This window comes from Nilaparvata lugens, chromosome 10 (genome assembly GCF_014356525.2).
Source record: "Nilaparvata lugens isolate BPH chromosome 10, ASM1435652v1, whole genome shotgun sequence".
NCBI classification, from domain to species: domain Eukaryota; kingdom Metazoa; phylum Arthropoda; class Insecta; order Hemiptera; family Delphacidae; genus Nilaparvata; species Nilaparvata lugens.
The window spans coordinates 8,720,033-9,263,084 of record NC_052513.1 but is presented as its reverse complement, the minus strand read 5'-3'; the positions used below and the strand labels follow the sequence as shown (position 1 = coordinate 9,263,084).

The 543,052-nt window shown below is 34.0% G+C and overlaps 3 protein-coding genes and 1 non-coding gene across 13 annotated transcripts; 3 read left to right on the top strand and 1 right to left on the bottom strand.

Moving 5' to 3' along the window:
• Positions 1–45,342: 45,342 nt before the first annotated feature.
• Trnay-gua lies at positions 45,343–45,432 on the top strand. The gene is given in 2 exon segments: positions 45,343–45,379; positions 45,397–45,432. It is a non-coding gene; the product is annotated as a tRNA-Tyr (tRNA).
• A 72,315-nt stretch (positions 45,433–117,747) lies between these two features.
• Positions 117,748–403,116, top strand: LOC111045952 (thymocyte selection-associated high mobility group box protein TOX). Of its 7 annotated transcripts, XM_039436228.1 has the most exons (13): positions 267,368–267,678; positions 349,685–349,756; positions 363,853–363,924; positions 377,241–377,351; positions 378,089–378,276; positions 379,858–380,206; positions 380,781–380,896; positions 384,280–384,415; positions 386,130–386,210; positions 386,750–386,950; positions 394,702–394,842; positions 397,528–397,694; positions 401,035–402,733. In XM_039436228.1, the coding sequence occupies exons 2-13, from the start codon at positions 349,724–349,726 to the stop codon at positions 401,114–401,116; spliced, it is 1,677 nt and encodes a 558-aa protein (XP_039292162.1). In that variant the 5' UTR covers positions 267,368–267,678; positions 349,685–349,723; the 3' UTR covers positions 401,117–402,733. The 7 variants fall into 7 exon arrangements, 5 of the variants coding, with proteins under 5 accessions (XP_039292161.1, XP_039292164.1, XP_039292162.1 ...); XR_005572250.1 differs by lacking the exons at positions 267,368–267,678; positions 349,685–349,756 and adding an exon at positions 117,748–118,194 and having other exon boundaries at positions 397,511–397,694; XM_039436227.1 differs by lacking the exons at positions 267,368–267,678; positions 349,685–349,756 and adding an exon at positions 117,748–118,194.
• An 11,292-nt stretch (positions 403,117–414,408) lies between these two features.
• Positions 414,409–531,880, bottom strand: LOC111056823 (mediator of RNA polymerase II transcription subunit 13). 4 transcript variants are annotated; one of them, XM_039436223.1, is made up of 29 exons: positions 531,682–531,880; positions 498,719–499,079; positions 466,591–466,675; positions 465,823–465,903; positions 464,039–464,193; positions 461,553–461,711; positions 459,962–460,081; positions 458,148–458,367; positions 457,082–457,189; positions 454,713–454,989; positions 453,552–453,793; positions 452,911–453,187; positions 450,707–450,835; positions 449,598–449,744; positions 448,037–448,741; positions 446,884–447,196; positions 444,488–444,747; positions 443,253–443,511; positions 441,756–441,979; positions 439,652–439,816; positions 437,683–437,857; positions 435,671–435,960; positions 434,006–434,197; positions 432,514–432,767; positions 430,530–430,672; positions 427,638–427,915; positions 425,162–425,416; positions 423,247–423,512; positions 414,409–419,996 (listed from the first exon to the last, which is right to left on the bottom strand). In XM_039436223.1, exons 1-29 carry the CDS (start codon positions 531,748–531,750, stop codon positions 419,864–419,866), a joined length of 6,342 nt encoding a protein of 2,113 aa, XP_039292157.1. In that variant the 5' UTR covers positions 531,751–531,880; the 3' UTR covers positions 414,409–419,863. The 4 variants fall into 4 exon arrangements, with proteins under 4 accessions (XP_039292157.1, XP_039292158.1, XP_039292160.1 ...); XM_039436224.1 differs by having other exon boundaries at positions 419,864–419,996; positions 448,037–448,735; XM_039436226.1 differs by lacking the exon at positions 450,707–450,835 and having other exon boundaries at positions 419,864–419,996.
• On the top strand, positions 531,682–542,478 carry LOC111046819. Its single transcript, XM_022332460.2, has 5 exons — positions 531,682–532,001; positions 533,278–533,357; positions 536,460–536,671; positions 538,020–538,142; positions 542,303–542,478. The coding sequence occupies exons 1-5, from the start codon at positions 531,867–531,869 to the stop codon at positions 542,428–542,430; spliced, it is 678 nt and encodes a 225-aa protein (XP_022188152.2). The 5' UTR covers positions 531,682–531,866; the 3' UTR covers positions 542,431–542,478.
• The last annotated feature ends 574 nt before the right edge of the window (positions 542,479–543,052 follow it).

The window sequence follows — 543,052 nt, the reverse complement described above, 5'->3', positions numbered from 1 at the left end:
TATGATTAAAACCTATTGAACATGGTGACAGTGGAGCTTTTCCTGAGTGTGGCAAGCTTTTTTTTCAGACTCTCAGATTACAAACGTTCTATAAATAGGTGAACTCCCAGAACGTCTTCCTTTTAGTCTTGTAGAACAGAGAACCTTGTATATCCACTATCCAACCCAATTCTGTCTCAAAACTCGAATTGAATGTTTGTCAACCTAGTTCATTCAAGTTTTTCTTTCGTTCAAACATGATATGATAATTGAAAAAGAATAAATGTTTGTGAATCAAAGTAGTAAAGTGATTTGAAATTATATGATCCAATTCCATACTGAAAATCACTGTCATCAGAGAACTTATTTTAGAGAACTCTTTCTCCCCATAGTGTTTGCCATAGGTCTCGTCAGACCTGGCAATGTAAGACGAATTAAATAAATATCAAATATCTTCCTAGTTGTAGCATGGGGAAAAGATAGTATAGCTTATGCTACCTTCTCTCTATGGTTGTAGTGATTCTCTTTCAAGAGTTAGGCATCTGTGCAAAAAGTAAATCACGTACTATCTATACTCTTTTGATCCCTCCCATTTGGGTTATAGCATGAAAAAGACATATTCTTTTTTTCCTGTATGGGTTATAGCATAGAGAAACAATAGCATAAGTATAGATATCCGATGGTATAGGGCGTTTATGTCGCAACTTTCACTGTTATCTCAAGCTGATAGTCCACGTAGTTCTTTCCTGTGAAGCTTTATGACGCTGGTAGTCTCTCATATTGTGCCGTTCATACACTCTTACCCGCTCAAAATAGTTAAAATCGACAATAATCGACAGTAATCGGCTTGAGATTACAGTAAAAGTTGCGACATAAACGCCCTATAGCATGGGGTATCCACTTACGCTATTGTTTCTCTTTGGTTATAGTCTATTGTGAGACTTCAAACGTTTAGCATTGGTTGAATGAGGAGTACTGATGCTGTTTTGCTGAAAGTCTGAGATGAATCTTATTAAATTACCAATCCGGGTATTACAATAGTAGGCTATTTGTATCAATTATCACACATTTTCCGTGTTAATTTGCTGAATAGTCTCCATGTCATTGATACCCAACGTTTGTAGTTAGAATCTAACGTCGTCTCACATTCCAGTCATAGAATGTGACTCTCCTTACCTGGCCTGATCGTTTCTTCGCCAATACAGGAGTGAGAACTAATATTGTTTCTTAATTAACAATTATTATATGAAAATATCACTGATTTATTCCAAGAATTGAATAAAAACAGTTGAACAGTATTCAGAAACCGGATTGAAAGAATTGTTGATAAATCAATTTCATATTCCAATATTATGAAATATGATAAATCAATATAAAATAATCTTTCATTTTATATTAAGAACTTTTCGAAAGAAAGGGTACTATGATGCTATCTTATATATAGAAATAAGTAGCCCTGAATACATAAATTTTAAGTTCATATTTCACATATTTACTAATTTCATCCTCACGTTTTCGTTGACTTTTTAAATGGCTCCAGATCATCCGGATCTCAAAATTCAAATTTGAAGGGGATGGATAAAAGAAAATCGCAAATAGAAATTCATGTAATTTGCATTCTATTTTCATAATAATGATACTTTCTGCTATTTTTCACCAGTAGGATACTGTGAGTTTCACTGTAGTATATTGGAGTTCTTTCACTCAATAATAATTCTAAAAAAAGAAATTAGCTAAATTTAATTCAGAAATGGATCAACAAAATCTGAATTGAATTTTGTTCTGTGGAGAATGAGCAAATGATGTGAATCTTCCATACTCAAATGCGATGCACATCATTATTCTATGAAACTTCGCTCAATAATAATTCTAAAAAAATAAATTAACCAAATTGAATTCAGAAATGGATTCACAAAATCTGAATTGAATTTTGTTCTGTGGAGAATAAGCGAATGATGTAAATCTTCCATACTCAAATGCGATGCACATCATTATGCTATGGAACAAGTGAGCAAAATTTGGCAGGTTGGAAATAGATCAAACTGGAGGAAGAAATGCAACGGAAGTGGTATGTGCGCTGAAGCTCCTATGCTATTTCTAACAAGAGATGCAACACTGAAACACTGAACAGCTATTAAAGTGCATCCTTTTGACCGACATCGAGTGCCATGTTGTTTCGAATATAAACTGCAAGCTTTATTGGAGATCCATGTTGTTTGTTAGATCTAGTCAGTTTTGGCGATTTCGATTTTGAAGGCAGTGTCAAGAGTGCTTCCACTTCTGAACACGATGGAATTCCATAAGCACGTCCTATCGATAATATGTATATTAACAGTTCACCTTCCACCTGTACCATTATCCAAGGATGGGCCTGTTCACATGCTGTCATTCGCTACAGGATGACACATCATGTTATGAAAGGCCTGATTATAGAACAGTTTCAGCTGTGCAAAGACTAGGTTTCCGTCAAAGGATACTAACCCTTAATTGGTGAGGTGGGGTCTGGCAAACCCCAAGGAATTTTCGTTTTTGAATATTGGCAATACTAGTAACCAGAAAACCTTCAGATGCACAGTAGCTTCCAGTCAGACAGTTGCAAGCACTCCTATTTTACATGGATGTGTTTTCCATCATTCAAATTGTTTTTATTATAAGTTAAAGTTGCTCTGGGGTATGTCAGACCCCATCTTACCGTTTATGGTTTTTGTTTGAGTTTCCATTGATTGAGAAAAATGACTTCCAGAAACAAACAATTCCGTGTTAATGACCCAGACAGATTCTGTAGATAATATTAGAAATATATTCAATGAACCTAGAAAGTGATTCAGAAGTCGATGATACGTCATTGGAGAAAACGTATCAATAATGAAGTTCTTCCAAGACAGCTACGCTCAATGATTGCTGGACTTTTTGGAGAAATTGTGCCTCAAAATAATGTGCAGGTCGAAGATGTCAGGTTTGCTCAAGGGAACGTGACAGAAAAACAAAATTCAAATGCAGAAATGTCTGGGCTGCAGAGCTGATCTTTGCTGTAATTGTGAATGAAATTGAAAAAACTATAATCATGAGTATGTGAACAAGTGCAGAAATTTACTATTCTCTTTTACAGCACAACTAAACATTTCCTAGTATTCTTTAATACATTATCAAACGATATCTGTATGGAAAAAGTGGAAAAAAATCTTTTTTATTTTTTTCCAATGATAAAGGAAGCATCTACATATCTAGTACTTTTTTTAAAGTGTGAACTGAAAAATAATTTGTTTTACAATAATATATTATCTTTTCCATTTCTAACACCATTTTCTGGTTCTATACAAATCCAGGTATTGGTTATAGCAGTTATTTGCAACTAAAATTGATGTATTCAAACGTGAAGTTGTATTTTTTTAAATGCTTCTGAATATAAAATATAATAATTAATAAACGGAATTCCAAATATTCACAGTAGCACAAGTTCTTGGGGTGGTTCATAGATATCTCCGCGGCGGTATTTTTATTAGTAAGCATTTTATTCACAAAGTGATTAAGCTTTTAATGATATTATAATGTGATAGTGATTGAGGCTGTAAGTTGGGTTTGTTGAGCATTAGATATAGGCATAGGCCTTGCTTTGCTTTGGCTTTGGTTGGGTTAGGCATTGAGGCTCGCCGCACAATCAATAGTTGGGTTGGTTGAATTTGTGAGTGCCGGCGCGTGCCAGTGCGGGCATCAAATCAAAATTAAACAAACCCTTCTGATTTACATCGTCATCCTAGATCCAATCTGTCTGTCTCACTCGTTCACTCAAGTCCCTTCTCTCTTCCAATCCTGAGTGCGGTGGTTTGTAGTCGGCTCTCATCCCTTCCACTAAATTGTTCTATCTCTAGTTATTATTCATCATTTACCACTGTGAGTTTTTTTTGAAAGCTTTCCCACTATCAATTTGGGTGAATAAAATTTCTCAATTTTCATAAAAAATTCAATGTTCAATGAAATTTCGAGAGTGGAATTTTTCCAAGCCTTCTGTGTTCAAGCCTTTTCATGATTTAGGGCCATATGCTAACACCAGGTTTATAGCTAAACCACGTTTACTTGTAGATATGGTTGCATTTATGATAATGTGTTTCATACTGAGTTTAAACTAACAGCTGACATTTCTCGGTTTAAACTGAGTATCTGCATAATGGCCCAAGTGGATAAATTAAGTGTCATCGATGAATAAATTAATAAAAAAACTTCTCTCTCACAAGTAGTAGAACAAATATTGTTGTTGGGAAAATAGTATGTCAATCAGTTTTTGATAAACTTCATTCCACCTCTTCTCATCACTGTAGATGCAAATGTATTGATGAATCAATATAAATACTGAGTAGGTCTAAGTTTTTCAAGAGTTTACTCACAGAAAATATATTGCTAAGGGAAAACTGCGTGGAATATGACGAGTTGAGGAATACTCACATTGGATACGTTTACTATTCTGTCGTAGTCAGACGATTGAAGATTTACAAGTTGAAATAAGAGCCATACAAGGCTAGAAATAACAATAACTATATTTGATGAATAAGAACGATCAAAATTAAAGCTTTAACAGCACACATTGAGACAAACAGTACTTTTTTTTAAAGGATAAGTAATTTACTCAACTGAACTTATTTTACTGGACCTACTTCAATAGACTAACTCAACTGTTAGATCTGTGCTACTACTTACTACTCTCAACCTATTAAACATATTTTTTTGACTGACTTTGCAAAGCATTACTGACCCGTGTATAATAGTCGAAATACCGGGGACCGAGCTTCGCTCTGGAGTACAAAAGCATAAAAAAATTATTACGAAAGAAGAAATTATAATAACATTCATACAGAAATGTTCTATCTAATCACAGTAGATTAATTAAGCCGGTTAAATTTTAATCCTGATTAACCTCACGTGAACCAAATCAGAGAAGACCATTTCAAAAAGATGGATCTACTGGATTTAAACAGGATTGAAAATAACCCGGCTTTTTTGCAACCGGCACTTAGTACCTGATTGAATGATTACAAAAGTTCAATAGCTGAGTCATAATTTTGACACAGTCCCACACACATGAACTCGCTCACTCACTTCCATCACCAACAGACGACGAAATAATTATTATTATCATCTGTTTTTCCAAGGATGAATAATATTTATCCTTTCAATGTCCTTCAGCGAGTTTTCTCAGGGATGAGACCTAGTGCAATCGAATCTTTATATTATAAACCTACTATGTTCTGAATTTAGTAAGAATCGTTAGAGCCGTTTTCGAGATCCGGTGGAATACAAATATATAAACATCAGCACATCTAAACATCTAAACATAATTTATAAACTGAAGTTGCTCGTTTAATAGTATAGCATATATTATACTATATACTATCCATATGATAAAAGCACATCAAATTCTATTCATGTATACTGAATATTTGCATGGAAAAAGTATTGTTGATTTATTGTAAAGTACCATAAACCTTGCATCTCACTCACACAGAGAAGCCTCATTTCGCATGTCTGACCTTTCTCCCGGATATTCCTTTCGGTAACAATTGAATTCCAACATTATACAACGTTGTAGCAGCATAATATTATCTCAAAGATACATTTTGTGAGGATGTGGAGAGGAGGATAATAAAGCAACGATATTATAATCCTTGTGTGTACAATGCACAACAGACAAGTCGGACATTACAAATTGAACGTCATCACGAAATTCCGATATCGAATAATAACGCATCGCCAAACAGAGAATGCATTTTGGCTTTGGTGGCTGGATAGGGCTCCCTCCACTAACCCCCCTTGTACCCTCACAAAACCCCATATCCATCTACTTTACCAAACACTGAACCCCCCCACCACAACAATATTACCCCCTACCACGAGCTCTCCTGACAGCCTCATATAACATCCTACAACACAAATCACTTAATATCCTCGCTTTAAACATTTTATCTGATAGTAGCGTTTGAAATTGAGTGTTCTAAGTGATCGTAAATCAGATACAAGTGAATATTTTGATCGGAATGTCTGAATCAAGTAGAACACAATGACAGAATCGAGTGCATCTGTTACTGTTGAACTAACATTGATGCATAGAATCGAATTTTGGCTTTGAACACTACAAGATCTTCTAACCATTGAATTTTGTTGACGTTCTGGTATTGTTTTTGACAAACCTTTTTTTCATTAAGAGAGAAAAATTAATAAAATAAATAAAAACGAAAAGTGCTTCAAGATTTTTATATTGTTTTTATTACTTAAAAAAGTAGCCCATGTGAATAAAGTATTTTCATGAGACAACAATATATTCCATCTGATGCTCTAGTGATCCTAAAGTACCTTCTAATTGAATCTGAAACAGTTCGCACAGTTACAGTTCCAACGAATTTCCAGTTGGAACTGCATTAGTCTGCTGTTAGTAATAATGTGGTTGATTTTGAGATTGAACGACCAAATTCATTTTAAGCATTCACTGTGAAAACGGCATCAAATCAAACTAAATATGTACTTGGATGAAACTGGTCATGTAATAAGATTGAAGAAATGATTCCATGCGATATAATGCATTGCGATATATCGTATACAATCCTCTAATACAAAACTCGATGGTGTAATTCAATTTACCCATCAAGTTTTGTATTATGGGATATTAAAAATCCAAGATTTACTGCTGTATTTTTGTACGTTTTTGAACCTATTTAATAGAGAAGATAGTTTTCATAGTGAAACGTTTCACTTTGTTCGATAGTTTTAAATAACTGCTTCAATACTAGACAATAATTATCGTTAAGTTTTCCTATTCAGTTTCAGTGATCAAACTATTTTCGTCTTATGAGGTGAACAAAACTCGAGTTGAGCATATAGTTATAATTTGAAAAAGAGATGGCAAGCTCAATTTAAAGTTTGAGTTCAATTCTCCGGCAACTGAATGGAATAATAGTCGAGATTGAATCTGGCTGAAGATTCTTGCAATTGTCTGCCTGTCTGCCAGTTATGTCGACTCAGCAAGTTCGAAAACTTGCGAAACTTGTTGAAATTTGTACGTGATGAGGGAACAAGCTGTACTACAGCTACTATAGTACAAGACAAAGTTTTAATTCAACCTATTTCAGTAGTTGAAAACGAATTTAAAATGTTGTATTAGATGGTGTCTAGTTGCATTTGAAACCTGAATCAGTTTTACAAAAGCGATTCGATTATCATTAGGTTTTTTATCTCCCAGAATGAATTTTCCATATAAGGGAAGAAGACTGGTTTATTAATAATGTAAAGTCTTTATATAGTAGACGTTGTTCTCGCTTGGGCTACCTCATTGCTTTTGTCATCACAGGACATATTCATGTTATTATGTGAATATTCGTACATCTTCACCTCTCAATTTATCCATTCTTGCTCTATATCTATACTGATAATATCTTTTATCACTATTGGTTTGGAATCCAGAGATGAAAAATTTGAGAACATTCCGTTGAAGTTTTAACTCATAAAGAGTGTGAAAAATGTGGTTGGATGTATTCAGTTTATTCAGAGATTAGATCAATATTTTTTTATTTTTAACCATAACATTTAATAAGCTATCTGCTATGTCTGTGCCATGCATAATGGAAAATAGAATACAGTATAAGGCTATTCGTTCTTTTCAATCATAATTCCATACTCTTCCTGTACTGAAATTGACCTAAAAAGACACACTTGTAACCTGAAACATCAAATTTTCAGTATTACTTGATGATTTAATTATTTTATTTTATTTGGTTTCCAACTTATCTAAATTCTGAATTTTTAGTTTAGGATTTATATTTTGGATCCAAAATTGGACAAAACTTATGGAGTGATAAACATAACCTATTTTTGGACAATTTCTATCTGAATTTAAGAAAGGAACAGTTTTGGGCTTTAAGCCTGTTGTTCCTTCCCCAATCATTCATAGTTGAGAATTATATTGTATCTATCAATAAAATTAATAAATAATACTTCATCTATATTGTTAGTTGATAAGGTTAGGTTTATGAATAAATTCATATTTAAGTGAAGTCCACCCAGTGAGCAGTATTTCTAATATGAATGAATGGCGAAGGTGATAAAATTGAAGACCGATTCACAGAAAATTGCAAGTGTTGCTGATCATTGAAAACTAAATCAACGATTTTGAATTGCTGCTCGCTCTATTCTGCTTCCAGGTTGCAGTGATGCTGCTGCTGCTTTTATGATTGAGTGCCATTCACAGTCTGAGAGATTTCTGAAAACCTAATCAGCACAAAAGAGGATGAATAATGAAGGCGCAGAACCCTACACACGTACTTCAAAAGTAGGTTGGATTCGACCTGTGGGTGGGGGTGTTGAGAAAGGGCAAAAGAGGAGGGCGAACTGAGGAGGAAGGAATAAATAATGAGCACAGTTGATGGCGAAGGAGGTGGAAGCACAAAACGTAGCAGAAGTGAAGAAAGTTTGATCGTATGGAAGTAATCGGAAGCATTTTCTCTATCTGGACGCAAAGTTTAAGCATGCTAAGTTCTAATACATCGCAGCAATGTATTATGACTTATAAAGAAGGGTCTTCACTCTTCACCACCCCTCATCCACTATGAGCTTTCGATTTGAAAAGTTTTCTGCCTTATTTGAAAAACTCTTGAAAAATAAAATAAAAACTTCGCTCTGGGAATCATATCAAAAGTTGTTGTTCGAGGGAAAAGTTGGCAATAATTATTATCTTTTTTCTTTCAGAGAGAAAACTTTTCCTCCACTTCTTTTGTAGGATTTTGTGGAGGGGCGAAGGGGATGGAATGCATAACTACGTCGTTTATTCATTCATGATTCATGTGAACTGATAAAGTGGATCACAATTACGTTTGTTGCAAGTTTATTACTCCTGACAATGTCAAGAACTCTCATACTTCGAATGATGAACGATCATGAATTATTTATTTGAAAGTCTTATAAAGAGATTAATCTTGTGATTTTTTCTTGGTTTAGTGGGAGGAGAATAATTTGAAAAAAATAAAATTGTCGTGTTTGTGAAGTTTGAATAATACATATGATTGTTCTAAGAACAATTCAAATGCATTATAACATCTCATCTTTTTTATATGAATCGATTCAATGTGATTATTATGAACTCGTGATAAGACTGACAGACAGTTCCATGATTTTTCTACTGACTCGTATGTTCTATAGCGTGTATAATCCATTTTCCAATCACTCCCTTGGGAGAGTCCACAATGGCAAAAAATGTCATGCTAATCAAATGTGATTGATAGAATAGTTTGAATCGAAAATGAAATACCAGTTAGATAACAATTCTATCATCGTACTGACGATAATAACTCTATCATATTAGGGTGAGCAATAGTATTATTTTGACACCACCATACGTCGTATTACCAGTTTGGGTGGGATTTTCATAACCAGGCACTTAGGTGAGTTGGGATCATACAGGGCTGCTTAAATTATTCATTTGTGACCCTGTTTTCATGTGTGATACAGGTAGACAGTATGTGACTGGATAGACATATACACGCGCAATGAGTCCTAGGGTTTGTATTTGTATCTTGACAGCCGGCCGAGATTTGCATATTTTAATGTGATGGGGTGGTTTGGTATCTTACAATTATTCAGTTGAATTTCGGCTGGGTGAAGGGTGGTTGCATTCATGAGTGAAGGGTTATGACGTGTGGTGAAGTCTGTCATGTCTATGCTTGATTTTCTTGGAGGATGGGAGGAGAGTATTTCAATTTTCAATATTGTATTCCTAATCTCTTTCGAAATTATAACTGTTATAGAAGCGAATAGTGCGATAACGAGTGGAATCCAATGCTGGGGTTCTTGGGAGATTTATTGAAGTGTGCTTCATCTAGACTCAACATACTGTTCACTCAACATGGACGCTTATTTCATTTTCCTTGAGAGTTTTTATCTATCATAGTTAGATATCGTTCATCGATTCCGGTTCCCCTCAAATAATTCTACGCTCGACTCTTTTTAATTCTACAAGTATCGAAAATCTACCCTGATTGATTGTTTTCCGACTAGCTGTTTTTTTCTGGAAATTAGTATCGCGTTTGAGGTTAATATTTTAGAAGGAGTTAGGAAATAAGAGATCTCACATATTATTGAAAACTTGAAAATTGAAATCCTAGGAATTATAATTCATAGTTTATGAGACAATATTCTCGCCATATAGGGTATCGTTGGGTATACTATTTCAAATAATATTACCACGAAGTTTCCAATGTATGTCCCAAACTCACTTAATATTGTCACACTCTATTTTAAACATTAATGCCCCGTTTCACCAACCTTGGTCAAGGCATTTGAACATGGTTAAAGTCTATCAGCTGATTAAATCAGAAATAATTCGTTCCACCAACACCAGTTACGTTTGACCACTGTCAATCCGATGGTTAAGTTTGACTGCAGCCGAACGGGCGATCAAATTATCTGAACATGGTCAAAAGAATGGTTCGATCAATTCCCTTGCTTGTTTTTAGGTTACCATATGTTTTTGACTCAATGAAAAATTTCAAAGTTTTCAGTGCGATTGAATTTAGTTCTAGTAAGTTATTTTTTAGGTTTGTTCTCGGAATCTTTTAATTAGTAATTATTATAGTATAGAAAATTAAAGAAGATTTTGAAAAAGATTTGCTTTACTCTCTTATTATACAGTAGTCCTCTATTACTCAATCCTTAGATTGCTGCTTCAATGTATCTCATTTTAATTGGAATGTTCTTTTGTTCATCAAAAAAAATTGTCAAAAATGATGGTGATTTGTAAATTCTTTGTACGAAAGTATTCAATTCAAATTTGACATATTATTATAAATTAATGTAAATGTGTGACTATACAAAACTTCTGTGCCAGGGGCGTATATAAGAAGGGGGCCCAGGGGTCCTGCCCCGAAATGATAAATATAAATCGGAATAGTAATTACAGAAAAAAGTACAGTAATCTGAATTTTTGACGGCCTGACGGTAAAGTAAAAAGAGCATTCAGCGCAAATTACCCTCTGAATATGAGCAGCGGAAGTGATATTGAGTATCATGGAGTGTTACTATATTTACTATATTACAGAATTTAATTTGGATTTAGGTTTAATAATAATTATTAATTCATAAGCATTTGAAAAATTGCAATATCTCAGTAATTTCTATCCATAAAAATCAGATGTAGCCAATAGCAAGCCAGCAAACATGTTGGCCAACTTCAGAAAAGTACAGCTACAAGAGTTGACCATGTTCAAATTTGACCGACGGAGTTTTGACTTTTGATCAATCCCGAGGTTGGTAGAACAGTTGTATGTTTGAACGAGTGATCAAATTTTGACCATGGTCTAATTGACCATGGCTAGGCTATATTTGATCGTGGTTGGTGAAACCGGGCGTAAGTCTCATATCCTATCTTAGCTTTACCTCTAGTTATTTGCCCCTTCATGAAAAAATTCTTAAATTCTAGTCTCATAGATTCATCCATTCCTTCTTGTTCTGGGCTATCCTCATTTATGTTTCATTCTATCCAAGGTGAGGTGTAATTTGAAAACAGATAAACTGAATTTGAATTTGTTTCCATCGATACCTTCAGAGTTTCACAACTAAGTCGTCTTGGGAATCAATATTGCTCATCAGCTCACAATGTTGAACCACTCCAATATGGATGAATCCTCTCAGATGTCACTCCATACAATATTTCGACATGATGAATGCACTCTACGAACATTTTTCAACCCAATTTCGCACACATTCATTCTCCTTGTGCTTTCCATACGAAGACGTTTCCGAAGTAACATGAGAAATTTAACAGCGTAGCTCTACTTTCTTGGATAATATCATTTATAAGGTAGCAACGAATAACGTACGACTCTCTATCTTTCTCTTTCAAAGTTTTCCCACTTCTCCTCTATTGCCATGTTTCCTCTCTCTCGTGTTTTAACCACTTTTCCTCTTTTCCTTTCTTCCACTTCTTCAAATTTTCTCTCTGCCTATCTCAAAATTGAAACAGTTTCTCTGTTGCACACAGGTGGAACATTCTAGGCACGTATAGCTTTCAGAGATGTTAGTAATGTAGGCACCTCTCTTCTGCTCTATGAGGCTTACAATTCTCATTCCAAAGGTATTCTGTACTTTCTTCTGCGCAAGTTATCTTTCCTTATTCTATACCATTCCCCACAATTCCTTCTCAACTCAGCTTATATCATGAGAAGAATATGCGGAAGCAAAGATTGATGAATGATGTGGAATTGGAAATTCATAAGGAAGGAGAGAAGGAGGATGAGGAGGAGGAGGAGGAGGAGGAGGAGGAGGAGGAGGAGAGAGGAGGAGGAGGAGAGGAAGAGGAGGAGGAGGAGGAGGAGGAGGAGGAGTAGAATGAGAAGGGGTGGAGGAGGTTGAGAAGGGGGGAAGGAGGAGGAGGAGGAGGAGGAGGAGGAGGATGAGAAGGGGGAAGGGGGAGGAGGAGGAGGAGGAGGAGAGGAGGAGGAGGAGAAGAAGAAGAAGAAGAAGAAGAAGAAGAAAAGAAGAAGAAGAAAAGAAGAAGAAGAAGAAGAAGAACATGGGCGAGAATAAGAATAGAGAATGATTGTGAAGTACTTCAACTACATACATTTCATACATTTTAGCAAAGGACGTTCAAGTATTATTCACACATCGTACATTATTCTCATCTCAATCTTCTTCTCCCAAACATTTTCACCAACCCCTCCCCCGACAAATCCTTCCTATGAAATGCAGTAGACCCGTGGGAAGTTAGTATCCAGATGAAATTCAGTACATTTCCCCTGTGCTATTCACTGCATTCACATCCAATCCGGCTTTGATCAATATGAATAAGAGCATTTGGGCGCATGAATGCTGTATGGCAAAGCTATGCTCTAATCTTTGTAACTCATCTTGGAAATAAAGCACACGTTCGTATTCAATATCGCGCAGCTTATTCAATGGCTATATTACAGGTAGATTACTTGATTAGAATATAAATAGTGATAGGATTGAAAAATTTGAAGACCAAACCCAGAAATTTTGTATAGGGGTTAAATAGGGTAAATATAGCTTGATAAGGCTACATAATGATAAAATTCCAAATTATTTCATTATATATTTTTTGTTTAGTTGAGAAGTTGATATTGTGGTAATAAATTATTCATATCAAATAAAAAGACTAAGAAATTGTCAAAAATCACAGATTTATTGATAGTTAGAAAGACCGGTTTTGGTCTCTCCAACTATAGAGTTCTAGACTATAGACTTTCTTTATACTTCTAGAAAGAAACCGGTCTTTCTGACTATCAATAAATCTGTGGTTTTGACAATTTTTTAGTCTTTTTATTTAATATTTCATTATATGATCATTTGAATAATATTTGAGATCAAATGATCGATTTGGACTTCAATTCTAAGAGCACCCGTTGAATAAACTCATATTGGGTAGATAGAACTTTTTATTAATTTTCATTTCAGAGGACCTGCTGTACATATTTCAAGCTACTCATTCCCAATATAGCCCAGTCAACGGAGTGTTATAGAGGGAAAAGTTGAATCTGCTATAACAATAGAAGGAAAACATTAAGTAGTAATATAATACATCAAATTGAAGAGAAAACAAAGCTCTACAAATCTACGGTGAGCATTCATTTTTACGATGCATTGTTGGAGAGTTTTTAGGCCCTGAAACATCAAAAAACAGGATTAAAAGCGGTTATTCCAACAATTTTACACTTTTAAGAGCGTATATCTCGAAAACTGTTGGAGATATCACAAATCATCACAAAACAAATATTGTAGAGAATTTATCAAGCTTCATTTCTGGATAGTTAGTTTTGTCGGTTGAAGGAATTTTTCTCAAGATATGAGCCTGTAAGCAAAACATTGGAAAATGCAACTTTTGAACCACCCTCATCCCTTTAGCACAAGGGGTAGGGATGGGGACTTTTGATATGTTCACCCCCTAACTGGTCCCAACAAAGCTGCGAAGTCAAAAATTGTGTTCAAAACATTCTCTCCAATTTCATTGTCAATTGGTCTATTTTTGCATAACTGAAGATCTCACACTCAACACTGAAGCTGCTGCAACAGTCGAGGGGATGTGCGTAAACTTGTGATATTATACATGAAATTGAAGAGAATTTGATGGTTTATAAGCTCATGATCAGCATAGATTTTTCCCATCAATATTCGAAAATTTATAAGAGCAAAAATAGCAAAAAATTGAAGGAAAATGTGTTTTTTCAAAAATTTCACATCTTTTAGAGTGTATATCTCGAAAAGTGAAACAGATATAGGAAAAGTTGTTAGATCAATATTGTAGGAATTTATGTAAGCTTTAATTTCTTATAGAATAGTGATGTCTGTAAAATGCATAATTTTCCAGTTATATGCGAGAAACCAAAAAATGGTACCTTTGAATCACCCCCACCCCCTTAGCACAGAGGGTAGGGGTGGGGACTTTTAATATGTTCACCTCCTCACTATCCTAAATAGAACTGCGGGGTCAAAAATTGTCTTCCATACTTTTCCCTCTATACCCTTTTTTGTGCATTCATTGGCTGGACTAATAGCACAAGTTGAGAAGTTCAAATTTGATCACTCCTCGTGTCTTAAACAACAGTTTCCACATTACAAACTTCAAAAAGTTCAGCAATAATGATGAATTTTGTCATGACTTCTCTACACTGACGAATTTGCTACCAATAAATTATAAAAATCCAAAAATCACTTTGAACCAAAGTAACGCTGTGTTAGCTGAATCCATTCTATTGCTATTCTATTGAACTTCTTGGCTACAAGAATGATTTTATTGCGCCATCTATAGCAATTCTATAAATTAATAAAAAAGGTGAAGTTTCATAATAATCTCCAGTTTAGTTAAATATAGTTTTTCTCTAAAAATGGATTCCACTGTGAGGTCAGAATAGCGTTTATCTATGATTGAAGGGGATATTATGACTAGAATGTTCCCACAGTTTAATTATCATACAATATTTCAACTGGGTTCAGTTGTATATTGGGTTCAATATTTCAGTGGGTTCAGTTGTATATTGGGTTCAATATTTCAGTGGGTTCAAATGTGATAATTGAGTTAATAAAATACAAAAGGGATGGAATTCATGTTCAAATAGCATATTAAAGTCATTTATAAAGGCCAGACAATCATGCTACGCTGGCTCACCGTGAATAATAACGTTTGTTTTTCATTGAGATTATAATAATTATGCTTTAATCATTGAGCTTACCTTGATCTACCCCAAAACTACGAGAATCAGCCAATCCGATAGAGACAAAATTTCTTCATCCCACGAGATTTCAGTTTACAATGAAAATTGATAGATACGTTCATGGAAACTATGATATTTTCTGAATTGTATAAATAGTCGGCCTTCGTTATATTACTGATCGCACTATATATTGCATGGCCAGACGCTAAATACGGAAGCAACTCTGCCTAATAACATTCCTGGGGCCTCATAGCACAGTACAAATCTCAATTAAACTCGGACGATCGTGGAACAGAATGATGAGTGGAAACTAAGGGGATATGACTGTAGAATTCCCATTTCGTTCACCGATATCACCGCTCCAAATTGTTTCCACGAATTCTGCTCTTCTGGATCGCATTGCTTACGAATTTCAGAAACAGAGTTGGCATTTCCACATTATTCTAGGTTGGGTTGGGTTTGAACAGAAAATCCGAACATAGATACTTCACCTTGAGCTAAATTTCCAACTCATACCCTTTTCCTGAACCTTGGAACAATGTCTTTATATCTTGCATTGTACACATCATTAAAAGAGCTTTGCCAGTATAAACCGACCGCAAAACGGGCAGCCATCAACATTGGTCTGTGGTCAGGACAATTGCATATTGCGGGCTTCAATTGCAGAATGATTTTATTGCGCCATCTATAGCAATTCTATAAATTAATAAAAAAGGTGAAGTTTCATAATAATCTCCAGTTTAGTTAAATATAGTTTTTCTCTAAAAATGGATTCCACTGTGAGGTCAGAATAGCGTTTATCTATGATTGAAGGGGATATTATGACTAGAATGTTCCCACAGTTTAATTATCATACAATATTTCAACTGGGTTCAGTTGTATATTGGGTTCAATATTTCAGTGGGTTCAGTTGTATATTGGGTTCAATATTTCAGTGGGTTCAAATGTGATAATTGAGTTAATAAAATACAAAAGGGATGGAATTCATGTTCAAATAGCATATTAAAGTCATTTATAAAGGCCAGACAATCATGCTACGCTGGCTCACCGTGAATAATAACGTTTGTTTTTCATTGAGATTATAATAATTATGCTTTAATCATTGAGCTTACCTTGATCTACCCCAAAACTACGAGAATCAGCCAATCCGATAGAGACAAAATTTCTTCATCCCACGAGATTTCAGTTTACAATGAAAATAGATAGATACGTTCATGAAAACTATGCTATTTTCTGAATTGTATAAATAGTCGGCCTTCGTTATATTACTGATCGCACTATATATTGCATGGCCAGACGCTAAATACGGAAGCAACTCTGCCTAATAACATTCCTGGGGCCTCATAGCACAGTACAAATCTCAATTAAACTCGGACGATCGTGGAACAGAATGATGAGGGGAAACTAAGGGGATATGACTGTAGAATTCCCATTTCGTTCACCGATATCACCGCTCCAAATTGTTTCCACGAATTCTGCTCTTCTGGATCGCATTGCTTACGAATTTCAGAAGCAGAGTTGGCATTTCCACATTATTATAGGTTGGGTTGGGTTTGAACAGAAAATCCGAACATAGATACTTCACCTTGAGCTAAATTTCCAACTCATACCCTTTTCCTGAACCTTGGAACAATGTCTTTATATCTTGCATTGTACACATCATTAAAAGAGCTTTGCCAGTATAAACCGACCGCAAAACGGGCAGCCATCAACATTGGTCTGTGGTCAGGACAATTGCATATTTGCGGGCTTCAATTGCAGAATAATTTTATGGTCAGATGTGAATTAAGGATGATTCACATTAAAAGTCCATGGTAGAAACTACAGTGAGTGTAGTGGTCACTAAAATGATAGGATGCAATTGAGGTTTTTTACTATCAATTCAAAGTCAAGGTCCACATTTTTCTACTGAACATCTTCTTGCAGGCTTTGTATTGTGTTGAATCTATCTGATAGCATCGCTAGAAGGAGAATTATATCATCGAATCGTTTTTCTTTTCCCTTCATTGCTTGTCTTTCTACTTTATCATTATGCATGATCCCTTTACTTCTTATTTCGTTATTTTATTCATCCTCCTTTTTCCTTAACAATCGCACACTCATCATCCTTAGGTCTTGTTCATCATAGTTGTTTCCTGATAGTTTTCCTTTTCTGCTGATTTATCTCTGCTCTTTTCTATATCTACTCGTGTTATCTAAGTATTTCTCAAATCCATCATTGCTTTTTTAACAATTACTTTCAAATTTTATCTCTATCTCTGTCATTCTACCATTCTCATTCCCATTATCCATCATAATATATGATCTCTCCAATCTTCTTCTGTTCCATTCAATTTTTCTTTTCCTTCTTCTCTATTTTCCTTGCCTCTAAACTACTTCACTCCGTCACCACCCACTTCCATTATTATAATTTATCATTATTTTTCTTTCATTCTTGTTTACTCCATCCTTCTCTTCGAGACTTTCGTTTTCCATCACCTCCTTCTCTCACTCTCTTAATATCTCCAGTCTATTTTCTAACATTGTGATCCTCTTTCTCTCTCCATCTTCATCAGTCTTCTTTTGGTCATTCTCTCATTCTCAATTACTTCATCTCTTCAGTTAATTCATTGAATGGTTCTTGTAATTATTCTTGTATCAGCTCACTCATCTCTCTCACTCTTGCTTTTTCTCTATCTCGTGCTCACTCTCACCCTTCTTCCCTCTCTTATTGCCCATTCACTCTTTTCAGAGCAGAAAACGATCTGGTACAGAGAACCGCCAGCAACGTTCCAAATGAAACGTTTTTCTCATTAGGCAAAATTGCTTTTCCTTACTTTTATGAGTTATAAAATTCCTTCAGAACAGCTTTCTCCTCACTCTCCAGTGCCCCTCCAAGCCCCACCCTCCTCATTCCTTATCCAACACATCTCTTTACTCTCAGACGGGAAACTTTGATTGTGATTCTGAATCTATTTAAGAGATTCAATCCAATAACAAGAAAAGTTGGTTGGCAGAAAAGAGAGATATTGTAATAAGGGACGGAACTGTTTCTAAACTTATATCGAACTTGCAAGTTCTAACAAGTGGGAAATTTTATGCTATGATTGAATTCTGTCTTCGAGACTCTGTTGCCTGCCATCTTGAAAGCACGCCCCACTCACTCTCCCCTTACAACGACATTGCTTAACCATTTATTTCACGCAAAAATGTTCCTTGATCCACTTGTGATAAATTGATAGAGTTTCGTTTGTTTGATGTTTAATTTGACTTTGTCGTGGTGAGAATTTCTCATATTTAATCTCTATGTATGAAAATGAATGTCTGTTTGTGTTAGTTTGTTAGTTAGTTTGTTTGTTCCCTATGGACTCGAAAACTACTTGACAGAACGGTATGGAACTTTGGTAATATGTTGTTTAAATATTGGGGATGGTTTCTGACCAGAAATTCTAATAAGGGTTAGGTATAATAATTATAAATAATTCCATTTCACAGACCTATGTTTTCGAAATTGTCGGCCGAGCGGCTAATGTAGAACGGAAAGATCATCATGATTCAAGATCAAGTTGTGATAATATGATTTAGCATCTGAACTTACCAGCTGTAATAAACACATCACTCATTTTTACTGGTATTAAAACGGTAGTTTTAAGTACATAAGAAGTCCGTATTGAGATGTAAATGAAAATATTGATTGTAAATAGATAAATTTCATGATTCACCAAATAAAGTCGTGTGACATGAGATACATTGACTTTTGGCGGTACGAAGTTCGCCGGGTAAGCTAGTTCAAAATATAATCACAGAGATTGAAAATAACTGTTTCTCTATTCCCTTTCACTATCACAGATTTTTTCCTATCATGCATCAAATCCAATGAAAAAAGAACTCTTCTGTTTCTGTTGATACTCATGAGACTATTGCCGAAAAGCCGGTTAAATTTCAACCGTGATTAATTTCACGAGAACCAATCAGAGAAGGCCTTTACGATAAGACGGCTTCTCTGATTGGTTCTCGTGGAATTGATTACGATTAAAATTCAACCGGCTTCTGTACAACCGGCACTATGAGTTGAGCCTATAGTGAGGTCTACGTTATAATGGCAGTGTTTGATTAGCAAAGGTATTGCTATCCTTGTCTATCATTCAACAGAAACTCTCTTTTTCTGGATGAAAAATTTTGGATCTCTAGGATAAGACAATGTTTTTCTATTACCTTCCACTATAACATTCACAATCATTTTGTATATAATAGAGAAGCTGAAAATGCATCAAATCCAATAAAATAGGAACTCTTCGGCTCCTGTTGATACGTGTAATATAATAATAAGAGATGCATGTACAATTTTGGATCTCCAGGATAAGACAATGACTACTATTGATTGATTAGAATGGAAGGGAGATTACATCAACGTTCCATGATATTCATGCATTAAAATTAAATAAACAGAAAATATTGAGATTTTAACACATGGAAAGCGAACGAACCGGAATTACCGGAGTGTATTAGATACACTTTTTTATGTTTTTTACACGACATGCAGTCAATTATTTCATGTAAATAAGCAAATATGTATGTTATTTTGTTGAATGCCACTGTTGAATGCTAGCCGTTCGATGTATGTTACACGACATGCAGTCAATTATTCCAAGTAAATGAGCAAATTTGAATGTTTGTACACTAACTAACTGGGGTACCTTCGAACGGCCAGCATTCAACAGTCACTGTCACAAATGTTAGCCGTTCGAAAGTACTCCAGTCAGTAAGTGAACAAATATTTTCAATTCAATTCAATTTATTAATGTCAACAAAAAAATTAATATACAATTCATACTTACATATTTTAAGAATAGAGTTGAGATTTACAAACAGATTTGAAAAATAAATCAAAATAAGTCTTCATTTTGTCTCCCTAATAAGTAGTGTCGAAGATACTGTCTAAAAGTTTTGAAAGTGAAAGAATAATAACAAATTGGTATACATTGGGATGCTCCAGAAATTTCAAGCAACAGACGGTTTAAAAGTCTAGGACCTGATATACGAATTTTCTTATTCACTTGAAAAAATTAACTGCATTTCGTGTAAAATACATCAAAAATGTTTGTTAATAGATTGCAGCTTGGAATGGGTCGAGAAACCATCATCTTTAACCTGTTAATAAAATGTGTTGTCAAATAGTATCTAATAGAATAAAGGATTACAACAATAATTGGTTGTGAACTTTGTACCATTTGGTAAATGATTCACAATGCGGCCATGTATGCATGTATGTGTACATAAGTTGATGTATGCAAGTGTGCCCGTGTTGAATAAAAACTTGCGAAGCATGATAAACTTGCAGTACGTGTCGCTAAATGCTAATATAACGCCAGCTTTCCGGCTTTCTAATCTATATGCAAATGCATGCATGTTGAACCCACTAGCAGATAACGAACATCACAAATGAAATTAATAAGTTGTTATAATTATAGCAGGCACAATGTTTGTCCTGGAAAATTGAATTTATTTGACAGCGGATTAGCGCTGACTGAAAAATACGTCCAATAGAAGTTGTGCTCATGGAATGACATCCATGATTATTGAATTCACACGCAGTGTTATTTTTGTAGGAGGAAGCCACTTTCATAGGAGCAATTCATTCGACTGTTTTTTGGATTCTTGAGTTATTTCTTAAAAGGTTTAGAAAAAGTTATTACTGGAAATTTTAAGAAGAGGTAATTCCTTAAAATGTTAATAAATTAGAAACAACGAGTTTAGTAGTGAGGTGATGTATTGTAATCAACAAATTGTAAATTTGAAATTACACATATTCTCTTATGTCAATATTCATATCACATTTCATGTGACTTTATATCACATGAAAATTTATGAATTTATAGAATTAAATTTATTTATTAAATTCATATGAATTTATATCACACTTATCGTTCACCAAATAAGGTTGTGATGCAGTTTTGCATGTAAGGCGATTCAACATTCAGTTCACAATGCCCTAAAAATGGTGAAATCTGTCCAGCAGTTGAAAGTCAATCCCTCATCAGATTTTTAGTTATTGCAGGATTTTCTTCCAAGTAGAAGAAAATGAAGAAGTTTAGCTCCTAATGGATACAAAAAATACAGTTATTAAAGTACGTAACAGATCAACTTCTTCTGAACAGCAAAGTGAAATTTGTGTAATGACGTTCTCATTAATGAATTTATTAATTTATCTTCAAATTGATTGATATCCTTCTTTTTTATATCAAGATAATCATGCAATATACATTATCTGGCTCGGTTTTGATAGGCCATTGATCTGTATTGTGACAATGGATGCAGACCAAACAAGCAGAGAAATCAATCAAAATTGGTACTGGCGAGCCTAATGGTGACGTGGTGTATTGTTTGTTTGCAATGCCTTGCAAAGTAGGAGCCGGTACAGAGGACAGAAAAGGAGGGAAGACAAGGATGAGAGAAAGAGAAAGGAAAAGGGAAAGAGAAGGGACACGAATTGATAGGGAGTAGTTGGGTGGCAGTGCTATAGAGCCTTCATTCCATTCCATTTGCATTTAGAATGCTATCAAATCCATTCTTATTTATTATGCAGTCGCGAGATTCGCGTCCTTCCAAGGCAGGGGGGGGGGGTTGTTAAGGGTTGTGGGGGAGGGGTGCCTACTCCCTTTCTGTTGTTAAACATAGGCGCGATCAATAGTGTACAATGTTCTGTTAACTTAATAGGCTACATTGATTGGATACCATTTCGCGATAATAACAAAATATTGATTTTGGTCTTAGCCAGCCGCGTTTCTCCTGCAGCTTCATCCTCTCACATGCATGGCCGACCCTTTTCCCCGAACTAACACGGCCTCCGTGTAGAATTTGATCAGTCCATGCATGTGGTGTCATGCATGAGATTGATAGAAGTTTTTTTTTATAGAAAAATGACCCTGATAGAATTGACCATCATGATGGAGGAAAGCTGAGCTCCATTATCAAAAACATAAAACAATGTAGATTATCAAAATTGTTCAAATATTGCTTATCCTTAATATTTTATATCCGTTTATTTGTTAATGTAATCATTTAGCATTTATTCATTCAAGAATGTACTATGGAAACAGTTCTTGTCAAGAACGTTATTGTTGTTTAGTAACGAATAACAGGAACCAATCAGAACGATTTCTATTGCTGAGTCCTGATAAACCAGATAATGTTCTTATAAGACTTTAATAGGTTATTGAACTATGATAACTTGAAAAACCTACATTCATAACCTCCGCAATTGAGAATTCACAAAATACCAATTATTTAAATCCATTAATACCAATAATCCGTCCTGTATCTATTGAGTTGAACGTCAATACATATTCTCCAAGAATACTTTCACACTTTTTTAACCCTCTCAAAACTCAACTTCTCTCGCGTACAAACTCACCCTCTCCTCCTTCTCCATCATCGCCCCTCCTCTATTCTTCATCTTCTTCTTCTTCCACTTTGCACTTACATTAAAACTCCACAAACGCGTTCTTCTATTGTTCTCTCTGTCTACAACTCCAAACAGGAGAAAAGTTTTCGCCAACTTGGTAATGTTTGTTGGCAAAAGTTTATTAAGATGAAGGAAATGATAAGCTATCGGCAGCGAAATAATGTGCAAGTTTCTTCTCGCTCAGTCCACCAAGGTGATTATAACATAATGGATACGCCAGCTCTCATTTTCACAACTGATTTCGTCGAGCATCGCTCTCAGATTGCTACATTTGAAGATTGATAGCAGCAGATAGTGATTATCATGTGGCTTGATATATTTGCAACAGAAAGGATGAAACAATTCTATGAGAAACCTACCACATCTCAGAGATAAGTATTTCATAAAATTGAATGATAGTTCCATTGTTCATTATGAAACAAATCAAAGTACAATATTCCTGTGAAAATTATGAACATTGAAAATATCCAAATAACAATAAGATGAAATCAATATTTCAGATTTCTTGTGTTGAATCCACTATATCTTGGAAAATACTAATAATCAAGGAAAGGAAAATTAAAAAACATTTTATAATAAAACCCATTTTTTATCATAGATGTTTGGTAGATGGAGTCTACCAAAACATTGGTAAATAAGTCTTCAGAGGATCTCACTTTTAATCACCAAATTTTTTACTTCAATTGTAAATATACTGCTAGTTCCTTTGACTAGTTTGCTAAATATACTGCTATTGCTCTAAGAAATGATACTAGCCGAGTTCTTTGGTTTAGCCTTGCCTAGCAGATGAACATTTTGCATACAAAAATAGTAATCATGTATCAAACTCATGGCTAAAGAACCTTCGGGATTGGTTTGGATGCAGCAATAATGACCTATTTCGATCTGCGGTCTCAAAAGTAAAAATCGCCTTGATGATTGCCAACCTTCGAAACGGAGACGGCACCTAAAGAAGAATCATGTATCTGTTCAAATATTACAAAAATTCTATGGAAGATAACTAGGATTTTCATTTTCAAATTGCAAGTCTATGGAAAAATCCAGCGCTGTCTCCCAAAAATGTGGGGATATTATGTCTGAAACAGATTCCGCGAAATAACAGTTTACTAAGGTGTTCTTTCTAATGTAAAGTAAATATGTTCCTAGTTGAAGCGGAAAAATAAAGGCTTGGAAAGTAGCGGTCTTGTTAAATGAAATATGGCAACTGAAAAAGCGCCTTGGAAGCTGCTGCTTCCTCACTGAGTTATAATTTCATTCATGACATTCAATTCTTCGCTCAGTGCATCTGTTTGTATAAACAGCCCTGAACGTTTGCAATATTTACAGTCGTGCATAGAATAAATGTTGTTGGAAGTCTCTGTGAATAAATCTAGCTTTAAAATTTCCTGCAAATGTGAGGCATTACAATGTGTTAACGGAAATTATTCATGAACTGTATAGAAATCTGCAGTGTTATAATGTTCCGCTTATTGATGGATTGATGTTTGACAAGTCGAGGTGTGTAGTCGCTCAGTACGGAACATAGAAAATCGAAAAATATGGGATGATTTACTTACAACTGTAGTTATCACTTACTTCTGGAAGATCTAAAGATTTGCTGGGTTTCCTTTGTGATAGAGATCAAATTCATATTAGTCCATGATTCAATGACTTATTATTCAAAAATTGTGGAGAAGTTCCATAACATTTCTGAAGACATTGTAAATCTAAGACTTATCATTCAATCGATAATATCCAGAGCTGCAATAATATTGTTATTTATGTTCTCACTCAGGCTTCTCAATCTGGAATAATTGACTACGCTTGTTTAAAATACATTTTGAGACTTGGCCCTCCATCCGAAGAAATCACGTGGTTGCCAATTCGTGTAAAATTGCAACTTTCTCAAATTTCCAATTCAACGTCAGAATTGAATGTAGAATATCATCCCCGATATCCTAGAAGTGCTAGAAAAAATCCAGGTTTGGAGGATTGAAAGGTAATTTAACTTTTATGGTAAAATTGGAAACATCGCGAAAATTTGTTTTTCTTTACGTTATTCCGAGTCCGTTAATACGTTGTTCCGAGTACGTTTGACAATTATTGGAGAAATGATTTCAATTATTTCTGAGAAACTTCCTCGCTTTCACCACTCACTTATCTTCTGAAACGAAAAAGTTTCTACCATGTCGAAAATTAAATGTTTTCTGCTCGAAATGTCTCGACATTGACGAACATAAACATTAATTAAAAAATAACTATAGGTCGTATAAAAATTTTATCCAGACACCAATAGAAAGGAGACATTCTCCCCATTAATCTCCATATCTATAAAAGGCTAAGCCCCAACAGACTGAAATCACACCACAGCCCAAACTACTGAGCCTGAGAACTTGAAACTTTGCTCAATTGTTTATGATAGCCTCAAAACATCCACTAAAAAAGGATTTTTAGAAATTTGCCCCCCTGAGGGAGCTGGGGCCCCCCAAAAATGTACTTTTCAACCGCTCATTCCACAGCAAAGTCATGAGGAACTTTTTTGTTCAGCTACAAAAAATCTATGCAGAAAAATTCCGATCAGAAGCACACGGGTGTTCAGGAGAGGGCTTTTTTTCGAAAATGTTCATGTGAAATCACACTACAGCTAAAACTGATTGGCCTACAGACTTAAAACTTTGCACAAATATTCTTCAAACATGCTAGACTTGCACTAGGAACGGATTTTGAGATATTTTGCCTCTAAGGATTTCAAAGGATGAAAAAGGATCCAATTAAGTAAGGTTATGAACATAGTAAGGTGAACGCCATATGAAACTGAGATAATTGACACATGATATTCTAACATATGTTGTAATTTTTGGAAAGCCTAAAATAATTTAAAATAAGCTTAATAATTTGTAGAGATTTGAGTGGCGTATTTTGTTTTTAATTTTTTATTAAATATCAAAATTTAATATTTTTATTTTAGTCATAGTTTTGAAGTGAAAATTGGACTTTTGAAGTAAAAAATGAAATCTTAACCTTATTCTTTTTTGAAACTTCTATTTGTAAAAGTTTGGGAGAAGACAGTTTTGGGCCATGCCTGTTGTCTTCTCCCAATCATATTATAATATATTATTCTTATGATTTGTGATTGTCAATGAAAAAAAAAATAATCTTATCAATCAGCTGATCGAATTAATTTTTTGTAAATCGAGAGCGCGAGCTTGCCACGTGTGTGTTTCATTGTTGTATTCTTGGCCAGTTCGGTTTGCGCCTTCTATCAGCTGTATATGGAGTCTCATACATTCCAGAAGCACAGAGCACAAGCACGAACAGAGCACAGAGATTTTCTTCGGTTAGGAGTTTGTTGATAATTCTTTTTTTCAAATTCAAATTTTATTGCCTTAAAAATCACATTGAAAACTTTCTCAATAGACAACAAGATTACAAAAACAACATGTCGAACATATTATACCTACATTTATTTGTAGCACGACCAGAAAAAGACAAACTTGAGTACTAGCCGTGAGTTCATTCAATGTAACTTATATTTTTGTGTTAATATTAATTTTGTGAACAAAAAATATTTTTTGTGGATAAAAGTACGAGTTTATGAAAGATGTGAGTAATTCCTTATATTTGATCCAAATGGTTATTCATATTGTAGTAGTCGGGATCACTGCAATCAGACGCTTTTTATTCTGTAGCTAATACGTATTGATTGTCCATATTGTATCCAGTGTCCATAATGGAATTGATTGAACTACTAAAAATTAATGGCTTACTGGTCCCTCATAGAATTTATAGTATTCCTGGTGATTGAGCCTGTCTTTTTTCAGCGTTGACTATTAATAATAAAGCTTTATTTACAACTAGATTACCCGGCGAACTTCGTACCGTCAAAAAGTTAATGTATCTCATGTCACACTTGACTTCATTTGGTGAATCATGAAATTTATCTGACAATCAATATTTTCATTTACATCTCAATAAGGACTTCCTATGTGCTTAGTCATGTAGCATTCATTATTCCGAAAACATATGCTTCTCAATCAATTGGTAGTAAAATCTGTCAGGAAAGTGTTCAATTAAAAAAAAATAGTTAGGTTGAATCAGTGTTTCAACGATTAATTCAAAGTTTTCATAGTTGTTGATTGTCAATAGATGGTCCAGGAAATATGCGATGTATGATGAATCAGACAGAATTCCATATTCTTTCCATCTTCCAATTTGGGATGAATATAAACTAAGCTAAATTCAAAAAAAATTGTAAATTATTCTGTCATTCTTCAGTAATTAATAAATGCAATATGAACAAGTCTCTTTCATGAGGTGGATAATTTTTTTTCAACATTTTCCAGTTTCTCAATGATAGAGGATTGATAATTATTTCTATAGGTCTTTTAAAGAACCATTCTCTACACCTGGTACCAATCAACTACATTTCAACTCCTAACTACCGTTTCAATTAAACTACCAAAACCATTTAATACCAAATTAAACTACTAAACTACCATCAATACCATTTAATACCATGGTATTTTATTATGATGTATTTTCTCAATTTTTGAGAATGAACTGCTTGCTTTTAAAACACTAGTTGGGTCATTATAAATAAGACTGATTCTCAAATCCACTGAATTTTTCTTAACCACATTCGTGTGTCAGAAACTGGAAGTTGATAACACTGATATTAAAGTACAATCAATCATCTGAAATCTACAATTAATCTACCTACTCCTGCTTCATTATTACTGTCGTGAATGTTGTTAAATGTTGATACAGCTATTTCACTTGGGAATCCGAAAATAATGACATCTTCATCTATGTAAGAAGGGGCTTCAGAAATATCAAACAATCAACTGAAATGGGTAATGAAAGCTAATCCTGGATTTCGGTTAGAGAAGGGGAATAAGGGACAAGTACAGTGGGATAAGGATTTGTGAGGGGGATGATAGTCCAGCAGTAAATGAAGAGATTGGCGATGAGTAGGGGTGAGAGAACTGAAGATGGGCCCAAATCTACCCCAAGTTGAGGGGTTGGAAAGGTCTTTGAAGAAGGAGAAGCTTTCTACTTTGCTTTCTTTTCCAAAGAAGATTGAGACATTGTAGCCTATTATTTGAGGATCATGTAGGTAATTCATTTCCTTCTAATGGTATCGGATTAGTATTATCCATCATTTACAATCCTATTGTCTACTATATTGAATGCTATCATTGGATGCTATGAAAGGGAACTCGTGCTGTCTTGCATCTTGCACATGTGACTAGATGCATATTATTCCAGTTTCAAGAGGTTTCAACTATCGATAAAGCTTAGAATCATTTGTGAATCTAGGGACTCATGTGGTATTTGATGCAAGAAAGGATTCTGATCCCATGATCCACAACGTTTCCTCTTCACCTACAAGAATATTTTGAACAATTCTAATAAGTATATCAACTCCATCTTCATGTAATCTTCTGGCCTTAGAAGAGTGATTTCCATCTATTCCCAACTATATTAGCATCATTACAATCAAAGTAAACAGTTTAATGGGAATTTATATTGAGGAATTTCTCCATAATTGAAAAAAACACAGTTTTTCTTGTCACATCCAAATATGACATAAATATGGATGTCCAATATCTTGTCATAAATGGATGTGACAAAAATTGTTTCTCCAATTTAGTGGATAGTAGTGTTATCCTATGTGGACAAGATTTCCATTTTTCTGAATATATTTCAATCACAGTTCATTTTCTCCAATCATTACTTATTCTGCAATTCTCCTCTGAGAATCCATAATAAATCATTTGAATGACTCAATAGCTTTTCATTAGACAATTTGTTAGATTCTTGTTTAATACCATCAACTTACTACAAAAGTACATAGGTCTAATCTTGAATTATTATCACGAGAACAGAAGAAGGAAATATTCTATTTTCCCTCATGCAACAATATTATGATATTTATTGATCCATTTCCTCATATTCCCAAGCAAACAGCATTACAAGATAGATTCATTCGAAATGAGAATAGAATAAAACATGAGAGTGAAATCATACTGTAAGAATATTTTCTTCATTTCCTCATCTTATTACTCATTTACCAATACAAAAGTGAATGATGATGATAATTTTTCTACATTCGAGGATTAACTAGAAAGCAAATTATATTGAAGAGGACATTTTGAAATAATCTTCATCAATGTTCAATTCAATTTCTCTCCTTCCTACTCCTTTCTAAATTCTACTCCCAATCCTCCCCTATCCTTATTCCTTTAAATGACTTGTGTTGGGATAATAATCCACGATTACTTGGAGAGACGAGCGCTGTTGCCAGTTTTTGCTGTTATCGGATTAGCGAAGTTGGCTTGGTTTTGGCGTGAAAATCGAATCATTTCCGAAATTGTAATCTGCAATTCCGCTTCAATCTACGAAAAGTGATGCTGGACAAATGATTGCGGCATCTCTGTAGTCTGAGTGTTTCATGCAAATAGTTTTATTTGTAATTAATCTATTTTATACCATCAGAATATCAACTTAAGAAATAAGAAAAGACATTTGGGAATAGTATTAGTTAGTTGCATAAAGTTAATGTAGTTTTCTACGCAATCACATGCGCATTATTGTGATATTTGAACCATTTAAATCGGTATAGTTGAACGAACCTTACAATTAAAAGTTTGAATTATAAAAAAATATGTTCGATGGAGAGCATATTTTTAACATTTTTAATGGTTAATACATTAATACCCATTTATTCTCCAGAATAATGTATTCCATGTTGTATAGCATGTAATGACATAGAAAAAGAACATGAATACAAGTAATAAAGTATCAAGGAAGTGACTATTAACAAGGAAGTATTTCTATCAACTCAAGTCTCCAATTAAAGCAATTCAAACTGCTAGGACTTCTCTAATTGAAAATAGTAAATTATCAGTGGGTGACTATTAGTCGTTTGTAATCAAGACGAATAAACGAGGCCCCAATAATATCGGAGACACGACGAAAGGAAGAAAATTTCTTCCGGTGATTGGGTATGGAGGTAATGAGAGAGTTCACGATGGAGGTGGAATTTGTAACTGACAATAGGTATCATTTGGAAGCGAAGAGAAACCATTAGAGTGAATCACATTTGACACAAAGACGATCTGATTACTGGTCTAACACAAAGTAGAACGTTCAAAAAGCAAAGTACAATTAAATTTGATCTTCAATGTACCTTATCTGATGCTTTCAATCTATTTTCGTTTCTCCAGGGATTTCTCTTTCTCCTTCATTTCGTTCCCCTCCCAGTCCTCTTTCCTTATTCCATATCACTGAATTTCGAGTCAATCCTTTCCAATACAAAGACACACTCTGAAATTTCATTCAGTTTGTTCCTTTTTCAAAGTTGACGTTGAATTATTCCATTTCTCATCTTCGATCCAATCTTTCAGCCTCTGTGCCTCTGTACCACTTCCTTTTCCACATTAGAGCAAAACGGGTTGACACTAAGCTTCGTGAGGAATGGCCCACGTTTGTGGGTCATATATGAGGAATCCTGGAAAGATAGTCTCTTATAGGAATGGGAATGAATCATAAATTGCATTTGTTCAAATAATGATTTTTAATCAAGGAATTCATTTAATAATTAGGACTTTCGTTCAATGATATTTTTCCTTATAGAAACACGTACTTGAAGACTATGGAATAAAACTGCTTCTTCGAAATGTTTGATTAATCATTACTAAAATTTCATTTCCATCAGGGTGTGAATGCTTGAATAAGTTCAATAATGTTTTTCATTCAAGGATTTAATCCAACATGAAAGATTAATTGAATGTTCTTATTTACAATGATTTAAATAAATTAATCAATTCACTATATGTTACTCAGGATAAACTTATTCGGTTGAGCGTCCGTTTGGAACATATGTCGTCGCCTGGCCGAGTGGAGGTCGGTGATGTCCTCAATGGCGGAGTTGGTCCAGCTTTGTTTTTGCAGCGTTTCCAGCGCCGCTCCGAATCGGCAGCGGTCCTCTCTGTTGTGTGGTGCGCTCGTCGTCTGTCTCAGGATTTGTCGCCTCTCAGTCCACCACACTGCAAAGTTTTTTGAGCAGCTTCACTGTGACAGTTATCATAAACATATTGATAAACACTTCTTGAGTTATGATGGCCATGTAGTAATATTCATTAGCAAGGTTATTCGATAATAACGTAGTGTGGATTCGAAATGAATTATCTGAGCTTTCGGTAATAAATCAGTTCAGTGAAGTATGATTTTATCAGTTTAAATCCCGGCCTAGACAAGATATTCTTCTCGGTCATGTTACTCGTCGATCCCGGCTGCCTGAAAACCTAGGTCATGTCAGAGGCCCTGAAATTGACCAGTTGCGACCTGAAAACTTTGACACCAGTCCTATACCAGCCTTATTAATATCAGCTTAACACTAATGTTCTCAGTTCACATAAATCAGTAAAGATTATCTATGTCAAAATTTCAAATTTCTCTGATATCTGATTAGTTAGGTATTACTGGATGAATTTAAACTATAATATTTTCGAATCAATCTCCATGAGAAAGTGTTCCTCACAATTATCCTGTTCAGATTGAAAAACTTACTTCGAACAAAATTTTAAATTTTATCAGTGGTTCCGATCTAATATAATCGAGACGACTCACCGGATATTCATTGTCTCACAGACAACAGTTCCTGTGTCTGTATATGAATTATCTGGAGACTCAGAATTTTGACTGTAGACTGTCTCATGGTGAACTCTACACAATTATTCATACAGTCATCTATAAAGTTGACTAGTTTTTTGAGTTGATGAACATTTATTAGGTTCTGAATCTCCATCTATGAATCGGTTCACTATATTGAATTTAATGTTACATTTGATTATCACCACAGAAACAAAGAGCGGATAATTATTTCTGATAAAAGGATGTGCGGACTGCTTGAGTCAAGCTCAAGTCAACATGTTTCGAACACAAAAAAACTACAAAATTAATTTACTTTGAAGCTTTGGAATTCGAAAAGGTAAATTATTTCATAATACTATCTTTTATGTCTGGTTTTGCATCAACAAATATCGGTATTTGAATTGATTGAGACCTTTCCCACGAGTTCTAAAAGTCTTCATAATGGATTTAAGGTATTTCTGATGTAAAAAAACAGTTTAATGAGCTTGATCGCATTAAAAAACAGTAATTCCTATTATTATCATAGGAATAGAAGTTGTACAATGATAAATTAATTTTCCAAAGAGGCATGTTGGTGTTAAAGGGTGGGCTTTTACATTGCATAGCAAAGAACTCTTTGCTAAAATGGATTAGTAAGATTATTTTAGTTCTCAAATTACAGTAATTTACACAACTTGCTCTTGACATGATATTTAATCTTCTACGGCATTAAATGATTCACAAAGATTTTCCAAGATTTCCACTGTTGTGGTAGGTTTCATGCTCTCTGTGGTAGGTTTCTTGTAGTGCGCTATCCATTTCGGACGTTGGCGACCAGCAGGGCAAGTCTAACTCTGTTGACAGCAATTCGGAAAAGTTCAACAGATGTCTTCCCGGTACATTCCCTAAGATTGTGAAACCAGGATATCCTTCGTCTTCCTGGTCCTCTCCTTCCATCCATCTTCCCCTGCATGATGAGCTGCAACAGAGAGTATCTGGACTCATTCCTCATTAAGTGTCCTAAGTATTGAAGCTTACGGATCTTAATGGTGTTCAGAATTTCTTCAGATTTCTTCATCCGTCTCAGAATTTAAGACTAGCTCTTTCAGGCTATTTTTCCTTTATTTTGAATTTTTTTTCAAAATCATAGTTTTCTAGAGAATCTAGGCTTGACAGCTTGAAAGCCAGTCAATCAAAACAGCGACAATTTATTCATTAAAATCCTCCTTCATCAGACATCTCCATACTGAATTATATAATATGAAGACGGATTGATTCGAATCAATTGATTGTCATCAATTCTAAGTTACTTCCAATGCAATTTTTCAAGATTGAACAAACGCACTCAATTTAAAAAAAAATGGTACTGCAAAGATGCGTTATTATAGTATAGTGTAGTGTAGTGAACAGGGACAGTCTTGGGCATTAACCTGTTGTATATTTTCATCGAAGTATGATTCTACAACATAGAATAAATGAATTTTGTTGGAGTTTAACCCTGCGCATGCGTATCTGACAGATTGTCTAGATTATTGCAAGGACTATGCATATTGTTCCCGGACACAAACACCCTGAATGAATCCATTGCAATTACCTTAACCCTGCATTAGCAAAAGCTTCTTCAGAGCCTATTCGTGCATCTCTCTCCCTCACACTCATCCATTCACTGTCTCTGTTGCACTCTTCTGAATATTCCATTATTATTCAAATCGAGACACATGCTTCTCTATATGAATGAGTAATAACCGTGCGGCATTTTAATGAGGTTGCTTGCATTACGGAGACATACACAGCATGAGTTTGCGCCAAACGCAGGTAATTTGGCGAGGTGCACTACTGACAGGGACCCAGCCGAAACTAGGCTCCACTTAGTAGCTCTATCAGTTTTAGTTAGCATAATATGACAGTAGCAGGCTGCAACTTTGTCGCTCCATCTTGTGGTAGGCACTGCCTGAGTCTCGTTTACATTTAAACGTTTCAACTAATATATCAGCCGAGGAATCAAACTGGTACTTTTTCTGTGCTCTTGTTGGGATCCAATCAATATAATAATTGAGGAAATATTATTCTATTCACATCTGGATAACATTTTAGGAATCTCATCACAGATTAACGTATTCCATCAATATTGTAGGCAGAACCTTCAGTTGATAGTGACTGGTTTATCAAATTGAAGAACCTTATTCTGGAATTTGCTTTTGAGAGTTCAGATTAAAGCCCCATTTCTACACGATTTGCTTCCGAAAACTCTTTTCAATTCTCATTTCAATTAAACTACTAAACTTATAGAGTAAGTTCATTCAAATCTCCACTCTCACTTTTACAATGGAAATATTGGAATATTGCTTCCGAGTACTCCTTTTCATTCTCATTTTAATTAGACTAGTAAACTTATAAAATAAGCTCATTCAAATCTCCACTTTCACTTTGACATTGGAAATATTGGAATGTTTATTATCTCTCACTATCCAGAAATGTGTATTATCTCTCACTATTCATCTGGTTGCTACAATTGCAATGTCATTAGAAGTTTATTCATCTCATTGAACCCCAAATTTTCAATTCCCTTCCAAGTAGATGTTCTTATCAGAATCTATTTGTTATCAGAATCTATTGAATCTATCAATTTTTGTTATTCTTCATCATTGTAGATCAATTTTCGATTATGCTTACAGGAAATAAGGATTTCGTAGGTGAGTCATGTTATCGTTGTAATCTCCACCATGTCTGATAACGTCATTAAGTTCTCATTCATATTAATCATGACTAAACACACTCTATTCACTCATAATAATTGAAACTGATGAATGAAACTGAATCGCCGTTAATTTATCCCAGCAATTATATTTTTTGAAAAGGAATAATGGGTGTGGTCCCTGAATAGGAGGGTGAAGGAGAGGAGACTGCTTTGAACGCTTTTGAAGAGAGTACTGGTTAGGGGTCGGGGGTGGTTGATGGAGTGAGGGTTGGGGGAGATTATTGTCGGGTTGGTAAATCTGTATGTGACATGCGATTTAGAACTTCATATAGAGTCCAATCAGCTCCTGTCTGTCATAAAATTGAATGTTCGTTTGAGAGTGTTTAGTTGCCAATAGCTGCTACAATGCTACAAAATCGTTTCCACAATAAATATAATGTTACCGTTTAAGGAACCGCGGCACCAGGATTTATAATCGGAATAAATTGACAAGTACAAAATGAAACAGGCATTGTCCCATCTTACAAGGACCATCAAAAGCAGCGGATGAAGAATTCGCATAAAAAAATGAGATAAACATCCGTTGAAAAGGTATCAGATAAATTCGGCGGTCACATTAACGAATCCAAATAACTTTTGGACCAGTTGTTTGAGTCCTGTCGCGCTGAAGAAAGGAAAAGTTCTAAGAAAACGTTCCAAATGCGAGAGAACCTGTTTGAAGTTCATAAGTGATCATACCGCCTCTTGTTTCACAAACGTCATCAATATATCGTTTTATTTATGGCTTTATAAAGTAGAACAATTTTTACATGAGGTGTAATAAATAAGAGTCTTTCTTCAACGTGTGTGTTTTTGCAGAGACCATTTTTAAGGAGGCAGCATTCCCTTGAAGAATATGAGTCGAATAATTGGTTGTACCAACGATTTCTTCTCAATGTTGTGTCTGTGTTTTTTGTTTTAGCAAATTTTCATTTCCAAAAATTCAAGAGAGAATTCCAATTTCAACATATTCCACCTTATCCAAGAATGATATTGGAACCTGCAGCTCTTAAAAAATATTATAGTGATGTGTGCTATGCTATATTTAATAAAAATGAAACTTCCATATAAGGATCTGGGAGATCATACATGAAAACATTCATCCCAATCTTATACTCATATATCAATTCGGAAAAAAAATATTTGAAAATGTGTACAACATTGTATTGTATTTCGAAAAATACACCAACTCGTGATCAACTCCATCAAAATTGCAAAAATGCTGTTTGTAAAAGGTGTAAATAGGAGCAATAACTGGTAGCTTACCTACCAGATTCCAAGTATTACAGAGTAATGTAGGCTGGTTTTCACAGACTAACTTGATCAATTTTAAATCTGATTCCATTGTCATGACTGTATCTGTATAAACTTTGTTGAAATTTCAAAATATTTTGAAAATGATGCTGCGTATCTTCAAAATTTAAACCACAGTGAAAATGATTGTTTTCGCTATTTAAACAACAATGTTTCATCGAATGGGTAACTGTTATTACGTTAAAATTGATCGAATTCTGTGTTGAGCATCTGTTTTGGTAGATTAATCGACGTTTTCAGACCCTAACCTGCTTTACGGACCGCGAATCTGATCGTGTGTAAACACTGTTCTGACAGTTACCCAAGAGATAAGAGTAAATAAAAGTGGAAGAAGTATTGCGATTTGAGCCGGCTTGGGAAAAGTGCAGGCAGGGGAAACAGCGAACGAGAAATAAAAGAAGAAAAATAAGGAGAAGAAGTGTTACTAGCAAAACTGTTTCTAGCTTAAACCATCCATGTTTTTTCCAGTTGCCAGTAGGAGAAATTTCGATTTCCTGAAATGGCCTCGTAAAAAAGCTGTATACAGCCCTCCAGTCCATGTTTGTATGGAGGGAAAGAATTGTACTGGTATGTTTTTGAAGAGGAGATTTCAAGGTGGACAAGGGGTTTGAATGTTTGAGGGTGAAAAGTGGTAGAAGAAAGAGAATGAGTGAGAGGGGTGGAAGTGAGAAAGGAGAGGAGCATGTCAGGGACGTGAAAAACAACTCTTCTCTTGATAGGGGGGTTAATATGTAGATAGGAAGCGGGTTTAAATAAAATATTACCCTGGAATGAAATTTTTGGAAGGGCTGTATTATCCTCTCTTCAAATAAGCGGATATTGTTTATGCGCTTCAGATGCTCGATTATAATCTAAACTCATGCATTTCCGGATCGTAGCTGAACGAAAATGGCTGAGTTCGCAAGTGCGCATGTTTTCTAAAGTATGCGAATTTGGTATGAACTAGATATTACTAGGAGTCCAATTGTGTACTTTTGTTCCAGACCAAGATACTTTTCAGATTTCCTAGTTTATGAATTATCTATTTCCTTCAAGTGTAGACTGCACCTCAGCTATGTAAGGCTAATAAATAATTAATTATTTATTAATATCAGAACTTAGTCTTGAGCTTCTAATCTTTTTCATTTAATGCTCATGATCATAATGGAAGTCAGATTAGTTATTTGTGCAACTAGTGCGCAAAGTGACAGTTTGCTGCACCGAAAGAAACGTTTAGGAATGGTTTCTTGAGTGCAGCAGAGGAACTTTGCGCACATATTTCACATTTAATTTTTCCTACAGTTACCATTGAATATAAAAAGTGGGTAATTATGAGTAAAATTGCCTGAAATGCATCAAATGTTTTTCTGTGTAATTTTATTATTGATAAAAACCTTAATCCTAAAATCCTAAAGTCCTCGTTGTCCTTGGTTATAATATATAATGAATAAATAATTAGCGCGTTGTGCTTCGTTGCACCTCTGCTCACTATAGCAGCCACAGCAGTCACTGTTACCAACTTCATTTTCATTTTGCTGCACTGTTGCTCCATATAACCTACTAAGTATTTTGCGTTGTCATGTTGAAAATCTGGAGTGCAGAAAAATTTTTCCCGCACTAGAGCGGAAAAGTGATTCTTTGCGTTCTGTAATCAGTGCAGCAATAGCCACTTTTCTACGTAACTGTAGGAAAAATATTTTTCTACCTCATATCATGATTGTGATCCAGTGATTGTCAGATAACATTTCTCTCCCTTTGCCAATTTGTTGATAGTGGAAAATGAACGGATCTGGAGTACTCGGTGGGATTCGATCCACCAGGACTCTTTCTTCTGAACCAAAACTTATTTATATCATACTCTATCTTGAAATTCTACGCCATCATTAACGCAAGAGTCGCAAGTTTATTCAGACATGAATAATATCGTTCATGTATTGTCGTCATAATAACCGTTAACGAATTAAACGTTCTGTATACAAATAATATGATATAAATAAATGAAAAATCTTCAATAATAGTGATACTGATAATGTACTATAATGATCAAATATTGTGATTTATTTAATTATGCGATGAATGAACTGCATTCATTGATCAATAATTATCACTGTATTGTATTTATGTCTGTTTGCTACTGGTAGTCTGATCAATAAAAATCATGAAATGGAAATGATATGCTATTCCTTGTATTCGTCAACACAAACATAAAAATGAGATTTACATTATTACAAATGAGAGATTTCCTTGAAAATGTTGTCTCTATGGCTCCTGTGAGATAATAATGACAATGATATTATTCATCAATAACGTATGACAGCATCTCGGTATTAAAAGGCTGTGCATAGGGTAAAAATAAACTTTCTACTGGTGATACTTTTCAAAGTTTTACGATTTGTATAATCATTGATCAAAATTCAACATTTGAGAGAGTCAAGAAAAATAAAAATATATTCTTCAAAATAATAATATGAAAATCGGGAAGAAACCATTATTGTCACAAAGTACAGAATTACAAAATATTGGTATAGAATTAAATTTAGAGTTCATGCATTTAGGAAGTAGCGCTACCCCATTAATATTTCACTCGATGTTTAGAAAGATTTCCAAGCTACCAATTTGCGAAGAGAATATGTAGATGAAGAAAATGTAGAAATTTGATGATGCAGCTTACCGGAATTTAGAAGAGGTATTTACTTTATTTTGCTGTGTCTTCATGATGTTTAGTCCTGTTTACTTAAATTCCATGGTCCAGTAGTTAGATTCGTTGTACAAGCAGGTTGTGTTTCAAGATATCTTCAATTAAATCATATTTTTCATAAATAAAAAAACCTGTATGGACAAATAACAATCTCATAATTCTACATACAAAATTATTACTTGTTAGAACAAGATAGCTTTGTTGAGATTTGTAAATTCAGTAACAAATAAAGAAAAGGTACATATTGAATTGATAATGAGATTTCCAGAAAATTAAATAAATGTAGAGACATTATGAAAATAAGAAAGAACAGATGTAAAATAATAAAAATTGAATAGTTAAGAATTAGGTCATTGGACGGTAGAACAGGTTCGGTCTAGTCAGAAAGTAGAAAAATTATAACATTTCATAAATTTAACTTCAGTTAATGAGAATAAAAGATATTCAATGAATTCGGTATAATGATCAGAATATGAAGAAACATTACAAGATTTTAGAAATAATATAGATGAATTTTCCAGAACATGAGAAAGTAATAAAAGGTCTACAAGCCAATTCAATATCTACAAATTTAGAAAAAGGCTTTAAGCTTACCCAACTGGGTTTTAAAAAAAAAAGACTCAATCAAAATATTAAAAGTAAAGAAGGCCAAAGCCTATTTTGGCAAAATTGATTCATGTTGGAGGATAATCAAATACTGAACGAAAAGAAGAAACCATTTCTTAAATTTTGAGTCAGACAATGTCAAAATCCAATGAATTAGTGATTGACAAAGCTTTCAGTAGAGAATACAGCGTAACAGTTCAGCTGTTCAACAGCAGGTTTGCCAACTTGCAAAACAAAATACAAAAGTATCAATCTTTTATGAATTACTAGCAAGAACCCGTGCTTCGCAAGGATCTATTTTAAAACTTGTCAAAATGAAAACTTGACATAATGAAATTTTGAAGAATTGAGAAAAGGCCTATAACCATCCTTGGTTAATTAACAATCTATAAGCAAAATTTCAAGTTGATTAGTCCAGTAGTTCAGACGTGATGATGCGTCAAACATAATTTTCCTATCCCTTACGTGCATAAGCCAGCTCTTTACTTTATTTATAATTATTATAGAGATATAGTTAACAACTGCAAGAGATAGGACTGTGGAACAGAATAGTGGTGAAACTATGATAACGCCAGAAGTGTCTCAAACACAATAGTAGGTACTACATGAACTTTTTGAAAGTGATTTGAAAAATGTTAAAACAACAGAACTGAATCCTTATCATTCTACCTTCATTTAGAGAGGCTTTTGTTTGAGCCGAATGGAAATCTATTTATAAAAAATGAATGTCTGTTTGTTTGTATGTTTGTTTGTTCCCTGTAGACTTGAAAACTACTTGACCTAACGGCATGAAACTTTGGGAATATGTTGTGTGAATATTGGGGATGGTTTCTGAACAGAAATTTTAATAGGGGGGCTAATAGTTATTATTTATTAATCCATTTTACAGACATATGTTTTCGAAATTTTCGGCCGAGCGGCTACTGAAAAACGAAAAGATGATCATGATTCAAGATCATATTGTGATAATATGATTTAGCATCTAAAGTTACCAGCTGTAATAAACACATCACCCTGTGATAAATCATTGTGTACTGGTATTAAAACGGTAGTTTGGAGTTGAAGTGTAGTTGATTGGTACCAGCTGTTGATTATGGTTCCTTAGAAGACCTATACAAATAATTATCACTCCCCTATCATTGAGAAACTGGAAAATGTTGCAAAAATTATTCACCTTATGAAAGAGAGTATATATATATATATTATATATATATATTATATATATATATATATAATATATATATATATATATATATATATTATATATATATATATATATATATATATATTATATATATATATATTACATTTGAGTGTTTCGCGGATGGATATATTATATGTAAAAGAATTAACCGGGTACATCCGTTTGTTTTGACTTACTTGAGTCTGACGTTTCGTCGCCATCGCAGACGACATCTTCTGAGGGTGGCGTCGAGATCCACACTGAGTCCTAGGTATTCTTTCTGGGTCGAAGAGCATATCTCCTACCCCCTCCCTCCACTTGCTTGTGCTGGCGCTGTTGGGTGAGTGAAATTCCAGGAAAGTTGTCTTGTTTTGGTGACAATGGTGCTGTAGCGGGTTTCATTGTACCAGGTACTGGCGTTTGGTATTCAAATTAACTTCCATAAGGGAGACACGTTGAGGCTGTCGTCTCTTTTATTTAGAGAGCCTTGCTTTTCGATTTCCAACGCCTCTCTCACAATCCTGACTTGAAAATCTCGAATGCTGGCTATTTGTTTGGAATTCACGAAATTTATTGTATGACCAGTATTTTTCACATGGTTATATAGGGCTGAGGTTGATTGTTGATTTTTTATGCTTAATTTATGTTCATCTATTCTAGCAGAGATTCTCCTATTTGTTTGGCCTACATATTGCTTGTCACTTGTCCCCTGCCTGAACTGTGACAAGCAATATGTAGGCCAAACAAATAGGAGAATCTCTGCTAGAATAGATGAACATAAATTAAGCATAAAAAATCAACAATCAACCTCAGCCCTATATAACCATGTGAAAAATACTGGTCATACAATAAATTTCGTGAATTCCAAACAAATAGCCAGCATTCGAGATTTTCAAGTCAGGATTGTGAGAGAGGCGTTGGAAATCGAAAAGCAAGGCTCTCTAAATAAAAGAGACGACAGCCTCAACGTGTCTCCCTTATGGAAGTTAATTTTGAATACCAACGCCCAGTACCTGGTACAATGAAACCCGCTACAGCACCATTGTCACCAAAACAAGACAACTTTCCTGGAATTTCACTCACCCAACAGCGCCAGCACAAGCAAGTGGAGGGAGGGGTAGGAGATATGCTCTTCGACCCAGAAAGAATACCTAGGACTCAGTGTGGATCTCGACGCCACCCTCAGAAGATGTCGTCTGCGATGGCGACGAAACGTCAGACTCAAGTAAGTCAAAACAAACGGATGTACCCGGTTAATTCTTTTACATATATATATATATATATATATATTATATTATATATATATATATATATTGTATAGTATTTATGTATAGTATTCATATTGCATTCATTAATTACTGGAGAATGAAAGAATAATTTACAATTTTTTGAATTTAGCTTAGCTTATATTCATCCTAAAATGGAAAGAATGTGGAATTCTGTGGGTTCATCGTACATCGCATATTTCCTGGACCATATATCGACAATCTACAGCTATGAAAACATTGAATATTTTTCTTTGAAACACTGATATTACCTTTTTTTTAATTGAAAACTTTACTGATAGATATTACTACCAATTGATTGAGAAGAATAATATGTTTTCGGAATAATGAATGCTGCATGACTAAGCACATAGGAAGTCCGTATTGAGATGTAAATGAACATGTTGATTGTCAGATGAATTTCATGATTCACCAAATAAAGTTAAGTGTAACATGAGATACATTGGCGGTACGAAGTTCGCTGGGTAAGCTAGTTGTAAATTAAGCTTTATTATTAATAGACAACGCTGAAAAATACAGGCTCAATCACCAGGAATACTATAAATCTATGAGGGACCAGTAAGCCATTAATTTTGAGTAGTTCAATTACTTCCATTATGGACACTGGATACATTATGGACAATCAATACGTATGAAATTTATTAGCTACCGTACAGAATAAAACATTTTTGATTGCAGTGACCCCAACTACTGTATTATGAATAAGCATTCGGATCAAATATAAGGAATTACTCGCATCTCTCATCAACTCGTGATTTTTATTCACAGAATATTAACAAAAAAAAATATATATATATTAAGTTATATTTAATAAACTCACGGCTAGTACTCAAGTTTGTCTTTTTCTGGCCGTGCTACAAATAAATGTAGGTATATGTTTGACATTTTGTTTCTGTAATCTTGTTGTCTATTAAGAAAGTTTTCAATGTGATTTTTGATGGCAATAAAATTTGAATTTGAAAAAAGAATTATCAACAAACTCCTAACCAAAGAAAACCTTCGTGCTCTGTTCTAATAGGAGTATTTATGAGACTCCATATACAGCTGATAGAAGGCGCAAACCGAACTGGCCAAGCATACAACGATGGAACAAACACGTGGTAAGCTCGCGCTCTCAATCAACGCAAAATCAATTCGATCAGCTAATTGACGAAATTGTTTTAAGCTTTCCAATGATTACAACATATGTTAGAATATCATGTGTCAATTATCTCAGTTCCATATGGAGTTCACCTTACCATAAGCTTACTTAATAGGATCCTTTTTCATCCTTTGAAATCCTTAGAGGCAAAATATCTCAAAATCCGTTCTTAGTGCGCATCTAGCATGTTTGAAGAATATTTGTGCAAAGTTTTAAGTCTGTAGGCCAATTAGTTTGAGCAGTAGTGTGATTTTACATCAAAATTTTCGAAAAGTGCCCTCTCCTCAACCCCCCTGTGCTCCTGATTGGAATTTTTCTGCATAGATCTGATTTTTTTCGTACCTAAACGAAAAAGTTCCTCATGACTTTGATGTGCAATGAACGGTTAAAAAGTGAACATTTTGGGGGGGGGGCCAGCTCCCTCAGGGGAGGGGGCAAATATCTGAAAATCCTTTTGTAGTGGATGTTTTGAGGCTACAATAAACAATTGTGCGAGATTTCAAGTTTTTAGGCTTAGTAGTTTGGGCTGTGGTGTGATTTCAGTTTGTCGGGGCTTAGACTTTTAGATATAGTAGGAGAAGAAGAAGAAGAAGAAGAAGAAGAAGAAGAAGAAGAAGAAGAAGAAGAAGAAGAAGAAGAAGAAGAAGAAGAAGAAGAAGAAGAAGAAGAAGAAGAAGAAGAAGAAGAAGAAGAAGAAGAAGAAGAAGAAGAAGAGAAGAAGAAGAAGAAGAAGAAGAAGAAGAAGAAGAAGAAGAAGAGAAGAAGATAGATTATTATGTTGCTTTGGCCTGTATAAATGTCGAAATAAAAAATGATAGATTATTATGTTTCTTTGGCCTGTATAAATATCTGTATAAATGTCCTGTAACAACTAGAGGTGCGTCCACACATGCCGAACCGAACCTCGAACCGCGCAGCAAACCGTGCATTCCTCCGAACATCTTGCCTTTCATCGAACATGACCATATGTTTCATAATGTTAAAAATCAGCTGTTAATCATTCGCCGTACCGTACTCCGAACCATTCGCCGTGCCGCTTGCCTCTGTTCTAACTGCTCGCCTCACCTAACTCCGAACGCTGAACTTTTCAGCCAATCAGAGCCCTCGATTACAATTATTATTCGCCGTGCAGCTCGCTCCACAATATTTTGGCTATCCATCACAAGTGGAAAACATGCGAACATGAATACATAAGTATGGGCAATTTTTTATTTGATCAAATTCATGTTTTGAAGAATTCATTGTTACGAATGATAAATTGATAGGAGCTTATAAATATTTTCTAATCCAAATGAAATAATTTCTAAAAAAAATAATGATTGGATAAATACCAATATTGAATATTATTGTTGACCAAGAACTCAGTACATCGACAATTCATTCAACTAATTCTGTATTGATAAAATTATAATCATTTTCTCTTTTGATAATCAATTTCATCAACTAACTGAAAAAAGTACTTCAATTTCCATGAATTTATTAATAGAATTATATAAATCTAAAGTGTAGGTCATATCTAAATTCACAAAGAGTTCGATTCTTGTTGGCAAGATAGATGTTATTCAATGCAGAAATCATTGTTATTTTACTAAGGATAAAATGAATACATAGTTCTCTTTCAGGGGGAGTTTTAACAACCCACAAAACTCATTTTTCATTTGAAGAAATAATCTCAAAAAGGTGCATAGGACCTTACTTTTTTGTTCAGCTTGCCAAAATACCCCTCATTTCAATATTAAAATTTTCGACTGACTGTACAGTGAGTCTATCAAGGCTTGAATAATTTTGAAATTTTAATTAAATAAAAAATGGTAGAGAATAATTATCATGTAAATATCAACACCATTATTTAAAGAAATATTAACTGCATGCGTTTTCATATTGCCGATACAGCATTGATAAAACTGTAGACGTTTATTTAGCAGTCTCAAAAAACTGATCTAGCTGAAATAGTTATTTGTGCAACTAGTGCGCAAAGTAACAGAGGCAAAATATCACAAAATCCGTTCTTAGTGCGCGTCTAGCATGTTTGAAGAATATTTGTGCAAAGTTTCAAGTCTGTAGGACAATTAGTTTGAGCTGTAGTGTGATTTTACATCAAAATTTTCGAAAAATGCCCTCTCCTGGATCCCCTTGTGCTCCTGATCCAAATTTTTCTGTATAGATCTAATTTTTTTCGTAGCTGAACAAAAAAGTTTCTCATGACTTTGCTGTGCAATGAGCGGTTAAAAAGTACAACATTTTTGTGTGGCCCCAGCTCCCTCAGGGGGGCAAATTTCTGAAAATCCTTTCTTAGTGGATGTTTTCAGGCTACCATAAACAGTCGTGCAAAATTTCAAGTTTTTAGGCTCAGTAGTTTGGGCTGTGGTGTGATTTCAGTCTGTCGGGGCTTAGCCTTTTATAAGTATAGAGATTAAAAACCAAAAAATTCGATTATAACTATTCAAATTACGGAATTAAAATTATAGTCAACTATTGAGAATTTAATTTTGGTACATCATCAAGCTATCAAAATCAAAAAGTTTTTCCAGGAAATCATTTTTTTCTGATCATTACTTTTTGAGATAGGCTATGAGTGCCTTAAGTTGAAATTTTTGGGACAGAACATTTCAAATTCGGTAAGAAATATATCCATGAGATTTAGAGGATAAATTCTTCATGGTATTGTTAATTGAATGATACCAAAATTTTTCGAAAATATCAAATTTAAGAAAGTTATTCAATTTACCAAAAATAACTTGACCCAAATTTATTTTTGGTCAATTTAAGTAAATTGATTTACTTCATCAGAAATTTTGATTTATTCAATCAACAATACCATGAAGAATTCATCATGTAAATCTCATGGATTTATCTCTTACCAAATATGAAATGTTCTGTCCCAAAAATTTGAACTTGAGGCACTCATATCTCAAAAAGTAATGATTGGAAAAAAAATTTCCGTGATAAAACTTTTTTATTTTGATAGCTTGATGATATTCAAATAGAAAAAAATCTTTGAAAAATATCACCAGTAAAAAGTTGTTTATTTTTAGCCTTTGCACAGCCTTTGAAAAGCAAGTTCTGATCTTGCATTGGACATGTACCTGTGGTAGATTTTCACAAACCGTTCTCTTCTCTTTCAACTTTGTCATCATAACAACTTTCACTATCAATCCTCTGATAGCTCAGTTGGTAGAGCGGTGGACTGTAGTTGGTTTGTTATCAGTAATCCATAGGTCGCTGGTTCAAATCCGGCTCGGAGGAAAATATTTTTGACACTTTTTTCAATTCAAATATTGTAGAATTTTCCAAAAAAAATATTTTCAACTATTCACAATATTTACAACATAGCCAAGTAGGAAAATGAGAATTTGCCATTGTTTGGGATAGCGGAGTGGATGTTGAGATGAGGTCATGAGTCACGTTTGAAACTCTCAATTATTCTACTGATCATAGTCTGAAATTCCTGTCAACTTTGAAAAAGCATGCTAATAAATTCCGGGAAGAAACTAACCTCATAGTTTGTTTTGCTGAATGATGTCCAATGCATCATAGCTACGAATTACATACATCATACATACAGAGTGGGTGAAAAGTCCGAGAACGGCTTAATATCTAATACACAAAGGTAATTTGACTGTAGGTGTGATCGGGGATCCTACTAAAATTGAAAATACTACTCTACTATGACTTCAAAAATCTGGTCCGCCATATTGAATGCAACTTTGTTTTTTAAATAGGAAGGTGGTCATGCGATACATGATTTCGATACGGAATTCCATGAAAAAATGAATGGCGAAAACTGCATATCAATATCTCAAACCGTTTCGTAGATATTCACATTATTAATACTATTCAAAGCGGAAAGGGAGGAAAACAGTATGAGAACGGCTTAGTATCACATGGAAAAAATGAGATTTCAAGGTGGGTGTGATTGGGGATCCCACTCAAATTGAAAATACTACTTTACTTTGTACGCCATCTTGGATCCATAATTTTGAATGCAACTTTATTTTTTTTTAAAGGAAGGTAGTCATGCGATGTATGATTTCAATACGGAATTTCAAGACAAAATGAATGACGAAAACCGCACATCGTTATCTCAAACCGTCTCCGAGATATTCACATTATTAATCAATATCACTTATCTATTTCATTGCTGATTTGCATAATATCGATTTATAATGTGAATATCTTCCAAACGGTTTAAGGTATGGATGTACGGTTTTTGCCATTAATTTTGCCTTGAAATTCCGTATTGAAATCATGTTTCGCATGACCACCTTCCTATTGAAAAAACAAAGTTGCATTCAAAATGTCGGATTCACGATGGTGGACCAGATTTTTGAAGTCATGGTAAAGTAGTGTTTCCAATATGAGTAGGATCCCCAATCACATCCATCTTGAAATCACATTTTTTATGAGATACTAAGCCGTTCTCATACTTTTTTCTTTCTTTTCTGCCTTGAATAGTATTGATTGATAATGTCGATATCTTCGAAACGTTTTGAGACATCGATATGCGGATTCCGCCATTCTTTTTTCTTGAAATCCGTATCGAAATCATGTATCGCATAACACCTTCCTATTTGGAAAATCAAAGTTGCATTCAATAAGGCGGATCCAAGATGACGGACCAGATTTTTTAAGTCATAGTGAAGTAGTATTTTCAATAATTTTAGTGGGATCCCCAATCACACCCACCATCAAATCACCTTTGTGTATGAGATATTAAGCCGTTCTCGGACTTTTCACCCACTCAGTATATCTGCATTACTAAATACATATTATATGCATTACATAAATATGCCTTACACACTGTAACATATTAAAATTTGATAGGCAAGCAAAATCCCTATTTGGAAGAATTTTATAGGTCTGAAGTAAAACAGCTATTCTATTATCGCCAAATGCGATAACAACAATTGAAAGATTGGATAATATCGGGTACCATGGATAAAATTAGAACAGCCAAATAGAAGAGAATTTTATTTGCTACTTATTATATTATATAAAGTATTGGAAAATTTGAGGTTAGGCTTAAAATACCTACTGATCGGCGACCTAATAATTGATCAAGTCGCATAATGTGAAATCTAACCAGACACCTTGGCAAAAATTTTATTGTAAACAAATGGTATTCAACTAGAGGACTTTGGAAAGCACATGGCTAATTGTTGTAGAGGGAGAAACAACTTATAAATTCTAAAAAAATCTATTATCTGTAATGAATATACATAAACCACCAAATAAAAATAAATTAGAATATTAAGGAAGTAGGATATTCCTAGGCGCATGGATACATTAATGAATTTGCATGAACCAATCAAATTTCAGTAATCGATGGGCGGCAATAGAGAGCCGATTCAAAATGTATATATAGATATTTCTATAAATGATAAGAATTTATAAATTATCACTACTCAGTTTATGTATCGGATATGGTCCGAGAAAGTATAAAATATTATACCTAAGATATAGGTAATAATTTAGTAGATTGGCACAGACTATTTTTTGATCTTCTTAATGGCGTAGTAGTGAATTATTTAAATATATGTAAATTTGTAAGTTGGAAATGAAATTGTAGAAAATAAGGGTAGAACCTGCCCACTTGCCTGCCAGACGCCACTATGGAATGACACTAAATTTTGTAGAGCACAAGACCCTTTGTTAAATTGTACTTTTGAAAGACTTAAAGTTTAAATTCATTAAATAATTTTTTATAAGACTTAGTGATGCTGCATTAAAGCAAAAGTCATTTAAATATTCATTTATTCCCTTGGAGAAGACGACTTCGGCCACCAAAAATCCAGGACGACCAGGAAATTCGGATCGCCGCCAACATCTTTTAAAAATTCAGCACGTGAGTGATAAATTATCGAAATATATAAAGTTAGGGCGCCCTCAGTGCTTTGAGTGAAACAAATATGAAAAGCTAGCTCGTCGGAAAGTTATAAATATTAAAAATTATTATAAAACTTGTGCAAGTCTTAAGAAGGTACAAGAAATATATTTTATTGGATAAGAGTTGTATCAAATTTACATATCCAAAGGTGCACAGATTAAAGGAATATTTAATTTGAATCTTATAATATACATATGCTCACTCAATCATTGATTTTATTTAACAATTTGTAAAGATATAATGTAGCTCTTGTTCTCTGGATAAATTGATTTATCTACTTCCATCAGAGGCCGAACCTTAAGCCCTGAGATATATACATCATATTAAGAAATATACTGAGATCTATAGATTCAATATATTTATAATTTATGATTTATCAATTGATTATTATTATGATTTTTGGAAAGAAGATATACAGTGAGATTTTTCAAATCGACAAGCAGCAGCAAGTCGATACCTAAGCTGCATGAAAATAAATGCATATTATTAATGAATTGAAAGCACATGGTAACGTTTCGTGCTGAAGAGCTAAAAAGTAGTGAGCCAATCTGTGATATTTTATTTTTTGATTTATTTGTTCTTATATTTATTTTGTGTGCTTGTTGCTCTATATGTTTCCACATTTATTTGGTTTTTGATATTTATTTGTACAATATATGTATCAAATTTTTTATGGTGTATCCTTTATCTGATTTCCCAATTCCATGCATGACAAATCTCATATTTATTTATCGAATTATCAGTATTGAATTATCAAGAAAGTTACCATCCGATTTTATTATTAATAGAATAAGCTGGTTCACTAAGCAATATATTGCATTGATAATTAAATCTCTGGAAATAATACGTTCCAAAGATTTATATAAATTGTCTAAGAGCAGTAAACTGTGGGAGCTCCTGAGCGAGCTTATAAGAATTTTATCTAAGTTGTATTCTAAGAACCACAACCAGAGTTATATATTTTTGCACCCATGCTTTACCGACTACAGCCAAGCCAGGCAAATCGTTATTCATAAAAATAACGTCAGAACACCTAGCAGGGAAGCCGACAAACATACGAACCTTGTTTAAAAACTAGAATTAGTTATAAAAATAATTAGTTTGAAAAGTTATAAAAAATTGTTTAAAAACAATAATTCTTAATCCGTGGATATAAGTAATGTGAAAAATTGGAAGTAAGAATATTTATATAGATTTTGAATTTCAGCAACTTAATATTGTCAAAACCACTAATTTATTAAAACAATTGAAGATACTAATTCCTCTTCTTACATCTTTTATCAATCTCTGCTTGCAATCAGAGAGTATTCAGTTTAGGATGAAGATGACTGGATATTGCTAATCTGTTAATCTCCACTAAACTTGATAGCCTTAATTTGGTAGCTATTGATAATGGAGTTATAACTGAAGCTAGTATCTCGAATTGTTCCAATTAATTAGAGGCTTTGACAATATAAATTGGCTTCCATCCAATATGGAGTTTATATCGACCACAAAACATGACCTTCTCAACAAAACATTGTCACGTTATTCTTTATATTTAAATAACGATTAGCCTCCTGCTTGGCATCAGTCGGTAAAGCATGAGATTTGATATAATTAGGTCGTGGTTTTCTAATAGTATTCAGTCTTAAAAAAAATCTTGATAGGCCTAGATATGGGCTTCTCCAATAAATCTTGTAATTCAATAAATAATAAATATATATATAAATGATACTTATACTATAGTGTTGAGGAATAAAAAATAAATTGCACACCATGAAAGTTTCATACATATATTACACAAATAATGCAAAGATCAATCGAGGCAAAAAATATATATAGAGCGATAAAAAATATAATATAAAAAATAGAACAATAATTTTATATCAGCAAAATATCACAGGCTAAACTTTATATTCTAGATTTATGGCACGAATCATTACCATGTGCCTTTATCTTAAAATCATATGCATTCCTTTGCATGTAGCTGCGACATGCACTTGCTAATACTTGTCGACTTGGATAATCCAATCAAAAATATGTGCTCTAAGATCAGCTTGATAAATTAGCCACTAATAATCCAAATATATATATATATTAAAATCTCTAGTATTTAGTAGATTTATTTGTATCGAATATATATTTTCATCTCAGGGTGCAAGATTCGGCACCTGACGGAATAGGTAGAGCCATTCATCTAGTGAATTAGAACTATGATAAATTATCGCAAATTGTATTGCAAAAAATTAAATATTATATGCATATGTTTTAATAGCCTAGATTTCGTACTTCTTTGATTAAATAGAAATTCCTAAAAATATTGATCTATATATTTTTCTTTCAATTAAATACCTTTAATACTAATTTTTACTTGCGCAAGTATTACTCTTATTAATTTCTCAATTTATAATAACCCTTTCGGCGAGCTAGCTTTGATCATCAGATTAATTCGAAGCACTAGGGCGCCCATCACTAAATTCAAATTTAATCACTCACGTGTCGAAAATCTTCTTGTAAGCCGCCGATGTCGATCCAACTCCATGTGGTCCGGGAATATGGTAGCCGGAATCGTCTCCTCCAAGGGGTTATAAATTTAATTAAAATGAAAAATGACTTCTGCTTCACAATAGCATCACGAAGTCTTTTAAGAAATTTAATAATTGACTTTAACTTTAATTTTTACAAAATTATTAATAAGGTACTTCGCTCTAAAATATTTGGGGTCCTCTTATGGTGGCATCTGGCTGGCGAGTACTGGTTCTTCCTTTTCAAGTTTTACAGATCCTCTTTCCGACTTTCAAATTAGCATAAAATTTAAATATCTTAATCCTCCGCCATTAAGTTCAAATAGATCTTACAAAAAATACCAAAATATTGCTTAGATTATATGATTAATAATTTCTTTGCATTCGAGCCATATCGATAACATAGATTACACAAATTTTTAACACAAATCTAGTACATTTATATAAATATTTTTGAATTGGCCTACAGTTGCCGCCTATTAACTGCCGTTTTACTATTGGTGCATGCAAATTTTATTCGGTATTCATGCGCCTGGTAACTCTTATTTCCTGAATACATTAAATTATTTTTATTTGGTTTTTTATTTATGCTCTTTGCATGCTAGTTAATATTCTATACATTAATATTAATTCCATGCTACCTAATAATTAGCCACGTGGACGGGTGTTTTTTCATATTGCACACCATCCGATTGCAATAAAGCTCTGCCAAGGGGTTTTGGTCAGATTCTACGTTCTTCGGTTTGATCGATCTCTAGGTCACCGATCCGTGAATACATGTACATAACCTCAATCTTCAAATATTTTATATAATAATCTATTTATGAGCAATAAACTTCCTTCAAATCCTTTTTAGGTTCTTGTACCATTTAGCCAGAACAAGCTGATGCTATCTAATCTTGGTTATTATCTGCTTGGCGATATTAGCCAATTACTTTATTTTTAGACCTATTACTATTTCTGTTAGGGCTTTTTATCTACCCAGATTTAATATGTTACACGCGCCCCTGGGTTTGAATTCAAAATATTTGAGAATCACAATGTTTTTAATGAAAACCCACCCTTCAATACATCGATATACACTATACTTTATTTATAAATTATACTCTCATACTTCTATCACAGATCGCAGACATATTTGCTGCATCTCCTTTATACCTTTATCAAATACAATAACAAATTCTCCTCCTCAACACACATAAAATATCATAAATATAAACTTCGAAACGTACTCCTCCTGACAACACTTAAAACATAGTAATTTTTAAATTCGCCGCTTGCAGGGCCGCCAACTTAACTACACACATTTCATAATTCTCATAAATGATTCCTTTTAGACAATAATTTCGATTCATAAACTTCTGGGCTTATATCTTATAGTATTTCTTAGGTCTTAATATAAATAATTTTCTATACATCAGGTACAATACTTTCTTTTGCTAATGGCTCTTTGGTTTTGGTAGCTGGTATTCACTTTAAGTCTTTTCAGGTAACAAACGTGGCATAATTAAAAGTAATAAATATAAAAACATATAAATAAATATACCGACATCAATAAATATAATAAATAACAATAATAAATAACTCTTTGGGTACAGTACTTCTTTTTATAAACATATGTTCAACAGACATTACATTCATTTGATTTGGGTGGCTTTGGTCAGCTGGTCGCTGTTCTACAATTCATAGTGCTACATGTTACATCAGAATTTGCTATCGACTTTCATAACTAACCTAACTGCTCAATTTTTTCTCTTAAAAAGGTAATTAACAAATTTTAATTTTATTATCCCCGCTTGTGTCCTTTTTTATCTGATGTATATAATTTAATTACATATTTAAAAATTGTTCTTTTCCTTATTGCAGGCTTCTAACGGCTGGAAGGAATTAAAACATTGGATTGTTGCCACGAGGTCCTATACCAATATTAAATTTATTAAGGAAGGTTAGTAATCGGTTTGATAATAATGTTTTCCTTGATTTTCTTATCATATTTATTTCAAATTTGACGATATAGCATGTAGAAATCCCGTGGTTTACTTGCATCTTCTTGCATTCTATTTGTAGATGTTGTAGGCTGGTGAGGTTATCTGCTGTTGATTTGTGAGGCTGTCCTATTGATAATTTATCTTTATGAATTTAAAGCCCTTGTATCTGGTGTATCTTTTAAAACAATTCCTTGATCTGGTTCTGTTTTCTTCCTTATGATTTCTATTTATTCCGTTGAGTCTCGATATTTTCATTTTAGTGGCATTTTTTATAATTCTAGTTACACCAATAAACGACTTTATAATATAAAGCTTCCAATCAACTTCATCCGATACTTTCCACTTAAATTCATTATTAGGCTTCATCATCATAATAAACAATTCAATAATATACCACTTCCAATCAACACTAATAAATTCTTTCAACAATAACACGGTCTTAATTATAGCATCACTTTTCGATATTATCACAGCCAAGGTAATCCACACAATACAATAAATCAAAGCACTAATTAGTTCTTTAATAATATAATCTTTCCACATATAATAGCCCGGTACTTCCATTTTATTGACATTATTCCTTACTCCTTTCACTCTTCTTAGACACTTTCCATTCTTCATTAGCTCCCACAAGTAATCCAATTTATTGTCCGCGCATGAATCGATAGTAGTCCTTCTAATAGCTTCGGTTCTATCCCATTTATTTGATCCGTTTTTATCCCGTTTCCTTAGCCCATTCTTCCGGTCACATCGCTCAATATCTCTCTTGAAGCGTATGTGCCGCGGATGCAGGTTGTCGGCTTCCTGTCTTCCTCGGTGCCGGTCCGGTGTCCTCCTCGGGCGTTTAAATCGTGCATGCGGCCTCCATCGGCGCGCGCGGTTCCTCCGTTTCTTCCGCCTCCGGGCCTTGCGGTGCATGCTCTTCTCCCGAATGTCGTCCTCCTCGTCCTGATGTCGGCCGTCCGGTGTCCTCGGGCGCTTCCGTCTCCGGGCCTTGCGGTGGTCGCTCCTCTTGTCCTGTAGTCCGTCCTCCCTGGTGTCATCCTCTTGGTCCTCTATCCTGGGTTCCTTGGGGTGCCTTGGTGGGGTCGAATGATGCACGGGTGCGGTGGCGGTCTCTTGATGCGCGAGTGTGACTTTCAAAGCGGGTAGTATGGTGGCGGTCTCTTGATGGGCGGGCTGCTCTACCTGCGGTGATGGATCGTCGGCGGGGAATATAAGGCTCAAGAGGGGTTGATGTTTTCGGGTTGTTTTAATTGCATGTTGAGCGACGGTTTTTGGTGGTGATTTATCTTGTATTAACATCTGTTTTTCTAATATTTTCGGTTCTTCTAATAATGTTTTCGGTAAATCACTTCTGAATGTGGTGTATGACGTTGAAATATCCTGCTTTTCTTGGTTTGTTTCATTTGAGCTTGTGCTTGTTATATCGGGGGTATCATATAGTCCTGGTTTATTAGCTGTAGTTTTCTGTATATCTGGTGGCGGGTCGTTGGGCACTGGGTTCTGGGTTTTTTGTTGATTCAATCCTATTGCATGTGCTAATGTATAATTTGTGCTTACTTGTTGAGGTGGCGGTTTATAATTTCTGTTGTAATTGTTCTGAGTGTGATTATTATTTGAGTTTAATCGATCACGGCCATAATAATACTTTCTTTCATAGGTTTGCTGTGGATAATGGTTTGTTTGACGATTCTGAAAACTTCTATTATTCCAGCTGTTAATTTGATTATGATTATAGCGGCGTTTAAATTGAGGGGTAGATCGTGAGCGATCATATGGTACTGATTCATAGGCTTGGCTGGTGTACTGATTAATTTTTGAATTAGGTTGATTCTGTGCATACATTTGATCTGACCGGTGATTTGATATTGCCATCATAGATTGTATATTGTATAAATAATCTATCAGCTGTTTGCAACTAGTTATGGCTGTGTAGCCAATGCTGTTCTGACTTGGAAAGGTAGCTTTTTTACGATTATATTTGCTAAAACTGAATCACACATTGGCTCATCTAATTGAGCATTTTTCAGTTTAAGGGTATTAACAAAATTGATGGATGTGTCGTCTGTCCTAGAATTAAACTCACAAGCAATGATATTGGCTAGTGCATCCATTTGTCTATTTTTACTCCAATATTGTTCCAGGAAAGCTGCACTGAACTCGTCTAACGTCCTGAATTCGTGATTATGGATCTGGAAGAATATCAGAGGTTCACCGCTTAACAAACTGGATAATCGAAGACGCCAAAAATTCCAAGAGGTGGGTGTTAATGATTGAACTAGTTTTATCTGATCTATAAATTCTTTAGGTTGGAGATAGCGGTCTGTATTGTCAAAACGGCCTAATTCATTGAAACTGTGTAGTGAATCAAACGTTGCTATGGGAGTAGGCTCTATATTCTCGTGCGGAAATTGATGTATTTGATTTTCAAGTTGTATTAACTTCTCTTGGGCCTGTTTCCAATGACTAGAAGCTTCTGTTTCATTATCTACTACTTCGGCATTTAATTCAGATGAAAATAATTGCTGTTCTCCAACGGCTGTCTCCAATGAATTAAGTTGTACTATGTTTTGGTTTATATCAGAATTTGGGTGAGCTATTTCATGAATTTGCGAAGTGTTTTGTGCTGGTAGGTTATCTATTCTTTCGTTTAACTCACAAGTGACAGTATCTATTTTTGCTGTTAAATCGGTTGTAATTAGTTCTTGATTTTCAGCGGTAGATGCTGATATTGTGTCCGCAGTTTCCTTACCCGTTCTTACCGATGTATCCTTCAATGATTCCCGCATTTCCTTCATTTCCGCCTTCAAGTCCTTCATTGCCATGGTCATTGTTTTTTCTAAACTATTAGAAAATGACTTGATCATCCCCTCTACTATAACCCTTCTTATTGCTTCTTGGGAGACATTTAACGGTTTATTACTGTTCACAGGATTCTTGGCGGTGATTGAAGAGATCTGGGCGTTGGACTCCATCGCGCCCCCCTCAGCGTCGATCTCCGCTACTATCGCCGTCTGCAGTGTGTCTGCTACCTTACTTTGCGTGGACGAAAAGAGACTCATATTTTAAAAATGGATTAAGTGTCAAGTGTTTGTTAAAAAAGTGAAAGTTTTGGCCAACAAGGCATTAATAAGGACACAAATGAGGATAGGCCTATGGACATTACAAGCCAGGTAACCTATTTATTACTTAAGCTCTTATAATATAATAATACTATTCATTGATTTCTGACTAGCAGTTTAGGCCCATAAAATATAATAGCTCTCTCTATAAAAATGTATTTTTTTACAGTAATAATATAAAATTTTCTTTAAAACATATAATTTCTTTTTATTTAAAGCTATTGATTCCCCAAAAAGAAATACAAATTTCCCTTCGCCAGTTTTCCTCAAAACTCGTATAAGTTATCTATAATTTTCAATATGGTTATTGACTTAATTTCAAATAATTATTCAATGAGCTTGGCTCTCATCATCAGTCCCACGTTGGTACGGCATGTCTTTATGTCACGTTATTCTTTATATTTAAATAACGATTAGCCTCCTGCTTGGCATCAGTCGGTAAAGCATGAGATTTGATATAATTAGGTCGTGGTTTTCTAATAGTATTCAGTCTTAAAAAATCTTGATAGGCCTAGATATGGGCTTCTCCAATAACTCTTGTAATTCAATAAATAATAAATATATATATATAAATGATACTTATACTATAGTGTTGAGGAATAAAAAATAAATTGCACACCATGAAAGTTTCATACATATATTACACAAATAATGCAAAGATCAATCGAGGCAAAAAATATATATAGAGCGATAAAAAATATAATATAAAAAATAGAACAATAATTTTATATCAGCAAAATATCACAGGCTAAACTTTATATTCTAGATTTATGGCACGAATCATTACCATGTGCCTTTATCTTAAAATCATATGCATTCCTTTGCATGTAGCTGCGACATGCACTTGCTAATACTTGTCGACTTGGATAATCCAATCAAAAATATGTGCTCTAAGATCAGCTTGATAAATTAGCCACTAATAATCCAAATATATATATATATTAAAATCTCTAGTATTTAGTAGATTTATTTGTATCGAATATATATTTTCATCTCAGGGTGCAAGATTCGGCACCTGACGGAATAGGTAGAGCCATTCATCTAGTGAATTAGAACTATGATAAATTATCGCAAATTGTATTGCAAAAAATTAAATATTATATGCATATGTTTTAATAGCCTAGATTTCGTACTTCTTTGATTAAATAGAAATTTCTAAAAATATTGATCTATATATTTCTTTCAATTAAATACCTTTAATACTAATTTTTACTTGCGCAAGTATTACTCTTATTAATTTCTCAATTTATAATAACCCTTTCGGCGAGCTAGCTTTGATCATCAGATTAATTCGAAGCACTAGGGCGCCCATCACTAAATTCAAATTTAATCACTCACGTGTCGAAAATCTTCTTGTAAGCCGCCGATGTCGATCCAACTCCATGTGGTCCGGGAATATGGTAGCCGGAATCGTCTCCTCCAAGGGGTTATAAATTTAATTAAAATGAAAAATGACTTCTGCTTCACAATAGCATCACGAAGTCTTTTAAGAAATTTAATAATTTACTTTAAATTTAATTTTTACAAAATTATTAATAAGGTACTTCGCTCTAAAATATTTGGGGTCCTCTTATGGTGGCATCTGGCTGGCGAGTACTGGTTCTTCCTTTTCAAGTTTTACAGATCCTCTTTCCGACTTTCAAATTAGCATAAAATTTAAATATCTTAATCCTCCGCCATTAAGTTCAAATAGATCTTACAAAAAATACCAAAATATTGCTTAGATTATATGATTAATAATTTCTTTGCATTCGAGCCATATCGATAACATAGATTACACAAATTTTTAACACAAATCTAGTACATTTATATAAATATATATAAATATTTTTGAATTGGCCTACAGTTGCCGCCTATTAACTGCCGTTTTACTATTGGTGCATGCAAATTTTATTCGGTATTCATGCGCCTGGTAACTCTTATTTCCTGAATACATTAAATTATTTTTATTTGGTTTTTTATTTATGCTCTTTGCATGCTAGTTAATATTCTATACATTAATATTAATTCCATGCTACCTAATAATTAGCCACGTGGACGGGTGTTTTTTCATATTGCACACCATCCGATTGCAATAAAGCTCTGCCAAGGGGTTTTGGTCAGATTCTACGTTCTTCGGTTTGATCGATCTCTAGGTCACCGATCCGTGAATACATGTACATAACCTCAATCTTCAAATATTTTATATAATAATCTATTTATGAGCAATAAACTTCCTTCAAATCCTTTTTAGGTTCTTGTACCATTTAGCCAGAACAAGCTGATGCTATCTAATCTTGGTTATTATCTGCTTGGCGATATTAGCCAATTACTTTATTTTTAGACCTATTACTATTTCTGTTAGGGCTTTTTATCTACCCAGATTTAATATGTTACAACATATAGTTGGAATACATCGTCTTCAAAATTTAAACTTATACTGTTTTCCATAATATTTCAAAAATTTATCTTTTCAAAGAAGGTAATATATTATTATATTGATGGGAACTTCACACGAATCAAACTCATTCATGTTAATGAATTGATTTGAAATCACATTCAAACACTAAAATCATAATCAATAATGCAATCATACAGTAACAAAGGAATGTCTTCCAATTCCAGAATTTGAGCATACCATTTGAGCGAAATTGCATTCGCTGTATTACATTCGACCTGATTGAAACGTCATTGCCATTCAGTTCATTATACAATTCACTGTCTTCTCAATACCTGGAAATGAAATGAAATGTTGGCTATGTAACGAGAATTGATGTTTCAAGCATTTTCAATTTAAATCTAATAACAACGTTCAAAAGCAAGCAAAATTTTGTTCAAGTCAATGCTGCAATAAGTAATAAATAACTCATTACGCAATTTCTCATTTCGATTTTTCTTGTTGAGTTCATTGCGATGAAATTATTAGGAGGGCTTTTCCATTTCAATTTCAGGGTACTCTCATACTTCTCCCCCCTTCCATCTCATTACAGAATAGGCCCTGCTTTCCATTTAATTTCCTTGTAGTGATACTTATCTGAAAGGAATTGTGAGGAAGAGAAGGAGAAGAATAGATGAGAGAAGAGAAGAGTATCAGAAGGGGAAGGAGGAGGAGGTGGAAGGGAGAAGGCTTGTGCCTCACAAAGAATAATATATCTTCCCTTCATCATTCCTCATCCCTCCATTTCCATACGAAGGGAATTTGGTTTAGATCAAAGGAGGGATTCTATTGTGAATATAAATAACGATCGGTCTTTTGAAATTATCTCCTTGTCAGTGGCTTAACTTGTGTTCGAATCACTTTGTGTGTTTAATAGGCATCGTAAATGCTGCTCGTGATAAAGGTTCATATCAGTTAGATGAAGGAAATTTTCATAATGTGTGAAGCACTAAATACATTCAGACGAACTTTGAGATTATTACGGAATGAAAGTTAATGACGCTCTCTTCATTTTGTCGAAGGGTACTTTTCAGATAGTCCGTCATCATCTGCAATAATGGATTTTCATTTATATTTAATAAGTAAAGCCAGTTTCAAATTTGTATCCTTGAGACTGTCATCATAGTTGATGAATCAAGTAGTGACAAAGGCTTCCAGAGTCAACAAAAATCTCCAATTAGACTTCCTATGGAATATTTTTAAGCTTTTTTGACATTATTTTAGAACTCCAATAATGTGTGAGGTATGAACTTTAAGCTTCAATATTTCTTATTAGCTCTGATGTGATTTCCAATTTATTTCGTTTGTCAAGAAAGTTTTAATCCAGGAGCAGGGAATGCGATAACACGTTTGGAAAATTGATTACAAATGAAATATTTGTGTATAATAACCAACAATATTCCCACTTTAAGTTGGAAATATATTCATTCATTCAGTCCCTGATGGAAAAACTATTCTACTTTTCATCACAGATTCAATAGAATAATTACGACATAATTCTATTCTGTCGAACTTAGTCTATCCTTCTATAAATGTATCATGTCATCATGTCATGAAAAATCTACAGTATTATGCTGAGTATTCCCCACAGATGTGCTCACTTTGCTATATATCAATACTAGCCGTCAGGCTCGCTTCGCTCGCCATATCCGTCTAGCCAGGGGGCTCCGCCCCCTGGACCCCCGACAGGATCGTCCAAGAATGAGATCAGCAGGCTCGCTTCGCTCGCCTGCATTTTCATTTGGGCATTTTTATCATATGTTAGGACAATCCAGTCGGGGGTCCAGACTAAACAGCGAAGCGAAGCGAGACTGACTGCTAGTAACATAATATTCCCAGGATTGAAGTAGCAGTGCCCAATCAATTTTTCCGCGATAAATGCATTTAAATCTTCAACTTGGTTCCAACCTAACAAAGTCAACTCAACTTAATGCCAACCTGACAAAATTATTAATTTAGTTACCAGTTAACAACTGTTTCGAAGAGGTACTCTATCTAGATTATAGTTCTATAGTAACATGTAACATATGATATGGAAATTTCAATTATAATTAAGAGATTGGGAGAAGAAGAATATACATGCTAAAAGACGAACTTTAAACCCTTAAAAACAACCCTTAGAGTTAAAATATTGCCAAAAGATTTCTTAGTGCGCCTCTAAAGGGCCAACTGAACATACCTACCAAATTTGAACGTTTTTGGTCCGGTAGATTTTTAGTTATGCGAGTGAGTGAGTGAGTGAGTGAGTGAGTGAGTGAGTGAGTGAGTCAGTCAGTGAGTGAGTGCCATTTCGCTTTTATATATATAGATAGAAGATAGATAGAGACCACACAAAGCATTTTCACTTTTCAGTCCATGCTAGAAGAGAGTGATCTGCTGCCACAAAATTCAATACTGATCAGATTTCTAGATTATTATTCATAATTTATAATTGGGATTTCCATAATAGAGATGAAAAGACAGTCAACATACCCAGTTTATCTAGGTATGATTATTATTTTCATTAGTCATCGAAAATTATAATAGGTACTCATCGTTTAGTATTAAAATATTTCCAAGATGGTTGGCATTAAAATCAGTATGTTTTTTTCCAATGATAACTATTTGTGGGTCTATACTAAACGTCTGCACTATGACTATGGAGTGTGAATAGAAATGTGAACATCACTTGAAACACCCGAAAAATGTTGGTGGAAGGTGATGGCTAAGTGTAATCTTTCCTACAATTGAAAGTAGTTTCTGATGAAAATCAAGAACAATATAACGGGTATTATCAAAATACCATTTTATTTTATCATATACTTGGTAAAAAATGAATTATACTCAAGATGAATTCAAAAATACATAACACTACAAGGAACATGTAAATGTGCTCAAGTCAATAATTGAAGCCTCTTTTCGTATTTGACTTGGAAGAGGAGATAGGGAAAAAGTATTTGAGTGCTATTGTAACGTGTTCAATCAAAAGCACATAATTAATTCCATGGCAGTTCATTCTTCAAGAATTCATGATAATCGTTCAAAAACGTTCTTTTCTTAGAAGGGCCCTTGGATGTAATAATTGAGTGTTACTGTCCGACAGTAGAATTTTCATCAAGTCGTTTCACCAAGAAAACAATCTTGAGCGCAAGCGGAGAGGAATAAAGGAAAGAATGAGAAAGAAAAGTATAAATACGATAGTAATTCGAAGAGAATTAACTGAGAAAAGGAGTCAGTAAATTGAAGATCTAATCTAATTTGAAATTTCTTTTTATTTTTACTGTTTCCATTGTGCTGTGTGCGCCAAGCCGTAACCAATCTGCACTGCTTTGTGCTTCTGCAAAATCCATTGTCTGCTCCAGATTTTGCTTCACAATTCATTAATTTTTGAACCCGTTCTCTCTCCCAAAAGGATCACTTGATGAATGGTATAACTTTCTGCACATTGCTGAGCTGGGAGCTCCGTAGCTCCGGAGGGATGATGCGGAGGGTGCATTGGATATGAATTGCCCTTTCAAATACTTTCGTGTTCGAATCCATATACTGATAGTATTGATTCAATTGTGAGCACATATTTCCAATCATGGTTCACGAAAAACTGGAGAGTATTTGACATTTTTGAGCAGACTCTTCCTTCAGAGAATTGATAAAATAAGTGTTTTTTTAAATATACTTGAGAAATCCAGAAAATAAGAGATTTTTATTATTGTTTGATTTGAAACAAAATACTACGTAAACATAAACATAAAGGTACGTGCAGATATACGCGCCACGAACACACTCCGATCATGAACATTACGCGAGACTTTACGCGAGAGGTTCACAATATGTTCGCGCGCTTGTCTTATTGTTGAATTCAATAATATGCTACAGCCTGACCTCACCAATGTGAAACGTTGAATCCAGTTGATTGGGTGACAAAACTAAATAAAGTATTCTGACCTGAATTGCTTGGTAGCCTAATTAAACATCATGTTTATTTATTATTATGTTTATATAATTTATATTATATTTATTGCATTTGGGTTAATGTTTTATTACACAAGGTTATGTCTGTCAATGTTTCAAAAGGTGAAAGGCTTGGCTGGGAGTTTTCCTTTGAAATGCTAATATGTTGGTATTATTGAACATGTTTTTATAATTTTATACTATTTAATTTTTATAATGCATTATTCAATTCATAATTTCTTATCATAACACATATTTCTTAACTGATCCAACAAAAACGTTAACTGCACATGCGCATATATTGGTTAACTCACCCTAGAAACATGTCAAGCTCGCGCTCTATTCGCGATCTGTTCTTGTGCGACCTGCGATCATGTTGCGAACTACTCGCGTAACGAACATTTGCGGAGCAGAGCGTAGGCCTAAGTCTGTACGCACCTTAAGATATCACAAAAGATAAAACTCTTGCTTAATATTTCGACAAATAATATTCGTATTGCTTCAATTCACTAGAATTAATGCGATATTATTGAGGAATAGGCAGGATTCAGACCCCGGCTACTCTACAACTGATCATTTACAGGCTGCGAATCAGATTATTGAGAAGTGCACAGAATATAGTATACCGATATACCTGGGTCTAATCGATTTCCATAAAGCGTTTGACAGTCTTAATCATTGTAGGATGTGGGATGCACTAAGAGAAACGGGAATAGATAGAGAATATATAAATGTTATTAGAAGTTTATACGAGAACACGGAGGTATATGTCGAGCTTGAGAGAAGAGGGAGAAATATTAAAATAGAGAAAGGACTCAAGCAGGGTTGTCCACTGTCCCCGGTTATATTCAATTGTTGTTTGGAGTATATATTTCGCAGATTGGAGTGGGAAGGCAGAGGGCTTCGGATTAACGGCCAATAGCTCACGAATCTCCGATTTGCAGATGATGTTATGATCATAGCAAGCAGCGCTATAGAGATGAAGGGAATGATAGAGGAATTAGTTGGTGCTAGTGAAGCGATGGGTCTCCATCTAAATGCACAGAAGACAAGAATAATGACCAATGCAGAAAGAATAAGTGTGCAAGTAGGCTGCGGAAGTATTGAGTATGTGGAGGAATATGAGTATCTGGGTCAGATTCTATCATTCACGAATAGAGCGGCAAAGGAAGTGAAACACAGGATTGACAAAGGATGGAAAAAGTATTGGGCTTTGTAAAGAATATTTAAGGGAAACTATTCCAACAATCTAAAAGCGAGAACTCTATCAATGTGCGTATACCCTGCAATACTATATGGAGCGCAGACCTGGGCACTCACAGAAAATCAAGATAAGAAGCTGGAGACGACGCAAACTAAAATGCTGAGAAGTATTCTTGGCCTGAAGCAAGTACAAAGAGTTACAAACAGGGATATATTAAGGAAAGTAAAGGTGAAGTACTTGCAAAAAGAGGCTCATGTAATGAAATGGAAGTGGGCCGGACACGTAGCGAGACTGCCTGAAGATCGATGGACAAGGATTTGCACGGAGTGGGTACCGATGGACAGGACCAGGAGACGAGGACGGCCACCGACCAGATGGAGGGACGAGTTGTGCCAGAGAGTGGGCCATGCATGGGCGACTACGGCCAGAAATAGGCAATTATGGGCTAAAATAATAAGAAATTATGATTGTGAATATATTTTGTAAACAGATTTTTATGATTGTAATTAATTAATCAAGGACTGTCAACCTCAAATACCTCGTTAAGAGAGGCTTTTGTTCATGTAATGAATGTAAATAAAGCTTTATTATTATTATTATTATTGAGGAATAATCCCAATTTCTATTCATACCTCAAGATAATCTTGAGAGACCGGAATATCATTTATCTAGTTGTTGCTGTAAACATCCTGTAGGCTATATATCAGCTACTCTCATAATTTGAATTATATAATATTGCAATATTGTTACTTGAGGCATCCATGAACTTATTATCTTTTCATCTTTATTATTTGCCTACAGTTCAAAGGCATGCATAGCTGTTTCAATGTTATTCATTACTTTTGATAAGAATGTAGAGGAGGAATGTGGATCAACAAAACTGATCTCTATGAATGTGATTCTTAAAGTATTGGGTGAATAGGAACCCAGGTTCAGAATCCTCCCCTTCTTATTATGAATCCCATTCCAAAGGAATCTTCCAATCTAATGCATTGAATCATATTATGATAGGAACTCGTTTATAATGCACTTATAATATAATAGAATTGGTATTTTTTAGTGATGAGGAGAATAGAACAGGTCAATAGAATGGTGGAAATATTCAAGGTTCACAACCTGATTGAAGTTTTGACAATGAACTTCAAAATCGTCATCTTTTCTGTCAAAAATAGAATATGAGAAAAAATGGGAAGGGAATTTAGTGAAAAAGTTACAAAAGTTTGTATGGACAATAACGAAAAGATGACAAGCTGGTAATGACTTACAGAGGCAATGTCTGCCGAAAACTGAGCTTGAAAAGTGGCTGTTATTGTGGAGGGTTGGAGTTGCTTCGAGAGAGGGGTGCTGGGATTTTTCATCGAGGTGGAGATCAGAGAGATCCTCAGTTTTTAATTACATTGTAAAGCGCACTTAATTATTCACTTTCCTCAGAAATAGTTATTAGTGAGAAGGGATAAGAGAGGGACAGAGAGAGAGTGAGAGAGAGTGATGATAAGAAGAGACACTGGAGAAGAAAGAGAGCTAAGGAGAGGATTGTATGGTACGATGAGTGGGTGGGGGAACGACGAAAGGCAAAACTTTTAATTAAGAATCGAGAAATTAAGAGCAGAGACTGAGATGGAAGATGAGAACGAATGCTGAGAATTGTTGAATGTTTGCGGATGAGGAGCGGTGGAGGGGGATTTGGAAAGTGGGGTATGAATTGGTTTCAAATGACGGTTGAGGGGGGGGGAAGAAATTCAAACATGGAGAACGTTATCAAAAGTTGCTCTAAATTGCTTTACATATTTCAACAAAACGTTTCTTTCCCATTTAGAACTCTCGGAGAGAAAAATAGAGAGATGGAAAGTTTTGATAATAGAATCATGTCGGTTAATTGTTAAAGTTAATGAACTTATAAGCACTTTTGAAAAGAAAAGTTTCACGTTAACTTCTATACTATACAAGGTTTTATTGAATTGTTCAATCACTACTTTTCTCGTTTCTTCCTTTTTATTTCGTCGTTCTTCTACTTATTTTCTTCCTATCAATTCTCTTACTTCTCCCTGGAATCAACTTCTTTTCCACCCCATCACCCCATTGCACCAATGTCCTGCTATCTCAGAGACCATGCACACTTTATAGAGCTGAGAAGTAAAGTTTAATGACTTTTGTGAGACGAATGGAAACATTCGCCGCCGAAGAATCGGTCTCACTCTTAAATCTCATTTCTTCGAGTTTTGTTATTTCATACAATTTGTTTTTCAAGTATCAAAACGTCTGATAATTAATCTAATAATTTCTCTGATTTCCGGTTTTCAGGAGTTTGACATATTCCAGAAACTTTGTGGATGACGAATTCATCTCTGTAATTGGTTCAGATTAGTTCATTTTCCGAACCAATAGAGTCAGCGACTCTAAATTTGACCACTCAATTTTTTTAAATTGATTGGAAGTTTCAAATAACTTAATAATCAAATGGTTGCGTATATATTTTTGCTGTGATTACATGGAGAATGCATGAAAGTATATTTACATAAGTGGTATTTCCAATTCAATACTATTAATATACTTTCTTAATGAATAAATATGAAAATCCCGTCATATTTCAAAATTTGTTCCTTACATTATAACATCTAGGCTTTCAACAGAATACCGAACTGTTTCCAGAATACAACTGTTTTGTCTCCTTCTGGAGCTCTATCCATGCTCTATCTATAGGTAATTGAGGTGATTGAGGAGTACAATATAAAACGACTATCGTATTAATTTGAATGAACGTTGTTCAGTCATTACTTTCAAGACAATAATAGTCTTGTTTTGTCTTGTCTTATTATTCTAATAATCTACCCTGAAGTTTGATTTGGATGGAAATCAATACTTTTCCTACCCATTTTACCCGTACATTAGAGCATTTTTCATTCGATAATTTCTTCAACATAATATTTATTCATTTACAAAAATATGGGAGCACATGGGAAAATCCCAAAAATTGCTCCCAAATCAAAAAAATTACAATGATCAACATAAAAAGAAATTGAAAATTGAGAGAAAGAACTACAAGGAAAAAACTGTTTTATATCAGTGAAGAAAAAGAAATGCTATGAAAAACTAAATATACTGAATAAATAATAGAAAGAAAAATGAAAAATTTCAGTACCCTTTTTGAATTATTTAATCACAACATGTTCCAACATTGATGCCATTTTCAAGTGATAATCATTACAAGTAGCCCTATACAGAAAAGAGATGAATAAACAATATTCAATATTCTAATTCCTCTTCGGGGAATGCTTCAATCCAGTAGAAGGAACGTTGAATGGTGATGCTTTTGATATTTAAAAACACCAGCTCATTGAAGACAGTGAATTATCTCGAATTATTTCAGCACGCTTCAATTATGATACTTGTTCAAAAGTTTTCCACTATATCAGACTTGCTTGTGACGTGTACTTATGAGCTATATCTCTTGCATAAACTACCCAATAGTCTTCCCATAGAGAGAAAGGTTGAATAACATTGAACGTTATACAAGATATTACATTCCGTGCAAGCTCTGAGCATATACATATACAGTAACTTCGAAATGAGTTTTCTCGTTATTAGTTTTGAAATTTCCTTCCACATCCTGAGAGAAATTGAATGGGGTCGGAAAACGGAATAGAAATTTCATCTTGGAAATAACTTTCATACAGTTCTTCTTTGTCCCAGAAAAAAAATGAATAAACTTACGCAGAGAGCACGCTTTTCTAGGAAAAGATGAATGCTTATATGATTCTGTGCATTGATTCGAATTCTACCAAGATATTGGATGCTACTGGTATGCAGTGCAATACGCTACATGAGATGCATTATAAATAGGTTCAACAATAATGAAAGTATATTTGAAATATAATTATTAATGGTTATATTGATGTTTGAAGAATAATCTTCTGGCAACTCTTCATTAGAAAATTATATAGAATACAGAGTATAGAATATAATGGCAATAATTACATTTTATACTGGTCAAGTAGTGTTCCTGTTTCCCCGGTAATTGTAATATATTCTAATGTGCAGTATCCCAATTGCCAGGCCTATATTTTTGTTACATGAATATTTAGACTGATAGTGATATACAAGGCATCCATTTATACTAGGTTCACAGTAATGTATGTTCATGATCAATTCTATAGAAAAAATCAGTGAAACGGGACAATTGGCCCCGTTATCTTGAACTTCACTTAAAAAATGTGACAAATTAGTAATGTATTAAAAAATTAGTTGTTCATGTTTTATGGTTTCAAGTATTATTTCAACCACTTCAATCGCTTTATTTATGTGAAGCTTTCTGATTACTGCATCATTCATTCAAATTGTAGGCAACAACTGAACAACTGAACGAATCATAAAGCAAACAATAAATTTATCATTAATTACAGATGGAATTAAATAGAGAATGCATTTATTCAAATGCTGATGAATATATAATTATTATTTAACGGAAATCCTAAATAAATGCTGTAAATCACCCCGAAGACTTCTGCTACTGCAGACATTGACAACAGGGTTGACAGCTAGATGGAAATGCGATGAGAACTACTATCCAAAAATTAGTTGCCAGCCCGGGAATCGAACCCAGTACCTCCCAATTGCTAGTCAGGAATGCTTACCGTTACACCAAACTGACAAGCTCTGGATAGCAGCGCTCATTGTATACGAAGCCATAGCGGCCATCCTGGAGAGCGCTGCTATCCAGAGATTGTCAGTTTGGTGTAAGGGTAAGCATTCCTGACTAACAATTGGGAGGTACCGGGTTCGATTCCCGGGCTGGCAACTAATTTTTGGATGGTAGTTCTCATCGAATTTCCATCTAGCAGTCAACCCTGTTGTCAATGTCTGCAGTAGTAGAAGTCTTCGGGTGATTTACAGCATTTATTCAGGATTTTCGTTAAATAATAATTATCATTAATTATTCCATCAAGTCAATATCAAAGTGATCGAATCCTATTATATTGAGCGAGCAATTCCTGTATTTATGAATCTGGCTATTTTTATATCTAGCTATTTCTATATCTGGTTATTTTTATATCTGGCTATTTATGTTTTACGGATCTCGAAAACGGCTCTAACGATTTCCACGAAATTTGGAACATAGTAGATTTATGATATAAAGATTCGATTGCACTAGGTTTCATTCCTTGGAAAACTCGCTGAACGACATTAAAAGGATAATTCATCCTTGGAAAACAGATGATAATTTCGTCATCTCTCGGTAACAGAAGATGTGTGTGCCTGTGTGGGAGAGAGACAGAATTATTTCCAGATGTGTAATCATAATCAATTAGCGAGAAATTTTATCTAGCTAGGCAATTTAATTGATTTGATCAACATAATCTGATTTGTTGACATGGCATGATAATCCACCTAAACTAGAGTATATCATAATATTTTCAAAGTTGATCATTATTTGACAATTTCAAGTGATTAGTAAGTGTAATTTTGTTATTAAATTTGGTTTGTATATAATCTAAATTATATTTTTTTTGTTTTCTAATGTTTGAAGAGAAAATTGAACCTGAATTCAAGTGTATGGAACATAACCTACTTTCTGGACTATTTATAGTGTATAAATCAAAATTCGGGAAACGTTCAGTTTTGGGCTGTTGCTGTTCTGTACTTCCCCAATCATTTTAAAGAATTTTTGTTCGGTTTATCAAAAGTCAATAAATAAATAACAAACAAAGCTCGGTGCCCCGATATTATTATATTATGTGTGATGTAGAACAATAGCAATTTCAATTTTTCAATTTCAATTTCATTTCAATTCATTTCAATTTCAATACACATATCATTAAATACAAAATTCAAATATATTTTAATCCCTCTTGCTTCAAGCTATTTGAGGGATATTAAAAAAATACAATTCCCATTTACTATGTTGCAATGACTTACATAATGAACAAATATAAATATATAATACATTGAATGAATGTTATTAGCGAAGCAAATTATAAATTCATAAATAATAACTTATAATAAAATGTAAAACCTTCCCATATAACTATTAAATGATCACTAGTCTGACGAAACTATTGTGAGCTTGCATTTTTACTGTAAATCAAACCATATGTCATATGTCAATCATCAATTATTGTAATGAAAAATAATTTCAATTTTGTTTGAACTTCACATTTTCTTTGTAAATTTCGCAATTCCAGAGGCAATGAGTTCAGAAGATATGGAATTCTGCACTCTGGAGTTCTTTTACCATAATTATTGTTGAATCTCTGGGGTCTTTACATTCTGTTTCTCAATCCATAGTTAATTTCATTTATTTATCTAAATTGGTTTATGAAATAATTCCGTGTCAAATCAGTATAATTGGCTAGGGCCCCCATGGACATAATTCCCAATAGCTGGCGATAAATACCATTAAAAAGAGTTCTCATTATAGTTTTTACAATATTCTGTAATGGCTGTTTTATATATTTCGGAGCTAAACTGTATATTGAGATACCATAGTACAGGGTACTCTGTATCATTGTATAGTAAATAATTCTTTTAGTGCCAACAGGAAAATAGCTACTAATTATAGAACACTTATAAAGTGCTGCTCTCATTATGTTTTTTAGTGAATCGTTGTGTGATTTGAATCTCATATCAGAATCGAAAGTTATTCCTAGGTGTCTTATACTTTTACTGTAATCAAGTTTTTGGCAATTGCAATCATTCATTCTTTGGTTTCTCAGGCATTAATTCTCTGATCCTTAAACACTATCGCCTTTGTCTTTTGGGCATTAATTTTTATACTTTTAATAAAGAAGTACTTAGTTGCCAAATCAAGATCCTGTTGTATGAGTCGCAAACCAGTTTCCAAGTCTTTGTGTATTACATAGAATATATATTATTGCCATCAGCATATTGCAGAATTTCACTTTTAAAATTTAAACTAGCAAAATCATTCACATATATGTTGAATAGGGTAGGTGACAAGATACTGCCTTGAACTAATCCACATGTCTGCTCATAGCTGCTACTAATATAGCTACCTATACCTGCATGCAAAGTTCTATCCATGGAATAATTCTCTAATAATCTTCGTAATTCACCTCCAATACCTATTTCACTTAATTTGCGAAGCATGATTTGATAATTCACAAGGTCAAATGCCATAGTCAAATCAGTTGCCACTGCCATTACAAACATATTATCATTCAGAGATCTATTAATGTCACCTGTCATAGTTTCTAATAAATCAATAGTTGATTTTCCGGGAATGGAGCCATGTTGAGTCTTGTTTATTATACTATGTCTGGAAAGATACTGTTCCAGAAGTGTTCCAGAATTTTCATAACAACTGATATCGATCCTACTGGTCTGTAACACCCCAGATTTTTCTTTGATCCTTTTTTAAAGATGGGTCTAAGATAAGTTACATTGGTTGTGGTATATTACCAGTTTTAACAATTCTGTTAATCAAATGATTCAATATTAGTCTCAGGTATAATATATTGCTTATTACATCTCCTGGTCTAATCCTATCTGGTCCTGAGGATGACTTACTATTCAGTTTATTGATAGCTAAATACAGAGAATGCAAATTCATGCTCTTGAAGTTCATGCTTAATTTATTGCCTATTGAATGATTTCCCATTTTAAATGCTGAGATAAGTCAAAGTGTTGCCCATTCATCCCACCATTAACCTCTTCAATTGTCAATTTGAATCTTTCTTTGAATTTCTCGGTTAAGTCATGCATATGATTTTCTTCAGTTACTTTGAAATTATTTTTGATTGATTCCATTATGGTTGGTCTACGTTTTTTATTGATAAATTGATTAATAGTTACCCAAGTCTTCTTGTATTATTAAAATTATCGGAAAATTGAGAGTAAACTGAAAAGAGAAGAAAATTTGATCGATAATAAACTAACGGTAATAATCAATCAGACGTTGTGAGAATCATGTGAATTGAAGAATAGCAACATTATCAGTTAGACCTAATATAAAATAGTTATTATTATCATCAGCTGATAATCAAGTGATTATCATCACTCCACGTACCAAATTGTGAGATCCTCCAATAACTATTGTAATAACAATTGGAGCTGTATATCAATTACATCACTATGCCTGAACTGAATAGGTATTGAAAAAATGCTATCATTCAACTTGTTATTTCACACACATACAATATAACCATTAACTCACATACAAGACACTACAGTGGAGTTCAAAGCACTTATCGATAATAATCTGCATGAGTCAGAACAATTTTTCCTGCATATAATAATAATCAATTCTCCACTGTTGACAGAAAACTGTTAGCAGTCTGTAATTTGCAAATTTGTCTTCGAAATAGTAGTATAGTCATTCCATATCCAGAGACTATGGACTATGTGTAACCTTATATAAATTTGGGAGAGGAATAGCACAAGGTTAACTTATTTTTTCTCTCCCTATAATTTTTATGATGTACTTTTTGTATGAATTAATAAAGAATAAAGAGAATCGTTTGAAGTGCGTTGACTGGAAAGTGAAGTTTCTCGTAGGTGCTTCGTCATTGCAAAGAATCTTCAATTGTATGATAATCTTTGAAAATTATGATGATAACATAGTACTCATAGTATGTTAGATAGAAACAATATAAAAACATTAGCCCCCTTTTTATTTAAAACATGTTTTTATTAATTTTAATGAAGTAGCTCATACAAGTGAAGTAATTTTATGTTAGTTCTATCAATAAGAGTGTTGAATTGAAGACTATGAATTATTTAATTTTCAAGTTCACAGGATGGTTATAATTATTAATTCTAGTGATAATTTCCTGGTGTTCTTTCCAGGACGGATTGAAGATTTGTGAGGCCCTAGGCAGATGACAGATTTGTGTTGCTAGCACCTTTTTGAAGCGTATCAAGAATAATTCATTTCCTTGTGGGAGAAAACATCACAATTATTGATATGCAACACTCAACCCCCTTTCTTGATGAAACGCAATTATTCCATAGAGATAACAGAAAAAACCTACTAATTATAAATACATAAATATACCAAAAACATGCATAATTCTGCATTGTTATGGTATAATGCTCTCGTTTCAGTTTTGGAACCCAATCTACCTACAGTGAGGTCCACGTTATAATGGCAGTGGAGAAAGATAGGGTAACAACGTTGCCAATCCTCTGTTTTGTCAATGCCTTCTATAGACGGTAGCTGCTGATACAGGTTTATTGATGTAATATCAACTGTTCATTGTTGTTGAAATAATCAATTATATTTTATTAAGGCTGAAATTTTATTTTTATTTTTTAATTTTATTAAATTTCATTTTACTACTTGTCTAAAATAATCAATTATATTTTATTAAGGCTGAAATTTTATTTTTCAATAATTTCATAATGAATTTTCATAATCAAGATAGAATATTTTGTTAATAATTCATCAATTCTATATTGTTAAAAAGCGATCTGGCAACAGAGCAAAGTGAGAAACGGATATCGCTATCCGCTTTGATGGATGATAGACAAGGATAGCAATAACATTGCTAATCAAACACTGCCATTATAACGTGGACCTCACTAAACCAGGGTTGACACCCCCTTCCAAGGACGCATCCTCTAAATATTCCAGATCTAGTATCTATCTATTCACCCCATAAATAAGTAGACACCCTTATGGAAAGGCGCCCCCTATATGAGCACGCTGTAATTGTTTGGGTCCTCACACTTGATCGTGAGGAAAACATATAGATTACTCTATTTTCGAAGATTCTCATTTTAACCTATATCATACTGATGATAGACTGGACTATATAGGCCTATTTAAGAACTTTTCACAATATTAATATTAATCACTGAAGTTTTTCAGTTATCACTTTAACAACATCAAAAAATCCACCTCACCACAAATCCTCTGAAATGTATCCAACTTGCTACCCATACTTGTATCAAAGACCGTCGATGACTTCCACGCATATGAAAACTTTGCACACAAGAGGAACGCGAATTCAATTTGAACTTTCAATTGGGAAGAGAACAAATTCATGAAAGACAACTCGTGGCGCGCTCTGTCAGTAATCGGCTGTACTCAAAGCAAAAGTCTTTCAGCTCGCTAACGAAGGCGTATTGTGCCAAAACCTAACCTAACCCCACACACACCCAACCTAACACACGAAACACACTAGATTCTAGATTAGCAATTTATCTTTCTTGTAGACTCGCAGATGAGAAAGGTTGCTGAGAGTAGAAATGCTCGTTGCAACAACTTGGGCGTTTGAAGTTGAATTAGGAAACTGAAAATATGATTGGTGTGCGCAAGTTCACTCTCCTGTAAAGTTGAACGCGAGTTAAATAACCTGAGGGACGCTTCATGGTAATTTCATTGTGAATGTGGATCACATGTGGATTACAATGAAACGATTATCTTTCTGCTGGTGCTGGGTGCTCATCGTCATGATGAGTAGCCTAATGATGCCGCAAGCAATGGCTGCTTCTTGCAGTTCTGGCATGGTGGTTCAGTCTACTGGTTCTAATTTTGGAAAGATTTGATCCATTGATCAACTTGGTTGCACCCAAGGAGAAAAATGAATAAGGTTAATTTCGAGACCAGTTCAACCAGTTGTGACTACTTGTATATTTCCCGATAACAATAATCCTAATACCGTATGTGTTGGGAACATTGTACTTAATGTATGATGTTCAGAGACTGTGCTTAAAATCTATCTTATACTATATAGTTTTTCCTTCATGTGATAATAAAACACTTAAATATTTCATGCTCACATTATTTGAAATTCAATTCAATCAACCACAACCAGAGATTCTACAATGGAATTGACTCGTTTTAAAGTCAGTGAATTCCACAAGAGAGCATTGTTGTCACGTATCCTATTCCACCATGTTCTTTTATACAAGCTAATATGTAGTAAAAGTTGTGATTCAAATCAAGAAGTCATCCAGGTGTGAAGTATTTCTGGTTTTAATATATTGTTGATTCTTGATAATGATCAATTTTATCTTAGATCATTATTTCTTTCATCAGGAAGATATACCTATCGTTTCATGACGGAGTTGGAAAAGGATCGGTTTTGTCTAATTTTATTACGGTACAGGAAGGAGTAACAATCAAATAATCAAATCACATGGTGACTATGAAACGTGAATCCCACTGTCAGAAATAGAGATAGTTGATCAATATTTACGTGGGTAAAACAGAACTATTATTTTAAAATTGAGACAACTCAATGGCTAAATCAACAATTTTTGGCAATATTATTTGTGTCAAAATTATTAAAACTTGACAATTTTTATATTATTTTTCTGTGTATCTTAATTTTTTCTATCAAGTACTTGACTATTGATAAAATTCAACATCCATAGATTATCATCCATCAACAGAATTCTATCAATTGTACTGCTGTTATTAGATTAAAAAATGTATTTCTTATTTTTAGAACTCGTAACTGGAGCTCAAGGTTTCTTTTTCCAGTCACGTAAAAAACTCTTGTAATTTGATAATTATTTTTGTTTGTAGAAATATTTCTTGTATATGGCAATAAATTCATTATTCATTCATTCATAATATAATATATTGTGTTATATCCCCGAAGACGGTAAGTTGTTGACTAAGACAGAATCTGAATTTCGCTTCCATTTTCTCCAATAATGTAGTGTAAAACTCTGGGAAAGGTAAAAATCAACGGTCTCCTCATCTGAGTTCTCGAATTTATTTTTTCTACAGTTACCTTGAAAAGTGACCATTCCTGCACTGATTACAGAACGCAAAGAATCACTTTTCCGCTCTAGTGCGCAAAGTATTACTTTGCATACTCTTAATACTTTGCAGCCATCACTGCATCGCGATAAATACTTCGTATTATCTTGCAGCCATCCCAATCAGCTGTTTGTTCTATCTATATATTTTCTGATTTTCAAATATATAGAAATGAGAACTCATGAAATTATACATTTTGAATATTATTTACTAATTATTCATTATTTCAAATTATATTTTTTCCGTTCATGAATTAATTGGTTGAGAAATTATTTATAAATTAAGATTTACTCAAAATTATTCAAATTTTCAAATTGATTGGATTAATTCAATTTCTAATTTGAATAAATCATCGATTATTAATTTTCAATTGGATTATCAAGTTTGAAATGAATTAAAGTTGTTATTAATAACAAAATTATACAGACAAACATTTAATGGATTTCTGTCATCATCTTACCCATTATCAACCATATCCCATATTCAATGGTAGCTGTAGGAAAAATTTTATGTGAAATACGTGAGCAAAGTTCCTCTGCTGCACTCAAGAAACCATTCCGCCCTCGCCTACGGCCCGTGCGTAAACGTTTTTTTCGGTGCAGCAAACTGTCACTTTGCGCAATAGTTGCACAAATCATCGTTGCATAATCCTCACTCATCGGATTACGGGTTTTAGATGTTTATGGATGAAGGTTAGGATGTGCTCCACCATTTAGGGTGTGGAGGGTTAATGAGCTCAACTGTGTATAAGAAATCTATAAGAAAGTAATTTCTCGTTTCAATATAAAAACAGAAGGCTCAATTGAAGTTGTGATTCATGGCAAGTATTTAAAAATAAATTAGTGCAATACTGTAATAAGTATAAAATTAGTGGTTCTATTTTAATGGGAGGCTTTCATAATTTCTTACAAATAATTATTAATACAGTATAGTAGTTCGCTTTCGGTTAATGATTGGGGATGCGTCAATCTGCTATGATTTCAAGTAATTATTGTGAATTGATCTCCAATTTTCCAAACTTTAATCAGAATTCTCCAAAACAATGCTAGTTATTGTTCCAGCGTTCTAGTCCGTGAACTATTCTACAAATGCGGGAGATGGGGGAATATGGGGTGGAGGACTTGAGTGAATATCATCCTATGAAGAGCAGAGTAAAAAAATCGTGGTAAAGGAGGGGTATGTTTATCCGAGATGGAAAACATTGGCAACAGAATGGCATTAGCATTCTCTGATAGAAAGAAATGACAATAAAATGCTGACATAACTGTAGAGAATTCGCGAAAGTTGTGGAATGGGGTGGATGGGTGGAAAAGGGGAACACCAGTTGCCATGGTAACCAATTTCACAGCACAGATATTGGAATATTCAACTTCCTATCTACGTCTCAGTCTCTCTAGTGCTTTCTCGATCAATCTACCGTCTCTTTCTCACTTATACGTGAAGGGTACATATCTTCCCCTACTTTGTGTGAGGGGTGCACCGCAATAACCCCACACCAGTGCTTACCCCCACCAACGGCCTCTTTGCCGGATCTTTTCCGATCATGTATCTTGCTCCATCTTATTCCAACTCTTCACAACCATTCCATATTTTCTCGGATCCCTCTCCCGCCAACCCTTTCACAACTTTTGTCCCACTTCCACACAACTTTTCTCATTGATCTTCCTCATCCCCAGCTCAACTCTTCCCTCTCCTTCACCAACATTTCTTCTCCTTCTTCTTCTCATTTCCCTCCTTCTTCTCCTTTCCCTTCTCCTTCTTGTTCTTTTTCTTCTTCCACTTCTTATTTTTCTTCTTCCTCTTTTTCTTCTTTTTCTTCCTCTACTCATTCTTCTTTTTCCTCATCATCCTTTCCTTGATACTCCCTTATTATTACTCTCACTTTCCCACTGCAGATCTCGTTTCTTTTCAATAATTTTCCTTCTTCCGTTTCTCAATCTCCTTTTCTCGTATATATCAGTCACTGGCTTTTCTAATCTAATCTCGCTTCACTTCCACGTCGATCGATCACCTTTAGCAGTCAGTTGCTTCTCCTCCACCTCTCCTCCTCCTCCTCCTCCTCCTCCTCCAACACTCCTAATCCTCCCTCTCTCTACACCAATGATGATTATCGAGATGAAAACTGAAATTGATAGAGCTCATTCTGCCTGTGTTGTGTCAGGATTTGATAACACAAACTTTTGTTAATGAAAGTAGTACTCTTTCAGTTCCAGAGATTCGGTTGAGTGATCACTCCTTCAATAACCTCCAAGATAATCAGAAAAGAACAAGTAAAATATCAATCATTCAAGTTTGACAAGTGGAAATTATTGAATGAATGCAATCTACTTGATTTGAATGAGTAGTGGTTCATGCTTAAAACATTCAAGGTGTGTATTTTCTTTAATCCTAATTGTAGAAAAATGTTATTCGATGGGGAACAGTAGGCCTTGTGATATATTCAACGGTATAAAAATATCAAGAATATTTAATCATTCAATAGTGTAAACATTGCAATACTGATACAGAGAAACGTTGCTCTCCAACACTTCTAATACGTCTCGTGAATTGTAGAAGCTTCACACTGAATAAGAATAGATGAAGGAGTGGTTTATTGCAAATCTTTCCAAAGCAGAATGTCTGAATTCAGGAAATAATGATCCAATCTTGCTACTCTAAAATTTATTATTCTATTGTACTCTAGGTAGTACTCCAGCTTCCTCCTAGCCATGGTAGCAAACACCATCCATAACTCTAAAAAAATTAGCACAGTCGTGGAAAAAGACATTCCATTGAGAGCGATAATCATCCAGTGGTTCAGTTAATTGTGAAACAAGCTGAAAAGTTCCAATTCCATGAGCTATTCTTTCCATCTATTCCATTCTCAAGAGGAATCAATTGTGAACAGTAAATATAGGTGAGACAAGATGATTTGTGAGGGAGAACATGCACCTCAATCTCTGTGAATTGAAGAAATATTGACATCAATCGTACCTGAATGCACATGGATGTAACTAACTGAATAATAGTTTATTCTCAATTGGATGATCAACTAAGGAGATCAATTTAAAGATGCTCCAAATAGAGATAACATAGCAGAGGAGAATATTGGAGACTCATGATAAGACGTTCACATTGAAACTCGATATTAAAAAATATCAGGAATTGCGAATTTCTGGGATTTTTTTATCTTTAAATTGTGCTTTCGTACCAACTGATTATTATTATTATTGAGTATAATGTAGAATGAGTGTTTCAAATAATCATAATTGGATGAAATTTTAGTGATACAGCTCTTCTATCAGAAGAAAATACAAACTTGTTTTTAGATCACACATCGTCTTAAATGATCAATATACTTACTTACAAATAAATCTGAAACATGAAATAATTAACATTCATACAATCTCTCCTAAATATTGATACGGTGTAGTTTATCATAAGAAATAACATGTACCAATCTGATTTTCTTCATCAAGTCAGAACTAGGGTTAACAATCACGTTCCTCTCCACCATAAAATGTATTTGTGGAAGAGGATTCCCAAGGAAACTACCTTTAATGATTAGTGTCAGAGAATGAATGGAACAACCAACAAAAATCATATAACTCTATCAACTCAATTTCTTTTGATGGTTAACAGATCCATACTTGAAAACCATTTTGAAATGTTATACCAATAGTTGATTGAACTCTTAGATGGAAATGTTACTACTTTTGAAATATCATTTGGAAATAGTAAAAATTGAAGCTAATCAATTCAGAATATCAGAATTCAAGTCACGTATGAGGATGCAGATGGTCTCAATCATAATTTCAACTGCATGATACTCGTACAAAAGACATTTTTGCATATTATTCAGGTTTTGGCATCTTAATTTGATTCCTACTTGTTCATTCTCTACTGGACTACCAGATACTGGAAAAATTTCATACTCAATTAGTATCATGCAGTAGTGCTCTCAATAAACTTTACTGTTCCTTCATTAGTATCCATATTCAATTAGCAAGCTCCATAGTCCATGTTTTCCATCCATCAGAATGGAAGGTGTCCAATTCACATAGCAATAATCTTCTCTCCCATCAGCACCCAAGTTTTCTGGTTCAATTGAAAGACTAATGACGGTTCTCTGCTCACATAATTTGATTCAACATTAATCAACAATAATCAATCATTCATTATCAATTCCAGGTTAATTTCATGATAATAATCATTGTATCGGATTGTAACAGATGAGTCATGCAAACCGCAAATGAGTTCAGTTGAGATGTATTTGAATTCAATTATTACTCGTTCATTGGGTGGAAAAGTCTAGGCTCCTGATTATTATTATGAAAACACTGGGATGTTGTCAGAAATATCACTAATTCATTCTAAAATTACATACATCTTTCAACATGTCATCTTATAACCGCGATACTTTTTACTGCCTGAATCTTCACTACTACTCTAATATTTTCAAAAACTATTAAGATTCGCATTGGAAGAAACTCGTCTTTTACAATACGGTAGTTAGACATAAATTATTCATCATACAATATCAGTATCATAATATAGATTTACTTGATTTGCAAATGACTTTTGACGTTTACATGTGGAAATTTGTCTATTGAGAGTAGTACGTTACTATAAGTTGTCAAATTTGGAATATTCCAAAATAATTTTGGAAGTCTTATTTCTCTTTCTTCCAGGGATTAGGCATCTCTGACTTTTCCAGACCTCATATTATGCATTCATCTGCATCTTGTAAAAATTAATAAGTTTTTCATATGACATTATGAATCCACTTCTATTATGCATTCGTTTCATCCGCATCCTTCTCAAGAGTTATTCAAGATATAATTCGTACAATTCGATTTATATCGGATGCATTTGCACAAACCACAAATGACTGGAGTCGGTTATTTGATGTGGTAGCACACAGCAAAGGAGCTGAGGCTTATCAAAGCGTTAAAAACGTTTCCGGATGAGGTGGGCGAGACGTGGTGGTGTGAAACAATTGGCGAACCGTTTAAAGGAGGACTGAAGTCAAGTGGGATGTTGAGGAGGCGGTTGTAAATAGGCGGGAAAGGGGAAGGGGGAAGGGGGAAAAGCGTGTGCCGGGAAAGCCGACAAAAAGAGTATCGATGAGGGGAAGAGGTGTAGACGCCTGAGGCGTGGTGGCGATGTTAAAGAGGAAACAGAGTCAAGTCGTCGGCACAGGGACCAGGGACAGGGGTCGGGGTGCTAGGGACCAAGCTGGCGTTTCGTTTTGGTCCCCCAAGGCCGTGAACACAGACTGCCGGCATACTGACCCCCTTTCTCCTGTCGTCGTCCTATCCTTTTGCTCTTCTCAAGGTCGAAACCCTCGTCAACGCCGGCAACCCCGTCGGGAGGATACACTTCCGCCTTCCTACCCGACCCGACACGATCCTACAACTAACCGCGATACTTTTTTCCGCCCCCCTCTCCACTACTTCTCTACTACTGACTGCTGTTTCGAAATCATCAAAGAGTAGCCTTCATACTTCAAAAGCCTGTTCCACAAACTGAATAATAGTTTATTCTCAATTGGATGATCAACTAAGGAGATCAATTTAAAGATGCTCCAAATAGAGATAACATAGCAGAGGAGAATATTGGAGACTCATGATAAGACGTTCACATTGAAACTCGATATTAAAAAATATCAGGAATTGCGAATTTCTGGGATTTTTTTATCTTTAAATTGTGCTTTCGTACCAACTGATTATTATTATTATTGAGTATAATGTAGAATGAGTGTTTCAAATAATCATAATTGGATGAAATTTTAGTGATACAGCTCTTCTATCAGAAGAAAATACAAACTTGTTTTTAGATCACACATCGTCTTAAATGATCAATATACTTACTTACAAATAAATCTGAAACATGAAATAATTAACATTCATACAATCTCTCCTAAATATTGATACGGTGTAGTTTATCATAAGAAATAACATGTACCAATCTGATTTTCTTCATCAAGTCAGAACTAGGGTTAACAATCACGTTCCTCTCCACCATAAAATGTATTTGTGGAAGAGGATTCCCAAGGAAACTACCTTTAATGATTAGTGTCAGAGAATGAATGGAACAACCAACAAAAATCATATAACTCTATCAACTCAATTTCTTTTGATGGTTAACAGATCCATACTTGAAAACCATTTTGAAATGTTATACCAATAGTTGATTGAATTCTTAGATGGAAATGTTACTACTTTTGAAATCTCATTTGGAAATAGTAAAAATTGAAGCTAATCAATTCAGAATATCAGAATTCAAGTCACGTATGAGGATGCAGATGATCTCAAATATTTTCAATCATAATTTCAACTGCATGATACTCGTACAAAAGACATTTTTGCATATTATTCAGGTTTTGGCATCTTAATTTGATTTCTACTTGTTCATTCTCTGCTAGACTACCAGATACTGGAAAAATTTCATACTCAATTTAGTATCATGCAGTAGTGCTCTCAATAAACTTTACTGTTCCTTCATTAGTAATCCATATTCAATTAGCAAGCTCCATAGTCCATGTTTTCCATCCATCAGAATGGAAGGTGTCCAATTCACATAGCAATAATCTTCTCTCCCATCAGCACCCAAGTTTTCTGGTTCAATTGAAAGACTAATGACGGTTCTCTGCTCACATAATTTGATTCAACATTAATCAACAATAATCAATCATTCATTATCAATTCCAGGTTAATTTCATGATAATAATCATTGTATCGGATTGTAACAGATGAGTCATGCAAACCGCAAATGAGTTCAGTTGAGATGTATTTGAATTCAATTATTACTCGTTCATTGGGTGGAAAAGTCTAGGCTCCTGATTATTATTATGAAAACACTGGGATGTTGTCAGAAATATCACTAATTCATTCTAAAATTACATACATCTTTCAACATGTCATCTTATAACCGCGATACTTTTTACTGCCTGAATCTTCACTACTACTCTAATATTTTCAAAAACTATTAAGATTCGCATTGGAAGAAAACTCGTCTTTTACAATACGGTAGTTAGACATAAATTATTCATCATACAATATCAGTATCATAATATAGATTTACTTGATTTGCAAATGACTTTTGACGTTTACATGTGGAAATTTGTCTATTGAGAGTAGTACGTTACTATAAGTTGTCAAATTTGGAATATTCCAAAATAATTTTGGAAGTCTTATTTCTCTTTCTTCCAGGGATTAGGCATCTCTGACTTTTCCAGACCTCATATTATGCATTCATCTGCATCTTGTAAAAATTAATAAGTTTTTCATATGACATTATGAATCCACTTCTATTATGCATTCGTTTCATCCGCATCCTTCTCAAGAGTTATTCAAGATATAATTCGTACAATTCGATTTATATCGGATGCATTTGCACAAACCACAAATGACTGGAGTCGGTTATTTGATGTGGTAGCACACAGCAAAGGAGCTGAGGCTTATCAAAGCGTTAAAAACGTTTCCGGATGAGGTGGGCGAGACGTGGTGGTGTGAAACAATTGGCGAACCGTTTAAAGGAGGACTGAAGTCAAGTGGGATGTTGAGGAGGCGGTTGTAAATAGGCGGGAAAGGGGAAGGGGGAAGGGGGAAAAGCGTGTGCCGGGAAAGCCGACAAAAAGAGTATCGATGAGGGGAAGAGGTGTAGACGCCTGAGGCGTGGTGGCGATGTTAAAGAGGAAACAGAGTCAAGTCGTCGGCACAGGGACCAGGGACAGGGGTCGGGGTGCTAGGGACCAAGCTGGCGTTTCGTTTTGGTCCCCCAAGGCCGTGAACACAGACTGCCGGCATACTGACCCCCTTTCTCCTGTCGTCGTCCTATCCTTTTGCTCTTCTCAAGGTCGAAACCCTCGTCAACGCCGGCAACCCCGTCGGGAGGATACACTTCCGCCTTCCTACCCGACCCGACACGATCCTACAACTAACCGCGATACTTTTTTCCGCCCCCCTCTCCACTACTTCTCTACTACTGACTGCTGTTTCGAGTACTACGAGTCGGCATTGCTGAATGAACGTGCCAAACCATGAATGAACACAGTTGCCGCTATCGATCTGTGTGTGTTAACAGCCGCCACTGACACTTGTAGTGGACATTGTGCACTCGTCCGCCATTTAACATTGACTATCTGCTAGTACGCTATTTTTGTTTGATTGTGGTCACAACGATAGGTGATAAACCTTACTACTCCTCTACGCTTTTGCTGCTTCCACAGCACAATGTGAGCATTTATATTGTAGCATATTTCATTTGTAGGTTTAAAATAGGCAAATCGTGTACAAGCAGTTCATGAAAAATATAGAATGTGAGCGGCTTCTCATGGATACTAGAATATTCAAATATCGAGATTCCAATATCCCATCAAAACATCATTAACTGAGACATCATTAACTATAGAACCAAACAATGTTTATAGCCTTAAGTCTCTTATTGAGATGGGATTATAACTAGAAAATTTGATTAGTGCTGCAATCCATTCAAACACATAGATACAAGCAGATAACAGAGCATTAACGCATAATGAATTGGAAGAGCTGAGCTAAAATTTTGAGACTTCAATCAAGGCTTTATTCAAATCTGCAACCGATTTCCAATGAGTAGTTTACTTTCCAAGTAGTACCCCACATGAGTAGGCCTACTCTTCGCAAGAGTAGTAGTTACAAAAGCTTGCTGCAAAAGCTGCTGGTAATAGAGCATAAATGTCGCGCACATGTGAATGTGCTTATTGAACGTATTGATGTGCGCAAATTTTCGATCTCTCTGTATGGATAAAGCTCCCGCTATCATGGAACATGATGACACCAGTCGTGCTCAGAGAACTCCACAATTACTTGAAATGAAATTCAAGCACTGAGGATGAGTGGCAAGGTACATCTCCACCAGTTAGGAGATGAAGAGAAAAATTGGATGCTTAATTGAAGCAAAGACACCTAGAAAGGTTACCAATATCGTACAGAACCAGAATCAAAGTATATCAGTCTTCATAAAGCAGAATATTGAAACAAAATTATATTTTATGAAAATGAGATAACCCATATCTTAGCTCGAAATGAGGACTTTTCTTCACAAGGTCTTCGTTTGTGTTTCTTTCATGAACATATAATATGGATGGAAGATTCTGTTACTCTCTCACTGGAGAAAAGAAACAAGATTGACTACTGTTCATAGAAAGCTGTTATTCTCTTCTTCAGAGAGATAAGAATGTAATGTTATATTCTATCCTCTCTGCTCTTCTTTGAGGAATGTGGAGGCACTCAATAATTTTTTCTTGAATTCTCAATGAAACATGTAGAACCTAGGCTCTTCAAGAGCCTGGAGCTTCTATAGTTCTTGGTTTGCTAATGAGATTTTCAAATTTTCACCCATAATTCTCTCTCACTCTTTCATAATTTAGACTGTCCTCAACATTATTGTCATTGGATACAATTCTTCTACGATGTGTGATTTGGGAGCTGCTCGGATTAATCAAATTCAATAGAGGGTGATGAACTAATGAGTTCCATTATCAAAGATTTATGATATTACTGTGAACAAAGAATCAAGATCCTATTATGACTTAAAATTTAAAAAATCATTTCAAATAGTACCCTCCCGTGAAAAGGAGTGGCTTATTCGAATGGAATTCTTATAAGGGATTCGCTGCTGAGAGGATTGTTGAAATAATTGGAAAGAGTTCTGAATCATAACTTTGGCGCGACGGTTCAAAGTTGTGCAATAAAAGTGTAAGAAGATAGATTCAGTAATGGCGCTTCTTTCGAAGTCGAAATTATTATTATTGCAATTTTCGAACGACGAGAAAAGATATATCAGAGTACTTGAAATTCAGCTCCAAGTGAATGTGAAATATACGTTTCGACTGGGGTGGGAAGGAGAGGTACAATGTCAGAGCCATATCTGACAGTATTTATCATCAAATTTATGTACAAAGAGGTGGAGACTCTCAAGAGTGGATGGTTACCATGGCAACCGCTTGATTTGTTTATCTCCCTTGCGTTACGGCGGTATTATAATAAGTTCTATGATGTGAAACAGCCATTACTCCTTTTGAAGTTTCCAGTCGGGAAAAGAAGGGAACGGGAAATTCCGTTTTTCCCTATCAGCGAGCAGGGGAGGAGTGATTCGAGTTATACGACACGATAAATTGAAATTATTATCTTGTTCACGATGTTGGATTTAAAACCTGATGGGTTCCATTATTAGAATATTGAAGGGTGCTTCCAATCAGACACAGTATTTCCCTCATCAACCTCCAAAATCATATTATTCAATATTCTTCTGTTTTGTGGAAAAATTACTATAATTTATCATTTTTGTTGGTATTGTTGTCTCAACCATACTTCATGACTCTCATATTGAGGGGAGGGGAGCAAATCAATAACCACAAAGGAATACTAGAAACATGAGAATGCCAGGAGGAAAAGGAATACAAAGTTCGGTTATAGTATTTTGTGATTATTTAATTTCTCGAAATCTTCTGACAAGGGGGTCAGGATTTCCAATCGTCAGTGTAGTTAGAAGCATTTTTTTCTGGATTTATCACTTTTTTCAAATTTGATCGAATAACAACATAGAAGGCTTTTGGACAAGATGAGCTTCTAGAACTATGCTGACGATCTGTATATTGGTGATAATGAATGTGAAGCAGGAATTTCCACTATTTTCTGCAATAAGTATTAGAATTTTATATGAGAGATGTATCGTGTCTCATTTTAGTTTTCATTTCAATTTTTAGTAGTCAAGTACTCACCTGACAAAGCACTATAACAAAATCTCAATGAAAATTGATAATATACAGCGTATTATAATTTATTATGTAGGCATTTGAGGGTTTGAACTTTATAGTATGTGTTGTGTGTGTAATATAATATAACACGCTTGATAAATGTTAACTTTCAGTAGTATTCAGTGTTTAATCGTGTCTATTATTGTTTTCATCAGTTTTCATCAGTATATCATCAAACCTCTTTGGAATGATGTATTGTAAAAGTTTGAAAGTGTTGACTGTTGTAACACTATAGTCGGTGTCAAGAGTCATTCACAATCAAGATTATTCTATTTCGATCTCGACGGTAATGTTTTATTTTTCTATAGATTGAAAATGTTCTCGAGGAGAGCCGAAGAATCGTATAAGTTGGAAAAACCACGATGATTATAAAGTTTATCACTTTGAAAGTATCGGTATCATTTGGAATATTATCCAAAACTAAATAATATTAGGCCAATTCATGACTACTACAATAATAATGTGAAATCTTGAACGAATGATGAAAATGAATAAAGCTGATAAAGATAATTGAATATTTTGGAGGAAGCTTTTGCAACTGGATTTGTTGGAAACAAACTACGTCTAAGTAGATTGTGAGTTGTAAATCCACCCGCGCTCCAATAACATGGAGTAATGGCCGGGAGCCGTTCTTGTTTCAAGAGTGAAAGTCGGACTTAGTTAAGTCGTATCAGATAAATATCGGAGTTGCGCCATTCTAAATACGTTAAGTAACCTTTTGCAACTATTTCAGTAGACGTTATTTATTATCGTCGAGTGTTGTTCTGAACAGTTAGAACCCAGCAATAATTTATACTCCGTAATTATTCCGATATCAAATAGATTATGCATAATTATTACACCTGACATGTTCAAATTGATCACTCGGGTCGGTTGCTAAACTTTGAATAGTCTCGATATTGAAATATTCAAAACTGATTATTATCGCGGCTAATGGGAATGAGTGTGTTGTAATGGGGATCAGAATTTTGATCAATAGATATATGAAAATAGAGATTCAATTAATTTTTGGGAGACTATTGGTTATTTTATGAAAATAGCACTATTTTTTCACACCCTGTAACACATTTGAACATTCGTCAAAAACACATAGACAATTATCAATAATATTATGAAAGAAATGAGAGAAATTAACAAAATTATTACTTGATTTTAAGATAATTAACATTGACATGTCCCAATAGTAATCATTATCAGCAATATTCTATAGAAAAAATGTGTAAAATTTGTTTCTAGTTGTGAATATATCAATAAATTGATGGTTTCAGTTATTATTCCTTAGAGTCTGACTCTAAATGAGACGAAAATAATTGTATAGAATAATAAGTAATGACAATAATATTATAAAGTATATGTTTTGATGGCGGATAGTGGATTTTGGAAAAAAAATTAGAAACATCATATACTGTATTCGAAATAAAAAATGGAATCATGATTGATCACATTTTTGTGGGTAACCTTCAAATGAGCTTATCACTCTTTTCTTATTTCCATACTGTTCGTGGATGTTCTACTGTTATTCAGAGAAACTTCATGGAAGAATGTTCATGGACAGAGTATCCATGGATTATACAGAGTTGAAGAACAGAGTTTGTCCTTCCCTCTAGTGAAAAGTGCATTATAGTATTTTAGAAAATTCAGTATAATGAAGGAAATTCAACCTAATTCAAAGTGAATTAACGGAAACAGTTGTAATATTATTTCAGCTTTCGAGAGATGCAAATTATTGGATTATATGAATAATAAAAATGTACATTTATTTATCCTTAGTTATAATAATTAATTGGAGGGTGGAAATTGAACTTTTTGATCAAATTTATGATCTCGTGCCGTATAACGAATAACATGGAATGAGTGAGAAAATGGTTTTTTGCTCTCGTGATCGATAAAATATTCAACAAGCGCTGTTTGAGAATCTTTTGAACTTTACAAAATAATCGCAGCAAAAATTCTTTTCAACCGGTATTTGTTTTTCTAGTTGGATACGATGCTCTCCATCCAACTCTAGTCATTATTCTCCCGAATTTCATTCCTGCATCCCATTCCATTCCACGTTTAACTACACCATTACTCTTCCTGCACCACTTCACCAAATCTCTCTCTTTCATTTTCTCATTCTCTTCTCTCAAATCTCTCTCACACTTTTCTCCTTCCTCTGACGCTCGATTCTGGGTCAAAACAATCATTTTTCATAGTCCGATCCGGCACTTCCACTCTTATAAAGCATAAAATATTTATTCTTTATCTGTAATATCGTTGTCATTTTTCATTACTGCTCCATCGAAGTTTCAGTAGCAGTGATCCACGAGTAATTTAATCCAATTCTGTTCCACTCTGCATGAAGTTAGACTTTTAAACTCGTTCTGGTAATAATTTATCATCTTGATCGATTAAAATGTCATCCGTAGTTGACAATTTGCCGAGCACTATACACGAATCGATATTAATCTGGCAGAAAGGTGGGAATAACATTTTTAATAACGTCGTGTATTGATTGTTCATGTAATTCCTCGTTGCCTCTAAATCCTCCAATGATATGAGATGGAGTCAGTAAATTGGATCATATCTTTAAGCTCATCCATCTTCCAAAGAGCTGAATTTAGATCAATATTACAAGTGCTCTATAACCCAGCTTAATACGTGTTGAGCTATATGTCTACATGCTAATTTAATTTTTCGATGAAAACATGGTTAAAAAGTTGACTATCGATTATTTCCATCCAAATACGTATAAGTACAGAAATTTTATGAAAATGTTTTGAAATAATACACTAATGCGATACTCAAAGAGCTTGTTCGCGTGTGGATGCATGAATGCACTAGAAAGAAATCTTCTCAAAAATGATACATGAATAACACGATAATTAAATATAAAATAATTTTATCATCTAAGTTCAACACTAGAATACATTTATATAGATATGGTCGAATTTTAAGTAATCTATTGAGTTCCGAGTGACAATAGATGGATCTAGATCCTTTAGTTCTTTATTAAACTGAGATGATGCATACAGTCCTATCTAGTGGTAATAATGTTTCTTCGATAACACTCGTAAATGTTATCATAATATTCTAGTCCAAACTAACCTACACTGAACAAGTAAATAGGTAACTCTTTTTTCCCTCGAATATTTACTTTCACAATATATATCTCAAACTCCTTCGATGACAAATAATATTAGTCTATGGACTAGAATAATATTATTGTATGTTTCCAATATATGTTTTAAGAGAATCTGAGAAGTTTGTGTGTCAAATATTATCACTGTATTCTCTGATTTAACTCACTGATCTGTTGATTTTCTGTTCTCTATAGACCTATCTCTCTCATAATTGAAAGGACCTGTACAAAAAAATAATATCAAATGAGCCAGTTCCGAGAATTCGAGAGCAAATGAAGCTCGAATTCCGAGAAAATAAAAGTGAAAATTTTCTTATCATAGGAGGTAGAATAAGAGTAGTATGTGAGATTGCATTTTCAATTCCAAGAATCAGTTTTCATCATAATCTTCTCATCATCAGCTCCCATCATCCACTTTTTTAAAGTGAATACTTCATACAATGAAAGATTGAGCTAACGCGAATTGGAACTGATATTTTAATAGTAGGATAGTAGAATGTGGTTTCATAATGGATTGATCACAAGAAATTGAAAGCATGAAGTCTGTGGAAGTGATTAAGATGAACGTCCTCGAATTCTGCACAAATAAAACTGATACTACAGTAATTCTATAACTCATAAACTTTGTGTTTCTTGAGAGGAATCTTTCGAAACAAATATCTCTAAAATATTCTAATATCTATCTAAAATTTCTCTAAATTTACAAATTTAAATAATTTTTCTCACTAGGTATTGAAAATGATGGATTTTTTTCATCACATCTAAACAGCTGTCACTTCTTGTCACATCATCCCTGTTTCCCTGTTTTTGATGTGAAACTCTATAGTCAACTACTAGAGAGTACAGTCCTTGTCAAGTAGCTCATCTGCTGGCACGGTCAAAAAATCACCCTTTGATATCCCTCTTTATAGAATTAGTGAGTTTTCTGAAATGAGTGGCTGTGAGGGTTACAATGTTGAACATATTGGGGAATAACCTTTGGGATAATCTTTGGGATGTATTGTACTTATTTGTTTATGCTGCATGCATACATTAAATTGGACATAATATAAGATATATTGGAAATAGAAGTAGACATATTATATGAATAGACATCAGTCATGGTGAAAAAAGTCATTTCATAAAGACAATTATAAATCCCGAGCTCAGAAACCGGCCCTTAATTAATGTTCGACTACTGTAACATTGTATTTTGTATTTTGTATATTTATAATGAATTTTGTGTTTGACCTGGCTCATGTAGTGATATACTCTGGCTCAAATAAATATCATTGAATCATTGAATCTCAAATTCCCTTATTTTAGAAAAATATCCCACATGATCCGAAATCATCACACATACCAGTGCATCATGCTGGAGGAATCTCCCCCACGTTTCAAGACCATCGAATCAAATAATTTCCAATTTCTTCTAGATGGTGAACTTGTATTTTTGAAATTAATTGGTAAAGGGAGAACGTCGAGTGCCAACCAATCATGCGCAGTATTGTGATAATGAAATTAAGGCTTAGCGACTATGAAAAGACTGGAGTGCTCTCCAAGTGGAAGAACGACCCCTGTTTTATTATAGCTCACTGGCTGCTCATTATATCATGCATAGTGTAGGGTTTACATGGACATGGGGCCGGGTTTACATGTGGCACCCTGTAATTAACGCTTCAGATGCCAGTCAGTCAACTTGTTAACGCCTGCTGATCTTCTGGATAATAGAAGCGCGTTCTTTATCTTGGCAACCCCACTGCAGACTTGGCATTATACTCTACAAATCCAACAAGATTACAAGTCTTGAGTTATCAATCCTCCCTGGTCTGGTGGATAGATTGCTAGAGATCACGGTTCAAACCCACTCATAGCCAAAGATTTTTGAGCAGTTCACTCCCGTGTTATCAGATGGGCATGTTAAATGATCGGTCCCGGCTGAAGTATGACAGTCATAAGGCTCATTGACGGCTTAAATGATTTATTATGGCGAGGTGGAACTTCCGTCAGGGACTCCCCACCAATAAAAGCCATACGAATATTATTATTAATCCTCTTCCAGCCCAAGATTCACAGAAATGCATGGAGTTGAGAAAGGGTACGAACAGAACGGTCAGGTCGATATTGCGCTTTCAGATTAAGTCGCGATCATGGACCTTTATATAACACTGATGTCTCCAAAATGACCTCCTACGGTTTGCCTCAGGGAACGGTACTATCACCAATCCTCTTTATATTATATGTCAATGACTTATTAAAGCTGAAATTAAAAAACGCCACAACTATATCATTCGCAGATGACACTGCAGCTATTTTCCATGGGGAATCTTGGACTGGGGTACATGAAATTGCAGAACAGAACTGTTTGCTCATAAAAAATTGGTTGGACAGAAACACCCTGAGCCTGAACATTGAAAAAACCAATTACATCACCTTCGCATTCAATACAACTGGTAAACCTGATGAGAATTTAAATCTGAAACTCCACTCAAACTGCAACAATAACTGCACCTGCCCTACTATAAAAAGAGTCAAAAGTACCAAATATCTAGGTGTCCAAATAGATGAAAATTTGAAGTGGGACATACACATAAAATTTATTTGCAGAAGAATGAGATATCTATCCTATAAATTCTACGAAGCAAAAAAAATTCTGAACTCAAAACATCTAAAAATGGTTTACTTTGCACTGGTCCAGTCCATAATTCAGTATGGTATATCCGTATGGGGGGGCTGTTATAATTCTCACTTAGAAGAGCTTTTCATAATTCAAAAATCAATAATCAAAACAATTTTAAATAAACCCAGACTTTACCCAACCGACTTGACTTTCAAAGAGTTTAATGTGTTAGCAGTTAGGCAGTTGTACGTAATAAATGTAGCGAAATATATAATCAAACATAAAGCTAATTTTCCTTGCACAAATAACACAATCAATAACCTGTACAATCTGAGACCCTCCTCAAATAAGTATCTTATGTACAATACAAACATTGAAACCATCAGAAGACAACTTATATATTTAAGCACTAAATTGATAAATAAAATTCCTGAAGAATATATCTGCTGCGGTTATGTTTCTTCCACTTTATAAAATTGTGTCCAACTTTCATCAATACAATCATTTACAAACAGGATATTTATATGTCTCTTTTCTGTATAGGACTACTTGTAATATGTTGTGATAAAATTTTTCAAAAAAAGGTAGGCTTACTGAGATTTTTATTTTCTTTATATTTAGGATATTTATAATTAAACAATCTATTGTTTGACTATTTTTAATTGATGCAAAATAGAATAAATAATCGTGAAACTCAAGAAGATTTTGCTCAAAAAATCTAAAAAAATAAAACATGAAATTAATATTTGGATTAAAACGAACTATTTTTTCTACCTGCAAATTAAACAAAGTAAAAAAGGAACTTAGTTTTTTTTGTGTGCTCACTTACCAATCTAGTGTGGACCTTTTTATTTATTTTTCTTTATTAAATTAACTATCCTATCATCCCACCTCACCTTTTTTCCCAATCCTTTATTTTCCCTCTCAAGGATTGAAAGCGTTCCTAGTACATGGGTAACCATAGTTGGAAGAGCTTCAATCCCACCCTTTTTTTTTTACACCAAATTCTGAATTAGCATCTTGTACGGACATTTTTGTTTTTTTTGTACTAATTTTGCTAGTTGTTTATTCTTGTTGTAATTTAATATTACTTGTATTTTATGTATGTGTGTAAAGGAAAATAAATTGAAATTGAAATTGAAAATTGAACACAAAATACATTGTAAAGCATGTGTTATTGTAACACATCTGAGCCAATAATTGCAGAATACAATGTCTGCAGAAATACTTCAGTACATTCTTCAAGTACATATTGTATAAATGAATAAAGAATAAAGATAGAAACTGATTTGACATCCAGGACAACCGAAAGAGTAAGTTAGATTTTAATAGTATTGATTGGATTGAGGAGTTAGTTGAAAGATATTATCATTGATATGAGACCATTATGATAATATGGTAAAAATAGAACCGATTCCATTATTCACATGGTCAGCAACAAACTACTCAGTGAACTTGAGTAGTTTACTGGATACCGTTAGTCTCAAATACGGTATATTATTGCAGGTTGGCACGCAAATTGAGAGCATAGTCATGAAAGATATTATATTCTGCTTTGCGTATGCTCAACAATAATCTAGTCTCTATCAACTTTTGTTGACAAACAGCTTGTCTAACTCATGATATTATTCCTGGAAGTTCAATAATAATATGATAGTATTGATAGACGTCTTCAGATTCTATAATTTTCCTCGCAGAACTCCACGCACCTGATTCCTCTGTTAGAGAAGGGGAATGTCTGAAAGTTAGATGCTATCTCCCACTCATTACAGCTTCCAATCGCGATAAACTAGTAATTTCCCATTCTTATCAAGATAGGAAAGTACAATATACCATTAATCCTGTGTCTCCTGGCGCATTTGACACATTAAATTGTCTAGTTAATGTACCATAAAGCCAGCAGCTTATGAGTTAGCATTCCGGCTTTATGTGGTCTGTACACAGACAGTACACAGCAGCACTATGTAACAAGTAATTCGATCAGATCACGTGATTATGGTCTTAATAGTGGTTGGCGGCAGAGGGGAGGAGACAAGCTTCAACTATAACTATAACACCCACAGTACTATAACTAACCTGATAACTATAGTTGATCTACTTCAGTTGTTGCAATTTGCAGTGTAACAGTTGTAAGAAGCGGCTTCCGTCATGTTGATTCACGTAACTGATTCATACGACGCCATATTGGAATTGTTCCGCCTCATTTCACACCTTCTAACTCCATGTTTTTACACTATTAGTAATTTACGGTATTGACCTATCATGATCTTGAAAATGAGAGAGCAGTCCAATAAGGGATAGATACTACAAGAGTGGTATTTTTGTTCAGTTGCCAACTCTCACCTCCGATCAAAATCACTCTCCAACGAAATTTTCATTTATGGAGAGTTCGTCATTGATGCAGTGATGAAAAATATTGGAAAATATCCATCGATTCCTGTAATATTTTGACACAGAGTTCCTGGGAACTTCCACTGAACAGTTATTTTTCATTGATTCCTAAGATATTATTTAAATTATCTATACTATAATAAAGTAAATAACTGGCTTATACAGGTAAGGGATAGGAAATTCGCGAATGACGCATCATCATGTTTAAACTACTTGACTGGTTAACTTGGAATTTTGCATATAGATTCTTAATCAATCAAGGATGGTTATAGGCCTATTTCCAATTCTTCAAAATTTTATTACGTCAAGTTTCGCGTTATCCGCTAGTCTCTAATAAAATTAAGACGTAACATCAACCCATTATACAAATCAGCCTACTCTTACCAGTTCCAGATTTCTGAAATATTTACTTAAAAAAAACAGTTCTTGAAAACTTCTATCAAGGAACTATTTCGTATTGATTCCTGGAACTTTAGAGAGAGTCTGATTACTAACCGATGATACGAAATATTCTTACCAGATCCACGAGATCTGTGATTAATATTATTTATTGAAGCCAAATACTGAGTGACGTGAATGCGACCAGATGATGGCTTCCTACTGTACGGAACTTGGATGAGTGGATCAATCCGATGAGCCCAAAAGATATCCAAGTAATTTGAAAATCCAAGTCCTTTGTGAATTAACAAAGTATTTGAAGAGGATTGGAGGTGATTTTGAGTACTGTAGCCACCTGTATTATCAGCTACGCTTGTAACGAGCCTACATCATTAATAAGGTATCGATTTCAAGGAGCCTTTTATCGTGAATGAATTTCTATCTATTATCATCATCATTAATATTATTGTAGAGCAGTCCACTTGTGGCTCCTAAACATATTATTCATTCAGCTTCAGTCAACATTTTTAAAATTCGAATTCACACGATTTCAATGTTGGATTGTGGAGAGAGCTCCATATTTATCTTCTACTTTATGAATAGAACATATTTCCATGCTGAAAACGAGGAATTCTTGTTCGTCCTCGCCATATGCATTGTTGGAAAAGTAAAATTGAACTCGGTTATATATGTATTATTCATATGCAAATAGTATGTCTGCTGGAAAATTGAATAAGGTTTGGAATATGGAGATGGAAATCTCACGACAGATAAAAGTTAAGGGAATGCTGGAATTGGGGGAAAAGTAGAAAAAGAAAATACCGAATCAAGATGCGAATAAGAGAGGGATAGAGTGGTAGAGGGGGTGAGGAACACTACAGAATGTGATAAAAGCAGACATGCCGGGAGATTCTTCTGTAACAATCTAAGTTTTATAGAAAATTCTCCAACCCCGCGTTTTGGATTCTCTCTATAGTTACACATGATGTCGCAGTACAAAGCATTATATTAGAATTCCATTTCGAATCAGAAAGTCTATTCAAAACCGTATTGCTCAATTTATTGTAACGAAGTATCTGAAAGTAATAAGATGCAAGAATATTGGCAATTCAGGTCGCAAGTTCAGAATGAAAAGATATCATAGTCTTGAAAAGGCCTTATTTCTATCAGAATGATTATATAAGATAGAATATATTGTCAATTTATATTGTTCAATTCAATTCTGGAGGAATACCACTACATCGTATACCATACAATCAAATTATTATAAATACATTCCAATGGCAACGCGATCTACAGTTAACCGTTCAGTTCACTGCCATCGGAGTGCCATGCCACCAACGCCTCACAATAAGGTGTTACAAGAAGGTTGATCGCGAGCGCGACCTGAACTTAAAGCTAAACATTGACCTGACCGATAGTCCTCCATCTTACATTGTGCTCTATTATTACATCTTACACCTTGAGAGCGCTCGGCTAACAAGTTTCTAAAAAAATTTCAAACTACCCAGTAGAGATCACAATGATGAATAGGCCTACTGTATAAATGGAATTGATCTCATCTTTTTACAATATAACTGACACATTGGATATATGTATAGTAATATAATTGGATATTATTGGGAAAAAATTGGAAAATTAATTATAGTCATGGTCCGACAAATTGTGAATACATTACATTTAGAGCCATGTTTAGTAGTTACACCATTTTCAATTCGACAATGATTGAGAATGACTCAGCAATTGATTATTATGAGCTTGCTTCAATAATTTCTATTATTGAGGTATCAATCTTCAATCTACAGTCAGGCTATTTATCATTCTTCTGAACATATCACACATGAACCGTTTTATGTTATTACATTAATTTGTCACTTAACCTCACTTATACTCACTTAATTATCAATAGTTATTTGTGCAACTAGTGCGCAAAGTGACAGTTTGCTGCACCGAAAGAAACGTTTACGCCCGAGCCGTAGGCGAGGGCGGAATGGTTTCTTGAGTGCAGCAGAGGAACTTTGCGCACGTATTTCACATTAAGTTTTTCCTACAGTTACCATTGAATATGAAAAGTGGGTAATTATGGGTAAAATTGCCTGAAATGCATCAAATGTTTTTCTGTGTAATTTTATTATTGATAAAAACCTTAATCCTAGAATCCTAAATCCTCGTTGTCCTTGGTTATAATATATAATGAATAATAATTAGCGCGTTGTGCTTCGTTGCACCTCTGCTCACTATAGCAGCCACAGCAGTCACTGTTACCAACTTCATTTTGATTTTGCTGCACTGTTGCTCCATATAACCTACTAAGTATTTGGCGTTGCCATGTTGCAAATCTGGAGTGCAGAAAAATTTTTCCCGCACTAGAGCGGAAAAGTGATTCTTTGCGTTCTGTAATCAGTGCAGCAATGGCCACTTTTCAACGTAACTGTAGGAAAACTCATTTGCTCACGTATAATATTATTCCAATATACATCCAGCCAACCTTTCTGAGCAGGAATAAAAAATATTGTGAGATCACAATTATTGCCTACCTTCCTTCTCTTGTATTTCGATCACCCCTTGGTTCTCAAATTCGATAATCATCATTATCGTTTTTCTTACTACAACGGCTCTCTGATTCCCTCGCGGTTTTCAAAATTCGCAATCTGAAATTGAATGTTTGTGAGGGTTGGTGAGGGGAAGCAATGCAATATGTCCAATAAATGAGTTGAAGGTGGATTGAAGATTGAGTCAAATGGTTTTGAAGGGGAGCTGAAGGGTATCTAAGGGTGGGAGTGAACGATTGCGAGTGAGAAAGATGATATTAATAGAGTGAGATGAGTGATGAGGAGAAGGAAAAACTGTAGTTGATAAGCGTGATTTGGTGGTCCCGGGCATATTGATTTTACCACACTCCTCAACCTACTAAAACTTGCCACAAGAGGGGTGTGGTTCCCAAAAGCTTCCCATCCTCCTCCTCTGTAAACCACCCTCCTCCAACTTATCCACCCTCTTTTATATGTCTGTTTTCTTACTGTAATAGCTTTCGTTGTTGGATGGGCAAGGAGTGTGGAAGAGGAGGTGGAGGAGGATGACGGGGAGAAGAAGGAAGTAGAAACTCTCATCGAGAACGATTCCATTTTGAAATGAAAAAGAGAGAGCGTCGATAGAGTCTGTACAAAGTAAAGAGTACCTTTCAAAGAGTGAACATGTGCTTGTGCATTAATGCTGTGAACAAGAGAGAGAGAGATGACTTGTGTGAGTGTGCGTGTGTATGAGAGCTGTTGTACATGTGTGCGGAAGAGTACCGTTCAGTTGAATTATTTACATAGAGAAGGCTACAAAGATATCGAACTGAAAGCAATTGAAGTGGAAAGTATGAAACTCGAATGGAGTGTGTTATGGAGTTTTCGGAATTGTTATGTTTCCTTGATGATATGAAATGTTAACATTGGAGTGAGCTATAATATCAAAAAGAAATAAAAAATAAATGAGTGTAGCACTATTCCTCATACTGTAATATCACATCTCAGTTAGTATCTCGTTATTGAAACTCGTTATACTTTTGCATACTATATTCAGAAAGAAATAAGCGAATAGAACGTTTCGAGGTAAAATGATATTAGTAATGAGCGTTGATAAAATATTCACAAAATTGTTTAGGAGAGAAATAATGCTCCGTTTGGTTGAATTGAGAAAAATATTTTACATAGAGAATTCCCCAGATTGATTGTCCCAGACCAGTTCCATAGTAAAGGGCCGATGGCACGGAAATCTTGGTTTATTCAACCACAGCAAAATGACGTCATAATACTGACATCAATATTCAATAGGTTCTCGTCGCATTAATTCCTATAGATGCTATCATTATACGTTGGATTTAATTAGGACTATTATGCAATTTGTCATGTCTTCTTTACCTTAACCAGTTGTGGTTTCATCTCATAGTGATGGACCTAATAGAGTAATGTACCAAACAGCATATTCTACTTTTCAAGCTATAGAATTGCATCGAAAAAAATTGAAGTTACTCACATTATCAAATAATTGTTAATGTCACTCAAAACACTTCATTTATTTATTGAAAATGGATTAATTAAATGTAGTTGCTCAGTGTCTTATCGCACGCTTCGGATTAGATCATGCTTGGAAGGGTGCAGAAAGTTGTTTTGGAATATCGCACTCACGAATGACATCCGTCTGTTGTATTCAAAGGGTTCGGGACAGTATCACTAACTCTCAGGAATGTTCTTCAAAATCACTATAGATTGAAGATATACGGATAATTAGAGTCTATAATCTGTGTTCACTCTTTTTCTATAGAAAACACATTTCAATCATCTCCCGGAACTGATAAGAAAATCAGTTAAACCATATCAAAATCTCCTTCGAATTTATCATTCTATCACAACTGATATCAATCTTTCAATCAAAACGTGTCTTCAATGTTCTCAACTCCTTTTAATACTTTCTTTGTAATAGTATCTTCCAACTAATACGATGTTTTCATAACTCACAGTTTTCTAACAGTGAAAGAAAAAGATTAAGAAATTGTCAAAAAACCACTGATTCATTGATAATTAGAAAGACCGGTTTCGGTTATTACACCATTGTCAATCTCTGATAAACATCGGAGATTGACAATGGTGATTGTCATCAGAGATTGTCATCAGGTGTTTATCAGAGATTGACAATGGTGTAGTAACCGAAACCGGTCTTTCTAATTATCAATAAATCAGTGGTTTTTTGACAATTTCTTAGTCTTTTTCATTCAATATGAATAGTTACCACAATATCAACTTCTCAACTACAGAAAAAGTTTTCTTAACAGTAGTTAATACTTTCATCAATAATCAAAATTATTATGTACACAAACTGTGGTGGGGGAAGGATCAGTCATGGTCTATTCTGTTGATTCTCCTCCAATTATTCCAATAATTTAAATATGGAATCAGAATTGATAAATCATTTATTTATTTATTTATTAGAACAGTCACAAACACGATATTTGGAAAGAGAAACAGGCAATTGCCCAAAACTTCTTCAATTCCTTGATTTTGGCACATAAATAGTCCAAAGTGAGGTTAAGTTTAAAATTTCTGTTTTCACCAAAGATTAACACTCAGAGAATACGTATTCGAGATATGACTGATGAATTTTGAATTTCGAAGGGTTGATAAGAGCCGGAAATAACACTAAACAATCCGAAAGTTTCAATAATATTAACGGTATTTATTAACTGTTTGATAGGATGGAGGAAATGCTAATGCGAGATGGAATTTAAAATAGGATGGTAACTGTTTGTCATTTGGTGACGAATGCCGTCATAGGCCTATTTCATCCCTATTTATCTATTCCATTTAACAATTCTATATTCAATTGATTAAAATTAAACTTACAGGAGAGCCCAAAACATTCTTATTCTCACTTTGATAAATTGATTATCGAACTCTTCAAGTCATATTTACATGACACTTTCAACAGTCAGAAAAAGACTAGTTTTTTACAAACTAGTCAATCAACCTGGAAAGAGACAATGGAGGAAGAAAGGGATGGAGAATGGGGAATAGAGTAATGCCCTTATCTGAATATGATTTTGGGGAATGTCCCGTATTCGATCTGATAATAGATAGATCACAATGTATGCTCCTGATTATGGGCTTGATCATTCAATTACAATAACCCACATTGTGGATGAGGTGAAAGAGGTAAACAGAGAGGGAATCTTTGCAATAGACAAGAAGTGATTTAGAGCGAGAGAGTGTGAGTAGGAGAGAGATGAATGAGACAGATATGAAGCACAATACACTTGGAGATAAATGGAACAATCATTACGTATAGCAATAACATAGCGGGTGGAATTTGTGTTTATAGATGGATGTTGTGAAGATGATGATGGAATAGATATTGGTGGGGTAATAGTAGGTAAACTGGTTTAGTGGGGATGATGTGGTGAACTGGTGGAGGGGGGGGGGATGAATCGCGGATGAGGGAAAGGATGAGAATGAGTGGGAAAACGGAGACGAATTGATGAGAGGATGAGAAGGAATTGAGAAGATAGAGTGGAATGATAGAATGGGATCAATATAGCCTTAGATCTCACCCTCCATCCCCTTCTCACTCCCCTTAACAAACACCAACAACTTTACTTCCCCCCCCCCCGACCAGCAACTCCTCTTATAAGGGAGAAGTTCCCATCCCATACACCATCTAGCCATTAGTATTATGTGGCGCGCACATTTAATTAATTTAAACTCGGGCAAAGGAGAGGAATACAACACAAACACATATAAACTCGCAAATAGGTTAGCAGCGCTGAATGAGATCGAAATTAGGACGAGACGTGGGGGAGGGAGATTCAAAATGGCGTCATATCAATAACCTACCACTAAGCTCTGTACACCTTGTACTTAGGGAAGAGTTGCAAGTGCTATTGTATTATGGTCCTAGTATCTGCAACTTAATGATCAACATAATCTTGAGAATCGATATTGTTCGAAGCTCAACGATTTTCTCTCTCTTCAATTTGAATTTGGTTTCAGTATCGAAGTTTCAATATAAGAGAAACAAATTATTTACGTGATTCTTTCTCATACCATACATAGTTTTTCAATTCCATGTGAAGATATGCTATTTAATAGCTGAAACCGTTTCTATTTCTTTTTATGTTATGCGTATGTTGAATGAAAAAGACTAAGAAATTTTCAAAAAACCACAGATTTATTGATATTTAGAAAGAGTTTATCAGAGATTGACAATGGTGTAATAACCGAAACCGGTCTTTCTAAGTATCAATAAATCCGTGGTTTTTTGGAAATTTCCTAGTCTTTTTCATTCAATATGAATAATTACCACAATACCAACTTCTCAACTACACAAAGAAAAATTATGCGTATGTGTTAATTTATCAAATTAAATGACATCTATCCATGTATAGTAACTTATGTATTATCAGCTGAAAGCTTTACCATGTAATGATCTCATCCTTGCAATCAAAATTTCAATACCACATGGATATTCTACCATGAGGAGGATGATTCTTGAATAAATTGGAGTGTTGCAGTCTCTTAAAATTTATTTTGAACTCAAAACCGTTTGAACAATAATGGATAAATGCAATTGGGCAGATACAGTACCATCCTTCAATCATCAACTGTTTGAATCCTCCAAAGACTTCAAGACCAACAAAACTGATAAAGAAGATTTCTAGAACAATGAAGGAGATCCCATTTATTAACAGAACTATGGAGCGTGGAGATTTGAATACTTAATAGAAAATTTTCGAAGAGTATGTTCATAACCTTTAGAACAGTTGAAAGCACTGTTAGTTTTAGAAGGGAATCCTCATGAATTTGAATAATAGGAAAAGTAAGCAAGTGAAGGATACAGTTTTAACTTTTCTAGATTTTTTTCATGATGTAAATTTCATTCACGATGTATTATGAGAAATTCTATTATGAGATTCCATAGCGTGTTCGCTAAAAGATTGAATACGATTTTTAAGAAGCTCTATGAACGTTGTATCCACCAAATTGGGGAATTTTGGATCGTTTCCAGAATCAAACCAGGGACTGAGCCATTACGAATTGAGTAGAGATTGAGGCTAGTTTCCAATTAAACGCTTCTCCTTGTCCGATTGGCGAATTTCCTTGGCTGGTGGTTTGGGGCTCTGAAACAGGATGAGCTACGACATAGTAGGGTACAATATAGTGAAAAGGTAGAGAGCAAAGTAAGTGACAGTGGACAAGAGTAAATGAGAAAGGGAAAAGCGATGGATGAGACTGAGAATAAAGGCCGGTTGTGCAGGAAACCTTAGAAAGAAAGAGGCACAGAGTTTGATGGAGGGTTATGGAGGATAGAAGGAGAAGAAAACGATAATAATTCAGAGAAAGATAGAACTGTGGTAAAAGAAGCATAGGTTTAGAAAAAATATTAATATCATAGATGTGTGAAAGAGAGAGAGAGAGAGTGATCTGGAAATAAAAAGTATGAGAACAGATGAATGAGAGGGTGGTTGAGAGTAGTATAGAGACAATACAGAGAACGTGCAGGGACAGAATAGTGTAAGTGTTGTGAGAATGAGAAGGGAAGGGAAGGATCAGGATGGTGTGAAAGTCTTGCAGCTCTGGAGAGCGCAAAGGAAAACAAACAAATCAGAAGAGGGAATGGAAATATGATAAAGTACAGTACTTCTTCTTCTATTTTTTATGTTAGCAAATGTTGAAGAAATAGAAGAACAAAAACGTGAGAGGAATAGTTATTTGTGCAACTAGTGCGCAAAGTGACAGTTTGCTGCACCGAAAGAAACGTTTACGCACGAGCCGTAGGCGAGGGCGGAATGGTTTCTTGAGTGCAGCAGAGGAACTTTGCGCACGTATTTCACATTAAATTTTTCCTACAGTTGCCATTGAATATGAAAAATGGTTGATTATGGGTAAAATGATGGCTGAAATCCATCAAATGTTTGTCTGTATAATTTTGTTATTAATAACAACTTTAATTTATTTCAAACTTGATAATCCAATTGAAAATTAATAATCGATAATTAATTCAAATTAAGAATTAAATTAATTCAATCAATTTGAAAATTTGATTATTTGAATATTTTTGAGTATATCTCAATTTCTAAATAATTTTTCAACCAATCAATTTATGAATGAAAAAAATATTATTTGAAATAATGAATAATACTCAAAATGTATATTTCAATAAGTTCTCATTTTTATTCATTTGAGAATCAGAAAAAATATAGATAGAACAAATTCACATTCAAAATACAAGCCAAAAATGTCAACAGCTGATTGGGATGGCTGCAAGATGATACGCAAAGTTTTAAGAGTACTCAAAGTAATACTTTGCGCACTAGAGCAGAAAAGTGATTCTTTGCGATCTGTAATCAGTGCAGGAATGGTCACTTATCAAGGTAACTGTAGGAAAAAATAATTTTCTATTATTTTCTTTATTTTTCAGTTGATGGTTATTTTATTTATCAAATAAATTTATTTCTGTAATTATACATAAGGTGAATTATGTGAACAAACAATTATTTTTTGTCATAAATTTTGTATTAATGTGCAAAATAAATGAATTGTGAATGGAATTGAATTGAAAAAGAGAAAGAACTCAAGAGAAAGGAGAAGTAGGATGAATAATGGTAGTACAGTATGAGATATGGAGGAGGTTGATTTGAAACTACTACAGAATGAATTAATCGATTTATTTTTCAAATATAGGTGGGGTTCAAGATTGATTGATAGTTTTTTATGCACAGCGAGGTTTGATAAAACCTATTGGCACGTCTAAATAATGATAGTACAGTATGAGCTATGGAGAAGGTTGATTTGAAACTACTACAGAATGAATTAATCGATTTATTTTTCAAGTTTGATTGATAGTTTTTCATGCACAGCGAGGTTTGATAAAACCTATTGGCATTACAGTAAATTAAAAAACTGTAACTGTTTATCTTTGTCAACAAAGATAAGATGATAAGATGAAAAATTTCAACTTTCTCAAAGTTGCAGAAGAACAATAGGTGGTAAAGAAGGTACAATTGAATGAATGGGATGTCATAGAAGGTAGGGAAGAGGAAGGGTTGAAGTTAGAGGAACCATTAGCACCCCTTTATATTGTATCTGATAAGGGATTTCAAGTGATGGCCCGTTTTATGAAATACTAATTGCATTTGATGGCGCCAACCGAGCCCTGCCCTGCTGGGGCCGCGGAAGTGAATGACGATGCCCAAAGAGGACGGAGTCGGTTAATTCATGGCTGAGGCCCCCATGGACTTTCGACTGTCCGTGAATTATGCAGGCACGGCGACCGTGACCGGCGGTCATCCGTCCTTTCGCCTGTCCGGCACGTCATCAATATTCTACGCTCCGGACGTGATTGCAAAGCAAAGCTTGATGCCGCTGCTGCCGCCGTCGCCTTCTCATTGCATTCATACAGCTGCTGTAACATACGAATACTGCGACACATTCATTAGACAAATGCACACCAAATTTGAGTGGTAGATTAATTGTATCAAGAGCAAACAATGAGAGGAATCAACGAAGACAGTCAAAAGATGGCTTTTTCGCAGCCTTTGAAATGATATTATATAATAATCAACACAAAGCACACTCTATCACCACATCGTGAATTCAGTTGAGAGCACATTGCGCTGATAAGCTATCACTTAGATAAGTTAAGAATCATGCGCCTGGTACTCCCGTTGGAAGGGTGACTGCTTGAGTCAACTCCTCTGAACAACTTATGATTGTGAAATCGCTTCCCGGTGGTTCGGAACTCACCTAAAACTGTAGGTACATTCAATTCTCATTATCATCCGCCTCATTAACAAGGAAGAGTCTACAGCTCATGTGGGTATTACCCTCCTTAAGGTGCGTACAGATATACGCTCCGCGAACATGAGCAATTCACTTTCAATCAGCTGATTATATCTGTATTTTTACAGAAACGGTAAGATATAGTTATAAAAAGCTTGACATCAGCTGATTAAAAGTGAATTGCTCATGTTCGCGGCGCGTAAATCTGTACGCACCTTTAGAAAACAACATGATCATATTATAGATAAACATAATTACAGATAAAAGTTTTTTAAAATTGATGGTTCATAAAATCACTTCACTTATATGGGCTACTTTATTCAAATTAATAAAAACAATATGAAAACTTGTAGTACCCTTTTTTATTAAAAAACTTTAAGATATTTTAACGTCTAGTATCGACCATTAGTCATTTTCAAGTTGAAATGTCTTTAAGTTCATTTTCAAGTTAAAATGTCTTAAAAATGACCAATGATCGAAACTAGTCGTTGGAATATTTTAAAGTTTTTAATAAAAAAGGGTACAACAAGTTCTCATATTGTTTTTAATAATTTGATAGTGCTAGTATGTTAATAAGCTGATAATGGGTTATGATTTTTGTGAATTAAATATTGCAACTCCGATACATTGAAACTTCTCTTGAGATTATTGACTGAGCGAAGTGAGGTCTAAAATTCAAGTCGACGGTTTGGCATTTCTCTTAATGTTAAAATGTTTATATGTTGCGCATTTACGGCAAAACGCGGTAATAGATTTTCATGAAATTTGACAGGTATTTTTTAATTGCGCGTCGACGTATATACAAGGTTTTTGGAAATTTTGCATTTCAAGGATAATATAAAAGGAAAAAGGAGCCTCCCTCATACGCCAATATTAGAGTAAAATCAGACTATAGAATTATTCATCATAAATCAGCTGACAAGTGATTACACAGATGTGTGGAGAAGCCAGTCTATTGCTGTATTTCCATAAGGTCTATAGTTTCAATCAGGTAATTGTGGATGAGAATACTGCGTGAGGTCTACTGCTCACAGAACTACTAGTTCTACTGAGGAATCCATGTACTTGTGGATGATATTTTTGTGGAGTAGTTGTCGAAGCATAGTCGTCATTTTGCTCTGTGGAAGACGTACTTATTTTTCTGTAAGACAACCGGACGATGACTTTATGGATGTTGGCCATAAACGACAATGGATTGCTGTCTAGCACTCACAATATAATGTGTCGACAATATAATGGAACAGGGCATCTTTGGATTGGGGCCAAGCAAAGGCACTAACACAGAAATATGAATGAGAACAAGTGAGCTATAATGCTATGAACAAATGGACATCGTTTTGTCTTCTTTGTTACAAGTCAACAACAGTACATAAGCTGGTTCTCATACACACTCATTGAGTCTCAATAAATAACTCTTTGATAATATCCATCTCAATTGAAGGTGAATTTTTCAGTTTGAATTTGATGATTTTCAAGTTTGTGAGAGTAATAATACTTTAGTGAGGTCCAAGTTAAAATGTCTTAAAAATGACCAATGGTCGAAACTAGTCGTTGGAATATTTTAAAGTTTTTAATAAAAAAGGGTACAACAAGTTCTCATATTGTTTTTAATAATTTGATAGTGCTAGTATGTTAATAAGCTGATAATGGGTTATGATTTTTGTGAATTAAATATTGCAACTCCGATACATTGAAACTTCTCTTGAGATTATTGACTGAGCGAAGTGAGGTCTAAGATTCAAGTCGACGGTTTGGCATTTCTCTTAATGTTAAAATGTTTATATATGTTGCGCATTTACGGCAAAACGCGGTAATAGATTTTCATGAAATTTGACAGGTATTTTTTAATTGCGCGTCGACGTATATACAAGGTTTTTGGAAATTTTGCATTTCAAGGATAATATAAAAGGAAAAAGGAGCCTCCCTCATACGCCAATATTAGAGTAAAATCAGACTATAGAATTATTCATCATAAATCAGCTGACAAGTGATTACACAGATGTGTGGAGAAGCCAGTCTATTGCTGTATTTCCATAAGGTCTATAGTTTCAATCAGGTAATTGTGGATGAGAATACTGCGTGAGGTCTACTGCTCACAGAACTACTAGTTCTACTGAGGAATCCATGTACTTGTGGATGATATTTTTGTGGAGTAGTTGTCGAAGCATAGTCGTCATTTTGCTCTGTGGAAGACGTACTTATTTTTCTGTAAGACAACGGGACGATGACTTTATGGATGTTGGCCATAAACGACAATGGATTGCTGTCTAGCACTCACAATATAATGTGTCGACAATATAATGGAACAGGGCATCTTTGGATTGAGGCCAAGCAAAGGCACTAACACAGAAATATGAATGAGAACAAGTGAGCTATAATGCTATGAACAAATGGGCATCGTTTTGTCTTCTTTGTTACAAGTCAACAACAGTACATAACCATAAATAAGCTGGTTCTCATACACACTCATTGAGTCTCAATAAATAACTCTTTGATAATATCCATCTTAATTGAAGGTGAATTCCTTCAGTTTGAATTTGATGATTTTCAAGTTTGTGAGAGTAATAATACTATAGTGAGGTCCACGTTATAATGGCAGTGAAGAAAGATTGGAGAAAAACGTTGCCAAGTCTCTCCATTTTGCCACTGATTGTACACAGCTGTTACTCAATTCATCCCATTAAATTTGATCTAATAATAATTATTATTTCCTTGATAAAATAATCAATTTAATGTCAAATTAATCAAGGAAATATATTTTTTCATAATTTGATTCAAAAATTTGCTTCCATAACAAAGATCAGATTATTATTTTTATACAAACCTGAAATGGCGGCTAATTTAAAAAGCTGTGATACACCAATCTGAATTTCAAAACAACAGAAATTAAGTTATTTGGTAGGTATTCTATTCCAATTTCTTTTAAAAATGATAGAAAAATGAAATCCTTTTCAAAATAATTAATTTCAATGGAAATTATTCTAAAATAACCTTTCAATATCATTTATACCGGTACGAGTAGGTCTAACCTAAACGTGTTGGCTAACTGAAGCATGGATGAAGTCTAGGATGGTTAGTTATCAACTTTTAAAATGTCATATCAGGTATTTTAATTTGTGTTTCTCATACGGTAATGTCTAAAAATTATTTCATTGTTTCAAAAATACATTTTAAATCAATTATACGACTTGTGTACCAAAGTATTTTGATAGAATTAAGAAGATGTTGAAAATGATTGCCAAGCAATTGAAAGTACTCCAGTCAGTAAGTAAAAGTTTTAATATTTACTCAATAATTTGACTGCATGTCGTGTAAAATACATAGAAAAAAGTGTAATTAAGAAGAGTTAGGCCTACTTTTGTACAGTCACTGTCAAAAGTAAAAATTGAATATTCTGGCAAACTGACAACATTGCAAAGCTAGAGAGAGATAGTGCTATCTGTTTTGTTGTATGATAGAAAAGGACAGCAACAGTATTGTCAATCGTACACTGCCATTATAACGTGGACCTCACTATAGATTTATTAGATTCAATTTTCAAAACCCATGGTAAAATCTAGAATAATAAATACCAATTTTCTAATCTGCATCATTATCTTCACTCCACTTAAACTTGATCTTCTCATTACATGTTCTGTGATGTTTCAATACTTATCCATCTCTATTTGAAGAATAATAACAAATTATTAATCCTCCCAATCAATAACTGCATGAGGAAAATGCTTCTAAGGAAACTTCTTTCTTGGAGAGAATGACTCATATGATGATTTTCAAGTTAAGAACAGACTAGAGAGCATCATGGAATTCGCTATGAGCAAGATCTACAGTGAGAAATATGAGAGCTTGGAAATTATAGACGTTCATACAACAGTTGCTGTATTTTGAGGGTCTTTGGAGCTGGAGTTAGATGTAACTTATAAGCGCAGAAAACGAAGCGAGTATGCGAGTGACTCAAGTTTATAATATGGCTGTAGATAAAAATGAATAATTATTCACTAAAGAACCAAAAATTAACTAACAATGATCATAAACAGGATCATATTAATAAAAATGTATGAAAATGGAAATATAACTTTTTTTAAAGAAAAACATTCAATTTTCAAATCGGTACCTGAATATGGCATACCTTCTGATATGTGTTGGACTTTTAATAAGTTTTTTATTATTCATAGAGTTTTCTGTTTTTGGAAGAAATAGGAAGTGCTTTTTTTGGAAGAAGAAGGGTACTATTTTTTATTTTAATCTATTTCATCACTGGAAGTGGCCATTGTTTTTTATAATAGTATTCAGGATCATATTATTCTTTATTTGAAATTTAAATTGATTTTTTAGCACTCAGTATTTCACCTTCTATATTATCTCATTTTATCGTTTCATATGACTTCAAAAGAATTCCACCATTCCTGTCATGAAACAACTAGAATCATTTGAATGATCACTTTGGATGCACTTCAAAGATACAGTGCAAGGTTGACTGCTTTATGTTCAACCTTTTTAGAGTGGACGCTCCAGTAGAAATCATCTCTCACATTGGAATCACAATACATGACAATTATTGTTGATTTTTCAAATGTTGAATGTTTGAATTGTTTTTGTGATAACTGATAGAGCGTTACAGCTCGACACGTATGAACAATCAAACGTGTTCAAAAGTGCTCAGTAGAATGAAAATTCTGATGAGTGTTGCACCACTCTAATAATTTTGGTAACATGCATTGAACAGGATTATTAGAGCTGCACTTGTTCAGTGTTGTCATGATAATGATAGAAAATAGAATGAGGATTGGAGGATAAAGAGGGATGAGGAAAAATTTCAACTGCCTTTTCATCGGCTTCGAACTAAGCACACTAGAGAAGTGAATATAAAGCATGAAATTGTAATGAAATACACGATGTAAAAAGGACTCTTTGAAAAGGTTCATTTGATTCTTCCCATTCTATTCAGCGCTGCGCGGATGAATTGGATGGAGCTCTAGTGAGTTCCTCCTCTTTTCAGAAAGTTGCTTCCATCATTGCAGTAAAGGTCTCTCTCGGCTGTATAGAAACTGACTTCATTCAATATGACTTATTGGATACGGCAATTCTTTTTATTCGCAGCGTTTTTATATATCTGGATAGAAAAATGGAATTGCTGAATTCTACATTTTTTCTTGGACAAAAGTTCTAGTCGGAAAAAGAGTGTTGGGTTCAATGTTTAGTGTAGTAGTTCAATGTTCGAGTCTCCTGACGTTTCCCACTAGCAGAAATTGGGATGTACTATGAATTTAGAGTGTTAACATGATAGTTATGTGTCATGAACATGTTATAAGTGGGTGTTTTTGAGAGAATAGATGAATATAGAAAATTAACTCTATTCTGTGAGAGCATCAATTTTGTTGACGGCTCTTTTAGAAAACGAATGATATTCAATCAATTAATAATATTCCTATGGCTTTAATTGGTGGGGAGTCCCTGACGGAAGTTCCACCTCGCCTGAATATATAATTGAAGCCGTCAATGGGCCTCACGACTGTCATAATCCAGCCGGGACCGAAAATTTAATCAATTAGTCCATTTAATCAATTATTAAATTATTATTCAAATAAATTAATCAATTTTTTCTTGTCTTGAACTGATTCTCTTGGCTCAAACATATAGTTCTAATATTCACAAAATAATGGTGTGAGGCAATTTCTATCAATATTTTTCTTTTTAAAGATGGACAAAGAGATTAATTTTGTTATAAACATTATCTTGAAATAAGTTTAATCCACGCACAGGCAAAAATCCTATAATGGGCATCATTGGCTATCTAAAAGAATGGTAGATCATAGAAATGTTGTTTTTTGTTGAATTTTGTTTTTTGGCTGAGAATGTTGCAATCTGGATACTGGGGAAAGTACCTTTTTCTTTCAAATGAGGAAAAGAGGAATTAATTTTATCATAAATACTATTTGTAATGAGTCAAATACACGCACAAGCAAAAATCCAATACGAGCATCATCGGCTATGTATAAAAATAGTATGATAGATATGAATTTGTGTTTTACTGACTGAGTATGTTGCGAGCTGGATATTGGGAAAATACCTCTGTACCCACAAATATCTGTCCAACCGATATTACAAGCGCTCCTCATTTGATAGTGAGTAAGAGCATAGAATAAAACACATATTTATATAAGTTTTCTCTGGTAAGAGTGAATAGATAGAATTCAAATCATATCACGAATTGAATGATTGCATAACCCGAAATGCTGAGATTTCAAAAAATAAAAATAGAATCCAATTTATTTATGAATATGAATAATTTGTAAGCAAGTCATTATGAAAATGGAACACACATGATTTTCGACTAGATGTGAGTGTAATGTGAATGTGAGTATGTGAGAGGATGATATATACCTTTTTTGATGAGTAGAGTAGGAAGTATTTTTCATGTAGAAATTACATAGAAACAATCTTTTTTATAAACAGTGGGATGAGGAATGGAAAGAGATTGGGATTCTTTATGAGGAGAGGGAGAGAGAAAGAGACAGAAGGAATAATGCCGGAAATTGTATTTTGTCCAATATAAACTTCATTCTTTTGGAAAGCTCAGATGTATTCCCACACATCCATTCGCTCGCTCTCCATTGTAATCATGATGAAAAAAGAGGAGAATAAATTCCCCACTGATGCCTCCCCAAATAACCAAGAGTGAAATTTCCATTTGCATTTTTGTTAGTCTGCTACGAAAATGAAAATATCTAATAGTTTCATGTTCCCCAATATTATTAAAGGCAAGTGGAAAATCTCTTGATATAAATTGATTCTAGCCAGAACCATTCCTAAAATCCCGTATTGCAAACAAGGGTTTGTATTGGATTTCCAGATTTCATTCTGGCAGAATAGTTCTCATTTTTTCTGTCATCGATATATGCTGACGACTAGCAGAAAAATACTTGTTTGGAAAAGGGTTGTATTTGTCTGAGCTGGATTGAAATAGCATTCCATATGAAGCTATCTGATTTTGCTTCACTAGCTTTCATGGACAGAATATTTCATTATCTATATTTATCCATTCTAAGAGGATGAAAGTAATTCTTCAAATTATCTTGATGAATCAAATATTATGACACATATCGCAATATTAGGTATTAAAAACCAAATATTTTTTATATAATACAAAACCAAAGTTAATACAAAATACCAAATTGAAATCAGCTGAGACATTGTCCAAAAGAACATCATTTTTGAGGAAAATCAATAGAAGCGAAAAGAAGGTGCGAACAGACTCACGCGAATTCCACTTTCCATCAGCTCATCATCTGTCTTTGTACAGAAACAGTACCTATAATAAGCAACATCATCAGCTGATGAAAAGTGAGCTGCGCGTGTTCGTGGCGCATAAAGCTGTACGCACCACTACACATCAACTACAATAATATATAGAGATTTTCTCAGAAAAGACCTACCGTACACACTTGAGATTAGAGTTAGAAATGTGTACCAAGTTATGTGTACTCGTTGACCAAGTTTTTTAAAATACTGGGTATAACTGATAGAATATTGTAAATTCAGGAATACTACTTTTTATAGGGACATTTTCCAAAACCATGATTGTTCAACTTTCAGTTGAGTATCAGATCCATGCATGTTTTTTTTAAAAAGGTGTTTTTCTAAAAGCACAGAATATACTGGATGTTACAATTAGCTTGCTAGTTTCTCAATGTGAAAAAACTACTTTCAATGCTGATCTAGTGTTTTATGTGGAGTTTGATCAGGCATTCGTTCTCCACCATCATCTATTCTCCAATGAATTCTAGTTCAGTATCTCCCATAGAAATACATAATTACGGGGTAAATTATTGTTCTCATCATCATTATCACGTCAAAATGCAAGTGTGCTTTTGTGAAGGTGTTCTATTATTCTTCATAGAAATCATAAAACAAATTGAAAGGACTTAATGGTCTTCCAAAGAGAACCTACTTGTTCGCTTCAACTTCTACCAATTTTATGTAGATCCTAAAAGTAAAACTGATTGTTCCAAATTGTCTCTAATAACATGGAACAATTAATTCTAAATGGTCTCTCCCAGTGAGGAATTTCGTTTTATTACCATTGACGTAAAAATTCGTCATCCAACTGAATTAAGCTCTTCTATTTCTTTCTTTGTTGAATTTCCTTTCTTTGTAATCTTTTCCGCTGTATAATCAACTCCCTATTGTTAGCAGTAACGTTAAAAGCTGTTAACGGAGGATTGTTTTGCAATCTTTTCTCCCTATTGTAGTTGCTCTTCCTACTTTCAGAGCTCTTAGTTTAGTCGTATGATATTTTTACGATACGATATAAACGAAATACATCGTCGAAGGATAAACATATTGTTACATTTATCGTCCATAAAAGGGTTAGGGCAATGAATAGAATAATTTGTAGCTTCTTCTTTCTGCGATTCCTATTAACGATATCGATTCCCCCGCCCTCCTAATTTTGAAACAACCGATTTTTATTACCTTCTCAAATACCATCACACAGAAAAATGAGTACTTTCGCTCACAGCTTTGTAACTTGTATTCTTCATGTTGTGTTGCAAGGAGTGAAAATTGAAACGAAAATAACTATTGGACTGCTATGCTTCAATATTGTGTTATAAAAGTTTTATAGCCTTGAAACTGATCAGGGATGAGATATGGAATGGCAGCTGAATGTTTCTGTTCCAAATGGATTAATCTATTCTGATCGTAATAATTCAAGAATCAAGAATATAAATTAAGTTTTAACGTTCAAAATCAATTGTATTGAACTTGATTGTATTTGAATATGAATTATATTCTTGATTGTTGAGTTACTTCTTTATAGTTTCAGGCCTGCATTAGAAATTTCTTAATGAGTCAAAAAATAACCTTCCATGACCAAAAAGGTTGTTGATCACTGGATAATCATAACATATGCCCTTTTATGAAAGTAAAGTAAATGAGAATTCCCATTCTTTGAAAATGATACAGAGAAACATTATGTAGAAGAACTAAATGAGTAATTGATCAGAATTAGACATTTTGACAATCAACAGTCAATTCTCTTATTGTCGCAATTTGAATTTTGAAAAAATGTTAATATTCCAGGATAAGGACACTCTCTCTATCTGAATCGACAAATTGTTCGATCTGTCAAATTGAACTATCAACCATCAAGTTTTGCGATGCGTGGGATATAATAAATTGGTTTACTGACAGATGCCAAGCAAAAAATAATTGATGAGACTACAGCTAATTTCACTCTCTATTGTTTGAGAATATGTAAGGCAGAAGATTGATGGCGATCTGAACAGGAGAAAGTGATCTGCAAAGCTCGATCGGGATTGGACAATTGATGGGCCATGCTGATCTGTGATTGGATGCTTCAAAATAAGGTCAGTGGATTAAAAAAATGTAGCAAATCTATTGCTGATATCTTTGCCATTCTATCGTTATGCTGCCTTATCAGATAATGGGAAAAACAAAAATTGAGTCCAGCCCGCACAATGGTTTATAAATCAGCTTTGAGCCTTCCCGTATCAGATTTGTAGGAAGTGGCAAAGAGGCTGCTCTGATCTATTTTATATCTATTGAAAAGTCATAGAGCACTTGAAGCTTTGTTTCATTATTTATAACGCGGCTTTCAAGCGCGAGAAACCAACTTTCACATGAGAGCTTTGTTCTGATTTCGTAATGTTAAATCCTGTTTTTTTACTGTATCCATATAAATAGAGCACTCTACAGTTGCCCCAATAATTTATTTTCAACAATGAACTATTTATGAGAGAAACGACGAATTTATATTGTGGTTTGTAACACTTTTTCAGATTCATACTTCCTGGTTTGAGTTCTAGCTGGCTTTCGAAAGTAATAAGTATAACTGTAATGGAATTGTCACCCATGATTCTCGAACACTATGATTGAGATTTGAATAATATTATATCATGCAAACTCTATTAGAGCTCCAGAGTACGGATGTCTCGAATTTGAAATAACAAAGTATTCCATTAGCTGTTTGTAAGATATTTCAATATAGAATATCATTAAATCTTTTTAATTTTTTTTTTGAACAAATTTCTTATCATTTATTTTTAAGTTTTTTTGGAAGTCAACAACTTATACTAAAACAAAACTAGACTGAGCCCAGAAGCAGAATCCATTCGCTAATAAATTCTTGCTATTTAACTGAATGATCAATATTGTAAGCTTGATTTGTAATTTTTTTATTGTATCCTGAATCTCTCATTATGAAAGATTGAGGTAAAACTTTAATTGGCGTATATATATTATTATTACACTTAAGGTCATTGAATTCCATATCTCAAGTCATTCTATGATATTTCAACTTTCTGAGAATTACCATGGTAAAAGCATTTATAATACTTGAACATTTTCAATAAACCGCCATAGACAAATATGATCTATATTTGAACTTATATTTGGAATCACTCAAGTGTGCTTTTTAGGATAAAAGGGAACTTTCTGAATGGAATATTTTGAAAATAACATTGTTTTCTGTTGGGTTCAGTTGCCAGTTTCTCCTCATTAGAGCATGACTCCATGAGAAAATCATTCAAATATGAATGACAATCTATAACAAGTGGTATGAATCATTATTCAATTGAAGTTTGTTAAATAATTGCTATGGCAAATATGAATGGCAATCTATTACAAGTTGTATAAATCATTATTCAAGAAGTAATTAATTTTTTATTTCTGCCAATAAAACATTTTCACAAAATGAGTGAAGTTTGTTGAGTAATTGTGATGCCATGTTGGCATTGAGAGCTTGAGAGTTTGAAACAGAACAACCGAAAACGTACTGCAAGCCATAAAATGAATAAACATCGAAAGTCTCATCCTCAATCATGGAACAAAGAGCAATGCACGTTTCTTACCATGTTATTACCAATAATTGGTTCCTCTTGTTTTATTTTCTTTCTCCCAACCGGTTCCATCAGGTTCTATCTCCAATCTTTGGTGGCTGCCTTTCGCACGTTCATTCCTTCTGTACTATTCTTCAACCTTTTTCCTCTTTATCCTTATTCATACAGATTCTACTACAAACTGATATTTTGATCACATACGTCATGTCCTGATTCAATAAATATAACTGGTTTCAAAACATTTGGAATTAATCTTCGCCTGTCAGTTAGTCTACTGCATGTTAACCAGTGCAAATAATATCTACTTGTTGAGTTGAAGTCAAGTTCAGAGTACAAGCTATCATCAACCAATTAAAATGTACATTTCAAATTCATACTTTGCAACTTTATTGCAATTCGTATCACTGTACTTGTTATTCCATTTCAGGGTTGATTATGTTTTATATCCTAGTACTTTGGAAAGTCTAAGTTCGTATTTTTCAAAAAAATAAATATTTTCAATAACATTTACAGTCAAACACGATAAGTTTTGTCAACCAGCCATTAAGAGAAAGCAATCAGAAAGTGTCAATAAATTGACTGGCTGCTAGGCAGCCTACACTTCCTTGTCCAGGAATGTTCTCAAGAATGTTTATAGATGGGACCCTTCAGAAGTCTATTAGTTTTTCTCGAGAGTTCTAGTACAGGAGTCATTTCATATTGCAAACCTGTGAAAAATGTTCTGTACTTGACTTTTCTGTAGTAAGATTACTTAGTACCATGACTTCTGTGTAGTATGTTCAGTTCTCTAGTTTTGTGGAATTTTATTTTAACAAAAGGAACAGTATGGTCATCACAGCACATTATATTATTCAATAAATTCTCAACTTTGATGTTCTTGAAATTCAACCTCCAACCCATATCCTGGAAGTTCTAAACGTTTGAGAAATAGAACGATCAAGTTAGCGTTTTCTATGTTTTTATGATTCAAGCAAAGGATGAAAATTATTACACAAAGTCGTCTGAAATAACTTACAGTATTGGAATCAACGGTAAAATCTATATATATAAAAGCGAAATGGCACTCACTCACTCACTCACTCACTCGCATAACTAAAAATCTACCGGACCAAAAACGTTCAAATTTGGTAGGTATGTTCAGTTGGCCCTTTAGAGGCGCACTAAGAAATCTTTTGTCAATATTTTAACTCTAAGGGTTGTTTTTAAGGGTTCAAAGTTCGTCTTTTAGCATGTATATTCTTCTTCTCCCAATCTCTTAATTAAAATTGAAATTTCCATATCATATGTTACTTTAGAACTATAATCTAGATAGAGTACCTCTTCGAAACAGTTGTTAACTGGCAACTAAATTAATAATTTTGTCAGGTTGGCATTAAGTTGAGTTGACTTTGTTAGGTTGGCACCAAGTTGAAGATTTAAATGCATTTATCGCGGAAAAATTGATTGGGCACTGCTACTTCAATCCTGGGAATATTATATTACTAGCCGTCAGGCTCGCTTCGCTCGCCATATCCGTTTAGCCAGACGTTTAGTCTGGACCCTCGACTGGATCGTCCTAACATATGATAAAAATGCTCAAATGAAAAATGCAGGCGAGCGGAGCGAGCCTGCTGATCTCATTCTTGGACGATCCAGTCGGGGGTCCAGGGGGCGGAGCCCCCTGGCTAGACGGATATGGCGAGCGAAGCGAGCCTGACGGCTAGTATTATATAAAAAGCCTGAGCTGAAATTGTGAGTGAGAAAACTTATCTAAAAGTTTGTCGAATCGTTTTGATGGTCTATTTCGAATTATTTGATGAAATCAGCTGAACTCTATTTGATGGAATGGAGGAAGACTCTTTCAGTGAGGAAACATTTGGATAGGTTCCAAGTATTGAAATATGATTGATAATCAGAGATAGGCTCCCTTCTAGATGATGTTGGAGCATCAAATCCCTTCTATGAGTTCAGAGATGAAAATGACTCAAAGGAAGAATTTACTCCTGATTGATTGCTATTGATATTGGGGAGCTATTCAAAAAGATGGGAACGAAATGATGAGCGAAGTTGATTATTACGGAGAAAAAGGGATGATCAGCCGAAGATTAGAACGAGGGATGATGGGAGGGAAGGGTGGAGATTGAAGATGAGCATGAGAAAGCAAGGTAATATAATAATAATAGTCATGTAATGTTTGTAGTAGTAGAAGAACCAAGTCGACGAGGGGGGATTTTGTAATGTTTGACGCAACTCTGAGGGGGAAGCGAGGGAGGATTGTGGGTGGGAGGGGTGGAGGTGCCGGCAGCCAGGTGGGGGAACGTGGTGTTCAGAATTCAGCTGCGCGGATTTGTTCATTCTGAAGGAATCTTCCACAGAGTGCACTCCGTTATCAGCCTGATAAACGAAGTACCGGTCAACGTGGTTTCATCCACATTCCACCCAACTTTATCACTGAAAAATTTCGTGTAAAGTTTCTGTGTAGTTACTGAACAGGTGTAGGTGACAATCACAACAAACTGGGACAAAATGTGTGTTGGAGATTCATCTTTTGGATGTTGTGTGCAGTTTGGCCACGTGCTAAGCGAGGTGTGAACAGGATTCAGTGACAAGTTGCCAAAAGTGTGAAAAGTTGCGTGGCTGTGATTGGTCTTGTTGTTGTCAGTGCTAGATTGTACAAAACAGTCTTGTCAGGGTGGAATTAGTTGACCATCCGATTGGGCCCTGTGATAAGATGGAGGCCACCTATTGCATAGGAACCGACGTGGATGTTTGCAGGATGTTCGACCAATATTTATACAAGGTGAGGAGGCTTCATCCTTGATCCGCATGTTCTCATTATAAAATTTGAAATGTACTATAACTTTTAATCACTGCTTTTTGTCAATGATGAAACTTTTCTGTCACTTGCATGCATCTGATAAGCCGCCGTGGTAAGATTGATAAGACCTTGCAATTCGCAACTTATAAGGTATAACTAACCAGTAATGGGTTCGATCCCTTCAACCATTACCTCGATCGATTCCACAAGTGATTCAAGATTCTGTAATTGAAGATTCAAGAATCTGTCGTCAACAATTCCTATGGGTGCAAGTCAATAAACTTCTTTGATTCTCCATTGGCTCTCAACCACAAGTTGACAAGATAACAGCGTGGAATATTGGTTCATTTTATGATAAACATCATTCTAAATTAATCATAAATAGCAGTTCAGGTCAAACTAACTAACTAGGAGGCTATAACGTTAGTTTTCAATAATTTTTGTTGAAGAGGAAAGTAATATTCCTCATAGCTGACTTTAAAGGAGTGGGATATTACGTTCTGTGCGATACAAAACTTTCTAAATACTGTAACATATTTAAATCTGGGTAGATGAAAAGCCCTAACAGAAATAGTAATAGGTCTAAAAATAAAGTAATTGGCTAATATCGCCAAGCAGATAATAATCAAGATAAGATAGCATCAGCTTGTTCTGGCTAAATGGTACAAGAACTTAAAAAGGATTTGAAGGAAGTTTATTACTCATAAATAGATTATTTATAAAATATTTGAAGATTGAGGTTAGGTAGATGTATTCACAGATCGGTGACCTAGAGATCGATCAAACCGAAGAACGTAGAATCTGACCAAAACCCCTTGGCAGAGCTTTATTGCATTCGGATGGTGTGCAATGTGAAAAAACACCCGTCCACGTGGCTAATTATTAGTTAGCATGGAATTAATATTAATATATATAATATTAACTAGCATGCAAAGAGCATAAATAAAAAACCAAATAAAAATAATTTAATGTATTCAGGAAATAAGAGTTACCAGGCGCATGAATACCTAATAAAATTTGCATGCACCAATAGTAAAACGGCAGTTAATAGGCGGCAACTGTAGGCCAATTCAAAAATATTTATATATATTTATATAATTGTAGTAGATTTTGTGTAAAAATTTGTGTAATCTATGTTATCAATATGGCTCGAAAGCAGAGAAATTCAGTCTGTGTCTTGATGTATTCTATTCTATTCTGCTCTTGTATTCTATTCTGATGCATGCTTATTCTATGGTAAAACTTGGATTAGGCTACATGACCAATGAGTATTTGGAATAAAATACATGAATGTAATATGATGAAAGGAAGAACAGGACCTGGAAGAGCAAGAGAAACAGAGAGAGAGAGCAGAAGGGAAATAATGATTCTAAACAGGAATGAGAAAGCCCAATGGGAAAGGATACGAGGGAAATAAGAAAGTAAGATGTCAGGTAGCTCCATCATTATCTATGATGGAGCAGAAAAGGAGAGTAGAGGAGAGAAGGTATATGAAAGGAGTCGAGAGTAAGAAAAGAGAAAGAACGAATGGATGGGATAAGTAGAAATGTGATTCATCATGAAGGAATGATGGAATGAAGGAGAATTGAATTGAATTGTGAAAATAGATGAAGCAAAGCATAATTAGAATGAGTTATGACAAAAAGCTAACAAAAGTTCAAATTGATTATTATAGAATGCATCTTCATCAGAATCTTTGGCTTTGATTTATTGTTCATTGATTGTATGGCACACAACAGACAGCACACATAAGTTCCCAAAAAATATATATGTATATCATACATGAAACAAATAGGATATCTTACTCATTTATAAAAAGAAAAATCTTTATTCTTCTCCCAGGAGTCAAAGGCATACCTCCAATGAGATAAAATAGGCTATTAATGCCGGTGTAGCCATCAGAAAATCTTCCTGTGCACCCAGATAAGTGTTATAGAGTACTCATTCACAATGTGCCTTACAGTCTGGACTGCTCCACATTCACAGGAAGGTGCATCAGCCTTACCCCATTCATACATTCATAGGTATCAAATTGGCGTTGGTTGAGAAAATTATAAAACTTTGATTGAAAATTATAAATAAAAACTCCTTAGCTTGAGATTAACAATACTTGTAACATGAAATTGAAGATTACAAGCTGAAAACTGTAACCTACTGGATGAATGAATATGAGTAATCAAAGTGGGTGAATAGAGAATGTGAAGCTCCATCATTGGATAGAGGAAATGTAACGAGAGAAGATCGACCTCTATTAAAAGCATCGATGAGATTTGATAGCAATGCTCTCAATAATCACCACGATTCAGTCAGATACTTTTCAGCGCGGAATGTTTCCAGTTTTCCTGCTTTTCAAAAGCGTCGATTGGCATTTGTGGCTGAATTCATTGTGATTGCCGTCAATAGAGAGAAAACTGATATATTCAGATGTAATAAAAGAGGAGCGGAATTGAATAAGGTGTTAGTTCGCGTTACCAGGGAGGGAGGGAGAGTTCTTTGCCTGTATGATGAAGCGTATTCAAATTTTCAGAAGAAAAATCTGGAATCTCATACAAAGAGGTCGATGAACTTGGTGTATAATACAGATTTGAGAGCGCGTGAATGCTCTGACAATAGGCTATGACAGAGCTGAAGAGTGCTTGAGAAAAATCGTTGAATTTCTGAATTTCTCCAGGAAGTTGTAATAATGTGCATTTCTCATTTCGGAAGATTGATGGAATGTGTTTGAAAAGCGGATGTATTTCACTTACAAGCAAATATCTTCAGAATGTCTTCATCACACTTTTTTACTGACTTTGACTTATCAAGTAAGAACACAAATTAAGGGCACCATCTACATTGAACGCTTACTTGTTGATATGAACGCAGTCATTCTAATGTGTTACATTCCGGGTTCAAAGAATCAGCTGATTTATCTCCATTCAAACTGAGATAAGCCCGATCAGTTTAACTCAGGCCGGTTGCTCAAAAGCCTGCTAAATTTCAATCATGATCAAGTTCCACAAAAGCCAATCAAAGGAAGCTTTTTTTGAAAAGATGGCTTCTATTATTGGATCTCGTAACAATTAATCACCGTTGAAATTCAACAGCGGTTTGTGCAACTTATCCTGAGTTAGTTTATGATTATTATTTTATTATCATCATAAGTTTATGGCACTTATTCGATTCTTCCATACTAGTGTGTATTCTATTCTTCTAGTTTCATAAGAGAAAAAGTTTAAACTTACAGATTTGAAAATGTCCTATTGAGGATCAATATCAAAATGGAATTCAAAGGTCAAACATAGGAACAAACAGTCTAAAAAGATATTTTAGTCGAGATAATGATTTCAGGGTTAATGAATCCTTGATATTACAGAGCACAATCGAATTGATTGGCTGATTTCAGATGGAAATACATCTGAATTGGTATGTCAAAGTTTTTCAATACAGCTATGAGCTTTGTGGATATTAATCACAATTTACAGGATGACGATCATAAAACTAGTTGAAATGATGATCATTGTTTTATATAGATGGGTCTCTATATTCTGTGTTACATAAGATAAACTAACAAGTCGAATTATCATTGGAAGTACCTATGGTATCAATCCTCGTGTACGATATTGATAACAGGAAACATGTTTCATGAAGATCAATATTCAAATCTGTAAGTGTTCAGTTACAATATCGAAGTCATGTATTAATACCATAGTTTATAAGAGAATTAGACTTGTTAGTTAAACCTATGTCACATACCCTTATTGCAGCAAAAGAGTGATTTCTCATTAATGGATGGATTCGTTCTATACGTTTCCGGATATTCTTCACAGACGTCTTTCTTCACCAACTTTGTTATCACCAATTTGAATCAATGTCAATGTTCTAGCTAGGAATTACAGCGTTTCCACATCCATCAACTCCAAGCTATTTATTATGTTTCTCCTGTGTTTTTCTTATTCTATCATTGAGGTGAAAAGAGTTCTGGTAAAAATAACATCAGCCCTCATCGATAAATCAATTCTCTGAACGCTCCTTATTTTTGACAGTCCTATTTTGAAATCAGCCAATCAATTTGATTGTGCTCGGTCATATCAAGGATTCGTTAAGCCTGAAGTCATTAGCTCTATTTTGGACTGTTTGTTCCTATGTTTGACCTTTCTCCAATAACGCATTCAAGGTACAGTTATCGCTGAACGTTGATTTAACTCATGGCCCTCTAACCTCGAGGTTACTATTAAAGCCCTTGGAGAAGGATTTAACACTTTGTGCCAGATCATTTTCAAATCCAACTGTTCTTCTATTTCATACAGTTCTGGAACTTTCCAAAGCTTCCTTCACTTTCTGAATCTTAGAGCTAAAGGTATCTTGATTTATTAATTTTCAATAAACTTCATCCAAATGAAAAAAAATTACTTCTCATTATTACGTGGAGAATTCCTACTACATCACAATCAATATTTCAACTACAGTATAACGCTTTGAAGCATATTATTACAAATATATGTCAAATGTCATCTGTATCACTATTAGTTCAAAAGTGGGAGAATAAGTATGTTAGAATGCATATTGAGTGAATACTATTGAACTTTGAGGAATATCATAATGATAAGCCTCTGATACTCTTCATCAGAGGCTTATCATTATGATATTCCTCAAAGCTCAAAAGTATTCACTCAATCTGCATCCCAACATACTTATTCCCCCATTTTTAAACTAAATAGTGATTAATGACATCTGACATGTATTTTTTGTAATATGCTCCCACAAAAATGTGATAGTGGATGGAAATTCTGGTATAATATATCAGATCCAAATGCCAAGGTATAAGATGGAGGACACCTCTAACTATTTTGTTTCTTCTAAAGTTCTCCCACGTTTATTATGATGAGAAAAGTATTTTCCATAAATATCAATCCCAAATAATTACAGTACAATAGTATTGATATGTACATTGATTTGAATGCTAGAGTAGATGAGGGTGTGGGAGCGTCAGCCTTGGTAATATTATAATCCATTTTTCGTAGGTTCCTTGCGATGAATGACGTAAAGATCTACAACTTTTAATAGTAATAATTCTTTTCCGAAATTGATCACAATGAGTCCGAAAGTATGGTGAATGAATAATAGTCAGAGATGGAGAGAATTTATCTTCAATTTATTATCTTCATATTCCTGGGAAAACTAACAGAGCAACAGTAGCTTAGAGATGGAAATGATGAGATTTGATGAAATGATGAGAATTCTGAAATTTATCATGGATAGCAAATATCGAAGAAAAACGAGATTCATAATCTCGATCAACAGAGCTTTCTGAAAACTCGTTTTTCTTAACTCACTCTCTTCCAAACGACCACCCTTTCTCTTTCTCTCTCTTTCTATTGACGTGATATGAGTTTCCACTGTCAATAAGAATCCTTTCACAAGAAATTTTAATCACTAGCCTTCTCTTCTCATGAGTATACGAGTGTACCACGTATACGAGTGTATAGTACCAGCATATGTTAATATACGAGTATGAGCAATATACTCAACATCTTCATTATAATCGAAGTACAATGACGAATATTATATTTTTTACTGCGGATGATGCCCAAATGAGATCCTTGCTTGTGTGTTGGGTAATGGAAAGTGCGAGAGCGATTTGATAAGATGATCAAACGTCCATACCTACCGGCAAGATTTGAAGCCACGACCAGATAGCGAGATAAGACAAGAAGACTAGTTTCCGAGCTCGGGAGTTAGCTAAGTTCTAGACTTTAAACAGCTTGAATCGGAAAATTGACTTTCCAAAACGGGGCGTAGTCACAGAAAATAATCTTTATTTTCTCATTTCTATAATTGGAAACGTTTTTCCTTGACGAAATGAAACAATCCTAAATAATATTCAAAATAGCTGAAACTTTACACAATTTTCTCTTAATTTTATTTTGTGTTCAATTTTCTATTTTTTCGAATTTTAATCTAAACGTGGACTGCGACTACACCCCGTCTCGGAAATCCAATTTTCTGACACCAGCTGTTTAAAGTCTAGAACTTAGCAAAAACCCCGATCTCGGAAACCGGCCCCAAAGGTTACAACGTATCAGATCAAACATAACTTGGCAAGCATATGAACACATCATGTGTTTGTCAAGTTCCATTCAATCTGGTAGAATTTGTAAGTGCGGCAGAGAGTGGTAAGTCCAAAAGTCGAGTGTGTCCAAAAGTGACAATCATTAGGAAGCAGCTTAGCTTAGAAATTTATTGCAAAAATATCACTCAAGCTGCTCCCTCAAACTGTCCACCACAAACAAAATGACGAAACACTGAGACGCTGTAAAGTTTTTCAACAATCTATTCTAATAGGAGAGGAAACAAACAAGAATAACAGTGCGAGAAAAAGGCAGTTAAACACAGCGATTGCCATTTCTATCCCTCCCTCAAAGTACACTTTTGATTGGTGCAATTTTCTGTCGTTTATTAAGACATAAATTTGTTCCACGACCGTTTGCGATTGCTTTGAATCCTATCGATTCTCTGTCTCTTGTCGGGTTCTCGCTCTCCTATAAACAATATTACATCATCTTGAATGATAGGCCTATACATCCCGAACTCCGTTCAGCCCCGATCGGTAAGCATAGTGAATTATTTAGACCGGTAATTTTATTCAGTTGTCTACTATATAATCTTGACCCGTCGCAATAATTTCGTTAATAGATATGGTTTATTGCAATGCCAGATCTTGTACACACTTTAATCCGCCTTTGAATGTGATTGTGTTATGAAATAACTATCGGCTCTTGTGAAATATTATGTGTATAATATTTAATACCTATAATTACAGTATAACTAAGTTAAGATATTAAGAGTCGTCGTCATTGCTCTGATTCAATATTAGGGATTGGAGTGAGAGTCTTTTACTAAAGTGATTTGTTTCTCATAATAAAATTCCTATAAGTACATATTGAGATATGAAAAAGAGAGCTTATATGATCACCAAATGTTATGTGATATATAAAGGAAGATATATGTGTGATATATGGGTTGGGTGCAATTGATGACCACTTAAAAAAAAGAACTAAATAATTTATTTAACGATTACGTTATGAATAAAAAATTGTTATTCGAATTGGATAAAAATTTTCAATTCAAAATATATACATAAAAATACATAAATGTATAAGCATGAAAAATATTAATAGTGTCACTCGCTTTGCTGTCTGTGGCCGTTAAATAAAGAAAAGCTGTAATTAAAATTTGGGGTAAGCTAAAAATTCTTATGATCTGCTTTCAAATGGTAACTGCTCATAATTTTTTTTTTCACAAGATGAATGTCTAAAATAACACCTTTCCTTACAAGAGGAAAAGTGGCCGTCAGATAAAGGAAAGCTGTAATTAATATTGGGGTTAGCTAAAAATTCTTATGGTCTGCTTTCAAATGGCAACTGCTCATAAAAATTTTTCCCACAAGATGAATGTCTAAAATAACACCTTTCCTTACAAGATCCTTTATCTTGGAAAAATACAATAATTATGTATGGTTCAAATTGTTTGGACTGAGACAGACTATAATTGATTTTCAAGACAAAGATCTCTTCTGGTAAGCGATGCGATATCGCAAACAATAACCTGAACCTGTTAACAAACAAACGGATAATATGGGCTTCGAAAATTAAATTCAAAAACTATTTATGTGATTTTCAAACTAAACTTTGTTTGGAGACCAAAAGGCAATTCACTATAGTTCGTATGACGCATGGAGTAGAATCATCATAAATTACCTTTAATACTCACGTGATATAACACTCGTATCTAACATCTTGATAAAACACCCAATCCTAGACTTTGGAAATAGAATCGCTTTACCAATTACGTCAATAGGTAATTCCACGACTATAACTTTCAACTATCAAAAATAATAATATTCATTGTTGGTTATCCATCTTATTTTCACTATTATTATTACTCTCGTATTTTAATATAACTTTAAAGTGAAAAAACACTCACATTCTTTGGTGTGGCGACGACCGTTTCGTGCTGGTATTGCACATTTCCAAGCCCGACAGAAACTAAAGTATTTAAGTTTATGAGGGTGAGTATTTGGTCAGAGTGTTGGTGAAGGGGAGTTTTGGCGGTTGATGGAGGAGGATTTAAATGAGTTTGTCGAACAGGGTGTGGGAAGAAAAGTTGATTGATTTGATCATTGAGAATTTTGTTTGGCTGTTGTTTGGTGTACTTGTATATTATTTCTAACTGTTCCAGTACATCTGATTTTCTGTTTTTGTGGGAATAGTGAGGTATTTAAAGGTTATTGTTTATGTCAGGGTGTGTGATCCTGAAATTATACATGATCTTGAAATAATATTCAAGAATTAATACATGGATCATGTCATGTATGATAATTTTCTTTAATAATAGCAATAGATGTCATACATAATAAATAGAAGATATAACAATATATCGATCGGCATAAAGCTCTCATAGCTTGTTTGATGTGATTTATTGGAAAATGATACTTAGATATCAAAAACGATTAGAGAGGACTATATCAGTTTTGGATAGTGTTCATACCTCTGGGAAGTAATTTTGAAGCTATAACTGTCAGTTGAAGAAGATCCTTGGATAGAGATACTTGTCATGTCTTTGATCTGAAATAGAATGAGTTTGATAATAATGCTCTTGGAGAATTGCAGTTGATGCATGCTTCTAAAAGTTTTGGTCAGCGATAATCTGCAGTAACACAGCGTACTACAATGCTATGCAACTTGATAAAACTCTGTATTTCTATATACCAAAATGATTCCAAACGGACTTACTCTGATTTGAATCTTATTCAAAACATTTATCTTTATTTCTATAGTAGTTTTATTATAGTTTATTTCTATTATAGGAATCTTCACTTCTTCATCATACAAGCTGTGTATTTTTATCCTATTTTCTCGGGGTAAATGCGATTAAGGCTGCTTAATCTTATTCAAAACATTCATCTTTATTTCTATAGTAGTTTTATTGTAGTTTATTTCTATTATAGGAATCTTCACTTCTTCATCATACAAGCTGTGTATTTTTATCCTATTTTCTCGGGGTAAATGCGGTTAAGGCTGCATTTCAATTCATCCAGATCACAGAAGATGAAAAAATTGCTTGAAGCCCATTCAAAACCAGAAACAATGTCACAGCTGATATGTATAAACCATATACATATCAGCTGTGACATTGTTTCTGGTTTTGAATGGGCTTCAAGCAATTTTTTCATCTTCTGTGATCTGGATGAATTGAAATGCAGCCAGAGCTGTAATTCCATCTTTCCAGCCCTCTGAAACTAAATTTATATAAATACTATTACGGGGCATTTCTTTTTCACTCTATTTATGATGGCCTCCAAAGTTCGTATACCTACCTACATAAGAAGCTCTATGTCTGGTTTATTCTCTCTTCTTTCCACATTCTCCATTCCTATACTCTCTTATACTAGAATCTCATCCCACTTTGTCAAAATTTATTCTGAACCATTCTTTTCATGTATCCTTCCTATTTCACACACATTCATACCTCGCTTTATTACTCAACCTCAGATATTTTTACCCTCCAAGTTCCTCAGTTTCAGTTCACCTTCTATTTATTTCTGGTTAGAACAGCTAAATGGGAATAGTCAATAGAAAAGTACTCTTTTCCACTTTCTTTCTCGGCACTTCCTTTCTCTCTGTTATTTTCTTATTCTCCTCGTTTCTTCCTTCTGCTTCCTTATTCTTCTATCTCCTAGATAACTTCTTCCAGCTCCTAGTTTTCATCCTCTCCGTCTTATTCCTGCTTATTCCTTGTATCCTCGAATCTTCCCTCCTCCTTATTCCTACCTTCTTTTATCTCTCTTTCTTCTTTTCCTTTCTCCTCTTCTCTTCACAACTGCTATTTTCCTATTCCTATTATTTCTTCTTAATCTAATTCTTATTATTTTTTTATTATTATTATTCTTATGATTTCACTCATTTTCTTGGCGCTTCTTTTTCTCTCCATCATATCAAATTTTCTTCTTTCAACTTATAAATGATCATATTGATGAGATATTAATTGCTCATTATATTCTATTCAATTTCCCATAATCAACGTTTGTGAAAAATATTTTCATTCCAAGTATAATAATAGGCTCACTGTTAAACAACTTAATCAATGTCCCAACCAGCTATTGGACTGTCTTTTATTCTATTTCTAAACTATCGTTTATCTGATATGGGTTACCTGATATGATCAATGAGTATGAGTATCGAAAATAGAAATTTTGGGAAACGAAGGAAGGGTTTAAGGAAAAAACTAATAAGAGAATTGGAAAAATATAACTAGAAATAGTAACTAAAGAAAGTAAATAACTAAATAAACTAGTAAATAACTAAAGAAATAGAGTAAGGTTGTGAGGGTGTGAGAGTGGGATGAATAGATCGAAAGTATCTTGAGAAGAATATCAGATGAGAGAGAAGAGATGGAAGTTGAAGATGACGAAGGAAGGAGGGGACTGAAGAGTGAGAGAGAAAGCTGAGGAAAAAAGCAGCTGAGTCATTGAGGAAATGGAAAAATATTGAAATATTATCGCTAGGATTGGAGAGAAGTTGAAGAGGGTTGAAGATTTCGCCATCACATTATCATGCCGATGATGATCATAACGGCGAATACGATATGCAGTAAATGAGAAATGAATTTGGTAAGGAGAGAAGTGGATTGGAAAAGGAGGTAGATAAATGAGTACAGAGCTTTTTTACTGTTCATCAACTTGAAGACTCCACCATTAATGCGTGAAAATATATATCTAGAATTGAACAAACATAAAGGAGGCATTTCCAATGGAAACTTTCCGCTCGGCTGCTGAACTTCGCCCAGTTTCAATGGAATGAATTACCATAATCAATTAGAAGCCGAGCGAGCTCTCAGAAACAGCTCTAACTCAGCAAACTAAAGTTCACATTGTTAATGAGCTTCGGCTCTGATTTCAACTTGAAGCTGTTTCATTCGCGTTATCAGTTGAAAGGCTTGTATAAACAGACAGACGCATTCATTTATTACTTACAGAGACATGAGTTGTTACATTATATCAGGAAGAGTTGAGATACCCTATTGAAACTCAAAATCTGATGAGGTATCAAATAGCCAAAACTCAAAAGTTACCTCCAATTCACAAAGAAATGTTGATCTTTTCCTCAATTTATTCATAATTCTACTGAGAAATCAATAAATTTGGAAAAATCAAAGAAGATGAATGTGATAATAGTGGAAAATTAACACTTCCAGAATGAAACTATGTGGAGTTTATTGAAGGTTACAGCGAATACTATCAACAATCATTATTGCATCCCCTATTTTCAGCTTTCCAATGTGCAGAATTCATATCATCCCTTATTCCATAGAAGAGAGTTATTTCCTCTCTGCCCATAACTTTTCACTTATCTTATCAAACTCGATGAAATATTTTTCTCTTTTGATTTGTTTGATGAAGAAACCTACTCGTAAGAAATCATTGTTAACTGTTCCTATTCATGAGGAATTCAAAATACTCATATACTGTAGTTTTGAGAACTGAATATGTTTAAGTGTTACTACTACCAAATTTTTCCCCTATGAAGAACATTCTCCTAGGCGTTCTGATAACCCAGTACTAGTTAAATACAACATAATATTAACTGTGAAAAGGCATTTTTATGTTCCAGAATTATCCTGGATCACACGGATTATACAATGATTGTATTCTGATGAAAACTTTTTATTTTTAGCATGCTAAAAACTCAACAGTACAACATGCATGCAGGTTAACTAAATCAGCAGCTGATTATAAATCACTATAAATATATATTTTAGATTATAAATGTAATATATTACTAAAATATAGAATATCGTTTTCGTGTGGAATACCCTCTTTTAAGCTGCATTTACACCAAAGTTATTAACAACATGTTTAAATTGGATATAACTTATCATACACATGATGAACTTTGATATTTGTCATGTTCCGATCAATCCAATATAATCTATAAGGATTAAGTTATTAATATTCTGTTAATAGCTTTGGTGTAAACGAAGCTTTAGTTTTTCAAAACTCATAAATAATGTTGATACGTTTGTTGCATCAAGTATGAAATCCCGAAAGAATGTTATTGATTGATTACAAATTACCACTAGGCTACTTAGTTTGAAATCAAATGTTTTATGATTGAATCTTGTTATAAAAGGTCAGTGGCTGAGATTAATCATACTTTGAGCGGTTCTTGATTAGTCATCCGATGACTTGAATGGCTGGCTGGAGCTGGAATGAATTTATTGGTCTTTTCGCGATTATATTTCTCAACAGTAACTATCTTTCTTGGCTGACTAGTATTTTCCAAGCAATCAAATGTGAGCAAGCCACGATCTGACTTCGAGATAAAATGATGGCATGCTCAGAGCTAGATAGCGTGCTAGAATTCACTAAGAAAAGCCCTACACAGAACAATATATTCTGTTGTATATGTACTGTTACATCCTCAACTTGATTTATATTCATAATTCACTTTTCAATCCCCTTACTTACTGAATTTATCGTGAGTTGTATTCAAAACATGGATTTCAAGGCAACGTTTATTTTCAGAATCTCTGTGTTATTCGAATTCCTCAATATTCTAGATTTGCAAACTGTTCACAATAAAATTCATATACTGTTGTAGTCATTCGAATAAAGAATAATAAGAGGGTATATAGAGTACTAGGGGCGATTAGGAAACGTATAGATGAAACGCAAATAATTCAGAATTCCATTCCAAGAACATACCCTAATTAATAAAAAGTATCTCGTCAATGAAGTGAATGAAGTCAGTTGAACTACAGGAATTCTACAACTCACGTAGAATAATTCCTCGTGAAATCATTCTCCAAATTTCTAGAAAACACTGGAATTAATTTCATCACAGAAGTTTCACTGAACTGTAAACAATCAAATTTTATACCAAATTGGGAGGTTTAATAGAGTTTGGCTCATATTTCCAGAGATTTGTAGCTTTGACACTGTTTTTCAGAGATTTTGACACTAGTTTGTCGAGGTTGTTATCGTGTAAAGGATTTCTGATAGAAATTCTGTACTCAGCATTTCATAAATGATTTCGTTCCGATATATAAATTATTCCACGGTATGATGTCAATCCTCTCTGGGAGAAAGAAAGCTCTCCACGGAAACCATTCAAATGTATTCCAATGTTTTATTAATGATTTTTCTGCTGAATAATACATCGATCTAGCTGATTGGCATTCAGCGACTCGAACGACTAGCTGAAGCAATCGACTTTGCTACAGTGTTCGTGGCTTTGTAATTTGAAAACTTCATATTTCTATTCCTTTCAAGTACTTACCGATGGTTTTTCCACTACTAGACTTGGTAATTTGATTGAGAATCTACTTAGTTCGATTTATAATCAGTTGATCGATTGCTTGTGGATGCTATGATTCTGTCTGTTGATTGGATGCACTCCCAGACTGACTCCATTCTAAAGTACCCTGAGAGGTCATATAAATGTATCCTCTACCAAGTTCTCATTTAGATTATTCTTGTCAGGAAAGTATAACTGGAATGATTAAAAATATAGGTGTTTCAGAAGAAAAGTATTGCTATACAGAACAATACTGGTAATGGTCTACAATGTTGTTCCTATGATCATCACAAAATAACTGAGAGGATACGATGTATTTGTTATCATGAATCTCTTGGATCTGATTGTTTCTCCATTAGATCTTGAACTCCTCAGCTACTCTCAGTAGCCAACATTATTGATACAATGACATTGAACTCGACCTTGTTATTGAAATGATGTAATACCTTATCAAAATATCATATTTTCTATCAAAAGGTTAAGAGTAAAGTCAGCGTCATAATAAAATGAAAAATTGAATTGGATGAGACATATTGCAATCGATTTTTTATATCATAAACCTACTATGCTCCAAATTTCGTGAAAATCGTTAGAGCCGTTTTCGAGATCCGTTGTACATAAATAACCAGATATAAAAATAACCAGATAACCAGATATAAAAATATAAACAGATATACAGAAATTGCTCGCTTGATATAATAGGATTCTGTATATTAGGCTATCTCAATCAATGCCAAATTTTGATTTAAACATTTGAATTGCTTCTGTTGATTTTGAAGCTTCTTGTGTAAAAAAAGCTCTTGAAATATTTAATACTCATCTGGTGCTCAACCCGTTTCAATGTGCACAAAGCTTCAAATCTTCAAAGGTTTTCTTAATTAGAGTGTTTTTGAAAAAATACTAAACATTTATAAAAGTATTTGAAAGGAGATAAAACTGCTTCTATGAAATCCTGTTTTCACTCTCAACAAATAAAAGTTCTTGATACTCCAACTCATCATCGTGGTCCTGAATCTCCTCCCATATAATTAAAGGAACACAATTACATACGTCAAACTATTATTATAATGATGTTATTGACAGGCATAAAAATATCCACATGAACAATTCACATTAGAAGAATTACACGCTTTCAAATAGCCATAACGAAAGCGAAATGAGGTCGGAATTTGCATGAATTGGTTGCCGGGTGGAATGGAAACTCATTTGAAACGTAATCAAATAAATTGCTCCACCTCGCAATTGTATAATGTATTTAAATGAAATAGAATTGTGCAGGCCATCTGTTATCCTTGTGTTATTGCTGTTGAGCCAACAACTCTTCTCGTCTTTCTAATCTAATCATGGATGGAATAAATTCGGAATCAAACAACGCTCGCGTGATAACAAACAATTGAACGACTTTTTGAAGCTATCTTTGGGTCTATGTCTCTAGTATTCCCTCCTGCAGATTTCCTATTAGAATGAATCAACGTAATGTTAGGCTAATTTTATTATAATAACTTCGTGAATTGAGCGTCATGTTCTTGTGTGAGATACAATCAAGCTTGCTATTCAATTTCCAATACAGTACTGATAATATCATCTCGGTTCTCATGGATGTCAACCAGATAGGCACGAGTTCGATGATTATGTGACCAAAAGATCAATAAATAATAATTTCGATCACATTCGATTGTTCTCTTCATTTGAGGAGTTTACCATGTTTGGGAGATTTGTTTTCCCTTCCGCAACTTTCTAACTGAGAATTTTCTTCGTTTTGGAATAGCGTACTGATAAAAGACTATTTTGATGTTCTGTAAGCTTTTAAATATAATTTAAGAAATCCGATAAGATACATGATAGAACTAATAGGAAAGATTTTGCCAAGAATTCATTGTACTGTTTCGAACTGTTCAATAAATAGTTAATCAATTCAGTTGGATTATGAATCACTTTCATGGATCTATGAAGAATTTTCTATATGAAATTTCTATTCCAATAAGAGTTCAGTTTTGATATTCGTTGCATGTTTTCCATCTCATACAATGTTGAAACTTTTTCCTTTCAAACATCGAAAAGTGAATTTATTGGAACTGTGTTTTCCTCTGCGATCTGAAATTCTTAAAACTCTTTTCTAATAGCAGGAAGCTCAGAGTTGTTTATTTCAATAAGCGAAGACAAGTATACTCATTTGATGAATAGAATAATTCGATCAAGTGATTGAGTGATTCAGTAGATAAATTGGATTGCAAATCTATGCGAGTCGAATCGATGAAGACAATATTGGGAACTCACTCCATCACATCTTCAAATATTATTGGTGGCCCGAACATGTGGAATAGCTTACTATGAATACCACTGAATCCCATTTCATTGGTATTGATTACTGTCCCTCTTTCTTGCTCTCAGCATTCGCGCTCTCGCTCCTTCCTTCTCACACCTTCCATTTTCATCTCATTCAGAGTTCCCTCTCTTCAATAACCACTCAAATTCTCATTCCCCATTCCACCTCAATTCCACTCAGCTTTAGCATTTCTCTTTCCGGAGCTCTGTCTTTGTTTTCCCTCAGCGTTTATCGTAATCTCTCTCATCTTCTCTCCCCTATCGATCCCGGCTTCTTTTTCCAACTTTATCTGCTATTTTTGTCTTTAAAAGCATGATGTACTGGGCTGCTCCCTCTTCTACAAACATTGGGATGCTCTGTGGGTTTTTACATCTAATCAGAGAGATGTTCACATTCCAATATGCATCAGATTCATAACTGTTTTTATATTTTTCAACAGAGATATAATTATGTTGAAATCATTTCTATCTTGCAATGATATTTTCTGCTGAGAAAGTGATATAAATGTCTACAAGAAAAATAGTCATAGGTGCATTATAAAGTTCACATTAGTGTTGGAAGAGTCTTGAAACAGCAGCTAGTGATTCATAAGGATCTAACGTCTTTTCAGCAATCGCGACCCACTAGGGGACAGCCATCTGGAAAATATTTGGTGCTTTTCATAAGTTTACTAATGGTGATTTGATATTAGCACAAACTTCTAGCTGATCCCTCAACTCTATCCAAAAAATTCTGGATCGTTTTACTTCTTAACTTCTAGTCTAAAACCCTTCCATAATAATATTATATTCATACTTGTGAACTGGGTTTGACAATGATGAAGTTTGAAGAGATATGTCACAAGAAATGAGAGTATTGGGTTCTATGATTATATTAATTTACTAGTTCAATTTCCTTTTTTATGATTTTAACTTGAAACAGAGATCTTGAAGGTTCAATTTCATCACTGCCAATAATCAACACCCTGAATGACTGAAAAGTAGGAAACAATTTCGACAGGAAGAACGGAAAATGTATGCTTAGAGACTTCTAGAGATCTAATAGAAGATCTTGAAAAGTGATCATAAAAGTATCATAAAATGATGATAATCCAGGTAGAAACGAACAATTTTGCTGAATTGAAGCTGGCACAGCAAAAACTGCAAGTTAGAAAAATAAATGATGTAGAAATTGGTGGATAGAAACACAATAATGAAACAATACCAGAGAAGAGCTGCAATTTATAGCATAATTATAAGGAGGAAAGTTGAAATTGGATTTGAGAGAGACAAAGCTGAAGAGAAAGACACAAAAACGTGCCCTCAAACCCACACACACACGCGCACACATCTACACTGGCAACTTAGTGACTTTGTTTCGTTGTTCCCCTTCCCCACCACTACTTTCCACCCAAACCACCCCAACCTCACCATTTCCATTGATCTCTCTTTAGCTGTGAGCTCTATGTGATGTAATTTTGTGTATTTACTGCTGGAAGCCATAGTTTGTGTTATTAAGTTAACCAGAATAAATGTTTAGAGTCCACGTTAGTATGGAGCGGCTGGCAACATTGACTTCAATATCGGTTAAACCTTAACTGCACGAGTTTCAAACTAATCTCTCTCCCTTAAGTATGTCGTAACTCACTTGAACTGTTCATCCCGACCACCCCTCTCCACCCCCTCCACCACTTGATTGTGATCGTTTTCGAGTGAGTGAATATCCTCACAGCTCACAACTCAGCCCAACAATGTTTAGAATACTTGTGCAATTAGAAATGAATTACAAGAGTAAGAGGTTTGGAATTGTTATCAATACAAATTCCTACTTACTCCCCATAATATAATAGTTGATGCACTGAACCATTCTCCTCATCTTTGCAAAAACGTTTCATCTTTCTCTATGTCTTCTCTTCTCAGAGGATTTTCAGTCCAAAGTATTCTCATATGATATTTAATAGATTTGACAGATTCTACCACTCTCCTAAACTCTACAAAAAGCTCATCACGAATCTCCCCCAATGTATTCTTCCCAAACGCTTTTCGATCCGATACTTTTCTTGGAGATACATTCATGGTAAAGGATGCAAGTTACATGATTGGAATGGAGTGGAGTATTTCAAAAGTCACCTTTTGACACATAGAGAAGTAAGGAGGCTGTAAACACTCACTCATTTTCAGAGAAGGGGACTGGAGCCTCTACATGCTTGAAAGTAGGTATATCACGCTTGGTTGATAGTTTATCCTTGTATAAAGTGATAGATCATGGTTATATTCAGACTGATTATTTATTTATTCATTTAAATATCACAAAAACAAGGAAGACTACAGGCGTCAAGCCTAAAACAGTATTCACCACTATTTACTAGTAGATCTGCGAACAGTTGACCTCGCTCATGAATACAACTTTCAATCTAATGAGAATGGGCCAGTACAGTAAGTACAGTATATTGTGAACATTTAGCCATGTCATCTATTATTTTCTCCATTGAAAGTGCTAGAGACACTGTTTTCAGGCGTCAAGACTGAAATAGTGTTCACTACTAATTACAATCATATTGAACAAGTTACTAAGAAAAAAAGAAATACAGTACATGTAAATTACAAAAATGGATTTAATGAAAAGCATAAGCATAAATAATGGCATAATTATGATTTTGCACTGCAAATACTCAAAACGCATTCAAACAGCAGATAGCATCCATAAAATTATTGACCATCATTTGAATTTGGAATTGAATCATTGACTGATATAGATTATATTTCAATATGATAATATGTAAATAGAATAATATCATATATTTCATCTTTACATCGAAGTGTATTGTAATTCATATTATCCATAACATTATTGACCATCATTTGAATATGAAATTGAATGAATTATTCTAAAAGATTATATTTCAATATGATAATATGTAAAAAGAATAATATTGAATCATACATTTCATCATTACATGGAGGTTTATTGTAATTCATATTGATAAGCAACTGTCGTGAAAATATTAATGGTAGTAGTCAAACTTTCAATCAACTATAAATCACTACTACACACCATTTCAGGACTGCACACTGCTAAGGTTTCTGTTTTACATCTGAACAGAAATCACAACCGAATTGATAACGGGTGTCACGTTTTTAAATTAAAGATTGGATTCGGTTCACACGGGCGATATGGTGGGGGGGGGTATGGGAAGGGACAGGTGAGGGGTCTTGCAAATGTATCTGGAGTAAAATCGAAATACAATCCAACATTTTCGATTTCCTGTTGCACTCGCTCTAACGAGTGGCCAGCTCAACTGAAACGTCATACTGAACTGACCGTGTCACGTGATGATTTATTGATATATCCGAATGAAGTGTTGCAACAGAAGCCAGTGATCACGTGATATATTGCTTTGAATTTATCTGACTCTCAATCTGCCCATTTTTTCTGAACGGAGAAAGTATCTCCCATAGTCTGCCCTCGTTTCTTAACGCCGCTAATCAATATGAATTATTACCCGGCTTTAGATGTTAATCAACTGACAATAATAACCTATTAAATTATAGTCTGCCTCATACATCCGTCTCCAGATTCAGACATCGTTAGAGGAAAACTAGATACTGTTCTCTTACAATATTATATTTTCCTACAGTTACGTTGAAAAGTGGCCATTGCTGCACTGATTACAGAACGCAAAGAATCACTTTTCCGCTCTAGTGCGGGAAAAATTTTTCTGCACTCCAGATTTGCAACATGGCAACGCAAAATACTTAGTAGGTTATATGGAGCAACAGTGCAGCAAAATCAAAATGAAGTTGGTAACAGTGACTGCTGTGGCTGCTATAGTGAGCAGAGGTGCAACGAAGCACAACGCGCTAATTATTATTCATTATATATTATAACCAAGGACAACGAGGACTTTAGGATTTTAGGATTAAGGTTTTTATCAATAATAAAATTACACAGAAAAACATTTGATGGATTTCAGGCAATTTTACCCATAATTACCCACTTTTCATATTCAATGGTAACTGTAGGAAAAACTTAATGTGAAATACGTGCGCAAAGTTCCTCTGCTGCACTCAAGAAACCATTCCGCCCTCGCCTACGGCTCGGGCGTAAACGTTTCTTTCGGTGCAGCAAACTGACACTTTGCGCACTAGTTGCACAAATAACTATTCTATGATGTTGTTGCTCTATTCTTACTGTGATAATATCGAGGTTAATGGAGCTGATTGTATGATTGTGTAGTGTAGACAGACAACATCGATCACACTGTACAGTAAAGGAATTGGTTTTCAATGTTGCTTGGTTTGTGTTGTAAAGTAATGAATACAACATTAGAGTCGATGTTGTGACAACATCACGATTGAAACTAACATTTTCAACTACACACACAATCAACCAAGAACATTAAAGCAACATAATAGGGGCACTACCATCACCACTTCTTAAAAGACATTGATCATAATCATAATTCTTTAATTTACACAACTCACAAGTTCAACTGAGAATAATGTCACTTGTCGCCTGCTGATAGTATGAAATCCATTCAACTTCTATTCACTGAACTGGAATTTTAATTCATTTTACAATATTGCAGCTTTTTTAAAGACTTCAGATGATTTTAAAAAGGATGCTGAATCATTAAAAACGTAAGGCTGGTCACACACCGATTAGTCATGACAAGACTAGTCACGTTTAGTCACAATACTTCACATTGCTCACAATACTTCACGCTGATTAGTCATTGCAATTAAACATGACTCCATAAGCAACTATGTGAAGTATTGTGACTAAACGTGACTAATCTCGTCTTGACTAATCGATGTGTGTTGCTTCATAAGCAACTTTGTGAAGTATTGTGACTAAACGTGACTAGTCTTATCTTGACTAATCGGTGTGTGACCAGTCTAAGTTAAAATAGAAATTATCAGATCCTTGAACATTAACTCTTCTAAAAAATACTCTATTTAAGTCCTGTTTTTTTACTCAAAGAATATTCTTTCGTTATTTTTTATTGGCGATTTAAACTGCTGCGTGAATAAATAATATAAACTATTTTAAAACTTCACTGCCCATTAACTCAAAGACATAGATTTCATAGACCTAAGATCTCACATCTCAAGAGCTTCTTCTGTAGCATAGACGGAAGAACTCTCATGAGGTGAGGTGACATTCTCAAGCACCTGTTCCCAGGTGGTTACTTTTTCCTCCCACGGTTTCGACCCTTTCTGTTTTTCTTTTTTCCTACCAATGTCTTTTTCAATGTCGTCAATATCACATGTCGCCGTTACACTACAACTTCTCTTTATCCTTATTTATTTATTGGATAGAGCAAACAATACAAAAGTCAGAAGAGAAATAAACAGGCTATTGCCCAAAACTTCTTCCATTTCCCAATTTTGTCTCAAATCGTCCAAATATTATGTAGGTGATGTCCATTTCAATTTCTAAAATCTGAAACTAAAAATCAGAATAAGACAAACCATTTAAAATTTTGATAGATGGTTGATAAAACTTCCTTAAAAGCATCCTCTCTTCAATCTTAATCCTTCTTTTCACAATCCTCAATCAACACATTCGCTCCACATTTTAAGTAGAGGAAATGTTCCAAATTTCCGAACAAATGCTCATGTTAACCGAAACGTTGTGAATTAAATATTAGAAATTTGAATATAAGAGGACTAGAGTGATCTTATATTATATTGTGATAAATAAATTATGCTATTTTCAAGTGGAGAATGGAAAATGACTTTCGGGTCTGGTTTCTAAGATACTTATTGAATTCAATGGACCATCAAATCTATAGCTTCAATGGTCCATTATATTCAGTAAGTTTCAAGACTTCAATATCAATAATTTAATAACATTCCATAACTGAATCTGTTTCAGTTCATGAAAAAATTGCATTTCACTAATCAGTATCGCAAAAGAATATCCCAGATGAATTGAAATGGAACAGCTCAGACTTTCCACATAATATTCTCATTTTTTCTTCGTCCTCTATAAAATATGCAGATCATCACACAAAATGCATAAACATTGATGAGGATTGCGGAGAACACTATTCGTGAGAAACTCTATCAAGGTAATAGATGAATTGACCGACATTTTTTTCGGATTTAGATTTTGCACTTTGAAAGCATGGGAAACCGCTGCGGTTTTGAGTTTGGCTTCTATTGGGCTGGCATGGCACGAGAACGCTGGCTGCGAGCAAATTGTTGCGGGGAGGAATCGCTATCGGGAGAAAGTACACATGCGTGAGAGAAAGAGAAGATAGATAGATAGGCTGCCTTTAGAAGAGAGAGGAGATTGGGAATCGAGAGAGAATGTTCAGGAATGTGTGTGTATGTTAGATGAGAGGAGAACTGGGTTGAGTTCTCATACTACCATGTTTCCCAAACATTTCAACCCCTTGCTCCATTTTCCCCCACACCCCTTATCATCTCTTTTCAGCCGTTCTATCCAATCCACAACCTCATCAACTCCCACAATCCCTCCTACCCCCTCCCACCTCTGTGCCCCCTGCTCGTAATCAACTATTTACCTACACATGACTGAACATGATTAATCTAACTTTCAACTTGAATTCAATTTCTGCTTCAGAAGGGAGTGAGCGCGTTGTAAATCTTCACCGAGCTTCTCATAACTTGATAGAGACAGAATTTTGCGACTGCTATTGCAGCCTGACTAGTGACTACGCCCTTTTCAGCTGCGTCTTGACCGGAATAATTCGATGATACCCGGTGATGATTTCTCTCCCACTTCACACTCTCCAACTGCCACAAAGTTCGTTTTCATTATCTGAATACTTTTGCAAAGTGTAATGAGTAAGTGGAGTGGATTTTATGCGGCTTTCAAGTGGCTTGTTGCTGGAAACTGAAAGTGAATGCACATAAATTAATAATGATCTAGATGGATGTATGTATATTTGAAGAATATAATCATCGGCTTTCATAGAAAGTAATCATCGGCTTTGAACAATTATTGTACTATATACCAAGTTTATATAATAATACAACAAATACTAATAATCGAACATCATTTTCCGTTTCAAACAATCCATATCGGCTATATAAGAGCAAAATGAAACTGGTCTATTCACTGATCTCATATATTATAACAATTATAGTTTTTTCAGTATTCTATTTCGTTGATTCTTCAATTGTTCTGACCATCACTAAGTATCATTTGGATTGAGAATAATACTAATAATTATTATTATTCTGTACCATTCAGAAATAAGCAAGCAATGAAATTGTGTTCCAGTAATTCCTGATGAAAATATGATTACTTCTAGAAATGTATGGAAAGGTGTTGACCGATCAACATCTATTGAGCAAATCTATCTAAGCGATAATCTAATGAGCTACCATTCGATTTCCACTGTCGTTATATAAGAGTAATTTGGTCTTGAAAACCGATTAAAATTATTTATTGGAAGCCAATTTCAATGATATTACCAACAATACCAATATAATTCTGATCATATATCTAAATTTAATTTTTGTTACAGGTATGGTGTGATAAACTTTCTTGATGTTTATGCTTCAAATTCAAAATTTGTGAGTAAAACAAATTCTTCGTTTCCATGGAAAATCTAACGGTAGTAGTTTTCCTCGTCTGTGACAATATTGTGGCTGTCACTTATAAATCTAAGTGGTTAGATGGTGTTAGTTGGAGACTATGATTATTTGAATTTTGATCGATGTAAAGATGTATGAATTAAGGTATTCATTCTATTTATTTATTCTATATTGTACAAATTCAACCTCTTGTCATGTCGGGATGGTGGCCAAAACTGTTTCGATTCATATTACAGTCCAAATGTCAGTCTACACATATAAATAATTAGGCTAAGTTTGACAGAAAGAGAAAGTGATTCAAATTTTTTGAACATAACAAATTTGATTTCAGCAACCAATCTACATTTATCCTTTTATTTTCTCTGTCCCACCCACACATAATGATCGTACAACAAGTTATGCCTGCAAAAAAAAGCCTGATGATGATTTTGGTGTTTAGAGCAGTAGCATATGGAAACCGTGTGGATAGCCCCTTACCTCGCTCCCTATAACGTTGACGGTGGTCCTGTTAACATAGTATCACCTGCTCTACATGCAACCGAACACGCTCATTCACAAGCACGCGCAACCATTCACACGCGCACACACATGCACTTTTGGTCTTGCTTTGATAGCGGAGAAGGATGCTTCCGAAAGGGGTTTAGCTTAGCAATACGATAATACCAAACGGCGTTTAACAAATTCATTTGGACTAAGCTAAATTCTTTCGGCCAAAATATTTTCTATTCAAAATACTTTATAATATCATATTATATTGAGCGAGCGATTTCTATATTTATATATTTGGTTATTTTCATATCTAGCTATTCTTATATCTGGTTATTTATGTTTAACGGATCTCGAAAACGGCTCTAACAATTTTCACGAAATTTGGAACATGGTAGGTTTATGATATAAAGATTCGATTGCTCTAGGTCTCATCCTTGGAAAACTTGCTGAACGACATTAAAAGGATAATATTCATCCTTGGCTGAAACAGCTGTGGATAGTAAAAAAGTGAGTACGTGAAAAATCAAAATATCGCATCCCCGCAATTCATAAGATGACTTATAATCAGCTGTAAAATATAAACACGATCATTTTAAAGAATTGTGTTCTGTTTATCAATAAATAAAAATAACGAGCGAAGCTCGGTGCCCCGATATTTTTCTTGAAATGATGATGAGTAGAATCCCTATCACAATGATTATTTGAATTTTGATCAACGTAAATGATATATAACGGTAATTTTCTAATTCCATTTCACTATCAGAGTACACTTCAACATGTTTATTATTTTATAACAATTCAAGGCGAAGTAATTCTTCCAAGGGTTTTTCCACTGGTGAATGGATTGTGTGATTGATTCAACAATATCCTATTAAATTATCACTGGGATTGGAGTCTTTGTAGCAAGGTCTTCGTTATTTTATAACTATTTAACGCAATGTGAATGTTTTACGTGATTGTTCACTGGTGAATAGATTGAACTCGCTTGTTTTATTAATATTAGACAATATCCTATTCAAATATCACTCCAAACCACTGGAATTGAAGTTTTTGTAGCAAACAAATTGGAAATTGAAATATAATATTAAACAAGCATCATTGTTATCTATTACATTAGCCGCAGATTACTATAGACACAAAGAAATCATTCATAGCCTACATGTATATTTTTGAATGAAAGAGATACCTGTCAATATAAGCTTTGAAATAAGAATACATCTAACATCCATCCATTTTGATTTGGTTCTGACTGGCAGGGTTGCTCCATTATATTCTATAATTTAATGGAGTATCAGTTATGACGATCACATGCATCAAGACATTTTGAATCATGTAGAATCATTGAAACATTGATGTAGTTACAATGTAGGATGTAGGTATATGGCATCCTGATAGATACATTCATGAATATTATTTTAAAAGGACGTTAGCGTCATTAATAAATTTTTAATATACGGTCGCTAATTTAAGTTTTTACAGTTATATAAATGGATAACTTCTGATGCTTCCTTCACTTTCTTGAAGGCATTTAAAGAAAGGTTTTATAATTGACATTATGTGACCACAAATTGAGTTATTCCAAAAATCAACCTTCCATGTGAATTGGGACAATATACATTATCAACATCACATGCTCATAATCCAAATTTACAGATATGGAATAAATTTTGGAAAAAAAGTTGGAGATAAGTCAATTAGACTAACGGTAAAATAACAGAGATCCACTATTTTAATGATTTGTTTCCTGAATGCAAACTCTTATTAAGATGTGGAAGAGAGATGAAAGTATTGAGAAAGAGAATAAATATCGTGAAAGGAGGTCTTCGAAGTAGGTCGAGCAAACTGATATATACCCAAAGAACTATGAGATCACACGTGGAAATTATTCAATTATACTCTGTAAGAATGGCTTGGAGATGAGAATACCGTTATAGTAGTTCTTAGAGTGGCTCAGAACTAATAGAAGATGCTTTCTTCTGCTCTTGCGGTTTAAATTGGGAACAAGGTTTTGTGTTAAAAACTTTCATCTCACAATTTCAATTTTAGACTGCAGCGTGTGTTTGGTACAGTTCCACTTTTCCATTGTTTATAATTTAGTTTAATAAATTATAAAGATTCTAATTAGAGATAAAAAAATCTCAATTGCTTCTTAATCAAATTTTGGGTTACAGAAAAAAAACCGGTAAAAACTATGTTTCATTTGGAATGAAATATGTAATTAACGAAATATCATCTTGAACAATCTTTTTTTTTCGAAAGTAGAAAAGTAGACAAAAGGGGCATCCATTGATTTGTTTAACTCAGTTCTGTAATTTATGACTCTTAGTATTAGTTTTGGCTTAGTTTATTGAAGTATTAAACATTCTAGTTAATCTCTGAAATATCCACTTTCAGGAGAGATCATAAATTCCATGAATACAGTCCTTCGAACATGATAAATTGATTACAATCCCATCTATCATTTTATTTCCTACAGATATTATATATTTAATTAGATATTATATATTTATTTAATTAGATATTTAGATATTATATATTCAATTATACGCTATAACATCTTTAGTAGAAAGGTTGGTAATTTTTTAATTTATATCATTATTTGAGACGACTGTTTCAATCATTATAATGTCGATAGATATAGACTAGAATTTTATTTTTCTGTTCCAAAAATCAGTCAAATGAATTAAAACCTATCCATTTTCCTAAATTTGTATAGATTCCTAAATGAAAAATATCAACTTCCTTTCCAACATCAATTTTCAATTAGCTCAAGTCATTCTCTCAAATTAAATTAAATTGAAATAAAAATTCACTCAATTTAAATTAAATTCAAATATAAATTGTCTCAAATTAGAATATGAATTTTCTCAAATTAAATTATAAGTTCTCTCACTAGTCAAACTGAATGTTTATGGAGGAAACACTTAATCACTTAATACTCGTACATGACGGATAATGAAGTCGATGTTTCTCGAGAAAACGCTAGTAAAAGATTTCAAGAAGCTTTTCTAGTCTCTCCAACACAAGAAAATCTTCTGCTGAAATATTTTCTCATGAATCTCTCTCCTTTTGCTCATTAAGCGTGATTGCAAATAAATCCATTTTGTTTCTCACGTTAACTGGAGCGTTTCTGGAGGAATTTTCAGCTAATTTCGTCCGACACTGCAGAGCTCTTGGGTTGTAGAAGCATTATCGATTGTAGTGGAAGCAATTTTAGAGTTGTAAATGGACAAAACTACGGTGGGATTATGGGAGAGCAGCATCTCTTCAAGCTTCACATTTCATACGAAGCTCTTCAAAGATTAATGAGTCGGGAGCGCTTAGTACAGGGCTAGCCAGTGTTCCTCTTCTATCTGCCTGCAAACAGCGCAGTGTAAATTCATGATGCTACTACTTATGATTCATGAGACGCGCCCCTATTCGTCTATGAAATGCAAGTCAACTGCCACTTCACACACTTAACATATCCTTTAAGCATAATTATTTGACTTATGACTAGTCATTCCAGATAATGTCTAGAATAAATCCATGCGAGAGGGTTGATGAGGATTCGTGCATTACTCCAAATTGTTACACAAATGAACATTATCTCATCCTATTAGTGAATCCACTTATACAATTTATAAACCTGCAAACTTCAATCTTCTTTGCATAAGTTTAAGTTATCGGTTCATCATAGAAGTTGAGTACTTCTCTACTATTTACATGATTTATTCTCGCACCGTTGTACTTTAAAAAGAAACCTCAAAATTTTTCTGTAGTTAAGATGGATTCATCATCTATTCCAAACTTGCCATCGAACAGTACATAGTTCTCGCACCGTTGCACTTTAAAAAGAAACCTCGACATTTTTCTATAGTTTAGATGGATTCATCATCTATTCCAAACTTGCCATCGAACAGCACATAATTCAAACATTATCTAAGATACATAAAAAAAACTTCATTGTCAACTAAGTAGGCCTAATAGAACTAGAAATTATCATTACAATGAATGTTAAAAGTACGCGGTAGGAGTTGGCTTGATCGTCTGGAACACATAATGTCCTTATTCATGGACAGAAATTCAAGTTGTTTAATGACATTGGAGAGGGAATTTAATTTTCTAGGACAATTGCTTTCCACTCTATTTTGGAAATAGTTCAATATCTAAAGCATTTCTTACCCCCTCCCAATAGCAGTAGTAATCCAGATTCAGATCATATTGATTTAATCACTTAATTATTAGGATATCCATCTAATATTGATCACAATCCCAACCTTGATCTTATCATAGTCCCAGTCCTAATTTGAATCTTGATTAATATAAAATCATTAATAAAATCCAGATGCGGATTTTGGAGGGTTAATCACCAAATTATATGGATTTCATGAGATATCTTGAATTGATTTAATAACTTTCAATTACTCATCAACTATCAATAATTATCAAATATTATTCTGGATATTAGTGATTCCTCTCTTTAGAATTTCTCTTTGGATTCTCTCTCATTACTGCTCTTTCCAAATCCACTTTTAATTCACTCACAACTGATTCAAAGTTATTCCTCATGAGCATGTTCAAAGCCATCAAAAACGCCCATGAATAGACAATAATAATTATCGATCGTCAAGAGCGATTAAATTCATCCTTCGAATAGAAAATATTGAAGTATGTGTCCGTTGAGAATGAGAAACATTTTCAATATTGACCATCAAATTGAGCGGATGAAATACCTCAGAATGGCACAACCATTATTAATATTAAGTCAAAAATAGACTATATCAGACCACATAATACCAGGATAGTGAGAGAATGTTTGGAGAAGTGTGAAGATATTCGTGGAAGAGATGATCCGATGTAAAAAGAGAAGTAAAAGCACGACAAAACTGTGTGAACAAAATAATTGCGGGGAGTAGAGAGAGAGGGATCGAGAGAGTGAGTAGAGACAGATTTGGCAAGATTTGCAAGAAACAAGCCACACTGCACTACGTGAAGCCAAGACCATACCACTGCTTGGCTAGTGGAAAGCACTGAAAACCACCGTTGAGAGGGTTCTTTGCAACTAAACCTCACTTTCATCCCATCTTCTCCACTTCCTCTTCTTCTCTTTTTCTCCCTGCTCCTCTCCCTCATTCTTCTATCGTTTTCACTCCTCTCCCTCTTCCTCACCGGACTTCAAACCCCCACCCCGGAACACGAGTTAATAATTGTGAACCACCAAACACCTGTGCAAGCAAACAAAACCACTCGTTGTTAGACGGGAGGGGTGCGGAGGGAGATTGTTTGTTTACATCTTTTCGGAAAGAAGGGTTTACCGGAAAATATCGTGTTTACGTTCATTGGAGTGTTTTGTTGTTTGAAAATCAACTAGTGATCCACTAGTTTAATAATATTGATCAGATTACAAGATTTTTTCTCTAGAAATGAAGTAGAAACGTTCAATATTGTTCAAGTTCAAAATAGTATTCAGGAGAGAAAAAAGTTGTTAAAAAATTAATGTTTTGATAAAATTGATGTTTCATTTCAAATTAACAAATATAATATTGAATATCAACAATGCCGATTTAAACTATTGAAATTGTTATTGTAATATTGACTAATATAATTTTGAATCGAAAAAATAGCTTTGCTATAATCATTAAGATTCACTTATTTGAACTAACATTGATTGAAATGCTTTCTGTGGACACAAAATAGTATTATTTTTGCAAGTTCAATTTCAATTTAATAATTCATAACACAATTTCAATAAAAACGTATAAGATATTATGCTACTTTCGAAAGCTTTTAGCTATTTGAGACAAAAATACATTCAAATTTACCAGGCTACAATACTGTATATAACTAACAAAGTAGAGAGCATGTTTTACAAAATTCATAAATTATAATCTATATATATGAAAGCGAAATGCCACTCACTCACTCACTGACTAACTCACTCACTCACTCACTCGCAGAACTAAAAATCTACCGTACCAAAAAAGTTCAAATTTGGTAGGTATGTTTAGTTGGCCCTTTAGAGGCGCACTAAGACCGGATTTAGAAAAATTTCCAAAGATACGCCCAAAATCTGCATTTTTCCAGCGTTTTTAGAGCTTTCTCAGTTGTATCGAGAACAAATGAACAGAAAATGTTCAAATTGAGTACAGAAGATCAGCTAGGGTGTAATAATGTTGTGTTAGAAGGAATTTGCAATAACGTCAAAGATACGCCCAAAATTAGCGTTTTTCCAGCGTTTTTTTGCTTTTTCTCAGATTTATCGAGAACAAATGAACAGAAATTATTGTTCAAATTTAGTACAGAAGCTAAGCTAGGGTGTAATAATGTTGTGTTAGAAATAATTTGAAATAACGCCAAATATACGCCCAAAATCAGCGTTTTTCTCAGCTTTTCTGCGTTTTCTCAGTACTTTCACTTTCTGATGGAATGAAGCATGCTCAAATAAAAAATGCAGGCGAGCGAAGCGAGCCCGCTGTTCTCATTTCTGGACGATCCAGTCGGGGGTCCAGGGGGCGGAGCCCCCTGGCTAGACGGATATGGCAAGCGAAGCGAGCCTGACGGCTAGTAACTCATATAATAATATAAATCCTTATCCTATATTCTTATTAGATGATTGCATGTCTGACTAAACCCTCGTGAGCTTGCTTAATTATTCTGAAATTCAACACCACGTCTAGATCATTAATCGTCATAAAAAATAATTTTAATTTCGTTGATTAATTTTCCTAACCAGATCTTGAGAAAAATCTTTTTGGATAAAAGCAAAGAAGAGTATCGTGGAATAGATTGAGCTATCTTATTGTGAGTACCGGTAGGTTTTCTGGATGTTCCCTACCCCGACCACTTTTGTGTTTCTTTGAGAAACTCCTTAATCATCTACTAGTTGCATCAATTACGTGAATATATAATTTACTTTATTACTTAAGTGAATTGTGACTAGAAAATAATGTTTTAAAGTTGAATAAGTATTAGCAGAGACAATAATAATATAGTACTTACTTATCCTTCATCTATGGTATTGGCCAAACAGCTCACTTATTCCTCTGTCAATACTGTCTTGAAGACAATCCAATATTGGAAAAAAACAATTTTGCTTAATAATTTAGGTGATTTACTGCATATTATCTATCATTTTCATCAATAAGATATCTTTATTGACTTTAGATATTGCATGTGAATATATTATATGAAAGAGGTTTTATTGTGTTAAATTATATGAAAGAACTACAATTTCTAATAAATTCAGTTCATTTGAATTACAAAAGTTCTCGTCCTATCAGCTTCTTGTGCGGTAAAATGCTAAATCTCATGTTTCCTTATTGGATTCCATCGATATTTATATTCCATGATACAAATCTACCTTAACATCTGCTTTATCTCTCACAAATGGTTCTTCTCTTTCTTCATACTTCTGTCTTTCTCATCTCATTTCCCCATATTATTTCTTCCTTATCTTTCTTATCTCATCCTCTCTATTTACATGCTTACATACTCTGCTTCTCATCTCCTGAGTTCAAATTCTCTCTCTTCCACTCTTTGGAAAGACTTAACTACTCAACCCTCTTCTCTTCTTCTCACTTACTCTTCTTTTTTCAATTTTTCTTTCCACTTCCACCTTATGCTTTTTCTTGTTGCCCGACTTGAATATAGGAACAATGGATGTCTTGAATATTTATCGTCCTGGTTTTAGCAATACACGTTTGAAGCAAACCTAGGTTTACAGAGCTCAGTCTCAAATGACAAGACTCCCTAGCTAGATAACAGAGAATGCAACAAATCTTTGTTTGACGTTCTCAATGTTTTATCTCTGCCACATTCGGTGCATATTCTTCCAGGTTCATACAAAGTACATTGAAGCGGAATGATAATTTATTGTGAGTAAATGAATTACGTGGTGTCGTTATTGTCATTGACAATGTGTTGCTAAGATAACATCCTGCAAGCCATTGCTAAGACGTTTATTTATTTATTCATAGGTACATTGATGGATACAATATCATTCTCAACTATGAATGATTGGGGAAGGAGCAACCGGCTTAAAGGCCAAAACTGTTCCTTTCCCAAATTTGGATAGCTAAATCGTCTTCGACGTTGAAGCTTTTTAGGATATTCTGAGTCTGTATTTGGGATAGGTTCCATCATGGAGAAAAGATAGTAAGCTATCAATGAATACAACGTGAAGATATCAATACATGTATCATTTGTCTATTTTTGATTCCACTTTTTCCATTGTCATGACTCTTTAATTCATGACATGATACATGATTCTTTCATTGTATGAGGTTTCACTTGTAAAAGATACAAAACTATGAAAATTGCGATAAAAAATTGTAACTGTTACGAGTAAGAGATCGAGAGTGCAGTGAATGAATGCTATTATGGACATTGATTACGGTTGTATTTGGTGGATGCGTTGGGCAGCAAATGAAAATTCACACAAAATCTTGTAATAGCGGATTCACCTGGCACGGCACGCTGTGTTTTGTGTTGGGGCTGTGTAATCCCATCAGTTATAGCGAATAAATGTTATCGATCACTTCACACTGGCGTGAGAGCAGAAAGCGCCCAGAATACAAAACAATCATCGGTGGGAATTTCCAATCTGCAACGTAAATTGAGTGTAAATAACAGGAGAATTGTTGGCTGCGCGCGCATCACCCGACGTCCAACTTATTTTCAGTATGGAAAGCCGTAAAATAAAATGGATTTTCTCTGAGGAATTTTCATCTCGCCAAATCTTCAAACTCGTAATGAAATAGTTCTCTCATCCGTCTTACATTTTTCTTCTTCGACATTCCGCCGTCAAGAATGAAATTTCCGTTCACTTCCAAATCGCTCGGCAGGAACATTTTTAGATTTTACGCGGAAGTAATCAGGAATCGAATTGCTCTTTTCATCTTCACTCTCTCCCTTCCTGTGTCTTTCTCACAGAAAATTTCCTTTCTATCACTTGCTTCTCCTGAAACAAAACATTGAACTACCATTAATGTTTTTGAATGTAAAGTCATTCATTCAAGTTTATATCAGTTCTATCGTTTCAAGTTGAATTGAGTTATTCAGGTTTCTATTGAAAGATTTGTTGAATAGTTAACATATCTTTGTTTGAAATTATCAGCAACGAATTTCGACTGCAATCTCTGAGTATGCCCTCTAACCTGTGAGGGAATCAATGACATAATTATCTTCACAATGTCTCTAGAACCATGTTTCCATTTTCATGCACAATTCCAATTTAATAGTCTCTCTTTAACATCATTAGTTAACAGTGATACAAATAAAAGATACGCCTTGGTATTGTTTCTATGGTAAGTCTGTTAAACTTAGTGACGATTGTACACATTATTGAATGAATAAATATCTCATTTTTCTTAAGAGTTCTACAGCATTTAAAGAGGAATAGATGTTATTATTCTCAACTATGTATAGTACACATTATTGAATAAATAAATATATCATTTTTCTTAAGAGTTCTACTAGCATTTAAAGAGGAATAGATGTTATTATTCTCAACTATGTATAGTACACATTATTGAATAAATAAATATATCATTTTTCTTAAGAGTTCTACTAGCATTTAAAGAGGAATAGATGTTATTATTCTCAACTATGTATAGTTAACATCTTAAGAAGCTATTAATCATTCTTGTTGAATGTTTTAGCGAGAATAGGATAGGGAATAGGGAGGATCATCATCCATGGATGAGTTTCAACACCTACTAGAGTAAATTATGTGATCCCAATGTGATTGGTGATCTGTTGATGACTTAAAATACTTCTCAAAATTATAATAATCCAGTTTAATGAAGTTCTAACTATTGCAGAACTGCTACTGGAGGAATCATGTACTCCAACTCCACCAAGTGCACTTTGATTCATTGATATTTTGACATTATTTGATTTCATTAATAATGGAAAAATAATTCTATACGTTACCTTATTCCATGTAGTCTAATTTCATTCATATATTATAATATAAACTTTACCAAGTATTCCACCCACTTGAAGAATAGTGGGTGGATCAGAACTAATTTTCATAAGTTTTGTTTTACATTATTGGTGAATGAAGACTTTTCTACAGTGGTTCAGTAGATACATGATGAAATGCTACCACAATAAATCTTTCTGACCTTCTTTTCAAGTTCCATAATATTTTATTTTACTCTTATACGTTTCCCATTTTTGTTATTCATAAGTTGTATGATCTTGAGAGAGCTGCCACTTGTTTCGGGCTCAAAGAATAAAGATAAAACAGTTGTGTTGCAAGTTAGAAAACATGGAACCAAAGCAAAGTGGTGCCGGTTATTTGTTCACGGCAAAATAATGTTTCCTCTCGAGAAAATCATTGTTCAGAATGAAACAATACGAAGGGTGGATAGAGTGGAAAGTGTGAGAAGTGATGAGGAAAAGGAAGGAAAAAGAGGGATGAAAGAAATAACTAGAAGAAAACTTCATAGAATAAGCGGAGAACTTTCTACATTCTATTGTGAAAGTTTTAATTGAGTATTTACATTTGAACAGTGGATTCGCCAACGCCGTTCTATATAATGTGTTATACAAACTTTGCTCAGATTTACATCTCCATCCCAGGTTATGAAGTCTTCCTTCGAACAACTCACGCCAACTCGAGACTCTATTTATGTAAAGTATACTTTGAACCCAGCATGTGAAGAACACTCTTATGGGATCGAGTTTGATGAGAAAGAGAGAATAACTCACTTTTCTACGGAAAACATGAATGGAAACTCTAGCATCACTTTCTTCTCAACTAATCTATATTACTCTTGAATGCTGATTTTTGAGGGAAATGTCCAGTTCTAAGATGAGATGAAAGAAAAAACATATCAAGATACATAGTTCAAGATGATATACAAATTTCAAATCACACATTACAGATTGTATGGAAGAGGCTGTCCTTGCAGGAACGTCCTACCGTACAGATTTAGATAAGCGACGTGCTGTATGTTCTCCCGTTGGAAGGGTGTCTGCTTGAGATAAGTTGTATTGAAATATAATATTAATATGAGTCATACAATGACTTTTTGGTTGTTCAAAACCCAGTTTTAACAGTAGCTACATTCATCTTTCATCACAGTCATCCCATTAACCACACTTAAGCTGAAGGCTTCTTCAGGCATCATTATTGGCAGAGTAGAATCAAGTTATGGGAGGAATAGAAAGAAATAGAGAGGGGAGGGTGAGTGCGAAGTTACCTATCGGAGGAATAGGTACAGGAGAGTTCAGAATAGGGATAAGAAATAATCCAAGAGGGTGAGGAGAGAGATAGATAGGAAACTGAGAATGAGAAACGAAACATGAAGTCTGCATGTTGTGAAAGGTGTAAAAAGGATTCCAATAATGGGAAATGAGAACAAATAGGAATTTCGTAAATAGATCAATAGATAGAAGAAGAAATAATGTTGAGAAGAATATGTACTCAGAGAATTGCGGAGTAACGGTAATAGTGAAGAATGAATTGAATTTTCATCGTCGATCTAGGATGGAATAAACCTCAACAGTAGTTGGTTGGATCCTAGCAGTAAATTTTGTTTTGCACTTTGCAACAGCAAAACTTCAACTTTACATCTCAAAAACCCTATAAATACAAGCATTCATTTGCATATTCGTCAGCATTATGAATCACTCAAGAGGAATGATAAAAAAATCATCAATGCTCTTAGAATATATAAGAATGTTCTTTCTCTTCTAAAGGTGCACACAGATTTACGCACCTCGAACATGAGCAATTCACTTTTAATCAGCTGATGCCAAGCTTTTTATATCTGTATTCCACCGTTTCTGTAAAAATACAGTTATAATCAGCTGATTGCTCATAATCGCGGCGCGTATATCTGTACGCACCTTAAGATGAACAGTGAACCTTTTTTCCATCATGACTTCGGCCGAAAGTAAGGAATTTATGGAAGAGATTTTTGACATTGCTGAAGATGTTTCAAGAATGTTCTTATATATTTTATCCAAATATTAATTTAATTGAGAGAAAGAGAGATTTTAGAAATAAAACAATCAAGTACTAGTCTCGCTTGCTTCAAATGACCATTGAAGCACAGAATGAAGGAAAAAATTATTGACGAAGGAATAGAATGAATATTAATAACATATCAGATACCGTATAGTATTTAGATACCAGATAGTATTTGAGCACGTTTCTAATCTCTCTCTTGTTCTAGAGAAGTTTCGAATTGAAAAAATAGTTCATTATAAGAATTTCCTTCATCTCAACTCGAAGTTTATATTCATCTCAGTGTTTGGAGCCATACAGAACAGATGTTTTTGAACAGGGCACGGTTTAATATCACAACAGAGAAAAAGATTGAGAAAAGGGAGAGGGAGAGAAAAGGAAGTAAAACAACAACAAAACAGGGACATTGACCTTGTTTTTAGGTTGGTTTCCCGTCTTCGTCTCCTGCCATGGCCCCGGCCCCGTAACTCATCAATGTTCCCCCACCACATTTACTGTCAATGGGAAAGAAATATTGTGGCGTTAAATAATGTGTCCTTGGAATACCTACGATAGCTGCCTGCAGTCCAGAACATTATTATTCCACTCAACTTTTACTGGAAATGGGTTCAACTCAAACAGCATATAGAACTGACGAACTGACATATTTCTTTATCATTACTGATATCAACGAGAAAAAAGAAATAAAGTGGATTGAGTAATCATGTGAACATAGTATAAGAAAAGAGAGATTAAAAATTCTCGTCATTTTATCTCCATAATCATTGTAATGCTTTCAATACCTGGCATGTGATGAATCAATCAATCAATCAATCTATGATGTTAGTGAAAGCTGTTATTGATTTTAATTGAAAAACCTAATCGAAGAGATCATACCCTGTTGAAAATCTTAGTCAAGTAGTGTTAAGACCAAAGATAAAATTTTGTCTAATTGATTTCAATTATTGGGATCTATCTCGTATTTTGAAAACAGATATCACAAAAACTGTATTATTTGATTATCTGCACATATTTTTGTCGTAGTTGTTATATTCATAGAGGCATAGAATATTATGAAATTTGATTTTTTAATATTCTTGAATTTTAGAGTTTCATTTACTTTTAGAGTTTTTAATGCATTAGGACTACCCTTATGATATACCTCAGGTTTATGGATATTAGTGATAAGTTTTTCAATAAACTTTACATTAATTCTAAATATCAAGTTATTCCCATTCTTCGAAGTACTTCTGTGAGAGCATTCCATATCCTTCTCATCAAACCTCTATGCTTGATTCATGAATCGTTTTTATCATGACAAAATAGTTAAGGTGGCATCAATGCCAACTATGTTTGATTTATGTGGATTGTGAATTGAATTTTAAATTAATGGACATTTTTGTTGCTGATGACTAAATATCAATTCCTCATGATATTGTAGTCTATTTACGAATTCTCCTGTATATAATTTTAATATTAAAAACACTTCACTTATATATGGGCTACTTTTGTACAAATTAATAAAAACAGTTTAAAAACTTGCAGTACCCTTTATTATTGGAGAAACTTGTAATGACCTAAGCTATGGTCGAAAATAGTCGTTGAGATATTTTAAAGTTTTTAATAATAAAGGGTACTACAAGCTTTTATATTGTTTTTGATAATTTAATATCAATATAATTATTATATTATATCAATTATAAATATTAATTCCTCATAATATTGTAGCATATTCAAAAATTCTCATGTATATAATACAATATATATATTATATCAATTATGAATTTAAATTCCTCATAATATTGTAGCCTATTCAAAAATTATCCTGTATATAATACACTGGGTATAATCTACTATTCTGGATTATAATGGAACCTTATCTGCAGTACCTTTCTTCAGGTTTAAGAGACATATTATAACATGATCTGCCATGTGGATTGACCATGATTCATCGATCATTATTTTATCAAGAAAGATTCAAGTAGAATATTCTCAATAGACAATTTATTCAAACATTTATTGAGAATACACAGAGATAAAGTTCGTATATATGAACTCATTTATTGAAAATATAATATTTGATATTCATATATAGACCTCAGGCTTACTTCACAGGTTTATAGAGTTGAAGGAGAGAAGGAGTACTGATCACAATGCAAACAACTGAACTTATTATAGTTGTAGCAAAAGTCAGTGAAACAGCTATTATAGCAGCGACGATAATGCACCATTGGGGAATGAAAGATCGTGTCCGAAATTTAATATTCAACACATTGCCATTCAATGTTGAATGCGCGTATAAATAAATACTTGATTCGTCCATTGAAGCTGGAATTGAACTGCGATGTTTCAGCACTGTTTTCATTATCTGCAGCATTGAACTCGAATACATTCAACAGTACAATGATGGGGTACTGAGAGAGAAAGACAGAGAGAGACTGAGTAAGACAAGGGTGAGAGAGAGAGAATGTGAGAGATTGAAATGAGTGAGGAGGATCGTAGAGATGAGGGATGGAATGAGAGAAAAGTAGCGAGAGAGAGATAGTATAGAGAGAGTGAGTAAGCAACGAAATGGAATTGAGTGTTGTAATAATGGCATAAATAGAGAGAAAATGAGAGAAGAGGGAAAGAGAGCGAGAGAGAGAGAATGAGAGGGAAGAGCAATGAGAATGATGGCACAAAGAAGCCTCAGTAGGAACATTCAAGTGCTTGGAACTGCTATTCCATTAATTCTATGCCCCACCACTAAGCAATTATTTTCATTACCAGAGGAAATAGCTTTCTATTGAATTTTGAATAAGCTTGATACAACCCATTTCCATGGAAATTAATTCCCAGGAAATGTAGGTTCCATCAGAGCTTAGCAGATTTGAAAAGCTTTAGAGGAGTGATGTTTTGTTTTCAATTTTTCAAATAGAATGACAATTTGAGAAATCGTAATCAGTTCCATTCATCCTTATATTCCTGTTCCATTTCTTTAACAATCCTTATCTCATCATCCTTCAAATTATCCGCTTATCTCTTTCTTACCAACATCATCCCAAATTCTCTTTCTCTCAAAATTCAGCCACCAACTCCATCCAATCCAATTGTGCTGGAGTTGTCAACTTTACTTTACTTTTCTTGTTCGTCAAAATAAACTGTATTAAACTGCACAACCCTACCTAAACTACTCTACCAAACCTACTCTACCTAATTTTCCCTACCTAACCTACCCTACCAAACCGGTACCTGACAAACCCTACCTAATCTACCCCCAACCCCTCTAACCTAATTAACCCGCCCACCCCGGGACAGTCATAAAAGGCTATTGGGCGGGCGAAGCCCGCCTCCCAGCCGGAGCACGAAGCGCGAAGGCGGCTAACCCACCCTACCGTGGGTGCAGGGGGCGAGGCCCCCTGCCGAGCGCGAAGCGCGAGTGTTTAATGTCAATCAACAATGGTAATCTTCAGAAAAATGCTTTAACTTAGAATGTGGTTACTGGGAACAATGGATTAATTCCATAATGGTGCTTTTCAATATGATGCTCTGCTTTGTTAATATTTGGGAAATTGTCATCTGATTAGATAGATAGCTGAGCTTATCAACCAAGTTACTGTGATGAAATTGGTTTTGTATCTGTAAAATGTATGTAATATGTATGGGAATATAGAGTACTATCCTCGGCAAAGTTTAAGATTCAAGCAAATAATTATCTTGATAGTTTATACTAAACAATTTTTCACACGTATTTCAAGAAAGTGTGTTCTCTCAATACAATTACAAATATCTTAACCCAGAGAAACGTAATTCTATAACAGTGGAATTAATGAATATTGATTGAAAAATAGAAAACTTTACGAGAGGCTTTTTGATACACAGTTGGAAGAAGATGAACTCCTGTTCTCAGTTTATAATTTTTCATGAGTCTCTCTATATCCTACAAAACTAACTGATACGTTGAAATTATTAAATTATAGTTGTTAATCAGGTTCCATTAAGAAAACTGTACAACTGAAAAATAGTAGAAACGGATTGAAAATAATAAATGAATATATCATAGATTTTGTTGTTATTTCAACAGCCAATAAAGGTGGGTGGTCGTAATTTTTAGCTTATTATTATAGAAAGTTGCTTATCAAAGCTGTTTGGCGAATCTCACCGTGACAATATATTCACCTCAGGCTTACTTCACAGGTTTATAGAGTTGAAGGAGAGAAGGAGTACTGATCACAATGCAAACAACTGAACTTATTATAGTTGTAGCAAAAGTCAGTGAAACAGCTATTATAGCAGCGACGATAATGCACCATTGGGGAATGAAAGATCGTGTCCGAAATTTAATATTCAACACATTGCCATTCAATGTTGAATGCGCGTATAAATAAATACTTGATTCGTCCATTGAAGCTGGAATTGAACTGCGATGTTTCAGCACTGTTTTCATTATCTGCAGCATTGACCTCGAATACATTCAACAGTACAATGATGGGGTACTGAGAGAGAAAGACAGAGAGAGAGTGGGTAAGACAAGGGTGAGAGAGAGAGAGAGAGAATGTGAGAGATTGAAATGAGTGAAGAGGATCGTAGAGATGAGGGATGGAATGAGAGAAAAGTAGCGAGAGAGAGATAGTATAGAGAGAGTGAGTAAGCAACGAAATGGATTTGAGTGTTGTAATGATGGCATAAATAGAGAGAAAATGAGAGAAGAGGGAAAGAGAGCGAGAGAGAGAGAATGAGAGGGAAGAGCAATGAGAATGATGGCACACAAGAAACCTCAGTAGGAACATTCAAGTGCTTGGAACTGCTATTCCATTAATTCTATGCCCCACCACTAAGCAATTATTTTCATTACCAGAGGAAATAGCTTTCTATTGAATTTTGAATAAGCTTGATACAACCCATTTCCATGGAAATTAATTCCCAGGAAATGTAGGTTCCATCAGAGCTTAGCAGATTTGAAAAGCTTTAGAGGAGTGATGTTTTGTTTTCAATTTTTCAAATAGAATGACAATTTGAGAAATCGTAATCAGTTCCATTCATCCTTATATTTCTGTTCCATTTCTTCAACAATCCTTATCTCATTATCCTTCAAATTATCCGCTTATCTCTTTCTTACCAACATCATCCCAAATTCTCTTTCTCTCAAAATTCAGCCACCAACTCCATCCAATCCAATTGTGCTGGAGTTGTCAACTTTACTTTACTTTTCTTGTTCGTCAAAATAAATTGAACTGCACAACCCTACCTAAACTACCCTACCAAACCTACTCTACCTAATTTTCCCTACCTAACCTACCCTACCAAACCTATGGTACCTGACAAACCCTACCTAACCTACCCCCAACACCCCTAACCTAATTAACCCGCCCACCCCGGACAGTCATAAAAGGCTATTGGGCGGGCGAAGCCCGCCTCCCAGCCAGAGCGCGAAGCGCGGATGCTGCTAACCCACTCTACCGGTGGTGCAGGGGGCGAAGCCCCCTGCCGAGCGCGAAGCGCGAGTGTCTAACGGGAAAATGTCAATCAACAATAAGAATCTTCAGAAAAATGCTTCAACCTAGAATGTGGTTACTGGGAACAATGGATTCATATGATAGCCTAATGGTGCTTTTCAATATGATGCTCTGCTTTGTTAATATTTGGGAAATTGTCATCTGATTAGATAGATAGCTGAGCTTATCAACCAAGTTACTGTGATGGAATTGGTTTTTTATCTGTAAAAATATGGTGTGGCGCACTCACACAACTTTCCTTGCCGTTATGAAGATTGATTACCTGACGCTATTGTTCACGCGCATCTCAGGTCTACTATTCCAAGATCTGAGCCAGCTGGTGACAGGATTATAACGCTGGAGACACATGAGGTCTGCTATCTCTTCATAGTGGATGATTTAATAGAATCAACAGTTGCCAATAGTTTGCAATTGAATAATCACATTTTCTCGAATTCCGAGCTTATTTTCAATTTGAGGTGAAGATTTTACTGAACATTAATTGTAGAGATTTTAATGCTCAATCTCTTCCATTTGAATTTTTTTGTTTAGATTGTATCTGAAGCCTGATAATTGGGAATCTAAAATCGAACTTTGCATAGATGGGGCGGAGCTTCTGAAATTTTCACAGATATAGGACTTGTGGCAGTTGATAGAGCTTATCAATGACTATATTAGGTCTAAATTTGATCAAAATCGTTGGAGCCGTTTTTGAGAAAATCGCGAAAAACCCTGTTTTTGACAACCTTTTCGACATTTTTGCCGCCATCTTGTATTGCATTTGATCGAAATTGTTCGTGTCGGATCCTTATAGGAACTCGTAAGGATCTCAAGTTCCAAATTTCAAGCTATTCCGTTAATTGGGAGATTAGATATCGTGTACACAGACACACATATACTCATACAGACCAATACCCAAAAACCACTTTTTTGGACTCACGGGACCTTGATACGTATAGAAATTTGTAAATTGGGGTTCCTTAATTTTTTTCGGAAAGCAATACTTTCCTTACCTATGGTAATAGGGCAAGGAAAGTAAAAAGTTGGAACTAATGTATAGAGTACTCTCCTCGGCAAAGTTTAAGATTCAAGCAAATAATAGTCTTGATAGTTCTTACTAAACAATTTTTCACACGTATTTCAAAGAAAGTGTGTTCTCTCAATACAATTACAAATATCTTAACCCAGAGAAACGTAATTCTATAACAGTGGAATTGATGAATATTGATTGAAAAATAGAAAACTTTACGAGAGGCTTTTTGATACACAGTTGGAAGAAGATGAACTCCTGTTCTCAGGTTATAATTTTTCATGAGTCTCTCTATATCCTACAAAACTAACTGATACGTTGAAATTATTAAATTATAGTTGTTAATCAGGTTCCATTAAGAAAACTGTACAACTGAAAAATAGTAGAAACGGATTGAAAATAATAATTGAATTTATGAGTATTTGATGATTCAGAGAAATTCTATCCCATAGATTTTCGTGAAACGTACTCGGGTATTATATACATAGATGATCTTTTAAATCCTGTCCAATCTCTTTTGAATGTTTGTTTATCAAGGTTTACAGGAAACGCAATTTTTCGCCAAGTTCCCTTCTCGCTCCATCTCCTAACCCAAATTCTCTTTTTCGTTTCTCCTCTAATCTTCTTTTTCTTGCTATTCGTCCGCTCGCAAAATCGTCGCCGTTCCATCCCACTTGTTCCTAAAGCTATATAAATAAATTGAACTTCTTTCTGCAATTCTCTTCGAAAACTTTTCAGAGAAAAGAGAAGCTTATCTTTCACAACTTGAGATTTATATTTTCGCTCCTATTATTCCAGGAGAGCTTCTTATTTGGTTTTCCTTTTCAGCATTCATTTCAAGAAAAGTTCAACTTCCGCCTTGCTTTGCTTCTATTCGTATCCACCGACTTTATTTATGCTGACAAGGCTTATTGTATTCATTATTATTTAATTGTATTGAATAATGATACATATTTTTCAATTCTTGTGCATTCTGAATGTAACAATTTTTTAATAAACTTTCCTAACTATCATGAACTATTGAGTATTCATGACAGCATGATAGAAAAGAAAATAGTATGTTCATGACTATTATCAGTATCCTTCAATGTTTCTTGTATCACTAGGATGATGCATAGTTTCTATTGACAGTATTTTTATTAATAATTATTTATTACTAACTTACTCGACGAGCTTCGTACCGCCAAAAAGTCAATGTATATCATGTCACACTTAACTTTATTTGGTGAATCATGAAATTTATCTGACAGTCAATATTTTCATTTACATCTCAATACGGACTTCCTATGTGCTTAGTCATGCAACATTCATTATTCCCAAAACATATTCTTCTCAATCAATTGGTAATTTCTAATAGTAAAGTGTTGAATTAAAGAAATAGTTAGGATAAATCAGTGTTTCAAAGATGAATTCAATGTTTTCATAGTTGTTGATTGTCAATAGATGTTCCAGGAAATAGGCCTATGCGATGTACGATGAATTACACAGAATTCCATATTCTTTCCATCTTCCATTTTAGGATAAATATAAGCTAAGCTAATTAAAAAAGAGAAAGCAAATTAGTCTGTCATTCTTCAGTAATTAACGAATGCAATATGAACAACTCTCTTCCATGAGGTGGATATTTTTTCCAACATTTTCCAGTTTCTCAATGATAGGGGAGTTATAATAATATTATTTGTATAGGTCTTCTAAGGAACCATTATCTACATTTGGTACCAGTCAACTGCACTTCAACAGCAAACTATACCGTTTTATTACAGTACACAATTTATCACAGGGTGACGTGTTTATTACAGCTGGTAGCTTTAGATGCTAAATCATATTATCACAATATGATCTTGAATCATGATCATCTCTCCGTTCTTCGGTAGCCGCTCGGCCAAAAAACTTTCGAAAACATGTCTGTAAAATGGATTAATAAATAATTATTACTAGCCCCCCTATTAAAATTTAAAATTTCTGGTCAGAAACCATCCCCTATATTCACACAAAATATTCCCAAAGTTTCATGCCGTTCTGTCAATAGTTTTCAAGTCTATGGGGAACTAACAAACAAACATTCATATAAATATAGCACATAACATAAAACACTTTAAAGTTTTATAATATAAATATAAACAGGATACACACGACACGAATAGATTAAAAACACTTAGGGCCGTTTGCACAGTGAGAGTTTAAACTAAATTTCATTTTAATCTGGATTAAATCCGTATCAAGTCTAGTTTGTTATAATGTGTTTCATTTCGAGTTTAAGCCACCAGCTGATTAAATCAAGTTTTAGCTTTGACTGTGCAAACGACCCTTTAAAACTTACATTTAAACGAAAATTTTCGGGGCCCCCTTTGTCAATTCTTGTCTATCCTGTTTATATATATATATATATATATATATATATATATATATATATATATATATATATATATATTATAGATTATAGAACTTAGAGGTGATTGATTAAATTGAAAATTGAGTTAATCAAATTCAACTTGGAGATATATTGGGTATCTTATCGGGAAAAATGATAGGGACTAATATATTTTTGTTCATGTCTCATTGAGGGGAAAGCTGATTAAACATATTCATATTTAATGGATATCTCACAGATTGGAGTTAATAATGTTAAGAGATGGAATTATTGAGCCTCAAAAGATATTAATCACTTTGTTCAAGTTATCCACAGAAACTCAGTATCTTATCACAACCCCCAAAATAATTGTCACTCCTCACTATTCTACAAATTGCTAGTTTTTTCTAAGCTGCAGAATGTATTTGGAGCTGCAGAAGGTATTTGAAAAATTATTCAATTTGAGTAGATGTAACATGAAAATGCCTATTTTTCGAGATTAATCAATACTCGTATGATAGATATTCTTTTGAATTAAACTTTACTTTTGTTATCACTAATCCTATTAAATATAGTATAATTTATATATTACATTGGATTTATTAGAATAATGGGATTTGGATAGGAATTGAGTACAATACAACGACAAATAGAAAATAGGTAGTTGGACAATGTGGATTCCATGATGACATTAAATTTGGATTAAGCAATGCACCGTGGGGTACGGTATTGTGCCAACGTGGTTATTCAAATCGGGGATTATTATCGTGGCAGATAGGACACTCATCATGGCACAAATGATTCCATTGTTAACTACGATATCACATTTGGCCTGCATTATTCTTGTCCACAATCTGACAGTCGGCCGATAATTTGTTATCTATTCTAGGATTAACAAATAATTTATCTTCAATATAGTCTATGTTCGATACATTGCTGGTCGACGCGATTGGATTCTGTTCAATCTCATTTCGATAGCAATAGAATGATGAAGGGGCCCCTTTTTGATGAACAGATTCTATTGTTGTGACATTTTGAAGGGATAGTTTTGTTCCTTGTGATTGATTGATATTTCAAAATCAGGACCACACAATCTCAAAGACTTGAGTAATTGATTTTTTTTTTAGATTTGAAGAGAATTTGTTGGATCTTGACAAACTCTTGGAACAAAGGTCTAATCGGAGTAGTCTATATTCTTAGAAGTCATTCATCTCCATTACCTAGTTATGAGTACTATTATAAGGTTATTAAGAACTATTTAGGAAGTTTAACTCGATATGACTCTTTCTAATACCCTCATTCCACTTGACATAATGATTTCTAAAGAATTTACTTGTTCGTTTTCAGTGGCGCTTATTGCGAGAAATATTATCTAGCTCAATCAATGAAGAAATAATTTCATAGTACCTTTTTCCCTCAAAACTTTTAAATATAGCACATCATGTATTTTATAATAACATTTTAATAATTTTTCTAACGAATTTTATATGAAACAGTTTTAAGAAAGAAAGGGTACTACGAAAATTATCTCTTTATTAATCAACAATCATTCAAGTAGCTCTATTGGAATACTTCATCAGGAAATTATTCAGCCCATATATAAATTCATTATTGAACGAGTTATTCATTGTAATAATTGAAACAATTGAATTAAAATTCTACTATACCTAGTGAATGATTGGAGAAAAGTCTGGGAATGATACGAATTTTCATTCTAGCAAGATAATTCCCTCTCTCATACGTATCGTCTCTCAACTCTCGGATATTATTGTCAACATGCAAAGGACATTGTTCGCACTTAGCGTTGCATTAAGCTTGTAGGGTGAAGAGCCAATGATCTGATGAGTCTATGTGCTTTTGTTCTATCGCTTGTATAAGTAGTGAGACTAAAAGTGCAATTATCGAAAGTAGCTCTCAGTGAGAGAGAATAAACGGGGGTGTTAGAAGAGAGAGAAAGAAAAGACAATATCCAGTCGTTTTATTCAGAGAGAGAAAGAGTTGGCTGCTACTACAGAGGATAATAGGAGTGGAAATATCGCCATTGTGACACTCACAGGCTCGCGCCATAGCTGGCTTTTGTTCCTTGAAACAAAAGACAGGATGATACTACTTCCTTCCTCTTCTTGCTCGGTGCCTTATAACCGGCAACCTTTCGCGGGAAAAACGCGACAAAATGGCGCGAAAACTGCGCTTGCCGCGAGAAAAATGGAGGGAAATTTTGATATGGGAGGGATATGAGAAAAGTGGATACAGCCTAAGCTATTTGGTTGAACAGAGAGATAATTGGGCTGAGCAGAATATGAAGAAAACAGTTTTGATGCTGGAGGAAGATGATTAGAAAAATAATTGAGTACTATGTCACGAAAATTGAATTGGAGGAAAAATACGTCTTAGGTGAGTACTGGAGAAAATATTCTATGAACAGGGAACGTTGCTGATGAAGCAAGTAGGCTACAGTCTCTTATAAAGATGAATGTCGGAACTAATTCTCTTGTTATTCAATCCACACAGTCATGTGATTCACATAATAACTCAATATTTTTTATTTACGTTTTCAGTTATAATAAATTAAGTGCGATACTTAAATTTTGTTCGTTTTTGTTTGGTTCGGTTATCTGAATTTTCAGATTTTTTTTGAGTAGAAATTCAACTCAAATAGGTTGACATTGAAATATATCCTTCTAACATTTTTTTTTATAAATTTCTTTAATTTTTTTAGTGGAAGAAATTTTAAAAGAAAATATGAAATTTCTCAATTGGTTGTAACTTTTCAGAAATTTCTAATTTCCCCTGGAAATTTCTGATAACTGAATATTTCAACCATTGTTGAGATAAGGGGAAGAATAAACGGAAACATTCCATAGGTGGTGCAAATTGAAAGTGAAACTTCTGAACCTTAATTTGATAGAGTTAAATTCTAATTAAACTTGTTAGTGACTAAAGAAAATTTTGATATGCCGGAAAAATTCTTCTGGGTGAGAGAAAAAATTCATGGCGAGGGTATAATACCAGGGAAATTTTGAACTGTGATGGTAAATTCAGCGAGAAAATAATAACAAAACGAGAGCCGGGAATTGTCGGATTGTATGAATTGTGTTGTCGTTGACAATGCTACGTCGGCCAGTAATAAATCCCTCACATTGATTGAACATTCTATTGGAGATTTAATTTTGCTCGCTTCTGTGCCAACAAATGCGGCATCCCACGTGGAAGGGGATGGGGGGGCTAATAGCGGGTCACGTGACCCTTTGAACCAGCATCACAACACAACCTTTGCTCTCAATAATCGAGGCTATGATACTTCCGACTATTGTGTTCAGAGTGGCCAATGAAAATATATCAGGAATAATTTCATTTTTCATTTGAAAATTTGTTAGATGCTTTACAAAACCTATTGAAGGTTGGAAAATGAAAACTGCAGCTTTTTACTTGTGAATAAATGTCATCTTGATACGATTTAATTTGAACGAGGAATTCATTAAGGCGTTTATTTTCCTGACAAAAACTACAGGTTAGAGGTAAAACGAGAAATCTCCGGTGTGATGAGCTGTTTTGGATCAGTTGGCTAGTTTGCTGGAATATATTTTTCCTACAGATACCCTGAAAAGTGACCATTTGTGCACTGATTGCAGGCTGCAAAGAATCACTTTTCCGCACTAGTGCGCAAAGTGAGTACTTTGCGTACTCCAGATTTGCAGCATGACAACGCAAAATAGTTAGTAGGTTATATGGAGCAACAGTGCAGCAAAATCAAAATGAAGTTGGTAACAGTGACTGCTGTGGCTGCTATAGTGAGCAGAGGTGCAACGAAGCACAACGCGCTAATTATTAAGTAGATATTATAATGGAGGACAACGACAGCACAGTGCCACCACAGCACACACCACACAGCTGCCCCCCGCCATTCAAACACTACTACATTATTCAGGCAATTTTACCCATAATTACCCACTTTTCATATTCAATGGTAACTGTAGGAAAAATTTAATGTGAAATACGTGCGCAAAGTTCGTTTGCTGCACTTAAGAAACCATTCCGCCCTCGCCTACGGCTCGGGCGTAAACGTTTCTTTCGATGCAGCAAACTGTCACTTTGCGCACTAGTTGCACAAATAACTATTTCCTACAGTTACGTTGAAAAGTGGCCATTGCTGCACTGATTACAGAACGCAAAGAATCACTTTTCCGCTCTAGTGCGGGAAAAATTTTTCTGCACTCCAGATTTGCAACATGGCAACGCAAAATACTTAGTAGGCTATATGGAGCAACAGTGCAGCAAAATCAAAATGAAGTTGGTAACAGTGACTGGGCTGCTATAGTGAGCAGAGGTACAACGAAGCACAACGCGCTAATTATTAGTATTATATATTATAACCAAGGACAACATTTTTATTCAATTTGACAATAAATTAAGGTTTTTATCAATAATAAAATTACACAGAAAAACATTTGATGCATTCAGGCAATTTTACCCATAATTACCCAATTTTCATATTCAATGGTAACTGTAGGAAAAACGTAATGTGAAATACGTGCGCAAAGTTCCTCTGCTGCACTCAAGAAACCATTCCGCCCTCGCCTACGGCTCGGGCGTAAACGTTTCTTTCGGTGCAGCAAACTGTCACTTTGCGCACTAGTTGCACAAATAACTATTAATAGATAGTACTATTATACAGTGGATATGGGTATACAATCCATTTATCTCCTAGACTTTTCAAATGCATGTCAAATAACAAACAAGGATTGTAGTATACTATTGACTTGTAGTTTTTCAAATTATTCACTACATTCTTATCTATTTGTCTCAATATTTCCACATTCCAATCAATTATTCTATTGTTAATAATTGTCTGTTGCAGGTGAGCTTATTATCTTACTTGCCACAATTTCTCTTTATAATGTGGGCAATTGACAGTGACAGTAGGCAAATGTGAGTAGGCTATTGTTTAGTTTGTATATCATTATATGAAATAAAATACAATTTGATTAAATAAAATGAATACATAATTTCGGCTCATCTCATATTGACTTTCATTGGATTATCATGATTACTACTCACACTATCAACAACAGAATGGATCAGTATAGTAGTGCCACAGAATAGATACAGAATGGAAACTTGTAATCAATCGCCTATCTTACCAATGCTTTTTACATGACCCCAATACTAAACACGTCACGTGACCTTGGGAAGTTCCAATCCTGGTCTTCTGATTGGCTCGTGGCAGTGAATGAGATCAATTGATCCGGATCATTAAAGTGATCCGAACCTACCATCAATACTATTACAATGCGGCGCTTTCTAACAAGATGGCGGATTTTGGCGTCAGGGTATAGCCAAGTTTCCGTACTGTATGTATACTGTGGTAGTGCCCTCTGTACAGGTTTTATGTTCCGTAGCGAAGCACGGGTAATCTGCTAGTTCATAATGAATGCAAAAAAACTAATAATATAGAGATGTTGTTGAAAAATCATCTTGTAGCCTCAGAAATGACTTACCAATCAACTTCCAATTTCATGTTAGAAAATGCATTTAATGTTCAGGTGGTTTAATTCTTTGAACTCTTAACCATCGATTTATTTTCAATCAATGATTGATAAGCTATTCAGTGATTCCATTGATTGATCTTGTCCTATACGAGAGAACCATCAAAAATAGCATGAACATAAGTAATAATTATAAATTATGATTGACTGCGTAGTGATCTAAGAATGATGTGAAATTGATATAGAGTTTCAAAACTTCTTGATTCATCTCTTTCTCATCATAACTTATTCGCGAATAAGTTTTCAAAGTTCAAAAGTGAGCAATAAAATATTCCATATCTCAGAATGAATAATTCCAATTTATCAGGCACTTCGCTCCACTCTGGTGAATACAGCCGCATTTACATAGATATATGCTCTAATATTAAAGTTATCATCAGAAGTTTTAATGCAGATGGTAAAAGTTTATGCCTGTACAAAGAACAACACAACAATATAACATCGTTAAGGAAGTTTAACTCCACTGTGAAGTCAGACTAAACTTAAATTGCATACTAAGTGTTATAGACGGTATAATGTACTTAGTATTCCTGTTCCCCCAAAGTAGTAACCTAGGCTACATACCCTCTTGGCTCAGTTGTATTGCTTATTATAAACTCTCTAGTCTATTGGCGCACTAATCCACGCGAAATGATCATAGAAGCCATTAATGTTGCTCTATTTTATATCCATAATTACTCATTCCATCGTTATCTATTCTCTATTATCATAACTTTCCTCTTAATCTATTACATCGGCGAATAATTGCATTTTGCAAGTTCACTCTCTTATCGACATCATCCTATTTAGCAACTGCTTTATTAGAATCAAGATTAGAAATTATCAATAGAGTAGTGAAGTTCACCTTTGAAATGACTAGTTACATTGAAAAGTGTTATTTTTAAAAGTATTCATTCTTCGAATACTGTGTAGGTGTTTCTTCAAATCTGAGTGGAGCATAGTATTCTTGAATTCACACAATCTCCTCATACTCGTTTCATACACATAATAAGCTCAAACCTAAAACAAGTAGTCTAAAATTTTTTTTTTTGTGAGGGTGATGATGCCCACAGGGTGATGCTCTAGGCTTGTGCGTGGGTAATAGGATGGATGATAATGAGAGATGAATGGGACTAAAGTTTTGGTTGGGTTCCGAACCACCGGAAGTGATTTTACAACAATTGATGAATCATATTCAGAGGAATTGGCTCAAGCGGTCACCCTTCCAACGGGAGTAGCGGGCGCATGATTATAAACTTATCTGAGTTGTATCTTACTAAAATACCCCTTTAAAACACCCCTTGGCGCGACCACTGGGTCAAACCGCTCTCAATCTTAACATGGTGATATTGGCTGAATTACATTTTCTTATACTTTAGTATTTTCGATTATTCTTTGAGGAGAAAAATAATACCTAGTTCTGAAAAAAACAAAAACAACATTGATGTTTTCTCCTGCAACATTATTTTCACACGTGGAAGTATCTTCTCTGGAAGTTCTCATACTGGAGTAAAGTTAACCACAAACGTTTCTAAATCAAGTTTTTCGGTTTGGAATACAAGGAGAGATTTATAGAACACTTGGAGCCCTGTTCAATATCTTGGAAGAAAGGAAACTCATTGTATTTTCATTCTGCACAAAGAAGAACATTATGAAGATTGTTATTTCATGTTGGTGGGACTATTGAACGCTCAACCGGATTCTCTCTGCTATGTTCTTGTCTCCCTCCCTTCATCATCATTTGTCTCTCATACTCATTCTCTTCCTTTCTTTACCATGATTTTCCATCCGATTTGTTCATTCTTCTTCTTTTTCTTCAAGAAAACATTGGACTTATTATTTGAATTGAATCGTTACCTGTTACAAGCAAGTCCATCCTTCCACCAAAAGCTCGATATGAAACAGAGATAACTCTCGTGTTTCTCATCTAAGATCTATTTTCTTCGATACTAATATCAAACATTCTGTTCGTAAGTTTACTTTTTCCTCTATTATTTGAAAGAACTATTATTCTCTTATACCTGTATTGAATATTCTCTCTCAATCATTCCATGTTTGTACATATTAATTGTTGATGTTTGTCTAGCTACGATATTCCACTCATAAATGAATTATTTTGACCAAAAAGTGTGAAACATTTTCCATTATTAGTATATAAATATTATTGGAATTAAATATTATGATAAATATATTATTTATTCATGAGGGTGCGACAGGGAAACCCAAATGTTTTTGAATAATGATAATTCTAGATCAATTGAATGCCACATCATGCAGTGAGCGGGGTGAATTCTCATCACATGTCCTGTAAAATGGAATAAATTGAAATGTATTCCAAAAAAAAATTAGAGAATTTTCCTAAACAGCACAGAGAAATACAGATAGAAATAGCTTATGCATATCATGAGTGCAATGTATCGCATCTATCAATATTTATTTTAGAAGAACACTTACGAAAATGATCACCTGCATGGGTGCGCGTGTAAAAACTTATTTTATGATTCATTTGAATAATATGAATTTGAGATGGAACTCTGAGATGAATTTGAGATAATTACAATCAATAAATTGAAATATAACATTAAATAAAACTACTGTATTACTTTTTTCTGTAAGTAAAAAGCTGCCTCGAATCACCCAGTCACCAGATTACTTGCTAACCTGTACATCTTTGTAATCCCCATCAATATACCATAAAGGCTGTTGCCATGAATAGGCAGGCGTTATAGCTACAGCATGTATGCTGGTTATAGTAGCTCAGTGGCTTAGCAGCCGATATTTGATGAAGCCAGAGATGTGTATTAAAACAGAAAGCTATTACAGGCGGCGCAGTTTACACAAACTGTGGGACATTACGCATAGAAACTGAACGGATAGGTTACCTGGACCTTTTGGCCCTTGGGAGACCAACTCCAACACTATCCGTTCCTCTATCTAATCTCTCTCACTCACCCTATCTCTATCCCTCTCTCCCTGTATCTGACATACACAGGCACACAATCACACAAGAGTGTTAATAATGCATGTAATAAATCTTGACGTTTGCCACCAAGGTGGAGAAGGAGGAGCACAATTTACTGTGATGACTGGTTGGAAATCTATTGTTTATCTGGTGAATCAATCTCTATTGTCTCATTAAGGCTTAATTAAACAACACATTATTGATTGATTGATTGATGGATTGATTAATAGTTTACCGTTTGCACGGACGATGGCTATTTCAAAGGTCAACAGACGCGCGCGCACATGTGCGTGTGAGGGTGGGTTACACTATCGATATTGGCATCCAGATCATATTAATAACGTTTTAGGTGTGTATCAATACAAACAGGACAAGTAATACAATTTGTCAAATGGGAAATGATGGTGAATTGTGTGGGGAGGCTGAGAGAGAGAGAGGAATAGGGTGCAAGTGAGGAAGGAGATATGAGGGAGAGTGGTACGAGAGATGATAGGATTGACTAGGGGAGAGATTGGGTGTTTGGTGAGAGCTCGCAGCAGTAAGAGAGAGTGAGCGACAGTATGAAGAGAAAGTGAAAGAGAGAGTGAGAGAGAAATATTGAGTAAAAGTGAGTGGGAGTGAGCATGTGATGGAGAGAGGAAAAGAAAAAAAGGATGATGATAAGAGAGAAAAGAGATGAGTGAGTGAGAGAATGAGTAATTTGGTGTGAGAAAGCTTTTCCTTTATTAGGGAGGATTTTTGTGTAATAAAAATTATCAGAGGAGCAACAATGAAGATATCCATTTGAAAAAAAAAATGAGCGAATAGGCTACTGTAGTTGGAAATTGGTATGTAAAACGAATTTTGTCGAAAATCTGAAAATGGAGTTTTGACGTTGACATACAATACATTAACACTTTGTAAACCAACCTTCCAAAATGAGAAAAAAACCAATTATGTTAATAAATAATTATGTTATAACTTTTTACAGGGTACTTCTCTTATATAGAGGATTCTTTTTCCAATTCCTCCTACTCACAATTTCCCGGATATGTAGGTGGTACTTGTAAGTACCGTTGGTTCCTTGGACGGTCTATAAAATAAAACTACAGTTAATTCGATTAGTTAGATTGAACAATGATTGTTGAATCAATAACGATTTTGAGATTTAGTCTACTTGAATAACATTTATTATGTTTGTTTGATCGTGAATAAGATTATAAAAGCATGTTCATTGTAATATCATATCAAGATGAGTGAAGTATACTTGGGATGAGGTTGAATAGAATATAGAATATTTGTTAAAAATATTGTTTACATAATTGAGTCTAGAAAGAAGTTTTCCAAACTTTGTGTGAAGGAGATTCGATGTCGGGAAATAACTCTAGGAAAAATGAAGAGTTTGATAAGGGAAACTCGTGATATCGGAGATGAGAAAGGAATGGAAGGAATGAAGAGTAGAAAAATTACAGAGGAATCACAGGAAACGAAAAATAGTCGTTGGATTAGGAAAAAAAGATTGATGGAGAGTGTGTGATTCAATGAGAAGTAAGAAGAATGAGGATTTATGGAAGAACGATGCCTGACAAAAAAGTAGAGGGAAAAATGCGAGGAGAGGTGGATGGAATGAAAAGTTTCTTTCAAGAAAAAACATGATTGAAAAAGGAGACAGATCTTTTCTCGGATGAAGGGATGAAAGAAATATCCTGATAAAGGGTATAAAGATGCAGAAATGATGAGTAGGAGAGAGCTTGCATAAAAATATGATTAGAAAAATAAAGTAAAGGAAGAAAGAATCGTGTGAGAATTATAGGGGGAAAAGAGAAAGTAGGGTGAAGAGAAAGGGTTAATTGGAAAGTGAGAGTGAGAATCAACAGTGTGAGAGGGTGGAAACGTGGAAAGTGAGAGGGAAGATTTAGATTGACGGGAGGTTGATGGAATGTTATGTGAGAGTGAAGAGGAAAGGAAGGAACAGGAGAGAGACGGATGGTTGTGTGATTGAGGAGAGGAAGAAGGATGATGTGATGAAGGGAGAATGAATGCCTGCCGTGTAGTACGCATGCTCGCGTCGTTGTTATATTATTGCTTCCTCCTTCCAATACACATTCCTATTCAGAGCTGCCATTTACATTTTGTACATGCTAAGACGGGGTATTGATTTTTCATGTCATGTTATGGAGCGCGCGGCGCGTGCCTATACTGGCACAATAGCAGGGCCTCTGCTCTGGCACACATACATAGCCCACTAAGCAAACTTTATCTTTGATTCCTCTGAAGATGGACCTACATTTTCTTCTTTGACCCTATCTCCTCACAGGGAAAATCCTCTTTCAGCTGAGACCATGTTTTCCAGGCATCCCCCTTTGGAATTTGTATCATATATCTGGAAGTTCAACGTTGTCGTGTTGATATACGTATTCAAGTATTTTTGAATCCACATTGTCGTTTGTCATACTTCATATTTTCTTTTCATAACTTTGTTTCCAATATTCCGTTTATGAACTCATTCATTGGCGTGATCTTCGCTATAAGATCAATTAGATTTCGAAAGACTTAGTGCCGGTTGCACAACAGCCGGTTAAATTTTAACCGTTATTAATTCCACGAGAACCAATTAGAGAAGCCGTCTTTTCAAAAACGCCTTCTCTGATTGGTTCTCGTGGAATTTATCACGGTTGAAATTTACCCGGCTGTTGTGCAACCGGGCCTTAGACTTGGAGTTGGATAAATCATTTACAAGAATTGCGACTTCGAGTATCACATTCTTTCTGAGAACCAAAACCTATTTTATAAGTCGTGATACAAAGAAAAATTGGATAAATATTTGTAATATGATAAGTCGTGAAGCTGAATATGTACATTGATGATGCTGACATTGCTTGTGTTATAAAGGAATTCAATATAATTTGGAAATAGATAAATTTATTAATGAAGTGTTAGTAATACTTATAATGAGTGCTCAGTAGTAGAAGTATTACAAGATTACAAGGAGATATTTGTGATCAAGTGGTTGCATACTTTCATCCCGACTTGTATGTCCTCACTGTCAATGATTAATTGATCATATATATTGGGATGAAAAGCTTTATCTCAGAAGCGTCTGAGAAGCTTCTTCGCGAAGCAAGGATTCTTTTCATGAATACAATTCCTAACATGCTTCTTTAGGTTGAATTTGACAGCTAAAAAATCAAATTATGGCGATGAATCCTAAAATTGCTTATCCTACATTTATGAGAGAACATAATATTATAAAAGCGAAAAAAGTAATTTGAGTTTGTCACACTTTTGTAGCCTACACTGAATGAGAAAAGTGCTAGCTGGTTCAATATTCATATAATGTACGTACTATAAACAATATTCAACTTTTCAACAATCATTATCATTCTCTCTACATTATTTCTCAATCACAATTATCAAGTCAACAAGGATCTATCGATCCAATGGGGCAAATTGTAGGGTAGATGAGATGATGAATTGCGTGCTTTGAATCAACCAAAGATTGTGTCCTCTGTCTTTAAACAGTTCACGAATTTAAATCGATTTGTTATTTCCTATTAAAAATGTGATTATAAAATAATTTTTCCGCTATGACTCCTTCATTATGTTTATCAATTCATAGAGTATAATTTTTTGAAAAAGAAGATTGATGATTGGAAGGTATCTATGTAGCTTCTGATCCCACTGCATTATGTAATATTTAGAAAACTTATCCCTTTTGAAAACTTATAATCAACCCTTCCAATCCTGTTATAACTGTTCAATGAGGTTTTTACTATCCACGCGACAGTATAGTTTCTAAAATCAATTATGATTGTTGGTATCTCGTCGTCAACACTCGAAAGATTGAGTATCATGCAAACTTCGAGTAAACTCACTTAATCCGTGAACTTGGCAATCTCCTTGCTCCCTCACCCTTCCACAGAATTTCCCCTCCCACCAGTCCACGAACAATAATCGACCATTGTTCGGTAGACTAATTGTTTGACCCGCCCTGAAGGGAAGAAATAGGGGATGGTTTGTGGGAGCTGCCTACCACTCCCCCCCCCTGGATTAATAAAGTAGTTGCAACTCATGCCAATATTGAATTTATGGACCGAACATCTCTCACCTATTGTGCACTTCTCGTTATGGTACCCTAAACTCTATATTGTTTGTGGTGGCTGTTCAAATTATTTGAATAAGATATTTGATGAGATTTTGAGGGTAGATGGTAGACCTATTAAAAAGAACGATGTGGAATATTTAAATTTAAATGAAAACTCTTTCAAGATGGAGGGATAATGACAAATAAAAATATTATACTACTATATAACAATAATGGATAGAAAAAAGATAACAATAATGGAAGTTGATAAGTAGTACCCTACTTCTGCAAATTTATTCAATAGATACTCTGATAAAATACTTAGGATTAACTATTTAAAAAGTTTTGGACTGTGGGACCGATAATCATCTATCAATCATTATAATATTATTAGAGATCAATTTTATTATGTTTGGGGACTTGAATATTTTTTTATTGTATTCATTGAGAATGGTGAGAAATTAAACTCCAATGAGAATAGAACGGTATGTTTTCTGTAAATCGATTGCTGTCATTGATATAACAGATACATGTACTCATGTTTGAAGATCTATCAAATCGCTTAAATCACTGAAAACTGAATGATCAAGGTTCAGAATTGTACGATCGAATGAAATTCAACTCGTTAAGACTCTAAAGACGTTAGTTTAGTTTTGAATATTGAGCTGGAAAAATGGCTTTGTTAGAAGGAAACAAAGTTAGTTATTCAGAACTATCATTTATCTTCAACTTTATTCAGAATCTTGTCCAATTTGAATAAAGAATAACATTTTTTGCATCTTTTTCGTTCTTTTTTTGGAAGAATATAAATATGAGAGTGAATATGGTGCAGAAGGGGGTGGGAATCCCGGGAAACCATAAATCAAGCAGATGAGGAATATTTTCCAGTATACCCTTCCTTTTTCATTTCCCTTCCTTGTCTATTGCCTTTTACATCACTTCGCACCCCCATCAATCTCCCGTTTCCATGTTCTTTTTTCTCCACCTACTCTCCCCCGTTTTTTCTCTTTCTCTGAAGATGAATTATAGAAATACGACTGGACTTTTCATCCTTCATTATTTGATAAGAACGATCATTTACTCTCTAATTTCAAACTCCTCCTCCACTCCTCATCCACCATTCTTTCTCTTATAATTTTGTCTTTCTCACTCCTTTATCTCGAAACTTTTCACCCGTTATATTTCTTCGACGGAGAAATTCCTCGGGAGCAAGCAGTTTGAGTTTCGTACAACGGAGTTATATTAGGACTGGAAACTTTATAATGGGAAATAATGTTTACCAAAAGCTTGTGGGTTATGTTTTAGTCTTTCTCTCTCCCACTCACTCTCCTCTTCCTACAGCTTCCCTCTTCTTTCATCTCTTTTCTCCCGGGGGCCAACCTATATGTATATTCATCCTTAGTTGTGCTCTATAAACATGGAAACTGAAAACCGTTTTGATATTCTCTCTTTGCTCTACGAGTATAGCCTATAACTTACTGTTTAGCTTCTTTCGGCCATAAGAATTATGCCAGTGTGTACATATTCCAATTTACCAACATATACACCATTCATGCCAATCTCACCTGCCAAGACAGCAGCCTGTCTGTGGAGGATGAAAAATTGAACCATAAATTTTATTCCAGGAATAAAAATTGAAAGTCGTCGGAGGATGGTGAAAAGTGCTGGGAGAAAATATTGGAGCTGGATAAAGTGGTTGAATATAGTGAACATTCTATGAATAGATGAAGAAATGAATATCATTATGATCTTCGTTATGACTGAATTAGTTATGATTAATTGATCAAAAATTATAGTTTCAATAATCATTCACAACAATCCCTTCAAAATTAGAATAAATAATGGGATGCTCAAATGCTATGTTTCTTGCCTGCTGCTTTTTCCATCAATTTTATCAATGCACATTTATTCCTTGGCGAATATATTCACTCTGTCACTGTGAATTATTATACTATCTCTTTCCCCACATCTACTTTCCCTATAGTAATCTCCACTCTCCTCAATATCTTCATTTCAAGTTGATGAGCTCATTGAAAGTAGCTCATTTTATTCTCTCTCAACTATTTTACTATTTTGGTAGAGAGTTAGTGGGGAGGATATTTTAATATTCTTTCCGAAGAATGGACATTGATATGTCCAGAGTTCCGCCAATTTATGTAGATGCATAACAATATAATTATCTATAGTTATTACAAATTGCTTTTTCATATCATATACAGTTCAATAATTATTTTCTTAGTCTATATTATGTAAATTCATCTATAATTTTGCTGTATTGTAAGCTATTGTATATAAGTTAGTGTATAAGCCAGTATGTATTGTAATCTACATAAATAGAGTACTAAATAAATTAATCAAACTATTATAATTTCAACATACTTCTACACACGCTTCACTTCTCGTCATCATTGAGTTAAATTTAATAAAATAGTTGAGGTGGAGGAATAGATTTAAACAAAAAAAAATTTTTTTAACCAATAAAACCCAATCGATTGAATGAAAAATGAAAAAAAATTGTTTGTAATTTTAGTATAAATCGTTTATTATAATAAATAAAGTTCAATCCAATTATCTTTTACTCTCATATTTTCTTGCTTTCTCTTTCCAACTCTTCCAACATTTCACAGTTCCTCTCTTCCTCCACTTATATTATCTCCTGCAAGACAACAAACATCAATTTCACACTGGTAAAGTAGACTTATATGGTCCAAGAATAACACTGTGGAATCAAAGGAACATTATACAATATATGTCTTTCTACACTATTTGTGTACTCTATAGAGAACAGACTGAGGAATGCAGCTGTATTGACTCAGAGAACGTGACTCAAAGAGAGTTCTTTCATGATGTAATGGAGATGTTACAAAATGGCCGATATCATTACATGCATTTTTCTATGATAATGCGAGAACTGTTACTTGGCAGATTTTTAAATCATCTCCGTTATTGAACAGTAGTGGATTGATTTCATTTTGAAACTTACTTTATGATCTAATCAATCTTTTAGCACTAATGATTTTTAAGAAGTGGAGAAATAGATAATCTATTATATTGTCTACTATATTATATTAATAATCTGATATATTATACTCTGACAATCATTTTCTGAATGATCCATCATACAGCTTTGAAATGGACAGAATAAGCTCGGATGGTAACAGATTGAACCTTTTACAATATGTTTTGAAAATTAAGTTGAACAGTTACCCTCATCTTCCTTAGCTTTCCTCTCTTGTGAGGGGTTTTCTTCAAAAATCTCAATATCAATTCACATTCTTTATATTATTTCCAGGAGTCTACAATTTTATCAATTCGAATCACCTTCCGGATATTAATACTATTTATTATTATGAAGCAAAAATCCAAATAAAATACTGTTAATCACCCGAAGACTTCTCCCACTGCAAATATTGACTAATAAGCATTTGAATAAATGATTTTTTTCTGTTTAAATGAATTTCAAGCATAAATAAATGGAAACTGAATAAATTATCTCAGTAATTTCCATCTATTTATCTAATATTATTTTGTTGAATGCTCTTCATAGTCAATAATGGATCCTGATGTAATTCTGGAAATGATTAAGAAAAACTTAATAATATTGTGTTTTATTTGAAATTGGTTCTAAAGCTGTACTATGAACTTTGCATAGCTTGTTTGAATACGAGATAATATTTGAATTCAATATTGCATTGGATCACAGTGGATTATCTCCACTATTCATTTTACTGTTCATTATTGAAATAGCACAATAAATACATCAGAAGTGGGAGGCAGATAAATGTTATGGTAAATTACATTTGATTCGTGTTTATTTCTCTCAAAAAAGTACAGTATTCAATTCTTCACAACTATTTATCCACTTTATCCAACCAAGATTGACTCAAAACCTAGAATTCTAAAATGAGACAATCAATCAAATAAATCATTCATTCTTATCGTGAAAAACGTCAAAAAACACACAGAACAGACAATGAATCCTAAAATATCGGTCTCTTTATTGACAATGAATACTAAAATATCGGTCTCTTTATTGACTGAAATCTATGGAAAATACGTTTTTGGATATCGCTCTTTCTCATTCCCTCATCGTCTTATTTATTGCATGATTCAATAATTAGATGGAATTTCCACATTCCGATAATTTACACTTTTTCTTGGCCTTGTTCCCTACCATTGGATATGATACGAGCATTTTACAAATAAGATTTATGAACGATTTTCTTGAAGTCGATTATGGGAGAATAATATGAATCACAGTTATCAATCATAATTCACTTCTAGAGTAAATGAGTGGTTCCAGTGAATGATGAGTGGCGTTCGTGATGAAGAGAAAATGAGAGAGAGAGAAAGAGTGCATAAGAGTGCGATAGAAATAAGTAGGTAGGACTTTCCATAGATCCCGCTAGGTTGGTAACGGTTTTCAAGGCAGGAAATACTATGTCATCGTAGAGTCATGCCAAGGCAATATTGTGGACAGCCTCTTTTGTGAGAAAGATTTTTTTCTGTAAAGTGAAAAAGGCTGTTCTTTTAGATACGATGGATCCTTGAAAATTGTAATCGATTTTTCAAAATATAATAGTGGAGAAATTCGCAAAATAATTATTGTATAAAAATAGAATAATAGATCAACAGTCTGAAAAATATAGTGAAAATAAGGTAGTGTACAGTAGTAGTTTGGCAGTTTGCAATTGGAAAGAAAATCAATCTAAGAGATGAGAAATAGCAAATAGTTCTAGGTTCTTCTCATTCCAAAAGCTTAGAAAAATTCAGATACAAGTCATTTTATCAAAATATTTTGAGTGAGTATGCGTGTGATTTGAATACCAATTATTATTTCGGAAAAGTGTCACCTGCTACGAATTTGAATCCAAACTCTATCCATTTTGCGTTTCACTAACAAGTTGAACTATCTAAATAAGTATGCAGAGCATGCGTGCATTTTGGAGTTGAAAAAGAGGGCATTATTGGAAAAGTTTACTTCTCAGAATCAAATTCATAAAACGTATACACAGAACTGGAAGAATATAGAGATTTCCAGCTGTAACTTTTCCATATTGAAACTTTTTCTGCTGCAGATTACAGCCTTAGGAGTAATAAAAAGGGATGAAGTTTTGCGCTGAACGAGACACAGTCAAAGCAACATTCAAAGTTAAGAAGCAGAAAAAATTTAGGGAGTTCATTTTTTTACAATTTTTCCATGACGATAGCAATAGAACTGAATTCTCAATGATGAGAAAATTCTGTGGATGAACAAAAGTGTTTTTAAAATTTATCATTTTTGCATCACATTCATAACTAGAACTAAGATTACAATTATTATAATTAAATAAAAACCATTTTTTCAGACCATTAAACAAGTACTGACAAAAGAAAACATACTGTATATGTTTCTTGTAGAAACTCACTCAATTTAAAAACTCAAATTCCTTCAAAGTTTGATCAAAACTGTACATACTTGCATTGAATCCGAATTCTATAGTATGTCATTCACACTGATTATCATTAAACATTGAATAACGAGATTTTAATTAGAACTTTAATACGGTATTCCAAGAAAACACAACTTACACAAATGATGATATAACAATATATATAATAAATAAATAGTCATTTTGATCCCTGTTTATCAAGTCATAGGCAATCAACACAACTAGAAACTCAAATGAATAGGTATTCAACTGGTATTCAGTATGTGATGTAGAGGCCTACAATCCATGTTATCATTCTCCTCTCGGATTTAGCTTCCCCATCACTTTCCAACTTTTCCTTTCCTTCTTCGTTACAATTGTACTCTCTTTCACCTTTCCTTTCTCTCTTTTGCCCTTGTTCTCTTTCCTCTTTTGGTATAGCACAAAGCCCTGCCATCATTTCTATTCCATCCACTACACTGACTTCCCTTCATCTGTGCTCCAAGTAAACAATTGTTTGAAATTTATAGTCCAAAGTTACTCTCCGTGTTATTAATCAGATTCCACCATTTCCACCCTCTCTGTCTCACAACCCTCTCTTCCAGGCTACCCTTTCAGAAACAACTCTCGACTCTCTTTCGCGATTGTCTTTCTCTTTTACGTGAATCTTTCTCGTTGTTCTCTTTCTTCTTCTATTTGAAAGCTTTTGCTCCATTCTCTCTCTTTGTTTATCTCTCTACTCGTCTTTCATTTCATTCTGCACTTCTCTCATTTGTCTTCCCTTTTCACTCCTATTCTTCTTGGATCAACCAACTCTGGCAATAAAATCTACTCAGAAGTTTTCATTCTATCTCTTTCTATTAGCTGCTCTGAGTCATCTAGTTATCTCTTTTTCAGAACTTGAACTCATCGTTACCATTCAGTCTTTCTGAAATGATTCCTCTCTCTTATTTCCATCTCCTACTAACTTCTTCCTTTCTAAAATTCTCTTCCGCACTTCTCTCAGTTCTCCTCTCACTTTCTCATACATATTCTCACCTTGTCTTTCTCGCACTCATACCCGCCTGCTATCTCACTCACTTCCATGTTTCTTCTCCATTATCCTCCACCCGCTATTCACCTTCCCTTTTCCTCCCTCTTCATTTTCTTCTTCTTCTCCTTCTGCTTTCCCTTCCCATCAATGTTCCAATACTAGCATCCCTCTTCAACGAACATAACCCCCTCTCTACCCTCTATTTTCCCATCTACCTAAAACAAAGCTAAATGAAACAAAGCACTGTCTGAGTAATTAATGTCCTGGAATACAGTGATTTCTATGAGGTTGTTAGCTATATTCTCCCCATTCAAATGAATGTGCGCGCGCACGCTCATACACACAAACTCTCTCTCTCTCACACACACACACACACATCTCTCTATGAATGTTAGATAATTCCATTTTAATCAAAGCCAGTATTATTCAGCGAGTTATTACTAGTCTAAGAGCATTTCGCTGGAATTATTCAGCCCCGTTTTGAATATGAATCGAATTCTTCAGAACGTAATGATTTTGCCATTGAAAGAGATTCTGTGTTTGGTTGGGATATGAATTATGGATGCGTACCAGATTTGAAATTCTATCTGCGATTTGAACAACTCTAGAAACTACCATTTATTGCATTAGTTGAGTCGGACCGAATCGATATAAAGTGCGTCAGTCAATCCTTATGACTGCAACAACTTTCAGAAATGTTCATCGTGTTTTTCAAGTTGAATAATTCACTTGTACATACATCTTTCTATCTCTACTTTTGAGAATTTTGTGAGAGAATTGATTTCCTGATATCCAAATATAATGGAGAAATCTAGACTTCTAAGTGTTCAACTATTACTAATCTTAACTTTGAATTGGAGGAATTCTATTTTCAAAAGAAAATTGGGATTTGTTGAGAATGAGTGTTTTGTGGAATGAACAACTCCTCTCTTGTAATGCTTGTTGAAGGATTTGAATTTATAACATTGATTCATTCTTCCATGATGTATTTATGAATCAAATTACAATGATTCATTATAATGTTGTACTGCACAACATGATAGCTTTGGATAAGACATATTTCATTAAATGGTTAAATCTTTGTTGATTTGTCTGAGGGCATTCTGTCAATGTGATGGTAAATAGCTCTTCTCTCTCTCTCTCTCTCTTTCTTCACTTACTTCTTACTCTCCCTTCTCTTCCTCTGTTTAGAAATCTATTCTAGTTTGAAATTCGAAGTATATTATTTTATAACTTATCAATCACAATAATATAACTTATCAGTCTATACAACTTACCATACAATAAAACGATCGATATTAGTATAAGTTTTAGTAAAGTGGAAGTATCGGCCCTGAAATTGGTCAGTTGCGACCTGAAGACTCTGTCACCAGACCTGAGCCAGCCAGCTCACTCGATATTATTATTTTTTTTTAACTACAAGTATAGGTTTACTCTCATAGTAGTAATCTTATAGTAATTTTACTCTCATAGCAATCTATAGTAATTATGTCATAGTAATCTTACATAGTAGTTTTTCTTCATCTATTTACTTCTTTATTACTGACTCAATTGAAGCTTGTTGAACTTGTAATTTTGAAAACAAACTTGTGGTGAGTTTGTTCCAAAATTGCTATTCCTGTTTAAAGAAACAACTTAAATGTACCAACATTATTACATTTAAGTTTATTTTAGTTGATAAAACCTACATCAGCAGAACGACTTTTTCAATTTTGTGTATCTCTTGTGTGTTCCAGGTAAAAGCAGCACAAACTAATGTTTGTAACAGAATTAACGACTCAGTGAGCTTGTGTGTGAGTATGGGTTAAAAGTTTTGTAACAAGTTTTAAAACTAGATTAAACTACGCTGTTCGAGACCAATGGAAAGTTAGGTCGATAATTTATGATTTCAGTTGGGTTTCAACTTTCCCAACTCCCTGAAACACTGTCAAAGTTGTGAAATATATAGAGCAGCCTCATCACAAGATTAGCATCAATCTAAGTAAACTAAATCAGAGGGGGCACTTGATGTCGGTGGATTAATCAAATAAGGAATATTCAAGTTATTTTTTCAAAATGAGTTTAGTAAATGAATATTTTAGAAGTGACTAACTACTCTGATTAATTTAAAGCTGATTTTACTACTCACACTGGCGCACAAGGGATCTTCCTTTTGCTGGGGTTTTCCTCACCTTCTGTACAAGTAGAATAATAATAATAATGATTATAGAGCATGGTTACTGTTGGTAGAATTATTAAATCTCTATGATAAGTATCTCTAATGTTTCAAACTGCAGTTGCAAAACAGTCAGAATGTGTGCATTGGGCCTTATGTGACTGGGATCAAAAATGCCCATGAAAATGATCAAAACCCAGTAATAATAAAGGTTTCTATCTTCAATAGCATTTAAAACTCTATGAGCAATTCGATTCACGTATTTTTCCTCTTTTTCAATTCTGGTTAGTTATTGAATTGTCAATCACGAATATAGCGTTTTAAAATTTCAAGTGTTTTTTCTCTGCATTATACTGTATTTTTTCGAGTAATAATATTGGTATAAGAGCTCATGTTAAACTGATGGAGTTTTTAATTATTTTTTAATAAGAAATGAATAACTTTTTAAATTGAATAATTAGTACGTTTGAATAGCACAGGTTCAGAAAATTGATATAATTTTGGATCATTATTATCATCAAATTTGACCTTAATATGCAGCACAGAAACTTCAACAATGCGAGTAAGTTAATTGTTTCAAATTATTGCTGTAATTCTGTTGCATTAATCGGTTTTGGATTGTTGTGAACAGCTATAAGCGGTGTCTCAAACTCCAAGTGCGGATTGATGACTATAGGTACCAGTTTCAACTATAAACGTTAAGCACCTTGCAGCGATCCATTTAAATAGTTCAATCAATATTCTATCATACATCAATCACCAACCTCAATTCCAAATTCAAGACTCGCTATTCTAATTGAAAATATTCCCGGAATAGTACTGATACTTCCTCAAACAGGGATAGAGGAATGGACAGGAATAGAGGAATGACGGGGATGTGAGATCCAAGGATGTAAGGGATCGGATAGTTGGGAGATGACAGACGCTTCTCAATTAACAATGTTGGTTTAATAACGTATCAAGTTCCGATACTAATTATCACCAATAATGCTATAATAGACATATTAGGTGGATTGATATTACCTGACAAATGGATGACGGTATGGAGTTATGCAAGCTTAACTAGTGTAATCATAAATTTTCACAAAATTTTTGATTTATCATGGTATCAAAATCCTATATTTTTTCGAAATGAATAAAATAATTCTGTTGATTAGAAGCGTTGATTTAGTAGCGTATCACGCTGTACTGAGTACAGTCATAGAGAAAAAAACGACTAGAGTGGTAAAATAATTTTAATGTGAATATTCATTCGTATAGTAGGAAGAAGGATGAAATAATAGTAACAATTTAAAACATTTATTTATACAAAGAATTATAATTAAAACATTAATTTATACAAAGAATCTCGCACTGAGCCACAACATTTTGATTACAACAACATAACCTATTCACTTATGCATGAATATGTGATTATGAATTATTGTGATTACTACAACAACAACATTACCTATTCACTTATTCACCTAAGCAGGCGCAGTCGCAGGAGATTGCTTGCGGCGCCTGCGCAGGTTGACTGCTCCGTTTCACTCTCTCTCCAAGTGAATGGCTTCGGATTGCTGTTTTGCTGCTGTGTTGCTCGCCACTGCTCCTATTCGTGCTCTTTCCAGACGACCGTGAACCGAAACGAACGCTCTCACTCGCTCTCATTGTGAGCGCATAACGTGGGAACGTAACGCAGTTTCTTGAAGTGTCACCCGGCAAACCAATTTATAAGACGTTGTCACGTCAAAAAACAGATTTTCTCTCATAGGTTATACCTTCAGAATTTTTCCACGATACATTATTTTCATAACACAGGACTGCAAACTTTTCATATACGTGATAACATTGCAGCCTCTCAAAATTAGGTTATCTATTTAATAATTATTATTAAACGAAAATTCAAACCAAATGCTGTAACTTGTTATGTATTTCTCATTGCATGCGAAGGCTCTACTGTATGTGATATTTGTTTGAGTTTTGAGTGAGATAATAATGGAACCTTTCAAGAAGAAACTAAACAAAGAAAGGTAGAAACGTATTGTATGAAATGGTTAATGGTTATCCATCCTTGAAGATTGAATGACCGACCACCTCTCACAAATACCATTATCGTAATATCAGTTGATTACTTGAAAAAATGGAAAGATGGAACTCTGATCATCGTCTTAGCAAGAATGAAATTATGAGTTATCTTTGGGTTAATTTACCAACATTATTTTCTATTACTACTTGTCTACCGATGGATTCATCTAAAGCTCTATCTGTACGAGAGGAGATTATACGATATTTTCAGACCAACATGAAAATTCAGGATTAACTCACACATAAGGGAGTATATTATCACATAATATAGAAATGTATTCTAATATACTCTCCCAATAGATATATTGCTTTACATCAATGCGATAGATCCATATTACAACTTATCACAAATGTCATGTGATGATATTTTATATGTTTTTCCCAATAGCGGAATTGCCATATTCTATGAGGTGGATCAAGTCTCTCTTAGAATAATATGTTAGTAATAAAAGTCTTTTAGCAGAAAAAACTCTAGTTTAATTCAGCCTGAGCTTTGTAGAGTATTGAAGCTTGGTTGGCTATTATGTCGTGCACTGCACTGTTACCCTTCACATAGCGTGCCAGTAAGACATAAAACTGTTACAAACAAGAGACTGCTTATTATAGTAGGTTTAAAATGGTCAGATTATCTCTGATTGAACGTTCCGAATTGAGTCAGAAACTTGATTTGTCAGCTATAATTTGCCATAAAAACATTATCATGATTGCCTCAAATCAGTTGAATTACTTCAGCGATATTATTTTCCTGTTTTATTGTATCTAGTCATTGATAAAGTTTCTTAAGAACTTTCAGCCTTAGATCGAAATATTCTTCAAAACGTCCTGAATATTGTGTTCTACATGTTCGTTGGATTCAGTCGAGGGAAAATGAGTTTGGATATCAGGAAGTTTTACAGCTTGGAACTTCAAAAGGAACAAAATACTAAATAATCCATACCTCAAGGGTGAAGGTTGATGTATGAAGGTGACGATAATGCTTCTCAACAACGGGCTATTTATATGATAATTCAGGGTTTTCAAATTGAATTGTACTTTTATGTGTTCGACTATCTCCAGAGAATGGTGTGAGTTATTTTGAATTTGAATCAAAAGGGAAAAACCCTTCCTGTCAGCACTTTGATTATTGAGAGAAATACAGGAGCTCCTCAATTGATCGGCTTAAATCCTTTTTCACTTTATACCATTTGTATGCGTTCATGGTATATTCTGGAAATATTTTAATGTCCCTAATAAAATGGAAGAGGGAATTATGGGTATAGTTGGCTGTTGGCAATGGAGGGCGCAAAATATGGGCTATTATAGTTGGTGGAAGGGTCTTCCCATCTCAACGGTGTAATAACGAATTTGCTTTAATAGTTCTTGTCACATAAATATTCTGCTGTCTGGATCCAGAACGAACAAAATTATACACAAACTAACTTATTAGAATTTAGTGTAACGTAGATTGTGGCATCTTTCACACCGTTAACAGGTGGAGAGGATTCTCAAATTGACTGTAATAACCAATAGCCGTGTCGAGCACCACCTCTTCTAATTTTTTCTCTACCATCACTCCTCCTTCTCCTTCTTCTTCTTCTTCTTCTTCTTCTTCTTCTTCTTCTTCTTCTTCTTCTTCTTCTTCTTCTTCTTCTTCTTCTTCTTCTTCTTCTTCTTCTTCTTCTTCTTCTTCTTCTCCTCCTTCTTCTTCATCTTCTCCTCCATCTCTTCTATTGTTCAGCGCCGGGAAATTTATTTTCCTCGTAAAATCGTAAAATTCCTCTTACAATCCTCAACAATTTTGAACATCATTGTTACGTTCCTCCTTCTTATTTTTCTTCCTCCATTCACTCTTGTGGAATTTTTCCATCATGGATTCCTTTCTCGTCATCACTCTCACTCTTCTGCTCCACTAGATATTTGAAAAGTGTTCGAAAATTATTATTGTTTCAGTGAAATATTATTTGCCTGCATGAGGGATGTGATCCATTCAGGGGAGTGGAGCATATTGTTTTCAGTTAGTGGCGGGCTGAGTATTTATCGTACACTAGATGCTTAAAAACAATGTTCGCACACTATCGATTTCTACACAAAATCCTATTTTTGCTCTACAGAATGAATTTCCAAGGAATTAGTGAACTAGAAGTTGAAATTTAATTTCTCGCTCATAATAGAAATCCATGCTTCCTGCTCCTCTACTAATAGTTTTTGTCATGATTTGTGTTATTGAATGAGAAAAATGATATTATGGAAAATAGAAAGTTTGTTTAATAAGTGGCCTACAATCTTCCAATATTCCATGAACAATATCCATTGATACAATATTCCATGAAAAATTTTTCAAAATTCATATGGAAAAGTTCATGGCACTCATGACGGCTGTCTCTTTACTCCTAGTACTGAATGTGGGAGGTCAGGGGTATTTGCTGGAAGCACGATTGGCTATCCCAGGGGTATTTTGCTAGAAGCACGATTGGCTATCTCAGTCACATTTATGATACGAGTAATATTCATTCAAAATTGAACTTCATACGTCTCTGAAATTCATTTTTGTGTCAGGAAAAATTGTAGTTTCCATGGTAGTTTAAATTTCATCTGAATTTTTGTGGAACAACTGTACTGATATTTACTTCTACTGATATTTCAAATTAATAACGATCAATTGATGTACGGTATTCAATTTTCATGAAGAATATTCTAGGACATTGGTTTTCCACCCGTAAAAAGTTTCTTGGAATAATCAATGAGAAAAATTAAACTGTGATTCAATTTGTGCCAATGAGAGCAATTATTCTATTCCATAAAATTTCAATCTTATCATGTCTTATATTTATATCATGAACTCAAAAGTTATCTAATTGTGATGAGGGATTCTAATTCGAATCTCTATCTTGTTCAATACAGTCAATAAGTATTATGCATCAATATGAACACATCCATTCGTATTTGGCTGTTTGTAAATCACTGTTGCCCGAAGCTGTTACATTGAAATGTTATTGAGGAACTGAAATCAATAAACCAAACATTGATCGGAATCCTTTTATGGGAAATTGAAACAATATGACATCTCAAGAAATAAGTACAACCAGTCGTTTGAGAGACATTGATATAATGTGTATTGTATTTCAGTGTTTGCCATTGTATTCTTAGTGAGGGATGTCCATTTGTTAGAAATGTACGTGAGAAGAAATAAAACGAAAAGTAGTTAAAGTCAAGGTGTAGGCGATATTTATGACGAGTTCCTGTTTTGTACTACCTTTTAAAAACGTACGTTAATACTGTAGTTTCAAAACTTTGGTTCTGATTCATAAAAATTCCAATTTTATAGGATCAAGTCTTGAATTGAATCATCATTAGAATAAGACAGGAATATTAGTAATATAGATTAATCTTCATTAATATTTGGTCAGAAAGTTCGTTCTATTTTTTTCATATTTCATCTATCCGAATTCAAATTTTATAGCTGTGTGATTAGTTTTGGAGTGAAAATTGTGTTCAAATAGTGCGTGAAAGGTCAACCTCAATTTGAGACTGTGTCATATTATCTTAACAGAGGAAAGTAGCACAAGATTACTAATTTATCTTCCAATGATATCCACATTTAGTGTCTCTTGTAAAAATAAAAATATAGAATTGAGAAAATTCTTTCAAATTTACTACAAAAATAAAACTACATAGTGAAAATCTTTATCGCAGAAAAGCGATGTATTTGAATTGATCTATCCTATTATAAACATAAACTCAAAGTTTATCACGATCAAGTAATATAACGTCTGACTATAATATGAATTACTTTAATACAATACAGTAGGTGAACAATTAAATAAATCACTAGCTTTCTACCCATCTCATTATTCCATAAATCCATCAACCTGTACTCTTTTCCCGTACTTCAACCATCTTCTTTCTATCATGCAGAAATTTATTAATGAGATAAAATTGCTAGTCGGAATTATTGGCGTTTCAATTCAAGATTGAGTATTATTTAATCAAACAACTCTGAAGTAATTGCTTGAAAAGAAACGAAGGAAAATTAAGGAGATGAATGGTATGTTGAAAGTTTCAGAAATGAGTAATGATTGAGATCATTATGCGAACCATTGTCATCTCAAGAAATAAGTACAACCAGTCGTTTGAGAGACATTGATATAATGTGTATTGTATTTCAGTGTTTGCCATTGTATTCTTAGTGAGGGATGTCCATTTGTTAGAAATGTACGTGAGAAGAAATAAAACGAAAAGTAGTTAAAGTCAAGGTGTAGGCGATATTTATGACGAGTTCCTGTTTTGTACTACCTTTTAAAAACGTACGTTAATACTATAGTTTCAAAACTTTGGTTCTGATTCATAAAAATTCCAATTTTATAGGATCAAGTCTTGAATTGAATCATCATTAGAATAAGACAGGAATATTAGTAATATAGATTAATCTTCATTAATATTTGGTCAGAAAGTTCGTTCTATTTTTTTTCATATTTCATCTATCCGAATTCAAATTTTATAGCTGTGTGATTAGTTTTGGAGTGAAAATTGTGTTCAAATAGTGCGTGAAAGGTCAACCTCAATTTGAGACTGTGTCATATTATCTTAACAGAGGAAGTAGCACAGATTACTAATTTATCTTCCAATGATATCCACATTAGTGTCTCTTGTAAAAATAAAATATAGAATTGAGAAAATTCTTTCAAATTTACTACAAAAATAAAACTACATAGTGAAAATCTTTATCGCAGAAAAGCGATGTATTTGAATTGATCTATCCTATTATAAACATAAACTCAAAGTTTATCACGATCAAGTAATATAACGTCTGACTATAATATGAATTACTTTAATACAATACAGTAGGTGAACAATTAAATAAATCACTAGCTTTCTACCCATCTCATTATTCCATAAATCCATCAACCTGTACTCTTTTCCCGTACTTCAACCATCTTCTTTCTATCATGCAGAAATTTATTAATGAGATAAAATTGCTAGTCGGAATTATTGGCGTTTCAATTCAAGATTGAGTATTATTTAATCAAACAACTCTGAAGTAATTGCTTGAAAAGAAACGAAGGAAAATTAAGGAGATGAATGGTATGTTGAAAGTTTCAGAAATGAGTAATGATTGAGATCATTATGCGAACCATTGTCATCACGAGAAAACATTGATGATGTCTAATCCACAATGCTCTTTGTAAGATGAATGACTTCCCTTGTATGCTTTTTATTAATGACTGAACAAGAATAAACATCAATTTGAAGAGGTCAGAACCTTTTCCCACCACTGCTTTTTCTCCTTCTCTTTCTCTTTCCTGTCTTCTCTACATCAAACCTCCTCTACTCTTTTATCTCTCTTAATATTCCTTCTATCACATTCTCTCTCCCATTCCTCCCTACAAAATCACAGTTCTTCCTTCTTTTCCTCACTACTCTTCCTCAACTTAACAAGTTTCTTCTCTCTCTTGGATTATTTCTCAACCTTCCTCTTTTTTCTATAATATAATTTTATTCCTTCCCTATCACCCTATCAAATTTTCCTCATAACTAGGAGTGAATTTTCTTCTCAATCTCATCACTTCTTCTCTAACCTCCTTTTTCATCATGAAAACAAACATTCACTGAGTACCGTCTCCGGCGTATGAGATACGTACTCTCTCATGCCAACTCTCACTCTACTATCACTCTCGTTCTTTCATGATTTTTGGTGTTCATAGTTATGTCTTTTCAGTCTCTCTAGTGATCTTCTAATCGCAATATATTTCGAATAACTTTCCAAGTTATGCTCAAAAACTCCCTCATGTTTTGATGAGTCAAAATAATAATTTATGAATGAGTTCGATACAGAAAGAGAAAACATCCAAAAGCTCACGAAGTGAGAGCTAACTCATTCTTTTCTCTTTCTCTCTCTCTCTCTCCCACATTCTCTTCACATTTCTCTCCTCGCCACACTTCTCCCTCACCCTTTCCTTCAACCTTTCTTCCTCTTCCTCTTCCTCTTTTTCTATCCGCGACTGTGGGAAAATACCAGGCTTTCAAGGTCGTTTACTTCAAAAGCTCACATACAGTACAACCAGTATGGAAAAAAACAAACCCGAAGAACTGTATGGCATTAAATCAGATCTTCAAACACTCCAGTACAATGCTAAACATGCTTTTTATGCTCCAAATAAGCATGGATACCGATCAATCGTTTATTTTCAACCTATAAATCACGTTCAGTCCGTGTGTTCTTGAGATCGTTTTCAAACTGACAAGGGAGTTGTAGGCTTAATTGGATTTTGTGTAAGTGATCCCCATCTGCTCTTACCAAGAACAAAGTTTGGTAATAAGCCTTCTATTGTATGTTTATCTTATTTGGTGATCCAGTATGTAAACGGAGTTTTGGTATATGAGAATAACTTACTAGTTATGGGAAGAAAATTTATTGACAGTTCAGTATCAAGTTCTACCATCAATACTACCAACTCAACAATGATATCTCTCTTGTGAATGTCTAGTTCTATTAGATTTCCTCCACCCCAAATTTCTACCAGGTGATATGCCATCTTATTTATCTCTTTCCTGTATAGGGCTACTTGTAATATAAATAGAAAGAAAATAAATACAAATCTCAGTACCCTTTTTTTAAAATATTTTATCACGACATGTTTCGGTCATTTATGCCATTATCAAGTCAGGTGATATATAGTTACCAAATAATTATTTATCTAAAAAATCTTACAAAAACAATCATGCTCGAATGGCATGATTTTTGTTTTCATCGTGATAGTAAATAATGTGAGATGTAATCGTGTACTGTCAATGTTGATCTCAATTTTGACTATTCTCTTGACAAAACTCGGTAATAGTAGTAGGCCTACCGATGGGCAAATGACCGTTTCTTCTTGTATTGTATTTGTTTGTACATCATACATTAAGGGTCGTTTGCACAGTGAAAACTTAAACTGTATTCAATCATTTTGAATGAAAAAGACTAAGAAATTGTCAATAGTCTTTGAAATAGTCTTTTCCTACAGTTACGTTGAAAAGTGGCCATTGCTGCACTGATTACAGAACGTTAAGAATCACTTTTCCGCTCTAGTGCGGGAAAAATTTTTCTGCACTCCAGATTTGCAACATGGCAACGCAAAATACTTAGTAGGTTATATGGAGCAACAGTGCAGCAAAATGATAATGAAGTTGGTAACAGTGACTGCTGTGGCTGCTATAGTGAGCAGAGGTGCAACCAAGCACAACGCGATAATTATTAAGTATATAATTATAACCAAGGACAGCGACAGCACAGTGCCACCACAGCACACACCACACAGCTGCCCCCCGCCATTCAAACACTACTACATTATTCAGGCAATTTTACCCATAATTACCCACTTTTCATATTCAATGGTAACTGTAGGAAAAACTTAATGTGAAATACGTGCGCAAAGTTCCTCTGCTGCACTCAAGAAACCATTCCGCCCTCGCCTACGGCTCGGGCGTAAACGTTTCTTTCGGTGCAGCAAACTGTCACTTTGCGCACTAGTTGCACAAATAACTATTTTCATTCAATATGAATAATTACCACAATATCAACTTCTTAACTACACAAAAAGTGTATTCAATCAGCTGTTGGCTTAAACTCAAAATGAATCACATAACAAATGATACTTGATGTAGACTTAATCCAGTTGATGAAATTCAGTTAAAACTGGCACTGTGCAAATGACACTTAGGGCCGTTTGCACAGTCAAAGCTTAAAATGAACTTAGTCAGCTGGTGGCTTGAATTAAAAATGAAACAAATTTTTACAAACGAGACTTGATACGGATTTAATCTAGTTTAAGATGAAATCTAGTTTAAACTGTCACTGTGAAAACGGTCCTTAAAGGTATGGAAAATATGGAGTTTCCTAAGCTCTCCAAAATAACCATTATTCTCCCTCCATTCTCTCACAACTGATAGTATAGAAGAATAATAATAAAAACAACTCAATTTTATTTCTTTTCTATGTTTAATTCTACATTGTTCTACATAAGTATGAACCAAAATGTCCTCGAAATCGATTTTGATCTATTAGATAGGTTTACCTAATAATAATAATATCGAGAGACCTGGCTGGCTCAAGTCTGGTGTCCGAGTTTTCAGGTCACACCTGATGAATTAAAGGGCGTCTAACATGACATGACTGTTTCTAGGCAGCCAGGACCGACGGTTTAAGGTGCCCCTCCGAAACACGATAAGCTACCTGAGGACATTCCAATAAACATAACCAGAAGGGCGATTTTCCAAAGACTTGAACCCGGTTGAAAAGAATCCTTTTGAATTTCAATCATGATTAGGTGGCTCTCACAAGAGCCAATCAGAGAAGCAGCTTTTGGAAAAAATTCTTCTCTGATTGGTTCTTGTGGGATTTGATCACGGTTAAAATTCAACAGGATTTTGTGCAACCGAGCCTTAGAGTGGGTTTCAGTATGGCTCGTCCCACATGATAACTTGAATCTAGGACGAATAAATTTTTTTAAGACTTATTCGAAGAAACTGATACAAGGAAAATGGAGGGCTTTTAACTAGAACTTGGCTGGTGTTCTAGGTACTGTAGCTTACTGTGTTTTCTTCTATATGGTTGTACTTGTACATGCTTTCTGTATGGTATTATCAAGCAGAATTTTCAGAAACCAATTCACTGACGAATAAACATTCATAATCCGACCTGTCACTGGCATCCATTGTTCGTTTATGTCAGAAACAGATGCCAATTGGATGGCTGATCGTTCAATATCTGGATGGTGTATTCAGATGTTATTATTACAATTCAGAGCTCTGTTTCACTGTGCTATTGTTTACTTGCAAATGGGGAACTTGGTGTATCAGTCATCTATCTATTGATGTGTGAATCGTTTACCGGCTTAACATGTGTCAGATAATAGTATTGTACTCGAACATTTCATTAGAATTGTCAGTTTTGTTTCGCTTGGATAACAGACAATCGTGAGGAGAATTCGTTCCATTAGAATCGCTCAGAAAAAGGGGTTTGAGATAGGAGAAGAATGGCTTAGGAATGGAAGTGATAGGTAGGGATCAGGATCATAAAGATTTTCAACAGTTTTCATGAGAATGTGGGAAGTGTTGTATTCAATTCCACATACAAAGAACAGAATAATAAAGATTATTATGATGTACATTATAATGATTATTATTGACTTGGAGCAGACACAGATGAAGAACTCGTACTCGGTAAATGATGATCCTACACTTTAATAAAAATCCTTCATCACTTCTTGATACTCCGAACAATAGCATTTTGTTTTCCATGGAAGCAATGATTTTTTAAAATATTTTCATGTGTTATCCAATCAATGGTGCTACATAATATAAACTTTTAATGACTCTCTGTACTTATCTCTTCAATTCTGTTCATTTAATTTTGGTGTTTTTATATTTGAATGATTGACATTAACAAGTGTTTAAATCAAGTCATAATGGAAGAAGTTGATAAATGGAGTGAGGTGATCACAACTTACCAGGTATGCTTCATTGCTGTAATATATTATCATTATACTCTCTGTAAGTTTCGTATTGTATTTATGATGTCTTTTTTCTTTAGGACTACTTTTTTATATGAATAGAAATATAAATCTGAGTAATCAGATTTATATTTTTATTTGTATTTGTATTTTCTGCTAATGACGTGGTTGAGTGGATAGTGGACATCACTGACCAAACTTCGTCACGTCAGCAAATAGCAAAGTCATTCTATTCTATTCTAATGGTACTGTATTCTAATGTCATACAATATGTCAATTTCTCGATTAAGTGGCTGTAATATATTTAAAATAATACATGATACAATGATGAATAATTTTTGGTATATCCTATATAAGTTCATGAATGGTTCACAACAGATTTTTAGTTAATGAGTTTATAACAGATTACAATTGGGGTTTTCACTTAATTGATACAACATCTATTCAATGAGTTTAAATGAATTTTTTCCAAATAAATTATATATATACACAATAACTAATAATTTGTGGGGGTAGAGAAAAACTGAATAGGTAGAGAAAAACTAAATAGAACATACATTAAAACATCTCTATTCAAATTTCCAAGACAAACCAACCACTCAAAATTTACATAAGATTATTGACACTGACAAATAGTATTAACCTCAGGCTACAATAAATATATAGAGAGAATAGGCAAGAAGAAGGAAAATAAAAACAAAGTAATGTTTGTTGTATGCTTGAGTAGTTTGTGTTAGTTGGTGAAGATGCCGCTAGAGTGTGTGCAGATCTCAAGAGCGTCGAAGTTTGTAGTTCGGTGGAAGTAGACTGTGAGACGCTGGAGAACTGGTTTTGGAGTGTGGAATTCGATGGAGCCTCCAGCCTAGCATGGCATTGCTTCGCTTGGCTTGTATGTTCTCATATTGAACAGACAACCAGAAACTGGAGATGCTGTTTCGGAAGCTGCTCGAAAAGATACATTGCCACCAAGGAAATGGATTCTGTGTGCTTCTGGTCTCTCCTCAATTTTTTCATTCAGAGGATAGAACACAATATTCTTTTCCTACAGTTACGTTGAAAAGTGGCCATTGCTGCACTGATTACAGAACGCAAAGAATCACTTTTCCGCTCTAGTGCGGGAAAAATTTTTCTGCACTCCAGATTTGCAACATGGCAACGCAAAATACTTAGTAGGTTATATGGAGCAACAGTGCAGAAAAATCAAAATGAAGTTGGTAACAGTGACTGGGCTGCTATAGTGAGCAGAGGTGCAACGAAGCACAACGCGCTAATTATTATTCATTATATATTATAACCAACGACAACGAGGACTTCAGGATTTTAGGATTGAGGTTTTTATCAATAATAAAATTACACAGAAAAACATTTGATGCATTTCAGGCAATTTTACCCATAATTACCCACTTTTCATATTCAATGGTAACTGTAGGAAAAACTTAATGTGAAATACGTGCGCAAAGTTCCTCTGCTGCACTCAAGAAACCATTCCGCCCTCGCCTACGGCTCGGGCGTAAACGTTTCTTTCGGTGACAGCAAACTGTCACTTTGCGCACTAGTTGCACAAATAACTATTTCCATCGAGCTGTTCTGTCTAGATACTCAATTTTAGTTGTTATAAAGATGTAAATGAACGTATTCCAGAATGCTAAAACAGACTATAATAACATCAATAGATTTTTTCATGTTATCAATAATATTTTGATAATATTCCACAATAATACGCCTGATATCCACTTTTTCTTGAAATGTTATTAAGAATGCAATTGAAAACACTTCGACAGCCTAGTTCTTCTTATAGAACTTTTCAATTTTAGTCATTGTGTGTCACATTATTCCAAATTGAATCATCTTCAGCCAGACGATCAAATTTAGTATTATATGATGTTTAGTAAAATATTATATGCTGATTTTCTAGGAGTATTATAAATAAAAATATCAAAGAATGTTTTAGTTTCCTTGGAATAAAAATGTTGTTACGTTGTTGACAAGTAGAGTTAGCAACACCAATATTTAAATTTGTTGTTGAAAATTTCACTGTCACATTTTTCAGAATACCTTACTGGGGTGGCTCTATGCTTTTTTGTCAAATTAATATTAAAATGAGTCTTACTAGGTCAACTATGAAGATTAGTCTAACTGTTCTTGTTATTCAAGCTACTTGATATGAATAACAAACCAATGGATTTGCAAACATTTTAAAAAGTTTTCGAAAGTTCTATCCGACACATAGGTGCCAAAGATATCCACTTTTAATTTCACTTCAAATTCAACATATTATCCACATGAATAAATCATTTATTCTTCGAATATCCAATAAACCCTACACTTATCATCAACTCACCGATAATTTATACATTCCAAAATAAATCTAAATTTCACAATTATGAATAATTACCTCCTAATAGTAAAGATGGATCTGTCCTTGTCTGAGTATGCAATTCCTAAAAGTGATCTCATGAGAATAAGTTATGAGTTGACATGGAACCATTTTTCATTCGACTGTTTGACAGATATGGTATTGGCAAAAGAATCCGTGTCCATGGACGTTCAAAACATTCTCGAATCGTTTGGTATGAGTTCGATTATTTTCAACGCAAATAAATTACCTTCCATGAATACGTGAAGACTCCAACAGATCCTATAAATTACTGAGCCAAGCTACAGATAACTTTGGAAACAGCAAACATTGAACACGAATCTTGATTTACGAGTCTTACATAAACCGTCATATTTCAAATGGAAAATGGCGATTACTTAGAAACTTAGCTGTGCTACAAGGATTCAATGAAAATATTCGCCATCAATTACATGTGTTTGTGTGATTCAATTGAGTGCTTGTATTGTGTGAGTTGTATGTCCTTATTAGGAATGTTTATTGAATTCGCTCCGGGCGGAAGACTTTACGTAAGCACATAACTCAACTGCACAAGACAGAGTTCAATTATTGACATTTCCTGTTGATTTTGGTGACATTAATTTATTTTTGATCGCTCTCAACAATGGCCACAATCTATTATCAGAACAGACTCATCTGACTGTGTGAGAAAAGATTACATTGAATTCAGGATTGGATCCTGGACCTTTATTCAAGATCAGCTCCGTGGAATTTGTGATAAATACCGTTTATTTCCATAACTCATGAATGCATTGAATGAATAAAAATGAATCTTCACATAATTCTTCGAGTTAAAATTCTCAAAAAATCTAACTGAAACATGTTCATAAATTTCAGTGTGATGTGACTTCACCTTTAAGTGATATCGGTAGTCAGGTTCATACCCTGAAATAGATTTCAGTATTTGGGTTGCACTGGAATAGATCTTCTAATCCCAAACTCCGACTCATAAACTCTTTAAAACCAAACTTCTGCTCTCGTATTTTGATACCATTAATATAATATTCTCTTCTCAGGAATACCATGATCTTTCCATACAAACCATTCTCTTTCCATGAATACAGTTCTCTTCTATACGTTTTTCTTGCCATGAATTGAGTTTTATTTCTAAAAATAAAGTCCCATAGTATTATTTCAAAAGTCAAAACATGGATCTACAATCCAGAAGCGATCATTTGAGCACAAATAACGGAGTGAACTGCCTCATTTCTTATTTTAATGAGGGAACTAGATGTTTACTCGACAATTAGTTATCTGAATCAATAAATTTCTGGACTGAGGAGGTATTATTCGCACAGTGAAAGTACATAAAATAATCTTAATTTTGATAGCACTTGTTCCTTGAGAGACTCAGCAATTTTTGACTTTGAAGAAATAATTATTCTCAAAACGGGTTGATTATTCTACATGGATGACATGAGAGAAGAACATTATTGCTAAAGAATTGTTGATCATATTTTGCGCAATGAATGAATGAATGAATGAATGAATGAAGTTTTATTCTCAATAAGCACAATACAAGGAAATGTAAAATACATGCATATCAAAAACAAACAAACAAGATTATTATATACAAAATCTTGATATTATATATCAAATGATCTATGCATAATTTCTTCATAATCTAAAACCTCCATCAAAAACGCTCGCCATCACTCACACACGCACACAAGAAAACAGGATAACATCATAATAATCTATTCTTCTAACATAGAAATGCCTCGTTCTTTCCAACAATGCATTGAAAGGTCAATCTCTTGCTCGCTTATATGCTGCTCAGCCTACTATTCTATTGAACTATTCTGTACAGTTATAATAGGTAAGTGATGGGCTGAATCTTGGCAAACGATCTTTACGGCTGACCTTTAATGCATGTTAAGGTCAAGGTCAAACTCTGTCTTAGCTTGTCGTTTATTCCATTTTATTGCACTCGATATTCCAGTTTTTATCATTCCTTCTGGACGGACGTCTCAGGAGTAATTGATAATAATGAGTTCCGCAGTTACCTGAAATCATTTAATTGGTGATAAGAATTTTAATTGGTGTATTGATTTATGTTGTTGAGCTCCCAATGTATAATTTATTTCATTTTGGAGTATGAAGTATTTGTAGGCTACAATCATGCCTAATAATATCCCTAAAGAAACACACTGGGGTGTTTCACACCCCAGGGATTTTTTTTCTGTTCTGCAGTTGACAATATCAAAGAGATGGGAATTTAGGCCCAGTCTAAATTAGGTTTGTGGTATGTCAACTACTCTCCACCACTTCCAGTCAGTAATAGCATTCTTCAAGGTCACCAGCTCATCTTGTTCTTCGTTTGGGGTGTCTAACACCCCAGAGTATCTTTCACGTAGGACTTTTGTTACAAAGATTTAATTGTATTGTCACTACAAATGTGGTATGGGATGATGGATCAGATTGGAATAAACGCTATGATTCTCTACAACTTGAGATTCAAAACAATAAAATGAAGAGACGTGAGTTTTTGATGAAGTTGTCATTGGCAATGATCAAGCCATTATTCGTTCAAACCGGATTAGCAGCTCCAACACTTTGGCCAAACATACGTACCTACTTCTAAAATTAGTATAAATATTGATAAGCAGTGCTTTACTTTTGATTTTTGTATGCACTTTGAACAAAAATGATTAAGAAATGATGGAGTATGGTCTAAGTACTTGTTTTTTTCATATTTTTCAAAGAAAAATGAAAAATTAAATTGGGGTGTTCAACACCCCAGTGTGTCTACTGTGTTAACATAAAGTTAGTGTGTCTCTATAGGGATATTTTAGAAGTCGACTAACTTTTACTAATTATAAAACTTTTCAATTGAACGGTAGCCTACTTGAATATTATTTTATAAATGTGGTGAAGTTGAGAAATCCACTGATATCATTTTATTCTATTTGTACAGCTCCACATCTATGAATAAGTTAGTAGTCAAATAAACATCTTATAGATGGAATTAAATAGAGAATGCATTTATTCGAATGCTAATTAATATATAATTATTATTTAACGAAAATCCTAAATATAAACGAATATATTAATATTATTAAACGAATATCCTGCTGATTTGCAGCATTTATTTAGGATTTTCGTTAAATAATAATTAAACATCTTATAAGTGTACTATAGGCATTACTATCGTGATTCCATTTTATACATACAATAAATCGGGTGAGTTACTGTACGATTTAGAAACCAATCTACCAATCATTATAGAAATCTTCAATGCAAAAAATATACGTAACAACTCACGTTTATTATGAGACTTTTGAAAATGTGAGTTGAGACGATATATTTCATGAAATAAATGCACTGAATAAAGTCACTTAACATTTAAAACTTATCATAACAAAACAATACTTGAACTTTTACTTATTAATTAGATATTGAAATTTTTCTTCATTCTGAAACAAGAAGCTATTAATCTAACTGTGAATTTAATCGAACAAACAGAACAAACAACCATTCAAGTCACTTGAAAAATTACCATTCTCTGGATTATTTTTTAAATTGTGTAAACCAAACGATAACGAATATTATAAGTCAAATAATTATTCTTAACTTCTATTCCAGCCATTCATCAACTTATAATTTCGTTTACTGGTATCTTGCACCAGTTGAAGTTGAGGAACTTATTCTACTGGGCCCCCATTTCGAGAAAATTGTACAACAAACCTTATAACTTACAAATAATGGTTTGTCCAATTTTGCCTCGTTGTATATTCTGCTTGACTAATAGAAGTTGAATATCACTATTGATAATGATTTGAAATGTTTTTCTCTATTATTTTCAAGTGGAATAAATTGCAGGGGAGATGCTAGAGGTATGATAATGTCCTTAACTAGAAATGATGTCTATGATAAAGAATTCAGATGTCGACACTGTTATTTTCGTTGTTGAGGTTATTATTACTAACTGGGTAATAGCGAAGCCTGGAGCTTGTAGTTGCTGTTTTTATTATTGTTGCTGTTATCGAGCCCCAACTTTTCAAGTCATGAAACTTCTCTGATGAAGAGGGGTGGATTGGTGAGGGGAAGGGGGTTAGAGCCGAATTGGCGGGAAAGAACACGCGCCATCTCACTCCCACTCATTGCTTTCCTGTAATGCCCTCTCTTTCCCCCATTACTCTTTCTCTATTCCTCTCTCCTCATCATCATCCGATTCAGAATAGGGTGAGAGGCAAAGGGCAACGTAATTCTTCATCACAGAAGGCAATAATAATAATGATGCAATCTCTCTTCTTCGTTCTTTTGTTTCATCATCTCACCACTTACACTGGACTTTTGTTTTCTTTTAATTAATTATTAAAGTTGTAATTTATTTTCGTTTCCACTTGGTATTTTTGTTTCTGTTCAACTGGCATTTCTGGCTGGGAAAAGATTTCTGATGGTTATTGAACTCGCTGCCCGTCAACTTTTGATTCAGCGTTTGCTTGTTATTTTCTGAGTAGATGCTATTATTATAAATCAGTGGGCATTTCTTCTTCACGGCATGATTAGAGATTATGAATCGTGTTGAAATTGATAGGGTTGAACTCATTCAAGCTGAATATTATTTTCATTCGATTCGTGAGCATTAGTGTGATTTAATGTACGGATCTCACCTAGAACTTATAATCATCACTAATCAAAGTTTTACTAATAATTATTATTCATTATGATTGTCGACGCACTCATTGAAGACCCAAAACTAATATTACTAAAATAGACATAAATATGCTCCATTGATTTATTGATATATATATATATATATATATATATATATATATATATATATATATATATATATATATATATATAACCGTATGTGATATTATGTTATTATTCTTATATCGTTTTCATATTAATTAATAAAAATATAAATATCAGTACCCTTTTAAATTATTTTTTCACAACATGTTTCGGACATTAATGCCATTTTCAAGTCAAAAAATACAATAAAATGGTGTTTCCATATACTCTATAATATATACTCCATATAATATATAATGGCCTTATGTTATGTTATGGCCTATATCGTAATGTTATTACTCGTATATCGTTATCATCGATGGTAAATTCTTTGTGATTAATAATTAATTTTCAATAACACGTAATGTTGCAATTTTGCTATTGCTGATATCATCTACTTTATGGTATTGCTATCAAAGTATAGATTAATTAAGTATGGAATATCAAAAAATATCAAGTCCATTGGAGCCAAGATAGACAACTTCATTGGATTTATTACAAGCTGGTTTATGAAACTCCCTGAGGGAATGAGCTCATGAGGGAATACTTTGACGTTTGTTGTATACGTTGTTTGTCATATAGGGAAACCACGTAACTATATTTTATGAGTTGATCTACTTTATCAATTCCGCCTTGTGAAGAATAGAATTCAATTTTTCGCCTTGTGAAGTGGATTTCAAGTGCATGTCTCGTAATTCCATTATTATAAACTATAATGAGCCTATTTCTTTTTCAGGTAAATGCTCCTCACTTCAACAATAATTCCAGTAAGTAGGCTCCTACCAAGATAAGACGTTTAGTTGATATCAACCAAAGAATGTATTCTTAAATAGAAGATCTTCAACAAATCATTGGCTGACATTTCAGTTTAGACACTTTGAAGTGAACTTGTTGCAATTTTGCAACTAGGATATTCTTTACTATAATACTTGATTTTTCAATATTCTCTACAATACCTGTTTTATCCTAACCTATGTTAACGCGACAAAATGAAATAATGCTACTGCATGCAATGTGGAATATTCAATGCTCAATACTATGGAATTACGACATCATTATAAGAACAATGATTTTTATGTGGAATTATCAATGGTATTCAAGAGAAAGATTGATTACTGGGCATCAATCATATTGCTCATCGAGTGTTGACTGGTTATTACCTTGTTGAGCGAATAACTGGCATAAATGTGACTTTAATAGTATTTTAATACATTTTACCAGTATACCTTAGCCTTGAGACATCTGTTAAAGATCACCAATTTACTGTATTTATGAGGCTACTCAATCATAGATTATTGTCGCGATAAAAACGAGTTCAATGGAGTAAAAACTCTTTTGTGACTCATCTATTGTCTGTGAAATACCCCAACCTATTATAAGTTGTTATTTAAACGTGAGCAAAAAAATGAGTAACCTCATTACTCCACTAGTTGCAACAGCACTAGATAATAACTGCTCCTTGCTTAGCATGAACACAAATAGACTACCGTTCTAGTTTTTTACCGTAATAAGGATTGAATGAGATAAAGTAGGAAAGTATTATAGCGTTACACTTCAGGTTCATTGGTTAAAGAACTGTTATTCCATTAAATAATCAACCTGATTAAGATCTCATCATTTGATCCAATGGTGAATTATAATTCTTTCAATGTATTGCAAATTTTCCCATTATTCCTGGGATAGCATTATTTTTCATTTCATCAACTTCTGGTCACTCATAATAAGCTTATGATTTTTCATGAAACAGCTAATGTTCTATTATCGATAATACATAATTAAACATAATTTGATAATATTGATAGTGATCACCGAACATACCTTTACATGAAAGGGCGGGATATTCTTTGTTGGACTGCTTTTTTCAAGTTTGTTACTTCTTTTTATTAATGACAAAATTGAATAATGATGAGAAAAGTATCAACATTTCTATTGACATGCTCATTTGATGAAAGCGGCTTCGTTGGAAGAAGCTGCATAGTATAAAATTGTCAAGTGCCTTATTATCTATATATTATATAAAAGCGAAATGGCACTCACTCACTGACTGACTGACTGACTCACTCACTCACTCACTCACTCACTCACTCGCATAACTAAAAATCTACCGGACCAAAAACGTTCAAATTTGGTAGGTATGTTCAGTTGGCCCTTTAGAGGCGCACTAAGAAATCTTTTGGCAATATTTTAACTCTAAGGGTTGTTTTTAAGGGTTTAAAGTTCGCCTTTTAGCATGTATATTCTTCTTCTCCCAATCTCTTAATTATAATTGAAATGTCCATATCATATGTTACTATAGAACTATAATCTAGATAGAGTACCTCTTCGAAACAGTTGTTAACTGGCAACTAAATTAATAATTTTGTCAGGTTGGCATTAAGTTGAGTTGACTTTGTTAGGTTGGCACCAAGTTGAAGATTTAAATGCATTTATCGCGGAAAAATTGATTGGGCACTGCTACTTCAATCCTGGGAATATTATATTACTAGCCGTCAGGCTCGCTTCGCTCGCCATATCCGTTTAGCCAGACGTTTAGTCTGAACCCCTGACTGGATTGTCCTAACATGATAAAAATGCAGGCGAGCGAAGCGAGCCTGCTAATCTCATTCATGGACGATCCAGTCGGGGGTCCAGGGGGCTCCGCCCCCTGGCTAGGCGGATATGGCGAGCGAAGCGAGCCTGACGGCTAGTCATATCATATTGCCTTCGTAAATGAAAATTAGAAATCCAAGTACCCTTTTAAAATTGTTCAACCACGACATGTTCCGGCTATATAATTCCACTATATAGATAATGGCATTAGATTTCTAATTTTTATTTATTATTATTGTTATAATTTGAATGTTATATTATTATCCTATCCATTCAGTGTACTGATGAGAAAGGATGTATACGCGGTTAGCGTCACATCTAACTTCTCATATTAGTGAATTCTCAACAAAGATTTTTATTATTGCTAGTCCTAATCTCCTGTTTATGTAATCCAATTATATATTGAGATGAATGGAATATTCAATTATATGAGATGAATACTTAAAAATATGGAATGTATAAAGGTGCGTACAGATATACGCGCCGCGAACATCAGCAATTCACTTTTAAACAGCTGTCTATATCTGTATTTTTACAGAAACGGTAACATACAGATATAAAAAGCTTGGCATCAGCTGATTAAAAGTGAATTGCTCATTTTATATGCACCGCGAACATGAGCAATTCACTTTTAAACAGCTGTCTATATCTGTATTTTTACAGAAACGGTAACATACAGATATAAAAAGCTTGGCATCAGCTGATTAAAAGTGAATTGCTCATGTTCGCGGTGCATATAAAATCTGTGCGCACCTTTACTTCAAGCGTTCTCAGATTCATTGTAGTTCAAGTATGAGAGAAATATAATTCAAGTTGTAGAAAATAGTATGAAAAAAGCTGAGAGGAAGAATTTGATTGATAACTTTTAAAGTGAAACATGATCAAGCATGTAATATCAGTGTAGAGCACCGAGAATGAGAAATAACGTGGGCACTGAATCAATTGACACAGTCATTTCTGAAGAGGTCACTGAAGGAACCACAGTCTATGATCATTTTTATTGGGCTCATCCGAAGTTAATTTATGGATGACAATTGATAGATGTGGGTGGGAAGGGAGCATTATCAGGGCAAAGGGAGCACTTTCTACAGCTTCCCACTATTACATGATCTACTTTCACTTGTAAACAATCTGAATGAATTGGAAGTGGCCAGTTCTCTACAACAGAACCCTTACGTCACTTCTCTAGAAAATTAGCAGTAATAGACTATTGACTCACTTCTATTCATTTTCGACTATTGTTGGATGCGCTGTAGCAAAAGGAGATGATTATTTTGTTTGAATAGAGCCAGTTTCAATAGCAGGTTAATGAGCATATTATACTGTATATACTATCAAAAGTTCTTTCCATGGAATTCTGTTTTAATACGTTCATCATCATCACCATCATCATCATCATCATCATCATCATCATCATCATCATCATTATTATCATCATCATCATCATCATCATCATCATCATCATCATCATCATCATCATCATCATCATCATCATCATCATCATCATCATCATCATCATCATCATCATCATTATTATTATTATTATTATTATTATTATTATTATTATTATTATTATTATTATTATTATTATCATCATCATCATTATCATTATCACCACATTCACCATAATGAGCACCAATGGTCATGAACTTTGTTCGGTATGCACATGGACTATTTTGAAGAATTTAAATAGTTGGAGGGTGAGACATCTCTTTTATATTTAGCAAGGAAGTGGGAGGAGCAAAACGGAAAAATGAAGGAAGACTAGAGATTGGAAAGAATCGAAATAATCAAATTTCTTATACATTTTGTCAAATTCATGAATGATGAATATCATAGGATGAACCGGAAATAATTGAATGATTTGAGCCTTTCAAACAAGGATTTGAGTCTGGTTCCACTGTAAATTTCAATAATAGGACATCTATTCTATTCATCATAGGACAATAACATCATGTGCATTGATAAAAACTAAATTGATAAAAACGTTTAGAAAAAGAGATTCGAATTGAAGATAAGTAGCAAAAAAATACAGAGAATCAATCAGACATGAATAATCACCAAACATCTCTTGTTGATCTTTCATGATCATTTCAACACAATATACCTGTTCAACTCATTACAACAAGAAAAATATTTTCGTGAATTCGGGATAGAACTCCATCTAAGGTTATAGGTTCAAGGCTATCGGATCACTGATAAACAGTGCCTATGTTTTAAATAGATGCATATGGGATGAGATATTAGTGTTATGTTACATCAATCATGCCAGATTAACCAAATCAAATCCAGGTATGAACAGCATCTTAAAAGCTATATCAAATGCGTGTTTTACAGCATTCTGTACAGGAATAAGGAAGGGAACGGGAGTCTGATTACCTGTATCATAACGGATGAAAGCTTTCCCTGATAATGTCGGCTATGTAAAAAATGCTGCCTTGTATTCAGCAACCGAATGGGGCATGAGCATGTTATTTCAATTATGCAAATGTTTCCCTTGACTGGCTTTGCTAGATGAAGGTACAAGAATTTACCATTTCACTGCTACCAGTCTACCAGTTAACCAACACATTCTGCAGTCAATACAATTAGAATATATACAGTGTTGGATTGAGTCTCGAAAGGGTTAATCCAAAATACCCAGCCGATGTAGTTGCCAGAAATAGTTTCTATTCCTGAATAGTTTCTGACCTGCTATTCAAGACTTCTGTTCAAGATATGATCAGAATTGTTGAGTTGCACATACATTTTGAATGCTTTGAATAGTTTGTATTTTATAAGTTGAACATTAAATAGGGAATTCGATAATTATTGTGGATTATTGGAAACTAGTTATTGGTATTGGAATGGAACAGAGCTCCCATCATTGATTTCATACAATACCTTCATGTTTTTACAGGTCAAACCTGCTGGGAGAGACCAATAAATTTGAAATTTCCAATGTTTCCATTACCATACTATTTAACGTTATATTATTATATTCTTCTTGATTTGATTCCAATAATTACTGGGTTTTTGATACAATACTCAATAATCAATAATTATTTTTAACAAAAATCCAAATTAGATGCTGTAAATCCCCCAAAGACTTCTGCTACTGTAAATATTGACAACAGGGTAAACAACTACATGGGAATTAGATGAGCGCTACTATTCAAAAATTATTTGTCACCCGGGAATTTATTTGTAGGTGTTTTACAGCATTTAAATTAGATTTTCGTTTAATAATAATAATTGATTCATCAGCATTTGAATGATTGCAATATCTCAGTGATTTCCATTTGTGCAATGATAAAATAATTATCATTATTACAAATTGTTATTTGTGATACACATTGCAAAATGAGATGATTGTGAACAGTTTTTAGTTTTTTTCCAGTTTTGAATTGTTATAGACTATAAATAAAATTTTTCAGTAAGTTACAGATTAGTGAAATACTATAGGAACATCAAAACCTATTCAAAAATTTTGGTGGAGCCACCAAAAATGGAAGCAAGATGTGGAATGGCGGGAGAAGCCTCCACCAAAATATATTTTTGTATATATAAATTTTGGATCCAAAATTTTCTGAAATAACTTAATTAATTCAAAGTGCGGTGATATTAAGTGCAATATTTGACTATAATTTGGTATTTTAATCATTCTAAATTCAAAATCTCCAGCTCATATATATTTTTGAACAGAACTTTGAACTTCAACTTTTCTCATTACGAACATAACCTATTTTTCGAACATTTTATCATTTATCAAAATTTGGGAACAGAATAGTTTTGGGCTATGCCTGTTGTTCTATCCCGATCATATTCATATGATTTGTAATTATATTAACAAATAAATAAATATGTAAGCAAGTTGTGCCTTTACCAAACATGTAAGGGTGGGAAAATGAAAAACAAGAAAAGACCGTACAAATTTTTGATATTAAAAATAAATCAATAAATTATTTTATTACGAAATTAGAATTATAATTATAATTCATTACAAAATAATAATCAGATGAATATTTCAGGGGCTACTCGCTGTGCTGATCTGTGGTCGTTCAGTTTATGATAATAATAACAATAGAAAAAAACTAAAATAACTATTTAGAATTATAGTTCTTACTTTACCTTAACAAAAAGTCCCTTGGCCTGCTCTTCAAAGGTCCAGTCAAAACACTCCCGAATTTAAAATAAAAAATATAAAAAAAACTCTGCCAGTTGATTGAATCAAAAACACCAGCTTTCCCTACAAGATTCAAATCCTGAAAATGCAATTATGTAGGTTTAATCTGCCCGGACTGCGACAGCCTATAATTGAATTCTCAAGACAGAATCCTTCAGGTAACCAATGCCTTAACTCAACAACTCACTTCACAAACGGTTCAAGAATACCGGACCTCGAAAGAAAAATTCCAAATCTATTTATTTGAAAAACACATGCAGCCTTGATTCACAGACCAGAAGTCAACTCACTCTTGTTTGTATAGCATGGAGCTAAAAACCATAATATTGCCTTCACGAAAAGTGATAAAACACACGTTTCATCTTTGTACATTGGAGATCTTCTCGCTTTATCAATTATATTTAATAATTAAATCCGCGACCAGATTTCCAATTCCCAAAATAATATTTCAAAAATTGAATAGGTTTCGATGTCATGTATGACAAAATTTATCAGAGTAGGCCTACAATACATAGCAGTCCTAACTTTACTCTCAATTAATAAATTTTCATGAGCCTGTGACATTGTAAATTGGATGAGTTATTAAGCGATTCCTTTCATTTTGATATTGATATTCATGAATATTTTTCATCTGCTCACATCAGGAATGAAAGAAATACTTGAAACATTAGAAGGCATTGAATTCTATCATATTCGAAGGAGAATTATATATAATTATTATCAGTAGGCCTACCGTTTATATTTTATTTCTTGATAAAACCAATTTCTGTTATTCATCCCATAATAAAGTGTGCAAATATTTCCAAATAATGTCTACATGTACATTTCAATTGACCTCAAGATTCGTGTTCTCAAAGTGAAGACTTAACCAATTTTCAATGTTATTCATACCTGTACCTAATAGGATAATCTTTGGATGATGATAAATCTCAACCACAAGTAATAAAAATAAAGGATACCTTACCAGACCAGACCAAACAATAAATAGAAACATGGGATATATGTTGGTTATAAAGCCATGAGGGTTGATAAATGGGAGTGATCTTAACAAGAGTGATGAGTTCACGAAGATAAAAGACCGTCAAATAAATCACGATAGGAACAAGTCACAAGATTGAGATGCCAACGAGAAGTGGTTGTCCTTGCTCAAAGAAGAAGAAAATAATAAGAGAGCAGACAAAGAAGAAGCTCGGAGAGAATAAGTACTAAAAAGCTAAGTACTGTTTTACGAGACACTATGCTATGTTTTACACGTAATCAACTCGAAATACATTTTTATTTAATTTATATATTCGTCGTAAACAGTTTTATTAAGCTACTCTCTCAAGAAGAAGGGTTGTACTGTTAGGTTGGCATGCTTCATGAAATACGTGCTTGGAAATTTACATATTTTTAGAATACATATCACAGTAGAGAATACAGATGGTTCAAATCATCAGGCAAATAATGAGTAACCCTTTGCATTTGATCAATTCTCTTTTTTCGTGAAGGCTCCACAATTTAAATTGATTTCATATACATACGAATATATATTATGTCTTATTTCAGACATTGTATCTGGATGAAAAGATTTTTATTTGTTTCTAAATATCTGATTCCTTCCGGCAGTATGATTGGAGATAATAGAGATTTTATACCGATCGATTTTCAATAGGAGAGAGACAGAATTTAATTTCCTGAAAAAGAGCAATCCTGACCCCACCCTTCACATATTTTTCTGAATAGTAAATGGAAGCTGAAACACCAGCTAGCACTGTTCAGACATTTTTTCAAAAAGGAATTATCCCAGAGGAAGATTTATGAAGTCATTTAGGAGATAAACATCGTTTCAGAAAATAAAGACTATCGAGAGGGGAGAAAAACAATGGAAGTCCATTTGAATAAATACTAGAATTCATCTACCACTGGGAGGGAGTAGAGTTATAGGGCTCTCACATTTCACACATGAGTATTTAGTACCATATTGAAAACAATGAAATTTTTAAGGTATCAATTTTGTTTCCTATTACCATTCAACTGAGATAGATTACTTGTAAGTCGCATAATGTCAAGTCATAGTGGGATCAGAAGTCAATAGATGAGGAGATGACTGGCTCAATTGACAACATGGTAAAAACATCTGCATTCAGCTTCCATCTCATTTGGCTTGTAAATTTGACTACGCATAGATTAAAGTGGATACCATATTATTTGGGGGAAATGTGTTCTTAGCATTCATTATTCATGACATTGCCTGTTCAATACCATTGGAACTGAGATAGAAACTGGTATTTGGTAGAGTTTGTACGTCATAATATGAATAATTTTGATTCTCGGTTTTTATTCAAACATTATTTTATCCATTCTCGCGTGTTGTTTTTTGATAACGTTGATTCTACATTGCTTGAATTTCCCCATACTTGAAAAAATACTGAGAAATTCTGCATTTACAACCGAACTAATAGTCAAGTTTTTGGCAAATAGGAGCTTATTGAAGCAGGAGTTCATAATTTTATGTGTATAGTTTTTTATCGTTATACTCTACTCTTCTAAAAATGACTATACATATTATTATAAAATTCAAGAGATCTTTTGATCACTTATACTGTAGAGACAATTATATCAGTCAATTGATAGAGTGATTTTGGAACAGTTCCGCGAAACAATTCTCCCATGAGTGTAGATAGAATTCACTACGCGGACTACGGTACCTACCAGATAATTAAATTTATGTATTATCATAGAGAAAAGATAGCATTGTATCAATTGCCTCTCATGTTATTAATTGTCTATATTATTACTCTCTCATGGGATAGAATGGGAATTTTGCAATTTATTTTTTCCAACTTTTTTATAGAGATTTAGGGAATTATTTCATCTCTAGAGATCCATTACGTGATTCATTTGGTTTTTTAATTATTATGTTTTCCGCTGCTTTGGAGTGTGAATTCAGAAGCTCTGTACCTTTTTCAGGAAAGTGGAAAGGTTCAAATGAGTTCCAATTTTCTTGGAAGCTTTCCAATTAATGAAAAAAATCACATATGATTTTTTGAATACTGTCCCAACTCAGCTCAATAATGTATATTACTTCTCATTTCATTTTTTTCTCGAATAGCTCATTTGATAGAGCACGTTTAATTATTTCGGGTCACTATTATGTTTATATGTTCTGCCGCTCCATTCGCCTGCGTGCCTACATTAATTTAATTATATCTGATCTTTTGCATAAAAAATTCATTACGAAAGAAGAAATTATAATAACATTCATACAGAAATGTTCTATCTAATCACAGTAAATTGGGATTAATTCCCAGAGGAATGCAAACATTTCCCTCACAAAGGCCCAGTTGCACAAAAGCCGGTTTAATTTTAATCCTGATTAATTTCACATGTACCAAATCAGAGAAGACCATTTTAAAAAGATGGATTTACTGGAATTAATCAGGATTGAAAATAACCTGGCTTTTTTGCAACCGGCACTAAGTACCTGATTGAATGATTACAAAAGTTCAACAGCTGAGTCATAATTTTGACACAGTCCCACACACATGAACTCGCTCACTCACTTCCATCACCAACAGACGACGAAATAATTATTATCAGCTGTTTTTCCAAGGATGAATGATAATTATCCTTTTAATTTCCTTCAGCGAGTTTGCCCAGGGATGATACCTAGTGCAATCGAATCTTATTGCAATCGGTATTATAAACCTACTATGTTCTGAATTTCGTGAGAATCGTTAGAGCCGTTTTCGAGATCCATTGAACATAAATGACCAGATAACCAGTTATAAAAATATAAACATATAAAAGTATAAACAGATATACAGAAATTGTTCGCTTAATATAATAGGATACTGTTTAATAAAAAACTCATCTGATAGAGAAATTTAAACGAAGAATTAGGATGATCGAATTGAGTCTGATAGTAGTGAATCAATACAAACTAATGTATTTCCGAAAGAATTGAGAGTGGACTGTTAGAAGGTAAATTCCCGTACAAAAGAATCTAGCAAATTTAAAATGTAGTCCAATTTGACAGGCATGACATGATCATAAGAAGCTCATGACGCAATGGAATCTAGCACAATAAGATCCATAGCCAATGCTGTTCAGTGTTCACAGCTCTACGCTCCATTTCATCCCAATAATGTTTTATGTAACGAGTGCAGCAAAGGCTCTCAATTGTTTCTCTTTTATTCCATAAAATTACCGAATTACGAGTGACTTGTAACGGGATTTCTCTTTGACAACAGACCTAAAAAAACCGATGAGGAAGAGTTGCCATAAGAAATATCACGCGAAAATAATTAGTTTAAGTTATTTGTCGTGTTTCTGCTCTTAGTTTTCTTTTCTTTTCAGTTTTTTTGCGTCAAAGATTCTAATTTCACGCCAATTTTGAAGCCCTACTTCTTGTTCAGGGAGGAAAGTAATCAAATTCAACTGTGGATAGGACTCTATGAGCTGCATTGACCGAGAATCTTATTTTTTAGCAGATATTTTTGCTTTCTATTCTAAAAATTTATTTGGAAAAGATATAACGAATTCGTTCCACCTCCATGAAAATCATGTCATTAACTAACGAGTTGTTAATAAAAAATCCCAACTACTTTTCATTCTATTCGATCGTCAATTCAATATTTGAAGAGATCCAAGATTCATGGATTATATACAGGCGGGATGAGTGTTTTCAAAAAGAAGTTAGTCTTTCCTTCTCGTGTATCACAGAATCTTTTTCATATTATTTGCCACATTATTTCAATCCTTCGTGAACTAATAAAAACTTGAACATCGAGGTGCAGAATGCAATAATACTGGTTGATAGTTGTTGAACCTATCATTCTTCCTCTCAAAAAGACCCAAAGCTGTTTTACATCGCTTTATAATCAAGAAATCTCAATTCTCGAATATTTTAGGAACACAGGTAACGTACCTATATTTTTTTTACTACTGGACCACAGATATTTGAAAAAAAGCAGAACTCTATCTCTCCTTATGAATAGCGTTTGAAGAACAATTTTAATATTTAGGCGTCTTCAGAAGTAAGATGTAGTAAGTAAATAGTAAGATGTTAAGTATAGCATTTTTGAGAACCTGAACACGTTATCATTCGTTATTATTCACATACATCACTTTATTATATTATAATATAATATTACGTTACATTAATATATTGAACAAAATTAGTTACATTGTTCTCTCCTCCTATTCATGTTTTACATCTCCACATTCTTTTAAATAAAAAATAATGATAAAATAAAGAGAAAAAATAAAAAGTTATGAATAGATGCTATGATTGTTTTGATACCTTACCTTTTTAAGAACAATCTAATCGAGTTCGTAGTCATAAAAATTTATTATTAGGAAAGTTTAATGTAAATGTCTCACGATTTTTCTCTACTTGATTTGCTCTCGTTCTCCGGACAACTTTTATCCTTCTCTTTATCTCTTTGTCTCCCATTCTCTTTCTTACTCTTTTCATGTTACTTCTCGTTCACGTGCACATTTTACAAATTTTTCATATCCAGCTACTTAAATTTATTACAACACAACAAAATATCAATAGGTCAATACATTATCTAAATAGTACCTCCACGGTAATAATGCTGTTACTTGTCAGATTCTGTTTATACCTCTTATAAACATTTCCAAGTGGAACACTGTAATTTTTCATACAGTCACGATCAACATATCATAATGAAATATCTATCAAGGAATTGAATTTACACCTTCAATTATTTGCCATTTCAGATTGTTTATTTTTCAAAACACTAATATGTATCGTAGGGTCCCAATTGACAGAATCCCAAACGACCGAAACACTATATTTTCCCAAACGGCCGAAAACTACTTTTTTCCCTATTGGCAGAACGCTTTCTGTCATTTGCGACAAACTAGAGAAACTTTCTGTCGTTTGGGAAATCTATCACTTTCGGTCGTTTGGGACTCTCACCACTTTCGGCTCAATGCAACAAACAACGTTTTCTGTCGATTGGGAAAATTCTTAAAAGTTCTCTGTCATTTTGGGATTTGGCTGAATGAGAGAGTTTCAGTTCCAATATTTAATTAATTCTCCCTATTGGGAAAAGTAGTTTTCGGCCGTTTGGGAAAATGTAGCGTTTCGGTCGTTTGGGATTCTGTCAATTGGCATGCCACCATATGTATGACATATCGCTATTACAATCACCCTAATAATACTTCATTTAAATTGTCCAAATAGTATTATTAATAGTTTCTTAAGATGTCAGGGTCTGTTCAATTTTGTTCAAGATATAAGGTATATTAGCCAAATACCCATATCCTACCTTATTAACTAGTAAACGAAATTGTGATAATAATGAAAAGTAATATCAACTTATTTTAAATTATGATCATAATATGATAATTTTTGGTTGAAATAACTGTTTCCGCTCAATTATTAAATACACCAATAAAAAATCGCTTTGAAAGTACTGTATATCAGCTTTATCCTGTGATGAAATCTATTCTACTTTTGTGTTCAGAGATCTTGAATTTTTCTTGTAGGATGATTTGCAGAATAATGGTCACCCATCCAATAGGATTAGCAGGTGATTGTTGCTTAACTCAACGAAGTGATAATATACCACAGCGACCATAGCGTCAACCCCACCCCTGTTTATAAATTTATTTATCTGCGATAAGACATTGATAATTGGATTAATCTTTTGTAAATAGTTCATTAATTTTTCATATTAAACAATTCAATGTAACTAGAATACATTGACCTGATGTATTCTAGGTACTTTAAATTGAAGATACAAGTAAATTAGTTACATAAAAGTATTCTAGGACTTTCAGGTACATTGACACAATCATTGTATCATTGATGATGAAATTAATTGTATAAATTCAAGGTACACGTAGATTAGATACATAAATGTATTCTAGGACTTTCAGGTACATTGAAACAATCTTTGTATCATTGGTGATGATGACATTATTTGTATACATACAGGTCATCGAATACGACAATAATAATATGTAAATGGCTCATTTACTTTTAATATAACAGTCTTGGAATGATTGGTGGTAGTATTTGCAAATTATACAGCTCATGCAATTGAAGCGACTAAATTGTTAACCGTCATTCCTCGAATTATGCTATTTGCTCACTGTAATTAGAACATAACAATGATGACAAGATATTGTGTGGTTATCGAGGTGATATCATGAGAATAAAATCGCTGTATCTGCGCTGGGAGACCAATATCATGGAGCCAATATATACAGAGAGAAGTCCATTAAGAGTAGGATGACCTCGTATCGCGCGTTTAACCCGGAATAGGGGTAAGCACTGAACGGACCCCGGTTTAACACGGTACTTGACAAAACGGCTTCACAAACATTTAGTCGCAAGTCATATTATATCGAATACAGTGGATGAGGAGGCTGTTGAAAACACAAACAACATTGCATTAGCAAATAAGCCGTCCACTTTAAACTCCATCGATTGCTGATGGCATCCCATCAAATGGATACCGCCAAATGTCAACATTGTTTCTCTCTTACTCTCTATTTTCACCATCTCTTTCCATTACTCTTTCCCTTCTTTTTGCTTTCTCGCTTTACTTCTCTTTCTCACTCACTCTCTCACACTTTCTCTCACTTACCTCCTCCTCAATCATTCTCTCTTTCATTCACTTCCTCCTCAATTGTTCTCTCTCTTTCACTCTTTGTTTCTCTGTGCATTCCACTTATCTACAGCACTCTTCTTTATCGATTGATACAAAAAGTATATCATCATAATGATAGGGAGGAAAAAAATAAGGTGACCTTGTGCTATTCCTCTCCCAAATTTAGATAAGGTTACACATAGTACGAAATAGATGAGAATAGGATGAATAGTCTTCTAAATTGTTCGTCTCTTCTCTCAATACTTGAAGCTCTGTCAATTATTTTATCAATGGTTTGTGGTGAGCAGTGAGTATATAATGTAATGAGTGTATAGTGAACAGAATGTTATTCTATACTCACTATACACTCATTACATTATATACTCACTGCTCACCACTAAAATTCTATACTCACTGGTGGTGAGATGCATTGAATCCGATCACTTCCTCTCTCTCTCTCTCTCTCCCTCTCACTGTCTCTCTCTCTCTACAGTGTTTTAGTTTTACTTAGAATTGTATTGGAGGGTTAAGTGTAAGAGAGGGCCGGCTGCGCCCTAACTTCGCCCTCCTAGGTTTTGATAAAGGCAGCTAATCAATTAATCAATTAATCTCTCTCTCACTCTCTCTCTCTCTCTCTCTCTCTTATTCACTTCCTTCTCAATTGTTCTCTCTCTTTCACTCTTTGTTCCTCTGTGTATTTCACTTCTCTACTGCACTCTTCTAAACAATTTGTCTCTTCTCTCAATACTTGGAACTCTGTCAATTATTTTGTCAATGGTTAGTGGTTAGAAGCGCTGAATCCGATCCAGCAATTGAATCGGCGTTATAGGGACATTGTTGAAGTATATAACAGTTGTTGATCAAACAATTAACATTCAAACTGCTCAAATCTTGGTGATCAGTTAAATAATGATAATTTGTTATAGTAGATAATTAAAAAGAATGAGAGTTTCCTTAACCATAAATTTATTTAAAGAAATGAATATGCAATCTTTTTGGAAAATATTGAGAAACAAATTGAAAACCATATACTGATAACATTGATTGAATCACTCACGAATCAATTCATTCAACACTTATTCTACAATAGCTGAATTTACATTATTTATTAAATTAATTGAAGAGCACACCAACAACACAGCTAGCAAAATGAGAGACAAGACAATTCCAGTTTACAACCTCCCCAAAACGCTAATTTCTATTTTCACGTATCTCTATACACATGAATCAATAGACACTATAATGAAACTAGTTTTTGAATATTGGAATAACATTCAAGTGATCATTGTTAATAGTTTCTACATTGAAGAGTAAATTCAATTACATTTCAACTCCTATTCAACATACGCGTTCCGGCATTTATTTCCCATTGATCGTAGTTATAATTTCAGTGTTTAGCATGAATTTAATATTTCTATATCTTTGACTATTGATTTATCTCTATTTTTGTAATCCTACAAGCTCTCTCCCAAACAATGCATTTATATTGAATGAAAAAGACTAAGAAATTGTCAAAAACCACAGATTTATTGATACTTAGAAAGACCGGTTTCGGTTATTACACCATTGTCAATCTCTGATAAACTAAAACTAAATACAAGAGCAGCAGAATTGATTAATAAATTGATTTATAAATTCTGTTGCTCTTGTATTTAGTTTTAGTTTATCAGAGATTGACAATGGTGTAATAACCGAAACCGGTCTTTCTAAGTATCAATAAATATATGGTTTTTTGACAATTTCTTAGTCTTTTTCATTCAATATGAATAATTACCACAATATCTACTTCTCAACTACACAAAAAATGCATTTACACTTATATTATCATTGGCAATAATTTCAATCATTGCTTATATGTTCGTTAAGAATAAATATTTCATCCAATGTTTATTGTTGCAGTATTTATTTTTAGATCTACAGAGTTTGTCCATTATTATAGTTTTTATTGGAAATAACATGATAGATGTATCAACATCAAGACAAAAAACTCGAGTATATAACAATCAACAGAATTAAACTTCATATCAGTCTGTTTCTTGTTAGTTTGTTTTCATTCCAATAACAACCTTTCCACCTTTTTTCTCCGTTCTCCACCTCTCACCTTCAACAATATTCTCTCCATCCTCTTTTTCACTATCTCCATCATAATCTCTTCCTCTTTTTCTCCCTGCTTCTCTCTCTGTCTGTTGTTATCTGCGTAGCCTAGAACTAGGACAACGTCTCCAGTGTGTTCCATCCAATTTAAAACGATCGTAAATTCCTCTAATGGCTCCTCGAAATGCAATATCTTCCGATTCACTGCTGCAGGGAGTGTTGAGCTTTGGATTCCTTCTTATATCAATTTGTGTGATATATATCCATAAAGGAATAACTATCCACCGTCCAATAATTATTATCACAAGTCATTTGCATTTTTTCAGCGCTATCAAGTTAGAAATTATTATAGCACTCGATAAAAATCTATTAAGAACTCTTTTTCAATTTGAATCACATCTTGTGTCTGAGAGGAGTGAGTTGGTGCTAGAACAATCAACCACGAAAGAGGTTCATTCATACATTGACAATGTTGTATTTTGGAAATTTCAGAAGATGTTCGAGATATTCTGATGTAGAAGTCGATATCAGGCCCAATAATTTCATTATTTGAAATTTATGGATTGCCAGGCGAATGAATTCATTATCGAACAAATATTTATGAACGCATTCAGAATAGCAATTAGCTGGCATATCTCTCGCAATGCAATTATACTGAATAATTCATCATTATTTCCATAAAACTAATGGGATTCTTGAGAGAATGAATTTTAAATTGTAGTCGACAAAAGCTGGCTACATTATTTATACATTCGGAAATACTTTTTGAAGGAGTGATGGGATGGGGGGGGTGAAATAAAATCGAGTGAGATTGAATTATTAATGTGACCCATTTCTATGGCTGGGTTTGTCAGGTTTGTGGCTTTGGAAGGTTGTTCTTCTTCTTTTCATTATTCTTCTTCGGTGTTAGTAATGAATATCAATCAAAGCTACAACCAATGATAACCGGACTGAGTTTCATCTTTGGTTCTGATAGTTGCGTAATTGCTCTAAGAGGTCTAAATCATTCCTGTTATTCGGCCAACTACTAGTTCACCCTCAAAGGTCATCAGATTGTTGAACTGGAATTCGCTCTCAATCGCGGTGAATCCCAAAATTGTAGGACCTTCGCTTTCGAAGATGCTAAGATGGGTAAAAGCAAACTATGTGTGGACAGATGCAGAATGTTTGTTTTGAATTGTACTATCCTGGTACCTTACTATAACTCTTTTATTTACAGACAATATGCATGTGATTGAATTGAATTGAATTGAATTTATTGCCAAAATTACAAATACATATTTGTACAATATTTTTTACAAGAGTATACAATATAAATAGACATTGATTTTAACTTCAGTACAACAATATTATCAATGTAATATTTGACACTGCCAACATAAGAAACCTTGTGTGTTTGCAGTGAGTTGCAGTTCACTTATTCTGCTTCAAGTACTTTATATACAATTCAAATTTTATAATGTTAAAGAAAGTATTACAGTAATTTACATAAATCGCAAAAGCTTGGAAAAAACAAAACTTAAGAATACTACATATTATATGATAAAGTGATATCCAATTAATTATTGTGACGTCTTGAGGCCATCATGACAGTTAATCTTTCGAAAAGAGAAAATAATTACAATAAAACTAATCTCCTGCAAGATACGTGGGACAAATTCATACCTGGTTCAAGAACCTGAAACTGAAAAACCATCGTTCACAGTTTCTAGTAACAATGCTTGTTGGGTACAATACTATACTTCATAGAACTATTTTGAAGAATATATTCTGTTCAATCCAATATTCTATACTTTTGAGTAAATTTATTACGTGAGATTAATCAATAATTACAGCCTTCAAGTGAATCCTTGAATCTTTTAAAATGGAAATTATATCAGGCGGAAGGATGTCATTCTATTACTCAGTTGATCACAATTCACAATCGTATAAGAAAAGGTGAATAGAATTTAAAGAAAGTGATCACTGTACTGAAACCAGTTTGACTCGAGATTCAAGATAATTAATAATTCCATGAAGTCTTACGAATCTTTACTACAGTCTATAAAAAAATAATAAACTACTACAAATTGATTATGATTGTAGATCGTTCAACATTAAAATTAATGAGAATTGATAAATAATTATAATTTATAAATTATTATTGGCCAAAAGAGAGTGAATAATGAGTAACCAGAAAGTTATCAGTGAGAACCACGGTATATAGAAGAAGACGGTAGGTGTCACGCGCATGTTTGTGCTAAATTTCCGGTGTAGCTAACGTCATTTTATATCAAATCATCTGTTTTTAACAAATAAGTTTCATAAATTGCCAATAGGTGTTAAAAACTTCGGTTGGTGGCGATGACGTAATCTAGCTGGCTGGCCACTGCGCACACATTTGATGACCCCTACCGTTTTCATCTAAATACCGTGGTGAGAACCATATATTATCACTCTTTGTTTAAATTTGGTTTCAGGAACTTTTTGATATTTTCCAAATTTGGTTTTGTTCAGGAGTTCCTCGAAGAAAACAATGTGCACAAGAATATTTTTTCTCTCTTATTCCATTATTTAGTTAATTTTCATTCTTTTCACTGAATAATTTCATTCTAGTCAACTCAAGAATTATCAAAACATTATTTAGCTGGTTAACTGGACACTCTTCCGTTTTCTGTTCCACAAATAGTTTCAACAACACTTATTTTCCATATCCTCAAGCACTTTTCCAAATAAGATTCAATTATTATCCTTAGAATAAAAATCTTACCAAGTATTTTCAGAAACTCATATTGAAAAATTGTTATTATTCAATTATTATAATTAATTATTGCAGTATTCATCAATTCAAAACTAAAATTGTTAGTATGATCCCCTATATATACTTTTGTTCTCAATTTAAGAAGTTTTTTAAACAAGTTTGTGGTTCAAAAGACAGCAAATATTATTTCATTTGATCAATGGAAAGGTTTAACAAGACATAAATTCCTCACATTTTGTATTGCACAATATCCTTTGCAATAGGATAAAGCTCTGTAAAGGAAAAGCTCTGTAATCCGGTTGAGCGAATTCAAAAATTGATTATAAGATCACATGTTATTATGGAATTTAGAAAGCGTATTCAATAATGTTATTTATTATATCGATCAATTTATCAGGAATACATAATCCTGGTTTAGCAATGAAGAGTTCAATAGGTTACAAACTTTTCTGATCTAATTGGATGGAATTGGAAATCGCTAAAGTTCAGCGATAAAATATCTCAACTGCTTGTAAAGGGAAATAAAGATTGAGATCTTTGTCGGTTATTTTTAAATTGATCACGTGATATATGTGATCAAACAGGGTGTTATAACTCACACATGCACACTCACATGTGGTTTATGATTGAACTGAACATTATACATAGGATCAGTGATCTTCAACAGGGTTCAAGCCTATTTCTTCAGCAAAGCCGTAAATTGAAATACCGCCTTTCCTGTGATTTAATTAGACAAGACTCTACAAAATTCCATTTTCGGTTGATAAGATCTTAACATTTAGACGCCTCCCAATTTCAGGTACGTCTAAAAGGTAGCAAATCTCTTGTTCACTTATCAGCCAGGCAAATGAGATAGGTGTTATATCTACATGACTGTGCTCAGCCAGTTAATAAGATTTTGGAGGCTCATATCACAGTGCACATGGTCAACTCGTATATTAATGAAATTTAGTGCTCCACCTACTACACTGGTCTTGTCAAAATTCAGGCCGTGAACTGTTGTCTAGACTGGTTTCTTTCTAATTTACTGTCATAGTTGAGGAAAATTTATTGAAAAAGTCGAATTTCTTACATGGGAAATTCAAATTAGTCTCTGATGTTTTGCGGATTCGACGCTTAGTGGAATCTTACTTTATGGCATGTCTATATAGTGGTATCAAAGTAACATGTAAATATTTAATGGCAGATGGAATCAATGTTATTCTGTCATTTTGCATTGAAATAAATTACAATTGGGTTCTCGTATCCGTATCCATTCTCATTTTCAATCCTTTCTAACTTAACTTTCCAAAGGATCTAAGTATCTCAATGTAATAATCTATTCAATTTATTTATTTATATTCGAATTATCATCTATACGTAGAATCGAATTAACAATACAATACTAGTCTACCATCTATGAAATGTTTTATAATTCACAAATGTGATTGAAAAACTCTACTAATCATTCTATATCAGCTCTAATGCAAGTAAGGATTGAGTAAGGTTTGAGAAATAGTGTATAAAAAAGGCTAGTCAAGCTGGGGAGATTCTTGGAGAATATTTTCTAATTCGCATTCAGTCCAACGTCATATTATGACTTCAACTAGAAGCATAGCTAAATTACGAAGCGAAATAACTGTGAACTCGATGATTTCAATTTTACTTTCCTTGTCCTATTACCATAGGTAAGGAAAGTATTGCTTTCCGAAAAAAATTGAGGTACTCAAATTTCTATACGTTTCAAGGTCCCCTGAGTCCAAAAAAGTGGTTTTTGGGTATTGATCTGTATGTGTGTGTGTGTGTGTGTGTGTGTGTGTGTGTGTGTGTGTGTGTGTGTGTGTGTGTGTGTGTGTGTGTGTGTGTGTGTGTGTGTGTGTGTGTGTGTGTGTGTGTGTGTGTGTGTGTGTGTGTGTGTGTGTGTGTGTATGAGTGTATGTGCGTCTGTGTACACGATATCTCTTCACCCAATTAACGGAATGACTTGAAATTTGGATCTTAAGGTCCTTCCCCTATAAGGATCCGACACGAACAATTTCGATCAAATTCAATTAAATATGGCGGCTAAAATGGAGAAAATTTTGTCAAAAACAGGGTTTTTCGCGATTATCTCAAAAACGGCTCCAACGATTTTGATCAAATTTTTACCTTGAATAGTCATTGATAAGCTCTATCAACTGCCACAAGTCTCATATCTGTAAAAATTCCAGGAGCTCCGCCCCATCTATGCAAAGTTTGATTTTAGATTCTCAAGTATCAGGCTTCAGATACAATTCAAACAAAAAATTCTAAAAGGAAAAGATTAAGCATGAAAATCTCTACAATTAATGTTCAGTAACGTTTTCACTTAAAATTGAAAATAAGCTCGGAATTCGAGAAAATGTTATTATTTCAATTGCAAACTGTTGGCAACTGTTGATTCTATTGAATCATTCACTATGAAGAAATAGCAGACTTCGTGTGTCTCCAGTGTTATTGTCTTGTCACCAGCTGTCTTGGATCTCTGAATAGTATACTTTTATGCGCGGGAACACTAGCGTCAGGTGATAAATTTTCATAACGACAAGGAAAGTTGTGTGAGTGAGTCACACCAGATTTTTTGTTCATTATTTCTCATCTTTGTGGAGAACTGAAGTCACTAAATGACACATGATGAAAATTATTCTCGATCAATAAATTTAATTTAGGATTTCCATTTCAGATACTTAGTTCACTGCAGAAGTATTTGTATTGTTAGAAGATGCTTTTGCATCAATTATTATTTGGCAAGATGATATTTCCTGATAACTGAACTTCAATCTAATTTCGATGACAAACATATTTTGCCAACTCTCTCATATACGTAGTTCTTTTGTTACTGCTGTTTGACAGTTAGTTGCCTTATCTATGGAACAATCCCCTATTTCATTATTATTTGAAGCCAATGGCGTGATCATCAAGTAATCCAATCCACGACCTCTTGGGAAATAATGCAGTAAAAGAGAAAGTAGTGTTCTATTGCGATCATCTGAACTGTAGCCTAATCTGCGCGCTTACATGAGTATAAGCAATCAACAATAATGGCAACGTATAATAAAAGCATGCTTACCTTGAGCAGAACTTTGTTTTATTTCCATAGAGGTGATTTGAGTTCATTTCTGCTTCAATAATGGACATGGAATATTTGATATTTGCAAATGAAGAGATTACAATCAGTAGAGTAAATTGTAACCATACCACTCATTATTGATAATATCAGACAGGTCATTGTTTTCCAATGGTACAGTAATTGAAATCTAGTTATATCTAGTCAAGAGACAATCTGTAATATTACCAACTCCATCTGATTATTGTTGAAGTTCTCACTAACCAGCTTTTTCTTTAATGAAAGTTTCATTTTCACAATGTAAATTATAATTCCACCAACACCTCCGTAGAGAATCATTAGTCAATATTTAATAAGATAGAATAAGCCTTATTTATGCATTTTCAACGTATTAGATGAAATGATTATGATAAAAGAAGTCTTAGAAATATGTCAAACTATTTCTGAGCAAAGATCTCATCAGCAATTCTGCTACAAATCAAGACTAAAAAATACAACTCGGTATGAGAATACATATTTCGTTTGTCTGTCAAAATTCTACAAGCAAACAAGTAATAATAAGGCCCCTTGGAGAAATAACCCAATAATAATTTATGTGCTAGAACTGAAATAATACATGAATTATTATTCTATGAATTACTCAAAAGCACAATTGAAACTATGATTGTTGATGACTGATCATGAACCAACAATAATTCTTCATTATTTCTTGAAAATGTTCTAGGGATTTTTATGATTACTTGAAGCATCTTACAGTAGAATTAATCAATTTGAAAGAATTCCTTCAAATTCTCATTGTGGATAATGTGTTGCTCCAGTACTATTAATAGAAATTATTGTTCCTGATTGAATATTAAGCATGACAATATCTTAGCAGCATTGTCTAGTAGTAGTCTCTCCATTCTTTCCTGTAGAGCATTCTTCCACAATTTATTTCCTCTTACAGATTGCGTTGAGCATTTCGGGTGTGAACAATCGAGAAAAATGTGGAAAATCTCACGGCAGAATAATAATTAAGCGGAACAGAAAGCTGTTGGACATTTGTCAGAAAATTTCCGCGCGCTCTACTTTCTCTGTAAATCTGTTACAAGCAGTTCGGCTCGCAAAATAAAATGTTGAGAAAAAACTAAATGGAAGAATGGCTGTTTCGTCATCGCATCAATAGGAAGGCCTTTTGCCATTCAAATAAGTGCAGCGTGTGAATTTTGCTCCTATTTTTCTTCCTCTATGATAGTAAAACGTTTTCATTCATTTTTTAATTTCTTGTGATTGTTCTCTCATAATTAAATAAATGATTCATCACAGTAATTAATGGTTATGAAATAGATTTTGACTCTATGATTCAGGAAATTGATTAGCTTTGCCCCAGGACTGATTCGAATATGCAAAGAGTATTGAGATATAATGATAATATCAAACAAGTATTAAATGTGTGACTAGATCTTTAAAGAATATGAAATTATCTCTAAATTATAGATCCAATTTATGTGACTATTAGTAGAACTCTAAATGCACAACTTCTTAGTTCAAAGTTCATTCAAGTCATCAATTCTTCATTAACCTTGTTCCAGTTTCTACAAACAATAAAGTTACGTTGAAGCTGACAATATCCAATCTTTCATCTATTCTGAATGGAGCGGATTGGTATTTTTTTAAGTTTTCAGAAACAGTAACATAATCATGCCAATATACATATTATAATCTAGTGACTCTACACTCATCCTATTGACCTGAATCAGTCTCATTCTCTCATCCCATGAAGTGAAATTCATTTCAATGTCTCATTTGATTGATATTACACTGATTCAAAACAATGAATTTGTAAATTTAAATGCAATAATAACAAAGGCCACATTCATTCCAACGCTTTGCCAGTTCCCAATTGGAGCCTGCCATTGTCAAAAACTTTGAATAGCAAATAATACAACCAGAGAAAAACAATAACAAAAAAACATAATAACGATAAACGTCGTCGTCTATTATGACAATTGTATTATATTGTCTCATGAATAAATTCATGAGAGCGAAAATTCACGACAGACATTTTGATCATGCAGTCGACATTTCTTCCGTTTCGAGTTATCGATACCAGTTTGAATCGATGTCAGTTTCATGTCGTAGTCCAATCATTCAAAACTGTTCAGAGTGCAGAATGTTATAGATACAAAACTCCAATCACGAGAGATACATAGATAGAGATATACGTGAATGATCGAATGTTATGTAGTGGACACAGTCAGCTAAAAATAAGTACAGCTTCTATAGATTTTTATTCATTTTTTCATCTTCTTTGCTCTTTGTATCCTTACATCTATTCTCCTTCTCCCTTTTCTTTTGGCAAATGGGATATTTATAGGATACTTACACTGGATAAAACCGTTATATCAGTCTAAGTAGGTGAACATTAATCAAATTATTGTCATCAATCCTGGTAACCTTAGAGACTGAAATACTAATGTATTCTGCACTATCGTCAATCAATCAAGTATCAACATATGTTTGCGAATATTGTTCATCATAAATGGTTGTATAGTAGATCAAACTGGAATTCATTCATCTCCAGTTGGTTGCACAACATTCAATGGAGTGCTTATATCCTCCTCAAACATCATATGAGCATGAGAAATTTTATTTTCCTACAGTTACGTTGAAAAGTGGCCATTGCTGCACTGATTACAGAACGCAAAGAATCACTTTTCCGCTCTAGTGCGGGAAAAATTTTTCTGCACTCCAGATTTGCAACATGGCAACGCAAAATACTTAGTAGGTTATATGGAGCAACAGTGCAGCAAAATCAAAATGAAGTTGGTAACAGTGACTGCTGTGGCTGCTATAGTGAGCAGAGGTGCAACCAAGCACAACGCGCTAATTATTACTATTATATATTATAACGAGGACAGCAACAGCACAGTGCCACCACAGCACACACCACACAGCCGCCTCGCCATTCAAACACTACTAAGTTATTTGATGGATTTCAGGCAATTTTACCCATAATTACCCACTTTTCATATTCAATGGTAACTGTAGGAAAAACTTAATGTGAAATACGTGCGCAAAGTTCCTCTGCTGCACTCAAGAAACCATTTAAACGTTTCTTTCGGTGCAGCAAACTGTCACTTTGCGCACTAGTTGCACAAATAACTATTCATTCTATTCTTTGCATTGTAAATTTACTCTGTATCGCACCTTATTCTTTTTATTGTAACTTGAAGGAATTGGTTGCTCTCAAACTTTTTCCTACGATAATACTTGATTCTTCTTCATTCATTCATGGACAATGGATACAAGTCAGGTAGAAACAACAGGCATTCGTCCAAAATTGCTTAGAACCTCAGTTTTAAATAAATATTATATAAAATAATTATTTTATATTTATGCATCAATTTACAATGGTTGGTTCAATGCGCCTGGAATTTGAATCTACCCTCACTATCATATTATTTGTTATAATTTGCGTCATTGTCACTCCCAATTATTCCTTTGCAAACCCTTTCAGATAATATTGCTCACCAGCCCTCAATAAAATACATGTAGCAAATGGAACCCGATCATAGGGTTCGCTCCCTTGAAGGTCTCCTCCCTTCCATATTTACCCCTTTTTAATGAAGCACAAATATTCTCCATCATGCTATTACCAATAATGGTTTACTCTCTACATGCCTCATATCCCTTTCACATGCAATTAGGCATAAAAATGCTTTCCCTGTATCACTCAACATTTATTTGGAAATATTTGTTGTTTCATTGCTGTTGTTCTCAGGATGATTGAAAAACTATGGAATTCAGATTATAAATAAGGAAGTAGAGAAACACTATATGAAAGTCGTCGCTTGGGGCTATGGGAGAAAAGATTTTTTCTCTGAAGTCCTGAGAAAAACAATAACCCTGTGAAAGTAATACATCACCCAGAACCCAGGAGGGAGGCAACATAATAAAAGTTCACCAACTTAGCATATAAATAGCTTTCAATTTTGACTCGCCTTATAGTAATTGGTGAGACCTCCACGTTTAAAAAGGCTTCTATGTCAGCCTCCTATGTTTATGTGGAGTGAATATTATCAACACTGGGATAGTATTATTAAGAATACAGTTATGGAATAAATATAAGGTTTATTACAGAATAATATGAATAAATATAATACTCTTTCTATTAATATTTTACATTATTTAAACTCATCCATGATCACAACGCAATTGTTTCGAAGCGATACTAACAGTTATCATAGTCAATGTATGATGGACAATGCTTGTCATCATCGACTGCGAAAGTTGAGGTTAGAAGTTCTATCCTACTCTGAAAATAGAATTTGAATAGTTTTTAATATAACTTATTTATATTCCATTCATCCAAATAAAATGATGGTATCTTATTGGTGAATACTTTTTTCAATTCTAGAAGCATATAAACTGATTTCGTTTCATAAACTATTTTGTAAACACGTTCACATCAAATCAGAATCAGCTGACTTCAAGGTTATTTTACAGCCCTAGGGCCGTAAAAATTTTACCGGCCTGGTCAGAAAACAATCACTTTCGGCCTCCATATGACGCACGAAAACCAGCTCATTACATCCAAGTGGGGCGAAAATAAATATACTGTATATATATAAGCGAAATGGCACTCACTCACTGACTGACTCACTCACTCGCAGAATTAAAAATCTACCGGACCAAAAACGTTCAAATTTGGTAGGTATGTTCAGTTGGCCCTTTAGAGGCGCACTAAGAAATCTTTTGGCAATATTTTAACTCTAAGGGTGGTTTTTAAGGGTTTAAAGTTCGTCTTTTAGCATGTATATTCTTCTTATTCTCTTAATTATAATTGGAAAATGTCCATACCATATGTTAATATAGAACTATAATCTAGAGAGAGTACCTCTTCGAAACAGTTGTTAACTGGTAACTAAATCAATAATTTTGTCAGGTTGGCATTAAGTTGAGTTGACTTTGTTAGGTTGGCACCAAGTTGAAGATTGAAATGCATTGAAACGCGGAAAAATTGATTGGGCACTTCTACTTCAATCAGAGCTTTTCCTGGGAATATTATATTACTAGCCGTCAGGCTCGCTTCGCTCGCCATATCCGTTTAGCCAGACGTTTAGTCTGGACCCCCGACTGGATCGTCCTAACATAACTATGATAAAAATGCTCAAATGGAAAATGCAGGCGAGCGAAGCGAGCTGCTGATCTCATTCTTGGACGATCCAGTTGGGGGTCCAGGGGGCGGAGCCCCCTGGCTAGATGGATATGGCGAGCGAAGCGAGCCTGACGGCTAGTAATATAATATTCCCAGGAAAAGCTCTGATTGAAGTAGAAGTGACGGCTAGTAAATTATAAATCTCATAAGAAGTGATAGAATATTGCAAAAAATGAGGAATACACAAAATTTTGATAAAACTGAATAATAAGAACTGATTCTCATATCCCTGATGAGAATCATTTCTTATGATTCAGTTTTTTATCATATCAGTTCTTATGATTCTTATCACCCTTACTGAAAGAGTGATTGCATTGACTGTATTGAATGATTGTTTGATCATTTTTGGAAACAAATTGAGAAATTCTAATTTATGATTGAAAAGATTTCTTGAACAGATGATAACTATTTCAGCAAGAAGCAAATTAGATCGGGTGAGCAAACAAACCGAGCCTTGTATTATAACAGGGAGGGAATTCCCTCACATCCCCTGCTTGGCCCATGTAATTTCCAAAGCTCAAATAATGATCCCTTTCGTGTTACTAGCACGGACTCTGCGCCGACGCACTGAAGGCCAACAATAATGAAATTGGTGAAACTTTTACTATAAACAGTATAATGAACATCATTCACGTTATACGCGCACTCACCCACACAATCAAGATGGCGTTTGAACGCTTTCGCACGCAGACTCGCGCGCACGTGCCTGCTGATAACGTTGTGTGCTCTATCCTCTGTGGCATCAAATTTGAATTCCATTTCATTCCATTCTATTATTGTGGAGCACTGCCCTCTAACGGGGGGATTTGAAATAGAACGGGATCCTTTGCCGGATTAGTCGTAACCCGAATTATTACAATGCAATTTGAAGTAATCCAAATTACAAACCAGAAGATTATTAAATTGTGTCATTTTTATGAAGCTTTCAATAATTAATTTTTCATTGTCCTTAATGAAGGCGTACAACTCTTAGTACAGTTTCACATATAAAAAAATGCTCTCTGATTTTTATTCATCCTTTGATGACAATAATAATTTATGCTCTTCACAGCTGGCATAATATCATAAAGAATTTCCAAATACAATGTTACATATTCACGTATCAATTATCAATCAATCAAATCAATCAATAGTTTATTTTTCCTTCATACAATGCATGCATGAATGTATAATTACATAAATACAATTGACAATTAACAAAATAAGTTAAAAGTAAAATAGTATTATTATTAAATACGGAAAGTCCCTGAAAAGGTTAAAAACCTGAGCACAGGGGCCGAGTGTTATTACTAAAAAGAAAATTATTTTCAAGAAAAATAAAATTGGTGGATTCCTATCAACATCTAAATTTAAAAAAAAATTACAAAGAAGGAAAGTGAAAAAAAGTAAGAAAATAAGAGATAATAAAATAAAAAAGCAGACATTCTTGAATGATTGTGAACTTATCCTAGTTACAATATTACAAGAAATCACTTATCCTAGGATGTGAAGAAGCAATCCATAAATTATGACTCCACCTTCGCCTAAACAGTTCAATAAGGTGTTAACAGAACAAGTGGGTCACGGTTCAGCTTTCAGTTTCCATCGAAGCCACTAATCAGCTTGGAATGATAAACAGATTCGGATGTCATTGTGCTGCAATGCGATCGATCAAGACTTGAATGTTCTGTTCGAGCGACCTAAGCTGATAGCTAGACATCGACCTGAGCGTTCTCATAGTACATTCGTGCTATGTGGAGGTAGAAGAGTGAATGACTGATGAAGAATGTAATACTGAGTATATTACAGAAATGTAGGAGAGCGCTTTTTAGCATCGGTCAGATCCCTTCAATGACGTATCAGCATATCGTTACCTGACTATCGATTACATTATAACCTTGACGTCACGAGTTAGCACTGTCGATAAATTGATGGTTCCTCTATATATTAATCGAGAGCTCTGTCGTGTGCCCACAGATCTGTTTCTCAGAACAATAACCACATAAAGAGAAATACGGTGACGTCATAGTCAATGATATATTGATAGTCAGGTTTGGTCAATTATCGATGTGGTCATACGTCATCAAAGGAATCCGATCTACGCTAATGCACTCTCCAAGAATGTATAGTATTGTACAATAATGTGATGCTACAATCAATACCATCTGTAGATGATCAGCTGATGCGTGGGAAGTAAATGACCTTGATTTTGACTGTGGCCTCTGTTCTAGAGAGCTGGTCGATTTCATGGTGAATCAATTGCTTTCTTTGCCTTCATCAACATCAAATAAACCATTTCTTATTTCTTCATGCATACTCTCCTCCAATTCATCTATTCATCTCCATTGTGCCTCTTGTCTGAAAGTGAGTTTTTTCTGAGTTTTCCATAAACAGCCGTTTCCTTTACATTTACAAAATTATCTTTCCTTGTCAATAGCAGATGCAAAAAGAAGAGTGAGCAATAGTGAGAGAGAGTTGAAGAGGGAGGGAAAAGAACTCGCTTTGTTTCTGTTGTTTCGGCTGAACGAATCAGTAATTTTTCAATCGAACGGTTATTGATGGAAGTGTTTCACGGTTGGCATCGATGCAATGAGAATCTATTCAACCGCTTGTCAAAATTTTGATGAACTGTTTCGATAAAACTTCCAATCAGAATCTTCAAGCAAGATATGCATGGGATAGCATATCTATGTATACGTTTCTGCAACGTCAGCTTAAAACATGCTCCCATGAATTAGATGTCAAAAACTGCAAACTCGATGTACGAATGAAAAGTATGTTCGATACAATCATAAGGAATACTTATTACAAAATTATCTAGGTCACCAGGGAAATAAAGGATCCTCAAAATCGATTCTATTTTATATGTTCTCCTCATAAGATGTACATATTATACATGTAAATTATAGAATGTTTAAATCTAATATGTTGTGACTTGAATATTAGAATTCTTCTATATCGTTGGCTGGAATCTTTCTACGGATACGTTTTTCCAGTTTCTAGATTTCTAGTTCCTACATTTTTTATGTAACGATGAACAATCGATAACGGTCATCTACAAAAGAATGATATTTTTGTTCAGGACTATAGGCTACTGGAATATCTGACACTAGAGATAATTATACTTTGTTCACAATAGTCTACCATTATTCGTTCATGAACAGGAGATGAACACTATGTTCTAATAGCAGTTGAAAAGTGAACTAACCTGGGAAACAAAAGTTGTGCGAATGGAGTGATCTATGACGCTTAAACTTCTCACACAACTCATTTTTATGCTCGACATTAATCACAAATGAAACAGTGAGAGAATCCAGAGCAGAATTGTGGATTATCTTCGATTTATAATGCACTTATGCCTGGTTGGATTCTGTTTGAAGTTTTATCTGCTGGGTTGATGGCAATTTCAGATGACTGCTCTCATCATAAATCATGATCGTTTGTCAAATTAGTACTGTGATACACTAAACAAGAGAAAGAGCTCATTTGTGAATTGTCTGATTTATCATCATTGAATAAAATTATAAATGTGATTCTCAATGAAACTTGATACAATTAGAATGTTATAAAATCTTTAAAAAATGAATATAATTTTGAATGCTGATCCCCTTAAACAATTACATCATGAAGCGATTCTATTCTATTGTTGGTTTTATCATCAATTGGCGGTGGAATTTCGATTTCATTGTATTTTGCTTGTAAAATAGAGTATTGTTCATTCCATTTTCGAGGAAGTATAGTTTCTCATATCATGGTACTATGCTACAATGCATATGGATGAGAAGATGATTGGAAATAGGAGAAGAGGAAGACCAAGAAGAAGATGGCTGAATGACGTGGTAGATGATCTCCGTGTGGGAACTGGTGGAGGAGAGCACAGGAGCGCGATGTATGGAGGCGCCATGTTGAGGAGGCCCAAGTCCACCCAGGACTGTAGAGCCAAATAAACTAAAAGTACTCGATTATAAAGTAGAGACTAGTATTCTACAATGCACTGGCAGAATATCTATCCAATCTTCATTCAACCCGCTATGTTTATGTTTAGTTGTGTTGTTTTAACACATCATTCCAATTGATGTGTTAATTTTTTTCCTACAGTTACCTTAAAAAGTGGCTATTGCTGCACTGATTACAGAACGCAAAGAATCACTTTTCCGCTCTAGTGCGGGAAAAATTTTTCTGCACTCCAGATTTGCAACATGGCAACGCAAAATACTTAGTAGGTTATATGGAGCAACAGTGCAGCAAAATCAAAATGAAGTTGGTAACAGTGACTGGGCTGCTATAGTGAGCAGAGGTGCAACCAAGCACAACGCGCTAATTATTATTCATTACATATTATAACCAACGACAACGAGGACTTTAGGATTTTAGGATTAAGGTTTTTATCAATAATAAAATTACACAGAAAAACATTTGATGCATTTCAGGCAATTTTACCCATAATTACCCACTTTTCATATTCAATGGTAACTGTAGGAAAAACTTAATGTGAAATACGTGCGCAAAGTTCCTCTGCTGCACTCAAGAAACCATTCCGCCCTCGCCTACGGCTCGGGCGTAAACGTTTCTTTCGGTGCAGCAAACTGTCACTTTGCGCACTAGTTGCACAAATAACTATACTGTTGTTGGTTACTAACAAGAACCTTTCTTCTCTTTACAGGTGGGTTGTGATGTTCCACGTGTACACCATTTTGTGAATAGTACAGGAGTGATGTCACAGTAATTTGTAAGTACAAATGTGATGTCAACTCATGACGCTTCTCACCTCTATCCAACGGATTTCTGCCTTTTTCACTGATAATGTATTCTCATAAGAAAACTATGTTCAAGTTCGAGTAAATTATAAATACAAAGAAGGTTAATTAGAATCTAGACATAAAAAATTATATTGATTATGAATTTGTGAGTATCACATTACATGTAAAATTTCCGCTCAAGAATATTTTCATATATTTTTCGAGTATTTTTATAGTCCCATACAAAGAATAAACTGTTACTCCAGTGCATCAATGCCACTGGAAAAATGAGGAGGATGTTATTGATTGAATCACTGCTTATCGATTCTATCATGAATAATGATATTTTATTAATAAGGTGGCTCAAATCTCATAAAATGAAAATCACGGATATTACGAGACCTTTCCTTATATGTGCATTGGTTACAGATATAGAACTGCTACACAGGATCAACTTAATTGAGCAAAAGAACTCTCTTCATGTAAGCTGAGAAGACGTGGAATCCTTTGCTCCAGCATTCATTATTATCAGCCGGGATGTATACAGAGAATCTCATTAGTTGCATTGATCTAATGAAGGTGAAAATTCGTTATTAAAAGTTAGTCGATAAGTCGCGAGAGTTCTCTTTTGGTGTGTGTGTGAGAGAGAGAGAGAGAAGTGTTTGAGTAAGGAAGTGTAACAGAGAGGGAATGATGAGAAGAGGAATACGTGGGAGAGAAATAGAGTATGGGGCTGGGTAAGAAGTGAAGGTTATTTACACAAGTGAAAAACGGGCAAAATGTTAGGGGATGGAATTCCTAATTGTATTGTAAATGGCATCTCTGAGTGGTGGAATGGAAGTCGGAGGGACGTGGATTTAAAGCGCAAGCGCAGTGAAGTTATTTCTGAGCGGGATTCTGGGTCGCTGGTATGGTACAGCAAAGGAATGATGGAGAGAGATACGCGAAAGGGGGTGAAAGAGAAGGGGAATCAGAGCAAATATGTATGTGAAAGAGAGGGAACGAAAGTACAGGAGGGAGAAGAGTGAGAGGGAGAAAGGCTCACGTGAATAAGAGGGAAGTTTACCAATTGGAAAACGAAATGAAAAGGGATTGCAGAGAACTCAATTAAAAACTTTCTGTGCAGTCTATCCCCGACCATTTCAGCTGAATCTATGGATTCTAAAACTCTCCAACTCCAGCTCCAAGTAGTTGAAAAAGGATAAACTGACAAAGTAGTGCAAGTATACATGAGGTATTGCTTTCTTCATTTAATATTTGGAGCAAATAGTTGAAGAGAAAATCAGATTTGTTGAAGGTCCCTTTCAATTTGTAATTAAAAGGTTGATGGTCAATCGGCGTTTTTTGTAATATATTTATTCCATTTTCAGAGGTCCTAGTGATATCTCAAGCAAACCGTTGAAACAACCAAAAGAAAGCAGGAATAAGAGAGTAGAAGAAAGTTCATGGTATCTTCCAGGTACTAAATTTTTAAATATGGAAATCACAGTAGTGGAGTGATACAAGTGCAGGAAGATAAATTTAGAACAGTATCATACAACGAATAAATTGATAGTGATAGGGAAAGAAGTTGGGGATATGAAAAAGTAGGTCTATTTAATAATTTGACGGCAAGAATCAGGAATGAAGGGAGAATCAGGAGTTTTTATCAACAAAGATGGAGACCAATAGAACCATCATAATGGACAAATACTGATTAGAAATTGAATTTTGTTTAGGAAATAATACAAATGCATGTGTATCAATGAATTCATCAAATGAATCTGAACATTTCTTTACGTTTTGAGAGACTGAAGCTAATAATATACTTAACAAGATTAATTACTTGAAATTACAAACTCGGAAAAAGTTTTAAGCCATTTGGAATTATTTTAATCAGCTGTAGATTGATATATGCTAATATTGCTTATCAAATTCATCAAACAGGTCGGAGATATAAAATAATACATTTTCATCCCATTTAATTACATTCCGCGAATTTAATTGCGTTGATGGAGTAATGTGGAAATCCAGAACGGGCTCTGATTTTATCAAGCAGAAATTTGCAATTAGACTTTAGCCTCATTAATCAGCCGATATTAATCAGGCGAAATTAATTGCCAGCAATTTTATCCGCTGATGGATATCTGTTCAATGGGCAATTATATCGTATATTTTAGTGCTGATGAAGTTCCGAAATTGCCAATAAATAATTTCATATTCAAATATCTAACAAAGAATATATTCGAATAATACATCCTTTAGAATCAGTATCTCCTGATACTGAACATAAATTTTCTAATCATTGGTTTCAGTGGATTATTGATTTATAATTCAGTTGAGAAGAAGATGAATATTAGAAACTATAGTTTGGCAGGGTGACCTCTTTTTGGTTTGAAGTACTCACATGTGAGTTATTTAACATGAGTGCTCGGAGTGATTCATCATTCGGAGTGATTTTGCTCCAATTACAGTCAATATGCAATTCAAAATGAGAATGAATAAAAACTTTTTCAACAATTATTATTACAATTAATATTCTATCAACTCCATTAATTAAAGTACTTCAGTATAGGAACTGTACCCTCCAAAATTATCACACCTGCCTCCAAGCATTGCAAGAATCTGATATTCAACCCTTCCTCAAATTTGAGAATCAATTGAATTCCATGAAATCTAGTTGTATGAAAGGTTTTGGAATTCCTGTTCTTATGAGAATTTAGGAATTGAAGGGGATAATGATCGTTCAAATTCCCACCACAAGAAACCTCTTTACACGAAGCCACAATATTCTTCAAACATTTAGAGAAATTTGAGTTCCAACATTAAGAGATTCCCTCTTCAACCTTATAAACCTATTTGAACTTAATTCATTGGTCATCCAGGTCTATCTTCCAATAACAGTTACAAGTGATACTTTTCAAGAGTGAAGGAACACTTGTGAAACTATTGGAGAAGTTTAGCAGTTGAGAGTAGTGTTTAATGACATAATAGGATAGCCAATTTGCTGGAGAACAGCACTCTCCACAATGGTGTGATAATTTTTCATAAGATACACCACAACGACACCACAGCTTCATTAAAAGCTCTCACAACTAGCGACTAACTTACATTAAGATTAATCCCGACCAACTGACTGAGAATTAGTAAAGCTTGTCTGGGTAAGCCATGAATGTGAATGAGCTCGGGGAAAACTATATAGGGCAGACACTAAGCCCAAGCATTACCATCATCTTTGCCAACTAGATTCTTCGCTTACTATTATCTTCCAACATCTCAGCACTGTATCATGTTATAAGTATCCATGTTCTATAATACCAAGCATCATTAACATTGAGATGATACCACTTAATCCCCATTTCATTATGTTGTTATTAAGGGTAAAACTATAAGTAATAGGATAGATTTTGTGTTATGCTCCATTCTGGTTATTGACAGGTTAATGTTTCAAACTTACTTTCTGAGGTGATGCGAATAAGGAATCAGTTTTCAATTGCTCTGAATGTTTGTATTCTGGTTGAATATTGACTTCCTGCCCATTGAGCAAAACATAATAAAGTGAACTTCACTATTTAAACATGATAATAGAACAGGAATGTCTAAAATTTGACATAGAAAATATGACCAGCCTACTGGTATGCTTTGAGGTGCGAACAGAACAAGTAAGTTGTGGTGAAGATCGATGCCACTGAACAGCTTTGCAATGATGAGAACATTTGGATTCATTGATGTAGATATAATATATATCATATAGATATAGAAGAACGCTATAGTGAGCTGAAATCTACATAATCTACCTGACCGTTTGTTCATACCCTTCCTGGCATGATTAAATGTGATGGTTCACAACTTTATAGGTGGAAAATATTATTCATTTTGAATGAAAGTATGGTATTGTAGATATAATTGAACTTTTATAATACAGGAATAACTCTCAAATCTCAATTATGATTATTCATTATTCAAACATTCTCTTGACTAATAAAATATAATTCTAAACAAGAATGAACAATATTAATATTACACCAGATATACTGGTATCAGCTTTAATTTTTAGAATCTTCTCAATCATTGGGAATCGTTGATTTTCTCTGTTGAATTTCTCTCATGATATAAATATCAATCGTATTTTAGAAAGGAAATATTCCATTTCTCAAATAGGAAGTTTTCCTTCCTCTGTTGATGAGTGTTTTTTCTGATGTTGATAAATTTCCTAGTTGTTGTGTTTCATTGTATCCAATATCTAGAAATAATTGATAGAGAGTTCAATCATCCCATGATAATCCCATCGCAATTGTGATGTGTTGTCAATATATATGTTTAAATGTTTGAGAACGAGAAACACAGTAAAATGGATTCGTGTTCAGATAGGAGTCCATTCATTCATTTTAGCTGACATGATTTAGTGATTATTAGAATTATTTCCATAGGTTCGCGAACTGAACTTGTAGTTCAAACCATCATTGAGAATTCAGAAATGTTTTTCCTCAAACAGAGTGAAGTATCTTTCGTGCTGAAGTATCTCACTGAGGAAAAACTTTAAAAGTTGTTGGAGCTCTTACGTTTAGAAAAAGTAGCATTCAGAGAAAGAGTAGTCCAGTGTTGTTGTTGTTGGAGTATGATTGTTCGGAAGTTCTTTGAGTAAGAAAAACAGTCGAGTCGAGTAGTTTAGGAAAAACTTTTCAAAGAGATCGATAGAATAAAATAAGAACTCCCCCACCAAACGTAGTAGTCGGGTTGTGCTTTTTGTGTCATCCATTGTGAAATACAACCAGTAAATGTCGACATTTCCCGGGACCGATTTTTCCACTTTTCATTCTATTTTTAACCTGCCGTTGTCTCTTCGCTGCTTGTCTTTGCCAATCGGGAAATCTTTTCCGACAAGACACATCATGTCACGTCGGTCTACTCTTATTTACTGAGCTGCTAAGTGATGCGACCCGAGAAATAAAGTTCGTAATTTTGTTTGACGTATGATAGTTATTGACGTAAGAATACTGTTCGTTTCCTTGAGGATACTGCATGAATTGAATAAATGAGTTTATATTAATTAATAAGTAATTAATGTATGAATAATAAATATCAGCCTTATGATTTGATAGATGCATTGGGGCGAATAATGAGAAGAGAATATCAGTAGCTTATTGTTGTACATGATTGAAGTTCATTCATGAATAAATGAATAAAAAATACTGCTGATTAGTAGTCTACATAAAATAGGAATTATCTACATTAATTGACAAATTCGTGAAAGAAATTAATGAATGGAGAATACTGCTAATTACTAGTCTAATAAAGTAGGGATTACCTACATTAATTGACAAAATCGTGAGGAAAATTAATAAGATATTGATTGAAAGTGAATGAATATTATATGTTGATATAGTATCTTGTTGAATGGGGAATTTCCACTCAAAAGAATAAGACCAACGTAAAATACAAGTTGAACTATTGAAACCATGTCTTGATTCAAGATCTACTTCAATATTTTTTATAATTAATTAACATGGGTAATACTGGAATAAAGCCTTTTATAGGACTAATGAACTACTAAAGCCGCTGAAGCGTATCAAGCTAATCAATAAAATGCATAAGCTTATCAGATTTCATTGGCAGTTTATATTATACTGGAGAGATTTATAAATTAGTATCATTGATTATGACATGATGCGTTATATCTATTTTGTATATTTTACAATGAGATAATAATTATTATTTGATTCTCTTTCAATAATCAGTTTTCGTTTAATTGCTCCTGCTATACAACAATCTTGGAGTATCCGTTGAATTCAAGAATATTATTCCTGGATTATAAAATCATAAAAATATCAAGATCAATTTTTATCAGTTGATCATTTCTTCTTCCATGGCTTTCATGAACTTAAAATTGCGCATGCATAACAAATTCTCATTGCAATTCTATATTGGCTAGTTTTTATTCATTGCCAGTCACTAATTACAAGCGATATTTCCACTCTACTCTTGAATTATGTAAGTTAATTTAGAGTTACTGAATATCAAATTGATTTAATCAATTATTCATAAACATGTACAGCTGCTGCCCCACAGCCAGCAATAATGAAAGGACACTAATTTATGGCCTCAGTGTCTCTGTGAATATTTTAATGAGTTGTTTGCCATTTTAGAGTGTTGTTTTGCTCGGCTATCAATTCAAAATTGACAATTCACTGCCCTTTGATATTGGCAGTAGCCATTTTTTTCTCACTTCATAGATGTAGCATATTCCTTTCAAATGGTAGAAAAGGAACTTCAGTAGGATAAATAGGATAAATTTATGACAGAATATTCACCTTCAAGGCTGTTCGGTTTACTTTTTTTAAATTGGATGATCTTTTTCAATATAATTGTTAAGATCATTATAAGAGTGAGATAAAGTGGCAACTGAGATTTTTAAGTGGTCCGATAAGCGAGTTATGGGTTGTTGAAGTGCTAAACTCTGTTTTCTTCCCAGATCATAAACGGTTTCGAATTTTCCATTGCAACTTCTGGAAAGAAAACGGATTTAGCACTTCAACGACCCATAAATCCCATAACTCGCTTATTAGACAACTTAAACATTTCAGTTGTCACTTTTTCTCACTTTTGGGGTTCCTCAGCGCTCCAATCTTGGTCCACTGCTCTTCAGTATTTTTATGAATGACATTGTAGGAGTTCTGGACTGTGAGGTTCTGATGTATGCTGACGACCTTAAAATCTTCAAGAAAATCAAGTCAAGAGAGGACTCCTTATCTTTGCAAGACAACATTGACCGGGCTTTGGATTGGGCTAGGAGGAATTTTATGCTTATCAATGTGGGAAAGACATTCATCATGACCTTCTCCAGGAAGACTAACACTCTTGGGTTTTGTTACAAAATTGCAAACACAAATATTCAGCGCGTCAAAAGTATGAAGGATCTTGGTGTTACCTTTGATAGTAAACTTCTATTCACTGTGCATGTTGATAATACTGTGGCAAGGGCAAGAAGACAACTTGGAGTTATGAGATGGATTGGAAGAGATTTCAGGGATCCCTGCACAATGAAGACCCTCTATTGTTCACTTGTCCGATGTCATCTGGAGTATGCTTCTATTATTTGGAACAGAGACAGACTATGTACATCTAATAAAATTGAATCTGTTCAGAGAAGATTTGTGCATCTTGTATTAAAACGACTCATGCCAGACATGGAGGAACTCTCTTACAGTAAATTCTGCGAGACCGTGTAATTTGAATCTCTGGAATGGAGAAGAACCAAATTTGATGCGATGTTCTTATATAAATGTGCTCATGGGCAAGTGAATATTGGTGATCGAGGAGTTGGAGTTGTTGTTCCTCCACGGAATTTGAGACACTATCATCAATTTCACGCTTTCCTAAGAAGCTGTACCTCCCCTCTGAAGAGATGTATTGAAGTTGGCAATAAATTGTCTAATCAAATTGACTTCTTTGAAGCACCCAACATTTTTAAGAGGAAAATCCGATCAATGTAAAACATACTCGAGTGATACGAGCTCTAAGGCTAGTTACATACACATCGATTTTTGGTCGTACGATATTTTACCGTCCTTATAAATTCTATTAGATTGAACAGATGATTTCAAACATATGATGTTTGCCAAGTTCCGTTTAATCTGATAGTATTCATAGTGACGGTAAAATATCGTACGACCAAAAATCGATGTGTATGTAACTAGCCTAACTAGCCTAAATGTTTTTTTTTTTTTTTGACAGCTGCAATATACCAAGGCCATGTGCCGTTCTATTGCACGAAAATGCCTTAGCATACTTACTAGTCACTTGGCGGCATGTGGTGGAACGGGTTGGCTATAAGGGGTGGCCAACTATTATTATTTTATTTTTTTTATAATGATCTTAACAATTATATTGAAAAATATTATCCAATTTAAATAAGAAAAGTGTATCGAACAGCCTTAATGGAACAAACCTACTTCCATAATACCAGAAAGCTTCTTTTTAACAGTTACTACTTTCTTGCTTCTAGCTCGGTTGGATAGTCAGTTATGTTAAAAAGTTTGCAAACACATTGAAATCTTTCACGACTTCACAGTATTGATAAAATAGCTTAATAATAATCTCAGGTCTACAATCACATGAAATCATGAATTGTAAGATTAATAGTAGACTAAGATTTTCATTACCAACATAATATGGCCAGAAAAACTTCCCATAAAAGAAAAAAGATAGTCCAGGCAATGAATGCTCAAAAAAGGGTATAGAGGGAAGAGTTTGGAAGACAATTTTTGACCCCGCAGTTTTTTTTTTAGGGTAGTAAGGAGGTGAACATATCAAAAGTCCCCACCCCTACCCCATGTGCTAAGGGTGGTTCAAAGGTACTATTTTTTGTTTCTCGCATATAACTCGAAAACTATGTATCTAACGGACCTAGCTGTTACATACAAAATTGAAGATTACATGATTTCCTACAATATTTATCCGTCAACGTTCGCTATATATTTCCTAGTTTCCGAGATATCCGCTATTGAAGGTGTGATATTTTATGAAAATACACGTTTGCCTCCATTTTGTTCAAGTTTTCGCTCTTATAACTTTTTAAAAATTGATGGAGAAAATCCATGCTGATTATGAGCTTGTAGAGCATTGAATTCTTTTCAATTTAATGTATAATTTCACACTTTTTCGAATTTCCCTACACCTTTTGCAGCAGCTTTAGTGTTGAGTGTGAAATCTCAATTTTTGCAATAATAGGCCAATTGACAATGGAATTTGGAGGGAATGTTTTAAACACAATTTTTGATTTTGCAGCTTTGTTAAGACTAGTTAGAAGTAGAACATATTGGAAGTCCCCATTCCTAACTCATGTGCTAAGGGGGGATGAGGGTGGTTTAAAAGTTGCATTTTTAAGCATTTTGCTCCCACACTCATATCTTTAGGAGAATGCGTTCAAACAACATAACAACCAACATAAATATCCATTCAAAAATGAAGCTTGATAAATTCTCTACACTTTTTGTTTAGAGGTATTTTGTGATATTCCCAACATTTCCCGAGATATTCGCTCTTGAATGTGTGTTATTGCTAAAATAACAGGTTTTTATTCAATGTTCTGCTCTTTCAGGGCTTATAACTCTCCAAAAATGCATCGTGATGCTTATCGTAGGTTTGTAGAGCATTTTATTCTCTTTGAAATGATGTATTATTTCACTATTTCAAGTTTCCCTTTCATTGTTATAGCAGCTTGTATCTAGGGGGTGAAATTTTCATTGCTGCAACAATTGATCGTTTGACAACGACATTTGAAGGGGGTGTCTGTGACACAATTTTTGACTTAGCAGCTCAATTTGGATCACTTAGTAGGTAAACATAGGAAAAGTTCGCATCTTCATCCCCTCTGTTGAAGGTGTGGAACCGCTGAGTTGACACTTGTTGCAGCAATGAAAATTTCAGCCCCTAGATAGAAGCTGCTATAACAATGAAAGGAAAACTTGGAATAGTAAATAATTCATCATTTAAAAGAGAATACAATGCTCTACAAACCTACGATGAGCATCAGTTTTTACGAAGCATTTTTGGAGAGTTATAAGCCCTGAAAGAGCAGAACATTGAATAAAAACCTGTTATTTTAGCAATTACACACATTCGAGCGCGAATATCTCGGGAAATGTTGGCAATATCACAAAATTCCACAAACAAAAAGTGTAGAGAATTTTTCAAGGTTCATTTTTGAATGGATAGTTATGTCGGTTGGAAGCATTTTTCTCAAGATATGAGCGTGGGAGCAAAACGCTTAATAATGCAACTTTTAAACCACCCTCATCCCCTTGAAACATGAGTAAGGAATGGGGACTTTTGATATGTTCTACTCCTAACTAGTCTTAACAAAGCTACGAAGTCAAAAATTGTGTTTAAAACATTCCCTCCAAATTCCTTTGTCAATTGGTCTATTATTGCAAAAATGGTGATTTCACAGTCAACACTGAAGCTGCTGCAAAAGGTGTAGGGAAATTCCCAAACGTGTATTTTCATAAAATGTCACACCTTCAAGAGCGGATATCTCGAAAACTAGAAACGATATAGTGAACGTTGTCAGATAAATATTGTAGGAAATTATGTAATCTTCAATTTTGTATATAACAGTTATGTCCGTAAGATACATAGTTTTCGAGTTACATGCGAGAAACCAAAAAATAGTACCTTTGAACCACCCTTAGCACAGGGGGTAGTGGTGGGGACTTTAGATATGTTTACCTCCTTACTACCCTTAACAGAACTGCGGGGTCAAAAATTGTCCTCCAAACTTTTCCCTCTATAACCTTTCTCTGACTGGACTAAGATGGATTACTTGTCGTACTTTACTTTCAAGATAAAATTTATTGGCTGTATCAAAAAAACTTGTTCAACCTATTCCATAAATTTCACACTTTTTCAACAGATTATGATTGTGGATTGGGTTTTGAAGACTCTCCATCAAAAAAGTATGATCAAATACTACTACACATCAAGAACTAAGAGACTATGACGTATTTTAATATGTTCTGTTTTTTCTTATCTACTGTAGTTCTATATTATGCTTATATGCTTCATGCTACATGCATTATGCTATATGCTTATATGTTATATATCATATGATATATACTTACATGATTGCCATTTTTATTGATATTTCATGGTACGGTAGCTCTAGTAGAGTAAGCAGTAAGTTATTAATTGTGTTTTATTTCACACATTTTCTATAGTATGATTATTATTGCTGTTACTTTTTTATTTTTCAATTGGTTTGTACATTTTTCATGCGAAAATTATGTGAAATTATTATATATCATCTTTCTGGGATGAAGATGGAGTTGAAATTATTTAAAATCGTCAGATTTTTATCATACCGTAACAAGAACGTATGAGATTCAATAATTTCATTCTCTCAAAGGAATTATAGAACTGATTGGAGGAGAACCTTTACACATATACCTGTATTTATTCTGGTATCATCAATCCAAACATAGAATTAGCTATAGATAGTCTGATGAATAATACAACGCGTATGGATCTCTACTTTGATGAGATTTCGCATTTACAAAATGGAATAATTTGATTGATGAAGCCAGTGCGTGTGTGCATGTGTGCGTGTGTGTCACTAATTGAATTATTCAGCTGAATCCGATGGATATTGTGTTAGTTCAATTCAGAAATATGATTCCAAGCATGCATATATTCTACGCTACGAAAAGGGAGGATACTGATATTATTACACCCAATTATACTTGACATCATAATATTTATACAAGTAGAAACTCAATCCATTTATGTGACTTAGTTGATTGTGGTATATCTACTATTCCTCTACTCAATTACTAACTTTGATATCCAGGTAACTTTCTATTAGTTGTGAATGTAATCCAATATAATAAAATTATCATTTCCCAGAAAAAAAATAATTGTTCCTAAAAGCGACACATTCACTGCCCAAAAAACTACTTTCTCCAAATTGCAAAAACAATATTGGAAAATTTTCCATCTTGAATGAAAAAAGAGTTTATCAGAGATTGACAATGGTGTAATAACCGAAACCGGTATTTCTAATTATCAATAAATCAGTGGTTTTTTGACAATTTCTTAGTCTTTTTTCATTCAATATGAATAATTACCACAATATCAACTTCTCAACTACACGAAAAGTGAAAAAAAAAATTTTCCATCTAGTCATATCGGAACCTCTCTAAAAATACCTGAGCCCCTTCAAAATGAAAAAAATATATAACACTTATGATTGAATCGTTAGCAGTAGAACTGGGAAAACACAAGAAATGCCTATCGATTTTGGGCACAACTCTGAAATAATTCCACATAGCATTGCTTAAGCTGCGTTTACACCGGAGTTAATAACTCGAGTTATTAACAATAAGTTAATAACTTGACTGAACCGTCAGAAATTTCTCTTAACATAAGTTAATAACACGTTTTTCTAACAGAAAATTCCATGTTATTGAAGAAAATGTTATTAACAAAAAATGTTAATGGCTTTATTTATTAACATCAGTTGATAACAAAAATTTTAATGGCTTTATTTATTGACATCAGTTAATAACAAAAATGTTGAAAACTTTTGTTATTAACTCCGGTGTAAACGCAGCTTTAGTATGCTAGTTTGTATTGACTGACTTATTTGAAGAGAGATTGTTCAAGTTTGTGACATCACCTGATATTTTCCATCTTTTTTTGTCTTGAAAATCAGTTACGATCCTGTAATTGAACTACAATTATTATATTGAACTAGCAGATTACCTGTACTAACTATTGATTACTTTTAGTAATCAACGTTGCTCTAAACATTGATGAATCTCGATAACTCGATCCGAACTCCCAGCTACGTTCTTTCCATAGAAACTCAATTCGTAATAAGTTTAGGTTGTGGAGTGGGTGTAGGGTAGCCTAAGATGTGAGATGGGTGAGCCGCACAGTAATTCGAACGCGAATTGAATGAAGCCTTTTGATGGTGGCTTTGCCAAAGCATTGAGTATATGAGACCGCGCACCGCGCACCGCGCACCGCGCATCTTGTTACTTTATGGGTTCGTGGTGTAATTGCCATTGAAATGTCAAAGTTCCATTCAGTTTATAATGTATCGAATAATATGATTAGTCTTCATAGAACTGATTAGCAAAGTTTTAATAACCTGGAGAGCATCGTGGTGTGAGTACGGTTGATTGGTTTCTGGAAGAGAGTTGTTTGACAGTGCTAGTGTGTACTTGTGTTTGTGTGAGTGAGAATCAGTTTCTGTCGATACTAGAAATTAGAACAAAGTACCTATGTCAGTCTAGGAACCTCTTCATATTATTTGGAAAACGCAATGAATGGAAATTTTTCATAAAATAAGCTCATATTGCAAGTTCTGAAGCAAGTTTCGTTGAAATATGTTTCGTGTTTCATTATCGAAAATGCTTCAATATAATGTTTCATTGAAGCATTCATGCTTTATTATGAGATCAGTTGCAACTTAACTTCTAACATCAGTTAAGATCTAACTTCGTCATCGTCGTCGTCTTCCTCAAAGGATTAGGCAATTTGCCTGTTCCGAAGGTCTAACTCAAACACTATTTTCAGAATTTTGGAATATTATTATCTCGTATTAAAATTTCATTTCAACTTGAATGTTGTTGTGTTCTACCATACAAAACTGCTATAATACAGCAGAAAAACTGCTGTATTCTGTGGTTCTACTTATATTAATAAAAATGAGTATATTAAACAAACATATTTTATTCATATCCCCTTTGGTTAAAAATTACTTTTACATAGAAACCAAGTTGCAATGGGCATGTCAGCATCGTCGTAAGCATGAATACTAAATAAGACTGAAAAAACATAAATCTGTAGTTCTAAGTTATATTTTTTGTAGCTTAGAAGCCAGGAGCACTAAAGCTCCGTTCCTGGATGAGCGTACTGTGTTATTATTCATATTTATTGTTATCGTAACTAAGTTATCTCAAGTAGACTATTATCTCAAGTAGACTATTATCTCAAGTACAATCATAACTTGTGAGATGTATGACACAAGTTGAGCATACAGTATATGATGATACCTTTCTTATAAAATTCATTGAAGTTGATATTTTATGCTGATTGAATATTGATTATACGGTAAGATACAAAATATCATTAGGAGTCAATTGTAGTAGGATAATGAAGATAATATCACTTTCGGTTAATGGATTCCATTATTTAAACATGAAGTGGCCTTAAATCATTGCTCTTCTGTATAATATTCTACAGATTATTTTTGTAACACAAAATATTCCATGAGAGTCTAGATGTCGTTTACCAACAGTTGCCAAACAGTTCGTTCAGTAGACAACAAGAATGAAATATAAATTGTTTCTTGAACAATGAAGCAGTTGTTTTGGAATAAAACTGTTTCAAAAAATTGGCAACTGTTCTGAATATATTCTTATTATTGGCAACAGATTTTAGGGCTTTGTATCTCATATAGAAGCTTTAAAAATAGTACTAATATGAGTATTTAATATAGTATGGTACTGAACATACAACATTTTTTATTCCATCATCAGGCTTTACTAGAATTAGCAAAGATCCAGTTCAGGTATTGTTAACATTTTATAAGTGTATTCATGCTTGAGACTATGTTTTTTTGTAGTGGGTGACATTGCATCCTAAATAATATACTCAAGGTTTTTCAACTCTATCTTTGTAGTTTTTGGATACTTATCAAGCAAGTAGGTATATAAGTGTTTTTTGACACTCATCTATTTCAATAGATAATCTGTATGATCATGTGGATGAATACAATAAATTATCATTGTATAATACAATTATTGTGATGGAATAAAATAATACTCATGTAGATGAAACCAGGATGAAAACATCATTCTTTGAAGTACAGTCAATTTTATCGAATTCAGATTCAGGAAATTCAGCAAATTTCTTGGGAGCAAAAATATACATTTAGGCATCATGGAAGTTTGATATAGTCTCTCATTTTAATTCCAGAGATGATATTGGTTACATTATTACAAATAAATAAGGGCACACAGAGAAACTTCTCAACATTGGGACTCTAATTTTATCTCCAAACTCATAGTTTCTGATAATAACTGGATTCATGATTAATATTGTTTTTAACGCTCAAAATATCTAATAATTTCGAACAAAAACCAATTCTGGTACAAATCAGCTCCTTTTTGGCAATCTAATCTGAAAATATCATGTCTCAAACTGTAAAACGTTTATCCAAAGCTTTGCTCTCCACAATCTCTACTCTGATATGTAATTTAAAAACTCGAAAAGTTGTTTAGTAATTGTAAGTTACAACCACTAGCCTCTATTGCTTGCGAATTGGCATGATCAATTTGAAGCTTTTAAAGCTATTTGTAGTGATAGATGGTGTGTAATTAGGGCACATAAGCTACTCATTCGTAGTATGTTATCCTCTATTCAACCATTTATTGTTGCGAGGAAATTCTCCGAGTTCATATTCGGAATTCAAATAATAACGTGTAACACTTGTATTGAATTGGTAGGTTGAAATCTGGTTCAATTCTACTTCTTTATGGGAACGCTCTCGTAGTTTTCAATTGGTATTTTGCATGTGTGATGGTGATGAAAGATTTTCTGAGCACGCATTCATTAATCAGCAATGCTTTCATAGTTTCGTGCTCTATATTTATTGTATTGTAAATGACATCTGAATACATTAATAAGTCTTTCCAAAAGTATCATTCATATTTGAATCCAATCCTCTAAATATAGCCAATATAACTAACTAATTATTTACTAAGCAAGAGTTATAAGTGAAGAGCTATTAATGGCCAGGAACCAAATATATCACAGTTATCTAATTAATTGATAAGGTATTGTATTACTGAATACTTCATTAACTTATCACATCGTAATGAGAGTAATATTATGTTTATTGTGGGAATTGATAATTTTCCCTCTGGTTGGATCATTATATCATTCTTGAATATTACTTGGAATTTAAATCGTTATCCATGTTAATATATCATTAACTAAGAGGTTTTTCTTTGGCACAATTTCCTCAATCTGTTCATTCCGCAATTTGAGTTTACCCTGTGAACTGGAATGAAATTATTGTCTCTGAATTACTAGTTTGTATATTCCGGTGGCCCTTAATTTCATTCTAGTTGAGATTGATATTTATGTTTTTCCTACAGTTACGTTGAAAAGTGGCCATTGCTGCACTGATTACAGAACGCAAAGAATCACTTTTCCGCTCTAGTGCGGGAAAAATTTTTCTGCACTCCAGATTTGCAACATGGCAACGCAAAATACTTAGTAGGTTATATGGAGCAACAGTGCAGCAAAATCAAAATGAAGTTGGTAACAGTGACTGCTGTGGCTGCTATAGTGAGCAGAGGTGCAACCAAGCACAACGCGCTAATTATTACTATTATATATTATAACCAAGGACAACATTTTTAATCAATTTGACAATAAATTAAGGTTTTTATCAATAATAAAATTACACAGAAAAACATTTTATGCATTTCAGGCAATTTTACCCATAATTACCCACTTTTCATATTCAATGGTAACTGTAGGAAAAACTTAATGTGAAATACGTGCGCAAAGTTCCTCTGCTGCACTCAAGAAACCATTCCGCCCTCGCCTACGGCTCAGGCGTAAACGTTTCTTTCGGTGCAGCAAACTGTCACTTTGCGCACTAGTTGCACAAATAACTATTCCCTGTTGTCGAGCCTTTCCTATAAAGTTGTCTTCCTCAACTGATAGGTAAAACAAAAGAATGTAGCTAATAAATTCTATCTGGTATTAAATTAAAAACACATCATAAGAAGAGACGTAAATTCTATAGTGGACAATAAATATGCATAATATTTTCCTCTATAAAAACAGTATAAATCTTTTTTATGTGGTAGTTTTTTCAACTCATTTTCAGGCCACTACTATGTGTGCTGTGCTTGATTCGTGTGTGGCTTTACAGGGAGTTATGTATGTGCCATAAATTCCACCATAAAAGAAGAAGGGTACAGGTCTGGCTGTTAACGTGGGTAACGCTATGATTCATGACTGAATTTAATTAGAGTCGAAAATGGAATTCATCCGAAAGGGTTGCTCTCCAAGTTGACTCCTCGTCTCCAACCCTCATCCTCCTCCCTCTCTTCGCCTTCTCCTTCAACCCCATCTCCTCTTCGTCATAACTTATCACCCTCCCATCCCTCAGAACCTGAACACCCTCAAGTTGCATCAACTGGGTGGAAATTTAAGGTTATGAGGGACAAACAAATCAGACAAGGGCGTTCTTTGGTGAGGTTTTTTGTGGACCAAATGAGGAGGGTGCCTGCTAATACCTTGAGGGACTACTGTTTCCCCCCCCCCGTCGTACTCCTCCCTACAATGTACCAGCTCATCGTATCTTCATTTAGGGTGCTAATGCCCATCAATGTGGAACAATGCTTCACTATTGTCAGTTTTACAAAGCATCAATAACGTGCATAATAAAACTCAAACTTTATTATTATCGTTCGACTGTTATACTCACTTAGAGAATAGTTCTTCACTAATGTTATGAACTATCCACTAATGTGAAAATTCCAACATTTGGCACAACTATGAAAGTGCGTGTCATATGAATAATTCATTTTTCTCAATTTAAAGATTAATCTATTTCGCACAAATAAGAATTGACATTGGAATAGATGAATAACATTTGTTGATAAATTTCATAGTAAAATATTAAAGTTCACCTATTCTGCATAAGTTCCACAGTGACACTAATAGAAAGCAACCATATTAATTCCATTCAAATAGGATATAGGCTTCTTATAGAATAGGATATTCAAGATTAGTCTAAGTGAAGATTAAAGGCTATGTACCTGGATATCGGTTGTTCAGTTTTATAAAGGTTTCCAAATTTACAACCATCTAAATTTTATTTCGAAATTTTATAACATCTGTTGTAGATAAAATCTTGACGTGAACAAGATTTCCGATTCATATCGATGGACCACTGACTGGTTACATTTATTACAAGGCAAGAACATAACATTCAAGCCTTAAAACTCATTTGAAGAAGGAAACTTCATGCAGTTGGAATAAAACAATGGTGGAGCTGAATGTCTCTACTGATACAATCTCGCTCAAAACAATAGAGAATTAAACGCATAAATATATTCAAATGTTTCAAAAAAGAAAAATATACTCATTTGAATGTTCCTTGTGAGTGGCATTATGGAAAATCGGACGGCAGTAAATAATGTCATTTAAGTGGGGCACTCATTTTTATAGACGTTTTAAAGATGCACGGCATTGATGGAATTCTAATTTATGTCGAACGTGATTTTTGAATACTTAAAATTGTGATAACTTCAACAATTCAAACCATAAAACTCCGTATGAATATTTAGATTGCAGAATATAAATAAAACACGAAACAGAAGAAGCTTTACTTTCTTCATTTTGAGTGGCATATTATCCCACTTCGATAATCATATATTTATAATCAATTTAATATTCTCAACTCTCTGTGTCATGGGGGCACAGGCAGGACTATGGTGACTAATATCCATACCAATGTATCATTCCTGAATCAATCAATACATTTTTTTGAAACAAGAATACAATGTTTGCAATAATAATGATCTTCGTAATTACGATATCAAAACAATCAACCAATAATAGGCTAATCATAGGCGAAGGAACATTTATGAGGATGAGGCATTCAATACTGAAATTACATGTCCATTTTTATATTAATCCTGGAAAACTTCTCATTTACTCACTCTGTATTTATTTATTCATCTCGTTCACCCTCTCACACACTCACATGCATGAACAATATCGTTTTCTCTCGATTTCCCTATTCCTCCCATTCATTAACTTTCTCCTTATTTCTCTCATTGTTAAGTGAATAGGCGTCTTTGTCTGACTGTTGCAATTAGTTATTTTAACGGTAATTGTAACTCATAACTCGACAGCAAATATAATTGCTTTCCAGGGCAACAACTTGGTTCAGTTAAACCCCATCGACCTCCCATTCCCCCCTTTCAAAACCCCTTTCCAAACAGAACCCCGCCCCCCACCACAACCAACGGGGTACAGTCAAACAATCACATTACACAAAGAGCATTCGTATCCCATTGCAATCATTTCGCTTCCAATTTCGTTGCTTTTGAGCCCCTCCCACCTCTCTCCTCACCACGAATTCGTATGCTATTGCTCTGTCTCTCTTTAACTGCATTATTAGGTAGACCTACACCCTTTATCATGAACCCTCTTCTACTTGAATTGTAGGCGTCTTAGTAATTGTAGGCACCTGTAGAACTGAAGTGAATTGATTCAACTTTGTTTACAGACAAATTCAAATTCAGTGTTCGATTCTGAAGAAGAAATTTGCCTTGGATCTCCCCTACACAGGCTATAAACGTGAATTATTTCAAATAACTGTATCATCAATGAGAATGACTCAAACAATTCTCAGTAAAATGTACAAATAAATAGTAATTGGGACATACAAGATCACTGAAAACATAAATATCCAATCCAAAAATTTCAATGGATAAAGTAACTGATTGTTTTTCTCACCCACGCAACGGTTTTCCGCCACCGACAGAGAGTATACAAAATTCAATACACTACGACCTTCATGTTCATGGAATATTTTTCAATTTATTCCTCTATTCATCTAGTTTAGTTATTTCTATCACGGGTGACGTATAACGATCCCATCAGTTCTCATTGCAGCCTCTGACACATTTTAAAACACATTATTTCTAATCGAGGTAATGTGACCTCTACTAAAGATGACTTACGCCAGGCAATTCATGGAATAGTTTCAATATCTTGGCTAATAATAATCAGAGCAGGCTGCAGCAATGGATATGTGTCAATACAGCATAAAAAATGTCTCAATACACATTTGAATGAATGTGAAAAAGAGAAAATGACTATGTTCATTAGAGAGTTATTTGAATGCTACCTTGACCCAGTTGGGTTGGCAGGGTAAAAGTTAGAAAATTATTACTGATTGCTAACCTGCTTTAGTCATTTGGAATGTATTGCAATTCATTTTAATGCGCTTAAATACAACATATATTTTGTTTAATGGTTTTTCTATTGGATAATATTTTACTGAGCTGCTAGAATGACAAATGGGAGCCTATTAAGAGGGAGAGAGTGTCGTATTCGGGTTATTATAGTTGATATGAAAGGTTGTTATAGAAATTTTGACACTCACACAAACACATCAGAATGGACTCCGCCTGTGTTGTTAAATTAATGAATTATTATTAGTTCGAAAATGTACAAATAAATAGTAATTGGGACATACAAGATCACTGAAAACATAAATATCCAATCCAAAAATTTCAATGGATAAAGTAACTGATTGCTTTTCTCACCCACGCAACAGTTTTCCGCCACCGACAGAAAGTATACAAAATTCAATACACTACGACCTTCATGTTCATGGAATATTTTTCAATTTATTCCTCTATTCATCTAGTTGAGTTATTTCTATCACGGGTGACGTATAACGATCCCATCTTATTGCAGCCTCTGACACATTTTAAAACACATTATTTCTAATCGAGGTAATGTGACCTCTACTAAAGATGACTTACGCCAGGCAATTCATGGAATAGTTTCAATATCTTGGCTAATAATAATCAGAGCAGGCTGCAGCAATGGATATGTGTCAATACAGCATAAAAAATGTCTCAATACACATTTGAATGAATGTGAAAAAGAGAAAATGACTATGTTCATTAGAGAGTTATTTGAATGCTACCTTGACCCAGTTGGGTTGGCAGGGTAAAAGTTAGAAAATTATTACTGATTGCTAACCTGCTTTAGTCATTTGGAATGTATTGCAATTCATTTTAATGCGCTTGAATACAACATATATTTTGTTTAATGGTTTTTCTATTGGATAATATTTTACTGAGCTGCTAGAATGACAAATGGGAGCCTATTAAGAGGGAGAGAGTGTCGTATTCGGGTTATTATAGTTGATATGAAAGGTTGTTATAGAAATTTTGACACTCACACAAACACATCAGAATGGACTCCGCCTGTGTTGTTAAATTAATGAATTATTATTAGTTCGAAAATGTAGAAATAAGAAGAACAAGCTCGTGGAACATTTATAAATTGTGATTAATGGAAGGCGTGAAATTCCAGCTAGGGTAAGAGAAAATGAGTAAGAGAAAGAGAGTGAGTGTGAGTGGGAGAGCGTGGACAATTAATAACCTCGTCATTGCGAATTATAAGCATCGAGGCGTAACAATTCCGGTTCGGTATTTCGTTTATCGATCGAACGCATTGTATATTGAACAATGGACCACATAATATCACCTAATCATTGATTGAAAAAAATTCAGAGAGAATTTTAAGGTTGGGAATCTGCCTACTAGGGTAGTAACTCCGAAAACTGAAAGTATGTACTGTTTTTGAGGATAATGTGATCGGCAAGAACATTTCAAAACAGTTGGCAATATGTTTAGAGAAATTTTCCTTTGGGGAGTCTTAAATAGTTATTTGTGCAACTAGTGCGCAAAGTGACAGTTTGCTGCACCGAAAGAAACGTTTACTTGAGTGCAGCTTGAATGCAGCACCGGAATGGTTTCTTGAGTGCAGCAGAGGAACTTTGCGCACGTATTTCACATTAAGTTTTTCCTACAGTTACCATTGAATATGAAAAGTGGGTAATTATGGGTAAAATTGCCTGAAATCCATCAAATAACTTAGTAGTGTTTGAATGGCGGGGGGCAGCTGTGTGGTGTGTGCTGTGGTGGCACTGTGCTGTTGCTGTCCTCGATATAATATATATTATAATAGTAATAATTAGCGCGTTGTGCTTGGTTGCACCTCTGCTCACTATAGCAGCCACAGCAGTCACTGTTACCAACTTCATTTTGATTTTGCTGCACTGTTGCTCCATATAACCTACTAAGTATTTTGCGTTGCCATGTTGCAAATCTGGAGTGCAGAAAAATTTTTCCCGCACTAGAGCGGAAAAGTGATTCTTTGCGTTCTGTAATCAGTGCAGCAATGGCAACTTTTCAACGTAACTGTAGGAAAAAGGTATTCCTATGTCTCTGGTTCTAAGAGATATGCGTTTACGATAAATGTTTACTTGAATTCATGGATCATAGGAAAGTGGATTCATAGATCTAACCGCTTCTATTTCCTTCACTTTTGAAACAATTGCTATTGAAATAAGTGAATCACACATAGATGCACTAATTGATTATTTCAAAAATATATTATTGAATTTTCTCTTGAGTCTGAAAGGTGAAAAGTGTTAGATCTGGTTTTATAACACAGCCCATAATAGTATTGCGTATTGCCCCTGAGTAAAACAACTGCTTCCAATTCATACAATGTAAGATCGATGAGAATTGGCAGAATGCAGTGAGTTTGAAATTTGAAATACCTCATGTAAGTCAATCGTCATGCATTGTCATATTCATAAATCTTATTTTATCTCTGTTACAAGAGAATTCAAGATCGATAGAAGTTTGTGAAAATCAGCCTTACAAGCTGACTGTAAAGTTTGGAGTGCCACAAGGAACAGTACTAGGACCAATTCTCTTTCTTCTCTACATAAATCCATTATGCAACATGGAAATTAATGGATCAATCACCAGATGATACTGTTCTACTGTTCTCTGAACCGACCTGGGAGATGACCTGGAGAGAAGCCGAGACTGGACTTCAGAGGGTGTCTCGCTGGTTGGCTGAAAATCTGCTAACATTGAACCATAGAAAACCTTCTTTCTGACCTTTTCGGCGACTCAACATGGACAGCCAACAGGAGATGAGATGGTAATCAAGAATCAACGGAATAACACTTCATACACAGTTCACAGGAAACAGTCACAGAAATACCTGGGAGTTACTATGGACTCTTTTCTGCGCTGAGATCATCATCTCAATGAATTATGCGGGAGACTGAGGAAGACATCTACAGATTCAGGATTCAGAGGACACTGGTCGACAAGGGATGTCTAAGAGTTATCTACTTCTCTCTAGCACAGTCCCTCATGCTGTTTGGGATTATGGGATTGTGGGATGGGGAGGTGCAAGCTTCTTGCACATTGGACCGCTCCTCTGGGTGCAGAAGCTGATCATGAGGGTCATCAACCAGAAGCCTCCACGCTATTCATCAGAACAGCTATTCAATGAGTTTGACGTGTTAGATCCAAGACATCTTTACTCCAAGGAGATACTATGCATATTACACAATAGCCCAACAACATTGCAAAACAGAAACCACAACCACAACACCAGATACAGGAATCTTCTCAAGTTCTCATCACCAGTGTTGCAAGGAAGGCACTATACCAGAGACATTTCAATCATTTAGCACCAAAATTATATAATCTACTTCCTGCAAACTTTAAACGGATTAATCATCCTAGAAAGTTCAAAACAATAGTACACAATTGGTTGATGAGCAAAGGAAGACAGAACATAGAAAACATTCTTTCAAATAACAACTAACCACCTAATGACTTACTAAACACTAACTAATTAATAATACGCACAAAAAAACTAACAAAACCTACTCTAGAACATGGTACGCCATAGTGGAGTAGGACAATTTCCACACAGAAAAAACTAAACAAGTAGAGGACACATTATAAGAATTTTTTGTAACTAACTATTGTATGTAATATTGTAATTTATCTTATATTTTGTGTAATATTGATGTTATAGTTTTAGTTTTTTTTGGGAAGTAAACATTTATTTATTTATTTATTTAATAGGGAAGGCTTCATAATTTCTCCTAATGGCTCTTTTTAAATGTTAAACTAGTGTATTAAACGTCAGGTCCAGGCTCGATCACAGATTTTTATTTATTTATTCATTTATTGTACAAAATACTACAATTATGACATTGAAGTGAAAACTAGGCTGAGCCTGTACTATTCCTCTTGAAACATTTTGATAGAAAGTTAATGTTGTCCTAAGGTTATATTTCTTAATGTATTCAGCCAGGTTGATCAGGTATCGGAAATAACAATAAAACTAGAAAAACCCAAGAGAGAGGGACAATATTGAGTCAGGCGCTTGAGTCTCCTCCTATTCTCAGTAATAATCAATGATACTATGATATTACATAGTTCCATCCATGTGAAATGGGATTGCAAACTCCTTCACATCTATAATCATTTCATCAGCATTCTATAATTTGTGAATAAATTAGCTTTCACAGTTCAAAAATCCCTCCTTTCCAACTTATTTCAATTTCTCACACCCATATAACACGGTTGACATATCGAAAATCGTGAGTGACTCCATAAATCGTCGCATTGGACAATTCCAAGCCAAACTGTCACCAGACATGTAGGAGTACTCAAAATTCCTGCACTCTAGCGCAGGCAACTATTATTTATAATCATAGCGAGGCGATCAGTCTCGTTTGACATGACTGGATATCGTGAGTGCAATGCATTTTATGTGTTCAAATAGTTGATATAATGCTTGCTGCTATCTGTGTATCACAACATAGAATTATAAGCTGTGTGTAGAAAATGAATTATACGCCATTGCGACATGGGTCCATTGTAGATGTTGGGAAGAATGTATGCATACCATTGAACAACCAGCTATGCCAACCATGTACTTCTCGATAAAATCGGAAGTTGAATTTTCTTCCTTGGCGGGCGAACTGTTACCCAGAAACAGTAATAGTATAGTGTAAACTATAGTAATAGTAAAATAGCTTCAACTAGCAAAGCAACTTGGAATTAATAGTTTACTTAGTTCGAATCACAATGATTTATGCATATAGTTTGAAATCAAGTGAAATTTAAAATCAATACTTCCATCTTAAGGTGATGGATAAAGGTGATCTTCACACTTTAAACATCATTTTTGAATGTCATGAATCATTATTTGTTTAAAGCAACCATATAAACAGATGAGTAAACTTCTTATTCGTGTATCCAGAAATAAAAACCGAAATTAATATTGAATAATAATATTTTAAATTTTCTTAAACTTTACTCATTAAGATAGTGTAGTATTTAATATCAAATTGGTATTGACATTCAAGAGAATTAATCAAGATTGATAAATCGTTTCTTTGAATGCTCTGAAAATAATGAATCAGATTCGTCACGATGTTTAATATGTTTGACATAATTTCATTGCAAAGTTTTTCTCCCAAAAGACACTCATAAAGCAATTTGGCAGACGTATAAATTTATAAAGCAGTTGAAAATAATAATGTCAATAAATGTCACCTAAATTAATTGAATCGAGCACTAAATAATCGTACAAATGAGTCGTGTAGAAATTATTGAACAGCAGTAGCCATTCACTTTTATAACATGACGTATCATCGAAGCATTTCAACCCACTCAACTTCTGTTTAATAAATTTGACTTTCTAGTTGGAATCGATTCCAAATAACTTTGAGAGCAAAGCACCATCAATAAATTCAGTTTCTGCTTTGATTTGGATTGTGGTACGGTACTTGAGATGTGAAATTTCCACAGCTGTTACTCTCTATCAATAATGTCAAAATTAATGAACAGGCGTGAAAAAATAACTGTCAAGTTGAATCGTTTGTTGTAGAAATAATTTTTGAGGTTCAAACGCAGAAACTTCTGAAGTGGGTTGGAATAGCTTCCAGCTCCTTCATATACACAATATTGGGCCCGAACTCAATCCCAAATATATTGAACGTAATCTGAGCTTTGGAATATAATGTCAACCACAATTCTACCTACTCAATCCATGAAGAATGTATTTGGAGATGATAATAAATAATATAATAAATATAATATAAATATCTAAAATAAATAACTAATATGAATAAAATATATATAAATAACTATTCTATGCATTCCATGATGACATAATCAGTCAAGGAGATTACTTTCGATCTTATATTTATAGAATACAGCTATGCTTGATAAGTTAATAGGTGATTTATTTCAATTTATTTTTAGATAGCCCCTCTCATGTTCTGGTTTCAGAGAAAAACTGTAGCATCTCAAATAGAATTACAGAGTCAAACCTATCACACATTTGTGATGAGTGTTATATTTTTACGTCTAACCAACCAATCATATCTTCTCAATTCCAACTGCTTCCTCCACGATAATGTACTTATTTATGCTCATTAAGAAATTGATTTCTCTGTTACAGGTATTGTAATATGAATGAACTTACAAATTCCTCGTATTTTTCTGCCTTTAAACGTGAGTAAATGATATTATAAATTATATATCCCGATGCATCCTGGGTAACTATATTTTCTTCACCAATGAAATGAAAAATTGAATATTGACTTGCATGCTGTATCTATTATGAAAGTCTTTCAATCTTCAAAAACGAGATATTTCAACAGGGTTGCCAACTTCAATCGTTATTCATTTCAAGTGAATTGATCATCAATAGAATTCGTGATGGCATCTAAACTTAGAAGAAAACTGTTTCCTGATAATGCCAATCTCAGTTGATAGAGAATACAATCTCACTATCAGAGCAATTACTCATTACTTTTCAGGACTATATTTTTTACTTTATGTTCATCTTACGAAACTGTTACTCAGTAAGGGAGAGGTAAGTTAAGTCCTCCATTGAAGACTTGCTTAGTTCCATTCTACTGAATTAATTGTGAGTTGAGTATGATCAACTTGGAGAGTCGTGTTTCAGTTCCATGTTTGAAGTTATTGATCCCGAAGCATTTTATATTATCTATACTCAAAACATATTTTTAAACAGTTCAAAAGTATTGATGTATTCTTTTCACTCAATAGTTCATTGTGATGAAAAACGGTGATAATTTCTCTTCAATTTTGAATTTTAAATCAGGGTGTTGACAACCTCTCTTAGAGCTCTCATTAGAAACACTATGCAATGAGATATTTGCATTGGAATGTTTAGAACAACATTGAAAAACAAACGTAAAGTCTCTGAAAAGTCATGAATTCCTGAAATATTAATTACACGACATTGTCTTAATTACTTCTTTCTTTAGAAAAAGAGTAAAAAAGAAAACCCTTCTATTTTTGTTGTTGTCACAAAGGATATACTTTTCATTACGATTTTTAATTATTCCCACACCCCTTCTTCTTATCATCTGCTCGGTGGCTTTTAGCCTTTTTCTTACCCCACCATAATCCTCTTTCTTCCATTTACCTCTTTCTTCACTTTTCTCCTCCATCAGAATCCTTTTCTTCTGGGTTTTGTGTTATTTTTCTTTTATCCAACACATTCTCGACTTTTTCCATTTAGGTTCTACTTCTTTCGCTATCTCCCTCTAACGTTCCTGCTCTGCTTCTCTGTCTCTATCACTTTATTCATTACATTCTTCTTCTCTTTCTACTTTTTTGGGCGTGCTTGATCGCACACATTCTTCTTTCTCACTCCTTTTACTTTCTTTCCCTCTGATCCTGTTTCTTCTTCATCTTTTCAGTATTCTTCTCTTCTTCTTTGTCGCTCACTCTGTCTCTGTTTCTCTTTTTCAGTACTATACTCTCTCTTCCAGTACTATAGCCTACATTGAATTTAATGAGTGTGTTCTCCTCACATTCCCCTCTCCACAACATCGTGATGAGAAAAAATTCGAAACCTCTCTATCCTTCCAAACTTGACTTTTTCTATTTATTCTCACATTTTTCATCCTTCTTCTACAGGGACTTCTTCCTCCTTCACCTCAGCACTGTTCCCCTCTCCATCTTCCCTATTCATTCAAAAACCTCAGTCCTATTTGTTCAAAAATACAATATTTTGTTTTGTTTTTAATTTCAGAAAACTCTTTTTATATTCTTTCCCTTTTTTCTTTTGAGTAATTATTCTTTAGTTGAACCTCTGAAAGATCAACGTGAGTGGTGAGCCTACTATTAAAGGGGAGTTTCCCCCTGGATCCTGCCCCTTTCCCCAGAAATCCCTCTTCGTTTTTTATGTGCCCATCTGTGAATCATAAAAGATTGAACCTGATGATATCTGGTGTAGTGTTTCGTAGGTCATTATCTCCACTGCCTAATAGAGACTCTCTATTCACTCCTCTGACAGCACAAGGCTGTAACTCAATAGATGAATCAAATCTCTTTTGTCGTCGAGAATGAATTCCATCAATATTTATTCATCTGCCACTCAATTCAGCCTTCTCGAAATAACAATATTAGGTAAATAACCTTGGTCGTTTCTTACCCGGCAAGGTTATGATTTATCATTTCTATAAAGACGGTAATGAACCTCCTTTTCATGAGTTACAGATCAAGAACAAACCTCCTCCTCTTTAATCTATCTCATCTTATTTTCTACTATGAATATTCTCTCCGTAACGAAGATGGCATTCAATGATGTGTCTATGAATTAACATTTCGTGAGTAATTCTCTCATTATTCTATGTATTCTCATTTAAAATATGATACCTCCAATTGAATTTGTGACAATTTTGAGTCACGTTTCCAAGAAGTACGGTTTCTCATGCAATGATAAGTCTTTTAAAATTGTGTGCTTGAGCTGATTAAGTTCCACGTTTTAAGTAATGTAGCCTACATTGAAACTGATTTGATAAATCGAATGGAATTGACATGTTGAAGAAATCACAATTTATTTATCTATTATTTTACAAAGGCGACTTTCTGGAAGTATTTTAAGCCTAGGTGATGATGACAGGATGAATGATAATACAATGAAGGTAGAGTTTTGAGTAAATAAAAATTGAAGGTTATGTTTGGAACAGGTGAAGTACGTGAATAAGTATTGAATACAATATTGAAAGATTCAACAATAATTTTGATGACAAGTCCTTGTTTAAAAATTAATTAACAGATAAAAAGTTTTGGTGAAGAAAACTCTGTAATCCGTGAATAACCTACAAGAATGCACAACCATGCATGCAACGCATGTGGATCCTCTTAAAACTCATGTGTTGTGTTCACTCCATTGAATGGAAGGTGAAGTTTCTGTTCTATGATAGTGATTCACTGTTTCTAATTGTTTCAGTAGCCATCATGAACTTAATAATATTATGTAGTAAGCGATAAAAAAAAATTTCAACAAGTTCTATTTATCAAACAATATCTATTCTGGGCTCTTCACTGAACCTGTTACGGTTATCTTCAATAAAGTTTCCATTGCATACATTAGAGCTAAGTTTCAAATCTATGATAAAATCACTTCAATTGTATGAGCTGCTTTATTAATATTAATAAAAACAATACAATACAAGAAGTACCTTTTCTATTTATAAAAAAGTACCCTCAAATAAAAAGGGTATTTCATGTTTTATATTGTTTTTATTAATTTTATTTATTTATTTATTTATTTATTCGTGGACAGAATCACAAATCATATAAATATGATTAGGAAGGAACAACAGGCTTGGCCCAAATCTATTCCATTCCCAAATTTTGATAAATCAATAAAATGTCCAAAAAATAGGTTATGTTTCTACTGTAAAACGTGTAAATCTATGATTTATACTGAAAACAACTGAACTGACATCTCAAATTCAATGATTGAGAGATGAATTATTCTTCAAACAATCATTAGAATGGTGGTTGCCTTGCTGTATTTTATAATACCGTTATCCAAAAAGTTGATTTTATTTCTAAGTTAGTCTTGAATCTAATTACAGGCATGGAAAAATTGTTTGTGAGGTATTTTAGTTTTACTGCAATTCTGGAAATAGTATTCCATGCATAATTCACACAAATATCCACCTGGAATCTTCAATCTAAATCTATTCACATTCTCAGGCTATTAAAGTAAATACTCATGCAAAGTATTATTTATCAGATTCGCGGTCATGTTTCTATTACCATAAATAGCTCACACCTTAAATTTATACACGATAACGCTCATTGAGCTTTCATCTCAAGCTGTCAAATTAGATGACACCAAAAGATAACTTCAAGTTACAAAGTTCTGTAAAGAGAATTTCACGTTGAGAATTAATGGTAATCAATGTCGCTCTAATCGATGTATCTATTCCTTACAAGGCATAAAAACGTGTAATCTCCACCCAGCTGTCATTTTAATGCTTTGCTCAACTCTTTTCCTACAGTTACGTTGAAAAGTGGCCATTGCTGCACTGATTACAGAACGCAAAGAATCACTTTTCCGCTCTAGTGCGGGAAAAATTTTTCTGCACTCCAGATTTGCAACATTGCAACGCAAAATACTTAGTAGGTTATATGGATCAACAGTGCAGCAAAATCAAAATGAAGTTGGTAACAGTGACTGGGCTGCTATAGTGAGCAGACGTGCAACCAAGCACAACGCGCTAATTATTAGTATTAGATATTATAACCAAGGACAACATTTTTATTCAATTTGACAATAAATTAAGGTTTTTATCAATAATAAAATTACACAGAAAAACATTTGATGCATTTCAGGCAATTTTACCCATAATTACCCACTTTTCATATTCAATGGTAACTGTAGGAAAAACTTAATGTGAAATACGTGCGCAAAGTTCGTCTGCTGCACTCAAGAAACCATTCCGCCCTCGCCTACGGCTCGGCTCGGCCGTAAACGTTTCTTTCGGTGCAGCAAACTGTCACTTTGCGCACTAGTTGCACAAATAACTATTTCCATCTTACTCGTGTAGAATGAGTATTTTTCATGTGTCTCGGGGAAGGAAGATTAGGATGAGGTAAAAGAATAAGAATCAAGAATAAGTAGAAGGGATAAGGAATATTGAGGAAGAGAGAGACAGAGTGAGAGTCACACAGTCACTGGGACTTTGAGATTACACAGTTTTGTGAAGTACAAAATTCTCTCTCTCTCTTTCTCTCTCTTTTTTTCTTGAGATACCTACCGGTAATATTGCGAACAGAAACTAAATTGAAAAATCTCATCCAATGTAATCCCAAATTGAAAGAGCGAATTCGAATTTAAATCAGAAAATTATTATTCAGTTAATCTCTGTTGACAGCAGGTTGAAGTCATTAGAATATAATCCCATTGAGAACGGCAACTGGATTTTTCCTGAATGTCGAAAGCATAATAAATTGAATATTATTCTGGGACTCATAATTCAATATTTTCAAGAAGAGTAGGAATTTGAAATTCAGTATTTTTTTATGTTAGTGATGCAAAGAAGAATATTGATATCAAGAGAATTATATATACAAATAAATTGAGTATTGTATATTTTTGCTTATAAAAGATAGGAAATATTAAATAATTAGATTCAATATTGTTGTAATGGGTCTCTGTTATAAGGCCGTTTGTACAGTAGAAGCTTAAACTCAATTGAATCAGCTAGTAGCTTTAACTTGAGAATCACATTGTAACAAACGAGATAAATAATTCAGATAGATTTATTAATCCAGTTTGAAATAAAATTTCGCACTGTGCAGACGGCATTAAGAATGACAAAAAATTAATTATGTACCAATACAAAACCGTTGATATATGAGATTTTGATTCATATAAAACAAACTAAAAATTAATTCGCTTCAAGATGAAAAACATTAGCGAACTTATCGAGCAATCAATTTCCCAGTAGAGTTTAAAACAGTGTTGAAGTCTCCATCAGTTTAGAATCAATTATTTTCACAATCATTCTTACTTACAGGAGTAACCTAAAATTCTTTGAAGGGTTGCAACATTCATTATGGCAATATAATAATATTCATTTATTTATGATAGTGCTCTTGAGCAAACATTTCCTACGAAAGTCAATTTGGAATTTTGATTCTGATTTTACTATGGATAAGCTAATTGATAAATTAACTATTTCTCACACTGGCAGAAACCTCCATGTTCAACTTCCTATCCAGTGTTCGAGAATCTTCAGATTCCAGGTTCGAGGATCAAAAATATACCAATACCTCTAAAACTATGTTAGCAGCTCCATGGTTATCTCTAGATTATACATCGTGATGAAATTTATGAAGGAAATGAGTGGGGTCTTGAGTATCATGAGAATTTTGAGAATCATGTGTGTGTGTGTGTGAGTGTGTGTTGTATTTTGGTTGAAGTAGAGAGATTGATTGTGAGGATTAGACTGAGAGACAGATATGAGATATTTGGTGGGAGTGGATGGATGGTAAAGTGGAGCGAGTGATAGCATCTCTCACACAAGATTGGTTGATAATATTGGAGCGAGAGGGATGTGTTTAAGTGGTGAGAGAGGATGAGGGAGAAGACTGAGTAGAAAACCAAGATTGGAAGGATGAAGAGGAAGAGATGATGAAAAAGGGAGGAGGGATGGAGAAAAAGGAAGGAGGTATGAGGAGAAGAAGGCTGGGAAATATGACGGAGAAAGAATAGAGGAAGAGACGGAAATAGATAGAGTAGACCGTACTATTGAAAGGAATAGTGTGAGACGTATGAGGAAGGTAAGTAGAAGACCAGGAGACTTGAGAAGATGAAAGGAAGGAGTAATGGAGGAACGGGGAGAGAGAAGAGAATGTAAGAATATCAAGAAAGTGTGAGATGACGAGGCAGGAATGATGTAGTTGGAAGTTGAAGTTAAGAAAGAAAAGAGAAAATGAGGAGGAAGATTATGATAGGAAGAAAGAAGAGTTTATCAAGATTGTTGGAAGAGGAAGAGGAGAATGGTTGATTAGGAATAGTAGAGAAAAGGGTAAGGGATTAAGAAGATGAAGGTGGAGAGGAAATTAGGAGATAGAGGCGAATCTAAAAATGAATAGGAACGAAAAGAGGGAGTGGAGAGAAATAAGAAGAAATGAATAGTGGAAAAGGTTTATGAAAATTGATCAAGAAGAAAAGAGGAAGGAAGATGAGTCGATAGAGGAAAAGAAGAAGAAGAAGAAGAATAGGTAAGAATAGGAGAATGAAAAGAAGTAGAAAAAAAGGAAGAAATGAGGATGAATTTTGAAATGATTTGTAGCCAGAATAGAAATAAAAAAAAAACGAAGACAGAATTTCGACACGTTTACCTAGAGTGGAAAGAATTATTATTATGATCCTTAAAAAGAGGAAAAATAAAAATAACAACAATAATAGGAACGGGAATGAAGGAAATAAGGATTGAAATGACGGTTCATTATCCAACTCCCACTTCCCCCTGCCATCACCCCTCGACGTTTTTTTTTTCTGTAAAGGATCTCTGTTGGGTTGTCTTGCTCGCTCCCTCACCAGCCCTCTCTGTCCTGGAGGTTCCCCTCTTTCGAGAGCTGTGCTGCCCCTCCATCTTGCTTTTGCCCCCTCCCGTTTTGAATTAACAGATGCCTGGTGTAGCCACAGTGATACGGACGGCCACAGTTTGTTACGCTGCCATCCCAGTGATACTTGCTTCGACTCTCAGTGATTTCAGTTTTCGACTCGTGTCTTATCCTGCGTGCACTGCTGCCCCCTAGCGGAATAACCGGGAAACACTAGTTTTTCACGTGCTATGAACCTGGATAACTTCTTGACGTTGTCATCGAATTGTTTTCTGATACCGGTGTTCGGTTAGTTGTTTCTGTTCTGTGCCAACTGTTTGGACGTATTACATCAGTGAAAACATAACAAACTCATCATTTCGCTGGATTTGGATTACTACTACTCCACAAAAATGGTGAGACATTTCCCATAAAATTATAACTTGATTGGAAATAATTTCCCTTAATATTCCTCAACGGAAATCGTGAAAATTGGGGTACGGTTTCATCAGACGGATATACTTCCCAGAACAAGACTCAAACTTCAGCTTTAAGAATATCTTCTTTGAACATTATATTCCTCAAAAAACAATTTTCAAATTGATAGAGAGATTGATAAAAAATAGTTTATTGAAGTTGGTCAGCATTAGAATATCATATATGATACTATATGGGAAATTGTTTGTTTTTCTCAGCGCTCTCAGAGAGAGGATTGATTATTCCATGATGATTGTTTTTCATCGAATATTCTGAAGACTTTCAGTTTCATTGAATATTTTTTTGAAAAGTATTAGACATGAAGCTGTGATTGTCGTCCTTCTTTCAAAATTAACAGCTCTTAATTTCCTGTTCTCAAATTAAATAGCTCTTCAATTGATATATGAGATAAAGCGTTCTTATCATAGTTGTCCTCCATCATCAACAAACTCCATTAAAAATAATAATATCGAGTGACCTGGCTGGCTCAGGTCTGGTGTCAGAGTTTTCAGGTCGCAACTGATCAATTTCAGGGCCTCTGACATCACCTAACGACTACTTTTTAGGCAGCCGGGACCGACAGCTTAAACAAACTCCATTACTCCAATATCACAAATAATTCTTTAGTAATTTCATTCTCGTTAATATTTACGCTTGACAGACGCTCTTGTCTCCAGGGGGCTATTCAAATGCCTTCACCCATTAGGAAACGTTGGATATAAATCGAGATGAAATTATATTCTTCTACTTGTAACACTTCCCACTTTGAAAGTAAACATTCATTCATTTCATTAATCAGAATCGAAAATAGCAATGATACACTTGTTTTGGAAACATAGAAAGGATTGGAACCAAATTTTTTTGCACTTGAGTTCATTAATATAATTATTTATTTTACATATCCGATTCTCCATTGTTTTTAATCAATCCTCAATAGGAGATTATATTCAGTATTTACTTTCTTAAATAGTCTAACATGCTCTAAGGATGGGGATTCCTGTCAAACCATCATGCGATAAACTGAAAAACTCTAACAAATAAACTATTAGAGATCAGTATTACATCTTACCTATGAATCGTTTGATTTGACTTTAGAGTCGTGAATTTACTGATGTGATTCTCCTGTAGATATCAAGTCATCGAATATCAGGTTGATAAAATATAACTTCCACTCAGGTACTCGGAGAGGTTTCACAAAAAATCATTCATAGTTTTTTTGTGAAAGCCATGTGGTGTGTGGTGCTACGCACCTGCTGCAGTCATCTTCATCTTCACTTTGTAATTCAACGGTTCTTTTATTGCGAGTGGCAGACTTAAGTAGGGATGAAATAACTCACTATAAATACTAAGGATTTACAGATAATAACAGGAAGAGCAAATTCTATGTACCTATTGCTGATGAGGTTTTAATAAACTGAATTCCAAGATCACTCGTCTACATGAATCTTCAGTGAATTAAATAGATCAATAGATTAATAAAAATGAATGGTTTTTCTAATCAGAGTAGCATTGTTGAATATGTTTTTGTGGGGGTTGCTAAAGACCCAACACCTCTCAGCCCCATATTGAATTATAATTTGAGAGAATATAAAATTCGATGTTTTCGAATTTTTTATGCAAGTAGTTCAACTGTAACTGTTCGATGAAAGATATATGATAGTGGCTCATTAGCATAAGTGATATTTCGATACAGTAGTCACAATTTCCTATTCTGATTACAGTGGAGTAGGAATTTAATAGGAATAAGAACAGTAGAGTATGAATTTAACCCTGATTTATTACTCGTACTTCTCACATTCCCTGAATCATCTTTCACACATTTCCAATTCCCCTGACTTATACATAACTGTATTGTAAATCTTATAACTCTGTATAACTCAGACACCACGACTATCAGGAGTCAGATGTTGAGATGGAATAGTGCGGTATGGGCTTTTCAAAATTATTCTTTGCAACCCTTCAAAGTATTTCTTGTATAAAACTGATAAACCTCTCTCGAACAATTTCTCTACACCCTAATTATCTTCCATATTTCGATAGGATAATGTATTCCTCCGGGATAATCATCAAATATCATTGATAAAATAATATTGATTGCCACAAATTCACAATAAAAATCCCACAAAACATCCCAATATAGTACAGGCTGTTACGGAGTGATACTTAATCTCTTTTTCTGCTACTTCACTCTTAAAATTTGAATTAATTTCTTCACATTATCCTTACGCTCATGTTGTTTGTATTCTCTTTTGCTGGATTGGAACACTTTCAATATTGAAATACTCAAGTATCAGATGATAGTGAGGCCTACTATAACTTCTTCACTTCGATACTTCCCTCTTGATACCAGACTCCTCTATTGTTGAGTGAAAAGTATTATATTGTAAGATTTTTTCGACCATGTAGCTTCAGGTATCAATAGGTATAGAGGATGTCTATTATAGATGGAGCTTGTAGGTATCTAAAGATATAGAGGATGTCACACTAGATCAAGTGGTTCTGAATAGAATAATTTGGTATGGTAGAGAAGTGAAATCAGATGTGAAAGAATGTGGTTCATCAACAGCCTAATCCACTATGAAAATTCTTGATACGTCAAGATCCATTGTGATAGTGATAATATAAACTTATAGCCTCCCCTGATCTAGTTGGTTTTTTGTGTTTCAGTTTCAGAAAAAAAGTCGATTGAACTTGTCCAATATCATGACATGTAATAAAAACATTTTCTTATTCTATAGAATCCACTGTTGTGTCACACACATTCAACTAACTCCTGTAAGAAGATTGTAACTCCTGTGAGAAAGATTGTTGACTGTATTCTTCTTCAAAGAGAATTTGATTTGGAAATTCCCAAATTGTAGAAAATAAACTATACACTAGCATTATGAATCGTTTTAATAAAATGCATTGAGCACATTGAAATTATATAGTTTTGAATACCAAAAATGTTGACTCTAGGAGTATAAACCGAATATTAAAAAAAAACTCTTGTTTGCAATTTCGAACCACTACTCATTGATGCTGAATTTTTCTCTCTTCTCTTTTCCATTGTTCCTTGAAAACTGCTCGATTGATAGTGGGTTGTTAATCTGGAAACGAGAACAATTTTTGAGTTCCAACTCCTTTGAATCATTCCTTGATGATGAATATTCTGGGAAACTTCAACCCTTGCTCTCAAAATACAGTATCCTCTTTGAAGTATTCCAGGAATACTCAGTGTTTATTAATTTGAATGAACTTTTTGAGATAGTTTCACTTCAGTAAAAATTTCAATCCGTCACAAAATGAAGACTCTGAAACTTTGCTTTTTATTCAATCCCACGGTTTTAATTTCGTAATCCGTTAACATTATCATTAGACCCCACCACACTGATATAAGCGAGAGCGCTTTTGAAAAAGAGCTCGTAATTCCTCCTAGTCTGCTGAATGCGAGTTTTATTCAAATTCGTTTTAATAATGCTCAAATGACATCGCCTGAATAGAGATAAATTATAACTGGGGAGTTATATAGAGGGCCTCTCACCAAACTGTCCTATATACATTTTCGTGATTAAACCGGCTGAATCTTTTAATTCTTGCCTCATTCAATGTTAACGTTTATTATTCCTTATGAAAAGATGACTAACGTTGGCGTCAAGTGAGATATGATTGCTATCCCACTTCCACTCCGAAATAACTCCTAAATTATATCCAACCATGATTCATCTCTTCTTTGAGAGTCTATTAAATTGGAATTTTATGCGAGAACATTGAATCCATGAAAAATCGTGGATTATTTGAAGAAGTGAAATTCGACTAAGACTATTCACATCAAGCATTACCAATTACCTAGTTTACCACTCACACATTAGCTACTGCTTGTGAAGAGTGTTCCCAGGAACAATATTGATTCAATAATTTTCAATTTTGAGGAATATAGGCCAAGACTAAAAAAGAAAGAGTGAGAAGAAAGAAGATTACAAATTAAATTAGATGAGTTTATTGACAATACTATTTCTTCACAAAGTTAACCATTCTTTTAAATTTCAAAATAAACTGTGAATTGCAACATAATATCAATCAAACTTCTAGTTAAATGTTTAGTACTTCAATCATGATTCCCACTTTTTCATTTTGAATTCATGAATATCTCAATAAACTTACAGGTATTTCTAGCTGAACTATCATCAAGCTAGTTGGGTGGGATTATAGCTCACATAAATATATCCCACAACACTATCATCAGTATTTTATTCAAAAATTGTGGAGCAATTAATGAGAATGTATAGAGATGATTTGGGTGTTCCGAATATGAATTATCTTGATGATGTAATGCTGATAATCTTAATATTCATCAAAAATCTGGTCCACCAACATTTTCGAAAAGCTGTAATTCAATGCATTCACCCTCTGGCCATACAATCATTTTATTACAACCCAATAAGAAAAGAACCTGAAAAATATGTGCTCAATAATTTATGATTCAGTGATTCTCTTCATTTTATAATCCGAAATTTTCTGATTTATAGTCGAACAATAATGTGAGTTAGTCGAAATAAGCAAAGCACTTCATATTAGACTCGTAAATCCGGCTATGTATCGTAAAAATCCCTCTTGACCGTGGAGGAGTGTGGCGGTGGGGGATGGGAGGACGAGTTGTTGGAGGAAGAGGGAGGGGGTGCACAGTGATTTAGTATAATGAGTCGACTGTAATATATTCAAATTGCCTTCTCCGGTTTGATCAGCTACTCGTAAAACATGTCAATTAATTCGAAGATGGTCGTCCGACATTAATGTCACATTTTTATTCGAGCTTGAATCTTACACGTTAATCAAGGAAGTAGGCCGATATCTGTAAAATATAGGTTTACAGTATGAGTATCAGTGATTTAACAGATACCTTATTAAGAGAATTATGCTATTCAAATTCGATTTATTCATTTATAGAGTAAAAAACTCTACAATATACGATAATAAACATCAATAAAAAAATGTTTTCGTGCATGAATTATCCGTGGGATCCGTGTGCAAAGAACACTCTAAATGTAGCAAATATAGATAATCTATAATTTACATCATATTCTTAGAATTGAACAGTTTATTATTAATCAATAATTATCTCTTGAAATGATTTCAAATTTGTAATGCATCTTCAACTAATCACTATGAATGCTTTATAGTCCAATCTCGTCCATTACTGTTTGAATGAAGTTGACGTCATCATTCTGTCATAGAAAATTGGTGATGTGCGGTTTGCATAATCGATTCCTTCATTGTAAATAGTAAATACAGTACTGTACTAACGGTCTCTGTACTTTCTCATTGTTTCAAGCAAATCCAATAGTAATTTTTCAGCTTAGATTCGAATAATCATTTTCTATGTTATCATATTGTTTTTCTTTACGCTCTTCAGCCTAACCAATCTGATGAAACTAGCAGGTAACCCGTGCTCCGTAAGGGTCTAATTAAAAACTTGACCATTTGAAATATTTAAAATAGGCCTATAACCATCGTCGGTAAATTAAGAATCAATATGCAAAGTTTCAAGTTCACCAGTCCAGTAGATCAGACGTGATGATGCGTCATTTGTGAATTCAAATTCAAATTCAAATTCAAATTGTTTTATTCTGATTCAAAAATCAAATACATGCAAAATTTCAAATACATCAAACATCAAAAATGGAAATAAAATACAAAGTGCACTGAAGAAATTGTATAAAATATAATTTATATAATAAGGCTATCTACGTGTAATCTCTTAACCCGTGTATAAGCCAATTCTTCCTTTGTAATATTATAGATTATAATATTATTGTATTTTATTTATTGGTGGAGAAAGTTGTTATGTTTAGATGTTTAGCAGAATAACTTGGAAGTTTTAGCTCCATCTTCTCTAGCGTTAGATTGAAAATAGTAAAATCTAATCCATGTACTATAATTTCCTATCCACAAAGTCCCATGCAGCCGAACAATGTTGAGATTTTACCGTCATTGATAATAATCTGCTCCACACAGGGTCTGTAATTTCACGTTTTCACTTTAATTACACAAGGAAATTGTTCCATTATTGCGTTTTAAAAAATATTATTCATTCTGGCTCAACTTCCGGTCCGTTTATGACTCAGACATGGGAATAAATTAGCATCTAATTACACGATTACTTCGAGCCAATGTATTGTTGTAGTTTCGATTTCTGAGAGTGAAATTGAAGTCCACAATAAAATGAATTGCAATGAATTATCAAAGTGGTGTCATTATGTTATTATGAAAATTAACCGTAGATAAAGTATGAATTTTATGTGAAGATTTCTCCAAGCAAGTAGCAGTCATTCGATTTAATCATTTACTCTGATTGGTTTATGATTTATTTGAGTTCTAAAATAAAGTTTCTACTTGAAGGGAATACAAAGTACGGTAGTTTAAAATAAATTAGGAATGTATAATTGTATGTTTAAGCAACTTATACCTATTTAATGTATAGCTATCAGATTTATGGTTTGATTAATGCTTTAATTGGACAAATGCCTCCAGTTCCAATCATACAAAAAAAATGTTATTCCTAGTTATATTAGTTGTCTCTCAAGAATCTTCAAACAATGAGCAGTAAGTATTTCTGTTTGAAACGCGATATGAAACTAATATGATTAATAAATAGGTCATCTACGATCATAAACTATATAAGTTCATAGAATAATGTTGAAATGTGCTCTACACTGACTAGGAAGAGAATCCCTATCATTTCTAATTAGGTATTACATAAATTTCAATAAATTTTATTCCTCCAGTTTTCAGTTTGGAAGAATAATAAAATATTATTCAGGAATGAAAAGTGAACAATCGCCGAAATGCCCGAAACTTCTCTATTCCTTGTCTTAGTATTAATCAGTCAATTATTATTTTGACATCCAAAATTACAAATTTTCACCAGAGATCTGTATCGAAGTTCTAGAGCTCTGTAGTGTGCTTTATAGTGTACAGTTTGTGTTCAATACGTTGTGGAACTATATAGATAGTTAAAACTAAAATTGGATGAAAATTCCCATTGGAATTATTGGAGTACTTTCACATGACGCAACTTCACTACAAACTGAATATGTACCACTCTTTGCACAGGAATCAAGTTCCTAGTTCTGTATTCTCTGTACATTTGCTTGTTTGAATAAATTTCAAATGGATCTACATAAATTACATTAGGTAGAAAGTTTATTTATAGCATTATTTGCAAACTGGTATCTGAGTATGAAAACCTGTTGGTGTACCAACTCTCACCCCAGCTAAGTTTTTAACTTTCACTCTGATAAAATCTGTGTGTACATTCACAATAAATATTACATTATAATGTACGAGGTGACCTAATAATTTAAGTTGGAGTACAGACAGCATCAAGTGTTGTACTTTTCACAAGAACAATGAAACATGCTCGTGTTACATGAAACAACTCTGTGCTGCAATAGTGCAAGGATTTAGTAGATGCTGGTTGCTACTAATCTATTTGTCTGTTTTCTGCGAATTATCTGATACAATTGTTTCAGTTGTTGAGTTGTTACCATTATCTCTCTATGTTCTAGTTTTGTAGGACTCTAGTGTTGTTCCTGCTGATTCTCAATTTGTATTAGTCTGTTAAAATACTTTGTTACCACTAGAGAGGTTTCCACCCAAGCGACCAACAATAATGTTCACATTCTTGTGTTTTTCAAAACAATCATTTCATTTTTCAATGATTCTCATGATTTCTTTCTTGTTTCCTCCATTATATATATATTTTTTTTGACTTTTGTTTTGAAATACTTCAAAATTAAGGCCTAGAGCAGTTTTGGGCGAATGCATGTTGTTTTCACCTGGATTGTATTTGTATATGAATAAATAAATACTCTTCTCCATCCTCCTATATTGTGAGATATCCCATGATTGCTCTCTTTCGTATGTTGCTAGTCTCATATTTTCCTGATTCTTATACAATCCATTTTCCTTCATCCATTTAAGCTTCCCTTCTCTTTGATAATTTTCAAATTTCAATCCAATTATGCTTCGCTTCTTCTCATATCAACAAATCCTTCTTTGATCCTTCTTTTATTTATCTAAAGTTTTATATCTCCATACAAACATCCTCCATTAACCTTATTGAATATTGTATCAAATACCCATTCTCTTCTATTATCTTGTTCACACTTCCATGCCCTCTGTATAGTTTCTCACTCATCAGCTACTGAGTCCTTATCATTGCATGTACAGATTTATTATCATGCTGTTAGTTTTACTTCAATTTTTTTCATCTCCACTGACTCTCAAAGAATATCTTCTCTCATATTATATCTTTTCTCAGAATATATTTTCTTATATCCATAGTTTTTCGACCTAACATATCCTATCCCACTTCCACTTCTAACTTAGTCTATCAATTAAAATCCATTCCATTAATGTAAAATCTTCATAGTTTTTCTGTTCTGTAAATCTCTTCTTTACTATCAACCTCGCTTCATTTCAATATTTATATATGAGAAAATTGTGTGGGAAAGATTAGAATCCGTGAATTCTTCTCAAGGTCTCAATCACCTCCAAATCTTATCTAATTAAGATGTTTCCCTGTTGTCTTGGGACTTAGCTCGTAATCCTGCTATCAAAAAACTTGTACAATTCTATCACAAAACATGAAGCTAAGCAAAGTACAGCCTATGTTTCCACAAGTTCATAAGATACAATTTACCACAGTGAAGAAACTGGGCTTCACTTTGCATTAGACTGTCATTAATTTTCATCCGAGTCATTAGAGAGCCGAAGTCGTTTGAATGAATAATTAATATGATGCGAACAAAAAATTCTATGAATCTCAATTATTAATTAAAGTGAAAAAGAAGGATAACTGACAGTTATTACACAATCATCCATTTATATAATTGGAAAGTTTCTGTTATGTGAGACAGTTGCTATTGCGCAACCGCAACAAATACACGAAAGAGTTATCGTTCAAAACAGTTATTTTTCTTCAATGACATGGCTTCCAGACAGAAATGGATCAGTATTTCAATGTGAGGCTTATTTATGGACTGGGGCTTTCATTTATCTGATTAATGTGTGTATAGATAACTTTATCGTTCTTGTTATTTGCTGTCAGGTTTATCTAAGAATTACTAAATAGAATTTATTAAAAATTGAATTATAATGAGAAAGTATATCAAAGTGCTAATTTCTGAAACCAATGCTTTGATTCCTACACTTCCTTTCGATATTAGCCATTGTTATATTCCAATACACCCATTCTCCTTGTATTCATAAGAGAAATCTTGGAGCAATACGTTATAAATTGGAATTGCATGATTGATTATTATGAGATCACTTCATATAAGACTACTTGAAATCCTGTTGATGATAAAAATGGATGTTACTCACTCTCCAGAATTGTTCTTAGCAATTTTGAAATTTATAATATTGATAAAAATGATAAATATATAATACTTTTCAAAATATGCGTGTACTCCATTATTCTCGCAACAACAAAAGTGATTCCAAATTATTTATTTTCATGCTTAACGAGTTCGAATTGTATTTCACAAGCTCTAAAAGTTCGACATACATCGAACCGTAATTATTGGTCTCGTAATTTAAGCTTATAAATTCTGTGGTTTTCGTCTTAATAACAGAGGATTTATTATTTTTGATTAACGTTTCGAATAAAAATGAAACGTATCATTAAATTCAACTGTTATTAGTGATTTGTTATCAACACGACGCTTCATAAAATTGTACCTATTCTTTCTAGCAAGGAATTTCTCTCTCAAATAGTAATTACTGGGACCTTTTGTTGTAGTTTTACAATTGAGACTAAATTATACTAGCAAATTAGATTTTGAATGTTCTTTCCACAGCATCTAATGAGATAAGCAACTCACAATCATTATTCATAGAACGGGCGTCCATTATTTTTCATCTTACTCCATTATTACCGCGTTAATTTCTTATAATATACAGTTTGGCGTAAAATTGGAGTCGATTATTGATCTAATGTATTCTCGAAATTTGATTTATAGTCCAGCACTCCTTAAGAATATTTGATTGCAATAAGTGGCACGCCTCTTACCTGAAAGTTTATAACATAATTTTCTTGTTTCTTAATATAAATTCTTGTACCCTGTACAATAATTTTTCAACTCATGATTTACTTCCTACTCTGTATTTTGTAGGTACTCGTGATAGTATTATGATATGGTATTGTACACACACATTCATGTTCATGTCAAGCTATAATATTCATGTAAGGTATAATATTCATGTTGTATAATGGAACTTCTCAGCTCAACTTAGATTTTGATTCGTAATCATCATTGAATTCACTCATCCAAGATGTGAATCTGATGGAAAACATTCTTGAAGATTGAAAAAATAATAATGTATTTGAACCAACGAAGTATTCATGAATTTTATCTGTCAAGGAAACGAATTTTTATCTGTTCCGATATTAGGTCTATAGCTTTTCTCGTTATCCCTCGCTTCTGATACTCAGAATTTCCAATTCAATTCCATCAAAATCAAATATTCAAAATTATAAATTTTGATCAATAAGTGCTCTTCTATTGAAAAAGAAAAAATCTACGTGTGAAATTGATAAAACATATGTTGAACTATTCATCTCATAAATTATTAGTTACACCAGTGATTGAGATGAATGCACATTATTCAGATGATAAACCCTTCCCATTCAACTGAGACAGCTAGTTTCAATCCCAAATACAGAGACCGCTTCTTCCTCAGCGGAAAAATCTTATCGAATCATGTTGATAGAAAGTGTTTGCTTTTTCATGTATGTTTGTTGAATCCAATGCTCAATCCAAACAACGCTCTCTCATTGTCTTTTTATGGTTTATCAAGGGAAAATATTGTTATGGAACGGTTGTTTGATACAATACTTTGTTTTTATCACTTTTCAGTTTATTAGAAAGAAGGCACTGCTATTTTTTCAAACACCTTTCTGGTTTATTCAACCACAACGCTAGCAGATGTTTGAAAAAAGAAATGAACAGAACAGTACGTGCTCGATGTGTTTGGAATCCATCATTAATTTTACATTTTTTGTCGGAAATCTTTTCTTAGTGGATGAGTCGGCTGAGTTTGTAGAGATGTTTCAAATTATTCCACCTGGGCGTGAAAATTGGTTCTGTTCTAAATTCTTCGTGGGAAAGAAACAATGCTGTGCCCATTGTTTCCTGAATCGAGTTTTCCATCGATATAATTGCAAACCCACGCTCTCATAACACAAAGGAAACTTCACCACCAACTGTTACGTTCGAGATATCGATTATGACGTCGCCAAAATCGATTGGAACCTATCGATTATCGACGCTTTCCAATCGACTAGGACAGCTTCATTTTGAATGTAATACGCAATAGTGTCACTACTTCAAACTGTCAAAAATTTGTAACAGTTTTTTGTCTGTTCTTTCGATTGTTGTATACATTGTGGTTGTATCAAACAAGTTCCTATTTCATAACAGTGATTGACATGAAGACGGCAGGAACAGGAAAGAAGCGCTTAAATGGAACCTTCAGCGGTTTCCGGTTTTCCTCCAATTTTTCAAGATTGAACCAACAAGTTTAGTTAGTAGTTGTAGTGTTCTGTAAACACCGTGTTTATAAATTCTACTCAGATACATCAATAAATCTAGATACTGGTTCATAAGGATCGATATTCTATTGATTGTTAGATTGTGAATGTTTCTAACTTTAAATTACGACTTACGAAATTACTATTATTAGTTGCATCTCCTTGGGAATGCATGGATAGAACTTTTTTCTTTTCTGAATATTGTATCTGCTTGCTCCATTCAATAAATAAATAGCAGCAGAATAATTTATCAAAGTCTTGTTATAGACCAATTTCGATCAAAAACTCACATAGCAATAATTATGATGAAGATGGAATTAAATAGAGAATGCATTTATTCAAATGCTAATTAATATATAATTATTATTTAACGAAAATCCTAAATAAATGCTGCAAATCACCCCGAAGACCTCTGCAGACATTGACATTGATTTGCAGCATTTATTTAGGATTTTCGTTAAATAATAATTATGATGAAAGTGGAGAAAATAATGATTATTAGAAAATTGAATCAATCTAAACAATATAAAGCATATTAATCCTTTCAATTCAGAAGGCCTATCTGGATTTACTGTTGGTTACTGAAAGCTCAATATTTATAGTGAGGTCCACTTTATAATGGCAGCAGTGTTTGTTTAGCAATGGTATTGCCATGCTTGTCTTTCATTCAACAAATCGTATAGCGCTATCTCTTTCTCGCTTTGCTCTGTTGCCAGATCGCCTTTTAAAAATGTAGAACTAATAAAATATTTCATCTTAACTATGTAAATTGATTATGAAATTATTGAAAAATATAATTGATTATTTTAAACGAGAATGAACAATTGATATTACATCAATAAACTGTATCAGCTACCGTCTATAGAAGGCATTGACAAAACAGAGGTTCGGCAACGTTTTTCTTCTATCTTTCTCCACTGCCATTATAACGTGGACCTATAGCAACTATAGCGTGGACCTATAGCTACTAAGCAACTGAATCATACAACAAGTAAGCAACATTAATCAATACGATCCTACGTGAGGTAGTACTGTTCAATACAAATCTGAAAGTTTATGTATAATATATTAATCCTTAAGATACAGTATCTAGATTTATTGTTGTACCTTCTTTGATTTATACTTAACTAATAAGAATAAAACTAATAAGATGCTATCAGGCTCACTGACCTCCTTGCTCAAGAGGCATAGAAACGCAAACATTCATCAGCAGCATCGTTATTCATTCATTCATCCACTCATTCATCCACTATTCTTAACGGTGGTGTGCATTTAATGGCAGGCAAGATTTCATGTCGAGCCACTTTTGAAGAGCAACGGTATATCTGCTGTGTGTCTCAAATAAGAGAGAAAAAATATGATTTAAATTAAATGCTTGAAGAACCGTTAATTGTTTCCGTCACGTCAACTTTCTGCTCGGATGGATTGTGAGGCAGCAGCTTGCTTATTACCAAGTAATAGCTACGAATTGAAAAGCTCCAAATAATAGTAGAAGTAGCAGCTATTATCCTATGAAGTTCTTGAAATAAGTGTTGGAGTAGTACTCCCAAGCTACATCGTTGGAAACTAGTACCGTACTACCTAGTTTGAATTCTGAAAAAGGTGAACCCACTTGAATTGAAACAATGATATCAATCGATACTTATTTAAGTACAGTTACAAATGTACTGTAATTACCAAGTCCATTGCTGGAAAATTTACATTGAATTCCATTTTTTCTAAATTCTTTTTCTAATATCGAGGTTATTTTGATGTCATATTCTATACATTTTCAACTGTTAAGCTGGGTTTTCGTTTGTGCTCAAATTCCGTCGTCGACCAGGACCGGGTGAGGATCCCAGATTGGGTAGATTTCAATTTGTCTAAATAACTTAAAAGATTATGTTCGATTATGTTTTAATAAGGGAGGTTAAATTTATACTTTCAAATGTCAATAATGATATTATTAGAAATGTTTTGATTCTTCAATAATAAACTCAAATAATGAAAAGTTATTTGATCAGCTGTTTTAGCACACTTGAAATTTGGACAACATGAATGTCAACAATGCTTGTCGTCGTCGACTGCAGAAATTTACGCACAAACGAGAATGCACCTTTATAGCAGGCTGATGGCTATCAGTGTAAGTTTAATATTCTTGTACAAGAAATATCTTTTTTGAAACCCACATATTGAGAAATTATACATTTTCTTTCTCGGTTTGCAATATCTATTTTATAAGAAAGTGTTCAAGAATTGCAAATTTTGTACCTTTTCATGGAATCATTATGAATGGAGATATAGAGCACTGCCCCTATTCAATGCTGATTCGCTTATTGATATTCACTTCAATTGAAAGAATAAGACGTTGATGTCGCCAATACAACTAAATTTGTTTAAACTTCAACGTCTCATTCTTCCAATTATGAAGAAATAACACAGCATCTCCTCCCGTCCAATCGTATTATTCACACCAATATTCTTAACAATCATTTTCATGTTGTAGGTATTTTGACCCTCATATACTGTACTAGTTTACAAATAACTCTATTACGAGTATATTGGTTTGGTTTAGCATTGACTGCATTTTGAAATAACTATAACTCGTTATCGCAACACTAATGAAGAAACAGTGAAGTAAACTACAGTGATAAAAGCAAGCAAGCAAGCAAATACGTTAATTAGTGAATCTAGTTACTTGCAAAGGCTCGATTTGAAGAATTGTTTTTGAATTCAAATTTTTTGTGATATTTTCATTTCAACCTGTACATTATCTAGTAATGTACAGGTTGAAATGAATTGAAATCTCATATCAATTCGATTATGGAGAAATGAACCTCATCAAATGTGCCTATAGAAGTTGTTCCTCACAGCATATAAATTCTATCAGTGGAGTGGATTCACATCACATTGAGGAAGGACCGGATTGATTAAAATCGAGAGTTGAGGGTTTCCAACTCGGAATTCATTCTTTTTTCCAGTTCAACTTGCGAAGCTTCGTCCAATTAGTATCAGCCATCGACCCGCCAATTAAAGTTCACTTCACCCTCTGCAATATTCTGAACTTTCAGCTCACCTAATTTATTATTTTAATAATCCTCGGGAGAATTATTCCTTTTCATAAAGGTAGAGTTTCCACTGGAATGTTGATTTATGAGGAATAAGTTATAGTTTTGAACGGTAATGAATATGGGAAACTTGACGATGCTTTTGATGATTTATTCAACTCGTTCGTTCGATCAAATTATACAAATCCCATCTCTTGGTATCATTCTTAGTGTGATAAGACAAAGGAAATTTCATACAGATCGAAATGTATCCGCTATAGAGTGAAATGTAAGTGATAAGCAAACTCATTAGAATTCATCAGTCAACTCCTAGTTTACCCTTATTATACTCTTGAGAATCCTTATACTTTTAGAAAATTGTTGGATTCAAAAAAATGGACAATTTGGAATATTCTCGAGTAGAACAAAAAGGGTTACAGTTATTTGAACCTACTTTTCGATAAATTCTAAAATTAACTTGAATTGAGTTCTTATTCAGTTCGAATTCACCACAGGAGACTATAATGAGGTCCACGTTATAATGACAGTATTTGATCAACTTTGGTGTTGCTAACCTTGTCTATCATTCGACAAAGCAGGTAGTACTATCCTTTTCTATCTCCGCAACGATGCCAAATCTGTTTTGAAAGATAATTAATCAAGGCAGAGAATCGGCAACGCTGTTCTCCCATCTTAATCCACTGTCATTATAACGTGGATCTCACTATACATACATGATGTACTCCTATCTTTACAAACAATAAATATTCTGAAAATTTGTACAGCCTGGATTTAGTTAAATTGGATAGGACAATATTTCACTCGTATGAATCCTGGAAGTTTTATCCAGTGGAGTTGAATTATATTATTTGAAGGTACAGTAGTTTGAACTTTATATAAAATTTCCAACAGCTTTTCGCACAAAATGAAAATTGCTTATTGATTTTCCATCGCGATTCTCAACATAAATATAATATCCAATTACTCAATTCATGGATACTGTATATAATCATAGATACTCAATTTATGGATACTGTATTCCAATGAATACATTATAATGTATCATAAGATTCCGATTTGAATATTTAGAATTATTGCATTGGGAAAGGGAGACATGCATTTACAAGAAAAAATTTAGAGTGTGAAGGAGTAAATCATGATGAGAAAATTCATAGAAATGCAGAAAGAGAAAGAGATAGTGATCAAGAGAGAAATGAGTCATGAGAGAAACCACCGGAGTCATATCAACTTGCCAATGGCTTCCTAACTTTCGTGCACTGGATTCATTCAGCACACAGACACAGAGTTATATATTGGATAACTTGAAATTAGTTCCATAAATCTTCCAATACTACAAGTGGAACAAAGCAATTTCAGTTTGTATTATTAAGTTATATTCAAGTTGCGACGCGCAATTCTGGAAACTGTTCGCTCTCTATCTTAAAACAGATTTTCGCTATTTTATTACGTTAATTTTGAACAGCTTCATTATTGTCGGAGGTTTCTGTTTCGAATAAGAGATCCGAACAAAGCAGAGTGCCCCTCATCACCACCCCCCTCTCATTTACCCCCCTGACCGCTCATGGTATGAGCTCTATGCTGAGAAACGCTCATCTACCTGTTCTGTACATCTGTGCAAATATTATCTTTTCAAAGTCAAGCATCTCCATCGGGCATTTGAATCAACGGGACTTCTCTTATTCACAAGCTATTCATCGTTCTCCCACTCCGATTGAGTGTTTCTACCTTTTGCTTGAAAATTTGTCCTACTCTTCGTAGTACGTATGTCAGAAGCCTAACCACTTCTACTGTGAAATGCTTCAATTAAGCTAATTGATTTGTTGCTCATTCAGGATTCAAACTGTAATACCAGTGAAATATTCGAGATAAATCATTTACTGGATTAAATCGAATCCAAGTGATGCAAGTTGTTTTCATTCTATGATACATATTCTATCTCATGATATATATTTACTTCTAAGATTTGCAAGCATCACTAGGCTATAATAAAATTAACGCATGTAAATTCAATAGAATACATGGAGATACATGATGAATGAGTGTATGATAAGTTCAATTTTATTTTTGAATTGTATTTTTATATATGTTTGATCCTGAATACATTTATAAACACATTCATGAACAAATTATCACAATATTCATGAAACTGACATTCTTTTAATTTATTGAATATCTGTTAAAAGCTATTCAACCAATCCTGATAATAGGTGTCTGTCATAGAAAATACTTTCAACAACCTGAATCATTACAATTATTATAATCTCAAGAAATGATAATAATTAATTCAATTTAAAAGCTTCTCTCGCTTTAATATCTACTTAGATTGATGTTCTGGGTTCTCCAATTTATATAATATTGAGGAAAACTGAATTATCTCATAACATGGATGTAATTTATTCAGTTCAGTTGATAAACATAAATTGAATGTCCTATAAATTCAATCTCCTTTCTTCATTTTTCTATAAGTTTTCCTCATAACTTCCATTTTTTATCTGTGTTATCAAGTAATCTTCCTGTAGTATTTTTTGAACTCGCAATAATATTATGTTATACAAAATCTAAATTATCTATTCGAAGCAACCGAAATAAATTCTGGAAGAAATGGCATCACTTCAAATTTTTTCCATGTAGATTGAAAGTGGAGGATTCTTATTCTGGCTCAGGTATAACTTGTAAATCCAAAAGTTCGCAAAATTCAGAAAGGTTATGTAAATCTTCAAGTTTCAACCTCTTTATACCTCTGAACTTGCTCCCTTTCTTGGAGGCCTATGTGAATTCTCATTTCATAGCATAATATACATATTTATACAAGTATGAAATTGAAATTCATTGTTCTGGAAGATCAAAGAATGCAATCTCCAACATCATTTTAAAAGTTAATTGAAATGTTTCAGTGTGCGCGCGCGTATGCTTTTTTTGAATCAGAAGAGGGAGAAGAGATATTTCACCCTTTTTCAAAATGGCTGCTGCCGTTCCCCCATCTCCCAAGCGAACGGGATTATTCGAATTTAATAGGAAATTTCGCGGAATCACCGACGATGGATTTCCTTGATGCAGACATTAGCGAATGGGAGAGGGAGGGGTCAGCAGTTTGAGAGAGAATAGAATAAGAGAGAAGGAGAAACTGAGTGGAGAGGCAAAATTGAATAGTGTGATAAGCCTATAATAAAAAAGAAATAATGAAAATGGAATAATGGAAAGAGGAAATAATACTGCGAGGAAGAAGATAGTAAAAGAAGAAAAATAGAATGTTCAAACCTTCATGTTCCAATTTCACATACTCTGTCTCTGTCACAGCCACACTAATGTTGACTGATGTCTCTCTCTCTTCCCACCTAACAATGTGGAAATGAGATTTTCATTTCAATTCTGACACAGAAATTCAACACTAGCTATTAAGCTGTTTATTTGATGTTAGAAATTTCCAGACTGTGTTTGATTGAGTGTTTTATAACTTCACTTCTATTTAGTGTATTTCAGTTCTTGTGCTTTTCAGTTAAATTTGGAGTTTGAATGGATTGATTCAAAATTAAGATAATATAATCATATCTCCCAATAAGAACATTAAAAGGAGCTGAATGTCATGAATATGATGAAACTTATATTGAATCTGTAGATTGAAATTAGAAACTAGACTTTTTTATAATTTGGCTGATGCAACGGCTTGTAACAAACTCAGTTTCCAAGCTTAATGCATACCATTCAGCTTACCCCAGATATAATTACTAACCATATTATCCTATTATATGGTAACAAATTATGATAATAGTATCTATACTATTACAAAAAGACTCTTCTATCTTATGATAATCTTGTATTTTTAATATATTATTTTATCAACAGTTTACCTACACGATTCAACTCGTAGAATCGATTTATTGATAATCTATTCTGCAGATAATCCTTCTTATACAGTTCACATTATAAGTTGATATTATTATGTCCAATGAGTTTGAATTGCTCCTAAAGTAATAATATCGAGAATCGTGAAATTATGATTACAAAAATTAGTTCCATGAAATACTACTAATACCTTTATTATGATGTCAATTATATCATGACTCATGGTTCATGTTAATTACTCGATAAGATATAGTGTATAGTTCTTTAGTAATCAAATCTTGCGTGCCAAGTAGAAATTTATGTTTCATGTGTCATAAAATGAATTGGATTGCCGCCATATAGAATAATCAAATGAACATTTTTCCTTTTATAGACTTTTCATCTAAATTGTGTGGTAAATCAATATTATCAAAGCACGGAAAAGAATATTACTATTTTCATTGAAATAATTTGCCGGCGTCCTTGTTGGTTTTTTTCTAAACACGGAACTATGTTTTTTCTAAGCGATTTTTTCCATGAGGTTTCAAATCTATTGAAATATTCGAAATGAATCAGCTCATGCAAAAGAAGTAATGAGCTGTGTCGAATCGTTGAATATTATGCTGATTGAACCATGATTTTATGAGGCGTTACGTAATTTTTTAAGATGATTAGAATCAATAGATGAAACTGAGAATTATGAAATAATTAGTAGATTGTGTTCTTCAATTTGGAAGTGAGGCTGCGTCATACATCATTCTCTTAATTCCATCTTGAGTTTCAAAAGGTAATTACTATTTATTCTCATATCATATTAGCAATGGGAAATGAAGGAGGATAAAACCGCTATCAAATTGTTATCAAACCGCTATCAAACTCCATCACTATGATCTTATTATTCAATCATCTAATATATTGTAAATGAAAAATTGAGACCAGAACATTCATAAATCAGAAAGGCTTTCTTCGAACAATTATCATGGAATATCGAGTGAAGTATCACATGACATCTACTCGTATATTGAAATAAAACGGTATAGTAACATGGAAAACTTTCATAATGTTCATATTTTTCACTAAAAATATAACATTATTTTTAAACTGGCAACTTCAGTATTCTAATACTAATTCTCGGGAGCCTTTCCTTTGATTTTTTAAGGCGTTATTGAAAATGCAAGTGTTGTAAGTGTTATGTAGAACCATAATATTCTGACTGGAAAATTATTGTAGATCGTCTCAGCATTGGAAAATGGTGAGATAGAAAAGTTCTCATGTTTTTGAAATTGACGTCAAACAGTGCCTCTAGAGGTCTAGCCTTTCATTTTTTGTTAGCCTAAAACTAAATTTTTGAAAGAGTAGATGTGTGGATGAGAAGATGAGTCACCAGAAAATGTTGGAGAGGGAATTTCAAGGAAAAGATGAGGTTCATGTCGCAAGTTCATTTCTCCCGATTTACTTGCAAGCCTCTTCCTCTGTATGTTCTATAAAAGCCATTTCCACTTCGGTTGAAATCAATTTTCAATTCTGAATAGGATTTCCCCCCTTCCTGCTTCGCACTCCGTCATCAACCACAGTTTTCCAACTCCCCAATCCTCCTTCAATCCCTCTCTTTCCAGAGCCCGTCTCTTTTCCCCGCCGGCTCAAACTAGTTCAGATTGTTGAAATTTCATTTTAATCATTGAGAGTTGGCTTTCAAGAGCCAAGGGAACTGGCTTCAGGCGAAATGAGTTCACTTGTCAAAGTGGATCAATATATTTGCTGAGTTTGAGCTGATTTAGAAGATTTGTCTATTTGTTACTTTCTGTCAAAAAACCTCCAAGTTCGAAAGTTCTTTGTCAGTAGAAGAAAAATTCCATTACTTATATCAGAAGATTATCAGGGATATTCAACTAAGCCTGAAGAATTTTCAATTTTTCATTTTAAAACGTTATATAGAACAATGGCTATAGCCGTTGACTACAGTAATGGTTTTGTATTTTCAAGCTCAATTTCCACATCACTGTTTAGTAAATTGAAAAATACATATTTCCCACTATAAATTATTATTATCGACCCCATTGTTTGAATCACATTTAAGTGACGTATATGGACCATTCATCAGTCGACTAATTTATTTTATTGCTGCACCAATTTCGTAAATAATGTATTTTAATTCTACTTTTAAAGAGAAGTCGTAAAAATGGTCGACGTATTTACAGAGGTCTTTGTTCGACACAACGTTCCATTGTTCTATTGTTTTGGGAATGATATGTGGATAACAATGAATGGGGCCTACCATTCGAACAGAGAAAAGAATAAACTTATTTACAGGTCGATGTTGTGCGAACAATGATAGCATGGTAGTTTGGAAAAATATTTTTGAGAAACAGTTTTACTTATTAAATATGACTAATCCTGTGTCATAGAAACATTTCTTGAAGAGATAAAATGAGGGAGGGTTTCAAGGTTTCACAACGAAAGAATCGATTCTGTGATTTCTCAATTTTTCTATGTATTTGTCAAGCAGGGACTCATTATGATGACGCAGCAGTCAGACATTGTTTCCGACAGATAATATTTATTTCTTCAAATACTTTTCTTAATGTTCATATCCATAGTGTTCTTCCATTGTAATAGCTAATAAATATTTCATTTATTATCTGTTACAGGTATGATGCTTTCCATTTCCATTTCCATTTAAATGAAGTTATGATGTAAGTATCCTTATTTTCAAAAGATGATCTTTTGAAAATACTGTGAGATGACTAGGAATTAGAACATGATGATCCTAATAACTTCCAGTTACAAAAATAATAATGTTCAATCAATCGCATTCGTTCATATATCTACTACTTGGAGTGATTGAACTGTTTATAACTTCTGATAATATTGATGAATTTAATGTTACAGTAGAATATTATGATCAACTTGATTACGATATTATTATGTTTATTTTCATTTAATCTCAATGGAAAACAAGTCTCACAATGTAGAACAGTCAAGTTATTATTCCAAACAACTTTTTCATGCTGATTGATTTATAAAAACATGAAAGGAAGCGACCTCATTTTCCTGCAAACTTGCTGGTATTATTGATGAATTGTTAATCAATTGAAGATTACAATCAAACTCAATCATTAACACTCAATCGGTCGAACAACGTGGTTTTACCTGTACTGATTTTGTGATTAAGATAATTATTGTAATAAAAACTTCATTCTCAAATTTTAAACCAGGAAAAAGTTATTGATTTGTTATTGAACATAAAAAATGTGAATAACTTATAAAAGTCATTTAGATTCGTACAAATTCAAACCATTAATTTATTCAGAAAATTTATTTTCATCCTTTATTCAAAGTAATCATTCTATCTATATTTTATTAGTATACATACTTCAAAACTCTTTTCCTTATAATAATAAAGCTTTATTCACATTCACAATTGAACAAAAGCCTCTCTAAATATGGTACGTTTCTGGTTGACATTAAATAGATTTCACATATTTACAATAGTTATTATTCAGGTTGAAGAATATCAATTTTTTGTGAGTTCATGTGATATTATAATCTGCTCACTATCAGGCTCCACAATTTTCTATTTTCCTTATTTCTTATTTTCCACTCTTTTCCTTATTGCAGCATTATACTTTCTGTACTCAAGATTTTTCCATATAATCTTTGAGAAATCTGTAATGAGCAATCAATATTTTTAAGATCTCTATCTCACTCAAGATATAAATAGATACAGAAAATCTTATGTTCCTCATAAATAATGTATTCAAGTAGGACATTAACAATTCTCTCTTGATTGATAATAATTGTGTAGGGAAAATGTTGTTCAGGTGAATTTAGTGAGTTTTGAAATACTCCCTTTCATAATGGATGATCTAAACATATTTAGAGACATCAACATTTTTAACATGAAAAACGAATGTTCTATCAAAGAGTTTACTTTATGATACAAGATCCATCAAGTTATTTCCTTCGGAATTCCTGTAAGAAAGTAGGATAGCAGAAGAAAATAGAAGATAAGATACATGCTATCGAATGGGTAATAAGTGAAGCTCAAACTATGAACGTGAGTAATCTTCATGAATGATTTATGAGGAATAACGTACCAGCGATAAATCAAACCAAATTGCTATGGAAGTTGGATAAGAATCAAAAATCTTTGAATAAAATAACAAACAAGCGCTCTCTGTCGGGGAAGGGAACTTGGTAGTCTCCTTCAAGTAACTTATCTTGTCAAATGTAACGATAACTTATAGATATGTGTGCCACTCGAAATATTATAGAGATCTGAACAGATATTATTCTTTCAAGTAGCTTCGTTTGCGAGATCGCCATCTTTTTATTTCCGTACTATCGAACATAAGTGGATCTGTTTCATAAATACTGATGATCTGTTTTGTTGATAAGGTCTACAAGTCTAGTTGATTATCAAGAAGCACAGAACTACTGATTCATCAAAATATAAATAAAGGCAACTCTCTGGAAATGATCATGTCTGATAAACCCCAATGTCGTTATGGATTTTATTTTGAAGTTTACAAAAATACATTGAAATTTGATTATATTTTCAAATTGATTCCAATCTAATTTTATAAACTCTTCACATCAAAGGAGAAATATAAAATGATTTTGGGTGCTCTTTTATAACTATTCTCTTACCATATTCGTCTCTGATTCATGAGTACAAACAGTACTAAGGAAATTTTGTTAACTTTTACAATATTCTGACATGTCTACAATATTCGAATGACATAATTGTCATTTTCAAAATTTTTGTCAAGTCGATTCAAGTAGAAGGCTTTAAATTTTGAGATCTTCTATTTCATTAGTTATATTATTTTTATAGATGGAAATAATACTTGTTTTTCATAACTCTCCCTTTCTATTACACGGAAGCTATTCTAGAGCCAGATCTCTACCTTCTTTATCGAATGAAAACAATTTGACATACTAGTTTTGATTGTTACATCATTATCATATCAATCTGAAAGCTTTAACATTGAGCAGCAAAATAAACTCTGTTGTAAATTGTTGTATGGGTGAACTCCTACAATTGGCCGCTAGCTGTAGACCAATGACATTTGAGCTCTACTGTCATTGGCCGGACTAGGCACGCCCAGGTACCTAAATATATCTGCCAATGACAGTGGAACTCAACCGCAATTGGTCAACAGCTAAGGGCCAATCGTGGGGCTTCCCCATCCTGCTGCTCAATGTTGAAGCTTTCAGTTCACTGGAGTTAGATGATGGTGTAACAAACCAAAACTATGGTATTTTATTTTTAAATAAAGTAGTGGTTTTGAAAAGTCGTTATCACCCAAAATGGATATCTACCACAACATCCCTTCTCAGAAATTCAACGTAGAAAGTTAATCTTCTTTATATTAATGAATCATTCACTCCTATTGTGAGAAAGCATTGGCACGAAACAAATAAGGAAAGTGTATTACATGTAACAAGACAAAGTTCAGATACGAGATCTAGGATTGGAAAAAATGTTCACTTTTCCTTATAATTTTTGTAAATTGTGTATCCAATTTGGTTTCTGAGCTCTTTATAATGATTGGTTGTTATTTCTGTTATTGTCTAGATATTATTCATGTAGTTTGTAGGCCTTATTGGAAGAGAGTTTCTTGTTAAGAAGGTTGGAAAGTTGCGCAATATTCAATCAGAGTCGAAACCCCAACCGCCTCCAACTCTAGATGCACAAGAGCGAATTATGCAACAGTGGCGTAATACAAGTTCTAAAACCAGTACATGTCTGCCTCCCCCGACCAAAACCAGGTCATTATTCATTATAAACAGTGCAACTAGATCGAAATGCTTATCTCAAATGCTTCGAACCCCGTTCCTTCGACAAACTAATTTTTGTTCTTAAATTTCCTATTCTCTTGTAATAAGAAACTGTTGTGAAAAGTTATCAGGCTCTAATAAGCTTACCGCAGTCATTTATAATTGGATAAAACGCAGGATAAAGTATTTAATGAAAGTTATTTTCTCGTGAACAAGTCAAGGTAAGTTGATCCAATGCCAAAAACCAGATTCCTGTTCAGATTACTCAACTTTGGCATGTCTAAATTTCATGAAATTATAGGTTGTGCTTAGTTTAGCTCAAACGTTCAAGTTGATAAGAGAATTTAATTTTATTTATAGTCTATCAAAAGTGGAAGAGTGCGAAACGCTTTTTGATCGATTATCATCACATCCGATCAATCATTCTCGTACTATAATTACAATAGTTAGAAAAAAAATGTATTATTATAATAAGTTAGGTTTGTTATATCGTAATTCGTCAATTATATCAAAGGATCAAAGTTTACAGAGAAACTTGAAATTCTGAGAGCAATTTTAAATGAATTGAATCCAGCCTTTTCTCTATTGAAAAATTCAATAAGCACAGGAGAAACAGAAGTATATGAACAGGATGATTTGAACCGTATGAATAAATTTCTTTTTTTTTGTTAAAATTCTCAGTCAAACAGTGATTGTTTTACTTTTTAGGTGTACAGTAGAAGCTCTCTTAACCGACCTCGGATCAACCGCCTGTCGGATTAACCGACCGTTTCCAGGAATATACAAACTTCCGCTGCTGCTGCGATAACAATCCGAATATAACTTTCATGTTTCAACAGGTCGAACATATGATTCCGTAGCAAGTCAAAATTCAGTCAGTTGCTCTCATTTCATGTGCGGGCAGTTTCTAGTGTGCTAACTGTGTTTGCAAACTTTGATATTTAACAGTTTTTGATACCGTAATTGTTTTTTTAATTGTTCATGTAATTGACTTTGTTAGTGTAAAGTACATAAGTATAAAATGAGTGGTGTTAAACGTAAGAGACTGGTTGTGACGATGGAACAAAAACTAAAAGCAATAGAACGGCTTGATAAAGGGGAATCTGTTAAAAGCATTAGCAATGAACTCGGTGTCGGTGTTACAACGGTCAAGGACTGGAAGCGTAATAAAAAAAACCATTCAGGACTACTGCACCCAAATTGAATCCGAGAAAATCTTAACCTCTAATTTATAATTTATAATTTTGCGAGTGTTTATTAAAATGAGTTAAATTTATGGTACTTCTTCTTATTCTTATACATTACGGTGTCTCATTGATCAAGGGACATGAAAGATCATAAGGACTATTGGGTGAGTAATGGCTACAGTAGTTTTAAAAGTTTAGGAACAGTTTTTAAAAGCTTTTTTTCACGTGTTTGAATGATTTTAACACCTATTACGACTATTTACAATATTAATCGGTTTAACCGACCTTTTTCGTTATCCGACCACAGTCCGGTCCCGTAGGGGTCGGTTAAGAGAGCTTCTACTGTATTGAGATTGTGTTTTAGTATTTCTCCTTAATGAATGAAACAAATAAGAAATTGCCTACCCGTATTCACTACAGTAACTTAAAATAATAGTTATTGATAATTTTCTCATTTTTTAGTAACTATCAATACAGGTTGACAATTTCTAATTCGTCCTATTCATAAAGAATCATGAATTCTATCCTACTAACGGAAAATGGTGGATTATCCAAATGATTGAAAAATTGCATGGAATCTTTCAAGTTGCAAAAAAATGATCCTCATAGTATTCAATTGAAAAATGCTCATAGTTATCATTTAAATGTGCAGTTAGTGTTAATTTAATGTTTAGTGTTTAATGTTTATTTTTTTAATGTTTAGTTTGATGTTAATGTATGATGGCAATACTTGTTGATACATATGCTTCATACTAGTAAGAATACTGTAATTCATTCTCGATATTCTTGAAACTCATTCTGATTTTATTCAGCAGAATTCAGAACAGAAGCTCATTCAAGGCAGAAAATGCTCACAAAGTACCTTTGTTTCCAACTGTACCTCAAAGACATGGCCATGTGTGTGATAAAATTATTTTGATAGTGGAGCAGATCAATTAACAGGTTGAAACGGATATCTGAAAACAACAACTTGTGATCTCTGCCCTAATCTCCAATTCAGGCCAATACTGGATTACAAATTGTCGAAAATAGGCCGGATCGTTCTAAAAATCGATTATTCTCAGACTCAAATGAACCATTTCTCGAATTTTATTGGCCATCATTTCCTTTCACGGTAATTGTACTGGTTCATTTATCGGGCAAGTTTCAGTGAGAGAATAGCCTAGCTATTAGAGCAGCAAGTGTGTTCGGAGTAATAATGAAGGCAGAAAGTACTCATAAAACTTTAATGTGGCCGCGGCCTGTTTTAGAGCGCTGTGTGAAATTGTGTTAACAAAAATCATGGATTTAGAATGACTATCGAAAAATCTGACTAATCTTTCAATTTTATCTATTGAACGAGAGGAAAGTGAAAGGCTGATAAAGAACCCTGAAAAAATCTTAGAGGCGTTCAGCAATGTTGGGCAAAGAAGACTACAGTTTGTAAATATAAAATGTATTACTCTATGTGCTAAATAATGTTAAAGTGTAATAAACCGTTGATTTCATGAATACTAAAATGTGTATTTATTTCAGAAATTTCCTTCGATATTCCAAATAAATAGCCTATCAAATTGAAATATTATTTGAAAGAATGATTAAAACAGCAAAATTATGGTTGGCCTATTAGCAAAATAGTGTCGAATTGAACAATTAAATATGAGTATTAAAAATGTTTTATATTTATTAATACATCTTCATTTAATACCTATATGCTTTGACGTCTTTTTTACATGAATTACTTAAGTAGCCCTACCCTAGGTCTATGAATAGACCTACAGTATGATAAGTTTTGCCTACCCAGTTTTTTATGTCTAGAACCGCCACTGACTATAATGTATAGGATGTACGTATCCAATATTATACGAGTATACTCGTATCCAATGGAATGACGTCATAAACATTTTGATCAGATCATCAATCAATAATAATTGCCACAAATTAGCAAGGATAATAATCTGGTAAGACAAGTCAAGATTATCGTAAAATTCTGATTGAAACATTTTCAAAATGAAGCGGGCTGATGAAGATTTTTTTTCTCCTCCCAATCTCTAAAAAGTGTTCAAATTCCCATCGATTTTGTATTCAGAAAGTCTTCCTCGCCAAACCAGACTTTCCGGTTTCATTCCAAGAGAGAATAAAAAAAACACCTAGAAACATCTGCTTGTTCTCAAATTGATTGGTTAATCTGCATAATATTATGTTTCCGAAATGTGTTTTGTGTTATTGAGTATAAGATTATTTGTTGTGCCCTCAAGTTATTTTATCTTCACACTCGATGAATATTATTAGACGTGAACTCATAATCATGCGTTTCGCCAACATCATCTATACTATGCTACCATCTCTTTCCAGTTCTCTGTTACTCTTTCTATGTAGAATTTCAGTTTCAACACGTTCCTCCTAGTCCAGGATAATGAACTTAAAGTTGGATTAAATTCTATAACGTGATGAATATTTCCTTCTTTATCAGATAGGTATGTATTACCTTGATTTGATTTTTTTTCATTTTATAAGAGTTCTTCGTCTTCTTATAAAGACAGTAACGTTTGATTTTAACGTTCGTTCCATGGTCTTGGTGCCTCGAATTCTAGTAGGAAAAAGGAAAGAAGATTGAACGATTATGGTTGTCCTTGAACATAGTTCCAGAACTATCCACTAGGTAGCGCTAGCTCTGAATTTCTTTCTCCAATAAGCTTTCTTTCTTCTCTTTATTCCTTCCACTTCCAGTCTCCTTTTCATATTCATCCAGCTGTGTTCTCAGTTCTCTTCTTCATCTTTCTCCTTTTTCTTCCTTCATCTCGCTTCACTTCCCAATGCTTTATTTATCTTTCTTTGTACGTCAAGTTCGATGACATTTTGAATATTTTCCCATCTGCAGTACAATTAAACATCATTATTCATGGCGTTGGTCTCTTGAAAAAAGTGCAGGTGTTCGGTAATTTTTCATCTATTTTTTATTCAGTAGAACACGTCAAATCATTCTTCTGACTTCTTTCTGCTGTCCCCTGTTCCCCTCCCCCAACGTTGAATGACGTTGTGTGTTTTAAATGTCATTACTATTATGCATCGTTCCAAATCACAAAGACAATCTATGATAAATATATCTGAAAGAAGAGGAGGAATAGAAAAAGAAGATGCCGTATAGTGAAAGACTATAATACTTGAAATTGAGTACAATCTCTCGAATGACCATAGTTGTGTATATACTCTATCACGATACTTTTATGTCGTAGAAATGTCTGAACTTGAATTGTTGGTACTTGATCATTTGATTTGACAAGAAAATTTGTCTAACTCATCTTAGCAGTAACTGCGAAAACTTCAGACCCTTTTCGTTTATGTTTATTGTTTGACATTTATATTGTGATTTTATTACGGATCTTGTTGGCCGAAGATTATGCATACATTTTTTCCTGTAAGGTTATTCTCCTGTCATTTGACCAGACGCAAAGGTTGTTAGCCGACTGTGTTATATTGTAATGATTACATGTTTCAAATTATGTGTCATGAAGCATAAACATGTCTTACTCGCTTTGTGTATGAAATATGGTCCACAAAATCATTCTTGATGTGCACTTCTGACTTTAAGTAGAAGTCAAACAATGAAGTGTGTGAATTTTTCTATCAGCGACAATAAGAATACTGTTTAAAATAATCTTCGTATTGTTTTCGATTTCATAATAATTGACATTCATAGTTGAGTGTGAGGGACGTTTTACCTTGACGAAATGAAATATTCCTAAATAATTCAAAATAGCTGGAACTTTATTTTATTTTGTGTTCAATTTTCCAGTTTTTTGATACATGGAGAAGTGTCCCCATTTATTACACAGCGACTTTCATTATCTTCAATGTATTATAGAGGCCAGTCTATTACCGTACTCAACTCCTGCCATAGTGAATTTCCATAATAGTGCTGATGTGAAATGCATGCAAGTTTGTTCTAATTTGCTCACTATTTGCTCACTAATTTGCTCTACCATTGCTCACTTGGAGAGGGGAAAATGTAATATTATGGAATCCGTACTCCTTTTAGGTCCGGTTTCCAAGCTCGAGATTCAGGTAAGTTCTAGACGTTAAACAGCTCTAGACAGTTCTAGACTTTAAGTTCAGACTTAAACAATCAGAAAATTGGCTTTCCGAAACGGGACGTAGTCGCAGTTTCAAAAAACTGGAAAATTGAACACAAAATAAAATAAAGTTTCAGCTATTTTGAATTATTTAGGAATATTTCATTTCGTCAAGGTAAAACGTTACCAATAATTATAGGAATGAGAAAATAAAGATTATCAGAAGAACTGCGACTATGCCCCGTTTCGGAAACTCAATTTTCTGACTTCAGCTGATTGAAGTCAAGAACTTAGCTGAATCCCGAGCTCGGAAACCAGCCCTAAAAAGTTTTCGAAGTGATTAAATTCAAATTCACAATCTTCAAAGTAACAAGTTCTATGTTAGATGGAAAATGCATCCAAGCAAGTCTGCCAATAAAAAGCCATGGATTTTATATTAGTTAGTAAACAAACTTTCTGATTTTTTTGCAATCTTGATAAAACCTTATTATAACTGGAGCAAATTTGAGTTTGTATTTTTATTTTGACAAATCCGAATCAAATCAAAACATTGTTAGTGATTGGATATTACCAAATTCTTATACCCGTTCACTACAAGTCACAAAAATATTAGTGAAAGTCATTTTTCCAGATGATGAAATCCTTGATAATATCATATACCCACATCAAGTGTGTATGTGCTCGATCGACCATGAAAGAAGGGGTTTGATTTGTATATTATGCTTGACTGATTTCTGAGAAGAGAAATTTTTGAGAACTCCAAGAATTTCACGATGGCGCGTTTTTAATGATGGAGGGGGTGGGCTCATGAATGGAAACCAATAAACCGTTATAATGGAATTCCCTCCAATAAATACATAATGGAGTTTTTATTGATAAACCATTAAGGGAAGGAGAGAGAGTGAGTGAGAGGGTGAGTCCTCCATTCCCCAGTAATGAGGAGGCCATGGCTCACTGCTCGACCAATAACACTTCTGCCATGTCAAGAGAATTGCTTATCATGCATTTTTCCCGGATAATTATTCATAGCAGAAGGTATTAAGACTCTCTTCCCTTGTAAGGATTTTATACAAACAGCATTTTTGATCAGTTTACAGATAGTAATTTCAATTGTTCTTTGGATAAATTCATAATAGAATAGAATCAAAAATATTGGAGAACTCTGGTCAAGTTTTCATTCTGATAAGCAGTATACAGAAACATGACAAACTGGGTTTTTCACAGTGAAATGTGGTAGTGCATTTTTTTGATAACGTTCAAATAGTGCGTTTCTTGGAGTATTAGCTATACTTATAATTATTATCTTTAATGGTTTATTCAATGTTTATTTGCGTACATCTGACAAAATTTCTTAAAATTTGAATATTCTCTCACAAGCATTATAATATAGCAGGGAAAAACCAGGGTAATACAGTACTTTCTCCTGTTACCGTTCTACAAAGATGAGGTAGAAGAATTCATTTCTGAGAAGGTCTAATATGACTGCACTTCTTGAGTAAATGAATAATAAACAAGTCACATAGTAACATACAGATAATAAAATTACCATGGTAGTAGGCGAACAAAATGGTCTTGAAAAATCCACTTTCCTGGATTCATATTAATTTAATCAGATTCTGCTAATCGAAATATTAGAATTATAATCAAATTCAATAATACAATGAATACAATAGTCTATTTTCACACAACATTGAACTGCAGTAGATACCAGACACTTTGTATAAATTTTTATCCACTTATAAATGATCAGATTTCACTTCCAAAAATGGTAATCTGACTAATGTAGCACCATAGAGGTCATTTGTTAAACCAAGGAAGGAATAATAATATGGCCAATCAGCTTTCACTGGTTAATCTGACAATCGTATCTTAGCCATTTTAGCAATAAATCAAGTTTGTAGCTCACTTCATAGCATATTCTTCATTTTATTCTCGTACAACTTTTCATCTTTGAGAGATAATAGGTAAGCAATTTATAGAAATTTCTCCATGTAATTTTTCTCCTGGTAATCGATTCGATATTTACGTACGAATAAAGAAGTAATCAACTCAATTAGTTTCAATATTGATTGGAGATAATAAGGCCATGTATTATTGATACAATCTGGTAAAGTACGGTTATGAGCTGAGGCTTTCTTATGACGCACAAGGTACCAGGATATGAGATGCATTCCGCTGATTCCATGTTCTTTATCGAAACAAATTTATCGATTTTAGATTGAGATGAGATGTTCCACTTCTCCAGAATAAATTACTTCATAAAGACTCCTCCAAGTTCCTCCTTTATCATGGATTTATTAGAAGAGTTATCAAGAATGAATGCATCATGGATTTATTATTGTTTTAAGAAAATCACCTTTTACATGTCTGAAGTTCTATTCTTCTTTTTTACTTTCCTTGCCCTATTACCATAGGTAAGGAGAGTATTGCTTTCCGAAAAAAATTAAGGTACAATTTCTAAATTTCTATACGTTTCAAGGTCCGCTGAGTCCAAAAAAGCGGTTCTGTGTGTGTGTGTGTGTGTGTGTGTGTGTGTGTGTGTGTGTGTGTGTGTGTGTGTGTGTGTGTGTGTGTGTATGAGTGTATGTGCGTCTGTGTACACGATATCTCATCTCCCAATTAACGAAATGACTTGAAATTTGCAACTTAAGGTCCTTACACTATAAGGATCCGACACGAACAATTTCGATCAAATGCAATTCAAGATGGCGGCTGAAAATGTTGTCAAAAACAGGGGTTTTCGCGATTTTCTCGAAAACGGCTCCAACGATTTTGATCAACTCCATACCTAAAATAGTCATTGATAAGCTCTATCAACTGCCATAAGTCTAATATCTGTAAAAATTTCAGGATCTTCGCCTCATCTATGCAAAGTTTGATTTTAGATTCCCAATTATCAGGCTTCCGATACAATTTAAACAAAAAATTTCAAGTGGAAAAGATTGAGCATTAAAATCTCTACAATTAATGTTCAGTAGCATTTTCACCTAAAATTTAAAATAAGCTCGAAATTAGAGAAAATAAGATTATTCAATTGCAAACTGTTGGCAACTGTTGATTCTATTAAATCATTCACTATAAAATAATAATTATTATTATTCACTATGAAGAGATAGCAGACTTCGTGTGTCTGCACATTACCTCCGTAAACAGAGGTAGTGGTCTGCAGCGCTATTGTCCTGTCACCAGCTGGCTCAGATCTTAGAAAAGTAGACTTGAGATGCGTGGGAACACTAGCGTCAGTTGATCAATTATCATAACGGCAAGGAAAGTTGTATGGTAGTGCACCACACCAGATTTTTCATACTCCATTGCATGAGTTATAATTATTTGAAGTACTCCCATACAATACCAACCTCGTGAATATGACATGTGTTTGATATGAAAAATTAAATCTTTTCCAAGCTATTTATTTTCCATATTTCCTCTCAGCAAACGTGTAGAAAAATTATTTTTTGGTTGAGATCTTGCAAGGTGAAATACAAGTAATACAGTATTTGCTTAACGATCAATTCCCATTCAGCCATACTAGCTCTAGAAGTTTGTTAATCCGATTAAAAAACATTCGAAATGTATGTTTCTGTTTGCATTATTTAAAAGGGAAGTTAACATTCACATTGAATAGAGTTGCGTTTTATAGGATACTTTCTATGTGTTTTGTAATCAAGCTACAGAATTCTGCCTTGCCTGTACCTATAGTACTACAGTATACACAGAATAGTACAATAATAGTAAGAACAACAGCATCAAAATACAACGAACTACCGTCGAACCAGACTGTACTTGGGGGAACAAGTCACGACTTTTAAGATAGTATAAGCACATCAAATCCCCTCTCCTCACGGGTAACTTTTGTAGCATGTAAAAATAGTTCCCCCCCTCCCGCTAGTCGTGAACAGCCCCCTACTTTCATGGCACACATCAATTACGTTAATTTGAAAAGAGAAATAATGATAGTAGTAAAATCAATCTTGAAAGCTGTTATTTAAATTCCTTACACAGTGTGATTACCCACCTCTCAGACTTGGAAATCTTTTTAATAACGATCTCTTCTCCAAACTCATTCTAGTCATGGACATCCATAATTCTCAACCTTTCTTTCTTCTCATGAACTCTCTCTTATCTTTTTGTTATTTGCTCTTACCATACCACTTATAACCTCTCTCTCTCGTTTTTTCTCAAGTGATCTCCACTCATTCTTTCTCCTCTTTCCTCTCTCTCCCAAGTGGAATTAGAAAAGCTCCATCCCCAGTTGTACAGCCACAACTGAAAACAGTAATCATAGTTTCTCTATCAGATACTATTGATCATTGTTTATTGGAGAGGCATGATGGTAGAGTTCAATAACTTCAAAACTTGTTCGATCCATGGATATTGCGGCTGAAAACTCTACTCAACTTTGCCTTCTGAAAGAAAATAAAGCAGCCATTTTGTTTTCTTTCTTCCTCTTTCTTCTCTTTTCCCCTCTTCATAACCATTCCATCCTCTTTAAACTTATATCTTCCAACAGAGGGCTAATATAAGTATTCCTCCGAAAGTTCAATCTCCATAGAAATAGATTTTTCTAACGGTATACACCCATTACCTACTATTGGGATCATGATTATTCATTATTCTGTTACTGCTTTTTCAAAACAATTTGTTACTTTTTCCTGCAATAATGTACGTGGGCATGATGATTTTCCTTATGAAAAATCAAGGTAATTGGAAATTTCTGAACATTAAGAATTCTGTTTCTAGAATCTGTGATTCCCACAATGAAAGCTCAGATGTGAAGATAAACTCTTGAATTTATTTGAACTGAGAGGTTAGCGAATAATAATGTAGAAATAATAATTTAATGTATCCACATTATAGATAAATAATGTTTATATTGTACTAGTGGATTCTACCAGTGAAGAGAAATCCTCTATTGGTGGATTCTACCAGACTTCTACAGAACTATGAATCCCCTGAATTCTAGAGTGAAATTCTTCCTTTTGTGTTTTCACTGAATTCTACCGAGGTGATTTATTTTCCTTTCAATAACTCTCAATTAAGATGTCAAACAAAATTAACTCATATCTTTATTCATTTTTCAGGTGAGTTGAGTTTAACTGGCAGCCATTTAATGACAGGTGTTATACGGCATAAGAACGTGAGTACAGTGATCAATTAAATTCTCTAGTTTTTCATATTTCATATTTTCATTAGTTCTCTATCTTTAGTTTATTTAGTTCCTCATAATTCGTATTTCTGAGATATATTCAAAGATTGACAGAATTTGTAGATTGTAGGAACTATCTCATGATTCCTTATTAAGTCTAATAGAATTGAAAATTTTTCAAAAACTAAGAGTTTTTTGGAGCTGGAGGTTTGACACTTTCGCCAGTCTTAAAGCCTTGAAATCATTACCTACCTCGATATAACTTCGTTGATAACACGAACAAACTTTCAGGTGCATACCTTTTGAATAATTATAAATAACAAGAGCCACTTAATAGAAATAGTGCATTTTTCCTAACACACATTTTACTTCTTTTCAAAAACAATAAAAATTTATGAACCATTCAAAAATAATTGATTCAATTAATTTTTAATGAATTGAAAAAGTTTATTGTTTTTCAAAGATGGGAAATTAACGAGATATTTTTATATATTTTTTAAAGAAATATAGAAGGTGTTTCTTAAAGAAAAGTGTACTAGACTATTTCCAATTCATTTCTATTAGGTACTTACCTCTATTCCCACATAAATATATGAATAAAGTTTTATGTCAACATTTTTAATGTTTCAAAGAGTTTTTTATCACTCCAGCAATCTGAAAATTTCTGGAGGTTATGTAATACAACACTTACAACACTTCCAATACATATTAGATTAAAGTAACAGTTGTACGGGTGTGAAAGCTCACGATTCTACTACTGATTATCAGTCGGTAAATGCTCCGTATTTTATGTAACATGGTTTATGTAAAGAGAAACCACGTTATCACACAAATATACATTCCAAAACTCTAATCAGCAACAGAAATTTTCTTTCTTTTTGTAGCTAATCAACAATAATAATACCAGCAATAAAGATGTAATCTTTGTGTTTACTGCCTGCATGTTTTTCATTAAAACAAAATTAGATATATGATGGCTTTCACCTCTGAATTCTTGGGGAATGTTTTCTTATTTAGTGAAAGTGAGCATTCGCACACACTGCCTCCATGCTGCAGCAGGTTGTTGGTTTCATACAGGAAGTGATAGTTTCACGGTCAAGTGTTTGGAATAGAAGGAATCTAGCATTTCCTATTCGAAATGATTCTGTTGAATATAAGGCGTTTCCGTTCAAGCTATGATGTAATGAGAGTGCAAGTAAAGTATGTAGCCTAGTAGTTTAAATTGATCTAGATCATAATTAGTAGTTGGCTTAAGATAGTTCAATCATCATACTTTAACTGTTTCTCATAACTTGTGTTCAGTCAGTATTATAAATGCTTTATTAATAATGATCTCAATGATATGTCTCCATTGCTTCTTATAACTGGATATATTTAATGAGATGAATCTTGATGTAATAAAATGAGAATTCATAGTGATAGTAAATATGTATACACAAGCAGGGTCGAATTCAGCAATTTGCCCCCAGGTCCAATATTTTCTCCGCCACAACTTCAGTAAGAGCTCTTTCCTCATCTTTCAACACACAAGTATCACGTTTGAATAAAGTAGACCTTGTAATTTCTTCATTAATCTAGCGAGATGACAATTATTACTCAATTGATATTATCACGTTTTAAAATAAATTAGAAGGTAAAGGAGACATCAAACTGAGATTCCATTTTGAATTGTTGTCCAATGATTTATCCAATTTCACATCCATGGTATATTATTTTCTAGAGAACATAGTGAAAAACGCTTCGCTCATGAAGTTATGCCTAGACATTTCACCGTGAATTGTAAATGCATGACTAGTTCCTCCAAACGTGGCAATTGCAGCAAGTCCTTTCAAAAGTTGAACAAGTTCGTGATGATGATTAAGCTCTGCTTCTTCAGTTCTCATCATCACACTGTTGAAGTGATGATTATGATGATTACTATTGGTAAGATTGTGATTAATTTTGTGAGACCACGGATTGAACTGGAAATCAAGCAGCTTCTGTACAACTCGTGACATCACTGTGTGCTCTGATGAATTAATGAATTCATTCACTCCAGTCCCCCTAATCATCAGGCTATTCACTCCAGCAGTTCCCTTGACATTGTCAATTAAATTCAACGAGAATCATGTCTGACTTGTCAGCTGTCTTGCTTCCCTACTTGTCTTACTCCGCCATCTTTTAATTGTATGCTCCTTCAAGTTTTTCATCAAGTTTCTTACTTATTCCTCTCCAGTTTTCTTTTTTCGCCTCGTCAAGATGACACAGAAGAATACCAATTATGAGCCAACCCTATAATTTTCGTAATTGAAACAAGATATTTAATAAAAATTGAAAACAATCTCCTACTGTTGAATATTACAGCTATGATTATTTTCTTGATGTTCATACTACAACCAAATTATTATTTTAAGAGAAAAGTAGATGACTTGTTGCGGTTTTACCTTTTCTTAATAGGATATTCGTTTCTATCAACTCTTTCTCTTTTGCTTCTTATTTCCTACCCTTGACTTCGTCCATTAAAGGGAAATTATTTATTCACTCCTTTTCCTCAACTCCAGATCTCTCACTCACACACTCTCTTTCTCTCTCTCTCATTTCTCGTTTTCTCATATCACTCTTACTCTTCCTTTTCTTCTTCTTCTTTTGTATCTTCTTCTTCCTATTCTCCTTCTTTCCCTACTTCTTCTCCTACTTCTCATTCTTCTCATTCTTCTGCTCAGCTTTTCTATCTCTTCTTTTTGCCACCCGATGTCATTGACCTAGCTGGGAAAAAATACCAAAGCAATGACTCATCGTTCTTCTATGCTGTCCCATGAGGGGTCGAGATAGAATCTCGAATATTTAATGCGATAGTTGAAAAATTATACGAGATTCCTATAAAGAGAGAACTTCTATTGGAATGTGGTTTGGTTATGACTTATCGGTTTCTTACAGCATTGCTTGTATTGATTCGATTTCTTTTAAAGGAGATAATTTGAGATTCGCTGAAAATGTCTTCAAATGGAATCACTGGAGAAACAAGATTCTAATTTCCTAAAATGTTAACTAGGAAATGATATTAGGCCCAAAAGCTGAGCAGTTCAGCTCTTGTGTAATAATATCATTATTTTATTATCATGTAATATAAGCTGAATCTAGACTAATATATTTTGTTGTTACATTACTGTGATTTTATTCGAATTCACCATTTTTCAAAACGTCAAGAGCTTTTAGCAAATACAAGTAAACTATCATCATCATCATCATCACTATCATCATCATCATCATCATCATCATCATCATCATCATCATCATCATATTTCGTACAAGTATTCACGTCAAGGATTTGTTGTGTATGAATGTAAATTTTTATAACTCTTTTGAACTCACTAACTACTGTATAAGTTGTTTGTAATTCGGAACAGGCAATGGCCTAATCCTTGTACGTAATTTGACAAGTAAACTATTTGTACTAAAATTCGAAATTATATACAAAGTTAGAAAATTTATCAAACAGAATCTTTATAAATTGTTCAGAAATTGAATGTACTAGTAGTAATTATCAGTCTATAATACCATAGTATTAACATTAGTATCGCTAGTCTATTTCGTAGTATATTTTCATCATGAAATGTGTAAATGAACACAGATTCAATTTAGAAAATTGATCAAATAAAGTTCCGTGAGAGTATTTCTTCCCTCTCGAAGTAATACTTCAATTCTTTTCACTTTGATAAAATCGTGATTTTCCATCAATACCTATAATTATCTCAGCCGGAGATAGATGATAGGCTAAGATAATATTGAGAATTGGAAAATTGCTAATTCCCAAAACAATACCATATCTAATCTGATTATCTGTCGCCGTTAATTTTGTAGAAAAATCTAGAGAATACAATGAATTTGGTATGACTCACGTGAGAAAGTTTCATTAATAATTTATACGCTAGTATTCTATCTTATGTTTTAATCACACATCTTATTATTTCCCTTCAATGATTTTATTACGTGTTGAAATTTTTTCTCTATTTCTTTTAATTAGGGTTTCGAGACGACAATGACTCAAGCGTCCATTGTTTCTGGCTGTATTGTAATCAGTTTGTCTGATTCCCACAGTTTCAACTTGATATTCGGTTCACAATGGTCGTATGAGAAGAATTGAAATGAGTGATGATGATAGTGATTGCATTATTTCCAACATAAAAAATGAGAATGAAAGCCCCTCCTACTCCAAGATTCAAGAATGAAATATGAAAATGAGAAATTACTATATTCAATTTGAAGTTTGAGAAACTTTCAAATATTATGTTTCAAGATCGAATTGATACAAGAATACAAAATATGAATGCCACAATTTTGGAATTGTCTGAATTACTATATTATAATGAAATAACTGATATAGATGTTATGTATGGAGATAATATTATTCTGTAGAGGATGGGTAGTAGACGTAGATATATTGAAAGATACTTTACACCTACACCTACTGTCTGAGAAGATTCTACTCTACTCCCTGAAACATAATACAGTACTAGTGAAACTGAAGTGCTACTTTTTCGCCGTCGGGACTAAAAACAGAAGAACTTCCTAGGGAGTGAACGTAACTCCATTCAAATAACATGGGAAGCATCTCTATTTTAAAAACTTACATTGGAAATAGGTTGGAAGGTCTAAGCTCAGGGAAATTGTAGCCCTCGGCTTCGCTTCGGGCATCAAACATTCCACTCAGGAAGAAAAAACTGTATTTTTCACTCTAGATATACAAATAACTATAAACTATTGATTGATTGAACTATTACTGATATGGTAGAAGAAAAAAATAGTGCAAATTTGAACATCAGGGCCTTGTTGAATAAGAAAAGCTAAAGTTAATATTCTAGTAATTTCCTATTCTAAAAACCAGCTGAGTACAAAAATAATATTAGTTTGTATTTTGACATGCAATAGACCCCTGGAAATTTGTTGTTTTGATTAATGGGGAAAATAATATTTTGGAGTACAAAATACAGTGAGTAGAACTATCACTCTAAATAATGAATGAGAACGACTTGTCCAAACCAATAATAATTTATTAATGTCCTCATAACCATACTTGGAATAATTGGGCGTGTCTAGTCTCAGCCAATCACAGTAGAGATCAACAACTCATGGCCAATCGTTGGTCTTCACTCATACTAAAAAGATTATGCCGCTCAATGTTCTAGCTTTCAGTTTACTGGAGATTGATGATAGTGTAACAGCCAAAACTAGTACCTATATCAAATTATTCATCAAAATTGGTAGTTTTGACAATACCAAGTCATTCATTATATTTATGTACCACAATAACTCAACAACTCAGAATTTCTCGATAATTTGGAGTATCCTTTCTCCCGTTTCTTATCGTATGTCAATCTTCTATATTTACATTTATTAGTCCACCTATGGAGGAGATTAATATTGAACAGGAAAGAATTCAATAATGATTTATTGTATGTTTGAATATTATAGTAAACTATTTCTTTGAAACGTTATTCTGGAGTAGAAAATTTACATAGCAAATACATGCGATCATCAACGGTTTTGAACTGTTGTTACATGAACTTAGATTTCAATTTATCGAATCAGGATATTGATTATAATGACTAACTGAACGAAAATTGCAGCTGATTGTGTTAAAATTCATTATGTTGGAAGTATTTTACAATGGACCCATTAGACCGGCATGTTAACTTGTTCCGACATTCAATTTTTCTGTTCAAAGCATTTAATAACTAACAAGAGAGCTTATTGAATATAAGTTAGTGCGCTTGTAGTTGTATGAATAAATACACTAGTGTGACTCCATTGCTAGCGACACACTTCCATTCTTGTGAGCTGTCAAATGGCAACGTTTTGAATGCAGTTGAGAAAAAGTTGCTCAACCTCTGTAAAGAACCAGGTCAATTCGCGCTAACAAGATACATAACGAGGCGAATAAATTTCATGCAATTTAGTGCCTAATGGAAATACTGTTCAACATGAAGTTATGCCAGTAAGTAGCAATTGTAGGCCACAGTGAATTTATTGTTCATTAATTACTCAATAGTTCTCTTTTCGCACCATAATAATGAAATCGTCACCACTAAAGTCTTTGCATAATTATTTATTTTCTTACAATTGTCATAAATATAAATAGAGTCTGAATTGGTAGACAAAATCTTGAGTCATGGAATTTCATGGGATTGTTGGAGAAAGAGCTCTACTGTGTGATTGGTGATAACTGAGAATAAGTTGAAGCAAAATGATTTGAATTGAATACTACTTCCTTTGGAGAATAGAACAAGATACATATTTGAGAAGTACATGAATTATTTGCCAACAATTTTTTGGCAATTATGACTTTTTATATCTGCTCAAAATCATACGTGTACTAACAAAAATCCTTTTTCCATAATATTAGAATTTTTACATTCTAAAAAATTACTTCGTTATCGTAATAAATTCCCATCTACAATCTACTATCATATCACAATTTATCTACCATCCATTCCTAACTTTTCATTCAATGCATCGAATAATCAATAGATGAATTACTGAGAGACTATGGAAAACATCATGTGTATGAAACTAGGATCCATGAGTTCAAAAATTCTCGAGTTGTACTGATTTGCTGCAATTCCACAACCAATATTAATATCAGAAGATCACATGCACATCCTGCACCAACATAAATCAATCTGGTATTGTTTATTCAAATGATGAGCAACACGATGAAGCATATTCGCCGGTGAGTGAATTTCAAACTCTGTTGTCACGCGATTATTTCTCTTTTGATGCTGGTCGTGAAAATCGAGAGAGTATAAGTAAAGAGCGGTTTATTTGCCGCCCAAAGTTGTCAGTCGGTGTTTGGGCGGGAAAGGAAACGCGGGCTGTTTGTAGTACTAGCAGTAGTAGGTCGATAAGAAGCCAAGGCAAAGGACGTTTCTGTTTCTGTGCCTAGGTCAGTTCCGACCTCGGGGTTGTGCTACGTGTCTCGGGTCCCAGGTCTCGGTCTAGGTCTTGTCTCAAGCGCCTGGCGCCTCACCACACACGCACACTCGCACACACGTGCGGTGCGCTCTTTGACCACGTTCTGCTGCCTTTTTGCCGACGGTCTCTCTCCAATGCGGACACACAGAAAGGATAAAGTGAGAGAAGCCCACCGACGTAATGCTTCCCTCTCCTCCCCTGCCTCGCAGAGGCATCGTTAAAGCGGCGCTACCGTAAATACGCACGCCTCTCTGAAATCACGACACCAGGAAAACCGCCAAAGGCCACTCGGATTAGGTTAGGTTGGCACGCGCCCATTGCATTGCATCCTCCCATCCTCCCATCATGCACCACTGACACACAACTACTACTACTACCAATTGGATGCAATGTTGTCTCTCGTCTGCCATTGCCGACACGTTTTCATTCATGTTTTCAAGGCGAGCCGTTTTTGCCAGGTGATTGTCGTTCATTGAGTGGCGTGAAAAAGGTTGGAGGGGGGGATCATTCATGTTTATGTACGTGTTGAAGAGTGGCTCGTAGTGGCTAGACATCATTTCGCTTTCTACATACGCATGACAGAGTGCAATAACCCTGCAACTTGTTTCAGGGAAATAGAAACTGGAAAGCTTCAGATGTGCATTTGTTTCTTGAATGCGATATGCTCTAGGAAGTTTAATTAGCAAGAAACTACTACCTGAATTCCAGCATGGATGAATTTCTCGTAATGTCATTGTCATATTCTACACTTATAATTCCTGTGATCAGTAACATGGAGAGGAAAAATCGAGAAGCAACAACGTCATTTATAGATACGGAACGTCGGATTTGATTTTTGTCAATAAAAGATAGTTCACTTGAAGAATTAAAAATCTTTCTGTAGACTTTTGTGGTTTGTGAGATCACAAATTTCGCACTATTACTCTATCAATAGGCCTATTATCAAGAGTGATGCAAAATTCACCCTACTTTTCATCGTATCATTCAACTTGACCCTGATTCATATGATAATGCATGATAACATGATAGTGTCTATTTATTTTTCAATTACATATCTCTGTTGAAAACGGAATCAAAAAAATATCTTGAAAACATTTTTTTTATGATCGAACTGCTGGAAGATATCTCTTATCACTTCCAAAAAGATTCAGCTCTTTGTTCGTATCTGATTCTCTTCGGATATCATTGGATAGATAAAGGTTTCTATAAGTTCTGTTATTGTTTAAACAGGTGTGTGAGACATTTTTGTTAAACATGGAATCTTAATAATTTGTAGTTTGAATAATCGGAGTTGTATTGAGGGCAAACTACTATCTTGGTCTGGGGAGTTCATGGTCTCAAATTAAAATTCATTCAGGTCGTTTCAGCTCTTCTTGGTTTCTCTCACTCTCTCTCTTTTTCATCGATTTCTTTTTCACTCACTATTTTCCTCTCTTTTAATCCAGTTCAGCTACATAAAAACCTCAGGAGGAAACTAGATTTTAGCTGGTTAATTGCAGCTAGCTCGATTTATCTAAACTACAAGACCACTGATCAACAGTGTACTTTAGTTCCAGTGCTGTATAATTACTAGGTTAACAACACGAATAACAAGTATTACACGATTGATTAATTATGTTGTTGCTTATGTAGGCTCTTATTGGATTTATTGCTGGTTAACCTTTTTATTATCAGCTATGTATAAGTTGAAACTCGTATCAGTGATTTGGAGGCTGAACTGCTAATTTTGTAATATAAATTTCACATGCAACAACCAATAGTATATACTTCTAGCATGTTGTAGGTAGGCACTCCCACTAATATCCAATCTAGATATGTGATTCACTTGATTTGAAAAAAAAAATGTGGATAAAATTGTATTACAGCTCTTGAAACATCATTATAGCTATATTCAAGGTGCTAATTTCTTACGAATGTCTTATAACCATTTATTAAGAATAGAACTCTTATTGAACGTTCAGTCAAATCAAATACTATCAAATAGTATTTTTCTAAGACGGCCCAAGATTTTTCCAACCTCACTGATTTCTTTATTTTCAGTCTATTTAGGTTTCAAAAGGTCGACGATTTCCAATCCAGAAAATTATTTATAATATCTCGAAATCTCTCACAATCAAAGTTGCTTAAAACTATGAAAAATCATCATTACACAATTCTGTAGTTGTTAATCTCATCCAGACAGCCTTGAGGTGGAGGTGTTGTCGATGGAAAAATCGAATTTTATGTGGATCACTTTTCCAATTACTATCAAAAGCTTAGTAATTTGTTTGAAGAGCAATCAGATTTTAAAAACCAGGATTCCCGATTTCCACCTGGGACAATGATGCATTTGATTGCTTCAATTCGAATAAGTATAGCCTATTCTTCTCAGTGTTTTATCATAAGAGACTCACAATATAATCGACAATAAATTCATAGATCTTCTATCAAAAAATTGAGAGCGTTTCTATGTTGGAAAGTTTTCCATTAGTTTGTAAAAAGCTAAGTGCTCTAGTATAGATTTGCGTCCATTTCCATATTTGATCACATAAAACTTTCACTTATTAAGGAGATTTATGTTCGATACCTATGGCAAATTCAGTTATTTAGATCACGACACACTTCAGTGAACACTTGACGGATATAGTGAGATATAGTGACGCTTGAGTAAGGAGCATACAGACTCCATCCACTCTCTAGTCTGCGGCTCTCGAAATTTCTAGGACGAACATTTGCATGACAATGACCATTGAGCAGGAAGCCATGGTATTTTAAACTATGCCATTTATTCTCATAAAACAGTCTCACAGTCATTCGAAATAGGCTTGTCACTAATAACAGTATTGTTAATGACATAACTGTACTTGACTCAATCATTCAATGGAAACCGGTCATTATTTTTAAAGTTGGAACTCCTATATTTTATTTCGGCTTGAGAAAATTTCAATGAATGACGTTTCACTGTAACGTTTAGCTTATAACTATAATTATTCTATCTTTATTTAATTTATAGTACTACTACAAACTGGATACAACATTGTTTCTTGTATCAATTAGTCTAAAACATTTTCAACGTTCAAGGTTGTAAACTATGTAAAGGTTGAGTAAAGGTTGGTATACGTTATTGCAATGTCAATGATATGGATACTTCTGTCAGATCTACTGTACAGTATTCAATAGAATTATTCATTATTCTGCATTCCATGCTACATGAACTAAGAATGATTTCACAAATCCGGATTGGTTGATATTTTCTTGAACTAGCGTTTCTACTGTAATAAGTACCAACATAGAATAACCAATCTATGTATGGCTATTTACTGGTATCAAATACAGAATAGTAATAACCACCAGAAAAACTATTATAAGATTGTTCAATTTTATTTAACTACTAACGAGTATAAGAACAGTTATGGATGCACTCGTTAGTATATCCATGAGCAGGAGCATAAATTGTGGCTCAATTCTTGAGAGTTCGTGAATCATGTTTGAGTGATCGATTCAATTGACATGACGTAACAACAGTTGGCTTCACCAGTTGACCTTCCAATTCATGAATGAAACCAAAACAATTGAGGCAACATCCGTCAGCCTGTCAGTTCACTCATTCACTCATTGGAATATTAATGAAGACTAATTGGTCCTATTCAATTATATTAATTTATCAAGTGTCACTCACTGTCTCTCTCCAGAATAGTTAACGCCCCACCCCTTCACCAACACTTCATCTTGACTTTTATCACCGAAGACTGAAGACTAGCTGTTATCTACTATGACTTTCTACAGCTTTTTAGCTGTCCGGCGGCTCCTCATAACTACTACGGTACTCTCTTAATTTTCACTTTTCCTCTCTTCATTCGATTCCACCAATTTCCAAGAAAGAACATTTTAGATTAATATTGAGAAGTGACAGTTCTAGACAAAAGCATGTTGTGCCTATCCACAAAAGTATATTAATGTACATGATTGAGTGAATAAATAGATAAATATGTTCCAACTTCACTGTTTATTGTAGATGCATTACTGTTGTATGTAGTTTGTTTGTTTTTTCTGTCCATCAAATTTATTTCCTTAATTTGTGAATAATATTTCCTATTTTAGTGATAATAATGTGTATTTTTTCTTCTATGTTTGGTTTTGAAGCATATAAATTTAAAAATCTACTTTGTGAATATAATTAAGAACTGAAAATATTGTGAAGTGCACAACTACAAGACTTAACCTATTTCGGATTGTAACCTTCTAACCTTATCTGAATTTGGGGAGGAATAGCACAACAAGGTTACCTTATTTTTTCTCTCCCTATCATTTTAGATGATGTACTTGTATGAATCAATAAAGAATAAAGATAAATCTCATTCATCTTCTAATGCTCCGTATTGTTGGATAACTCTTTAGTATTAAAATATCTTTTTACAGTAATTCTCACATTTTCCAGTAGAAATCACTTAATCCCCATGAGTAAATTAATCCATTCCAATATTCCTCTTACTATGATTTTTTTATTGAATTGAAAATTAAACTGAGATTCTCCATCCAATGTCACTCAATATTATCCAATTTGGAGGTGCATGTTACATAAACCTAACTGTAGGCAATTCTAGGTTTGTCTCAGCGATCTTGCTCATTACAATCATTCCGAAATCTCAAACCCATTTGTGCTCTATCAATTCTCCATGAGTATGAATGTTTTCATCGAATACGATTCTATTACAAATTATCTATACGAAAATTTCAAGATAGTATAGAATTCACTTCCTCGCTTCAATTGAATGAATTAGATGAGGTGGGCCGATTTCAGGAACAGTAATCGATTTGAATATTGTGGTCCACGATGATGAAATATGATGGTTGCAATCGCCTAATATCTGTCGTAAATCCCCCAATATTGTGATATTGATGGAGTATCATCCGAGCCTAGCTTAGCTGAACAAATGTTTGACAGTTATAATAATGGTCTGTGTATTATTATAGATATTTCAATACAGGTGTAGACTGTGTTCAAGATTAGGCAATACTAAGCCAGCCAGTACTGATTACAATGGAAATTGAATCGATAACATACATCATGCAGGAAGATGGATGGATTTATGAGATGATTATTTCCAGAGCTTGTCATTAATTTAACCCGCAGCTTTCCATCTGACAGCTGAATCGTGTGAATTTTCTCAATATCAATTCCACTCAATCACATTTTCAATCTCATTCCATTCTTGCTCCCCCAGCCCTCTCCACTATCACACCACCGCAACTTTGTAATATCTGTATTTTATTTTCTATAACATTTTCACTTACAGACAGCATCTCACTCAATGTTTCTCTCTCAATAATTCGCAAGGCTCTCGTTCACAATATTGTCACACTGCAATACAATCATTAGAGAAACTTTTTAGATTGAGATGAGTAATTGCGAAAGTTTTATTACTGTTGTATTAACATAACATGAATAATTTACTCACAATAATTATATTCTCAATACGTTTTGAACTGATTCAACATTTCAAAGACTGTGAGTGAAGAATAATAGTTAGAAGAATTAGTTATTGTGCTTATCAGTTATTGTAATTCAGAGGAGGAACATTGATTTTGAAGTATTAATTTAATAGAAATTTGGAGAATGGATTCATCAATCATTGTTCAATATCGAGAATTACTCTATGATTCCAAAATAATGTGTAATTTATTATCCCTGCGCACAGGCACAGCCCATGATGCGGGGAACTTCCTCCTATTTAACAGCTATTAGTTATTAACAGTAATAATAGTCATTAATGTAACAGTCATAGTTTGTAGTCGTGGTCATGTATTTTTTTAGAGATATTATATAAACATTATACTATCAACATAGGCTACTAGGTGCATAGTCAGTTATGCTGTGAATATTTTAAGTTGTATTGCTGTCCATAACATTTTTTTTCTAGGAAATAAAGTTTGATCTGATTAGAGTTTATTTGAATTGAAACTATTGAGCGGAAATTGAATTTATATCATGAGAAAATTTAAAAGCTTTCAAAGATTCAAGTAGTCTTCTTCAATGAAGGTATTCATGAACATATTATCCAGTGAATATACTTGTGTTAATTCTTTCTGCGCAGTGGGTAGAATGCATGACTTCCTGAATAATACTGTAGAGGAATTTCTGATCCAGCAAGAAGAATTCATATTCTCTCTGAGATGGCAAAAAATGAAGCAGGACTTAGTAACAGATTAGACTAGAGCTAATCAAGATAAAGCCTTTTGTATTATCGTGGAGATTTGCAGTTTTTCAATGTCGTAGACTTAGTTGAGTGGGAGGTACGACTGCTTCTCATCTGTAGGCAACGAAAGAAAGCTGAGAGAAATTTTAACATATTCATAAGATTTTGCTCCCGGAAAGGAAAAAGGAATCATGATGGGATGAAGTAACTTTTCAATGAATTTTAATAAAGTATCTGATTATCGTTGAGAAGGGATATTTCTGGTCTGATTGAGTGGGTGGGGCTCTGAGGGGGTTGAAATCAGGGGTGGTCTTTAGATGGATTGGATGAGAGGGGAAGCATGAAGGAGAGTAGCATCAAAAAAGTAATGTATTCTGGTGGAAAAGAGAAGAGAAACCCAATTTGCATAATTCATTTGAGAGAGAAAGATTGAGAGAAAAAGGAAACTATGATTGTGAATGTAGCTGGAGCACTAAGTAATCTTTATCTTTGTTACAGGGTTTTTCTCTTTTCATACCCCAACAGCGAATAAACCAAGTCCGCTCTGTTCAACACTGTATTACTTCTTCGTTTCTTGTTAATCTTTTTCTGAAAAACTCTCACCAAGGATTCTGAAGCTAATTACAATTTGAAGCTGTTTTATTCTGGGCTCCCCTCTTCTTTTTCAATTCCATTATCGTTGTTTCCAGGTAATATGCCTAGTACTTTATAATGTTAGACACAAAAATATTATTCTCTCCACACTTAATTTCCCCAAATATTCCAATTTGGAAATTTGCAAATTCAGAATTAAATTATTATTACTATGTATATAGTTTTATGAAGATAGTACCAGTTACGATAGATTTTTAGCTCACTTGATAACTGAGAGTTATTTTACAAAAAAATCATCATAATCTTGTGCATTCTTGAATTCTGGATTACAATTCATTCAGAGGACCGCTGTGCTAATGGAATTGGACTCTTAAATAATATTCATATTTCTGATGTTTGTGAATTTTTCATTGGTTCTAATGTTCTTTATCATTTTGATTTACAGGTAAATAATCGGAGAAACAATATTGCATAGAGACTATTTTGTAAGTAGAACTAAATTTATCAATATTGTCATAATGACATTAGTTTCCGAATTGATAGGAAAATGTTCAAGTTCGATATCAATCCATGGTATGATTTTCAGTAGTATGAGTTTTGGAATATATGTGAAATAATTTGCTTATTATTTTTCATGATCAATAAAACATAACATGTTGAAATTGTGCATTATACGTCAACTTATAATGTACTTCTGTTCTGAATACATATATATTTAAACATAATTTCCAGCATCATGACGTCCAAAATTGAATACCCAGGATACAGTCAGAATGATATGAATAATCCACGCTGGTAGAATACAATAAATAAGATAAAAACAATACTTCAATGTGAAAATGTACATGATTCCTTATTTTTGGTGATGAGCATTATTCTTGGCAATTTAGATTTATGTTTTTCTGATCAAAACAACAATACTATGATTGTGTCATCATGAACACATTCATGAGGTTACACTTTTCTGGTTATCATCAATATTAATATGTTTCTTCATTTCATACATATAAGTTCAATTTTGTTAGTATTATTAGTTAACACAAACAAAAATTCTCTCGATTTCGATATTTACTCAACCACTCAAACAATGATTCAAATATCGTTGCAATTCTGCATTGCATGAAAGCACAGCGTGAGAGTCATGGATTCAAACAGACGATTTATCACTTGTGGTGATGTTATTGTTATGGATCAGCATGAGAAATAGGTCACGAGTTTTTCTATGGTAAATTGAGTTGAAATCGCCAGTAAACATTACCTGATGTATTAATGGTGTTTATCTTCCATGTATTCCATATTGTTTCACCTGGGTTGTTTATTCATATGAAATTCAATGTGGGCAAATATTATAATATCATTAGGAATGCCTTTTGTATTATTTATAGGGGTGAAAAAGTGTGTGTTTCAATGTACAATAATATTATTCATGAAATAATACAGAATCCAAAATATTTCACTGTTACAAAATAAATGCATGTTTGCTCTAATCATCGATTTAGGTATGGTCATTCAACAGTGTTTTCTGTATTGGCAATATAGACTCCAAGGTTCAAGGTTTCAAAAAGTCGTTATTGTGAAGCTCGAAAAATAAAAATTTTATAATTTCATATATTTGGAAGGAATTATGCTACAAAGTGCTTGTTTTTGAACGAAGCAATCATCGATTTCCTGGGAACGTGGCTGAAAATGGCCAGTTATAAAAATCTCGTTTGACCTTGGCAAGTTTGACCTTTCCGGCCACAAAGGATCCATTCCGTTCCACGGTTTTATCGTCTTTTCCTTCATTCTTCAAATCGAACTTTTTGTGTACCAATCTTCTCTCTACTTTTTGCTTTTTTATTCATTCCGTTTTTACATTTTCATCTTAATTGCTCGTTGAATTTCTAATCTACCATCGTCCGTTCCGCATATATCTATCTCTTCTCTGTTCCTCACAGTTTACCACTTCAGCTTACTACTGGATGTCATTTCTTTTTGCACATCAATATTCCGAAAAAATCATAATCTGTTTTTTGTAGGACATCTAAACTTATCTGTATCGTATGGTTGACTATGAACGAATAAATTAATATCGAATTAAAAAACGATACTCACGACTTTAAATAAAATATTTTGTCAGTTGAAATAATTATCTCCCTCACCCTGTTTGACCAATAGCGAACTGAGCTATAGTAACTTTTACTCAAGGGACTTTGAACTGAACAGCTCAATATCTAGTATCTAGAACTGGTCAAAATATCAATATCAGTAGTGAATCTAAATCTTGAATCCTCAAACAGGATATTATTAAAAAGTATAACTATTGTTCCAATATTATAAAATGGATAAATTCAATTATGGATACTACATTGGTTTTCTACGTACTTTGCGATATTCTTGATAGAAACAAGTAGCCTATAGGCATCTCCTATTGTCACTAAATTTTGAAAAAATAAGAATTTTCCGTTTAACTGTTGTTCAGAAATTACTTCTTAATTGTTCAAGATTCATTCAAAAATTGGGGTTACTCGTATCATATACTCCTCGTATCATATATATTCCATCAATAAAGCGGGAGTCTCATTTGCTTCAATCTTAGATTTAAGATTTTCAACTAACAGAATATTGGAAAAGTCAACAATTACAGGATATAACATAATAATAAAAGTATTCTAATTTATGGAGCAAGTAAAATTCTATGTATACAGTGTTAACATCCTCCTTGTTAACTGAATCCATTCGTGAAGATCGACCCTGAATTTCCGATTTTATTCGGTTGGAAAGTATACTTGGCGTTTGTTGCCAGCATTACTTGTCCGGCCGTGACACTTAATTATGATTAATCATTCAACATCTTTGCGATATTTGAAGTAATTTTGTTACACAATTTCCGCAACTTGCAAGAAACAAAGTTAATATCAAACATCGTTACCGAAAATGGAAGGCAAATACAATTTCAAGTTTATTAGTCGGAGAAAATTAATTAAAACTTTATGTACAGTGAAGTAATGAAATCGTAGTCGTATTTGCTGGTTGTGAAGACAAAGTTTAAATTATCATATATATTCATTCCAGTATAATTAGTCTCTTGAATCATGCCAATGATGCTGATGTTGATAATAACAATCATGATCATCATCATCATCAACAAGAACAACAACAACAACATCTCATCACAGTGATTGAATAGTATTTGGAGTTGCAAAGTAATTTCCTCCCAGATTCAAATTGTATTTCGTGTTTGTGGCTGTGAGAACTTCTTGATTAACAATCCAGACATCAAATTGAATTCTCATGTCTTTGTTTTTAAATGGAAAGCTTCAATTTAGAAATTAATCAAATATGTCAAACCATTTACAAGCTTGTTTATCCTTGTTTATGATATTGGAAGAATGGTAGTTGTGAAATGTCTGTTCATGAATAATTCATTCTGGTTAAAGAGGTTGAAAAAATAAGTAATCTTCCAAAAATGAAATCCAAACATTCTATTGATAAAGTTTATATTGTTTATTTGAATTCTCATGTCTTTGTTTTTAAATGGAAAGCTTCAATTTAGAAATTAATCAACTATGTCAAACCATTTACAAGCTTGTTTATCCTTGTTTATGATATTGGAAGAATGGTAGTAGTGAAATGTCTGTTCATGAATAAGTCATTCTGGTTAAAGAGGCCATTGAAAAAATAAGTAATCTTCCAAAAATGAAATCCAAACATTCTATTGATCAAGTTTATATCTACACATATCATTATGAATCTAATATTATACTGACTTTGTTATTGGATTGAATACGGTAGTTCTCAATATTCTTCAATATGTTCCTATACCCTACTCCCTACTCTCTAATACTCTTTGCTCTTGAACCAACTCCACCAATTCAGATACTCTTCAATCAATCCAGAAAACAATTTGAATACTCAATTCTACAAAATAAAATACTGACTCTACTAAGTGTTTGAAGAATTTATCCATGATAGAATTCTATTCACATTCACCTTTTTCTGAGATACTCATTCCTCTGTCACATTTTGCTTTGTTTCACTGACACATTATTTGATGCCAAAGAATGTTTCTTGAGCAATTTCTAAGAATCTTTATAATGAATATCCTGTATAAAAATTCCATTTTAGTTGGTATGAATTACTCTGAATACAATGAGCTGATTGATTCTTAAACATTAAAGGAAATTTGAAATTCGATTTTTAAATTGGGCAATAAACTTAAATAATGGAAATAAGTTTGATTTAGACTTCGTATTGGGAGAGCATTGAAAAATCTATTTTCTAAGACTGTAAACTATTTTGAAATGACTATAATTTACTCTAGAAACAATAAGAGCTCTTTGGATATATGTTGTGTAATATTGAATAATGTACGTGTTGAGCTGTATTTTTTCTCCTCAGAGATAATGTACTTATTTGAGGATTGTTTTGAAATTAGAAAGTTGAATAATGATAGATTTGAAATGGTCTGTCAGCCATTATATTGATACAAGTATATAACAATCTGTGTTCGTTCTACATTCCTTCTCGATAACATATTAAATCAATTCTTTCTCCCACACACTTACTGTACTATTAAATTGCTCTTTCATTCTTTTCTGGCCGTAATTCATCTCAGAATGACAAGCATATCTGAGTCTGCAATTGAGATTTTAAAAACGTTCTCATGAATAGTAAAAAGTTATAGAATTATTCCATGCAATAATGAATAATGAATAATGAATTATTCACTCATCAAATAGTTCCACTTTCTATATATATATTTTTTTAGAAATCAGTTCCTTACTAGCTGGACCAGAGAGTATACATTCTATACTCACTGAGCTGAACACTTTTTCGAGTTTTTTTCAAATCTAAAAGCGAAATTGAAGTTCGATACTGGAGCTCCAATATACTAATTATAATGTGGGAAGAGTGTGAAGAAAATTGAAGTTTGGGAACTGAGTTCATTTGAAGGTAGGCTAGTGATAGAACAGGAAAATATTTTCTCCTACAGCTACGTTGAAAAGTGGCCATTGCTGCACTGATTACAGAACGCAAAGAATCACTTTTCCGCTCTAGTGCGGGAAAAATTTTTCTGCACTCCAGATTTGCAACATGGCAACGCAAAATACTTAGTAGGTTATATGGAGCAACAGTGCAGCAAAATCAAAATGAAGTTGGTAACAGTGACTGCTGTGGCTGCTATAGTGAGCAGAGGTGCAACCAAGCACAACGCGCTAATTATTACTATTATATATTATATCGAGGACAGCAACAGCACAGTGCCACCACAGCACACACCACACAGCCGCCTCGCCATTCAAACACTACTAAGTTATTGATGGATTTGTGACTGCTGTGGCTGCTATAGTGAGCAGAGGTGCAACCAAGCACAACGCGCTAATTATTAAGTAGATATTATAACCAAGGACACCGACAGCACAGTGCCACCACAGCACACACCACACAGCTGCCCCCCGCCATTCAAACACTACTACATTATTCAGGCAATTTTACCCATAATTACCCACTTTTCATATTCAATGGTAACTGTAGGAAAAATTTAATGTGAAATACGTGCGCAAAGTTCGTTTGCTGCACTCAAGAAACCATTCCGCCCTCGCCTACGGCTCGGGCGTAAACGTTTCTTTCGATGCAGCAAACTGTCACTTTGCGCACTAGTTGCACAAATAACTATTTCTCATTGAAAATATTACACGATTAAGGAGGATTGAAGACAGATTCTTGAATTATTGAGAGGTGTTAGAAAAGAAGGTTATGGAATACCTCATGTGCAAAATTGAGAAATAAAAATCTCAAGAATTGAAGAGGAGAAGATGCTGAAAAGAGTGAAAGGAAAAGCGATTACTGGGTGCATTCATCAGGAGTTTGTTTAGACTCCAGAAAAATCGAACTTTGATCTGTTTCTCACCTCATTAAACCATAATTGCCGCTTTATCAGATGATTTTTCGTACATTTCTGATTAATGTTTTGAAAGTGGTTATAGGTGGAAAGGATTTGGGAGCAGAGTTTGTGAGAAAGCAGTCCCAGACTTCCAGTTCAGATCCAATCGAGGCTAATTACAAAATGGTCGAATCCGAACACCATTAACAGTGAATGAGTACATTACAAACGTTGCTGTTGTTACAATACTAAGCTCAGAGCAGAACCGCATACCAGTTGAGTTTATGGCATCATTAATCTTGGCAAGCCCTATAACTAACGCTATGGACTACATTTTGGCAACACTGAAAACAATATACTTGTGCCTCAACCCTTCCCCTCACCCTCAAACCTTCACAGCACCCTTTTCTCCCTAGCAACTCCCTTCACATCTTATTTTCCCTTACCCCTCTGTTTTGATTCCTTCTCCCTCAACTTACCCTTTCCCTTCACAACCCTTCATATTCCTTGTAGTATTATCATTATAATCGCTCTCAACTATGGATGGCTATTACGCCAATATCCCACATCCCATTGTTCCAATAACAGAGTTCGATTCAACTGTCAAAACCATCAGACATTTATGTTGTCTGTTTGTGTATTGTTGTCTTCATAAATCCAAATATTCGTTTTACAAATTATTATGAACACTGTATTTGTCTATCATGAGTTTTTTCCCCCTATAGATGTGGAAGAATCATGTTTCAGAATAATACATCATTGATAAAATACTCCAAGGAGGGGAATGAGGGAAGGATTTCTGTTGATCCATACAACAATCTCTTTCTCTGGTTCAAAATGTTCATATTATGTCCGGAACACAATACCTGCATTGCCAATAACTGTGAATCCAATGGAACATAATATATCCTGCTTAACCACATACATTTCATTATAATCGTCAACATATAATTCAAATCGTTTAATACACGTCTTGTATAAATGATCATCGGTAAACGAAACAATTTAATCTTCAATTTCAATCACCTCAAGTGAAACTCGACTGGAATCTACCGTTTTCTATTTTTTCTCATCTTCAGAAAAATACTAAGATCTTTCGTTAACTGAATTCCTCTAGGTTTGGTAATGGCCACTCTTATTACTGTTCATTCCAGACGGAATGCAATGCAATGCAATTACAGCAGCAAATTGAAATAGAAAATATGATTTAAAGAATTTAATTCCTCCCAATTTATGATGATACCATTATTTCCTAGAGTGATTTTATAAGACAATGATTCAAATCCAAACTCTACCCTGAATATTATTATCTTTGAAGGAATTAATATGAATGTAAGCAAAACAATGGACTTTCAATCTCTTGAGTCTTGACAGATACATAAACTACATGCACAAGAACAAACAGATTCTCAAACAGTTTTGGAAATACTTTATCGAGTAATTCCATTATCTTGTATTTGGGAACTTACATCAGAAAGCTTGTCGAATGTAGGAATAAATTATTATTCTATTCACGAAACTGATTCAGGCATTAACAGCCTATCTTGTCAGACATAATGCTTTCAGAGAATACAAGAAAAACCAAAGACCATTGCCAACCAGTTCGTCAGGGATCATTCTATTGAAATTAATGAATTGAGTATTCCAAAAACCAGCATCACAGCGCTCATCCCAAATAATGGCTAGTATATACATATCAGTGTGATGTGTGGTATATATTTCTTCATTGATATTCGTATAGTGAGGCACATTCACACAATACAGTGCGACCAACTGAAAATTAATTAATCATTGAGCAGAACAACAGCTGCATGGAATTGAATAATAATTAATGAAGCTCAGACTTCTTCTGCCTGTCACGGAATATTTTTCTCAATAATCATTGTTATTCTTCTGTGGTTTCCGTGATTTATCAGCAACTGTCAGTCAGGTGAAAAATTGTGACACAAGCCCTCGCTAGGCTATGATTTGTGAATTTGTCAATTACGGTATCTGATATGGGGATTTTTCGCTGTATTATGTAATGATGATTTATGTGAGTATGACTCAGAAAGAATTTTTATACTGCTAATTTTTATACGAAAAGGATATATGAGAGATCGTTTCTCAATTTAGAATTGTTATTATAGTAACCGGGTGAAAACTCTATCAATGATTTTCAACATAGTACGTATGAAATTTTGATTTTTCAATTCTAATCTACTACCAAAGACAATAAGAAGCTATCTTATTCTGATATGAGTGCTACTATTGATAAAAAATGTTATTATTATGTTGTTATATGGCCTAATGACAAATAACGTGTAATAGATTTCTGGCAACCTTTATTGCACCTTCTTTCAATTATGTTTATCAACCTAAACTTGAATTCAAATATTTTAAATTTAGATATTATATCGGTGACATTCAGCTTCATTATGTTATCCACTTATCCACTGAGTGTTTAAACATTTATTCTGAATTATCAGCTTCAAACCTATTAGCATTGGCCCATTTTCAAATTTAAAATATTCAAATAGTTCCATGACTACTATTAAATACATACCTACTATTACCGTACTATATACTTAACTACTGTAGTTTCATGCATAACTACATCGGGATACCTAATTATTTATCTGGCCACAAACTAACAAAATCCTAGTGCAATCTATTTACTGTGAATAATGATTTTCTATTCTCCCCATTGAATATGTAATAAGTGTACAATGGTAGATTAATAAACTTCTCTACCATCTATTGTTATGGAATTGAAAATGGAATTCTATCGTCTCCCATTTCACCCTTCTATTGTTGAAATAAATTGATCTATTGTTTCTATAATTCAGTAGTGGGAAGGGAGTTCATTAAACAAGATAAATAAAGAAATGTGATTGAAGATGAAGAATAGTTAGGAGGAAAATGAAGAAGTAAACTACTGAAATGAATTTGAAGTATGATAGAAGCGACCTTTTGAATAGAGCTGAAGAAGTAGTATGCTCTTCTCTCTCTAGACACCCCAAGAGCAGCTGACATTTCACGGTACAGTCCCCTTCGGATTGCGGGATAAAATTATTAACTTCCAGGATAGACTGTACAGCACACTACGCTTTTGTTGTAACCTGTTAGACAAAAACATATAATCAGGAAATCGTTGGTTTTTGGGTTGAGTGATTAGTTTGTATATGTGTGAGTTACTGTGTATGTGTGTTTTTGATTGAGTGTAATTTGTTCCCGAATTCGAAACTCCCATATAAGATTTCCTGCGCCCTAGGCTTTTCACATTAATGGGAACACAATCCCTTACCATTATCCACCACCACCCTCTCTTTAGATAATATAATGCTGAGATCTGCTAGGGCTGAAGTGGATGAAACATCACATTAGAATGTTGCTGCTGTCATTGATCCTCGGCGTTAAGACATGTAGAAATAACGTACATTCTTTCCCTAGTGATTTATCGCACAAGAGATCCTACAATACAACTGACAATATTGCTTCGCTTTCCACAACATAAATTCTATGATTTATCTGAATCTAATATAAATGACATTAATATTTATGAATTATCGCTGTTTCAAAGGATCCTGTTCGGTGCTTATATCTCTTTCTCTTTATATCTTCTTTCTCCCCTCATCTTTTCTTCTCAATCACCCTTCGCGCTCGATTTCCATAAGCACCTCAATCAAACCCCTCCCCTACCTCCCCACCTCACAGTCGGGCACCTAATGTTCACATATTTCACTGGCAAAGTGACGTAATCTTGCCCGGAGGGATTGTGATGCCATGAGATAAACTTTAATGGGGGAATTGAGAGAAAATTGAATTTTTGAGCAGAATAATTCCAGAGAAAACATAAATTTGAGTTTATGAACCAACTTGATGGAATGATGGATATGAATAACATTAAGTCTACAATCAGTGAATAAATAGAACTTTTATTAAGTTAGAAAACTTATCTCAATCCGATAGAAAACCAAAGAATTATTTCAAATAAGCAATATTCATGATTTATTTAAAAAGCCTTCCTCATTTTAGACATGAAATATCATTTTATTCAATAATATCCAATATGGTAATCAAAATCTTTCAAGATAGTGTAGATAAACTTGTAAATGAATATCAGATCAACTGGGAGTGATTCAATTAGCTGAACAATTTGCAAGCTATTTCAATTACGTCAGTAATGAGTTCTACCATGAATAAAAAGTTCGTGGATGAAAATTGTAAATGGGACAATGTTTCGACAAATATAATTTGAGTAGTGTATCACAGTACCATTGGTTATCATAACATTCTCAATCTTGAAACACTGTGGATGATGTTTCAATCTGATATATCATTCATATAATCATCATACTATGCTGTAGAAAACTATATCAAGCAATATTACTCGTCTATGGCTTTACTCATCTTCTAGTGATAATGTCTGATCCAGAGATTATAGGTTTTTGGTCTCTCATAAAATACTGTTTTCTCTGTGATGAATGTTCAGTGATATTAATTTATAATACAAACTATAAAGCAATATTATTCTACTGATTACTGTTGGTAGAGTCCTAATGAACATTTTTGGCCTACCAATCTCGAAAAGATAATCTAGATTAATCCCGATTAGCAGAATATTCTTTGGAATAACAGCATTTTATTCAATTATTCTCTTCCAATCGACTGCTAACAATATTCACGTCTTCCTTGTTTGTATGCAAAAGAAGAAAAACTCTTTGTTTTTCTCGTTGAGAGAAGAATTTTAGATTTTCTCAAAATTGGAGCGGAAAATGAGGAAAACAACAGCTCAAACTTTATAACGAGGTATGAATAAAGTAGAAGGGAAGAAACTGTATCTCCCGATAACAATTTATTTTCGATAAAAGTGCGCTCTTAAGCTAGAAAATGGATTACACGTATTTTGCATTTTTCATCACGCTCGGATTGGTTGGAATAATAATTACTATCGTATCAGAAAAGAAAGTAATCTATGTTCCTATTCTTAATAATTTGTTGATGTCTGTTCATTCGAAATAATTCAAATTACTCAAACAGTAAAATAGGAAAATTTGTGCATTGTTTGTCTCCGACTATTCTCCTTTTTACTGTATTGAATCTCCAAAATGTTATGAGCCTCAATATGATATCGCTGCTTTCTAATTCTTCGATAAGTTTATACATCACTACAACTTTTAAAGATATTACGATAGTTTTATTATTGTAACAAACATGTGGAGTGGTTGTACTCACAAGCAAGATCTGTACTAATTGAGATTTTCTCCGTGGTATCTATCGGTGAAGACTAGTTCTGCCAACTGCAATAAACTATAACTTCCGTTGAATGGGCCCGAAAAAAAATTGTAAGATTGGGCATTGTTACAAGAAATATTATTTGAAGAGTACAAATTGCCGGTTATCATAACATTCTCAATCTTGAAACAAAGTGGATGATGTTTCAACATTTTGTACAAAACCAACATAATCTACAAAATTAGCATTGTAGAACACATACGAATATTGAGCAATTTTAGTTTCTCTTTTGAAGAAGATAATTGCACCATATTATGAGAATCTCTGATTACAGTATGGAGACACAGGTATTCTTTGGTTTTCAAGTAGTACTGAATACTCGATTTTTGCATACTCCTTACAAAGAAATATGAATCAATATAATGAGGTTTAACGAGTCAAAGGCTTAACGGATAACCCTTATTATGATTTGGAATTGTTTTGATAAGTGAATTCTTGGAGGGTTGAAACAGGAAATGGATTGTGGATGGGCTGAGTTGAACGAATGACCTGATCTAGTAGACTAAACCTAAACCAGCGAAGCGCGACATCAAACCACGAAGTTGACTATCATTAACAACCGAAGAATTTGCGTAACTCCGTGTTCAATTGATAGTCACTCTTACATAAAGACTTCAAAAATGAGGTAACCGCATGAATTGTTACTCTGTACAATCCAATCACATTTTTCATAGGGAAAATAGTACCACTGTAATTTATCGATCTAAGAAGGAAATAAAGTTAGTTGAGGAAGTAAATTGACCCTCCATTTTCGAATAGATTTATCTACTTCAAATCATTATTTTATGTGGTAGTTTACAAACAGGAACAAGAAAATGTTGTCCTCACATGATTTGGCACATGATTTTGAACATTCTCTGAGAAATAAACAAACTACTGAAATTCAAGTTCTAATGCTGCACTCGTCAGAGGCTTTCGATAGTAGTATCACAGAATACAGCAGAAGTTTACTGCATTATAGAAGTTTTCTCTGGTAGTATGTAACACTTATAATGATGAACCTAGAAGAAGCTTCCGATAGTAGCATAGATTGTTGTATTGGATGTTTGTCAGGTGCTTGATCGAAAAAGCTGAGTCACTCGCGGCTTCCAGATTCGAAATTAATTACAGTAGCCTCTCTCTTAACCGGACACCTTTTAACCGGACATCGGTTTAACCGGACTACACTCCACGGAAGTGACATCTCTTTAACCGGAAAATAATCATCAGCACATCGGTTCAACCGGACTGTACAGTACTTCTGCACCTGCCACGAATCATAATGGCTGTTTGGTTTTAAATATTTCAAATGTAAAAAGGCTTAGCAACTAACTATTTTCTTGTGTTTTGTGTTCACAGATATCATAATAAAGCGTCTAGTTTTATTATTTTTACGTAAAAGTCATTATTGGCTTATAAACTACAAAATATGCGTACCAATTTAACGACTTTTAGGGAACGTCGGTTTAACTGGAAAAAACGTTATCCGGACTGGCCTCGGTCCCGATGAGTCCGGATAAGAGAGAGGCTACTGTATATGGAACGCTAACTGTATCCTCTATTACTTCTCCATCAATACGCACATATAACTGTACTTGACATCGACGTTAAAATAAGCAACTGAGATATCTTTACTGTTTGCTGTGATTATTGACGGTAATTTTTAAAATTGCTGCATCACACTGTGATGATTTTTTTTGTCTTTTAAAAACTGTGTTATTTGAATTTGGAGTTTTCAATAAACTGTAAGAATTACAGCTGTGATAAGTTCTAAATAGTGTGTTTGTCTTTTTGGTCTCAAAATTTTATAGTATTTTCAAAGTTTGGAATTTTTTAATTAATTTTGATCGATTTAATTTCATTTTGAAGTATTTTTAATTCAAAAATAATCTTTGTGTGTTTCGAATTGTAAATTGTTTGTGTAATAGGAAAATGTTAAGTGACACATAACTTAGCTACATTTGGACTGTTGTATAAATTATAATATTGGAACCGTTTTGGGCTTATAAGCCTGTGGTACTTTTCTGTAAGTTGGGTAATTCTGAATGATTGAATAAATAGATAAATAGAAACTGTGATTTCATAATCCAATGTGAGTCTCATGTAAAGTATTTGTAATAAATAAATCAAAGTTTGATATTTTTGCAATGTTTATATTTCTATTTATCTGTTTATTGTTTTCTAAGCGCAAACTGCCTAGAATGGAAGCAAAATATTCCTCTACCACTAACTATTCAATATGTTTTTGAAGGTTTGATTGGAACTTCTCAAGAAAATATAACATGCATGAATAAGTTGATAAACTAGATATTGATTTCTTGAATTTGGAATGTGAGAGCACCAATACTAGAAATCATTGATTCAGTAGTGGTAGAATACATTATTCTCTACTTCGTCTGAGAATAAAAAAATTTTCATAAATTACAAGAAATATTGGAGCTTAGTGTCGTACATTTTCTCTCTATATTCATATGAGTAAGAACAGTTTGATTGAGAAAAGCAAATTATATTAAAATTCAAAATCAAATATAAAATGATAATATGATGTTGATATAATGCTAAGCCAAGTTGAGACTTTGGCGCCTATTGTTGAAAAACTAAACTACAGAGTATGCCTTACTCATATATTTTTATTACATACCAAGCTTTCTTGAAGTTAATCGATAATTAGTGAATTAATTAGAAACTCGGTAAGTTGAGTCTACTGAGGTGGAAAAAATGGAATATAACTGGTTTTAAAAATAATTTTCTTGAAGTTTATATCCGAAATATAGCTCTCAGATGAGTTGAACCTGTTGAAGTGAAAACAAACAGAGGATCCCTCTGTCCAAGTCCAATTTGTTGATAGTATGGGATGAATGTAGGGATCATTGAGACAGGATCGGTTGAATGAAGCAGCACAATCCTTTCTGAGTTTTGTAAACAAGTTCACAAGATTATGTGGCTGACCTGTTTCGTGGAGAAGGAAGGCCAGCCAAAACGACCAAGGAGCCAAACTTGGTTGAGATGAGCTCACGGTGTTCGTTAATTGTCTGTCTGGCAGCCACCCACAGTTTGAGCACATAAAAAAGAAGAAAAATAAAAAGAAGAGAACAGCCTCCTCTGCCACATGGACTTTACCCGGCATCTGGTCCACACCTGTCGAGCTTCAGGTAGATTCAAAGTTTTTTTCGCTCACCTTTAGCTTCTGATCGCTTTTTTCCATTCCCTATCGCACTATCTTCGTCTATTTTCAATGCTATCCTCGTTTTTCAAATTGAGTCATCGGCGTGGTTCGCGACTGAGAAATGGGTGGTGGTATCATGTGTGTAAACTTAGGTCTTGTAACTGGGTCACTGTATCTTTGACTTTTGAATGATATGTCTTCAAGTTACAGGTTAACCACCTATTTCTAAATTACAAGATTCTGAGAAAAAAATGCAATGAGAATAGAGCAAATGTTATAAATTCTTTATGAAATTCATCATTGCTGTATTTTCCATTGAACAAACTTGTAACAATAGTTCTCAGTACATTATAATTATGAACATCACGAGTAAGGTCTCAGCCCTAGATTTATTTTTGAGTTATTTTTCAAACGTTTTCATTCACGATCCCATTAGTGCCTATTTATAGTTACTTCCATATTCAGTGGATGTTCCTGTGATCAGACCTTACATGAAATATGTAGCCTGAATGTTTAGAAGTATAATATGTCCAATGGATATAATATGTTGTTCAGTATATTCTGATTGTCTATATCTCTGATCAGAAAACACAGACGGAAGGAAGTAATAAATTCATTATTCCAATCTACAATCACTTTGGAAATCTATGATGGAGTTATCTTGATTTCAGCTGGCATTATAGTCATCGTTTTTATGTGGTTGGAAGTTGGAAGGCAAAGAAATAACACACGTATCTTCTGATTTAGTAATGAAAAAAACTAAAAAACTGCAGAATCGATTCCATTTCAGTTAATTCAAAAAATAAGATAAGATTTTTCAATTTGGAATTCTATTGTTCATTTATGTAAATTGCCTTTGATAGAAGAAAATAAGGAATTGAAAAAGAACAAGACTGAAAACAAAGAGAATAGTATATTATTCTTAGTTCTTTATTTGTAACCGGTTTCTGTGTGGTATCATTATGGGAAGAGAGAGAGAACAATCTCTGAAAAAATTTACCATAATAGTCGTTCATTATTTTTTCCTGAAGGTATGTAGAATCGTTAAGGCATAATACAACGAACCTCATCAGTTTTTTATACCTCACTATTTAATTGTTTCTTATTATCTTGATTCCCAACAGTAGATTGTTTGGAATAAGTCAGCTCTCCCTGAATACATTTTGGATTTTCTTTTACAGAATGAGGAAGAGTTTCCATTGGGGAGAAATTTCTAATGATGTTGTGAGGCTTATAAGATATCCATTTTGTGATTGATAAGATTCATTGAATATTCAAGTAGCAATTCGCATTGAATTACCATCAGAGAAATCCTCGGGGATTTCATTCATATTTATGATCATAATTCATTCATTTGAGAAGTTATTCAAGAATTTTAATAGATTGACCATTCTATTTTATTTTTATGTCTTTCATTAATATCACAGTTTAAAAACGAAGTATCAGTAACAACTGAAATGAGTTTTTGTTTCAAATATTATGATTGTTTCATAAGCTTTCCAACTGATGTAAACTAATGTGCCTAGTATTCTAGGTAAATTGATATAAACCAAGCATTATGGAGCCGGGATAAACCTAGGACTACTTTGAGCAGCAATGTGGGACACAGACTCATAGCTGGTTGGAGTGAGTCAGAGATGATCTTTGACCTCCAGTAGAATTTATAATAGTTTATCGAATGTCAAACCTCTATTGGTTTCACAACTAACTAGTTTATTCTTCAAAAGTTGAATGGAAGCAAGTCAAGTAATGTTTTTTGATGGGTTGATTGACTTAGTTGCAGTCTAGCTACTCTATGAAACTAATTCGTTTCGTTCCAGTGATATTCCAATATGATATTTTATTTCATTTTCATCTAACTTTGAAACTCTTGGATATTTTTCTGTTGGCAGTAATTTCACTAGTCTGACAGCTTCCTGCCATTAAAACATTCAAATTCCTCATTTTTTCATCAAATCCATGATGGAAATTAGTTATATTTGTTTCTTGTATGATTTTTAATAAAACGTCTCGTCGCTCAAATCTGTGTTCTCGAAATATTTCAGAGGAATCATTTGAGCCAAAAATCTATTTTGTTGATGTCACTGGTCCATTTAATCACCATTAGCAAGCCGAAATAAAATTTCATCTCTACACATGTTTCAGAACTCAATCCAATTCTTTTATCTTGGCATTTGGCATTAAAACCTCATTTATAATGGTTCTTTATTTCATTCCCTCACAGTTTTAATTGATTCAGAAGTATTTCATGTATATAATTCTTGGTGTGTTACCAATAAAAATCTGTTTCATCTGTGAACTAAAATAACAATTCTTAAGAGAGAGAGAATTTGAGATAGCTTGGGAGGAAGAGAGAGAGTGAGTACATTGAACTTGAAGTCCTCTTGGCAGTACTCCAATATTGTCTCCTTAATAATGTAATACTATCGTGAGAGAAAAGCTTAGACAAAGCTATTTCATTTCAAATACCATTTTTTATTCTTTTTGAAGTTGTCAAGACCAGAAATAAATTGTTTTATGGGATGGCAAGGGGGGGGGAAATTATTCTAGTTTTTCAGATCATCGCCAACATCACTTTTTTGAGTTTCATTTCTTGTTTTCAAGCATTTTTATTCTTGAATGCTGAGTAAAAAACGCGTTTCTGATTGGTAGGCGGCTGGCGTGCTATTCTGAAAATGTACACCCATTAAAATTCCATCATAAGGTTACATGTCACACTTTCAGTCTTTTTCTTGTCGCTTCTGAGGAAAAATTCTCCAGTCCACATTGGGAATATGTTATGTAAAAAGCTTTGACATTTTAATGTTAATTCTATTCAAATTTAATTAGTATCGAATTACAGCAGTATGTGTGTTCAGCCTTGTTCTTTCAAGGTAATTGCATATTCAAATATTCGTACAAGAATTTGCAATATTGAATACACAAATAAATAAATATGTGCTATTTTAAGTACAGAAGATTTCTAAAGAGGCAAATTTATCAATTTCATTTCTTCTTATTTTCGTTGAAACACTTATTTTCGTTGAGAGTTGAAACACTTTCTGAAAAACTGAACATACGCATTTGTTTAAAAATTTCAATAGATTTAAGTCATTTAAATCTATGTCATTTGTTTAAGTTATTTAAATCAAGCTGAAACTGACAAATGTCAACAAAGCTCATAATTTTGTAGAAAATTTCTTAATGGGAGGAAAAATATTTATTTATTTATTTATTTATTTATTTATTAGATAGAGCAAACAATACAATAGTCGGAAAAGAAAAAACAGGCTATTGCCCAAAACTTCTTCAATTTCCTGATTTTGTTACAAATCATCCAAATATTATGTAGGTTATGTTCACTTCAATTTCAACACCAAATCTTCAATCTAAAACTATGAATCAGAATAAAGCAAAGAATTTCAAATTTAGATAGATTGATAATGGAACTTCCGTTAAAACAAAAACCAAACTTCAAATATTCACAAAATATAGAATAAAATCACTTAAATTTTGAGCTCGAACATATCACTTTCACCATAGCTACAACAGCTGTTCAACAGCTGTTTAATTTATTGTCAAATTGAATAAAAATGTTGTCCTTGGTTATAATATATAATGAATAAGGTGCTCGTTGTGCTTCGTTGCACCACTGCTCACTATAGCAGCCCAGTCACTGTTACCAACTTCATTTTGATTTTGCTGCACTGTTGCTCCATATAACCTACTAAGTATTTTGCGTTGCCATGTTGCAAATCTGGAGTGCAGAAAAATTTTTCCCGCACTAGAGCGGAAAAGTGATTCTTTGCGTTCTGTAATCAGTGCAGCAATGGCCACTTTTCAACGTAACTGTAGGAAAAAGTAATATTACATCAATGAACCTGTATCATCTACCGTCTATAGAAGACATTGACAAGACAAAGGATCGGCAACGTTGTTCTGCTTTCTTTCTCCACTGCCATTATAACGTGGACCTCACTATAGATGCCTCTTTCAGTGCATCCGTAATATAAGGGTTACTCTCAAATTTCATTCATATCATGGTTTTTGGAATAATTGAAATAATTTTACATAGTGCTACAATAAGATTCACAAAAGCTCTTTATGTTATCTCTGACAGTATCTATGTTATACCAGAGAAAAACTTCTATGCTGTATTCTGTGTTTATATTAAAGAAATCAGTGACTATCTTGAACGTTTTCGGCATGTCAGCGCATTTTCACTCTGAACAAAAGTATTATTGACATATCCGGAAAAATATGTTTTGTTTTATTATCAAAATGAAATATTCTTCTTTTATGTTCCAGGTGGGTGCTTTAACATGAAATAGTATTGCAATTCCCTGAGCTGCATAACACCCTTTAAAACTGTGTCGCTTGTATTTGAATTTTAGTTTATTAATCTCAATCAATTTACCAAACGTTCAACAATTCTCAAAACAATGTAATAATGGACAACAAATATACAATATAATACAACAATACTATACAATGATTCATGGGCAATATAATGTATAAGATCAATACAATGTGATATAACAAACAATACATTATACAATGCAAAGCCATGAACATCTAGCCTATTCCAAACCATACCTTATCAACATCTCAAAAAATCTCAATTTTATTCATACTGATAAATGAAGTTCAGACACATCTTTGTGAATTAATTGATTATTTGTGTTTGTTTATTAACCTTTTTACTGTTGAGATTTCATCAATGTGTTTATTCGGGCGTGAAATTTGCGGATGAAACAATCGGTTTGCTAAATATATATTGCACAAAGAGAAAAGATCAGTCATTGGGTAGAGGGTGAAAGTAACCTGCAGTAGCAAAGCCAATTGGTTTGAACAATGGCTATGATGAGGCATGTATTGCCTGATCATGTATGGCACATAGCTGTGTTGGTGTTGGGCACAGAACGCTCAATCGAGTGTGATCGGATAACTGGAAAGTGATTCCGATGTGTCCAACCAAGTGAGCATTTGCCTCTTTGACTCGCCTAATCGGAGGAGTCAATGCCTTTGAAGACAATTTTCTCTTGTTTAACCACTCACAAATAATGCTACTTTGTGAATGATTCTATTCCTAGTCAGGTGTAGGCTATGAAAGACTGATTTATTGAAGAACTGTAATTTTTTTGTTGATTTGTTGAGATTGACATAAAATTCCCTTTGAACCGCTTTTCAATTATTGCGGATGATGCCAACATGAGCTTTTCGCTTGTGCTGGGTAATGGAAAGTGGAAAGGGGTGATTTAAATGCTATTCGCACTTGAATGCATTTGAATGCTATTTTGTTTTACTATCACTAATAACAATAATAATAATAATAATAATGATAAACATTATCCTCATGGATAAGACAGCCAGGGAGACTATTTTGATTGATTTTGGCATACCATGTTGCCACAACTTGGAACAATATTACAATGAGATAATATCCAAGTATCTCCCCCTGGCTGCTGAGATCAGGGATCTCTGGAAGCAGGAAAAAGTTACAACTGTCCCTGTAAGTATCTCTACTGTTGGAGTGATCAGGCAGAAGGTTTCAGCGCCTTGGTGTCTCAGGGAGTGCAAAACATGGAATTCAAAAGGCGGTTGTACTCAGCACGGTATCAATGATTAGATCCTTTTTAAATTTGACAGAATAGTGATGTACCAAAGTCTTGCCAATGGCCGACTTAGGTTGCAATAAAAAATGCTCACTTTGTAAGTTATGAAATAATTGAATAATAATAATAATAATAATAATAATATAATAATAATAATAATAATAATAATAATAATAATATCAAGTGACCTGGCTGACTCAGGTCTGATACTACTATTACTAATAAGAAGAATGCTATACAGACCAACAACACAGGGAGCGTTTGAATTTCTAATTATTGATCTTGGTTAGATTTGATATGCTAGATTAGCTGGCTGGAATAGTTACCGGTCAGTGAAAATATTCTTCTCGTGAGCTCTAATCACACTTGCTTGGCCTGGCCGAGTGGGAATAGTCCCATTAGAAATCATAAGAATAATATTTTCAGAGTGCCGGACACGGACTTGAGACTGTTATGTAGGAATCCAGCCTGAAGGAAATTGTCTGCACCGGTAGCTCAACAATCGTGTTTTTTTCAAAAAAGATTATCCATTTTTTTCACTCATTTATTACAAAAAGTTGAAATTCAAATAGTTGAGTTGAATATTCGATGCAGAAGAAGATAGGGAATGAATAAAATAGAATGGAATAGGCTTTATAAAATTGCATTTCGTAATATGATTTATGATTCAAAAGAAACATTCATTTTGTATAGGATTGAGATTGAGGCAATTCGTTTTGTATGAATGATATTGAATGACTGATACACATAAAAAGTTTGAGCATTGCAGCTGAAATAACTCAATTTACGATTCGATTTAAATTATGATCGCTGCCCATTATTTAAGTTTTCTGTTTCCGAAAATTGTTCGACAAATTTATTAGCACATGAGCGTTTTGTAGCGATTTTATTCCGGACCATAAATTCTTGGCTCATATACCTGGTATATAACACTTTCAGAATGGAATCAGCCATCCAGGCTCCATTGGCGTAGTACCCTACTTTTTGCCAATAAGTTCGCTCAGGTCTTTAACTTTCATTGGCCTGTAAAAACGCTGTTCTCAAGTTATTTGTTTTTTATTGCGTCTTCAGTCACATAAAAAGCCCTATAAACCAGGTCTAACTTTTATACCTAATCGATTTTTTAATATTGGAAGTTGATATTTGAAGACTGCCTGTAAAGTTTGATCCTTCAAATTGAGTATTTCTGATTGACTCATCATTTCCACCTCATTACCATTAAACCTTCAAATATATTCTTATTCTGTTTCTTATATTTGAATCCTAGATTTTTCCTATATTTATCCTTCAATATTCACCGCTTATAAAATCGTCTTCTTATAAGTATATGTTTCTAATATGTATTTTCGCCTTTGAATCGTATTCTTAGGATTTATAAATCACAGGAGATATAGACAAAAATCAAATCTGCGTATTTGTTTCATTCATAATCAATATTCTTCTTCAAGACAATCTTGTAGGCAATATAAATGCTCATCATTTTATTAAATAAAGTTCATGATCAAAAAGTCAACAGTCATTCAAAATATTTTTCTAATATTTATTTTATTTTAGTAAAATACTTATTTTACTAATCTTCAAATGAATCCGTCGTTATTGAGCTCAAATTCTGTGACATCACACAATTTCCCTACACAATTTGTACAAAAACTATAAGGAATTTAAATAAAACTCCAACTGATTTGAATTCATGTTGTTAATCTCGATATGCTGAAATTTTTAATTACGCTGGTTGATGCTTCTCTACAAAGATGACATCATCACACTTAAACTCCCAAAATAAGAAAAACTAAAAGAAAAAAACAAATTATTAAAAATTGTACTTCTTTGAAAAAACTATAATGATGAACCATGCAAATTTTCAAGTCAATATATGCTTCCATTCTTGAGATTTTAGTGAGCAGAGAACAGGAAAAATGCTTGTTTTCCAGCTTGCTTAGTGCATGTGAAGTAGAATCTTAACCCAATATCAATCAACTTTGTCAATGTTCTATACGTTTGGCCGTTATTCGTTGATCAATTTATACAATATGCAATCATGAATGTGTAGAATGCTATTTAAATAATGTTTCTGTCAAGTCAACTCGATTGTGAACGAATCGAGTACATCATCATTTTTCATCTGTCAACGGTGCACAGTTTACAATACAAGTTGTGCACGTTGCGTAATCGTTTTTCTTTACTCATTTCATTGCAAGTTGCATACTCTTGAAAATACGGGGTAGGAGACTCCGCAGAGGATAAAGTAATATATATTCTTTTCGATTGTTCATCGCTGATAGCACTGCGTTATTGTATGACTTCTTTCCACTCACTTTAACGTATTATTCAATTGACAGGATGTTTCTAACTCACTCAATTAATTCTATGTTAAATTACTAAGATTTCTTAACAATTTTAGCATCTTATTGTGGTATTTCTGAATAATCCACATGAAATCCTAGTTTTATTCCTCTTCCATCATAATCGTTTCTCCAAAGACTCATGCAGAAGTTAGGACATCATGTTATAATAATTATCCTCAACCAGTGAAATAGTTTGTTGCATGTTTATTTTGTGATCTATCAAATATAAAATGTTCTGTATTATCGGAATATCTCGCATATCATCTGCTATACCAATACCTACTATTAATTCAAGTAATAGTAGGTATTGGCTATACTAACTACTCTTCTATTTTCTATTCACTTTTTCATTTTTTCTTATTCATTTCCTTTCATTTATCTCTTCCATTTAAAATTATATTTCTCATTTTCATCCCAAAAAATAAACAAAGACTAACTGAAACTAAACAAAATAACTGTCAGAACCATCCCAAAAGCATGCTTTTGCTTATATTCAATTTGAAGTTATTCTATATTTCTAGAAGTTCCCGAATTCTGTATTTGTCGTTACATTAGTTTTCCTAGGTTTCATGTCAACAATAATTTTAATTGACCTAGAGAAGTGAGGTCTACGATTCAAGTCGACGGTTTGGCATTTCTCTTAATGTTTCAATGTTCAAATGTTTGAATGTTTATATGTTGCGCATTTACGGCGAAACGCGGTAATAGATTTTCATGAAATTTGACAGGTATGTTCCTTTTTAAATTGCGCGTCGACGTATATACAAGGTTTTTGGAAATTTTGCATTTCAAGGATAATATAAAAGGAAAAAGGAGCCTCCTTCATACGCCAATATTAGAGTAAAAATCAGACTATAGAATTATTCATCATAAATCAGCTGACAAGTGATTACACAGATGTGTGGAGAAGCCAGTCTATTGCTGTATTTCCATAAGGTCTATAGTTTCAATCAGGTACTTGTGAATGAGAATACTGCGTGAGGTCTACTGTTCACAGAACTACTAGTATATAGTTGCAAAATAATGAGACAATCCACAGTTTCAATAACCAAGGAGTAGTAAGAAGTCGAATCAGCTCTGAATTGATTGAAACATTTGCGACTACATAGTTTGTTTGTTCATCTAGTTGAAATTAATTTTATTTCTACTCGACGAAACGCATATTACTGACGAATGCCAACGCCTCTACAGCTCACAGTGAAATGCGAGTGTAAATAATTTGCTTCTGCCAGTCAGAACACGCCAATTATAAAGCCAAATAAATTTGCTCTTATAGCATGCAACATGCAACGTAGCAATGAATGAATTACGCTACTCTTGCTTGTTACAATTTCGTCCAAACAGAGCAAGATGGATGAACAGAGAGAGAATAAATATATGAATGAGAAAGAGAGAGAAGAGAGAAAGAAACAAAACTGGGAATAGAGCAAATAAAGAGAAGGGAGACTCAACTTCGAAAAGCTAAACTGAAAAAACGCTACAATAACAATGAAATGTAGCCCATAATTTTATCATAGTGAACCCAGAACAAAGACTGAAAAAATAACTTCTCAGGCCTGAAACGCGAAACGTAAAAGCTTATTACATTTTCTGACAAATAAATCAACAGTTCTATTCTTTTGCAACCCTCAAACATTATTCCACTACATCCCCACTGTTATTTCCTCCTCTTTGCAATTCTTTTCCATTTTGTTTTGACCTTATCCTTTGCCTCACACCCTCTCTCCTTAAGTTTACTTTATTTTCCTTCACTTGCTTCCTCTCCCAAATAAACCCACGTTTCCACTCTTTTCCACACTGTTCCTCACTCCAATCCGGTCTCTCTCAATCTACTTCCGAATGCCCTCATCTTTTTCCCTCTCACCTTGTTTTGATTCTCTTGTTCTATTTCTTCCTCTATCAGACGCTCTCTGTTTATCTATTTATGTTGCAATTTCTTCCCACCTCACACTCTCCTAACTCTTTTTCCTCCAATCGTTCCCACTCTATTTCTGCCTTCGATTCTCTCATTTCTCTCCATCTTGTTCCGAAGACACTTCTTGTCGTTCCAGCAGTAATTGGCTTTTGTAATGGTCCAATAGCTCCACATCAAATACAATAATATAAATTACAGTGAATTGTAGTATTTGCTACAAAGAAATTACATGTTAAAGTATTGTTCGAGGTCTTGCAATTGCTTATTATTTTAGTATCGGACCACACAGGCACTGAAATATCAAGCATCAATACTTCATTACAAGAATCATTCCACATATCTATGAAAAAAATCATGTGATAAGTCAGTATAAGAACTCTTCTCAATTCTGGCACTTGAAAATCTCATTCGATTACCGATGTATTCAGGTAGAAATTATTATTCTACCTGGTAGAAATTATTATTATTATTCAGGTAGTATAGAAATCATTATTCTACCTGGTAGAAATTATTATTATTATTCAGGTAGAAATTATTATTATTATTCAGGTAGTATAGAAATTATTATTCTACCTGGTAGAAATTATTATTATTATTCAGGTAGTATTATTCTCTCCTCTTGAAAATCTCATTCGATTACCGATGTATTCAGGTAGAAATTATTATTCTACCTGGTAGAAATTATTATTATTATTCAGGTAGTATAGAAATCATTATTCTACCTGGTAGAAATTATTATTATTATTCAGGTAGTATAGAAATTATTATTCTACCTGGTAGAAATTATTATTATTATTCAGGTAGTATTATTCTCTCCTCTTGAAAATCTCATTCGATTACCGATGTATTCAGGTAGAAATTATTATTCTACCTGGTAGAAATTATTATTATTCAGGTAGTATTATTATTCTCTCCTCTTGCCCTTCCACGTTCTTGAAATGTTTGACTTGCTTTTACAACTTGAACTTATTGTGAAATGTAATGTTAATTCTATTTGTTTTTTCAATAAGATTGATTCGTTAATAATTTAAAATTTCTACAGTTGACATATTCCACAGTCATATTTATGAAACTCTGTACATTGACTATTTTTACAGAAAACTATTTATTTTTTTCGTTTATTCATTGAAGTGAATTCATTAATTCTATGCCTCCACGAAGCGTTTTGAGAATATTCACGAAACATGACAATGTGAAAAATTCTGTCTCTTATTTGAGGCCACTTGAAAAGTAGGATTTAGTTCTACTGCACTAAACCAAGTATTGAGGTCAAGTCTCTACTATTGGACAGAAAACCTAGTATGTAAATAGCGATATAATTCCAGATAATGTCGGTCTGTACCAATGTTTTTGTGGGAAATGAATACAGTAATAACCAGTTATTCGGAATCAAAACACGGATTTGATGGTTATTAAAGTAGAATTGACTGTTGTCTTGATGATAAGCTGGCCTCGAGGCAAGAATGCACGGGAAAGTGGCCCAGCCAACGGTTCATTCCCAGCAACTATCATCTCTGCAAAGAAGTCATGAATATGTAAATAAAGCATTGATGTTTTTCAATCGGCTAGAAAAATAAACAGAAAACCACCAATGACCAGGTGTAGAGCTAATCTGTGTTAAAAATGTGTACTGTCAAATTTCTCGACAATGCCACCTATCATGTTTGATTATTATCATCATTATCATGTTACCAATATGAATATTTTGTTTGGGTCTTGTCTGGAATCTGACCTAAAGGTTAGTGTGGGCGTTCTAAATGTGAGATTTTGTAAGGTTAAGTAGGTGAGAGTAATGAGAAGGTTAGAGGGTTATGGTTGCATTTGGAATAGTGATTTTTAATCAGCATAAAATTTGATTTGGGTTGCGATAATCCTAATGGATAGGTAATTACTGTGCAATCGAGTATATCCTGTGTTACTGCACGTCATTTCCAAGAACGGTGTAATGCCTTAGTAGTTCATGATAATAAATTATTTTTACTCAGTTGAAAAAAACTGTTGTTCGAAAAATCATGAGTTGTGGAGTGGGTTAGACTAGTATTTCATTAATTTGATAAGAGAAAATCTCTTGTCAAGATAGAGAGAGCACTCAATACATTTCATCACTCAATTGTTCTCCACTGGTATAGAATTGGTGTATGTTGGGTTGGGACAATAAAATTTAAGATTAAAAGAGCAACTAATGTGGAGTCTTATGACCCATACATTAATCACTGTCAATATTGAATTTTAATATAATTTTTATTCTCAATAATAATAGGCTATATCTGTATTTTGGAACTGTGGCTAGGGAAAACGTAGTTTTTTTATCATTTCAATACACAAGTTCCATCAATTCGAGTATATAGTGTGGAAACTCTGCACTTTAATTAGTCAGATTGATTTTAAAATTAACATCAAGTCAAAAAAATGCAATTTATTAATACACTGATAGGACTGTATTAATAAATTTGAGCTTCAAAATGAAAACATAGCACTTATAAATCTGCTCTTATTAAATCTGCTCACATTATCAAAATCAGTGTAAAACGTTAGGAAAAATGGAGCAAAACCCCACGAAAAACATCAAAGCACTAAGAAAATTATTAGAAGAATAAAAGCTGAAATAAAAATTAGTGGAAAACATGAGAGATAGGAAGTAGAAACAAATAGCAAACCTGAGGAGCACTGAGAAGAATTGAGAAGAACAAATACTTAAACTTGTGATGCTTGTAGTGAGGGAATATTAAAGAGAGTTACTGAAGATTCTAAAATACTGTTTTCTGATAATATTCAACATAATTCTCTTTACTTTTATCTTTACTAGTAATGTATTACAATCACAAAAGACAATATAAATTCTCATTACAAATAACATAAATCCTGTAACGCCACAGTATTTATCTAAATAGTTTCATTGTAGATTGTAACAATGGGGTTTATTACCTATACAACACTATCATTGTACAACTGAATCACGACTTAGGCTAATGCTCCTACTAATGGGAGTAGGTTTAATGTATAGAAATTTCCATTTAACTGCTGATCGTCCGTCAATGATCGGTTTCAATTGGATTAAGCTTTCTAATAGCTTTAAGGGGTGATGGAGAGGTGAAGGGGTGAAGGGTGCTAAGCACAGTCTCTCTTGAGTCAAACACAGCTTGCTTATGCGATGAGCTTAAGCTTGTTGGTTTACCAGGTCAAAGTCAAGTTGGTCAGTGAGAAACAAGTAGATAACTGAGCTCACTTTGAAGTCAACACAGTATCGGAATATAATAAAGATTGTTTATGATAATAAGAGAGATACTGCATAGAAATATCATTTTCTTTTAGTAAATGCTCCTCCAAAGAAAAAATCTTTAACTATGGAATTAGTTCTGGAAATACATTATTTGCAAGATATAAAAATTACAATAATTAGAAGCTCAATCTTGAATAAATCGGAATGAAAATTTAATAGAATATTGTTTTCAACGGCGTATTTTTTCGCTCAAACACTTCACAAATTAAAATGCATTGATTGGAATTCCATGCAAGATTTGTATGAATACCACACTTACCATCCACAATATTGTAGTAGTAGTTTCACACTGATCGTTGGTTGTCCAGAATTATTGGTTATCGGCAAGCATTATTGATTTCTGACTGAAACTACAGATATATTCATATTTTCCAACTTGAGTGAAATGTTCTGTTTATCAGTTATTCGTGTATTAGAAATTATTCATGTGGCATAGGTTGTGAGAACAACCTATATAGAACAACCTATCTCCTTCATAGATTGTGAGAACATGATTATGCATTTGTAGTATTTTCATGAATTTTTTTAGAAAAAATACGTAAAATAAGAGTTACGTGGATACCCCGGAAGCATCTCTTGGTCGATAAATTTATTTTCTATTCATACATCACATCAATGACCCAAGGTTTCCTGACTCCAATCCGAAATTCTCACCTCTCAATTCCCTTCATCATCTTGTTTTTAGTACTCATAAGGATTTTATAACGAAGATAAAAAGTTTTCGAATGAGTTTATTGCATACAATAAAGTACTTGGTGCGAGTCCATGTAATAGCGTTGTATAACAGCTTCAGAGTTGTCAAATAACTCTGAGATCAGTGTGTCTTTCAACATTTAAGAAATAATTTTCAACTACAGCAAGGTACTCATTTTAAGATGATTGATCATCCGAATATATCATTGTCTTAATTTGTGTTGATCAACAGTGTAGTTGTAAAACTGTACGTTTGACGACTAACAATCATTATAAATTTGGAGTCAACGCTCTAATACAGGTAATAGCCTCCACGCTTCACTCATGGATTGGCCTCAAGGCGAAATAGACGATGATGCAAGCAATCCAAACAGGAAAGTTTCTTTCCGAAAACGATTTGTTGAAAATTATCATTCGACATTGGGCTCCAAGTTTACAACACATAATTATTGGGTGCCCTTATAATCACGCATGATTTCCAGTGATATGCTGTTATTATATTAATGATGATCAGTAAACAATAATTGTTTACTAAATTTTTCGTAATTTCCATTATTATTCTGTTGGGTTAGTTGTTGGTAGATGAATGTGATTATTTCTTATTGTTTCCGGAAGTGTAATAGAGTCATTTGTTTTTCATTCCTCATATCCTAATTTTATGTATGTTTTATTGATTTCGAATTGATATTCAGTTTCAGTCTACGATAATTGGGTTTATAAAGCTATAGTATTCCATGTCTCTGTAAATGCATAACCAATCACGCAATTCATAGTTCAAAAATTCCACTTTCATACTGGGCTATAACTACTCCTTGAATTGCATTTAAGTTTGGTAATCCAAGTCTAACATAATCCAAGTTCCTACACAATTCCACAATTCAAAATATTTCCATTCGATATGAATGGAAATTATATCGATTGAAACTACATCAAGTTCATTTAACTCTATTTTGTTAATTTAAAGGAGTCCGTTCTGTTGTGATTATTGTTATGAGCATTTCATGTATCAAGGACACATAAAAGGTGAAACCTGTAGTCTCCATTTCTGTAAATGAACAAAGTTTATTTATTATTCATTACAGAAGTATAATGAGATCATTCTCATTAGCCATGTTATTATAAACTATAATATTATATAAAGTGACCTTAAAAGTGACCTTTTTCTCAATCGCTTTGTAATTTGAGAAGGCTATTTACATGATCATTCATTGTATTATGTTGTCACTCAATATTGGAGGATAGAAAACAAGATTTGTTGGAAATAGTGGAATGATCAGATAAAAATATTTTTTCAACGGTTGAAAAACATTGAATATTCATCGAATTTCATTCAATTTAAGAAATCCTGGATCGAACCCTCTATAGTAGTTGGGTCTAGGATAATAATTATGTGTTTCCATCTCAGCCTTGAATCCCTTCAACAAGTCAGCTTGAACATGCTGTAGTGTAGAAGTTCTCTGACCCTACTTATTATGTAGAGTTAGTGGCTTAGAAACCACAGATTGACGGTTATTCACTCTAATCCTCATTCCAATTGTGTAATTCCACATTTCTTTCTAATTTTTGGATACCTGTATGATTCCCCGTCATCTTACAACAATTTTCAAGAGAATTTTCCACTCTAATTATTCTGTTCGGTTGCTTATACATATATCAACGAAAGTGTTTCCTTCACTTTTCTCTTTTATCATCTTCTTCTACCTCATTTCCTTCTTCTCTCCTATTCTTCTTGTCCTCCTCCTCGTCTATTTTCCTCTCTATCATTCGTTCCATGAATAGAAGCTTCCTCCTCTCATCTCCTTTATCATCTTCTTCTACCTCCTTTCCTTCTCCTCTCCTATTCTTCTTGTCCTCCTCCTCGTCTATTTTCCTCTCTATCATTCGTTCCATGAATAGAAGCTTCCTCCTCTCTTCTCCTTCATCATCTTCTTCTACCTCCTTTCCTTCTCCTCTCCTATTTTCTTGTCCTCCTCTTCATCTTTTCCCCTTTCCATAATTTGTTCCATGAATAGAAGCTGAAATCAACTCACCAACTTCATTACTTCAACATTAACTCTAGGATTCGGTTTGTTGTTATTATTATGTTTTGTGGTTGGAGGTTAGTAGTTTTGAGCATTTCCCTGAGCATTTCTTTAACGTTGGACATTGAAAGTAGAAATCAAATAATGAAGAAAGTCATTAAAGTCGATGTACGTAAAGCCATGTACGTAGAACACTTAGTAACAGTCTCTGTTGGCTTCTACTTCAAAACATAATAAGGCCACACTAAAAATTGGAACTAGAGGGCAGTAATTAAATAATAATCTCCTGATTCAATTGCCCCTAATGATAGGTAAATAACCAATCTCAAAAAATGTTAGATCAGACTTTTTGTGTATTATTCATGACTCTATGTAATTTTGAGGGTAATTATTCTCTAATTATACGTTGCAATAAACTTGATTGTTGTTTTTATTCTGTCATGATTTCATGTTTTCTACAAATTTATTGAATAGGAAAATATTGTAGAATCTATGATATGATAAAAGTACTGTATTAAGTACAGTAGTTACTGAATTTTCCAATATTGTTTATTACATACTCATCGATATATTTCAAAGTTTTGAGCGTTCTAGTGCTCATTTTAAAAATATATATTCGTGTTGTAAGAAAAATTATTAGAAACCCAATCATGATAAGACTTTTATTGATTTCCCATGCCGCAGATGTATCTTATCAAATATATTGAATTGACAAGCAAGAATATTCCTCTCCTCCATCCTTTTTTCTCAGTTCTCTCCATCTATTTTCTTCTCGAAGTTAATTTTACTTCATCGATTCTGATCAATCCAATCAATCTTGACTGTCGAGAAGGTTTAATTGAAGCTGATAGAAAATGGTGATTGATCGAATTTAGATAGCATAGTCAGCCGTAGGAAGCCAATAGCAGTAGGAAATCCTTCTGAATCACTCGGTCTCAATTATTCTCAGTAACATTGATGTGACCTTGAACAATGATTGTAGTCTATAAATTACATTATTATTTTTGTTCGTTTTTGACATTGATATTCATTGTCTAATTTGCCTTGTGTGCCACTACACAGCATTGCTATGAACTTGAATGAGATAGGCTGATAATAATGATATCGCGTTGTACGAAAAACGAGGAATTATCTGATGTAAAAACGGAAGTGAATATTATTTGTAAAAATCACTTGTTTTCTGGGAGAGTGCCGAATTGTGGTCGGCTCAACAGCAATTACCAGGTCATTTTCATTTGATTAACATCGTGTCGAGTATTTGTAATGTAAATTGGATTCCTGAAAAAATCAGTTATAATCACAGCTTATTGAGCGAGTTACTAATTAGAGTGTGAGAGTGATGCAGATGAGCAACAGAGTATCGCTATGAAAATCTGTTGAAAACTCTGTAATTATATCGATTCGCTCCAACTGGTATGCTAATGCTTCCAAAAATGTGAGATTCAATAATTACTCTATTGTTTATTCTTCATTGAAAAATACATGCCAGCACTGTTCATAACAAAATTTATAGCATTCCATTAAAAAATCGTTCAACATATAGCACACTAGAATAGCACATAACTCAATTCATGAACATAATATTATACTAAAGACTCAAGAGCACATTTTGAATAAAGAACATTCAGCTTATTACATTCATGATCATTTTACATGAACTGGTAGCTCAAAAGATATAACGAAAAGTGTTGGTATTTGTTTGGTTGTTCTTGTTGACCAACCTCTCTCGTTGTTCAATAACTCAATCTCAATCAAGAGTAGAGGAAAACCCTATTGATTATTACAGCTTTTGACTCGATAAACAATATTTCTTCTACATCGATGCAATTTTCACAAGCATAAATTGACACGAGGTCTATAATTCAACTCGTAAAGTTCCCATTATTCCCTGTGTAACTCCCTAGAGTGATGCAATACAGTTTTAATCATTGATTGGTAGACTGATTGATTTACACAAATCAATCATTGTGGACGGATTAAAGAGGGAGGGATGAAAGCGGAGCGGGGGGGGGTCTGCTATTGCTTTCAGCGTGCATCATGCCATGAATGATTGATTAAATAAGTGACTAAAATATTCTACAGCAGCTAATTTCTCTCAACCAACCCCTCGAGTAATTGTGTTTCAACATACTGTAGTTGATGCAGTAGTAGTGGTGTGTCTCCCTGTAAGCCACGTCATAATCCTTCTCGGAAATGAAAAATCGATTTTGTGTTAATAAATTATTTCGCTGTCAAGATGCGAACGATACTATAATTTGAAAACAATGTATAATAACTTTCCAACTTTTCTAGGGAAAAGTTTGTCGATGAAGACTGTTATTGAGTGGGGAAAAGTTGAAATTGAACCCCATGTTTTATTAATTTGATTCAAGCTATTGAGAAGATAATTTCTTCAAGCGTTTTCACTACTCAACTATAAATTATTTTGCTTGATGAATACGTGATGCAGTAGTCAATTTTCAACATTATCTCCCTGTAGAGAATCGAACTGAAGCAGTCAATACGAATCTTAGAATACTATAACTACAACCAGTAGGTAATGACATCATTCTTATAATCTATTATTCTTGATCATGCCCACTAATAATAATATTGAAAGTAAGACGTTGATGTTGTCAATAGCATTATATTGGCAGATATGCTACATGTCAAATATAATTGTATCGACAACATCAACGTCTTATTCTTTCAATTATGGAGAAATACCACATACAATACCTCACCATACAATCAAATTATTATAATAATTGGATTACTATCACTGATTTGAATTCATTACTATCAATGATTTGAATTGAACAAGAGTTATCTTTCTGGGATTGGTTTTGCGGAAATTACCGATTTCTTTGCTAGATTTTCATGTTTGAAGTTTGAAGGCAAGCTCCAACTCTATAGAAGATTGTACAATTTTTATTCCTCAACTTCTTGTTGAGAAACATTATTACTGCTATGAGGATCATAGATCTTGAAGGAAGAATTGACTTTTCATAGAATGGCTCTAAACTATGAACATTTTACTGTTGGTAAATCTTTTCAAAATGAGAAATTTATTGTTTTGTATTCAACTTTTGTATTTAAAACTTTATCTTGAAGTGGGCACAGATAATTGTGCTGTGAATGAAAAGCACTACAGTACAGACTCTTGAAATTGCTAGTGTCTTTGTTTATCATCACCTGTATTTACTAAACATTACCTATTTACTTACTACTTAACCTTTGGTATTGACAAGTAGCACAAATAGAAGTTTTCCTTAATTACTGTAATTTACCACAATCTGTGGTCCAAAACCACAGCCTGTCTGAGACATCTCGTATAAGTTTTGCTTTTAGGCCTTTTTTCATAGCAGCATCCAACTTTCACACAGTGAATAAAATAAATGGAGGGCGGAGCCAACTGACAATCAACTGAGGAATGTAAATTTCATCTTTTATGAACGAAACAGTGATTAATTATGGATTTCTTTTTCGCTTCCAGGTATGTTTGGGTCGCTTTCTCTTCCATCTCTGAAGAAGAATGATCTCCGTTTCCTGTACATCAAAACATTCTGTCAGTATCACTCTTATTATTAACGAATCGATCCAACAGTTTTATAGTTGTTAGTCACGTGATGAATCAGATTTAGATGACGTCACGGATATATCATTATAGTTAATTGTTTCGTGGTAATGTGTGACTAATTGACGTGAAATTATTTTTGTCCCCCGGCGTTCTCATGTTGCGTGGTTTGATCCATTCTCATGATCTCTTTCATGATTTATGTTGAGGCAGAGATTATTTTATTATATGGTTGTGGTAGTCAATGAGGGTGAAATACGTACATGATCTTAAACAATCAATCAACTTTAAAAACAGCCACAAATATACAGATTTACGTTTCATATTGATATTATGGATATCAGGTGGAACATCACTATACTCTAACCACAGATGAATTAATTTCATTGGATACAAAATTAAATTATTACTCACAGGACTATCACCGTCTAGTCGTAGTCCGGTACTAGTCCAGTCTTAGTTCAGTCCTACATGTGTGAATGACATTCGACCGTCTCTGTGTTATTCGAATGAAAAGTCCGTTTGAGAGACTCCATCCAAAACAGTACTGTCGTAGTCCAGTTCATCATATTATGTGAATCGAACGTAAATCATTGTTGCCGATAATGTTAATGGTCAGTAACTAAGTTGATCGAAATTTTTTACATAGTTAAAGGAATAAGTTGTAATGACTCTAACTAATAAGTAATAATGAATAATTAATTATTATAGTGAAAAATTATTGTAGGATTATTGGTTGGAATTTTCTAGTTACTTCATCAGCAATTATTGTGAGCTACGTTAATAATTTATATTTAATACAATAATAATGTATAAATTATTAGGTGATTATTATTAAATCATCAAAGAATTAAGTGTTGCTCATACAAAAAATTCAACGGTAATTCTACTAACAGTATTGGCATTGTAGTGATAAATGTTGAGTAATTAAGAGTAGTAGTAGTTATAAAGGTGATAAATGACAATATATCATGCTTTGAAATTGATCTATTTTCTTATATGAATTACTATTTTGAATGATCAAGCACTTATAATTTATTCAGTAAAAGATACCATTCGTGATGGTCACATTAAGAAGTCAGTTGTTTGCTTCTATATCCAACTAAATCAAATAATGTAAACAAATCTCCACTTTTTTAACTTCCAATTGATGTAAATAGTTATGATGGTAACAGGAAAGCAGTGTTGGATATGATTGTGTGAGTGAGATAAGGGAGTGAAAATATCCTCTTCGAAGAGTGAATTTTCTTTGATCTTCTAAGATTGTATGTGGGTTGGTAGGTGGTTAATTTATAAACAGAAAAAAGTGTTGTAAACAAAACGAAAACGCCCTTCTAATTGGGAGAATAGTTTCTATTATTATCACAGTAGAAAGCGTCCGCCTTTCGATTAGCTGATGCAAAAAGGCTGTCACTGTTTGAGAGAAATGTTTGCAATAAATATAGCATTTCTCGGAAGTGCCAAGAAGATCGATCGGGATACGCTGAGCTTGAATGAACCAAATTCATAAATTATTCGTGGAAGATTGCCCACAATTGTTACCAATCACTAAACCCTATAGTACAGCAACCTAATAGAGTAGATTACGCAATATAGAAGTGATTTAAGTGGACCAGGGTAGCGATTATCTTTTCAGTTTGGTTTTGCTGAGCATGATGGTCTAGAGGTGACGAAAAAAGCGCCATCAAGCCATCATTCAAGGTCAACAGAAGGCGGGAAACGCACCGTGGGATTCGGTTATAAATAAATATGCTATGCCGGTTTCGCGCGCTTTTTCGTATTTACCGCCAAAATCGATTAGAGGTTGGAAAAAGTGGTAGAGTTTGTTGCACCGCGTTTTGACGCAATTCATACAGGAAGTTGATATCGAGTTGTTCTTGTTTATCAATTTAACTTACAAACAAAATACTACAGCTCAACTTGATCAAATAAAAGTGCAATCAAATTAAATTTGTTGTACTCCTTACTCAAATTAATATAATTTTCAAATTTCAGTTTTTCAAACTTGATTAATCATTATTATAATCAACTTAGTCTTCATTTAAAATTGTATTTCCAGTTAGATAACGATTTGGAGCTTGCCGACTCAATTCTCAAATTTGCAATAATATTTTGATAGCTCAAATAAACAAGTACTTGAAGTATATTATAATATGAGAACATCCCTTTAGAGCCTGAGACAGGAAATTGACTGTTCATCATCCACTTTCCATTATCTCCCTGTGAATCTGTAAACATGATTGAGCCCAAACCAATAAGGATCAACAATTTTCTTCAAGTCAAAAAATAGTATAGTCTTCATGGGAAAAATGTCATTAATATCATACAGAACTCCCTTGTATATAAAATAAAATTTCAATTTCATGTTACTTACAAAGAGGAAAATTCCTGATAATCATTTTTTCCCAGGTGAATTCGCTGGAGCAGGGCACTGGCCTCTTGATGAACTAGACAGGAATACCTGCATTCAGTTGAAATGCATCAACAAATCTATAAGTAGACAATAGAAGAATAACCGGTCTTCAGAAGCGGTTGTCAATCAGTGCTCATCATCTGGGATGAAGTACTCAGTTTCATAAAATATTGCACAACAGAAGCTCACCGTGGGAATACGTCAGATTCATCAATCCCAACTATTTTATCAATCGGCTCTAAAATTATTGACTAATTAAGCAGTGATGTACCCTTCTAATCACTTCAGAAGGCAGTCTTGGTTGTCTTTATGGAAAAATCGTAACTAATAAATAGTGCTTTCCAATATAATCAAAACAAAATGAATCCACTTCAACTTATATCCTACCGGTTTTTTAACATCTACTTTCAGACAACCTCTCAATTAAGTTAATTAATTTCAACGTTTTTCCGTGTATGTTGGCTGTGGCTATAATAATAATCATTTTAGTTAGTCAGGAACTTGTGATTGATGTAACTTATTATTTGTTAAGTCACTGTAACGGTGCATCCTTTTAAATATCACCCTCAGTTACCTCTAATTTGCAACTGCTAATTAATTTATCTATAACATCTCATAAATCCATCTTTTTAATCCTTAACCAGCTAGTTCATAATTCGTATGGATGCAAGAATTAAATATAGGTTGGAATCCCCTTTACGGTTCATGTCCCCCGAAAGGATGTGAGTAGTTTTCAAGTGGTGATAAGTTGGTTTTTCATATTATTAATGCCTCATAAATTTATAAAATCATATTACAATCTTTTCCTTTCATCTTCAAATTCATTTGCAATGCTTAAATATGATCGGCGATTGTTTTGAAGGGTTAAAACTAAATAATAAAATCGACGATTGTTTTGAAGGGTTATTTTATCTCATTGTCTTCATTTAATTGGCTGACTATATCCTGTTTTGTTGACCTTCTGGATAGGAGACGTTATTCTTGAATGTGCAAATTCTTTATTCTATCAATATCTTACTAGTAAGCCTGTAACAATTACAGATATTCCTTAAATGTATGCTTATTGATTCAGTTTTCTTCATCATGTTCATACATTTGAATACTATCAACTTACTTGGAGAGATGAGATCTTCATGAATTCTAATTCCGATCACATTTTTTCATAGCTATCCATAATATTCATAATTTTGTAAAATTAGCGTTCCCAGTTTAAAATTAGTTTCTCTATTCTGTTGTTCAACTCTCTCACAAGACCTGACAATTTAGGAAGATTTATCAAGAGATCAATATCAGTATAATTCTATCTACATCCTAACAAAAGTGATAAGTTGGTTATTGAGACACCTTTCCTTGAAATCCCGTATTCATTTCCATATTTATTCCATCCATATCCATCGATTCTAATAATTCATTGTAGTCGATCTACAAAATATTACGAAGAATATCATGTTATCATGAATGTATAATCTTGATAGATAATAATGATTCATTGACAATGATAGGAAGATAATAGAATATAATGTTTTATTGGGATATTGCAAGTTCTCAATAATAATTCAGGGCTCGAACTTGATTACATCTGAAACGACCATACACCATTATTGTTATATGTGTGTTGTTGGACTAAACCACTGATAGAGTCTAGACTTCTATAGTCTAGCAAACGGACGTTGAGAATAATGGGCCTTAGTTATTGGATAAGATGGTTGTTAAGAGATGTTTCAAACAGACAAAGGGGGATCTCTGGAAGGCTGGGGGGATATTTGGAATGGAGGAGAGGGAGGGGGATTGTAATGGCTTTGTTGGTAAAATAGGAGTTGCATAGAGGAGGGAGGGGTGGTTATAAGTGAGGTGATTGAAGGAATTACAAGTAGAAGAGAGCCTATTATTTGTTTGAGGAGCAAGAGAGATGGAGAGTGAGTGAGTGAATGTAAGAGCCCGGGATGATTGAAGAGTATTGTTGAGGCAGTACCATTAATATTGACAGTAATTTATAATCTAGTCCAATAATAATGGAATTGATAAATGAACTGGTTATAATTGAATGACTTGGCTCAGAGTGACACCTGAGATTGCTATGTAGTTTGTGGTCTAAAGGTAGACTATTTTATGGTTATAATTCTGAACAGATGAAGATTGTGGATGGAAGATATAGGAATGAATATAACCAGTAAAAAACAAAAAAATATTATTGGAACAAAACTAAAAACATATAATCTGATGATGAATTTCTAAAAATTATGTACATACAAGAAATAAAGATAAAATAATTTTATTTCTTGGCAATTATTAAGAGTAGCCCTAATCAAAAAGTTAATACAAGTTCATTTAAAAAATTTGAGAGAATCTATCAATAAACAGGCTCAGTTCTAATACATTTTCGAATGCTTATGGGCTACCTTTTTCCTAATAATTGTCCTAATTATTTTTCCTAATTTTTAGAGTATCTTCAAATAGCCTAAATGCAAATAATATCATGATTGCTGTTTCCACTGCATAAAAAAGTAAATTCGTATGGCTTTTGTTGGTGGGGAGTCCCTTGTGGGAAGGTCCCACCGCCTGAATATATATAATTTAAGCCGTCAATGGGTCTTACGACTGTCGTACTTCAGCCGGGACCGACAATTTAACGTGCCCATCCGATAACACGGGAGTGATCTGGTTAGAAAACGTTTGGTATTGAGAGGGTTTGAACCCGGGATCTCTATGCTGCTACGCTATCCACTAGACCACGGATCACTGCATAGTAATGAATACATTCAAGATATTGGAATCTAGGAAATTGTACATTCAAATGTACAAATGTACAAAATTTTGCAAATTTTTACATGATGAATGAAATTGTTAAATTACTAAACACAATACTTTCATTGTTAAAACTTGCATGGAAGTTTTCACTTAAAACCTGTATAATATTTTCAAACGTATCGATAGACTACTGTCATGTTATAATATACTTCCAATATCAACGGTACAGCTGCAAAAATAAAACAAGTGGATGATGAACATTGAAATCAGATTCTAGAACATGAAACCTTGAAATAAATCACCCCATAGTATACAATATACCTTATGCCACTGTCATGTCCCCTTCCACGATTTGCAATCATAACAATTGTACAGATCGATGTTTATTATTACAAATAGAAATTGGCTCCACTTTGTAATGCGATAGAAAAAATGAGTTCACTTGTATCAGCAAACATCTGTAGAGGTCTCATTACATAATGATTATGAGGTTGATTGTGACAGGCCCCCTCGCCATTGTTGTCCATTTGCCGTTGTTGTTGATGTCTTTGTTCGCGACCCCCGTTCAACGGTGACTGAGATTTTTCGGAACAGATGGCCCACATGGTTCACTATCAAAACCTGCTCCAATTCTTTTATCAGACATCAATCTTCTGCTTCGAAAAGTTCATTGATCGTGATGGGGTGCATGCATCGATGCTGATTGCAATCTTGGCATTGATGTTCCCTTGAAATGATTGGGAGGATTGATGTTGACAATTGTCTCTAATGCTACAGAGGATATTCAAAATTTCCAACAATACAGTTCGTTATTTATTTGACTGTTGGTTTTAAAGAGTTGTAGTTTGAATATTGTCTCCAGAGTTACGAAGGATAATTGCTGTTAATCAGAAATTCCAGTAATACAATAAGTTGAATAGTTCCTGTTCAACAAACCAAAAATCTCCTGCGATTCCTCATTTCAATGTAAATTAACTCTAATAGTATACTCACCAGTATTGTGTAAATCTCTAGTGTGTCTAATTTTGATAGTATGTGTGAGTTTCAATAGTATACTGATGGATTCTTTTGTTACATTACATTCTTTTGTTGATACATTAATACTTGATAGTACAAGTATATCTTGAAATAAATCAAACACGATCACTTGATTTTTTATTCACAAGAATCGTATTTTTATGATATTGTTCCACAATTTTAGATGAGGAGACGATGAACAATGACTGACTGTCAATCATTATTCACATCCTATTGAAGTACGAAATGCATGTGCATGGGAAATATTCAAAAAGCATCTTATTCAAGATTCTCAACAGTCTACATTTTTCACAGAGAAAATGGTTGCTGAAAGCGATAGCCATTGCTTTAAACATGAATGTTTGAAAATAGCATCACATCAGCATCAAGAGATTGATTTTAACATTCGATTACCATTAATTTCGTTGAATATGTACATTGTAAATATTCTATTGCTCTATTTCCTACATATTAAAATATACTGATTCTCTATTAAAATTCTAATACTTGATATGATTAAGTTCTGTGAGCAGCTAGATACTGTAGTCGGTTAAAAACATGGAAATTCCACTTTCCACAAACAAACTTAAATATAAACTAATATTTTTAATTAATAAAGATTGAAACCATACTGAATAAATTTAAATATTATCATATGAGATAATATTTATGTATTTGATCTCAATAGATACGACTAGCAACGTGTCAGATTCTATATAATTTTCTATTATTTTATCAATCAATCGATGTTGCAAAAAATATAAGTAACGTTGCTCTTTCAAGGACGAAATAATCGCCTCCGATATCTTGCAATAGATAACAATTATTTTCTGCTCTTTCCCTCGCCTTCCTTTCCAATAAATGCGGCTGAAAACGATCTGATAGAACGTGAGAAGGAATTATAATGGACTCAAAATGCATGCATTTATCGGCCATCTTTCTTCTCGCTGTGCCCAGACTATTTATTGTAAAATGAGCAAACCTCACACCCTGCAGCCAGAGCAGAGGCGCGAGTTGTATGGTGTTGCTGGTAATAGCCCTGCTGATAAGAGTATTCACGAGAATTCGTCGGATTTACTGGCTGTAAACGTCTCTCATATTGACGGCTGCAGCACGATCCTCTTAAATATGATATTATTTGTTGGGAAAACAAAGAGTTAAGACCTCCAGCGTTTGTGGTTTAATAGCTTTTGTCCAGGATATTTCGAGGAAAATATCCATTCAAGAGCTTATAATGGTTTACAAAACACAATTGGTCAGCTGTTTAAGGAATATCGCATTTACTTTGAGAATTCAAAAGTTATGTGGACGTTTACAGGAGTCTTTTGTACTAAATTGATGTTTTCTTGTGCTGAACTTTATTTCTATGAGATACTTACACATCCAGTCCCATGTTTCATACCTACATAGATAAACTGTAGAGGACCTTGAATGTCTGTACAGAATTTGAATGAAATCAAAACGAAGAGCAATTTTGCAAAAAAAGCATAATGATAATATTTATCATTTATCTCCATCAACATGAAAATGAATGTTCTTTGATCTATCATCAAAATATTAAGACTAAACTAACTCCTGAAGTGAGTTGTGGAACAGGGGGGCTCTTATTGCTTCAACGTTACCCACGACATTCATAATTTTTTTAAAGTGTTAAAACGAAGACATATTTTATCCACAGATGTATCAATCTGATTGTATTTCTAATCCAATTTAAATCACGCACCTGAAGAAACCATATTCAATTTATGTGAATCAACCTCTCACTTGATGCAATTTCAAATACAATGTATTCTAGTTACATTGGGTTTCAGTACTACATTTCAAGCTGTATTGACATGGATGAACTGGAAAAATTGTATTTATTAGCTTAGTCATTTCGGTTCCATTTACACCAATTTCATAACACTAGAATAATGTATTTTTGAACTCCTCTCGTTTATTATTTTCTCATTTCTCTCTTCTGCATCATTAATGGAACACAATTTGTTCCCGTGAACTTCTACCACTGAACATTAATACTGACATACACTTTGCATTTATTGGTATAAGAGAAGAAAAGATGATGACTGGACATTTTTCATGATGGGGTCCACATATCGGTGGGAAAACGGTCGTATGTTTCCTGTGGTTTTCACGCTCATAACAATGAGAGAGAAGGAGTGGAAAATGGGATATAGTGGAGTGAGAGAGAAGAGGAAGAGAAAGAGAGAGTGGTAAGGGGTATTGAGAGGGTGAGTAGGAGAGAGTCCACGTGTCGCTAAGTTGGAGTCAAAAATCGCAACCATGTAAAAACCTTCCCCCATTTTAATCAACTCTCCCCAAATCTGATTAGGTTTCGGTCTAAAAAACATTTTTACCAGTTAATTTATTTTTTGCATTCATTTTTGCTTTTTTACCGAATCACCTCACATTGATCATCATTATTCTTCGTGCTTCAATACGCATCACTGGGAAATGTATATCAATTAAAATTTTAAGCCATCAATTATGAGATGATCTGTGTCCGCTTTTTTCAGGTGTCACTTGATAAGTGGGGTTCAGTCTCAATTTAATTTTTGCCTCCCTGCTAGAGTCTACCAAGATAATTCTCTGGATAATCCAGAATATTGTACACAATTGAGTTGCCTAGTTTACTTCTAGCATAATAGAGAGTTCAGTTTTTTTTCAATTCTGTACTCATTTGAAATTATTTGATAAATTTTCACCATCCAAATAAACGCTCAATATTATTGTATGATAAGTTCCTACTTATAACATGAGGCCACAAAACTGTTATAAACTTGTCATGGACACTGCGGTGCGGCCTGATGTTATAAGTAGGTACTATATTGTTCCATAATATTGAGCATCTATTTGGGCCTTCAGTATCCTTATACAATCAAATTAAATGTTGGTAGGCTATCGCATTGTTGAACATGACATTGTTTGTCAATTTTGTTTCTTAATTAGAAACAGAAACTATTTCAGTTTATGTCATCAAACTTGATGTGAACTTTCAATTTTCAAATGAAAATTTTTTACAGTAATTAATTATCTTTAAAAGAGTTTCATTACAAATTCAAGTTTTAATTCATGATTTTCCACTTCTAGTTGAAAACTTATTGCATTTCATAACCACTATTCAGATGTGGTTTTATTATTCATCTTCCAAAAACCACTTTGTTGGATTCTTTCTCACGAGAAGATAGAAATGAAAAACGGTCCAGTTTCAATTTAAAAACTAGCGTCCGCTGCTAGTAGCACTAGAACTGCTGCTATCTTTCAATTAAAAAGTTAATTAAATATTTACCACTTGATAGAGTGTTCCCAGAATACATGAGCTACTTCTCAGCAGCTCAAGTATTCTTGTATGCATACGTTGTTGTATGCATGTGATGTATATATTTGTACATACACTATATAGTATAGCCTATTTGTTGGTGAGGAAATATCTTTGGAGTAACGCGAAACGAGGTTAATGTATGCAACGGCGGAACGGGTTTCCATTTATTATCTATCCTTGATATTTGCTCTACGAAATGGGCTGAATATCTATGTAGATGAGAAACGTTGACTATATTTAATATTAAGGTACTTTCATAAATTACTGTTGAGATGAACAGATGCTTTCATATCGTATATTAAATTGATATACAGTAGTTTTCAATTTACTTGGTAGGAAACAGAGATTGATCAATCATATATGTATGGTAGAAAGGATGCATAAGTAAAAAAATGTTTAATGTAAGAGTATGTTTGTATTTTGAGTGCAGTAAGTATGAGAGAACTGAAATAATAACTCTATCATTCAATAAGAAGGAGGAAAGTTCTATCAATATACCGCAGGACTTGTACAGTCACGTACATTTCATAAACACTGTTTAATCGTTCATATATTTCTATTGTTTCATCATGACAATTTTATGTGTTCTAGGGTAAAGCATTGCATGAATCAAATGAAGAGAACTATATTTTCGATAAACAGCTTCAACGATCAAGCTTTATAAACTTTAGAACAAGTTTGAAAAGTAGTTATTAACTATTATCTTGAATCAATATTTCTCAAATTGCTATATTCTATCCAGCAAAATTAAATCTCAATATGATCGTATTATAAATTTACACATGCTATTTTTATTTTAGAACTCAAAAGCTATAAAATTCTTGTTTTCGAACTAGTTTTTAACCGAAATCCAGAGATAAAGTCTGATTTTATGAACATCTATCATTCAAAATAATCAATTAACTCGCCTGATCAGTCATTCTATAATCTCGCTCTAGAGTTCCATAATTGATTTCTTATCTGATTGAATTAGATTTCGTTGGAAAGTTTCCAGCAGTGGAAACAGGTATTTCTAATATATCGGACAACAAAACAAGTAAAGTATCATAAAAACCAAATATATGTGCGCTTAGCTTCTAATCGAACACCTGGCAAGAATTTGAACAAGAACAAACAAACTATTCAGACACAAATTCCAAATCAAATTTATTGTGGACATCAATAGGAGAAAACGTTCTTTATTTGATCAGTTTCAGATTGGTATTTAACTTTTTATAAAAAGAAGATAATGATAGCTTTGCTGTATAATTGTATGACCAGTTTCCTTGACATTTCTAGACATTTCTAAAGTAAATGTCATGCATAATAATTAAATAGATTGTCTAACTTGATTACTCCGACGAAAGGTTAGATTAGACGGCTAATATAAAACTTATTTATGAATAGATAGGGGATTATAGTAATTATTGTCTTTTCAACTACTTGGGGCAGTTGGTTCTCCAGTATTTCAGTTTCAACCAGCTATTAAGTGAGTTACTTAATACTAGGCAACTCAATATTTACACGTCCATGTAGTTTAAGCTGATTGAAAGCACTATTTTATCACAACGTTATCAAGCAATATCATCAATAAATTTTGATAGAAGTAGCAGCTCAGTTCAGTACCTGTTCTATGAACCAACACGTACTTGAATGAGTGTTAAGATATTTTAATTCGTCTCGAGAGATCAAGATACTAATTTTGAAAGGAATGCCAAGTTGTTATTTGCATTCGAGAGATTGAGTTGGAACCCAATCATCAGGTTCAAGGTCCAATACTGGTTTTGTGATGAACTTTATTACTCCAATTTGTAGTTTAGTTGATGATGCAAGTTGGAAATTGAGTTAGTCAGTTCAAATTAGTTGCTGGTTCACAAAACTAACTTGTAACTTCTTTGAAGTAAATAACCATCAAAGGTTTTTAAGATTGAAGAAATACTGTAATTCAAGAGCAATATGCTTCTGGCTCTCTTGAATTTTGATGCAATTACAGAAATCTATGCGTGCTAGGTACAAACTACAACCCTTTTCGATTTTAAGTTGATTTTTACAATCAGGCTTGAAATATATTTGAATGCCTCTTTCTCAACCATCAATTATTTCATCTCATAACGGAGCTACTAATCACTGTGAATAATCCATGATTTGTATACAAATAGATTCTGCATGAAATGTCCACGTAAATAATGTATCATCCTCCATATTCGCCTCCTTCTAGGACTTATTAACTTATAGTACTTATCTCATTTTTCAGGTTTTCTTTAAATTTTGTTTCATTTCTAGAGAGTTTGTTGACTTACCTATTATGGACATTTGCTATCTCTGATATTCTAATTCTACAAATTGCCTATCAATTTCAGCCTTTTTTGTCCTGTTCCTTCTTTTGGTGTCCTTCTCTGAAGTTTCCTTCCATGGTTGATCAAAAACCTTCCTGACATTTCCTTCATAAGTATTTCCTCTACCTTGTCTATAAATTTTCTTATTGGACTGTACTACTCCTCTACAGTTCCCTCCTCCTCTCTCCTACCCTTTATAAGTGTATAAGCCAGTATATATTGTAATCTACATAAATAAAGTACTCAATCAATCAATCAACTCTTTCTTATCTTATTTTTACCTGGGTTTTACAATAGAACTGAATTTTCATCTTCTTATCAACCTATTTTTTGTTAGCTCCTTTTTTCTTGTTACTTACTCCAACCTAATAGGAAATCCCTATACAGAATGCACCAGCAAAAACATTCTCATTATTATACAGTTCACCTGTAATACGTGCATGCCTTCACTGTAGCATACAGAACACGTTTTTTCTCCAAGCCTAAAAAATAAACCAGATTGAAACTTCTTAATTCAATCTCGACCTTTTTTGGAGATTGAATCGCTTTTAATTTTCAACGGAAGTGAGACTAAATCACCCATAACGCTTCATTTATATGACTGGCCTCAATTTTTTTCTACCTCTTCTCCTTCGGATTCTGTCCCAAGCTGTGTTCTTCTTCCTTCTCTTTCTAACTTATCTTCAGATTTTAAGCTACTCACAAATTCAAACGGAAATGTTGTTAGATGATAAATCTCATATCTTTTGTCGATACATTCACTATTTCTCATGAAAATGAGTTTTTACGACTGATTATGTATTCTGACTTTAAAAATATCTTTGGTTTTCCATAAAAGTTTTTATTATTTTAGGTTTACGCTCCTTGGTACACATTCACCTTTTAGTTCTTCATATTTTTATACAACATTCTCAGCCTTTATTGGTTAACAACTAATGGCCAACCCACGTTATATGATATATTCTGCTGCTCAATGTTTGAGCTTTAAGTTTAGGCCTACTAGTGATTGATGATGGTATAACAACCGAAACTAGTATCTCAATGAACTAGATGCTTGAATAATATCAGGTCGTTTCCATTTGTAATATCATCTCATTCACAGTCAATTACAACTTTAAATACGTCTGAGACTTGCAAGTATCATCCTTCGAAAGAAGAAATTATATTTATTATGGAACAAATGGAATGTGAACTCATTTCAACTGTAATATTTGAAAACACTCATTACTTCTGATTGGTCTTTTTCGAAAAAAGGCTTTAGGTCTCGTTTTAGAGTAATTTAAGGTAGTGATAAGTTGAAATTTCTTTGAAAAATATCTGCGAACTTTCCAGTCACGATAAGAATTGAAGCAATAACAATATTATTGCCAAACTGTCTCTGCATGAACAGAAGCAATAGGCCCGGTAGTCGGCTTGCTTCAAGTGTATCGAATCAATGTTGAATCGATTATTATTGAAATTGCTTGCATCCTACCAATGTCCAATTGGCATGTCTCTTTTCGGCTGATTTTAATTGGCAACATAAATTGAATTGCTCAATTGCTGCGTGTAATGATACCGCCCAAATTGCCACTGCGCACATGTAGGTCGCTTGCAAACCTGAAGGTTCACCAATTCGGGAAGCTTAGCATGTTTGGGGACCTTAATAGGTTTATTTCGGTTCATGTGCGAATAGCCCACCCACCCATATTTAGGGATGCTCTGCACGTTTCAATATTTCTTCTCTTGTTCTACGTTCAATATCTCTAATGTTAGTCAACTTTCTCGAAATGGGAGAAGATTATAGAAAAAAAAATTAAAAATACAAACTTTTTTACGTGGAAATATTACCCACGGATACTCTTGTTTTTGGAACTTCTTTGAATTAAGTAAAGGTCCAGACTCTAGAGTCTAGAATCTAGAGAGAGGGAGTAAGATTTCCAACAAAGCCCTATTACAAAGAGTACGCCCTATCACAAAGAGTACGCCCTATTACAAAGAGTAAGCCCTATTACAAAGAGTACGCCCTATTACAAAAGAGTCGGTGATATTCGTTATTTTACATTACAGGGAGAAGAAGGTCAATTACTGTATTAAAGTAAACTACTTTACTTTCCAAATAGTCAAATGAGATTTGATTTGGGAGTACTGATCCCATGTATGAATTGTCTTTAATATACTCGTGAAGAACAAAATTTGAATTACTTTAGAAACTGTTGTCATAAAAATAAGACACACCATATTCTGTCGCACGATATTAATTTTTGCTAATTTTCTTTTCCTTTTGTTTCAGCGGAGTGAAAATTTAGATCTCTCCTTATCCGTACCTCATGGCCTGCATAATGGCTACACCATGACTGACCAGGTAAATATATCACAAATTTTACATCTTTTTGACTCACTTTATTGATTATCTAAAAGCATAAAAAAGCTTATGGATCATTTGAAGTTGTGTAATTTCATAGGTTAAACCATCATTGGCTGACTAAAGATGTTCAAAATTCAAACAAACAACACCAATAAAAATTAAAAATCCAACTAAAAATTACTGTTTTTTTGACAATTATTACGTATTCATAACATATTCACCTTTCAATTCATAAAAAGTTTATAGATCATTTGAAGTTGTGTAATTTGATAGGTGAAACCATCGTTGGCTGACTACACATATTCAAAATTCAAACAAACAACACCAATAAAAATTAAAAATCCAACTAAAAATTACTGTTTTTTTGACAATTATTACGTATTCATAACATATTCATCTTTAAATACGGATTGCATATAATATGTTATTAGTTTTTTATCACATACGTAATGTACTCAGCAATGGTGTGTGCACCTATGCTCAACTCTATTTTCTCATTCACTGTAAGTTTTTTGAAATAAAGTAATAATGAAGACAAAATATTACAACTAGACAAGAGTGTACAAGTAAATGTGAATCGAAAAAAAATGTTCAATCAGTGTTAATAATTGAGAATCACCAAATCTTAAATTCTTGTTGTGAATCAAATTTGACACTCCACTGAACGAGAATTCTTCAAACCCTAAGCCAGAATGAACTGACATGATACATTTATGAGACAATTTTCAGGATGTTGAATAATGAATCAAACTCAGTTTCCGGTTATCTGTATTATATATTGCCTTTATATGCAGCGTAACTTCGGAGGGTATAATGTTATATCACATTTCGAAAATATGCAATTCATCTCTGTCTCTCACAGATACCATCCCCATTTATTAGATATTCACTGTAAGGCACAATAGTACTCCTCACAAATCTTTCAGTAGATATTTCTCTGTCATAAATGACAGTGGGAATATATGTACAGTATTTATATATTTGGAGGTTTATGTATATATTTAGTAGATGTTTCCCCAATCCCACCGGAACTCTTTTGGATAGAGTTTGATTGATAGTCTGGAAGTATCTGTCATGATATGCGATGCATGAAATATTCAATTTCACTTCAACTTCGTAGAATAATTACCCCCATGTTGAAGTAAATCAACTCATTACAGTATGAACCTATTTCCACAACTTTTCTCTTCATTAATTCTGGGTTAATAAATACATAAGGAGTCTGTGGAGACTTTATTAATCTCAGTTTAGTTTTAGTTTAGTTTAGTTTAGTTACTGTCCCATTATTTGGTATCTCCTTTCATGATATGTATTTATGAAACTCCAGTAGATTCATGTGTGATTATCAATATTTTCATTTGTAATATGTCTTGGAGAAAAAAAATATGATTCTATGAGCAATTATTGATCAACTCCATTGATAAAATCAATATCAATCCAATTCTCTTTAACATTGAATTATTCTTAACCCGATTTATCCTCGTAATTGAAAATTTCCTTCAATTTATTAATAACAAATTGTCCTAATCTTACATAACCTCATGTAATGGATGAATAAAAATTTCTACTCTCAATTATGATTTGTAAAATTTGAAGTAAGTATTGATTAGTAATTTGAGAAATAAAACTGAGAATTTATTTATTCCATTTGCAATACATGCACAAATCATATAAATTATACTAACTAGAGTATTGAGCTTATTCAACAATATGTTGATTATTATGGGCTAGAGTTATAACTATTATGACTAGACTACAGGCTAAGTCTACAAGTGGTCTACTTATATGATATTGAGAATACATAGTAGACTTTCCTTCCAGAAGGATATCCTTAATAATTCGATAATTATAATTCGATATCGGTACCAATCAGAAAAAACCAGATTCATAATCCATTTAAATATTATTTATATTATTCCTGATAGAATTGATAAATCAATGTTATTCTGTTTCCGGAAAATTTTCCTTCAATCTCAGTGATAACACAAAATGCTCACTAGATTATCATAACATGTCATGTTAATTTAATTCAACGATGAAATGTTGATGAAAACATTTGACATTTTCCGCGTTCTTCTGAATTTTAAATTGAATTTCTGTTATTTTGAAGAGTGAATGGATGTCACAGAAGTTCTACTTTCACCTGATGGACAGTAATGAATAGAGTGCTCACAAATGTTGGTAGCCCACTTCCATCTCAGCTTCTCTCTTTCATTTCATTTCATTATGTTTTTCTCACTCTTTCTCATTCATTCTACCCGTCTTTTTATCATTATCTCTTTGTTGCCCAATATACGTAACGCTTTTGCGTGAATAGTCAGCCTCATATTACTTTAAACATCCGGAACTTGCAGAATAAACTGAATTACCATATAATGGTTAACCAATCCATTAATGTTTGTCGGAAAATAACAAAAAATATATGACTCACAATACTCTACTGCTAGATAAATTTGTGATTTCAATGAATCGGGATAGGCCTACTCTTGCTTTTATTCAAACAACCAGTTGTTGATTAATTAATACCATTCAATCACTCGTCATTCCCATTTCACATACGTCATAGTTGTTTGTTTGAAGTTATTCTGTTAAATTCATTCAAATCATGAATTCTTCTATGAATTCTTCATGAATTCTTCGAACAACTGAAATTGTTCGAACTTTCATAAAATGATGTGGATTTTAGATTTGTTAGCCCTGATTTCAAAACTGTTTGATATTTTACCATAATGACGCTGAATGTACCTCTACTTCCGATAGTTTTCTTTCATTATCAATTAATCAAGATTATTTATTTCCACCAAATTATTTTATTGACGAGGTAGTCTAAAACACAATTTTCTTGGATAAGCCTTTATAAGTTATTGAACTATTCTAAAGAAAATTCAATTTTCTTTAAAAATTATCAAGACTACATTGTTGAAGGGTGAATTATTATAAAGATTGTATACAATTTTTAGAAAAAGGACATTATCCGCCGGAATATATTTTTCATCTTTGTAGGTCCATTGTATTTTTAAACACGCAGTATTTTTATTGTAAATTTGATAGTAGTCATCATTATTTCGCTTTGTAACTGTAATCAACAATTGGCTATGCTCGGTTGATTCTTCAGTCATCTCCCACACTTTCCCAGTCTTTTTTTCATTTCTTATTATTCTCCATTTCTGGAATTTTCCCTCACAAATACTAGCATTTATTCACGGATCTTCGATATGCTTCTCACGACTACAATAGTGAGCCTGTCAATAGCAATGAATTGGTTTTATTATTTGTTCCGTGCTTAAAAAAGAGAAAAAAGGAGAAAAATATTCCCCGAGTTTCCACTTGAAAATGGGGTTTTCAGTGTGAGGACAATCTCTGCATAGAAATTAACTTCGACAGGGGGAAGAATGAGGCCAGCATTCGAATTAGCTTCCCTGTTCAAAGAAAAACTGCTATCTCGATTGTAGGTAGGCTAGTCCTATTAATACTGAAAGTAATTGAAAAATATAGAGATTGAAAAAATTGTACCACCGTCATCATGCGAATTTTGTGATTTAAAAATAGAATCATATCATTTAAGGCCTTCAATGATTTTATGCATAATCCTAGTTTAAACGGAGACAGATCTGCTGTTAGATTAAACCCAAAATCCAAAACATTTTAATAAAAATGCGACCATAGCTACATGTAAATCTACTCGTAGTTTAGCGTTGAACATAGATGCGGTGTTTGATATAGGTAGACCTTAGAGCAGTTACTGTAGCCTAATTATTCAAGTTTTTATTCATTTATTTATTTATTCTTTATTGCTATCTTATATTCAAGTTGATTTGATGTTTGAACTTTCTCCTAAAATCTCTATCATATTATACTTTTCAGCAGTTGGTACATTGCTACAAAATTCAATGATAATTATAATTGACTGTACCCATTGAATTATTTTTAAGTTATCAACTGCGACATAAGGGACATCACCCTTTGCCAAACCAACAAAATAAGAATGAATAAAAATATCTTATTCATTAGACTAGTTTGAACTCTGTTGAGTTCCTCTCCCGGAGACCTCTATTGCTTTTCAATAGTTTCAATTCTGATCAATAAAATACAGTAACCAAAGTACTGGCAATAACTAGCCTAGTAGTATACTGGTAATATATTGCTTTCAAACTGCCATGCTTTTTTGATCTTATAACCTTGTTTCATTTCTTTTTTCCTCGCTCACCCCCTTTTTTAATCCCTCTCTCCTTACTCTCACTCGTCCTTTCTCTTTCTTCCTCTCCACCACATCCTTTTGTCTTTCTCTTATCTCTCTCTCATCTGATTTTCTCTCCCTTCATCTTCTTTTATTTCATTTCTTTTTTAGTACGCCATCTTGATTCCTCTAACTTATCGATCAGTTGTCGATGAATTATTTTATCATGAGGAGTGGAATTTTGATCGGTTTTATTGATCTCGATCCAATCGAGTGGAGCTGTAGTCGACTTATGGAGCTTGTTAACCAGTTAATGGTTGTATTATGACCTTTTGCTTGTATGTCTGTTCAATGTGATGTGAAGGGGTGGAGCGGAAGAAAAAGTGTAATAAAAAATACTTCAGTTTGAAAGTGAAAAAAGAGAACAAGAATAAGAGTAAAAATAGCAATTTATAAAGAGAGATTATAGGATTTCTGTCTTGGTAGAGAGGAATTTCAAATTCAAATTTTGTATCACTTGCATTTTTGAATGTACATTTCAGTTTATTAAATACAAATTTCAAGAAATATTTACTATAAAATGATCACAGGGCTAAACTACTTGAGCTAAGAATTTATTTGTAGCTCGTTCAGTAAATTAATACAAAAACGATGAGAGGAAATGTCTAGAACATTCTTGATTTATGTCTGTAAAGCATGAAGGATTTGAAATAGATTTGAGAAAGAATTAGAAAAAGCAAGTTTTTTGCCTTCTCTTAAACGCAATGTCGATTATAATCATTTTACAAAAAATCTTATTCCAATTTACAAAGATTTCAGTTAATTTAATAATAGTATCATTTAAAATATGATGTCGTATGTCATTCCTCTCTGGTTAGATTAGTTAATATTTTGGAGTTTTTTAGACATTTGCTATTTCCATGAGTTATGAATTCAATTTACATTAGTTGAGTTCCAAGTTTTTCATGAATTTAATATGTTGTTGTATAACGGGCAATTTGATATATAGGTACTCGTAAATTCAATACTGAATATCTATTCAGTTATATTATAGCTAGTAATAATTATTGCTAACTCTGATGGGGACAAGAAGCAGGCTACTAAAGGTTCTTTTCATTTGATTCAAGCTAGAAGTAGTATCCAATATAATACCAAGTTTTCCATCTGAAGAATATGATTAGATAACATTATCCAGACCAACAAATCAACTGAAACTAAAAACTTGAGCAACTGAAATTGAGAAAACCATTATGGTTGCTTCCATTAGATTTTCCATCTCAATTATCAGCTGGGTAATTTCCCACAATACATCATTTACCTCATGGACGTCCGAAGGAACATTATTTACGATAGGATGTAATGCAAGGAGGACGTATACTCTATCCTGTCCGGTGTGTCTTCAGTTGATTGAAAATGTTCGAGACAATTCCTCGTTCTTCGTAACAGAGTTGATTAGTCTTGTAGTTTGTTGTGCAGCCATTTTTGTTCGGTGTCATTTTTCTCTCGATCCGAGCCTTCTTTTTCCTTCATCTGGGTAATTTATTTTCTCTTTCATTCTTTCTCCATCATCAAGTTGGTTGCCTTTCCTTGTTCATGGAATATCGTCGATCCTTTCTCCTGCAGAGGGCTGCTGGCTGGCATTTGGTATTTGGATAAAAATAGTGGAACACCTAATCATCCCACTGCTACATGATCGTAATAATAATAATCATAATCGTAATCTAAGCCATCATAACCTTCAAACTAATCACATTGAACTAGGTACAACGAACCCGTACCATGGGGTTCTTCACCTGTCAAGGTCACATCGTTTCAAGGTTAATTCCTTAACAACCAGAATCGACTGTACCTTTCCCACCTTCTTCTCCCCCACCCACCTTCTTTATCGACTTCTCTCACTCTCTCACTCACCCGTAGGCAACGTGTAATTCTTTTCTATCTGACATAACACTATTTTTATTCATTTTTCTCCACTGCCTCCTCCTCTATCGTCATTTCTTCTCCTCTTTTTTCAGTGCACACAAGATTGGAAGAATGCTTGTGAATACGACCATACATCTCCAGCTTTCCCATCAAGTACAAAACTCTCATCACGTTTTAAAAATACACTACAATCTTTTCCAGTCGAACTCATCTTTTGAATACTCTTTTTTCCAAGCCTTGATGATAATGATCACCTACAGTAAGTCTTTCAACTTGGAATTATGAAGGAATTGAATAGAGATCATTTTCTGATACACTTCAATAGACGTGAATCATTCATAAATGGTATTATACTAAAAGAGCATTGATCAAAGATCATTTATCTTGAGCTCCTATCATAAATTATAGCTTCAGAATCCATATAATCGTTTCTCCCAATAACTCAAATACATATTTGGTATTCTCTTTCATATCTGATCATATCTCAACATTTGCTGCGCGTTAATAACACGTTTTAATAGGCTGAACTAATCCCTAATTTCAATATTTCAACTAATAATGTTTCTAATCCGATTGAGAATGTATAGGTCATATTATATTCACCTTAGAGCCTACGGCTTATATGGACTTCATTCTCAGCAAAAATTAATAGATAAATAAATAGAATGGAAATGAAATTTTGAAATTCAGGTATTCGGATTTAGGAGTCAATACGCACAGTGATTATTATTTTTATTCTCTATATTCTCTATGAGGCGAATGAAGGTTTATAAAATCTGCTACAATCAAATCAAATTATTTCTATGAATGAAGATATATGTTCAATGAAGAGGACTTGATATTGTCAAAACCACCATAAATACTTGGAATACTTGGGCGTGGCTTATCTCGGCCAATGTCAGTAGAGCTCAGCCTCTATTGGCCGACAGCTGACATCCAATCATAAGGCTCCACTCACATTATTCATATTCTGCTGCTCAATGTTTTAGCTTTGAGTTTACTAGAGATCGCTGATTATTATTGTGTAATAACCGAAACTATTCAATCTCAAACTTTTTCAACGAACCAGTAGTTTAACAATTTCAAGTCGTTTTCATCAAATATATGAATATTTATCAACAACAACACAGAAAGATGAATAGACAGAGAGACGTTATCAAATATCAATCAACCCGAATTCTAACAATATTTATTTCTAAGTAAGTTCAACATGAGTGCTGGAATAATTAGTATTTGTTGTGTTTCTTTGGCGCGTAACTATTATTGCCATTTATAGGCTGAGCCTTATTGGAGATTCATGTTCAGATGCACGGAGGAGAAATGGCAGAAAGGGATGGTATTGGAAGTGAAAGTGAACTCCTGCTCATGAAAGGGTACAACAAAAAGCTCTCCCTTCAATAATAGCAGAATTCGTTGAATTTGACGTAGGACTCTTGGTGCGGTGAGAGAATCTCAGTGGTATTTCAATCAAAAGTCATTTCACCTACACACGAGGTCATGTCCGGATGACACTTTGGCTTCCAATGAAAAATGGACGCCTGTTCAGGCATTTTCTGCCATTTACAAAATGGCCGACACGTCATTCCAATGGCGTCTAAAATATAGGCAAACGCTGACAAAATTGAGATTGACAGTGACAGGTGGTGGCTAAATGACGCAATGCATTCTATTTATTTCAGAAACTGACCAAATCACATGCTGTCACATTTCTCCACGCTCTTCACTCCAGAAAAATAACTCTGGAAATCATGTATCTCTATCATTCCATCTCTGTAACTGAAAAAGTGAAAACTTGATACCATACTTCTTGAACTCTGTATAACTAGGTTTCAGCACATGCTACAAGTGATAACATAATGTAAACTACAAATTCCAATGGATTGACTAAACTCAATGAATGAGGCTGAGGAAAAACATGTATTTCCATAGACCCAATGATTTACGAATTACAGATTCATGAGAAATTTCTAAATAATTATTATTAAAATTCAATTACGAAGCAGATGGAAAAATTAATGGAAGAATAAGGAAAGATATAATGGGGAAAAAAGTGAAGATTATAAAACTATTATCAAATTATATCCAAGAAATTTCACGAAAAGAAGTAGAAGTAGTTAGTTAGGTTCTACAACTTCAAATGAGTTCCTATACTACGTATAAGGTACTTCATCAGTATACTCTATTCATTCATTTGTACTTATGAATTCAGAAAGTTTCACACTAGAAACATACATGTTTTGCATCTTCTCCGTATTATTGAGGTTATAAATGAAAATAATATATTTTCAGTTCCACATATGCGAACTAGTTCAGGAAATTATCATTTTTGTATGCAATTTCTGAAGAAGTGTCATTAAAGAAGCTCTATCATTAAAAATAGCCCTAGAACTACACCATTGTGTTAATAGAATCACTGATACATAATTGCCTTTGAAATACAATAATCAATAAAATCAAACCACTATTTAACTTGACAGAGTAATTGCAGTGTTGCCGCGTCAAGAATTGGCGCGCAGGTGTGTAAACGTGATTTGCGAGCAAAAAATTATAATTTACAACAGTGGAAAAGTGGCAAGGTTCAACCTTACTGCAGTACTAATGTTATCGATGACGATAATCTTGTATTGTTGATTGTTTTTAAGGCAATTACAAAATCAGTTTAATTACACGTTTACCACACTGTAATCGCTGTTTTGCAAACATCTATTTCGATCCTGGGCTTCGAAGGGTGGTACAGGAGATAAGAGAGGCTTGAGTACACTATAAAATTCAAGATGTTAATCTCGTCTTAATAATTAGCGATTGTAACTGAATGCTTTGCTTCGCAATCGATGGATGGATGAAGATGGATAGATAGGTGAGAGATAGAGGGAGAGAGAGAAAATAGAGAGTGAGAGCGACTGATGGTGAGAGGGAACTTGAAAGATGAGAGGGAGTTACATTATGGGTGCAGCGTAATATGAATCAAAATTTAGCGTGAAATCGAAGTGGTTGCACAGTTTATAATGTGCGCAAATTTCGCTCCATATTATTATTACACTGCATCAACATAACCGAGACAGATTCTAGAACTACTTAACTACGTGTTGTCAATAATTATCAGATTACTGGTATGGTCACTTGCACTTGAATAATGTATTCAACAGCAACGGTTATGAAATCATTACATGAAGCTTGAAACGAAAGTCATGAAATTGGAGTAAACTCATTATGTCATTATTTTTTAGTCACATTTCATGTGTTACAACATGATGTTCTATATTTATGGGCAATAATATTATTCAGTGTAAATTACCACATTACAAATAACCATTTTTTCACATTATCCAAGAAATTTTAGACTTAAGTTAGGAACTGATCTTGCAAGCCTTCTTTCCTGTACTAAACTAAGTTTTACATACAAAAAATACAAAATACGAATTGTTTTTATTCTGATTCAAAAATCAAATACATACAAAATTTCAAATACATCAAACATCAAAAATGGAAATAAAATACAAAGTGCACTGAAGAAATTGTATAAAATATAATTTATGTAATAAGGCTTTCTAAGTGTATGATGTATTATAAAAAAAAACAAAGCTTTTTTGAAACAGAATATTTCTAGCTTGCTGTAAGCATAAAATGCTTAACGCGTGCAAGCAGGAGTGCTTATACTATAATTGAATAAAATCAGAAAGAAGAAAAAAAAAATTTTTTTGGGCAAGAAAAAAATGAAAACACACACTCACACATTCACTCACCTCTCATACATTTCCAGTTTGGGCTTAATTACTTTTTGATATGATTTTCAACAACTATAATAATTACTATGTCGAAAACTAAGAAAGAATAAAAAACATGTGTTCTAAACAATCAGGCAAGATATTTCTAAGCCATTTAAGAATGTAATATTTGAACATTTTCCTATTATCAATTCTCTTTGCCTCAAAAGGTAAATTATTGAAAAATTTCGGACCTAGAAATACAAACGATTTCTGGAAACAAGTGGTATATGACCTGGGAAGCCTTAGCAGATCAGAAGTGACTCTCCTAGTTTGATAATTTGTTCTCTCCCTGAAAAGTGCCTGACCACTGTTTCCAGACATTACAAAGAATAGGTATAAAACTTTGAAAACATATATGTATCTTAGAGGCAAGCATTTTATATCTTGAAAAAGGGGAAAGGCATGTTCATATCTTCCTGATTTTTTAACAGCTCTGACAATAGATTTTTGTAAGGTTATAAGTGGTCTCAAGTGGGTAATGTAAGTAGAGCCCCAACAACTTATTCCATAATTCAGTTTAGAGTCAACAAGAGCAAAGTATAACTTTAACATTACATTAAATGAATGTTCTAATGATCAGGAAAAAAATGTTAATTTTATGCTTCCATTGTTCCAGTCTGTATCCAACTGTTTCTAATCAGACCAGAATCAATTTAACCTTTTTTCTTATTGAGTTCGAAGCTGAATTAGTCACATTATGAAGCCAGAGGCCAATTCGGTATACATTTTAGTGCATCACTGTTATAAGCGTGATAGTAATTCTTATACTTTTACTTTACTATCCTATTCATTCCAAAGAGACGACAAATTAGAAAAATCGCCAGTTAAAAACGGGAGATTTTTATCGCTATCTTTGACTCTATTTCCCTGTCTTACATAACATGTAATAGATACTTTTACTACTTACATTTATACATGAAATAGTATGGTTTTTCAGTATGATATATATGGAATAAGAAGTAGCCCATAGAATGTGGTCGTATTTAAAGTATTCAATATTACAACGTATACACAGCGTTGCATAGTATTCATTGTGGAGCCAATAAGTACTTTTGTGAAACTATGGAAATCAAAAACAGCAGAACTTTTCAAACAGCGTTGCATAGTATTCATTGTGGAGCCAATAAGTACTTTTGTGAAACTATGGAAATCAAAAACAGCAGAACTTTTCAAACACTGAAACCTGCTTCATGTCCGTATTAGTAAGCCTACGTCTTAAAATTTATCATAGATTAATATTTTCTTCAAACTATTCAAGTTGAACACAATAAATATTCATTTGACTTCAAGGGTGCTTAGAACCCTATTCCATAGGGGTGCTCTCAATTTGGGGGTTGGCAATGTACTGAATTTGGGAGGGGTCTGTTATTGGGATTGGTGGGCGCCCAAGAAGAAATTGTAGAAATTTACAAATTTTAAAATCGTACACTAAGTTGTATTGTAAGAAATTTACAGCAGAGTAATCTTATTTCCCTAGTTTCTTTACATGCTTTGAATTCATTCACGTGATGGAAATCATTGTCTACTCATTAAAATACAATAGTGGAATGCTCTTCATACAGACACGTACAGAGCTTGCACCAAAATTGTTCCATTGTTTTTCTTATTATAGTTTTTCTCTCCCCTTGAGCCTTTATCATAGATAAAGCCAGCCCAACAAACTTGTTTTTACTGAGATTGTACCTTAGCTGTTTAACTTTCTCTTGAAACGTGACTGATATATCAATGAAGTTCGTTGGTTATGTCCTAATTTCATTTCCTGCTGGATTTGAAGCTATAAAATCTTAGGAATATTCGTGGTGGGTCGTCCAGCTTATCAGAGTACATCTGTAATTGTTCGACTGAGGAGAATGTTGAAGTGGAAAATAAATTTGAAAAAAATCAAGATCGTAAAACTAGGTATGGGAACCCTCTATTCTACAACAGGAGTACATGACTGAAATTAAGAATTATATTGTAAAAAATATATATTATTCTGAAAGAGTTAATCTCCTGAGGTCTTGATCTTGGCACATAAATAATAAAACAGTAGGTTCTTCCATCTCTCATTATCATCCGTCTCATTACCCACGCACAAGCCTTGAGCTCATGTGGGCATCACCCTCAGAAAAAATCAGAATACTTCTTCAAGTTTTAAAACTATCATTTTCATCGTTGTTATCAAATCTATGGATAGAGACAAGTAAACAATGAGGAAGTCAATAGAAAACAAACTTTTTGGGCAGTGCTGTCTTATAACTGGAACTAATATCAAATTTTATATTGAAAATACATTAATTTTTACTATCATCTTGAGTATAATAATAGCTGGAGTATCTTATACAGTATCTTGGAATATCAAACACACTGGGAGAATAGCATACATTAAATTAATGTATAATTTTGCTGGATTTCAGTTACAGAACGTATTAATTCATCGATTTACAACTATCATTAATTCATTAAGTTCTAGTCCGAAACTTATTTTACCTTCAGAGATTGCAGTAGAATTGTTATGAATCATAGTAGTTAAACTTACAAACTTGGGCTCAGAATGTTGCACTTGTGGGAACCAGCCTCATTACACAATAGCGTCCTCTCTTCTACCCAGAATTCACTATTTTTCAGTGCTAAATAATCGCTCACTCCTAACTTCAGTATCTGCAATTTGCTGTCGGTTTTACGACCACTCATTACTAGGATGACTGTTATGGGCTTTCAGAAGGAAAAATAATATAAAGTTGCATACTGCTACCATTCTGAAAAATTGCATTTCTGCAACAGATAAGCTACTCTTGCTTCTTCAATTATAACAAAAATCTCCTTGATGTATTCCTGACAAGACCACTTTCAAGTTTACGACTACCATTGTTATTCTTAATAAATTTTACGACCGTTCTTTCCTTGTCTTAAGAAATTCGAATTCATAATTATAGTTTTATTTGAAACACAATTATTGTCCTGGTAATTGAACTAAATTGCTGTAATTGTTTTGATTGCTCCAGAGAAGGTATACTTGTTTGTAGATTTTATTGATAGCCAAATAAATTATAGTTTACTGTTAGCGATTATTCAGTTAATTAATATTGACGAGCTGGATAGGCCTTGAATCTCTGTAAAATTAAATCTAGGTTCGTAGATGTACTGAATCTCAATTCGAAATCTCCACCACGGATTAAATTGTATGTTTTATCAAATTATCATGTATGTATCTCAAGTTGTGATTGATACCACTACATTTAGAACGTTATAATAATTGGTGAAGCTGTTATTATTGATGACTCGTATTACTAACTGATGCACTCTAGAATGCGAATCTAGTTGCAGTAAGGTGTATCCGTATGAGAAGTATCAGTTCTCATCCCCAATTATATTATCTTGAACAATCATACATAACAGACCACTTAATATTTTCAATTGCTTCAACTTATTATCTGCTAATTATATTATTTTTCTTTTGTTCACAGACATTCCACACGCCCAGTTTTGGGGATGAAGATTTTGACATTCCTCCAATAAATCCCCAAAGCTCTCATGGTCATCCCCAGGCCAATATGGGATCCTATCACCAAACACCTGTAAGTTATTACTTGCATTTTATTGTCCAAACTTGTTACTTTTTACTAACGACAAATAGTTTCATGAACCTTCACAAGAATGTAGAATAAACAAAGATAAACTTATAGATTTGATTGATTGAATACAGGTAGGACCTTTCCGAGTCACATTCGAGAGAAACCTTCATATTTTATTGTGAGAAAAGAGATTTCGAGATCCTCATCATGGTTCATCAAACAACTTATAACAGAATGTTTATGAACTTACAATAATAAAAACAATACTCGAATGAATCTGATTAATCTTGCATGAAATCATCAAACCTCTAATTTCTCATTATAATTTTAACTCATAGCTTTTTGTATTGCTTGGAAATTAACAATAGTAGATTAAACAATATAATCATAGAACTATAATAGTAAAAATATAATAGTAGATTGCATAGTAATTTTTTGACAATAAATTGAAAAAGTAGGCCAGAGTAACCGATCTTGAAATGACAAATCTTTGAAAAGCTCAGAGTAGCTAACAATTAACAACATTTCTTTTCTTTTCATTCAAATTATCATGTATGTATCTCAAGTCGTGATTGATACCAATACATCATCTAGAACGTTGTAAAAGAGTGGAGTAATAAAGTTTACCTTCCTAACTTATTTCTCCAATTAATAAAAAATCTATCCAGCAACCCTGATGAGTAAAGTATTAATCAATCTATATTTCTTATTTGATGAATGTTTTGTTTGTTTGTTTTCAGATGTCGATGCCTATGAGCCAGACCACAGACACCATGTCAATGAACAACAATCACAGCAATCCGTCAGGTTACCAGCAACCATTGTACTTGAACCCATCACAGGAGCACAACCATAATCACAACCATAATCACAGTCACAATCACAACCATAATCACAACCACAACAGTCACATGGGAATTAATGTCAGGTAAGCAACAACTCTATCATTTCCTTAATTCATACATTTTACTGTAATAAATTATAGTAGAAAATCTTTAATTTGTTCTTCAATTTTATCAAATAAATTGATTTTTCGGTGAAAAATGCAGAAGAAATGGGAGGAACATTGACCTAATAGAACTAGAACTAGAACTAGAACTAGATAGTTGTTATTCAATTATCATCAATTATTAGTGAAAAAGCTTTGAAAATAAAGAACTTCATTATAATCTCGTGATTAATATTATCAGACTTGTAACTTTAATATGATAAATGATCACTGATTGTCTGATTATATTTCAGAATAATGAATAATCGACAGTTTATCTTCAGTTCCAAAATAATAGTTTCCTGGCTTATCACAAGTTATCTTGTTCCCGCATCTGAACCAAAGTGTTAACAAAATTTCTCCCCTTGTGATAATAGAGATTTAAACTCATGTATTCGAAAAAGTGCAATGGCCATGAATCACCAGCTTTATTTTGTTTAGTTACATGTAAAATGAGACAAACATAATCTTTGTTCTATTTCTTCCACTCCTCCTCTTTTCCTACTTCTCCACTTCCTCGCGCTGTTCCTCTTTCTCCTTCTCTTCCTTATTTCCCTACTCAGTTTTCTTATTCATCTCTTTTCCCGCCTCTTCCTCCCTCCCCACTCTTTACATCAAACACAATGCTTTCATCTTTATTCAATGCTGTGCGCCTTTGCATTGTGCTGTGCAGCCACTCTCCATTATTTTGCAAACAGTTTTGCAATTTAAATTGTCTAGAACAAGAGCGATTATTTTCTTCCCCTCCGACTGCCTTTCCATTATTTTTCCCGGCGAAAGTTTGGATTACATGAATTAAACAAATGCACCAGGTTAGGTAATGCACTACAGCATAGATAGAATAGAACGCTGAAAACTATTCTTATTCAAACTACAATAATTTAGAGACTGTATAATGTTCTTCTATTCATACAGTTTCAAATAATTATTCCAATCAAGTTTCTACTGCTAAATACCTCCATAGTTATCAGTAGCCTACAATAGATAATACTTTTTCACTACCACTTTGTTAATAATAATAGTGTTTATTTCTGAAGCTCTTATTATTATGAAAAATACACTAGCTCAACTTGAAAACGTGAACTATGTTGCAATACCATGGAGTAAAAAGGATTGATTAACACAAGAAAATAATTCCCATCAAAAACACTGCGGTAATTTAACATCATACATGTGAGAGATGCAGACCGAGAATTCATTGGGAGGATGAGATCAGAGATGATTCAATAAAGATGAGTTATAGAGGATTGAGAAGATTGATTGAAGACAGAGAGGCTTGGAGGAATATTGTGGAGGAAGCCAAATCCCATCCTGGGCTGTAGAGCTAAAGAAAAAAACATGTGAGAGATAAGAGATGGTTTACTAACTAGCTAACTTTTCAAACATCTCTTATGATGTTGTATCAAAGCAATGGTATTGTTGCGGTTGCTAGTTATATTTTAGAACAGTGACCAGAATTACTTTTATTGAGCTTTTTGTGAAAAGTATGACAAAATTATAATCTTTGTTATTTTTTTTTAGTGCGAGTTACAGCACATCATCACACCCTCAACCAACCTACTCACAAATCCACATGATGCATCAGCATCAACAACAGCAGCAACAACAACAACAACAACAACAACATCAACAGCAACAACAGCAACAGCAGCAGCAACAACAGCAGAATCAGCAACAACAGCAACAACACTACAACATGGGACCACCTTACGTGAGGTCACCACAGGGCAGCTCTCCACCCGGCTCACACACGCACACACACCCGCACGCGACACCCGGTGGTGGAGGAGGTGGAGGAGGGGGAGGAGGAGGACACGAGAACACCACCACCAGTGAGGACAGTGATGACAGCACCCCTCATCCTGCCGTCGTACGTATTTTTCATTTATTTTCTATTCTCCTCCCCAGTTTTCGTACTCCTTTCATTATTAATTCAATTGAAATAACCAAAGTAATTGAATTTAACTATAGGCTATACCGCTATACCATCAAATTTTAATTATTGCTCAATATAATTTGTCCAACCTGACCTAACTCAAACTTTATCTTGATCTTATATTGCTCAATTGTTTTATAGAAAGGACGCAGTACTCTGGTCTTTCTATTCCTAACATTCATCTTATTTCTGTCTTCATTGGACATCATAATTATGCATTCTATTCTCTAATATGTTTTTGAAGTAAAGAAACAAAGCATAAGTGCCATTTAGTTGAATAAATCAAATCTCTCCGTCAACTTGATTTAGTGAACGTTTGTATCAAAGCATTCTTATTCCTTCATGCATGGCTGATACATTCTTGACTATTATTCTTCTTGGCATAGAGCTAATAGCATTTCCATTTTTACACTTCCAACCTTTGTTATCTGTCGGGAGAACTCTGCTAGACATTTATTAATTAAGCTAGAAATCGTTTTTCAGGTTTTAATGATAATTTTGATTTCAGATGGTGGGAATGAAGAGACCGTCTCCTGAACCAACCGATAGTAGTCTTGCCAAGATTCAGAAGAAGCCCAAACCTCAAAAGAAGAAGAAGAAAAGGGACCCTAATGAGCCCCAAAAGTAAGTAGTAGGCCTACCTACACTTTGCTACATCCATTCTTTTCACACTCGGTCTCGTTCTTGCGAAAATCAGCAGTGATATAGAAATATGATACTAGTTTGTGCTGTGTTCAGAATATACAGCTATATTTATAATGAGAACTATGAAAAACTTGATAGAGTTATGTGATTCTTGATAAATTGGTTTTTTAATATTATGTAGTATAACATAATGAATTGGTTTGTTTTGATGCGATTTTTATTGAAACACCGTGAACTGGAAACAGATTGAATATCAATCTCCTGACGATGGAAAGCGAGTGAAGAAGAAGTGAAGGCGGCAATAGTAGAAAGATTATTCATTCTTTCTTTGATGTGATGAAACGGACAGGTTTTGATAGCGCGGCTCAGAAAGGAAAAAGCTTTTTGAAGAGAAATGATTTGACGATGGATGGAGTCTAGAGGAGGGAAATTTGATGAAATATTCGCTCTGTGTGTATTCGGGGGTTTATATTATTGGAATGGTTGGAACGAGATAGGGTCTTATGGGATAAAAATGAAAAGGACAGAGAGCGAGTAGAGTGAGACGGTTAGTATGAGTGAGAAAGCAGTATTGAATCAAGAGAGAAGGGTGCAGGAGAATGGGATTAGAGAAGGGGAAACAGAGGAAAGGGAAAATGTGGATGAGAGAGAGAATTTATGAAAAATGGGAGGGAAATAATATGAAAACGAAAGTAGAGTTTGGAAAGGATGGAGGTATGAGGGATGAAGAGGAATGAATGGGAGAAAAAACTGAAAATGATTTGGAAATGACTGAAATTTTTTTGGAAAATATGAAAATAGATAGTGATAGTGAAAGAAGGATAGAAGGAAATAACGGGGAAGGAAAAAATAGCCGATATTAATTTGAAAGGGTAGAGAACGTCAAGAAAGAGAGTGATGATAGGAAAGATATGTGGGAAGAAATAAAATAGGAGCATAGATAGAGAAAAATTGAATAGGAAATTGAAGAGGAAAAAGTGGAATGATGGTGAAACCTTTAAAAATCAAGCTCAGTTGATGCCTTCAAGGAAGTTTGAAATATAACGAAAGTCAAGGAAGAATCGAATATTTATTGAAAATGGAGGAGAACAATTTAAAACCAAGTTTCAAAAAGGTGATATTCATAATAGTATCATTTCTCACAATAACAAGTAGTGAGTATTTAATACATAATATTATATACATGTCTTGAATACATGTGAGTATTGATTTTTTCCAAACTTCAAAGCGAGAGAATGAGTTTTCATTAAAACTCACTAAAAGGAAGGATGTGAGTGGAGAGGAGTGATGACTGATAAAAAGAGAGGAAGGAATTAACGGAGTGATAGAAAAGATTAGAAGTGTGATGGGAAGAAAAAATACGAGTTGAAAAAATGTAGGCTCCATGGGAATGGGGAAAAGAAGGAAATTGTGATAAACAGGAAGATGAGAAGAAAATGAAAATAAAAATTGTAGGATGAGAGACAGTGATATATAGAAGGAGTGGAGTACGTTGAACTTGAGATGTGGATGAGGGTGGGGGTGGTTAATACGATATACCGGGGAGACATCTTGTGTGCAACAGTAAAAGGAAATGATATTTTCTCCCCTCCTCTTTAACAAGCTTCCCCTCTCCCTCACCACTCAAACAGCCCCCTTTCCAACAGGGAAACAAATCAATAAAACATGCAGATTCCAGGCCTCCATTTGAAATGTAACTCTATACATCCCTTACATAGAGTTCCCGCTCCCCGAAAGGGAGTTCAAACTCTCTTCAAAAGCTTTCCCGCTCTTTTTCATCCACTTCGCTTGGAATTCTTGCACTCGACCCCCCACCACCCACTCTTCTTAAAAGTCGCGTGCGCCATCATAAAACTATATTCGCTCTCAAAACTCTATTCAAAGTCTCATACAGACAGATAGTGGAAGAGACAAGCGGCAGGAGGGGGGGGGGAGAGCTCATGCTGTTGGAACGTGTGTTTCTCTAAATATGCTATGACACAAAATTGGAAATTCATGTCACAATAATTGTAACATGGACACGCATTTTCCACTTTGTCATGTCGCCGTTATGACTTTCTTTCCGCGTTGTTCTCATTCATATCCATCTATCGATCGTTCATTTTTATCTCTCTCCCTCACTCCTATATAAACACACACTTACTCCCTCTTTATCTCTGCATCTCACTAACTCTCTCTCTAACTCCCCTTTTTCTCTCACTATCTCTACCTCTTTCTCTCGATAGCTTCCCCTCTTTATCTCAACGTTTTCATGAAACTTTAATATTTTCGCCCTTCATTCTCCAGTCATTACCAGAATGACTATTTGGACGTCATTACTGACCATTCATGCTGTCATGCACATTCACCCTCCGCAAAACAATTTGTCTGGAAATTTCCCCGTATTTTCTGTTGATGATGAGGTCCTACAAAATTGGATTATCCAATGTATTAGAAAATAATCGGATGTTATCGAATGAATTAGCTTCTTTACTTGCTTCGATTATGGCGTGTAATCAATGTGATCCATAGATTTAATTTTCAGTCACCAATCAGCATTAAAAGAAAAACTGTTAATTGACTCTCCTTGATTTATTTTACATTTCTAGAGTGAAATTCATGATTCAGGTTCTTTCTCCAATATAATATAATATTAGTGATGGAGTCATGAATATAATTATTGTAACTCACAAATTATTGCAACAAATACGGTAGTAGATTGCAGCTGTAATCGTTTCAAAATATTCAAGTATTGATGATTCTGTATTTTTGGAAAAAAATCCCCATGATATGAATTAATATATTAGTATGAAAATTGAATACCTTTTGTAACTCCATATTGGAAGTATTTAACTTCATGCATAGATATTGTGAAATGCTTGTAAGTTTCAGAAATTTTCAAATACGGTAGTTTTTCTAGCTCCAATTCTTAATTACCTTGACTTTTCACATAAGCTATAATTTTTATTTATATAGGCTATGAATACCCACTGATATCAATCATTATATAACATACATTAATACTTTAAATACTGTTAAAGTTGAGGAATAAAGGAGCTTTGACCGTTAGCAGTGAATCAACTGCAAATGCTTCACTGTGATGAGACGATTAGATAGAGGTTAATCGTTCATCATCCAACCCACCAAAGAAAACTGAACCACCAAACTTATGATTCAACTCAACTTTATGTGCCGAAACTCAACCTTATGATCCAACCTTATATGATTCAAGCCATTCAACCTCATCTGCCGAGATTTCACATTCAAACACACAGCATGAACACTAATGTAAATATAAAATTATTGTTAACTTATTCATTGCTATGACTACGAGAGAGTGGAAGTTGATTTGAAATTGTAAATTGTATTTTTGTTGTTTTCAGGCCAGTTTCCGCTTACGCGCTCTTCTTCAGGGATACTCAGGCGGCTATCAAGGGTCAAAACCCAAACGCGAGTTTTGGAGAGGTGTCGAAAATCGTCGCATCAATGTGGGACTCGCTTGATGCTGAACATAAAAATGTGAGTACTTACTTCGAAATCACCATTAATTGAATGTTTCTCACTCATTTATTAATTAATTATCAAACCTTCTTTGTCAACAACTAATACTGTAGGCCTACTCACAATCAGCATTGATTGAATGTTTCTCACTAGTTTATAAATTCATTATTAAACTTTTTTGTCAACAACTAACACTGTAGACCTACTCACTGCAAAACAGTTAATATCCGAATGCATCAATAACATATTCACACAATGGCTGGTAACAGAGTAACAAGCAAGAGTTGGAGAACTTTTTCTTAAAAATGGAAAATGTATTTTTCACTCTGTGAGTTGGAGTGCTGCGAATAGATGGAAATTATATGAAGAAAACGAAAAGAAATTGAGAATGGGAAGTAGGGCAGTGTGAGAAGTTGCATATACTTTCTGCAGAAGAAGAGGGTTGAGAATTTCAATGTAAGATGTAATCAAAGATTCAGGAGGATGCTGCTTGGCCTCAACTTACCTTGGCACACTCTTGTTTGTGTTTGTATGCATGCTAGAATATGTATACATGGATATGTATACACACTCACACACATGCATGAACATGTAAGGAAAGTCTTGGATGAGGAAGTGAGTTTAGTCATTGAAGATGAAATAACAGACTATAGAGTATATGGAAATGGAAAGAATTTGAAAGTAGGTAGGAGAGAGAGAGAGAGAGAGAGAGAGAGAGAGAGAGAGAGAGAGTAATAATTGGGAAGAGGTGTTGAAGAATGAAAAGAGAAGGTGAGAAAAATATATAGTGAGAAGAGTAAGGGAAAAAAGGTTGAGAGTCTTATTTTTCTTCCATTGATAAACTGAAGTGAGAAAGGTGAAGGATTTTCTTTCTTCCATCTTTCACTTCACTGTCCCTCTCTTTCTCTTCTCTCTTCCATCCCTCTCGTACATCAACTTCTTTTCGAAAGGAATGGTAATCTATTTGAAGTCATTCCTTATTCACATGCTAATAAAAGGAACTCCAGAATTTTCTAAAGCTTTTTCTCTCTCCAGAATACTCGCATCTTAAGAAAGAGTATTAGTAATGGAGGGGAAAAGGAGGGGAAGATGGAGAAGAGTGAAGAGAGAAGAAATTGTTACGTCATAAATGTATATATGTTGTGGAAATGAGTGCAGCTAGATGGTGAATAGAAGAAATATATATAGATATGGAGGATATGAAATTGAGAGAGTACATCATAGAGTCAGCGAACGTATTCAACAGCACAAAAGAATTGCTGAAAAGATGTAAGTAATGTAAAGAAATGTAAAGCATACATGAAGACGATATTTTCTCATGGGATGAATGAGCAATCTTTTGTACTAAATTTCAATTTTCAAATTTCCTTTCCTTCAGCTTGATGACTTTGCAGTTGACTGTAACTGCTAGCCTTTAGTTAGGGTACTTCAAACTTCTATTCATAACGTACTCTATTAATTTTTCAGAATATAAAAACTACTTTATAAGAAAAAAACGTTATACAAAAAACGTTGTAATAATAAAGTTGATATTAAAAAAGTACGGCAAGATACGCTAGTTGAATATTGAAGAGACATCAATAGATTACGTTTGTGACATTATACATATATGTATATCTGTAATCTATATATGTAATTTATTGTAAAAATAATTCTATTATGTTATATTTTCATAGAGTTTTCAACGGTTATATTTTCAACGGGAGATTTTTATTAATAATTTTTGTTTCAGGTTTACAAGAAAAAGACTGAAGCGGCAAAGAAAGATTATCTGAAGGCTTTAGCTGCGTACCGAGCAAGTTTAGTCTCAAAGGTAATTTCGATTTATAATCTTCCATTTATACAGAAAAAAATATTTTGAAGTCCAACGGCTGTTGGAAATTGAAAGATTAACTAACAATAATGTTTTTTTTTTAATTTCAAGAAGCACGCAATTAATAGTTATATTGATAGGGAATTTCAGACACCATAAACGCAATTTAATTATAATGAATGGGTTTCAAGAACCTAGAACCAGATCCTTAAAAAAACAACAATTATAAAAAAAATCCTAATCAAACACTTTCAATATTAAAAGTACTTATAGAGTATAGAAGCATTACATCATAACTTATTTCACTCTACATGAAATTGGAAAATTGGTCTTTGATTCTTGAAATTAAATGTGACCTATCTTTTTTGTTTATGTTTGGGAGAAGAGCAGTTTTGGGCTGATATGAATCTATTGCTCTCTCCCGGTCATAGCTTTATGATTTGTAATTGTTTTATAAATAAGTAATAATGTATAATTGTATGATATTTGATTAGCTCGTTGATCACTTATAAATAAAATCGTGTGTTAATTGTTTGCAGGGGGCAAGCGAACCAGAAAACATCTACGGTGGATATGGTGGTTACGGAGGGGCATACAGCGGGTACTCACCCCCCGCGGGACTCCCTTCACCCCCTATGTCGGCCCCGTCTCCCCAGCAGCAGATGAACGGCATGAACAAGAAGCCTCTCATGATGCCTGACAATAGGCCCCAATGCCAAAACACTCAACAGACACCTCAGGTTAGTCAATATACATCCCTTATTTGAACGTACAAAACAATTTTAAATTGAGAAAATGACTGTTAAATAAGTAATTGAAGCATCGAGCAGCCAAGGGAGGTATGTGCAACTTTGAGCCAAATGGAGTTATTTACAGATACTTGTATGTTCATCATATAAAAAACTTGGTGGCATAGGGATGTATGTGACTGTAGCTTTATCTGTGAGTAAAACAATAAAACATTATTGGCTTCTAAGCGAATTCACCATTTCTCTTGGAGGCCAGGAGAAATAATAACTCAGGAGAGATGTTTTGGTGGGCAATGGAGTTATATGCGCATGCAACTCTGTTGGCTCCGGCAGAACATAATGAGAGGCATCGAGAAGCCACTGGAGGTATGTGACTTTTTCTTACTTTTGAGAAAAGTAAGGTCAAAGTTCAAAGTTCACAGAATCCTCCAAATGTAAAGTTTTGTTCAGTAGTGTTTTTCCCCTCTTCTTGGGGCTTTTATTAACTTTAAGCTGTAATTTTAAGCAATGATATTGTTAAAATTATCCTATTTTTAAATTTGATACATTTTTAGGCACCACATATCTCCCTTACCTGTCTTGGACTCCAAAAAAAGGTGAATTGAAATGAAAACAGAGCTGTTTTTTGAAAATTTAAAAAAGAATGTCCACTTTATTGACCGAGCGAAGTGAGGTCTAAGATTCAAGTCGACGGTTTGGCAATTTCTCTTAATGTTTAAATGTTTGAATGTATGAATGTTTAAATGTTTATATGTTTATATGTTGCGCATTTACGGCGAAACGCGGTAATAGATTTTCATGAAATTTGACCGGTATGTTCCTTTTTAAATTGCGCGTCGACGTATATACAAGGTTTTTGGAAATTTTGCATTTCAAGGATAATATAAAAGGAAAAAGGAGCCTCCTTCATACGCCAATATTAGAGTAAAAATCCGACTACAGAATTATTCATCATAAATCAGCTGACAAGTGATTACACAGATGTATGGAGAAGCCAGTCTATTGCTGTATTTCCATAAGGTATTGCTGTATTTCTATAGTTTCAATCAGGTACTTGTGGATGAGAATACTGCGTGAGGTCTACTGTTCACAGAACTACTAGTATAAGTAATCAAAGATCAAGTAATCACTTGATTGACCGAGCGAAGTGAGGTCTAAGATTCAAGTCGACGGTTTGGCATTTCTCTTGATGTTTAAATGTTTGAATGTTTAAATGTTTATATGTTGTGCATGTACGGCGAAACGCGGTAATAGATTTTCATGAAATTTGACAGGTATGTTCCCTTTTTAATTGCGCGTCGACGTATATACAAGGTTTTTGGAAATTTTGCATTTCAAGGATAATATAAAAGGAAAAAGAAGCCTCCTTCATACGCTACTAGTAGTTCTGTGAACAGTAGACCTCACGCAGTATACCAGATGTCAACTGTTTTAAATGTTAACAAACTCAGTTCACGTTTGAATTTGTATTTCTTATGATATAATTAATCCAGTTCCGTGATGATCTTTCTATCTGATGAAAATTATTTTTTTAGAATCAAAAATATTATAATTTCTCCAGCATTATTTAGTTCATTTGTTTTCATTCACCTATTAAATTAGTTTTTTCGAATGTGAGAATATTGACACTGATGGGCACGCATAATAATACCATGACTGCAGAACAAAATATTGAAACCAAAGACCTTAAAGCTGCGATTAGAACAAATTCATTAAAAAAATGTTAATAACTCAATCCTTTTAGATTATAATTATTAGATTGAACATAACCTATCATACACATGATGAACATATGTGTTTGTCAACTTCCGTTCAATCTAATAGAATCTATAAGGATTAAGTTATAACCATTTTGTTAATAACTTTGGTGTTAACCCAGCTTAAAGATGCATACCTCTTTAATGTATTTGATTGAAACTATAGACCTTATACAAATACAGTAATAGACTGGCTTCTCCACACATCTGTGTAATCACTTGTCAGCTGATTTATGATGAATAATTCTATAGTCGGATTTTTACTCTAATATTGGCGTATGAAGGAGGCTCCTTTTTCCTTTTATATTATCCTTGAAATGCAAAATTTCCAAAAACCTTGTATATACGTCGACGCGCAATTTAAAAAGGAACATACCGGTCAATTTTCATGAAAATCTATTACCGCGTTTCGGTAAAACCCTGTTTTTGACAACATTTTCTTCATTTTAGCCGCCATCTTGAATTGCATTTGATTGAAATTGTTCGTGTCGAATACTTATAGTGTAAGGACCTTGAGTTCCAAATTTCAAGTTATTCCGTTGATTGGGAGACGAGATATCATGTACACAAACGCACATACACTCATACACACACACACACACACACACACCACACACACACACACACACACACACACACCACACCACACACACACACCACACACACCACACACACACAACACACACACCACACACACACACACACACACACACACACACAACACACACACACACACACACACACACCACACACACACACACACACACACACACACACACCACACACACACACACCACACACACACACAACACACACAACACACACACACACACACACAACACACACACACACACACACCACACACACACACACACACACACACACACACACAACCACACACACACACACACACACACACACCACACACACACACACACACACCACACACACACACCACACACACACACAACACACACACACAACACACACACACACCACACACACACACCACACACACACACACACACACATACAGACCCCAATACCCAAAAACCACTTTCCCGGACTCAGGGGACTTGAAACGTTTAGAAATTTAGAAATTGGGGTACCTTAATTTTTTTCGGAAAGCAATACTTTCCTTACCTATGGTAATAGGGCAAGGAAAGTAAGATCAGACTATAGAATTATTATTCATCGCATAAATCAGCTGACAAGTGATTACACAGAGTTGTGGAGAAGCCAGTCTATTGCTGTAATTCCATAAGGTCTATAGTTTCAATGAGGTACTTGTGGATGAGAATACTGCGTGAGGTCTACTGTTCACAGAACTACTAGTATGCACTAAGTACAATAATTGACCGAGCTTAGTGAGGTCTAAGATTCAAGTCGACGGTTTGGCATTTCTCTTAATGTTTAAATGTTTATATGTTGTGCATTTACGGCGAAACGCGGTAATAGATTTTCATGAAATTTGACAGGTGTGTTCCTTAATAAATTGCGCGTCGACGATGGAAATTTTGCATCTCAAGGATAATATAAAACGAAAAAGGAGCCTCCTTCATACGCCAATATTAGAGTGAAAATCAGACTACAGAATTATTCATCATAAATCAGCTGACATGTGATTACACGGATGTGTGGAGAAGCCTGTCTATTACTGTATTTGTATAAGGTCTATAGTTTCAATCATAGACCTTAAAGAGGTATGCATCTTGAGCTGGGTTTACACCAAAGTTATTAACAAAATGTAAATAACTTAATCCTTATAGATTCAATTAGATTGAACGGAAGTTGACAAACACACATCTTCATCATGTGTATGATAAGTTATGTTCAATCTAATATAAAATCTATAAGGATTGAGTTTTCAAAATTTTTTCAATAACTTTGATCCAATCGCAGCTTTAAGGTCTTTGGCTCCAATATTCTGTTTTGCAGTCATGGTATTACTATGCGTGCCTATTAGTTCCAATATTCTCACATTCGAAAAAACTAATTCAATAGGTGATTAAGAATAAACAAATGAGCTAAATAATGCTGAAGAAATAATAATTTTTTTTATTGTAAAAAATTAATTTTCATCAGATAGAAAGATTATCACGGAACTGGATGAATTATATAATATGGAATACAAATTCAAACGTGAACTGAGTTTGTTATCATTTAAAACAAGTGACATCAGGTACTTGTGGATGAGAATACTGCGTGAGGTATTCATAGAACTACTAGTAGAGTGGACATTCTTTTTTAAATTTTCAAAAAACAGCTATGTTCTCATTTCAATTCACCTTTTTTGGAGTCCAAGAGAGTAAGTAATTTACTGTGGAGGCCAAGGGAGATAGTGGTGCCTAAAAATGTAACAAATTCAAATATAGGATAATTTCAACAATATCATTGCTTGAAACTACAATTTAAAGTTAATAAAAGCCCTAAGAAGAGGGGAAAATCACTACTGAACAAAACTTTACATTTGGAGGATTCTGTGAACTTTGACCTTAATTTCCTCAAAAGTGAGAAAAAGTCACATACCTCGATGCCTCAATTAGTAACTCTTAATTTCCTATTTGCATGTGATACCCTACCTATTTGCACGTTCAAAATCATTTTGAAATCAAGAAAATGACAAACACATAATTTATCAGTAATTAAATGGAATGAGCAATCACCAAGGGGTTATTACTGTATTTTTGTAAACTATTCTCAAGAAGTTCTTATCCAAGCAAGTAGTGTTGTTCCTTAGCAACCAGAGACTGACAATGGTGTAGCAATCAGAACTGATACTTATTATTTTATTTCTCCCATCACTTGTTGATTTGCATTTCGTTTCATCTCAAGTAGTTTCCTTATCATTCTATCAATCATATTTGTCTTAAAGCCATTTGCTATTGCAAAATGATTTATAATATATTTGATTTATCTCTTTCCTGTAAAGGGCTACTTGTAATATAAATATGAAGAAAATAAAAATCTCAGTACCCTTTTTTTAAAATATTTTATCACTATATATTTTTAAATGTTTTAAAAAAAGGGTACCTACTGAGATTTTTATTTTCTTCATATTTAATAAATTTGATTCTTAACAGCTTCAAGTATTTTATTCAATCAAAACTATCCAAGTATCGAATAAAAAACTTAAAGTTGTTAACAATCAAATTTATCAAAAAATATATTATAAATAATTTTGCAATAAAATGGATAGTTTTGATTAGTCCCTGTTACTTGATGGTTACTGGAAAACCAAAGCGTGCTTGGTTATGAACATACCAAAATTATATAAACATGATCAAAAACTTTTATAAATGGGACCCTTCTTGAGGTCACTTCATTGATGTTGTATAATAATAGTCTATAAAAAGTGCCAAGGCAAAAACAGTGAGAAAATTTAGCACTGTAAGAGAACTGAGAACATTCCAAGCTGGAAACGACTTCTGAATGGCCTTGAATTAACAACTAAATAGGCTAGTATTGGGTATTCATCCTACAGTTTTTCTATAAATACTCTGCAGGTTCCAAATAGATTTTCTGCACGTTGAAAATGGCATAATTTTAATTTATCCAGTGGTATATTCTTTGAGTGTGTATTACTCATTCACCTTAAATCGCAAATTAATAAATAAACTACCTTAATTGAGATAAATCGATAGACAAACCTGATAGACAAGCTACCTATTCCTGTAAGTTCATTTTTATACTGCTGCATTGTAATACATTCCAGTGAAGGACTGCTTTAGAAATGCGAGTCACAGTAAAAAGTTTTTGTTCCACTCATCTATGATCATTATCATTAGTCTATCCTTCCAATCAGCTATGTATAAGCCGAAAGTTTATAATATTGTGAGCATCTCATTACTCGCAGCAATAAAATTATTCAAATAATAATTCCTATATAGTTTTCTTCAGTCCTATCCAATTCTAATTAATAATTGAATGAAGATCTCATTATAGTGAAGTCCACGTTATAATGACAGTATTTGATCAACTTTGGTTTTGCTTTCCTTTTCTATCATTCGACAAAGCTGGTGGTACTATCGTTTTCTTGGTCCACTACGATGCCAATTATGTTTTTGAAAGTGTAGAAATATAATTAATTAATGCAGAGAATTGGCATCGCTATTCTCCTATCTTTATCTACTGCCATTACAACGTGGACCTCACTATATCATTTTAAAGTGGGCCAGGTTTGTTGTAAGTGCAGTTTGCGAACGTCCTACTTTGACGAGGTCTTGATGCAGCAACTCAGAAAGAGATAGCGTTCTCAGATTTACTCCCCTCCTCTAAATTCCTTTCTCATCGTTACGGTTCAGTCAGCCGCCATTTTATATCCCACAAGGCCAAGCGAACAAGCGAAGCCGAAGCCAAAAGCCAATAACCTCTCTATTTTCTGATGTTTGGAGAAGTAATACTGTTTTTGTTTGTCTTGTTCGTTTGAATTAAAACTTTTTCAACGATAGCTTAAACATTATTCATCATTTTGTGTTAATCGTAAAGCATTAGTAATAGTTCATATTATTTCATATCCACTTAGGAGTAGGACTAATTCAAAATGAATCATAAAAGTGATGAGGTTCGTAAGTATCGTTATGCCAGTTTATTATTTATTATTTTATACTGTCTATCTTTAATAATAATATGAAGTAATAATTTTAATTCTGGTTTATATTATCTTCACTCTTTATTAAAAAGTTTAATTCTGCTTCTGATTAACTTCTTTGTGTTCTTAAAATTATAATAGAAGGAAAGTAATGAGTTATCCGAGCATCATAATCTTAAAATTGCTATAAAGCATATAAGCATAAAAGCATATTATGCTTTGAATGTTTTGTAAAATTGATTCTAATTTCTTGGTAATAAATCTTCCTTTGCTTAGCAAATTTTAATTTATCTGCTAAATCTATAATACGGAAATGTAGCTCGCACTCAAAATGGCTGTGTGCAAATGCAAACTGAAAAGAAACAACGGTAACTTGTCTACTTGGAGATTGTTTCTCATAAATTATTTTATACTGTCTATCTTTAATAATAATATGAATTAATAATTTTAATTCTCGTTCATATTATCTTCACTCTTTATTAAACATTTTATTTCTGCTCTTGATTAACTTCTTTGTGTTTTTTAAATTATAATAGAAGGAAAGTAATGAGTTATCCGAGCATCATAACCTTAAAATTGCTATGTGCTTTGAATGTTTTGAAAAATTGATTCTAATTTCATGGTAATAAATCTTTCTTTGCTTAGCAAATTTCAATTTGTTTGCTAAATCTAGAATACGGAAATGTAGCTCGCACTCAAAATGGCTGTGTGCAAATGCAAACTGAAAAGGAACAACGGTAGCTTGTCTACTTGGAGATTGTTTCTCATTAATCAATGCAATTTTGCAAAAAAAAATTGGAAACAATTTTTATATGTTTGCATCGAATTCATTGATTGAATTATTATTAGCCTATACAAAAAGCTGTGAGGTATACAACTTCTTAGACCGTGCAAGTTAATTTAAATTGCACTCATTAACTCAGTCTATATTAATCAATTATTTATGATCTGAAGTCTGAGTCAAGTCTAATTATTTCTTTAAAACATTTGTTCATAAACGATGGCAGAATGCACAAATTTGGACTTTAGTTAAATTTCTTGAAACTGTCAACAAAAGAATTTAATCTTGAAATAGGTAGATTTGACTTTATGCCTAACTAGAGAAAACTTGTATGATTGTATTATTCGATGGCCTAACTTAGTTGCTATCAAAAACATTCTTTTTATATTATTCTCCTCCAGACGGCACTTTGCCATGGAGAAAAAATGCCTACAATAAAATGTTATAACTGATTTATTTTGTAATGTAATTATTGTGAAATTGAATAAAGGCCAATTTATTATTATTATTATTTATTCAAGGATCAATAAGAAGATGACATACTTCCATGATCTCTTGAATGAATAACCTATCAATTTCTTTGATATTTATTTTAATAAAAATTTGTTTGCAGAGTATGATGGCTGGCATGATGGCGAATCAGCAGCAACAGCAGCATCAACAACAGCAGCAGCAGATGCAGCAGACTCAAGTTCCCCCCCAGTCCCCCCAGGGCAACCCGAGCGGCCCCTACATGCAACAGCAGCAACAACAGGTACCTATCGAACTATTGCGATAACTAGGCTAGTTTGCATCACTTTGAAGTTCATTCACTTTTAACACTGCAGTTTATTACCTCCAATTTCATACTAAAATGATACTAAACCATGATTAGGATCTTGTAAAAATATTGTTCAATTCTCACTGGATACAAAGTTATTGATGGTAATATAGGATTGAAGAGAATGTAGATTTTTATATTCACCCACATATTACTTATTGGAGAATATAGGCTAGGTATTGGCTAACTCAAATATTACATCTCCAATATAATGTTCGTTCATACTCAGGCTCTGTTGGAGTTTCAAAACTGTCTATGAAAGAAGTAATATTTTTCAGTTTATATCTGAGAATATTATAATCAGTTGATTCAAATTCAATATAGATGATATATTTTATGAGAGTAGTATTAAGCTCAATATTGTGATCTACCATTTCAATTGTTAGTTGGTATGTAGGCTATCCCATATTATAGATTAGACGTGATATTCAATGACATTGTCAACGTGAGTCAAAAGAATTTGAATATTAGTGTTGGCAGACGTCATTGTTTGCTACTTGATTCATTTTTAAAGATATTTTTCATTACTTGAGATAACATCATTATCTGTTCCCAAGTCTCTGATATTATTTTAAATTCTTAGATAATTAGCATAGCCATCTCTAGTTGGATGCTTGAAGAGAATAGCAGCATTGCCCAACCATGTTCAGCTCTTTGTTATAAGCAGTGGAAAGTAGGAGTTGATTTAAAGTGCATTGAGATTTACGGTTCAAGCAATACAATCCAGCCAGCTGACAACTGAAAGAGTGATCAGGTCGTTGGAATGGACATTCAACTAGATCTGGCTATGTCATTAGACATGTAATTCATTTCATTGAATACATTTTCATTTAACCTTTCATGTAGAACCATTATGAACTGATGATTACTATCTTGATTCATCTCTGCTCACTGTCATTCATCTGCTTATTTTCTTTATTCATTGCAACATACGTAGATTCATTTAATAACTTTATCATTCATAATGTTTGTTGTTAGTTTATAATTATAGTTTTCACTTGATTTCTCTGTTGATTGTTTTTTAGTGCTTAGTTTTAATGCAACATTCAATTCTAGTCAACTTCCGATTATCCAGGGTTTTACTATTACTTTATTGAAATTGCGATTATTGAATAATTTACTGTAGCTCATGCTATTCCCTTTCTCTCTGGCAACTCAATCGCATCTTGAAAATGCTTCTAGTAAGTTTATGATAAATTTCACACATAATTTCTTCTAGACAAGTAATTATGAAGAATGTCAGCATTTCGGTGGCATTGCATTATTTTTATTCTTCAATATAATGTTTAGTTGACCTGATAATTTTCTTTTAAATTATTTTCCACGAATTTATTAATTCAATTCATAACCCTGGTTGTTAGTAGTTGATTTGCTTCTCACATAATTCAACTAACAATTTAATCAATCATTGGATGTGATCAAACCCCGGATTCGCTTCAATATATAAATTGATTTTGCAAAAATATAGGATTCGATCATCCATCCATTTTTTGAGAAAAATAACTTATGTTTGTAAATATATTATCATCCTAGTGAAACCATTGAAAACTATATTCCAACGTCCTAATATTGTGATTATCCGACATTGAGAGCTCATATTTTCTAGATTTCCTGATTCAATAAGGTTTTTGTTGGATAATAGATTTATCAAAAGGTTTTTGAAATCGCTCCCTATAGCTGCAATCTAATCCTGCACTAGAAATGATTACTGCGTTGGAGGATATTCTCATTTTAACGCTACCCCGCATTTCAAACCATATAATTCTCCCCACGATTAGACCTTGTGAAATTAACCTGTTATTTTTATTATTTATTTTTTGTAGAGATACGCTGAACTTAGGTAACTTACACTATATTCTAGGGTTTGTGAAAGGTGAAGCTTCATCAAGGGTTTACAAGATTTCATAATTCAAGAGCATTAAAATCTGTCCCAGAATATGAAGAATATTACAGTTATGTTCGGTTATTTTGAACAAAATAAGGCGATATCTTTCTCCATGAATCAACTTCGTTTTCAAAGTCCTAAGCACTTATAAGATGACAAGAATAGTTTATGGTGTGGAGTGGGGATTCATTATGTAAATTATGCTGGACTGAATTAATATTCATCATACAAAAACCATCTTTTCCAGTCTCAAGTCTTATAACTTCATCAAGCTTTAATTATTACGAACCATGTAACTTGAAGTCAATTAGAAATCCGCTACTCAGTTTTTGTCTGAATCAAAGGAATTTCAGTAGCCTAATAGGCTACAAATTGAACGCTATAGAACAGACACTATTGAAAGATTCATAAGTAATAAATCCATTATTATAAATATTAATTAGTCTTTGAATGAATACATTAAAAAAGTACGTCCTCCATGAAAGCCAACATCAATATAATACATATTTTTGAAAGTAGTAGATTTGTTGTAGGTTTGAATTCCCATACTGGAGGTGGGTGATTGAGAATAATATGTGAGATGATTATTGCCCATTCCATTTGAGACGTATTTAGATGGTTTCGTCCCCACCGCCTTTTTGTGGCCGTTATGATAATCAGGAGTTGACAAATTGGATGTATTAGTGCCTCGATGGTACCAATAATTGATCTGGTTAGTGGTCGTGGTGTTACAGCCGAGTGGGGGGCCCCACCAACCAATGAGCCCCCACCCCCCTCCAGACCCCACCTCCGCGACTCCACCCATTAAATGCTTACGGAAAGGCTGTACCAATCCGGCAATCGCCAACCCCGAGTGGGAAGACGAGTACTGCAGTAATGAATGTGTTGTAAGCCATTGCAGGTAATTCTTCATTTCTTTTTATCAGTGTTACTTTGTTTGTTTCGTTTCTGTCTCCATGTGTTGTATGTCGTTTGGTTGAATTAGAATACTCCATTTAAACCCTTTCTATAAAAAATACAATAGAACGATAAACAAATTTAAAAATACAGTAAAACCCCGTAAATCATATCCTCCCTCTTTCCTATGAAAGATATAATAGAACTTGAAAGAAATAATAAAATACACTAGAAACTTGGTACAGTAAGCTGTCAAATTGAAATTTCATCATCTGAATAAATCAATATCGAGTTACCTAGTTGTCTCAGGTACTATAACATTACAAATTAAAATGAAGATACAAATACATGACAATAATAGTGATTAATAAACAGTAGTCTAGAGTAAGCCCTCTTATTCTTTTTTCTTCTTGTTTGGTTGGATTTTTCAATATGTCACGTGCCTACTTTCTATAAAACATATTATAATAGAACTTCCATAAAACGAATTCATTGTTTCAAGTATTCATTTCAAGTACCTTTAACTCAATCTTCTTAGAGTAACACTGTTGATAAAAATTCCCCTATATAACGATATTTAATTTATGGTGAGATATGGTATGTATTATGAGATTTTTGGGCTTTACTGCCATAAAAACAAATAATAGAACGCATCCATCTAAATATTATATAAAGATCCCACACACTAAAAAATCTCCCACTTTCTTTCCAAATACGTGTAGGCTTATGCGTTACGATATGAACCAATACTAGTTTTGAACCATTAGCATAGGATGATGTCTCATCTATTCAATTTTAAATGAAATAGATTCAAATTAATTAGTTTAAGATAGAAATTCCGCTTAAAGAATAAAAATCTTCAGATTTTCCTTACCTAATGATGAAAGTATCTTAAATTTCTCTTTGTCCAGTTCCAATTTTTCTCCTTGTAGGATTAATGCTCGTGTTTGTTGTGTGCCGTCTTTTGTATTCATTCATACGTTGTTGAAATGTTCAAGTTTTCAATGGTCTCATTTAGTGTTGTTTCAACTTCATCTCATGCTTTTCACTGCTTTCTCTATTCTTTATTTGCTGTGTTTGACTAGATCAAATACTTTCCGACTGTGTACTTACTTCAACTTGGTTTTTAGCATTCCATTTTTTTGTAGTTTTGAAATGTTATTGTCTATCTATTAATTTATGATTAAACTTTACTACTTGAGTAAGTTGTGCAAAAGTCATCTATGGTTAGTGGAGTTACATTAGAATCGAATCGCATTTGAGGAGTTTGACATGCTATTCAGACAGACTCATTTTACTAAGGACCACGCCACATGAAGCATTTATTCAGGCTTTTTCAGACGAGCGGCAGGGTAGGAAGCTCTCCGATTGGGTGTTCATCAGCTAATTGGTTTGACATTCTGGAATCAGCCAATTGGAGAGCTTCCTGCCATGCCGGCTCATCTGAAAACACCTGAAAAACGCTTCATGTGGCTTGGCCCTAAATCTGCGCCTATCGAGATACACTGCAAGTGAATTTTGTTGAAAATGTTTATATAGATGTTTTAGATCGGTTCCATAATGGAATAAAAACACAAAGGTTTTTTCAACTGATATGGTGTCATATGCTATGAGCATCAAATTATTGTAAAAGGATTGTAAAGGATAGGCTACTACATCCTCAGACTAATAAAAGTATGATGGATTTGTGTGCAAGAAGCAAGTATAACAAAACATGTATGTGTATATATTTAATATGGTCAATAATGTAAATCATAGATTACAGCGTATAAAAAATGTATATGAGAACGTTCATACTTATCAACGTAAAACTTTCATGAGCTGTCTTTAATTTGACAGCAAGTTAAATCGCATGCTTGGTGGCCAGCATCCCGAACCAGAAGAATAAATACTCTATTTATTAATTGACTTATGAGGATATGTATGCACATACATTTTTTGTCGGGTCATACTTTCTAAATCATACAAATAGTCACATTCGTATACAATTATAACCCTTCCTCTATAGTGTACCGACTTTACTATTAATATCATCCTCAAGGTAACAATGGTTCAGTCACGAGAAAAAGTACTGCTATAGTCCGAGAGATATTACTTGCTACACAGCTCTTACTCAAAGACAGAGAGGCTCGATGCTCTTCTTCACTGATCACTCCCACTCCCTAACAGCATTCTCCCTACTTCTGTGTCAGCATCCAATTGTGCGCAGCATGCTTACTCCTCCCCACTACTCTGTCCATGCTACAAACTGTGCAAGGAGAAATCAGTTTCCCCTCTTCATGTTAAAAGTAATATCTCTCGGACTATAGTAAAGAGGACGTACGGCCACAGAATACATACAGAATGGAAAGTATCAATCCAACCAATGCATTTTACATGACACCAAGACTTGAGTATGCACCCAGAACACGTCACGTGACTGCGCCATCTTGTTAGAAATTGATATTACTGCTACTATTGCAATGCTAGACTTTCTTTCAAGAAGGCGGATTTTGGCGTCAGGATACTAGCTGACTTTCCATTCTGTATGTATTCTGTCCGACTTTCCATTCTGTATGTATTCTGTCCGACTTTCCATTCTGTATGTATTCTGTGGTATTGTTCCTGGATGATAGTAGACTACAAATGTCGTATTTGAAGTGTCCAAAATTCAGCGGTTATCCTTATAGCTGCCATTTTGTTTTTTTCACTTAGGATTTTTCATCTCAAGAACGAAATGTTGCATTAATCTGAGATTTGGCATGAATATTTATGCTATGAAGACTCAACTTTGAATAATAAAATAAAAAAAATTAGATGTAAATTTTCAAAATGGCGGTCATTTTAAATTTTTGATTGCAAATTTCACGAAATCCGTTCACTTTACAAAAAATTTACTGGAGACAAGAAAGTTAGCAAATTTTATAAAAATTTCAAGTATACCTTATTTATTAAGATGGTCGAAGAATAATACAGAACTTAATCTTTTCGTGCATGCAGTACGTTGAGTTAAAGTTGAGTCTTCATATCATAAATATTCAGGCCAAATCTCAGATAAATGCAACATTTCGTTCTTGAGATGAAAATTCCTAAGTGAAAAACAAAATGGCAGCTATAAGTATAACCGCTGAGTTTTGGACACTTCAAATACGACATTAATTTGTAGTCTACTATCATCCAAGAACAATACCCTAAAATGTTCAACAGTACTTCTGAAACACCCTGTATAGTCCAAAGTTCCCTAATGGGAAACATTGGTAAACCGGACACTAGGGTTATAGTGAGCACAATACTTCAAATTTAAACTTTTCATCTCGAAATAAAGTTCTTTTTGATATTAATATTTATTGTTTGTTTGTTGGCAGAGACGTGTTCACATCATGGGTGGCATCGAATCAAAGTGCGGGAGCGGGGGCGGGGGCGGTGGCGGCGGTGGCCCCAAGCTAATGGAGAGTGGTGAGGTGGGAGATTACTCGTCTCTGCTGCTGGCGCCAATCTGGACTTTCCTCTAAATAATAATCGTACAATCATCAATCACTCCCTCGCATATTATTATCATAAATATGTTAGCGACACACACTCGTTCTACTACTGTTCTTTTAAGACAAGTGAACTTCAACTATTTATAAAATGTATGCTTTAAGAACACTGAACCGTCTTTAGCGATGAATGATACTGTTGATTGTAAGATATTATATAGATATATAATAGTTTCCAACATTTTTAAAAACAAGTTAAAATTTCGGGTCTGAGATTATAAATTATTGTATATTTAATAAGAAAACCATTTAATAAAATGCCCATCGTTGCATGTATATCCTTTCCGTTTTTTGTTAATTGATATATATATATGAACATTTACGTACAATATTATATATTTATAAAGGCTACTACATACTCTATTGGTAGCAATTTGTAGGTAGTATTGTATTCTCCTATCAGAGATAAACTATTATGATTTGGGAGATTTCTGAGTGTAAATTTTAGATCGATAAAAAGGTTAAGAAGTGTATGCTAGTGAAGATAGCTAGCTGGCTATTACACGCTCATGATTGTTGTTAATTTAATTTCAAGTTGATGTAAATTATTATACATACTATATGAATATTATATGAAAACTATTATAATGAAAAGAAACCTTTTTTAATAATATTAGAGAAGAAATATCGAGGTATTTAACGGTTACATAGTAATGATAAAAAGAGAATATTCTGGTTAATATGTATCGTTGCTGACTGCAAACTGCCTACTATTATTATTGACATATTATTTGTTTAATACTATGGAATACATACAGTATTAAATAATGTAGCAATAATAAAATGACTCATTTCTTCTCATTGTAAAATAAATTAGGTGATAAGTAGTTGTTAATTTGTTACATTATTTTATAAATTGTTTTAGTTGTTTGTACGTTCTTGATATGTATTGACTTGTGAAATTTTTATGTGATTGGCATGTTGCATTCAGTAACGACCCTGTATACAAATATTAGTAGGTGTAGGCAATAAGAAGCAGATAAGAACAATGTAAATTACTTGGTTATGGCTATACGAGCTGTTTGTGTGACACCCATCAGTCGACTTCCCTCGCCTCTTCTTACCACCACACAGAGTGATACTTTCAGAATTTATGGTACAAATAATGCTCTTGTTGATTTTTAGTAAATTTCACCATTTTATTTTGTTACCTTTTTTCTGATAAGCTATTTTATCTCTGAAAGTAAGATCTCTTTTATGAACGCGTCACCGCGCGAAAGAAGATTCGCGTCTCATTTATCATCTACATCTTAATTGTCTTTTTGACTTGGAAACGCATAAAAAACGCGTGCGTGAAAATGATCTGATATTGGAATGTTTCTCCTATATAGTCAGAAACGTATCAACTTAGCATCATTATCATGTTAGTTGCAATATTTACATTTTTGTTCCGATTATTTCCTTTGTAGTATCCTACAAATTATTTTCGAATTATGAATTTGTTTAGATAAAAGCTACACATTCTTCTATTCAATATTATCGAAAGAAGAATGTAACTTGTATATAAATAAAACTATGAAAGATATATTGTACAGCTTCATTATTGGATTCTTATACATGTATACTACCATCAATTTTCAGCAGATTTAATACAGGGTAATCGGATTGATGGCAATTTCAAAATGAACAGATCATTTCAGAAAGAGTCCAGAGTAGCACTTCTCTCCAGTTCAAATACCAATAATATTATTGTTTGTAATTCAGGATAGATTCATTGTAAAATACTATTCTTTTCAATATCAATACAAGTGTGTAAGTTGCAGTACAGTAACTGTTCAGGATTAGTCTTCTAAAAAGCTGTTTCCAAATGTTTATTGTTGGTACGGTACATGTATGAGAAAAGGAAAGACCAGGTCTCAGTTATTTTAGATGTAAATTGTAAGCATAATAAAAAACAAATTCATTTAATTTTGTTCCAAATATTTTATTACATTCCTTATGCTATCCCTCTCATTAGCCTAACGTACGAATGTATACATAACAATATATAGTATTTCAGTGACGACCTGTACAGTATTAATTCTCCTAAGATAGAGAAACTAATATTTTTTTTCCTACAGTTACGTTGAAAAGTGGCCATTGCTGCACTGATTACAGAACGCAAAGAATCACTTTTCCGCTCTAGTGCGGGAAAAATTTTTCTGCACTCCAGATTTGCAACATGGCAACGCAAAATACTTAGTAGGTTATATGGAGCAACAGTGCAGCAAAATGAAAATGAAGTTGGTAACAGTGACTGCTGTGGCTGCTATAGTGAGCAGAGGTGCAACCAAGCACAACGCGCTAATTATTATTCATTATATATTATAACCAAGGACAACGAGGACTTTAGGATTTTAGGATTAAGGTTTTTATCAATAATAAAATTACACAGAAAAACATTTGATGCATTTCAGGCAATTTTACCCATAATTACCCACTTTTCATATTCAATGGTAACTAGGAAAAACTTAATGTGAAATACGTGCGCAAAGTTCCTCTGCTGCACTCAAGAAACCATTCCGCCCTCGCCTACGGCTCGGGCGTAAACGTTTCTTTCGGTGCAGCAAACTGACACTTTGCGCACTAGTTGCACAAATAACTATTTCAATTCCATTTGACTTCCTAAATACCGAAAATGAGATAATGGTTTAGCCCACTATCAGTGCCTAAGATTGTGTTGCTCTAACCGAGATTAATATTTTGATCCACTACAGAATCAACAACATTTATTTTGATTCAATATAGATCTATCCTGGTTGGCGCAACACGTCAAATTTGTAACTAGAAGACAAATAAGTTGTTTCCAGGTATTCTTACTGGTGCTGCATCTAATCTCATGTAATCTTATACCACCAACAATATTCCAATCCGACCCAAACGTGTGAGGCGTCCATTACCATCACAACTGGATGTTGTTGAGCAGCAGTAGGATGAGTCACCGACCTAAAAATCATTTGGAGAAGCAGCAAGCTCTACTCCAGCTTGTGCCGTGCTATGAATTTAGAACGTAAAATTAGAATTTAGGAGCACCACAATACAACTTAATAAATGGGATGCTTGATAAACATAGTTTACTTATTGCTAGAGAACGGGAATCCAGAAATGACAAAAGATACAACAAAATAGAGAGAAGATATCAAATATATTGTCGCCTTTAACAGTTAAACTAAAACAAGTAAAATTAAGTTACATTATGAAAACTGAAAATCGAATCAATAATTTAGAAAGTAATCTCAGATACATATTATATCAAATATATTGTCGCTTTTAGTAAAATTTGATAGTTAACAAAACAATAAAAATTAAGTTACATCATAGAGAAACGATTGCATAAGTAGATATCCCATGGTATAGGGCGTTTATGTCGCAATAACTTTTACTGTTATCCCAAGCCGATAGTTCACATAGTTCTTTCCTATGCAGCTGTGTGACGCTGGTAGTCTCTCAAATTGTGCCGTTCATAGACTATCACCCCAACAAATCAGTGAAAATTGACAGTAATCGGCTTGAAATAACAGTAAAAGATGCGACATAAATTCCCTATACCATGGGATATCTACTTACGCTATTGTTTCTCTATGTTTACATTATGAAAACCCAAAGTGAAATAATTCTGACCAAAAGTGTTTTTTGGTTTTTTTTTTTTTTTGAAATTGGTAGTTTTGCCAATGTTATTGGCTGTGTGGACTGCTGTCATACTCCCAGTGCTGTACACTGAACAGCACATAGGTAAGTGACAAGTTGTTCTGTAAATACCAAAGCAAATTGTAGTTTGGTTATATTGGAACTGAAGTTTTAGTCAAGATACTTGTTTAAAAATGTAGATATATCTCACCAATATAAAAGATTCTCTCATATTAAAGGCTTCAAATTTTCAATAGAATTACTGTATTTTAATTATTGGAAGTTTTATAAAAAAAGATAAGTATTTTGTTGTATTACAAAACGGGTTTTTCAACAAAAATAGCAAAAAGTGGTATGAGCAGCAGTGTGACTTACGTGAGTGACTTATCAGAGCCATGTGGCCATACAGCTAACAGGGGTCTGGCAAACGACTCGGCAATGAACAACTATTTATGGGCGAGTTGTTAACTAATGGCTCTTTTAACTATTAGAACGACTCTGCGACAGGGCACGAGTCTATTAAAATTTCTAGATTACTCGGGAGATATGGTAAGCTGATTGATTACACAGTTGATCTCACACACAGGCACACGCATCTTCTGTTATTGACAACAAAATTATCATCTGTTTCAATAACTGTTTTTCCAAGAATGAATAATTATTTTTCCTACAGTTACCCAAAAAAGTGCTCATTCCCGCATCAGTTATAGTAGGCAAAATACCTTTTCACCACACTGCACAGAAAGCAGCTGTTTTCCAGTCCCTATGTAGATCTGAAAGACATCGTTTGCAGACGACTCTCGACTCTCATCTGACGTCAGAACAGGGTTTTTTCCGGCCTAGGCCAGAAAGAGTACCCTTTCCAGCCGCTAACATGGAACTATGAAAGGTGATCAAAAAACTTTTCATTATTTGTGTTCATTATTCAATAATTAAAACATTTATAATAATATCATCTTATTGTCATTTGAAAGAATAAAAAAGTATAAACTCAACCTCCCACATAATTGAATATCATCTTTTAGGTTATTTAGACAAATCAGAATAAAAAATAAAAATACTTGGACAATTTCCTGATATTCAGATTACCTCTGATTTGCTATAGTGAAGTCCATGTTATAATGACAGTATTTGATCAACTTTGGTTTTGCTATCCTTTTCTATCATTCGACAAAGCCGGTAGTACTATCCTTTTCTTGGTTCACAACGATGCCAATTATGTTTTTGACAGTGTAGAAATATAATTAATTAATGCAGAGAATCAGTATCGCTATTCTTCTATCTTTATCCACTGTCATTATAATGTGGAACTCACTATAGAGCTATCACCTTCCACTTCTGCTTTCGGAAGTGCTTAGTAAACAACTTTTCTCATATATATATATATATTGTTTATTTTTGTGTGTGGCAAAAATAGCATTCACACCATGGGCAAAAATGTTTTTCCGGCTCTCAATCTTTTCTAGTCCTCGGTCTAAGGCCTTGGACTTAAAAACCGATTTCGAGCCGGAAAAATCTCATTTTCTGCTCTAGGTGCGAAATATACTATATTCCCACACCCAGTGCAGCAATGTAGATTTGAGTGTGGCAAAAACTTTGTTGCACTCCAATTATGCAATATAACAACACAAAATAGTTAACACACTTTATGATGGTAGAGTGCAGCAAAGTAAAAGAAATGTTGGTAAACCTGAATATGTTGCTGGCTGGAAATTTTTGTAAAACAGCTGATTATTACCGCGAGATATTGAATAACAAACAGTGAATAAACAAGAAGTTTTGATAGTATTCAATATCAGTATTTTATTTCTCTTCAAGTTATCATGAACGATTTTTTATGTGTGTGTAAAAACTCAGTCATACAGACTTGGGTCTTTGTATTCTGATGTCAAGCTACTTTAGTTCGTAAGTTGTCCGCTCTGATGCTAGTTATTTGTTAGTGCTAGCTTGTCGTACACACACTTTGCCTACTTCTAATCTCTATACTTATAAAAGGCTAAGCCCCTACAGACTGAAATCACACCACAGCCCAAACTACTGAGCCTAAAAACTTGAAATTATGCACGACTGATGTATTGATGGTAACCTGAAAACATCCACTAAGAAAGGATTTTCAGAAATTTGCCCCCCTGAGGGAGCTGAGGCCCCCCAAAATTTTGTACTTTTTAACCGCTCATTGCACAGCAAAGTCATGAGGAACTTTTTTGTTCAGCTACGAAAAAAAATTAGATCTATGCAGAAAAATTTCGATCAGGAGCACAGGGGGGTCCAGGAGAGGGCATTTTTCGAAAATTTTGATGTAAAATCACACTACAACTCAAACTAATTGTCCTACAGACTTGAAACTTTGCAAAAATTCTCTTCAAACATGCTAGACGCGCACTAAGAATGGATTTTGAGATATTTTGCCTCTAAGGGTTTCAAAGGATGAAAAAGGATCCTATTAAGTAAGGTTATGAACATGGTAAGGTGAGTGCCATATGGAAATGAGATAATATTTATTTATTGACATGTGATATTCTAACATATGTTGTAATCATTGGAAATAACAAAATAATATGATAGAAATTCAAAAAAGAACATCTGTTCTATTATTGCTTTCTACCTGATTCCACTCAACCTCAATAATATTGTTCTGATTGATAATTGATAATGTTTGTTTGATTGTTCTGATTGACATAATTGATAAATATGTTTAATAATATTATTATTATATTGATATAATAAAAGTATTGTTTTAATAATTAATTATTATCATTAATATAATAATAGTATTGTTTTGGTAATCAATAAATATTTTTATTTTCACAAACTCTGTATAATTTATAATGTGTCACCTGGTCATATGGGACATATAGGTATATGATTCATATATTTATCTCATATTGATCAGGATTTTAGAGTTTTAATTTACGAAAAGTTTAATGAACGGTGTTTCTGCCTTTGAACAATTTGTGTCATCGACAGAAAGATTGTTTATTTCATTTGTTATCAAAATTATTGTAGCTTCTCTTTTGTTTTTCATAACAAACGTGCTCGCTTGTGCGACTGATAAAAATATGTATTTGAAATGGCTTCATGTTTGGCATTGACTGAGTTATATATTAATACCCAAAATTTTACTTGTCGGTGGTGTGAGCTCGTTCGTTAGGACTGTGAGTAAAAGTCCGGCTGTTCTGGTGAAGGGGATAGATTTTGTTCTTGTTTTATAATACAGTTTTCCTGTCACAGTTCGGGCAGTTTAAAGAGAATTGTATTATTGAATAGGAAGGGATCTGAACCCACTTCATTAGATCAGTTTTTTTTTTATTTTTCATTAATAATTAACGTCGCGTTCAACCAGTGGATGCCAAATTGGGGGCCATTATCATAAAGGTAGGTGACTACTGAGTCATTGTTTTAAATTTTCCATAACCACAACAAATTTAATCTTCACTAGCAGCCAAGGGAGTAGCCCTTGAAATAATCATCTGTTTATTGTTATTTCCTAATTTCTAATTATAATTCTAATTTTGTACTAATAATTTATTGTTTTGTTTTAATTATCAAAAACCAGTACGATCATTTCTTGTTTTTCATTTCCCCACCTTTACAAATGGTGAATGTGAAACAGCTGCATCAAAGAAATTATCTCAAAAACATATGTTTAGGAAAACCATAGTTTTGAACTTCGTTTTCCTGATGGAATGTATAAGCCTACACGTGGCATGTATTATCAATTTTTCGCCACACTTGGATGTAATGAGCTGGTGGAGGTAATCATATGGAGGCCGAAAGTAATTGTTTTCCGACCAGGCCGGTAAAACTTTACGGCCCTAGGGCTGTAAAATGACCTTGAATAACAGCTGATCGTGTCCGATCTCACAAAAATCATAGAGAGATTATCTCATAACGACTGTAATAATCTATATAATTATGTATCGTTAATCGCGGTATTATGTCTATAATATATTTTATAAATTACTGTTTCATAATTTTATATTTATTATTGTGTTTTTGATATCAAACAATAGAATATGATGATATATCCATTGCCTCAACAATATAATGTTGGCTGCATTGTCCATTGTCAGAAAGGTACATATCGCAAGTATTTAAAAGTGAAGAATCGAATTTGAAATCAAAGTACAATAATTGTATCAATATTTAAAAGTGAGGTACCTAGAGTAATAATTGTTTATTTTTTATTATCGAATTCCACTTCTTAATGCAATACAATCAACAATAATAATAAGAAAATACAGCAGAGATCTGAAGTTTAAGGTAAGCCTACTGGTGAAACTCAGCCTTGACTGAAAAATTCCTTGTAATTTTTCCGTAATTCATTATTAAAACTTTTAGATAATTTTTCTTCAATATTAAACCATAATAGAGAAAACATTATGCCCACTCAAGATTGAATCTTCGAATGTTTTCTCTATGATTTAACTATTTTCAGAGCAATATTTTGTTGTGAAAATGCCGGCAAACTGGCTTCAAATTTTCCGATATAGGTACACTATATTATAGTAGCCTACATACGTTAGGTACTGATCCCAGATATCAATATTAGAGTCCATATTTGCTGGATCAGTGAAATATCATTTTCAAGAGCTCGAAATGGGACTAGTCCCGTTTTTGAACTTAGAAGAGAATATCCTTGCCTGAGTTCTAATAGGACTAGGACTAGTCCCATTTCAGAACGCATGGGGAGAATATTTTCACTAAACCGGACTCGGACTCTGATTATACTGATATGTGGGAATGTAGATTAATAGAACCTACAAGCATAAACTAACTATAATTCACGTATAGTAACTAATAACTTTTAAACAACATTTCCATATTCTTTATGTTCATTACGGTAACGTTTTTCATTTTATACACTTAGCCCAGTCAACGAAGTGTTATAGAGGGAAAAGTTTGGAAGACAATTTTTGACCCCGCAATTCTGATTAGGGTAGTGAGGAGGTAAACATATAGAAAGTCCCCACCCCTACCACCTCTGCTAAGAGGGTGAGGGTGGTTCAAAGGTACCATTTTTTGGTTTCTCGCATATAACTCGAAAATTATGCATTTTACAGACATGACTAGTCTATAAGAAATTAAAGCTTACATAGTCTCCTACAATACTGATCTTACAACTTTTTCTATACCGTATCTCTTTCACTTTTCGAGATATCCACTCTAAAAGATGTGACATTTTTGAAAAAACACATTTTCCTTCGATTTTTTGCTATTTTTGCTCTTATAAAGTTTTTAATATCGATGGCAAAAATCCATGCTGATCATGAGCTTATAGAGCTTGATTTTTTTCGGAAAGCAATACTACTTTCCTTACCTATAGGACATTTTACCTATATAGGTAATTGGGCAAGGAAAGTAAAAACTATTTATCCAAAATCTCAACATGGAACAGCCCTCATTCTTACCACGGAACTTCTAGGATGAAATTAATGTTGTTGTATTTGTAATACTTCTGTTAAATACTCAAACAAAATAATTTATTATCAGTTTTGTTGGAGACCTGTTTGAGTACCTATTCTTTCACAAAATATTATGTAGGCCTATCGTATTGTAGTCATTTGTGCTGTTATGCTTATGTTAATGCTTATTAAAAAATAGGGGGAAAATATTTTCCTGTATAGGCATACCATATTGTATGTAACTTATATCAATATTGATTATATTCAAGTCGAAGGTAATCATTTTTCAGCATTTGCGTTTTATTTGCAGAGCTTAATTGCATCGAGATCGGTTATGGAACATGACCTATCGGCACGCCAAGTGGAGAACCGACCTACTCCTGTTATTTTAGAAAAGATTAACAGTCATCTTACTCCAGAACCGAGATGTTTTAATAAAGTCATAGAGTTTTTTACTGAGGATTATTGTTAAGAAGGCACTGGCTGATGCTTCATTCATATGTACAATACGAAGTATTATGAAGAATAATGAATAAAGTGTTATAATTATTAATGAATTCATGAGTTAATTTATTATTGAAAAACCAAGGATACAACAGAATGGCGCAGTCGAGAGATAAGTAGGTAACCTACATTACCTGAGTTTCGGATATTGAGTAATAGGCTTAACTACTACAACGTCTTACAAGATGAGCGACATCGAACGTTTGGAATCTTCTATTCAGACTTTACACACCATAGTTACTAAACAAAAGTGAATTGACTCAAATGTTAACTAGTAGTTCTGTGAACAGTAGACCTCACGCAGTTATAAACCACAGCCTCCTCTTATACTGTCCATCAGAGTAAATCCTGTCTGTATGTCGTGTCGGCGAGATATCGGTGTGAAAACGGCTAATGGCGGCTGTTCGGGTTGGTGTATCAAAAATGCAAACATCAAAAGCTAATCTCCTTCAAGACATACTGGCAACAGGTCAGCCCCGAGTTCAAAGCAGAGAAAGGTCGAGAGACAATATTATGTTATTTAAGTTATTAATTGCATGCAATCAATAGTTCATTTAGTGCATAAAAATCGCATTCAATAAGACATGCAATTAATAGTTCACACAGCAGCTGATTTTTTTACCAATTTATATTGAGATATTGCATTGCTTGCGTCATGGCATGCAACTTATAATCCACTCGACAGCTGATTATGATGAATAATATTCTATAGTCTGATTCTTACTCTAATATTGGCGTATGAAGGAGGCTCCATTCCCTTTAATATTATCATTGAAATTCAAATTTTCCAAAAACCTTGTATATACGTCGACGCGCAAATTAAAAAGGAGCATACCTGTCAAATTTCATGAAAATCTATTGCTGCGTTTCGCCGTAAATGCGCAACATATAAACATACTAGTAGTTCTGTGAACAGTAGACCTCACGCAGTTTTCTCATCCACAATTATCTGATGTCAGCTGTTCTAGTTGATTCAGTTGGATCATAATTTACTCTTAAAACTTGTTATTTGTTCTCCCCAAGATCAAAAACTCACTTATGTTAATAAACTCAGTTCACGTTTGAATTTGTATCCCATAAATGATGATTCGTCCAGTTTCGTGATAATCTTTCCATCTGATAAAAATACTTCTCAACTATTTTAAAATTATTTTTTTTCAATTAAGAATATTATAACTTATTAGGCATTATTCAGTTCATTTAAACATTTTTTATTTTATTTATTATATCACTTATCAAATAATTATGTTTTTCAATTGTGAGAATATTGATACTGATGGGCAGGCAAAAATTAGTAAAATTTCAAGAAAATCAATTTTGATCAATTTTAGTTTCTGATCAACAATTACCATTTAATTCAATCCCTCTGGGCGTGGTTTTGTACTCTACAATCTATGGCCAGGTAGAGCGCTCTATCTCATCATACAGTACCGTATAGATTTTCAGGTACGGTACACCTAAAAACAATGCTCCTTGTATTTTGAAAAACATCTCGATTTTAGCTTCAATCATCATAACCAACTTCATTGTCATCACATTGAGATTTCGAACAATGAATGATATAAGTTTATGAGATCATGTTCTATGAGAATGAGATCTATCTCGTTAGATGCACTTAATTTAGTGGAGAGATGATTTCATTATTTCTTCATACCGTGTAGCATACAATTTAACAAGTTGGAAAGGAAAGGAAATAGCAGCTATCTTCATTGTCTAATGACAAAGGATATCAAACATGGATCTCACTAGTAAATGTAATATTGTATAGTAAATTTTGATCCTTTTGCAGTTTTGTGATTTTCGTCAAATTCAGCTGGCAAAAAAAATAATTATTTTCCAGGAAATTACCTTACAATTTCAATTTGAGAATAGGCTACAATGCAAAACGTTCAATTTTGCTAATGATTATGATATTCAAGGAGTCGAATTCTTCACTCCACTTATTCGACAATTTCATTTCTTACTTAACAATTCTTTCTTCATCAAAGTTCATGATACATTTCCAGCAATTTATCCAGTCAAGCTTTTCACATTAAGTGAAGGCTTTATTCTGTGATATGTTGATGAAAAGGATCAAGCATCTCAATTAATAACTAATTATTGACTCAAAATTATTATTTTTGTCAGTGTTAGGGTCGATTCAGTAGACCTCCAGGAGGTCAAATTGCTTTGTTTCTATGGAACTTGCTATTTAATAAATAATAAGTTATCATTAGATTAATAAGGCTCCTATTAAACTAGGACTCGAATCAGGACATACAGAGTGCACCAACATAGAGAAAAGATAGCATCTAAGCTAGCTATCTTTTCTCTATGGTACCAACCAGTGGTGTCTCTGTGCAGGTCTAATAATAGATATTTGGTTCAGTCCATTGCGGTAATTGTCGGACACCAGAGGTGTCAGCGCTGGTGGCCGAGTAGACACCAAATCGAATGGTACCCTAAATTAGAGAATACTTATACAATTGTTCTATTCTATGCCTTAACGCAGTAAGCGCCATAACAACTAATATCCCACGACTCGCTCGGAGACAGTATCCTAGTTTAATACGAGCCTTATTCAGTCAGTTTTACCAAGTAATTGGTAGAATTGTAGATAAACTTTTAGAGAAGATACAAACACAAATCTTTGGAGAATTTAGACCAATCACAGCTCGATATTTAGACCTACAACTTCAACCCAAATACTTTTTTATTTGAAAGTAGTGTATAGAAAATTTTCAGATCGCCCTAAGAATTGATTAGTTAGACGGTTCAAGTCGAATTTTGATTTCTTGTTCTCCTGTTCTCTTCCGATCATGGTTTTATCAATTAAATAAGTATATAATTATAATGGCAGTATCTGGATGTTATTAGCAAACATTGAGAACCACTTTAATGATTAGGATATGAATGAATAGTCTTTTGCTTAGACGACTGCGATTCGTATGATGGCGACGCGAGCGGAAGTCGCGTATGAAGTCGTGAATAAATGGTTGAAATCGTCGCCTTCGCCGTTATGCGATCGTAGATTCGCAGACGTGAGCACAAGGCTTAAGCCCCGCACAAACACATCGGTTTTTGTTCGTACGGTATTTTGCCGTCCTTATAAATTCTATAGGATTAAACAGATTATGTTTGTCAAGTTCCGTTTAATCTGATAGAATTCATAAGGAAGGCAAAATATCGTACGAACAAAAATCGATGCGTTTGTGCGGGGCTTAACTGAAGTGCTCTGTTAATCGGTCGTGAATAGATTTGGATATGGTACACTATTGAAATCCACATTCAAGCGAATATCAATACCGTTAATAAAGTATTATGTGATGAGTTCATATCATACCGGTACTTTGTCAAAAAAACATTACTTGGTTATGTCATTCATAATCATTTAATAATAATAAACGGGATAAAAATATTCTGTCCAACAATAATAATTGTAATAATAAATAATATATATATATTAATTGCATATTTTCTTTTTCCTTTCCATCGATTATTTTTAAAATTAGTATTTATACTAAGAATCTACAATATTTACTATATTAAATAATTAGAATAGCAATGATAATAAGGATAAATTATAATCATCACGTTAAAAAATCTAATAACGGATACATATAACTATATGCATGTGTCTGTAGACATACACATAACATACAGAAGAAATGAAAAAGATAGAAAACAATCAAATAAATATTGATCAAAAATTCAAAATTTCCCTTTTAATAATGAATAATAGTGATAATAATATGCATTAATAATATCATAATACGAAATAACATGTTGACAACCCCAATATTATATTATGCTACAAATCTAACAAGTGTGTTGTTTGTCCTATTCTAAACAGATACAAAATTTACATGCACATTAAGACTTCTTCCTTATTCTTTAATATAATAAGTCATGTTTGTACTTTCATAATATACAATATATAATCAACTCATTAATTGATAATTTGCCTATAAATATTATTTAAATCAATAGCTATTTATATATCGTCAATAATCTGATTTAGTTTCCATTGCGATAACTGTACAATATCTAATTGCATTGCACCAGCAACCATAATAATACCAATTTCTCCTGAAAACAATCACTCTAGTGAGAGTAGCTGATATATTATGCTGTTGGTTCTGTACATGTTTATAATTATTGTGTATTAGAATATCAAAATGTATCTACTACTTCATAAAGCAGGAACAAAAGTTTGAAATTCCAAGACAAAAATACGCCTGAGGGTGTTAAGGATATGTAGTTATGAATTTACTCACATCTGACAATACGGGCAATTCTATATATTACAGTATAATTGACGTTTCCAAGCAATTTTACTAACAAGTAAGTAAAATTCTCAGTAATATTGAATCTTAATTAAATCGACAAAGTTGAACGTTTTAGAAATAATTGTATTGGAGCATGATATTGTGGAACATAATAGGTACGTTATCATGTTATGCTTATAATAATATCTGTATTATACTCAAGTATAAAATTTAATTTTCTCTAGACAAATTATAGTTGATAATGTCATTATCAAATCTATGCTAGTCTTTCAAATTATTATTAATATATAACTGCATTAGTTATAACTAATTGGTGTTCAACACTGATATTATACTTGGCTGATTATAGACTACATTTTCTTTTCATAGATCTCGATCACTTAAGTTCAAGCAGAAATTACGCGTTACTAGCCTACAATATCATCATTGGAAGATTGGTGGAAGAATTAGTAAGCAAGTACAACAAATATTTGAATTATTGCAGACGAAATCGATGAACCAACCATACTTGGTGAATCAACACCTGATTTGCAATGGAAAGCGCATTTGAGAAATAAAAATATCAATACTTGAAAGTAGTATCAAAAGCTAAAAAGTATTTCCATTATAACAATACATATTATAAAATAAAATTAAAAAATAATTGACAATTTACTCTAAAACACAACAGGAACATTCAACAAAAGCTGATGTACAGTATTATCAAAAACGTTATAAAAGCTTAAGAAAAATTGTAACTGTAAATGATAAACTACAATGAAAAATATTAAAACAATGTCTTACTTGAATAGTTGGAACGTTATTGTTATTGACTATTGTATAAAATTACCTGGTTTCATTGCAATAAAAATCTATAAAACAGCATACTTATACATTGTCTGAGCTACCGTATTTGAAAAAAGATAATTCTCAACTTTTATTAAATGTGCTATTATATTCCTTCAACAAATTATTCTATTTTTGTTCATAAAAAATGATATTTTTTTAATTTAGTGGTAAAAGATCACTTTTTATTGATTTGCATAATATTATATCAATTTTTCCCGGCTGGAATCTATATTAATATTATTGAGATTGGAATTGATGAAAATGGTTAGAGTGATCAACCCTCAGGCGCAGGCGTGATAGATTAATAGTGGGAGCTTGTTGGTTTCTTCCTGAATTTGGCCCCGTCATTGAGAATACTTTGTGTTTTGGGTATTATAAAAAATCTGTCCTTACATTTTGTATCAATTAGCAATATTCGAAAACATACAACTGAAGCATTATTGCAATATATAGTTGTTTCCAGAATGGCGATGCTTATATTATTGATCACTGACTTTAATGGGATTCTAAAATTTACTGATCTTTGATGAATAGTTTATTTGTAGAAAAATTACGATTAATTCAACTAATTTTTCATCAAATTTAGCAGTTACAAATTTCACACTTTCAAGAGCGTGCCAATAAAAAACCAAGTTGAACAAATTGAATTATTTTATATTTAATGACACAAAATCAATTTCTCTACAATCTCATTATGAAGGTTCACGTTGATCACGAGTTTCATCGGAAATGAAAGTTGAAAACTGAAAAGCAAGTTCTTGGAAAAAATTATGGGAATTTTCATTTATTTATAATTATTTTATTAATGAATATTCTTAGTTGTTTGTATACAATTTTATTATTACTCAGGTTTTGATCTTGTATCTTTTATACTTTGATCTTGATACATTTTTTTAAATAATTGTGGATTAAAAACAGCTTTGGAAAGCAAATTGTTGAAAAATATCAAGGATTATTAGTTTTGTTCGGTTTGAATACATTTTTATTAGTCACGCTTCAAAATGATGCAACTACCTTTTTATAAATTATCAATTTTTAAATTATTATTTCTAATAGTCTATGTGAAAACAATAGTATTTTAATAAGACTATTTTACGTCCCACTGGAGTTGAATACAGAACTATTATTCATTTAAAAACAATAATTATTATTTTCTTTTGTCAAGTGATTCTATTTACAAAATATTATCGAAACACTCGGGGTTCAAAATACTTTCTCAACAACTATAATCAATTCCTTTTTATGCTTTATTATTTTAATATTTTTGTTCAAATCCAAATTTGAGTCCTTTGGTTCATTTGGTGTCTGGTCTATGAATATAGTCCCAGAGATATTTAGTCCGTTAAGCCTTTCTTACATTAATTGTACCGATATATAATATATACAAGAAACAAAACAGTATTCACACTATATACGCTTAAACGATAGAGATAAAAAACAAATAACACTTTACAAGTTCTGAACCAGTTCAGCATTGATTGAATCAAATCTAGTAATGTACATTGTACTGAACTATGTACATGAACAGTAAACGTACAAAATACATACAAATCTGTATGGTATATTCACATGTACATACATTTCACTTTGGCTCGAACCAGTTTCATAACTGTACATGTATAAACTTACACAAAAAATTAACACAGATAGATTCTTGTTATCATCTTAATATCTGGAAAGATTTACGCACAAGAGATACAAACGACATGAAATTTACTGTGATGGAAGCCTTGCTTTACTCTTTTTTGAATTCATAATGTAGAAAAATTATCAATACTGGAAACAAAACTTGTTTTCAAATCAATTTTGGAAAATTTCTCTAGATTCAATCAATTTTGACTGATACTGAATTTAGATACAGTATTCCATTCCAATCACCAAAGGTAACTCAAGAAAATAACAGAATCGAGAAAGCCATTAAATAACACAACCAATAATATTGTTCGTACTATTTGAATGGTGATCATAATTTAGGTAAATTCAATCAATTGAAAAATTCTAAATCATTTATGCAATAAGTTACATAAAATCAACATAACTCTATTTATAAGAACAACAATTCTTACATTATTAATTATAATCAACAATATACAATAAAGTTTCGTATTTACAACCAACTAGAAAGTTTTAAAGGAGAGCTGAGATAAATAAAAAAATGTGACCGTCAAATCACAGCTTTTATGACCGTCAAGAAAATAGGGTAGTATTGGAAATTTAATTTAATGAAATTCTTATTTTGAAGCAGTTTAGTTCACAGGTGAATATTTTCCCTAATAAATGAACAGTACAAAATGTATTAGACTTTTGAAATAAAATAAATTTCATCCACATAGGAATGAAGGAAGAGTTTCCCAATGTAACATGCGTAGCAGCTATTGAAGTAACGAATTTTCAAAAAAATTAGATCACGATTCTAGGACTACTGAGAACACAATAAATTGTGGCAGTGAGTTGAATCCCATTTTTTCTTCTATCATTATTGAAAATTCAACAGAACTTCTTCGGCGATTGCCAATGAATGTGATGTAAAAGTCAACACACCTTGAAACACTATTATAACTCAAATTGGTTTGAAATTCTGGACTATCAATTTCGTCTTATAACAAGTGAAACATTTATGCTAATAATAAAATAAATTAATTTTTCATTTTTTCAAATAAACTTTGAGGTTGAAAAAGTTAAAGCAGAATAATACTAAATGAGAAATGAACATTATCTAGTCCCACTACATTCGGTACTGTAGATGTGGAAAATTTCTTCGACTAAAATTGCTCGCCTACTAGGAGACTTGCAATAATTAGAATTTATTTAATGGAATATTATGTTTCTATGTGATGTCTTCGATATATACTTTTTGTATTCATAACACAGATTAAAATACAATTGTTTCAAACATTGAGCTTGGAATCTGTTATCCCACTTCCAAGATAAAATTGAACATTGAAGAATTTTGCTAAATTCAATCTATTTCAAGTTAGTTGTTCTTACACCTCTTTTAAAATGTATATACGTGATACAGTAACTCAATAACATTACCAATAATCAATTATTGTGATGATAGAGACAGTGATCATCGAAAGAACAGAGATTTCTCACTTAGTCAATTCTTTGAAAATTTCAATAAACATACCTTATTTGCAAGGTATAATCATAATAATTATTAAGTACAACCTTGTACATAATATTCATCGGTCAAATTAAATATGAAAATTAACACAACCATACATATTTAATATCTTGATTTAAATTATCGTGGATTAAAACTATACAGGAACTATTAAGATAATATTCAGGAATTAAGAGAAATTTCTTTTAAATATTTTATTCATCTGTCAAAATGAAGCTGCAAATTTATTAATAAGTTATTCGAAATGTTTATTTAAAATTGCAATGTTTAATATTTATTTAAAAATGTATTCATTTCATAGAAACAGGTAGCTTAATTGAATAGGCCATCTGAATAAAATTCTACGCGTCAAATAATCAAAGCCCCACGTTTTCAGCAATTAAAATTTACGAAAAAACCTGTAATAGATTTGTTTTTCATTCGTATACGTACCTACATTGAAACGATCAATTAAAACTGTGAATCAAGCATATCATGCTTTTCCATAGACCGTTTTGGGATTGCATCCAAAATGAGTATTAGATTTTATTAATATCAGCTCTTTGGGGAATAATAGTGTTTAGGCTAACTTGATAATATCACTTCTTCGGGGAACAATATTCTCGGCTCAGTTACAAATTTGAAACTCAATACCATTTTTAAACCGTATTATTATTTGGTTAATATTTTACTTCAATAGATTTGAGAACTAACAATACATTATTTTTATACATGACTTACATTTTTCGATTTGATACTTTTTCTAATTAGTGATGTTTTTACTTTTAGTCAGTAAGTTATATTTTAGTTTAGATTCTATTTGGTAGAATGACGATGATCATAATAACAATGTAATCATAATAATTATGATAATGAGAATATAAAGAGGGGAGGGGAGATGGAGAGAGGTTTAATGGAGGAACTAGATTTTACGGTGGTCAAACGAAGGCGGAGGTCATGTGGTAGAGTTGCATGAGCACCTGCATGTGGATTGGCAGACAGGAGAGGCGGTCGTGTGTATTCGAGTCCAGGGCCAGCCACGAGAGGGCGTTGTAGCCTTCCAGCACATACCTAAACAACACACAAACATGAATATTGGTTCCACTAAACTGTATCTTGACAGAGTAGAATCACTTTCAAACAATATTATGCATTTATCCGATTCCATCTCCGGATTCAAAGAAAATGCAAGTTCTAATAAGGAAAATACAAATAAGCATAATATTGCCTATCTACTCGTATATTATGATTTGTAATTGTATTAATGAATAAATAAATGAATAAATGAATGAAATAATAAGAGATCGATCACTTGTTCGGATGCATGGAGGAGTTGCAGAAAGCCAAACATATTTTCATAATTATAATTAAAATTTACAATGAGCGGACGGCCCCAAGCAAAATATATTATTGGTTCGATGAACTTATCGGACTGACAGCTAATTAATTAATTTCTCTGACTGCCAATGAATTGCAACCAGATGAGTTTATTAAAAAAAAAAAACATATACATAATTATCATTATAATACATAATTATTATAATATAAATACAAAAGATAGAGGTTGCTTTCAAGCAGCTAGTAATGAGGATGTTTTCATGAAGAAGACAAGGCAGCCCAAGAAAAAGATGGCTAGATGACGTGACGGAGGATCAGCGCATGAAGGGTAGGTAGGAGAGGATGGGTGAAAGCTAGGGTGGAATATAGAGATTGGTGGAGAGGTTTGGTGATAGAGGCCAACGTTCATGAAAACTGTAGCGCTGAATAGAAAGAAAGAACAGCTAATGTACAATTTTGACGAACAATGACGTTTTAGTACAAGGAATATTGTAATAGTTGTGATTACGAATTTGTCATTCATAATCTATTTTTGGAATCACAAACACAAAATTCCTCATCTTATAATATACATTCATGTTATTAGTTTATAATTTTAAAGAGAACGATAAGACCGGCTTTCAGGACAGAAAAGTGGCAATAAATTGAATTGATCACTCAATTTTCCTCATTTCAGGTAATATAGATCAGTAGCTATTCAAAGTTGAGGGCTCACATTGAGCACAAACCTCAAATTGAAATTCAATTGCACTATAATGTACAATGTGCCATTGATTAAGCCATCACATTCACGGCTGATTCCCACATATCAGTTGAAAAATGTTGACTTCATACTCATTATCGGGGCACCGAGCTTCAGAACACAATTCTCTAAAATGATCAGTTTATGAATTTCGGGGATGCGATATTTTGATTTTCCACAGAATTACTCGCTCACTTTTTACTATCCACAGACGACGAAAGTCTCGGCTGTCTCAGCCAAGGATAAATTATCCTTTTAATGTCATTCAGCGAGTTTTCCCAAGGATGAAACCTAGTGCAATCGAATTTTTATATCATAAACCTACTTTGTTCCAAATTTCGTGAAAATCATTACAGCCGTTTTCGATATCCGTTAACATAAATAACAAGATATAAAAATATATACAGAAATTGCTCGCTTAATATAATAGGATTGATATTATTTCCCACTTCTCAATATGAATAGCAAAGTGAAGCAATAAATCTAGATAGTAAGTACTGTAAGATATACGATTATAATTTTCAAACTGTTTTGTTACTCGTCACCAGCACACAAACCAATAAGGTTTTGCTGGTAACGCCAATTAATTTCAAGAAATTCAATCATTATGTATTTTTGTACACTCAAGAGATTTTCTTCAATATATTATGTATTGTTATTTGTGTAATATTTTGAGGCAAAATAAATTTGATTTGAGATGGGTTGAAAAGGTTGACGTGCCTTCTCAACCTAAACATTAAATCACATATCAGTGAAACTATGTGGTACAGTGACAATATTAATGCCATTAGTTCTAATGGGACAATTCATACTAGCTCGGTCAGAATGGGAATGATCTCATTAGAAATAGTGAGGTTATAAAATATCACTGTACCGGCCACTGACTATGTTACTGATATGTGTGAATCCACCTTTACAGTGTGCCACTGGGTTTGGCACAAGGGTGAAACGTGACGATTGCCTACCTTCGGATTGGCACGTTAAACTGTCGGTCCCGGCTGAAGTACGAGAGTCGTAAGGATCATTGACGGCTCAAGTGATAATATATTCAGGCAGGTAGAACTTCCGTCAGGGACTCCCCACCAATAAAAGCCATACGAATATAAAAAGAAATACAAACCTCAGTACCTTTTTTGAATAATTTTTGTCATAGTCATTCAATTTCAGCTGTTTTACATCCATGGAATCAAGCCGGTAAACAGCTGATTGTAGAACAAATAAACATATGATTCTCATTACAGCATACTATACTGTAATAAAATCATATGTTTTCTTTACAGTATGTTTCCTAGTTCCGAATTTGGAACAGCAAAACTGGTACAAAAACCGCCTTGCTCCAGGTGAAAGTTTTGTCAACTACAATCAAGAAATTCCTGATAAGAAACTTGTAAACTATGTTATATTTATAGAATGCATGTAGTAATGTCAGCACAAGCAGTTAATGTTTTCTGTTTCTCAATTATTCTTTTCTAGATTATTATGACAAAAAATAGTGTAAGTTACATGGATGTGAATGTCTTTTGCAGTGCTCGAATGAAATTCTAGTCTCGGCTAACGCCTCGACTAGAATAGTTATTTGTGCAACTAGTGCGCAAAGTGTCAGTTTGCTGCACCGAAAGAAACGTTTACGCCCGAGCCGTAGGCGAGGGCGGAATGGTTTCTTGAGTGCAGCAGAGGAACTTTGCGCACGTATTTCACATTAAGTTTTTCCTACAGTTACCATTGAATATGAAAAGTGGGTAATTATGGGTAAAATTGCCTGAAATGCATCAAATGTTTTTCTGTGTAATTTTATTATTGATAAAAACCTTAATCCTAAAATCCTAAAGTCCTCGTTGTCCTTGGTTATAATATATAATGAATAATAATTAGCGCGTTGTGCTTCGTTGCACCTCTGCTCACTATAGCAGCCACAGCAGTCACTGTTACCAACTTCATTTTGATTTTGCTGCACTGTTGCTCCATATAACCTACTAAGTATTTTGCGTTGCCATGTTGCAAATCTGGAGTGCAGAAAAATTTTTCCCGCACTAGAGCGGAAAAGTGATTCTTTGCGTTCTGTAATCAGTGCAGCAATGGCCACTTTCCAACGTAACTGTAGGAAAACATCATTCTCGCCTGCAAAAGGCCCCTTCCCGTCCTTGTGACTTAAGATACTATATTTGATAAAATCATTCAAAAATGGTACTGAGATTTATATTTCAAGTAGCCCTACGAGTGGTATTATGATTGATGGCTTACCTGAGAACATCGGTGGTGTACTGCGAGTCGAGCGGATGTCCGGCGGAGGCCGACTGTTGCTGCAGCAGCTCGTCCGAGTTCTGCTGGTTGGCGGTGCTGTGCAGATGCAGGGCGTTCTTGAGGAAGGCGGGGCAGACCGACTCGAGGTGGGGGCAAGCCGACCAGAACCAGCGGGGCATACGGCCCGTGGGGGCAGTCGACACCAGGTAGCCCAGGGCCAGCGGCTGTTGTAGCAGCGTACCCACCTCTTCCTGTACTTCGCCAGACTGCAACCGACACATACACATTCCATTCAAAACACATCACATACAAATCAAAGTTACAATGCAACAGTTACTAGATTGCAGTTATTAAGTTACAATTACAGTTGCAAACTATCACACACACTTGGTCACTTTCGTCATTCAATAAAACTAAAATATTGTAGGTCATTTAGATTTGATACGAGACTATTATGTAGAACACATCGCAATTGACAAAATTAATCATTTCTATAGAAAACAATTACTGCATGATGTGGTGTGCCGGAATTAGAAAAAAAGGCAAAAAGTACCTAGCCAATAATGGTTTCCAATGTAACAGTCAGGTAGAGGGCTACCTGAGTAACTCTTCGATATGTACAACAATCAAATTTGGGTACACTTTCTCAAATACAGTAGTTCAATTCTATATTTTTACAAAAAAATATCTCGTTTTTACCAGCGAGTTATTTTTCAATTAATACTGTGAGCAATATTTAAACTACATCAGAATTAAAAATTCTGTTTTTTCTTAATATTATTAAACGGAAATCCAAATTAAATGCTGTAATTCACCCCGAAGACTTCTGCTACTGCAGATATTGACAACAGGATAAACAGCTAGATGGAAATTCGATATCTTAATTTAATTTGGATTTGCATTTAATCATAATAATTAATTCATTAGCATTTGAATAATTGCAATAGGCCTATCTCAGTAATTTCCATCTGTTTTTTCTGTTTATAATATCTTCCCAGTGAATTTTGAAAGAGTAAGGAAGATTTCAACAAAAATACATGAAAACACACACCGTAACACACAATAAAATCAAGTGACGAAGGATCCTTCGTCACATATAAAATACACTCAATATTTCAGCAATCTATTCAACTCCTTCCCTAAAAGGACTGCTTCCCACAATATTATGCGAATTGTAAAAAAGTTTATAAGAAGATCAGCTTCTAAAAAATGAGCTTACTTTCAAATTAAGCTGTGCTATGATAGTGGGAAGCAGTCTACTCAATTCCTCATGTTGTAGCTGTCTGTATTGCTATTTGTTCTTGAATCCTTTTTTTGAAGATTTTGTATAATAGGCTACACATTTTTTCATTCGGAAATAAATGAGAGACTGCATTTGTTTGAAAAATAATGAATGATTTTATGTAACGAATATCAAAATTAAATGCTGTTAACTATCCCGAAGACTTCTAATACTATTTCTCGTTAAATAATTATTATGTATTTATTTATACATTGATACATACAATATCATTCCTAACTATGAATGATTGAGAAAGAAACGAACAACAGGCCTAAAGCCCAAAACTGTTCCTTTCCCAAATTTAGATAGAAATTGTCCAAAAATAATGTATTTAATTTGTCATTTTTTAGCTTCTATGAATATTTTATTAGGCTAAAAATTGTGAACCGGTATGGAGACCTCACTAAATTAAAAACTGTTATCACTTTATCTAAATACGGGTTAGAAAGCTCACCTAAAAAGTTTACCTAATCTTCTTTCTCGATCATTTCAAAATTATTTGATTTGCCGTAATCAACACAATGGCAAATACGAACATTTTCATGGTGAGTATTATTAAATTCTTGGTTTGGGCTACTTTTCAATTAATTATCAAGTATTATTAGTACAATGATTAATTATTGGTGTAGTTACCCGACTGTTGGCGTTGCACTGGAAGGGACTGTCCTGCGGGGGCAGACAGGAGCTGGGTGAGTTGGGCTGCGAGGAGCAGGGAGGCGGACTGCGCACTCCACCTGCCACCCCGTCGGCGTCCCACGTGAAGATGTCGCCCATGTTGAAGTCACCCAGGCCGTCCGTTTGCATGTCATCGTTGAGAGCACGCAACAGCTCCTCGTCACCCAGCTCCGGCCCGTTGATGTGCTGCTCTTGGAAGGCTGTCTGCGACGACTGCAACACACACACAATTGTCATACAGTATCACAATATCTTAAGAGTATAAATAAAAATAAAAGATGGGATGAGAAAATATCCCAAGGTGTAGCTAGTTTATGATCCAAATTTCAAGCAACTTTTTTGTTAACTCAAGCCGACTACTGTCTATTATTAGACAGTACCTAGTCTCTGTCTCTGTCTATTATTAGCTTTGGGTATCAGCCTTTATAATGCCTTGCATGTACATATAACAATTGAGGAGTTGGGTGGAAAAACGACCTGAGTCAAGAAATCAAGTTTTGTGTAAATTGAGTTTGAAATATTTAGTACACATCTTCATTATTTCATCAGAATGCAATATTGTTGCAAGTATTTGAACTTTATTGATCTTTTTATACTATTTTCAATGCTATTATTCATAATTAGCCAGTAATCCGAGGCTAACTGATATTAATTGATATAAGGTGTGTTGTCTCAGGTCGTTTTTCCATAACCCTGGTTGTTACATGTTCAGAGGTTCAATAAAATGATGAAAAACCCGTATCAAGAGTAGTGATAATGATAATATATTGCTCATGATATTGGATAATTAATAAGTAGGTAATAAAGATCTAAAAAAATGTCATTTGGAAGTGAACAATTGAAGATGATATTTTCTTCTTGAACACGTTTCTTCCCATTCTGATTTTCGGGAAATTCATACACCCCAATGTTTTCAGCATCGGATTCTTCTTCAGGAGCGTCTTCTTCATTATTTCCATCATCTAGAGGATAATTGGTTCCCTTGGATGTATTAATGATCTTCTTATACCATTCATTTGGTAGAGAGTTAGTTGGGAGGATATTTTTAATATTCTTTCCGAAGAATGGACATTGATATGTCCAAAGCTCCACCAATTTATGTAGATGCATTACAATATAATCTTGTATAGTTATTCCAAATTGCTTTTTTCATATCATATACAGTTCAATAATAATTATTTTCATAGTCTATATTATGTAAATTCATCTATAATTTTGCTGTATTGTAAGCTATTGTATATAAGTGTGTAAGCCAGTATATACTGTAATCTACATAAATAAAGTACTCAATCAATCAGCTTCTTCTTTTGTAAGAAAACAAAATAAGGATTTCACTGACTGCTGGCTCACAGCTTGTCAGCTGAATAATTTCAGGTTTGCCACACAAACAAAAAATTTTCATAACTCAATCATTTTTCAAGATACAACAACATTTTATGTACCAATCTGTTCAGGATTTAATGGCGGATAGAATGAAGCGTGTTGCGGAAAAACGACACGAGTGGCCTCGGGTCGTTTTTCTTCCCAGCTCCTCAATTTTAGAATTCAAACAATTTAGAAGTGAATTAAAAAAAGAGCGAATTAAATGTTGTTTCTAGTAGATGCGAGAGTTTAATGAGCATTTCAACGGCAATCACTCATCCTCCAATGCTTTTATGAATTAAAAGTAGAATGACTCAACTTTAAAACTGACATGACAAGTCCTTATACTCCTTCAATAATAGGTCACTGGATGCTTTAAATATCAAATATTACTGTTTTGGCCGGGTGAGAGTATGAGAACGGCACAGTAAGAGAGACTACCAGCGTCACGCTAGAAGAAGAATACTAAGACTATCAGCTTTCAACAGTGTAATTTGGATCATTAACGCCCTATCCTATGGAGTATCAGCTTATATGCTATCTTTTCTCAATGGTATAAAGATACAGTATTAAAATAAGACTAGTAAACCAATAAATAAACAACCTAGACATATGTTGTCAAGAGTACAGAGATACTTTTTTCCACACTAGTTTATTCATAGTTTACACTTTCATTTTTGTAACGTTTTCCCATTTTTCTCAGATTTCTCATGACTGAATAAGCCAGTTTACCCTGACTCTCAACTATTAGGGCCAGACCATACATATTGAGCGTCTTTTCAGGTGTTTTCAGACGGCGGTTTTAGAGTCGGCAGGGCAGGAAGTTTTCCGATTCACTGAATGCAATATCAATGTATAAATAAATAAATTAATATTAAATAAATGGACACATGAAAAGACGCTTAATATGTTCAGGCCCTGATAGTATAAAAATAACATACAACTTGTTTTTTCGACATCCATCATCCCCACATCTGTCTAAGGTTCTCCTTCTCATTATTCGACTTCTCTTTATCTCCTCAATCTACTTAAATTCTGAACATATTTGTAGAAGTTGGTTGTTAGGACTGACCTGTGTGGTGGCCGAGGTGGGGAAGACAAGTATGTGTGTGCAGGTGACGTCGTGCGGCGTGCTGAGCTGGCACTTGACCGAGTTCTGCGAGAATCGTTCGTCGGGCGTGAACTGGTCGGGCATCATGCGCAGAGCAGAGTCCGGCTCCAGCGAGACCAGGCAGGCGGACAGGATGCAAGGCATGTCGTGTGGGTAGAGCAGCGAGCACTGGCCGCAGATCTCCTTCAGGTGGCGCGACGCCTTCTGCAGCGATTTCCGGCTCAGCAACCAACTCCACCCTAATCAATCATAAACATACATTACTCCATGTTTCGGACATCGGGTTTCAGTTATTTAAACAATTTATTGATTTAATTGCCTTTATTAGGGCGGAGTTAGGACTCCTGGTCCTCTCTGCCACACAACCCTTAATCTAACTAATAACAATCCTTAATCTGTATCTATAACAATCATAGATACAGAGGTGTAGTGAAACTAACGTTATAAAGTTTGCCCACAACACTTGTAATATTTTAAATTGTGATAAAGGCAATTATCTATCTATCTAAAGTCAGCACCTGATTAACATTGGTTTGCTATCCTTGTCTATAACTCAATCATTTTCCAAGTCTGCACTGTTGTTGTTGGCAAATTGTTTTTTGGCTATGAAGAAATATAATGAACTACAAAAATGTTTTATCTCAATTATAAAAATTTGGTGTGGCGCACTCACACAACTTTCCTTGCCGTTATGAAAATTTATCACCTGACGCTAGTGTTCCTGCGCATCTCAAGTCTACTATTCAAAGATCCAAGCCAGCTGGTGACAGGACAATAAGGCTGGAGACACACGAAGTTTACTATCTCTTCATAGTGAATGGTTTGATAGAATCAACAGTTGCCAACAGTTTGTAATTGAAATAATAACATTTTCTCGAATTTCGAGCTTATTTTCAATTTTAGGTGAAAATGTTACTGAGCATCAATTGAAGAGATTTTCATGCTCAATCTTTTCCACTTGGAATTTTTTGTTTAAATTGTATCTAAAGCCTGATAATTGGGAATCTAAAATCAAACTTTGCATAGATGGGGCGGAGCTCTTGAAATTTTTAGATATGGGACTTGTGGCAGTTGATAGAGCTTATCAATGACTATTTTTGGTATAAATTTGATCAAAATCGTTGGAGCCGTTTTCGAGAAAATCGCGAAAAACCCTGTTTTTGACAACATTTTCACCATTTTATCCGCCATCTTGAATTGCATTTGATTGAAATTGTTCGTGTTGGATACTTATAGTGTAAGGACCTTAAGTTCCAAATTTCAAGTCATTCCATTAATTGGGAGATGAGATATCGTGTACACAGACGCACATACACTCATACACACACACACACACACAGACCAATACCCAAAAATCATGTTTTTTGGACTCAGGGGACCTTGAAACGTATAGAAATTCAGAAATCGGGGTACCTTAATTTTTTTCGGAAAGCAATACTTTCCTTACCTATGGTAATAGGGCAAGGAAAGAAAAATGTATGATTAAATCATAAGAAAATAAATTATCTTGACGAATAAAAAAGATTTGAGGAATAGGCTAATTGATATTGATTAACAAGAATCAACAATTAATATTATATCAGATATGCCGGAATAGCTTGAATCACAGCTTTCTACTATTATAGAAGGCGGTAATAACAGAAAATTGGCAAATCTGCAATCCTATCGACTCTACAAACTTTATAATGTGATTCTCACTATAGAAACGATTATAAGCTTTCACACTTGCAAAGTATGAGCTTAATTTCTACAACAAAGCCCTATTAAATTAAAGCCAAATTTGGAACAAATTATCTAGCCTTCTACAAAAATAGTCAAATTCAAATTTCATTTATTGCCAATTACAATATTCAACACATATTACAATCTCTTTATAATATGACATATCATTAAAAATATAATAAAATAAACATAATTGCTCATGCATATACTTGAAGAAAATAAAATATAAAATCAAGGCATCTAGATTATTATTATATTTAGACTATATTGTTAAATGAATTAAAATCTCCTTTGAATAACTAATTCAAATGTACGGAGATAGAAATAAAATAAAACGTACAAACTGGAAGTCAGATTTTTGCATAGTCTATTGTGTCTTTTCGAAAGTATAATAATGCAAGTAATTGGATGAATAAAACAAGTTAGAACGGTTGTAAATTGAATTGACAGACTCCGTTGGATTGCATTCAAGCACTGAATTATGCAGTTAAAGACACATTCAGATTAAATCAACATGATCTCATGAGCCATCAACAATATGGTTTCATACTTGACTCAATTAACGAATTTTACTTAGCTCATCTCAGCTATTCACTGCAAAAATTATCAACTGAAGACAATAGATACACAGAATTAAGATTAATGCAATTAACTGGGGTTGTTAAGCCGCGTTGGATTGCATTCAAGCACTGAATTATGCAGTTAAGACTTATTCAGATTGAATCAACATGATCTCATGAGCCATCAACAATATGGTTTCATACTTGACTCAATTAACGAATTTTACTTTACTCATCTCAGCTATTCACTGCAAAAATTATCAACTGAAGACAATAGATACATAGAATTAAGATTAATGCAATTAACTGGGGTTGTTAAGCCGCGTACACACTACGGACGAGCAGCGAACGAACAGCTTTATGTATGAATCTAATTATTGTTAATTATTGTTTTTAGTGGTCTGAAAATTTTGCGAAGTGAAGAGCTACAAGACTTAACCTATTTCGGACTATGTGTAACCATATCTAAATTGGGGAGAGGAATAGCACAAGGTTACCTTATTTTTCCTCTCCCTATCATTTATATGATGTATACTTATTATATCAATCAATAAAGAATAAAGAATAATACCTTTGAGTTCGCCGTGGCCTATCCTGCCGACTCTGCCCACCACTAGCCGCCAGGGCGTGACGCTCTGTGACATCACACCCAGAATGAAGTCCATCAGCTTTTGAAGGCCTATGTGACGCGCTGAGGCTTTTCTCCGTCGCGTCCTAAACAAACCAATAATTCTACTTATAGCCACAATAAAATGGTTGTCTCTAGTTTATAAGAATTAGTTCATGGTAGAGAATAACATAAAAGCAGAAGTAAGGTAGACTAAATTGAATTGAATAATTGCCTTTAATAAATATGGAGTTAGGACTCTAGGACTCTAACCAATAATTCTACTTATAGCCACAATAAAATGGTTGTCTCTAGTTTATAAGAATTAGTTCATGGTAGAGAATAACATAAGAGCAGAAGTAAGGTAGACTAAATTGAATTGAATAATTGCCTTTAATAAATATGGAGTTAGGACTCTAGGTCTTCTCTGCAACACAACCCTATGAGTTTTTAAAAAATAAATAAGAATTCTTATTGACGAGTTGCTTTTCCACTGCTCTGTATGTTTTTTATGTATTCTGTTTGGTTTCCCAGAGTACAGCCCAAAGTCTCACATCCTAACTCTCATTTTAGTATAGATTATCTGAATTTAAATGAACTCTACCAGAATGTCACCTTGAACTATTCAACTTTCTGTAGCCTACTGCAGTTATTTAAGTTGAAGTCATTTATGAAATAAAATGACTTGTAATTATCTTAACAACTTACAACTTACTTAACAAATTAATAATGGCGCAGCATCCAAAACTAGTTTCTCCAGTTGAAAAAACAGTGGTCACAATTTCAAGAAATTTCAATATAAACTCTCTGCTCAACACGAATAAAGAAAAAACTAGGCTGTAGTGAGATTTACTTGAGCGCATACCTTATAAAAACAAAAATGCTAGTTTGTAGTGAATATTACTTTTGAGTCATTTCCTTTAATTGGAACTACACTTGGTTCGTATCAAGGTACAATTGTTTCATTCAATTTGAACTCTTTGCTAACTACTGTGACATCACATTTCATAAGCGGGCTGGCATAGCTCAAATAGTAGCGATATAGCAATATCGATAAGATAAGATGCCAGCCTGCTATTACTTCGGTTCATACAGCTTTAATTATAATAAAAATTCATTTCAGTACCTCATTATAGCTGTCAATGTATGTCAAGTTATATTTTTAATAATTATTGTATACTCTCTCTCGGAAAGGTGTTCTTCAAATTATCTCTACCTCCATGTTCATTATCTATTCCTCTTACATTGAGAGTTCTCTCTTTTACAATTGAGGGTGCTTACCCCCACCTCCATAACTTTGGGATATGTGTTGTTATCCGTGTTTCGGATGGACACGTTAAGCTGTCGGTCCCGGCTGCCTAAAAAGCAGTCGTTAGGTCATGTCAGAGGCCCTGAAATTGATCAGTTGCGACCTGAAAACTCTGACACCAGACCTGAGCCAGCCAGGTCACACGATATTATTATTATTATTATAACTTTGGGGAAATATCGGCGTTATCTGCTAGAGTAACGGGACTCTCTCCCGGCAACTGAGAAGGAACTCCGCCTGTGTTTTCGTCACTCTTCTCCTAGACTTCTCGGAACTCGCAATCGTAAAGGTGTGCGGAGAATCGAAGTGATTTAAACGGTTTAGTGAATACGCGTGTGAAAGAAGGCTGGCGGACGGAAGACTACCTAATGCTCTACCGGAGGATTGCTGTCTGGGGACGATGCTTAAATTAAAACGGATTATTAACGGAGTCCGTTCCTTATGGAAAACTAGTTAAAAAGGACCCTTAGGTCAATTCAAAAATCTCACACTACCAATGAAAAACCTAACAAAATGTTTTATTCAATTAAAACTCGATACTAACCTTCCAATTGTTAATTTGAATTCAAACTCTTTGCTAACTAGGAGTGAAGAACCAACTATGACGTCTTATTCGATTTAGACTCGGTTCTAACTAACCTGTTAGGTATGTGGACGTTGACAGTGGCCTTCTCGAGTAGGACTCCCTGCTCGTTGGTGGCAGTGGCCAGCAGCCATCTTTGATCTTCGCTTAGACAGTAGCTGACATAGAGTACCGAGCAGGGTGTGTCGCTACTCGTCGTCAGTCCATCAGCCCCCTCCCCGCTTCCCCCTCCACCGCCTCCTATCTTCTCGCGACCACGTGATAATACGTAGGGCGGTGTGTACACTCTGTACGGTGCTCGGTTCTTTTCCTAAAAGCAAATACAATGAATAGTGAGTTAAGACACAAATAAATCGTACAAGGATCTACTTATGAAGATTTCAAGGCTGTAAATTTACCCACAAAAAATCTAAGAGAATAACCCACAGAAATGGCATAGCAGATAACGTTTCTCTTTATTCTTTATTGATTGATACAATGAGTACATCATCAAAATGATAGGGAGAGATAAAATAAGGTAACCTTGTGCTATTCCTCTCCCAAATTTAGATAAGGTTACACATAGTCCAAAATAGTTCAAGTCGTGTAGCTGTTCACTTCAAAACATTTTCTCTACTTCTCAATATAGTATATAATATGCTGGAATGAATATAATTATCTTCAATTTCTAAATAGAACAGTCCTAAGTTTGTCAAAAATTTACTGGACAATGTCCAGTAATACAATAGTGTTGTTAGTCTTAATAGAAGAGTTATTATACTAGGTTAAGGTACATGTTATTGCAAACTCTCTAACTGTTGAATTTTGCGGAGGAAATGGATTGGAATTGAATGATCCTAATAAAAAATTCTACTGTTCACACAAGCAATAATTTAGTTATTTTTTCATATTCAAATTATTTTAGGTGTTAATCATTTATTGTTAAAATCTTTCTGGAACACTGTTATACACTCATAGGCAAGCTCATACGCGCTCGAGGCATTTCACTGTTCAAATAATGGATGGATTTATTAAGTTAATGGCGATTTTTGTGCCAATGTATTTCCAGGACATGAGTAAAGTACAGTAAGTGTCTAACGTGTGTTATTCGTCAGTCAAAATGATCAACTCTTGAGCTTCATCAAAAGTTTTCTTCAAACTATTTACTTGGATAAAAATATTGGAATATTGAGCTTCAGCTAAGAACCGTAAAAGCTAAATTTAACTTGATTTACATATTTTCATTTACTTTGTTTTTGAAGAAAACTTTCTCAGGCTAACTGGAATATTCATTTCAAAAACAAGCAAAATGTGGCACACTAATATGTTGTCGAGTAAACATTTGGGAGGAAGACAGTTTTAGGCTATGCCTGTTGTCTTTTCCCAATCATAGTATATATTGTATAATAAAATGATTTGTGATTGTCAATAAATAAATAAATTATGATTGTTCATGAGTGTTAATCATTATGATGATATATTCATATTATAAAATTATGATTGTCAATCATAGTATATATTTTATAATATAATGATACGATTGTCAATAAATGATTGAATAACACTTACATCTTTGCTCTTGAGGAACAACTCGGCACAAGCAGCCGTGCCGAACCCGGTGAGTGCTTTGACATTGGACGTATGCTGCAGCTGCCGGCGACACTGCGAGAACACGGACAGTGCCTGCGCGCGCATGTGGTCGCTCCTGCGCTTGCGGTCGCCCGACGTGCCCAGTTCGATTATGCTCTCCAGAGAGATTATCTGGACAACAAACACACACCATCATTACTTCATAATAGGGATATGGATTAGATTGATTTCATGCATACCCACCCATTTACACTATTACAAAAATCTGTTTTCTTTTGTAAATTGAAAAAAAAATCTGTTCAAATTTGTAAAAAAGTGAATCTTGTAGATTCAATTTGGTTTGATCAGCTTTCCTCTTGTTCCACTCATCATATTTCAACTTCATTATTTGTTCATTTCTGGTAAGCATATTCCAACATTTATCCCACTTCTGTTCAGCATATTTCAACTTATTAAATTGAATACTCAATTATGAATAATAATTTATGAATATAGCTCAAGTATAATAATTAATATTGGAAAAAATTGTGAATATTCAATTTAATAAGTTGAAATATGCTGACCAGAAGTGGAATAAATGTTGGAATATGCTCATCAGAAGTAAACAACTAATGAATTGTAATCAAATACTGTAATGAAGTTGAAATGTGCTAAGTGGAACAAGAGAAAAACTGATTGAACTGATAGTTTTTAATTCATCAATGATCTTCACATGGGTAAACAAAATTATTAATACATTTGAGGAAACAAAATGAAATTCAATGAGAATAGAGATTTTAAGAATTTGTAATGGATAATTTGTTTCGAATAAGTACATTGAGTTAATAACATAACATTGGTAAGTGACATTGGAAAAGACTGATCCTTGACCAACAGACGCAGGCACAGACAGATTTGATTTATATTGGAAAGAAAGTTATTTACTATTATCTCTCTTTTATCTCCATTTTCATGGGTCATAATAAGGTGTCATTGGCTTATTTAGCAAAATGACACCTTTTCTGTATTTGTATATCGAGGAAACTTCTTACTAGCGATGTCGTGCAATTACTGCTTTCTGCATTAAATTTTGCACCCATACAGGCAGTCTCAAACTGGGCAACCTTTCTGGCAGTTACTTTGGTATAACACCTGTAGCTGACACTTTCAAAGGCACTATCATCACTCTCTTGCTTCCACATATCCTTTATCTCCTCTGCCAAAGGCAAATATGTTATGATAAAATATTAATATATTGAATATTATTATTATTTCGTCGCATTATACCGTATTAAATGAGTATTGCTTCAAAGATGTACAACATTTCAAATGGTTTTCCCTTCATGTGGGGAAAAAGGTTCTCGTTCTACAAAGTGTAGTTCTCATCATAATAATATGAAATCGATAAAATGTTAAAACCCCAAAATACATTCAACTCAATGAAAACCGGAGAAAATCTCATAGCACTTTCTCAATGAATAAGGGACATACATCCACCAAGACATCTTTTAGGGCAACAATGAACCTGCCGGTTCATCTGTCAGGCAATTGAAAACTCTCAGTGCCGAATAATGTGGTGGTTAAATGCAAATTAACAGCAATGATGTAGGTGATATAATAATTATGTTGTAGGGAATTCGATGCTGATGAGAGATAGCTACTCACTTGTAATGTGATGTTGGCGCGCACATTATCAGGCAGATTGTTGAGAACGGTGTTGAAACAGCGCAGGAGGCCAAGACAGGCAAGCCGCTGCAGTTCGGGGTTGTCGGAGCCCAGAGTGAACGGCTCCACCAGGTAGACCACAATGGCCGGCGGCTCCGTGTCCTCCGAGTCATCATGGCCGCCGCCGCCTCCGCAGTCGCCTCCTGCACCCCCACCGCCCCCAGCACCACCGCCCCCGCCCAGGGCGTCGCGCAGGCACTCGTCCGTCAGTGAGCCCGACTTCTCGCTACCTGCAATCACAACCACGTTTTGTTTTGTTCATTTCAAATTTAATGAACGTATCTGGGTGTTGATGGAGTTTTAGAGTTATAGGAGAGGATGATTGAACTCAACCAGTCACCCTATAAATAAAAAAATGAAAACTTGACTGTTTATTTAGAAGAAGGGTTTTAAGCAGTTTTGGGCTGTTGTTTCTACCAGTTTGGTATGTATTGTCAATGTCATAGATAAATAAATGAATAGATTTTGCTGTACAGGTGACCGGAGAAGAACTAATTTCAATATTTTTTCGCCAATAAAAAATACGTAAGATAGTGGAAATTTATGTTTGATAAAACTCTACATACAAAAGATGTTCAACTCTTAGATGTTCAAAAGATATTCAGTCAGTTACACACATAATATTGATTTTGGACGAACAATTTTTTGCTGTCCTTATGAATGCTATTACATCGAATAGAACTTGGCAAACACATGATGTTGTCAGATACACATTAGACTATTATAATGTTTGCCAAGTTATGTTCAATGTAATAGAATTTATAAGGACGGCTAAAAATCCTACGTTCAAAATCGATATGTGTGTATGTCTACTTACGAACACATCGATTTTTGGACGTTTGAATTTTCACATTACTTATAAGTTCTATTAGAGTGTTCTATTAAGGGAGTGTTTGCCACTATGCACCAATTGAAACAGTTGAAAAATTTCCTTCCAACCCACCTTCGTGTTTCACTAGTACAGAGCTTGGTAATTCCCATCATTGATTACTGCATCATCGTTTATAACGACATTACTGAGGAGCTGAATTTGAAATTACAACGATCGCTCAACTACGCAATTCGGTTTATTTTTGATGCGAGAAGAGATGACCACATCACGCCATATTACAGGAGGTTAAATTGGATGAAGTTGAAGGAGAGGAGACAATACCTCATGTTGAGTCTTGTTTATCAGCTGATTGTCAAGGGCAGAGGTCCTCAGTATTTGAAGGAAAGATTCACACTCCTAACTCATATTCACAGCAGGAACACGCGACAGCATGAATACTTCCTTGAAATACCTCGTCACCGCACAGTTACGTATAATAACTCATTTACGGTCACGGCTTCGAGACTTTGGAACGATCTGCTCAATGATGTTATTTTTGCGGCAACCTTGGGTACGTTCAGGTCCAGATTCATTGCTCTATTGAACGAGACTACTTAGATATGTTTTCGCCACAATCTTTTGGTAGATGTTGTGAATACTTTTTTATTGGAAATTTGCAATAATTGTTGTACAGTAACAATATTATTTTGCTCGTTTTGCTGCAGTATTGGAGCGTTTGATTGACACCTACTAATACCTGTAAATCATAATACCTAATGGCATCTTATTTTCGTTGAATGTATGTATCATTATTATGTATCTTACATTTTTTATGAATTATTTTAGAGTTATATAGAATTATTATCTATGTATAATTATATCTCTTATTATTATGAGAATGTAATAAAATCATGTTATGTAGCTGTGTTAAGATGATTTGTAAAACTGTAATTTTGTAACCATGTTACCATAGGCGACAAGCCTAGTAACAATTATAAAATAAAATCTATCTGGCTATCTATCTATCTATTAGATTAAACAGTGAGAAGAGTGTGAGAGAGTGAAAGAGCATTGATGCTACAAGGAATGCTGACAGATTCAAGGGAATTCTATTCTACCTAGAAATGTAAAGATGGGTTACCTTGCGAGTCGGATCCCTTTGGTGTGTTGGGTGCCTTGTCGTCGGGCGTGGATGGGGTGGGTGGGGGCATGGGTGAGGGAGAGGGACGGGTGGGGGTGGCCCCCTCGGGGGGGTCGAGCAGCGTCCTGTCCATGGGCACCTGAGACAGGTGCGGCGCCAGGTGATGTCTGCACACCTAAAACAATCAATCAAATAGCATTTAGAAACGAGTAAGATAGAATTAAGTTAGTAAATATCTTGTAATCATGAATTATAAAAATCTGTTTTCCTCAAAAACACGGAGAATGGCAGGGACGGATAAATTTATGACAAAGCACGTAAATAAGAGCCAATTCATGTTTATTCTACAAATAGAATAGCCTACACAGAAAATGACACAATTCAAAAATAGCCACCAATTTCTGTTGGCTATCATCAGTCAATAAACAATCAGAAACATATTTTTGTATTATTTTACTACACATTGATTCATTTAGTGTGCATTTCGTTTATTATGGGTAATATTGATAGAAATGTGGGAGTTACTCCATAAACTACCAAAATATGAAAGTTGAGGAGGTTATATCCAGATGCTGTTTCAGGAAATATAGTGTCCTATAATAAACAAATTTTTATTTCTTATTCAATTACCTTACAACAAAATATATAAAACATTGCTGATGAAGTTCTAATATGATTATCAGTTTTCACTCCTCAATCTCCAAAATATAAATCAATTAGCACATATTAGTACATAGGTATACTAGAACATAATATATCTTACAAAATATACTGTGATTTATTAGTCTGTCCAAACAGGCGTGAGCTCTGAAGGATTAGGCCGACCCACCGCTACTCACACACACACACACACACACAACACACACACACACACACACACACACACACACACACACACAAGTGCTGAAGAAATACATTTTTCCAACTGTCAACTTTACTCAATTTGTACTCCAATTACTGAACTCTAAACACACACACACACACACACACACACACACACACACACACACACACACACACACACACACACAAGTGCTGAAGAAATACATTTTCCCAACTGTCAACTTTACTCAATTTGTACTCCAATTACTGAACTCTAAAAATTATTCCTTTTAAAATGAGTCCAAACACAGTACAATTGAGACAACTATAAACAATTTTATAGTCAATAGGTTACAAAATAATAAATAAATTAGACTTTTTTAAAAGCTTAGAGTTGTCACACCGGTGACCGTGTTTCGACTCATTTCGAAAGGAATGATATGTAGATTTCAGTGATTAGAGTACAAATTAAAAAAAGTTAACAATTAGAGAAATGTAATTTCTCAGCACAAGGAATACTTGGTGATAGCACAGGCATTCTATTGGTTTCAATTGAATTGTTCTTCGTTCATTTCTAGAAGACCAATAACGCAGGTAGGCAGAGCGTGTGTGCCTGCGTGTGGGGGAGCGAGGGTCAGCTTAATCCTTCGGGGCTCACGGCTACTTGGACACACTATAGTGCCAGAACTATCAATGTCAATCTATTGCTTAAAGTCCATTTTATTGCTTAAAGCAATTTGCTTTAGTAAAATAGTGTTAATCTCTCTAATAATTCAATACTAATTTTCTATTTTGATTACAGCCCAAAAATGTTTTTATATTTTTTCTCTTTTTTTATTCATTTTTTTCTCTTTTTTCAGTCCATTCTATTGCTTAAAGCAATTTGCTTTAGTAAAATAGTGTGTTAGACTCCCTCCAGCGGTCCGTAAGTTGCATTGTACTTGCTGGATTGTATTTTTCTCAATAAATAAGTAATATTAGTTCTTATAAAAACTATGTATATGAAATACTAACAGGAGTTTTGTCATATTTTCATACTTGTAGTAGTACATGAGTTGTATGCTAACACAACTTTCACTTGACTTGTGAAAATGTACTGTTAGAAAAGCGAAGATAATGTGAGATAGTTTGAAATTGGTGTACTGACTTGAGCATATAATTTGAGCATAGTGGTGGTGGCATTCTCGCCCATCATGGTGAACCACTCGTCAACCGGCTCCTTGGCCAGCTTCAGAGCAGCTGTCTTGCCCACTCGAAGGATTCCGTCGCGCAGCACTTTCGTGATTGGACAGTGCCGCCCTAATCTACACACCTGCAAACAACAACATATTTCAACCTTCTATAAAAGAACAAAAACAGGTCACGAGCATAACTTTTCAATTATCGAATCATTTTCACAGAAAAAACTGTACAATACACTAATGGATATTGTTAAAAAGATTATAGGATGAAAATAATTGATATAATAATAACAAATAATTATAGTATAAGTATAATAATAACAAATACGGAATTGAAAAGTCTTCCTGTTGAAGAAAAATGAATCATAATTCAGCCTACTGAAAAAGGATACGTTGCATTGCACTTGAAATACTACATTGAAAAACTATCTCTAATACTTTACATCACTGAGCTGTAATATAATAGCAAAGTGAAGAATGTATAATCTTATTCGAAAACGGAAAATTGCCAAAATAGACTAAAGTGACATATGAGAAGGCCGATAGTATAATAATTATGCATGTGACCATGAGAGGGCTTAACTTGAATTGAAAGAAAATCTTTAAATTCAATTGGTCAAAGAGAGTGATTTAATCTCTAAAACTAAATGAGAGTAATCAGGAGATTTTTCAATTATCTGATTATTAGTGTATTCATCAAAATCTCTATCATAGTGGAACGACAATTATTATGAACTAGCAGGTAGCCCGTGCTCCGCCCGCAACGGTTCTATTGGAAAACTGATAAACTAAAAACTTTACAAACTGAAAACTTGACCTACTGAAATCATGAAGAATTTAAAATAGGCCTATAATCATCTTTGGTAAATCAAGAATCTACAAAATTTCGATTTAATTAGTTCAGACGTGATGATTCGTCCTTCATTCGTGAATTTCCTATCTCGTACGTGAATAAGCAGATTCATTCCTTTATTATATTATAGGCTATAGATTTGACTCAGATTCATTCCTCTATTATATTAGATTTGACTATCATGGATTTTATGTATCAACATTCATAATCTACTATCAACCATTCTGAGGACTCGGAACAGCTGGGATCAATTAAAATGAGCCCTACTTATATTATAGTGGGTGGAGAATTGGTTTAGTCACACAATCAGCGGCAATCAGGAGGAGCAGCAGCTGAGTTTCTTGAGATTGGCAGATATATTAATTAGTTCAGAGTTATAAATTATTAAATGAATTGAATTGAATAAATTGAATTGAATACTGCAATATTTTGAGAGGTGTTCGTCACCTTATCAACAATAAATTTTTATGTTATTGCAATAAATAGTTCTTAAAATCACTTCAATATAGTGAGGTCCACGTTATAATGGCAGTGGATAAAGTTAGGAGAACAACGTTACCGATCCTCTGTCTTGTCAATGCCTTCTATAGACGGTAGCTGATACAGGTTTATTGATGTAGTATCAACTGTTCATCACGTTTAAAATAATCAATTATATTTTATTGAGCAAGAAATTATATTTTTCAATAATCTCATAATGAATTTTCATAATTAAGATAAAATATTCTGTTAATTGATTATTAATTCTACATTGTCAAAAGACGATCTGGCAACAAAGCAAAGCGAGAAAGAGATAGCGCTATCTGCTTTGTTGAATGATAGACAAGGATAGCAATACCATTGCTAACCAAACACTGTCATTAAAACGTAGACCTCACTATAGCATGGGCTACTTTTAAAAAATATTAAAAACACAATATAAGAACATAAAGTACCCTTTATTCAAAATATTCCAAAAGAACATCTAGTTTCAAGTTCAAATGAATATGAGAATGGCTAAAGGCCAAAAATAGTTGTTCTTTTGAAATATTTTAAAGAAAGGATATTTAATGTACTTATATTGTGTTTTTAATAATAGTCTCTTCTTTTAGTCCACTACAAACTATCCTGTGTTTAATCAACTAATAAATTCGCTTGAAACGTGGATTTATACAAGTAATATTGTCCTACACTCGATACGGATTGACTTTTGGAAGCAGCAATGAACGTGTACGAACCTCGTAAGTAGAGCTGAGTTCCTTGAAGAAGGTCCTGACCCTCTGCAGGATGTAGTCGTTGTCGGGGGCAACAACAATGTAGGCAATATCACGGCCGTAGGAGTAGGGTTCGAGCAGCAGCTTCTCCCAGTACTGCAGTCCATGCGGCGACAACGACAGCCAGTCCTTTTCGTGGCCAACAATCAGGGCTGGAATCGGCTGAGGCTCGCAACGGTCGTCGGTGCCTGCAATGAAATCAACAAATTTATAAATCTGAATCGGGAAGAGAAGAAGTGGCTTGATATGGGTCTTCCTTCTTATTGTTCTGATGAAACGAATAATTATTATATTCCATCGGATAACTTCATAAATTCTTAATGACTTCAGTAATTGTGTTTAGAAATTCAATTAAATTTATTTGCCATTTTATAAAATAATACAAATATTTTTTCTTTTCCACAGTGCATCCTTCAGCTATGAATATGAAACAATATAAACAGAAATAATGTGATTTTAAAACAAAATTCTTCAAAAACTTCAATTATTTTAATGGCATCTAGCATAGACAATTAGTCTGTTCGCTAGCAAAACGTTGAGATTTGAAAATAATAATATATTCAGAAGTATTACACACAAAAATTTATTCAAAAAATAAATAATAATGTTCTCACATTTTGTAAAATTCAATATGGAGCTCTCACCTTCATTTCCAACACCCTAGACCACAGATGAGCAAGTAAAACAATTTACGGATGTCATCTTCATTTATTAATTTTCTATAAACAGTTTCATTTACATTGCTAAACATTTTTATGATTATGAAAAATGGTTAGATAGTTATTACATCAACACACTGAGTCATCAGTGATTACATCATTGAGTTTAAATATGTGTATTTTCATTTTATTGTATACTATTTTGTGCAGAAATAAAAGCTGTAGTGCACTAAATAGGATTATGGCGGTTAGGTTTTGAGCCTGAACTGTTCAACGCAAATCCTCATCAATAAACTGCATTCCTAAGGAGTGCAGTATATGAGCTTTCCTTAGAAATGACGTTCTTACAGGATATTAGCAATTACAGTGAAGACTCTATGAAGGGAAATATGAAATGAAGAATTAATTTTTCATTGCCAGTAAATTCACTACTGTACCGTAATAATGCGTAACAATATTATTGGCAGTGACTGCTGTGGAATATTGGAGTTACAAAACAAATCATTGTTTTCAACTTTCAAGTGATATTTTTTATATTCTCCTACAATATATTTTTTTAATGTGCATCTTCAATAGAAATGACAGATTAGAGAGCACACAATCATCCTCTACCTGAAATTTCCATGAAGTTACTCTGATATCAGCATTTATTGGGGGTATAAAATTTGAATCTCAAGATAAGTATAAACTTGTTTGATAGACAAGTGAGCGTATGAGAGATTTGAATTATGAATGCTTGTCTAATGCTCAATTGGACATTGTGAATTGAAATAAATCAATTGACCGTTGAAATGGGACTGACCTCTTCCGGCGAGCCGATGGAACTGTCGCCAGGTGAGCGGGCCGGACACGGTGTAGGGCGCCTCCCACAGTCGAGTGGTGCACTTCTTCTGCACTGCATCCTGCAGCAGCGGCTGCAGACTCTTCATGATGCGCACAATGTCCTGGCTGCAGCGGGGGCCACGTGCCCTCAGGAACGCCCATCGGTGCACTGTCGGCGACTTGCCCCCTGCACCCCCCGCGCCGCACTGCTGCTGTTGTCTCGCTGCCATCTCTTCAACCTGCAAACATTCAAATTTGTGTTAGAATTATTAGGTATTACGAGTTGAAAAATTGATAAATTTAGACTCGGTTGCACAAAAGTCTGTTACATTTCAACGGTGATTAAAAGATTGAACAGAACGAACAATGACACGAAAAGCAATTGGAGAAGCGGTGAACGTCTTCATAATCAATTATCACTCAATCATAGTTGAAATTCTACAGACTTTTGTGCAACCGGGCCTAGTGTTAAAACTTTTGGGCCCGCTTGCGCAAAAGTCTGTTAACTTTCAATCACGGTCAAATGTCACGAGAACTAATCCGAGGTCTTCTTTGAAAAGAGGCTTCTCTGATTGGTTATCGTGACACTTAATCGGGATTAAAAGTTAACAGACTTTTGTACAAACGGGATGTGATAAAACCTCATATCGGACCTATCTTAATTTGGGAGAGGAATAGATCAAAGTTCGCCTTTTCCCAATCTTTTTTCCAAATAATAAGTTATGTGTTATTTATACAAATAAATAACAATAAAACTTTATTACTTATTCTGCAGTTCAAGAAAATAGAATAAATGTATGAAAATTCTTGCATTCGCCGCTAGACATGCTGCTTGATAGATGAAATGTTCACCACGTATTCAAACTACTGTGCTATTGTAATGTATTTCTGTACAGGTAAACATTTACAGACACATGGTCATTGTTACTTCTGTATTATCATAGTTTATGGTACTTTCTAAGACTACAGATCAGATACCAAACCTAATTAGCCTAATCGCCATATGCCCATTTAGTGCATTACAGTACAGCCACAAAAACTTTGTAAGCCACTTTTTTTTTGTAAAGCAATAAATTTGATTTGCAAACGAGGGGAACAGTAATGCATAGCATAAGGTACCTTACACACAGTAGAAGGTGGTGGCCTCGACACCTTTTTGTGCTCAAAGTTTCAAATTTGTATAATACGAACTACTAATAATATTGTGAAGCGTACCTTGCATACAGAGACGGTGGTGGCCTCGACATGCGCTTGCCGGCCCTGTTCCAGGGCGGCCACAGTGACCCGGTCGCTGTCGGTGAACTCGAGCAGACTGAGGGTGGCGGGGGCGGAGAGGGGACGGTGATGGCGGGCAGCGCGGTAAAGCGAGTTGCTCAGGCTGTGAACGACCACGCACTGCTGCTTCACCAGCTCCATCACAGATAGCGCTGCGTTTGGATCGACCAAGTGGTCCGGAGTTTCCTCAGGCGACAGCCCTGTCATTCATTCATTCGTTCATTAGTCAACATTATTACTAGAAAAACATTCATCTTAATAATCAAAGTAAATTAAGTAGATATGGGGGGCTACTTATAATATCCATATGAACAAATTATTCACATTACTTAATTATTCAAGGTCATAAAGACCTTATCAGAGCTGCATTATGCAGACCAAGATTGTACCCGAGTAGACTTCTTTTTCAAGATTTCCAGGTGCTTACAGTGAGGCAAACATATCTTAAATTTAGTTCATTGAATTGTCCAAAGTAGAGCTGTCTTCATCACAAATTCATTTTCAAATTTCACCGATAATTTATCAATTATTAAATTTTATTACATAAAAAAGCCAAGTAGAAGACGTCTCAGAGGTGTTAGGCAACAAACGATCAATTTAGTTTTGTTAAGAGAGTTCTTTGTTGATTAAAAAATTATTTTTCTTGTTTCGTTTTTTTAAATATTGGTACAAATGTTTAAAATATTCATAACAAATAGTGTAAATGTATAACACAATTGGTTTCAGTTTATTTTTATTTTGTTGGAGGATTTTTTAGTTTATTTTGTTGTAGTTAGTTTTTTGTTTAGTTGAATGATATTCCGGTTTGTTTGAATGTGTTCTGGTTTATTGTACTGTAGTCCAAGATAAAATTATTATGTTAAGCGACTCATCCCTCAGCACAAGCATTATGCTTAAAGAGGGATAAACCATTAATATTATTTCTTCAAGGGCACTTACCTTTCATTGTTATTATCATTCATTATTATATCCTATTTTTTTTTATTTTTTAAATATTGTATTATTTTATTTATTTTATCTACACATAGGGTACTGTTTATTTATTATTTCATTATTGAATGTTTAATGATTGTGTTCTTGAATGTGATTGTAATGTAATTTATTTATTTTTATTGGTTGAATAAAGCATTTATTTATTATTTTATTTTATTTATTAAAATACCTTGGTCCACTGTAGGCAACATGGACACTGACTGCAGTATTCCTACACATAGGCTAGCCACTAAAGCTACGTTACGCCTTACAGTCTAAAACCAGAACTTTAGTAGCAGTCACTTCCGACGTAGGTGTGCAGTAGTTTGTGTGCTCTTGCAGGTCAGCTGCCACAGAATACTCTTCTTTCAGTCAAAAAATGTCCAGTGAAACGTAATTTTAGTGGCCGGCCTAATGGGAAAGCTATACTCTAGCTCCACTACAACTTACATAACCAAGATGCGGCGTTATAGGGTAATAAAATAACAAACAAATAAATTAATAAACTAATATTTAGTTTAAACTAAAATCAAGATCACAGAGCTTTCAATACTGATTACGACAAATTTTGAATCTGTCCAACCAGACATATCAATATAATAGATGTGCTTGTTTTATATTCCATAACTACGGTGCGTCGTTATAGGGTACTCGTTAAATTCTATATTCTTATATATTCATAAATATATTAGAAAGTGAATTTCCACTTAATAATTTCCAAAGTAATAAACACAGAAGAAGATCCATAGAAGCATGGCGAATCATTTTCAATCTTTGACTTTTTTATATGAGGATATCATTTCGTTATTATTTCTAATTGAATAAATTAAGTTCCTTAATTTTTATGTAAGTTATGTATTTTAGTTAAGTGCAGTATCTTATATCTATTTTTTATAAAGTTTTTTGTATTTTGTTTTTGGCAAATAAATAAATTCAAATAAACAAATATTGTCGAATCGAAATCACAGAGTTGTCTGTTCAATACTGAGTAGGCCTACGACAAATTCTCAAACTGCATCATTTATCTGAAAAACTGCATCATTTATCAATCTAATAGATGTGATTGTTTTATATTCCATTCTACGAAACGGCGTTAACGCCGCATTCTATTTTCTTCTATTATAAACCTTATCTAACCTTATCTAAATTTGGAAGAGAAATAGCACAAGGTACCTTATTTTTCTCTCCCTATCATTTTTGATGATGTACTTATTGTATGAATCAAAAAAGAATAAAGTATATTCTCTTTGAATATACAAATAATGGTGAATCAAAATCACAGAGTTGTCTGTTCAATACTACGATATATTCGATAAATTCTCAAACTATCCAACCAGACATATCAAGATGTATATATTGCGTACCAGTGATCTCGAGCTCGTCCTCGAAGAAGAGTCCGGACCGATGGGAGAGGCGGCGGTTGACGACGGCACTGAAGCCGCAGGTGCATCGTATGGGGTCGTCGTCGGGCGTGCCGCCAGGTGCGGCGGGCAGATAGGCGGCGGCGTCTGCACCCCGGATGCTGCCCACACACTTGGGCGTGGCGTTGCACACGCACAGCGTGCAGCTGTCGAAGTTGTGGTCGCGGAAGATGTTGAGTGCCGTGTCGCCCAGTAGGATGTTCACCACTAGCGAATCTGCCTCGGGTGGCCGGCCCGCCACCAACGGCTTTTGCACCTAAAAAATTAGAATACTCAGTATTCAAAAATACCAAAACAATACCATAGGCATTCAATCATTCAACATAACACAACTTCCAGGAAAGTACCGCTGGCTGAAGCACAAAACGGTTCCAATGCATTAGCCCAAGTGAGGAGCCTTCTACATACTGATAGTATATTTTTGCTGTATATTGTTTTGAACTCAAGAATTTAACTCAATTTCAATACAATCAAAAATATACAAAAGCAATTTTATTTTATTTTTACTAAATATATTTCATATGTATTTATTCATATACATATACAATTCAGCTAAAAACAACAGGCATTCTCCCAAAACATTCTACTTTAATTTGCCATCTGCATATACTTTACTATATAAACTTTCTATAAAACTTTATTACGAGAAATAAACCTTCCTAGACCTGTTTTCAGGATTGCAATCAAGAATAAATTAACACAGTTCAACATGGAGATTTGGCTGTTGAAGTGAATGATCAATTGAAATAAGTGTGTACTTAGTTCTGAATAGAGCTTCTTTGTATGTTCTGTTTTTTCTTTGTGTATTATACTGAGTTTCATATCTTCGAATCTCTGACACATCATATTCTACCTGGCATTGCTTTATTTAACTAAACTGAATTTGACCCATCCTTTAGAAATAGAGCTGAATAGATAAAATCAATTACGTCCAAATCATTTGTTATACAGTATAATAAATTCGAGCAGTTGGTTAACTGTACTTTCTAATAAATCTTCCATGGCGAGTTAATATTTCATATAATGATTTGAGGCTTTGTTAATAAATAAATCTGACACTTATCAGTAAACATATTCGTGTTTATCGATAACTTACCATGACGGGTGGCGGACTGTACTGAGGACAAGGCGGCCGCCATCCTCCCATAGTCATGGGGCTCTGCGGGTAGGGCGAGATGGGACTCATGCCGGGGGGGCCGACACGGCCATGCATCTGCTGCATCATAGCCACATGGTGCTGCTGCTGCGGGTTCATGTGGTGGTGTCCGGGTGTCGGCGGGTGGTGTCCGGGTGTCGCGTGCTGGTGTCCCGGTGTCGAGGTGTGCACCGGTGCTGGCCTGATGGGCGGCTGGTGCTGCTTGTCTTGCGAGAAGAGCCAGGACGGCTTGTAGACGCAGTGCGAGGGTAGAGTGACAGGGTGGCTGTTTTGGCTTGGTAGGTTGGTGAGTGGCGCGTACTTGGTTGAGCCGACGAATTTCCACATGGGCGCCGGCTTGAAGACGTACGACCAGTCGTCGATCGCTTCCTCTTGCGGGCTGCCCATGTTTGGATAGATATCTTGTCGCGCCCGGTAGGGCACCATTGGCTGGTAGTCACCCGCCTCCAGGGGCGTCGAGTCTGACAGCTGCGGGGAGGCGACCGGGTTGTGTTCGAGGGACGGCGGGGTGGGGAACATCTTGCTCAACTCCTCTGGCCTGAGGATGCTGCCTCCCCCACTGCCCCGAGGGGGTCTCACCAGCAGTGTGCCCCCTCCACACTCGTCGCTACCTTTGTTCGAACCAGGAGGCGTTTGAACCTGCAACTGAAACATTCACAATAGAACAACATCATAAATCAATAAGATAACTCATAATGTAGGATTTGATAATAAACAAACCAATTGAATGAGTAAGGCTTACTTCGTGCTCGCCATGTTTATTAGAAAAATCTCGATACAGAAATACATAGTTGATAATAGTTATCGATATTACATCAGTTGTCATAATGAGTTACAGTATCATAAATATTGAGTTATACTAATAATGAATAATAACTCTAAATCATATTGTTTTGATGAGAATTCTCAAATCAAGTAATTGGATTATGTGAGTAGAAACTCACATTATCTATTTTTGTTACAATTCTACACATTATCAAGCTGCGTACAGACATGAGCGCCACGAACACTTTTCATCAACTTATGCTACGCTTATTATATCTGTACCTCACTGTTTCTGTAAAAATATAATCAGCTGATTATAAGTGAAATGCGCGTGTTCGTGGCGTTCAAGTGTGTACTCAGCTTAATAGATGCGACCATAGATCTATTTATGTGAACCTAATAGTTTATCATAACCATATTTACTACCTATTCAACTAGAACCCAGTTGAACATGGTACATATAGAGTATAGACCAGTATTCAAACTCAAGTGTTTTGAGTGATTTAAGTGTTTTGAATAGCAGTGTTGCTTTGAATTTTTGTTTAATAATTCAACGAATAGTAATTGAATTGGAATCAAATTACAATTATTGTATTGTAATAATATTATAGCCTACTATGATATATATTACCGTATACTGTAATAATTTTTTTTATAATAACAAATTACTTCGATTTTCGAACAGAAGCGATTCAGTAAAGATTACTGGAGATATGTTCAATGATAGGCTACTCACAGCTTCGTCACTGGACGTATCGTCAGAGTTCTCAAAAGGCGGTTCATCTCTGAACGTTTGCTGAAGTGCTTCGTTGTTGAACATATTTGTTGCCGAAGGTCCATTGATTGTAACTCCGTTATCGAAGACATTCTTCTTGTCGTCTTCCTGTGGATAGCATAAATTGAAAATAGTATGAAAAGAGATGATTTTTAAAAAAAGATGGTATAAATGACGATGGCATCAATAAGTGATTAGGATAATAGAAATTTTGTAAAAAGTTAATATTAATGGATAAAATAAAGATAATTCATACTATATCAATAGGGCTAATTGAAATTTTAATTACAAAGAATTAATAGTATATACTATTCTAAGAGAAAATGAAATGGTACTAGTAATTCTATGTAATTGAATATAAATGTTATTGAAGATAAAAAAGTATCGTTCTATTTAAAATTGAGGCAAATGAAAAGTATAAATATCAAGCTTATAGAATAATACACAACAGAAACAAAAAATCTGTTAATTTCTTTCGGAAATGAGTTTTTATTGAAAAAGGCACTAATACTTTTTCAAACACTCAACTAAATACTCCATACTTTTGAAGACAAACCCATCAAGACAATTACTATCAAGACAAACCCATCTATATTAGCTAGTGATAGTACTCGATCTGAACAATTCCATAAAAATATTAAATCAATCAATATGAAGATTATTTACAACTTGCACACAAAAGCATACAATGACAAAAAACAAAGCAACTAGCAGTACAGTATAAAATATAAAGGAACATCACAATTCTATAGGCTGTCTCAATATCCTACAGAGTTTTGAAAAATAATACTGAAAGAAGACCAATAATCTATTCAATGAAAATACTGATAAACAAGCCTGTGAAAATAAATACTATCATACAATATATAATATAAAGGAAGTAGATAGACAGTGATCAATGTTAGAGAGAATGCATGCGTATTAAGTTTTGCAGTAATTTATGTTTATCAGTTGTAATGAAAATTGATGTTTCAGATGTATGTAAACGATTCCTGTTTAGTCAAAAACAGACAGATTAGAATATGTGAGTACCGTATTCGAAGATAATTTCATCAAGGGGGAAAGTTTACCTGATTTCTTTTAAATGTATCCTTATTGCCAGTCAATCCATCTTCTTCAAATTCGTAGGGATCAGATCGTTTACTGGCCAAATTGGGAATAGTCGCGGCTGAGCCTGTATTGTTGCTATCAATTTCCATCTACAAAAATAATTTCAAATGCTTCATCTATCTATCAAGTCCAGAGTGTTTCAGGAAAAATATTCGCCCAAACTAAAATGCCGTTGAAATTCAGGCTACACAATTGTATACAAGTATCGTGAGAGTGTGAGGTTGTGAGAATGTAAAACTCTGTATTGAATGAAGTAATATTCATTTACTGTAGCTACTTTGTTGTTTCAATGCTACAACGACTTCGCAACGTTCAAATTATATGCATTGAATTACATTAAGAACAGCAAACCAAGAAAGTAAATAGTCTAAAATGATATACTATTTACAGGTTCAATTGAATGGTGTATGATACATAGAAGCAACCAAACATGAACAACAAGCACCATATACAAGCATATTTATAAAGAAAGTCAACAAAAAGCGTACATAAAACTGTATGAAGCTAAGCAGAATAATCTTACATTATATTATTTAATTGACATAGTAGGCTATAATAATGTCCAACAGAATGAATGCCATTATTATTCTGAAGCTAGGACAACTTCATCATCTGATATAGAAAATGTTTCATTTTCTCAAGCTGCCTTATTCATGGTTGAACAATTTATAAAACAATTTTTGAATTTTCCTAATACATAGACTTTAATTATGCTTGCACCGCAAGCAGTATGGAAAAATAGAAATTCGCATCAAAGCAACACAAAGTAATTACAACATTCAAACAAAAATTAGATAAACGTTCATACTAATTCCGACATTTAGTCACCTCAGACAACACGTCTATTGTTATGAAACTTGATGAATTCAAATACCTGATTGAATCAATTAAATTTAACAGTCTGCACATTAGTAAAAAAGAATGGCAGCTACAATCATTTGATTCTTCATCAACAAGTGACTTTGATTGATAAATTGAATGGGAACACATTGAAAAGGGCATTCATTTTGAAGAAATTCATCATATTTATTATTTATTTGCTCAAGCTTATATTTGACAAGGATGAAATGTGCATCCAAATGCTCATAATTATGTGTAATAACAAGTATGTGTAAAGCAGACCGTTCACTCTTGTTTGGCATGAGTGAACTAACATGCATACAATTACATACTAACATGCGATTTACAATACATTAAGGGCCGTTTGCACAGTCAAAGCTCAAACTGAATTTAATCAGCTGGTGGCTTAAACTCAAAATGAAACACATTATAACAAACGAGACTTGATTCGGATTTAATCCAGTTTAAAATGAAATTTAGTTTAAACTGGTACTGTGCAAACTGCTCTAAGTATGCCTAAAACTTGATAGACAAATTAATATCATGAGGAAAAAACGCAAATGATGAAAGTGTACCAGCGTGTTTGAATAAAAAAAAAAAAATACTTCAAGAACTAATGTGAATGGCTGGTTTTCATAATTCCAGTAGACATTGTTCATTGAGACAGATTACTGAAAACATGTAAATTGAACGTCACGGTTATAGTCTACTTACTTGAACCCACAACCTGTTCAAGTAAGTGTCTACAAGGTTCAATTTACATGCTTCCAGTAGCCTGGCTCGAGTAACTAATTAGAACATCTACTAGCCATGAAAACCTGGCATACAAGACAATTGAAGAAATAACATACCAATCGAAAGGATACCACTCAAGGCATAAATCAAACAAAAATATTTTACAGGTGTTGAGAATTGAGATATAGTTAATTACATTTGTTAAAATGCCAACGGAAATAAAATAATTATTAAACGAAAAACCAAATTCAGGGTAGTTGATAGCAATTGATTTAGTTTTTTGTTCAATAATTTGTTGTCTAGTATAAAACAGAGCCAGATTTATGTCATTAACATCAACTAATTGAATAATTGAATAATAAAAAAAAGAGTGCAAAAGCGAATAACCACAAGGTAACAAGTATGTACAGAAGAAGTATATGTGTATTATAAAGAATAAAGTATGTCTATTATACAAAGCATAAACTTCAACGAATAATTGAATAAAAAAAGGGTGCGAGAGCGACAATTAAAAAGGTGACAAAAGTGTACAGAAAAAGCATGAATGATATACCAAGCAAAAAAACATTATAAATATTGGTGTACTAACCATTTGTACATCATTGAGGCCAGGCTCCTGTTTGATGAAAACAGGCGGCGTGAGTGAGGGAGAGGGTTGCTGCTGCTGCATTTGCTGTGACTGCAGCTGCAGATGACCTTGTGCAGCCTGCGACTGCAGCTGCAGCTGACCTTGAGCAGCCTGAAGCTGAGGCTGCAACAGCTGATTGTTGGCGGTCGGCAGCTGGTACGAGTTGTAAAGATTGTGCCGGCTTTGATCAAGTGTCTTTGGCTCAGATGGTTTAAATTTTTTCACAGGATGGTTCAACCTGCATTGAATAAGAATGAATGATTAGCATTTTTACAGAAAAATCAACTTATAAACTGATTGAATTCAGATTCGTATTTCATTGAATTACAGACTGAAATAAATGATATCAGATTCCATAGCCCAAATAATTTGGGGTAGTTAATTTACGAATGACGCATCATCCTGAGCTACTGGACTGATTAACTTGAAATTTTCCATATAGATTCTTAATTTACCAAGAATGGTTATAGGCCTATTTTAAATTCTTCAAGATTTCAGTATGTCAAGTTTCAAGTTTGTCATGTTTCTAATTAGACCCTTGCGGGGCACGGGTTATCCGCTAGTTGAATCAATGAATTCTGATAGCATTGTTAGTGACTGACCAAGCATTCATGGTGGAGTAGTCGTAGAGAAGTTGCGACGGCTGGTCTTCGTCGAGTAGTGCGGCCTCGTAGTCCTTGGAAGAGAGCACGGGCCGCTTGAGTGTGGGCGGAGGCGGCTCCTGGGGCGGGGGCGGCAAGGGGGGCGGTGCGGACGGGGGCGGGGCCACACTGCCAGGTCCCCCCACGCTGTCCACCGGTTTCGACGCTTCCACGCTCAGCGCAGAAGGGTAAGGAGAGAATACCTGGTAACATTGAAAATAAGTTTATATTCATGGTTTGACATGGTAAGGTGATAACAACGCGACTATAGTGAGGTACATGTTATAATGACAGTATTTGATCAACTTTGGTTTTGCTTTCCTTGTCTATCATTCGACAAAGCCGGTGGTACTATCCTTTTCTAGGTTCACAACGATGCCAATTATGTTTTTGACAGTTTAGAAATATAATTAATTAATGAAGAGAATTGGCATCGCTATTCTTCTATCTTTATCCACTGCCATTATAACGTGGACCAAACTATAGCAAGTAACATAGAAACTTGGGTTGCTACAGCATTAGCTACGTTGTTGTTATCGTCATCTGATTTCTGTATGTAAATCTTAGCATTCAACTATGATACGCTGAAATACGTCCTATCTCCCAATGTAAAATCCAAACTACAAATGTGGACCGTTCACATCAGCGTAGCATAGATTTCAATATTGGGAGATAGGATGGCTACGTTTCCAAAGACTTATTTCAGCTAAGCGTAACTTAATGTGAAGAGACCTTACTAATTCAATGCATTATTACCTTGATAATAATAGGCCACTCCCGTGTTTCGAAAGAACAAGATAATTCGCCGGTCTCGGCTGTGTAAAACAGTCGTTATAACCTAACGTAAGAGGTCCTGAAATTGATCAGATGCAACCTGAAAACTCTGACACCAGGCCTGAGCCAGCCAGGTCACTCGATATTATTTTTTTTTTAATCAAATCAAATCAAAAATTCTTTATTGATTCTTCAATACAATAACTATACAAAAAAAAACTTTCAGCAAAATATAAGAAACCAATCACCTGCAAGGAAAATCCTGTGCGCAGGTGAGAGTTGCTAATACAGACAAATAATTCAATCTATAACTAAATCTAGCTATCTCAATAAATGCATAAGGCCTACCTGATTGTTAACAGAAGACACGGATTTGGGCTGATGAAAGTCGGAAGGAGTGCGGACGATCTTCTCGTCGTGGTGAGGAGGGTGGGGCGGTTGGGGGGAGAGAGTGGGCATGATGGGGTCGGGAGGGGGAACGGATGGAGGGTTGGGGGGCACCGAATGTGGATTAGGGAGGGGCGAGGGGGCCACCGACTGCGGTGAGCCCACTGACGGCACGGGCAACGAGTCGTTCTGCTGATGGTGCGGCGTCGATTGGTGGCCGCCGTACGATGACGTCGATCTACAACAAATTACAAATCAAATCAACAAAAAATAAAATGCACCATCAAAACTTATTGAGAAATATAATTCAAATCAATTAAATTAATGCAATCAGTCACATGTTGTAAATAGCATGTAAGTCATATAAATAAAACTAATATCATTTTATCAAAATGTAAGTTATCAAAAAAGTAATCTGTTAAGCTGTGTACAAACTTTTGCGCCATGAGCAAGCGCATGTCGCTTTTCATCAGCTGATTACATCTGTATTTTTACATAAACGGTAAAGTACAGTTATAATAATCTTACCATCAGCTGATGGAAAGTGAAATGCCGTGTTCGTGGCGCTCAAGTCTGTACGCACCCAACATGATTTATGATTAATTGGTTGGAATGAATGAAAGTTACATATAACAATTGGCAAGTGTAATTGGTTATTAAGATGAAATGAATCAGTTTGTTTATTACAAATATGAGTAGTCTATATTTGATCTTGGTCCCACATTAGTTGGTATTATTGTAAGGTATGATAACCAATGTAGAACAAGAATTTATTTAATGTTATCAATTTATAAGCTTATAATCAGCATTTAATCCTTCTTATTTTTGTTTTCACAGTAAATGTTTGATATGAAGATTTACACTCTGCATTCTTTTTGTATAAGGAATGGTTTTATTATTATTATTATTATGTAAGCAGTTACAAGCAGATGTTCATTGAAAAAATTATTTCCATAAAAGACAGTGTACTGAAAATTATTGTAAATGAATGAGAAAAGACTTGAAAGTAGCCAACAAAATAAAACTTCATTTTTATGCAAATAAAAAGAAAAATAGAACATCATTATTTAGTTATTCGGATTTTGTTTTAGTAGCTACCTACATTTTTTTTTTCAATTTCTAGCCCTCAATTATTTCTCTAATTATTTAGTCGAGTGAATTCGGATGAATCATGATACTGATGAACCTGGTATTGTTAATCGATGGATGAATAAATATGAGATGATACAAATGAACTTAAAAATGACCAATCAGCAATCACTGATAGAATCATCTCTTCAACAATTATTATGAGTATCATTTCATTTTAAGAATACCGTAATAAAGTTATACAGAACTCCAAACAAGATTTCAAAACAAGACTTGAATAATTATTAATAAAAATTCCAAAACTTGCATGAATTTATTCATTTGAGAGAATACCTCAACCTCAATGTGTCAGTTAGTTCAAGCCACCAAAAAATCAAACTCAAAAACCTGAATTGGAGATAAAGATGAAACCAAATTCTATTATTTATTTGCAGAGAATCGAATGATTTCAGATATCATCTTCAAAAGTTATCAGTCCTCAAACCACGTAGATATTCACCACTACATGCAAATATGGCAAATAAGTTTAGACTTGGATAGTAAGATCGTCTAAAGTGTACCTCTCAACATACGCGTTATGATGAGATTTGAAACAATTTAATATCAAGCGAGAAAAACGAAAGGAAAGAATTGCAGTATTGACAAATGAAATGCAATTCGAGAAAATGCAAACATTACAGTTTCAAACATTAACGATTGATTCAATAGAAATTTTTCAATTTAGCTGGTAATTTTAATTTTTTGTAAATTTCATGAGATTCAGAATTTGGGTTGTTTTAGCAAAGTCAAAGAAATTTTTAAATATCATGAATTAACCACGACCATGAATATATTAATAATCGAGAAAACCCTAACCAAAATAACCGTCAAAATCATCAATCGCCAGTACAGACCAATGAAAAACTTGATCAAATTCAGTTGGAAAACAAAGCTGAATGACAAAATAAATTAGCAGACAATCACAATGAATGATAAATTGGTGAAAAATGAATCAAACCGGACATTCGCACAAACTTATCCTTCCACCTCATTGACAAAGCACTCATGTTAGAATGATATTGTTTTCCAGGTTTTTGTAACAATATTGTAAAAATACCAAAATAACTCTGAAACAGATGCATATTAGTGAGTAATGTGGAAAAATGCTTGCAGTTATTTCAATCAATTCGTTTGGAAATGAGCAAACACAATGCCAAATAGTTCCAAAGCAGAAACCATTTTTTCAGTAGGTCACAACGAACCTGAAAAGGGCCTCCACGTCTGGCAGGGTGGAGGGGCGCGGACGCCTATGGAAGGGCACGCGCCCTTTTGACACTTTACCATTAGAACCCCCCGAACGGGATTTACACCTGAAAACCAATATTGCTATTGCTCTACTTCGCTTATACTCTATTTCATTCTATTGTATTATATTATCATGTTTGTTTTTGAATACGGCAATAAAAATGATTCCAATTTCAATATATTGCTATTTCAAGTTTGTGCTATGACAATTCACTGTCAAAACCATATCGATAGGAACATTATTCTTATCTCACAATACTTTATATATTAGGTATTGAAATACCTCTAGTTTTGAAGTGATTTATGTACTGAAAGTTTTCCTACGCTTCTATTTTACAATATTTTATGTTAATTTGTAGTAGTTTACAAAAAACTTAATACTATAAGCAAAGATTGGCAGACGTTCCCATGCGAACTAGGATCTGCAAAGTGTACTATTGTATCTATGCTGAAAAGCTCTTCCTCGAAGCATACCAATAATTATTAATTAATTTGTCTTTTTTCAAGTTAGATATTTCAATTAATAATGTCATCAGTAAAACTGGAAATTGAGCAGAAAATTCAGGAGCCACCTAATGTCTTCTTTTATATAAGCTGATTATAGACAGGGAATGTAGATACAAGACGGGAAGTTACAGGCGGACAATGCTTCAAGACAATCATGTCGAAATGAAAACTTATTCAGACACTGAAACAGTGCTTAATCCTTAATGGCTGAAAGGACCGTGCTTTTCATAACGTCTCTTTCCATTAATTCCCATTTACCAAATTGAATGGAAATTTTGACTAAATAAAAATTTAGTGGAAAGTGACGTAATGAAAAGCACTGTCTACCAGTAAATTTTCGTCTCTACATCCCGTCTATAAGCTGTTATACAGCGCTACTGTTTACAACAGTGAATACTGTCAACTGAGTCTAGTTAGTGGTGATTTACCGTACTATTGTACCATGTTTACAACATTATATTATACCGAATATGATTTTCTATATAGCAGGACTAATTCAGTGGTGGTGATACTGACTTTGAACAAGAGCAGGTCTGCTTTCTGACGGGGTCGTGGAAGTCCCAGTGGCCGGGACTGGCGTCGGGGGCGGGCGGGCCTGGGGTGGTGTTTGTGGTGGGTGCTGCAAGCGTCGAGTCCTGCCACACTCGTTCGGGCAGCACGGAGGCGGGTGTGGGCATATGCGCCATACACTCAGGGTGGTGTTGGTGTTGAGCCACCACTGATACGGTCACGCCACCTGCAATCGATATCCAGAATAGTTTCACAACTAATTGATAACAAATATAGTTATAAGGTATAGTTGAACGAGCATAGCATAGTTTGGCTGTAGTGCAATAAATGGGATTATGAGAGTACGAGCGAAAAAGACAGGAACGGAATTATATGTACTGCCATTGTAAGACTGGCAACATATCAGGTGGGGTGAGAGAAATATGGAAATTATTAATAAAAAATGGAAATAGGAGGTGGTTATGGGGGGGGGGGAAAGAGTCTCAGCTGTTTGTTTCCGCCGTGCACTAAGATGGAGAGACTTGACTTGACGCTCGGCTGAACATTTTTAATGGGAGAATAATAATTCTAGAATAAAAGCTGTACGGATGATTAGTTAGATTTGAAATCTGAAGTGTTCAACGCATAACATAGTAAGTACATGAGAAGGGTGCAGTATATGGATAACAGTAACTTTTTGGTGAGTGCTACACTTATTAATCAGGAAATAAAAATATGTAGGCATACTACCCTTCATTAAAAACTTTCATTCACAACATGTCCCAACATCTTAGTGCCATTTTCAATATTGTGAATAAAAGTTAAAGAGATCTATGAACCCTTCATTGAAAACTTTTATTCATATGTTTCAACATTTTAGTGCCATTTTGAATGTTGTGAAATGATCAGGGGGAGATCGATTTCTATTTCCTGATGGATGATAGAAAGAGTGCAGTATATGAGTTACTCTTAGGGTGGCCACTAACGACAGGTCAAGTGTGTTGAACATGTTTGTACCACATACTCATCACACATGTTGTGTCATCATCAAAAGGTTTCGAACAAAAGTTTTTGAGGTTAGGTTTTTGTACCTTTGATTTTTCTTACTTATTTTTCTTTGCTGCTCTAATTGAGGTTGAATTATTATTTTAATCATTTTGATCTGTCATTTTCCAGTGTTTATTCATTGTCTATTTTATGTAAGAAGCTGCAGTCAAACTGCTGTTTTTCTTTCAAAGATATGTCTGTTCACATCTGACCTGACGTTAGTGGTCACCCTAACGGTACGAATACAACGGTCAGGTCGGTTTTCAGCTTTCAGTTTTGTTCGCGCTCGCGATCGACATCCATGTAACACAAACACATAGTAACTGAAAGCTAACCACTCCCACTCCTTCTGATGAATGGAATGAATTCACGTCATTACAGTATGAAACAAACCAGGTGATCATTTCTACAATTCTTTTGACAGAAGCCCATTTACTCCACTTTCTGAGCAAGGTTTTAGTCGAGACTCGAGGCTTTTAGCATTTGTATGTTTTATACTATTGAACGTTTCTACCAATCAACTTCACATTCAATCAGACATTCCACGCACTTTTATACAGTTCAAGATCGGTGTTTATTGATAGCCTACTGACTCATTCCTTCGTTATTTTGAGGCGAAGCAGGATTCATCTCGCATACATTTGGGGAATCTCATACATCTCTCAAATATAATGGAATTTGGGGAATAATATAACTATACAGAAACTGCCAAACTTTTCAAGTAATGTTGATGGAGAGAATAAGGCTAATAATGTCTATAGTTTAAAGGTTATAGAAATGCAAGCTACACTTACCTGTACTTGGTACACATGATGACTTGATTCCTGATGCTGGAGCAGCTATTAAGTTAGTAGTAGATTCATCTAGATCAGTTACAAGGACATAACACGAAGGATATCTCATTTTCACACCACCTGAAACAAAACAGTACAATCAAGTTATTGCATTTATTCAATCTTCCAAAAATAAAATACTGGGTAAACTTATAAAAGTTACAACTCACTGAAGTTCTACACAGTACAGTACAGAGCGGCGTAGTTTATCCTGTATTACAGTCGTTGTACTAGACTGTAATGTTAACGACAGGGAATGACTTCCACCCGAGGGGATGTTTAAACTCAACAGTAATTGAATTCTATTGTTTGTGTTGTGTTTTGAAAATTGTATTCTGAATTTTACTCATCAGGAAATTTGAACAATAGCTGAACTGTAGTGCTTGTGTACAGTACAGAGCTGTGTAGTTTACATTAATCTTTGTACGGGTTGTACCAGACTGTAACGTTAACCACAAGGAATGCATTTGCAGCCCAGGGAATGATAAAACTCAACAGTAATAGAATTCTATTGTTTGTGAAATATTTTGAAAATTCTATTCTGGATTTTACTCATAAGGAAATGTGAACAATAACTGAACTGTATGTAGTGCTTGTACTTTATGCTTTGAAAATAGTTTTTTTTTATATTACTCAAGAAAAAGTGAACAATAACTGAACTGTAGTTGTGTTTTATGCTTTGTAAATTGTACTCTGGATTTCACTCATAAGGAAATTGGAATAATAGCTGAACTGTTGAGTTTGTTTTCTATGCTCTGAAAATTGTATTCTGGATTTTACTCATAAAGAAATGTGAACCATAACTAAACTGTATGCAGTGCTTGTGTTTTATGCTATGAAAATCGTTTTTTGGATATTACTCATACGGAAAAGTGAACATTAACTGAACTGTAGTTGTGTTTTATGCTTTGAAAATTTAACTCTGGATTTTACTCATAAGGAAATGGGGACAATAACACTGAACGGTTGAGTTTGTTTTCTATACTTTGAAAATAATTATATTCTGTTCTTGAACGATAACTGAACTGTAGCGCTAGTGTGTTATGCTTTAAGAATTGTATTTTTGATTTTAACACGGACTAACACATTGACTTTATGACATTTTTCAGTGTTTTTCTGACTAAAACATAACTAGTAGTTCTGTGAACAGTAGACCTCACGCAGTATTCTCATCCACAAGTACCTGATTGAAACTATAATAGACCTTATGGAAATACAGCAATAGACTGGCTTCTCCACACATCTGTGTAATCACTTGTCAGCTGATTTATGATGAATAATTCTATAATCTGATTTTTACTCTAATATTGGATTATGAAGGAGGCTCTTTTTTCCTTTTATATTATCCTTGAAATGCAAAATTTTCAAAAACCTTGTATATAGGTCGACGCGCAATTAAAAAACATACCTGTCAAATTTCATGAAAATCTATTACCGCGTTTCGCCGTAAATGCGCAACATATAAACATTTAAACATTAAGAGAAATGCCAAACCGTCGACTTGAATCTTAGACCTCACTTCGCGATGTGATTTGATGATTGTATTACTAACCAACAACAACTTCAACGACGGGTGGCAGATCACCATGAGACAGGGTGTCGATAGGATAGAAGTGGTGCCAGTCCTCGAGAAGGCGATGCGTCGAAGGCTCCATCGCCTTGAAACTCTGCCCCGTCAATGTACCAGCCAATCCATACGGGGCCAAAATCACTGTAAACAACAAATTCATTGATGAACATGTTCACTTTTACACATCATTTAGGTTGATTTAAAATAAAAAAAAATTTAAAAAAAAAACAGAAAAATCGTCAACAACATCGTCTGGACATCCAGGAAACACTTCTTTAGAATTTTACTCACTATAAAATTTTCACTTTAGTGAGGTGGAAATTGAAAAGTCCACATTATGATGCTATGAGAAAATTTCATTAAAAAATAGGCCTACATTGAAATAGTTATTTGTGCAACTAGTGCGCAAAGTGACAGTTTGCTGCACCGAAAGAAACGTTTACGCCCGAGCCGTAGGCGAGGGCGGAATGGTTTCTTGAGTGCAGCAGAGGAACTTTGCGCACGTATTTCACATTAAGTTTTTCCTACAGTTACCATTGAGTATGAAAAGTGGGTAATTATGGGTAAAATTGCCTGAAATGCATCAAATGTTTTTCTGTGTAATTTTATTATTGATAAAAACCTTAATTTATTGTCAAATTGAATAAAAATGTTGTCCTTGGTTATAATATATAATACTAATAATTAGCGCGTTGTGCTTCGTTGCACCTCTGCTCACTATAGCAGCCCAGTCACTGTTACCAACTTCATTTTGATTTTGCTGCACTGTTGCTCCATATAACCTACTAAGTATTTTGCGTTGCCATGTTGCAAATCTGGAGTGCAGAAAAATTTTTCCCGCACTAGAGCGGAAAAGTGATTCTTTGCGTTCTGTAATCAGTGCAGCAATGGCCACTTTTCAACGTAACTGTAGGAAAATAAGATTTTCTGTTCAGACATCATTACAGTACTCAAATATTTTGCCAACAGTTCCAACCGTTTTCGAAGCACTGGGCCAAGGTTACTGGGTCTAGTTACACACCCATCGATTTTTGGACGTACGATATTTGCCATCCTTAGAAATTATTACATTGATCATAACTTGGCAAATATTATGATGTGATGTTTGTCAAGTTCAATTCAATCTGGTAAAATTTATAAGTACGTCCAAAAATCTATGAGTGTGTAACTGGCTTAAGGCACCTTCTCATTGCTTAGACTACACAAAGATTCAAATTAATTTATACCGGTGATTCTGTGGATTCAAGTAGGAAATAATAATAATCAATGATAGAAGTTACAACTTTGTTTTTGCATAGTGCAGAAGATGTTGCAGCCTGGATTTGAGAGTCAGTGTCCTGGAACACGCCTGTCTTGGAGTTCGGTGCGTAAAAATTGTATTTACAGAACATGTGAGCACTGTTGCAAGAGTAAGCATTTGTTACTACATAAAATTCTTACAAATAATGTCAAGAAGTAGTTTTCCTGATAATTTAGGTAGTGAATCATATAAGATAAATTGAGAGTGAATAATAGTTGAGCAATAGAACTTAGAGCTAATCCAAGCTGCAGCATCCTCTGCACCATGCAAAGACAGAGTCGTAACTTGTATCATTGATTATTATCTCCTACTTGAATTCACAGAATCACCGGTATAAATTAAATGAGTGCATTGAGTACATCGGTAATGTTTCCAGAACTAAGACAAAAAGGAAGCAATCAGTTTTTGTTCATTTCAATTGTTTTATATGTTAGTATTGTTGTATGTAAATATGTTTGAAAAGCTTATGCTTGTAAACTACAACAGTAGAAAGTCAACTTTTTCTTTCTTGTATTGTGCCTATTGTTGTATTGTCTCCTCCTCTAAAAACGGACTTGTTCCATATTAGAGGGAGTAATTTTCAGGGAATATATTGTAAAATGTACTTTCTGTGAATAAAATGAATTTGAAAATAGAGAGGTCAATGTTATAATGGCAGTGGAGAAAGATAGAACAGCGTTGTCGATTATCTGTCTTGCCACTGCCTTCTTTAGAGGATAACTGATACCGGTAGATCTGATGTAATATCAACTGTTAATATTCTTGTTAAAATATTCAATTATATCTAATACTGATACTGATTTTTTTTGCAATCTCATTATCTTACTCCTACTTATCTTATTCAAATAGGTTTTCTGCGAACCTCTACTATCCCAACTCTACATTATTTTCAACTTTAAGATGCTTGTGAACAACTAAAATACTTGACAATTACTTTAAAAAACGTTGTTGAACCTTTGCTATCCTAAATATACATTATTTTGAACTCTAAGCTATTTAGGATCAACTAGAATACTTGACAATTACTTTATAAACGTTGTTGAACCTCTACTATCCCAACTCTACATTATTTTGAGATTCAAGCTATTTGGGATCAACTAAAATAATTGACATTTACTTTAAAAAACGTTGTTGAATGTTGTTAGTATCAAATTAGTTTGAATGTTACCTTGAACACCGGGTCCATTGGTAATAGATTGGTGCGCCTGCTGTAGGTGGGCCTTGATGAGACTGCGCACAGGAGGGTGTTGGCGCACATCGACACTCGCGCATACTGTGCTCTCGCCGTGCACGAAAAATGCAAACGAAAACGACAGGTGACCACTGCAACACACACAACAAACAATTAAAACTCAATCAACAATCAATTCAAACATAATTAAGTATTAAAGTTTGGTACAGTATTTAAATGACGGTTACACAATAGGGTACTGTATGTATAGGTGCGTAGAGACTTATGCGCCACGAACGCGCACATCTGTATTAGTACATGAACAGTAAAATACAGATATACTGTAATAAGCACATCATTCGCTGATGGAATTTATGAAAGAGAAATGCGCATGTTCGTGACGTACCAAGTGAACACATGAGAATATCCTTGATAACGAGGTTACTTGCCTATTGCTCTTATTGTAGCCTGATTGTCAATAAAAATTAATCTTGAATGATGATTGGCTACCAATTCAAGTTATTCAAAAATTGTTATATTCTAATTCTAGTTTTGTGTTCATTTTTGCATCAATTTTCAACAAATAATAATTATTCAAATTTGTCTACTTCATTCTGAGATTTCATTTTGAGATTAAATTACTCATACTTTACTAATTATTTGATTTATGTTGAGTACTGGAGAAAAACAGTCAATCACAGTAAAAAAAGCTTGAAATTCATGATAAGTAAATTTCCTCTTAATTGGAATGGAACCTATGAAAAAACTCTTATTTTTCATTCAATAAAATGTCAACAAGCTGGGGCTGAAGTATAAGAACAAGAGAATATAATAATACTTGTCATGTGAGTTTAAAGCACATTGCAGTTCTATGGCATAATCTAATTTGAATCTCAGCATTGATTTATTCAAGAAGACTGACTTTGTTATAACTACCGTACTGATAAATGTTAAACGTATTATTTGTTAGTCAATAATCTGTTTCAACTCGTGGAATTTCTCAGGAGCTAGAATATTTTCTAGGTTGAAATATAAAGTATCCAAGCCAATCCAGAATGGAATACTGAAGTTCGTTCCGCAAAACAACTAATGCTTAATAAAAAATGTCGACGGCTAGTTGAATTATTTTACTAGTCAATTATCTTCAGATTAACCAGATTCAACTTGGATTAAAGTTTATGAGATGAGTGAGGATAATGCCCAATATTATGTAACCTCGCCAATATTATGTGAGAGAATCTCTTTATATGATAACTACAGTACATAGATGTAACCATAGTATATTTATATGAATGGCAATACTGCACACATTTATTCTACGCACTCACTCAAAGAAAATCACATTTTTTTGTTGGAATTTGTCAAGCGTGAACGCTTAGACACAAGTTATTATTATGAATAATGAAGCTCTGCGCATTAGACATTAATGATATTGAATTATGATGATCATTTATCATGAAAATTTTATTGCAGATTAATCCCACTTGAGCCTGAGACAACATTATTGTAGCTTTGACCATGAAAATGCGCTAAGAACATAACTCAGATTTGCATCCACACTCCTGTAAAAAATTGTATAGTGCCCAAAGAAGATTAAAAAATAATTCATATTCAGAGACTTAGCAGTGTACTTGGCTAGCCACAATACATCACAATCAGTGAGGCTTTGAAATTTTCTGAGATTCATTACAGAAGTTCCTCAAGATAAGGATTCAACATAAAATTCCAAATCCACATAAATTAATGATAAATTACTAACAACCAATCAGTAACCAACTCACCTCTTCTCCATAACTTCAGAGCCATCATATGGTTGAACAAACCACTTTCCAAGACGTACAAAATCTCTTGAGAGAAGACATCTGCAAAAAAGAAAGAGAGAAATGAATGTTACGAGATTCAAGAATCTCTTCAATTGAACCAACAAAACAAGGAAACACATTTTTCCACAACCAGGACAAGCTATAATCAATTTTCAAGCATGATGATAGTCTATAACAACTATATATCCAGGAAAGTTCTACAAGGAGGGAGCGTTTTACAATATTGTTTATTTTTTTATAAAACTCATGTTTCTATTAGATTATGGAATAGAAACAATACATTGTATTTTCTACTGTTAATGTTTCATTTCCAAAAAAACCTAAGGTTCCAATGTTATTTTAATAATTCAATCTTTTTATTCAAATATGTGTGAAATTTTGGAGCAATTCAATGAATGATTGAGTTAACATGAAATTACTGAAACAGGATGCAATAAACTCTTCACTCGCCCCATTATTTAAGCCAATCATCTTATTTGAAGCGATTCTCACATTCTCAACTTATCACAGAATAGGAGTAATTCTCTTATTTTCCTATTGATTATCAAAAACGGACTGTTACTACTAAATAAGAGCAAAATATTACTATTGTAATAGGATCATGATTTCCAAACAAGATGAAGATGAAGAGCTATGTTTGCAGGAGTTGAGCTATAGTTAGCTCTACCCATTGCAGGTTGTTCCAAACAAAAAACTAATAATATTATGTATGAAGTGAGTACAAACCTTTCAATAAGATTATGCAGAGCCTTGAAAAGCAGCGAGCGACACTCATAGGACAGTCCATTCTCCCAAGATCCTTGGTCACCCTCTAAAACAATACAAAAATAAATGATTATTAATAAAAAGTTGACATCAATAATCAATTATATCGAAATCGTTGATCAACATTTTCTACTTGAGAAATGCAATTTTTGATAAATTTAATATTAATTTTGATTAATATAATTATAATTGATTTATATGATTCACAACTGGCAGGTAACCCGTGTTCCGCAAGGGTCTAATTTAAAACACGACAAACTGAAAACTTGACCTACTGAGATCTTGACGAAATTGAAATAGGCCTATAACCATCCTTGGTAAATTGAGAATCTATATGCAAAATTTCAAGTTAATCAGTCCAATAGTTCAGACGTGATGATGAGTCATTCTTGAATTTCCTATCTCGTACGTGTATGAGCCAGTTCTTTCCTTTATTATAATATAGATAATTGTGAATTACATATAAATTACTCATTCTTCATTGATTCATACAATAAGTACATCATCAAGATGATAGGAAAAGAAAAAATAAGGTAACATTCTCTCCCAAATTTAGATAAGGTTACACATAGTCCGAAATAGGATTATTATTAATTGCAATAATAAATATTGTTATTTGTTCAGGTTGGAACAGATCAGCAGAGTATTGCGACGTTGAAAACCTCTTCAGCTTCATAAAGAGGGAAGGAGAATTGGGTGGAAAAGGAGGAGGAGAAGTAAGAGCAGGAGGATGAGGAGGAGGAGGAGGAGGAGAAGGAGGAGGAGAAGGAGGAGGAAGAAAGAAAACAGAATGATGAGGGAGAGGAAGTGATGGAAATCGGGAGAAAAGACGGGCGAAGGTACAACGACATTGCCGCAGGGAAAGTGGGTCGAAGCTCGCCGGTCGCCTCTGTGGATGCGGATAGTTTCGGTTACGCTCTGAGATTACAGCTACAACTCCAGTTCAAGCTTACAACTCACAAGTGTACTCTCCAATTCCAGCATTCACGTTCTCATTTCTCCACAAATGTTCAAGCAAAACTAGTGCGAAAGTATGCTTTATATTATAGCAAAGAAAATATAATGTACCCTATTTTTCCTCTTTGATTAAGTTTATGAAAAGAGTTGAGATCAACATTATTAAGTCATCACTTGTCATCAGAACTAGTGTAAAAGTATGGTTTATATCATAGCATAGTATATTATATCATTCATAGTTGAGAATGATATTGTATGTATCAATGTATAAATAAATAGCAAAGAAAATAGAATGTAATCTATCATTTTCATCTTTGATTATAGTCGATGAAAGAGTCGTAATCAACATCATAACGTCATCACTGAGGTTTCCTTATGAGATAATCGATGGAGGAAACTGAGCTACCTACCAACAAGTGTATTTTTAGAGAAGTTTGAATTTGTGGACAGGTCATAACACCTACCCTATTCCAACAGCATTTGATCATTAGATTGAGCTAACTCTTTCAATAGGGATGTAGACAAAAGTCTTCAATAATCGACTAAATTTAGGGAGGGAGGCAACCAACACTCTACAGGGAATATTGTAGAGAAAAATAATCAATTTGGAAACCAAAACACTTTTTTAGCAAATTATCAGTCAACAGTCTATAGGGAATATAGTAGAGATGAAATTTCATAAATCAATTTGTAATCCAGAATACTTATTTTTGTTTATTGAGCGTTCACTGCTAATTTCAACAAAAGGAGTAAACCCAAAAATGACGTAATGATAATGATTTTAATGACGTAATGATTTTTTTAATTGATCAATCTGATAAATTCAAAATTGTAGTAGATACATTTATTGGACTCAAAATTGTGTACGAATAATATTATCATTTAAGTTACGTAAGTAGCATAACCTTTAGACTGTGTATTCTAAATTAAGGTTTGAAACAGTTTTGGGCAAATGCCTGTTGTTTTTACCTGAATTGTATTTGCATATGAATAAATAAATGAATAAATGAATAAATGAATTTATACTGTATAGAGACAGATGTTGAATAATACATAGATTTGTCATCTTTCAAGATAAACGATATAAGATTCAAGGGAATGTCATTTTGGAATCAAATATCTATTTGGAATTGGAATAGTTAATTTATTGGTGATCAACAAAATGATGAATGGGAATGGGCAAATCCAAGAGACTTTAAATTCAGATTTTCAACGAGACACAGGTATTTCCAGAGAGTATAGAATGTAATGAATGTAATGTACATTCTATACTCTCAGGGTATTTCATGTATTTTGAATTTTCAGGTATGGATCAGTCATTAATTCATTGTTAATTAACAAGATTATGAATGGGGGGCAGGGGTGCCCACAGCATGTTTTGATGTCGCAAGTTGCGACATGATGCTGAATTTTGGGGGGGATTTTTGGGAAAATGAGGGGGGGTTTCAATATACAGTTTTCAAGTACCTAAATGGAAACCAAATTTTAAGAATTTTGGGGGGAATTTTGCGACATGGACCATTGGGGGGATGGGGGAGAAAGTTCAAATAAACTTTTAACTCAGATTTTCAACGAGACGCAAATTTCATTGTATTCTTGGCTGGGAAACTCATCAGTTGAACATCATTCGTCCGACGCAAATAATAAATGCCAAACATTGATAAGAAAACAATTTATTTACATAGCGTTAATCGGTGAGAGTTTGAAACACTACAAGTGCGCTTCTACTGTTCTACTACGACACGAAATGTGTCGAATCTTTTCTGTGTTGGCGAAACAAGGTTGCTCAATGCTCAATGCTGTGTTGTCACACTGGTCGGAGTCGGAAGGGAACTAGAGGAAGGTAATTGACCTCTCAGCCATGGATATACTACACTGTATTGAAAGCAGTGCGAGCCACCAGAATTCTATTGTGCAGTGTTTTCAGACAAGGCGGGCAGAAAGCAGGAGGTATTCAGGCAGAGGCTACTCAGACGGCAGATGCTCCGCTTACTGATTTAGTTGCGCGAAGGAAGCTCACGAGATACTCTGTGAAAACTTCAATTTGGTTTTTCAATCCGAAATTTCAATAATCAATTATCAACAGTAATTGATGGATTCGCACTTTTATTCCAATTTGTGATCTTGCATAACATACATATATTCTTTACTGAAAACTTCAATAAAGCGAAAGGTGCCATTAATTTCTAATAAGATATTTTTAGCTTTAAAAAAATAATATCTTGCATATTGTTTCAAATAATCATTACCAATCCCCTCCAACAAATAATACAAACTTTACATAAAATCGAACTCAGAATATCAGCAATGTACACAACAAACTTCTATTTATGGTAGCTTCTAATGCGATTAGAAGGCACAGAATCGAACCTTTCAAGTTCAAGATTCAACAAAAATTTACTCAAGAAACATCCGTTCACAATTTTCCATTCAAAATTAACTTCACAAATCAGATCTATGATTATAATTTGAAAATAATAAACTGTTAATTGAATTTGTGGCCTAAATCTATCTCTCCAACTCGATTAACAACGAATAATCTCAATTGCAAAACTGCATTCAGAAGCATGATGCAGCAAGATTATTATTCACTTTGGCGTGAAGCCAGCCAGTGACGCTATGGCATTGTTGACAAGAATGCATTCTTATGAACCATCCCAGATTAAGAAACGAAGTGAATTCCCAAAAAAAAACAATAGGAAATTCCTGCAAAATGTAAAATATTATCTTATTAGTTTGTGAGTGTTTAGGATCATAGGTTGTAACTGTGTGATCAATTAGCTATCTAGATCTACTGCATTGGATGGCACGGCGAGATGGAATGTGGTGGTGACAACTAGGTGCATTGCATTGTTTGTGGTGGCAAAACTGTTGGCGTGTGTGGGTGTGCACGCGTGCGGGAGCGTGCTCTGCTCTGCTCCCTTGGGCGTAGGCGCAATCGCGGCAGCGGCAAGGTCAGATCGCTTTGAGGCCGTTTTGTCATCGTCTCTGTTCTTGCTTTACAACAACACTACTTTACAGCTGAATATTCTGGAGGCTACCTGACAAATACAATACAATAGATTGCGCGCGCTCTGCTACCAGATTTTGCTTTGCTTCTCTTGGACATCCTCATTACAATTTGTTCATAGAATAGAATAGAATACGTTAATCCACCAATAAATACAATTTAATGTACATTAGGTGTCGTCAAGAATAAAATCCTATAAAACTACTGAGCCAATTCATACACATATATTATCATCACACAAAATAAGTATTTACTACATCGACGGGCAAATTGAAAAATTCCTCTACATTATAATATAATTATAATGAGTTCTCTGTTAGCAGCTTTTTAACTTGAGTTTTAAAACGGGCTGATTCATATATCTCACACTAACAGGCAGCTTATTGAATGCCTTGATTGATAATATTCTGTCCTTGAAGTTTTTTTAGCCTGACAAAAGGAACATTCAGATGACATGCTTGTCTGGTGAAATGCCCGTGTATCTCAGACCTACATTCAAGAACATCCAACTCGTCCCTGACCCTGACCAGGAGTTGCATGACGTACAGGCTGAACACAGTCATAACCTCCAACGAAACAAATATTGGACGACAATGAGCGAGGTAGTCAGCATTGGCCATAAGCCTTACTACTTTTTTCTGAAGAAGCAGCACCCTTCTAGTATTGGCTGCTCCACCCCATAGGATAAGCCCATATTGAATTAAACTCTGGAACTTAAGCTCCACATAGTATTTAGCTATCTACTGTATTTTGAAAATTTCAACCAGATGAGCCTTGATTGAGTTACTGTACATAGAGAAGCTTGCGTTTCCCTTGAACGATTTCAATATTTTTCACCAAAGAATTTTCTGAATTTAGGCTACTTGAATAATTCAAGCGTAAAAAATGGAATTCATAGCAAATTCTGCACTAAAACAATACTACCAACGATTAAGTTTCAAAACCATGGATCGGATACATCATACATTCGAATAGACCAAACCATTTCTTCTTTATAAATGAGACACTTGAACACTTCCTACCAATTCTGTTTTTCAAATTCAAATTATTGTGTAACATCTAAAAATAATACAAGAAAAATACTATTAAATAATTATATAAAAATACTCCCAATACTGCAGTATATTTTTCAAGTCCATCTATGTTTAAGGAGTAGCCAAGGTAAAACCTGTGCGTAGACCAAGATGCAGATGTTTCTCTCTCGTTATTTGGAAACAAAATGAAGGACACGAGAAAATCCATATAGAACATACATTGCATATTGAAAGTGGATGATTCATTTAAACTAGTAGTTCTGTGAACAGTAGACCTCACGCAGTATTTCATCCACAAGTTCCTGATGTCAACTGTTTTAAATGTTAACAAACTCAGTTCACGTTTGAATTTGTATTCCATATGATATAATTCATCCAGTTCCGTGATGATCTTTCTATCTGATGAAAATTATTTTTTTTTAGAATCAAAAATATTATAATTTCTCCAGCATTATTTAGTTCATTTGTTTATTTTTATTCACCTATTAAATTAGTTTTTTTCGAATGTGCGAATATTGATACTGATGGGCACGCATAATAATACCATGACTGCAAAACAAAATATTGAAACCAAAGACCTTAAAGCTGCGAATAGACCAAATTTATTAAAAAAATGTTAATAACTCGATCCTTATAGATTATATTAGATTGAACATAACTTATCATACACATGATGAACATATGTGTTTGTCAACTTCCGTTCAATCTAATAGAATCTATAAGGATTCAGTTATAACCATTTTGTTAATAACTTTGGTGTAAACCCAGCTTAAAGATGCATACCTCTTTAATGTCTTTGATTGAAACTATAGACCTTATACAAATACAGTAATAGACTGGCTTCTCCACACATCTGTGTAATCACTTGTCAGCTGATTTATGATGAATAATTCTATAGTCTGATTTTTACTCTAATATAAATTGGCGTATGAAGGAGGCTCCTTTTTCCTTTTATTATTATCCTTGAAATGCAAAATTTCCAAAAACCTTGTATATACGTCGACGCGCAATTTAAAAAGGAACATACCTGTCAAATTACATGAAAAACTATTACCGCGTTTCGCCGTAAATGCGCAACATATAAACATTAAGAGAAATGCCAAACCGTCGACTTGAATCTTAAACCTCACTTCGTTCGGTCAATAATACAACGTAAAGTATATTACAGGACGGAGAAATTCATCACTGAAATTATTTTATATCGTCATTGCAATGAAATCCGGGAAGAACATTATTTACTAAAAACACCACCCGATTTCTCTTCGATAATGTGGCTTTTGAAGGCGCAGGTAGAGACCCATCTAGTGTACAATGTGATAATGAATGACTCCAAGTCCAGCCCCTCTTCACAACAACACAAAAGAAAAAGATTACACAACAACAGCCAAAGTGTGCTCCAGTGAATAGACGTTGCCGCCCTATGAGGCAATGCAATAACAGTAGGCGATATAAGCAGTAAGCACACACACTATCTGCACAATTCGCGTCCTCATCTTGCTTCTCTATCCCATTCATTCCCACATTCGTACACACACGCCATATAGTGTGTGCCATCATTCGTTTCATTCATACACTGCGTCATTTACACACTACACCACACACGGAGGCTCATTCATAAAAATTGAAGAGAAAGTTGGTGAACGGGCACAACGTAACGCGCTGGTAGTTTCCAGAAACTTTCAACAATGGGGTAGTAAGAGATTATTCAGCTTCAACTGCCAGTTTACATCGTTATGATATATGATTTGATATTGAGAGAACTATCTCACCATCAGAAACGCATTACTCTATTTCGATCCATACCCTATAGTCGTCCTTCATCCCAAAACATAACAGTTTCATTCTAGACAATCAATTCTCACAGATTGATCTTCATGCATTAGCTGAATTACAATTGTTCTCAATAATATCCCTTGATCCATTCATTTTTTTATAATATTCATCTTTATTAGCAGAAATTTTTACCCTTTTATGCCGGTCATGTGATTTTCATTTTTCTTTTGCATGTATCTTTCAATTTGAATATTCACCATTGAAAGACCTATTTCTTCTGCATATTCAACAATCTATTAATTTTTCATCATTATATTGATGATAAAACCTACAATAAGTACCCAAATAGGAACCCTACATTCTAATTATTCGTACAATTCATTTTCCGTATCATCAATGTGTGACGCACTAGCCAACCATTCTGCGTGAATTGTAAGCATATAATTATTGTTATCCAAGTCTGACTCGCTGCATCACAACAGTGAACAGTAGTAAAGTGAAACCATGCGCTGAGAAGCTGATCATCATCTCGTAACCATGGCAACGCGTTCTACGCAGCCCAACACACACACATGTGCTCTGCTGCCAGCTTGCCTGCACACTGGCGCTATCTGTCGGCGGTCGGCGTCGGCAGGACCACTACCCACCCACTCTTACTTTCAGGAGGCTCTCGACCTGCCACTGTGACGTCACAGCTAGCGATCTGCTATCTACTTCTAATGAACAGATAGCTTTTCCTCACTGCTTCAAATAGGGCATAGAATACTAACAAGCAAGATCGAAAATAGCTAGCCAATGTAAGAGAACCAGAAGTACAGGAGAATGAAGAATGATAGAGCAAGATACTGTCGAATAGAAGAAAAGATCTAGGATGAGAATGAATGTGAAAGGAGTGTATGGAAGAGATCCTGGAGTAGAAGAGGATGTAGAATTGTAGAGCAAGAAACTGAAGAATAGAAAGAATAGCTAGGATGAGAAAGAATGTGAAAGTAGTGATGGTATGTAAAGAAGGGAGGAATAGGAATGATAAGAGTAAGAGATGAACGAGAATTGAGAGAGAAGAAAATGAATATTTAGGAAACTGGAAGAAAAGCGAGGTAAAGGTAGAGCAGAAATGAAACATTTGAAGAGAAGAAAAAGAAGAGGATTGGGGAACAATTTGAAGAAAAATAGGAGTGAAGAGAACAGAAGAGTGGATAGAGCACTGTGGAGATGAGGAGGAAGAAAAATGTGGAAGGATGAAGAGAAAATGGAATGGGAAAAAGAAGAGAAAATCACAGGAGGGATGGGAACAGGGAGAATAAAGGAGTGGTGTTGCAGGAATTGGAGAAAGAGTAGAAGATGAAAAAGTGAGAAGAGAAGATGAGAAAATTAGAGGTTGATATTGTGTAGTGGAATGGATAAGTAGTGGAATAAATAGATGTGGAGAAAAAGGAATAGGAGGAAGAAGATAAAGAGGAGGGTGGATGAGAAGGTTGAGATGAGGCTGGTCAATGAAGAAAAACGTGTAGGAAAATGACTGGATTCATTTTACAGTTGTGTTGTGAGTGATGTGGTACTTTTCCATAATGAAAACACAAATTTGAAATTGTCAACAACTTTTTATAAAAAGTGGTTGACAATTTCAAATTTATGTTTTCACGACTGGATTCAATAAAGAATTAGTAGAGAAAGAGAACAGGAAAAAATAGAAGGGAACAAGAGAAAGGAAATTGGAAGAATAAGCAGGAAAAAATTGGTCTGGAAAAATTATTACTTCAATGGTACGATTCAAAAGCATCATTTCCATTCAGCATATAAAATATCAAGGAAAAATTAAAAGACTATCAACAAAGACATGGAACAATACTATTGTATAATGGGAATGGTGCACGAGTCTCAACAGAAGTGAAAGTCAAATTATTGCAAAACAAAATAATAATAGGGTGCTGTATGATGATTTCCGCCTTAGCATTAGCTATTAAATAATTGCCTATTGGAATCATGAAATAAACCTATTACGAATATCATGGAATGTATATTACGCTCATACAGGCTTCAATTTAATGATATTAATTTCTTTTAAATTGTACGGTTAAATGCTAAGATCAAATTTATATATTTTTTGAAAATCACATAGGCTAATTTATTCCATTGATTCATCTTGTCGAAATCTAAGAGTTTAGATTTGATTGTGCAGTTTGACTTGGCTTTGGCTTTACTCGATTATTGTTTGTATTAATATGTTCATCTAAGTATGAGAGAATTCCAATTCTCTGAGGAAGTTTTTTCAAGCAAAAGTAATTATTATTCTCTTATCGAATAAATAGAATATTAATCTTAATGGATGTAATAAGATTGATACTAGTATTTCTGATTGACATTGTTGTTCTCAATTACACCCACCAAAATCTTTTAGTTACATCTCTTCAACCATTCTCCTCTCTTCCTCTCTTCAAACATTCAACTTCCCATTCAAACTAGAGTACTATCATAAAATGTTTCCCATCCCCACAACTATTATGCTAACACAGAGATGAAAATAATATTTTTGGAGACTAGGACTAGTGAGTTGCAACTGGATTAGACCTTGGAATCTCTCTGGAATTTATTGTGGCGAGTGTTAGGTTTCTAGCATCAAGGAAAAGAATCAGAATAAAGCACAATGACTCCTGGGAAGATCGGTGCTGGAAGGAAGAAGAGCACAGAAAAGAAAGAGGAGGAAGGACTTGGAAGAAAGTACTGTACTCTTGGCGGCTCACGCTGCTATTGGAGGATGAAGGGGTCACTGACCTCTACTCAGGCAAGCACTGTACGTGATGGCTAGCTACTTCCTCAACACTATAAACAATTCACCACTTCAAAATCAACTCAGAAATCAGAATTTGATAATCAAAATTGGATTTGAAGATTAATAGGTGAATGGATATGGAAAATGCTGATAGCCTCTCTCTAACTAAAAATTGTTGGAAACCCGGCTTGAATGTGATAATCATTAAATTCATGTTTCATTGAAGCATAAAATATTAAACTATAAATGAAACATGTTATTGATACCGGAAAAGTTGCCGAATGAAATCATTTCATTGACTATACATAAAAAGTTTTCAATTGGCGAAGGTCATTGTCAAGAATAAATTCAACTTTAATACACAGCATCGATTTTGAAAATAATTGTGGGTTAATTGTCCATTTACTAATAATAAAACAAAGCTATGAAGAAAATTGGACAATACGGTATTACTAAGTTTCAAACCATTCATCTTCAGTTTTTGCCAGAACCGCTAATTGGGGAGGGGCTTGTCTAGGCCAATTGCAATCGTTCACTTCGATAGGCCAAGGCTTCCACCAAAACTCTGAAAAGAAGATCCTCAATCTTTTCAATACTGTAAGTGGAATTGTACAGGCGTATGAATTTCACAAGTAATCACATTTTATAAATATTCCAAGGTTAGATTCATCGTTTCGGGAATGAGGGAAACGTAAGACAACATTCATTACTGGCCATATCAATGCTCTTGAATCATACACAGATACTTCGAGATCAAACGTCTTTTAAATCGACAAATATAAGTAATAAAATGATGGAGATTTACTCGCTACACATTTCACTATACTGACACATTACACTGTTACTGTAGCTCCGACACAGAATATATTTTCAAGTGTAATGCTTGCTCATCTACAATGCTAATCGACAACGAGAGGAGGAGATAGCATCAAACATCCAACCAACTCAGCTTTCAAACTTCGTAAACTTTTTCTAAATCCGACGGAAAACTTTATCAAAGTTAGCGATGATTTATTTAATCGTTGACTAAAGAAGTTAGCGGAGTTCTTCGTGGTGGAAAGAAATAACGCCAATGGAGCAATATTACCTTGTTAGTCTCAATATGAGGTTTTCGCTTCAAAGAATCTTTCACTACGCTTTCCTGTTACAGTGCTACCATCAAAATAAAAATATTATACTCTGATATTTGAACAAGTATCGAGAAGTCTTTTCAAGGATTAAACAAATATTATCGATTGATTGATTGATTGACTGATTGATCGATGAGAAATGTTTAGTATTGGAAATCGAAAGAAAGGAATATAATAATTATTATAATGAGTTCAAGCAAGAAAAAGTGATTCTAAAATTGAACGTTTGAATAGATTAAAAAACTAAAACACTTTCATTTTTTAAATCATTCAATTTATTAATATTCTATACTGAGCCTTAACAAATCATTAGTGCAATAAGGCTTGAGCAATGGATAGAAATGCAATTAAATGCAACAGAACCACCATTGAATATAATTTTAAACGCATTATTTAATTGGATATAATTGAAATACGGGATAACCAACGTAATTTTGAAGTAATTCACTAGCAGTAAATCTAATTGACAGTTGATATTAACGATTTATGAACAGCTATGTTAATGGATATTTTATTACCAGATTTTACAGCAGTTTTATGACTGATAATTGATTTTATTAATGGACGGCTAGTGGCATAGTTGTACATCAAGCTGACAATAATGCAATCATTTATCAGAGATTACAGGAGTCAAATTGAACGGAGTGTATTTTTTCTTCTATTCCATGTATTGCTCCTTTATATTTCATTGTATAAGCTCAAATTAGAGTAATTCGCGATAATTGACAAACATCAATTAAATAAGAAAAGTAATGTCGTTGAGTAATACAATTTCAAATACTATTTTTCTTCAAAAAATATACTGGAACCAAAATCGTTGGATCGATAAGAGATCAAAAGAGACAGTTTAATGAAATGTGAATTGATTTTAAAATTAGGTGTGATCTAAAGAAGGCTTAATGAATTTCAATTGGAATAAGATTCATTTCCCTTCATGGAGAAACATGATAATTCTACAAGACAAAAATCTACATGATAGCTTGAAAAGAGGCTTCTTAATCGGCTGAATAGAGACTACAATGATGTATAAAGATAAAGGTACACCAATAGTTGATTTAATAAACACAAAGTGTAGTTTAATATCCAAGCTGCATGCAGAACAGGCGACGAGAGAATAAAGCGGTTGTAGAATAATGAGGGTGGCAAAACTGTTTGAGGGAAAACAGAGAAACCAAGCAAAAGCGGGAAATTCAGAGCGCGCGGGAATACACAACTGATAAAAAGAGAATCGGAAGCAAGAGTCAGAGAGAGAAGAGAGAGAGTAAGAGAGAGGGAGAGAGTGAGAGAGAGAAGATATCTTGGGGCTGAGTTGTGGCTCTTCAGGATTCAGGAGCAAACGCAGAAAACGCTACACGGGGAGTAGAGAGTAGAGATGAGACCATACCAATACGGGTATCGAACCCTGAACACCAAGGTCACTGATGCAATCTCCTCCCCTTTCTTCGTCACCACACCACCTCCTTCGCGACCGATCACCTATCAATCCCTTCTTCACCACCCACACTGGCTACCTCTACTAAGGCTTCTTCATCTCCTAGCAGGCACATGCCACATGCTTAAACGATCATCATGATTCATGATATTCTTCACACATGATGTGCACATGGCTATAGTTTGCTCGTAAGAAAATAATTGATACATCATCAAACGACTCTACTATCTAATGAGAATGCAAATGATCGATCTCCAAGAACATGAATATATTTCTTCATAGAAAACAGAATAAAAATCTTAGTATATTATTAAATATTTCAAAAAGGGTACTGAGATTTTTATTTTTTTTTCTATTTCTATAAAAGTAGCCCTATACAGAAAAGAGATAAATATTTCTTCATATTAATTATATTACTGTGATTATTCTATCTTTCTATAATCTGATTATTCAATTAGATTTATTCCACAGTAATATTGAATAATGTTTTTACAATATTGTGAATGAATAAAAAAGTTATCTAATTGAATAAAATTTAGGAATTTACATGTGGAAAATTTCCAATTTCTTTATTCTTGGACAGAAAATTGGATTTGAATTGTTGAAAGTGAAATGTAAACTATCTTTTAGAAATTTTACTGTTTGTATTGTTTTGTATATTGATTTATTTTGTGTATCTCGTGTTGATTTGAATATAATTATTGATTGATTGATAAAATATGGAAGAGCAGTTTTCGGTTGAGCCTGTTGCTATTTCCCAGTCATGGCTACTGAATTTTAATTGTATTGAATAATTAACGGAGATTAGGGTTTTTGGAAAACGCTTGTCTTCTCTCCCTAAATTCAAATTCGTAATCTTTGTTCGTTAAATGAGTAATGAGTAACTGAAAAAAGGTCAAGAGTATAAAGGTTGATTGATATTGAATTTGTCACTTTATTACATTATTATCATGATTGAATACACTTAAATTGAAGAAATTATTCGCAATAGATTCAGTACAAGCCTGTTGATTATTTGGGCATCAACATCAGCAGAAAATAAAAATGTATGCATATTACAAGATTCATCTCGACGGAGCTTTAAAACAATCCGTTCAATTACCAGTCGAAAGTTGCTCTACATTTTGCCTCACGGACTTGAAATTCTTTTGTAATATCCACTCCGGATTGACTTGCTTTTCACTTCTGCAATAGCGGTGGAACCAGTTATGTCTAAATGATAAAATTGTTGTGAATATTCTATCTAACGATGCAATACTATTGAAAGTGCATTGAACTGATTTCTATCCTTGAATTGATGTGCCTGGATCTTTTGAGAAGAATAATTTCCATCATTTTATCAACATTATTGTCGACAGTATAGCATTATTCTATGAGAATCACGAAGTTTGTTTGGATGAGAAATTTTGCCATCTGCAGAGATCTACAGGATTTCGTCAAATTTTATCTAAATTATGATCTTTAAATCTGTTTATATCCATATTTTATCTCTAAATTTATTCAGTTTCTTTTCTTATCTTCAATAGTGTCTAAACAAAAACCAATCATTCCCATACAAAATAACTTATACTTTCATTCAAATTGATGATGACGCAAGACTCAAAGTCACATTGCTTCATAAATTGCGAGAGTGATAAATGACTCTAGTCTCAACACATTTATCAATATTTAAAATCAATAAATTATAATAATCATTGAAAAATCATAATATTAAGAGCCCCGTTGCACAGAGGCCTGATAAATTTCAGCCATGATTGAAGAATGCCAGGAGAACCAATCGGAGAAGGCTTCTTTGAAAAGAAATCTTCAAAATCTGTGGTTTTTGACAATTTCCTAGTCTTTTTATTTAATTTGAATAATTACCACAATATCAACTTCTCAACTACACAAAAAAGGGAAAAATCTTCTTCTCTGATTGGTTCTCATGGAATTAAATCACAGTTAGAATTCAACAGGGTTTTGTGCAACCGGGCCTATAGAATCGAAGAATACAAGATAACCAATCTTAAGAATAATTTTACTATTTATAAAATTTGGGAGTAGAGCAGTTTCGGGCTAGACATGTTGCTCTCGCCCAGTCAAATCGATATTAATTACACTCTTGAATATCCATGATGCATTCCAATTCTTATTTAGTTCCTACCAATGTACTTGGAATACAAAATGTGATCTAGGTACATTGGTTAATTGTATTACAAATGGTATTAAAATGGTTAAATGAATACAAAATGTATTCTTGGTGGATTGGTTCCTACTATATGATGGGATTTCGTTGATTTGATAAAACTTCGCGAAACAAGATGACAAGCTTCATATCATCAAAGATTATCTCGAAGATCATGCCCTGAAGATCATCCAGACTCGCAGGAAACGGTGAGAGAAAAAATGTGAATGGAACGGGAGTGAATGTGTGAGGAGTGTGAGAGAGAGTAGAGTTTCGGCAGGGTTCTTTGCTCCGTGAAGTTAGAGTGGTAACGGAGAAGACCTGTACCGTTAGCCGAGACCTGAGAGCTGTGAGCTGCGGGCTAACGGTGAAACAGAGCGGAGCGCTTCCACGACTGCTAAGCTGGTGGCTCACTCACATATTTAACTAATAAAAACCGTCCGAAACACAAATATAAACATACCTCAAATCACTAACAACCACGAGAAATGCAACAGTAAGCTCCAGCATTAGATACAATCGTTTTGTAAAAGCACAGAACTTTTAAAATCAAGTATCAAACAATCACGAGAAATGCTCAAGTATTATAAAGGTACAATCGTGTTGAAAAATAGCTTGCAATATCAAGTACTGTATATCTTATTCATAAGAAATGATACTGCAATAGGTGCACTCATTTTGGAAAAGAACTTTGTTGTAAAACAATATTGAAAATCTCTCAGGAATGGTAAAATTTAGTAGAAAGTAGCTGCTTATTATGTTTTTCTCACTCTAAGTTACTCCACACTTTTAACACTACAGTTCAATCTCATTTTATTTTTGTTAATGTGTTGTATTGATACTATAATGAATAAAAAAATTGTTAATATTTTTCTGTGATTAGAGAAATAGAGAAGTGAAAATTCCGTATCTCAGTGCCCCATTCGACTAACAAATATTTCATAAAAGACCTTTTATAACGTGTTAGGAAATCTTTCATACAGTATTTGTTTTCCAAATTATAAATAGGTAGGAATTATTTATGTAGAAGCTCGTCGAAGATCTTTTAATTTAAAATATTTGATAGTAAAATATGTCTCTAATCTATTCAAATTTATCAGCTTTTGAAATCAACAATGTGTGCATCAGTGCGGGAATCAGAATACATTTTTAATTTGGTCACATTTATAATCAAGTGTAAACGTATGCGAGGAACTTAAATCAGATCTGTGTTTGGAAAAAAACATGACCGGTCGGTCATTATTAAGCAGATTAATACATTTTTAGCTTCAAATAGCAAATGACGAATATGAGAACAGTCAAGTTCAATGTACTGCGTTGTAACTTCATTATTCACTACTTCCACTTCTATGACAAATAGAATGAATTAATATAACAAATTTAACCTCATTTTTAAAGTTATTCTTTACATTTTTTTAGAACTACGACACTAGGACTGAAGGCTTTCAAATAATAATGAAATTAATACTACGACAGCGGACTGTAATAGGGAAGGTGGGATGGCAATATGAAACTTTGATTATCTACTGTTGAATTCTGTGGGTTCGAATCCTGCAATATCATGGTTGTTCGACCATAACCCATGTACAAGCAAAGAAATAAGGCATATGAGAACATCACTCAGCAAAAATTAAAATAATAAGTGATAGCAAATAGTCAACATTGATAATTATATTATAATTTTGATTTGTGATTGTCAATGAAATAAAATAAATAAATGAATATTCTTGAAAGATCACCATTCAATTTGTGTATGGTGTGAAGAGGGGTTGCCTATCTTTCCCCTTCATACTCCATGATTCCATGAAGTACAGAGTAGGGAAATGAATGAAGAGGAGATAAAAATTATCTTCGTCGTTTTTTCCTGACTTTGAACCAAATTAACAATTAATGAAAATAATTTCAGTCATTGGTCTCTATTTTCAATATGACATTTTGTCTGTAGTATAAATACACCTTCCAATTGAAAAATAGTAATGCTTCGTTAATTTGAGTAATTTGCTAAATGTTAATTGCTATTTTGCATATACTAAATTTATTTCTCAGTTCATTTTATTATCAATACCATCCACTGTTTCTCTTCAAAATAATTCTACCATTTATTACCCAAATAAAATACAATATCAAAGTTTCTTTGCTAGCACTTATCATTATCACCCTCATCTTATCATACTTCATTCAAATAAGACCGCTCGATCTCTTATCATCTTCTTTGATACCACATCTCGTTCATCACTTCATATATTCATTCTCACAATCATTTTCAACTTTATTGATAAATGTTACAGAATCATTTCAACTTTATTGATAAATGTTACAGAAGTAGTTTTCCATGTTTTTTTTTATTTTCGAACATTAGTTTTAGGTTTTTTAAATAAATTGTATACGAGTCTTATTGTTGTGTTAAGGAAGCAAATTTGGGTTATTACCTGTTGTTTTCGTTTGTAATATCATGAATAAATATTCATATTTCAATCATATCCATCTCCAATGTCTACCAGCATTATAAACTATCAGGTTTCACAATATTATTATTAAATTCATAGACGTTTTCAACATTAATATTCTATTTTCAGTTGCTCTACTCTCATTGTTTATATTATCCACTGATCTTCAACCAATTCAACAAATCCCTCTAATGATCCAATGCCCACGACATTACCATGATACATTTCATTCCATAGGCCTACTACTTTCATATTACCATACATTTCATTTCATAACATAACACTTTTAATTATCATGCAAGATTATTTAATTTCATTTCATACTTTTTATTTCATATTACATTTCGGTTCCATAATACGTCTCAACAAGGTCTAAATCAGCTCAAGGGATGTTTCATGGGCAGAAGTCCGTATAAAACCCGTGTAAAATAGAGCGGCTAAAGGGGAGCGTTTAGCAACAAGCAGTCAATTGAGAGAAGTGTCGCCGCCACAAGTATGCCATGTGGCATGTGACAGGGGGCAGGGCATGCAATGTGGCATGCCATGGGGGGCATTCGGAGACGGAAGAACCGTCGGCGCGTTGTAGGTGAGTGTGAGTGTGTGTGTGTGTGTGACGACCTCGGATCAATACATAAACACGAGGAGTAGAGGCAAAAGCAAAGCAAAGCCAGCGGACGACAACTATGACGTTCAGGACAAGAGAGCACTTAGCTCCTCCTCCTCATCTGCTCCTTCTCTTCCTGATCACAACATGACAATCTGCATAGTTGCCGCTAACTACCAACCAAATCAACCCTTCATCTTTTCCATTCTATTTTTCATCTCCAATCCCTTCATTTCGATATTGAAGGGATATATTTCCCTAAAAAGCAGTCGTTAGGTCATGTCAGAGGCCCTGAAATTGATCAGTTGCGACCTGAAAACTCTGACACCAGACCTGAGCCAGCCAGGTCACTCGAATATTATTATTATTATTTCGATATTTTCTTTGAGCTTCTGCAACTTCGTTAAATTTCTCATCCCATCGATCATCTTCTTTTGATTATACTCTGTTTGATGTATACTTCCGAATTGGTGAAGCACGTGTAAGATAAGGAATAAAATTGAAAAAAAATTATCAAGGATCCTTTTTATTCATTAAATGTACAACTAGTTTCAACTCATTGCAGCCAGTTTCAAGTTTAAAAAAAATAGAAATATCGGAAAACGAGTATTAAAAAGTATTATTAATGTATTTAAAAGGAATAGAATGTAATCCAATCCGAAGTAACATATGGAGTATGGAACATTGAGACTAAGCACTTGTATGTCCTCATGTAATTCAAATACATGAGCGTAAATGACAGCCTTAATTGATCCTTGAACTGAGGAAATTTTAAATCTGACAAGTATCTCAAGCAATGTCAAGTCCTAATTTTGCTTCACAAAGGAGTATCAAATACAATGGGAATGTCAAATCAATCATGAGATTTTAGCACTGTCAAAATTTATTGTTTGAATTTGATCAATTTTTGAAAATTTATTCAGGAATTAAATGCAGAGGAATCAACTAATAAGTGAATTTATACAAAGAGATTATAGATGAATCAACTTGAATCTGAAGGAGGAGAATATTAGCGGGAAATTTGGATTCAATTAGGGAATTTATGGAGGGAAAAAGATCATTCAAATTAAATAGCTTGTTCACCATAATATCTCAATAATGTGAAAACTTGTTTAGGAAGATTTTACATCAATTACATCTCAAGTACTGAGATTCATACGATGTTGAATCAAATGAAAAACTGTTACTCTTTGAGAGTTCAAGAGAAGAAAATGCCACAGTTGAAATATGAATGAGTACTGGGGTGAGTAAAATCATTTGATGTTTCATATGTGGACCAAGAGGCGATTATACTGGTTATGAAAACAAGCAATGAAAGTCAAGGGGAGTGAGGAGTGAGCCAACGTCCGAAATGGGGTGATGATACAGTTTTCCTCTTGAAAGTGAAACCCACAAAGTCATTCAATTAACTTTCAGGAATTCCTTTGATACATGAGCAGCATTAAAATCAGTACCTGACGAGCGGTTCATATCTCTCCTCATCATAATAATGTGATATCACAAGTTTCAACGTTTACAGTACGATACTTAAACAATGGGGTAAAAGTTTGTACCATGAAATATTGTATTACCAACTTCTTTGAACAATCTCTCAAGTGTTATTCAGTTTAATCAGTCATATTTTTATTTTGTCCACAGTAAGTAAATACTGTAATCAACCTAATTAATGATAACTTATTTGAACTTCAAAGTAAAGTTTTCTTCAAGTTTTCGTTGGTACAAGGTGTAAATACGAATGAATACATTTTCAAAACAATTTCGTATGAATGATAAAACCCGGTCAACATGTTTTGCTAGAACCGAGGGTCATTAAAGAGTTTTAGTTTGGAACTAATAAACCAATAGGCAAGTAGCCAGATAAATGCATACATATACGTCAAAATAGTTGGGTAAAAGCTTTCAACTACTGATAACAATATTGTGACGCCGGGAATTTGTGGTCTAGAAGACAATTGGCCGACTGCTGTGAAAGTATTCCAACACTGATAAGAGAGTACGAGATAATTATTTACATACTGTGTAATACTTTCGACCGAGAAGCTGACGAATAAATCGAAAACCATGTACTGATCAATTTGGAAGAGTGATCAAGTGATCATGTTCTTGTATTATGCACAGTGACTAAATGAGAGACTGATAGTCAATATTATTTTGATAAATTCTGTTCTACAAGAGAATATTTTTCAGGTTCAATCGCGTTATTTATATGTCTAGCAAGTTTCCATTTTACAATTTTTCATAGTTTTTCATAGCGGTATTCAAACCTCGAACCTCGACCTCTTCCAGGACTTCTCCGTAATGGATCAATATTTCATCCCATTCATTCATTCAATTCCTTTCCAGGATAAAAATCCCTATATTTTTCCTTAATATTTCTAGGAGATTAACGTATCATCAGTACAACATCTCGTACATTCCAATAGCATTACCTCACAAATCAAATTAACTTTCAATCCGATGAAACATTTAATTTTATTCCCAATATTTTTATAATTGATCCAATCGTTTTCTCTAGTTTGAAACCGTCTGTCAAGAGAATTAAAATTATAAGATATCAATAAAAGGCTGATTAAATTGTTTTCAAACTCGAAAGGGGATTCTTTGATTACATTTCAGGTCTTCGAGTCTAGTCTTTAATTTTCGGTAGAAGAATTTCATCAATTTTGAGCCAAATTTTGTGAATAGAATGGTTTTGGGCCAAGCCTGTTGTTCATTCCCAATCATATTCATCTGATTTGTAGTTGAATTCACTAATAAATTTGAAAAAAATTACAAATTAACAACTAAGTTAAGAATGTTAATGATTTAAATTTGAGCCCATCTCTCGTAAGAGGTCCGTTAAATGGAAGGTTCAATTATGATTTTATAATTGGGTTTTTTCTGCTCTCATGTATATACATGTATGTGTAATATTGTATTATGAACAATTTATTTTCATTTTCTCTCATGTATGTATGTGTGTGAGTAAATTATTGTTTGTTTTCTTTTTGGCAATAAATGAATTTGATTTGATTTTGATGATTGATTCATTCAAAATAATTTATTCCTCCAGAAATTAAGTACTCATTTCCATCAGGATCATCGATTGGGGGATGCCAGGATTTCAGTCCAAACAATTAGATTTATTATTAAATCTATCAGTATCTATCAGCGACCACATAGTACAAATTGTATTATGTATTATTTTGTATTATGTGGCCGCTGGTATCTATAGCATTATTTGTTCAGAAAACGTCGTTCGTAAACATTTCAACGGAATATCAAGATGCAACCAAGAGAGGCCCCAAGCCCAAGCCACCATACCACGGCCAGAGCCAGAGAGCGCTTGACGCTATGCTATGCGCCTCTGCCCTCCAAGCGGATAAAGATATTATTGTAAACGGAACAAACGAACGCACACGACGGAAGGAGTAGACAGCAGCAGCAGCATCTTCTTCTTCGCTCCATCATTTTGGCAACACTGTTAACGAGGCGTAACCATGGCAACGGGTGGTGGAATAGAGGTCTCCCGACTACGTCACAGCTACGTCACGCCGTGACGTCACAGCCGCCGCCGTCTAATTGTGTACAACTGCGCTGGAATGTGAGTGTGAGCCTCTTCACAGCTCACAGCTAGCTAGCCAACCTTTCACAACTCTGTTTACGTTTTATTATACGCGTTGATACCACGCGCCGCCAATGACGCCAATTGATAATAGACATCCGCGATCGGATAAAGCACCAAAATCACACCAACATTGCTACCAATCCTAATTACTATTGTTACAATACACGCCAATTGTTAGTGGAAACACTTTGTTGAATGAATTCTGCAATACCGCACCAATGAACAATGAATAGAACAATGAAGCACTCAATGATAGACTGCGGCCACAAACTGAACGCAAAAACGTTTCACGTAAATCTCTGATAATATTCAGTATCAAAACTCAATCAATCATTCTTGTATTGCGAAAACTTACAACCCTCCAATGTCCAATCTTTTATACCAAAACAATTATTGTTAAGCATATAACCAAAAATCTATATTAACCTTGACGAGAATTGTCAAAATTGTTCTTCCTTATTCTCAAAAAATATATTTATTCATTCTCATTCTGTTGGAGTTGAGTTCTTGAAGCCTGGCCCCACTTGACATGAATGTGAGCTATTTTGATGATAACCAGATAACTGAAAGAACTATCTAGCCAAGGCTAGAAGAGCCTATCCCATTCTTTTTCTATTTATAACTCATTCAATTATCCTCTTTGGTCATATCTCATATATCATATCTCGAGTAATGAATTTCCAAGTCGAAAGAAAAAGAAGTTTCGATTTCCAAATATGTAGACACTTCCTCCATATTCCTATCAGATTTAATTCCTATCAGAATTAGTTTGATCATAAAATTGAAACACCATTATAAACTTATAAAACTTAGATTGACCTGAATTTAATTGATTTGATCATACATTTGAAACACCATTAGAAACACTTGGAACATTGGGTTGCTCATACATCCATTCTACTACACATTTCCCACAAATTCAGAGAAATCCTTCAAGAAGCATCTCGTTATTTTTTGCAGAGAGGTTCATGGAACTGGGATTACGTCTTGGCAAAGAATGAGGGAGGGATGAGCCTCAGACACCTCCACTAATTCCACACATCCCACTGAGAGTGTGAGTGTGTGTGTGTGTGTGTGTGCTTCCAGACATCTCTCACTGACCCAGATATCACTGAAACAAACTCTCTACTCCTCTTCCTCACCCTCATAATCTTCTCACTGTCTTCTGGCTGCATCTCTTAATCAACGGTCAATTAAGCAGCACCGACGCACTTGTCTGATCAATAATCAACAACACAACGCCGCATTGAAGGTAGTTGGGCTGGCTATGCAAAGCAGAAGGGTTGATACCTGGGAAGGGAGGTTGTTTACAGGTTGCTAAATGATCGAAGAATAGGGATGGGGTGCACTGGACCTCGTCCCTAGTTCTGATTTAGTGAATTAAGATACGGTGCTTACGCTACATCGATTCCTGGGTAATATGCCTTCTTTGAGAAGAGTTCAAAAATGTTATTACATTCCCAAATAAATCTTGATTCTGTTGAATCTCATCAATTATTCTCGTTCGAAATTTGAACTAATCAAATATTTTTATGTGAGAAAACTAACAATTAGTTACTATGTTATAAAACATCTGAATTCATCCGTACCATTTGAGCTCTAAACACCAACAAAATGTTTCAAATAGCCTTGAGGATTGTGAGATCAGAAAATGGATCCTCAAGCTTTCAACAGTAGAGCATCTCAATCTATCAGTAAACATTTCTCCTGCTTGGATACATTATTTTGAACATCATCGATAAGTTTTCAATCAACAAAGACCCACTGAAGCATACAATACACACAGAATAACTTTATTAACACATACTAACAGTAATAATTATTCATAAAATAGAATTATAGTACCCTTAACAAATTAATAAAATATTAAAAAACAAGAATACAAATTGTAATGTAACTACTAGTTTCGGTGATCACACCATCGTCAGGTTATAAAAATAAATATTTTATTAAATTTTTAAGGGTACTATAATTCTATTTTATAAATACAAGAAAGTAGCCCTAAATTCATACATTTTGAATAATTATTCAATAATAAGCATTGAATAGCAGATGATTGTAATAGGACAAGCTATTCCCCTTATTATTTGGTATTACGTTACCTAAAAGCAACATTGCATTCAATTCCATTGACAGCATCAACAACACGTTATTGCCATGTTTGTTGCAAAGGGTTCAACACGCCACAGCAAGCCATTCTCTTTATACTGGTGTAATCTTTGAACCGGAATATAATCATAGCAAGGTCATCGAAATTGCTGTTTTTAACGATAACAGCAATCTGTTAGTGAACTACATGAGCAGAGCAGACGCGAGATAGACACCTGTTGAACAGTTCAGCATTCCAAAGTGAGAGAGTAGATGCAAGCACCATCCACCTATTATGGGCTTCACTGCGCATGTTTAGCACATCAAAAACTACTGAAAGGGGTTATTAGATGGGAGTGAATTCCCATGCAAGTTGAGAAAAATTTACTGTCAATACCACTTTATTCAACTTATAGAATTTGAACAGTTCCACACTATCAAAATTTATCCAACAACCACTAAATTGATAGTGGTAACGGAGTATTCCATGCACTATCTCCAAGCAATACCATCTCAAGATCCACAAGTTTCATAAAATGATACGAAACTGGAGCAATTCTGGAAAAATATTTCCTAATTAATAGATTACAGCAAACAATTTATCAATTTCTGGTAGATCAAGGTGAATGTGGCTTATTTATCAAGTTCTGGTAGATCAAGGTGAACTTTTTGGTATCTTTAGGACTATCTCATTCTTTGATGAGTGTCTTTTGAATTCAATTTTTGACGAAATGCTAGATATTTTCAGCCATATTCGATAAAAAATAAAGGTAGATTATTGTGATCCTTGACTTATTGGAGTCAGTGTCAGATTACCAAAGGATCAAAGCTGTGAAATTGTGTACATTTATATCATTTCAGCATTTATGTCATCTGGAATCAAATCGATCTGACACAGAACTGGAATGATTCCTTCACCAACTTGACTATGATACATGCACTGGAGTATAGTTCAACATCAGGTCAATTCAATTGGCATCAATCATTCAAATTTATCCTGAATACGCTAACCTTCCTCAATAAATTATTCTCTAAATTCGAAATCCAAAACACCTTTCAACAACATTCCAAGACACATCTGATAGTTCTATTGCCATCATCATCATCATGAATCAAATTCATCCAAGATTTTCATTTGAAAGCATAAAATTTAAACTACTTAAAAATAGATCATCCCTGCTAATAATTTGTTAATCTCCGTCCAAAAAGTCGAGCACATTTTCCATTTTCAATGCATCACTCGACAACATCTATACTATGTTTCTAATTTCTCATAATCACAATTCAAAAAACCTTTTATCTTCATTTAATCTCCACTCAACAACTTATATAAAAGCCTACAATAATTACTGATTTGAAATGAAACATCCTTCCTAATTCAGTTGAACTTCTATGTAACAATGTGTTCATCCAGACAAAAATGTACTGGTAAAATTTCGTTAAACCGAGATAAATAAACAGTAGAAACTTAAAAATGTCAAGAGAAAGAATTCGTTATTTAGAGAGCATATCTTCGAAATTCGATCAAACCTTTCATGTGTATAGTTCAAGAGAATTCGTTATGTAGAAGATTTTATTACTTGGAGATTGGTTAATCTCTTTTCCAAATTCAATCAAATCTTCCATCTTCATTGTTTCATTGAATTCGTAACGTAGAAGATTTCGTTACTCAGAGATTGTTTAATCTATTTTCCAAATACGATCCGTAATTTATTTGTAGAGATTGGTGAATCTCTTTTCCAAATGCGATCAAGTCTTGCATGCTGATTGAATGATCCCTCGTCAAGGGCAAGAATGTGGAGGCACGCAGGCACGCTTAGTGGCGCTACTAGCACTGTGATAGAAGTACGCGTGTCAGTTGGCGTTTGCGTTGGCCTATTGCTCGCTCTCGGTGCCTCTTGCCTCTTTGCACCCGCACCCCATCCCCATCGGTGGCTCTCTTGGCCGCCTTGTACCCACACTCACACACACCACTTAATCAATACTCCATCATCCCGCAACAATCCGCGGCACCTAGATGGACAGGGGGCGGGTGGAAAAGGGGTACCGTGTTTCGCCACCACGGCAGCTAACCGTTTCCCGGATTCTTTCCCTTACGGGACCCAAAATCAATACATCCCTCTCGCTTGCGCCCCCTTGTCCGATTACCCTACCACCACCCCCAGAGGCGTAGGCTTATTCGCCGCTACGTCGACCGACACGTTTTGCCAGCGCACCACACCGCGTCACCACGCCAACCTCCCCCACCTCACACCCCACTCACGGTACAGTATTGATGCCCGCATGCTTATGCTCCTTACCTTCCCCCTTCACCCTACAACACAGTCTGTTCCTTCTCATCCCTACAACTTTCTTCACCACCACCCTCCCACCCAAACACGACGACTTTCTTCGGCGCGCTACTCTCTGACGACAGAGCTGTTGCACCAATCCTTTCTTTCTCTGTGTGTGGGTTTTTGTGTGGCTGCTCGTCGTTTGCCCTTTCAACATTATATATCGGAAATCTCAAACATATCGCCGCCGCCGACGCCGCCTCACGCAACACTTGTCGCCCTCCTATGATGACAATCTCTTTCCGAAATTGCCGGACAAGTGATTTGATGAGATTATCCCTATTAGTTGAAATTTTGATAGTTAGATTACCTAGATGGAATACGCCTGAGTGAATTTGTAGACAACTCATTTTTTCTCCTAGAAATATAAAAAATAAATTTATAGAAACGTCAAAATAATACTTGAAGTATTTCGGAGACAAAATTTAGGATTGCAGTTTTGAGACAGTAAAATTTCCAAAATATTGCTTTTTCGCCTAATAAATAGATAAAATTTATGATCAATGAAAGAAAGTGTTATTTCATCATCAAAAGATCGTAATATGATACTCATTCAATTCAATTGACTGTTTCTATTTGATAGATTCAAACAACTTATCAGCCAATGAAATATTTCAAAATCAATCTGGTTTTATCTCTCAATTTTTTCCAACTTCAACGAATTTATTGGATAAAATTGATAGCTAGCATGTCGTTCCTCTACATTTCATAATAACAGTTTGTGAATGGATGAATATGGAATATATTAAACGGAAGCCTGCCTTTGTTGTTGACCTATTTTCCAAAATTGGGACAATCACTGAGTAAATTAATTCATTGAATTGGAATTACTCAACTTATTTCTATCAATTCATTTGTCGCCAGATTTCAATATTGTATACTAAGAACAAATTAATATGAATATGTTACACAATAATATTAAATTAACAATGTTTTGGAGTGAGCAAACATGAATGAAAGAGACCAATGCAAGTGGCCCATGAAATCACCGAATGATAGAGAGAAAGAGCACACTACAAACAGCTTGCAAAAGCTCTAATTACGAGTGTCCCAATTCACTGGAGCGAAAGAAAGAGTGACGATAATGAAGAGAAAGGGGAACTACACATCGAAATCAACAAGTTGGGAGAAGAAGTAGGATAAAGGATAGTTGGCAAAGTTAGGGGAAGATTTGGACAAGTTACTTTGTTGAAAGGGATGCTTAGTGCTAAGGCTCTCTTGAAAGGGGATGCTAATATGGCTACTAATGACAGCACGTTTGTACACATCATATTTTTAAGTTTCCCAGATAGGTGTATTTTCCAAGTATGTGGTGCTTAAACCTAATTACTTTAAATGGGAACTTTAAAATCACTTGGAACTTCCTAATTAGTTTAAATCAGATCATTCCAAATTAACTCAATATTTTATGAGAATTGGAAAGCAAAAAATTTAGTTAAGTTTTATTATAAGTTTTAATACTGCTTAGGTAGAATAGTCTACAATATTTTTGTGTTAATGACAGGTTTCAATTGAGAGTCTCAATCAATGAAATGTTCTTTACAATATATACTTCTCTAAGATAAAATTATTATTTTAAATCGTCAAAGTTCATTGAAAAAACTATCATTCATCTACTTCTTTCTCCATATAATTGGTATGATAAGGATTTTGCATTGGATTAGTTTGATGAGAATTTTTTAATAAAGCTATCAAATTTAAAGGAATGATATGAACCAACATCTTCTGAGATCTTCCAGCAATTTTATTCTTCAACTTTTTTACTGTTGGTTTCATGTAAACTCTGAAAGGGAACCACTTTTTATAGGGAATGTGAATCACACAAATGGAGTAATGTTGATAACAAAGGCCATTATTTCTGTTTAAATCGTGCATCACAATAATAGCTCCAAATCTCAAAATAGACATTTTTCCTGCAATGAGATTCCATGAAAACGCAGTTGAAATCAACGTTCTATTTCAATTGAGCAAAAACAATTCAACCTAAAAAAGTAATTTCCATTGAATGGAACGAAATAGCACATGCCACAGAACAAGTGACAGTGATGCTGCACAATGACAACAAAGCGCAGATTAAATCTCAGGAAGCGAAAGGTAAATATCTGTTTTTATTAGTCGACAGTTGGCAACATTGTTCAGATGTAAACAGTTTCGGGGTCAAGGCCACAACGAGAGTCGGCCAGTTCGCGTTTATTATTATATCCCACTTCAACTACAGTCATCCACTTTCAATTTACATGCAAAATAAATCCGATTAGCCCGATAAATGATAGGAGCCCTTCCCTTCTACCTGTACCTGCCTCACTTTTATTCACTCATTACCCGGAAATATTTCAACTAAATATTATTGCTTTGGCCAACTGACTGACGTTGTGATCACCGTATCACAGGAAAATGTTTTCGAAATGAATTTTCCTCCATTGCAGTACAGTGGAAAGTGAAAAGGTCAATGTCCAACAAGCAGATGAAAATCTTTCATTTTGTTCATACTAGAATGATTGAGACTGGAAGAAACATTTGTAAAGTGCAGTGGGTAGCAGAATGGAATAATAAATTTATTTTGTACGTTTTGATAATTGAAATTTGATTCCATAAAAAGCATGAGGAAATAAATATGTTGATGACCTTGATGAACAATATAACTTCAAAATTGGAGATAAGTTTTGAGCAGTTTATGGTTTTGAATTATTATTGAAATCACAGAGAATCAGATAAATAAATGAATGGAAATGTAGTATAAATAAATCAGAAATATAGTATATCCATAATACTGGAGATACAAAGGACGGTATATTAATCCATTTACTACAATTCACCCTATTAAATTTGAATTCGATTCATATGATTCTGAAATGGTTTTACACTAAATTGGAGGCAGGGAACTGAATTTCAATCGTCGCCTCTAACTAAGCAGGATAAGCCATAACAAAACACGATGACATAATTGGGAAAGCTGTCCTATTATTAATAAATTGGTGGGAAAAATGACGGGAGAGAAAGGATTAATTAATGGGGGAAAGTGCGAAAATTAGCGCTCTGGCAAAGTGATACACACAAGGCTGATAGGTTTGAAAACACAGATAATGGAAGAGAAAGAGAGAGAATAGAATCGCTGTTGAGAGAGAGAGTGGACTGGTGTTCATTGGGTTCGAGTCACGTGAGATAAAGTGACTGGAGCTTGCAACACATCACTAGATGGGTGATACGATCCATACTGAACGAAGAGAACAACTAACAGTGGACGGGGGAGGGGGAGACAGTTTAGTCGACCAAAACAATCTGGCCAACCTTGCCGACCAAAACCCGAAAACGATACGAATAGTCAAGTACACGATTCTCTCCGGAGCCCTCCACCCTCTCACTCATTCTACATGCCGGTGACTACAATTCTCTCACCCCACGACTCTTATTCTGTCTGAACTTATTGATATTTTGGGGTCGCAAGAAGGGGGGAGGAAAGCGGTGCGATGCGATGGAGAAAAGTGCATGGACTACAAGGGTGATGCTCTCATGTCGGTGGCGTGTGGCTTGGCTGCTGCTTGCTGCTGTTTGTATAAGCGGACACCTGCTTTCCAGCACACCACATTGCAGAGCGATCATTGCTATTCATTTGAAGCGATCTCTCAACTAAACGTTCAAACTGAATGTAATGAAGAAACTAAAATAATTCTGAAGTATTGCAATTTTTTAAGAATGTGGTATTTTTAATTTTCGTAGAATATGAAATATTTCTTGAAAAGTGAGAACTAGAAATGTTCTCGAATGTGGAAATGAATAGTTTTGTTCGAATCCGATGATATATTTTAATTGTATTTGATGTACTACAATAATTACTAAATTCCTATAACAATTTTTGAATTTATTAGATTGATAAATTATTACTGATTCAATGTATTTTTTGAAATTTCAGTTTTCGATAGCAATTGCCCAGCAATCATTATTGATTGCTAGTTATAAAACTTTTCAAAGGTGAAGTTTTAGTATTGAACTCATCAAAAATACGATTAATGACAATAATTACACAATCGATCATTTTATTTACAAGCAATCAATGAAATAGCAAGGAGAGTTCGGACCGATCACATAGCGACACCTACGGAAACATAGATACTAACAAAGTTATAGAGATAACTTTAATTAGATTATTTACTGTGGTTTAAAAGTTTGTTACTGTGTGGTCGCTGGTTTGAAAAACCTACAAATCCGTTGAAATCGAGACACAGCTTTCAGACAAGGAGAAACCAATAGTAGTCAAGCTGAAAAGAACACAGGTGACCGAAGTGAACCAAAGAAACAATGTTGACAAAAGAGGAAAAAACAACGTCAACCAATTTTTATTCTCTTCCAAAGATTCGTATTTGCCGTGGTTAAGTGCGCACAAGGTTGCATTGAGCATGTGTGTGTGTGTGTTGTGTGTGTGTGTGTGTGTGTGTGTTGTGTGTGTGTGTGTGTGTGTGTGTGTGTGTGTGAGAACGTATGTGTAGTAAATGCAGCTGCAACACAAAAACTGGCAACGTCGCTTCTGCACTGGTTGATGCTTCTCACAACCAACACCAGGAGGAGGAGTAGGAGGAGGAAGGGGAGGAGGAGAGACCAGGCGATCACACTCGATTGTCGACCTCTTCTTTTTTCCTCCTCATCCACCTAATCTTCTTCTTTTTCCACCTCATCCTCTTATTTGTTCCTTTCTTCCGCACTGTGGCGCGCTCACTTTCACAGGCCAAATCAATTACTAGAGCTTTCTCCTGCGGCTATACAGAATGCAATCCTCCCCGATTGAACCGTCAACTGAATAAAGATGTCAGGCACAAGATCTATCATCATTCATCAGTTTTTATACACAGTTCAATAATTGATGAACGGTTGTTATCAATTGTGTTGATGGTGGACGATTGAATGATGATAGGAAGATTAACTACAATAGAAAGTATGGCTGATGGATGGAAATACTCAGTAAGAAATGCATTACAATCTAAAATAGATACACGAAGAAAAATGGATGGTGAAAAGTTGAAACCCGTGGCGTGATTTGAGTACAATATTTTCATGGATGATTTTTTTTTTAGTCTTTCTTGGAATTGGAATTCGGATATAGTGGCTTTGGAATGAGTTTAATATCATATGAATATATGATACATATACAAAGAACCTAATTAGGATACATAGTATCAAAAATGAACAAACATTACATAGAGCTCGAAAATTGAAACAGTAATAGATAAGATTTGAATAATACAAATATAATCACAGTTGTAAAAATTGTGCTTCACAAAAAAACTGTGATTGTTGATTGATATAGTCAACTATAATAAATTTTATTTGTAGAAAAACACAGACATTTTTCAGTATGAAAACAATATTTTTCAATAAAATATAGCACCATTGATGTTGAAACAAGTTTCTGTTTTCCTCCATATGAAATTCAGGATTAGTTGATTACATATTTTGTTTTTATCATGGATTGTGCTTTCTTTTTCACGATAAAATCTCATAAATGATCGTCTTCTAGAAACCTAGCTTCTAGTATAGTATTCTTCTGACTTTCATACTTTCAATAATCCAATATTTTTCCACCGCGAATCTTCTTCACCAGCGAAATGGAAGGGTTGAAATAGGCGTGTTGTCAGAAAGAGGAGGAACCTCTTTAAGCGATGAAATCGAGGTTAGGTTTTTACGATCAGGCAGTAAAACGGTCGGTTATTGCGGCGTGCTCTGGGCTCCAGGCAGCTTACGCACTTCATTGACGAACGAAACGTGGAAAAGCCCTCTCCATCCCCCAAGTGCTTAATCAACCCAGTCAAGGTTCTACAGTCTAAATTGAAAATGCTTCCAGCCTCAACAATTCTTTCAGTATGAATTTAAGATAGTTGAAAGAAACAGAACACTTTGTTCAAACGAAGAAGATAAACAGGGTTTGCAGAGTGGAAGGAGACTCGAAATTATGGACTAGGTGCTTAGGTCTTACTTATTTATTTTTAATTTTTTTCCTTATCAAACGAGATTCAGGAAACTGAAGTAACTTTTAGCAACTATTGTTTTTTAGCTCATTGTATTACTATTCTTGACTGGAGATAAGTAATGGATTTCGTAATATAGACTATGACTTTTTAATTGGAATCAACAATTCAGGATGCTAGCTTTCAATCTTATCGAACATTATCTCAAGCTTCCCCAATTTCTTCCAAATTTCATTTAGTTCTACCAAATCTTTTCATTCTACACATAAACTTGTAAATTTGTTAGTGAATATGTTGAATTTTATGAAGAAACACCTCTAGTGATGATGAATCCAAAAGGCGTCTAGACCTATGACCAATTCTTATCTAAGACTAGATTCCACCCGTGTTAACTATCAAATATTGCATGAAAGATGATAAATCAAATGAAGAGGATTATTCCTTATACTGATCTGATTCCATTATTTGGATTAGGTCTTTGTTTATTATTTCATTAAAACAATATATAATATGTAAACAGCTCATAAAAATGTGTTAGTGAGTTTTTGTGTTTTTTCTGCGATAAAGTCCAATTCAATTCTTATTGTAAAAAAAAGATCTTCAGCCAAATATACAACCGTGTAATGGACGAAAGGGAACCTCCATTATAATCCTTCTACTTGGTGTTTTACGTTCTATGAACTCCAGCAAAGGAATTTTGACAAGAAAACGCTTGAAAAAGGAATGAATGGAGAAATATTTGTTGTTAATAATACTGTAAATTCAACATATTTGGTGACTCACCGCCAACGAGCAGTTCTTGGGCGACGAGGTTGGTGAGGTCTGGCTCCTCCCCGTACCAGAATATCCACAGCTCCTTGGCACTCCGGAGGGACAGCGGGGGCGGCCGGTGGTGAGGCGGAGGTGGCAGCGGAGGCGGTTCGCCCCCCAGGCCACCCATCGAGTCGAAGGCGGAGGCCAGCGATGAGTGACCACCGCCTCCCGACACCCGCCTCCACACACACAGGATGTCGCCGGCCAGGCACCGCGAGAAGGAAGCCAGCACCGGGTCCTCCAGAGGCGGACCTGCCGTCCCCACACCCACCCCTCCTGCGGTCGACTCGCCCCATACCAGCTTACGCCATTTGATTCCGCAAAGGTCCGTCTATACAACAACATACACAATCAGTACCTAAACATAATAAATACATGATAACGAGTGTTCAAAAAATACTACAACAATAAAATAAATTATAACATTATCTCATATAGACCAGTCTAATCAACAACAAAAATAATCAGTACCATAATAAAGAGTGTTCAAAGGATATTAAAACAAACATAGGCCACTTCAACACAATTTATGGACCATTAAACATAGATTTAATATGTATTTCTCTTAAACATCTTATTGTATTGAAACCTTACACCTCACAGCTATCAATTTCCCATCACATTGTTCATACATCGTCTACTAAGCAACACCCCAAGTTGTACCAGAAGAGAAAAACGATCTCCAAGAGCCAGTACAGAACTTTAATTATTTCATTGCCTTTTATGACTAAGTAGCATTCATAGTTATAGATAGATTAAGGCACAACGAAACAGGCGATTTTTCGCGAGCATAAGGAATCCACGAAAAGGGTTTCATTGAATGGCTTAAGGAGGCGGTTGGGCAACAAATGGAGCCATAAAATAAAGAAAGCCATCAAATTAGGGATAATCCGCGGGAGAAGTGGTAATGCGGTAATAAAGCCGGCTGTTTGTTGATCGGGCTGTGATGATAGGGCCGTGAAATAAGAAGAGCCAAAAGGAAAAGAAAAGAACAGGCAACGGCATTACACCCAATAACCGGTTTCCCACAGCTAGCACGTCCAGGAGCAGTCTATACAAACCACTCTGCTACTGAATATTTCATTATCACGTCGCAATATTATTACATGTTTAGTAGAAGAGGAATCATTCCACACTTTCAAGGAATAAACATTTGAAATGGTAATTTTTTTGTAATTAAGATACACTGGATTACATCCTCGAAGTACATGATTCCTTCAAGTTTATCATGTAAATAACTACCAAGTACATCTCCAATTTAGTACTCAAAAGTACAGTATAAACTGTCAAGTTGTATAGATTTTATATAACATGATTTAGATTTATTTCTAAATAGTAGAGGAACTAATAGAGTTTATCTTGCAACTTCATTAAACACTGCGATGATCAACGGTTTGATACCCATTCCCATTCTACCTGAATTTATCTCACTTTTTCCTCATACAAATCAAACACTTCTCAGGAGACCAAGAGAAGAAAACGTTGTTTCGGGTCATTCTTCATGAAATAATGTGTCTTCAAAATAAGTTATAAGTAAATAAGTTATTAGCGAGGGACATTTTATCTGTATTTTACTTTACTTCAACTGAATTTCTACAGAAGAAATTGGGTTTAAATAATAAAAGATTATAAATTTGGTAGAAATTAATATTCTACTCATAAAACTACAAGGCAAAATTAGCCTGTTATCGAAATATCTTGAGTATCTTGATCAGTTACGAAGTCCCTACAATATTTTTGCTTTTCTTCAAACTATTGAAACGGCTGAATTGGAGGGTTTGTATTAAGACGACCGTGCCAAGCTGTAGTGGAAGAGGGAAAGTGGTCCTTTGCGCTGAGCAGAGGTGGCCAGACAACTCGTTCCGGATCCGAGGAATGTATTCACGCCACCCGACCGGCCACTCAACATGGAACATGGCCTACATCTGTCTCTGCCCAACAGGCCACAGTCCTCTCTCTGCTCTCTGATCCCGTCACGGTGCCGTATCGGCAACACTGTACACAACACCAACTTCACTATTGTGGAGACAAGATGTAACACATACTGCTGTGAAAATGGAAATTAAATCAACACATAATCTGTTGGATTTATTGAGTTCAGGTAATAAAAGCCTTGTGAATACTTCTGTGATTCGCATGAGGGCAAAGCGACAGCAGAATTTTTAACCTGTGGTTATTACCTGATTGAAGATAATGTAACATGATATATCATAATGATGAAGTAATATAATACATAAGAACCGACAGTGCTTTAATTCAGGAATGATCTTCACATGGACCTGATCTTCACAAGGTCTGTGTGTGAAGACTAGACTTCGGCTTGCCAATACGTTTGGAAGATTCCGAGGAATGATTCAGATTTTTGTAAACATTTACGTTTATAAACATGTGTATGTCACATAAGAAAGGGAAGATAGAAATAAAATCAGTTGAATTGATGGATTTACCGTCTTCAGATAATGAAGATTATCAGTTGAATTGATAATAAAACAATGTGACTAGATAAAATTGAATGATACTAGTACTGTGGAAACAACAGTTCAGATGCAAAAAAGATGTTATAGTCATGAAATAAAATGAAAATTAAATCAGAACATGACCAGTGCAATTGATAAAACAATGAATCCAATAAATTTTGATAGTTATAGGTGGAGATGTACTGCTATGGAAGAAGACGAAAATTAAATCGTACTAAGAATTAAATTAGTTCCGCTGACAAAATTCCTACTTCATTTTGGAACATACTAAAAGCTTTAGTGGAAAAATTGAATGTAGGCATGCTTATTATATTTTTCAAGTAAATGTATTTATTGAAATGCAATCAATAAGTAGGGATTTACTACTGTAATGGGATTCAGTTCCTGATGCCCTCAAATATGTATATTTTAAAATAAATACTTATAATTATTACAAAAGTATTCATGAGATGATATAATGATTTGTGATTGTCAATAAATAAATACAATCATGGAGTCAGATTAGCTTCTCGTACAACAAATTCAATTGAACTACGGATGAGCAACTACGCCTAGTGCAATTCTACATTGGAATACCAGTTAAGTAGGAAGTTACTAGTGAGATGAGCCTTGTAATGCATGTGACAAGGAAGAAAGAAAGCCGGTGCTTCTCCGCACAGTGCACCAATGCCCTATGCTATGCCCAATGCCTGAGTCCGCCTCCCAATCAATATCCAGCGAGCACGTGCCTTTGTTTATGTGCCTCTACCCACGGCACGGGCAAACTACTTACACTGCACCATGCAATTTGTCTCCTCGCTTACTCTACACTTCAATTTCATCACATTAATTCATTCCATTAATTCGTCGCATGATTAATTAATCAACTCACACCGAAACTTGAGTGTGCACTTCGCAAAATTACTCCAAGATAAAACATCGAGCAGAGGGATTAGCGAAAAGGGTGGTTAGAATTTCAAGTTTTCAACACGACTGCTTACTTTCAATTTTTTATGAATATAGAATGTTTAATTACATTCCAAAAATTTGGGAAAGAGATCTAGATTATTGATCTTTGTTGGAGTATCTACAATAAAATATCGATTACATTGATTAGCCTGGGCTGGATCGTCGCAGCTTCAGTCTGCTATCGCTACACTGAGCATAATAGGTTCGATTCCTAGTTCGTCTAAAATTTAATATTTTCATAATACCTTAACTTACTACCCACTCACATTTCTTAAATTTATAAGGGTATCATAAAAATTAGCCACACACATTTTATAAAATTATGAGGAAATCGAATGATACAAAATTCATCTAAACTAGTTGAATTGATAGTTTATAGTAGATAGGAATAGTTAGGTTGATAGTTTATGGATTATAACTATGAGGTATTTGCAATATAACAATGAAGTGTTTGGAAATCAGACATCAATTTTAGATGGATGATTTCTCAATTTGAGCTATCCATTTTTACCTCAGCTCTTGTTCAATGTCCTCAAATGTGAGTCAAAGAAAGAGAGTTCAATGGAAATAGTTCCAGGAAACAAACTACTATAATACACTGCTGTATTGGAGTTTTATTGGAAACAAAGTGAAGAAAGAAGAAATTCCTCTCCACTATTCAATTTCCAAGTTGAGAACATAAACCACGCATTTTTTCCTTTTATCACTTACTTTAATTTTGGTTCAAACAATTTTGCCCATGTAACAACTAGGAAGTCTCCCAAACAGGACTCGAAATCAAACCAAGTGCATCTCCGGAATCTCATGTCATGATAACATCAACAGCAACAGCTGAGAAAGCCGTGATGCAAAGTTGGACTCCGTTCAAAACAATGACCTTGTTTTCCGGTGTGATGTTCCACTGCTTTCGACTATTATTGCAGGTTCACAGATGTTACATTTTTAGATACTCTCTGTTATGATTCTCAGCGGTCGCATATCTTTCTGCGGAACTGTTCAATGTATTGGATGTTGCATCCGGGAAGAAATTGGCCAATGGTAGAACACACAATGAGACAGTAGTTCTTGTAAACTGTGTATTGAATCAGATGAATAGCTAGTACTCTATTGATAACAATCATTGTTTTGTGTAAGTAAGCGATGGATTTCTGAAGGGAATAATTGAGATTGACAGGGGAGTCTACGAGTGAGAGGAAGATCTTTTTACTTCAATGCTTCAAATTGTTATTATGATGTTGATAAAATAAAATCTCCAGTATGATATTAGCAACTTCATAGCCAATATTAGCAGTGATAAGCAGATCTGTAGAAGATAGAACCTTTTCAAACATTTGGTTTCAATTGTATGTTAATGAATCACTATTTCTTAATTATTAAAGTTATTAATCTACAAACGTACACGGCAATAGAGTATATTTGATAATATTGTGAAATCTCAAACAATTCTCGATTAAGGTTGAGTAGCCTTTGGAGCAATCGGATCAGCACTACTAAAACAGTGCAATACATCAATCAATATTGTATCATAAAATAGAGAACATTGAAACAATATATTAGGTTAGTTGAAAACTTGATTGAGTGAATTATTGAACTATTCAATATACAAGTAACAATACAAAAATGAACTTTATTCTTGTTCGTTTGGAAATAGTATATTTCGCACCTAGAGCAGAAAATGAGATTTTTCCAGCTCGAAATCGGTTTTCAAGTCCGAGGCCGTAGGCCGAGGACTAGAAAAGATTGAGAGCTGGAAAAACATTTTGCCCGTGGTGCGAACGATATTTTTCGCCACACTACAGGTATTGCTGACAAAATAAATAAAGAATACAAAATAAAGAATACTCGTTAAGCTATCGTACCTATCTCTTGATTTTAGTGGTAGAAGACTTGCAGTCAGGATTTCAGATTCTTTTAAAATTTCACTTGGAATACCACAGTCATCTTCAAGCATTTTTGAAAATTCGGAATGCACTAATCAACAATAAATAATTGAATAAAACTGGTTGCGAAGCGAATCAGTTTGATCCGAAACTGGAACTAAAATCATGGCGACTTCAGCTTATTATGAAAGTGGACACTCGCCCGATCTAGCGGATGACTTATTAATAATAATTAGCGCGTTGTTTCCAGCCATAAGCGGCTGGAAAGAGACAACTTTCTGGCCTAGACCGGAAAAGAAACCCTTTTCTGACGTCGTCTGCAAACAAGGTCTTTCAGATCTACGTAGGGACTGGAAAACAGCTGCTTTCTGTGCAGTGTGGCGAAAATAAATTATTGGCACAATTATTTATTACTTGTACAAAAAAAAATTATAAGTTAACTAGAGGCGAGATGTGCAAATAATATGAGGATGAGTTGTACTTTATGAGTGTTGAATATCCAATCTCCAATCATGAGACCTAATAAATAGATTCGTAGTATAACCTTGTTAGTACTCTGTGATTGATTACGTGACAAAAACAAGCATATTCAGCAAAATTTAAATAATTTTTCAATCGTCTACAACCGAATTCAAGCATCAATTTGTCACGCAAAAATCAACTTTCTCTCGCATGTCAAATGAAAAGAAAAGACTGGGATTGAAAATGTGATAATAATGCCGAGAAAATGTTGCGTGCTGAGCAGATATGAAAAGCATTGGAATGTAACAAGTCAATTCCATTAGACGTGGGAAATATTAGAGATCAGAGCAGAGCAAAGCAAGGGAAGGCTAACCACATTTTTGAATCGTTATTACTGTAAATTCCTAAATTCTGATATTTCTTATTTCTAAAAATGAGATAAAGCTTCATAATATAATATTCTTCATAATACTCGGACTATAGCATAGGTGGTCTTGAGAAAAAAATCAACTTTATAGTTTCCTAGTCTGAAAGAAATTATATGACTTTCAGTTGTTTGTTGAGTTCAGGATTAAAATGATGAGCAAACTATGAATTTTTTTTTATTATTATTTCAACACGTAACACATTTGAAATGTGTATAAACTTGGGATGAGTTGTCCCAACCCTTAAAATCTTAGCTAAGTATGACTCCTCTCCAGAGCTTTCAACGCGATTTTTGATCTACAGTAGTATTTTCATAATCAATTATTGAACTGAGGAAAGCTTCAATCTTCAACAAACAAGTTTATCAGATGGAATCCGATTGATTGCTACAAGTACTGTATTTAGAATGAGTTTATAATGACAAATTTCAAAAATAATAGAAAATTATAATCATATCAAAGTTCAAACAATTGATAAATGTTTAATAAAAATTTTTTCAGGTTAGATAGTATGTTCAGGAATAGGTAAGGTATAGAATTCCTTGTGCTCTCCAAAAGTAGTCCTACAATATGAGTTATAACCTTATAATCATATTCATGATATTTGGTGAAATATGAATTTGGAAAGTCTTCTCAATGCTGAAAAAAGATGTCTCTCTTTAAGAGATCACTTCAATAAGTTCCGAGTATGGCCTGTTTGAAAACCCCCTCATTGAAATCGCAACAAAATTTCATGTAACGGAACATACTCTCCAGGCCATGAAAATGACATAACATTTCAATTTTGAGGTCCAATTCTATCGCACTATAAAGAATCGAAACGAGCAGCAGTTTCACATTTCAAACAGTTTTATAGCTGCACATCCAACTTGTTGAATGCTGGAGGGGCTGCTAAGAAAAGAGAAAAGACTGCAGATATCGACTAAAAGAAAGCCGTAGAAGACTTTGCAATGTGGAATTGGGGGTGAGACGACAGTAGTGTTGGTATTGCCAGATTCTCTAGAATCTAGCAAGTAGTCTATAGTCTGGTGGGATTGTTCAACTGCTGGTGCTTCTCAAGAGCTTCTTGTTGAAAGCCGAGAGGAGAAAGAGAAGCAGAAGGGAAGGTGTGAGGAGAGACGAGACAACATTGCCGATTCGATTTATAGAAATTGGAGAGAAGCCAATCACAGAAACAAATCTCGACTACAGTGCGTTTCTTTTTATTAACCGCTTATCGTTCATTTATTCTACCCTACATTTTTATTTCTTCGATGATCACTTTTGGCTTGCAACAAACAAAGAGATAGAGATCTTGTTTCACTACAAAGAGAAAGGATTGTCCTCATGTGAAATAATCTTCTTCTCCTCCCGGAGTATAACTGAAAAATGATATGGATTTATGGATAATTCCGAATACATACTGTATTCATACTCAATTTATTCTCCAATAATTTACTATGTTTCTGTATCTATGATTATTGCATTTTGACTGTTTCTACTCCACGCCCCTAAAATTAGTGAAAATTATTCAACTAAGTTCATATTCAATTGAATGTAATCTATTGAAATTTTATAGAATATAATATAATTGAATGAATTGAATGTAATCTATCGAAATTTTATTAGAAGTGTATTGCTATCATTGTAACAAGCATACTATTTTAGAAAGAAGTTACTCTAGTTTTCAGTTATCAAAACTGACAGAATGTTGCAAACAGGTCTAGTGCTGACTGCTATTGCACTCACTCCAAGGGCGACACTCTACAAACAGGAACAAGATCAGGTTAAGGCCATCCACATACACAACATAGATTGGCGAGCGGCACGGTAGCGCTCATACAAACGCACATTTCTTTCAACACTGATAACAGTCACATAATCTCAATTTTTTGAAGTAGAACAAGCTGGTCTAGACTGTGAGGGGAAACACTAAATTTACCAAACAAAAAGTATTACACATTATTCATTTTTCAAATTACAACAAAAAAAGAATAATTTATTCATTTAGCAAACACAGTCCACAGTAAGTTTTTTCTTAAAACTTATTTCAGGTTTTCTCCTCGAGATTTGAACAGTGATGAGACAGAGCTCGTAATTGAAGTGGAAGGTGCAAAACAAAATGAATTTTCGGAAATAATATAATTTATATAATCAAATTATAAAAACATTCATATTTCTTTTATTAGATCGATTTTGTCCGCATGGTTACAAAATTGTAAAAATATTTTATAAATTTGTTGTGGAGATAACGTAGTTAATGTAGTAATTTTAAGGATAATGTATATTACATTTGAAGATAACCTCAACTATAATATATAGCAATAATCGAATTACATTGTGATTTAAATTGAACACGTAAGGAGGTAGTGTGAATAGTACTAATATTTGAAGAGTTAACATACAGTGTTTGCTGAGCAATGTTAGAAATCTCACTTTCAATTCACAAGTGCTTGCAAATTACTTTTGAAAACAAGAATTGAATTTAACTGAAATGTTGTTATGCATTATTCAACATTGTTATGCATCAGCATTGCTAATCAAAATGAGCCTTCAATCATCAAAGCATATTGATTGCATTTGATGAAGAGCACATAATTTCACCATGAATAGAAATATTTATTTTAGTAACAAGTTTTAAAAACGTGATTTAGTAGCAAGCAATTATCTCACGTCCGAATAAAAATGTATACAATCCAGAAAACGCTTGAAAGTACGGTTCATTTTCAACAATAAAATTTTATATTCGCAAAATCAAACGTGTCTGAAAGTATAATTAATCGCGAATAACAATGGAATGGGATGCGCTGAGAATGATAATATTTGCCATATTACGTTAGCCTTGAAAACAATGAATCTTTTGAGCCGCATTAAACAATGCCCAGGCAATTTGAATGAAATGTCACTACCGCGCTTGAAGAATAGGCTACTTCTGAATTGGAATTATTTTATTGTAGAATATAGAATGAATGATAAATATTTCATTAATTCGAATCTCATTCAACTCTGGTGGATCTCTGAATGGTTGGGAATAGGCAACAGAGGCGTAAAGAGTCAAGTCGGATCCCCATATAAAATGTTGCACGATTTCAATCAGGAAATATTTTCAAAGAGCGTTGATGATAATAATGATTGGATGAATTCCTAAGTAACAAATTAGACTTACGATTGAAGAAAAAACGCTATGAAGATATCAAACATAAATGAATACAGTGTAGTAGACTATTGACATGATTTTTTTATTACTTTTTCATTTGATGAAGTACTCATTAATATTATAAGAGAATTGACTGTTGAATTTTCTAAAGGATGCACAGATGGAAAGCATCAATAAGCTGCTAGTATTTGAGGAAGTTTTCAACTTGATTCCATATTTTTTACTTTAGACTGACAATTTAGTTTGAGACATAATAGGAGACAATGATGTTTTCAACAAGAGTAAGAAAATTATTGCACTGATATTTACGAACTTCCAATTTCAAAACAACGGAGGTTTTGAAGAAGTATAACAGTTATTTTTGAAAAGCTTACACTTATTACGGTGTTAACAGATGCAGAACTTTCAAAATAGAAATCATTTGTGTCGCCTCAAATGCCAAGAGACAAGAATATAGAACAAATCTATTTCTGGAATTCTAATAAAAACACACATCTATTTTGAATTTCAATAAGGCCTACGTCCTTTTTGCACGAAAGCCACTACAGCAAAGAGATGGTGGGAGGAAGCAGGGAAATAACCTACACTTCTGGAAAGGTTGCCCTATTACCAAAGCACACACTGAGTTCTATCAACAGAAATTGGTAGCGTTTACAGTAGAGATACTATCTGGGGTAAGACGTCACGCTATTTTCCCAGGCCTACAGCAGATTTCCATGTATGGTTATTTCAAATTACTTTTCTGAATTTGGAAGAGATAATGCTGAGGCCACATACCGTATTGTGGAACCCATACCTTACAAATGGAGGGGTCCGGCTCATAAAACGTACCTGAAAAAATGAAAATAATGAGGTTGATTTATGAACCAATCTAATCCTATTTTAATATTATGGATTCCAATACATAGGCCAAAAGCCGGTTAAATTTGAATCGTGATTAATTTGACGAGAACCAATCAGAGAAGGCCTTTTTGATAAGACGGCTTCTCTGATTGGTTATCATGGAATTTATCACGATTAAAATTTAACCGGCTTTTGTGCAACAACAAATAAAATGTAAATGTGGTCATGCGTCCACCTACGAAAAAACATTCTGTAGATTGAAAGAAATATTGAAAGAAACTTCTCACAAAAAATATCGTACTTTTATCAAGAATGATTGGAAGAGAATGAAAGCAAATTCGGCATCCCTTGCACAAAATTCGCAAGCGACTTGAAGATTGCCGACTTCCTTTCCACTTCATTCGTCTTCGTCTACACTTCAATCCCATTTCAGGTCGATGTTCGTTGGTCGTTCAACCAACTAGCAATTATCTACTTTTTCTTTTTATTCAATCCCACTCATCTTGTACGATTTCGCTGGTTTCGTCTCTTATATTGCAACAACGCCGCCATTGCCTGGATATTCTCATCTTCTATTTTATTGTGTCTTACCAACATTTATTATTCACATTCCTTCTCTCTTATCTTCATCAACAATTTTGTTATATATTTGTTTTCTTCCACGCTATCCCCACCCAAACTCAAATTTTGATGTGAGTTTCACTTGTATAGATTTCTTCTTTCTCTTTCTCCACATGTTCAATTCTCTATATATTATTATCTACTCCTCCATTTCTTAATTACGAAAATTTCCCACTCTTTTATAGTCTCTCCTTCTAAAAGCTTTTACACCTTTCTTCTTTCATTTGAATTTACTTTTCTTGCCACTTCTCCCTCCGTCAAAATATTTTACTACTTCTCAATTCCATCTACATCCTCTCCTCTTTTCGGTTTTTCTTTCATCATTACTTTTTCCCTCATTCAATTCCACATAAACTTATCTCTTCACACAAATCCTTTACTCTTTCTCGTACATTACTCTTCTCTCCAATCATTTTTGGCTCCTCCGACAACAATCTGGTTTCTCTGAACAAATAAACTCTAGTACACTGAACCGTCTCTCCCCAATGAGTTCTGCATTTCATCTCTTTCAGATCTTACGTTTTTCTTCCTCTTTCCCAATTCTCTTTCATTCAACCCTTCATCCTATTCGCTTCAACACAATCTTCCTATATACTAGATACTCTGAAATCGAGTTGCACCTCCAGTATTTCTTCTCTTCCCTATCCTCATCCTTTGTCCACTATCTCTTCTCTCCTCTTATTTAGCTCTCCAGTCTGGTTAGGTTGGTCTGGCGTAGGTGGTCTTGTTCGCCTGTCATCCAAGAGTGGTTATCCACTTGAAGCACTACACCAATCATTCGAGCTCTCCACCTGTATTTATCCATTCTCGACGAGCATTCAGCCGGCAAACATTCTGCTTTGTTTTATTTCTTTATCCAATCACCTTCGTCTAGCTTGCTTGCAGCATGTGTACTGGGCTGTCCGAAAGCTATCTATTTCAGTTTATTTCAACTGCGAGAGACATGCGAGTGAGAATGGAGATTATCGTTTATGTTAGTGATAATTATAGACGGAGAAGGAGACTCACTAGTCACTCACAATTACGCTGTCAATATAAAACACCATGTAGCTTTATTAAGTTGAACGCATCAAATATTAGGGATACAGAGACATGATAGAAATGTCTTATGAGGTTATAAGGAGAATTATTGAATTATTGTAGTCTAATATCAACGAACTACTCTTGAATTCTTATGTTATTCCAAACAGGTTTTCTAAGTGTATAAACACATTACCTTCTATCAGAACAAAACCAAGGAGATTAAATTACCTTCAAACAATGAAATATTTCCTATTTTGAGAATTTAATGAAGTGCAATAGTGAACTAATAAAAAATAGAGCTGATTAATAGATGAATGAAACATACTGATTTATAGAAGTACCAGTCCCTCTATGAAAGGGTATAGTTGTTTCAATTCACTTAGTTGTTTTGCAGTATTTCATATTAGTTTAAAAATGAAAAGTATTAAAGGTTGAATTATAATAGTTTTTTATCACAATGGGATAGGCCCTTATTTATTGAAGAAATTCCCTTTCGGGTTTTTTTAACTTATTTAATTGAATGCATGTTTTCACAAGGAGAAAGTTTTAGTTTTAATGTAGAACAATTATAAGAAATGGATCAATTCACACAAAAAAGACAATAATTAGTAAACTGATATTAAAACATCAGTTTTGAATTATTAATATCATCCATGTTTAAACTAATAAAATTGTACAGATTCAGTTACATATAACAGAAATGCGTACAATTATAATAGCATTACGTCGTAGTGGTTGTATCCATTGTTGGCGTTATATTAGCGCGTATGATAGGGGGCTCATTGATATCGCGAAACAAGCGGCCAATACACACGGCAAAAGTTACTCGTGCGATCCGCGTTGGGTGGGTGAGGGGTTGTTGCGAACAAGTAGGGGATGAAGCACGATCAAGAGAGCAGGAGGAGGAGAAAGAAGAGGAGGCGGCGAGGTGGTTATCGAATGCCGTCGAGTGGTGGTGGGGGTAGCGCTGTGACCTTGACACAGTTATAATCGGTGAATGTGGAGCAGCCTCTTCACAGCTTTGCCACCCTCCGCGTTTCAACAACTCCTTTCTCTCTCACTCTCTCTCCTTCCCTCAAGCGGCTCTCAATACGCGTTGCACCGATTCTGGTCACAAAAACGTTGCACTGGACCTGTTGAAATGGTCTTCGGTGGCTTATCACAGAAATATGTACTGTATGACTCCGGTTTTTACGAATTCCAGAGTGATTTTTGAACTTAACTCCAGTGAACCCTGAATGTATCTGTTTTTTACGAATTCCAAAGGGTTTTTTGAGCTTCAATTGATAACTGATTTGATTTGGTACTGATTTGTTAATGATACTGAAGGATTTGGAGATAATGTTGACAAATTTGTCAAAGATAAGTCAATTATCATGGTAATAATATTGATGAGGTTACCAGAGGTTTGATGGGAATTAGGTTGATCAGAATTACAGTATGTTGAAAACTATATCGAAGAAATTGATATATCATCCATCACCTACTATATAAATATAATCAAACTACATTTAATTTTAAACATATTGAAAATTTAAACATATAATCAACACTCTAAATTTAATGTATTACTAATACACTTGCTCTAGAACATGGGTCTCCCATAGTTGAGTAGGTTAATTTCCGAAAAAATGCAATTTATTTATATTTCTAGTAAATTGTATATATTGTATTTTTGAATAATATGTACATTTTATTGATTACATTGCTTATTTGTATATTTGTATAATCACTGACAAGGCTTGTATCTATGATATAACGTATTGATAAATTTTCTTATTTCATGGAAATGAATAATAAAAGGGTAAGATGTTTTTTTGTTTCAAGAGAATAAATACACCACATCATATAATAATGTTCTTATTGATTGGGAAACAAAATATGTCTAATCACCTTGTAGAGCTTGTGTTTCGCACTTAGCAGCCTTTTAAAAATAAAATATTCCCCAATGTCTCCAATTACGCAATATTTATAGCTCTACAGTTGTTATTCATTGCGAAAACGTTTGCTCAAATAAAGGTCATTGATTTCTGTCAATTTCTATAGAACGATTTGAAAATACTATTCAAATATCTTTCAGCAAGAAGCCTGACATCCTAGATGGATAGTTATTTTGAAAGACTAGAAAAAGACTGAACATGATGATGTCTGGAGCGATGCAGACTACAAAAACGAGAAAGATGCTCGTGGAAAAATGTCCTAAATTGGGAAAGTTAAGCATTTTTCTGTACAATCTGACCTGCGAGTTACTGAAGATGTCATTAGTCAGACTTTCAAGCTGTATTGTGGTTACTAATGATAGTGAAGTCAAATTGGAATACTGTATTTGTGTAGACGGTAATTTTATTGCAACCTAACCTAACTACCAATTACGGTAGCATCATTCAACAATAAAGCTATAAGCTTTTTCAAAATAGTCTATCAAAAGACGAATTCTACCAATAACCAATAAGTCATAAGTCCCAGACAGGTCAAATACCTCGTGTCATTGGTTAGAAGGATAAAAGAGTGAGTACTTTGAGGAAAAGTGATTGGAGGAATGATTGCGCGTGGCGAGATATCAGACCCAATTTGCCAGTGCAAATTGATAAACTCAAAGTGCTCGCGAACATGAGCAGGAGGAAGAGGAGGAAATAGGAGAGGCAATAGGAATGAGATGAGATACGAGAATAACAGAACAGCGTGAGAAAGTAAGAGATCTAGAGTTGTATTAGACTAGATAGATTAGAAATAGAGATTAGATTATAGTTATAACAGAGTAAAGATAGTAAAAGAACGGGAAGAAAGAGAGAGGATGTAAAACTCCACTAGATACGATAAAATTAAGAGAAAATTATAAGAGGGAGAAATTGAGGAGGGCAAAAAGGTGAATAAAATAAACACGAGACGATAGAAGAGAATTTGAATCTGCAACGAGAATTTGTATTTGAAAAGAAAATATGAAGGAGCATGCATTAAAAGATGGAAAACAAAGGAAAAATGGAGAGGGAAACATGAGTAAGAATAAGAGTGAAAGTACTAATAATAAGAGAGAAAATGACTTTAAAAGAGTTGAGAAAATGTAAAAGACAGATACAGTTATTTATGAGAAATTAAAGAAGAAAATAATTAAAAGCATTACATAGGTACTTCACATACGGAAGTGATGATTAAGTGAGATGACAAAGGGAAGAAGAATAATAAAAAATAGAACATGAAAGAGACAATAACTTGAAGAGGAAATAAACAAGGACATCGAATATATAAGAGGGAGATTATAAATGTCATACAGAACAACATAAGTACAATGCAGAAAGGTGCAAATGTCTAGTTAGTGTATACCGTCCTGAGTGCACGTGGAGAGAATGAATAGAAGAAAAGAAGGAGAAAAAGAAGGGAATTGGAAAAGAAGAAGAAAAATCAGAGGATCTAGAGGAGTGAAGAAATGTTATCCGGTAGTTTCATGTAGGATGGTACCTGAGTGAAAATGCTCAGAATACGACAACAAGGAAGAGAACAGAGGACGATAAGGAGGAGCAAGACGACGAAGAGGAGACAACAGGAAGAGAGGAGGAGGAGGAGGTGGAGGTGGAAGGATACGAGGTGGATTTGTGTGGAGGTGGTGAACTACTCTTACAGTGCCGGTCAATTTGTAGGGGCATTTTAATCCGACCACCCCCAGCCGTCAATCGCCGAGGGCGGGCGTGCGCACTTGGGGGCGGCTGCTCTCTCGGCTGTCGTCGTCGTCTTGTATCGACCCAGCCAACCACCCCGCGGGCGGCAAGCGGCGGCACCCTATCCTCTCTGCCCCCAGCAGCTCACTTCTAATCACTCCAAACGTAATCCGCTTTTACTCGTCTGTTAACGCGGCGACTTCTTTGTTTTTCGCACCGGCTCACTTTTCAGCTGCGTTCCTCGCCAAGCCAAAAAATCAACTCATTAAGCTCTGCCAAACGCAAACGCCAGTCTCTCTATCATTACAAATCAGTGAGGATTATCTATCGAATGCTCGGCCAAACGCTTATTACCATCGCTCTTCATCTGGAGTATTATTACGCTACACAAAGACACATTTTATTAGAAGTAATACATATTTCAAACACAAAACAATTTTTTTAATTCATAAACGCAATAACCTTTTAGAAAATAGAATAAACATTTGTTCCAATTTTTTCTTGGGCTGGAATTATATTTTCCAGTGACTCTCTTATATTTATTCCCAAAAATGTTTATTTCCCAAAAAAACTAAAACTACAACATCAATTACACAAAATATTAGATAAATTACAATATTACATACAATAGTTATATTACATACAATAGTTAGTTACAAAAAATTCTTATAATGTGTCCTCTACTTGTTTAGTTTTTTCTGTGTGGAAATTGACCAACTCCACTATGGCGTACCATGTTCTAGAGTAGGTTTTGTTGTTTTTTTTGTGCGTATTATTAATTAGTTAGTGTTTAGTAAGTCATTAGGTGGTTAGTTGTTGTTTGAAAATAACATAATATATTATGAAGATAAACTTTCTAACTTGTTATTTAAATATCAACAAGCGAATGGGAAATAAATATATACAATTTCGTTGAAGTATTATTAATCACTTAGAAAATTAATCTATAATATAATAAAGGGAATAATTGGCTTATACACGTACGGGATAGGAAATTCACAAATGAGGCATCACCACGTCTAAACTACTAGACTGATTGACTTGAAATTTTGCATATTGATTCTTAATTTACAGAAGATTGTTATAGGACCATTTTCAATTCTTCAAGACTTCAGTAGGTCAAGTTTTTAATTAGACCCTTGCGGAGCATGGGTTACAAGTTAGTTTTTAATGAATGAGACACCGAAAAATAAACCAACATTATAATGTCTAAAGATTATGGGTTTTCAATCACACTATAGTTTTATTTTTGTGTTTTGAATTTTAGTTTTAAAAATTAATATCAAGGAAAAAAAATATTGAAAGAAGTGAAAAACAGACTTTGCTTCCTAAACTTGCAGGAAATGTTGGATGTTTGCAAGTTTCTTCAATTAGAATTAATCTGTTTTTTGTATGTAAAATTAATTGAATTTGAGGTAGCAGCCTCTGACATCAACCAGAAAATTCGGTAGTCAAAGTCTAGACCTAACCTACCCTAACGACCGAGGGAAGTGGAATGATCTGGAGAATCCAGCACAATGACCGATTTATTATTACTACATTATTTATTATTAGGACCGATTTAGCACTACAAACGAATCAATCGATACTACAACTGCAAAAGTGAACGTGATTTTCGAAAGTGAATTATTGACACGAGGAATAGAACAGAAATAGATTATGCCGTTGAGTAGCTCTCAAATTCGCGCATCAATAAATTAAAACGAGAATTGTTGAAGAGTAGAGGAAAGGGGATACAAATATAATTGCAGTAATAGACACCAATGAAAGTGAAGCCACAGTATTGAACTTCACATTGGAAACAAATTGATTTTCATGGAATTATCTTACATTTTATTAGGAGAGGAGAGGCGAGAAACACAGTGCTTGACCACTGGTGATTCCGAGAATTCACGAGTGGTATAAATTGAGCCAATATCAATGAAGAAGATATTTTACTGAATTCCTGAATGGGGAAGGAAACAGCCACTCTGCTGATATAAATTCAACACTAATTTCCCCGTTTCATTTCCGCAACGAATTCTTATTCATTTTATTCATAAAATCAAATTTATTCAATGAGGCTGTTTGTAAAAACTCCAGCCAACATTCTTTGCAATAGACAACGTTTTTAAAGTTTGTTTCAACAGAAGTAAATATTTCTCACAATTATCTCGTCGATTTTTTCGACTATAAAATTTAAGAAATGAATTTATGAGAGCATTCTCCGCTATAATCACGACAAGTTTTCCAAGTTTACTACAACAATATTATACATATTTTTCACAATAATCACCTTGAATTCTTCAACTATAATTTAGGAGATTATGAACATTCTTTGCAATGATCAAGTCAAATTTCCCAACTGTATTTTACCAAAGTGTGAACATTCTTCAAGATAATCATGTCAATTTTCCAAGTTCATTTCACAAACACACAATAACTAATTCTCAAGCGCTGTTGCTGTTTTGAAAATATTGCAGACAAATGCAGGTGAATAAAGTGAGATGATAATATTAACGCACACATTGATTTTTGACAGAGAAGTTGACTTGTCAACGAGCAATGACCTTGTGAGCAAGCAGTAATAATAATGACCTGTAGAAAGCAAGCGTCTTATCTCTAAAAGATAATGAACGACTACAATTAACACTAGCCTATACTGTTTGTCCAACGACATAGTTCCGTGTTAATTTCAACAATGCAGTATAACAGAATCGTGTTCATTTCGAAAACTTCATTTCAATAAAATCACAATCACTAGAGATAGAATGATTATTGGATTACAAGAGCAATCTGCTTAATACTTACACTACCGAAACTCTTTCGATTTCCCTTAAGATTTTCTTGACTATTTATGAAAAGATGCAGATTAAAGAAATACAGAAATTAAAGAATTAATAATAAGGGTAATTTTTTCCGTAAATGTTGAACTGAAAGTCTAGTTTAAAGAATCAGCTGTTCATTTGAAACACATAATCGCTTATATTAAGCGAGCAATTTCTGTAAATATATCAATCTGGTTATTTATATATCTGGTTATTTAAGTCCAACGGATCTCGAAAACGGCTCTAACGATTTTCACGAAATTTGGAACATAGTAGGTTTATGATATAATAATACGATTGCACTAGGGCTCATCCTGGGAAAACTCGCTGAAGGACATGAAAAGGATAATAATTATTCATCCTTAGAAAAACAGATGAAAATTTCGTCGTCAGTCGATAACAGAAGATGCGAGTGCTGTGTGGAAGAGAGACAGAATTATGTTCAGCTGTTAAACTATTTGGAAATTTAAAAAATCTTCATTTGCAATCAATCAGCTTTTCACTCGAGAAAAATTATTTAAAAATTTTAATCGACTAGATCAAAATAATCTGATTTGTTGACATTATATGGAATGTCATTCTAAATTAGAGTTTCTGAATTTTCAAATTTAATTAGGCCTATTATTTTACAGTTTTTAAAGTTATTCTTAAGTGTTATTCTGTTATTAAATTTGGTTTGTAAACAATCTAAATTGGAACTTTTCTATTTTCAAATGTTTGGACTGAAAATTTAACCTGAATTCAAGTTTATGGAACATAACCTACTTTTTGAAATATTTAGTGTATAAATCAAAATTCGGGGAAGAAACAGTTTTGGGCCGTGCCTGTTAGACCTTCCCCAATCATTTTGAAGAATTATTGTGTTCTGTTTATCAATAAATAACGAGCGAAGCTCGTTGCCCCGATATTAATGAATTGAACCATGCATTAATTGAAAGAATTTTTAATAGTTGGAAAAGAACTTTGAGAAAAGCGACCCTCGATGTAAAGTAATTCCAAATATATGATATTGATTTTTTTGAAGACTATTGAAAAATCATTGTTTTCATGGAAAATCTCTACCTCCTTCGAAATATTCTAATAACAACAGTTTAGACAAGAATTTACAGGTACAAGGAACAATAATTATTTATGTGTATTGTCATCGAACATTTGATTCTCTTCGCCCTCAATTAACTCACTTCAGAGAATGATATAAATCGAAAGATAAGAGTGCTAGTGTTGAATAAACACCTGTTTGACATTTCTGACAGTGATCAGCAGCATAAGGATTCCATTGAACGGGTAAACACACTTCGATTAACAGCCGTCAAGGGTAATAGGCTGCTGCTTATCGACAACGTTAATCGGCGATCATGTCAGCAGGCGTCAAAGTCAGAGAGTTGGAGAGAGGTGAGAGTGCAAAAAGGAAGAAAAGAGTGGGCACCGAAAATATGAATGAATAAATTAGTGCCGATTACAGGCGAAGGCAATGAGAGAAACCGACCTCTGCTACCCGAATTAAAAATGAAAAGACTAACGTTAATAATGGATGGGGTGGGAACGGGTGATGAAAGGGAGGATGAGGAGGAGGATAAGAAGAGGAGGGTTCATTTTGCAACGTCTGCTCACAATCGATACCCACGCCTTCTTATATTCACACAGACCACAACGCGAACGCGCGCCCTGTAGTCAATGATACAGCCAAAAGAAAGGAAAGCCGAGCTCCGTGCTTACACTTTGCGTCGAGATTTTCCACGCCGGAATTCCCTATTTTGAAAACGTACTACCAAGTATGAACGTCTTCAACTTTTCTATTCACATTTTATCGTGTCAAGGAATATATTATGTGACAATAATTATACAATTTAATTTGAACTATCATTTTAAACAAACAAAATAGTATTGTAATAATAATTGACTTTCAATATTGAATGAATAAATTTGAAAGCTTCACTCTCCGTGATTTTCTCTTATTATTTAAGGATCAAAACATCCGTTGTAATTGATCATTCCTATAATACGAGGAGTGGTTGCTTAATCCTCGGTTACCAGGCACATAGACTAACCCTTCTGAAGAAAGGCCCACACTATTGCGCAATAAAAATTATAAATAGACTCCCCCATAATTTTATAGTATATTTCGCACCTAGAGCAGAAAAACATGATTTTGTCAGCATTCCTCATATATAACATCAATTTGCTTCCTATTAAATCAATACAGACAGTATGAAGTGAATCTGAATATAGGTAACACCTACAAGTGTTAGCGCAGTTGCCCGTGGTGCGAACGCTATTTTTCGCCACACACAAAAATAAACTATATATATATGAGAATAGTTGTTTACTAAGCAATTCCGAAAGCAGAAGTGGAAGGTGATAGCTCTAGCAAATCTGAGGTAATCTGAATATCAGGGAATTGTCCATGTATTTTTATTTTTTATTCTGATTTGTCTAAATAACCTAAAAGATGATGTTCAATTATGTGGGAGGTTGAGTTTATACTTTTTTATTCTTTCAAATGACAATAAGATAATATTATTATAAATGTTTTAATTATTGAATAATGAACACAAATAATGGAACGTTTTTTTTATCAGCTGTTTTTTGATCACCTTTCTTAGTTCCATGTTAGCGGCTGGAAAGGGTACTCTTTCCGGCCTAGGCCGGAAAGAAACCTGTTCTGACGTCAGACGAGAGTCGTCTGCAAACAATGTCTTTCAGATCTACGTAGGGACTGGAAAACAGCTGCTTTCTGTGCAGTGTGGCGAAAAAGATTTTTCCAACTTTTCAAAGATGGACGGAAGGATAAGGGAAGTTCTGTTAGAAAGAGCGCCTTACACACTGGATGAATGTGTGGATGTTTTGAGGGAAGAAAATTACATATCATAGAATTATTACAAAATAAAAATTTCCTCTAAATCAACTGAAATTAATCGATTTCTTCCAGGGGGTGCTCCTAGAGGCAGTGTTTTTTCTTTGACGTCTCCTCCTTGCACTATTGTATATTCAATATGAATACTCGTGTTATTTCCTCAATGCACAGATGTAGGCAATGATCCATAACAAGACGCAAGATTTCTCCAATAGGCTACAAAAGACTTATGAAGAAATTTGCTCGGGAATTCCTCAACAACTACGTTACACTTTGTAAGATGCATCTTCTCCCCGTCTGGAGAAGAAGACCAGCTATAACGAGCAACGAAACAGGTGAGAGGAGAAGAAGAATGCAAGGAAGAGAAACACGACAATAATTGTGAGAGGAGGAGGAGGAGGAGAGAGAGCAAGCATGGTTGAAAGAAGTTCAAAGACCCTGTGCCAGTTGGGACGAGTAGCAAGCAGCGGGAAACAAAGAAGCAAGACACCTCAAATGCAGTGCAGCTTGGCGGTAACCTAGGTAAACACGAATAAAGCTTACATCCATTATACAGGGATCTTCCAAATCAAAAGAAAACTCATATTGAACTTTGTATCAGTGACAGCAACCAAAGGAATGGGTGCTACTACCCCGACAATCTATCCAAGCGTATCTCTTGAAACAGGGAGGTATAATCACTTCATTTTACAGGGGAAAATATATGAATATTTTTATTCGAACAGGAACGAATCGAGGAGATACTTCCCTATGTTTGATAATATGATTGATAAATCAGTACAATCAAATTAACGACATAGATTTATTCAAAATTATTGTAATACAAATATGAGAACAGAGATATGATATAACCAAAATTGACTATTCAATTCATTCATTCTTTGGTGATGCTTAGCAAACAATTACTTGAAGTAATTTATCTCAAGAATTTGATCCTCTATCACGGGGATTTTCTTATATGAGAAGTCTTCTTCAAATATTGTTTACGTGTTTCTGTTATACTTGTAGGCTACACTGTTCATGAATAAAAACCCAAACTTGAGTTTCAATAGTGAATCTATCCTCATTGTATACTTGAACGATCTGTAATTATGTCGGAAATCATCAATTAGTTCATAAGGACGTTTTTTTGTGAGTGAGCATTTCTAGAGGCACTTGAGATTCCCCTTGGCTCTGCCAGCAGACAGTTGTTCAACAAGTGCCTTTGGAATCTAATTCATTCAACAAGTGCAGAGCAACACCATTCCTCCACTGCAATCGCTTTTTCATTAGAATGTTCGTCTGTGTTCCAATAACAAAGTTCCCAATGCGGTACTTCAAGCCAATGACTTAGCATTCTCTTTATAACAGAAACTATTGGTCGAGAGAAGTTTCTTTAATTCTGAAGGAAATCAAAAATATAAAATGTACAATCAGTGTTATATAATAGAGAGTTAATATGGCAGTCAATAGAAAGGAAATTCCAAAGAAAGGATATCAAAGTCTAAGGAAGTTCGAGGAAATACTATACTAATAGCTATTATTCAAGCATCAGCAACTATTTATTGGTCGAGAGAAATTGGTTTAATTCAATTTAATTTTGAAAGAAACCAAAAAGATCATCCACCAATAATAGACTACTATTTTCAATTCGATTATCCATAGAGGATAAGCTTCTAATCAATAGCATATTGAGCAAGGAACACAATCTGTTGAGAATTTTATAAAGAAGAATACAGCAGTGATTATAAAAATTACGTCATTAAGAGTATTTTCCAATGTTCATTTTAAAATGTGATTAAATTATGACAAGTACTACTTTCAAAATTTGTGATAAATTCAAATAGCAATAGGTGTAGCTAGTAAACTGTGGTGATCAAGTTCGTGAAATCTTACCAAGTCTCACACTTGTAAGGCTACTCATAGGATTACTTTTCACATACAGTATTTGACATGCAACATTGGCTGAATGTGAATGTAATGCTTTCTTTCAAATTGTTTAGGCTGTTTGCTCTACTTTGTAGCAATCACTAACAATGAATTCATTCTCCGAATGAAAGGCAATAAGGATTACCAAAAGGCAATAAGGATTTGGAAATTTCAGTTATCAGTCTGATAATTTAAAAACTAGATTGGAAAATGATTTCACGATTAGTAGTAAACAAACAATAATGATGATCTCACTTTTCTTATTCTAGCGATGTAGATTGCAATACCAATCTATCCATCCATAAGAGGAAAAAGATAAACCATTTGTTTAAAAACAATTTCAAGGGAGAGAAGAATTCATTTCTACTTCTGATAAAGAGTTCCCTGATATCTGGTTACAATATAAATGATTTTGAAGCTTGAACTCGTAAAGAAGAATGAATTTATTCGCATTTTTCAGTGAGAATAGCTCGTTGTTGAACACAAGAATCTGCTTGCAAGGCGCGAGGAATTCAATTGATGGCTTGCATAATTGTGGGAACTGTTCTTGCAAAATGAAAAAGGTTTCCCTTCTCTCTTTTATTATCATCTCGCTTTCCACTCTCATCGACAGACATGCTCGTGTTCAATCTCAAACCTTCTTTATTCTTTGTCTGCAAGAGATGAGTTATTTCATTACGAACAGTTGTGTGCATTGAAATCATAGTTGAATCATGACAGTTGAAGTATTAAATGAGTACTGGTCAAATTCAAACTATCAATATGATAAGACTAAGTGACATTGGATAATTAGTCTTTATAGCATATTGACAATAAAATGATCATGATGATAAGAGTATAATGTCAAAAACCAATACAGTTCTCAATTCCTATACCGTTCAATATGCAACACAAATGTTTAAATGTAAATGATCCATTGGATAACCACCCACACTAACAGCAATACTCTTAATATCTGGTACAATATCAATAATTATTGAGAGGTAGTATCAATAGTGCATAAATTGATCACATTTTCCTGGATTCCATACCTCGAAAAAAATTTATATAATAATTTAAATTATCAATTTATTGGAAATAAAACTACCGATAATTATTAAAACTACATAACTGATATATTTCATTTCAATTAAAGTCATCGTTCAAAACATCCAAATTCATCATTTTTGCATGTAGTTGTTCACTATTGTAGTTTAAAATAATACTACGAATTACAGTTCTATTCATTAGCACTCTCTCTCTCTCTCATACTGATGATAATTTGATTGCATTCATGAGTATTTGAAGATTACAAATCTGCGGTTCAATCAATTCGTTTAAGAAATCTAGTACTACTAGATTTACTAGATCTAGATACTAGTATCATCACTTGTATAACTAAATATAATATTGCTTATCTGTGCTCGTAGTCATAGTATAGTTTATTTGTGTTAGTATCTACAGCTACTAGTATACTAGTCCTCTCATTCTGAATGAGAATTCCATTGCATTCATGATAATCACAAATCCGCGGCTCAATCAATTCAAACCCAATTTCAAGGCCACAACACTTATCTGTCAATGATAACAAAGTGGCACCTAGCAAAATTGAAGGGTGCTAATTCGGCTACAAGTCCGCCTTCCCAACAGAGCTGATGCTCACTTGTGTATCATGATACGCACTTGTGTATCATGATACGTAGCACACGGGAAGAAACGCAAGCGACCGCTGAACATTGGCCACTTGTCTGGGAAAGGCAGGCAAGCAAAGCACTTGATAGCGACCCCCACCCTACCACCCACCAGGTTCGCGTGCCTTCAGATCAATTTGGAAACCATCCATGGCTTGCTTGCTTGTTCTTCAGCCCCACTATGCATCGTTCGGCCCCCCTTTCCAGCTGCATTTCACAATGCGTAATCTCCATCACTCCATTCAGAGCACCCCACTGCATTCTATGATGCACTTTTCACGTTATGAATCGTTCACAAGGGCAATTTCTCTTGCAAACTGTACAATTAGTCAGATTTAGTCACTTTCCTTTTACGAGCCATACGATGATCATAAAAGTTTTATACGCTGTACTTTCGTTCTATAAACTTTTCATACTTTACGGGCCAACACACTGACCAGGAAAGTGATATAAATATACAAGTCCAGTACCCTTGAACAAGCTTATTATTTTACGTGGAATTCAAAACACCGGTCACCTGAATTGTTAAAATCGGCCACATTATTCCCTTCTGAATGAATTTGAGCTCGTCTTTCATTTTGTTGAGAATATAGTTGTGAGTTGTGTATTATCATTAGTCACCTACACGATAGGATTTTGAAATAATAAAGAGCAGCAAGATTTGGAAATACGGTGGATTAGTGATACAGTGGACATTAATAGAACTATATAGTATATCTCATGATATCAAGAAAAACTAGAACGCTGTTGGAGGAGTTTCAAATGAAGGGGTTATTTTGATGTTGAGGTCCACGTACTAGCACATTCTAGGGTGTTTTCAATGAATATCTAGATTTGTTTCATTAGATCTGTTTAAATCAAGACTCGATAAATGCAAATATTAGTAAATTAAATAGATTTGTTTGAACTTACTTCCTACCTAGTGATGAGAGACATCACTAAAGCATTTCAAAATCTAAAAAACAACAGTCAACCAATATTCAAGACCTGCCTAGCTGTTCTCAACCAGCTACCGTTAATTCTTAATGGACCATGCCAATTGTTGCTTCATTTTCTTTCAATTAAAAAATAAAAGAGAGAGAACATGTAGTAGGCGACGAATCTGGGAGAAACATACACCGTACAGAAGAGCAGCAGTGACGAAAAAGAGACAACGATGTAGAGTGATAGAGAGATTGATGGACTGAGAGAGCGTGTGTGTGTGAGAGAGAGAGAGAGAGAGAAGCTAGTGGCCAGTGACCTCCAGTCAACGTCGAGGCTAGAGCAGAGTCGTTCCGAGTTCTGACCACCTTGCTCAATAGGGGCGCCCCTCTATAATCCACCTAGCAGCAGAAAGCGCGACCAGACTTCTTCCAACAGGTTACAGGTAGGCCTACAACTCACACGAGACGATGCAATGCTACGTGGGTGCCAATGTGCTAAATCACCACCAAACAATGCCAAAGCAATCGCAGCTCATCAATGCGCATCTTATGCGAAGCATGCACCATCTTCAATTGCAACCAAACACCAATTTGGATGCATGAATCACAAGTGTATAAATTATTTTGATTGTTCTAAAAGGTAATTTGGATAAGCTATTAAGAAGTATTATCAAGTATTTAGTTTGAAGTTGAAAAAAGTATTGGTTTATAATATTCTAATGAAGCAACAAGATGTACGAATCACTCGTGTATAAATTATCTTGATTGATCTGAGAGGTAATTTGAATAAGCTATATCAAGAAGTAATATCAAGTATTTAGTTTGAAGTTGGAAAAAGTATTGGTTTAAAATTTAAAATGTTCTAATGATGCAAACAAGATGTACGAATCACTCGTGTATAAATTATTTTGATTTTGATTGACCTAATAAGCAATTTGAATAAGCTATTAAGAAGTATTCAGTTTGAGGATGAAAAAGTATTGGTTCATACTATTCCAATGATGCAACAAGATGTACGAATTATACAAAGGATTCATTAGCGTTTGGTCTCAATAACTGCAGCAATTTCTCAATCATTGAAGTGGACTAACAACTACAGTTATAATGGTCCACGTTATAATGGCAATGGATAGAACAAGGATAACAGCGTTGCCGATTCTCTACCTTTACACTGCCTTCTATACAGGATAGTTGATACCGGTAAATTTGATGTGATAATTATTAACTGTTCATTCTTGTTCACTCTCGTTTACTAGAAGTGATTTTCAACAGATCTGTGTTGCATTATAACACTTTACTTGAACATTACATATAATCAATATACGGTACTATTATAGTGTAACGTTCATATTATCAAACAGGGTAGATGAGGTTGTAAACCTATCACATCATGTTATGGCACAGGTAAGCAACAAAACATTTCTGTATTTCAACATTGACAATTCCCCCCCCCCTTCACCACAGAAGCTTCAAACTGAAAGATTCATTACAACATGTTAATCAGGGCTGTTTTAATTGAAAACTAACAGCGCAGTTACATTGAACAATTTAATAGGTTTTAAATAGTGCATTGATAAGTATTAACGTAATGAGGTTGAAGTTGAAAGAACATCAACACATCGTTACAAAATGTCAATTAAGATTCATTCTGTTCCTGATAAATTTAGTGACTCTCTTCAATAGAGTATCACCAGCTGAAACTTGGCAACACTGCACTACATAACTCTCCTTCCCACCTGAGCTAAGACACGACTATGGACAATTTTTTACTCATTTCATGGTATTATTGAAATAGTGGACGAGAAAAGTGAATAAGTGCGGTGGGATAGCTTCCTATACCAGTGACCTTGAAACCGATTTGACCTTGACAGTCTCGCGACTGAATGCTGAGAGGCCTTCGCAAGACAGAGCCACTAAGCTCAGTTCACTACACTGTATTAATAAACCGCTGCTTTCGATTTGAATGCCTCGATGAGTTTACGACTATCCATCCACCCGTCAACTAGTAGTGAAAAAGTTACTCTCAACTGGGGAATAAACTTTTCTATGGCTGAAATGTTGACGGAAAACTGTTGTTCCACTTTTTAACAGCACTACAACTATGTGAACTCATATTTCCTTGTATCCGGTTTAAGTGAGCAAAAAATTCTAAGTAGACTAATCTAGTTCTTGAAGTGATCATGAATAATTCTCTTCATTCATGAGAGTATAACAAGTTTGATGCCAGTAGATGATTCATTCAATTCAAATTTGAAATTCACTAAAAATCCCATCCAAACATAGCAGATTTTATGAATCAATGCCAGTTTCGATGAAACAGATGTACCCACATTGGCTCCAGGCCTGTAGTTGGGTACAATAAAAGGAAAAAAAGATGATGAGTGATGAATACTATGCAACTATAGGTTCTTATGAGTATCATGTCACTATTGAGTAATTTTCATGACAACTGATAGTGGGCTGGCATCAAGCGGTACTTACAACACAACTGTGATCACTTTTCAAAAAACCGTTCTGTAAACGATAGGATACTATACTTTTGGAGAGTGAAAAATTAGTATCGCAATGTAACTGAAGACCAAAGTATAAATTGTTACTTCCCAAAGAGGATGAGATGAGCAGTAAGAAGAATGGTTATAGCAAACATCTTAAATTTTTCCCACTTGAGCATGATAAGAATATACGGGGAATATTTTCAGAGAAACAGCCTAGGCCCCATCGGGGAAATGAGCACGAGAATGATGAATTACACAATCTATTTTTTCATCTCAGAGCATGTATCACGTCACAACACTTGAAGATTGCAGTGGACTGAAGTGACTTGCAGAATAAATGGCCAGGAAGATCGTATGCGACACAGACTACACTATACTTGAAGAGAATTTGAAAAATATACAAACTTCCGTATGAGAGCATGTGAATGAAGGAAGACAACTAAATGAATGATTAGGAAAATTTGAAGTTTCAATGAAATTAAAATGAGCTGTCAGAGATATAATTTTAATGTAAATCAGCCAGAAAATTACCACGAGACGTTGAGAAAATTAGAATTTTATCGTTATTTAAAAAATATTTTCTTCATTCACTGCAAAAAATTATGTTAATAATTTCGGCAGAGTAGGCTACTATGAATTGCTTGCTAGTTTATAACTAGGTTATTCAATACAATTTGAAGCACTATACAGTTTATTGTTGTTCTTGATCGTCAGTCGAAACAAAATAATTGTTTTCAGAAGTTGGTTTCGCTTCAAGCGAAATATTTACAACAATCATAATGAAAATTCGACACGAATAAACTAGGCAGGGTTATTTTGGCCAATACAAGTGGCAGAGCTAAGAGTACACGCGGTGAAAGTGAATGACCTCCCTCCACCACCCTTCTCATCTTTCCTCCTCCTCTAATCACCGTCCTGCAAACAATCGGATGGAGGAGGAGAGAAAATTGACGTGACGAACGCAAGAAGAGAAAACTGTTGCGACAAGCGATGGAAAATCGACCGAGAAACGAGGACGTCATACGATTACAAAAGCTTTTCCACCAACTGAAATCGGTTTCCCATCTATAACAACTCTTTACTCGCTCTACTAATTATTGCACTATGGAAATAGATGACATTAACTGCTAGAAGGAATCGTGCAAAAGCTATTGAACTTTCGTCTTGAAGAGCGAATACCTGCTCGTTTACAAAGGCAATTAGATAATTATCCCTACTAGTCTGATTTGACATTTTTTGTCAATACAAGTTTGACAGAACCAGAGAGAAGTCAGTAGCCTACTTCTTCTCAGTAGATTTTCCCTTATCTCTGACAGAGCATATGAGTATTTTAGTAGAATATAAAAATATTCATTGAAATGGATATAAAACTGTGTATTACCGTAAATAGAAATATATACTGAATTATCCTGTATGTCTCTAATTGAATAGTATGTGGATGAATAAAATTTCAAAGCATGCAACTTTTCAAAATTAACCAGATAATAAGAGTTTGGGATTCTATTCTAAGACTTTGTGTGAGCTGAAGGATAAATTAATTGAACTCAATTTGGGGAAATTATTGAGGGATTTATCACTCTTTTAAATTTACAAACTACAACTTTTTTGAAGCAGTTAATGAAAACAAGCAAAAACATAATATTAAATCAAGCAATGTGAGCTAGTGAACTGAGGCAAAATAAAAAGTACTGGATGTGTATACATCATCAAGTTTGCATCAAGATTAATAATCTTATGGTAGTCTTAACTAGGAACTGAACGTGTCTGTACTTATGATTGTCTTAATTAAAAGGTAACAATTTTTATACTGTCAGTAGTTATGCAGAATAAATTAAAAAAGTTGATAGCCTGAATCAGTATGATGAACTCATTTTAAAGATTTCAAATAATAACAATAGGATTATAAATGTAGGCTGAACTAGTCAATTGATATACAATTACTGATGAATAAACTGTAAAAAATAGGTCAAAATCCGTACGTGATTTAATTGCAAACAAACCTATTGGAATCATTCAACTATTAACACAATAGAGAATATTTTTTCATGAGTTAAAAGTGATTAATAAGCAAGTTTGCTGATCCAATTAAAAGATTTGTTTTCAATAATTATTCTCATTGTACCAGTTCAAGTACTCCATCTAACTTATTGCTTCTAATACATTCTCTTTGGAGGTTTACACATAAGCCAAACATTTAGTAGTGACAAAACAAAATTTTATATAGCCTATAATAGATTTAAAAAATAAAAATGTATTTAATGAAGATCAGTCTAACTTTAGTTTACCAAATCCAGGAGATCATTTGGAGATTGCCTCTTGAGAGACCATCTACCATGGAAGACCATGTTGTTGATTATATTGATAGAAAACGAAAATTAATTTTCAAAGATTCTATTTGGAATGAACAAATTAAATACAAAGATTGATTTATTCAATGGTTAAAAAAATATTTAAAAAAATCAAAATTATTGCAGATAAATATTTTAGGCCTTAGGATGAAATAAGTAGTGTTCTCAAGCTTAAAATTTGGACTAATTGTTATGTTATTGTATGTCATGTGCACTACAATAATTAATTGCAATATTGATATGAACGGGATTTAATCGAAAAGGAGGAAAATGAGATGCCTTAGCCCTATTTTAATTAAAAACACACTTTATTCACAGAATTCATCTAAACTTGAAGCTGAATCAACGTATGGTCTATTAAGTTAGCGTATTCAATTTTATCAAAATGAGCAATACTTGTTCAGGTCTATTAGCTTATGAACTTTTCAACTCCATATTCAAGATTTTCGGTTTCAGTGCTATCAATCTTTTCAAGTACGGAAACGTAACTATAATGTTAATAATCAAAGGTCTGTTTCAACAGTAGTTTGCTAAAGTTATATTGTCCACATATGTTTGAGGTTTCATTATGATGAGCTGCGACTGGCTAATATTGACTATTAGTCTGGTTTAGTATCATAAGTTAGCATTTATTACGTCTTAGTTTCGGTCTGTATGCTATAGTAGCACGCGCTCCCAAATACCGCACTATTGAAAGTCGCGCCAGTCGCACAGCCTCATAAATATTGGCGCTGTCAAACAGGCAGCACTGTTGCCGCGTCGTGCACCCAGCTGCAAACCAGCCGACAACCCCCACCGGTGAATGCAGAATGAGCAATCACACCGGTGCAGCTTGGCAACAGCGCGCCATCACACTTTACACTCGCCGCCACCAGACAGCAGCACTCCTCAACGTCATGATATGAAAGCGAAATGTGAAGAGACCTACTTATGTTCCAACTTACAGTAAATTATTCACATTCCAATAATGTATAATGTAATAATGATTTATTTCAACAAACTGATACAAAAGAGTTGAATCAACTAATTAAACAAACCTCAACACTACTTTATACAACCAACAGCCATCAAGGACTTCAGAGTCTACTCAAATTTTATAAAATAATGTGGCAATCTCAAGGAATGATTACAAGAAAATTTAGTCTAAACTATATAGCCTACCTAAAAACTAGTGTTTTACACTTGGAAAATTGAATGTGTTGGAGCATTTGGATATTTACAGTTTAGAGTATCTGTTGAAACAAGTTTCTCAGGGGAAGATAAAATATTTTATGTTGAGAATTTCCTTTTGAGCTTAAAAGTTCTTTTACTTTATATCAATTTGTTAAAAATATTGTGATGAAGGATTGTCTTGAAGAAACACCATAGAACACAGATAAAAGTGTGAGAGATGTTTTGATGGAATAAAAAAAATACTATAAACTTTTTTTTAAATCAAACAAAGTTAGAGGTTTTGATAATGAATCAAACTTGTGGAAAACTTTCAAATGAAACTGATTGAATATTTTTACTTGTAGAGTTCATGATTTAGTTATCAGACATTTTTTATAGTTTCTAGTTCGAAAGGACTGCTCAGTGATCCTCATTCAGAAAAATGAGCCAACCCATGGGCAGATGTCCTTAGTTTCAAAAAGTAGGATTTAAATTGTATAGTTTTAATTAATTTTTAGAAATTCAACTGTAATTTTACAGTAATATTAAGCTGTGCATTTTGATATATAAAGAATTTTGAGCATTTAAAAAATTTTCAACAAATTGTAGGCTAAAACTTTTGTAGGCAAAATGAACTTTATGATTTGAAAAATAAATGTTTTACTTTATCTAAATAAATAATTGAAATAATTTGATGGATTAGGCCTAGGTATTTATTTGATTGCCGGTACCGTTCTGCACTTTAGAAGATCCATGGGAACCTTTTGTATTTATTAGGGTACAATATTACGGTACAAAAATTAAAAAACGGACAGTTGGAAAAAAGCTATTACGTGAATAATAAAAGTTTTACGCCATAAAATTATGTAAAACAACTAATGCATAGGGAAAATAAGGAAAGTAAACACAGTATTTAGCAAGTTTGAAATTAGTTTGTGAGTGTGATACGAACATCAGCTGATTAGAAAAATACAATCCTTTGAACCCAGCAAAAATAGGTTATTACTGAAAATTTAAACAAATATAAAGAACTGTTTGTCATTAAACAAATTATCCGATTCAAGGATACTTTTTAGTGGGACACGAAATCAAAGCCTACCGGGGATAGTCGAAGCGTGACACTTAGGACAGATGTATAAAATAAAACGTAAAAACCAATTTCGTCAATAATATTGCACCGTCCACTCAAATTTGGTAAACAATTACATGAAAAATAGTTTCAAGACAAATGTTATGTAAAGTAATCGGTTTCAGTTTGACACATTTTCAAACCGAACTAGGCTAGCCTAAGAAACTAACATAGCCTACCAGTGCAAAGAAGTTTGTGTGACAATCCTCCAAACTGGCACCGTTGGTTTGGTGATTCGGATGCGTCATGCTGTATCCATGATTAAAGGTATCCTTTGAAGCACTATTCACTCAATTTTACTAACTAAAAACCACTAAATATTAGATGTTATTATAGACTCATTGCGGAGAGTTTTCACCTTTCAATGGCGGCTGTAAAATGGCGGATGGATAGGACAACAAGCGCAGACCCACCGCGCGCATCCCATTGGTCAATATCGATCACGTGGTATGAAGCAATAACTGTCATGGCAGCTCTCATAAAGCATGTGTTGTCAAAAGTGAGTATAAATAATAATTTTACGTTTAATATTATTTATATTATTGTTGTATTTCTATTTATATATTAACTTATCAAATTCATAATCAATATCATACTAAAGCAATAGGCAAACTTTCACAATACAGGTTAACTTAATTTCACTTGATTATTTTTAGTAGCCTACTTAACCTAACAATTTAGTTGAATTTTTATTTTTTAAATTAAATTATAACTTTTTGTTAACTTGAAATAGTTTTTACCAATTATTATGCATAAATTTATTATTTTATTATCGTAAAACAATACATCCAAGTTATTTGCATTTTTAGCATTTTTCAGCTGTAATTTTATAAACTATTTGTAGGTTTATTATTTAACTTGATCATATATTATTTTCACTTATGATTACTTCTTCTATATCTACGTGTAAATTCATCAACTATTAAATTAATTAATTCTATCTATCGATTTCTATGTTTTTCAATTCAAAGATTCAAGAGAAAATTTCAAAGTATTATTTGCACCTAACCTTCAAGTAGTTTGTTCAGGCTATACCGGTACTTATTAAAGTTATTCTAGGAACATAGTATATAGATTTTTGATTTATACTGCATTTTCACACAATTTAATAATAATCCAATAAAGTATAACATTTTTAGCTAATAAAGCATATTAATTTTAAAGTAAGCAAACGTTATAAGCTTGTATTGCAGTTACTTTTGTTTAACTATAGCTGTTATAGTTGTGCAGTTGATTTAGTATTTTTTATTTTGATGATTAGGTAGTAGAATTTGCTTTCTCCAGGTCTGAATTCAAATCCTACTTGTTGAAGCTTGAAGCAATTCTAATTCTCTATGTTGAACTACCGTATTGCATTACAATAGGGGTGGCCTGTAATTACTCACAAAACATTCGATTCAAGTGAATTAATTTTTATACTTTATCATAGAAGAATAATACAATTGATAAGTAAAGCTATAATCAACGTTATATAGGTACAATTTGTTCTTTGTTCAAGAGTTGAATTCAGGTATGTTGCGTTTATGCAGATGTACTATCTTAACTTTGATAAGTTCAGGATATTATAGTACTAACCTTACCATGAATAAGCAATCTTCAATGAGAGCTTCTACTGGAAACTGAGACCTCTAGACGTTCTTTGAATCCAACTTCAGGTATATAGAAATATTTTTTTATACATAATAATTAGAAGATCCATTCTAGATCCATTGTTTCTATCCTTATGTAAGTTACCGTTCTGGACAGAAAGTAGTACTCTGATTTCTGTGTTTCAGACATTTTCTCGCAGTTATTCATCATCAAATGTTCCTGGGGCCAAATTGAGATCTGCAGTTTCAAAAATATCTGCTCGAGGGTAATTTGTTTTAATTCTATCATCTCTACTGATTTAATGATCTTAAATTATAACTGATATCTTCTTCATCATTCATTACCTACACTTGTAGGATCGATGGCGTCATTGTCACAATAAAAGTCAACCAACAAACACTTTAACCGACTAACCTATCAAGATGGCAGTGATCAAGATAACTCACACTTAGTTTACATCTAAGGCCTTGCTCTTTGACTTACTGGCAAATTAGCCAGATAGTATTTGATACAGGTAATAGTTTAAAAATTCCTGGACATCATAATAAGCACTGGCTCTCAAAAAACTGGTCACAACCTTCTCAAAAACTTGTTGGTATCCAACTGCTTCACTCCTGCAGGTAACCTGTTGAAGTAGCGTAGAGCTGCACTCACACACCAGCATACTCGCGACTCAGGAGGCACATCCTGGGCACGTCAAACATCACTCGATGCCTGGTGTTATGGTGATGTACATCAGTCCGGGTTAACAAATTTTGTTTATTCTTCTTGATGTACATGAGGCAGAGAAGAAGAAAGTGGCTGAGTACTGTCAGGACCTAATCTAACAAAAATGGACTTGCAATGTGCATGATGTTCGCTTGCAGTTATAATCATAGTAGCCCGTTATTGCAGCTTCAGGATGTTCACAACCTTGGCTGGTTGACCCCACATGAGTAGACCATAGGAGATATGGCCGTGGAAAAGTGCATGATACACCATGACCAGATATGCCTCCGTCACATGTCCCCTCAGCTTTAGCAACAAGTAACAGATCTGGGACAGTCTCTTAAGCTAGCTCCTCAGTACAGGCTGGATGCTTGTCTGACTCGGACTAGGCGCTGAGACAGCAAATAATAGCAGCGTTGGTGGGAATGCGAACGGCCGCAGTAACATCTTCCACTCAGCAATGGTCGGCGTAGTTCCGCCTAGCGGACAGACGAAAGATCAATCTAGTCGGTTATTTGATCCCTCCAGCCAGGCTCAGCCAAGCAGCCGAGACAATAGAACAATGGAGTGGCGGTCTTATTCGTGTTAATCAGCAGTATTCTTTCTCACGATTATTTTGATTTTTGTGTTACCTATAATCAATAATAACTCCAGTCACCAGTAAAAAGTTTCCAGAAACGTGGTGTACTACCATATTAATGACTTTTCATGATGATTTTTAATTATTTAAAAACATTGTTGTCATTCTGAGCCTTCAAGCTAAACTTGGGGTCGCTGAGAACGAATCTGCAATCAGAATTTCTCTATAACGAAAAAACCAGCTGTTGATCTTCCGGCAACCGTTAACAGTCATCCTGCAATGCGGCCGAAACACTTCCAAGCCAGACACCCATCTCAAACGCCAAGCTGTGAGAAACCATCCTGCACTGCGGCGCTAGGTCTAGTCACTTGCTGGATGTGGCTAGCCCAGCTGAGTTTCGAATCCAAGACAAAGCCCAGCAGCTTCACAGGTTCCTGATCATGAGGCAGACTTCGCGGAGAACCGCAGATGATGTTTTTTATCTTGCTCTCATTCAGGAAACGATTTACCTGGAACCATGCAGTTGAAGACTGCAGATGCTCCGCCGACAATTAAACACCTGCTGAAGGTCAATGCCAGATGACAGCAATGATGTATCGTCAGCAAACAGGAGATTTGAGCCATTGTTGTCCAGGTCATTATGATAAACAGAATCGGCCCCAGTATTGAATCCTGAGGTACCCCAAAATTCACAGGGAGTGGACAGGAAGCAGCTCCTCCCATTGTCACTGATTGTGTTCGAATCCAAGTAGAGTCAGATATGACTCTAAGGGCCGGTTTCCGAGCTCGGGATTTAGCTAAGTTCTAGACATTGAACATCTAAACAGATGGAGTCAGAAAATTGACTTTCCGAAACGGGGCGTAGTCGCAGTAAAACGACTAACAATTTTTAAATAAAACTTCGAAAACTAGAAAATTTAACACCAAATAAAGATAAAATAGTGTAAAGTTTCAGCTATTTTGAATTATTTAGGAATGTTTCATTTCGTCAAGGAAAAATGTTTCCGATTAATGAGAATATTATCATAAAAACTGCGACTATGCCCCGTTTAGAAAGTAAATTTTCTTACTCCAGCTGTAGCTAAAGTCTAGAACTTAGCTAAATCCCGAGCTCGGAAACTGGCCCTAAGATGTTTTGAGCAGAGTCCACAACCCCATAAAAACGCTTACCACTACCAATGCACTACTAGGTGCACATCCCTCACTTTACCGAAGGGCACTACGATGCCACAATAAAAACAACAACAGGGGAAGGAACAGTATAGATTTGGACACAAAATTCAGTACATTGATACTAACAGCTTGTATGTCAACTATAAGAAATATAAGTATAAATATTAATAATCTCTGTGGGTGTTTAACGACACATCCAGAGGATGTCAAAAACATTTAATATTTTTTTAAATTGGCAATAGGCCTAGTAAATAAATGAAGAATAAATTTATTTTTCAGTAAACAAAAGTACAAACAAAAAATAGCTTCTGCGAAATTTATACAATTATATATTTTCAACTATATTCTAGAAATAATTTCTAAATTTATCAAGGAAAGACACTCCCGAGAAATTAAGAAAAGTTTTTCAAAATGATACCTCACTATATAATATAATATTTGTTTATTTATAATTAAAATAAACAAATCGTAGTTATGAGATATGTAGTCTACGGATTTATTTAAGATTAATCAGCGTTGGACAATTTATTATTTTGTAAGTACATAATCAAATCTTGAGAATGATAAATAGAGAAAATAGTCCAAAACTGTTCCTCTTTAGAACTCTGCTGAATAGCACGTTCAAAGTCAGGAACCAATAAGAAGCAATTTCTTAAAATTTTAACCCAAAAAAATAAACTCACAGTAAGTACTAAACTAGACATTTTGAATCAAGTGATCGGGAATCTGAAAATTTCACACAATCATTAATGAGCTTTCAGTTATGAAGTTAGAATTGATGAAAATATTGAATTACTAAACAAAGATTCATGCACAATCACCTAAAGGTTCAAATTGATCTGAATCTCTTTCAAGTGAATTATAGTAATTTTTATTATCTTATTCAATACAATATTATTTTTCCAGGTTCCTGCGCAATTTGAAAGAATACATACCACCTGACCATGTTAACAGCAGGGTAACTGCTATTTGTGAACGGATTCTCGGAAAGGAAAATGCAATATCACCCAAATACAAACTGACAGATCCAAACATTCGTTATACACTCTTCACAGAATGTTTCAATGAGTTTAAGCATGGAATTCCCAATTCATTGCTGTTCAAAATAGTTACTTTGGGTGAGTGAAATGATTCATTTATTTCAATTAGGCCTATATAAATCTATCTCCTTCATGAGTATTATCATAGCCACCTCTAATACAAGGCCCTGGCCTACGATATTGCAACGCCGCAGTGTAGGCCTAGAATCTAATACATGATTGGTGAAAAAGATCAGCTGATGGCTATGGTATTATTGTAAGTAATAATAATAATTTTTATTATTATATTATATTATTAATTTGTATTATTATTACTTTGACAGAAAGTTTTATATTTATAGTAGATGTGATTTATTTTAAGGTGGAAACCTCTGTTGAAAGAACTTGAAGGCAGAATAACCTCTAGGTAGTTACATTCTCTGTCAATACATGCCAGCATGGATGTGGGTGAAAACATAGTAGAGCGGCGTAGGTACAGGTATATTCAAATTTTAAAGTATTGAATGTCATGTATTCATAAAAACAACATTCATTACAGATTAGGCCTATATTCAATTCTCAAACTTGATGCTAATTTCGCCGCTCCACTATGTTTTCATCCTAAAGGAAAGCAAGAGTGTATCTCTGTATTATTTGTGGGTTTGGAATCCTGACCCAACCTAAACCTACCTCACTCCTCGCTCCAGGTAGACTAATAATTATGTTGTGTTGAGTCTAAATTCTAATAATACGGTCATGGTTGAAATAGGCTTAAGATACTAGGGCCCGGTTGCACAAGCCGGTTAATTTTTAATCATGATTCGTGTTTGATTCCACGAGAACCAATCAAAAAAGGTTATTTCGAAAAGTAGGCTTCTCTGGTTCTCGTGAAATTAATCACGATTAAAATTAAACCGGATTTTGTACATCCGGTACTATGTGTTCACTAAACGTCCCTTGTCAAATGTAAAGATAAGAAATAACTATAGTGAGGTCCACGTTGTAATGGCAGTGGAGAAAGATAGGGGAACAACGCTGTCGATCCCTCTGTCTTGTCAATGCCTTCTGTAGACGGTAGCTGATACAGGTTTATTGATTTAATATTAACTGTTCATTCTCGTTTAAAATAATCAGCGAGAAATTATATTTTTCAATAATTTCATGATGAATTTTCATAATTAAGATTAAATATTTTGTTAATTATTAATTCTACATTGTTAAAAGACGATCTGGCAACAGAGCAAATAGAGAAAGAGAAGGCGCAATGATAGACAAGGATAGCAATGCCATTGCTAATCAAACACTGCCATTATAAAGTGGACCTCACTATAGAAATGATCCAGGAAGATAGGAAGTGTAAATTTATTGAACATTTGAGAGTTTGTTAAATTGCATTCATATGAACTGCATTGAGGTTACATTTTAATAAACCCAATGTGTTTTGCAGATGATCTACGCGCTTTTTATGAGACACCAGTAGACACGACTGCACCCTACGATGCCTTGAAAAAGAGAACCGATCTGCCTGAGAACCTCTATCTCCAGCCTGATTACGTACGATTCCATCCGGGTATGTTCTTCAATTTCTATTTTTAGATCTCCATCTATTCACAATAAATCAAATCAAAATTTTATTCACAATTCAAACAGTTGAGGGTCCTGCCAAACCCAAAGGTTTTTCGGCGGGTGCCCAGTTACAGGGAAAAAATGAGTTACAAAAGATAAATAAACTTAGACAAAATAAATATTACACTTCAAAGATTGTAAGTAAAAAATGAAAGAAAACTGATACAAAATGCAAAAATAAAATAAGAAATATACATCAGATTTTGATACAGAATTACAGTAATGAAAAAAAGGAAAAAAGAAAATTAATTAGAAAGGAATGAAATAATAAGGAAAAAATTGTTTTACACAAGTAATAGTACATTTTTATCGTTGAGGCAGGCTGCAGTGACAATAAAAGGAAAATTTCAAACTTCAGCCAGCAAAAATTGAAAAATACTAATAATGTAAGCATATGCTGTCGTTTTTTTTAACTTGACGTTTCTTAAATTATGAGTACGTTTGTAATATTATTAATTTTATAAATTGATTGTGCTGTTATTATTGAGATACAACATTACATCCTTCTTAGAGTAATCACGAATATTTGGAGGTAGTCTGTTAAATAAGTAGGGAATTACATAATGTAGGGATCTTCTACCATAAATATTATTGAATCTGGGTACTACATATAGTGACGGAGATCTTAAATTGTAGGGTGAGGGAGGAGTAAGGAGTCTATAGTATAAATTTTCTTTGTGGAGTATTACAATTTTGAAAAGATAGAAATGTTTGGGCGATAATGTATGATAGAATATTTTTAAGCTACGTGGGTTGTATGGATCAATATTGTTAACATAAGGAATTCTGGTAGTTATACATTTTAATGTTCTTAATTATATTCGTTCAACTCTAGATAAAAGATAATCGGCTGCACTTCCCCATGATTCAATGCCATATCTAATTATTGGTTCCATCAAGGACTTATAAATCAGATATAGGCAGTCAGGGGTGATATTTTTATGCAAATAAAAGACTTTAGCGTTAAGCGCTTGAAGTTTTTTGAAATGTAGTCTATGTGAGGACACCATCACAGGCTGCTATCAATTATAATGCCAAGGTAACGGGTACTATTTACTAAAGTAAGAGACGGACAAGTGCAGATCTGAGAAGCATCAGCATGAAGGCAATGACAGTCGTGGCTTAATACAGTTGGATTTACGTTGCATCTCAGATGTGGAGATTTAAAGTGCATTAGTACAGTTTTTTTCCTGTTGATTATAAGATTTCTGTCATGGGACCATTTCAGAATTCTGTTGTAATCAAACTGTATTAATTGTTCAGCCACTTTTAAATTTTTATGTCCAATGATCAGAGCCTATGTCCAATAAAATCAAGTATTTCGTTGCGCATATTGAGGCTACTTGGGCATGGATTATTGTTACATATTGTCATTTAAGTGTGCTTCTTTATTATTGTCGACACCAATTTATCACATGGAATTTGAAATATTCCTAATATTATTCAATTCCAACAACCCTACAACCATTGGATCAGTTTTTTGTTGAATGAAGCGTACATACACAGAGGGGTCAAAAAATGTGTACACTAATATTGACAGTGAACGTAAAGAGAACAAAACAAGGTACAACTGTGAATCTTTTTGTGTATTGTAGTTCAATGTTTTGTCAAAAGATAGTGTGGCATGAGTAGCCTACATGCAAACTGTGAGGCCGATTTTGACCGTCGTTGCGTATTCGGGTGATGTAGCACGTATCTGCTATGCTAGCGTATTAGTATACAAGCCATGAACAGTTCACACCAAAAAATATTTTTGTAGTAGATCACGTATTGAGCGGTGGTCGAGTGTCATTGCGCATAAATGCGCATGCGCTACCCGAGATACGGAGCGACGGCTTCGTTGAAAGGGTATGCGACTGGGTGTCCACCTGTATCAGCATTTTGTCCTCAGGCGACAACTTATTCCCTCGTGAAATACTACATTAATTTGGACTGTTGTAAAAATTAGAATTGGAACCGTTTTGGGTGTAAGCCTGTGGTACTATTCTGTAAGTTGTGTAATTCTGAATTTAATAATTAAATAAAAAAATCGCTTGCGTCACCTGGTCATCCCGACAGCATGTCACCTACTGGAATTGCTGGTGACACTCTGTCAGAACCATAAACGACAGTGTCAACTCGCTCGCTCGCGTCACCTGGTTATCCCGTCTGATAGTTACCTCCGGGATATTGGCACATCGTCCTTCTATTACCGTCTGCGTGCAAATATGCTAATAAATGTCTTAACTGACTGACTTATCCACTCACTTTTAGGCCATTATAAGGATTCTTTTTACTGTGGTAGGACTGAGAGATAGTCAAAATCAAGGCCTTTTAAACTCTGAGAATGAATGAAAACATTAGACTTGTCAACTCGTTTGCATGGCACCTACTGGAATCGCAGGTGACAACTTGTCGTTGCCGTGCACGACTGAGTGTCTCCTTGCTCGTTCACCGGTCATCCCGTCTGCATGGCACCTCCTTGGAGAGTTGACAAGTTGTCAGCGTCAGCCGGTCACCCCATGAACAGGTTTTAGAGGTGACATCCTGATGGGATGATACCCAGACGTCTGTCTACCCGTTACCATAGCATTGTATTGACGATGCGTGTTATGTAGCGTCAGCTTTGCTATGCCTGTTTGAAATAGACAGATTTATCAACATTGGGAGATGTTTCAAAAGACGTCGCTCAAGCCACGTATAGAGGTCTGAAACGGCCTGCTAATGCGTTACCAAAATATTCACTGTCAAAGTGTGTAGGTATACATTTTTTGGATTCCTCTGTATGTATAATGCCTGCATAATATGTAAGTATTTGCTTGGGTCATGAGATTAGAGATAATGACATTCATGTACTGAAATTAATGCATTGGTTGATGTGTATTGGACTAGAACCGACTGACCGATTCTCTGGTCTAGCTCCACTGCTCAGGGTTTACTATTATTTCAATTATAAATAGTCGGCTTAAAAGGACTCATGACTAGGATTGGAATCTTAACTTTCCAATTGAGAATCAACTTGTAATTACATCTTACTGATTCTGATTCAAAACGGTGATGAACGAAATACTAAATTCCAATAGAACAGATAGAAAGCAATCATTTTCAGTAGATCACCCATTCAGGAGCAGTCTTGAGTGTTTTTGAAAACCTGTAAAGTTATTGGTTGTCATATTCTTCTGTAAATCTTCTTAAAATGTATGAATTCAGGGCTACTTATTTTTGTTTATAAAATATAATTATAGTACCTTTTTTCTGTAAATATTAGTTGAATCCAAACATAGTATGGAAAAGACAGCGGCAGTTGAAATTGCATAAATTACTCGCTCTCCTATTTCATAACAATAACTTTCACGTAAAGGTGAGACTGATTGAAAGTCAGCGTTTGTGTTAGTGAAAATGTGATATCTTCAATTATAATTCAAACTAGAATGCTCTTTTACACTTGTTCTTGATCGTTTTACACTCGGTTCAGTGTGACAGAGCTTTAGCAGTGTTAAGGTCAAGTGTACACCGCAGCAGACTGACTGAGAAAAATCAAACGTCTGTATGCAGACGTGATCAGACATATGGAGACAGACGGACGTCTGTGTGTGTTGCAACATTTGAACACCTGGGGAGGGATTTTTTTGATTGTCTGCAGACGTCTGTCTGCAGCTGTGTGCGTTCGCCTTCAAGTTGAAGTGCAGTTAACATGCTCTTCTTCGAATCTGTACTGTCTCCGGCTTGCTGTACAAGAGTATAGCGATTTATTTTCAATTCTCTTCAAATTTTCAATTATGCACTGTTTGATAACAGTCAAAATTGAATCTCAGTCTCCTTTATTGCGTATCAGGAGCGATATATTTTTTATTGAACATTTCCTTTTTGTTTCCAATATTTACTTGAACATACCAATTTTCTTCTCAAGCATAGTCAATATTTTCTTGAGGTTATGCTAGGTACTGTAGTGGCTTGTCAGAAACTGATCTCTTTAATAAAGATTTTATTTATATGCGAATCTTGAATACTCACGAAAATAAAGATTATTTTTAATGGAATGCTAGGGTGGTTTAATTTTAATCATTTTCTGAAGCCTAAAATCATGATTTGGTCATTAATTTAGTGTTTTCCGTACTTTTACAGACACTGACGTGATGTTTAAAGGAAAATCAGTTTTTGCAAAGAGTTCCACATTGGTTACTGGCCTAAGGACACGTAAGAAGTACAAAGGATATACAACAAAATCACCTTATGATTATGATTGCAAATAAATTGAAATATTAGCTGTAAAATATGTAGAATAAACTATAGTTTAAGTATTTCTGTGGATTCATTACCTTATTCAAGGTACTGTTTTTATTAATAGCCTAAATAGAATTTATTCTCTCAAAGCCCATTGATAGTAAATCTTTCAATGACAATAAAGTACAGACACTATGATGAGTGAAATCAGACACCAGAGGTATGTCAAGCGTCAAGGCCAATTGCTTCTTGTTCCAATCCTCTGTTGAAGAAATAATAACATTTGTGAACGAACATCGAAGTGACCGTCCACACACTTCACGTGCCCCAAACTTTTCGAAGATGTCCGAAGACCCCGGACACCGTCCTTAGCCTTCTCTTGACAAAATTCATTCATCTCTACATATGTTGAAATCAGCCATACATACTACACAGCTTACGTTGGATTTTAGTCCCGTTTTACTGTTAAAAACGGATGACACTTCGTATTTGTATTTCCCATTTGGCGGTAGAAGATAGTGGTAGCTCCATATTGGATTGCTAATAACTGATGAATGAATCATGGTAGCCGCATGAAAACTTTACAGCATTGCCGTTAAACCTGGAAGAGAGGTTTCTGAAAATTTCAGCCTTTTCCTGTCATGTACAGAG

What these genes read in the sequence shown, in the direction of transcription:
- LOC111045952 (XM_039436227.1), top strand. Translation starts at nt 118,126, where the DNA reads ATGGAGGCCACCTATTGCATAGGAACCGACGTGGATGTTTGCAGGATG. An exon ending in TCGACCAATATTTATACAAG is followed by an intron (nt 118,195 to 363,852) that starts GTGAGGAGGCTT and finishes CTTTTGTTTCAG; the next exon opens with CGGAGTGAAAATTTAGATCT. An exon ending in GATCCTATCACCAAACACCT is followed by an intron (nt 377,352 to 378,088) that starts GTAAGTTATTAC and finishes GTTTGTTTTCAG; the next exon opens with ATGTCGATGCCTATGAGCCA.
- LOC111046819 (XM_022332460.2), top strand. Translation starts at nt 531,867, where the DNA reads ATGGCGGCTGTAAAATGGCGGATGGATAGGACAACAAGCGCAGACCCA. An exon ending in TCAAAAATATCTGCTCGAGG is followed by an intron (nt 533,358 to 536,459) that starts GTAATTTGTTTT and finishes TTATTTTTCCAG; the next exon opens with GTTCCTGCGCAATTTGAAAG. An exon ending in GTTCAAAATAGTTACTTTGG is followed by an intron (nt 536,672 to 538,019) that starts GTGAGTGAAATG and finishes TGTGTTTTGCAG; the next exon opens with ATGATCTACGCGCTTTTTAT.
- LOC111056823 (XM_039436223.1), bottom strand. Translation starts at nt 531,750, where the DNA reads ATGACGCATCCGAATCACCAAACCAACGGTGCCAGTTTGGAGGATTGT. An exon ending in ATACGTCCAGTGACGAAGCT is followed by an intron (nt 448,742 to 449,597) that starts GTGAGTAGCCTA and finishes TGAATGTTTCAG; the next exon opens with TTGCAGGTTCAAACGCCTCC. An exon ending in AAAGGGATCCGACTCGCAAG is followed by an intron (nt 435,961 to 437,682) that starts GTAACCCATCTT and finishes TTGTGATTGCAG; the next exon opens with GTAGCGAGAAGTCGGGCTCA.